This window comes from Maylandia zebra, linkage group LG15 (assembly GCF_041146795.1).
Source record: "Maylandia zebra isolate NMK-2024a linkage group LG15, Mzebra_GT3a, whole genome shotgun sequence".
Classification (NCBI taxonomy): Eukaryota; Metazoa; Chordata; class Actinopteri; order Cichliformes; family Cichlidae; genus Maylandia; species Maylandia zebra.
In genome coordinates, this window is record NC_135181.1 from 12,034,612 (window position 1) to 12,592,827 (window position 558,216).

Here is a 558,216-nt window from a genome sequence, read left to right on the forward strand (position 1 = left end):
TATTGCTCAGGCTGCTCTACAAAAATCTATTCACAGGTGCAATCCCACTACTGAGCAGCATGGGGGCTTTGACCTGCTCCGTCTCCGACCTGGGCACCCCTCCTTAGGTGACCTGGTGGTTCCAGGCTCCACCAGGATCACCATATCGATGCCGAACTTAGTGCGGACACCCAATCGACATAGCCTGCTGCAGCTCAGAGCTCGTGAGCTCAAACGATCCTCCAACCTCAGCCTCCCGGTAGCTTGGATTACAGGCACGCGCCACCGCACCCGGCAAGAAGCAGCTACGTTAACAGGGCTTTTAACTATGTCTGAGGTGACATCATGACACTAACCTGCTGCCCATCATTAGCAAAGTTGTAATGATGGGCAGCAAAGATGAGGACTGAATGGTGCACAATTGTTATATGCAAGTTTTTAGAAAGCTCGTGGTTAACCCAAGAGTATTTTGTCACAATATCAAGAAGAGTAAAGCTTCAATGTCAAGAATAGATAGGAATATAGGGAATTATATATTTTTATTTAAAGACAGGACTCACATGTTTTCATTTCTAGTCTTTAAAACCTGTCTCTATCCATCTAGTATTAAATCTTTCTGGGAAACAAGTATGTATATTATGCACACACACAAACACACATGCAGCTATTACCTATTTCTTGTTTTTATACCTAAGATGAATTATTGTTGAATGAAGACATTTTTCAAACAAATGTAAAATGTGGGCAATTGTGTTTATTGGGTAAAGGAAAAGGCAGAAGGGGGGGAAAGGATAGAAAGAATGAAAGAGAGAGATGAGAGAAAACCCCAACAATCCCCTCTGAGCAAGCAGCAGGCGACAGTGGATAGGAAAAACTCCTTTTAAAGTGAAAGACACCTAAAGGAGAAACCTATGGCAGAACCAGGCTCAGGAGGGGGCAGTCAACTGCCGGGACTGGTCGGGGGGTGAGGGTGAAAAAAGAAAAAGGAGGGAGGGGAAGGGGGGAAATGAAGATGGAATAGAGGTGGAGGAAGACGAGGTTACATCAGGTGAGAAGCAGCAGTGCCCCTCCTCCAGAACCAGTGGAAGCGTTTTTTCTTCTTTTTCAGATACTCTTCCACCAGCACTTTTTTCTCAATGATGAGGGTTTTCAGCTCATCGATTGTTTCTGCGTTTTCTTTCTCAAGTTTGTTGCATCTTTTCACCATGTCTTCTAATTGTTCTTGTTTTTCTTTAAGCTTGTCTTTCAGTTCTTTAACTGTTGCCTCCTCTATTCGCTTTGCCTTGTGCACATCTGTGTGCATGTCTTCCAGCTGCTGGTTTCTCTTCTGGATTTCTTGAAGTCTACACTGCAGGTCTTTATGTGTTTTCTGTTGTTCTTGCTTTTGCGCCTGGATTTCAGTGTTTTTGTACTTCAAGGTCTTAGAAAGTTCCTCAAGTTCGGTATTTTTTCTCAGCATCTCATTGATGCTACTCTGCATCGCTGAGCATTGTTTTTCCAGCTTTTTCTTTTCTTCTTCCAGTACAGTTGATTTGTACTTTGTTTCGTTATACAATTCTTGGAGTGCTTGATTTTTCCTCTGGAGATGAAGTTTTTCTTCTTCCTGTTGTATTTTCTGTTGGTCTTTTTCTTGAAGAAGCTCTTTATTTCCGTGCACTTTTTTATCAAGCCTGATTTGGAGCGATCGGTGTTTTTCCTCCATCTCGTCAAGCTTGGAGTCCATTTCTTTCTGTTTCATTTCCAGTTTCTTCTTGTCTTGAAGCAACTGTTGACTTTTGTGCAGAGTTTTGTCATGTTTCACCTGCAGCGCTTTGTATTTTTCCTCCATGGCTTGGAGTTTGCTCTGCAGGTCTCTCTGCTCTACGGGCTCTTGTTTCTTTTCTTGGAGGATCTCCTTATTTCTCTCCAGAGCTTCATCAAGCATTACTCGCAAGCCTTCATTTTGTTTCTCAATGTTCCTCAGCTTGCAATCCATTTCTTCCTTTTTTATTTTCTGTTGGTCTATCTTGTGAAGAAACTCTTTATTTCTCTCCAGAGCTTCATCAAGCATCACTTGCAAGCCTTCATTCTGTTTCTTGATGTGCCTCAGCTTGCAATCCATTTCTTCCTTTTTTATTTTCTGTTGGTCTTTCTCGTGCAGAAACTCTTTATTTCTCTCCAGAGCTTCATCAAGCATCACTTGCAAGCCTTCATTTTGTTTCTCGATGTTCCTCAGCTTGCAATCCATTTCTTCCTGATGTATTTTCTGTTGGTCTTTTTCTTGAAGCAGCTCTTTATTTTTGAGCAGTGTTTCCTCAAGAGTTAGTTGCAGCATTTTCAGTTTTTCCTCCAAGACTTCAAGCTGGGAGTCTGTTTCTTTCTCCAGCATTTCTTGTTGCTCTCTCTCTTGAATGAACTCTTTATTTCTGTGCACTGTTTTCTCAAGCTTGATTTGGAGCGATCTGTGTTTTTCCTCCATCTCGTCAAGCTTGGAGTCCATTTCCTTCTGTTTCATTTCCATTTGCTTCTTGTCTTGAAGCAACTGTTGACTTTTGTGCAGAGTTTTGTCATGTTTCACCTGCAGCGCTTTGTATTTTTCCTCCATGGCTTGGAGTTTGCTCTGCAGGTCTCTCTGCTGTGTGGACTGTTGCTTCTCTTCTTGGTGGATTTCCTTCAGTTTTTCCAGAGCTTCGTCAAGCTTCTCTTGGAGCTCCTGATTCTTCTTGAGCATTTTATCCCCTTTAATGCTCTCTTTCTTCTCCTTTTGGAGCAGATCTTGAATTTTTTCTAGAGCTTCATCAAGCTTTTCTTGGAGCTCGTGATTCTTCTTATCTTGGAGAGCCCATTGTTTCTCCTCAATAATACCTTCCCTTTCCTGAAGCTGGTAGGATAATTGTTCTAATTCAGCGCTCTTTCTCTCATTTTCTTCTGTCAGGATCTTAATCTTTTCTCTGTTCATGAGATTTTCCTTCTCCATTTCTTCCAATCGCTTTTCCTCTAATTCCACCTGTTCATCCCAAGGAAGAGAGCTGATGTAAGGGTCTAGGGACTCATACCATGGAATAGAGCTGGGGTCAGCTTCTTGTCTTTCTTGCTCTTTCTGAGACATGTTGGAGTCTGTATACCGTGAGTACGAAAAGTATCCAGATGTTTGAAAATGCTTTACTGCTGAACGTTTGAATGCTGCTAACATAAGTGCTGCAAATAACGGACTGAAAGTTGTACCTCCTCACCCCTATTTATGGATTCAGAAGCCTGTGACATCACAATTCCATAAGCCAATGAGGTTGTCACATGACATTCTAGAATGAGGTCATGTTTTTGTATGAATTTTTTAAATAACATCAACATTCCGTAAGCCAATGAGGTTCTTACATGACTTTTGAATGAGGATAATTATTTTGTGTTAATCGACATAGCCTGCTGCAGCTCAGAGCTCATGAGCTCAAACGATCCTCCAACCTCAGCCTGCCGGTAGCTTGGATTACAGGCACGCGCCACCGCACCCGGCGAGAAGCAGCTACGTTAACAGGGCTTTTAACTATGTCTGAGGTGACATCATGACACTAACCTGCTGCCCATCATTAGCAAAGTTGTAATGATGGGCAGCAAAGATGAGGAATGAATGGTGCACAATTGTTATATGCAAGTTTTTAGAAAGCTCGTGGTTAACCCAAGAGTATTTTGTCACAATATCAAGAAGAGTAAAGCTTCAATGTCAAGAATAGATAGGAATATAGGGAATTATATATTTTTATTTAAAGACAGGACTCACATGTTTTCATTTCTAGTCTTTAAAACCTGTCTCTATCAGGGACGTGCAGAGAGGTTTAAAGGGGCGGGTGCTCAAAGTTAAAAAGGGGCACATTGAACCATGCTGAATAACAACAACACACATTCATCAAGAATCTAATATGGGAAGGGCAGGGCTGTGTTGATCTGAGACTGTAGACATTAAAAAGTCCACAGGAGAGATGGTAGCTGATTAAACAAGTTTCATGAGATAATAACAAAATGCAAAGATTGGTGACAGCGCTTGGAACCATAAGGCAACGAAAAAACTGTGACATAAACTCGGCTCTGCCTGTGAATCACTCTTTGCTTCTCTTCTTCCTTCCTTCCCATCATTTCATATATCACTCTCCACTTGCTGTCTATCTGAGAACAAGGCACAACTTGCTATTGCAATAAACTATAATCTAATTATCCACACCTAACAACTCTTGCACTTAATCTATAATAAAATGATGACAGCAAAATGTTATAGCCCTGCCTTTAGTAGCCTCATACAGCTCCTACTGTTTCCTCCTCATGTCCTTACCAGCCATGTCTGCACAATGTTATATCATGAGTAATATTTTTTTAAATCCAGCTAAATAAAACACACACATGCACACACAGTGACATTTTAGACCTTCTTCAGAATACTGTATATACTATGGGCATCCTTACATTATTATTTATTACTAGAGCTACAATAATAAAGCAATGAGGAGGGGGAAGTAATAAATATGAAATAATGTATTTATGATGATTCCATTTGTTTCACTATCCACTCTGTGCAGGGCAAAGCTTATTACATTTTTAAACTGTAGAGATACAATCATTTTACTGCTGTAAAATCCAACTTTTGTCTTATTTAAAATATAAATCTAATATAATCTGCTTCTTAATGTATGTTCTTTAAAATACAGCGTGTGTTTTTTAATATATTATAATTATAATAATTATTATGTGGACATGCATATTAGATCGTTTTTTAGTGAAATATAATCCCTCCAGAAAGGCAGGAAATGCCCAGAAACTTACTTTAAAACTAAATATGTTCCCTAAAACGGTGACAGAGCTACAGACCCATGACAGCCTTACACAGGTAGCCAGCAGCTATGACCAGCACTACTTGTGCAGTTAATAAAAGGACAGGTAATGTTTGTCACGCTGTTGCACACACAGCACGCTCGTTTGTTTCAGTTCGTCAGTTGCAACAAGACAGCTTACCAACGTGTATGTAATAAGCTAATACTCCTGTGTGCTACACACTACAGTGTGCGCTGTACACCTACTTACTGGGTTTGTCGCATCAGTCTGTGTCTCTGAGTTAACTTGTGTTTCTCCTACAGCTCCGGACCGCAACAAATGCGCGTGCTCTTTGTGAGCTCGTTCCCGGCTCGTAACCAGCGCGTTCTGCCGTCGAGGGCGATCATTGGTTAAATGTGATCATGTGACTGATGCAAGTGTAACCCCTGGTCAGCTTCTCTTTCCAGCGCTGTGTGAATAAAACTCTCTGGACTCGAAGTGGGTAGAGCTCAGGCGCGATTTATTCCCCACAGCGAAAGCTTCATTGCCACTAACTATAGGCTTATGATCGTATAGTGGAACTCTTAGTTTTCCCAAATAAATAAAAACAAATATTGATTGAAAAATAAAATGGCAACAATACTTATCACGGAAAATAAAATAGAAACATTACTGCGTTGTGGTTTAGATAACAAAAGAAAAATTAATTCACTTAAATGCACATTCATGTAAATATAAATAAACCAAAGCCAAAATTCCCTTTTACGTACAATAGTAAATGGAACAATGCTGCCATCTACTGGGCAAACTTAATAAGCAATATGTCTTAAACAGAATTAGCCTGCAGCTCAACCATATACATGTTTCAAAGTACACATACCTGCAATAACATGGGACATGAATAACCATGGGTTTCAGCAACAGGATTCCGCCCAAACTATTGAGAGAAGTTTCAAAATTATTAGACACGACAGCCTCCTCTAGCTGTTAGCCGCTAGCTCCACGTGTCCATTTTTCTTACCGTCTAATCTATTAACTGCAAAACACGGTCATAAACCTGAAATCTACTCAAGTACTACCGTATGGGCAGTTCATGCAGTTAGTGCACTGTCATATTAGCTTCAATGAGGATTTTCAAATATGTTTTAAACTCATGCTCTGTGAGAGCGGACGGAGAGGAACTTACCACAGCGAAAGCTTCATTGCTACTAACGATAGGCTTAGGGGGTAGCCCGTTTACCAGTAGCAGACTTCCGCTGCGGATTTTCAAAATAAAAGTTCCAAAATAAACCCATGGTTGCGATCCCAAGTTTAACAGGAATTTAACAACAACAAAACCATATCCATTCTTTTACATCGTTACATACACCCCCCTTAAATTCTGTTAAACTCCAAACCAGTTCAAGGGAGTATCAAGGGCCAGAAACAAAAGAACTATGAACAGCAGGTGCTTCGGGGTAAAATCGATACACTAATATTAATCATTGTCGATACAGAATCCTTTTATATAAAAGTGTCGAGACATTGGGTGGTACCAAGCCCAATACCTTCAACAGACTAGAGAAGATGCCATCTACACCTCCTTAACATCACATATAAGAGCACCCGAAATAATACTCCAAATCACATCCTGGACCACACAAAAAAAATAAGTCGAAAGATACATGAAACCAAGTCAATTCCCTCAGAGCTAAAACATACTAGTCAGAAATGCAAAAACTGACCCTGAAACAGAAGAAGTTTCCTCAACTTTCTGCGCTGCCATCTCACAAATCAGTCTCTTGGGAGGCCTAACACTTCTCCCATACCTAGTGATAGCTAGCCCATCCATGCCCACCTGAATAGTCTGAGGCTGTGTGCAAATAGCAAGATCTAAGTCAACATCAGCCATGGGAACCACAGGAGCCACGGCAACAGGTTCAGAGCCTTGACGGAGAGCAGCATCACTGATCACGGGAGCAGGCAAGGGGACTTCACTAATGGAGTTTTCAAACACTTCAGCATTAACTTCAGGGGGTGGGTCCTCCGCTGCGATAGAGCCACTGCTGGGGTCCACAACGCAGAGAGAATGGTGTCCCAAGTCGAGGGAACCTTCAACTTCCACCGGCTCATTAGCGAGACCCTGTATCTCTGGCGTTTTCAGCAGCCAGTCCAGTGTCCTGTCATGATGATCCATCTGTGTTGACCTCACAGACCCTTGGTCATCTCCACTGTTCGGGTTCCCTCCGTCCAAGTCAGCACGGGAGGCCAGACTCCCTTCCACACCTAAGCCCAGGAAGTTAACAGGGAGAAGGAGGTTCCTGTGTACAACTCTTTCCTTGCCTGTGTGGCTCTCTCTTATCCTGTACACATTGATCCCAGACCTAACTGACACAACATCATAAGGCGTGGGATCCCACTTGTCGGCTAACTTTCTTTTTCCCCTTTCACCACGATTGGCCAACAACACTCTATCACCTACAGCCAGAGGTGAGCCTTTGACTTTGCGGTTGTAGAGTCTGGCATGGCGCGCTTGCTCGTGAAAAGCGTGGTTCTGGGCAATCTGTGAGGCATCAAACAGGTCTTTCCGCAACCGTGAGACAAACTCATGGTGGCTGATCACATCATCATTTTGCAGCACATGTTGGAACATCATGTCAACAGGGAGGCGTGGGACTCGCCCAAACATGACATAAAAGGGGGCCAAACCAGTCGTCTCATGCACTGTGCAATTGTAGCAGAACGTGAGAGTGCGTAACATCTGAGGCCACCTAGCCTTGGCTGTAGAAGGGAGAGTCCTCAGCATATTCCCAAGTGTCCTGTTGAACCGTTCAGTGACCCCATTGCCCATAGGATGATATGGCGTAGTATGCGATTTCTGCACACCTGCCATCTCTAAGAGGTCCTTCAACAGTCTGCTCTCAAAGTTTGATCCCTGATCCGAATGAATCCTCTTGGGAAAGCCATAAACACAAAAGAAATCATCCCACAACCTGCGTGCGACATGTTTTGCAGACTGGTTTCGGCAGGGGAAGGCATGTGCCATCTTGGAGAAATGATCGGTTACGACCAGGACATCCACTTTCTTATTATCGCTGAGCTCAGCAGTCCAAAAGTCTATGCACACTAGCTCCATCGGCTCTGACGTCTGGATGTTCTCTAGTGGTGCACAGGCATGAGGTTCAGGTGTTTTTCCAACCACACATCTCTCACACTGTCGAACATGGTTGGTTATGTCTCTCTCCATCCCGACCCAGAAAAACCTCTCACGGGCGAGGGAAAGTGTTCGTGCCTGGCCCTGATGGCCTGCATTATCATGAAGGCTGAGGAGGACTTGAACCTTCAGGCTATCAGGAACAACAAACTGAAAAATCTTTCTACTCAAGCGGTGATGCCTTATCACCCTGTACAGGATGCCGTTCTGTACTTTAAGCTTCTTCCACTGCCTGAGAAGTCCACCAACACCACCTGGTTCTGAAGCTGCTTCTCGCCTCGTAGCCTTCCTTTTTCTTCGCACATAGAAAAGGACTCTGTTTATTGCCTGATCTTGTTGCTGAAGGCTCGAGAGCTGGCTTTGGGGAAGAGGAACGACCGGGTCCACCTCAGGGAGCTGTGATAAAGGTGGGTTGACATTGGTCAAACCATGGTCACACTGCGCACTCAGCACAGCTGACACCTCATCAGCATCGATCGAACCCCTCTCGCTCTGAAGGTCGCACTCAGAAACAGAGTCTGGTGAGTCTGGCTCTGTGTCTTGAACAATGTGGCAGTTGTTAGTCAGCCGAAAAGCATCCTGCACAGTACCTCTCACAACCCCGTTGACCTCATCTAGCAGGGCAACATAAGGTTCTTTCAGCAAACGATGACCAATACATGACTCGACAAATGGTTCACGGCTCAAAGCATCAGCAACTGTATTTCTAACCCCTGGCACATACTTTAGATCAAAATCATATGCCGCGAGCTTCGCCACCCATCTCTGCTCACAAGCATCTAAACGTGGCTTTGTCAAGATGTAGGACAAGGGGTTATTGTCTGTCCAAGCAGTGAAGTGCCTTCCTTTCAGCCAGTGGCTGAACTTGTCACACACGGCCCATTTAAGCGCCAAGAACTCTAGTCTGTGCGCTGGGTAGTTCATCTGAGACCGTGACAATGTCTTGCTGGCAAAGGCAACAGGTCGAGCCACTGTCTCGCCAGGAGAAACCTGTGAGAGTACTGCCGGGTCACGGCACCAATGTAACCCCTGGTCAGCTTCTCTTTCCAGCGCTGTGTGAATAAAACTCTCTGGACTCGAAGTGGGTAGAGCTCAGGCGCGATTTATTCCCCACAGCGAAAGCTTCATTGCCACTAACTATAGGCTTATGATCGTATAGTGGAACTCTTAGTTTTCCCAAATAAATAAAAACAAATATTGATTGAAAAATAAAATGGCAACAATACTTATCACGGAAAATAAAATAGAAACATTACTGCGTTGTGGTTTAGATAACAAAAGAAAAATTAATTCACTTAAATGCACATTCATGTAAATATAAATAAACCAAAGCCAAAATTCCCTTTTACGTACAATAGTAAATGGAACAATGCTGCCATCTACTGGGCAAACTTAATAAGCAATATGTCTTAAACAGAATTAGCCTGCAGCTCAACCATATACATGTTTCAAAGTACACATACCTGCAATAACATGGGACATGAATAACCATGGGTTTCAGCAACAGGATTCCGCCCAAACTATTGAGAGAAGTTTCAAAATTATTAGACACGACAGCCTCCTCTAGCTGTTAGCCGCTAGCTCCACGTGTCCATTTTTCTTACCGTCTAATCTATTAACTGCAAAACACGGTCATAAACCTGAAATCTACTCAAGTACTACCGTATGGGCAGTTCATGCAGTTAGTGCACTGTCATATTAGCTTCAATGAGGATTTTCAAATATGTTTTAAACTCATGCTCTGTGAGAGCGGACGGAGAGGAACTTACCACAGCGAAAGCTTCATTGCTACTAACGATAGGCTTAGGGGGTAGCCCGTTTACCAGTAGCAGACTTCCGCTGCGGATTTTCAAAATAAAAGTTCCAAAATAAACCCATGGTTGCGATCCCAAGTTTAACAGGAATTTAACAACAACAAAACCATATCCATTCTTTTACATCGTTACACAAGCCAGATCCTTTTATTTAGCAAAACTATGATTAATAGTTAAATATTATTGTTGAGGGGCACAGACAGGACTCCGCACGCACACACACATAAAATAAATAAATAAATAAATAAATAAAATTTAAAAGTTGCCTCAACAAAAGGGCACTTTGGGCACTCATCAGGAAAGGGGCGGGTGCTCAAGCCCCTCTAGCCCCCCCTCTGCACGTCCCTGGTCTCTATCCATCTAGTATTAAATCTTTCTGGGAAACAAGTATGTATATTATGCACACACACAAACACACATGCAGCTATTACCTATTTCTTGTTTTTATACCTAAGATGAATTATTGTTGAATGAAGACATTTTTCAAACAAATGTAAAATGTGGGCAATTGTGTTTATTGGGTAAAGGAAAAGGCAGAAGGGGGGGAAAGGATAGAAAGAATGAAAGAGAGAGATGAGAGAAAACCCCAACAATCCCCTCTGAGCAAGCAGCAGGCGACAGTGGATAGGAAAAACTCCTTTTAAAGTGAAAGACACCTAAAGGAGAAACCTATGGCAGAACCAGGCTCAGGAGGGGGCAGTCAACTGCCGGGACTGGTCGGGGGGTGAGGGTGAAAAAAGAAAAAGGAGGGAGGGGAAGGGGGGAAATGAAGATGGAATAGAGGTGGAGGAAGACGAGGTTACATCAGGTGAGAAGCAGCAGTGCCCCTCCTCCAGAACCAGTGGAAGCGTTTTTTCTTCTTTTTCAGATACTCTTCCACCAGCACTTTTTTCTCAATGATGAGGGTTTTCAGCTCATCGATTGTTTCTGCGTTTTCTTTCTCAAGTTTGTTGCATCTTTTCACCATGTCTTCTAATTGTTCTTGTTTTTCTTTAAGCTTGTCTTTCAGTTCTTTAACTGTTGCCTCCTCTATTCGCTTTGCCTTGTGCACATCTGTGTGCATGTCTTCCAGCTGCTGGTTTCTCTTCTGGATTTCTTGAAGTCTACACTGCAGGTCTTTATGTGTTTTCTGTTGTTCTTGCTTTTGCGCCTGGATTTCAGTGTTTTTGTACTTCAAGGTCTTAGAAAGTTCCTCAAGTTCGGTATTTTTTCTCAGCATCTCATTGATGCTACTCTGCATCGCTGAGCATTGTTTTTCCAGCTTTTTCTTTTCTTCTTCCAGTACAGTTGATTTGTACTTTGTTTCGTTATACAATTCTTGGAGTGCTTGATTTTTCCTCTGGAGATGAAGTTTTTCTTCTTCCTGTTGTATTTTCTGTTGGTCTTTTTCTTGAAGAAGCTCTTTATTTCCGTGCACTTTTTTATCAAGCCTGATTTGGAGCGATCGGTGTTTTTCCTCCATCTCGTCAAGCTTGGAGTCCATTTCTTTCTGTTTTATTTCCAGTTTCTTCTTGTCTTGAAGCAACTGTTGACTTTTGTGCAGAGTTTTGTCATGTTTCACCTGCAGCGCTTTGTATTTTTCCTCCATGGCTTGGAGTTTGCTCTGCAGGTCTCTCTGCTCTACGGGCTCTTGTTTCTTTTCTTGGAGGATCTCCTTATTTCTCTCCAGAGCTTCATCAAGCATTACTCGCAAGCCTTCATTTTGTTTCTCAATGTTCCTCAGCTTGCAATCCATTTCTTCCTTTTTTATTTTCTGTTGGTCTATCTTGTGAAGAAACTCTTTATTTCTCTCCAGAGCTTCATCAAGCATCACTTGCAAGCCTTCATTCTGTTTCTTGATGTGCCTCAGCTTGCAATCCATTTCTTCCTTTTTTATTTTCTGTTGGTCTTTCTCGTGCAGAAACTCTTTATTTCTCTCCAGAGCTTCATCAAGCATCACTTGCAAGCCTTCATTTTGTTTCTCGATGTTCCTCAGCTTGCAATCCATTTCTTCCTGATGTATTTTCTGTTGGTCTTTTTCTTGAAGCAGCTCTTTATTTTTGAGCAGTGTTTCCTCAAGAGTTAGTTGCAGCATTTTCAGTTTTTCCTCCAAGACTTCAAGCTGGGAGTCTGTTTCTTTCTCCAGCATTTCTTGTTGCTCTCTCTCTTGAATGAACTCTTTATTTCTGTGCACTGTTTTCTCAAGCTTGATTTGGAGCGATCTGTGTTTTTCCTCCATCTCGTCAAGCTTGGAGTCCATTTCCTTCTGTTTCATTTCCATTTGCTTCTTGTCTTGAAGCAACTGTTGACTTTTGTGCAGAGTTTTGTCATGTTTCACCTGCAGCGCTTTGTATTTTTCCTCCATGGCTTGGAGTTTGCTCTGCAGGTCTCTCTGCTGTGTGGACTGTTGCTTCTCTTCTTGGTGGATTTCCTTCAGTTTTTCCAGAGCTTCGTCAAGCTTCTCTTGGAGCTCCTGATTCTTCTTGAGCATTTTATCCCCTTTAATGCTCTCTTTCTTCTCCTTTTGGAGCAGATCTTGAATTTTTTCTAGAGCTTCATCAAGCTTTTCTTGGAGCTCGTGATTCTTCTTATCTTGGAGAGCCCATTGTTTCTCCTCAATAATACCTTCCCTTTCCTGAAGCTGGTAGGATAATTTTTCTAATTCAGCGCTCTTTCTCTCATTTTCTTCTGTCAGGATCTTAATCTTTTCTCTGTTCATGAGATTTTCCTTCTCCATTTCTTCCAATCGCTTTTCCTCTAATTCCACCTGTTCATCCCAAGGAAGAGAGCTGATGTAAGGGTCTAGGGACTCATACCATGGAATAGAGCTGGGGTCAGCTTCTTGTCTTTCTTGCTCTTTCTGAGACATGTTGGAGTCTGTATACCGTGAGTACGAAAAGTATCCAGATGTTTGAAAATGTTTTACTGCTGAACGTTTGAATGCTGCTAACATAAGTGCTGCAAATAACGGACTGAAAGTTGTACCTCCTCACCCCTATTTATGGATTCAGAAGCCTGTGACATCACAATTCCATAAGCCAATTAAAGCTGCAAGCAGCGTTATGAGGGCCCTCGCACCCCCGGCACGTCGAGCCACTGCCAACACCTCAAACCGGCACGTCCGATGTGATGTCACATTGATGGATTTCATGCTTTTAACCACCAGCTAACATTTCATCTTATTCAACCAGGATTATAGTCATGCCACTAGGTGGCGCTCTAACCATTATTGACAAATAGCATAACAAACATTTCCAAGCTCGAGTCTCATCACACCTGCGACCTTTGGGAGAGATTGGACATTGTGTTTTTTTAGTGACAGCAGATTACTGCTTTTTGCGAGTGATTGAAACTCTACGTGCCGCCATGACAACCCCGTTTCCCTGAACGGAAAAAGCTTCGCAATTTAACATCACAAAGGTCTTTAGATTCTACACACTGAAGAATGCTTCAATATGATGAAATCCCTTGGAGGAGTTCGTCAAAGTATGAGGCCTGAAAAGGGGGGAAAATGTCATCAAAATTACACATTAATTTTAAAATGGCTGACTTCCTGTTGGATTTGGGATATTGCTCCAAGAGACTTTTTTGTACATCTTGATATCTTACACAAGCTTACCAAGTGTCAGACTCATAGATGAAACACAGAGCAGGGGCTGATGTTTTGAAATATTGTAGGGGGCGCTGTGGAGCCATTTCGCGCTATTCAAGGAAAATGATCACATGCCAACAAAGCGTTCATCCATTTGGAGGTGTGTGCCAAATTTCAAGCCTCTATAAACTTTCCAAGCCCCTCAAAAGCCACTTCATCTTTCATGGTGAACCGCGTTACCACCAGGGTGCGCCGTTCAGTTTAAAGTCACAATTTTTGCACTGAAGCATCACGAGGGACTGATGTTGATATTCACCACTTTTGAGGTGGCCACGATGAACCTGTGAAAATCAGTACAACAAAATTAAAGCCATGACATTTCCTGTTGCCACTAGGTGGCGCTGTCCGTATTTCCGACAATGGGCACATCAATCTGTTCAGGGCGGGTCTGACATCATGCCTGTAAAGTCTGGTACTGATCAGACTGGATTTCATTGAGTTATACTAATTTGTTTCTTCATGGCGTGACATCAAAGTTCGCCATGCTGCTGGGGTCACACCCTTTCGTGAAAAGTCACAGTTTTCACTGTAACCCAAGACCAACTCCTTAAGGCTTTCCTGGAGAAATTTGAGGCTGCAGATGTCACCCATCACAATACTGTACCCCAAAGTGTAAAACATGACATTTCCTGTTCCCACTAGGTGGCGCTGTACCTGGTGTCAAATATGGCAGTTGAAATATGTTCAGGGGTGGAGCCTTATCATATGTGTTCACTTTGGTCAAGGTCAGAAAATGTATGACAAAATGAGAGGCAATAAGATTTTCATGGCGAGTCATCGAAATTCGCCATGGCGCCACGGCCTCATAGTATTGTGAAAACTCAAAAGCTCCGCAATTTAACATGGCACAAGGGTGTAGTTGACACTGACCAAATATGAAGGTTATGAAATCAAACCCCAAGGAGGAGTTCGCAAAAGTTCGAGGCATGGAAATGGCAAAATTAGAGCCAAAATGTCACCTTCTCTTCCAAATGGCGGACTTCCTGTTGGGTTTGCGTCAATGGGCCCACAGACTTTTTTGTTCGTCTTGGCATGATACATATGTGTGCCAAATTTCATACATGTAGCTCAAACGATGTGGTCGTAGGGCTGCATTTAACAAGGCATAGGTGGCGCTCTAGAGCCATTTCCCAGTGCTCATATGTAAAACCATTAAAATACAAAATTTTTCACCAGACCTGGCATGTGTGCAAAATTTCATGAGTTTTTGAGCATGTTTAGGCCCTCAAAAAGGCCCTTGTTTCGCCTGAATAATAATAATAATAATAATTAAAGCTGCAAGCAGCGTTTTGAGGGCCCTCGCACCCCATCGCGTCGAGCTACGCCCAACACCTAAAACCAGCACCTCTGATCTGATGTCACATTGATGGAATTCATGCATTTAACCACCAGCTAACATTTCAACTCATTCATTCATGATTAGTTAGTCGTTCCACTAGGTGGCGCTCTAACCATTATGTACAAATGGCATAACAAACATTTCCGAGCTCGAGTTTCATCACGCCTGCGACCTTTGGGAGAGATTGGACATTGTTTTTTTGAGTGACAGCAGATTACTGCGTTTTGGCGAGTGATTGAGACTCCACGTGCCGCCATAACCACCCCGTTTCCCTGGACGTAAAAAGCTTCGCAATTTAACAACACAAAGGTCTTTGGATTCGACACACTGAAGAATAGTTCAATCTGATGAAATCCCTTGGAGGAGTTCGTGAAAGTATGAGGCCTGAAAAGAGGAGAAAATGTCGCCAAAATTACACATTAATTTTAAAATGACTGACTTCCTGTTGGATTTGGGATATTGCTCCAAGAGACTTTTTTGTAGATCTTGATATCTCCTATAAGCTTACCAAGTTTCAGACTCATAGATAAAACACAGAGCAGGGGCTGATATTTTGGAATATTGTAGGGGGCGCCGTGGAGCCATTTTGCGCTATTCAAGGAAAATGGTCACATGACAACAAAGCCTTGATCTATTTGGAGGTGTGTGCTAAATTTAAAGCCTCTATAAACTTTCCAAGCCCCTCAAAAGCCACTTCATCTTTCATGGTGGACCGCGTTGCCACCAGGGTGCGCCGTTCAGTTTAAAGTCACAATTTTGGCACTGAAGCATCACGAGGGACTGATGGTGATATTCACCGCTTTTGAGGTGGCCAAGATGAACCTGTGAAAATCAGTACAACAAAATTAAAGCCATGACATTTCCTGTTGCCACTAGGTGGCGCTGTCCGTATTTCTGACAATGGGCACATCAATCTGTTCAGGGCGGGTCTGACATCATGCCTGTAAAGTCTGGTACTGATCAGACTGGATTTCATTGAGTTATACTAATTTGTTTCTTCATGGCGTGACATCAAAGTTCGCCATGCCGCTGGGGTCACACCCTTTTGCGAAAAGTCACAGTTTTCACTGTAACCCAAGACCAACTCCTTAAGGCTTTCCTGGAGAAATTTGAGGCTGCAGATGTCACCCATCACAATACTGTACCCCAAAGTGTAAAACATGACATTTCCTGTTCCCACTAGGTGGCGCTGTCCCTGATGTAAAATATGGCAGTTGTAATATGTTCAGGGGTGGAGCCTTATCATATGTGTTCACTTTGGTCAAGGTCAGAAAGTCTATGACAGAATGAGAGGCAATAAGATTTTCATGGCGAGTCATCGAAATTCGCCGTGGCGCCACGGCCTCATAGTATTGTGAAAACTCAAAAGCTCCGCAATTTAACATGGCATAAGGGTGTAGTTGGCACTGACCAAATATGAAGGTTATGAAATCAAACCCCAAGGAGGAGTTCGTTAAAGTTCGAGGCATGGAAACGGTAAAATCAGAGCCAAAATGTCACATTCAATCCAAAATGGCGGACTTCCTGTTGGGTTTAGGACATTGCCATAATAGACTTTTTTGTTCGACTCTGAACGTTATATAGGTGTACCGACTTTCAAACATGTAGGTGATACCCATACCGGGGGCTCGCGTTTTTCATTTTTCTAGGTGGCGCTACTGAGCTAATTTTCCCTGGCCATGTCTGAGAACATTAAAATACGTAAATTTTCACCAGACCTGACGCGTGTGCAAAATTTCATGAGTTTTCGAGTATGTTTAGGTCCTCAAAAGGCCGATTCATTTGCCGAAATAATAATAATAATAATAATAATAATAATAATAATAATAATTAAAGCTGCAAGCAGCGTTATGAGGGCCCTCGCACCCCCGGCGCGTCGAGCCACGCCCAACACCTAAAACCAGCACGTCCGATCGATGTCACATTGATGGAATTCATGCATTTAACCACCAGCTAACATTTCAACTCATTCATTCATGATTAGCTAGTCGTTCCACTAGGTGGCACTCTAACCATTATGTACAAATGGCATAACAAACATTTCCGAACTCGAGTCTCATTATGCCTGCGACCTTTGGGTGAGATTGGACATTGTGTTTTTGAGTAACAGCAGATTACTGCGTTTTGGCGAGTGATTGAGAGTCTACGTGCCGCCATAACCACCCCGTTTCCCTGAACGTAAAAAGCTTCGCAATTTAACAACACAAAGGCCTTTGGATTCCACATACTGAAGAATAGTGCAATCTGATGAAATCCCTTGGAGGGGTTCGGCAAAGAACGATGCCTGAAAAGAGGGGAAAATGTTGCCAAAATTGCACATTAATTTTAAAATGGCTGACTTCCTGTTGGATTTGGGATATTGCTCCAAGAGACTTTTTTGTACATCTTGATATCTCCTATAAGCTTACCAGGTTTCAGACTCATACATAAAACACAGAGCAGGGGCTGTGGTTTTGAAATTTTGTAGGGGGCGCTGTGGAGCCATTTTGGGATATTCAATGAAAATGATCACATAACAACAAAGCCTTAACCACATTGGAGGTGTGCGCCAAATTTCAAGACTTTTTAAACTTTCCAAGCCCCTCAAAAGCCACTTCATCTTTCATGGTGAACCGCGTTGCCACCAGGGTGCGGCGTTCAGTTTAAAGTCACAATTTTTGCACTGAAGCATCACAAGGGACTGATGGTGATATTCACCGCTTTTGAGGTGGCCACGATGAACCTGTGAAAATCAGTACAACAAAATTAAAGCCATGACATTTCCTGTTCCCACTAGGTGGCGCTGTCCGTATTCCCGACAATGGGCACATCAATCTGTTCAGGGCGGGTCTGACATCATGCCTGTAAAGTCTGGTACTGATCAGACTGGATTTCATTGAGTTATACTAATTTGTTTCTTCATGGCGTGACATCAAAGTTCGCCATGCTGCTGGGGTCACACCCTTTTGCGAAAAGTCACAGTTTTCACTGTAACCCAAGACCAACTCCTTAAGGGTTTTCTGGAGAAATTTGAGGCTGCAGATGTCACCCATCACTATACTGTACCCCAAAGTGTAAAACATGACATTTCCTGTTCCCACTAGGTGGCGCTGTCCTTCATGTCAAATATGGCAGTTGAAATATGTTTAGGGGTGGAGCCTTATCATATGTGTTCACTTTGGTCAAGGTCAGAAAATGTATGACAAAATGAGAGGCAATAAGATTTTCATGGCGAGTCATCGAAATTCGCCATGGCGCCACGGCCTCATAGTATTGTGAAAACTCAAAAGCTCCGCAATTTAACATGGCACAAGGGTGTAGTTGACACTGTCCAAATTTGAAGGTTATGAAATGAAACCCCAAGGAGGAGTTCGCAAAAGTTCGAGGCATGGAAATGGCAAAATTAGAGCCAAAATGTCACCTTCTCTTCCAAATGGCGGACTTCCTGTTGGGTTTGCGTCAATGGGCCCACAGACTTTTTTGTTCGTCTTGGCATGATACACATGTGTGCCAAATTTCATACATGTAGCTCAAACGATGTGGTCGTAGGGCTGCATTTAACAAGGCATAGGTGGCGCTGTAGAGCCATTTCCCAGTGCTCATATGTAAAACCATTAAAATACAAAATTTTTCACCAGACCTGGCATGTGTGCAAAATTTCATGAGTTTTTGAGCATGTTTAGGCCCTCAAAAAGGCCCTTGTTTGGGGTGAATAATAATAATAATAATAATAATAATAAGAAACGGAGCAGATACAATAGGGCCTTCGCACTCTCGGTGCTCGGGCCCTAATAATAAACAGAGCAATTACAATAGGGCCTTCGCACTGTCAGTGCTCGGGCCCTAATTAAAGCTGCAAGCAGCGTTATGAGGGCCCGAGCACCCCCGGCGCGTCGAGCCACGCCCAACACCTAAAACCAGCACGTCCGATCGATGTCACATTGATGGAATTCATGCATTTAACCACCAGCTAACATTTCAACTCATTCATTCATGATTAGTTAGTCGTTCCACTAGGTGGCGCTCAAACCATTATGTACAAATGGCATAACAAACATTTCCGAGCTCGAGTCTCATCATGCCTGCGACCTTTGGGAGAGATTGGACATAGTTTTTTTGAGTGACAGCAGATTCCTGCGTTTTGGCGAGTGATTGAGACTCCACGTGCCGCCATAACCACCCCGTTTCCCTGGACGTAAAAAGCTTCGCAATTTAACAACACAAAGGTCTTTAGATTCCACACACTGGAGATCGGTCCAATCTGATGAAATCCCTTGGAGGAGTTCGTCAAAGAACGGTGCCTGGAAAGAGGGGAAAATGTTGCCAAAATTGCACATTAATTTTAAAATGGCTGACTTCCTGTTGTATTTGGGATATTGCTCCAAGAGACTTTTTTGTACATCTTGATATCTCCTATAAGCTTACCAGGTTTCAGACTCATACATAAAACACAGAGCTGGGGCTGTGGTTTTGAAATTTTGTAGGGGGCGCTGTGGAGCCATTTTGGGATATTCAATGAAAATGATCACATAACAACAAAGCCTTAAGCACATTGGAGGTGTGGGCCAAATTTCAAGACTTTTTAAACTTTCCAAGCCCCTCAAAAACCACTTCATTTTTCATGGTGAACAGCGTTGCCACCAGGGTGCACCGTTCAGTATAAAGTCACAATTTTCGCACTGCAGCATCATGAAGGACTGACGGTGACATTCACCGCTTTTGAGGTATCCACAATGAACCTGTGAAAATCAGTACAACAAAGTGTAAGACATGGCATTTCCTGTTCCCACTAGGTGGCGCTCTTCATATTCCTGACAATGGGCACATCAATCTGTTCAGGGCGGGTCTGATATCATGCCTGTAAAGTCTGGTACTAATCAGACTGGATTTCATGGAGTTATACTAATTTGTTTCTTCATGGCGAGATATCAAAGTTCGCCATGCTGCTGAGGTCACACCCTTTCGTGAAAAGTCACAGTTTTCACTGTACCCCAAGACCAACTCCTTACGCCTTTCCTGGAGAAATTTGAGGCTGCAGATGTCACCCATCACAATACTGTACCCCAAAGTGTAAAACATGACATTTCCTGTTCCCACTAGGTGGCGCTGTCGCTGACGTCAAATATGGCAGTTGAAATATGTTCAGGGGTGGAGCCTTATCATATGTGTTCACTTTGGTCAAGGTCAGAAAATGTATGACAAAATGAGAGGCAATAAGATTTTCATGGCGAGTCATCGAAATTCGCCATGGCGCCACGGCCTCATAGTATTGTGAAAACTCAAAAGCTCCGCAATTTAACATGGCACAAGGGTGTAGTTGACACTGTCCAAATTTGAAGGTTATGAAATGAAACCCCAAGGAGGAGTTCGCAAAAGTTCGAGGCATGGAAATGGCAAAATTAGAGCCAAAATGTCACCTTCTCTTCCAAATGGCGGACTTCCTGTTGGGTTTGCGTCAATGGGCCCACAGACTTTTTTGTTCGTCTTGGCATGATACACATGTGTGCCAAATTTCATACATGTAGCTCAAACGATGTGGTCGTAGGGCTGCATTTAACAAGGCATAGGTGGCGCTGTAGAGCCATTTCCCAGTGCTCATATGTAAAACCATTAAAATACAAAATTTTTCACCAGACCTGGCATGTGTGCAAAATTTCATGAGTTTTTGAGCATGTTTAGGCCCTCAAAAAGGCCCTTGTTTGGGGTGAATAATAATAATAATAATAATAATAATAATAATAATAAGAAACGGAGCAGATACAATAGGGCCTTCGCACTCTCAGTGCTCGGGCCCTAATAATAATAATAATAATAATAATAATTAAAGCTGCAAGCAGCGTTATGAGGGCCCTCGCACCCCCGGCACGTCGAGCCACTGCCAACACCTCAAACCGGCACGTCCGATGTGATGTCACATTGATGGATTTCATGCTTTTAATCACCAGCTAACATTTCATCTTATTCAACCAGGATTATAGTCATGCCACTAGGTGGCGCTCTAACCATTATTGACAAATAGCATAACAAACATTTCCAAGCTCGAGTCTCATCACACCTGCGACCTTTGGGAGAGATTGGACATTGTGTTTTTTAGTGACAGCAGATTACTGCTTTTTGCGAGTGATTGAAACTCTACGTGCCGCCATGACCACCCCGTTTCCCTGAACGGAAAAAGCTTCGCAATTTAACATCACAAAGGTCTTTAGATTCTACACACTGAAGAATGCTTCAATATGATGAAATCCCTTGGAGGAGTTCGTCAAAGTATGAAGCCTGAAAAGAGGGGAAAATGTCATCAAAATTACACATTAATTTTAAAATGGCTGACTTCCTGTTGGATTTGGGATATTGCTCCAAGAGACTTTTTTGTACATCTTGATATCTTACACAAGCTTACCAAGTGTCAGACTCATAGATGAAACACAGAGCAGGGGCTGATGTTTTGAAATATTGTAGGGGGCGCTGTGGAGCCATTTTGCGCTATTCAAGGAAAATGGTTACATAACAACAATGCTTTCATCCATTTGGAGGTGTGTGCCAAATTTCAAGCCTCTATAAACTTTCCAAGCCCCTCAAAAGCCACTTCATCTTTCATGATGAACTGCGTTGCCACCAGGGTGCGCCGTTCAGTTTAAAGTCACAATTTTTGCACTGAAGCATCACGAGGGACTGATGGTGATATTCACCGCTTTTGAGGTGGCCACGATCAACCTGTGAAAATCAGTACAACAAAGTTAAAGCCATGACATTTCCTGTTGCCACTAGGTGGCACTGTCCGTATTTCCGACAATGGGCATATCAATTTGTTCAGGGCGGGTCTGACATCATGCCTGTAAAGTCTGGTACTGATCAGACTGGATTTCATTGAGTTATACTAATTTGTTTCTTCATGGCGTGACATCAAAGTTCGCCATGCTGCTGGGGTCACACCCTTTCGTGAAAAGTCACAGTTTTCACTGTAACCCAAGACCAACTCCTTAAGGCTTTCCTGGAGAATTTTGAGGCTGCAGATGTCACCCATCACAATACTGTACCCCAAAGTGTAAAACATGACATTTCCTGTTCCCACTAGGTGGCGCTGTCCCTGGTGTCAAATATGGCAGTTGAAATATGTTCAGGGGTGGAGCCTTATCATATGTGTTCACTTTGGTCAAGGTCAGAAAATGTATGACAAAATGAGAGGCAATAAGATTTTCATGGCGAGTCATCGAAATTCGCCATGGCGCCACGGCCTCACCGTATTGTGAAAACTCAAAAGCTCCGCAATTTAACATGGCACAAGGGTGTAGTTGACACTGACCAAATATGAAGGTTATGAAATCAAACCCCAAGGAGGAGTTCGCAAAAGTTCGAGGCATGGAAATGGCAAAATTAGAGCCAAAATGTCACCTTCTCTTCCAAATGGCGGACTTCCTGTTGGGTTTGCGTCAATGGGCCCACTGACTTTTTTGTTCGTCTTGGCATGATACACATGTGTGCCAAATTTCATACATGTAGCTCAAACGATGTGGTCGTAGGGCTGCATTTAACAAGGCATAGGTGGCGCTCTAGAGCCATTTCCCAGTGCTCATATGTAAAACCATTAAAATACAAAATTTTTCACCAGACCTGGCATGTGTGCAAAATTTCATGAGTTTTTGAGCATGTTTAGGCCCTCAAAAAGGCCCTTGTTTCGCCTGAATAATAATAATAATAATAATAATTAAAGCTGCAAGCAGCGTTATGAGGGCCCTCGCACCCCCGGCGCGTCGAGCCACGCCCAACACCTAAAACCAGCACGTCCGATCGATGTCACATTGATGGAATTCATGCATTTAACCACCAGCTAACATTTCAACTCATTCATTCATGATTAGTTAGTCGTTCCACTAGGTGGCGCTCTAACCATTATGTACAAATGGCATAACAAACATTTCCGAGCTCGAGTCTCATCACACCTGCGACGTTTGGGAGAGATTGGATATTGTGTTTTTGAGTGACAGCAGATTACTGCTTTTTGGTGAGTGATTGAAACTCTAAGTGCCGCCATGACCACCCCGTTTCCCTGAACGTAAAAAGCTTCGCAATTTAACATCACAAAGGTCTTTAGATTCCACAAACTTCAGATCGGTCCAATCTGATGAAATCCCTTGGAGGAGTTCGTCAAAGTATGAAGCCTGAAAAGAGGGGAAAATGTCGCCAAAATTACACATTAATTTTAAAATGGCTGACTTCCTGTTGGATTTGGGATATTGCTCCAAGAGACTTTTTTGTACATCTTGATATCTTACACAAGCTTACCAAGTGTCAGACTCATAGATGAAACACAGAGCAGGGGCTGATGTTTTGAAATATTGTAGGGGGCGCTGTGGAGCCATTTTGCGCTATTCAAGGAAAATGGTTACATAACAACAATGCCTTCATCCATTTGGAGGTGTGTGCCAAATTTCAAGCCTCTATATACTTTCCAAGCCCCTCAAAAGCCACTTCATCTTTCATGGTGAACCGCGTTGCCACCAGGGTGCACCGTTCAGTTTAAAGTCACAATTTTTGCACTGAAGCATCACGAGGGACTGATGTTGATATTCACCGCTTTTGAGGTGGCCACGATGAACCTGTGAAAATCAGTACAACAAAATTAAAGCCATGACATTTCCTGTTGCCACTAGGTGGCGCTGTCCGTATTTCCGACAATGGGCACATCAATCTGTTCAGGGCGGGTCTGACATCATGCCTGTAAAGTCTGGTACTGATCAGACTGGATTTCATTGAGTTAGACTAATTTGTTTCTTCATGGCGTGACATCAAAGTTCGCCATGCCGCTGGGGTCACACCCTTTTGCGAAAACTCACAGTTTTCACTGTAACCCAAGACCAACTCCTTAAGGCTTTCCTGGAGAAATTTGAGGCTGCAGATGTCACCCATCACTATACTGTACCCCAAAGTGTAAAACATGACATTTCCTGTTCCCACTAGGTGGCGCTGTCCCTGATGTAAAATATGGCAGTTGAAATATGTTCATGGGTGGAGCCTTATCATATGTGTGCTCTTTGGTCCAGATCGGAACATGTATGACAGAATGAGAGGCAATAAGATTTTCATGGAGAGTCATCGAAATTCGCCGTGGCGCCACGGCCTCATGGTATTGTGAAAACTCAAAAGCTCCGCAATTTAACATGGCATAAGGGTGTAGTTGGCACTGACCAAATATGAAGGTTATGAAATCAAACCCCAAGGAGGAGTTCGTCAAAGTTCGAGGCATGGAAATGGTAAAATCAGAGCCAAAATGTCACCTTCAATCCAAAATGGCGGACTTCCTGTTGGGTTTAGGACATTGCCATAATAGACTTTTTTGTTCGACTCTGAACGTTATATAGGTGTACCGACTTTCAAACATGTAGGTCATACCCATACCGGGGGCTCGCGTTTTTCATTTTTCTAGGTGGCGCTACTGAGCTAATTTTCCCTGGCCATGTCTGAGAACATTAAAATACGTAAATTTTCACCAGACCTGACGCGTGTGCAAAATTTCATGAGTTTTCGAGCATGTTTAGGCCCTCAAACGGCCAATTCATTTGCCGGAATAATAATAATAATAATAATTAAAGCTGCAAGCAGCGTTATGAGGGCCCTCGCACCCCGGCGCGTCGAGCCACGCCCAACACCTAAAACCAGCACGTCCGATCTGATGTCACATTGATGGAATTCATGCATTTAACCACCAGCTAACATTTCAACTCATTCATTCATCATTAGTTAGTCATTCCACTAGGTGGCGCTCTAACCATTATGTACAAATGGCATAACAAACACTTCCGAGCTGGAGTCTCATCACGCCTATGAGCTTTGGAAGAGATTGGACATTGTTTTTTTTAGTGACAGCAGATTACTGCTTTTTGCGAGTGATTGAAACTCTACGTGCCGCCATGACCACCCCGTTTCCCTGAACGGAAAAAGCTTCGCAATTTAACATCACAAAGGTCTTTAGATTCTACACACTGAAGAATGCTTCAATATGATGAAATCCCTTGGAGGAGTTCGTCAAAGTATGAGGCCTGAAAAGGGGGGAAAATGTCATCAAAATTACACATTAATTTTAAAATGGCTGACTTCCTGTTGGATTTGGGATATTGCTCCAAGAGACTTTTTTGTACATCTTGATATCTTACACAAGCTTACCAAGTGTCAGACTCATAGATGAAACACAGAGCAGGGGCTGATGTTTTGAAATATTGTAGGGGGCGCTGTGGAGCCATTTTGCGCTATTCAAGGAAAATGATCACATGACAACAAAGCCTGCATCCATTTGGAGGTGTGTGCCAAATTTCAAGCCTCTATAAACTTTCCAAGCCCCTCAAAAGCCACTTCATCTTTCATGGTGAACCGCGTTGCCACCAGGGTGCGCCGTTCAGTTTAAAGTCACAATTTTTGCACTGAAGCATCACGAGGGACTGATGGGGATATTCACCGCTTTTGAGGTGGCCACGATGAACCTGTGAAAATCAGTACAACAAAATTAAAGCCATGACATTTCCTGTTGCCACTAGGTGGCGCTGTCCGTATTTCCGACAATGGGCACATCAATCTGTTCAGGGCGGGTCTGACATCATGCCTGTAAAGTCTGGTACTGATCAGACTGGATTTCATTGAGTTATACTCATTTGTTTCTTCATGGCGTGACATCAAAGTTCGCCATGCCGCTGGGGTCACACCCTTTGGCGAAAAGTCACAGTTTTCACTGTAACCCAAGACCAACTCCTTAAGGCTTTCCTGGAGAAATTTGAGGCTGCAGATGTCACCCATCACTATGCTGTACCCCAAAGTGTAAAACATGACATTTCCTGTTCCCACTAGGTGGCGCTGTCCTTGATGTCAAATATGGCAGTTGAAATATGTTCAGGGGTGGAGCCTTATCATATGTGTTCACTTTGGTCAAGGTCAGAAAATGTATGACAAAATGAGAGGCAATAAGATTTTCATGGCGAGTCATCGAAATTCGCCATGGCGCCACGGCCTCATAGTATTGTGAAAACTCAAAAGCTCCGCAATTTAACATGGCACAAGGGTGTAGTTGACACTGTCCAAATTTGAAGCTTATGAAATGAAACCCCAAGGAGGAGTTCGCAAAAGTTCGAGGCATGGAAATGGCAAAATTAGAGCCAAATTGTCACCTTCTCTTCCAAATGGCGGACTTCCTGTTGGGTTTGCGTCAATGGGCCCACAGACTTTTTTGTTCGTCTTGGCATGATACACATGTGTGCCAAATTTCATACATGTAGCTCAAACGATGTGGTCGTAGGGCTGCATTTAACAAGGCATAGGTGGCGCTCTAGAGCCATTTCCCAGTGCTCATATGTAAAACCATTAAAATACAAAATTTTTCACCAGACCTGGCATGTGTGCAAAATTTCATGAGTTTTTGAGCATGTTTAGGCCCTCAAAAAGGCCCTTGTTTGGGGTGAATAATAATAATAATAATAATAATAATAATAATAATAATAATAATAATAATAATAAGAAACGGAGCAGATACAATAGGGCCTTCGCACTCTCGGTGCTCGGGCCCTAATAATAATAATAAACAGAGCAATTACAATAGGGCCTTCGCACTATCAGTGCTCGGGCCCTAATAAGAAACGGAGCAGATACAATAGGGCCTTCGCACTGTCAGTGCTCGGGCCCTAATTAAAGCTGCAAGCAGCGTTATGAGGGCCCTCGCACCCCCGGCGCGTCGAGCCACGCCCAACACCTAAAACCAGCACCTCCGATCTGATGTCACATTGATGGAATTCATGCATTTAACCAACAGCTAACCTTTCATCTCATTCAATCATGATTATAGTCGTCCCACTAGGTGGCGCTCTAACCATTAATGACAAATGGCATAACAAACATTTCCGAGCTTGAGTCTCATCATGTCTGCGACCTTTGGGAGAGATTGGACATTGTGTTTTTGAGTGACAGCAGATTACTGCTTTTTGGCGAGTGATTCAAACTCCACGTGGCGCCATGACCATCCCGTTTCCCTGAACGTAAAAAGCTTCGCAATTTAAAATCACAAAGGTCTTTAGATTCCACACACTGGAGAATGGTTCAATATGATGAAATCCCTTGGAGGAGTTCGTCAAAGTATGAAGCCTGAAAAGAGGGGAAAATGTCGCCAAAATTGCACATTAATTTTAAAATGGCTGACTTCCTGTTGGATTTGGGATATTGCTCCAAGAGACTTTTTTGTACATCTTGATATCTCCTATAAGCTTACCAGGTTTCAGACTCATACATAAAACACAGAGCTGGGGCTGTGATTATTAAATTTTTTAGGGGGCGCTGTGGAGCCATTTCGCGCTATTCAATGAAAATGATCACATGACAACAAAGCCTTCATCCATTTGGAGGTGTGTGCTAAATTTAAAGCCTCTATATACTTTCCAAGCCCCTCAAAAGCCACTTCATCTTTCATGGTGGACCGCGTTGCCACCAGGGTGCGCCGTTCAGTTTACAGTCACAATTTTTGCACTGAAGCATCACGAGGGACTGATGGTGATATTCACCGCTTTTGAGGTGGCCACGATGAACCTGTGAAAATCAGTACAACAAAATTAAAGCCATGACATTTCCTGTTCCCACTAGGTGGCGCTGTCCGTATTCCCGACAATGGGCACATCAATCTGTTCAGGGCGGGTCTGACATCATGCCTGTAAAGTCTGGTACTGATCAGACTGGATTTCATTGAGTTATACTAATTTCTTTCATCATGGCGTGACATCAAAGTTCGCCATGCTGCTGGGGTCACACCCTTTTGCGAAAAGTCACAGTTTTCACTGTAACCCAAGACCAACTCCTTAAGGCTTTTCTGGAGAAATTTGAGGCTGCAGATGTCACCCATCACTATACTGTACCCCAAAGTGTAAAACATGACATTTCCTGTTCCCACTAGGTGGCGCTGGCCCTTATGTCAAATATGGCAGTTGAAATATGTTCAGGGGTGGAGCCTTATCATATGTGTGCTCTTTGGTCAAAGTCAGAAAATGTATGACAAAATGAGAGGCAATAAGATTTTCTTGGCGAGTCATCGAAATTCGCCATGGCGCCACGGCCTCATGGTATTGTGAAAACTCAAAAGCTCCGCAATTTAACATGGCACAAGGGTGTAGTTGACACTGTCCAAATTTGAAGCTTATACGCCCAAATCCCAAGGAGGAGTTCGTTAAAGTTCGAGGCATGGAAATGGCAAAATTAGAGCCAAAATGTCACCTTCTCTTCCAAATGGCGGACTTCCTGTTGGGTTTGCGTCAATGGGCCCACTGACTTTTTTGTTCGTCTTGGCATGATACACATGTGTGCCAAATTTCATACATGTAGCTCAAACGATGTGGTCGTAGGGCTGCATTTAACAAGGCATAGGTGGCGCTCTAGAGCCATTTCCCAGTGCTCATATGTAAAACCATTAAAATACAAAATTTTTCACCAGACCTGGCATGTGTGCAAAATTTCATGAGTTTTTGAGCATGTTTAGGCCCTCAAAAAGGCCCTTGTTTCGCCTGAATAATAATAATAATTAAAGCTGCAAGCAGCGTTATGAGGGCCCTCGCACCCCCGGCGTGTCGAGCCATGCCCAACACCTGAAACCAGCACGTTCGATCTGATGTTACATTGATGGAATTCATGCATTTAACCACCAGTTAACATTTCATTTGGTTCAACCATGAGTATAGTCGTCCCACTAGGTGGCGCTCTAACCATTATAGACAAAGGGCATAACAAACATTTCCGTGCTCGAGTCTCATCACGCCTGCGACCTTTGGGAGAGATTGGACTTTGTGTCTTTGAGTGACAGCATATTACTGCTTTTTGGCGAGTGATTGAAACTCCACGTGCTGAAATGACCACCCCGTTTCCTTGAACGTAAAAAGCTTCGCAATTTAACATCACAAAGGTCTTTAGATTCCACACACTGGAGAATGGTTCAATATGATGAAATCCCTTGGAGGAGTTCGTCAAAGTATGAAGCCTGAAAAGAGGGGAAAATGTCGCCAAAATTACACATTAATTTTAAAATGGCTGACTTCCTGTTGGATTTGGGATATTGCTCCAAGAGACTTTTTTGTACATCTTAATATCTTCCATGAGCTTACCAAGTTTCAGACTCATAGATAAAACACAGAGCAGGGGCTGATATTTTGAAACTTTGTAGGGGGCGCTGTGGAGCAATTTCGCACTATTCAATGAAAATGATCACATGACAACAAAGCCTTCATCCATTTGGGGGTGTGTGCCAAATTTAAAGCCTCTATAAACTTTCCAAGCCCCTCAAAAGCCACTTCATCTTTCATGTTGAACCGCGTTGCCACCAGGGTGCGCCGTTCAGTGTAAAGTCACAATTTTTGCACTGAAGCATCACGAGGGACTGATGGTGATATTCACCGCTTTTGAGGTGGCCACGATGAACCTGTGAAAATCAGTACAACAAAATTAAAGCCATGACATTTCCTGTGGCCACTAGGTGGCGCTGTCCGTATTTCCGACAATGGGCACGTCAATCTGTTCAGGGCGGGTCTGACATCATGCCTGTAAAGTCTGGTACTGATCAGACTGGATTTCATTGAGTTATACTAATTTGTTTCTTCATGGCGTGACATCAAAGTTCGCCATGCTGCTGGGGTCACACCCTTTTGCGAAAAGTCACAGTTTTCACTGTAACCCAAGACCAACTCCTTAAGGCTTTCCTGGAGAAATTTGAGGCTGCAGGTGTCACCCATCACTATACTGTACCCCAAAGTGTAAAACATGACATTTCCTGTTCCCACTAGGTGGCGCTGTCCCTGGTGTCAAATATGGCAGTTGAAATATGTTCAGGGGTGGAGCCTTATCATATGTGTTCACTTTGGTCAAGGTCAGAAAATGTATGACAAAATGAGAGGCAATAAGATTTTCATGGCGAGTCATCGAAATTCGCCATGGCGCCACGGCCTCATAGTATTGTGAAAACTCAAAAGCTCCGCAATTTAACATGGCACAAGGGTGTAGTTGACACTGTCCAAATTTGAAGGTTATGAAATGAAACCCCAAGGAGGAGTTCGCAAAAGTTCGAGGCATGGAAATGGAGAAATTAGAGCCAAAATGTCACCTTCTCTTCCAAATGGCGGACTTCCTGTTGGGTTTGCGTCAATGGGCCCACAGACTTTTTTGTTCGTCTTGGCATGATACACATGTGTGCCAAATTTCATACATGTAGCTCAAACGATGTGGTCGTAGGGCTGCATTTAACAAGGCATAGGTGGCGCTCTAGAGCCATTTCCCAGTGCTCATATGTAAAACCATTAAAATACAAAATTTTTCACCAGACCTGGCATGTGTGCAAAATTTCATGAGTTTTTGAGCATGTTTAGGCCCTCAAAAAGGCCCTTGTTTCGCCTGAATAATAATAATAATAATAATTAAAGCTGCAAGCAGCGTTATGAGGGCCCTCGCACCCCCGGCGCGTCGAGCCACGCCCAACACCTACAACCAGCACCTCCGATCTGATGTGACATTGATGGAATTCATGCATTTAACCACCAGCTAACATTTCATCTCATTCAATCATCATTATAGTCGTCCCACTAGGTGGCGCTCTAACCATTACTGACAAATGGCATAACAAACACTTCCAAGCTCGAGTCTCATCACACCTGAGACGTTTGGGAGAGATTGGACATTGTGTTTTTGAGTGACAGCAGATTACTGCTTTTTGGCGAGTGATTCAAACTCTAAGTGCCGCCATAACCACCCCGTTTCCCTGGACGTAAAAAGCTCCGCAATTTAACATCACAAAGGTCTTTAGATTCCACACACTGGAGAATGGTTCAATATGATGAAATCCCTTGGAGGAGTTCGTCAAAGTATGAAGCCTGAAAAGAGGAGAAAATGTCGCCAAAATTGCACATTAATTTTAAAATGGCTGACTTCCTGTTGGATTTGGGATATTGCTCCAAGAGACTTTTTTGTACATCTTGATATCTCCTATAAGCCTACCAGGTTTCAGATTCATACATAAAACACAGAGCTGGGGCTGTGGTTTTGAAATTTTGTAGGGGGCGCTGTGGAGCCATTTTGGGATATTCAATGAAAATGATGACATGACAACAAAGCCTTCGTCACCTTGGAGGTGTGTGCCAAATTTAAAGCCTCTATAAACTTGCCAAGACCCTCAAAAGCCACTTCATCTTTCATCGTGAACAGCGTTGCCACCAGGGTGCGCCGTTCAGTTTAAAGTCACAATTTTTGCACTGAAGCATCACGAGGGACTGATGGTGATATTCACCGCTTTTGAGGTGGCCACGATGAACCTGTGAAAATCAGTACAACAAAATTAAAGCCATGACATTTCCTGTGGCCACTAGGTGGCGCTGTCCGTATTTCCGACAATGGGCACGTCAATCTGTTCAGGGCGGGTCTGACATCATGCCTGTAAAGTCTGGTACTGATCAGACTGGATTTCATTGAGTTATACTAATTTGTTTCTTCATGGCGTGACATCAAAGTTCGCCATGCCGCTGGGGTCACACCCTTTTGCGAAAAGTCACAGTTTTCACTGTAACCCAAGACCAACTCCTTAAGGCTTTCCTGGAGAAATTTGAGGCTGCAGGTGTCACCCATCACTATACTGTACCCCAAAGTGTAAAACATGACATTTCCTGTTCCCACTAGGTGGCGCTGTCCCTGGTGTCAAATATGGCAGTTGAAATATGTTCAGGGGTGGAGCCTTATCATATGTGTTCACTTTGGTCAAGGTCAGAAAATGTATGACAAAATGAGAGGCAATAAGATTTTCATGGCGAGTCATCGAAATTCGCCATGGCGCCACGGCCTCATAGTATTGTGAAAACTCAAAAGCTCCGCAATTTAACATGGCACAAGGGTGTAGTTGACACTGTCCAAATTTGAAGGTTATGAAATGAAACCCCAAGGAGGAGTTCGCAAAAGTTCGAGGCATGGAAATGGCAAAATTAGAGCCAAAATGTCACCTTCTCTTCCAAATGGCGGACTTCCTGTTGGGTTTGCGTCAATGGGCCCACAGACTTTTTTGTTCGTCTTGGCATGATACACATGTGTGCCAAATTTCATACATGTAGCTCAAACGATGTGGTCGTAGGGCTGCATTTAACAAGGCATAGGTGGCGCTCTAGAGCCATTTCCCAGTGCTCATATGTAAAACCATTAAAATACAAAATTTTTCACCAGACCTGGCATGTGTGCAAAATTTCATGAGTTTTTGAGCATGTTTAGGCCCTCAAAAAGGCCCTTGTTTCGCCTGAATAATAATAATAATAATAATTAAAGCTGCAAGCAGCGTTATGAGGGCCCTCGCACCCCCGGCACGTCGAGCCACTGCCAACACCTCAAACCGGCACGTCCGATGTGATGTCACATTGATGGATTTCATGCTTTTAATCACCAGCTAACATTTCATCTTATTCAACCAGGATTATAGTCATGCCACTAGGTGGCGCTCTAACAATTATTGACAAATAGCATAACAAACATTTCCAAGCTCGAGTCTCATAACACCTGCGACCTTTGGGAGAGATTGGACATTGTGTTTTTTAGTGACAGCAGATTACTGCTTTTTGCGAGTGATTGAAACTCTACGTGCCGCCATGACCACCCCGTTTCCCTGAACGGAAAAAGCTTCGCAATTTAACATCACAAAGGTCTTTAGATTCTACACACTGAAGAATGCTTCAATATGATGAAATCCCTTGGAGGAGTTCGTCAAAGTATGAGGCCTGAAAAGGGGGGGAAATGTCATCAAAATTACACATTAATTTTAAAATGGCTGACTTCCTGTTGGATTTGGGATATTGCTCCAAGAGACTTTTTTGTACATCTTGATATCTTCCATGAGCTGACCAAGTGTCAGACTCATAGATGAAACACAGAGCAGGGGCTGATGTTTTGAAATATTGTAGGGGGCGCTGTGGAGCCATTTTGCGCTATTCAAGGAAAATGGTTACATAACAACAATGCCTTCATCCATTTGGAGGTGTGTGCCAAATGTCAAGCCTCTATAAACTTTCCAAGCCCCTCAAAAGCCACTTTATCTTTCATGATGAACCGCGTTGCCACCAGGGTGCGCCGTTCAGTTTAAAGTCACAATTTTTGCACTGAAGCATCACGAGGGACTGATGGTGATATTCACCGCTTTTGAGGTGGCCAAGATGAACCTGTGAAAATCAGTACAACAAAATTAAAGCCATGACATTTCCTGTTGCCACTAGGTGGCGCTGTCCGTATTTCCGACAATGGGCACATCAATCTGTTCAGGGCGGGTCTGAGATCATGCCTGTAAAGTCTGGTACTGATCAGACTGGATTTCATTGAGTTATACTAATTTGTTTCTTCATGGCGTGACATCAAAGTTCGCCATGCTGCTGGGGTCACACCCTTTTGCGAAAACTCACAGTTTTCACTGTAACCCAAGACCAACTCCTTAATGCTTTCCTGGAGAAATTTGAGGCTGCAGATGTCACCCATCACTATACTGTACCCCAAAGTGTAAAACATGACATTTCCTGTTCCCACTAGGTGGCGCTGTCCTTGATGTCAAATATGGCAGTTGAAATATGTTCAGGGGTGGAGCCTTATCATATGTGTGCTCTTTGGTCCAGATCGGAACATGTATGACAGAATGAGAGGCAATAAGATTTTCATGGCGAGTCATCAAAATTCGCCATGGCGCCACGGCCTCATACTATTGTGAAAACTCAAAAGCTCCGCAATTTAACATGGCACAAGGGTGTAGTTGACACTGTCCAAATTTGAAGGTTATGAAATCAAACCCCAAGGAGGAGTTCGTTAAAGTTCGAGGCATGGAAACGGTAAAATCAGAGCCAAAATGTCACCTTCAATCCAAAATGGCGGACTTCCTGTTGGGTTTAGGACATTGCCATAATAGACTTTTTTGTTCGACTCTGAACATTTTATAGGTGTACCGACTTTCAAACATGTAGGTCATACCCATATCGGGGGCTCGCGTTTTTCATTTTTCTAGGTGGCGCTACTGAGCTAATTTTCCCTGGCCATGTCTGAGAACATTAAAATACGTAAATTTTCACCAGACCTGACGCGTGTGCAAAATTTCATGAGTTTTCGAGCATGTTTAGGCCCTCAAAAGGCCGATTCATTTGCCGGAATAATAATAATAATAATAATAATAATAAACAGAGCAATTACAATAGGGCCTTCGCACTGTCAGTGCTCGGGCCCTAATAATAATAATAATAAGAAACGGAGCAGATACAATAGGGCCTTCGCACTCTCAGTGCTCGGGCCCTAATAATTAAAGCTGCAAGCAGCGTTATGAGGGCCCTCGCACCCCCGGCGCGTCGAGTCACGCCCAACACCTAAAACTAGCACGTCCGATCGATGTCACATTGATGGAATTCATGCATTTAACCACCAGCTAACATTTCAACTCATTCATTCATGATTAGCTAGTCGTTCCACTAGGTGGCACTCTAACCATTATGTACAAATGGCATAACAAACATTTCCGAACTCGAGTCTCATTATGCCTGCGACCTTTGGGTGAGATTGGACATTGTGTTTTTGAGTAACAGCAGATTACTGCGTTTTGGCGAGTGATTGAGAGTCTACGTGCCGCCATAACCACCCCGTTTCCCTGAACGTAAAAAGCTTCGCAATTTAACAACACAAAGGTCTTTGGATTCCACACACTGAAGAATAGTGCAATATGATGAAATCCCTTGGAGGAGTTCGTCAAAGAACGATGCCTGAAAAGAGGGGAAAATGTTGCCAAAATTGCACATTAATTTTAAAATGGCTGACTTCCTGTTGGATTTGGGATATTGCTCCAAGAGACTTTTTTGTACATCTTGATATCTCCTATAAGCTTACCAGGTTTCAGACTCATACATAAAACACAGAGCAGGGGCTGTGATTTTGAAATATTGTAGGGGGCGCTGTGGAGCCATTTTGGGATATTCAATGAAAATGATCACATAACAACAAAGCCTTAACCACATTGGAGGTGTGCGCCAAATTTCAAGACTTTTTAAACTTTCCAAGCCCCTCAAAAGCCACTTCATCTTTCATGGTGAACTGCGTTGCCACCAGGGTGCGCCGTTCAGTTTAAAGTCACAATTTTTGCACTGAAGCATCACAAGGGACTGATGGTGATATTCACCGCTTTTGAGGTGGCCACGATGAACCTGTGAAAATCAGTACAACAAAATTAAAGCCATGACATTTCCTGTTCCCACTAGGTGGCGCTGTCCGTATTCCCGACAATGGGCACATCAATCTGTTCAGGGCGGGTCTGACTTCATGCCTGTAAAGTCTGGTACTGATCAGACTGGATTTCATGGAGTTATACTAATTTGTTTCTTCATGGCGTGACATCAAAGTTCGCCATGCTGCTGGGGTCACACCCTTTTGCGAAAAGTCACAGTTTTCCCTGTAACCCAAGACCAACTCCTTAAGGGTTTTCTGGAGAAATTTGAGGCTGCAGATGTCACCCATCACTATACTGTACCCCAAAGTGTAAAACATGACATTTCCTGTTCCCACTAGGTGGCGCTGTCCTTCATGTCAAATATGGCAGTTGAAATATGTTTAGGGGTGGAGCCTTATCATATGTGTTCACTTTGGTCAAGGTCAGAAAATGTATGACAAAATGAGAGGCAATAAGATTTTCATGGCGAGTCATCGAAATTCGCCATGGCGCCACGGCCTCATAGTATTGTGAAAACTCAAAAGCTCCGCAATTTAACATGGCACAAGGGTGTAGTTGACACTGTCCAAATTTGAAGGTTATGAAATGAAACCCCAAGGAGGAGTTCGCAAAAGTTCGAGGCATGGAAATGGCAAAATTAGAGCCAAAATGTCACCTTCTCTTCCAAATGGCGGACTTCCTGTTGGGTTTGCGTCAATGGGCCCACAGACTTTTTTGTTCGTCTTGGCATGATACACATGTGTGCCAAATTTCATACATGTAGCTCAAACCATGTGGTCGTAGGGCTGCATTTAACAAGGCATAGGTGGCGCTCTAGAGCCATTTCCCAGTGCTCATATGTAAAACCATTAAAATACAAAATTTTTCACCAGACCTGGCATGTGTGCAAAATTTCATGAGTTTTTGAGCATGTTTAGGCCCTCAAAAAGGCCCTTGTTTCGCCTGAATAATAATAATAATAATAATAATAATTAAAGCTGCAAGCAGCGTTATGAGGGCCCTCGCACCCCCGGCGCGTCGAGCCACGCCCAACACCTAAAACCAGCACCTCCGATCTGATGTCACATTGATGGAATTCATGCATTTAACCAACAGCTAACCTTTCATCTCATTCAATCATGATTATAGTCGTCCCACTAGGTGGCGCTCTAACCATTAATGACAAATGGCATAACAAACATTTCCGAGCTTGAGTCTCATCATGTCTGCGACCTTTGGGAGAGATTGGACATTGTGTTTTTGAGTGACAGCAGATTACTGCTTTTTGGCGAGTGATTCAAACTCCACGTGGCGCCATGACCATCCCGTTTCCCTGAACGTAAAAAGCTTCGCAATTTAAAATCACAAAGGTCTTTAGATTCCACACACTGGAGAATGGTTCAATATGATGAAATCCCTTGGAGGAGTTCGTCAAAGTATGAAGCCTGAAAAGAGGGGAAAATGTCGCCAAAATTGCACATTAATTTTAAAATGGCTGACTTCCTGTTGGATTTGGGATATTGCTCCAAGAGACTTTTTTGTACATCTTGATATCTCCTATAAGCTTACCAGGTTTCAGACTCATACATAAAACACAGAGCTGGGGCTGTGATTATTAAATTTTTTAGGGGGCGCTGTGGAGCCATTTCGCGCTATTCAATGAAAATGATCACATGACAACAAAGCCTTCATCCATTTGGAGGTGTGTGCTAAATTTAAAGCCTCTATATACTTTCCAAGCCCCTCAAAAGCCACTTCATCTTTCATGGTGGACCGCGTTGCCACCAGGGTGCGCCGTTCAGTTTACAGTCACAATTTTTGCACTGAAGCATCACGAGGGACTGATGGTGATATTCACCGCTTTTGAGGTGGCCACGATGAACCTGTGAAAATCAGTACAACAAAATTAAAGCCATGACATTTCCTGTTCCCACTAGGTGGCGCTGTCCGTATTCCCGACAATGGGCACATCAATCTGTTCAGGGCGGGTCTGACATCATGCCTGTAAAGTCTGGTACTGATCAGACTGGATTTCATTGAGTTATACTAATTTCTTTCATCATGGCGTGACATCAAAGTTCGCCATGCTGCTGGGGTCACACCCTTTTGCGAAAAGTCACAGTTTTCACTGTAACCCAAGACCAACTCCTTAAGGCTTTTCTGGAGAAATTTGAGGCTGCAGATGTCACCCATCACTATACTGTACCCCAAAGTGTAAAACATGACATTTCCTGTTCCCACTAGGTGGCGCTGGCCCTTATGTCAAATATGGCAGTTGAAATATGTTCAGGGGTGGAGCCTTATCATATGTGTGCTCTTTGGTCAAAGTCAGAAAATGTATGACAAAATGAGAGGCAATAAGATTTTCTTGGCGAGTCATCGAAATTCGCCATGGCGCCACGGCCTCATGGTATTGTGAAAACTCAAAAGCTCCGCAATTTAACATGGCACAAGGGTGTAGTTGACACTGTCCAAATTTGAAGCTTATACGCCCAAATCCCAAGGAGGAGTTCGTTAAAGTTCGAGGCATGGAAATGGCAAAATTAGAGCCAAAATGTCACCTTCTCTTCCAAATGGCGGACTTCCTGTTGGGTTTGCGTCAATGGGCCCACTGACTTTTTTGTTCGTCTTGGCATGATACACATGTGTGCCAAATTTCATACATGTAGCTCAAACGATGTGGTCGTAGGGCTGCATTTAACAAGGCATAGGTGGCGCTCTAGAGCCATTTCCCAGTGCTCATATGTAAAACCATTAAAATACAAAATTTTTCACCAGACCTGGCATGTGTGCAAAATTTCATGAGTTTTTGAGCATGTTTAGGCCCTCAAAAAGGCCCTTGTTTCGCCTGAATAATAATAATAATAATAATAATAAGAAACGGAGCAGATACAATAGGGCCTTCGCACTGTCAGTGCTCGGGCCCTAATAATAATAATAATAATAATAATAATAATAATAATAATAATAATAATAATAAGAAACGGAGCAGATACAATAGGGCCTTCGCACTCTCAGTGCTCGGGCCCTAATAATTAAAGCTGCAAGCAGCGTTATGAGGGCCCTCACACCCCCGGCGCGTCGAGCCACGCCCAACACCTAAAACCAGCACGTCCGATCTGATGTCACATTGATGGAATTCATGCATTTAACCACCAGTTAACATTTCATTTGGTTCAACCATGAGTATAGTCGTCCCACTAGGTGGCGCTCTAACCATTATAGACAAAGGGCATAACAAACATTTCCGAGCTCGAGTCTCATCACGCCTGCGACCTTTGGGAGAGATTGGACTTTGTGTCTTTGAGTGACAGCATATTACTGCTTTTTGGCGAGTGATTGAAACTCCACGTGCCGCCATGACCACCCCGTTTCCTTGAACGTAAAAAGCTTCGCAATTTAGCATCACAAAGGTCTTTAGATTCCACACACTGGAGAATGGTTCAATATGATGAAATCCCTTGGAGGAGTTCGTCAAAGTATGAAGCCTGAAAAGAGGGGAAAATGCCGCCAAAATTACACATTAATTTTAAAATGGCTGACTTCCTGTTGGATTTGGGATATTGCTCCAAGAGACTTTTTTGTACATCCAGATATTTTCCATAAGCTTACCAGGTTTCAGACTCATAGATGAAACACAGAGCTGGGGCTGATGTTTTGAAATTTTGTAGGGGGCGCTGTGGAGCAATTTCGCGCTATTCAATGAAAATGATCACATGACAACAAAGCCTACATCCATTTGGAGGTGTGTGCCAAATTTCAAGCCTCTATAAACTTTCCAAGCCCCTCAAAAGCCACTTCATCTTTCATGGTGAACCGCGTTGCCACCAGGGTGCGCCGTTCAGTTTAAAGTCACAATTTTTGCACTGAAGCATCACGAGGGACTGATGTTGATATTCATCGCTTTTGAGGTGGCCACGATGAACCTGTGAAAATCAGTACAACAAAATTAAAGCCATGACATTTCCTGTTGCCACTAGGTGGCGCTGTCCGTATTTCCGACAATGGGCACATCAATCTGTTCAGGGCGGGTCTGACATCATGCCTGTAAAGTCTGGTACTGATCAGACTGGATTTCATTGAGTTATACTAATTTGTTTCTTCATGGCGTGACATCAAAGTTCGCCATGCTGCTGGGGTCACACCCTTTTGCAAAAAGTCACAGTTTTCACTGTAACCCAAGACCAACTCCTTAAGGCTTTCCTGGAGAAATTTGAGGCTGCAGATGTCACCCATCACTATACTGTACCCCAAAGTGTAAAACATGACATTTCCTGTTCCCACTAGGTGGCGCTGTCCTTCATGTCAAATATGGCAGTTGAAATATGTTCAGGGGTGGAGCCTTATCATATGTGTTCACTTTGGTCAAGGTCAGAAAATGTATGACAAAATGAGAGGCAATAAGATTTTCATGGCGAGTCATCGAAATTCGCCATGGCGCCACGGCCTCATAGTATTGTGAAAACTCAAAAGCTCCGCAATTTAACATGGCACAAGGGTGTAGTTGACACTGACCAAATATGAAGGTTATGAAATCAAACCCCAAGGAGGAGTTCGCAAAAGTTCGAGGCATGGAAATGGCAAAATTAGAGCCAAAATGTCACCTTCTCTTCCAAATGGCGGACTTCCTGTTGGGTTTGCGTCAATGGGCCCACAGACTTTTTTGTTCGTCTTGGCATGATACATATGTGTGCCAAATTTCATACATGTAGCTCAAACGATGTGGTCGTAGGGCTGCATTTAACAAGGCATAGGTGGCGCTCTAGAGCCATTTCCCAGTGCTCATATGTAAAACCATTAAAATACAAAATTTTTCACCAGACCTGGCATGTGTGCAAAATTTCATGAGTTTTTGAGCATGTTTAGGCCCTCAAAAAGGCCCTTGTTTCGCCTGAATAATAATAATAATAATAATAATAATAATAATAATAATAAGAAACGGAGCAGATACAATAGGGCCTTCGCACTCTCGGTGCTCGGGCCCTAATAATAAGAAACGGAGCAGATACAATAGGGCCTTCGCACTCTCGGTGCTCGGGCCCTAATTAAAGCTGCAAGCAGCGTTATGAGGGCCCTCGCACCCCCGGCGCGTCGAGCCACGCCCAACACCTAAAACCAGCACGTCCGATCGATGTCACATTGATGGAATTCATGCATTTAACCACCAGCTAACATTTCAACTCATTCATTCATGATTAGCTAGTCGTTCCACTAGGTGGCACTCTAACCATTATGTACAAATGGCATAACAAACATTTCCGAACTCGAGTCTCATTATGCCTGCGACCTTTGGGTGAGATTGGACATTGTGTTTTTGAGTAACAGCAGATTACTGCGTTTTGGCGAGTGATTGAGAGTCTACGTGCCGCGATTACCACCCCGTTTCCCTGAACGTAAAAAGCTTCGCAATTTAACAACACAAAGGTCTTTAGATTCCACAAACTTCAGATCGGTCCAATCTGATGAAATCCCTTGGAGGAGTTCGTCAAAGTATGAAGCCTGAAAAGAGGGGAAAATGTTGCCAAAATTACACATTAATTTTAAAATGGCTGACTTCCTGTTGGATTTGGGATATTGCTCCAAGAGACTTTTTTGTACATCTTGATATCTCCTATAAGCCTACCAGGTTTCAGATTCATACATAAAACACAGAGCTGGGGCTGTGGTTTTGAAATTTTGTAGGGGGCGCTGTGGAGCCATTTTGGGATATTCAATGAAAATGATCACATGACAACAAAGCCTTCATCACATTGGAGGTGTGTGCCAAATTTCAAGCCTCTATAAACTTGCCAAGACCCTCAAAAGCCACTTCATCTTTCATGGTGAACAGCGTTGCCACCAGGGTGCGCCGTTCAGTTTAAAGTCACAATTTTTGCACTGAAACATCACGAGGGACTGATGTTGATATTCACCGCTTTTGAGGTGGCCACGATGAACCTGTGAAAATCAGTACAACAAAGTGTAAGACATGACATTTCCTGTTCCCACTAGGTGGCGCTCTTCATATTCCTGACAATGGGCACATCAATCTGTTCAGGGCGGGTCTGACATCACGCCTGTAAAGTCTGGTACTGATCAGACTGGATTTCATTGAGTTATACTAATTTGTTTCTTCATGGCGTGACATCAAAGTTCGCCATGCTGCTGGGGTCACACCCTTTCGCGAAAACTCACAGTTTTCACTGTAACCCAAGACCAACTCCTTAAGGCTTTCCTGGAGAAATTTGAGGCTGCAGATGTCACCCATCACTATACTGTACCCCAAAGTGTAAAACATGACATTTCCTGTTCCCACTAGGTGGCGCTGTCCTTGAGGTCAAATATGGCAGTTGAAATATGTTCAGGGGTGGAGCCTTATCATATGTGTTCACTTTGGTCAAGATCAGAAAATGTATGACAAAATGAGAGGCAATAAGATTTTCATGGCGAGTCATCGAAATTCGCCATGGCGCCACGGCCTCATAGTATTGTGAAAACTCAAAAGCTCCGCAATTTAACATGGCACAAGGGTGTAGTTGACACTGTCCAAATTTGAAGGTTATGAAATGAAACCCCAAGGAGGAGTTCGCAAAAGTTCGAGGCATGGAAATGGCAAAATTAGAGCCAAAATGTCACCTTCTCTTCCAAATGGCGGACTTCCTGTTGGGTTTGCGTCAATGGGCCCACAGACTTTTTTGTTCGTCTTGGCATGATACACATGTGTGCCAAATTTCATACATGTAGCTCAAACGATGTGGTCGTAGGGCTGCATTTAACAAGGCATAGGTGGCACTGTAGAGCCATTTCCCAGTGCTCATATATAAAACCATTAAAATACAAAATTTTTCACCAGACCTGGCATGTGTGCAAAATTTCATGAGTTTTTGAGCATGTTTAGGCCCTCAAAAAGGCCCTTGTTTCGCCTGAATAATAATAATAATAATAATAATAATAATAAGAAACGGAGCAGATACAATAGGGCCTTCGCACTCTCGGTGCTCGGGCCCTAATTAAAGCTGCAAGCAGCGTTATGAGGGCCCTCGCACCCCCGGCGCGTCGAGCCACGCCCAACACCTAAAACCAGCACCTCCGATCTGATGTCACATTGATGGAATTCATGCATTTAACCACCAGCTAACATTTCAACTCATTCATTCATGATTAGTTAGTCGTTCCACTAGGTGGCACTCTAACCATTATGTACAAATGGCATAACAAACACTTCCAAGCTCGAGTCTCATCACACCTGAGACGTTTGGGAGAGATTGGACATGGTGTTTTTGAGTGACAGCAGATTACTGCTTTTTGGCGAGTGATTCAAACTCTAAGTGCCGCCATAACCACCCCGTTTCCCTGGACGTAAAAAGCTTCGCAATTTAACATCACAAAGGTCTTTAGATTCCACAAACTGCAGATCGGTCCAATCTGATGAAATCCCTTGGAGGAGTTCGTCAAAGTATGAAGCCTGAAAAGAGGGGAAAATGCCGCCAAAATTACACATTAATTTTAAAATGGCTGACTTCCTGTTGGATTTGGGATATTGCACCAAGAGACTTTTTTGTACATCCAGATATTTTCCATAAGCTTACCAGGTTTCAGACTCATAGATGAAACACAGAGCTGGGGCTGATGTTTTGAAATTTTGTAGTGGGCGCTGTGGAGCAATTTCGCGCTATTCAATGAAAATGATCACATGACAACAAAGTCTTCATCCATTTGGAGGTGTGTGCCAAATTTCAAGCCTCTATAAACTTTCCAAGCCCCTCAAAAGCCACTTCATCTTTCATGGTGAACCGCGTTACCACCAGGGTGCGCCGTTCAGTTTAAAGTCACAATTTTTGCACTGAAGCATCACGAGGGACTGATGTTGATATTCATCGCTTTTGAGGTGGCCACGATGAACCTGTGAAAATCAGTACAACAAAATTAAAGCCATGACATTTCCTGTTGCCACTAGGTGGCGCTGTCCGTATTTCCGACAATGGGCACATCAATCTGTTCAGGGCGGGTCTGACATCATGCCTGTAAAGTCTGGTACTGATCAGACTGGATTTCATTGAGTTATACTAATTTGTTTCTTCATGGCGTGACATCAAAGTTCGCCATGCTGCTGGGGTCACACCCTTTTGCAAAAAGTCACAGTTTTCACTGTAACCCAAGACCAACTCCTTAAGGCTTTCCTGGAGAAATTTGAGGCTGCAGATGTCACCCATCACTATACTGTACCCCAAAGTGTAAAACATGACATTTCCTGTTCCCACTAGGTGGCGCTGTCCTTGATGTCAAATATGGCAGTTGAAATATGTTCAGGGGTGGAGCCTTATCATATGTGTTCACTTTGGTCAAGGTCAGAAAATGTATGACAAAATGAGAGGCAATAAGATTTTCATGGCGAGTCATCGAAATTCGCCATGGCGCCACGGCCTCATAGTATTGTGAAAACTCAAAAGCTCCGCAATTTAACATGGCACAAGGGTGTAGTTGACACTGACCAAATATGAAGGTTATGAAATCAAACCCCAAGGAGGAGTTCGCAAAAGTTCGAGGCATGGAAATGGCAAAATTAGAGCCAAAATGTCACCTTCTCTTCCAAATGGCGGACTTCCTGTTGGGTTTGCGTCAATGGGCCCACAGACTTTTTTGTTCGTCTTGGCATGATACATATGTGTGCCAAATTTCATACATGTAGCTCAAACGATGTGGTCGTAGGGCTGCATTTAACAAGGCATAGGTGGCGCTCTAGAGCCATTTCCCAGTGCTCATATGTAAAACCATTAAAATACAAAATTTTTCACCAGACCTGGCATGTGTGCAAAATTTCATGAGTTTTTGAGCATGTTTAGGCCCTCAAAAAGGCCCTTGTTTCGCCTGAATAATAATAATAATAATAATTAAAGCTGCAAGCAGCGTTATGAGGGCCCGAGCACCCCCGGCGCGTCGAGCCACGGCCAACACCTAAAACCAACACCTCCGATCTGATGTCACATTGATGAAATTCATGCATTCAACCACCAGCTAACATTTCATCTCATTCAATCATGATTATAGTCGTCCCACTAGGTGGCGCTCTAACCATTATGTACAAATGGCATAACAAACATTTCCGAGCTCGAGTCTCATCACGCCTGCGACTTTTGGGAGACATTGGACATTTTGATTTTGAGTGACAGCAGATTACTGCTTTTTGGCGAGTGATTGAAACGCCACGTGCCGCCATGACCACCCCGTTTCCCTGAACGTAAAAACCTTCGCAATTTAACATCACAAAGGTCTTTAGATTCCACACACAGAAGATTGGTTCAATATGATGAAATCCCTTGGAGGAGTACGTCAAAGCACGGTGCCTGAAAAGAGGGGAAAATGTTGCCAAAATTGCACATTAATTTTAAAATGGCTGACTTCCTGTTGGATTTGGGATATTGCTCCAAGAGACTTTTTTGTACATCTTGATATCTCCTATAAGCTTACCAGGTTTAAGACTCATACATAAAACACAGAGCTGGGGCTGATGTTTTGAAATTTTGTAGGGGGCGCTGTGGAGCCATTTTCCGCTATTCAATGAAAATGATCACATAACAACAAAGCCTTAACCACATTGGAGGTGTGCGCCAAATTTCAAGACTTTTTAAACTTTCCAAGCCCCTCAAAAGCCACTTCATCTTTCATGGTGAACTGCGTTGCCACCAGGGTGCGGCGTTCAGTTTAAAGTCACAATTTTTGCACTGAAGCATCACAAGGGACTGACGGTGATATTCACCGCTTTTGAGGTGGCCACGATGAACCTGTGAAAATCAGTACAACAAAATTAAAGCCATGACATTTCCTGTTCCCACTAGGTGGCGCTGTCCGTATTCCCGACAATGGGCACATCAATCTGTTCAGGGCGGGTCTGACTTCATGCCTGTAAAGTCTGGTACTGATCAGACTGGATTTCATGGAGTTATACTAATTTGTTTCTTCATGGCGTGACATCAAAGTTCGCCATGCTGCTGGGGTCACACCCTTTTGCGAAAAGTCACAGTTTTCACTGTAACCCAAGACCAACTCCTTAAGGGTTTTCTGGAGAAATTTGAGGCTGCAGATGTCACCCATCACTATACTGTACCCCAAAGTGTAAAACATGACATTTCCTGTTCCCACTAGGTGGCGCTGTCCTTCATGTCAAATATGGCAGTTGAAATATGTTTAGGGGTGGAGCCTTATCATATGTGTTCACTTTGGTCAAGGTCAGAAAATGTATGACAAAATGAGAGGCAATAAGATTTTCATGGCGAGTCATCGAAATTCGCCATGGCGCCACGGCCTCATACTATTGTGAAAACTCAAAAGCTCCGCAATTTAACATGGCACAAGGGTGTAGTTGACACTGTCCAAATTTGAAGGTTATGAAATGAAACCCCAAGGAGGAGTTCGCAAAAGTTCGAGGCATGGAAATGGCAAAATTAGAGCCAAAATGTCACCTTCTCTTCCAAATGGCGGACTTCCTGTTGGGTTTGCGTCAATGGGCCCACAGACTTTTTTGTTCGTCTTGGCATGATACACATGTGTGCCAAATTTCATACATGTAGCTCAAACCATGTGGTCGTAGGGCTGCATTTAACAAGGCATAGGTGGCGCTGTAGAGCCATTTCCCAGTGCTCATATGTAAAACCATTAAAATACAAAATTTTTCACCAGACCTGGCATGTGTGCAAAATTTCATGAGTTTTTGAGCATGTTTAGGCCCTCAAAAAGGCCCTTGTTTGGGGTGAATAATAATAATAATAATAATAATAATAATAATAATAATAATAATAATAATAATAAGAAACGGAGCAGATACAATAGGGCCTTCGCACTCTCGGTGCTCGGGCCCTAATTAAAGCTGCAAGCAGCGTTATGAGGGCCCTCGCACCCCCGGCGCGTCGAGCCACGCCCAACACCTAAAACCAGCACGTCCGATCTGATGTCACATTGATGGAATTCATGCATTTAACCACCAGCTAACATTTCAACTCATTCATTCATGATTAGTTAGTCGTTCCACTAGGTGGCGCTCTAACCATTATGTACAAATGGCATAACAAACACTTCCAAGCTCGAGTCTCATCACACCTGAGACGTTTGGGAGAGATTGGACATTGTGTTTTTGAGTGACAGCAGATTACTGCTTTTTGGCGAGTGATTCAAACTCTAAGTGCCGCCATAACCACCCCGTTTCCCTGGACGTAAAAAGCTTCGCAATTTAACAACACAAAGGTCTTTGGATTCCACACACTGAAGAATGCTTCAATATGATGAAATCCCTTGGAGGAGTTCGTCAAAGTATGAAGCCTGAAAAGAGGGGAAAATGTCATCAAAATTGCACATTAATTTTAAAATGGCTGACTTCCTGTTGGATTTGGGCTATTGCTCCAAGAGACTTTTTTGTACATCTTGATATCTTACACAAGCTTACCAAGTGTCAGACTCATAGATGAAACACAGAGCAGGGGCTGATGTTTTGAAATATTGTAGGGGGCGCTGTGGAGCCATTTTGCGCTATTCAAGGAAAATGGTTACATAACAACAATGCCTTCATCCATTTGGAGGTGTGTGCCAAATTTCAAGCCTCTATAAACTTTCCAAGCCCCTCAAAAGCCACTTCATCTTTCATGATGAACCGCGTTGCCACCAGGGTGCGCCGTTCAGTTTAAAGTCACAATTTTTGCACTGAAGCATCACGAGGGACTGATGGTGATATTCACCGCTTTTGAGGTGGCCACGATGAACCTGTGAAAATCAGTACAACAAAATTAAAGCCATGACATTTCCTGTTGCCACTAGGTGGCGCTGTCCGTATTTCCGACAATGGGCACATCAATCTGTTCAGGGCGGGTCTGACATCATGCCTGTAACGTCTGGTACTGATCAGACTGGATTTCATTGAGTTATACTAATTTGTTTCTTCATGGCGTGACATCAAAGTTCGCCATGCTGCTGGGGTCACACCCTTTCGCGAAAACTCACAGTTTTCACTGTAACCCAAGACCAACTCCTTAAGGCTTTCCTGGAGAAATTTGAGGCTGCAGATGTCACCCATCACTATACTGTACCCCAAAGTGTAAAACATGACATTTCCTGTTCCCACTAGGTGGCGCTGTCCCTGATGTAAAATATGGCAGTTGAAATATGTTCAGGGGTGGAGCCTTATCATATGTGTTCACTTTGGTCAAGGTCAGAAAATCTATGACAGAATGAGAGGCAATAAGATTTTCATGGCGAGTCATCGAAATTCGCCATGGCGCCACGGCCTCATGGTATTGTGAAAACTCAAAAGCTCCGCAATTTAACATGGCATAAGGGTGTAGTTGGCACTGACCAAATATGAAGGTTATGAAATCAAACCCCAAGGAGGAGTTCGTCAAAGTTCGAGGCATGGAAATGGTAAAATCAGAGCCAAAATGTCACCTTCAATCCAAAATGGCGGACTTCCTGTTGGGTTTAGGACATTGCCATAATAGACTTTTTTGTTCGACTCTGAACATTATATAGGTGTACCGACTTTCAAACATGTAGGTCATACCCATACCGGGGGCTCGCGTTTTTCATTTTTCTAGGTGGCGCTACTGAGCTAATTTTCCCTGGCCATGTCTGAGAACATTAAAATACGTAAATTTTCACCAGACCTGACGCGTGTGCAAAATTTCATGAGTTTTCGAGCATGTTTAGGCCCTCAAACGGCCAATTCATTTGCCGAAATAATAATAATAATAATAATTAAAGCTGCAAGCAGCGTTATGAGGGCCCTCGCACCCCATCGCGTCGAGCTACGCCCAACACCTACAACCAGCACCTCCGATCTGATGTCACATTGATGAAATTCATGCATTCAACCACCAGCTAACATTTCATCTCATTCAATCATGATTATAGTCGTCCCACTAGGTGGCGCTCTAACCATTACTGACAAATGGCATAACAAACATTTCCTAGCTCGTGTCTCATCACGCCTGCGACCTTTGGGAGAGTTTGGACATTTTGATTTTGAGTGACAGCAGATTACTGCTTTTTGGCGAGTGATTGAAACTCCACGTGCCGCCATGACAACCCCGTTTCCCTGAACGTAAAAAGCTTCGCAATTTAACATCACAAAGGTCTTTAGATTCCACACACTGGAGATTGGTTCAATATGATGAAATCCCTTGGAGGAGTTCGTCAAAGAACGGTGCCTGGAAAGAGGGGAAAATGTTGCCAAAATTGCACATTAATTTTAAAATGGCTGACTTCCTGTTGTATTTGGGATATTGCTCCAAGAGACTTTTTTGTACATCTTGATATCTCCTATAAGCTTACCAGGTTTCAGACTCATACATAAAACACAGAGCTGGGGCTGTGGTTTTGAAATATTGTAGGGGGCGCTGTGGAGCCATTTTGGGATATTCAATGAAAATGATCACATAACAACAAAGCCTTACGCACATTGGAGGTGTGGGCCAAATTTCAAGACTTTTTAAACTTTCCAAGACCCTCAAAAACCACTTCATTTTTCATGGTGAACAGCGTTGCCACCAGGGTGCACCGTTCAGTTTAAAGTCACAATTTTTGCACTGAAGCATCACAAGGGACTGATGGTGATATTCACCGCTTTTGAGGTGGCCACGATGAACCTGTGAAAATCAGTACAACAAAATTAAAGCCATGACATTTCCTGTTCCCACTAGGTGGCGCTGTCCGTATTCCCGACAATGGGCACATCAATCTGTTCAGGGCGGGTCTGACATCATGCCTGTAAAGTCTGGTACTGATCAGACCGGATTTCATTGAGTTATACTAATTTGTTTCTTCATGGCGTGACATCAAAGTTCGCCATGCCACTGGGGTCACACCCTTTTGCGAAAAGTCACAGTTTTCACTGTAACCCAAGACCAACTCCTTAAGGCTTTCCTGGAGAAATTTGAGGCTGCAGATGTCACCCATCACAATACTGTACCCCAAAGTGTAAAACATGACATTTCCTGTTCCCACTAGGTGGCGCTGTCCCTGGTGTCAAATATGGCAGTTGAAATATGTTCAGGGGTGGAGCCTTATCATATGTGTTCACTTTGGTCACGGTCAGAAAATGTATGACAAAATGAGAGGCAATAAGATTTTCATGGCGAGTCATCGAAATTCGCCATGGCGCCACGGCCTCATAGTATTGTGAAAACTCAAAAGCTCCGCAATTTAACATGGCACAAGGGTGTAGTTGACACTGTCCAAATTTGAAGGTTATGAAATGAAACCCCAAGGAGGAGTTCGCAAAAGTTCGAGGCATGGAAATGGCAAAATTAGAGCCAAAATGTCACCTTCTCTTCCAAATGGCGGACTTCCTGTTGGGTTTGCATCAATGGGCCCACAGACTTTTTTGTTCGTCTTGGCATGATACATATGTGTGCCAAATTTCATACATGTAGGTCATACTCATACCGGGGGCTCGTGTTTTTCATTTTTCTAGGTGGCGCTACTGAGCTAATTTTCCCTGGTCATGTCTGAGAACATTAAAATACGTAAATTTTCACCAGACCTGACGCGTGTGCAAAATTTCATGAGTTTTAGAGCATGTTTAGGTCCTCAAAAGGCCGATTCATTTGCCGAAATAATAATAATAATAATAAGAAACAGAGCAATTACAATAGGGCCTTCGCACTCTCAGTGCTCGGGCCCTAATTAAAGCTGCAAGCAGCGTTATGAGGGCCCTCGCACCCCCGGCACGTCGAGCCACTGCCAACACCTCAAACCGGCACGTCCGATGTGATGTCACATTGATGGATTTCATGCTTTTAATCACCAGCTAACATTTCATCTTATTCAACCAGGATTATAGTCATGCCACTAGGTGGCGCTCTAACCATTATTGACAAATAGCATAACAAACATTTCCAAGCTCGAGTCTCATCACACCTGCGACCTTTGGGAGAGATTGGACATTGTGTTTTTTAGTGACAGCAGATTACTGCTTTTTGCGAGTGATTGAAACTCTACGTGCCGCCATGACCACCCCGTTTCCCTGAACGGAAAAAGCTTCGCAATTTAACATCACAAAGGTCTTTAGATTCTACACACTGAAGAATGCTTCAATATGATGAAATCCCTTGGAGGAGTTCGTCAAAGTATGAAGCCTGAAAAGAGGGGAAAATGTCGCCAAAATTACACATTAATTTTAAAATGGCTGACTTCCTGTTGGATTTGGGATATTGCTCCAAGAGACTTTTTTGTACATCTTGATATCTTACACAAGCTTACCAAGTGTCAGACTCATAGATGAAACACAGAGCAGGGGCTGATGTTTTGAAATATTGTAGGGGGCGCTGTGGAGCCATTTTGCGCTATTCAAGGAAAATGGTTACATAACAACAATGCTTTCATCCATTTGGAGGTGTGTGCCAAATTTCAAGCCTCTATAAACTTTCCAAGCCCCTCAAAAGCCACTTCATCTTTCATGATGAACTGCGTTGCCACCAGGGTGCGCCGTTCAGTTTAAAGTCACAATTTTTGCACTGAAGCATCACGAGGGACTGATGGTGATATTCACCGCTTTTGAGGTGGCCACGATCAACCTGTGAAAATCAGTACAACAAAGTTAAAGCCATGACATTTCCTGTTGCCACTAGGTGGCGCTGTCCATATTTCCGACAATGGGCATATCAATTTGTTCAGGGCGGGTCTGACATCATGCCTGTAAAGTCTGGTACTGATCAGACTGGATTTCATTGAGTTATACTAATTTGTTTCTTCATGGCGTGACATCAAAGTTCGCCATGCTGCTGGGGTCACACCCTTTCGTGAAAACTCACAGTTTTCACTGTAACCCAAGACCAACTCCTTAAGGCTTTCCTGGAGAAATTTGAGGCTGCAGATGTCACCCATCACAATACTGTACCCCAAAGTGTAAAACATGACATTTCCTGTTCCCACTAGGTGGCGCTGTCCCTGGTGTCAAATATGGCAGTTGAAATATGTTCAGGGGTGGAGCCTTATCATATGTGTTCACTTTGGTCAAGGTCAGAAAATGTATGACAAAATGAGAGGCAATAAGATTTTCATGGCGAGTCATCGAAATTCGCCATGGCGCCACGGCCTCACCGTATTGTGAAAACTCAAAAGCTCCGCAATTTAACATGGCACAAGGGTGTAGTTGACACTGTCCAAATATGAAGGTTATGAAATCAAACCCCAAGGAGGAGTTCGCAAAAGTTCGAGGCATGGAAATGGCAAAATTAGAGCCAAAATGTCACCTTCTCTTCCAAATGGCGGACTTCCTGTTGGGTTTGCGTCAATGGGCCCACTGACTTTTTTGTTCGTCTTGGCATGATACACATGTGTGCCAAATTTCATACATGTAGCTCAAACCATGTGGTCGTAGGGCTGCATTTAACAAGGCATAGGTGGCGCTCTAGAGCCATTTCCCAGTGCTCATATGTAAAACCATTAAAATACAAAATTTTTCACCAGACCTGGCATGTGTGCAAAATTTCATGAGTTTTTGAGCATGTTTAGGCCCTCAAAAAGGCCCTTGTTTCGCCTGAATAATAATAATAATAATAATTAAAGCTGCAAGCAGCGTTACGAGGGCCCTCGCACCCCCGGCACGTCGAGCCACGCCCAACACCTAAAACCAGCACCTCCGATCTGATGTCACATTGATGGAATTCATGCATTTAACCACCAGCTAACATTTCAACTCATTCATTCATGATTAGTTAGTCGTTCCACTAGGTGGCGCTCTAACCATTATGTACAAATGGCATAACAAACATTTCCGAGCTCGAGTCTCATCACGCCTGCGACCTTTGGGAGAGATTGGATATTGTGTTTTTGAGTGACAGCAGATTACTGCTTTTTGGCGAGTGATTCAAACTCTAAGTGCCGCCATAACCACCCCGTTTCCCTGGACGTAAAAAGCTTCGCAATTTAACATCACAAAGGTCTTTAGATTCCACACACTGGAGAATGGTTCAATATGATGAAATCCCTTGGAGGAGTTCGTCAAAGTATGAAGCCTGAAAAGAGGAGAAAATGTCGCCAAAATTGCACATTAATTTTAAAATGGCTGACTTCCTGTTGGATTTGGGATATTGCTCCAAGAGACTTTTTTGTACATCTTGATATCTCCTATAAGCCTACCAGGTTTCACATTCATACATAAAACACAGAGCTGGGGCTGTGGTTTTGAAATTTTGTAGGGGGCGCTGTGGAGCCATTTTGGGATATTCAATGAAAATGATCACATAACAACAAAGCCTTCGTCACATTGGAGGTGTGTGCCAAATTTCAAGCCTCTATAAACTTGCCAAGACCCTCAAAAGCCACTTCATCTTTCATGGTGAACAGCGTTGCCACCAGGGTGCGCCGTTCAGTTTAAAGTCACAATTTTTGCACTGAAGCATCACAAGGGACTGATGGTGATATTCACCGCTTTTGAGGTGGCCACGATGAACCTGTGAAAATCAGTACAACAAAATTAAAGCCATGACATTTCCTGTTGCCACTAGGTGGCGCTGTCCGTATTTCCGACAATGGGCACATCAATCTGTTCAGGGCGCGTCTGACATCATGCCTGTAAAGTCTGGTACTGATCAGACTGGATTTCATTGAGTTTTACTAATTTGTTTCTTCATGGCGTGACATCAAAGTTCGCCATGCTGCTGGGGTCACACCCTTTCGCGAAAACTCACAGTTTTCACTGTAACCCAAGACCAACTCCTTAAGGCTTTCCTGGAGAAATTTGAGGCTGCAGATGTCACCCATCACTATACTGTACCCCAAAGTGTAAAACATGACATTTCCTGTTCCCACTAGGTGGCGCTGTCCTTCATGTCAAATATGGCAGTTGAAATATGTTCAGGGGTGGAGCCTTATCATATGTGTTCACTTTGGTCAAGGTCAGAAAATGTATGACAAAATGAGAGGCAATAAGATTTTCATGGCGAGTCATCGAAATTCGCCATGGTGCCACGGCCTCATAGTATTGTGAAAACTCAAAAGCTCCGCAATTTAACATGGCACAAGGGTGTAGTTGACACTGTCCAAATTTGAAGGTTAAGAAATGAAACCCCAAGGAGGAGTTCGCAAAAGTTCGAGGCATGGAAATGGCAAAATTAGAGCCAAAATGTCACCTTCTCTTCCAAATGGCGGACTTCCTGTTGGGTTTGCGTCAATGGGCCCACTGACTTTTTTGTTCGTCTTGGCATGATACACATGTGTGCCAAATTTCATACATGTAGCTCAAACGATGTGGTCGTAGGGCTGCATTTAACAAGGCATAGGTGGCGCTGTAGAGCCATTTCCCAGTGCTCATATGTAAAACCATTAAAATACAAAATTTTTCACCAGACCTGGCATGTGTGCAAAATTTCATGAGTTTTTGAGCATGTTTAGGCCCTCAAAAAGGCCCTTGTTTGGGGTGAATAATAATAATAATAATAATAATAAGAAACGGAGCAGATACAATAGGGCCTTCGCACTCTCAGTGCTCGGGCCCTAATTAAAGCTGCAAGCAGCGTTTTGAGGGCCCTCGCACCCCATCGCGTCGAGCTACGCCCAACACCTAAAACCAGCACCTCTGATCTGATGTCACATTGATGGAATTCATGCATTTAACCACCAGCTAACATTTCAACTCATTCATTCATGATTAGTTAGTCGTTCCACTAGGTGGCGCTCTAACCATTATGTACAAATGGCATAACAAACATTTCCGAGCTCGAGTTTCATCACGCCTGCGACCTTTGGGAGAGATTGGACATTGTTTTTTTGAGTGACAGCAGATTACTGCGTTTTGGCGAGTGATTGAGACTCCACGTGCCGCCATAACCACCCCGTTTCCCTGGACGTAAAAAGCTTCGCAATTTAACAACACAAAGGTCTTTGGATTCGACACACTGAAGAATAGTTCAATCTGATGAAATCCCTTGGAGGAGTTCGTGAAAGTATGAGGCCTGAAAAGAGGAGAAAATGTCGCCAAAATTACACATTAATTTTAAAATGACTGACTTCCTGTTGGATTTGGGATATTGCTCCAAGAGACTTTTTTGTAGATCTTGATATCTCCTATAAGCTTACCAAGTTTCAGACTCATAGATAAAACACAGAGCAGGGGCTGATATTTTGGAATATTGTAGGGGGCGCCGTGGAGCCATTTTGCGCTATTCAAGGAAAATGGTCACATGACAACAAAGCCTTGATCTATTTGGAGGTGTGTGCTAAATTTAAAGCCTCTATAAACTTTCCAAGCCCCTCAAAAGCCACTTCATCTTTCATGGTGGACCGCGTTGCCACCAGGGTGCGCCGTTCAGTTTAAAGTCACAATTTTGGCACTGAAGCATCACGAGGGACTGATGGTGATATTCACCGCTTTTGAGGTGGCCAAGATGAACCTGTGAAAATCAGTACAACAAAATTAAAGCCATGACATTTCCTGTTGCCACTAGGTGGCGCTGTCCGTATTTCTGACAATGGGCACATCAATCTGTTCAGGGCGGGTCTGACATCATGCCTGTAAAGTCTGGTACTGATCAGACTGGATTTCATTGAGTTATACTAATTTGTTTCTTCATGGCGTGACATCAAAGTTCGCCATGCCGCTGGGGTCACACCCTTTTGCGAAAAGTCACAGTTTTCACTGTAACCCAAGACCAACTCCTTAAGGCTTTCCTGGAGAAATTTGAGGCTGCAGATGTCACCCATCACAATACTGTACCCCAAAGTGTAAAACATGACATTTCCTGTTCCCACTAGGTGGCGCTGTCCCTGATGTAAAATATGGCAGTTGTAATATGTTCAGGGGTGGAGCCTTATCATATGTGTTCACTTTGGTCAAGGTCAGAAAGTCTATGACAGAATGAGAGGCAATAAGATTTTCATGGCGAGTCATCGAAATTCGCCGTGGCGCCACGGCCTCATAGTATTGTGAAAACTCAAAAGCTCCGCAATTTAACATGGCATAAGGGTGTAGTTGGCACTGACCAAATATGAAGGTTATGAAATCAAACCCCAAGGAGGAGTTCGTTAAAGTTCGAGGCATGGAAACGGTAAAATCAGAGCCAAAATGTCACATTCAATCCAAAATGGCGGACTTCCTGTTGGGTTTAGGACATTGCCATAATAGACTTTTTTGTTCGACTCTGAACGTTATATAGGTGTACCGACTTTCAAACATGTAGGTGATACCCATACCGGGGGCTCGCGTTTTTCATTTTTCTAGGTGGCGCTACTGAGCTAATTTTCCCTGGCCATGTCTGAGAACATTAAAATACGTAAATTTTCACCAGACCTGACGCGTGTGCAAAATTTCATGAGTTTTCGAGTATGTTTAGGTCCTCAAAAGGCCGATTCATTTGCCGAAATAATAATAATAATAATAATAATAATAATTAAAGCTGCAAGCAGCGTTATGAGGGCCCTCGCACCCCCGGCACGTCGAGCCACTGCCAACACCTCAAACCGGCACGTCCAATGTGATGTCACATTGATGGATTTCATGCTTTTAATCACCAGCTAACATTTCATCTTATTCAACCAGGATTATAGTCATGCCACTAGGTGGCGCTCTAACCATTATTGACAAATAGCATAACAAACATTTCCAAGCTCGAGTCTCATCACACCTGCGACCTTTGGGAGAGATTGGACATTGTGTTTTTTAGTGACAGCAGATTACTGCTTTTTGCGAGTGATTGAAACTCTACGTGCCGCCATGACCACCCCGTTTCCCTGAACGGAAAAAGCTTCGCAATTTAACATGACAAAGGTCTTTAGATTCTACACACTGAAGAATGCTTCAATATGATGAAATCCCTTGGAGGAGTTCGTCAAAGTATGAAGCCTGAAAAGAGGGGAAAATGTCGCCAAAATTACACATTAATTTTAAAATGGCTGACTTCCTGTTGGATTTGGGATATTGCTCCAAGAGACTTTTTTGTACATCTTGATATCTCCTATAAGCCTACCAGGTTTCAGATTCATACATAAAACACAGAGCTGGGGCTGTGGTTTTGAAATTTTGTAGGGGGCGCTGTGGAGCCATTTTGGGATATTCAATGAAAATGATCACATGACAACAAAGCCTTCGTCACATTGGAGGTGTGTGCCAAATTTCAAGCCTCTATACACTTGCCAAGACCCTCAAAAGCCACTTCATCTTTCATGGTGAACAGCGTTGCCACCAGGGTGCGCCGTTCAGTTTAAAGTCACAATTTTTGCACTGAAGCATCACGAGGGACTGATGGTGATATTCACCGCTTTTCAGGTGGCCACGATGAACCTGTGAAAATCAGTACAACAAAATGAAAGCCATGACATTTCCTGTTCCCACTAGGTGGCGCTGTCCGTATTTCCGACAATGGGCACATCAATCTGTTCAGGGCGGGTCTGACATCATGCCTGTAAAGTCTGGTACTGATCAGACTGGATTTCATTGAGTTATACTAATTTGTTTCTTCATGGCGTGACATCAAAGTTCGCCATGCTGCTGGGGTCACACCCTTTTGCGAAAACTCACAGTTTTCACTGTAACCCAAGACCAACTCCTTAAGGCTTTCCTGGAGAAATTTGAGGCTGCAGATGTCACCCATCACTATACTGTACCCCAAAGTGTAAAACATGACATTTCCTGTTCCCACTAGGTGGCGCTGTCCTTCATGTCAAATATGGCAGTTGAAATATGTTCAGGGGTGGAGCCTTATCATATGTGTTCACTTTGGTCAAGGTCAGAAAATGTATGACAAAATGAGAGGCAATAAGATTTTCATGGCGAGTCATCGAAATTCGCCATGGCGCCACGGCCTCATAGTATTGTGAAAACTCAAAAGCTCCGCAATTTAACATGGCACAAGGGTGTAGTTGACACTGTCCAAATTTGAAGCTTATGAAATGAAACCCCAAGGAGGAGTTCGCAAAAGTTCGAGGCATGGAAATGGCAAAATTAGAGCCAAAATGTCACCTTCTCTTCCAAATGGCGGACTTCCTGTTGGGTTTGCGTCAATGGGCCCACTGACTTTTTTGTTCGTCTTGGCATGATACACATGTGTGCCAAATTTCATACATGTAGCTCAAACGATGTGGTCGTAGGGCTGCATTTAACAAGGCATAGGTGGCGCTGTAGAGCCATTTCCCAGTGCTCATATGTAAAACCATTAAAATACAAAATTTTTCACCAGACCTGGCATGTGTGCAAAATTTCATGAGTTTTTGAGCATGTTTAGGCCCTCAAAAAGGCCCTTGTTTGGGGTGAATAATAATAATAATAATAATAATAATAATAATTAAAGCTGCAAGCAGCGTTATGAGGGCCCTCGCACCCCCGGCGCGTCGAGCCACGCCCAACACCTAAAACCAGCACCTCCGATCTGATGTCACATTGATGGAATTCATGCATTTAACCACCAGCTAACATTTCAACTCATTCATTCATGATTTGTTAGTCGTTCCACTAGGTGGCGCTCTAACCCTTATGCACAAATGGCATAACAAACATTTCCGAGCTCGAGTCTCATCACGCCTATGAGCTTTGGGAGAGATTGGACATTGTGTTTTTGAGTGACAGCAGATTACTGCTTTTTGGCGAGTGATTCAAACTCTAAGTGCCACCATAACCACCCCGTTTCACTGAACGTAAAAAGCTTCGCAATTTAACATCACAAAGGTCTTTAGATTCCACACACTGGAGATTGGTTCAATATGATGAAATCCCTTGGAGGAGTTCGTCAAAGAACGGTGCCTGGAAAGAGGGGAAAATGTTGCCAAAATTGCACATTAATTTTAAAATGGCTGACTTCCTGTTGGATTTTGGATATTGCTCCAAGAGACTTTTTTGTACATCTTGATATCTCCTATAAGCTTACCAGGTTTCAGACTCATACATAAAACACAGAGCTGGGGCTGTGGTTTTGAAATTTTGTAGGGGGCGCTGTGGAGCCATTTCGCGCTGTTCAATAAAAATGATCACATGACAACAAAGCCTTCATCAATTTGGAGGGGTGTGCTAAATTTAAAGCCTCTATATACTATCCAAGCCCCTCAAAAGCCACTTCATCTTTCATGGTGGACCGCGTTGCCACCAGGGTGCGCCGTTCAGTTTAAAGTCACAATTTTTGCACTGAAGCATCACGAGGGACTGATGTTGATATTCACCGCTTTTGAGGTGGCCACGATGAACCTGTGAAAATCAGTACAACAAAATTAAAGCCATGACATTTCCTGTTGCCACTAGATGGCGCTGTACGTATTCCCGACAATGGGCACATCAATCTGTTCAGGGCGGGTCTGACATCATGCCTGTAAAGTCTGGTACTGAACAGACTGGATTTCATTGAGTTATACTAATTTGTTTCTTCATGGCGTGACATCAAAGTTCGCCATGCTGCTGGGGTCACACCCTTTTGCGAAAACTCACAGTTTTCACTGTAACCCAAGACCAACTCCTTAAGGCTTTCCTGGAGAAATTTGAGGCTGCAGATGTCACCCATCACTATACTGTACCCCAAAGTGTAAAACATGACATTTCCTGTTCCCACTAGGTGGCGCTGTCCCTGGTGTCAAATATGGCAGTTGAAATATGTTCAGGGGTGGAGCCTTATCATATGTGTTCACTTTGGTCAAGGTCAGAAAATGTATGACAAAATGAGAGGCAATAAGATTTTCATGGCGAGTCATCGAAATTCGCCATGGCGCCACGGCCTCATAGTATTGTGAAAACTCAAAAGCTCCGCAATTTAACATGGCACAAGGGTGTAGTTGACACTGTCCAAATTTGAAGTATATAGGACCAAATCCCAAGGAGGAGTTCGTTAAAGTTCGAGGCATGGAAATGGCAAAATTAGAGCCAAAATGTCACCTTCTCTTCCAAATGGCGGACTTCCTGTTGGGTTTGCGTCAATGGGCCCACAGACTTTTTTGTTCGTCTTGGCATGATACACATGTGTGCCAAATTTCATACATGTAGCTCAAACCATGTGGTCGTAGGGCTGCATTTAACAAGGCATAGGTGGCGCTGTAGAGCCATTTCCCAGTGCTCATATGTAAAACCATTAAAATACAAAATTTTTCACCAGACCTGGCATGTGTGCAAAATTTCATGAGTTTTTGAGCATGTTTAGGCCCTCAAAAAGGCCCTTGTTTGGGGTGAATAATAATAATAATAATAATAATAATAAGAAACGGAGCAGATACAATAGGGCCTTCGCACTCTCGGTGCTCGGGCCCTAATAATAATAATAATAATAAACAGAGCAATTACAATAGGGCCTTCGCACTGTCAGTGCTCGGGCCCTAATAATAATAATTAAAGCTGCAAGCAGCGTTATGAGGGCCCTCGCACCCCATCGCGTCGAGCCACGCCCAACACCTACAACCAGCACCTCCGATCTGATGTCACATTGATGGAATTCATGCATTTAACCACCAGCTAACATTTCATCTCATTCAATCATCATTATAGTCGTCCCACTAGGTGGCGCTCTAACCATTACTGACAAATGGCATAACAAACACTTCCAAGCTCGAGTCTCATCACACCTGAGACGTTTGGGAGAGATTGGACATTGTGTTTTTGAGTGACAGCAGATTACTGCTTTTTGGCGAGTGATTCAAACTCTAAGTGCCGCCATAACCACCCCGTTTCCCTGGACGTAAAAAGCTTCGCAATTTAACATCACAAAGGTCTTTAGATTCCACACACTGGAGAATGGTTCAATATGATGAAATCCCTTGGAGGAGTTCGTCAAAGTATGAAGCCTGAAAAGAGGAGAAAATGTCGCCAAAATTGCACATTAATTTTAAAATGGCTGACTTCCTGTTGGATTTGGGATATTGCTCCAAGAGACTTTTTTGTACATCTTGATATCTCCTATAAGCCTACCAGGTTTCAGATTCATACATAAAACACAGAGCTGGGGCTGATGTTTTGAAATTTTGTAGGGGGCGCTGTGGAGCCATTTTGGGATATTCAATGAAAATGATCACATAACAACAAAGCCTTCGTCACATTGGAGGTGTGTGCCAAATTTCAAGCCTCTATAAACTTGCCAAGACCCTCAAAAGCCACTTCATCTTTCATCGTGAACAGCGTTGCCACCAGGGTGCGCCGTTCAGTTTAAAGTCACAATTTTTGCACTGAAGCATCACGAGGGACTGATGGTGATATTCACCGCTTTTGAGGTGGCCACGATGAACCTGTGAAAATCAGTACAACAAAATTAAAGCCATGACATTTCCTGTTGCCACTAGGTGGCGCTGTCCGTATTTCCGACAATGGGCACATCAATCTGTTCAGGGCGCGTCTGACATCATGCCTGTAAAGTCTGGTACTGATCAGACTGGATTTCATTGAGTTATACTAATTTGTTTCTTCATGGCGTGACATCAAAGTTCGCCATGCTGCTGGGGTCACACCCTTTCGCGAAAACTCACAGTTTTCACTGTAACCCAAGACCAACTCCTTAAGGCTTTCCTGGAGAAATTTGAGGCTGCAGATGTCACCCATCACTATACTGTACCCCAAAGTGTAAAACATGACATTTCCTGTTCCCACTAGGTGGCGCTGTCCTTCATGTCAAATATGGCAGTTGAAATATGTTCAGGGGTGGAGCCTTATCATATGTGTTCACTTTGGTCAAGGTCAGAAAATCTATGACAAAATGAGAGGCAATAAGATTTTCATGGCGAGTCATCGAAATTCGCCATGGCGCCACGGCCTCATAGTATTGTGAAAACTCAAAAGCTCCGCAATTTAACATGGCACAAGGGTGTAGTTGACACTGTCCAAATTTGAAGGTTAAGAAATGAAACCCCAAGGAGGAGTTCGCAAAAGTTCGAGGCATGGAAATGGCAAAATTAGAGCCAAAATGTCACCTTCTCTTCCAAATGGCGGACTTCCTGTTGGGTTTGCGTCAATGGGCCCACAGACTTTTTTGTTCGTCTTGGCATGATACACATGTGTGCCAAATTTCATACATGTAGCTCAAACGATGTGGTCGTAGGGCTGCATTTAACAAGGCATAGGTGGCGCTGTAGAGCCATTTCCCAGTGCTCATATGTAAAACCATTAAAATACAAAATTTTTCACCAGACCTGGCATGTGTGCAAAATTTCATGAGTTTTTGAGCATGTTTAGGCCCTCAAAAAGGCCCTTGTTTGGGGTGAATAATAATAATAATAATTAAAGCTGCAAGCAGCGTTATGAGGGCCCTCGCACCCCCGGCGCGTCGAGCCACGCCCAACACCTAAAACCAGCACGTCCGATCTCATATCACATTGATGGAATTCATGCATTTAACCCACCAGCTAACATTTCAACTCATTCATTCATGATTAGTTAGTCGTTCCACTAGGTGGGGCTCTAACCATTATGTACAAATGGCATAACAAACATTTCCGAGCTCGAGTCTCATCCCGCATATGAGCTTTGGGAGAGATTGGACATTGTGTTTTTGAGTGACAGCAGATTACTGCTTTTTGGCGAGTGATTGAAACTCTACGTGCCGCCATGACCACCCCGTTTCCCTGAATGTAAAAAGCTTCGCAATTTAACATCACAAAGGTCTTTAGATTCCACACACTGGAGAATGGTTCAATATGATGAAATCCCTTGGAGGAGTTTGTCAAAGTATGAAGCCTGAAAAGAGGGGAAAATGTCGCCAAAATTACACATTAATTTTAAAATGGCTGACTTCCTGTTGGATTTGGGATATTGCTCCAAGAGACTTTTTTGTACATCTTGATATTTTCCATAAGCTTACCAGGTTTCAGAATCATACATAGAACACAGAGCAGGGGCTGTGGTTTTGAAATTTTGTAGGGGGCGCTGTGGAGCAATTTCGCGCTATTCAATGAAAATGATCACATGACAACAAAGCCTTCATCCATTTGGAGGTGTGTGCCAAATTTCAAGCCTCTATAAACTTGCCAAGACCCTCAAAAGCCACTTCATCTTTCATGGTGAACAGCGTTGCCACCAGGGTGCGCCGTTCAGTTTAAAGTCACAATTTTTGCACTGAAGCATCACGAGGGACTGATGGTGATATTCACCGCTTTTGAGGTGGCCACGATGAACCTGTGAAAATCAGTACAACAAAATTAAAGCCATGACATTTCCTGTTGCCACTAGGTGGCGCTGTCCGTATTCCCGACAATGGGCACATCAATCTGTTCAGGGCGGGTCTGACATCATGCCTGTAAAGTCTGGTACTGATCAGACTGGATTTCATTGAGTTATACTAATTTGTTTCTTCATGGCGTGACATCAAAGTTCGCCATGCCGCTGGGGTCACACCCTTTTGCGAAAACTCACAGTTTTCACTGTAACCCAAGACCAACTCCTTAAGGCTTTCCTGGAGAAATTTGAGGCTGCAGATGTCACCCATCACTATACTGTACCCCAAAGTGTAAAACATGACATTTCCTGTTCCCACTAGGTGGCGCTGTCCTTGATGTCAAATATGGCAGTTGAAATATGTTCAGGGGTGGAGCCTTATCATATGTGTGCTCTTTGGTCCAGATCGGAACATGTATGACAGAATGAGAGGCAATAAGATTTTCATGGCGAGTCATCAAAATTCGCCATGGCGCCACGGCCTCATAGTATTGTGAAAACTCAAAAGCTCCGCAATTTAACATGGCCCAGGTGTGTAGTTGGCACTGACCAAATATGGAGGTTATGAAATCAAACCTCAAGGAGGAGTTCGTTAAAGTTCGAGGCATGGAAATGGTAAAATCAGAGCCAAAATGTCACCTTCAATCCAAAATGGCGGACTTCCTGTTGGGTTTAGGACATTGCCATAATAGACTTTTTTGTTCGACTCTGAACGTTATATAGGTGTACCGACTTTTAAACATGTAGGTCATACCCATACCGGGGGCTCGCGTTTTTCATTTTTCTAGGTGGCGCTACTGAGCTAATTTTCCCTGGCCATGTCTGAGAACATAAAAATACGTAAATTTTCACCAGACCTGACGCGTGTGCAAAATTTCATGAGTTTTCGAGCATGTTTAGGCCCTCAAACGGCCAATTCATTTGCCGAAATAATAATAATAATAATAATTAAAGCTGCAAGCAGCGTTATGAGGGCCCTCGCACCCCCGGCACGTCGAGCCACTGCCAACACCTCAAACCGGCACGTCCGATGTGATGTCACATTGATGGATTTCATGCTTTTAATCACCAGCTAACATTTCATCTTATTCAACCAGGATTATAGTCATGCCACTAGGTGGCGCTCTAACCATTATTGACAAATAGCATAACAAACATTTCCAAGCTCGAGTCTCATCACACCTGCGACCTTTGGGAGAGATTGGACATTGTGTTTTTTAGTGACAGCAGATTACTGCTTTTTGCGAGTGATTGAAACTCTACGTGCCGCCATGACCACCCCGTTTCCCTGAACGGAAAAAGCTTCGCAATTTAAAACCACAAAGGTCTTTGGATTCCACACACTGAAGAATAGTGCAATATGATGAAATCCCTTGGAGGAGTTCGTCAAAGAACGATGCCTGAAAAGAGGGGAAAATGTTGCCAAAATTGCACATTAATTTTAAAATGGCTGACTTCCTGTTGGATTTGGGATATTGCTCCAAGAGACTTTTTTGTACATCTTGATATCTCCTATAAGCTTACCAGGTTTCAGACTCATACATAAAACACAGAGCTGGGGCTGTGATTTTGAAATTTTGTAGGGGGCGCTGTGGAGCCATTTTGGGATATTCAATGAAAATGATCACATAACAACAAAGCCTTAACCACATTGGAGGTGTGCGCCAAATTTCAAGACTTTTTAAACTTTCCAAGCCCCTCAAAAGCCACTTCATCTTTCATGGTGAACCGCGTTGCCACCAGGGTGCGCCGTTCAGTTTAAAGTCACAATTTTTGCACTGAAGCATCACAAGGGACTGATGGTGATATTCACCGCTTTTGAGGTGGCCACGATGAACCTGTGAAAATCAGTACAACAAAATTAAAGCCATGACATTTTCTGTTCCCACTAGGTGGCGCTGTCCGTATTCCCGACAATGGGCACATCAATCTGTTCAGGGCGGGTCTGACATCATGCCTGTAAAGTCTGGTACTGATCAGACTGGATTTCATTGAGTTATACTAATTTGTTTCTTCATGGCGTGACATCAAAGTTCGCCATGCTGCTGGGGTCACACCCTTTTGCGAAAACTCACAGTTTTCACTGTAACCCAAGACCAACTCCTTAAGGCTTTTCTGGAGAAATTTGAGGCTGCAGATGTCACCCATCACTATACTGTACCCCAAAGTGTAAAACATGACATTTCCTGTTCCCACTAGGTGGCGCTGTCCTTGATGTCAAATATGGTAGTTGAAATATGTTCAGGGGTGGAGCCTTATCATATGTGTGCTCTTTGGTCCAGATCGGAACATGTATGACAGAATGAGAGGCAATAAGATTTTCATGGCGAGTCATCGAAATTCGCCATGGCGCCACGGCCTCATAGTATTGTGAAAACTCAAAAGCTCCGCAATTTAACATGGCACAAGGGTGTAGTTGACACTGTCCAAATTTGAAGGTTATGAAATCAAACCCCAAGGAGGAGTTCGCAAAAGTTCGAGGCATGGAAATGGCAAAATTAGAGCCAAAATGTCACCTTCTCTTCCAAATGGCGGACTTCCTGTTGGGTTTGCGTCAATGGGCCCACAGACTTTTTTGTTCGTCTTGGCATGATACACATGTGTGCCAAATTTCATACATGTAGCTCAAACGATGTGGTCGTAGGGCTGCATTTAACAAGGCATAGGTGGCGCTGTAGAGCCATTTCCCAGTGCTCATATGTAAAACCATTAAAATACAAAATTTTTCACCAGACCTGGCATGTGTGCAAAATTTCATGAGTTTTTGAGCATGTTTAGGCCCTCAAAAAGGCCCTTGTTTTGCCTGAATAATAATAATAATAATAATAATAATAATAATAATAATAATAAGAAACGGAGCAGATACAATAGGGCCTTCGCACTCTCGGTGCTCGGGCCCTAATAATTAAAGCTGCAAGCAGCGTTATGAGGGCCCTCGCACCCCATCGCGTCGAGCCACGCCCAACACCTACAACCAGCACGTCCGATCTGATGTCACATTGATGGAATTCATGCATTTAACCACCAGCTAACATTTCATCTCATTCAATCATCATTATAGTCGTCCCACTAGGTGGCGCTCTAACCATTACTGACAAATGGCATAACAAACATTTCCAAGCTCGAGTCTCATCACGCCTGCGACCTTTGGGAGAATTTGGACATTTAGATTTTGAGTGACAGCAGATTACTGCTTTTTGGCGAGTGATTGAAACTCCACGTGCCACCATGACAACCCCGTTTCCCTGAACGTAAAAAGCTTCGCAATTTAACATGACAAAGGTCTTTAGATTCCACACACTGGAGATTGGTTCAATATGATGAAATCCCTTGGAGGAGTACGTCAAAGAACGGTGCCTGGAAAGAGGGGAAAATGTTGCCAAAATTACACATTAATTTTAAAATGGCTGACTTCCTGTTGGATTTGGGATATTGCTCCAAGAGACTTTTTTGTACATCTTGATATCTCCTATAAGCTTACCAGGTTTCAGACTCATACATAAAACACAGAGCTGGGGCTGTGGTTTTGAAATTTCGTAGGGGGCGCTGTGGAGCCATTTTGCGCTATTCAATGAAAATGATCACATAACAACAAAGCCTTAAGCACATTGGAGGTGTGCGCCAAATTTCAAGACTTTTTAAACTTTCCAAGCCCCTCAAAAGCCACTTCATTTTTCATGGTGAACAGCGTTGCCACCAGGGTGCGCCGTTCAGTATAAAGTCACAATTTTTGCACTAAAGCATCACGAGGGACTGACGGTGATATTCACCGCTTTTGAGGTGTCCACAATGAACCTGTGAAAATCAGTACAACAAAGTGTAAGACATGACATTTCCTGTTCCCACTAGGTGGCGCTCTTCATATTCCTGACAATGGGCACATCAATCTGTTCAGGGCGGGTCTGACATCATGCCTGTAAAGTCTGGTACTGATCAGACTGGATTTCATTGAGTTATACTAATTTGTTTCTTCATGGCGTGACATCAAAGTTCGCCATGCTGCTGGGGTCACACCCTTTCGCGAAAACTCACAGTTTTCACTGTAACCCAAGACCAACTCCTTAAGGCTTTCCTGGAGAAATTTGAGGCTGCAGATGTCACCCATCACTATACTGTACCCCAAAGTGTAAAACATGACATTTCCTGTTCCCACTAGGTGGCGCTGGCCCTTATGTCAAATATGGCAGTTGAAATATGTTCAGGGGTGGAGCCTTATCATATGTGTTCACTTTGGTCAAGGTCAGAAAATGTATGACAAAATGAGAGGCAATAAGATTTTCTTGGCGAGTCATCGAAATTCGCCATGGCGCCACGGCCTCATAGTATTGTGAAAACTCAAAAGCTCCGCAATTTAACATGGCACAAGGGTGTAGTTGACACTGACCAAATATGAAGGTTATGAAATGAAACCCCAAGGAGGAGTTCGCAAAAGTTCGAGGCATGGAAATGGCAAAATTAGAGCCAAAATGTCACCTTCTCTTCCAAATGGCGGACTTCCTGTTGGGTTTGCGTCAATGGGCCCACAGACTTTTTTGTTCGTCTTGGCATGATACACATGTGTGCCAAATTTCATACATGTAGCTGAAACGATGTGGTCGTAGGGCTGCATTTAACAAGGCATAGGTGGCGCTGTAGAGCCATTTCCCAGTGCTCATATGTAAAACCATTAAAATACAAAATTTTTCACGAGACCTGGCATGTGTGCAAAATTTCATGAGTTTTTGAGCATGTTTAGGCCCTCAAAAAGGCCCTTGTTTTGCCTGAATAATAATAATAATAATAAGAAACGGAGCAGATACAATAGGGCCTTCGCACTCTCAGTGCTCGGGCCCTAATAATAATAATAAGAAACGGAGCAGATACAATAGGGCCTTCGCACTCTCAGTGCTCGGGCCCTAATAATAAACAGAGCAATTACAATAGGGCCTTCGCACTGTCAGTGCTCGGGCCCTAATAATAATAATAATAATAATAAGAAACGGAGCAGATACAATAGGGCCTTCGCACTCTCAGTGCTCGGGCCCTAATAATAATAAGAAACGGAGCAGATACAATAGGGCCTTCGCACTGTCAGTGCTCGGGCCCTAATAATAATAATAAGAAACGGAGCAGATACAATAGGGCCTTCGCACTCTCGGTGCTCGGGCCCTAATGAGGTTGTCACATGACATTCTAGAATGAGGTCATGTTTTTGTATGAATTTTTTAAATAACATCAACATTCCGTAAGCCAATGAGGTTCTTACATGACTTTTGAATGAGGATAATTATTTTGTGTTAATCGACATAGCCTGCTGCAGCTCAGAGCTCGTGAGCTCAAACGATCCTCCAACCTCAGCCTCCCGGTAGTTTGGATTACAGGCACGCGCCACCGCACCCGGCGAGAAGCAGCTACGTTAACAGGGCTTTTAACTATGTCTGAGGTGACATCATGACACTAACCTGCTGCCCATCATTAGCAAAGTTGTAATGATGGGCAGCAAAGATGAGGAATGAATGGTGCACAATTGTTATATGCAAGTTTTTAGAAAGCTCGTGGTTAACCCAAGAGTATTTTGTCACAATATCAAGAAGAGTAAAGCTTCACTGTGAGAAGTGGGATTCAAGCCCACGCCTCCACGGGAGAGTGCAACCTAAACGCAGCACCTTAGACCACTCAGCCATTCTGACATTGCAGTGTCAGTTTGGTGGAGGTTACCACTGTTAGATACTTTGGAAGAAACAAACATTATCCTTCTCATAACACATATAGCAGCTGTTCAGCCATGGAAACGTAGTGCGAATAATCTACAATGTCATCCATACTGATCATTTGGCTGAATACTTTTTGGCAGGTTGCCATGACCTGACAGTTCTCACGTTTTCACATTGGTTCCATGGTGTAGTGGTTAGCACTCTGGACTTTGAATGCAGCGATCTGAGTTCAAGTCTCGGTGGGACCTGCTTTTTGGGAGGTGAAGCCATACTGCATGTCACATAATGATAACTTGTTCATGTTTTTGGTCACCAAGCGGTCTAAGGCACTGCGTTCAGGTCGCAGTCTCCTCTGGAGGCGTTTGTTCGAATATAGCAGCTCTTCAGCCATGTAAATACATACTCCGAAGCTCGTGGCGCCCACTTTCTGTGCTGACTTTGAGGTCGGAAGAGGTTTGGAGCTGTGAGTCAGCAGAGTGTTTGTGACTTTTGCACACAAGCGCACCTCAGCACTCAGATACTCCAATCTGTAACTTTGTGTGGGTTGTAACTGAATTTCAAACAGCTCTTTAGTACCACATAGTGACTGACAAGTGAAGGAACTCTTTAGTGATTGACAAGTGTTTTGTAAAGGCAGACGTCATGGTTAGCTGCTTTATTTTATAAAGCTCTCACAGAAAACACAAGTCATACAGAAATTCAATGTGCCAGAGAAGACATGTAGTATGGTTTCACCCCCCAAAAATCAGGTCCCACCGATTTCACTCCATAAGAGTTTCCTCTTTTCAACACTCTCCCAATTCATCCAGTGACCCTGCTTGGCCAGCGCTATGGCTCTGGCATGTCTTACTGTTTCCTCCTTTCGACACACCTCCTCCACCACCAATTTTTGACGTTCAGTTACAGATGCCTGTTGCCAAGACCAAATCCTTCTCTGCCCTGTTGGACGCGATCCACCACGTCATTATGGCTCAGAGCCGATTTGGCCTGTAGCACAGACGTGGCTGGGGTCCACTTCCTCCCTGTTGCTAGGGTGGGAGCAGCGACCCTCACTATGGGGTCCCGGGAGTCCTTGAGTGACATCTCAAGCCTCACTCAAGGAGTGCAGTGTTGTTAATCCGCTTGAGGTCATTAGCCCAGTTGCCAGGTATCATTGAGGTCTACATTATACCACCGTCCCAGGCTCTTGATGGACGTCTCTTAGACTGTTGGAATTGGCTCTCCACTGATATAGAATTGCTCGGCTGTCAGTTTTCCTTTTAGGATGGAGATGCTGCGAGATTTACTTCGCTTAAACTCCATTCTTGCCTATTCGATGTTTTCCTGGAGCTTCTGTAGCAATGGCCTAGTACATGGTTTTGTTGTTGTAATGATCGTCATGTCATCCCTGTAGGCTCTAATACAAGAGAGGGGCTAGACCAATTCTTTCCATCATTACAGAAGCCGGCAGAGTGCACGGATAAGGAGTGTGCTACAAGCACGTCTGTGGATACACTAATAAGGGTGTCTCACATAAGGTGCAACCTCAGAAGTGAATACTGCCTACTTGTGAAACGGAACAGAAGTGGGACTCGAAAACACGCCTCCAGGAGAAACTGTGTCCTAATCATAGCACCTTAGTCCGCTCAGCCATCCTAACTCTTGCCAAGTTGCATTGTGGTGACGGTAAAAATTCCAGACAGCTGCTGTTATCGAGGTTATGGCAGAAATGTAATATTTGAAGTGAATGAAAAAGACAAAGAAGGGCTGATGAGGCTTCTGTGGGATGTAGAGTCAGGTATACCTGACATATCAATTCTGTGACAACAACATGAATTGAATGTATAAGATGATATCAGGTGCTGTTTGGAATTTTTAATGTCACATGTCTGTGGTTTTTACAGTAAGAAGAAAATATAACTACTACTAGGATTTTATGTTTTTGTGTGATTTCAGATCAGTTGTGTTAATACAGTATGTCAATGAAAAAATAACTGTAAATTCAGACACGTGAGGTTGTGCTGAAAAGAATGATACCAAGCAAGGCAAGGTAAAAAAACAAAAAAAAAGAGAGACAAAAAAACATTCAAACAAACAAACATTTACACAGTAAACATCTGAAATGATGACAGCCTTTCATATTTTCATACCATCACATGGGAAGGACCAGTCCTTATTTTGGGATAGTTGGAGTAAAAGATAAAGATTGTTTCAACTTGCTGAAAGTTATGACTTCACAAAATCTGGTTTTTAGCACATCAGTGTCAGTGTGAACAAATCCACCCTCTAGTGAATTTTATTACAATTATCTAGAATGTTGTTACATTCTGCATGATTACAAAATCCACTGCTGTCAGGGATGAACAGTGCACAACTCTCATAGTTGCCAGTTTCAAGTGTATTTTGTCACAACAGTAAGAAGTCTCCAAAGGTTGATTCTGTTCATCTGGATGTAGCGTTTTCAGTGGGAGAAACGTCTCGTCACTCATCCAAGTGACTTCTTCAGTCTCTGCTGACTGCAGGTTTCCCCAATTTTATAAACTTATATATTAACTTGTATATTTGCATAATGACTGAAAGCAGTCCCCTGAAGGAACAGTGGGCTTGGAGGTCAGTTCCTTCATCATGATTATGCAAATTCTCATGACCATTGATCAACAACCACTGATCAAAGACCCATGAGTATCAGTAAGAAAGAAGTGCAAAGAAACAATTGTCAGAAGTGGGATTCAAACCCAGGCCTCCAAGTGAGACTGCAACCTGAACACAGCGCCTTAGACCGCTCGGCCATCCTAACACATTGTGACAGCCCACTAGTTGAATAATCCCGTGCAGTTGCTGATTTCCATTCGATATACTTGTATGTTAAGTGCATGTAATAAACAAAAACAAATAAAAAATAATTACAAAGAAAATATATTGATTTAAAAGTTTGTGTTAAATGTTGTAAGTCAGATCGAAATAGAAAGATCAGGTGTGGGTGGACAGGAATGATTAGATGTCAACAACTTGATTGGATGGCCAAAGTGTGAAATGTGACAGCCTGTGAGGGAAGCGTGAAAAAGCGTGATCAGGTATAAAAAGACATTCTGGGTTCTTCCATTTTGTCTTTTGCGAGATGAGCAGTTGGGAAGGTTGGATCTGAGAGGTTCACAGTTGAAAGTTCAAGCAGAGACGCTAGAGGGGGAACCACAGCCCAACCTGTGAACTGGTTTCAAATGAATGCCCAGCTGCTTTCCTGTTGGGTGATTTTCATCAACACAGAACACGGGGATAAATGCATTTTTGGTTCCATCCTCTCTCCTCACCAATAAAATAAGAATAAAATCTGCATTAGCTCAACGTAGTTTAGTCAGATAAGTGTTGTTTACATACATAATTGTTTGGCGACCATAAACATGCACGTGTTATCATCAAATTTTCATGGCATGCTGCTGTTACACATGTTACAGATTTAAAACAAGTGGGGCTTAAAACTTTACTTTGGAAGACATAAATATTATACTTCACAAAACCAAAAGCCATGGAAACCCATACCACGATGCTCATGTTTGTTTGTTTTTTGATGTTAAAGACAGAGGAGGTTTAGTGCTGTACAGTTGTTGACTTTTACTCTGTAACTTTGTGTGGTGTGCAACTGAATTTCACACAGCTCTTTAGTACTACTCTTTAGTGATTGACAAGTGTTTTGTAAAGGCAGACGTCATGGTTAGCTGCTTGATTTTATACGGCGTTCACTGAAAACACAATTCATACAGAAATTCAAAGTGCCAGAGAAGACATGTAGTATGGTTTCACCTCGCAAATATCAGGTCCCACCGAGATTTGAACTCGGATAGCTGGATTCAGAGTCCAGAGTGCTAACCATTACACCATGGAATCCCTGCTGTAGTGTTCATACTGTCAGGTCGTGGCAACCTGCCAAAAAGTATTCTGAATTAAGTAAGACTGGTTCCATCTAAACCCATGCCGGAGGTGGATCAGATGAGAAATAGTATATCCTCATGCGCAATTGTGCAGCCCAATAGTACCACTGAAAGTTAGGACCCTTAAGCCCATCCCTGTCAAATGGCAGATATAATAGAGTTAACCGAAGCCGATGGCGATGATTTTGCCAAATAAAATTGGTAATAATTTTCTTTAAGTTAAGAAAAAGACCTACAGGTACTGGTAGAGGGATATTCTGAAATAAGTAGAGGTCATGGTTATCTGCTTGATTTTATACACCTCTCACTGAAAACACAATTGTAGCACAGTTCTGGTGTGCCAGAGAAGACATGCCAAATGGTTTCACCTCCAAAAAGCAGGTCTCACCAATTTTTGAATTCAGATCACTGGATTCTAGGTCCACAGGTTTAGTTAGTTTGTTAAGCAAACCACTTACAGTAACCACCAATCATTCAATCATAAAGGGGCATAACAGACAACTTGGCAAAGAACCAAGTTTAAACTCCATCTTTAGACACTTTACTAGCAGCCTGTCACAAAACCACACACTTTAGTCTAATTTCTTTACCCGAATCTGTGAAAAATACCAGATATAACACAGTTTGACAGACATAAAACAGCATGTTTGCACAAACAAGGTGATTCCCAAAGAGCTATAAGCTAAACTGTGGTATATCTCAGCATGGTGTGCAGAATGTCCTTAAAAAAATGAGGATGTTTGACAAGCAGAGGACTAAAGAAGACTACATATAAAAACTAGACGACTGAGACATGCATCTGGCTCTTCAGTTGATCCCTCTAATGTTCATTGAAGCCTTATCAGAAGTGATCTTAGTAAAAAGGTGGCTGGCATGAAGCCCTTTTTGAAGGAAAACTGGGAGAAAAGACTGAAGTATTCAAATCAAATGGCCTGCATTTGTATAGCGCTTTTCTAGTCCCTAAGGACCCCAAAGCGCTTTACACTACATTCAGTCATTCACCCATTCACACACACATTCACACACTGGTGATGGCAGCTACATTGTAGCCACAGCTGCCCTGGGGCGCACTGACAGAGGCGCCACAGTAATTTCTGGGTTTCTTGTAACTGGACTTAAAATCAGTGGTAACAAGTCTACAGTTAAAAATTCTTATTCAAATCTTCTACAATGGAACCCCAGAAAGTTCATTCTGTTCATCTGGATGTGGCGTTTTCAGCGAGCGACATGTTTTATCACTTGGATGTTTCACAAAGCGTTTCTCACTGAAAATGACACATCCTTTCTTGGGACTTGGATGATTATGCATTTCTGGTAAATCAGTAGTAGTGACATAAAATGTGTCATCCAGAAGTTCTGCTGGTGGGGAAAACAAGACAAAATCATCAAAAAGAAATGTTTTTATTGTTCTTTCTTCACAGAAAAAAAAAAGTTTATACAGAAAAGTTACTCACATTCCTGAGAATACAGATTGATCACAGTAGATGTCTGATGGGCACTGGGGGGGACTAACATTGTTTGCAGTCAGGTTTCATGGGTTAGGTTGGGGGGAGTCCTCAGTGAAATTATCATCTCAAAACCAGCAAACGGAAAAGACAAAAAATTTCATCTTCCTGAGACACACAAACACATCCATTCAGTTACAAGACCGATGTGTCTAAAGCACAATTTCAACCTTGGGGAGGGTTAATCTTTTTTTCTCCTTTTTTTTAAGCTGTGCATTTTTCTGTACATCAATGTAGCTCAGAGAAATAAAAGTCAGTAGTACAGCATTTCAACTGCCTCCCTTGAGACAGTCATGCAAGAACCGCTCCCTGTTAGAAGACTGAACATTTGCACTAGTACATATTCACAGACATTTGTGCTTTTATGATAACTAAACTTGACATGAAGACAACTCCTGGCAAAATAGGTCGTTTATGTCATTGGCAACCACACAGTCAGATCGGTATAAATTAACTGTTTAAGTTTGAAAGCGTTCCCCTTCATTCAGGCTGAGCAAGGAGAAACAGCTCCATCTAGCTCATGGGTGGGCTAACTGCATCAAAGCAACAACTGCTTTCTGCTACTCAGGAAGGAAAAACAGATGGAAGCAAATTTTAAGCTGGGGGTAAAAGAAAACTGCTCTATCAACAGATTAAGCATGTTAAACACACTAGAGATGAGCATTTTTAGCATTTTCATTAATTACTAAAATAATGCATTTACAACACGGGCAGTGTAACTTTTGTGTGCCTTAGTTGGCAGTTGTAGTTTCTCCCCATATTTCTAAATTGTTAAATTCATCTCTACTACCACCACAACTATACTGTGTCATGGAGCAAGATAACAGTACGTGCAGTATGCTTCTGTTTTTGTACCCTCTTGAGAAATGGTATGGAAATACTTTAAAAGAGAATACGGGAAAAACTGGAGTAAACTGGAGAAATTTGGAAGCACAGATTCTATTAAAAGTAAAGTAAAAAACGCAATTTTGTAACAAGTAATTTCCTCTTGGAGAGATGTTTACACGTCGCCCTGCACTGACTTCATTGCAATACTTAAAAAAAAAAAAAAAAAAGAAGAACAAATTAAAGATATTTCTACGAGTAGATTTTTAATCACAGTTAAAATAAAGTTCAGTTCTGAAATAGAGAAATGAAAATATACGCTTGTTAACAACTTTATCATTTAATTTACAGCAGTGGAGCTTATTATATTCGAGGATGAGAAATTATGTAAGGAGTAAAAACTTTTCCTAGCTTCACATTTATTCCACACTTATTCAAAAGATGTCTCACAAGTTCCAGTCATCAGTAGTACATACAAAGTGTTTGGATATCCCAAAGAATTGGTGAAAAGCACATTTTATAATTCCATATAATTACATAACCCTGTTACTTCGTATATCTTGCAAACTTCATGTTAATCAAAACTCTTCCTATATCCCACTGTCAGCTTGAACAAGCCCAAAGTTTTTCTATGAATCACAATTGCTGGTGCCACTACTTTTTTCTAATGTGGACAGAACTAAAGAATAGAAAACAAACAACTAAAAAACAAAACAACCCTTCAACTTCCCAAATAAATTCCCTTTTCACAAAATGATTTTTAAAATATATCAACAGTGAGCACTAAGTTGGCAAGTTAAGGAGGCTTAAAACCTAATTTTTAAATCACAGCCTAATTTTTGGAGAAAGATATTTATCACGGTCATCCTTATGTGTGTGTTTTTGAAAAGCGATTTTTCAACTAGTATACATAAATCTTTTCAATACAATGTAGTCTTTGTAAGTATAGCAGAGTATATAAAATAATAATAAAAGCGTTACAAACAAATATTATAAGGATTTTTAGAAGATGACCCAGGCTAACTGTAAAGACAAGATGTAAAATATTGTACAGGACAGCCTTCCATCTAGGTATGCGTGTCTGAATGGATCATATTGCTTCTTCAAATCAGAACCTAGTTATTAAAAAGTTATACAATGTCTCACACACTCACACACAGCAAGAAAGATGAGTCGAATCAAAGCAGCACAACTGTAGACAGATGAAATGTGTTCCCTGTGACTTTTTCCTCAGTGGCCAAACACGTATTACGAAAAGAAATTGTGCTTTAATGTGGCGTGACAGGACTGACGCAGGAACCTCAACCACACTCCGCAGAACAGAAAGGAAACTAAATCGTTGCTGAGAATTAATGATTACATGTCGAGGTGTTCAATCTGCCGAGCCCTCACAAGTAGACTAATGGAAGACAAATGTAGTTTGATGCATATTAAGAATCTACTCAAATAAGAGCGCAGATTGTCTCAGGTTTGTGTGCTTTTAGCCGGAAATTCTTATGCCTGATCTGTGAAATCAGCCTCTCATTTATGGACATGTAGAAGCGACTCTACTGTGCACGTCCAGAGGAATTGTTAGAACTTTGCACCTCTCACAAATTTAGCACAGGCAACTCATCTTGCAACATGCTGTCTCCTCCGGAACTGCCTCGGCTTCCTCTTCCTTTTATAGAGAAGAAACTGCCTCACCACAATAGTAGCTCATGAGAGTGTGGTACACCCTAACATGTCAGATATAATACCAATGTGCGCTAACAATTAAATGATAACACAAAACAGTGGTAGTCGAGCCTCAAGCCAAATGTCACGTATTTGATTTTCTTCCAAACAGAGCAAGCGTATTTACTTTAAACATTGTTTTATCGAGCCTAAACACTGCACCTTTAAAAAAATAAAGTTTAAGAGAGCCTCAAACATACGTCACCTGACTATCTTCACCTTTAGCTTACCTATTGAACATAATTTAGATAACACACTTGTTTGTTTGTTTTTTCAAAAACAGGACAGAAGCACAAGCCTTGGCACTATTCTACGAGGATTTCCTCAGTCTTTATGGGTTCTAGTGGGGTAACAGAGTTGGACAAATCTGAGCCTTCATCTTTGGAAAATTCTTCACGTGGGAGCAGCGCACCTGCACCTGAGTTTCCCTGCAGCCCCACTAATCCCCCTTGGGTGAAACACAGATGTCTGATCACCTCATTCGGGCTAGAGAACGTAGTTGCACAAATGTTACACTTGTAAGGCTTCGATGAGCCCATAAACATCGCCTCCATCTGGTTGCTGTCGTCACCTGCAGCGCACAGCTCCATACTCTGCCGGTCCACCATGGTGTATGTGTCGGCCCCCTGGTTTAAGCACACGTGCCGGGCTGCCTGGTTGGCACGGCAAAAGCTCTTGCCACAAGTGCTGCATTTGAAAGGCTTTCCTGTGTGGATGTACATGTGTTCGCGCCAGTGGCTCTTCTGAATAAACTTGCGGCCACAAGTGGAGCACTCGTACTTCCGTCGCTTCACTTCCCGGTCCACGTCTGTGTTCTCCAGGTTGTCGATGTCTGCGATATCTGAAGGAGGAGGCGTATCGGCCTGAGAATTTAACCCTCCCACTCCCCAGCTGGAAGTGGACACCTCTGCTCGAGGAGAGTCTGAATTGGTACCTGAAACAGGGGTTTGCTCACTGTCGCTAATGATCTCGACCGCTGTCGGTGCAACCGAGCCACTTGACCCAGCCTTGTTTCCCTTTAGAACTCCCTCAGCTGGTAAGCCGTGCTCTTTAGTTATGACAGGTGAGAGTGAATTGCTGGGCTCAGTCGAGGTCTGCTGAAGAGCCTGTGTGTGCTGCAGGAGGTGCTCTCGCAGGAAACTTCTCTGGGTAAATCGACTCCTGCAGAGATGGCAGGAGTAATGCTTCCTAAAGGAGGAACTCCGCTTCATTATGCTGGGCTTTACATGGAGGATGGCACCTGCTGACGAACCGTCCGGACTTAGGATATCCATTACCCCGTCCTCAACCATAGGCTTTGCACCACTAGTTGAAGCCTCCATATCTGGGGGTGAGGAAGCTTGCTTTGGTGGTAAGGAATTTGTGTATGAACTAGTAGGCGGCGTGGCTGGATACTTTCCTTCTGAGCTCCCCTGCTCGGTATCAAAGGGTGAAGAGAGATTCTGCCGACTGGGCAGTCTGGCCGACAGCGCAACCTGTTGGTCAGAGATCTGGATGCCATAGAGAGAGGTTGAGAGGTTGATGCTTTGCTCGGGGTGGGAATACACAGACTGGCTTGCCTCCTGCAGGAGTGGATAGGCGTGCAGGAATCTGACCCCCTGCTCCAGTCGTGCAGGGTCTATGAGCTGTGGGGCAAGTTTGCCTGTGTACATCAGGTTGAGGAGGTAGCTGAAGATATCTGGCTGTATGTCCGTAGCCTTAAGACGCACACAGTCACTAAAATACATACAGAATATGGTCAGTTAACATCAAATGATACCTGAGATTTAAAAAAAAAAAAAAAAAGCAACAGCAAAATGCTGCAACAAGTTTCAGTTTTCAGCAGGAAAGACAACAGATTCAAGCGAGGACTCCTGATGTCTGAATAATTAAAAACCTGTAACAAGTTGTTTATCACTTTTTTGTTGTTGTTGTTTTTTCATTTTACATCTGCATTATTCTGTTTGAATGCAAATTGTCATCACTGAGGGACTTCTGAGCTATTTCTCTGATACAACTATTAGTACTCTCCCGCTATACCTGTCTTGGTGAATGAAGAGCATTCTAAAGTAGTTGGAGAAGGCAGCGAGGACAGCTTTGTGGGCTTTGAAGAAGACATCTCCTATAGCCACGGTGCAATCGCACAGGAAGCCAAACTCTCTCTGAGCGTTAAGCTGCTGCAGCAGGATAAGACCATGGTTGGCCAACTCCATTCTTCAACCTGCACAAAGACGCACAAAAACACACACAGACACAAGCGACAGTAAGTTTCCTGTCTGGAAGCAGACCAGAGTGTATTGTGACCACAAAGAGTTAGGCTGACGGTGGAGATCTAACGACCCTGTAAAGGCTAACTTGACGCAACCATAAAGAATCATTTAGTGACACTGGAGATCATTTCTCAAGCAATAATTCACAGAAACGCATGCTTATCAAAGGTATGATTTAGCAAATCCAAACATCTTAATCTGATTGGCTAACTGTATTGAACTCCTGTGGATATTGAGTGTTGTACATTGGTAGACGTGGGAAAAACAAGTCGGCTTCTTATTTAAATTTCATCCAGAACATCAGACGCATGGAAAAAATATTCTTGTTCTGAATGAACTTCAGAGACCAGACACTTTTAATCAATTTTATGCAGACTGACTGGCTGCCTTTGAAGTTTTCAAACTAGCTTTGTACTCAAGAGTCCCTAACTGACTTCTAATGGCAGTCTCAAAAACGCTACCCTGAGCTGATGAGAAAACAACAAAACCTAATCATGAAAATTGCAAAATGTCTAACAAAGGCTGTGTTTCTATGGTGATGGATATATATATCCAGGTATATTTTAACAAAAATACACCTTTAAATTGCATTTAAATTCCTATAACAGGAAACTCATCTACTAGATGTGTGAGAGAGGAACATATACAAAAACCTTTTTTAAATTAATACATAATTCTGAAAAAGGTTTCCACTCAGAATATTTAATGGAGAAATTAAAAATTATATCACCATACTACAAACAAACATTGACACAAAAAAATTTAGTCAAAGGGCCTCAAATGACATCCTGGTAGGTAGAAATTGCATGCTTTTTAAATTAATGTTATGTTTTCCACGATGTTTGAGCCTTTAAAAGTTGGAGGAGACAACCACATATAATATTCAGGTCTGAATAACACATTTGAGCTCTTTTAAAAACTGTGTCCTACGGTGAAAGTGCACTAACTGTTATATACTATATCTGCAGCTCTTGTCTGTGTACAATTAACTTTTTGAAGCACTCAGTTCTGAGTAAGTCCTGGGAATTCAAACTCAAGGAGCATTTCTGAGCTCTGCGGCTTCACCTAACCAATGAGATGAGCTTTTGCTGACCCTAGGTCACCGGAGGCCTGAGAGGGCTTTGGGCGATCACATGACCAGGGTTATGGGTGTCGACACACATTCCTAAGACAAACTGGTTCTAGCCCTGTTCAGTAGATAACCATGTGGATCTCCTTGCTACAACAGTTCTCCACATCACGCAAGCAGACAATAAGGGACACCTCACCACTTAACTTCTCATACAGATCAGAATGTGTAGCACCACAAAAAAGCATTCAAAAGCCCTCCGCGCATCTGCTTCAGAGGTCAGAGTGCAAAGAAGCTGGCATTGCAGCACACCAGGAACATGCTAGAGTTTCTGCAATAAAAACTGGCACAGAAGGCTCAGAAGACTAAATCATAATATAGACCACCTTTGATTCTGTCACTAGTGTAATATTAATATACACTAGGTAGATACACCTTGCTAGAATTACAATTCAGCACTAAATCCAACCTCCACCAATGCTAAATTGCTCACTTTTCTTCATTCACAACAGACAGCTTACAGTCAATTACAGGTGAAATGAATGATCACTCAATCAATCAATAATAACTTTTCTTAAAAAGTATTTTGCCCTAATTTGGTCATCATACATTAGACATTAACAAGCTAAAAATAACAGTACAGAACAATCTGTGGTTCCAGTTTATATTTCTTCTGCTCTTCTCTGTAAAGATGGGCCCCACTACCTTAAATATCTAACCTCACAATATTACACCATCTATGTCAGTGACGATCTGTGCTTTTTATTCAGAATACCTCACAATTCCAAACCGCGATCATCTCCAAACCATGTCTCTAAAATAAATGGAGAAAAAAATGAACATCCTAATTTTTATGATTTTACTGCTAGGTTATTTTTATCTAGGTGTGCTACAGATGCGTGTCTTCTTTACAGCACTGCTATATACCTAACAATCAATGAATGGTCTTATTAATAGTTGCCCTGATCCTGGGTACCTACTCTATCACAACATCATAGTTGCTTTTTGAGTACAGTGACATGCATCATGTATGTTATATATCTAATTTTATGTTCACTAGTTTTCGGTTTACAAAGCAGCACAGGAAAACTAAAAGCAACACGACAGAGGCAAATGTTGTCCTTAATAGCTGCTAAACCCACAAGAGAACCAGAAATCATTAATGTATCAGAATCTTCAGTCATTAATTGACTGCTCTTTCTTAATAAATAACCTTTTCACTTATAGATAGATAGATAGATAGATAGATAGATAGATAGATAGATAGATAGATAGATAGATAGATAGATAGATAGATAGATAGATAGATAGATAGATAGATAGATAGATAGATAGATACTGCAAAAGTATTTATTTCTATATGCTGCGGGTTTCTGCAACACCAGAAATCGCGGTGAGCCTCCGAATCCGCCTGTTTTCTTAAAGCAGTCTAATTTGGGGCTTCACTTACGCGATTTTGTAAGATAACAGTACTATTTAACCGCAATCGAGCAACTCGAAAGCCAATAGAGTACGTCTTAATCAATACTAAGTTGTTCGTAACAATGTTGCACCGCCCCCGCTGTGATGTAGACACGTGGAACAGTTACTTCCGTAGTGAGATTCTCCAAAAAAAATACACCGTACAAGTGCCCATGAGGGAAGCATGCGAGGAAGGTAAACACGCTACAGAAATAAAGCATTTCATTACAGAGAACAGAAAATTATACGTCGAGTACATAAAGAAGCCCAGACGGAGCGTACAACACAAGCGCGCTTGGACTGAGTCCTGCCCCTGCCTCAGGTCTCTCTCGGTTGCTATTGCTAGCGCGAGAAAACGGACGTGCGCGCTCGCGCGCGGCCAACACACACATGCGAGGAAGGAGAGCGAGCGACGCAAGGGGGATGGGGCTGGTCACGAACGCGTTTCTTTTAACTTCCCCGTGACAATTACAGTATTAGCCGAAGCACACACGAGTAGCGCACTAATTTTACAATACAAGTAAACGAACTGGCTGGTATGTCGCTAAAAACAACCGTACCTGCGCGCTCCTTAAATTGGCGGAGTTTGCCGTGTCGCCGTTGTTTGTTTGTTACCGGAGACTCGTCCGTCCTCTGGGCTCGCAGCAGCTTCAACTGTTCCTTGTAAACGCTGCATTCGTTGGCAGCGGAGAGAGGGTCGTCCGTCGGTGTTTTCCGGTTAGGGGTTTTACGTTACAATCACATGACTGTGGGTAAAAGCCAGCCAAAAACAGCCGTTGTAAAATCCGTTGAGCAGGGGGCGTTTGAGTTAACGTTAATTTCCCGCACTGTGTAACCGCCGCGAGATCAACCCCCGCTTGCCAGCTTTCTTTTTTTTTTTTGACAGTCGGCCGAAGAGGTTGAACACAAACAGCCAGCAGCTCCACGCAGTCTGCGAGTTAATAATTGTGCCGCTGCCGTTAACGACACGTAAACATAAAACCAAACTGTGGCAGTGAGTGTCTCTGTGTGTTGGCCATGACTTTTTGGCCACATTACAAACTGCGTTACTCACAGTCGTCTCATGTTTGCATATAAGGTTAAAGTAGATTTTCAACAAGTTAAAGGGCAGTATAGAGATACTTAAGCTAGGCTAACGCAACCGTGCATGTCGGGGGCTGTTGCAGACATCAAATAACGGTTCAAAAGACGAATTAAGATATCTAGGTTTAAATGGTCATTATGATTTTACTTTTGTTTTTAACAGTAATAATAATTAGGGGAGAAATACTAATTTGTTTATTTTTATTTACAACTTTAACACTTAAATAATTTTTATAGTATTTCTTAAATCAGATAAGAATATTAAATGTATTCACACTGATTATTAAAAGATTGCATTGTTCTTTGGAATAAGAAAAGTGGTCGCTTTTATGAAGAAGACACCATACTTAATATACCTGTTTAGATTATAATCGAGTAATAATTATATTGCAGTTGAAAACCTAACTGTATGATGATGAATTATATATAACTCAAACATCCACAATCCTGCTGCTGAACTAAAGCATGATGTATATATTGTTTTGCTGTGCATGTCTATATTATACATAATACTGTCAATATTCCATGCATATACTGTATATATAACTAGTGATCCATCTGTTATTTGTTCCACAATTTATTGCACTCTGCACCATTGCATTGCAAATATAAATCTAAACACACTGTACACGTTGTTATTGTTTGTGTTACGTTGTCTTTTTGTCTATTCTGTTAAGTACATTGAGAACAAAGAGAAAAAAGAACAGCACAAATCCTTGTTTGATTTCATATACTTGATCGATAAAGCTGATTCTGATTGTGATCACTGTTGGTCTGTTTTGGTTCCAGTTTCTTAAACAAATCCCTTTATCTTTCAGCAAAACAGAATTTCAGAATTCAAGAATCACGTTAAGTAGATCTGTAACACAACTTAAAAGTCTACACTCTCTTTTTATGGTAACTACTTGGTTCCTATATGACTATATCATGTCACATGTTTGGGTAATGTTATATTTAGATATTTTATCAGTATTCTGGCTATTTATTGTCACTTCTTTTTTATTTGTGGAACTAAAGTAATTTCCTGCCACATCTGTAAAAGAGTACAAATAGTAGCAAAGAAACCAACGCTGTACTCTGTATTCTGTAGTGGTAACTTGCCTTGGCAGTGTTATATGTGTAAATTCCTAGTTGCAAACACAGTTAAGGTCTAATATTTCATTAACTTTGTATCACCCAATCACTTGGACACCAACTATAACATTTCTGTTTCTTTTATTTTCAAAAGTTTAATTCCTCAATAAAAAGATGTCCCCTACATCAGTGAAAGTTGCCCAGCAAAGCAAGCTAAAAAATATGTTGCAGAGTTACTTCTTGGAACAGGTTTGGTTGTGATGTCACCAGACATGCTCACCGGTGTGCACCTTAAACTCGTGTTATAGGCGAGACACTATCCACCTACAACTATGTGATGTGAAAACTCTGAAAATGCATCAATTTGTATAGAGTTCAGGAGGGGGCTTTAAGTTACAGCTGTTACTTTGTGAGCTCAAAAAAAAGAAAAGAAAAAAAAAAACAAATGCATTGGGAAACTCAAAATGTTGGAAGTCTTATTCTGAAAAGTTTTGTGAAGGGGAAGTAGTTTCAGTTGAATTTTAACCAAAACCAGAGACACAGAAAGTATAGGCGGAGCTTTTCACGAGTGTACTTTGGAGTCATGTCAATATTTTGTCATCAGATGTTGTCATCAGCAAGTTGCTGGATGTTGTCCCAGTGTAAACACCTTTTTTTTTTCCAAGGCCTGCCATTACTGAGCTACATTTAAGGACACAGGGTTCACAAGGGAGGATGAACCTAAGCAAGTTGTGGCTCTTTGAAAATGCTTGCTTTGCAGGAGGCTGGGTAAAGTCTATTCAAAGGAGGGGATAAAATGGCTATTAGGTGGGACGTAAGGGCTTTTAAGTCTTTGTCCTGTTAAAAAAAAAAGGAGAAACAATCTTGGCCATAACATTACTTAAGCTACTCGGTTAATAAAAATGTAGATTTATGGATGGTTCAAAATATTTAACAAGCAAAACATGGATGAGGACGTCAAGAACAAAAGCATATTTGATTACTGAAAGATGCACGGCAGGGATGTACTGAATGTAGTAGTAGTAAACTGTAAACCACTGGATCACTGTTACTGTTTACAATGAGGATCAATACATTCAAGCTTTATTCTGTGTCATTAGGATAAATGTACTCCTTCCCACGTTTGTTTATATGGACTTAATCTGTCTTAAATTTTCTCAGAACAACTTATTCTTTGCAGTTATTACCGGTTAATTCATCTGCGCTGCAGTAACGTATCTTTTAACACGAGAATGGTGAGATTTGTGCCTGTCCCTGCAGTTTATAGGGGCTTGTCACACAAACGAAATCCTGCTGTTAAGTAATGCATGGCGTGACTGCGTGTGGGGAGCTGAAACACCCAGCTGAACAAGGCCTTTAACGTTAACTGCCGCCCTGCCCCCGTCCTTGGCCTGTTTTGAAACCGGAGTGGTGAGTCACTGCTCTCTCGGTTTAGAAAAACAGATCCGGCCAGGCTGGGGCCCGGCGGGGGGATGGGAAGCCGGCGATAGATGAACAGCGGAGGTGGACGCAGCTGGACTCCCACTCCCAAGGACCCCGACATCCTGACAACCGCCCGGTCGTGTTCCCATAGTGACCGCGGGGATGATCTGAGAGAAGGGAAAGCACCGCCTGAATTAATTGATATGCGCATCTCTCCAGGCCAGTAATCGTGATAGCAGAGTCAGTTGGCCATGTTTCTCATAAAAGGGGAAGCCCGGATCCCCCCCACCCCCCACCCCACAAAAAAAAGAAAGAAAAACGGACCGACCGCGAATTTACGTCATTAGGCCTACTCTGTTGCCATGTTTTGTTTGTTTTATTTTGTTGTATTTTTTCCTGGAGTTGATCAAACACGACATATACAGTGCATGTTACCCTGTTATTTTTGGTATACCAGAGTCATGTGTATCACAAGCTAAAAAATAACGTATTCGATTTTGTATTCTTTAGCTGTTAGTTTGACTGCTCTTCTGTTACTTGCCAATTACATTTTCCATTTTCGTTAATCATTGATTGGTTGATTTTCGTAACCTTCTTGGCTATACATGAAGGAGTCGTTAAAAAGGGTGTCAGTAGGTCAACTTTTCTCTAAACTTTTCGGTCAATGCTTGTCTGCCGAAAAGTGATTTCCGATTTTTTCCATGTGATCATGTGTTAGTATCTTTATTTACATTAGTAAATACACCGTAGTGAATGTGATTTAGATAGATATTACATAGATAAAATAAAGTCTCTGCATTTGACACCGACTCTGTGTTACTGTGCACATTATAATCAATCAAGTTATTTTTGGTCATTAAAGTATGCTCATAGAACTGTACAATTTCCTCTGCCTTCTTGGCCAGATCTGTCTTGAAAAATAAATTTTTACATTTACGCCATCTCATATAAAAATATTAAGTTGAATTGTTTCATGTTCAGACTTAAACTTTAAAAAAAATAAACAAGTTTTATCTTGTAAGAGCAAGGATTACGTTTTGTTTTTTACCTGGTTAAATAAAGGAAATGTAGCAGTTGCCAAAAAAGATTCGATGTTTTACATGTGCGTGTTTTTGTTTCACATGTTGGCCGGCAAACTAATGAAAAACACAGCTAGTTGTTATTGATGTAGAATTTAGTAAAGGTTTTAAGAAGGAAGAAGAAACAACATATATAACATATTAATATATAACATAACCCATTCATAACTCCTTTTGCCCACATTCTATATTTACTAATATAAGCAAACATATTACACATAAAAAACGACACTTGTATGCATTGTTATTCTTCCACATTTGACAAGGGTCAGAAACAGGAAGTCAATGGAAACCGCAGTACCCAACCCCGCCCACTTCTCCTCCCCTTTTGCCGCCAAAAACCCTTTGGCCTTTTCTAATAGGATGAATGAATGTCTCCATGACAATAGTTTCCCTGGACAACAAGTGATGCTCAGCGTGCTACCTCAGCAGCTCAATGCAACGCGGCAGGCGTACCAACCTTAGAGCCACCTGAGATAACACCAGCTTTGAGACCTTTGATATTTAAGGTAATATGTATTGCTGAAACAGTTGATACGACTTGAAAATGCAGTCTCGGTAACAGTTTGACAGGTTGTCAGCACTGTAGTTTACGTGTTAACCGTTAGATGGTAGTATCGTGTCCCTCACTAAAAGCACAAAGCGCAAGTGGGAAGAAATGTATTTTTTACAAATGTAAAAATATTCTTAGCAAAAATAAGAAGTGAACCCTGGGGCACCCTATCTCAACACGTGACTTCTGCAGAAAAGCAGACGTCACCTTTAACCTCCTAGCTATTCAAGAAACTTTATTGCTGTCCCAGTGCTTTTATTGATAAAGTTTGAATTTGAACCCCTGCTAACATCATGGCGACGGATCAAACTATGCACGGAGTTCCCCCTTCATTGTCTGCCAGAGTGGTTGGGTAGGTTGACAGCTGATTACTTGACTTTATCGCAGAATTTTTAATAACCTGGGGATTTATGTTTCTTTATGAAAATGGTCTCGTAACGTTGGGACGGTAGAGTCCAGACTAGCAATAGCATTAGCTTCCTGCTAGCTGTAAGTTGGCAGTGATGGTGTGTAGATATTCAAGCACAGGACGTTGTTTAGGTCAAACCAGAAATTTTATGGGTAAACAAAGATAAGCATGCGAAGGTAATATCACTCCAGGGAGTATACTTTTTGTATTCCACAAAGAAAAAGCTAAGCTTACAGATGGCTTATTAGCTAGTTAACTTGCAAATCAGTGCTGCAGTATAAAAGGGAGATATTCTTGGTTATATGTTTTCTCTGCAGGTCATTTGCTTATTTGACCGTTAGAGACAGACTACCCACCATCCTGACCAAAGTTGTTGACACAATTCATCGCAATAAAAACAAGTTTTTTGAGGAATACGGAGAGGTAAGACCACGTTCATTCAATTGAGGCAGTTATGAGGTTCACGTTAAGACTTGCGTTGGATTTTGCCGGTGCTTCCCCTTTATTTTCAACCAGGTGGGTATCCAGGCAGAGAAGCAAGCTATATCTCTGCTATCTAAGCTGAGGAATGAGCTGCAAACTGACAAGCCAGTGCTAGCACTGACAGACGGCCTACCGGACACAGATTCCTGGAACCAATACCTAGAGAGGCAGCAGAGACTGCAAGGTGACCAGGAGCCTGTCAGCTGGTTCAAGTCTCCCTGGCTTTACGTGGAGTGCTACATGTACCGTAGGATACACGAGGCGCTCTTGCTCAAGTGAGAAGCATTTATATGTTACAATGGAAGCTACTGTAGATGTAAACCCTGGAATTTTGTAATAACTTTTAGTATATTACTGAGGGATACTTTTATATACTGACAAAACCTTGGTACTGACTGATATAGTGGTGCATAGAAAAACAAAAACACAGTGGCATTGGTTAGTGGATAAATGATTTTGACCATCAACATCAACCTTGAGTTTCACAACCGGTGGACCTTCAGTAAATATGTTCCTCTGCCAAGGCTTGTATTTATCTCTTTGTTTGTTAGCCAGGTTAGACAAAAATTAACACAACTGAATTTCATGAAACCTTATGCAAAGGTACAATAGAAGACAAGGAAGCATCCACTTAGTTGTTGTGTAAATCCAGATCAGTTGCTTTGAAAATCTGAGCTCTATCTTTGGCAGAGGATATGCTCTCCAATTCCCCTTCTCATTTCTTTTTAGATTGTGTTTTAGTTTTTGTTATGATTTCTGTTATGATTTTATTTCTTCTTTTATTTCAGTCCTCCCATCAGTGACTTTGATGTCTTTAATGAGGGAAAGACTCAGAGCTTTACTGAGTCTTCACAGGCTGTGATGTCCTTGTGTACGTACTTGGAGGGCATCAAGAACAACATAGACGAGCTGTCTACGAATCCGCTGTTTGAGCATTTCAGCAAACTAATGCAGGTCAGTTCAATTTATGTCCTTAAAGCTATACATTTACAAGATTCTCAGTATGTAAGTTACTATTCTTTTTTTTCAATTTTCCATTTGTATTTATTTAAATTATTTATTTATTTATTTAAAACTTTGCTTTTTAGTATTTAAAAGTGAGTGATTCTGGCTACACCTGAGATGAATGGTCCTCTTGTGAATCCTTGTTGTGATTGGTAGCCTAATTTAAAATGAACCCACTAATACCAGTGGGATTAGACCTTCATAACTGCAATAAATGTGGTGCATTAGTTCTTGGAGATTTTATGTTTTACAGTATTCAGTTACTATTTATTGAATACATTTTGTGACTCTTTTAAGGTATCTCTGTGGGGAAACAAGTGTGATCTGTCAATATCTGCTGGCCAAGAGAACTCCCAGAAGACCAGTCCACTAGATTCCCTCTACAGCCTCCTGCCCTTCATCCTGGTGGATGACACCAAAAGGGTATGGTCAGCTCTTATTTCTGCGCAGAGGCCAAGGGAGTCAGGGAAAAACAATGCAGACAGAGTGGACATTGTTCTAGACAATGCTGGCTTCGAGTTGGTCACTGACTTGGTCTTAGCCGACTTCCTGGTTTCCTCTGGCCTTGCACGTCAGATTCATTTTCATGGCAAATCCATCCCGTGGTTTGTCTCTGACGTCACAGCTAAAGATTTTCAGTGGACCATTCGGCAGGCCATGGCAACCAATCACAAGTGGGTTTCCAAATGTGGTGTTCAGTGGCAGAGGTACTTGAAAGAGGGAATGTGGTGCTATCATGATCATCCTTTCTGGACACAGCCCCATGAGTTCTGCGACATGGCAGCCGATGCTCCTGACCTGTATACAACCCTGCAGGGAGCAGACCTGGTGCTGTTTAAAGGCGATCTCAACTACAGGAAGCTGACTGGAGACAGGGACTGGGAGCACACAGTAAGCTTTGAAACTGCACTGCGAGGCTTTGGGCCTGCAACGCTGTGCAGCCTGAGGACTCTCAAGGCCAACATTCAGGTTGGTCTGCAACCGGGACAAGGGGAGAAGCTTACCTCCCAAGATCCAAGCTGGATGACTAGCGGCAAGTACGCTGTGATTCAGTTCCACAATCCAAAGTCAGAATAGTAAGGTTCAAATCAGGAACTCACTTTGATGACATGGGTTTAAAAAGAAGCTTCATAAGCAGGCGATACCTTTAAACCACTAGACACTTAAGTTAGGGGAATTGTTAAATGTTGTTTACTAGCACTTCATCAAGTTTGATTCAGGAACGCGCACAATAATTAATACTCAGTAATAATTTCATAAAAAGCCATCTCATATCAAAATTTCACCTCCTACATTTTATCCTACATGTGTAGTAAACCATGAATTTAGTCATACTGTTTACAGGTTAATGCTGTGAGCAATTACTGAGAAAAAATTGAGTATGAATTCTATAGCAGAAACAGTTTTGCATGCAGTTGTGAGAATGATGTAAATCTAACTTATAGTTTGTTTGGGTTTTTTTGTTGTTGTTGTTGTTGTTGTTTTTCTTTCCTTTTTTTATCTTTTTTTTTTATTCAGCTCAGGTTGTTTTACTCCGTGTGATTACAGCGAGTTAAGTTCACCAAAAGCAGATCATAACATTTTTTGAAAATTACATTGTTGTTGGAGCAGTGTAACAATAAGTGGCATGTGCTTGTTTTGCTTAAAATGGGAACCTGGACCTCTATCTCCATAGATAAAAGTGGATGTCTCTTTGCACATTGTCATGTCGTTTGTCACTTTTAGTAATCAACAGGTGATGTTAACTGGATCCCATAGTGCTGCTGGGTGAAAATGTTATTTTGATCATTTGTTTTGATTTAATAAATCACTACTATGACTCTGCTCTTTTTCCTTTTGTCGTACTTTACAAGCAAGAAAAATGTTTTTTGTTTTTTTTTGTATACTAATAGCTATTTTGTAAATTTGTCCATATTGAAATGAATGCATTTCTGAAAGTGCTATAACTAAATTTAAGGATATAATTCCTCCACTGTAACCTTCTTGAATACCACGTGCCAACACAGTGCAGAGTAGCTGCCTAAACTCTACATTATTGTAAGGACTTTACCATTATTATAGGGTCCTTTACCTTACAGTGTGAAGCACCTTGAGGTGACTGCTGTTGTGATTTGATCTTAAATTTGACCTGTATTTTTGGTCTTGCATGTAACAGTGTAACAGGAGAGTTTAATTTACATGTATACACAGCAAAATATAAAGACCCAGTTAACCTTAATGTTAAAACAATGAACAAATACATTTGTAAACACACAATCTCTTATAAGGTAGTCGGTTCACCAGGGTTGTGACTTTAGTCTGTATTTATAAGAGTGTTTTCCTGATGACCTTTCATTTACTCAGGTCGGGTTGGACCAAGAAAAATGGCCAACAAAACAGCTGGAAATGCTGCAGTATGTGCATTACAATTCAGAATGAGCTGTAACAACACTGGCATAATTTAGGCTGCTCTGATGCTTTGTGAATGTGGTACCTTATGAAAATGAGGCCTTATTACTGCAGGAAGCATCTTATGTTGAATCATTTAGGTGATTTAGCTGTTTCATTTCTCACCCTTCATTTTCTTTTCCCCTGGTGTAACAATGTCTTCATTTTACTCTAGGGAAAATAGAAAAAATCATCAGGGCCACTTGTTTTCCACTTGACCTGACATGTCCTGAAAATTGGGCTGTTTACACAAGAAAGATGTACCACAGAGAAAGGAAAATTAGGGCTCCGTGTCAAGTTTTCTCCCCCACTTGGTGGTAGCCATTAATTATTGCATGAGAACATGTTTGACTTTATAAATTTCTCACATAAATTACAACATGTCTCACTTGAGTAGCAAGAAGACGTGAATTCAAATGGCCCAAATAATTTTTGTGCGTCTTTCTGTCATTGACTCCGAAATCTGTAAACAGTTATTTTTTACATTTGATTTTTATCAACAGTGGTTGGTCGGTCCCTTGGCTTTGTTTTTGTACACATAGTGTTCTGCTTCGCCTGTGATTTGAACGGATAAAGTGATGATTAACTGGTCCATGCTGTGGATCTGTAACTTATATCAACCTTCCCTTAATGGAATGTGACTCAGAAGGTATCTTTTAAAATTTCTCTCAGATTTATTGCAATTTTTAACGAGAAGAAATAAATGTGAAGCATAAAAATGATTATCAATCTCTTCATTGGGGATTGATTGTGTAATTACTCGCTGTCAGAAAGAGATTTGACCTCCTGCTTTGTTTGCTGTGTTATGGTGACCTGGCACTTAAACGCACCACAGTTATCGATTTGGCTGTATCTTTAATTTGTTTATCCTTTTTTTCAAACCTTTCCACTGTTCCCATTGTGTCCAATGAGCTCAACTAAATGCCTGTGAGGCAAGCAGAGCCAGTACATTGTACAGCACATAGGAGGATGCTTCGTTTGTAAGTGGTGAGTAGTAGTATAGTAGTAGTAATGGTAGATTGTGGTTTTCTTTCAGCCTCTGCTGTTGTTGTTGTAAACTGTCCACAGTGATTTCTTTAAATCTCACTGCAAATAGACTGGCAGTACATCACATCTGTCCTGTGCTGCTATCGGCTGAGCAAATAATGAATAAGCAGTCAACTTTTCTCAGCAAAACAGGTGCAACCAGTGACAATTCTTCCATATTACACAAATGACGAGTGGGAACTGTGGCACGCATGAGAAGACACGAGTTGTTTGTGAATGACTATTTTTTCTCCCTCTGTCCCACCAGCCTTTCTCCCTCTCACACTTTGGTGAAGATGTATTAGAAAAGAAGGAGGTGCTTTGCTGACAAAAAATAAATAAAATACAGGAAGAGTTGTTTAAAACTCTTTTTATTTTGTTCTTTTGGAGCTTAGTGACCAGAAGCTGAAGGCAGACACAAAAAAGCTGAATAACAGTGGAGCTTTCAAGTTGTCTGACAAGCTTTGTTGGAGAGAAGAGACCCAGAGAGCAAGTGAGGGGGAAAAAATAAAGAGAGGGAGAGCAACACTCCTCTCCACTCCCCCTCCCAACAAATGGGAGAGCCAGTCTAAATCATGTTGCTTATCACTGCTGTTGTGCTGTGATGTTGCTCAGGCAGAGCCCAGCGCAGAGCAGACAGCCGTGCGGACCAGTACTCAGACCCAGGGACAGCCCAGCCTCCTCAGAGCTGGAGCCCCACTCTCCAACTCGCGTCTCGCCATCGCTGCGTGCCCCCCTCTACGACATGTACCCCGAAGAGAGCCGGGGGTCTGGAGGGGTAGCCACTGTGGACTTCCTGGAAGGGTCTTATGACTATGCCGCCCCCACCCCTGCCCCGACTCCTCTTTACAGCCACTCCACCACTGGCTGCTACTCGGCTCCTCTGGACGCTCACGGACCACCGTCCGATGGCAGTCTTCAGTCCCTGGGCAGTGGGACAACCAGTCCACTTGTGTTTGTGCCCTCCAGCCCACGGCTGAGCCCCTTTATGCACCCGCCCAGCCACCACTATCTGGAAACCACTTCAACACCCGTCTACAGGTGAGGAAATGCAGTTTTTTTTTCTGGTGGAGAAAAGTGACAGGAAAAAAGTGAATGGAATTATTACCCCCTTCTGACACATTTAATTATTTGTCTGGCAATGGCACATCCAGGGCTTGGTTTTGATTGTTTGGCAGTTGTGTTTGTGCAAAAGTTTGGTGATTATGCAAGCGTAACATGATAAGTACAGTCAAAACCAGTTCATCAGGTATGCTGCTTCATTGCGACAGCTGTAGCTGCCTCTATCATGTCTTCATTATAAATTTTAGGTGACTATACCATAAAGAAAAGAATTAAGCCCGGTGTTTTCTGGCATTTATTTATTTAATTGGTGTGTTCTACCAGGGGACAGTAGAACAAAATATTACTGGAAAACTAAATTCAGAATTTGTAATTAGTGAATTATGGCAGTGACATTCAGTTGGGTCCTGTAAATGCCGTTATGACAGAACAATTATATAACCACATTGTTTTTATTCTCTTGCTTTATACAAAACATAACTATTATCTCTGAGGAAAGGATCAAGCTTTGTCCTGGTCTCTAATTCCAGAGATTAAGGACTTTGTTAAGGACCTTGAAAAGGGAACAATACGTAAGAACAACAGACGCGCACACACACAGTTTGTTTCCTGCCTCAGGTGAAAAATAAAACTCCGCTCCTCCTGTCAGCTGCTGTCGTATTAAAGTCGTTCTGATAAGATTTGATTAATCACTAAATGACTTGCCTAACATTTTCAGGGAAAAGAAAATGTTCCATTTTTTGGCAAAAATATCCAGATGTATTATTTGATTAACTCTGCAACTGAGCTTTATCTTTATGAAAACAAAAGAAATTACCAAATTAAAATTCATGGCGTGTTGCAGGTCCAGCCATCAGCCGGTTCCCAGAGACGACCAGTGTGGTACCCGTGATGAGGCATACGGCGTGGGCGAGTTGGGAGCTGGAGCTGGGGGGTTTGAAATGACCAAAGAGACGCGTTTCTGCGCTGTGTGCAGTGACTACGCGTCTGGATACCACTATGGGGTGTGGTCTTGTGAGGGCTGCAAGGCCTTCTTCAAGAGGAGCATCCAGGGTAGGTAGTCTGTCTGCTTTATCTGTTTGTCATCAGTAGATATAAAAGGATTGCGCTATATTTTGTGAAACACTACAGATCAACTACAGTTGATTAAATTAGGAAACTGTCTAAATCATGGGCTTTATTGTGTCTGTCATAGAAAATAACAGTATTGAAGAACACAGTGCACTAAAGTAATTGGCTTCTTAACTTTGAGTGCTATCAAGCAGAAAAGACATAGTGTCCTGTCCTTCAGCCAAAGACATTAAATATGGGTTAATTTATGACATGGGGAAATCTAAAGAACATTCCTGACAGGAAGTTTGGATGTTGTTGGCTCATTTTACAGAAGTGAACGACCTGTAATGTTTACAGAAAAATAAGCAGCCTAATTGGAGTTGAATACTGTTGGGTTAAAGGAGGAGACGGAGGGAGGACGCATGTCAGAAAGTGGACATTGTGAAACTGAGAGACAATTTAGGTTTCAGTCCATTTATTTATTTTCATTTGTGAGACATCAACTGTTTTCCAAACTCTTTGTGCTGTTGCCCCTATGTGTGCAAACCAAAACTCAGTGTGCTTGGTGTCTGCGTCATGTTTATGATTTGATGCGGTTTGTGCATTGATGCAAAGTCGTGCAATGAAAGAGCGCTCAAGAAGAAACCAATTGTCTCCATGGCAATGACAAAGCCAAGATGCCACGTTTTAATTTGCTCCATCTCAGATTCATTTAGAATGGGGAATAGAGTGCACCTGGCTACTAAATAACCTAAATCTGAACTGCACACTGAAGTGGGTAGCTGAAAGTAATAGATTTTCTTTCATCTCAGGTCACAATGACTATATGTGCCCAGCGACAAATCAGTGCACCATTGACAAGAATCGGAGGAAGAGCTGCCAGGCTTGCCGTCTTAGGAAGTGCTACGAAGTGGGCATGATGAAAGGAGGTGAGGGTGAACACCAGCAGAAGAAAGATTCTCCACCTTTTGCACGTTTTAATTTTTTGTAAAATCGTGTAAAGAAATTCTATTAATAATTTTTTTTAACAAAAATTACACTCTTCTTTATAAATTTAAAAACTGATTGTCTTGCTGTGGAAAAACTTGGCACAAACATGAGGCTGCTGTTGGATCCAGATAAGCTTGAGACTAACTTTAACATGACCTTGAAGAGATTTCCTCTTAAGGAGTACAACTGCTCAGTCACATTTTTGTTTTCATACTTCCTGAATCACTCAGTAGTCCAAAAGAATCTGCGCATCTGTGGTAAGACGTGGCAAAACATGAAGTTATTTTTGAACAATGTGGGGGAAAGAGTGAAGTGATTTATCTACACACCCGTGACTACTTGTTTGTTTTTTCCCTCTTTTTTTGTATCATGATGTTATTTCATCCTTGGTCTGTCCTCAAGGTATGCGTAAGGACCGCGGACGTGTTTTGCGGCGTGAAAAACGACGGGCCTGCGACAGAGACAAACCAGCCAAAGACCTGCCACACACAAAGGCGCCCCCTCATGATGGAAGGAAGCATGCAACGAGCAGCAGCAGTACAAGTGGTGGAGGAGGAAGATCCTCTTTAAATAGCATACCTCCTGATCAGGTGAGGAAATAGTGAGCATCTACAGCAGGTTTTTATGAAAGTCCACTATCAGGTTTTATTGATTTAGGGGGAAATTTTGATTGTCATCCAGGTGCTCCTCCTGCTCCAGGGTGCTGAGCCTCCAACCCTGTGCTCTCGTCAGAAGATGAACCAACCCTACACGGAGGTCACCATGATGACCCTACTCACCAGCATGGCCGACAAGGAGCTGGTTCACATGATCGCATGGGCCAAGAAGCTTCCAGGTAGGAATTAATCTAAAGTATAGCAAAGAAGAATTTAAAGAAGCAACAATTAAACATTAAGACAAGAGCAGCAATAGACAGTATCCAGAGGGTGTTCATAGAATGGCTGTGTTAGTTTACCAGATACATCTTAGCCTGAAGTCTTCTTTGACTCTTTAGGATATTCCAAGGATCTGGTGATGTTCATCAACAAAAATCCTCTCTGTAAGACGAAGAAAAAATATTACAGCACTGTAATAATTTATAGATTAAATGTCTAACAGGCCCTGAAACTGTGGCTTACATCACAAAATGACAAATGACCACACATAAAATGATCAGGTTTAGTTGTATGTGTATGGCAAAGTGATGCCTTTACGATCTATTTTAATAAAATGTTTCCAGTAATCATGCAAGTGCTACAGTATCCTATTGTTTATTGTTAAATAGTTATAGCGCATCAGTCTACAACATGTGCATAAATGTGAGGTCACATGCAAATTATGTGCGCCATTTCTTTGGAGCATCGTGACATCTAATAAAAAATCTTGGAAAAAAATCCCTTAATCGTGCACAGACGTAATGTGTGAAGTTGCAGTCGTGTGTGTGTTGTTGTCAATTTGACTTCTTAGGAAACAGCGAAGAGATGGGAGACCTCTGTAGTAAAAGTACACATAAGCCCCCCACACGAATACAGAGCCATTACAGAAATAGTAGTTACAGTCATCACCTTTGAGAGGATTGTTTGGTCAATCTGCAGGCACCCCATAGAGCCTAAATGCAGTATAAGACACATCACCCTTTTTACATGTGCTCTCACACACACACAAACCTGGCAGGGAGGTTTAAAACCCAGATTTTGAGGCATTACAACCTTGTGTGTCACTAAAAGCCCAAAGATACCCAACTTTAATTGCAAGAGGTTCCAAACATTGTACAGGGGGCACAATGGGGGAGATTGGCTGTAATTATATATGAATTTAACCCAGCTGATTGCCAGCAATAAAGCTTCTTTTGTGAGCAGAGATTGCAGATGATATATTCAAGTAGATTTTCTGTGGCTTAAAACAAGAGTGTGGATGTTTTAGTCATTTTTGAGTGGGTTGAAGGTGAGCAGGAGACATTAATATTCTATTACTTGTCCTGGTTAAAAAGCACAGATATTCTGAGTAGACTTATCTACTTTTTTTGTTTTTAATTTCTGAGTACAGAATAATGGCTGAAACTACTAATGGCTAATATTTGTAGTGAAGATTTTTATTTTGCTTTTATCTGTGAGTCTTCTGGCTAAAGGCCTTATTTTGTTTCAGGACGGATGCTTCAAATGCTCAGAATTGTTAAATCTGCTGGGTGTGGTTGAGATTGCCTGCATGGCATCAAAAATTATCATCACGACGTGCTTTGTATTTTGTGTTTCTAGGTTTTCTGCAGCTGTCTCTTCACGATCAGGTGCTGCTGCTGGAGAGCTCGTGGCTGGAGGTGCTGATGATCGGGCTCATTTGGAGGTCCATCCACTGTCCTGGCAAACTCATCTTCGCACAGGACCTCATCCTGGACAGGTAGCGAGGGATACTTCCCTAATTTTCACCTTGGTATCCTTTCTCATCTGCTATTCCAACCTATTTCTCTTTCTTTCTCTATCTCAGACACATCTTAAGGGTGATACATCAGCATTGTAAATTTTCCATTTCACACTTTGCCAGGCATTGTGCCATCCCAACATGTCTGTCACACGGTGAAAGACTAATTACATGTTCCCCATGGAGAGGAGAGCAGCCTCTTTCCTACCTGAAATACCCCGTCATCATTACAGTGCTGAGCTTGCAGCCAGGAAAGAGATTTAATCAAACCCTCAATACAAGGAATGATGGAAAATGAAGAAAGATGGAGTGAGAGATGACAGTGAGAGAGAGATAGAGCTAAATGATGAACAGAGAGGACGAGAAAATAGAGATACGGGGGAGACACGGCTGTTTTCTGCTTTGCAGGCACAGCCTGTTCCCTCCATTTCCCGCCATGTTAAGAGTAAACAAGCTGGCCAAAGCACAGTATCTACCTCAGAGAAAAAGAGAGAGGCAGAGACAGATCGAGGGATGAGGGAGACTTGCGGGCAGACAGAGCTTTTACCCTCTGATGTGCCTGATGGTCCCATTTGATTCAAAAGTGTATTAGAGAGTATTATCTCTAAAACCTGGTCCCTGTATGAGTGTCCTCTCCAATTGGACTTGATGACTAAAATGCTGTTGGACCAGGGTTGGCAAATTCCCTCAGCTCTGTGCCATCCAACTTTAACTTGCACTCCAGCCACATTATCCATCTTTCCATCACCTTTCAACTGTGTGGACAAATGGAGCCTTGCAGCCATTCAGTCCATTAGTTGTTTATCTGGTTGCTTGTTTGATAGTTTGATGGTGCTCTTCTCCTTCTGCACTAAAGCGGTGATCTGCTTTTGTTAAAATGTGACTTTTTGGGTAACTTGTGTGATCTTGATATTGTTTTTCTTCCTGCATGACACATTAATTCATTCTGCTGTCCAGGACTGAAGGCACATGCGTCGAGGGCATGGCCGAGATCTTCGACATGCTGCTGGCCACAGCGTCCCGCTTCCGGATGCTCAAGCTCAAACCTGAGGAGTTTGTCTGTCTCAAAGCTATCATTTTGCTAAACTCTGGTAAGACACCGTGTTAACGTGACCTCCTTGTGAAAGCATTTCAAAGAGAGAGAGAGACCAAACTGATACCTGAAAACATCGAAGGACACTTCACAAATAAAAGGATCCGCTCCCTAGTTCATTTATTTATTTATTTTCTAATATCCACTCCGTTTTGTTCACAAGAACGCCACACCAAAGGTTTGTGTATCTGCTCCTGAGAGTAAATATTGAACAGTGTCAAACTACACCCACAGAGGTAAAGCTCTCAGTGCTGCGCAGACAGATTAGGCGAACAGAGCGTTCTGGAGAGATCTGTACCGTCAATAACCAATAGCTGTTCCCATGACAACATGAGACAGCACAGAGGGCTGTGTTTGCCCCGGAGATTGAGGTATTCTATAAGAGAAGTCTGAAATACCAGTGAAATGACACTACTGGCTCAGCTGCTGGAGCGGGATGAACTTTAGATTACTGAGATTGCCGTGCGTCATCTTAAGCATGTGGATCAGATCCTTTTTCAAATAAAAATTTAGACGTTTCTTCATTGTAAGAAAGCTGAGTATTGTTAAGGAAGCTCCATAATTTTCTTCTCGGACTCAACTAGAGGAGCCACGCCTTGATCTGAAACGAGCTGTTTTAGCGCACCTTCCTTTAATGCTGCAGGCACACTGGGGAAAACAGCGGATGAAGACTGCAGCACAGTAACCAAAATTATTGTGGCGGCGTGCAATGATGTCATGATTTTGTCGGCTTTGAAATGGTTGGGGTCCAGATCCTGGACCACTCGTAGATGTTGACGTGTCGCTTTTAAGGCGGCAATAAAACCTCAACAACACGCAGTCAGTCTGCTATCAGTTTGCTACCGAATGGGGTTGAGTCGGCGATGATATGCAATCTGTTTGTGGTAACACAGCAATTATCTTTCAATTCAGTTTTATTTATATCAAGCCAAATCACAACAACAGTTGCCTTTTAAGGTGCTTTATATTGTAAGATAAAGACAAACAAAGCTGTGTGCCTGAGATGACCAGAAATATCTTGTCTCACTGATGACATCATACGGAATGAACAGTAGAAAAAACGAAACCTCTAAAACGGGGCATTTAAGCTTACAGTGACATCCTTATTTAAACTTTTGTGTTTTTTTGTGAATATTGCAAGAAAAACATGTTTGAAAAGATTAGTTCAAGAGAAAAAACGAGCTTTAGACAGAAAGTTGGCAGTGAGCTGATGATGTCTTGGTCTCTTAGGTGCCTTTTCTTTCTGCACTGGCACAATGGAGCCCCTTCACGACAGCGCGGCAGTGCAACACATGCTGGACACCATTACCGATGCGCTCATATTTCATATCAGCCAATTGGGGTGCTCGGCTCAGCACCAGTCAAGAAGACAGGCCCAGCTGCTCCTGCTGCTCTCCCACATCAGGCACATGAGGTAGAACTCAAAACACTGTGAGAAAATTTCTAGTTTCAGTCGCCCTAATGTGATGACGGTAACAGTGTGAGGAAGGTTTTAAACACATTGTAAAATCTAACAGAGACTCTAGGTTGCAGAATGCAGTGTTAGAAAGCAGGTGAGGTCACCATCTCTCTTTGGTTACACTCCCTGCAGCAACAAAGGCATGGAGCACCTCTACAGCATGAAGTGTAAGAACAAAGTGCCTCTGTATGACCTGCTGCTGGAGATGCTGGATGCTCAACGCATCCATCGCCCAGTCAAACCATCTCAGTCCTGGTCCCAGGGTGACAGAGACTCTCCCAACACCAGCAGCACCAGCAGCAGCGGCGGGGGTGGTGGCGATGATGAAGGCACCTCCTCGGCTGGTTCCAGTTCAGGACCTCAAGGCAACCACGAGAGCCCGAGGCGTGAGAACCTGAGCAGAGCGCCCACAGGTCCAGGTGTCCTGCAGTACAGGGGGTCCCATTCCGACTGCACCCGCATCCTATGAAGGTTTAAAGTCATTTTTATGGATGGTTTGTGCAGAGAATTTAAAAAAAAAGGGGTTGGTGAATTAAAGATGGTGGTTATAGTCGAGTTTGCATGAGAGAATATTTATAAATGAGGTGATTTTTATAGCTGTTTAGTGAGAACCTTCTCATTGGAATTGCACAGCAGTCTGAATTTCAGTGCTGTCAGCCTTGTACACTGCCTTTAATGATACCTGTGATTTTCAATCAGCTTTCCAGTACCGCTTATCATTTCCAAAACAGCAGATGTTTAATGTGGTGCTCTGTTAGCTATGGTGATTTCAAACAATGAGCAGCTAATCTTTCTGTTTATTCGCCTCGACCAAAGTGCACTTCCTCTGTGATTTAAGAGGCTGATGGGCATTATTTTTTCATTTAAAGGAAATAAAAGAGAAAGAATTACGCAGGAAATGATGGTAAAACTAGTTCAAATGAACGTGGAATTCGTTGTGCTTAGATGCCGGTATTGTTAAAAAATAGATATCAGGTAATGTGGGTGAGCGCACCCAATTTTCTCTCAGATATATCTGAGAAAAAATATTTTAGTGATGGCAATTTTGAAGTGAGGAGTGGGAGAGGATGTATCTGTTGAATTTTAAGTTGGCAGAAATTGTGCGATCGAGTCCTAAATATCAGTTGGCTGTTTGTTGGGTAACGTCTGTGTACAGGAGGATTGTTCTCTGTGCTAACCTACGTCAAATCCTTTTTCCTTACTCTCTTATGTGGCCGTCCGTGTTCACTGTGCACGTGTGTGGTTAGCAGAGAGACTACACGCTGAAACAGGTAATAACGGTGTTAAAAAGGAAGTCTCCAAAATGAATATATGTCAACCTAATTTCTGTTTAAATTGCAGAATTTGATGCAGCTGAAGAAATGAAACACCTAAAAGGAAGTTTATCAGATTTTTTTTCTCTTTTAGTTGGCTTACAAATTCCTGAGGTCACGTATTCAAACTGTTTTTGGGTCTGACTAACAGCCTGAAATGGTTTCAACACACAGTGAGGACAAATTTAACAGCCAGCTTGCCAACTTTAGATTAGCTGCAACAGTGCAGTCAGCCTGGGGGTTGTTTAGCCTCTGAATAATTTGCTACAACATGCCACTCAATGTTTTAGGCTTAAAATCTTGCATCAGATTAAATGCACATTTTGGACTGCATAGAGTATACCAATATACGTTACATATTGGTTGCACTGTGCAAAAGTCTTGATTCGACCCTCGTTTGTTTTTATTTTTCTAGGAAAATGAGAAATAGATGCAGGGATTTGTTGGAACCTGTGAAAACAAGCATAAAAATACAGTATATAAGGTAAAAACAGAGTTTGTACAGATGTAATGAGCTTGAAAGTCAAGATTTGCTCTAACCACGTTTATTTTTTAAAGCAGCCTTAACTGGCTTAGGCAAACTTTCTTGTGATTTCTTTAAGTAGTCTTCAGGAATAGTTCTCTAGGCTCATTAAAGGACATTCAAAACTCTTCTTTGAATGTTGGCTGCTTTTTGTTCTCTTGTCTATGAAGACGACCCCACACTGTTTTGATAATTAAGGTCCGGGCTCAGGGAGAGACGCTTTCCAGATAGTATCAATCCCTTATGCTACTTTTGTGCATTCACAATTCCTTCAATTTTGAGAAGATCTCCAACCCCACTGGCTGAAATGCAGCCCCAAAACCCTGACAGAACGTCCACTCACACTCTCTGTTGTTCCTCTCTCCTGACCTTCTCTGCACATATTTAAAATGAATTGAACCAAAAGTTTAAAGTTTGGGTTTATCAGCTCTTTTATCAGAAGGACTTCACTTTCCCTTACTGTTCATCTGCTAATCAGAAATATTACTTCTTCTTTTGTCCTCCAGCTTTTAAGTTTCCGGAATTTTGCAAACCCTGTTGGGATACGCTGGGATACGTTTTTGGGAAATAGCTCTTTCGGAATCACCTTGTTGTTGCCAAAATACTATTGTCTGCCTGCCAAACTGTGGTATTCTTGGTATTTTTGATATATTTGGCAAAAGAAATGGGAACAAATGATGATTAAATCTTTGCAACAGGATGCTAGCAACAAAGCTCAGGGGAGTTTAAAAGTGCTGCTTTGCTAAATTGTCTGCACTGGTCCATCTCTTGAGTTAGGTGCCTTTTTTTATGCTTAATTGATTTATGGGTTAGTGTTAAAGAAAAAAATATGGTGTGAAAGAACCAATGTCCAAAGAAAAACCGAAAGACCTTCAGAAAGGTCAGAAAACTGAAATTACAAGGAGGTTTGGCTCCTTGGAAGCCAAATATATATAATACTTGTGTACACTGTAGATTAGTGTAAAAATGTCTTGGATGCCCTGGAACTCAGGTCAACACATTTTTTTTTTTAAACACAATGAGATACGATTTTTCAAATGAGGTTTTAGTGACTTCTTGTTTGCACCATCATTGGCTGTTTCAGTGTATGAGGCCCCGGCTCTGCCTGCTTCCTTCCTTCCTCTTTTTCTCTCTACGTTAATAAAGCCGATGCACACAGCACTCTGCTCACTAGGTGTACCTTTCTCTTAATTTTGTTTGCAGTCACACGGCATCTGATTAATTGCACACAGTCACACTTGGGAAGCAGGGATGAGTCCGTATTTGACACCTTTTGCTCAACTGATGGTTTGCTAGTTGCGTTTTTAACTAATTGTTTTATTAATCCAGTTGCATTTGGGGGACATTAAATGTTTTTACCCAGCCTTTAGTTTGTTGATGCAAAAAATAAGTACTTTAACACAGGAGCCAAGCTGACTCCAGAAAAAAAAAAAAAAAAAAAAATAAAGCAACTGAATCTGGGATCAAAACACAGCTTCTGTAGTGATAGATACGAGTCTGGCTGCTATTCTGCGTGCTTTCAATGCAAAATGCTGCCAGCCCAAACATGAAATTACCTGCAACCTGTGATGAGTGGAAACTGCAGGCAATTATAATTTATGTTGCCACGGGAGAAGCATTAAAAAAAGAGGCAGCTGCAGATTTGTGTCATTTGAGAGACGTGTGGAAAGCCTCCACACAGGATCAAAACATCAGATTTGGAAGTGTAAATCCAGCCAAACCTGCCTTGACTGTCGTTTGTTTACTGTGCATACAAATAAAAACAACAAGCATTGTTCATCACCGCCTTTCTCCTGACTCGATTTTCTCCAAATCAAAATCCACAGAAGTAAATATTTCATGTTTTATTACTTGCAAAGAGGGTATTCTCCATGAAGTTGGCATTAGCAAACTGTACATACATAAATAACCATTTTCATATTTAATTTTTTTTTAAACAGATTCAGATGTCTCATCACCGCAGAATAATAATCGCAGTTATTACAAAGCACACTATTTCATGTCACAGCCGTCTACTAAAACTACTAGTGATTGTTTGGCCTTCGTAAAAGCGAGAGACTTTCAAGTGCATGCTCAAACTGAAAGATAAAAAAATAACTGCCTGTACTCAAAGGCATTTCAAACAATGATATACAAATGAGAGCTCATCCTCTTTTTTTTTTTTTTCATTTTTGTCCCAGTTGATAAAATACTAAAATTTAAAAAAAAAAAGAAAAAAGTACAAGCCTTGGCTTTTGGAGAAAGAAGTCTGCCATCTTGGCTGGAGGGCATCAGTGCAGTACCTTCAGACAGTGCTCGTGTCAGTGCTTTACGTGCAGGTTTTAGACTTCATTTCCAAATTGACAGGCAGGTCCTTCTGAAACGAGTCATCCTGGGGAAAAATACTTCTGCTGACCTGATTCTGTGCGGTTTTGGTCTTTTTTTTCCTCAGTCGATGTTCAAAGGTGAGTCTGAAACTAATCTCTTCAGACCCAAGGCTGTAAATAATCTGCTACTCTGACGGCAGGCCTGCTCTTAAAATTTACAATATCCCCCCCACTCACAGTGGGGCTTCAGCTTAATCAATGCTAACAATCTAGTAACAGATTGAACACTAAATAAATAGTAGCAGCACTTGATATAATGGACAAAAATGCACAGTCGACTTTGGCTCCCAACATACAGTATATAAATAGTGCTTTGTTTTTCAACGATTTCGCAGGTTTCTCCAGAAACCTTAAAAATAAAATACTTATTTAAGTTAAAACGACATGAATTTTTTCTCTTTTTTTTTCTGGGGGGGGGGGGGGGGGTATCCAGAGTGTTTTTGTTGTTTGTTTGTTTTTTTAAAGGGTTGAGGTGACTCAGGTGAGTGGGTGGGTGTGCAATGTTTTGTGACAGCAGTCTTCATGTCACCTCTGAAATACTTCATAATACATCCCCAGCAAGGGGGAAGAGTTTGTTCCTTTAGGGCACAGGGTGAATAGGAAACATTCACATGAGTCAGTGGAGTCCTTGGCAAAGCAGTAGGTAGATTTAAAAAAAATAAATACAAAAATCAGCTGCTCCTCATATGGGTGGAGGTCCGTTGGTGTAGCGCAGCATGGGATGGAAGGAGCGAGCGAAGTTGTTGGCGTGGTGGCAGCTGTAGTCCTCCTCCGTCATGGGAACCAGACAGGCCAGGCCGATGAGGAGCAGGAGGAGCAAGTGGACGGGGAGCGCTGCCCTGAGGACCCGCAGCAGGAAGGACTTATCCTTTGAGGAGGAGGAGGAAGCTGATGAAGTGACGTCTGAGAGGTCAGAACGGGAGGAAACGCAGCCAGCGGCGCCTGGTGATCTGCTCCGGCTGCAGGAAGACCCAGACAAAAATTAAACACTGCAGAGAGTGGGGCTCAGATCACTAGTTGTTGTTTTTTTTTGTTTTTTTTAAATTTGTGCTAAAACTGCTTTATAGTGAAAAATGCTCCGACTTCATGAGACTATGAATTAATGAATAATATTGCAGATTCATTTAAAATGCCTGGAAAGGATCTGAATGGTAGGAAATTGTCTCGTTAAGCTTTTCATCTGTCAAACACTCTACTCGTGTCGATTTTTAGCTTTTAGTTGCTAGCTGAAAGGCTTTTAGAGAAAACAAGACATCGGGGGAACTGTGGCGGGCATTTTTCACTGGTTTTTTACATTTTATAGTTTGTAAATCTGACATTTAGAGCATGAAAACAAAATTATGTTGAACGGAAAAATAAGAAAGGATACAAAAAGAGTCACACTCATGTAGAAATTTGCAAACACACAAAACAGGCACTCACTTGCACGTGTAAGACAGCATTCACAGATAATGGACTGCGTCTCACCGTATCACTGTGTGTATGTGTGTGTTTTGCTTTTTTGGGGGGGGGGATTCTGGCTTCAGAGCTCACTATGTGGAAGTTCAATGCCACATATCTTTTCAAACAGAAGCAGGAGAAATACCAAAAGCCTCTCTGGAGATTTCCACTGACAGAGCAAAAACTCTAAGGGAAGAACAGCATGTTCTTACTGTGACCCGTCATCATGGAGACAGAGGGTCAGACAAGCTGACATCCCAGTTTCATTGACCTCCATCGTACAGTGATGCAGCTGTGAGTAGGCATGTGCACGCTGCGCATGTGTGCTTCAAATTATTTGGCCAGGCAATGCCTTCTCCTCTGCTGAATTTCTACTTGGAAAATCTCAAATGTACAACATAAAGAAACTGTGAGGGGAAAAAGCACATTTAGTTTCTCTACAACCCTCATGGGAAGATTAGTTCAGGAGTTTAGGAGACTATGTGGTGTAAAGGGGGTGGGTTTAAAGAGGTCTGGAAAGGAAACGGAGGAGAAAATGGGAGTTAACGTGGAAGGAAGACCAGGAGTTAATGCATCATATCCTGTTGGAAAACTATGAAGGGAATGAAAGAGGAAGGAAAACAAAAAAGAAAAACAGAGCTAAAGGCATGACCGCTGGGGTGTGGGTGGGTAGGTGGGGACAGTGGGGCTCAGAGAGTGCCATCTAGTGGGCGAGGAGCGTACTACAAAGTCAGAAGAAGCAAAATGTGTGAAGGCAATACTTCATGATGCCATTCAAAAAGCAGCAGGGCAAAGAGAAGCAGTGAAAAAAACCATTTAAAGGAGAAGGGGAGCGGCCTGATGGAGGCGATTCCCCTCTCGTTTAAGAGCCGACAACATGGTCTCGAGAATAAGGGAAGATCATGGAACGCCGGGTTTAAACCTCAAAGCAGCGGATCACAAACGCTGCAATCGAAATAATATGATAAATCTGCCACATCTTTGACGAGGTGATTGTGCCTAACTGAGTTAATAAAAATCATGCTTGTTGGAAAGGTTTGGTTCCACCATCATCCCAAGTTTCTAGAGTCCAGGAGAGAGGTACCTGTGGCGCGGGCTGCTCTCAGGGTGTCCTGGGTGGGCCTGACTACTTTTGCCTCGGGGCTGAACCAGATAATGAGCAGGGAGGGGTAAAAGAAAGAAAACAATGTTTCAGTCAAAGGCAAATAAAGACAAAGCCTCAGATGAGAATAAAAACAACATAAAGAGAGCCATAACATTGCTAGAGAAATCATCATCAATAACCAAAGAGCAGCAGCATAATCAATGACGGTGATTGACTTTTAGAACCAAGAAATCTGGCTTCTCAAAACTAAATCCAGAAAGGTCAAGCCCAAAAAAACCCTCACACGATTAAATGTTTTAGCTGTCATTTACAATAAAAGTTAATATTCAGGTATTTACACATAAATTAAAAATTACAGAAACGAAAAGCCAGGTTTTCTTGTGAGTTTTTTTGCAGATCATTATGATGTGGGGCAGCAAAAACATCTCAAAAAAAGGGAGGTGGGAGGGGTCAACTACATTTTCTTCCACAAACATGTTAGCAGAGCAAAAGAAACAAGTGGAAGGTAATGTGAGCTCAGCCCTCTCCCTTCTGGACATTATGAAGAGAGACATTACCAATCGTTTGCGGGTCTGGCTGGTCACATCTGAACCAGGTGCTGTAGATCTGCTAACAGGCAATGGCGAGCAATCCTGAAAACACCAAAACAACAACATTCGCTCTGATGTTCAGATCTACAACAAACTAATGCCACTAAAGAACTAATGAGCACTCAGTATCATAGAATAGAATTCAACTTTATTGTCATTCCAAATGTCACAAGTACAAGGCATATTTGCAATAATATATATCTGACCTGCTCTGCATCCATGGCCCCCAGTCTCCTCTCCAGCCCCTCCAGATCTGAGTTGACCTCCCTCTGGAGCAGCCTTAGCCTGTTCCAGATCACGTGAACCTTCTCCTGGGCCTCCAGACACTCGTTGCCCTGAGCCTGGGTCCGCTCTGAGGTCTGGGCCAGACTCTGAGGTTTAATGTTGACCAGCAGCTGAGCTGACAGCTCCTGAAGGGACGACACCTTCTGCTGCGAGTCCAGCAGTTCGCACTTGATTTGCTGCAGAACAATAAAGCGGACAGAGGAGTCACCCACACATTAGGAAGAAATTAAGACCTATTGTGCATCCTCAACTTGTTATTTAAAAAAAAATCAGACAACTTCTAGTTTTCTGTCTCCTCTGACTGTGTTATATAAAAAATTTGGGGGCATCTGCACGAAAGGTGCTACAAGTCTGAACAAATCGACCAAGGCACGGAGTCACGTGTGCCCACTTTGTGAAGTAACACTGATCAGTGTAAAAAGGTAAAACAGTCGTATGAAACTCACACCAGGTTAGTCTACTACACACAGAGGCGGTTTTAAGAGAGACATACCATAAGTGTTTTATGATGAGCTCGTAACGTTTCGCGATTTGCTTTTTGGGGGATGGGAACCACCTCGTTCCTCCTGCGGTCAATGTTCTCCAACCATAGCAGCAGACCGTGACTCATCTCATGGAACTCCTGACAAATATAAACAGTTGTTTTTGTTAAGGCTGTCTCTCATGCCCAGTTTCGCAAAAGGAGGAAATAAAAGACTTTTCAATAACAAGATAATTGGTATTTATATATTTTTTAATATATTTAATATATGCGTGTTATATATTCACTGTACACACAGTGAATATATGTGGGGGGGGGGAGTCTTGAATTTGTTGGATAGGTCATTGAAGAAGCGATAGGCTTCCAGGTGAAAAGAGATTGGCAGAACAGGCAGCGGGTCAGAATTGAACCCAGGCTCCTGCAGTTGGCTCTAAGACACGTGGCTCCCTGCTCAACCGCTGTAGCACCGGATATTTTTACTGCTGTAAATTTGTAGAGCTTAAAAGTGGGCTGCCAAAGTTAGTGTGTGCTTTTAATACCTGGCACTGCATCAGTGCCCTCTGCAGCTCCTCCCTCCAGTCCTCCAGTGAGGCGCCGAGCCGGTCCCAGCGCGAATTCATCTCCTTCAGCCTGTCCCTCAGCTCCCACGCCTCCTCAGAGTCGGGCTCTGATTGGAGGAAGTCAGCACTGCTCAGGTTGATGGACAGGACCTCTGCCTTGTGAGCATCCATCCCCTTCTGCAGCTCCTGTATGGAAGAGAGGTGATTAATTATAGAGTGCTGGAGCAATGAGCCAGGCATCAGAGAGAGGAAGCTGAGAAAGATGTATTTATAGCACAGTGACATGCTGCTTTCTAGTAATCGAAAACTAGTGGAAATACCTAAATGTGAGTGTTTGGGGAAGGAGGAAAATGTCAGCATACTGCACTGGAAGTTTGACAGGTGACTAAATAACCGCAGATTTGTTGGACTTTCTGCAACGCTGCACTCTGCATGCACCCACCTTGAGCTTCTTGATTCTCTGCTGGATGGTGTGTATGTCAGTGCTGAGATCGAGGCCTCGCAGTTGGCTGAGTTCAGCCTCCGAGTGACCGAGCCAAGCCCTCAAGGTCTGCAGATCTGAGATCAGCTGCTGCCACTGCTGCAGGTTCTGTTTGTGTTTGTGCTTCTCACTTAGAGACTGAGCCTCGATCAGCTCCCAGCGCTCAATCACACCTGGAGGGAAAACAAATGATGGAACCACAGCCCACACAGTATCTGCAGTGTGTATGTGTGTGTTTGTGTTTACTGACCGGCGCTCTGTGTGTCTGTGTTGGTAGGGTTGGTGAGTCCCGGCATCTCATCCTCATCTTCGGTCAGCTCTCCTTCTGCTCTCTTCACTGCGTCTATGCTGCTGCGACACTCTCCCATCAGACGCATCTGTGAGGAGAACATGAGCCACATGGCATTTACTGCATTTACATCACGCTTTAAAAACCTTTGTTTAAGAATAAGAAGAGAATTGGGGATAAAAATCCTGCATGTAGCAAGATGCAATCCATTTTAAAGTAACACTGATCATGATTAACTATTACATCACTACTGGACTTTAGTTGGGTTTTTTAGGGCATTTAATCTATCATTAAGATCCAAATGTATGATCTAAACCTTCATATGACAATGTTATAGTTTTTACCATTCATTGTTTGTGTCAGTCTAGTGGTTAAACTATTTCCCTAATGTGCAGAAGATCCCTGCTTTGAGAGCAGAAGGGAACACAAATCCCTGGGAGGCTTTGTGTCAGTGCAAAAGTCTGCACACCCATCTGCTGCTGTGACCCCCTTTAAACAAGGGAGCAGCTGAAAGAAGCTACTACTGCTGCTATTCATCATTTATGTTGCTTTAAGACATCAAACAAACACGAGGAAGACTCACGTAGCCCATGTAAGTGGAGTCCACATCGGGGCTGACCCGGTTGGCAGTGGCTTCTCTCTGCTGGAGGTGATACCGCCCTGCGTCCAAAGCCTGGTCCAGCTGCCTGAGACTGGCCTCCAGCTGGCCTGGCTCACCTGCACAAAAAGCACAAGCAGATCTACATAAACAGAGAAGTAAAAGTTTCAATAACACAAATCTTTATTAGCATGCTTGTGGTGTTGAATGGGGCTGAAATGGCATGCATTAGTCTGAAACGCAACATACCGGCAAGCCATCGCAAACAAGAGCTCAGTTTTATGATATTAGATGTGACACAAATGTGGACGCACACTACTAAAAATGCGGTGGTTATTCAGTGAGTGAAAACTCATGCCTGCATGCAACTATACAAAGATTTATCTAGATGGTTGGACATCCAGCCTGTTTAAAAAACAAAAACAAACGTGATTTAGTTGACGGCATGCGCTTCTAACTCGTGCTGTTTCCTACCAGAGGATGATTTCAGTGTTTTCTCTGTCAGTTTTATATAGGCCTCTGGGCTCTCTGGGATAACTACATCTGGGAAGAGACATACAACAGACACTACTTACAATGCACACACGACTCTGAGGGATCTCTGAGGGATCTCTGTCTTCGATTGAATTAAGTCTTTAACTATTTAACAATGAATTTGTAGTGATTCCAATGACAAGTGTTTACGTGTGAGCTCATTTTGTGCTTTTCTTATTTATAAAAAATATTATAGGTTGTGTTCTTGCCTGCAGACAAATGTCACATGTTAAGCTGCTCTGCTGTAAAAAAAAAAACATGGTACTTTCTAGATATTTATTTATTTTTATTACACTGAATTTAATTGACATAATTGAATCTTTATTAATTTTTCACATCCACCCCTCTGCTGACAGGACAAATGTGTGATGTCATCCATGCTGTTACTGCAAAACTTTAAACTATTTATTCTATTAAAGTCCTATCCTATCCTATGTATATGTGTATATATGTACTTAAGCAAGTCCATCAAAACTGTTTATTTCTGGGAAATGTTAAATCAAGCTAATCATCCATCAGACCAACCTGATAGTGCTGTGGCAGCCGTCCTCATATACTCATCCTCGTCCTCTTGCCCTTGGCTTCTTTCCCCATTGCCTCGTCCTGAGGGGCTCTCCAGGCCTCTGCTCAGATCGTAGTCGTGGTCCCACTCTAACGGGATGGAGTCCACGCTGGCCGGGGTGTCTCTGCCTGAGCGGTCGGCCCGGACGAGAGCCACAGTGCCCGAGGCTGGACGCGCTGATGTCCGGGGCAAAGAGGAGTCGCTCCACTGCATTTCAGAGAGGTCTCCTCCATCCTCCATGTCCAGCTCTCTGTCTGAACCGTCGAGCTCATCGTCTGCAAGCTGAGTGAGACAGGCGAGACGAGAGATATAGTTAATGTTGCAATTTCAAACTAAAACATGACAGAGTGCAGTTTCTAAGGACTAGGTAGGTGAGCATGTGTATTGAAATGTTGACATCCTAATAATCATGCTCAGTGTCTTTGTCCGGCATGTTTACACCATGTCAGGAGTGTGAAGATGTGTTTATTTTAACATCTTCAGGTCCTGGAAATAAGCAGAAGTGCAACTTGTAAATACAAGAAAACTAAAAACAAAGGAAGTTGCCACTGCAATGAGAGTTCATGCTTCATTTCTGACATTTCAATAGGACATGTTTTTCACATTAATCAGAATTTGCTTCACAAAAACACATCTGCTTGCACTTTCATTCAGACTGTTTGCCGCGTACCCTTTGACTCAAATCTGCCCTGAAAGCTTTCTGCATGTGGGGTAGAAAATTCTTAACCTGCTCCTAAATATTGTCGTTAGATGATATTCAGAAATTCGGCAGGCTAGCTTTCTTATTTTTACTTACAGGGAGTCGTGTGAGTTTCTTGTAGTATCTGTCCACTCGTCCGAAGACCTCCTGACAGTATCTTTGCAGCTCCTCCAGCTCCTCCTCGATGACAGCTGCATCCAGAGGTTCACTCTTCTCAATCAGAGCATCACCCTGCCTGAACACCAGCTCGATCTTCCCCGTGTTCAGGTAGATCTCCTGCTGAAACGCCTGTTGAGAAACACATTTTGTTTTTTTTTAATTTACCCAAAATTAACTAGACCTGTCAAAAGCAGTTCTCAAGTATTGTGATTTCAACAAACAAGAGAGAAAAGACAATAGTATGCTGCCATGCACTCAAAAAATCGTCTTACCCTGAGCTGTTTGATTTTGGCCTGTACGTCACACTCGGAGAAGTGCTCTATGTTGGTGAGCTGTAGGTCCATCTCAGTCAGCCACACCAGGATGCTGTCACGTGCAGTCTCAAACTCCTCCCTCTGGCTGATGAAGTGCTGTGACAGACCAACAGCCATGCTTTATGATTTCAGATTTTGTATATTTGTTTTCAATAAAGCCAGTGCCCAGAGAAAGAAAAGAAATAAGCTCAATGGCAAGGGTGATTTCAAAAATCTCACTGTCCTCAAAGAAAGCTACCTTTAGCCTGCGTATGACTGCAGCCACCCTCTTCTGCAGGTTGTCCCATCGCCTGTTCCCATCGTGGACCATTTCCCTGAGACGGCAGGAGGAGTCTGTGCGGTTTTCCCGGGCCAGACGACGATACTGCTTGTTGATGAGCTCTAGCTGGGTCAGGAACTCCTGCACCTGACGCTGGAAAGCCTGCAACACACATAAGTCCAGAGGAAAACGGATATATATTACACTACACAAATACACAAAGATTACAGATGGTTATAATGGTTATATATGGTTTAAGTTCAGATGATATATCGAAAATAACAACTCTGAAAAGTGAAAGTCGCTGCAGTCGGCTAAAGACTTGATTCAAAAATAAACTTTGAATCAAAATCCTTAAAAAATGTGAAATTATGTCTAATTAGGCTCTTACATGTCAAATCTAATTAAAATCCTAAAATTTTACAATTCTACTACAATGAATTCTCTGTTCAGCCACAAGTAGGACAGTTGGCGAAGGCTCAGGCGAGTCAGCTAGCAGGAATGTGCACGTGCACAGTGACAGACAGCAGCAGCTGAGCAGACCAGAGCAAACGAGTTTCTGCAATGTGACACTCTTCTTACTTCTGTCTCGATCTTCTCACATCTATCACTGTATTTTAACTGTATAAACACATGCAACTTGTGCAGCCGAGGCTGACCTTTACTCTTTGTTGTGTGAATAAATGTTAAATATGCAAACCTCAAACTTCTTGAGCTCCTCTTTAGCGACGGTATAGAGAACTCCAGAGGAATTAGGCAGGGCTGCTGTTTTTTCCGAGGTCTTGAGCCAATCCTCAAACCTGCTGTAATCATCCAGGAACTTCTGCCACAACCTCCAAGTTTCTTCAATCCTGCAGAGAAACAAGTTACAGTATGAGGGAGGTTGAACGAGCTCACTAAATGTTCTGAAATCAATATTTGTCACTGTATTACTTGTATCAGAGGTGATAGCAAATTGTCATGATTCTGAAGCTGATTGAGGATTTGTTTGAATTTCAACACCAGTGCAGAATCTTGTTGCAAATTAGGCAGAAGATGCACTGACTTGAGCCTCCTCTCCATGGACATGGCGCAGATGTTCCTCCAGCGTCGGTCCAGCCCTCTGGTGGCCTGCTGGATGGAGTCGCACTCAGTCTCAGTCGAGCAAGCATCGCAGTCGTGCAGCAGGACTTCGCACAGGTTCAGCACCGACGCCACGCCTGTGCTGTGTTTCTCTATGTCCCTTTGCAGCTCCTGGAGAACATTCAGAATAATTACTTGATTTTCAGGACCCATCCCATAAAGTTTTCTGAGAGAAAGCAAGCTCCTCTGGCACCATAAATTCATTCAGATAAGAATCAGCCCTCCAGGCAAACTACAGTAAATCCATGTGTAAGATAAGTACGTCTCTGGAAGAGGAACGAGGTTAGTGGGGTCCCAGAATCCAGACCAGATTTAGAGAAGCGTCTTGGCAGGAGGAAGTCTATTGACACCTACAGAGCACTGAACGTAAACAAACAGCTAGAGTCATGCTTTGATTTCCTCATGTGCTTCTGTGTCATTTTCCACCAACTTGCTTTGAGTCATACGGTCCTGCTATAATTAAGTCTTTGCAGAAAAAGACACACATTATACATATCTGCTTCTATGTGTTTGCAAAGGTGCTTATACATCTGAGCATTGCACTGTAGGTTTGGATGACCAATGCCTACCACATGCTGGCCAAGTTCTGTAAATTCAAACAAAGGATGAGCACTTGTTTTCTTTATTCTGTTTTTTTTATTACCTAAAAGGCCCGTGAACACATCAGTAAATTAGCCTAGTAAAATTTACGCGTGTGTGTCTGGTTCCCACCTGCTGTTGGTTGAGCTTCCTCTGAATCTCCTGGTCATCACAGGTGGTGTAGACGATGGGCTTGGACAGCTCGGTCTCAATGTGAGCGAGCCATGACCGAAGGCTGCTCATGTTTTTATCCAACTGCTGTACCGCCACCAGGGTTTCCCTCAGCTTCTTCACCCTGGAACAAAGTCAGAGAAGAAGTCAGTGTCAGTACTGGTACGACTGTAAACTGTAAATAAGGGAAATCTAACGGTTTGCTCAGGTGGGTGACAGCATATAATATAAATAATTTAAAAAAACTGAATATAAAGGAATATGGTGGTAAATTACACAAGCAGGCTTTAAAGAAGGAACTAACCAACCTTAGCATAATAGACTAAATCGAGTGTTATTTCACATGTGAGCAGATTCGAAGCCCATATGACAGCTGGGGACCATTTTGGATCTGTAAGTTCCAGACATTTTCAAACACTGACCCCTGCAATCTAGTGCTGTTTATTAGGTGGCATCCAACTACAAGTTTTGTTCAGCAAGTGCAACATTCAGCACCTCGCCCTGCAAAGCAATGCAACCCTGTCTGTATGTCACCACACGGACGCAGTAAGAACGAGCGGCCGCTCATTGTTGCATAAACATACCGAGGCCCATAATGTTCTAAAAATAGATGCATTTAGCAAGTCTCCTCCACCTCATATAAAGTCCATCATTACACGACTGGCTGCACTGGGGTATGCAACCTGCAGCTGGATTTTGCTTTGCATGGGGTGCTGCATGATATCAGTTGCACACCACATCTCCACTTCCTAAACCTACCGTCACACTTGAAATACTATAGGATAAAACAGCTTGACTTTTTACATCACAGGGAAATAAAGTGAAGAGCTTTACAAGTAACCCTCATCAATGACAGACTGCAAATAATTCAAATAGGTAAACATTTGTTTAACTTGCTTTTTGTATGTGTTTGCACAGCTTCACTGCTTCCATTCGGCCCAGATAAGATGTGAGCCAACAAATGATGCTGCTCTCACATGAACACCAACACACAACTGTCTTTTTGTTTTTAGCCTCCTCCTGAAAAATACCAAGTAGCTAAGACTTAAAAAATATTATTAGCACAAATTAAACCAGATGTGCACTCATGAAGCTAAAATACTTGGGGCAACAAAAACCTCTATATTAGGCACTAATGACCTAATTAAAATATTATTTATATGCACTTCTACAAACGGTAGCAGGAGTATGTCAAAAATGCAACATAATGCATATGATTTACAAGAGAAAACAACATTTTTGAAAAAAAATATAAATATAAAATATAAATTGCAATATAAATTCTTAAGGTCATCCTGCCTGCTGACATCGCAGTCGCAATCCAGCAAATCCTCCTCGCTCGTGCATCCTTCCATATTATCCGTACCCAAATCCAAAACCATGGGGGTGCGGGATTCCTAAAGACAATCTTAACCTTAGGAAGTGTCAGTCCAAACGCTCTGTTTCGTCTCTGAGCAGCACATGGGACTTTCTCTCAACTCTGTGTGTACAGAGTGGGAGGGCCAGCAGGTAGTGGCAGGGTGGCACAACTGTGACTTATCAACTGTTGCTCTCCAAGGTTAAAAAAAGAGAAGCTCCAACAGATATGTGTGTGTGTGCTCAAGTGCGAGTGGAGTGACAAGTGCTGCTGTTTCTAAAAAGAGACTTATAGTCAGAGGCATGTGCTGCAGAGCTGGACTGTGCTGGAATATCAGACACACAGAGGGAGTGTGAACGGCAGTAAGGACTGTAAACTTTGCGCTTGTACACGCAACTCGATGGACAATAGGACAATAGTAATAAAACATGGCTTCCACTGAAAAGACAAAATCCAAAGACTATGAAAATGTTAACTTACAACACATTCTGCTCAGTCTGTGAGAGGAACAAGGTCACTCTTCGTGTTTTGTTTTAGCAAAGGAAGGATATAAGAAACAAAGAGTCTGCAGCTGTCTGTGTGAGGTTAGAAAGAGTTCTCCTTTTCCTCCCTCCCCCAGTACAGTCCCAGAGGGGAACTGCCGGAAGACAGCAGACCGGGGCAGCTAGAGGCAAAGTTTGGGCCAGGTCACTTTCAATTCACTAATCCTACGTTGCTTACAGTTCTAGTTTCAGCGTGCATTTTTTAGTACCTTTCATATCAGCACTGAAACATAGTGGAGGAGTGATGAGGAATGTGACCTCTCTCTCAGCTTCACTAAATGAATGCCCCACTGATGCTGGTAAGGAAATTCCTCAGCAGCACTGTGGGAAAATTAATTCCCCACAGGCTCCAGTTCAACTAGTACCTCCTTGTTCCCACTAGGGGCCAGATTTACCACAGCATTAAACTGGGTTTTGGCATAAAAACTGTACTTTTGGTATTTACACAAAAAACACATGACAAGCTTGAGTGAAAGCAATGGGAACTGATCCTGTTGCATGTATTTTTAGGACTTCCTTTTTTTAGGGGCAAAATATAGGAAGGAGAACATATAAATCATGCAAACTGATTTACTAACATTTGTAACACTTTTGCAATTTACTAATTGCACTGATATTTTAAAAAAAAAAAGCATGTCTTTTTTTGCAATTGATATTGAAATGACAACAGCACAACTTCTATAAATCACCAATAAAACTAACCACACCTATGGGTGCTATTTAGGGACTGTACTCACATGCTAGTTTGCCCCATTTAGTAAATCCGGCCTGCTTCTTATCAGCATTAAAAAACATTTAATTCAACATAATGTCCTGGTATTGTCCTGACACTGAAAACTGTTCAAACTTTAAGACAGCTTGGGAAACCTTTACTATTTAACTTTGTGATTTGGACATGGACCCTTCCTTTCAAGTCTCGTACACCCACCTGGCTGCAATGAGATCCAGCAGGTGTTGCCAGCGCTCGCTGACTTTGTTGAGTTTGTGCTGGATTTCCGTCGCCTTGCTGTCTTGGCTGGCCCTGGCCAGACGCTCACCCATAACCTGCAGCTGCTGCTTGTTCTCCTGAGCGACACTGATCTCCTCCTGGTAGTCCTGGTGTGCAAACATACATGAGGTTAACACAGTGAGGACTACAGCGGTTCAGTGCTGTAGTTTAGCTGTATTTTAGTAAGTCAAGACTGGCCATTTTCAGACTTCAAAACAAGCCAGACTCAACTCTTTCATTTGTCTGTACTCGATACTTCTGTATCAAAGCATACTCTTTAGTAGTTTCTTTACAAGTGCATTAGACTGTTTTGAAATTACCTTGCGCAGCTTTTCAATCATCTCATCGATACTGATGTCCCCATTCTGAGAGACTTTGCTCTCCATCTGTGTGAGCCACTCACACAGTTCCTTATTCTTCTCATTGAACACAGCCCACTCATTCAACTTCTCGCTCACCTGCTGCCTGCGCAGGGAAAGCTGAGGGGACACGGGTGGAGACAGGGACAAGAGAAGGGGTGAGAGTGAGAATATGTGACAAAAGCAGTATCAAAAGTGAGCATATCAAGAGAAAGAATATAACTGGTGGAAGATGAATTAAATAGAAATTAATAGGATTTTAAAAACAGAAACCAGACTGGAGCAAAGTCCTTAAAAAAAAAGACACAAAAAAATGGCAGACACAACAATGTGTGTGTTTGCGTGGATGTACCTGGTGGCAGACCTCCTCCCACTGGCGCTGTAGCAGCTGGAGGCGTTCTTGTAGAACTGTGATGTCATCAGCACTCACCACGCCCTCCAAAGAGTCTCTCAGCAGGAATAAGGAAGTAAGGTCATCGGTCCAGCCCTCCACGCTGCTCTCCAGCTCCTGCATCCATGACAACGAGAAATTAAGTAGGAAAAAAGAAGCAAGGCAAGCAGTCCCCACGTTCAAATGCAAAGACAGGAGAGAGCATGTCGAGAGGGTTGATTAAAGCAGGAAAAACCACAGAGCATGCCTGCTGAAGCTGAGCTGCAGCACCTGCATCCCCCGAAACACTAAGAAAATGCAAAACAGCAAAGTGACAATGAATGTTAGAGGAAGGCGCGGTGCCAAATGCTATGATTCGACATTGGTTTACTGTAAATCCCTAAAATAACAGCAGCGCATTATATTCAATGCAAAAAACAGCTACATTCAAGGCTAATAGCAGATAAGGTAACAGAGGCATCCAACCTTGCATCTCCTCCTCCGTCATTGTGACGGTTTTGCTGTGCTGTAATCATTTGCAGACCCAGAGCATGTCTCCATTACGCAACTCACACACACAAAAAGGAAGCACGCACACACACACACACACACACACACACACACACACACACAGGGATGCTCTCTCTCTGTCTCATGCGCACGCACCCTCTCTCTCTCTCTCTCCCGTTCTCTTTCCCCACCCCCTTTCTCCTCAGCTGATTCTATGTGCAGCTACTCACACGGTCCTCCTCCTCCTCCACCTCCTCCCCCGAGGAGCAGCCGAGGACGTGTGATGCATGAAACATGACTGCATACACTATTGGGTGGAGATGAAGTAAAAGAAAAAAGAAAAAAAAAGAAAGATAGGGCCTGGGTCAAATTAAAAAAGTATTTAAATTGATAAAGGGTCACTTAAAAAAAACAACAAAACAAAACAAAAAAAAGTTTCGTAAATGACATGTCAAAGGAGAATAAAGCTACCCTGACTACCGCACACAAGGTCACGCAATCAGACAGCAGACTGATAGAAAAGGGCGTTTTTTCTGTTTCTTTTTTCTTTTTTTTGTTCCTGCTCCGTCTGTTTGTCCGTTTATCCCCGCAGATAGATTAAAGAGGTAACGAGAGGACATGCCCGAGTTTGTTGATGTGTGAATGTTTAGACAGAGAGAGAGAGGGGGGATGTGACTGATGAGAAACAGCCAGTAGGATGGAGAGTGGAGAGAATCTACATATCAACACTTTCAGTAAAGCATTAAGCTAAAACAGAAAAATGAAGAATATTTAAAAGAGTGTGTATGTGTGTGCGAGAAAGAGAGAAAGTATCATATTCTCCTCACCTTGCATCTGATTTGCTCTGAGTGCAGCTCCTCATGGTGGTCAGGCAGAGGCACAGACAGCTTTCTCTTGAAGGCCCTCAGCTTCTCCAAAGACACATCTATGCCCTTCTCACATCGCTCCCAGTTCTATGCAAGCACACGCACAGTAAGAATTAGAGCAGAAAACACCCCCCCCCCCCCGACACACACATAACACACACACACCAACTGCAGACCTTCCCATTTGCAGGGAAGTTGCTGTGTGTTCTTCTTGCAGCCATAGCAATGGCATCGCAAGCAGTAAAATGCAGAATACACAATTACAGACTAACAAGGACACACATCACAAGGCTGAAGTCAGACCCCATCACTTACAAATGGCCAACTTAGCTCTGAAGCTCTCAAGTAGCAGCTCGAGAAAGAGTGATACAGCATAAACAGCTCTCTAACAAAAAACAGGGAGGTTCTGCTCCAGAGGACGTGGATTACAGCTATTTTTAGAGACTAAACAGCAGTCCAGTTTAGGATAAAACATTACAGTATTTGGTAAGCAGTGGAGAAAGGCAGCATACCTGAAGCAAGAGTCACAGTAAGAGAAGAGCCAAAACAAGACTAGAAATGCTACAGCAGCTGATTAAGAGCAAACCAGGGAAGACAACACAGATCACAGGGGAAAGAGTGTATGACGAAGACCTTCAATGAAAGAGCCAAAACCCCGGATGTGTCTTTAAACTGCGTCACTTAGTCCCGTTTTAAACAGGGCACTATCACAGCTTCTAAAATCCACCTCGCTGGGTTCAAATCATTACAGCTCACTGCAGTGTCTGCAGTCTGTGTGCGTGCCTGTATGTGTGTGTCTGTGTTTGCCCTGGGCTGGCACTTTTTTTTTTTTTAAATCTTGGTGCCATTTTGTGGTGCTTGAGCCTGAGTGTGTGAGCAGAGAGGCTCAGCTATTTATATAAGGACAGAAGAGTGCTCCATCTCTGCACTTCGCTTCTTTTCAGGCCTTAAGGTGCAACGCTGCATAATTAATGTGACAACCTGGCTCCACTGTCCTATATGTACAACTGGGCATGCTCAATAAAGGCTCAGACGGGCCAATGCCCTTCAGCACCCTTCACAGCACCTTTCTACACTGCAGTATGTGGGAAACATGGCTTAGCCTACGTACAAGAAAGACTTGACGTTGTAAAAAACTAACTGCTGTAAAATCACTGTAACAATAACACTCAGGAAAACATGAACCAGATGGTGCTAGCAATCACGAGAGCAGGAAAAGAAAAGTATACTTTATGAAGATTAGTTATTCTCGAAGCTGGCGTCTGACCTTCAGTAAGCCCTGCAGCTGCCTCCTCTGCTGGTCCAGGCGATGGTGGGCATGCCTCCACCTCTCCTGAATCTCCATCAGCTCAGTCTGCAGTGTGGACTCCGCCTTGGCGTCCGCTGACAGCAGCAGACTCCTGCCGGCCTCTACGGTGAGGATGTAGCCTCCTTGCTGCCGCTGAAGCACTCGCTCCCTCAGCTGAAGAAGCAGACATGAGGCAGAGAGTTTTGTTATCAGATCAGGATTTTGATGTTTTTAGGTTAATTTAGTGCTCAATTAAGCTTTGCAGTTTGAAGAGTGAAAGGCTCAGGCTATAAAGTTTGTTTTTACAGTCTTTTTTTTTTTTTTTTACAGATTTCAAAAGAAAATTTTAAAATATCAGTACAAAGTTAGTATAAAAAGCAAAAGAGAAGATTTAAGTAATGAGGCTGTAAATGTCTTGCTGAAGCTTACCTGTATCTGATCTAGCAGGTTTCTGGCCTGCTGCAGAGCCACTGGTTCTCCTGGCTGATGCACATCTGGATCACGGGTCACTTCCTGTAGCCATCGGAGCAGCTTCTCTGCCATCTCCCGGTAGTTCTGCCACTGCCGAACCAGACTATCGATGATGCCTCGCCGCTGTTGTGCCCGCCTCACCACACCTTGCCACTGATTGCTCAGCAAAGCCAATTTTACACTGAAGTCGTAACTGTTAGCATGGCAAGAGAAAGAAAAGCGTGTTAGCGTCCCTCTGGCCTTAATTTCCCTGAAACTCCTAAAGAGATTTAGCAATTGTCTGCGTGCTTTTACCTCTTATCAACTTGTCCTTGGTCCAACAAACGATGCCCGTCACTTATGATGGAGTAAAGAATCTGCTGTCTGCTGAACATTTCTGCCTGGAACAACTGCACATGCACACATATGAATCAATAAAACACTGCACGCAATCAAAGAAAACACTAAACAGCATAGCAGCAATCCTTTAATGTAACACAAATAAGCTGATATATACAGACAACCACTGACCTCATGGTCTCTCTGTTGCTCCAGCAGACTCTGGTAGTTGCCTGAGATCTCAGCACCTAGCTTCTTCTCAGTCTGAGTCAGGAAATCCATCCAGGCCTCACACTTCTCAAGGAAACTCTGCTGCTGGAGCAACACCGACTGCAGTTTACTGGAGACGAATAGAGCCCTCATTAGAGACATTTACATCACCACAAAGAAGATCACTATAGCACTGTGTAGTCACAACTCTGCATGTTTCTACTATTAAATTCATCAAACATTTACAGTTTTCTATTGATTTTTTATGATATGGCAGGTTGTAATCTAGCATAAGTGAAGGACACATCTCTATCAGTGTCAGTGTAGCATCGTTTCCTTTTTATCAGCTTCTTTATTAAAAGTGTATGACTTTTGGGACCTTTTGTTCCATGAATCAACATTATTATGGATTTCAGATGTTTTCCAGGTCAGCCACTTATTTAATAATGACTAAGTGACTAGTTAAAGACTTAAATAAACACTTAATAAATGACTAACTGTGAAGTCAGACAGTATAAACATCTCAAGTTCAACAGTCTGAATAAAAAGACTTCGCCCATGTTTGTTACGTCCCCTTCAAACATGCACTCCTTTCGATAATATGACTTTGTTTGAACTGGTTGGCGTCATGTCTAAATGCTCGCTCTGGTCACTTTTGAGAGCAAACTCATCAGGTTGGTTCTACATTTACAGATCACTTTAAACAGCATGCACGTGTCACATGTCTCAGAATGCCCAGAATGCAATAACATGAGAAAAAACACTCTAGCACACTTGTATCCGTCTGCCATGCTGTAAGAATGAAGTTCTGACCCCTTGTATTTTATGCCCAGTGGCAAATATTTTGTATGTATCAGAGTTCATATCAAAGAAGCATGAACCTAAAAAGACAAATGCCAAAATGCTTTCAGTAAGACACTGATGAGCTCAGCCATGTTAGGGGTTTCCCACTGAAGTTGTACTGTATAAAAAAGGATCCCCCACAGCAGGTAGTTTGATTTGGCAGAAGTTTAAATTGGAGTCCCTTCCTGAGGCAACCAAAGGGGGATTTTTGGTACCTGAACCTCTCGGTGAGGTGAGCAGAGTGAGTGGCCCAGGCTCTGTTGAGACTTTGAAGCCGTTTAATGTCTCTGTCACTGACTGGTATTCTGTACACCATCTCATTAACACGTTCCAAGTCTGGAGATAGACTGCTCAGCTTCAACAGGTGACCCTGGAAAAGTATTATGTAAGTTAGAGGACACGTGACACATAAAAATATAATGTTAAATAACACATTAAAAACAAATCTTCTAATGTGGACCATTCTTAATACCTTGAGTTTTTCTATACGCGTCTGGACCACATTAAGGTCGGGTGAACCCACTGGGTCCGAATCCTTCAACACTTCCTCAGCCTCCTCAGCCATGCAGATCAGCTTGTCTAGCTGCTCTCTGAAAACCCCACACGTCACAGATCCACACTAGAGACAGACAGGTGATACCGTGTAAATACAAACTCAATGGATTACCAATCGCATACCTTTCTTTAAGGTGTCTTTTTTCTTCTAGTTCCCACAACCCTACCTGCAATACATCCTGTTGCCTGTGCAGGGCGTGCTCTAGTGCTGCTAGGCGATGAGTGAGCGACAAATGGTCGGACTGAAGGGATGCCGCAGAGGAGGAGTCGACTTGGCTCCTCAGTTGTTCTCCCAGTGCTTGCAGCTGCTGGAGGGACTGCTGCACCGCGTCTTGGTCACAAAGGCAATCCTGCAATAATTCAGGAATAATTTTCAGGAAGAGAGAGAAAGAAGCTAGGAATCACTGAATGCCTGCACACACACATCAGGCATACAAGAATTTATAACCAAAACTGGTAATGTGTTGGGTTTTTATTTGTGGTATTTGTAAGGATTGGAATTTTTGGAAACTAAAGTATCATTTGCCACTGACTACAACAAGTTTGAGTGAGCAATAAAAGTGAAGAAACTCTTAAACAGAGTGTAAGCAGCTCTGAATTCTTAACTTTGTCTGGCAGTGGTTTGCATCAGTGATCCGCAGTAAAAAATAAAAACAGTCAGCTTACAGTATTAAGACTGTGTGTCTCTAGACATGCCCCAGTACGGTCCTACAAACCCAGCATGACACCGGGGGAGACCCCTGTAGTGTAAATCAGGGGCCTGTCTTTCCCTTTGCAGTCTCCTTTGAAAAGGCTTTTGTTAGTTGTGTCATGAATCTACATTCAAGCGGACAAAAGGACAGGGTGGTATTCTGCAGTGCTGATAGAAGCTTTGTGAGCCGTCACAGTGAGCTGACAAGCAGTTTAGGAGCTTATTCCCAAATTCCTCAGAAAGGAGATTGAGGGATAGCAGGAGGAATCCTCTGATATATTCTAAGCCACAGAATATGTGGATGCAGTATTAACCTAATGCTAAGCTCAGGCATTGGACGATAACTACAGAAGAGAATGTTTAACATGTCGTGCTCCAGTGTCTCATCTCTGCTTACATTGCAGTCCTTAATCCAGGCACTGCTTTCGTCTTCAGTTATCTCCCTGTCAGTGGCGCTCCTCAGAAGTCGATCAGCACGTTCTTCCTGTTTGTGGACTGCAGTCACGCACTGGCTGTACAGTGACCTGTAGCGCTGCCACAGTCCGAGCAAGGACTTACTGGTCCTTAGCTGCTCTGAGATCTGCTCTAGCAGAAGATTCCACCTGAGGGAGAAAATTTTAAAAAGTGTTATATTCTGAAATCAACTGAGGGTATAGTTGATATTTAAGACTGAAGTCACTCAGAGATGAGTTGTTTGTTACCTGATGTTGACGTCCCGGAGAGCTTTGTTGAGCGTTTCCGCCACCGACGGGTGGCACTCCGTTAGCAGCTGGTGAGTTATGGAGCCAAACTTCCTCAAACTACTTTCCTGTTTATCCATCTCCTCCTGAAGGCTCTAAATGGCACAGGTACCCACAATGAATAAAAACTAGCCACAAATAACAGCGTGCGGTTTATTTTCTGCACTTCTCACCTCTAGACTCTCCACCTGCTGCTGCACGGCCTCCAGAGACCCATTAAGGAGACGTAGCCTGGACACAGAATAACGCCCCTCCATCAGGTAGCCATTTATCTCCTCTGAAGCTCGCCGGTACAACGTCCACTGCTCCAGCACCGACCGCAGGCTCACTTTCATCTGACTTATCTGATAGGAAAAGTGGGAGACGAAATACGTAAGTGTGGGAAAATTCAGAAACCATCTAAAAGTGACATCAGAGATGTGAGAAGCTCACCATGTGGTCCAAATGAGCCCAGGACTGGTTTAGTCCTTTAAGAGTTTCCTTTACAACACAGCAAGCTGCTCCTTTCTTATCCTGGATGAGAGCATTTCCTCGTTCCTCCGCTTTCTCTAGATCCTTCTCTTTTTCCTTCACTAATTCTTCCAACTCCTGTGAAAACAACTTTATTTATTTTAAGCTCATTATTTAAAGAACAAAAACAAAACCAAACAAACAGATTTTTGCGTGAGTGTGGTCCTACCTGACAGTCTTTGAGTGCACTCTGCACCGATGCTACATCCTCTATCCTCTGTCTCTTCTTCAATTTCTCCTCCTGTACTGTGAGCCAGGTTTTCAGTGCTTGAACTCCATTTTCATGCTCCAACCAACCTTCCACAAGTCCTTCTAAAAGCTGAATCTAAAATACAGAACATTGTGGAATGGTTAAGTGACTCGAAAATGGTGAAGAGCAGCTTTTAAGTACACGTTGAGGGCTACCTTTTCCGCAATGAGCCCCTGCAGTATCTGCCATCTTCTGTTCATAGCTCCTAGCTTCTCAGCAAAGTCCGTTTTGTCACTGCGCTTTCCCTCCACATCCTGACTGCTGATCTGCAGCACTGACTGGTTTACAAAGTCCACAGTCAGCTGCTTACACGTCAGATCTATACGAAAGCCCTGTGAAATTAAGAAGACGCATCATGAGACAGATGATGGGGAGCAAAAATATCAATCCAAGGACCGGTGGCATGAAAACCTTTGTACCTTATACTTCTGCAAGTAGTCCTGTACCACCGCTGAGCCCACAGCTGCCATGATCTTGTCCTGATCTTCCTCTATGATGTTCTCCATGAGCGAGATCCAGCTCATCAGCTCTGTGATGGCATGCCGTGATGCTAACTTCTCCATCTGCAGCTGAGGAAAGGAGAAAGAAGAAAGGAGTTAGAGATGTCCAAAAAGTTATGATAAATATTGACTTTGTAACAGCTGCTTTTCTCAAACCTGGTGGAGCTTCTCTTGTACTACAGGGATACGAGTCAGCAGCTCAGCCCACTGAGTGTCGACTTGGCCCAGCGCTGTCCTCAGGCCAGCCGTGTCCACCCTTTTTAGTCTCAGAAGCTGGTTACCTGTGCTCAGCACTGACGAGCGCAAAGACGACTTAGCGTCCACCTCTTTGGAAAACTCCTACAAGAAAGAGAAAAACAGGAGTTGGATTTCACACATTTGTTAACTTTACGTCATTAATAGGTGTGTGACACATTTTTGCTGCTGATGTAGACATAAGCATTATTAATTGTTCTTTTTACAGCAGCACAAGGGATGGGAAGAAAAAGTAAAATAGAGATACATCAGAAAAATAAAAATAAGACAAATAGTGTACAACCCCCCCCCCCCAAACACTATAGTATGTAAAAATGGTCACTATTTACAGTAAAATGCACAGATTTTTTTTATATGTACATAAATTACAGTGGGAGTAATAATGTATATGCATGTATTTTTAAACAGGGTGTTGGTATTAAACAGTTTGACTGCTGTCAGGATGGAGGACCTGAGTTAATGTTGACAGCCCTAATAAAACCACAACTAACCAGGAAGGCACAGAGGTGGTCTCTGACAGTCTCCAGCTCCTGAGGAACGGTCACCGACTGGGTCGTCCAGAACTCCAGTCTGTCCAGGGCCGACTGCAGCCAGTGGCTCAGCTCTGCTGACTCACTCTGGTACCTGAGATTTACAAACACACAGACTTAGAGGATACTTTCAACATCATTCAGGCTCTAAGTGTCACAAACAGGGTTGCTGAGAGACCAAGAGCGAGGACTGTAACCACAGACCCTTACCTGGTCCAGTGTTTGAGTGTCGAATCAAGGCGGTGCAGCTCCTTGTTGACCTTAGTGGTGGAGGAGAGCCAGTGCTCTCCCAGCTGTGTCAGCTGGTTCTCCAAGTCTGAGCAACCAACAGACAGAAAAAGCTTCTTGCCCTCCTCTAGTACCTGATAGAGTTGGGGCTGGTGCTCAGTCAGGCTGGCTTTAAGTCGCTTTAAGAAAGAGGATGGAACAGATAAATAATCAGTTTATTTAAAAAAGCATATCTGACTACAGCTTTCTGTAAAGTGTGCAAAGACATTCACCTGGTAGAGGCTGATCCTTTCGGTTAGCCTCTCTTCCGTTTCCTCTACCAGACCCACAGTGGGGATGCTACACTCCACCGCCTCCAGCTGTCTGCACAGAGCCTGATAGTCCTCCACGAGTCTGCTCCATGACTGTGAGAGCGAAAGGAAAGTGTATGCTATTTATTTTCATTTTCTAAACCACAAACCACTGCTCTTTGGGATTAAACTGAATAAGACTGCAGTTACTTTTAACCAATAGCTCATTATTATTCCTACCTCCAGAATCCCCTCCAGCTCCACTCCTCTTCTATGGGCCTGTTTGAGCACACTGTGGGCTAAAGCCATGGTCTCTTCCAGGGTTTGACTTTCCCTCTGAGACACCAAACCAGACACTTTACTGAAAAATGTCTGGGTGAGTATCATATGGCATTCCAGACCCTGGAAAAACTCCTGTATTAAAAAGAAAAAAAACAACATTTTAAATCCGATTGTACAGTAGAAAAGATAACTAAAACCAATTAAAAAGTTACAAAATCAAAGCCCCCTCCTTACTTTGTGTTTGTCTAGTAACATCTGAACCTCTATGACTGAAGCCACTGTCATCTTTTGGTCAGCAGCCATCTTGTCCTGAGCGGTGTCCACCAGGTCATTAAGGTCGTGCAGTGCAGCTTCATACTGAGCCTTCAGAGACAAACCATGGTTCAAACTACTCCGTCTGGAGCCCACCATGAGCACCAACTCCTCGTATGCATCCTAAAAAGACAAATTAATATGTGACACAGTCCCTGTTACAGTGCTGGAGCATTATGATCACAGTGTAACAGAATGAAAGTATTACTTGTAGTTTGAGTAGCTCCTGATTGGATGATGAGTCTGATTGGAGTCCCTCTGCTTTCGTCTTCAGCTCAGTAACTTTCTGCTCAAATTCCTTCAGGCTGTCTTCCACTTCTGATAATGTCTGTAGAAAATGCAACATATTTACTATAAAATCTGTTTGTAAAAACTCCCTTTAGCATATTAAATCTGCATCTTAAATATGCATCTAATTCTTGTGTATTTGCTGCTGGTGCGCATACATACCTCTATCTGTTTGGATGCAGGTCTGTCTGCAGTTCCGGCCATCTTATGTAGCAACTGGTGTTTGCTTTCAGTCAGGGCTGTGAACAGCAACCGCAGTTCATTCTGGCAAAAATAACACAAACAAAGTCGGGGAATAAGAACAATGATGTTGTAACATCAACAAGATGCTTCACAACCCAAGTTTCCAGTAAAACTATTCAGCTTTAACACCTGGAAAGCTGAATGTTCCTGCAGCCTGTCCCTCATGGCGTCACAGTGCTGTTCCAATGCAGAGTCCAGCAGGCCCATCCTCTCCTGCAGGCCCTCTAGCGTGTCTTCCATCAGAGCTCGCTCTTCACCTCCACACAGCCTGTCCAATCCACCACCCAGCAGATCTCTGCAATTTTTCACTTCTCTGGTCATCTCCTTCAGCTGTTTATTCAAACCCTATACAGGGGAGCCAAACTCAGTTAGTATTATTTTATATTAAAACCTTGAACTCAAGTAAGACAAAAGCTTTTTGTTAATGCTCGAGAACAGCTAGTACTTTTCCTCCTGCTGCGATTTATATGTCAGACTATTTAACATCTTTATTGCTGTTTGTCTTCTCCTACCTCCAAATGTGTGAGCTGTGTCTCTGTGTCCTCAGAGAGCAGCACAGGACCAGCGAGCAGCTGATTCTCAGCAGCATCTAACCAGGACGAGGCAGCTGATACTGCAGCATACAGGTCCTGCTGGATTGTTGCCCCCCCTAAAGATGCTGCAAGCTTACTCTCACTGCCCGCTGCCTGTGAGGGGCAAAAAGATTATGCACTTGATATTTTGAAAGGCATGACTAAAAATAGTTTTGTATTACTGGTTAAAAACATTTTTTATTTTGAGAAACACAAAAGAGAGATTAACATGAGAAAATGTTTGCTTCACCTCCTCTGTGATTCTTTCTAAAGTCTGGCTGCAGGCCTCAAACGAAGCTCTAGGAGAGCAAGAGTCCTGGCTGGTAGCCTCACCTCTGAACACCACGCTGGGACTGGACAGACGGGACCGGTGGAGGACCTGCACACAAAGAACGAAATATGAGAAAGCTCAAGGTCACACTGGCAGCATGCATAACAATACAAGTGTGAAATTTCATCAGTGGAAGAAACAGTATGAACACAAACTTCTAGCTTCTAGTAAGCACATTTATTTAAAGATTTTTAAAACCATTTAATGCATAAAATAAAAATGCACAGTTTCTGGCATGTATACCGGGCTAAGCTGGTCTTGCTCCAGGGAGTTCAAGGAGAGCTGCAGCTTTGTGTTCTGATCATTATTTAGGTTTTCCCATCTCTGTCTCAACTGCTCCAGAGGAGACAAGGTCTCATTCTCCAGCAGCACTCCACCAGGCACAGACACCTCACTGCAGGAAGGAGAGGACGTCATTAGAGAGCAAGGCAACGCAAAAGCTGTGTCGTGGTCAAAATCCCGACTGGAAAAAACAAAATACTCACAATTTTTACATGTTTTAAGGACGGAAATTATTTTTCAAGATCTTTGATAAAATACCTGTCCCCATTGGGTGTGGTTTGTTGGCCGAGTAACTCCTCTCCAACGCTGGCTACAGACTTGAGCAGCTTCCTCTGTTCAGCGACGTGCTCCTGAAGCTCCTACAAAATATATTACACTTGTGTTCGATTTTATCTATATGAAATATGCACTTTCTTTTTGCAGTGGATTCTAATAAAAGGGGAGTAATAATTACAAATTGCATATGAGACAGTCAGCTTAGGTCTTTCAAATATATATTAGAGTATAAAAGAGCTTCCTCTTACCTTCTGTCGACGCAGGTTGTCGTGTTGCTGCTGCGTGCGTGTTGACCGGGCCTGAGAGAGCCAGTCCTGAACGTTAGGACTCTGGGACAGAGACGAATCTGGCTCACTGTCCTCCTGCTCTTGCAGTGAACCCTGGGACAAAGATGGACATTAGGTATAAGATGTAATTTTGGAATAAGAGTATTTAACAGCTGCCAATTTTTAAGCCAATTTTTAGTAAGCAGAAATAAATATGCCCAACAGCCTAACACATATCTATGATATTTATCATTAAATTATTTTGAGAATGGTAAAGATGAACTAATATTTATTCATCAGAGATTGCTGCAAGCATGTACCTAGAAAGCTTCACTAGCCTTCTGATTTATTATACAGTGATTAAATATCTGAGGATTAATGTGAACAACCAAAAGGGCATGTTAAAGGAGACCAGGAGCGAAAATGCAAAGTGAAACTTTCATGTTGTGTCCTCAGAAACGCACCTGATCGAATACATTTAGTGTTTACATCTGATGAGTCAGCATCCTTTTGTCTAAGCGCCATTGTGAGACACACAGCTGTTGCTGTTTCACAGTGGAAAACAGTGGACTTTTATGAAAGCGCATGAATTAGCCTTTAGTACTTTTTGCACAATGCTAGCATTGACGTCGCAGGCCAATTCAACATAATGCAGCAGAGCAAAAGAAAAGACAAAGAAGCATGGAGGAAGGAAAGCTGGGAAGTGAAAATACACTGGGGTGTGGAGGGTTGATGCAGCCATGAATGTTGAGACAGTAAAGAAATAACATATGACTGCTGATCTCACCTGTATGTCAACTTGTTTGTCCTGCAGCATCTGCTGCAGCTCTAGCAGGCTGTCTTTGAGGGAGCGCAGTTTCAGGGTGAGCTGCTCCGCCTCGCCTTTGGTTTCAGCCCGGCCCTCCAACAACAAGCTCTCGCTATGGACGGATAGCTCTGATAGGTACGACACCTTCTGTTCGATCTCATACAGCATATTCTATTAAAAAAACAGGATTACAGTTGATCAAGCATTAGCATTTCTCATAGGTTTAAGCTGCTCTCCTCAGCTCCCAGATTAGTTTCTTAATAGAAACAGTTTTAAAGAGTCTTCCCTTTTAGACTAAAAGTCCAGAGAGAGCTTGAAAAGGCCAACAATTGTAATGAAGTGAAGAGAGGCGGTAGTTTGTATTCTCTAAGCTTGTATTCTCTTCTTTCACACAGGGAAAGAAGGGCCCTCAGTAGAGATGGGAGGTGATCATGTGCAGAGAATTTTCCACAACAATACAGTGCGCCTCTTATCCCTTAGTTTGTAGCGTCACTCTGTCATTCAGGAGGCAGGCAAAGAAACTGGTTTATCTCCACTTCTGCAAAAACCTCCATAGTGCATTTTAATTAAAATTCTCAAACACCTGTTACAAAGTTTTGCAGGTTTTTTTCTTTTGATGAACATACCGAGTAAACAACATAATAGAAACTGCTATGATGACGCAATTAAAGCTCAAAGTTTAAAGTTAGGAAAGCATTCGATTGAGAACAGACTGAAGACATATTATATGTGAGTAGTTTTTAAGCTGCTTACATTGTGGTGTGCAGGCATTTAAATAAACAGAGTGGGTTAAGTAAGTTCAACAAAATACTTTCCTAAGGTCTCTGCATATCATACCACATTTAAAAGACGATTAACCAGAAAACTGAAATTTTAAGACACAATTTTTTATCATTATTTAATCTGGACATGAAGCTCAGCATGGTCCAGACCTTTATATGTGCAGACCACACAAAGCATATGTGAACTACAGTTTAATCAGCTTACTGTCTCCCAGCTGCTACAGACACACTCTTTAAAACACTGACTCTCTGCCTGGGGGACAGAGCGAGTATTATAACTTCTAAGAAGCCTATTATGGAGCATCACAAGGCAAATATGTAAACATCTCACAGCTCACATGTAATATGAATGTAGAATATGTGCAACATGAATATTTTAGCATCTAGGCTCTGCCGTAAATCCCCACAAGAAAATATTGAGTTTGACACAGCAGGGAGTTAGATGTGACAGTATTTTTAACATAATAACTCCCCTCCCCACAAAAATTAAATCATGAGCCTGACATGCAGAAAATTCCCAGGGGGCAAATCAAGTAGGACAGAGTATCTAATGGTGACAAATAAGAAAGAACCATGAATTATAAATTTAAACTAAAAGATTGAAAAGCTTGAAGATCTCCAGGGCAACAGGATGGAGGAAATATTGGATGAAATGTTTGAGATATTTGATATAGTACGACAACATGTAGACAGAAGTTAAAAACAATTATTTTTAAACTCTAAGTACGAATATATCACTTATATATATACACCTTTAATAATAATGGACACTAAGATTTTAGTTTTAAATTATTTAATCACAGTGGTACCGTAAAATTCAAATGCTCATATGATGTTAATTATAAACATATGATAATATTGCAAAAATATACATATATATAATTAATTAAGCTCAAGTGCAGTTATGGTTTGTTAGCACCTTCCCCAATTGAATCAATTTTCCATAAAAAGACTCCAAAAACACAAAAACAATGCATTTTTTTTTCTATAGAAATGAAAGTGAATGCAAGCATGAAGATCAGAGAGTCCAAGAAAAAGTACCATTTCTAGGACAGTGAAGCAGCCAGATACTTCAGCCTTTGATAAAAACACAGCAGCATACAAGCTGTCATCCCCAATTTTGTTTCTTTAGAGCAGATTTGGCTTCTCACCTGACAGTCGATGAGCTGCTCCTCCATGTCCATGTCTTCATTTTGGGGCTGAAGGGCAGAGCTGAGAGTGGCGCGAGTGCTGAGCAGCCAATTGTCGAGCTCCTCGGCCTCGCTGTGGTATCGCTGCAGCGCCTGCTCCTGTCGCTGCTCCTCCAGTTGTTCACTTAGTTTCTCCTGTAGAGATCAATGCGACGCATATCTTAAATTCTCAGGTGAGCTCACCAGAATTATAAAGATAAGGAGCAGACATAACATATACAAGCACATGATAAACTAGAAAAAGTATGAGGTCTTGGTAAATCACCTCCAGCAGCTGCCGTTTCCCCGAAGCCTTCATTCGAATGGTGGCCATCCTTTCTCCCAGTACAGTGAGAGTAGACTGCAGGGCCAGCTGTTCCCCAGCATCCCCATCACTCTCTGCCAGCTCCTCAGAGAAGCACATCTGTAGCTCACCAATCTCATCCTGCAGCATCAGGATCTCATCCATCAAAGCCTGAATAAACGGCAATAAGACGTGTGTGAGGATTAAAATGAGAATATACAAGAAAAAAAGAGCCAATGGGAATTAATTAAGGATGAGAAGAAGAGGCTGAATAGAAGATGGTGTGCCAGCAGTGAAAGAGGGTGTGCAGAAACCTCTTGACAGTAGTGTTGCAAAAGCAAACTGTTTCTCTTAAAGCCGTGATGTTGGCATAGCAACGAAGAACAGTGCCATGCAGTCTGTCCAACCATTGCCTTGCCCCGTGCAATATTAAACCCCCGAGTCGTACTCTGTTTCCCAAGAGCTCGCTGGTCTATACCATCTTTGTGAGGATGTCTCCCATGAGCCTTACAGATTACACTTCATGTATTACACTACTACTTTTACACTCTTTATCTGCACTACATTATGGTTCCTTTATCCCTTTAGAACACACATGAGCACATTTCCCCTAATACCACCCCCCCACTCAGCTCTCACCTGGTGTGCAGCCATCTGGCTCTCTGGAGTCTTGTTGGGCTCTAAGCCCTCATTCAGCGCCCCCTCGATGGACTCCATCTTAATGGAAATAGATTGGAGGGACTCCTGATAGTGTTGCTGCCGCTCCAGAGCCTCATATAAGCTCTTCTGTTTCTCACTGATCTGAAAATATGATGACAAAGTCAAGCTGTCAGACATGGCAGTGTCGGTCTGAGGTCACTAAAGCTTCAGGCCGGAATTTGGGACAACTCGCGCCTCGCTCAGTATGCTAGGAGACAAACTAATCCTGAGTTTGTTATTGTGTTTGTCTAACAGTAACACAAACAATAAAAATAAATAAATGTGTTGAATTAAAGTGAAGATGTGACATACCACATTCTTTAGCGTTTCCCAGGATCTCTGCAGGTCATCCAAGTTAGCAGCACTGCTTTCCATAGATGGGTCGTACAGTTCCTGAAGAGGTACTCGGCTTAGTGTACCTCGACCCTGTGAAACGAGGAAAAAGTAAGTGTGGGCTTCATTAGTGTGTCAGAGTGATGTACGCTATTGATGGGAATAGTTCTTTGGGAAACCTTTGGGCTTACATTTACAGCATAAAGTCTATAAAAAGCCTAGTGGCACACTTGGCCTAAGAATCTGAAAGTTTTACAAAAACTTACTTTTAAAATGTTTTTTTCCCAGACGTGCTTAAAAAATGTTATAACTTGATACTACTTTACCTACTAAAATGCAATTCAACATTGCAAATAAAACTGGTTGACCTTGAGTCGGGTGTCTCTTGCTGATACAGCTGACGTTACTTTCTGTTCTTGCTGGGAGAACAGAATAAAATCCCTCCTTTCTCATGTTACTCTCTCACAACAAGAGAGAAGCATTTAGTTTATGTCATATATAAGTTCAACATTAACGCCTTTCTAGCACAGGAGAATTTATGTGCGTTATACATAGCAAAAGATGAATTTCAAATAATTACATTTGTTGTATGAAATATGTCTCTTATGTGTTCTATGTATTCTCATAAATTGACTTTACATGTTAAACAGTCACCTACATTGTCCATTTTCAGAACTCATCTTAAAACACATTTATACCCTTTGGCTTTCGACCCAGTATGAAACACACTGATCATGGTTGTTTTTATTCTATTATATAACTGAAGTCAATATGTCATGAGTTAACAGTAATAGTAGTTCTCTTTAATTTTAAAATTAGGCTGCCCCCATAATCATATCCTGCCACACAGTGGGCATGGGTCAATCCTAAGGCAGATTAACTTAGATCTGCTGCTGCATTTCCCCCACAGCAACAGTTAGTTTAAATTCCCACATATTTCCCAGCTGTCTTTGAACTTGTTTTTTCTTTCAATATTTAAGTGTAGAGGCACATAACAGGCCACTAAAACAGCATTTTAGATTTTACAGCTAAAATAAAAAATTTGACCTTTGCTGTTTCTCCCAGCACAACGAGTGTTTCTGTTTCACTTCTACATCATTCGCGGTCACAGACAGCACAAAAAGCTACTTGATGACACCTCAGTTGTGTGTACAAAAATGGGAATGGCAAACAAAACTTCCATCAGCAAAGTAAATATGCAAACAGGAGGCCAATTTTTTTTAAAAAAAAAAAGGAAAAGCGGGTAAAATAAGCGCAGCAAATCTCCAGCTCTCTCAAACATACTGTGTTAACAGTGATGATGGTGGGGTGGTCACTGTAGGGTGGTAAGTTGGTTTGTTATGGTGGTGATGGTGAAGAGAAGGGGATGTATTTACCTTACGTCAAAATTTTGCCACATATTCAATATTTTTTAGCTTTTGCATTTTGCAACATTTGAAGCTTTAAAGATTAAAGTGTTATCTTCTAACAATGATGGTGATGACTGAACGTTTAAAGGTGCAAAACACAAAGTGGCAATAGGGAAGTTGAGACCATCAGGTAATACTGGTCGGTTTGGAGTTTTCCAGGGTGGGATTTGCAATACCTGGTTAAGAGCAGCTTCAGCGTTAGCCCCCGGAGAGGGGGAGCGGCAGGCAGGGGGAGAGGAGACCTCGCTGTTGGTACCCTCCTCCCCTGACTCCTCTGTCACAGGGGAGAGGAGTGTGTGGCAGCGGCCGGCTGTCATCTGACCACACATACACGCCGCAAAGAAATGAAACGCACACATCAAAAGAAGCAGGTGAAAGAAAAAAAGGAGGGGGAGCCAAAAAAGAAAACAACCAGATCAAAGGGGAGAGGAGACAGAGAGGGAAAAATGAGGAGGGAGAAGAAGAAGAAAAAGCATAAAAATTAATGGGGAAGTGCAGGTTAGCCAGATTGAAGTGGCAACACATACTGCTTGATTAATTACATAGTGAGTAATCAAATAACACAGAAAGGAGACCCATTAGCTCACATTAATGACACTGATATGCCTCACTGAAATTCTTCTGCCGTAACACAACATTAAAGAGCATTGCAGAGGTAAAAGTCTTTGCTGTGTGAGCAAATGGACAAACATTAGATTCCACTGGCAGTGAAGTAGTTGCTTGGATTCTTTACAGGATACATCAGGATAAAGGAATGGCCCTCACCAGGAAGCTGAGAAATCACACACACACAATGTACACAGACAGTGATTGCTCACATCACACATGAACCCATACATGCTGTAGAGTTAGTACACACATATACAACAGGAAAAGGTTAAAGTAGTCCTACAGACAGTAAGAATAAGGTCTCTGACAGAAAAATCCAGCAGTATCAAAGCTCAGACTCGAACAAAGCATGGCTAGCATCTCTGTTAGCATGAGATAGCTAACAGAGACAGGGACTGGTGAATACAGCAGCAGCTGTCCTAGAAGTAGCACTGTTGTCAGTGTGCTTGCATGCTTCAGCAGAGGCAGAGCTGAAATGCGAGCCAAACCCTACTGGGCTGCTTTTTGGCAATGCGATGCAGACCTTAGTCTACTGACTCAGGACCTTCGGAGGACTGTTTCGCGGGCTTTATGATGCAATGCAAGGCAACTAAGAGCATTAGCACACCAGTATGTGTGGGAAACTGTTTGGTTTTACATTGTGAGGTTCGCTTGGTAAAACCACTGCTGTAACAATGACAACGTGCAATTTTAAAAATATCAGTAATCCATGCGTGACAGTTACCATACACGGAAAATGACAACGTTTAAACATACACACAAAAACACACACACACACACACACACACACGCAGTAATATCCTGTTTCCTGGCCTGCTGAGACGAAACACACCACAAACAACAGTAGTACACCGGGAAGGCTCAGAAACCTGATTCAGAAACAGACTGAAAGGATGTGGGGTGGTTACTAGTGCTAACTGTATGAAAAATAAATGATTAAGATGAGGGCGACAGACAGGCTCAGGCTAACATTAAGTGACAAACAAGGTACCAGTGACACACCAGAGGAACCTAAATAACATACAGAATTAATAAAAAAAAAAAAAAACCTATTCAAAACCTTTTACAGTACTACTTCTTTGCTGTAGTGGGACAAAAACTTCCCACACACGGCCGGATTTATAAAGAACTATTTTCACCTACAAGAAGAAGGAGTCAGCAACAGATGGCAATGCCCTCACAGGGCCCTGAGCTCAACATCAGTGACTCCAGGATTACACGAAGAAAGAGCCTAAATCCACAGAGCAGGTGTGGAAACATCTTCATAAGGGAAGAACCCACCTGGGTGCAAGTGTACCAGCAAGAAGTGGTGCTGTTTTAAAAGGCAAGGTTTTACACCCGCCCCAACGACCTTTGAACTTGAACTTTGAATTAAAACATAATTGGTGACTAAAAATATTCATGCCACTAGTTTAAAACATGTTGCGTAGCACTGTATCCTTATCCAGCTGTTACGTAGGCCTGCTGTTCAGCTACTTCTGTGTGGCTCATTATTATCTTGTAAATGAACTGCACAGTCATAACTGTTACCGTGACCTTAATAGTGGAGAAGAAAAGGTTTGCAGATCTAAAAAATCTAATCTTAAGTGATATTATCAGACATGCATTAATGTGGTATAAGTCAAGGGTAACTAACCTAACTGGAGTTTTGTTAAATGAAGCACATAGAAACCTTAAAGGCCCCACTGGGATCCTTGGAGTCACTTTGGCAGTCAGTGGTATGTGCAGAAAGGGAGAGATGCTACAACTTATGCACACATACACACACATCCTTGTAATGTCTACAGGTCTATGACTGTATATCCCCCCCAAAAACCAGAGGTTTTCCCACTCACCATGACTACAGAGGGGTGTGCTGGAAGCTGCTTGGCGTCAGCTGTGGTGGTGTCTGTCACAGCGCTGGGAAGCTCCTCGTCACTCAGTTCATCCATGCCGTCTGAAAAGCCCTCCACCTCGCTGACCGTCAGCAGCATAGTGGCGTGTTTGGCCTTCACCGTCAGCATCTTGCACTTGGAGTGGAGCGAGGCGATCTGCTCCTGGTAGCCACGGATCTTCTGGGCTAACTCCTGTCAAAACATTCCAAGCAAACAGAAAACACCACCCCCAGGATCAGGAGAGTGTGGCTGAGTCCACACCACAAGATCAATAGTTCCTGTTTAAATAGGATCCTGTGAAAGTGGGTGGCTGAGTTGGATCAGCCTTGAATGTGGTGCCGGTCTGAGAGGAGTAAGCGGAGCAGACGCATTCTCTTTGGCTGTCTTTGGTGTAAGTGTAGAAAGAGAATAGCACCGCCTCACTCTCCTTTTTTCCTCTCTGTCTTTCTCACTCTCTCTCTCCTCTGTATCTCTGAGCCAATCGGAGCAGCACAGAGGCGGGTGACTCAGATCAGCGCTGAAGCTAAGACAGGATGTTTGGTTGAAGCAGAGACCATAGCAGAAATACTTCAAAATCCCTCAGACACTCCCTCTGCTACACATACACAAATGGCAAGGAAAAACAGGAAGTGATCTCACCGAGCTGTACCCTCCCCCTCCCTTGCCTGCTACTGTCGTTCTCAGCCAATCCCTTGGGCAGATTACTTCTAACAAAAGGGAGCTGAAGGAGAGAGGGAGGGCGTCTGGAGGAAGAGTGACAGAAACGGTGTCAAATTACAAGTACGCTAATGTGCCAGCGGGCCAGCCCATCTCTGCCTTCCTCCTCCACCCCTCTTTTCACCCTCTGTCCCACAGATGGTCATTGCACTGATAATCAGGTCATGTGACTAAAGGGGACAGTGGAGTTGCAACTCTCTGCTGAGCTTAGAGATCTAACTTAGACATAAAAGTGCTGGCATGCCAGGCTGCTCTGCTGCGACAAAAGTGATTACAGGGTTGAGAAAATATCTGCAAATATCTGCAACACCTGGGTTAATATTTTCCAGGCAGTCAAACATTGGAGTAAGATATAAATCTGCCTGAACCGTGCAGCAGAAATTAAAACGTAATAAAAGAAAAAAATGTTGCCTGTGGGGAGACACGATGTTTCTCTGCAGGTCTTTGCATCTGCACTCCCCCTTCACAATCTCCTTCTCGGCATGGGAGATCTAACATACTCAGCAAAGTGAAACTGCAGCAGAGGCTCAAATCGCTCAGGTGAAAACCATCTAACTCTGGCATCTGTCTATGCAGATTATATTTACATGCACCATCAGATAAAACTAGGAATGTGCGTGAGTTGGGCTTGTAAAAGCACCACACAACATTTTCTCTGGATTGCTGTTTGGGAAAATGCATGCTTTGATCATGTTAAAAGGGAGATTAAATCAGATGTTTTTAAACTGGGATTTAGGGGGAATGATGGAAAGGGGTATTAATTGACCATTTATTTTTAACCAGGGTCCCTTGATGGCTGACAGCAAGGAGGTTTTGGGTTTGAATGTGCAGATTGACTTGCATCTAACTCCCACAGTCCAAAAACATGCATGTTAGGATTGGTCTAAATTGACTGTAGGTGTTTATGTGAGCATTGTCGACTGCCTGGCCTGTCTGTTTGGTTTAGCTGAGGGAATTGCCTGGGTGGAGCGTACAGAAGGAAGCACATGTGCATGCTGTGAATTCCCTGGACTACACACCTCTGTGCCATTCTCAAACAGGTGTAATAAGACAGACAAGCATTTGTACTGAAGAGCTGGAAGATTAAAGAACAATTCATGTCCAACCTAACCACTTTGACATTTGTGTTCTCACACTAGATTTACTCAACAATTTCAGGGCTCTATAGAAGCAGCTTTTGCTTATACTGAATGATGCAATGAAATGATAGAATTATAGTTTGAGTCATTTTAGTCAGGCTTTCCTAAGGCTAATTTAAGATATATGATACATTCACTGGTGCCACAACTTCTGCTTTTTGCCTCTGTGCATTGAAACATAGGACAGGAAACATAATGACTCAAGTTCTCTGTTTCTTTCACTTAACTCTTTGATGTTAAAAATACTGACCTCAATAGAAATGTCTGAATGTCTGAGGCATCAACTAATTTTTTAAGAGTCACACTCAATTTGGTTTACGGCAGAAGACTAAAATGTTGTTCTAGGAGCAAATCTTGTAGGGAGGGCCAGTGAAACCACTGTACAGAAGTTTAACCACACAATCCCTGAGAAATATATAAATATTAAAAAGCCAAAATTTCTATTCTACTTTACATTTTCCAAAGCCATTCGGATGGGAATCTTTGCAGGGCCAATTCTGGCCTTATTTTTGACAACCTTGGATAAGACAATCATAAAGCTGCATTTTATTGATAATGTTGATGATTTGGGGGTTACATGTTTATCACCTACACACTGCTGTTCTAATAAACCGAACAGATAAATGACAAAGTAAGGAGACCCTCATACCTCGTGGTGGTGTATCTGAGCCTGAAGTTCCTGTATATTATTAGTGGAAACGGGCCGGTCCTGAATGATCCGATGAGCTTCTTCAATTAATCTCTGGAGGTTCTTCACTTCCTGTTCATACTGCTCATACTGCACCACGGCCTCCTGTCAGGGCGTTAAGGTAAAATGAGATGAATGAAACTGTATTTACTATATAGATCCCTGAAGGAAATTATATTTTCCCTTCCCAATCTTCGCAGGAAGTCAAGTTCTAAACTTTTACGTTGACTCTCATATCCATACGCAGTAACTGGTACTGAGCATGCTCATTATATTGTTGGTAAGCTCTTATTAGACAGAATAATCTGTATTTTTCATTTGCTGATATTGAAATAATGCAGGTGTGTGAGAGCTAAATTACCACGATTAGAATATTGTGATTACAAAGATAGATGTGAATGTAAATGGTAAATGGACTGGTTCTCATATAGCATTTTTCTACTCTATCTGTGCACTCAAATCACTTTATACAACTTGCCTCATTCACACATGCACTTTTTTCTATGTTTTTTCTAGTTATGTGCTTTCTATCTATCTAGCAACTTGGGGTTAGTATCTTTCTCATGGATATTTGGACTGGATCAGCCAGGGACTGAAGAACCAACCTTCCGATTAGTAGATGACCGAATCAGAAGGTCTGTGTATCAAAATGTTTTAGACAGCCTGTCACAAATTTGACCTTGAGCCAGAACAATGTGCCCACATGGGAGATGAACTGTTTCAGTTCTTGTTAAACATGATGTATTTGGTTCAAATGGATTGACTGATTTATTGGCTGACAGTCACTTGCTTCGTCCTCAGGGCTAATCTTCACTACAGTTGGCCTCTGATGGGGGCTTAAAGAAAACACAGACATTCCTGAGAAGGCTTGTTGAAACACTACAGAGCCCAGGTTTCAGAGCATCCACTCTTCAAAGCAATAACTCTTCTCATCAGCTGAAATTTCAGTGCTACTTTTAAGCGATAAAATACTAACAAAAACAATGCAACTGAAAAAATATATAATTTTGATAGTAGGGTTCTTATCACAAAGGCTGATAATGTAGTGTTTCTTGTCTCTGTCACTATGACTTTATATCTAACAGCTCATCAACAGCCTTCATAATACTCGGGCTGCCTTTTACCTGCAGGATGTTGCACTGCTGGATTGTGGTGTGTTGCACTTGGCTGGCTTCTTGCTGCAGAGTCTGAGCTGTGCGGCAGATAGGCAGACTGGCCACTACCTCCTCTGGCAGCCGGAGGGCGCTCTGACACTGCTGAACAGCAGCTACTTGCTGCTTAAAGCCCTCCATTTCCACCAGCAGACGCTTATTGAAAAGCAAAGAGGTTGATAATAAGACGGGAGATAGAAATGCTAGATGTATATCAATGGACGCTAATTTAAATGACATCTGCAGACTGACTGGACACAAGCTGTTTGCCAGTATTATGTTTGTGTTTACCTGTCTCTGTGTCAACTGCTCTCTGAGACTGAGCTTGTTAAGTTCAGGGGAAGCAAGTGTGGCCTGTATCTGATCTACAGCAGCATGGAGGCTCTTGACCTCCGCTTCCAGACGCAACATGTCCTGAGGAGAGATACAGACATAACAAATCAAGGGAAAGTATATGTGGGCAAAGATACAAGATAGAATGTAGCTTCTGTACACAGCAGTAATCAAACCCACATGAAAACAGATTTTTAAAAGTATCAAAGCTCCTTTGTGGATATCTAATGCTGCAAATGTTTTTTTTCCCTCAGTGCAGTTTGAATGATGAAGATAGTGGTGCCTCTCGCTTTAAAATGTATTCATTTGCAAATTCTAACTGACCTTAATGTGCATCATTGGAAAGAAACTAAATTACAAGTCGCTACAAATTAAACTCGTGCTCTGCAATCTAGACCCAGAAAAAAAATCTAACTCACAAGAGGAGTTGTAAACAGATTTCCAATGCACAGTGTTATTAGCAACAATCAGCAACAGACTGTCGTCTGGGAAGCAGCTGCATGGCAATCAGATTAGCGTAACAGATTACTGCTGCACACGCTAAATGAAACAGTGCCTTCCATTATGATGGAGTAATCTGTCGTGAATGACCATAAGGGGGCACTGTTGAGTTGTGGCTAAATTATAATTGACTCAATTTGAAAGGATGTGCACATGCTCTTATGCAACAGAGTGTGTGGAATTATAAAATGGGAATAGCCACAGTTTTTTTGGCAGCAATGGAGATGATGTGATCACGGGAAGACTGAGGCAGGGGGGTACTGCATAACTCCTGTAATGCTTTCTTAAAAGTGTAATGTACCTTAGCTGCATCCTGCAGACTCTGGAGGCGAGTCTTGGCAGTTTGCTGCAGCTCTTCTGTGCGTCTGCTGAGGTGTTTCACCCGCTGGCTCCACCCCTCTGTCTGCAACACATCCGCCAGCTGCACCTCCCTCTCCCCCATGGCCTCCAAGTCACCATGGAGACCTCGACACTCACGCAGTAAGGCCTGCCACCAAATGAACGCAAATTATAAGTCAAGGAGAGGAGTCTTCTCGGGTGTGCAGTTATACTAATTAAGGCCGGTCAACATAGTGTAGAGCATGACGTTTCACCGGAATTTTAAAAACTCGGTGCATCTAATTAGCTTCAACTTTGTGGGGTATCCACAGCACCAGGATTAATATTTTGGAGGAAGAATAAACATGGATTTTAATAGAACCCATTCATCTTACACAACAGCAGCTTTAGGAAAACTTATAGCTATTCACAATCCCTGCTGGCAGCGCCATTAAAGCTCACCTGGTGTGCTCGAATTTGCTCCTGCAGCTGGGACGCAGAGCTCCAAATGATATTACCGGTGACCAGAGCCTCAGCTTTCTTTGTCCAGCTCAAAATGAATGCCTTCATGCCCTGATATTCCTCCACCTGTCTTTCTGCCTGCTCAACAGAAGACCACAAAGTCAGAGCAAATAATACAAAAACTACATTTAATATAATAATATTTAAGAGAATTATATGAAACAAATCATTTGGATGGCACACTGAACTGACTGCCCCCCCCCCCCCACACCTTCTTCAGTCTGTTGGCTCTATCCTGGACCTGCTGCGAGGTGTGGTGCTGCACCTCTGTCAGTTTGGCTACAGCATCACCCAGCTGCTTACACAGGAGAGGGTTCTGCTCCCCAAACTCCTGCACAGCCACTCCCAACTCTGCCAGAGAGGAACCGCAGGATTCACACTCCTCAGAAAGAGCCTGGAGAAGGGAGGAGAGGAGGGGGTGAAAAAAAACGGAGGAGAAAGGAGGTGTAAGGAGGGCAGAGATTAAAGAAAGGGAGTTCATGAGCGAGGTAAAACTAGATTTAGAGTTTATTTTGAACACAGTCAGGATACATTTCAAGTAACACTCTCATCCTAAAAGCAGTAACTACTTAATTGTGACCCACAGCTTTAAAAGCGTATGAATGACAAGTTGTGGTTTTATAGCTTTCCTGGCGAGGAGCAGTGATTAATTACTAAACCAGAGGCATGTGGGATGTGCTCAAACTGCTCCTTTAAATGAATTTTAACTCCAAAGTTTTTTTTCTACAAATGAGTGAGGGAAGAAACATGCTGGGGAGACAAGAAGAAGAACAGGAGGCAAGGGGCTCAAACTCCCATCTGGAATACTCCTCTCAAAAGTGGGTCACTGTTGAAGCCAGAACTCAATTCACTCATTAACCTCAACATCTGCAAAATGAATAGCCGATTTAACAGGGGTTAATTGCTTGCTAATTAGTCAATCTGTCTGTTTGATTACTTTGGTGTCTTCTTTGGCCTCCTCCAGGTCGGCACCCTTGTCTTCCAATTTTAGAGCAATGGTCTTCAGCTTTGCCTCGATGTCCTGCAGTCGGGAGCTGAAGTCCTCTTTCACATCTCTGGTCTGCTGCACCTCCCTTTCCCTTGCCTGCACCTGAAGTGGATATCAGAAACACACACAATGTTTGTTTAACATCCCTTTTTGGCTTTTTGTTAGTGGCAGAGAAGTTACAGATAGAATATGTGTGAAGAAAGAGTTGCAGACAACATCCAACACAGAACTTTTGTGATTGTGTAATAGAGCCTTAACAATTAGACCACATAATACCTTAGAAATACACAGTTAAAAAAACATAGGTCAAATACTAACATAAACCTCTTGACAAGACTAAATGAATGTTAAACAAATCAGTGTCATATTTCATTGACAATATTCATACATGCATCATTATTAGAGTCAAATAATACAATAAGTAAAATGAGCTTACCTGATCCTCAGCAGATCCGAGAGCCAGCGCCACCTCAGCTAGCTGCATGCTGAGTTCAGAGGGCAGGCCAGCTTGGAGGTCCTGGTACTTTGATTGCTGCAGCTCTGTCATCCGCTCCACACTCTGACGTCTGCTGATCACCTCACCGTGTGCCGTCTACAAGGCAAAGTGTATGACATGAATGTAACATACGAGAAGCTGCACTTGATGAAATATACATGGTTATAATCAAGCTGAATGATCAACAATTAATCAAAAATTAAACTCCCGTTATAGCTTGGTCTTGTTTAACTTAACTAACTCATTTAAGTGTATAAATCTTTGTCAGGGAGTTAAACTAACTTCATGGAGACAAAGCAGTGATCCACCAATAGCAACATTTCATTATTGGTGATTTCACTTTAGAAATTGTTTGGGTGTTTTTTTAAATTTGTAATTATTACATGAATGACTACAAATCCCTTTTTATCATTTTTCCATTAATCTATCTATTTTTCACCACTTATCTGGCTCTTGGTCACAAGGTAGCAGACTAAGCTCTTCCAGCTCCCCCGCAGGACACCAAGGCATCCTCAAGCCAGCCGAGAGGAATAACCTTTCTAACTTGTCATGGGTCTGCCTTGAGGCCTCCTTCTAGTAGGATATGCCCAGGAGGAATCCTATTCAGATGTCTGAACCACCTCAACAGGCTCCTTTCAATTGGGAGAGTAGTGACTCTACTGTGAGCCCCTTCCAAATGACCACTGTTCTTACTTTAAGGAAGAGCCCAGAGACCCTTCAGAGGACATTCATTTTTACCACTTCCATGTACTATCTCATTGTTTTGATGACTACTAACAGCTTGCTGCCACAGGTGAGGGTAGGAACATAGATAAACAAGTAAATCCATAGCTTTACTCTCACACATTCAAACATAATCACATCTGTTAATTATGTTAATACATTGTATTTGTGTCTAAACAAGAAAAAAAACACCACTGAAGTCAGACTATGTTTGCTTTATGTGTGAGACTAGTAAGTCCTTTACCTCTAGCTCTTGCAGCAGTGAATCCAGGTCTGCAGTGGGACTCAGCAATAAACCTCGGGTGTCCTGGATCCAGCCTTTGACTAAGCCTAGCTCTTTCTCAACCTCCTCTCTCTCCCTCAATTCCTGATGCACCTGAGTCCTGCTAGCCCGCACCTGCAACACAAGGCTGACAAGACAAGGAAGAAAAAGATCAAAATAAACAAACACATTTCGGTCTGAATGGGATATTTATTACATTTACTATAAACAAATTTAAGTGGTAAAAAGCAGAAACTCTTTTTAAAAATGAAGATAAACTGAAAAGTAGCCCCATTATCCTTGTACTAGGAGGCTGTAAAACAACTTAAATATCCACCTACCTAAGTTGAACAATTATAGCAATAATCATTATGAGTATAAAGTGGCTGTCAGCAGCCCCAGCAGCAGTCATCTCACCTGTCATACTGCGCCTGCATGCTCTGGATCTCCTGTGAGCACGGCGTCTCCTTGTGTCCGTTCTCAGTGCTTTTCTCCATCACTTCCACCTTGTCATCCTCTCCCCTAAGACTGCAACTTTGTTGCCCCAGCAGAGCCAGTATGGACTGCTCCCTCTCCACTTCCAGACTGAAGGAGTCATGGTACTCCAGGAGACTCTGAAGCGCCGCCCTGGTGGCTGCTTTCTCAACCGTGCTGTCTGGGACACGACCGTGGAGGTCTATGGACACCGATCGTACCTTCTCCATCTGAGGGACAGATGTTTATTTACAGAATTATTCTCCACATTCAGCTTCATGTAGAGCTTGTGGGTTTAATAAAGGGGCTGGGAGACATAATTACTAACATTTTTGTCTGTTTTCACTTGTGATTGCTGCCAGTCTACTTTATGTGGGACAAGACTTTGTGATAGTCAAAGGAATCAGTGGACAAAGAGGATGACATCATGCCCAGTTGAACAAAGGGGCCACAGAAAAACAGTGGACAGCAGGAATGTGCCACATATGAGGAAGTGACAGTTACTTACAATATGACTTCATTTCCTTTTTTAGGAAGAGTGTCTTGTGGGTATTTATGGGAAACAGAGAGCGTTCAAACACAAATTAGGTCAAAAGGCGGGAAAACACTCCATGACACAGTGTTTTGGCAGAAGGAAACAACTGGCCTAAAGCCTGGAGTTACATCACTGCACACCAACTGGTGTTCAGCGGTTACTGTGTTTGACCCAAATTTGCAGACGCATTTTTGCAGAAGGTTAGTAAGTAAAGTCATATTTTATTTACAAAGCACCTTTATAAATAAAACAAAACACTAAAACATCAAAACAAAAAGTGAAAAAGTGGGTGGACCACAGCATTCTTAAAATAAACAGGGACTTAACTGGACGCCAGTGAAGGGTTGATTATAGAGACCACACAGGGACAGACTGAAGACTTGTGACGTACTCGGGTCTGACTTTTGCTTCAGCCATAGCTAATGCTTGTCTTACCTGAACCTTTATCCAAACCTAAAATGTCCCATATTCTCTGCAAGTTTCCGGACCGTCAGAGTGGGACTCTGGTGATTCAACATAAAAGCCACACAATAACAGAAATAACCTAACTGATCAAGCTGAGGCAGATCAGCCTCTTCTGTGTTCGGCAAAGTATGAGTGTTTTTATCAGTGGAGTCTGGTGCCTTTGACAGCAGAATAAAACAAGTCTTCTCTTAGCAAAGGCCATCACATATCACGTAAAGCAAAGAAGTAATAAAATAAACACAGCCCACTCTGAAAATAATATTTTTTATATGATCCAGTTAGTTTCCTTGCTACTCCTGTCTGCTTCACCAACCTGGCAAAGTACAAACTATCTTCCACTAAAGCTAATAAATCGACCGTGCACAAGGTTCTGATACAGCCACACTTAAAAAGAGTCTGAGTTGCGTGCTTAACTAGGACTTTCACATTCACCTAAAAGAAACCGAGCAGTCAGAGAGTAGGATGTGTTGCATTTATTAGCTATATGTCTATAATCACTGATCATCCAGTTTTCAGTGGTTTATAAAACTAGAAGGTGGTCTAGTTGTGGAGAGTGCTAGAAAAATTACGGTGACAAGGAAATTTATACTTTTTACATCTTCAAGCTAATAAAAACACATTTTCATGATTTGGGACCTTAAAGTAAACCTTTTCCCTAAAGGTTTACTTCAGCGATTTACAGTGTGGGGACCTGCTCTTTATTCCCCAGAAAGCAGGCCAATACGTGAGGACCACCACACCAATAACATGCACAAAAACCCACGGGTAAACTGTCTCTTACTTTCTCATTGAAGTTCCTCCACTCTCTAGCAGTGTCCTCCAGTGCCCTCTCCTGGGCTCGGGCCACACTGCGGAGACGGGTCCACCGTTGCCATAGCGACGACACAACGTGACTGGTGATAGCTTTGCTGGATTCAGAGATTAATTGCTCCAGCTCTGCTGCTCTTTCTTTCAAAGCATTCAGAGGCATTTCCAGCAGGTCAACATGCGCCACCAGTGACTAGAACCAAAAGGTTATAAGAGATACGACACAAAGCTGTTTAATAAATATGTTCTCCTCAAACATATCATGCAAAACTAAAAGATACAACCCCTGGGAAAGGCTAGATCATTTCTGTAATTTCTAATACAGAATCTCTTTTTCTCTGACACAGTGACCCACCTTGTATCTTTGACACTTGTCTTCTGCTTGGTGGGCGCTTACAGCTTTAGCTGTAGTGAACATGGCCATCCTGCCCTCTGAATCATTCATTTGCTCAACCACGGTCTCTTTCTCACGTTGGAAGGAGCTCCACAGAGCTGCACATCTAAGAAACATTCAGATTGAACATCAATGATGGGTGACATAATAAAGAAACTATGCACAACATCATTTTAGGTATATGGAATAAATATAAACTGTATATGTATACTTGATATAGCACACACCTCTCCAACACTTCTCTGTAAGTATCCACTTGCTGTTTGACTTCGGTGCTTCTTAGCTGCATTGTGTTTACTTTTTCTCTGAGCCCACTCATCACTCCTGCCTCCAGAAAATCCACCAGCAAGGGATCTAAAGTCCCGAACTCCTGTAAACCAGTTTTGAAGTTTTTTTCCTTAGCTAAAATTTCTTCCAGATCCTGTGCACAGTCTGCTTGGTTTTCGAGCTCCACCCCTGTGGTGGCCCTCTGAAGCAAAGCCGCAGCGGAGTCTAGCCATTTCTGCATGGACTGCAGAGATAAGTGGTGCCTCTGGACCAAGGAAAGCGCTTGATCCACAGCCAGCTAGAATATGCAAAAGGTGATTTAATTAACTTCTTTTTCTGGCCTCCCACAAGATTTTATCTATGTAAATGAGTTGATAGAGAAGGGCACAGTTTAAACATTAAACCACATTTTTGCTGTTAATGTGTAAAAATGTCCTGTTTTTAAACTTACCAGTAGTCTTGTTTTTATAGAAGAAGATGCTAAGGATATATTTGAAATGTTTTAACCTCCCCAAGTTGATTAATATTAACAGTGAGGGAGGACATGACACTGAAAGTAACATTTAGAACTTTAAACCATGAATGATGGCTCAGGAATACTGTGGACAATAACTGAGGCAGTCATTTCCAAATGTATATCAATTACATTTAGTGCAACGTCACAATACTATCAGAAAATAGCTATAAGGTGAATTAAAGCAATCAACAAACATAATTACATACTTGTTTTGCACAAATTCCTTGTTGGACTTCATCTCCCAGCCTTCCCAGCTCCTGCAGTTTCTCTTCTACATGGGAAGGAACGGTTGCTTTCCTGCTTTTGTACTTTTGCTTTTCTCGTGCACCCAAGACATCAACGACCCTCAGTCTACTTTTCACTTCTTCCTCCTTGATTTTCAGTTTCCGCACTTCCTCGTGTATCCTCTCAATTTTGACCTCTGAAAAGGTCAAAGGATCCTTCGTTTTGTCTTTAACCGTCCTCAACCACTCGAACACTTTCTCAACAGCTCTTGTGAAGTCTTCATTTTTTGCGACTGTCGTTTCGCTTTCTTCAACGAAACGCTTAGCGTCACATCGTAAAGACTGCAGCGACTGGAGCTGCAGACTAGTTTCCTGAAAGGCAGCAGCATCAGTCGTAAGACAAAGGTTTTGCATCTGTTGGTTGCATTCTTCAGCCTGAGAGTTCACTCCATCCAGATTTTCCAGCAGTAAATAAAGACTTGAGATTTTATCTATGGCACTTACTTCTTTGTCTGATTTCAATTTCACCAGCTCCTCTTTAGCAGACTGTAACTCTGAGTCTAACTTGGAAAAAACTACTTTGTGTTTAGATAGTATTTCCAAGCAATCATGTAAGTGTTTGATCTTCTGATCAATTCTCCTTTTCAGTGTGTTGTGGAGACTCACAAGCTGCTGTGTCTCCTCAGCTCTGTAGTGCTGACCTTTACTGAGGAAACCCTCATTTTTCCCGTGCAGTTCTCTAACAGCAGGGCTAATATGGACTAAACTTTCATTTATATTTCTGTATTCATTAACTAAACTAACAACTTCCTCCTCTTCAATACTGATAGTCTGCTTCTCCAGATTGTCAAACTGCTCCTGAAGCTCCTCCAGTGCATTACGAGTAATATCAAAGAAAGTGCAGAACTCTTTCCGTTCTAGGATAATCTGTTGGACCCTGTCTTTCTTCTCTTTGGCTAGAGCTAGGATGGCATTGTACTGCTGTGGCAGGGCATTGAGCCGCTCATCCAGGTAGCAATGGTCGATCTCATTCAGAGTAGGGAGGATCTCCTGACCTATTCTTTGGACAATAAGAAGGAGGTTCTCATACTCGGAAGCTTGTTCTAGGACATTTTGATAATTGGAAAGCTGTGACTGCAAATCCGAGCTATCATCAGCAGTGCTTAAATTGATTTCCGGAAATGTTATGTCATCTGCTTGTCTCAGCCACTGACAAGTCTTGTCTAGGTCAACCTGGAAGTACTTCCTGGAGGTCAAGGCTTTCTCTAAGGCTGCAAGACGCTGGGTAGTCCTCTGGAGAGCAGTTTCAAAAGCAGACTGTAGCTCCTCAAGTCTTGCCAGCGTTTCTGCTCTCTCTTTGTCAGTGGCATCTCTCTCCAGATCGCGGCCTTGTACCCAGAGAGATGCCAGCTCCCTCTGATAAGCTCGTAAGCTGCTCTGAACACCTCGACATCCAGCAACCTGCTTTGCCAGGTCCTCAGGAAGAAGTGCTATGTGGTCATCTATCAAGGCCTTCCTCTCCTGTTGCTGTATCCAAGATAATGCTCTCCCCAGGCCTTGAAGGAACTGTGTCCTCTCTGTGAAGGCCTGAGAGGAAGACAGAAACATCACAATTTATTTACAAATGGACTTTGGCAGGATAAGCAGAATTTATTTCTTGGACTACCTGGTTTTTCTTTGGGTCTTTTTTTTCTTTCACCAGACTAATAGCTCAGGATATAATTAGCCCCTTTAAGGCATAATTAAAATGTTATTTTCAATCTAAATCATAAGTCCAGCTGTTACCTTACTAAGGTACTTCCTCCTTTGGGCAACCCGAGCCCCGAGAGCCTCCACTTCAGTCTGGGCTTGTTCAACGAGCTCCTGCAGGCGTCTCTTTTCACTCAGTCCCAGCCTGGAAGCCACAGCTTGAGCTTCCTTCACTGCCTGACCGAGCAGCTGCTGACGGGCCTCCAGCTCTACACATACGCTCAGGTGGTCAAACAGGAAACTCTGGGCCAGATCGGGGGGTGGGCTGGTTTTCAGGGCAGAGGTGAGGGCAGGCCGCTGCTCCTCCACCCACTCTCTGGCATCTCTCAGCTGATTTTCCACTCGGGCAAGATCCTCTAGCATCTGCGCAGAGTCCTGGATCTTCTGCTGAATCAGCGATTCCAGCTGTGCCCAGCGCTGCTCCAGATGACCCACCTGATGAAATACAATATTTCCAGAAAATGTGTCAATATTACTTCGACTGTGTGATCATATTAGCATATTGCTGGACACATACAGTTATAGAAAAAAATAATGTCCTCACCTGTTGTTTGACCAGCTCCTTGTCTAGCAGGCTAAGTCGAGGCAGGATAGCTTGTCTCTGGTCCCTCAAGTCTTCCAGAGTTTCTCTTTGCTCCTCTAGGTCACTGGCGAGCTTCCTGAGTGCTTCTAGATGCTCACTTGTACTCTCTGTGTCAGCCCTAGTAACATATATACATGAGTTAAGGGACATCAGGGATATAGTAATAAAAATGTAAACTTTTGTCTCTATTGCGGTAGAAAGACTAATGAAACTATGTTGTGTATTCATATATATAGCTATTTCTGTATATACATAAGTGGATGCCATGCAGAGAATGACATTACAGCCTTGATAAAAACAAAAAAGTCTGATACCTAGCAAGGTAGTCCCATTCCCTGGATACTTGATGGAAAAGTTCCTCTACAGCAACAACACTCTCCTGGTACTCTCCACTTCGCTGCATGTCCTCCCCCCGCAGGGCTTCCAGCTCTTCAGCCCGCTGGCCCAGGTCCATCCAGCTTTTCTTCAGTCTCCTTATCTCCTCCAGGGCAGGAGAGACCTGTCCGTCCATCAACCTGCCGATGGCTTCATGCAGACGTGTTACCTCAGATTGTTTCTCCTTAATCTGCTGCAGGAACTCCTGGAAGAAAGATAAGAGTTGGTTTCTGGGATTATTCTGAGCAGCAACTCAAATTGTATGATTTTAGCTAAAAGAAAACTCTTTGAAAAATGTAAATGTAAAAAAATGTAAAAAAAAAAATGTAAAAAAAGTAAAATAGTAAAATCTAACCTGGGCCTTGTCCAGCTGGTTCTGTGCAATCTTAGGCTCCAGCTCTGCAGGTCTCCTGGTGAGGTTCTGAAGCTGCTGCTCTGTCTCTATTAGCTGGGTCTCCAGATCTGCCTTCTGCTCCTCGATGTCTCTCCAGCTGTCGGCTACCTCTTCACAAAGCAGCATACGCTCCTCAATCTAGACACAACAATAAAGTGCAGTCATTTCACGATGGGTATATGAGCTATAAACATGCATGCTGAAACTTGTACTCTTTTGCTTAAAAGCTTCTTAAAGTGAACTGACCTGCAGTTTGACCTGTTGGATAGCTGCTGCGGTCTCCCTCACCCTCGGCTCACACAGGTCACACGTGGCGCACACAAGCTGGAGGTAAGTGCCAGCCTGCTCCTGCAGAGCCCGCTCCTGCTTCACCTGTTTGTATATAGCTGTCTATTAATTTTATTGATTTTACTGGTTGGGCATATTATATCCTCACTACATCCTCTCTCACCACGTTGCGGAGCGTCATTTACCTGGCAGGAAACACGGCGCCGAAGCGGCTCAAACGCTCAAAAGTTTGATTATACTTTACGGGAACGGATGACAACCGGGCAACTTGCAATACTTGCAAACAACTTGCAATACTTGCAAAGTAGATAATGAATGTCATGTTTTTAATTCCGCTCCGGACTCGTGAATCTCAACCCAGCAGCAGCAGTAACGTTTGCACGTCCTCTCCCGTTAATGCGGCAGGTAAATAATCAACTAACAGTGCATATTATGTTAGCGCGATCTGCCTTATTACAAAACCTGCCATTACTGTGCATTTAGGTGACCATGATGAGAGAGACAGACAGAGTCTGGCTCAGATGCTGGCAGTTCTCGCTGCAGTCTACCGGTAGCGTCTCCTTTCAGGTCAGGATAGACGAATGTCACGAGCAGTGACTAAGTTTGTGGTAAAAGGCTTGCACAGCAGATGCTCCGATTTTCGGTAAGTGAATGTGTTTAATTGTAGGCAGAGACATTACTGGATATTCTTGTGTAATTGTTACAGAATAATTTATATTATACTTTGTTATTGCTACAGAAGAATATTTATTTTATTATTTTACATTTACATTTTTTTTTCCTGGGGACCCTGTGACACCCATTGAAGAGCCGTAGGCTGTGGATCTCTTAAGATCTCACGGTTGGGTTTGTAAGACCATGTTACTCCTAAATTTCTATCTTGTTCAAAGAGAAGATATAAAACAAAGTTCTAAGCTAATCGACCTTAGTGTTCTCCTTTTTTAAAAATAAGAATCGATAAGAGAATCGATAAAGAATCGAATCGTTAAACAGAATCGAAGATGGAATCGAAATCGTGAAAATCTTATCAATACCCATCCCTAATACTTACTTTATGTATGTATGGTTACTAACCTGCTGTAAAGCCTCCTCGAGGCTGAAAGAAGGATGTGTAGGAGGCTCTGGCTCTTCTGACACAGAGTTCAACCACGTCTGGCACTGCTGCAGTGTGTCCTGCAGACTCACATGTCTCTGTAACTCATGATCCAGACTCTGATACACCTGTAATACAGAAGAAGCTAAATATAAGTGCTCCTATTGACGCACCTCTGCATGGCAAACCATTTAAATGTTTTCTGTTTTACCAACAGTAGCAGAATAAACACATGCAAGAACACGGAGTGAAAACAACGAACTGTTGGTAGACGACACAGTGCTACAATGCTTTGAAGTCAAAACCTATGGCCAAACACAATGACAGATTAAAACCCAAATGATTAGGCAGTTTTTCATTGTTATATTTAACAGGTGTTGAATGTGGAGGCGTCCATGCCTTCCAGGGGAGAGCGGAACAGCAAGGTCTGATTGACAGTGTTAATATGAGAACCCGAAAGAGAGGAATAACGGGGGGCAACTACTGGCAAAATGCCCAATGTATTTGGCAAAGGCTAGAAGGCTGGCATGGTGGCAAGTGGCAGGCAGGATATTAGAGTTGTGCTGCGCTGGGACACAGTTGGCAGCCATCGTAACACTTGAGGCGCAGTTGTAGAGAAGCCAGCAGTGTAGTGGTAAAGTGTGGCTGGATCACACAATGCCAGATTGGATGTGTGAGTGGTGGTGGAGGTAGTGTCTTGGGAGGTGAGCTATGATGACAGAACAGACGATGCCAAAATGACAGAGTGGGGCTGGATTATGGGGGCTCGCCAGATTCGCTGAATGGTGGTGTGTGATCATTTTTGGCTCAAGCATGAAAAAGTGGAGCTGACAGGGGATACACGGAGATTAATATGGCGAGATTGAGTTAGTGATTTTGGCCGGTGGGGTCTGTCCGCATACAGCTGCTGTTGAGCTCCACTTTGGCAGCCCTAATTGGTTGTGCCCTCTACGCTGGCAGTAAAGGGCTGTCTTAAGAGATGGGTTTAAGTGTCAGAATGATTTAGGATTAAGTTGCTGTCTAATCTGTTGGAATATTAACGGAACTGATATCTAAACCATGCGTTTCTGTGCATGCACGTCTCGTCCAAAGGACATCCAAGAATTACTTCATGAATGTGTATTAACCATTTCACTGCTCCATAGACAGACAGACTATCTGTCTTTCTCAGCTTCCCACAACTCCCTCCCTTCTCCTCCACGTTCCCTCCCTCCCTCCCTCCCTCCATCTCTCCATCTCCTCCTCCTCCTCACTCACTCTCTGCGCTGTGCTGCAGATGGCAGAGTAGCTGTCTCTGGTGCCTTGCTGGTGTGCCTGGACCTGCTGTCTCAGCCTGCTCTGCACACGGTCACTGCAGCCTTCCATCAGGTGGTCTCCTCGCTCTTTCAGGCCTGCCAAGCGATCCTCAAACCCTGCAATTTCCTCCATGATGGCCTGTGGAGGATAAAGTAACCACGTAGGATTTTATGAGAGAATCTCCAGTGGAGATATAATAGCAGATGAGCTTGTACATTTGTGATTTGAGCAGAGTGACCACAAAGAGCTATTAAACTGTCTGGATTAAATGATGACTAAATCCAGCATCTGTTAAACATTTAGACTGAACCTACTAAAAGAAAACATTTCATTATTAATATATTACTTATGGTTTCATGTCCAAAGCAAAAGTCTGATATTTTTCCAAATTAATTGTCGTAAAATTCACTATTATTGCCAAACCCAAACACCATGCCAATCACTTATGCCCAGCAAAATGAGGTCTGAGCAGTATATCGATGGGAGACACTGGGATAGCCGGACGTTCCCCAGAAGGGACTAGTCCCATCCGGGGAACCCCAAGGATCCCCAGAAGGGACCAGATGTGTAGGGGGGAAAGCAACAGTGGTCCCAGTGGTAATTGGAGCACTAGGTGCAGTGATTTCCAAGCTAGGCAAGCGGCTTGAGCAGATCCCAGGAACAACGTCTGAGATCTCTGTCCAGAAGAGCGCAGACCTAGGAACCTCAAGCTCCCAGGCCTCTGGCAGAGGACCCAAGCTTCAAGGATAAAGACTGCCCGCTGGGGTAAGAAGGGAATTATATATATATGTATATGTATATGTATGTGCCCATGTGTAAAAGAGGCATAAGTAAAATTTATTGAGAAGACAGTAACCCTGGCATCCTATATGCAACAAAACCCTTTCAAATGATGATGACACTAACATCAAATAAAACAAACATCAAGTAGTAGTACAGGCCACAGGGGATCATTTTTGTCCCCCAATTAAGGCGATTTGTCATTAAATAAGTCCAAAAACAGCAAAAGTGAAATATTTTATTTGGGTACCTTGTGTCTGGCCAGCTGTTGAGTGGCTGCCTCCAGGCTGCCGCTAATACTGGGATCAGGGGTCACCATCCTGCTGGACATCTGCAGCAACCAGCGCTCCACTTCCTGGAGTTCGTTGTGGTAAGCTTCCTGTTCCTTCACCTGGCCTTCCAAATTCTCCACATGAGCCTGGGCCACACAGTTCACAGACAAACTATACTGATGACAATGCATATGCAACAGCTGGGCAGGAAAGCTTCTTTGACACTGAGAAGCAACAGTGTTTTGTTTTTTATCAGAAGCTAGTTTTACACAACTTTTTAGAAACATCCACATGCATGTACATGCACTTAATTTATGTGAAGCTGATTCCAAAGTTGCTGCTCTGCCTGCATGGAAAGTACATTAGTTTGTCCTCTTTTTCAAAAAGAACTACTGTCATCTGTGTACAGCTTCTCACCAAGGCAGTATTACAAAGTCCAGTGTAGTCCTTTTGTAGTTTGCTTATTTTATCTCGAATGGAGGGGTAGTGGACAGAGGAAAGTAGAGCGTCGCCCTTTTCCAGCACTGACTTGATGGCTCCATCATGGGACTGAACCATCTGCAACAGAGCCTAAAACACACAAACAGACAAGCTTTATCTTCAGTATCTTCCGCACAATAGGGTATGCTATGTGGCGTTAGATGTTAAGCTTTTTTTTTAATCTAGTTTACTATTAATAGGGTTTACTTATTAATGCCAACTGCTGTTAAAGCAGCCAATAAGCATCTGTCATTATGACTCTGGAAAATGGTCAGCAATTATTTAAAGCAAATCTACTTTTAAAGTTAATTTTCAGACATGCAAGGTCACTCATGTGGTTCATTATGCTAATATTAGTCTTGCTGAATTCGCCAAAGAGAAAAAAATCACTTAGTGTAAAATTAATCCAGATGTCCCCCTCACTTTTTTTATACTATACCTTATACTTAGTCAGCTGTGCTCTGCGTTGATACAGCTCAGCCTTGGGCTCCACTGGCGTACGAAGCAAAGCCTTGGTTTCCACCAGCCACTGAGCCTGAGCCTTGTACCGGTCCTGGAACTCCTTAGCTAGCAGTAATGCCCGCTCAAGGAAGCTGCGCTCCTGCCTGAGGCCTCCGGCTAACTCCTCCAGCTGGGAAAGACGCGCCTCTACTTCTCCTCCTAAACTTTCAGCTGCAGATTCATTCAGGAAGCCTGCCGCCTGTTCTGCTCGCTCCCTAAGTGATTTCAGGAAGCTGTGACCGTGCTGGAGCTCAGACTGGAGACTCTGGGAGAAAGAGAAAGCATGAATAGAGCTCACCATGGGTCCTGCTACTGTGTTATCACCATTGCTTGTTACTAACTGACCTTCAGCCAAGGCAGTTTACACACTACTGAATGAAAGAAAAGAGTAAATCATCCTCTTGGATAAAATAGATTTATATCATAGCTTCACTGACTTTGAGGCTGGCATTCAATACAAGATCACTGATTCCCTTGTCCTTCACCTCCGGTGCTGTCCCAGTCACCCAGACAAGCCTTACAGTGCATTTGAAAAGCTTTGAACTCATCGGGTAGGCTGACACCTGCATGGTGCGATGTGGAGAGGACTGGGAGGTCATGTTGGGGAGAAACCACAGTGAATAATATGAAAGGAGGACCCAATTATAACAGGCCCTTAACAGGCACAAGTAGCTGCAGGGTTTCCAGGGCAACCATAACATGCCACACACACACACACTCACACCTCCACTCTATGGGATGCCATCTAGCTTTCATCATCAGTCTGTTATTGCTTGTGTAGAAAGTAGCCTCTCACTTCAGCAATCCCGGATCTCCAGCTATGGCTGTTGGTAATATAATATAACAAGAGCCGCGTCTGTCTGCACACGTCCATGCTTCCCGCTTAATGTGATGCTCCAGGCTCGCTCGTCACTCGAGTAATGGCGTTCACGCTTTATGGCTTTAATGAGCGACACTGACTACATTTCAATTTCATATAGTTCTCTGTGTTTACCAAGAGCTAAAAGAAGAAATCTGCAGTAATTGCAGTTACAGCACTTTAGATTTAGTGCTGAAAAACTCATTATTGCCTCTTCATCTCACACCTGATATCAGTTTTCCATCTTAGCAGCAGCGGTGGTTGTTTACATGTTGAATTAAAGTTGCAAGATTTTGTTCTTCCAGAATCTGAAATAATCAGTGACTTCACTTAAGAGAATGATCAGAATTTGGTGCTCACAATCTGTCTTTGCATCAAATAAGTTATCAGCGTAAGGTTTTAAACTTGCATAGGCTCATATAATTTAATAATTCTACGGCTTCCATATAGCATAAGGCAGTACAGTCTTGTGAACAATGTATATCAGGTCTTAAAGACATCATGCCCTTTCTGCTGTAGCTGTCTTATAGCACGTCAACCCAATTATCCCAGTCAAGTTCCTTGTCCACCTGCTGTAACTGGTGATTCTGCATCAGTGCCTGGGCTCTTTTATCTACTGCACTGCATCTACTATGGATCTGCCAACCATGTTTAGCAGTTACATTACCTACTAGAAGGGGAAGGACATTACAAAAATGACCCTTTAAGCAGTTTAGCAGTCTCTGCCGTCAGTGCATGAAAAGCAGCGAAACCACAGAACAGAAGGAGCATGTTTAATTCTGCATAGCTCAAAATTTTGTTCAAATTAATTAAGAAGCATATGTCAATTTCTGTGCTAAACTAAATGCATTCATTATTCCCAGTTACAAATATGGAATTAAAAAATGGGGCGATTTACCTTTACCTTTGGGGAAAAAACTCTGACTGTGTGCATCAGAAACCATCAGGGACTCTGGGGAGGATATGACCTTGAACATTTATGAAATGCGAATGAAATTAAAAATTATGGAGGGAGGAGAAAGGAGGGGGGGGGGGGGGGGTGCTTATTAATGAGAACCAACCCTTTTCTATTTTGCATTTTGCCTTGTTTACATGTTTGTACGAGCCAGTCATTTCAAAATAAATCTTGTCAAAGAAAACTACAGAGACGCTTCAGTTGAAGGGGACAAATTAAATTATATGTTACATTCTACATGATCACGATATGTACAATGAATTCACAGCACATTTACAACTGAGGTAGTCCATCATTACTGTATGACTCACACTTTGACAGTATCAAATAAAGTCCAAATCCAACTAATGGCCCTTGACACAACTATTGATTACTGGTCTTTGTGTCGATGCATAATCATCCCTGCTCACTGAACAGCCCTGTAGCTCTCACTGCAGGAGATGAGCAAGCGCTCGTGTGTTATATGCAGTGCTGGAAGGACACATGTGGTGGCAGCATGTCTTCAGTGCATACGCAGAGACAGAGCATCGATCCCAGACACGGATTACTGCAAAGACTGCACCAGATGATCTATTGTAAACATCTATGTTTGGTGTGCGGGTGTGTGTGTGTGTTAAGGCTGTTCTGGATGTATGTGAAGAAGACAAAGAGAAATGAGATATAGCGATGGAGAAGTAAAGAAAATGCGCGAGGACTCATGGGTTTGCTGCAGCTTGTTAGTTAGCACTTTGGATGGGTTTTATGATATGAAACGAGTGTTTGAGGAGAGAAGTGTGTGTGTGTGTGTGTGTGTGTGTGTGTGTGTGTGTGTGTGTGTGTATTGAAGCAGTAAGGGCACTGCATCAATTACAGTGTCTGTGCCAGCAGGCTCCTGACACCGGCGCTTCTTCATCCTCTTACACACAGTGGGAGGTCTCCCCCTGTTACCACGCTTCCTCTAAAGCAGCACCCGCTTTGTCTTCATAAAGAGCCGATCGATACACACATTCTCACCCAATCCTCTACACACTCGATTTGAACTATGCCAGGCAAACTATAGTGGTGATTCTCTTTTTACAGTGTGTGCATTTCTGAGCAGGGCTACCTCCCTCAAAAGCCAATTTGATGAAATGAACATAAGAGAAAGTGCTGCAGTCATTTTCTCTTAGGTGAGAGCGCTGTCCAAATATTATACGAACAATGAACGCTTTTCAAGTTTTACAGGAAGCCTATGCATATTTTACCGGCCATTTTGCAGCTGCCAAAGAAAACTGCACAAAGGATTTGTTTGCTGGCTTGTGAAATTGGATTCATATGAGTTTGTGCTCAAATTCTTTGACATAAACAGTTCAGGGAGGTGCATTAGGTGCACCGCTGCACCTTCTATCCAAATGCATCACTTTGGGTCTAAACCGTGGAGGTTTAGAAATGTAACAGTGAAACTAAATAAACATACCTCTAGTTTTTTCATCTTCTTCTCCATGGCCGCCTGGTCTAGAGGTTCAGAAGTGTCAGTTAATGCTGTGAAGCTTTTCAGAGTCGAGCCAAGCCACTCGGTGAAGGACTTGCAAAGATTCTCTGTCTCTTCAATGCTCCTCAGCTCCTCTTGTAGCTGTTTGATGGTGTCCTGAAAGTAGATTAAATCAAAGGTCAGAAGAAAAAAGTTCCAGAAATGTTAAGTTTGGATTTTTAAGGAGGATAAATATCTTACTATGATACATAAAAGCTCTGTCTGCCTGAAAACTCTGTCTAGACGATCAGGAGATGAGCAACCAAACTTGGCACACACATAGATCTGAAGCCCCTGAAGGGACTTATCGAAATCAGATACTATGATATCCATCATGTTGCCTAGCAATGGGCTAAAAATACCTATTTTTTCCATTCATGCACCTATAACGTTATGTTAAAGTATGTTTCTTCTTCTTTCTTTTTTTTACCACAGCATCTACCCTATATCCACAAAAGGTGAATTATGGATGGCTTTTAATTACCTGTTTTTTAGTCTTTATTGACTTAAAACCTTATGAAAGCATCCTATTGGAACATCTAATTTATATCCCAAAAAGTTGAATTATACATGGCAAGCAACAGGCTAAAACCACCCATTTTCTTCATATAAATGTCTTAAACCTCCCTTTCTTTCATAAACAACATTAGTCCTTCCCGGAAATATTAAGTCGACTGCTGTAGGTCAAATATAAATTGAGGATAAATGACAAAAACACAAACAAAACAGATTTCGTGTTTCATATGTCAGAATTATTGGTGAGACTCTTCAAAGTCTAACATTATATTTCTTTGGGGTAATTCTAGAAAACACTGCCTGTATCCTTTCCTTTTGAAGGTGTGATTTTTGCCCCAGCAGCAGTCTAACATTAGTCACCAAGGACCACAACCTCTCTGATCAGCCATCAAAACAGAAAATATCCGTTTCCCCTCTACTCTTTCATCTGCTCAGTGTCAATAGCTTCACTACAAGGAGGAGTGGGTTTTTATGCTTTTGACGCATTATCCACTTGACTGATATTCTGAGTCGATAACACCGTGAGGATGGAGAGGGTTTCTTGCAGGTTTTGACACATTATTCACTCAACTTGCAAATCCTGTGGTGAGGAGCTCCAATTAGCTGATAGTGCTGAGTGCACACCTTTTCTGACTAGCCAGAGGTAACAGCTTCCCACCTCAAGCCCATATGGCCCACACTTCACACGGTATAATTACAGGCATCCACAGTTTGAGAGGGATGTTATGTGTTTGCATATGTGTGTAGGCACGACTGTAAAGTATATGCATATGTGAGACAATTTTAGCAGGAAAGGAAGGGTGTGGGCTGTACGGAGGTGGAGAAACAAAAGTGAGGGAGTAAAGGGGGACAAATGCGCACATACGCACACTCAGATGTGTTACTGAAGGTGTAAAAAAAAATCAATGCAGTGCAGGCAAAGCTTTTCCACTCCTGGTGCAGGGTGTGAGATTGCTTTCTGTAGCGTTTAATTACAGCCTTAGCTCCAGACCAGCAGAGCCCCATTGATTTTCCTTTAGTCCCCCCCCCCCCCCCCCCCTCAACCCAGAGGAGAAGACAAATAGAGAGGCTGGATCTGAGTATACAGAACAACCCCGGCAGGGGTAACACGGATAACTCTCAAAGCTACTTCAATGGGGTGTTACAGAAACAAAGTCAAAACTCTCCCAGGAGTAAATTCCACAGTGAGGGAGAACAATCATGTGTGAAAAACACACTGTGGGAAGAGACCCCAGAGGCAATGCATGAAAAATTCACATTTTCTAAAATATATGATTGAGATGGTAACGCAAATTTTTTTTTAACCTGCAGCCAGCTTGTTTTTAATTCTTTTTATTTATTAAACTCACAATGACACCTAGGTCTTGTTTACACATTTACATATCAAGGCTGGCAGTGTAGGCAATAGGGTGGATCCAAAGAAGCAGGTAAGAAAATCTGGTGAAGTGTTTTAAAAAGCTGTGATGACAATGGAGAATTAGAGGTAAGCAATGTAACAGATACAGTCACCAGGCATGGTGGCTCTGAGAAAAGAGCAGCTGAAATTGAGCCTTTATGAATATTGAACAAATAAGGAAAACAGGAACAGGTGAGACATTTGTGATTTATACTTCTGCAGCGGTAATGAAGCTATGTGTAGACAGAATGCTGATTGGTTCAAACTCTGCTTGAACAGGAAAGGCAGTGATAATAATAAACCCAGAGTAATAAACATCTGAATGGAAGCACAGACAATGGTTGCTTCTGATGCTCAGTTTTAGTTCACTGCAAAGAACTTCTTTGACTATTATGACTTCTGATTTCATGGCTGCAAGGGCGACACTGAAGGAACAACTTTAGCACAAACATGAACAAAAGCAGTCCACATTGTAGTACGCTGATTTTTCTACACTGCCCTCAAGTGACAGCACACATCTACAACATACTGATGTGGGTTGCAAAGCTCAGTGTAACACCTGCACGCTACAAAAGCAGTACCGTGCTGGGAGCTTAAGTGGTCGGGGTAAATCAGGTGAAACCGAGATGGAAGCAGAATCTGTGAGTGAAGAAATGCATGAACTGGCAAAGTGCGCCCAAAGGCAGAAATATAAATACATGCAGGAATGTAGGGCCTTTACATTACAATATAAAACATCTTGAGGGGACTGTGTTTGTGAAATGGTGTTAAATAAAAACAAACAAACAACTGTGACATCACACTGTTCCTGAGTACATTTGGAGCAACAGAGGAACAACTGGGTTAGCAACACCACAAACGCTGAAAACACCACAACAAACCCCTCATGTGGCTCACTGTTAAATAGATAAAGGATCTCTGAAAATGCAAAGCACCATTAACTGAATATAAAGGCAATATTATTATATTAAACTGCAGATAATCAAGAGCGCCAAACCTGTATGTTGAGCAGCAGGGAGTGGTAGCGGGCAGTGAGCTGAGTGGCCGTAACACTGATACGACTGCTGATGTAAGTTTCCTCCAGAACCTCCTGGGCTAAAGATGAAAGTCCATCGACTTCACTCTGCCGTGTGAGCACTGCCTCCAGACACCCCTGATCACAAGGGACACATAAGTTTTAATATTTTAGTTACATACTGCCAAAGCTATAGATGATTTATATGTCAGCAAAGTTCATTTAAAAGCCAGGTGTCAGAAAACGCATTACAAGCAAAACAATATAGGGCCTAGAAGGACAGAAGGGTGTGTGTGTGTGTATGGGGACCAAAAATTGGAATTTTACTACACTTGTGGGGACCGACAGCCCTTATGGGGACCAAAATCCCAGTCCCCACAACTTTGAAGGCATTTTTGAGACTCAAAAATGGAGTTAGTGGACACTTAGTGTCAGGGTTGCAATTGGGTTAAGGTCAGGTTTAGGGTAAGAGTTAGGTTTAGACTTTCTTTTTTGATGGTTAGGGTAAGTGGCTAGGGAAAGCATTATGTCCCACAAGATATGAATCCCCAACGTGTGTGTGTGTGTGTGTGTGTGTGTGTGTGTGTGTGTGTGTGTGTGTGTGTGTGTGTGTGTGTGTGTGTAAATGCAAGGAAGGAAAATACTGAGACTCTATGGCATCCTGACAGTGGCAGGAAGCATGCTCCAGAGGGAGGAGACCAAGTATGGGAAATACTGCTGTTTTATTTGAAACATGACAAAGTGATGCGCTGTAGTATAAAGTGACACAATGCTTCACAGCTTACTGCATGTGTGGCTGTGTTTTTAGGTTAGTTTGCTTCTTCTGTGTCCTGAAATGTAAATCACGAAACTGTGAGCTTGATATTCTTCTGTTTGGTTTTCAGTATAACCAGAAGGTACCTCTGACTGAAGTGACCAGTGAAATAAAAAAAAACATTTGTTGAAATATTATTAAACTATGGTATTCCATATGGTGGCTGGGATGGGCTCCAGCCCCTCCAGCGACCCTGAATTGGATTAGCAGAAGAAAATAGATGGATGGGTATCGCTAAACAATTTCCTGGCTGGGGGAAGTAGCTTCCTGAAGTCTCTACATCCTGGCCCCCAAAAATAAATTCTTCTAATAAGACAGTATGTTGTTCCCTTTTGAGCTTTACAGTGTTGACAGTTGCATGAAATATCAAGGGCCTGTATCTTATATGGACTGCAGCAATCAGGCCTCTTTCTCACCTGGAGTTTCTTCAGCTGAATCTGCTTGGTGGTTGCGTCTGACCTCCGATTACTTCTGATATTAGCTACCCTCTCCATCTCCTCCAGCCACTGTGCCAGGCTCAGGAATTTATGTCCCATCTGCCTCAGTCGGGTCAGCATTGAGTGCAGCTGGCCTTGAGTCTCCTTTAGACGGCTCTGATAGGCCGCCCACTCTCGCTGAGCGGTGTCCAGGGCTCGGTCCTCGATCTGAGGTATACCCCAGGGGATTACTCTCTCTCTGCTGGTGAGCACAGCGGAGAGTAAGGCTTGGCCATTTGAACAGTGCTCCTGCAGGTTCTGTGAAGAAAATGAAGAGTCAAGAACAAAGTAAATACTGGAGGTCACTGAAGACTTAAAACATTTAGAAAGGGTTAGGTGTTAGGTGCTTTACTTTTGAAAAATATGACTATGCGTAGGCAGGGTTAAAAGTTTGCAGCTATTCTCTTCTCTGATCATAACCATATAGAGTTGACATAAAACTCCACAGTGTTTCTACCTGTAGCTGCTGCAGTGTATTCTCAAGTGTATCCACGTTTCCCTCTGGATGGGACAATGAGGCCAGAGAGGCCTGCTCCTTCTCCAGCCAGTCCTCAAACACATGTAACCCCCTTTGATACTCTTGATGCACCAGCACCAGCTCCTTGGCCTTGCTGACTGCATTCTGCAAAAAATAAACAAGACGCAAACATTAATGGATGAAAGCAGTTCAAGCTCAAAGAGAAATATGTGTAATGATTTTACAATAATTATTAGGCAAGTCAGTAAAATTTTCAACAAGTTCATGCCCTTCAGTATTTTGGGGAATATAATTAATAATAATTAATTTCTGAAAAAGCATGAAGCAAGCTTTTAAAGAAATACACTCAAACTATTCGGTTATTATTCAAATGCCTGCAGAGGAAAAAATGAAGCCGTATGTTCTGAGTAAGCACCTTAGCCTTTTCTTTGAGGGAGTTGTATCTACACTGCAGCTGCTGCACCTCCTGCTGTGTCGTGTGGTGTTCAGTCATATTGGAACCCTTTGTGGCAATAGTCTCCAGAGGACTGCTATGACTCAGTACTTCCTCATAGAGAAGCTGGAAAGAAAGGAGAACCCATAGATCATTGCAACTGGGATGCTCTGAGGTATAAATGTAACTGCATGAATCTAAAGCGGATAAATGGCTAAAATTTTAATTAAATTAAAATTACAGTCAGGCTAATCTAAATACAGAGTTTGGATAGTCTACAGTGGCATTTGATACCTTGGTCTTTCCCAGGTTAGCAGTCTTGTCTCTCATCTCAGAGTACTGTCTGTCTGAGCAGCTAAGCGTCTCTTCAACCCGATCCATCCACTGCATAAACTGACCCACGTCCTCTTGATAGCTGGTCCACTGCGACAGAGCACCTTCCAGCTGACTGTGACCATAAATAAGGCAAAGTTAGCACAGAGGGAACAAACAAGATTCTGAACAGCTAAATCTAATAATCCCTTTAACCTTTCAACTAGCAGAAATCCATCAAGGGAAACTAGGCAGTTCCCAGTCCCATTTATCAAAGACTGACAGATTAATTGCCCCATGCTCACCTTTTACACTGGATTGAGGCAGACAGCAGTGAGTCCCACGAGTCTTTGAGGTCTTGGATCTGTTTGCGAATCACCGGGACTCCCTCAGCTGAAGTGTTCCTCTGGACTGCCTCTCCCCGCGTCAAGAGCATTTTTAGCTGGATCTCCCTCTCCTGACGGGCAGTTAGTAAGGCCTACAGATAGAGGTGAACACACAGACAGAAAATAACTCTCTAAAGGGTAAAATGCATCTCGCCCTGTTTCTTTCTAAACCATTAAAATAGATGCAACATATCTACAGATAAAACTTGTGTCAAGTCAGAAATCTGCAGTTGCATGGTTTGTAAAATAAGCCTGTGTAATGTTTACTTCTGAAAATTTTAAACACAATATCTCAGTTACAGGGAGGGCTCAGTCACACAGGCCTAGAGACTGGTCGGCAACAGGGCAACACCAGTCTCTATTCTAGTCGGTGGAAGCTGGAGGTTTCCTGCTGTCGCTGGGTGAAATCACTTGTAAAGACGGTGCTGACTGATAACCTTCTTGTGATTGCTTTGGTCACTAACAGATTGCTGCAATCCTCCGTTTCTTGCATGGAAACTGACTTATCTGCCAGCACTCTACAACTTCTTGGTAGGTGGCTGTGAAATTGTGAAGCCTGTGACGCAAACAAGAAATGGAGAACCTTGTCTTGGTTTCAACGGTAAGGCATTACTTTCACGGCTTATTGTTTTTTTTTAAATTACACTGCTGCTTGGTTGTTGGTTGCAGCTGTTTGCTGGTAATTTGGTATCTTGTGTGCAACATGCAGGGGACCACAGCAATCTGTACAGCTCTCCGCAACAAATTTAATCAAGCTACAGCAACCACATGCCAACTTAATAGAGAATACTCATTTTTGTTCCTAGCGGCCAGCAAAGAAAAGTCTTGCTAGGAAAATGTGCATGAATGGACTTTTTGTGTATCCCTTTAAAGAACTCCATCCATGTCTTCCTTCCTTACTTCAAGTTGTAACATCCGGTCCTCCAACAAGCCCTTGTCTGTAGTGGTGGAGATGCAGGTGTTGAGGACCCGCTGAGCCTCACACACCCAGTCCTGGAGCTCTTTCAGTCCTTCAGAGAAAAGGCGGTGTTCCCCTACAATGCGCTCAATCCTGGATGCCTTGTCCTGTTAGATATTAAAGTAGAGTAATGTGACTATACTCCTCAAGTCTTTCCTTACCAAAGAGTTTAACATTACACGTGTTTCCAGTGAACAACAACAGTTTCTTCATATTTTTCTGTGTTCGTGTTTGAAATTACAGCCTTGTTTTCCCAGATAGACATCTCTAGAGACTCTCCCACCCACATGTTATAGCACAAGAAAAAAAAACGCATTGTGTTTTCAGTCATCACTCATACATCTGCAACATCTGTGGATCTGCAAAGCGCAGAAAGTAAAAGCTTCAATAACTGGTGGCAATTTTTGAAGTGTTTTCATTCCTGTTTCCACGTCTAGGATGGAAGAGGACCTAAAAATAGCACTTCACTGGCTGGCCAGCAAAGTAAATAAATCCCATTCATCATCGCCGGGGTACTCTCATTGTCCCGAGGTAACAGAATGGTGCTCTGTGGTCAGCGTAATATTTTGTTCTGTGATGTATCAAATTAATCATACGAGTGCGACCACTTTAATGAGAGCTCCACAAAGGTCAGCTTCTCAAGCAGTGACACATTTCAGCTGTGACATTTCAGAAGTGCTTTAGTGGATAAAGGTACGCTGCACAGTCTTGGCCCTTTTATGCTGATGAGGCTGCAAGCACAAGGGCGTTTTAGAGGTAAGAGAGATTACTGAGCTCAGGTAAATTACTCTGGGAACCAGGTCTTCCCTTGGAGACATGACTAATGTGCAAGGGGGCAGCAGTCCATGACACGGCAGATCATACAACAAAACAGCGAACACCACAGCTGGACAGAAAGCTCTTTAGTGTTTATCAAGAGCACATGGGTTAAGCAAGGCACATTTCAGCACACTGTAGCAGTCTGTGATAGAAGCAGAGCATAAAGAGAGGAAAGGCTAGAAATAAGGTTACAAGGCGTGAGCGGTGTTACCTTGGTTAAGTTGCTGAGGGCTAGGTATTGTGCTGACAGCTGAGATACTCTGTGGACGAAGCCCTTTCCGGCTGCTTGTCCCTCCCAGAGTCGATGAGCTCTTTCCCTCAGCCTGCCCAGCTCTACCTCCTGACACGCCATCTCCTCCAGCACACACTAAGCCGATGTGAAGCAGGCAAGTGGTGGAAAAACAGAGACGGAGCAATTGGATGTTGGTGAGCGCAGGGTACAGAAAAAGTGATGGGTTGGAAAGTATGGTTGTGTGTGAGCACCATTAGAGGTGAAAATGAAACAACAGAAAACATAACATTTTTCATGACAGCAGAGACACGAGGCACAAGAAGCGCAGAGGAGGAGGGATATGGGATTAACATGTCACAAGTACACACTAGAGCACATCAAAATACATGGATAAAAACAGAGGAACACGAGCATCAGCAGTATTTCTCCTGATGTTCACTTTTACATATAAATGCTGTTATTAGGTTAGACACCACAGCAAAGAAGAGGCACAGGAGACACGGCTGATAACGTAATCCAAAGACGGGTTGTATACATGTTAAAGGGTAAGGAGGATTTTCCCTACATGAGTTCAGAGACTGAAGCCTGTGTGTTTTATTGTACTTCAGGTGCTGTGGGAAGAAATGTAATTGCTTGCAGGGACCAGACAAAAGGCAATGACGAGAAGTGCTACAGTGGGGGACAGAATAAATATAAAAATAGCAACAATGATACGAGCAGAGCTTTGAGATGGGTTTGATTTTTTTTTTTTCCTTTGTCAGTTTTATCTTTTTTAACGCTTCATGCCTGTCTTCCCTTTTTGTCTCTGCCAGACGTGGCAGAGGCTGTTATCGCATCCTGAAAAAGGCCTTTTAGCCACGCAGTGCTTCAGCTTTGACAGAAGGAGAATTAATTAGATTTCTGGACTTTTCTTCTGACTATTGTGTCAAGACGCAGCTCTATTTTGATCCAGTGGTGCTCGAAAAATGTAATTAGGTCCTTCTCTTCTCCCCAGTGAATTGAAATTGTACTTCAGGGATCCATATCTGATGGAGAGCTGACTATTTAGTATCCTTGGAAAATCTACTTAATATTCAATTTGCGGTGTAATGACAAGGTTTATTTGAGTGAAGAGAGGAAATTAGAAAACATCAGTGAGAGCAGCTGAGAAGAGAAATGTAAAAGGGGCAGCCTCACTAACGTAATGCAATTTAACAGTAAATGGACCCTACAGTATTGATTAAAATGTCCTGATGTACTGCTACAGGGGTGGACTAACAGATTGACCCTTCATCAGCCACAATAACCGCAGAAGTAATGTCATTGTAAGAGGACTGTAATGTCCAGGGAGAATCATGAGCACGACTGTGGGCTTCACAGTACCTGTAGTTTGCTGAGCTCCTGCTTCTTGGCTGGAAGGTCATGTAGGCGAGCACTGCTCTCCTGAACTCTGACCTCTGTGCTGTTCAGCCATTCCTGCAGAGGCTCAGCACTGGCCTCAAACTCTGTCATCTGGGCCTGCAGGTTCTGCAAATGTGAAGTAACTTGTTAAATACACCTTTTGAGGTTCTGAATTTGCACAAACTGTACAAATATCAGAGAAAGTGAGCACTCTGATAAAAAAATGAAACTAATGATTGCTTGCTTTCTTGCACATTAAATACACATTGATGTAATTTTGCAGCCATCTGCTAAGCACGGAAAACAATGCACCAACCTTGAGAGCATCTTCTCTCATTTGCAGGTTATTCATCAGGCTCTTCCAGTCTTCTCTCGCATTTGCCACCTTGGCCTTGATTCCCTCCACCCTGTCCTTGGACACTACAGCCATCAGCAGCTCCCCACTGGCTCCTACTGTACTAAGCCTGGCCTGGCCATTCTCCCTGTCACTCAAGAACTCCTAAGGGGATACAGTACACAGACAAAGACAAAGGAGCAGTGACTATTTAACTGAAGCACGCACACAAAGGGAGAAGGGTGTGAAAGGAGGGGAAAAAAAGACTGAATGACTATCCCAAACTTCTTCTTTTTTTGCCTTTTGCTGCAGTGCCTGACGGGTAACAAAGCCATTCTCTACATTGTCAACAAATTTTCTCTCAAGGTCCCAGAATGTGACCCTACATTGTGAAAAGCAGTAATTACATTAGATGAAGTCATTACTAATTCTACATGCATATGAAGAAGTGGCCTGACCCACAGACGCAATAACAGATAAGGGAAGTCAATGAGCCTGAAATGTGTCTGCTTTTTTTTTTCTTTTTTACAAAGCGCCTTCATACACACCCACCGGCAATGTACACACACATATTAGGATAAACACGCATATGCAGCATGCACACACACAGACACCCCTCCCTCTGAGCTGAGCCGATGACAGTAGCGCAGCAGGGACCACTCCACCATCTGTGCAGTCAGCACATCACTTACACACACTATCTAGCTTCAGCCTCCTCAAAACACACACACACACACACACACACACACACACACACACACACACACACACACACACACACACACACACACACACACACACACACACACACACACACACTTGGTAAAGTAAAAGGCACACACAAGAAAAGAAAGTCTGCGTCTCTCACCGTTTCGCTCTCTGTGTTCTACATTCATTTACTTGCTCGCTCTTTTTCTTTTCCACACTTGCTGTCTTTCTCACCCTGCCAGTGTAACCGTATACCACCAATTAAGCATGACACAATGGATACCCCAGCCCCTCCCACGCTAGCCCTCCTGGAGGTCAGCCATGTGGAAACATTGTTCCACATTCCTCACCAAGTCAATAATAAATAAAACATGATTGCCTCTCTAGTCAGAAAGTATGAAAATCCCTCTCATCCAAAAAACTAGAAACTTCTAAAGGAGCAGACTTTGCTAAACCCCTGCAGAGGATTTCCAGCAAATTATTTTGTCAAATAACCACACGTTGCTTTGCCATTTTGAACTCACTCTCCCTGACCACCTAACTGTTGATTCACTGCTTCGTCGATCATCTAAGAGCTCCAAAATATGGTCTGAGAATGCAGAGTTTAGAAATAATAGCACATTGCTTGATAGTAATACGGTGCATGGATGTGGGGATGTCCACCTTCACAGACAAGCAGCTGACTATTAGCCAGAACCCTGCGGTGCTCTGAAGAGGCTGCCAGACCTGCCAGAATCTCAGAGACTTCTCAGAAAGAGAGACACACAGATATTTTGAAGAGAAAGGCTGAGAGACCCCACTGTGGAGCTTTCTCTTATCTCTTTTGGCTATGAGCCCATTTCTAGCTTATCCAGGCTACTGCAGGTCCCATCACTCCAACAAGCCCACCAGCAGACACTCAACAGTGGGCATGTTCACACACGCTTCCCTTTGAGCAAACATCCAATGAAAGAGGATTGATTGTTTAACTACTACATCTTTTGCTTTTCTTTGTAGTACCATATTGTTGCTTAGCCTGCCTCTATGGAAACAAAATAAAAAGCGAGAACCAGTCTGTAATTAGCAAGAGTGGATTTAAGTGGACTCAAGAAGCTTGTTACAGTTTTTGCCCGTTGCTTGAACACTATAAACCCATGCTTAGACTAAAGTAACACAACGTGAAGCTGTTGTTACCATACCTCAAACACATGTACCCCTACCTTAAACAAAAGCGCTGCTTTGCACCCCAGTACCAATTATGCAACACACCTACTCCCTCATGCAACACACATGGTCCTGCATGCTACACTCTATTTCATACATAAGACACTTCGCTCACAAAATGAAATCTCAGGGTGCCATTCGGAAAACACATGTATCCAAAATACAAAACACATCGGGTAATTGCAACCACTCAAATACACACCTGAAGGCACCTACTTGCAAAACCGAACACCAATTAGCCAACTACAAAAAGCCCTCAGCGTAGCCATTCCAAGAACTTTGCAAGCATGGATGGAGGGAGAGCAAGAGGATATTTACCCCGGTGCCTAGCGGGAGAGGACATGCTTGCGATGTTGATGAGGTCCTGTGGCCAGACCCCAACAGACGGCGGGATCCATGAGCCCACTTATGCACAATTGTCATGGTTTTTTGTGTTTACAGTATAGTGTTTTTTCTATTGCAGTACTATTGTGTTGTTGTTGTTTTATTTGCTGTACCTGTATTCATGGTACTGCAATGTACAGTATTGAGTAGGTCTATTTGCGTTTATGGTTGTTTGGAAATGTGTCTCCTGTAAATGTGCCTTCTGAATAAACAATGGGAATCAAGGACTGCAGTGTTTTATGTACAGCAGACTAGTGTGTTCCCCCTGATCTGTGAGTGTTTGCATATGGTGCAGGTATGTGTCATTTTGTCAACAGAGTTACATTTTGACAAAGGAATGTTAGGTTTTGACAGCAGAGTTTAGGTTTTGGGAGTAGAGTTCCAATTTGGCACAGATGTGAATGGTATATTTCCCAGTGTTGTGTCATGTGTACTTGTGTGTACAGTTTTGGCACAGCGAGCGGGGTTTTGCAAAATGTGTTCAAGCAGTGGGCAAAAACTGTAATATCATCACCCCGAGAGGCAGGAAAAGTCTGGTTTATGTAAGTGAATAAATGACACTCCCTACCTCTACTATCAACAGACACTCACAGAAGCAATCTGCCTGTAGAAAAAATATCATACGGCCACACTGGCTGGCAGCTCTGAGACATCAATATGAATGAGCACAAAACAAGTTATTGAAAATGTTATTTCTCAAAAGACTTGACTACAGTAATATTTAGTTACGTTTCCATCCCCAAAAAACTGCTTGATATGCTGGTATTACTTCAGTCTGCCCTGGAATAATATGACAAAAATGTGATTAAATCTGTGATTAATTCCTGCATCAGGTAAGTCTGTCTTGGAAAAACACCTGTGCAAAGAAGACAATGAACTTCAATTTTACTACAGTTATATGTCCCCTTAAAAAACACATGCGCATACACACACACACACACACAGGAAGAATAAATTTTTTTTTAGCTGTACATAAGGGTTTTGCAAATTATATCCCTTACCTGAATCCTTTGCAAAGCAGAGGAGGCCTCTGTGACAGTCTGTGGCACATCAAAGCATTTGGCAGTGCTGATTTTGGCATTGACCAGCCACTGCTGGAAGTCTCTAAGGGCTGCACGAAACCTTTGCTCCAACAAGCGCTCCTTATTTTGACATTCCCTGGATGCACGAAGACTCAGACTGCAGGAAAGAAGAAGAAAAGAAAGAAAAGGCCTCATTTAAGTTGTTGTTCATGGGTTGAAATCTCCCGTGAGAAATGAACAAAGAAAGAACGAAGCTACAAACAGAGGAAGTGTTTACTGCCCATGTGTCCATCAAAACAAAGGAGACACGTGCTGATGCTCTGATACTGTCCAGACTGTACTCACGTCATGGAGGATGAGCCAGGGATGAGAAATGGGCAGGTGGAGAAATGGTGGGTGAAGTGGAAGGAATGAGCGCTGGGGCAAAGAGGGAGAGCGGGGGGATGGCGCTAAGGGGCACTGTGTGGGAGGGGGGTTGAGAGGCAACATATGACTGGGGCAAGAGTTCACATGGGTGACAAGATGGAGGGAACGAGGCACGACAGCTTGATGCTATAAGAAAGAGATGAGATGGAGGAGATATGTGAGGAAGCGGTCACAGCGAGGCTTGACAGAATATCAAAGGTACACTTTCAAATTTGGATTTTAGGAGAATGAAGCTTTTCATCCAGAGGAATTTTTCTGCTATTAATATATTAACCACAAGGTACAGCAGGTATGTAACTGAAGCATAATAAAATCACTTGTTGAATGAGACTGAGATTTGAAGCTTTAAAGGATAGCTAAAAACACAAGAAACCATAATAATCTAAAGGGATGCACAAACAGAACACACAAAATGAAAATGTCAGCGAAATTTGATGACAACTCCTAACTTTACGGAGCGTGATAATAAATTTACAGCAGCTCAGGAGGTAGATTGGGTCGTCTACTAACTGGAAGGTTGGTGGTTTGATCCCTAGCCCCTGTAGTAATTGTGCTTAAGTGTCCACGGGCAAGATACTGAACCCCAAAATTTCTCCCAATCCATCGACTGCAGTCTAAGTGTGTGCATGATAGTCAGAAAGCACTTAAGGGTACAAAATAAAGATCTTTATGAATGTATGAATGAGCCTTGGTGTGTTGATTTAGAGTAGAAAAGACCCAGCAGCAAAAGTACCAGCCCAGTGGGAGCGGATGTTGTTGATTGGCACATGAGGGGGTGGGAGACCAGCTGTCAGCTACAAAATGATCGGCAATGAGATTTTTTATTTTTTTAAATTTGTTAATGGTGCTTTGAGTACATCATGAGACCAACAATCAGTTATGTGTTTTTATAACCAGACACAATTCAGGTATTTTACCATATTAGGCAATTTAAAAGTATAAAATGGCAACAACAAAAAATTTATTTCAGATTCAAATCTCCAGCATGACGCACTACACAACCACCCGTCTTCTTGACCTCCATACTCCTTCACACACTTCTGCTCAGTGCTCCCTGGCACTAAATTTACATAACCAAATTGTGAGGTGTGTTATGACCAACATAGATACAAGTTCATATATGGATAAGCTATATGTACAACCAGCAGAATTATTTTCTTTCAACTCTGGGATAAAGAAAAAAAATCTATGTACATGTAGTTTCATTCAAAATAGATTTAAACATGATGTAAGACAAAAAAAAGAAAAACAATTACTGGATTTCACACATTGTGGGGAGTGTGTGAAGGTTAAAGGAGGAAGGGGGAGACGTGGATGACAGCAGGGAAATAAGGTTACTTATCAGAAATAGAGGTATGAAAAACATGGCAAAAAACACATTGTCCTCATGTAGCATCTCAATGCACTGAAACACGCATTAAAGTCAGGCACAGACACTCTTGAGCTTTAACGGTGTGATGAGGGCATGAAAGGGTAACACAGTGGGGATAGCACGGGTGTAAAAGAAGCACTTTTTCTGCTGTGACAGACAAAATCTGGCATGCGGTATAAAGAGGAGGTGGGGCGGAGGGGAGTTATTGCCTTTTCCTCCTCTCCTCTGACTCCTTTTTTTTTTCATTCTGTCTGTGCACTCTTCTTTCTGCAGCGCTTAAATGCAGGACAGGTGCAAAGAGCGCACAGGCCAAGTCTATTACAGACTAAACAGCCAAACGAATAAGGAAAGGTGGTGTTTTGCCAATCAGCAGTCGACGCCAATTAGCTGCCAAAGCATTTCCAAAAAGCTGACCTCACTTAGATTGTCTGCCAGTAAATCTTCAGAGAAGCAGCAAATAAAGGAGATCATTTGCGCTACGGTAGAAGTTTACACTAGTACATGAATGCGTTGAATGTGCATGGCTGTGTGTGTGCATGCTCTTTTGTATGCACTGTTGTTCTTTTGAAAAGGCACTGCACGGTGCGTTCACAAACAAGTGGTGCTCATTGAACACGGGCTCACTTGAGGGTTTAAAGCAGGCAATTAGAGCTCAGTAAAGAGACTAAAGTGGGTATCAGTGTGAAGAAAAAGACCTTCCAAAAAATTTTAATTTCCCTAAAAAATTACACTCGGCGTTGCATAAAATTAAACTGGGGAAGGACACAAACATAGTCAATAAGTGGAAGTGAGGGAAGACGGTTAAATGTCGCTTAGCAACTGGTGACTCTGTTGTTGTCCGTCACCTTTCCACCTTCACCTGGCTGATACGGACGTCAGACCTCTGTGTGTTATTGCCACAAGCGCGTGCGCGTGCGCGCGCGCACACACACACACACACACACACACACACACACACACACACACACACACACACACACACACACACACACACACACACAAAAGAGCTTATAAAACATAGCCCTGGCTTTTGAGCTGTAATTAAGGAGAACTTTCCTTTCCCGCTCTTGTTATTGTGTTATGGAACAGCTGTTTTTAAGACTGTTATATGGAATAATGTGTGACATCAACAATAATTATGAGGACAGGTTTAATTGAATCATTAAAATGACACATTTTTATATAATATGCCAGTTAAAAAGTATGTCAGGTATCTGCAGAATCACATACTTGTACAGTATTAAATAGCAAATAACTTGTTTATACGTTATGTTGCACGTTGCATCATAATCACTTGATCATCTGTATTAATCACAGGCTTTTAATAAAAACTGTCTAAAGGATAAGGTTGGCTAGGTTGTTGACTAATAGCTAATAAAGCTTCTCTTTCTCCAATGCCTCAATCAATTATGGAGTACCTCAGGATTTGATTTTAGGTCCCTTTTTGCATTATGTGTCCGTTAGGCTTTATTTTTCACAAGTACAATGCATCTTTCAAATGATAATCCAATGTCACACAAATATTTTAGGATGTGTATTTCTACAGAAAAACTGTCTTCATCTAAATGACACACAGACAGCTGTGATCATTTTTAGCTAGCCATTTAGGACCATTAGCACTAAACCTTTAAGCCCATAGCAAAAGTCTTGGTATCACCTTTGACCTTGCACTTAAACCTAAATCGAATTAATTCACTTCCGTTCTCTATAAACAGATAGCTACAGAAGAAAATGCAGACTTTTTAGGCAAAACACAATTTCTTTAACATTGGAAGTGTCTTGGTTTTACTCAACGTAATCATACATGCATGCCTCCACTGCAGAACGTAGTTATAAAGTTCAAGAGCTTAAAAAGTGTGGCCATGTCTATCAAAAAACTCGGATCAGATGATTAGAGAGGCCAACTGCTTGAATAAGGTCTCACCAGGTCTGTTATGTACACAGGGAGCTACCCATAAAGGCAAACTAGGCAGACAGACATGGCTAAGCATCCCTTCTCTCACTCATATAAAGAGTGTTACAAACAGTTTATTCTCCTCGAGGATGGATTTTTGACCCTTTACTGCACCAGCCCTCATCTCATCATGCAGCAGTTGCAGAATCCTGCAGTGAGACTAACTGGTAGCAGATAATGAAAACACATTACACCAGTACTAAAATCCCTGTACTGGCCACCTGTCAGATTGATTTTCAGAACCTAATGTCCTCTACCCAAGCAGTAGGTCTCAGATCCCCAAAACAACTGCTTTTAACTGTTCCACTATCCAAGTGGGTCAAGGAGAGTATGCCTTTTCAATGGCCTTTGTTTGCACTTATTGCTTTTAGCATACTATAATTAAACAAATGAAATTCATTTTTATTCAGTTTCCTCAACATATTTCGATTATTTCCTGTTTATTTGTTTGTCTTATGTTATTTTATTTTTTTTACTTAAAATGTATATAGCATATTGGTCAATAGAGATTGATTTGAACATCCTAGCTGAAAAAAAACCTCCAAAAACATTTTTTTTTTGATCAGTTAACTTTTAAACACATTGTTACCACCTTTCCATTTCAGGTATACACAAAAGAAAGAAGTGAAACAAAGCAAAATAACAAAAATCCCGAAATGATTGTCTCTAGTTTGTTCCTGTGACATTAATATTTCAGTCCTCACCCTGTCATTGATGTGTAAACATGGTCCATATCTCTCAACACTGTCTGATCTTATGAGTCGGTTACTCCATAACATATATTACACTCACTATTTACAGCCATTCGTCTTGTTATAGTGGGTCTGGGTCGTACCATCTCTCCAGGAAGGCTTTTTCACAGGCTCCTACCAAGATTTTAAACAAACATCTGTCTTCTCTCAACACAATATTTCCTGCTATATCACCAAAATGCAACACCAGAGATGATCCTGTATATATTTTAACAATAAATAAATGAACACTCTCCCAAAACTGCACAATGCCAGGGCAGATCCAAAAGACATGAGAATGGTTTACATTTATCACATTGGCTTCAATATGGCTTTGTTAGAGAACACTAGAAATTTATGTTTAATATTGGGGGTGACAGAGAATTTTATTCAACCCTTCCAACAGTTTTCTCTCAAGCTACATGATGATGTAGTAGATTGCTGTGTTCTCCATACAGGCAGCCATTTATCTTGAGAAATATACACACCTAGTTCTTTTTTGCCCATTTCGCTTTAACATAATGTGCTGTATTTCCTTTCCTCTGTTGGTACTATGCAGATATTACTCTATATTTCTTTAAATTGTAGATTCCTACTATGGTTGGAGAATGGTTGCATAATGTTAAATTTTGTTCCATCTCCTGAAAACTCATAAAATTCCCATCTTTTTTTACTGTACACAGTGCTGTTATTCCATTTGGTATCCATTGTTTCTCATCTCTGGTCCAAAGTATCTCCAGGTTCTTCCTCTAATTTATATTTTTGTTCTATATTAAACCACAGTTTTCATATAATCTGTGTGATAACGTCTTCACTTTTGAGAAAACCTTTTACTTCATCTCCAGTGTGACTCTGAATTTCCTTTCCTTGAGCATTTGTTTGGATAACTTTGTTGGCTTTTAGGTTAGGGAGTTCAAGTTGGGGCCATTTCTATCTACATTTGAAAAAAGCAGCTTTTGGCCTCATTACACAGACTTGAAGCAAAAGGCATCATGAATAAACTATAGTTAATCAGTCAGTGTTTCGTTTTACATCCACAAACACTCCAAGGAGTAATTCTCGCTCACCCACATCACATCACTACAGCAGAAATGTTCCTCTCACCTGTTGTGCTGTTTGATTAGCGCCGTGACCCGGTCTGACTGTGAGCCGAGGTCTCTGGAGTATCGCACCAGGTCATTCAGTTGGCCTTTCAACTTCTCCGCCATCGGCTCGGCGCTCTGCAAGCCCTCCAGTATATCCTAAACGGCACAAATCAGACACCAGCTCAGTGTGTGTGTGACAAGGAAACACAAGCACCCAACGGATCTGCATGACACCCTCCAATAAGTCCGCTCGCATTCCTATTCACACCCTGCCTCAGTCGTTTTCGCTCTTCTCACATTCAAACCGCGCACACAGACGCTCAAACACATACTCACAGTGCTGCCTGTACAAAAGCATTGCTGTTCCTGGCGGAGTGTGGCAGGAAGGAGCTGTGGATAACGGTCTCCAGCTCGCCTCAGCGTGCCTCACATTCTGCACTCACACAGTCATGAAATCCTGTCCCATGAAATATGTACAAGCTCTCTTTCTCTCGCTGTGTGACTCTCACTCACTCTCTGACGTATGACGATTAAAACAACCCTCCCTCCCTGCTCCTGTGGACTCGCTGCTCCCGTCTCCCTCTTCTCCTTTCCTTTCCTCGCTCCCTCCTCCTACGGCGGTTCTACTTCTTTCTCTACCCCACTCTCTCGCTCTCTCCTCTTTCTCTCTCCCTCCTCCCACTCCCTCCACTTATTCCCTCGCACACATTTTTCCTCCCGATGACTCTCTCACGCTCTCTCCCTGTGGAATTCAGCTGTCAGCCCTCACAGATGTAGAATTGGTTCAAACGCACACAAACAAGCGCGTAACGAAAACAAGGCCGGACACAGGAAACAGGCTGGAGAAGGAGGAGAACGAGAAGCGGAGGAGGGGAAAGAAAAAAAACCCAACTCCTCCTCTGTTCTTTAACAGCCCCAAATTGAGGAAAACCGGAGAAAGGCATGGCTGAAGAAGCCCGGAGGGGAAATATAGGGCTGAACGTGTTGGCACGGCCTTGACAATACAGAGAAATTGTCACACTGTAAACATCCTGTGGAAGTTAGAAACAGAGCAGCAGGGGAGGTGAGGAGCACAAGCATCTAAGAAAGAACCCCTGCAGCCAAGAAGGACATCTCAGCACACTTCAGTTCAACCAAGTTGGAGTATAGGCAGGAGAAACAATGAGGGAATGTTTGGGAGGGAGAGATAGTGGAAAATAATGGTTAAAAAAGACAAAGCGGGGAGGGGTAGAGGGGACAGCACGGAAGACAGAATGAGCAGGAAATCAGGGGAAGTGATGGGATTGTGGCTGTCACTTGTTCATCATTCCAGTAAAGCTGATTTACAAACTAATCTGTTTTTAGGATTTACAAATAGAATGGATAATTACTGACAGAGAAAGCAGGGCTAATTGCAGAGGGTCCTGTGTGTGTCTGTGTGTGTACTTTGTATTAAACAATGCTAATCATAGGACGGCAGCATAGCCGCTGTCAGCTTTCACCCACCCCAGCGAGTTTTTATTATTGATGCTGTTTTTTTAAATGCACCATTGTGAGAAAATGAACAGATAATAATTCAGGCTCTCTTGTCATTATGTTTATTTAAATTCTATAGTACCTTAGCCAGCTGCCATCCCTCCACGGCCTCCTCGCCGTTACTCTGCCCTTCAGCTTTAACCAGCTCCTGGCTCCACCCCCTCAGACGTCCATCAAACACTTTTAACTCTTCCTCCAACTGGGCGGTCAGACGGTTATATTCCTCTTCGGAAGCCGCGGCAGCGGACAGGGCCCCCTCCAAGCTATCCCGGGCCCTCAGAGCGGCCCCTTCCCATTGCTCCAGAGCGTGGGACAGCGCCCCCAGCTGTCGATCCATGGCCTCGCAGCCTCCCGCTGCCGTGTGCTCCGCTGTGGACGCCGCGCTGCGACGTACCCGGCTGAGGCGGTCGCGGCCCTCCAGAAGTCGACACTCCACACGCTCCTGGAGAGATAAAGAGGGTAGGTAGGTAAGAGACAAAGTTGCTACGGAAACTGTGGCTAAGGAAACCGCAATCTCTGGCTGTGCTGGTGTCTATTTAAAGCTGCCGTATAGTGTTTTCATCAGATGTCCCCTGCTTCATCACCTTACATGTTTATATCTACTTCTTTGATTCTGTCAGTGCACCAGTTATTCTGATTTGCTGTATTTTTAATTTCCATATCAGTAATATCGCTCTGTTAGTGATTTTTTTCCCCTCTCCTTCCATCTTCACCTCTTACTCTCTAAGGGAAAGCCAGGCAGATGATGTGAAAAACACTTGAGTGTGATGCGATAGCAGTGAGCTGATAGAGGGATTAAAAAGGGAGAAGATGGCTATGAAGATCAACCTTGACACTAAATAAAAAATGAAAACTAGCTTGTGTACACAAGACATCATATCTCCTCTTCTACTGTAATGCTTCACACAGCATAGCTCTGCTGACACACATTTATAATGTGATAATTAGTACCCATGTGTAAAATTTAAATGCAAATCAATTTTTCCTCACATATTTTCTCTCCTCTGTAATCACAGAGTTATCGAGCAGGGAAAGATTTAGCATTAAATTCATTGCTCCTTTTCTTTTTTCCTTTTACACACAACCATAAACCATATTATACTGCATTGGCAGTAAAATGCATCATGAGAGATTGAGATATTTGGCTCTGATATGGGAACAAGCTGAGAACCAATTCCAATTCCCCGCATAATTTGCTCTCCTTCATAGTGAGAATGTATTCATCAAATGGGTTCAGATAATTCAGCAATCAGTTATCTTCGCAAGAATTGGGTGTGGATTAAAAAAAACAAAACAAAACAAAGAACAGCACACACATTTCAAGCATGCAGAAGAGCCAAAGACAAAGTATTCTTAAATAAGTTAAACATTGCTTCCACACAAGAGTCGCTGATACTGCACTGAGAATCATTATGTCTATATTGGGTTTAAAGAGTTAATCCTTCTTTAATAGATGTGTAATTAGTGCCTGTTACACATCAATTATCCCAACAAATTCCTACAAGATGTCCAGCCAAGTTTTAATTCTCAAATAATCTAAGTTTATAACTAAAAGACAATTTAACCAACATGTACCGCATGCTGTTAACATGGAGTGGCTCAAGAGATTTCAGATTATGTCAAATAAATTTTAGATTGTTTAGCTGATACTGTTTTAGCATCCGTGTACTTGTGTTTTCCCTACAGTTTTATCACTTAATTTATGTGGGCTGAAATAATCTGCAACTCTTTATGATTTGTCCCCGAAAAAGGGCCGTAAGCACAGAATGGAAATGCTTGAGGTGACTAACAAATGTTTGTCTTCCTTACCCTAACTTCTGACAGTTTCTTTTTGATGGATGTGGAGTCTCCTGATGTGTCAGACCAGTGCTGTAGCTCCTCCCCTGCAGTCATTAGCCAATCAGTGAGCTCTCTAACGGCCTCCAGGTAGTTCTGGTGCTCCAACACCACTGCCTGTGCCAGACGTACTCTCTCCTATAGAAGAAACACAAAATGTGTACACGTTATATTACCGAAAGCCTTGATCAAGGTGAAAGAGGTTGATGGTCATCTACATTGTAAATTAATAAATAAAGGCAGATGTTTTGTACCTCCACCAAAGCTGTGAGGTTGTCAAACTGCACCTGCAGCTGGGTGCGAGCACCATGGTTAAAGCTGGCATCACCAGTCTTCTTGAAGAGTTCTCTGGCTTTTTCCTCCAGTGTGGACAGCGCCATCTGGTGGTCTTCTAGATCAGCCAGCAGAGCACGGAGTCTCTCCAGCTGTGAAGCTTTTTCTCTAGGTCCTGGCTGAGGGGTGAGAGGGGCACACACCTCCCGCTCCACAACCTCCATCCAGCAGCGCAGTTGGGCGGCACTCTCAAGGTATCCTCCCCACTGAGACACAGTCCACTCTAATCGACTGGAGACAGAACAGTAGATCTCTCATACACTTTTACAAATGGTGCAAAAAAAAAAAATAAAATAAAAATAAAAAAACAAACACATGAAATCTTTTATAACTACATGTGTAGACTGCTTAATTTAAATCTTGGTGCATAAAAATCTTTTTACACCTTTTTACTCTCCTGTACATTTGCAGCATTGCAGAAGAAGCACAAACTGGCAGTAATACTGGCTTATAGCCTTTCTCCCCTTTTATCAGGAGGTTCAAAACACACAAGGACACAGACACACACCCATAATTTTCCTTGCCATCTGTTACCCCTGCCTGTGCAAATAGTGCCAATATCCACATACTCACACACACCTCTAATTCACCTGCTACCCCTCGCCTCCTGTTATCCCTCTCCCCTTTCAACACAAACACACCGCACGTGTGACCCACTGTTTGCCATCCACCATTTAGTCCCTAATGGGATCAATTTTTTTTCTAGGAGGGGCCATAATTGGTCAATTAGACATACACACACAAACTGATGCACATGCATGCCGTCACGCACGCACACAAACACACCTGAGAGCACATACTAAGACACATCAGTCACAGTTGGAAAATGAGACACATACTTCTCATTATTTATTTAACCTAATGGTAATTAACAGCACCGACACATCAATCTGTGGTGATGAAAATAACCTGTTCCTAAGAGAGAATTTTTTTTTTTGGCAAACAGAAACATCCTCTCTTAAATGTTCATGGGCAAATGTTTCAGTGGCAGAGAAATGGGGATTGACTGGCATTTATATTGAGCTCATCTAGTCTCACTGACCAGTCAAAGTGCTTCACTCTACAAGCCAAATTTATCCACACATCCATACAGTGCTTTTTGAATTTTAAGCACTTTATCTGCATCACATCCATGGCCAATTTAGAACCAGGAATTAGCCTAACATGCATATTTTTGCATACCTTGAGGAGTACTCAGAGGAAACCCACCCACGCACAGAGAGAACATGCAAACTCCACACAGAAAAGCCCCGGTTAGGGTTCAAACGTGGAAACTTCTTGATGTTAGGTGACCGTGCTAACCAAAGTGCTTTATCCAAAAGCATACATGTATTCTATAACTGCATGCAAAATTTGTTAAAGGTAGGAATGCTTCTTTACTCATTAGATTATCATTTGTAGTTTATAACAAATTGCAGGTGATAGTTAAAGTGAGTAGTTGTACCTGTGGCAACTCATGGCTGTCACAAGCAGTGTAGCCCATGCGTCCTCCAGTTCCTGCAGCTGAGAGCGAACCACTTCCTGTCCGGCGGCGCCATAGCTGCGCAGGGCGAGCTCACCTTTACCCATTGCCATATTTAACTTGACCTCACCCTCTCCCTTCAAAAGCAGGATATCCTGTGCAAACAGACATTCAGAGTAAAAAATAAAAATAAAAAATATATAAATATATCTTAAGCAAACAGCCCCCTCTTGTGTTCACTGGAAAAACTAGATTGTAATAAAGGTGAATTACCTAAATAAAGAATACATGCAGATGTAGTCTTGTTGTCCTCTCACCTGCACCGTCTCCAGCCTTTGCTCTAACTGCTCTTTGGTCCCCATCGTGCTGTCGACTGTACCCAGTCGCTCCTGGATCTCCTCCAGCCAGGCCCAAACCCCCTGGAGAGTGTCTCCAAAAGCCTGGCTCTCCTGGCAGCCTCTGAGCCTCTCCCTGGCTGCCTTCAGTAGGGCCTGGTGCTCCATCTGTAGCTGGCCTGTTACTCTGACCTCTCCTCCTGACCCGCGGCCTGCCTCAGATAGAGCCTGGGCTTCCTGGCAGAGTTGCTCAATAGATTCCCTTACAAAAGAAATTGATATATTATTGTTCTGAATATTCAGTAACTTATGCTGTGACATATATAGCATATGGCCACAGACACCCTCATATACAAACCTTCTTTCTGTCAGTTCCTTATGGAGTTGCTCCATCCTCTCCAGCTCTTCTGTGGTGTCTGGGGCACCTTGCTGGCTTTCTCCCCCAAGAACTGGCTCAGCCTTAAGACTGAGATCCATCTGCTTCAGCCAGTCTCTTATACCCTGCACGCAGTCGTCAAAACTATGGGAAAAGAGGGGAAGGAAGAAAAAAAAAGAATTAATGAGAGCCATATTTCTATTTGATTCAAATTCGTTTGTATAAAAGCAAGAAATAACCATAAATGAGGGTGTTACTTTTTCAGAAGGCCAACGCTCTCCTCCAAGTCCAGCTTGCTCTGATAACAACCATCCAGAAAGCTCCTCCACTCTCGCTGGCAGGCAGAGAGGTTCTCTTGAACCTGCACTGCTCCAGCTTTAGGTAGGTGGAGCTGGAGTTTCCCAGCCTCTTTAGAAACCTGAGAGAGGCGTTCCTCACCCTCTGAAATCCGCTGAAGTGATACCTGTGAACATAGGATGCGTCTCTAAATAAAGAGCCAAAATCTTCAGATCGGGACTTTTTTGTGTGTTTTCATCCATTTAAACAACTCAAAGTGTTTATTATTTACAAGCCCAGTGTAACTTATGACTTATACTAATAAATTATGTGGAAGGTACAGATATATGTTTCTAAAAATACAAATTGTTTATACTGTAGCATGCTCATATCAAAAAGTCAACCTCCTTAGAACTTTTAAGTGGAATATGCACTTCATAGCCCTTACATCTGCACAGAGAAAAAGAGCAACAAGTAACGTACCTTTAACCTTTGTAACTTGGCTCCTAGGAGGACAACATCTCCTGACGGGTTAGAGCATTCTTTCAGCTCCAACTTGAGAATCGCTAGCCAGGATTTGAAGTCTTGGACAAGCTCTGATTGAGGGAACAGGAAGAAGAGATGAGTTAAAAGCTGAAGAAACATACAGCGACAAGTCGAGGAAGACGGATGTGTTGCAGATTATGGCAGAAAAAACATTTTAAAGTGAAGAAACCTGAAGAAGAAGTGTGAGAGCAGGCAGTGTGTTAAGGCAGATGGAAAGTGTGGGCGTGTCCACGCTATGGAGTGCTAGGTTGCCTTGGCAACAAGCCCAAAATGAGTCCCTCGAGAGCAGATGTGACGAGAGCGACATTACTCTCCGAGGCACAGGTGTGTGTCGGCGCAGTGAGAGTGCACCAGTGTACCTGACAGCATGTGTGTCAATGGAGTGTGGGCTGTAGTGGGCGGATTGAGTGCGCTCTGGGGAAAATGTAGGATAATCAACAGCAAATCTGTTGCACTACTAACACGAACAAATGGCTCTGCTTCGTGTAACAGTGCAATGTTTGATTGGGTGATTATGGCATTTTAAGTGTTATTAAAAATTTTAATTTGTCCTCATCAGGGAATAAGTTATTGCGGCTACTTACTATTACTGATAGATAAGATCGCTCGGTGCATCAGAATGAAGAAGAATTAAGCACCTTTTGTAAATTAGCTGATACATCATCAACGCCACAAACAAAATCTGAGCAAAACTGATGATCGCTTACCGTTGAAATGGAGCTGCAGACCGTCCTGCAGGTTTCCTCTGGTCTTGGCACAGCGTTGGGAAACGGTCTCGGTTCGTTTGGCAATGGAGGTGAGATCAGACGAGAGGCGTGACAGCTCCTCAGAGGGATGCGATCTGCACAGAGCAGTCAGGGCATCTCTAGCCGAGTCCATGTCTGCCCTCTGCTGCTGCACGACACTCTGCAGGTCCTGGAAATGGACCACAGTGAGAAATTATGCAAATAATTCTGCACGTTTATAGCTATGTGCTCTGTATGTGTTGTACTGTGTCTATCCTGCAAATGTGTCCTAAGGCAACAGTCTCTTCTAGCAGAACAGATGCTGATCTGTTGCTGGTTTGACATCTGTCCTCCAGAAAAGCATCACTAATCAGGACAGGCGTTTTCCTTCAGGAATCAAAATTCTATGATGTAAACATTTCTTTCCTTCTTAAAGGAAAGAACACCTACTACACCGCCTATGGTGCTCAGATTTTTATTAGGGAAATACTTTTGAGGAGTTTCCTGCTAGAATAACAATAATTAGCACATTATGATTAGTTCCTCTAACTAATTAGGTAATAAGCTAGTTGTAGGTGTGTAAATAAAATAAACTTTGTACAGTTTTTTGTGAGTTTTTCTGTCTTACTGAAGGAACTGATAATGCCATACCTTAACAGTGCCAATGTCTTCAGGGGAAGTAGTTTCGGTGAGGTCCGATAAGGAACCCTCGACTGCCTCCAGCCGCTGGGCCATCTGGGACATGAGGTCCTCCAGTCGCTCTTTCTGGAAACTGAAGTAGGTCAGAGTGTGCTTGGCCTGATTGTACACCTCCTCAGCATGGGCCATTTTCTTCCTCAGATCTGATTGCAGGACCTGACGTGTGAGAATCAGTTTTAGTCACATTTAAACAACACAAGAGTATGTTTAATTATTGGTCCAGTACGGTTTCATAGATTTGATTTACGGTTTCATAGATTTGTGACTATAAGTTCCTCCTGAGTAGAAGGTACAGATACTTTATTTGTCTTCAGCTCAACTGAGAGCGCTTATTTGTAAAGTTTAAGTCAATCAAGAGGCAATTTGGAGCAGAAATTCTAGGAGTAAAGCATGAACCACATAAATCAGATGAAAGTAAATTACACAGGGATCAAGGACCATGGCTTTGTCCAAGATCACAGAGGGATTTATCACTATTTTGTTTGTTCAAAGCCCTGGCCCTATAAATGGGGAAAAAAACTGATGCACTCTTCCAGGCAGCCAGCAACAGGGGGAATTAGTACTCCTGCAGAGGACTGAGGAAAGTGGAAGGGAGAGGCAGTATAGCATAGCAAATTAATTGGAAGAATAATGAAGATAAATGTGGCTTCTGTAATGTGCTGTACTATGGTAAGGAGAGACGGCCACGAAAGAGACCCCGAATTAATAGAACGGTTATTTATAAACAAGAAAAAACTGAGAAAAAAAATATTTTAACCACAGGTGTCATAAGCTAAAAATAAATAGGTAAGTCAATAAATTGTGTTGTAACGTACATGGGTGTAAATATGCTGTTTACACCACTACAAAACATGTTCTAAACACACACAGCAGAGCTTGACTGACACACTAGTACTGCCCCTTGGCTACAGCAATTAAATGGCCCCTCCTTTTATCTGCCACGGCTGTCACCTAATCCTCCTGATGTGTCTCTGTCACATAATCCTGCCGGTTTTGCTGCATGTACATTAATGCACTGAGCTTCTGCACACCGTCTAACGTTTATAACTGCTTAGCACTCTCAAATGTCCCTCTGAAGCTCTTACTGGTAACACAACAAGAGCACAACAGCAGTGGCAACAGGTGTAGATGAGAGGAGGAGGGTTACTGGATGCAGGAAGACTGAACCAAGGCGCAAAAAAAAGGTTGTCAGCACTGGATGTTTCAGTGTCTACTTATTCTATACGCGAAATCTGCACATGATCAGAGAAGAAGTCTGGGTTCCACATATTGTGGTTTTAATCTTTGATGAATAATACCTTGCATTATTTTTCTCTTCTCCTATACATTTACCTGCATTTGTAATGGGATTTCCTGCAGTTTGGCTCGAGCCTTCAAATCTGCCACTCTCTCCTCCAAAACATCCAGCATGTGCTCCCTCTTTTCAACCTCCTCCTATGAATCAAAGTGCAAGACAATGAAATAACATTCACCGTCATCTGAGCAAACATTAATTTGCGCACACTTTCACGCAGCGTACTCTGACCTGAAAGGACGCAAGCTGGGCCTCTGTCTTCTCCTTGTCACTGAGACTGGCGACAGCGTCAGTTAGATCAGCGATGGATCCACTGGTCCACTGGTTGATGTCATGCTCTGCGGCCTTGAGGTCATCCCAGAGTTTCACACAGTAGCCTAATCTTTCTGTATTGGTTTGTATTTTCTCTGCGATCTTAAAAGAGAAAAAGAGAGACCAGGACACTATGTGAGGTATGTAAGAGAATAATGCATCTCAATCAAGAGGAGAGGAAGGCCCACCTCCTTTGTGTTTGGCTTTCTCTCTGTAACAGGGGATGTATGCTTTACAGGGAGATGGAAGAAAATCGCTGCCTAATTAGTCTGACAGATGTGCAAGTGAGAAGCGAGAGAGAGAGACAGAGATGCAGATAACCTGTCTAGACTTATTTATTTCTCTGTCTCATTTCGACAGCTGAGCAGACAACAACAACTCAAAAGAGGAGAAAATGTAGATAAAAGAAAAGAAAAAGCAGAGAAAAAATATAATTGAAAAAAGTGACGGTGCAGGTGTTCAGCAGAGATGAATGTTTTTTTATACTCACACAGATTTGTTCATACCCTTCATAGTTATTATTGTACTTCAGGCCCAGACTCGGGGAAAACACCATTTATAGTTTATGGATTTTTTTTCAGTTTTTTATTTAGATGTGAAAAATTCTGGGAAACTTTTTGATGTTACAAAAATATTTCACTTCAAAACACCTGAAATAACAGAAAGTCAGTATTGTGCATTTATCTTTACTAAAGACTACTCACCGCCAGCCACTGCTCTCTAAGTGTCTCTGTGTCTCTCTGGATGGAGGACATTTCACATTTGGGAACCTTCTCCAGCTCCCTCTGCAGGTCCTCGACCGTCCTGATGAGCTGGTCCATGTCTTCCTGTTTTTCTCTCAGTTCATCTTTTATGGCTTTATGCTGAAGAGAACACAGCAAGGGAAATGGCAACAGGAGGGAGAGATACTGTTCAGTGGGGAGGTAAGTTTCTGAGATTTGGTTTGCTAAATAAATATAAGACAAGCTTCTTCTTCCTCCACCTCCTGTTTTTTTCTAATATACAATAAAAACAGTCAAACCACAGAGAAAGCTGTGAAACTTTTCAGACTAATTTCCTTGATGAAAACAGATTATTACTCACTTAAAACTCATTGAATTACCAGAAAATGACACTAAAGCTGATTTTTCTTCTTAGCTCATAAAAACATTATTACATAAGTTTTCATACAAAAAATAAAATCATACTTGGATCTATCATATCCGGTTTTAACAGTAGTAGATATTTTAACTCATTATAGTAGGTAAAATCACAATGAATAAACACTTTCGACCATCAAAAGTTCCAACAAGTCATAACAATGAAAAAAAAAAATCTTTGAGAGGAATGGATACTGTCCTTTTTGACTCCATAACAAGGCTCACAATTAAAGTTACCAATTTGATTGCTATATAAATTACTACTGTAAAAATTCTTTAAAATTAACAATAGGTTCATTTCATGTTAGCTCATCAAATCCCTCACACCAATCAATAGATCTTCTCAAAAACATCTTTTCAAATGCTTTTCCTAGTAGCCCTTTTAAAAATCGTGCTATTAAAAAACTACTTAAGCATGGCATTCAATTGTTATTAAGTATCTGGTAGTATGGCTCTATGAACATGAGGATAACTTAAGCTAACATACAATGATGTAACTCCAATCCCCGATGCCAGATCTGTGGAAATCATAATTTTGAGTTGATGAACTGATGTTTGTTGATAATTTCTCATATACAGGGCACATCTTTTAAAAAAAAAAAAACCCAGTCCAAATCAGGTGAAAGGTTTTACAGAGATTACAGATCGAATATGAAACCCCTACCACAAAACAAAAACCCACATTTAGACCCAACTTCAGTATAATTTCTTCAGCCATGACACCATGTACAAAATATAAACTCACTTAATTAGAAGAAGCAGATTTCTCTTAATATTATATATTATATCCCAAATTTCTGATGATCATTTTTCACATTTTGTCATTATGAGTTTTATAAGGCACTCATTTTTATGTATAGCAGCCAAAGACTGTTTTGAAAGCAGAGCAAGATGTTTTCATTCAATTTATCCACCCTTCACAGCCAAGTTTTTTTCTGGCCAAGAAGAGAGCATGTGTGCTGGGTGCCTTTGCAACTATCCCTAATCACAAAGTAGATTGGTAGACCTATAAAAAATTGAAGCACCTGGGTCAAGTAGTTTTCTAGTTAGTGGATTTTTTAAATGTCCCTCATCCCTTGAATTATTTCTTTTGTATTTATTTAGAGAAATTACTTTTCCTTGTATATTTTTCCCCAAGCAATTCTGTGATGGTCATTTTTTTTAGTCTGATGCACAGAAATGTAATAATTCAATACTTTTCTGAGAATAAACATAAACTACTGACTTGCGTGAAAGTCCTTTTGGCTTCCTGAGCACTGTGGTTGTGGTCGGGCAGATTGTGAGCGACGGCCTGAGCGCTCTCCATGAGTGTGGTGAGGATCGACTTCAGGTGGTGGAACTGGCGAAGAAGATCTAACACAACTCCACTGTGTTCCTGACTGCATGTTAAAACAAATCAGAAAACGTCAAATATATTATTTTTTTTAAAGCAGGTGGTAAAAGATGAAAAAAAAAACCAGATGGGTGAGAGAAAATTAATCTCTTACCTGTTGATGATTAGCGTCCTGACGTTATCCCAGGCTGTCTTCACCAGAGCTACCTCCCTGAGTGCTTCTCCTGCCAGCTCACTGTCTCTCTGGGCCAGCTGGTTTCCCTTTTCTTCTAACCACCGTTGCGAGTGCTGCAGGGACTGGAGCTCATCCTCCAGCTGGACAAAGAAACGCATCCTGGGAGAATAGATGCAGAAGAAAACAATGGAGATTAGTAGCCTGCTTCCAACATATTACATCTCAATTTCCAGGAGATTAAATTTGTCTGCCTGTATGTTGGCTTCTGTAATAGACAATAGACTCTGGCATACAGTAGATCTTTGAATCAAAGGTTCATAGTAGGCAGTAGAAATGCAAAAAGTAGGAATGAAGCAAGGACTGACAGCATTATTACTACTGAAAGCCGACATTACCAACTGTGCTGATACTATGAATACTGATATATTTACTGGGCTGAAGTGTCAAAATTAAAATGAACAAACCTGTTGTGAAAGGCCTGTACAGAGCTCTCTCTGATGCCCTCCTGTCTTGCATCGTCCAACAGTTTCTTCAAATTCTTCATCACTTCTTCTCTTCTCTCTCTGAAGGAGCTCCACAAAGCCCCTAAAGCATCCGCTTCACTTTGTCTCCACCCCACACCCCTCTGCACCTCCTCCAGAGCCATTGTCAGGGCCACCGCCTGTCCTCTGCAAGATGTTCTTCCCTGAGGATGGCTGGCATCTTTAGATCCCCTCCACTCTGCTCCACACAGGTGCAGATGTGCTTTGCTCAGCTGCCCATCTAACCCGACAGCTTCAGCCTCTAGTCGGGCCACTTCTTTAGCCACCTCTCCTATTTCGCGATGCAGCTCTTCAGCTTTGGAAGGGTCCCAGCTCCCTCTGCCCTCCACAGCCTCATGAAGGCGACGCACGGCCTTAGCAGCCATTTTATGCTTCTCGAGGAAAGTGTTTAACTCGGTCAGGCACTCTTTACGAAGCAGCAGGAGACGTTGGGATTCACTGAGAGGTTGCAGGCAGTCCTCTCTCCATGCCTGGAGCTGCTCTTGGGCCTCTGGGGTGGAAGAGCAAAGCAGGAAGGACTCTTTTTTATGGAGAGTCTCTCTCAGTGATGCATTCTCCTGTAGCTGTGCCTCATGCTCCTGCAACACGATTGTTCAATTAGACACATTTATGTGAGCTCCAACAGCAATTGATGCAAACTTGTTTACTAAAACTGCTCCAATATACATACAGCCTATAAAGGACATCAGTGCTGACAGCAAGTTATTGATCTCTCACCTTCAGCTTAATAAACACAGCCTCAAGATCAGCAATATCAACCTGGGAAGAGCTTCTCAAGAGAGACAGGAAGTTTTCACTCCACTGGGTAAGGGGCAGCAGTGCCTGATCAAACTGCTCCAAGTGCTCCAACTGCAGCTTCAACCGCTTTATCCTAAAAGTGAGGGTGGGAAAAGCATGGACTGAGAATATGGAAGTGACTGTTTTAAATGTAAATTTAAAAAAAATGCTAGGATCCATTCACATACTGTAACCCAGATGTAAATAAGCTATATCATAATCAATCACCCTAAAAAATACCTGCGTAATATGCTGTTCTTCACAGAAGCGCATCTCTCCTGTAGTTGTGTGAGATCATCACTGAGCTCCTGGATACGAGCTTCGGGTGCCGTGGGGTACAAGCAAAGGCCGAGATTCACGAGACCCTGAAGGAGAGTCTCGTGTGACACCGTCTCTACCTGCATTTCCTGGATAGGCATATCATCAATGCAAATTAGATAAAATAACAAAACTTTCTTGTAGAAACAAATACAGAAAAGTAAAAAGATTTTACCTGCACATTTTGTAATTCATTCCTAAGCTTTACTTTATCTGCAGAGAGCAGTTCGGTGTCTGGGCAGCACACAGACTCACACCTGTCCAGCCAGCTTTTCATGGACAAATTTTCCTTTTCATATCTGTAGATGCAGATGTTGCATGTATTAAAATCAAGGAAAATATAAGTTGCATCCCCTTAGGACACACACAATTACAAGTTGACTTTTTTTTTTTCTTAAATCTGACCAAACCCTAGTATCAGTGACAAGGTCATAATGGGGCAACCATATCTTCCCAGTGCACCCAGTGCTGGAAGTAATCCCTTATACATATACCTGCAGGATACAGGATGAGGCTAACTGCAGAGACACTAAGCCGAACACACACACAAACAGACACACATAAACTCTGCTGAAGTTTAGTGGCAAAAACATAATTGAGTTCATTTCAAAAAGAGTCACCGGCTGGGTAAATAAAAGGAAGCGCTAAAGCTTGGGCAATTTAAACAGCCAGCATGTGGCTAGATCATTATTTTCTCCTCACGCTTAAACAGAAAAGAAACAATCACTCCGGTGAAGGACTATTGTGTGACAAAAGAAAGCGATAAGAAAGCATATAATTAGAATAGAAATGCACTGGCTGACAGGGGGACAGACAAGATCTCGCTCTTCCACATCACACTAAGATGAGAGACAGATTCAGAGGAATAAAGAGGAAACTGGCACAGAGAGAAGCAGAAACAGCACATGCACAATAGAAGGGAAAATGGCATTTGCTTATTCAACTGCAGGTGTGTGCTAATGGAGACTACAGATGTTTCTCAAAAAATGACTTATAACATATTTCTCCATTTTTATAAATGTACTTTTTGATTTTATGGTTTTTTTTTTCAATGTGGCAAAATCTGAAATATTCAAACAGGCCTGTTGTAGGTGTTTATCTATACGGCACCAAATCACGACAACAGTTGCCTCAAGGCGCTTTATATTGTAATGTAAAGACCCTACAGTAATACAAAAGTGTTGAAGGGACACATACACCCGAAACCCTGCTTTGGGCCATACCAAAGCACAATAAACTCTAAACACTAAACTAAATGGATAAATCTTCACACATTACAGTGAACAGTGACTCATGCCTTCAGTTTAACAATTAACACTATTTTCTCATTGTCTAGCATTTGTCTCTTCTATCCCAGACAAACACTGACTTTTTCCTGTACTAATGCTATTTTTCCAAAAGGTCTAGGACACTGGTATCAACATAAGAGCCCGGGGCCAGAATTGGCCCGGCAATTTCTCCAATCTGGCCTGCTGGGACAGCTTTGGAAAACATGAAGGAGATGATATATTTTTAGACTTTTAACTGTATTTTTAGATGTTTTGCAGCTTTTCCTGCTGTTAAAGACCTCCCCACAGTGATTTTTATTACCATTCATATTCAGTAATAGATAAACAAGCAAATGACAGAAAACTTTATCGTGTAGAAAAACTAAGATATGCTGTTGAAATTGCACTTCTTTATCTTTTATTAATATATAAAAGGGAAATAAATGTGTAGTTAATCAACTTTACACTAACACAAAGTTGATGTGGCCCTCCAGACAAAATGAGCTTGACATCCCTGGTCTAGGACAAAAGCAACCACATTTTGCAGTTTATTGTACCTCTGCCACAGAGCTAGAAGGCTCTCTAACATAGATTTCTTTTCTGAAGCCTTTTCCATTAACTCTCTCTGCTGCTTCTGGAGGTTAGCCACTTCTTCCTCCAGCTGGCTGCCCTCTCCAAGCCTTTTTGTGGCCGAACACAGGGCCATAAGCCTGGGCTTCAGAAGCTCAACAGTCTGGCAGACCTCCTGGGATAAACACAAAAATACTTGTTATCAACTGCACATTAAGTAAACCCTTGAAAATACAACATAATAACATGGTGCCACTCTGAAAAGGAAGCCAGTGATACTTATTCATGTATCAAAGAGGTGCCAAGTTGTGCTCTTACAATGTGATCCTGGAGGGCTTTGTAGGTCTCTAATGATGATACGCAGCATGTGATCAGACAGTCCAGTTTTTCATTCAGATCACTAACTGTTTTCTTAACCTGATAATAAAAATAAAAAAGTCCGTTTGTATTGTGTAATAAAATACCTTTAATAAAAGTCATAAATTGTGTGATGCTCTAAACCTGTTCAAGGTTATCATTGCATCTCTGCCTGTAGGAGGCGCTCTGGTTGAGCTGCACGCCAAGCTGCTCTGCTCTCCCCTTCAGCTCTTCCCAGTATTGTCTCGTCTGGTTAAGTTGCGCCCGGATGCGACCGGCCTCTCCAGAAGTCACAAACCTGGACAGAGCCTCGCAGTCGGCCTCCATGAGGACAAGAACCGCCTTTCTCTCCTCTAAAGCTTCCCCCACGGCCTGGAGAGATGCAATAAGAGAGGAATTCAACGAGGGAAAGCATACAGGAAATTACGACGATAAAAGATCGCTCTTTCAAGAAGAAATTTATTTTCAAACTGAGAAGAAAAAAAAGGCAGATGATGGCAGTATCCTTTTTTTTTTCTAAAAACCATCATGAGAGTGACAAGTCTGGGATTAGGCATGCCAAGATTATATTTTATTAAATATGATCAATTTATTTCCTTTAAATTCCAGCCTCTGCTACAGCACTGACCCAATTTCCCTTGGGGTTAGATTAAAATTTAATCTCATTTCATCATAATCTTAATCATTTTGGGCCACAGTGATACTGTAAACTACAGACACAAGACCAGACAGCAATGTGACTCCAGTTTAACTGAAGCAACCAAAAAATATGATGAGTATTTACTTGTGAAGATATAAAAAATATTTAAGGAGTTGTGTAAAAAGTGTGCAGTGAACTGCCTCACCTTTGACTGACCTCCAATTGGAAACCTTGTGATCAGGTATACAATGTAATGCTGTGATAGAAATATAGACCTGCACAAACCTCTACAGCGCTGATGTGTTTGTCTAAAGGATCAGAGGAGGAGAAAATGTTGACAGCGTCCAGCTCCTTCTGTTTCTGATTGATCCAAAGAAAGAAGGCCGCTGATTCACTGCTGAAGCGCTCCCACCACACAAATATCATCTCCAGCTGGACAACACTGGGACACATGAGATTAGGCAACAGCCCAAGGTCAGAATATTGGAATGAAAACAAACAACCAGACAATAGCATGGATGCAATTTGCAGGTGAATGCCAGACAGACATCATATGTTGGCAAAATACAATTTCACATTTTGATACTTTAGGTTTTTTCAGACTAATATCACAAGTTAGTTTTTACACTTAAAGCTCATTATTGGGCACTCGTAAAACTGCCGGTTAAGGCCCGTACCACATTTCAGACCTTTATTGCATGTAATAGAAGAAAATAGTCAGACATACTTCTTGTTGAGGTGGTCTTGAAGTTGTGCGATTGCTTCTCTGGTGGACTGCGCCTGCTGCAGGAGAAGAGTCTGAGTCTTCGGACCAAGCTGAATGTCTTCTGCTTTCTCTGAGAGGAGATCTGCTCGTATAGAGTACTCCTCGACCTCCGTGAAGAGTTCCTATAGACCGAAAAACAAGCAGTTACACAACATGACCAAATACAGGCTAATAAATCAGAATATGAATGCATGCACGTTTTGCACATACACACCTTGTTATGCTTCAGTTCAATTTTCAGGCTGTCCAAGCAGTTGAAAAGGAGTTCCTTGTGCAATTCATTGTCAGTATTGCTGATGAACCTCCAAACTGTTTCTCTTTCTGCTTCGAAACTTTCCCAGGAGCTCAGCGTTGCCTTGAAGTGACAAAGAAATGAAAGAGTAACGTTAGTAGGTACAAATTCAGACCTGATGATAACATGCACTATTTACACAAAGGAGATGGGCACTGTAATATTTACTGCCATTCTCCTGATTTCATCTGTAAGCATAGGGTATTTTACGACAGCAGATGATCTGCTGTCTTAAAATACACCGACATTTACTTTTAATTTTCTGATCAATTCACGGATAACGACAAGTGTACAAAGAAATCACAAAGTAACAAACAAAATTAACGTGCAGGATAACAGTCAGCAATAGGCTAATCAATTATCACAGCGGGAATGTGTGTGGATGATCAATGACACTCACACGTGCAAACACCAGGGCGCCGACATGAGAAAAATCTTGGCTCTGCCTACCTGCAGACTTTGCTCCTTTGCCCCTGATTTGTGGTCAGCCTCACTGAAAGCTCCTTCCAGCTCCCGTAGAGATTGACTGAGCCCCTCCCCTTTCTGCAGCTGGCGGCAGTGGGACACCAGAAGCTCTGCCTCTCTCCTGTTAGCATGCAGGTGCTTTAGGTGTTGCTATAACACACAGACACAAAAACAACATGCTATTTTGTGAGCAACCTTGATTTTGCTTTGCCTTGCTCAAACCATTCATAATGTAAACTGTTAAACAGTTAAATTAAATACAAAAGAGACTTTCAAACATGGAAACCAAGTTGTTACAAGTGCATTTGTACTAAACAAATACCTGGTGAATAAGGTAAAGTTGTTTGGCTTCCTCCAAACCCTCAGCATCCAGGATTCTGCCTATCTGCTCCTCAGCCTCTTTTCGGGCCCTCAGAACCTCCTCCAGAGCACCATGAATCTCGTCCCTCAGCTCCTCATACTGGAACATGGCAGAGCCCTCATCACCCAGCTGTGGCAAAAAGGTCATTGGATTATTTTTTGATGAAAATTTTCAGTATGGAAGAGAATATTCAGCACTTATCCTGGAATACCTGACAGAGTGAAGAGTAAACTGCCCGCAGGTCAGTTGAGAGTTTAGCCAAGGCTGCTCTTTGCCTTTGGACTTCCACTTCAGAGCTAACTTCAGACAGCACAGCAAGGCGGCTCTTGAGCCACAGCAGACTCTCCTCTCGACTATCCACTGCTTCCTGTAGTGCCTGGAATTGATGGAAGCACTAGATGTTAACTGAAGTTGAAGTATAGCCTAATCTCAGTGCCTAAAGCAGCAAATGTAGCCCACTAGCTCACCTGAACAGCAGCATCAAGTTGCTCCTGATGACGGGAAGTTATTGCTGTTCCTCTTAAGAGCCTCATTTGCCTTTTTTGAGATGAGAGCCAATCAGAAAGCTCGCAGAACCTAAAATAAAAATGGACCACTGAGTTCTGCATTTGCTTTAAATCACTTTAAATCTGTGCTTTTTGCCCATCTTTACCTCTCATTCCACTCTTTCCATTTATCAGGGTGCTGCTCCAGCTTGAGGTGGGTGCTCTTTATCTGCTCTGTAACCTCTTCTACGGCCCTTCTAGTGCAGTCAAGCATTCGATAAGCTTGGTCGTTGTCAGGCAACTTGTAACACAGATCCTCCATGTTTCTAATCCTCCTCTCGCTCTGAATTAAAGGTTTGCGTTCCCTGAAGAAAGTCTGAGGAAGAAGAAAAAAAAAGAAAATTAAGATATGAGAGGCTCCCGAATGTCAGTGATAACAACATTAAGTGATTTTGTCTTTCTCTGATTTTCAGTTCTATCTGTTTCAATTTTCCACTAAATCCGAGACTCACTCTGTGCTCTTTGATCACTCGCTCGCTGGTGCAGGTGCCAGACAGGGCTTGCATTTCTCTGTGCAGCTCTGCTCTGCAGTCTTGCAGGATCACAGCAACTCGGCTTCGCTCCACATCCACCTTGAGACGGAGTAGGTGAGATGGTACCTCGCTCTGCATGTCCTGTAAAAAAGATTGAGATGAGACAAAACATAGCAGACCTGAAAGCTACCCTTAAGTGTCACATTGTATCTGTCACTGATCAAAAGTTCCCTGGAGTGGCTGCAAATAAACACAGAGAGGGTTGCATTTTTATCTAACCAGGTTAATTGGAACCAGACTGGAGGGACTCTATTGAAGCCAAAGGTTTTCCTGGTTAAGTTAATGAAGTAGTGCTTATGCGCCTCAAGAGGTGTACAGTAATTAGTGAGAGTGGTAAACCATGGTGACCTCTGACCTTCCAGAGTTTGTGCAGCCTGCGGACAGTTTCCTGCAGCCCCTGTTGCTCCTCCTGTGGCAGGATGTCCGTGAGCTCATCACACGCTTTCAAAAACACGCTCAGCACCCGCTGGTCCAGTTGTCCAAAGAAATCCTGTAATGTAAAATAAAATAAGAGTAAACACGACACAAGACAGAGTAAAAGTTAAGTCAAGAATGTTAACACTCTACCCGTTTCCACTTAAAAATGTAATTAGAAAATAGAAATGCCTCTGCAGATTAGCCGCAGCTTTCACAGACATGCTTAGAGGTTAGAGATTTAATCTTACAGTGTGTTTCTTTAATAATTCCTCAGCATCTCCAGTCTCTCTCAAGCAGCCCTGAGCTTTCTTCAGCACTCTCTCCAGCTCTTGTCGTGATTCCTCAAATCTCCTCCTCAGGGAGTTGTTGGCCTCTTCCTGCCTTCTCCATTCTCCAACCTCCTTTAGCAAAGCCTGAGAGGTTAGATAGTAGTAATACAGTGTAATTACATTATTTGTCCTACAAACAAATGAACAGTAACACACATGGTGGGTAAATCTAATCTGCACGAATCCCTTGTGTTTTTCTGATGTCTGTGTAATCTCTATAGTATAATCAGTATTGTGGTTTCTGACTGGCATTCTGGTATGCAAATGCATGTAATGCATAACTGTAATACTAACCTGTGCCGAGCCCTGAATTTCAACAACTCTCTTTTGCAGCAACGATATGTCGAAGTTCCTGAGCACCTTACTGGTGGAGAGCGCCCTCTGCAGAGAGTGGTGGTTCCTCTCAATCACCGATAAACATCGTTTACAGCTTTGCTGATGGTTTAACAAATCCTGTCACAAAAGGGGAGACAAGAAGTTTAAAAAAATTACTTGTGTTTCCAATATCCATCCATCTGTCCATCCATTTTCTTATCTAGCTATCCAATTTAGCGAGGCAGCGTGCACACTGGACAAGCCGACAGTCCCTGAACTGGATGAGTGGAAGAAAACGGATGGATAGACTTTTACAAGTTTGGACACAGTGTAAATTGTAAATAAAAACAAAATGCAATGACTTGCAAATGTCATAGACTCATATTTTATTCACAATGGGACACAGAAAATATTAGTTTAACCTGAGATAATGTTATCATTCCATGAAAAATATGAGCTCATTTTAATTTGATGGCAGCAACGCATCTCAAAAAAGTTGGGAAAGGGGGTGACAAAAGTAAGTGGTGTTAAAAAAGAAACAGCTGGAGAAACACTTTGCTATAATTAGGTTAACTGGAAACAGGTCAGTAACATTACTGAGTATAGAAAGAGCATCTTAGAGATGCAGAGTTCCCCAGAAGTAAAGATGGGAAGTGGTTCACTGCAGAAAACTGCATCTAGAAATGACACAATAATGCTCCTCAGAGTAAAGTAAGCACATATTTTAAGTAAGCAACATTTCAACACAAATATCTCTTCTTTCTACTCCTTGAATTTTCATAAGAGGCTCATTGCTTTGAAGACGTTTGAGGGGAGTTATTATTTTCTGTCAGCGTGCATCAGATTTGAATATAAAAGAAGGGAACAATAATACATAAAAGATACAGCAACAGGACTGTAGTGTTATAAATGCAGATCACTGCTTATGGAGCTGGCAGCTCATATCCATAATAACTGTGAAAAAATAAAAATAAACTGAAAAAAGAATAAAAACATAAGCACTTATTGTAAATTTAACGTGTTCGTGTCTGACCTGCCACTTGTATTTTTGCTGGGCTTGTGCCTGTGACTCTGGGTCTCTCGCAGCAGAAGTGATGCGACTCGCTCGCTCCAAGGCCTGGTAAAAAGTGTTGATGTGTTTCTCCATCTCCTCCAACAGCGGCAGAAAGGCATGACACTCCCGCATCAGAGATGGGCACCGCTCTCTCACCTGAACAGATACAAAACGGACCGCTTAACAGTGAAAAAATGTATTAACTTAAAAGGCTTTGTGTTTACCCTCAAATGAGACTCACCTTGCTTAGTTGACCTTTGACTGTTGCCATAGTTGCCATGACCCTGGTTGCCTCATCCTGTGGAGCATCCTTGGCAAGGAGCTGAGCGCTGCGGGCAGCCAACTTGTATTGTGTCTCCATAGCGACAACCTTTTGCTTGGTATTCTGCGATGTGACGTGCAAGGGTAAAGGGTCATTTCATACGTTCTTAAAGTGAATGCACTGCCATCAAAGCTGTTTTAGTAATAAAAATGCTGACATCAATAAAGCAGTGACTTGCAGCTTTTAGTAACACCTTATCAAAAACGTATGAGAGTAAAGCCGTTTTCGCACATTGAGTGCAGATGTGAAATCTCACTTTATCGTGATTCAAGCGTGACTTTATCTGATTTGTCTCAGGCGAGGAAGAGAGCTCGAGCTTCAATTCATGTTGACCTGAGCCAGTGACATTATTTACTGCAGTCATGAACATTTCTAAGCATTAACTGATGAAACTGCATTTATGGGACATAAATTCTGGACGCTCTCAGATCAGATCTTTAGCTGCCTTTAACCACCACAAAGTCTGACAGATATCTGGTGCCATGCATTAGAGTACAGAGAAGAAAATTATCCGAATTTCACAGTGAGTGGGCGTCACACAAGCTTACTTCTGTTTGCTCTACCCAGATAGTACCATTGCCAAGACCAAGGACAGCATTGCCAGCATAGTGGGAATGCATCTAAAATAGACTATGGTCTGTTGTATGTAACTAATTCTCAGACAAAGTCTGAAATACAGTCATGTCAAAAAGGAAGAATATCAACAGGAAAAACTCAAGAGCAGCTTCTAAGTCTCTACAAGCTTCAGTTAGCATGTGAAACGTTAAAGTTCATGACAGTACAGTTAGAAAGAGAATGAACAAGTTTGCATGGGTTGCCAGGGGAAAGCTTGTTCTCTTTTAAAAAAGAACATGGCGGGATCGCTTAGGCTTGCAAAGTTACATATGAACAATGTGCTTTGGACAGATGAGACCAGAGTGGAGATAGTTTGTCATAAAACACAGCTTATTTGCAAGCAAAACACCTGACACCAGCTATTAAGTGTGGTGGAAGAGGAATGATTTGGGCGTGCATTTTACAGCCACAGGATCTGGGCACCTTATAGCCATTAAGTCAACCCTGAATTCCTCTGAGTAACACATTCTTGGCTCATGCAACAGGACAATGATCCCCAAGCACAGCAACAAATCTAAAATAAAAGGACCGAAAAAGAAACTGTTCTAATGGCCCAAGGAACAGAACACAACCCCACTGAAATGCCGTGTTGGGACCTTAAAAGGTGTACCGACAAATACACACCACAAACAATTACTTCAATTTATTGCTGCTAAAGTTAGCTTATAACAGGATGACACAGAGTCCTGTTAAAAGTCCCTCTTTAACATGGAAAAGAGAGTTTACATGTCTGAAAATGGCTTGGAAGGACTTGAAACAGTTACGTTTCACCTGCTGTTGGTGTGTGGGGCAGCTGTGTTCCTAAAAAGAGCTGTGATGACCATTCTCTTTGAAATCACATAAAGCTAAGAGTAAAAAAAAAAAACTCCATCTAGTTCCATATTTGAAACTTTGGCCATGTTTAACATGAGTATCCACCATGAGTAACAGCAAATAAACACAACAGGAAAAGAAAGAAAGAAAAGAAAATGCATATTAGGTCCACTTCAGAGTCAGGCTTGTCATTCTCGACCAGCTTAAGAAAGAACAGATTTGAAACAAACTCTAAGCGATGTGATCAGGGATGGTCTAATATAAAGTACAGTATGTATGTAAGTGTAGGTGCCCATTGAAAATCTAAAGTATCATGATGCTGCAATGCCACCAGCTTAAAAAAACATTACTGACAGGTTGTATTTTTACTGTCAGGCTATATTATCTTTTACATTTGATAGTTAAACTGACAGTTTGCTTTCCTCACCTCCACATCCTGAAGAAAAGCCCTAACACTGAGGAAAGAGACTTGAACAGGAGCATTGAGTTTGGCTTCGGCAGTGTCCAGCAGCTCTTTCAGGGCCCAAATAGCCTTCAAGTGTTCTTTTCTCCACTTCTCCAACTCATCTGAATGGGCATACTGCAGCAAAAAAGAAGCTAATTACACTTTACACTGAGAAATGAATCAAACAGAGCCAGCACATATGTTTTGACCCAATTCTGTCTTTGTCTGACAGGCAGTATTTTTAGATGTTTTCATTCATTACTTGTTTGACTTTGAGGAAGAGGTCTCTCCATCGCCCGTTTAAAATGAGTAGCTGCTGCTTGAGATCAAGTGACACTGTCTCGTCACACGTTTCAATAAGAAAATTCCCTGCATCGTTCATGGCCGCATGCTGATCCATCCAGTGGCTGAGATCCCTGAAAAACTCCTGGAAGACAAAGAAATTAAGAGAAACAAAGAGCGAGTGTCAAAGAAAGAGATGAAGAAAGCTAATCAAAAAAGGAACAAAGAAAGTGATTCAAAGAAAGAAACAAAGGAAGGACAATAAAAAAGTGGGGTAATTAGATGTCTAATCCTAGACGGAGATGTGAGTCTGTGTAACCATGGCAATGCAACAACAGGAATATCCTCAGCGGCTTGTTGAAGGATCATTTGATACTTGAGTGGAGACTCCTAATAAGCTTCCACATAAAAAAACTAAATTCTTCAAAATGGCTTGATTGCTACAATTAAATCTGAGTCCATCAAATAAATGGGTGTATGAACAGGCTCCTAATCTGTTCACAGAAAAAATAAAGTAAAAAAATCAAAGGCTCAGACAGTATTAAGATCTAATCTCATACCCGTTTTGTGTTTTCTGGCTGGCTCAGGGCTTCCTCTGCATCTTCCAGCCAGGCCTGCAAAGAGGCCACAGTGGAGGTGTACCTCTCCCAGTTGGACAGCACTTCCTCCAGCATGCTCCTCACGCTGCGCACTTCCATGGACAGACTCCTCCACTGAGTCACCACCTCCCGCATAAACCTGCGCACTCCCATCTCGCCTTCATCCACTGGAAGAGAGGTAAAGTTTAACAAGAATGACAGCTACCGATAACACCACCATTACCTCTGATTCTGCTGCCGCTAATAATGTCACTTATTCACAAGAGTCAAATGGAAAATGAAGCACTGAAGCAGCTGTTTTGAAGCTGCAGCTGTACCTTTTATGTCTGTGTGTGCCTGATGACTTTCACTGCTTTGTTTCACATCACCACACTTTGGCAAAGGCAGGGGAACACTCGATAAAGCAAAAGGAGGCACACGCTTTTGCAGAAAACTCCCTGACCCCAAAAACTCACTACAAGGAGATGTATCATCTGTGCTTGTGCTACATTCTTAGATGCAAACTCTCTAGTTGTTAGAGTATGTGCAAAACAATGGCATAAAGACGCACATCAGATAAACGCAATGCTTCTAAAATGGGAGACAAAAAACAGATCAGTACCCTAACCCTTTTCCTTATTTTTCTCAGGCAGCCAATCAGAAACCACGATGCTAACTACAGTACCAGCAGGACCTGCTGCATTTCATTTGTGGGGTCGACCAATCAAACCTCAGATGTCCTGATTTCTCACCACACCTCACTTCTCTGCTCTGCATACCCTAAAGCAATGCAACCCTGAAACCTAATGAAACCAACAAGCTAGCTCAGTTTGCGCCCAGAGACCTGCAGAAGTGGAGCAGCCCCCCAACTAGCAAATGGGGTCGTATTCCCCACTGAGAGCAGAGAGTGGAGGAACCTCATTTAGCTGTAGCCTGCAGACTCTCCTCCTCTATCAAATTGTGAAACCAGTCAGGGGCAAACTGAGCTGCTGGCAGGGAAAGCCTCATTGGTTAGTGAGTTGTTGAAAAGGGAAATAAAGTTGAAATATAGTGAACAATTGAGAGATACTGATCTCAGCCAGGATACACTGGAAGTATCAGATCAATTTCAGATTAAAGTTCCATTAAAAGGATGAGAATGCATTGGAAATGTGACATAATAATGATGTTCCCAATCAATGAGCAGGACTGCTTTAATGCATTGTTGGACATTTTATGTGATTCTGACATCATCGCAATAAAGCGCCTTTCAGATTACTGTCTGGCAGGATATTGATAAACATTTCCCAGACTTCCCGGGAGAATTACTGAATTACTTTATTATAAGAAAGTGATAGGATAATAAATGCTTATATATACATATAGTAAATATTACACCTTGAGCTACTCACCTGAGCTGTCAGCACTCACATAGGCCTCTGCAGACAGTTTCAGAGACTGGAACAACATCTCATAGTTTTCAAAGAAACGCTGCTTCTCCACAAATGACTGATGAAGACAGATTCCAAAAGAAAATGTTATTAGATGTGAAAAGCATCTTAACAGATACACAGAAACAGAACTAAATATCTTATACATGTGCTATGTAATGGTAACTATCCTTCAAAAACCAATAATTATTATACAATATACAAAAATTAATTCAAAATTAAAAATCCTTTCCACATAAGCATGCAGGTGAACCCTGAAGATCAAACTACACAAATCAGAGACTGAGCTTACGATATAGCTGTGAAGCATCAGTTCCACAGATTCCTGTTGACCATATTTGATGATCCAGGACTTTAGTTTGGACTCAGCCAGACTGAGGAAGGCCTGCATGTGATGTTTGTTCTCCAGAAATTCCATTTTTGCTAAGTGGATGCTAGAAGATGTAGAGATAAAGTTCATCCTAAAAAAGACACAGTTCATACAGGGACATCAGACCTATACCTCGACCTTCTCATACTGCTGCTTTCCCAAAAAGCAAGGTTGTGAAAAAAAACACACCGACTGAGGTGCCAAATTTCTTTCAAATAATCTGTTCTTATCAGAAAAACATTACCACGAAGAACATTAATTTTGTATTCTGCACTTTCAAGAGAGACTAGCAGGAGTTTTGTTTACCTCTCAGCCATGTCTTGGAGCTGGTCTGGGGGAACAGGCACTCCATCAACACTTCTGTCTTTATGGATTCTCTGAAAGACCTGCTGGTGACTTTCCAGGCTCTTCAACACATCCTGTGCAGAGTACACCGAGTAAAGATATGAAAACAGACATAAAAATGTATTTATACATTCTGTGTTCATTCTAATAGTATGTTTGATTCTCACACTCTATTGTGCTATGTATGGCTCTGCACTAACCTTGTGCTGCTCCAGAGCTCTATGCACAGTGCTGGCTGTGATATCATGTGCCTGCTGGATGGTTATCTCCTGCCGCAGAGCTTCCTCGGCCTCATGCAGCCATGCTCCCACTGTGTCCAGAGGAGCTGGCAGAGACCTATCCAGCTGAAGATGCCAGTCCAGTAACTAAGATGGATAAAAACAGACGATGTCTCCTGAAATAATGGCCTCATCACAAAAATAATTTAATTTTTAATTTCTATAAAAAAAAAGAAGGAGACACTAAGTCATCAGCTCTTTATAAAAAACACAACTTGTGTTAGCCCAAATAAGGTAAAAGGAAATAACCTTAAACGATAAATCATCATACAAGCTTAAAAAATGGCTGATTCTCAGAGTTGCTGGCAAAGCACAAAATAAATTCAAATTATGCCTTCTGAAGTCCTTATGTATGAATTAGAACATTGTAAACACTCCATCGACCTCCAGGAGTAGCTTTAAATATCTTTAGATATCACTTTTTCTGAATGGAAAAAAAATGCTCTGTGTACAATTCTGAACAGGAGGCGAGTGGGTAATCCCGCTGCTCTCACCCTTTTGGAGATCCTTTCCCAGGCCTGTTTGACCAGAGCCTGATCCACAGTCAACATCCCATCCCTCTGAGTAGACTGCAAAGCTCCCTCCACCTGCTTCCTCCTCATCTCCAACTGGACACGCAGACTTTTGAACAGCTGAAAAGCAAAAATCATTGACTCACAGCTCTTTATCCTCGATAAAAGGATGATAATGAGTGTTCTCTCCCTCACAGGTCATACCCTTTTCCCATTTGCATCTTATCAGATCCTCATATGTTCTACCTTTAAAAACTGTCCCTCTATCTGGCTTTAGACTTTCCGAGCTATGCAATGACAATGAGGATATCCCACATGCTGCTGAATATGGAATGTATCCCGAGGCTTGGTGGAATAAGCCAGATTGACTGAAAATATGACGGCTGCTGCCTGATCCCCACAGTCTAATACCACTGATTAAGCTAATAATAGGAGCGTCTGTGCCCAGTGTGCCCAGTTTAAACACACCCCGCCACAGACACACACACACTCACACTAACCTGGTACTGCTGAGCAAGACTGCCCTCAGTCTCCTGAGCCTGTATTGCATCTCTCTCCAGCTGGTCGAGCCACATCCTGAGCTCCCTCAGGCTCTTTCGCTGCTCTCTCTAGGTGGCCGGGATCATGCAGGAGTGGCAGAGTGAACGAGTAGGAGATTGGGAAATAAAAGAAAAGAGGACAGTGCACCCAAAAAAAGGAGGAAAGAAAAGAAGACAGAGTGGAAAAAGTGATTGACCGGGATGAAAAGAGGAAAGAAGGGAACAAGAAAGCAGAGCATGCACGGTTAAACATGTGTTCCCCTAATCCTCTGTGTCTCCCTGCAGGACAAAACGTCAAAAACCCACAGCTGCCAACAACACTCAGCTTAGACAGGGTACTTTGTCTAAGACCCCCTACGAACATTTCATTGGATTTTAAATAAGCATGACAATAATGCGATGCTGCTAAAAAGCTTGTGCGATAGACCATTCCGTTTGAGAGCTGTTCAGTCTGAATCTATTCACTTGTACCACCCCTCCTGAAGGAAGCCCCAACTTTATTCTCTATGACAGCTCAGAACATGGAAGTAGATCAAGTTAATTCTAAAAGGAAACAGTCTGCCATATTTTACTCACCATCATTCTCTAAATATTTTCTACCCAAGTGTTTATGCTTCTGTTTATTTTTTAAATTCACGCTTTGTCACAGCTAATTAATCTCCCGTGCAAACACCAGGCAGTAAGGAAGAACAAAAAACCCTATCGGTGCTGTAAAACAGCAAAACACGGTGTGACATACATCTGGACACAGCAAACAATAAAAAAGGCCAACCTCTATTCACAAGCTTTCCATCAAATATGCTGTATCAGTGCACACTGCCGATGCCAGAGGCCTTCATTGTCATGCTAATGGGACCGAGAGCCAAAGCGCTCAGTGGTAGCATTCATAAATGGTAATATCACATCTTATTATATTGGACTTCCTTCCGTTATCATGGCTTAGAAACCCCGCGGCCCGAATATCACATCAGGTTAGATAAAGAGCCAATATTAGGATACAGGCTTTATTTTGACATGAAAAATCAGTGTTTAATCCCATTCTTACAAAGTACAGTAGGGACTGATACAGCAATCCAATAGAGGAGGCAGAAAAATGTGCTTTAATCAAATTTATATGGAAACCATGAATGATCATGGGTGGTAATTGCATTGTGTTGGAGGAAATTATTGAAAACTCTCCCCTGGGAACCGAAGTGGCTAAATAACCTACCTCCAACATTTCCTCTATATCCCGAGGTGCAAGATCATGCTGCAGAACAGAGTCCAGCACAACAACCACAGGAAAGCAGTCACCATACAAACGCACCAGAGAAGAAGACAAAGAGCAACACAAAGAGAGAAAGATGTACAAAAACGAAACACAGAACAGACAAGACACTGCAGCAGCTCGTTTCAACCTACTTTAAAAACTAGATAGCTTCAAGTCATTAAATAAGAGATTTTAACTAAATTCTGAATCAATTAAATATAAAATTAGACAAGCAGATTTTTCTTTTCCCCCTGAACCTTGAACATTGCACTTTGATAGCTCAAAATGATTATAAATAATACACATACAAACATACAAATACATATACAAAAGACAAACATTCACTATGCAGAAAGAGAGAAGATGATCACAATGACAGGCTATCGAGACCGAGACAGCCGGTTACCTCTACTTGTAGCTGTCCCTCGGAGCCACTCTGCTTTCGTTCTGGAAGATGCTTCAGGAATTGGGCTACATATGTCATGACAGATTTCTCATCTGGCTTTTCTACGTCGACATCTGAGACGGGAACCAAATAAATAAAATCAGAAGTCAAATAAGCTGGCTGTAAATTCTTCAAGTTTTCTCATAGAGAAAAATATCAGCCGCTGATAAGAATCAGCTTGACTGAAGGAGACAAGCGGGCATCTCAAATAAAATCAATTTTCACCATTTCAGATCAGTGTCCAAGTTTTGTTTGGGGGTTCCGCCATGCTGGATCTCATGGCCTAATGCACCTTAATTATGCTGATGTCAAGCTTGATTTGCTGGAGTACATTTTGAAGGGCAGGCATGAAGGGGAGCAGATGGTGTCTGGCAGTGAAAGTGAGATGCACATCTGATGCAAGGACTGACCCAGTATTGTACAGTATTTCTATTCTCTAAAACTTGCCTTGCAAACATTTCCGACAGTATTCATGCCCCATGGTAGGCAACTGTCTCCTCAGTCTTGTGTCTAGTTTAACTTCCCCCTTGTTATCTCGTCATCTTGATTTAACTGAGCTGTATTTTGGTATCCTTCTGTTTCTACTCTCCTTGATTACCTTCATGCGTATAAATAGTCCTGTATGATTTCTTAGTCTTTGTCATAACATTTGTTTACCTGTCCTTCTGTTCCCCCTGTCTGTTTTCAAGAAGGTTTTTAGGAATATGTTTTATATTTTAGACATTTGGGGAGGACTACTTTTGGGTCCTTCTCCTGCAAATCGTAACAGAAATTTGGGTTTAATGAGTAAACATCCCCTTGTACTGGTGAAAGCCGGGGTGGTGGTGACATTGAAACACCACGCAGCAGAGGAAGAAGCATGTTAGAGGAAGAAACAAGACATTTTTCAGCTTAGGATGTGTTTGGTATATGTAGGTGTATAATGCACCATGGCTTCAGTGGACTGCCTATCTGCCTCTTTACTGCATTAATCTGTATTTTGTAGCAGAGAGAATCCAGTCAGCGACCTAAAATATTATTTTAGGTCGCGACCAAATTTTTTAATGGTGCGACTAAAAAACATATTAGGTTGCACCGGTGCGACCAACTGTTTGAGTAACGAAAAAATAAATAAATACTCTGCAACTCCGAACGTCTCCGTGTGGTCAACAGCAGACACACATTATGCCCCTATCGTGGTCTAAACCAATCAAAGATAGTCAGGGGCGGGACCTCTCTGATTGATCGTGGTCCAGATATTCATGTAGTCCGTGTGTATGTTTGAAAGTGCAGGGCAGGTGGATAGAGAGAGGTGAGTAGCTTGAATAAAGCGATATCGATTCATTAAATCCTGAATCGACTTTTAAATATAAATGTCTTTTTCCAGGTAATTTTCTCAGGTTAAAGCTCACAAAACTATTTCAACAACCACCAAACAGCAAATGAGAGCAGGTTAACGGACTCCACACGGCATCGGGGCTGAAAGCCGACAGCTCACTGATTCTGATGTGTCAGGTCTGCGCTGTGTTTATGTCTTTTCTGCACTAGATTCTGAGCGGCCTCTCTCCAACCAAAATTCACTGAACCAGCAGCAAAAGAATCAACAAACTACGCTTCACATTTGATAAACATCGTCATGAATTCTCTCTTACTTTTGCTATTTTTTGCTCTACCACGATAAAAAAAATCACACTTCATGCACAGCTCTCTCTCTCTCTCTCTATGTACTTCAAGAACAGTTTTCCATCTCAAATCGTGATAAATGCACTGCCCAAGTGTCCCCTCTCCCCATTGCCTTTCAGCGGCAGGCAGCAGCAAACAGGTGCTGGTCGTCAGAGGAGGCCGATGTGATGATTAAGTTTAACATTGTCTACAATATTGCCAAAGAGTGCCAAAGCACTTTAAGCACAAGCACAAGATTATTAGTTAATCATTTACAAATCAATATTGTCTGTATGGACAGCAATCCCGCCCCCCCAAAAAAAGTGCACATGTGAAACTGCGGTGTTAAGTGAAGCGGTTGAAAAATTTGGGTGTGCCTAACTTTTGCACTGGTGCGCCTAAGAAAAAAATGTAGGCGCACCAGTGCAACCATGGCAAAAAGTTAGTCTAGAGCCCTGTTAAGACAATAAAAAGAAATAAAATACATAGTAATTTTATGCCTACTTGTAGGTTTGTTGCTGGTCAGGCTCAAGTTTGCTTTTGATAAACTTAATGACAGAGTCACTCTGAAATGCTACTGGAAATGTTATTTACCCTCTGGCTCAAGAAGCTGTGGAATCCCTAGCTCAGTCTCGGCCAACAAGAAGGCTTCATGAAGATTTTCCCGATTGGGCCTTCCCCATACTCGCTCCATGTCGACAAGATTAGGCCGGAGAGCATTGATTACCGCGAAGAATGCTAAACCAGTACGCCAGCTGGGGCCAAAGTCCCTCACCTCAAGGCTCAGACTTCTAGAAAGGACAGAAAATTACAAGGTCACAGCAGAGAAAAAACAAAACATAACCTACAACCTGCAGCAACACTTGACCATCAAATCAGACTTCATACTTGGTGGCTGTCTGCTGGACCCATCTCAGTAATGCCTTTCTGGCTCCACCCTGCAGAGGAGGAAGAGTCTTCTTTTTGACGGGTGGGCTGGTGATCTCAGTGCTGCTGGTGGAGCTGTCCAGTGAGGAGGTGCTGCTGGACACGGTATGGAGTGCTGGTAGGCTACTGGTTAACTCCTCAATCTGGAAGCAACAGAATACCAACTAAAGTCAGGCTTAGCCACAGTTAGTGATTCAACTGCGTTTCTCCCTGTTTATCATGCCCTGTGTTGCTCTGCTCTCCGGCTCCTTCAGGTTTGTTACTTTGGTTCTTAGTTTTTCCCAGTTTAGGTGTGCTCCAAGTTGTTTGCTTAATTATTAGATCTTGTGAGTGAGAATCTTTTCCTAACAACCTTATAAGGAATCGTGTCTGCAAATTAGCTGTGGCTTTAATCCTTGTATACATCAGCCGCATTTTACTTAAATATTATTTTTTATCTGTGGTATCATTATATCATACTTTATTTATTGAACAAAGCAAAAATTGTGAATCTGTATGAATAGAGTCAACGGACATATTTAAGCAAGCATGTAAATTATTATATTGGGAGCTCAGTCTGATAATATCCTATCAGGCCTGCGGATGAGCCACAGTTTCTGTTCCCTAAAGTCAGCAGACTCAGAAAATCCATAAATAAAACAAATCAATATGTCAGTAAGTGAAAGTGTACATTTACTAGTGCACTACATTTCCTTTATTGAATATCCTTATGTCTGATGGAGTAGCAGGCATTTATGTGTACTGATGCTGCTACCAGAGTGGAGTATTAAGTTCTGATTTATTCTCTGCATGTCTGAATTACCTGAGGCAGATGCTGTTTATTTTGAGTGTAAGTACTTTTAAAGATCAACTTATTTTTTATGTCCCTTAAACTTAAATTGCTCATTTTTTTATATATATAACTAGAAAAATACACATCTGCTCTCTCTGCAAACTGGATATTCTCAGCCATGTTAGCTGTCAGGTTAAGGTTCTTGTGGTGAGCAAGTAGTAATATTCACATCATGTTTTTCTTCTCACTGTTTTTCAAAAAATAATGCTGAATTATGTGCATTGAATCTGATGATCTAATCGCACTAATGCTGCAAAAAGTTACCTGGAAATAGAGAATGATGGTCCACACCAACCCCAGGACAATAGATGGCCGTCCATCCACGATGTCTGTTGAGTTGATGTTCACCAACTTGATCTGTGTCCAAACGCAGCAGCATTAAACTACACTATTAGAAGGTCTAGATATTTCCAGATCGCAGACTAATCTATCATTTTTTACTATTACCCCAATAAGCTAATTTTATTCAGAAAGTTAACAATAAAGAGTGTAATGTACAAACACTGCCCAGCCAAAAAAAAAGCAAAAAAAAAAAGCTCATTTCTGGATTTAACCAACCGAAAAAGTAAGCGCCATCCATAGGATTTAAGAAGATTCAAAGCGTTTATTGTCATGTGTACCAAGAAAAAGCATTTCTCTGTACAATTACATTCTTTCTCTGCTGTCCAATTGCTCGGGTGTAACTGATGCTACGACTAGCTTCTTGTTTCATAAACAACGATATCCTATCTCATGACTTAAACATTCATCCTCAAGAAAGAAATTATGTAGCTGGAAAAAATCTTGTTTGTGGTCAGAGATCACTTAAATATTTGGTGAAATCAAATATAATGAATAAATAAGTCTACTAGTGAAAGTAGAAGATTTTCCTTATACACAATGTGAAGGAAACTGATGGGATTAGGACTAAACAATTGTGCAGGGTAAAGAAAACCACTTATCAGTAGCTTTAGTTTAGTTGGGAGCAAACGGGTTGAACTCTGGAACAATGGAAAAAGTATTATGATTTGGGGTTGCTTTAGTTGGTCTGGTTCAGGAATGTTATGTGGCCAAAAAATACATGGGGTCAGCAGAATCTACTTAATGACCAGATAAATGTTTTTAAAGATCAAAATGGCAGGATTCAAAGAGGGCACCAGTGTGAAAGAGTTGTCCAGGGAGCATCATTTTCACACATGGGTTGATCACCACAGACTTTAAACCTTAACCCCATTGAGAATCTTTGGGATGTGCTGGAGAACTGATCAGACTCTTCTAACATCAATACAAGATCGTGGCACAAACATAATGCATTTATGGACAAAAATAAATATTAGGACATTCATAAGATTATCTAAACCATACCACAGCAATTAAGTCAAATGAAATAAAAGAGCACGTGACTTTTTGGCCAGGCAGTATGTTCAAGTCCTACTGCGATTGAGAATCTCTTTTTCAATAGAGTGATGTAAAAGATAAAAAGCTGCACGAATACTAACGTTACACACATTAAAGCAGGTGAACTTAACATCCAGATTGAGAACAAAACAGCCACAGGTTCAAGCTAATTTCAGTGCATCTTTAAGAGAAATCACATGTAATCATCAGAACTCCTGCATGCAGATGTTTCTGACACAATTTATCAACATCACAAAGAAAAAAGTAGAGCAATGTTATGAATACTGACCGGAGATCCTCTGTACGCAGACTGGAGGCAGATGGAGGTGGAACAGGAAGAGGAGGAGGGGGAGAAAGATAATTCATAAGTACTGGAGATGATTGAAAGCAAACGCCTGATTGACTGTGAAAAGGCAGATACTGTAGCATCTCTGAGGTGAGATAACTTGAGTGGTTGGCTGAGAGGAGAGATCTATCACTACTACACAGGCAACAGGGATTATATCCAGCAGAGATGGACACAGAGAAAGGGAGAAAGGGGCCGAGTGGAGCAAGAAACGAGAGAGAGAGGAGGCTGTATCTTGTGATATGATGAAGTATTGTATATTATCACATAGAGGGTTGTATTACTGAGGCGCCGCAGCACAACAGGTCATCTAATGGTAATACCTGCCACTCCACACATGTGAACAAGCATGAAAAACGAGATTGGGGGCAGACGAGGGCAACGTGGGGAACCGTGGGATAGTGACTGATAAGAACATATGCAATACATGGTGTTATATTAAAAAACACAGCAGGTTATCCTGGCAAATCAAAACAGTAATGCAAGGCTGGAGTGGTTAACAGAGGTATAGTGTGACCACACTGAAAACACACCAGTATAAAATGACAGCAGTAAGCATATACAGTAGCAGTAGTTGTGTTTCTTTGGATAAATTGTACTAAACTCTAAATAGCAAAACTAAAAAGTTGTGAAGCTGCGTAAAACGCTAACAAACTATCCATCCATTTTCTAAGTTGCTTATCCAGTTCAGGGTCAGGTAAACTGGAACCTACCCCAGATGTTTGCATTCAAGGTGGGGTAAACACTGGAGCGGTGACCTGTCCATCACAGGTAACCAATCATCTAAATTTATTATATTAATAACACGTCAAAGGCAACATGTTAAATCATGAAAACCAAATTCAACCATTTTTTTAATAATTTGACTATGAGTTCTTCTTTTATTGTTTAAATATTTGACACTCAGTTTTTTTACTCCTCGCCGTCTGTACTTTAGAAAGTCTCAATCTCTCCGTGGCACTCGTTTACATCCAATTATTACTCATTAAAATAATAATTTATTACTACATTTTTTTAAGAATCTTATTTCTATGTGCATTTTGTTGCCACAGTCCAAGGTTTTGTGAAACTTGTTGCTGGGATCGAAATCAAAATGAGAAAATGACCATGGTGGTGTTTACTACACCATCAGTGATGACCCCAAACCCTAACTCTTCATTCTAACAATTCAATTTAAGGGAGTCATGCACTGACTTGTGCAACTATCTCAGAGTTTCTTACAGGCTGTGGTATGTACTATGTACAGTTACAGCCGACATAACAATTTCAGGATCTGGCAACCCAACCCAGTCGTTTTCCCTAACCATAACCACAGCTTTCAATGACTAAACCCTAACCAGAGACTTTATTAACTAACCCTAATCACATGATCTGAATGCCGAATCTGTGTCAGTTAGAAATATGTTTTTTTATCCCTGACTGTCAAGAACAATGTTTTAAAAGAAGTGAAGGGAATATCGTCATAGGTTCAGGGTCATCACCGATGATTGGGGTCTGATTTTGCATCCAGTTTTCATTTACATTTTAGACAGCTTCTCTACTTTCCCAGAAGGGAGGCTTTACATCACAGGGTTTCAACAGTTTCCAAACATCAGTAAACATCATTACACCAGCAAACACTTACTTTCTATGACACAGACACGAGACACAATCGCGGAGCAGACATGGGCAATCTAAAGCAAAATGTAAATATGCTCTGTGTGTACATCAGCTTCACACACAGAGAGCATATTTACGTTTAATTTTCATCTCTCCGATTTACGCAGCAGAGTGCCCACTGATGTCTCATCTCCAGACAGCAGATTACTGGTTTAGGATTTACAGTTTTAACCCTGTCACACTCGAGGAAGACAAGTCAGTGTCCCCGCAGACGTCAGCTCATACTCATGGCTTTATTTATGTATATCCAAGGACGAGCCAGGCGACACTTTGAGAACGTTTTACTAATCTCATGGAGGGGCAGTTGATGCATTTAGATGATTACATTCAAAACCATATTGAGCGTTTTTTCTGATGCAATTCTGCCAATGAAGCAGAGAAAAGGAATTTGCTAATAACATGGAGTGCAGTAGGTGTAGTGGTAATCAGCTGAAGAGAGAGAGACATTCTTCTCCATCTCTTAGAGGGAGCCAAACAATTAAATGTAATGAAGTAGTTAAGACAGAATTACATTTAACAAACAAAGTCTTTGTGGAAATATAAATCGAGAGAATCTACTAATTTCAGAATACCCAAAGGATGTGGGAATGTGAAGACAATGAGAGGCGAGAAGGAAAGAGAAGCGGGTCACACGAGGTCAAGATTCAATATTTGCGCCCACAAGGCTCCAGATGAGCAGGGAGAGGAGCAGGAAGGTTAAGAAAAAAAGAGAGAAAAAAACACATAAAAAGAAGGCGGCGAACTCTTACCTTTCTACCCTCAAGGAATTTAAGAGCTGTACCAATGTTGGCGACCCAGTGGATCCTTTTTAGCTTCTTGCCCTGTTCACATGGCTGGAAGGAGAAGGGAGAACAATGGATATGGAAAGGAAGCAAGAGAGATATTGAGAGGGAAAGAAAACGGGAGGGTAAAATGTATCAGTACATGTATAAGAAATTAGCACAGTTTAAACAGACAATAAAGCATAGATGAAAAAAATATAGCATAAACGTTTTTGAAATAATGAGACTCAGAATTCCAATCAAAGACTATAAACAAACGGATCAATAGGACAGAGGCAGATTAGACCTTAGGCAGTATTGGTCAAATGTAATCCTCAAGCCGTGTGTGTCTTTGTCTGTGTTTGTGAACTCTGATCTGTCCTTGTTAATCTGGGCTTTCCCACTCAATTCAAACATCCTAATAAAAGTCAGTCAATAGGCATTTCCATATAATTCTGGCTCATTTCACATTCACTGCATTAAGTCTGCAGCCCACTGGACAAACAAACATTCAAAAATTATTGTATTTCTCTTTTATTGCATCAGCCTGAGCCGGTTCAGTGTGAGAAAGTAGAAAATATAATCCAGAGAGATCAGAGGAGAGGACGTGTTTGAAGCTTGTAGCCAAATCCCATGATGTAGAAATGACCCACAGGCTCACCAGCTTTTGTCCTGAAAGGACTTCCAGCAAGGCCAGCAGCATCACACCATCTTTTATGTCCTCAAAGAGATCGGTCATCACCAGGGGAGGGACATGCTACAGAAGAAAACACACACATCATATGAAATAAGTAAACTTAAGTGCAATGCTTAAACTAGAAACATTGTGGTTTTTAACATTGAGAAAGACTTGAAAACACTCGTCTGAAGGCAGGTGCATACTTTATAATAACACAATTTTTTCAGGCAAGATATTTCTAAACAAGCGTCTGAATTTATGTAACTGTTTGTGCAAAAAAAAAAAAAAAAAAAAAAAGAGGGGGGGGGGGGGGGGGGATCACTGTTTACATAAGTGTTTCATGTCACACAAAGCTTTCCCAGTTTTCTTGGAATGCAAAGAGTCAGGATTACAGAGCTAATAGGTCTAGCAATGTACAGAAAACTTTGAGGTAAGAAGTATTTTTCTGCACATTATCCCCCACAAAGCTGCATAGTGCATACATAACCCTAACATAATACATATGTTAAACTGTAAGACATTCATTTAAACTTGTGGGACATGGATAAAGGAAATCTTCATAAAAAAACTGTGCTAGGAGCCCAAACAGAGTCTGGTGGTGCCGTGTATTACTGACAGCTGGATTCATCCATAAGCGCCGGCTCAGAGGACTCTGAACGGCTTCTTCAAATCCTAAAATATGCTGATGATTTCAAACTGTATCCTTCCCATTGACTTCCTCCCTGACCTGACACAGACTTCCAGACTTGAGGAAATCCACATATCTCAGTTTTTCGCCGCCGCCACATCAAGGATTTCTCTTAAAGCACAGTCACATGCTGGGGCTGAGGAGAGCTTTAGAGGGGAGGGGGAGCTTTCAGACGAGCGAACCATTCACAGGGAGATTAGCAGCAAAGGGAGTGAGTGAAGAGAGGGAAGGCAAAAAGTAGAGATGTGCGCAAGAGTGTGTGTGCAGCCAGAGTGAAAATATATGTACAACCCCAACAAAGTGAAAATGAGAGAGGGGTTTAATTGAGTAGAAGGAGTGGCAGTGAAAAACATGACAGAGGCAGAGAGAGACAGGACACTAACCTCACGTCTTTCAAATTTAATTAGCAAACGCAGCAGCGCTTCTCACTAATTCCTCTTCTAACGTCGTTTCATGGCTTTGGATATTAGGGTTTTCAGACAGCACTTGTGCCCGTATCATAGCCTGACAGAAGAAGCACTTAAAAAAGATCCCATTCAGAGGGATAAATTATACCATGAGCTAATTGAAGCCAAATTTACCTATTTGTTCATTATAATCCCAAAGCTAATGAGGAAATTTCAGACTAATTACAAAAAAAGAAAGTAATATTCATTCCCTTTGCTCGGCAACATGCGGTAAAAAAAATAAATCACGAACTTAATGAGCTAATTACACATGAGCGTCTGGGTCGTAATTGATTGTGAGCAGAGGAGTTTGAGGATGTGCGTCTGTCTGTGCTCTCTTGTTATTCCCCTGGTACATTTGACTGGATCCCAAAAGATCAACAGCATGAAAGACACAGAAGGGGGCAGAAACAAAGAGAACACTTAGAGGTTTCAGTTTGAGCTGCAATACATCCAGTTTGAAGGGACAATAAAAACTTGAAGCCTATTGGCAAAGTCTTTTTAGGATGATGGTATTCTGACAGGGAATTATTGGCACATAAAATCACTCATGTAGAAACATTTCAATTAAAATCATGCAGGACTTGTGCAAAGTCAGCACTGTCATCTCACAGCGACGGGGTTGTGGGTCTAAATACATTGGCTGGGGCCTTTCTTGTTGTCATTATCAACTGTGCTGCTGACCATGTGGAGTCTTACAGGATGCAGAAATGTGGAGGCAAACCGAGCAATCTTAAATGAACTGTTTATTGGCTGGTTGCAATAATCCAAAAAGGGGAACATCAAAAAAATAAACTACAGAAACAAAAGGTTGAACCAACACTGGGGCAAGGAGAACAGACACTGATCAAAGACAAGGAGAGAGAGCGTCTATATACACACAGAAGAGCAATCGGGGAAGTGGAAACAGCTGGGGACACAGCTGCACTAAATCGCAGTAGACGAGACGATGGAAACAAACTAAGCAAAGGACAGCTCTAAAAATAAAACAGGAAGTGGGACAACTAAAAAGAAGGACTAACATACATTTTGGACTTTTAAATATATTTTCATGAATTTACAACTTGTCGAGCAGATAAAGACCTCATCCTTCACCATTCATACTAATATGTAATAGACAAACAATTAATGTCTCTTTTTAATTTAAATGCCTGGAGTTTTTTTAATGTGTTAACAGAAAAATAAATAATAAAAACGATTCACTTTATAATTACAGGGCAATTTAGGCAATAAGTTACCAGAATTTTTCTGTAATTTTACATATTTACTTCTTAGAGTTTAAGCCCAAAGAGTCATGCTGGCACATTTCCTGCATTTAATACAACAGTTTTCTTTATCATGAAGAAAAACAGAGATACTGTTGAAATAACACTTTTTTATATTGAGACATCTCAGGGATTAAATGTGTAGTTAAACATCTTTACACTGATACAAATTGTTGTTGTTTTTTTACCCGTCTGACCCACTTAAAATCAAAATGGGTTGTATGTGGTCCACAATGTAAAACAAGCTTGTATGACTCCTAAACACAAGTATGAAATGAAATGAAATGAAAGAAAGCAACACTGCCGTTAAAAAAATAAAAATAAACACAACTTAACAATTTAAGAGGACACCACAAGCAGAGTTAGCTGATTGAAATTTTTAATACTTTGAAAAACATAACAGCAGCTTAGTTAGCTGAAGCACATGCCACATGCCATGATTTGCTGTCTCTGAACTTCATGTGCACGGGATGTATCACCCTCTCCCCTCGCTCTAACCCGAGAGTAAACACCAAGAGAGGAGCTGGGAGCTTCATTTCTCTTCCTTCTTTAATCTCAAAGAACACTTGCTTCACTGATGGCTGAACTAAAGCTGTTTTCCCGGGAAAACGCCTGAAAGACGGCGAGACCTCCGCAGTTCACACTGGCCACTCTGTAATTAAGCTTTAACCTTCTCAGAAAGGATTTGTCAGAGTGGAAATTTGGGGTCCGCTGACTGAAACCCCTCCACATGTGTCACTCCACGACCGGGTGCAACATAAAATACACTGTGAGGAGAGCAATTTTGCAAGTTGAGTGTGACTGCTGTGTGGGTCTAAACGACATCAACCTTTATCTAAATGAAATGCACCCCCTGGAAAAATACTACCTTGCAGCTCTCTTATAGTTCATATCTTTGGCGAGTTAATCTGGTGAACTAATGAGAGCCATTCATCTTCTGTATAAATTACCAGCTCCAATACATCCCCTCTCATAGAAAGTCTTTGTCGGTGGCCGTAAGACTTCTTTTGTTATACCTGTGGAGTAGTAAAGTGAGGGGGAGGGCGGTGATAGCAAAAGGAAGCCCTCATGCTATGGCTCAACTCACCTAACGATTAATCACATACCTTTAGGCGGTGAATTAAAGACCTGTGATAACTGGAGTGGCCTAATCATCTGCATAGCCAAGGGCAGGATTTATCCCTGTGAGAGTAAAGCTAAACCAACTGTTAAAGCTTCTCTGTCTTCTATCCTCCTGTCTCACTTTCACACTACTTTTTGCGTATGATTAGCTATTCTTGTGATAGTGAGTCCATAAGATACCACATAATCTCTACTAGTCTGCAGAATGATGACTTCCAGAAATGGCTCTCTTTATTTTTTGCACCACCTTTAAGTTGGTGAACCTTTACCCCCTGCTCATCACAACGCTCTTTGAAAATTCACCAAGCCGCTATGACAGCCAAGACATTTTTAAGACAAATATAGGCCAATCAGTATCACTATGGTAACGTCAGGCATCAGGTGGAAGTGTAAGCAGCTTCGTGATGAGCGAGGAGAACATCACATACGTAATTTGATCAAGTCGGCAGAGGGAAAAGCATGAGGAACAAATATGGTTTTCTCTTCCAGTGGAAGTGTGATGGTATGACTAATCTATTAATTACCCGAATCCATTAATTAAGGCAAATTTAAATGGAATTTTAATGAAGTCTCCGGGATCTTTGTTGGATCAGTTCATTGAGTTTTTAGTGCATGAGTGTTGATATAGCAAAAATGATCTTTTTCCACTTTAGGTTAAAAGATTAGTTAGACATCCGGCCTTCTTGCTGAAAGCTATGTGAGGAAATAAATGCCAATCTTTGGCTCTTAGAGTAAATATAGAAGTAGGACAAAGCAACAACCTCGGGGATGAAAAATGAGCCCATTGCTGAAGTGTCAAAAATTACAGCCCTGTGAATGGCCACTTGAAACTGCAAAAAGAGGTCAGTCTCCCTGGACTCCTGTGTTAAAAATGGTCAGCTTTAGACAGCTTTTTTTTTTTTTTTTACGTCCACTTATTTATTTATTTTAGAAACCACCTGGTTTAACTGTGTTTGTAAATGTATTAAAATTAAGACACTGGCTGCTTTGGCACTGTCTCCTAGGCTTCACATCCCTGAATCGATACATATCTGGACTTTTTTTACTGTCTGAAGAGGAGGGATAGTGGATATATTGAGCAAAGGATGCTGAGAATGGAGCTGGCAGAGAAGAGGAAAAGAGGAACCTCAGAGAAAGTTCATGGATATAGTAAAGGAGGACATGCAGAGGGTTGGTGTGGCAGAAAAGGATAAAAAGGATAGATGATCTGTGGTGATCCATAAAAGGAGAAGCCAAAAAAGAAGATAAGCTACTAGATCTACTCATCTACATATTTATAATGCAAATGTGGGATATGTGTTCATTTTCTCAATTTACTCATCTGACCAAAAAAATGTTGAACTACCCCCTCAAAGCTTCGTGGGAATGCCTCTCCAAAATGTTCAATCACAATGAAATAACAAAGGGACTGCAGCTCTGGTCAACTGCAGGCTTGATAAATAAAGTATGTGGTTATACCTTGAATCTTATAAAAAATTCACAGCATTTAAATATTGGGCTGTGTGTGTGTAATTTTCTGCTGGCACAGTCCTGAGACGTGCTTATTTAATATTACGTCACGGTTTATTCCCTTCTGAGTGCTCTTCAAATGAATTTTCAGCTCCACGTCACCGCAGTTCAAGAACTCCACAGCTGTCGTAATCAAATAGGGAACCTTGAGAGGAGCGTCACTGATTGGAGTAACACTTAATTGTGTTGCACTGTGCCATATTTGCCTTGTCTCCCCATTCCTGACATACCATTTAAGCATTAATGAGCGAAACTGATGAGCCTAACGTAGTATAATGCAATAATTACAGGCCCCTCAGCATGCAGTAGCATCAAATGTGTTTGTTTACTATAAGGCAAAGACATATTGTCCACTGAGTGGACAAATGAAGAGCATGCTTTAATGAAAAACTCTTATCCTAAACAATCTAAATTGGCCCATATTGAGATAGCGAGATTACTAAAATGTAAATTAATGACTCTAGCTTGCAGGGGAAAAAGACATACAGTGTATTAAATGCTGTAATATGAAATAGATAATTAGAGTGAGAGTAAATCCTTGCTAGTAGCTATATGAAACTGACAGAATAACAAGGAGCAAAAAAATCATGCAAGAATGAAGGACCGTGTGTGGTCTGAGCTGGAACAAGCAGTCCCATGACCAGCTCTTGGAAAATGTCAGCGCATGCACACAGGATGTAGTAAAGTCACTCACAGTGGAAAAACATGGAGATCGGGGAGTTTTAAAACAAACACCAGCACCAGCTTTTGTGTAAATGGATAACACAATGCTGGCACTAGCAGGGAAACACAACCAGACTTTCTTACCTTTGCCAAGTGGGAGTTGATCCATTTTGTGAATGTCCTTTTCTGCACTGCTTCCTGCTCATCTGTAAATCAGAGCCCAGAGCATCACTATTAGTCACGCGCAATAATAAACAAAGAAAGGATTAAAAACACAATCTTCTCATTGTTTATTGTGAGAGTCGCTTGGGTTTCTGATGCTGGATGGCTGCCTCTTGTTATCTCTGATAATCTTCCTGTCTCTCTAATGTGTCAGTCACACCAAATCATACCTTACACTAATGTACAAAGAGAAGGCATTTGACATTTACAGATGGCATTTTCATTATCTGAACTCCTCTTGCTGAGGACAGAAAATTGTGCTCTCGAAAATGCCCTTTAAATGATAGGAGGCCGGTGGTTCTCCCTCTTATCTGCCATGTTCTAGTCATTTCTGAGTACAGTTTAAACATGAAATCTGGTGCTCTGTTCAGGGCTGTGATCAAAATACACAAACGCGACATTACCCCAAATGCATTGGTCTTGTTTATGGCAGCTAACGTAATGAAGGCCCTTTTGGAAAGACCCAATCAATAGTATACATGTCTGCTGACAATGTCCCCTAAAAAGGCACTTAACCTGAATGAGAAAACCTAATAAATCAAGCATATATACAATTTTCTGTGCATTTATAGTATGAAAGTGTGTGTGTTCTGCTGGATTTTTACCAACTAATGTATAGTTTATTCTTCGTGATATCTTGTGTCAGCAAAATTCAATGTTATGTGCAACCCATGTATTAAAAAAATTGAACATGAATGAGGTTATCTCAGAGAAATTAATGTGCAGCTGCTACACTTATACCATTAGAGTGTACAAAACCACACAATCTACCTGGGATTCAAAGCATCCCATCACGCGCATGCAACTGATGTTTTTGTGTGTCCCGTCTTTGCTGCAGAGCAATATCCTTGAGATAAGCACGTTATCAGCGAGAAAGGACGTCTGACACAGTGCCTTCCTCTACCTTAATGAAACATGCTGACGCCTTGATTGCACTCAAGTTGGTTAGTGTGTCACTGGGTGCTGTGGACAGACGCTAAAGGGAAGAGGTGTGTCTGTGTCTGAGGGAAGGTACCTTTCATACATAATGCATATACACTCACACATAGTCATACGTGCCACTGAGCAGCTTCCTGCTCTACAAATTAATCTTTTGATTGGGTCCAAGAGTAATCAAATATTGATGGGCGGTAATATTGGATGAGAATGGGGAAAGATGTTCCCTCCCTCCACATTCTTGAGCAGGAACATGCGTGACGGAGAACAGGCCTGCATGTGCGTGGTGCCAGCCTCTCAGTCTCAGGGACGAGGTGACTTTGAACCTGCCGCACAAACGCAGTCACTCTTAAGCACACACGCTCATCTTCTTTCAATATAACAATGGGAAACAGCCATCCTTTGCAGCAGCATTTTAACACACTTGATTACCTTCTGTATCACTTGTCTCATACACAGTCCCTGATTTCTCACAGCGAAGATCACCTTAACAAATTATCATTGATATAGTCAAGGAAAAGAATGCAGACTTGGTGCAAACAAAGAGACCAGTTGTCAGACATCTCAGAGTATTTCCTTTCTTCTCAACAGTATAGACTGATAATGTGATTTATCCAGAGACAAGCTGGCAGACAGAATGCTGAATATGTGATATCCAAATGAGCAGAGAGGCAGATAGCCACAGGGTCAGACAGAGAGATAAGGAATCAAGCATTTTGACAGTCAGCCCTCTGTGCTGTGACACCTGCAGTGAGTTGTTACTTGTCTGCTGGGTATGCTTGTTTCACCAGCTGTAGACCTCCACACACACACAAACACATGCACACACACACACACACACACACACACACACACACACACACACACACACACACACAGGCTCACTCGCTGACTCCGCCAGTGTGGAAACGCCCCCTTCAGACGTCTGCCCATTTCACTTTATTCACACACTCACAGCTTTGACAAAAAAACAAAAGCATCCTTCAGGGAACTCTTTGGAAGAAAACTGCACTGCAAAATGCACACAATCATTCATAGTTATGCACACACACATACACATATGTCCAGCAGGCACGTACGGTCCATGCTGCAGTGCCGTTCTAAATCACACACCCTACACACATGCAAAAATACACATTTTGTGCACTTGCTTTCTTTTTGGAGTCTCTATCTGTCTCAGCAGGACACACACATGCACACAGCCGCGCACACAAACTGCCCCACTTACCCCGGAGGTATTGGTAGAAGCCCGCCACCAGGTTGAGGGATGTGTTCTTTTTCGGGGAGGCTTCGCCCCCTACTTGCCGTGCCATCTTGTAACCCGGATTATGCCTCAATTTGTGCTTGTTTCATGGGGGCACTGAGAGGACATCAACGACCACCTCTGGGAGAGGTAACACTTGCCCTTGCTCCTGCCCTTGTTGCCCACCCCCCTTTTTTTCAGGGGGAGGTGTCTTTAAATAGCTCCCTGAAGCACCGGACCTCCTGGGATGACAGCAGTGGAACTGTTGCGCTGAGGTAAAACAGGGAGGAAAGAACCACCCTCTTGTTTCGCCTGTCGCCCTTTACGTTTTGCCGTCCTCTGTCCTGTCCTGCAGTAGCGGGCTGCAGACTCAGTCAGACTCAGTGGTTTTCCTGCCTGTTAAGCAGCTTGGGAGTGTGATGCGAGAGTACGCGTGATGCAATGACTGTTTGTGTGTGTGTATGTGTGTGAGAGAGTGCTGCGCAGTGCCGGCTTGCCTCAGCATCAATCTTTTTTTGCTTAGTCTCCCTCTCTCTCTTCCCCTCTCATATCCTCTCTACCTGTGTCCTTCCCTCCCACGTTTTCTCTCTCTCTCTCTCAATTTTTCGCTATAGGCTGCAGGAAAAAAAATTACTTCCCTCCAATGGCTAGCCAATCAGAGTGCGTGGGAATGAGTGATGTCACAGTAGCCCCATCCGCATGTGGAAAGGGAGGACTTAGCGGTGGTGGGTGGGTTAAAGGAGACCATTTAGCAGGTTAGCAGGGGAAAAGCGGGAGCTCTTCTGTGACAGCACCACACACACCAACACACAAACACTAAAGCAACGCGGGGACAGACGTGCAGGAATTCCCTATGTGCTGCTGGCACTCTTAATTCCCCTCCTCGCTCTCCCCTCTGTCATCCATACAGATACCATGCGGTGCTCTGAGGCACGCTGCTTCTTTACTCCATAGAGCCTTCAGGGGAGCAGACTATCACTGACAGTCATCCTGTCTGATCTCCTACTGTACTCCCTTCAAAAAAAGAAAAAAAGAAAAGAGCCACTTTCATCTCAACCACAGTCACAAACAGTCTGTTTGTTTTCTCTCTGGGTAAGCGACTACCGAACAGGAGTGGAAAACAATACAGGAGGATGTAATATCTGGGACGAGGTTTGGATTGTCATACAACATGAAATGTACACAGTCCACAAAGCGTCTCGGACAAGAACAATATAGCGAAGTCCAGAACAAAGAAGACCACCACTTTCATTCTGATTCAGTCATGCTGTGGAAACTGCACTGCTGCTGCTGCTGGTAAAACTTTTACTGCTAAACAAGGCAACAAGAAAACATTAGACAATGGGTGCACTGTTTGTCCAACTACTGAGAGTTCATTTTACAAAGGCATGTTCCCTGAGTGCGAGAAATCCCAAGACGATACTGGGAATTAAACAAAAAGCTAACTTGTGCCATTCCCTATGGTTTAACATCTTCTCATGATGTTGCATAAAGCTGGGTGTGCATGTCCCCAGTGTATGTTGACCCCTTCTTCTTTCACACTCTGATTCCTATCTCAGTTTCTGCCTGACCTCTGCTCTCCTGCATTCAGCCTTTTCTGTTTGTTCCCCATCTCCTCCAACAACCACAGGCATACACGCGCACACACAGACACAAAAACATACAGCCAGTGTGAGCTCTGGCAAAATTAAAATTGCAGAGCTCCTTTTGAAACCATATTCAGAGAGTTTCCTGGAAAGCAATATTCATGCTGAAGAGCCCGGTGCATCTTATATCAGCCTTAAAGATGAAAGGACCATTCATCATTTGTATGATTTTCCCTTTTTGTTCTTTGGGTTCCCCCCATAAGGGATTTTAATTAAAAAAGTCATCAATAACCGATGGCAGCTGTCATCCGCTATCTGTCTGCTGATAATCACACCGCTGACACTCCTCCCTCTAACAGCCCTGGAACTGGCCGTCATAACGTGAGCCTATCCCTCTGGATGACTCTTTGAAACGAGTGTCTGTCAAGCAGCGCTTTACATTTCTGAACATACAGTTGGAGAGCTGTGTATGTGTGACGGACTGTGCAGGCATTTTAGCTCAAACGACAGTTCAAAGAAATATTCATGCAGTCCTGTTTTTTTTTTTTTCATGTTTACATTTGCATTGCCTTTACCAGCTTTCTCTAAACTATGAAAAGATGATTTATGCCAGTGGAAAGCAAAATCCATTGGGGGTTTCACTCTGCACAAACTCGCAATCCCAATTCAATAACATTACTGCAAGAAAATCCTTTGGCCCATGCTGCGCTGCAACCAGGCAAAGATCTATTGTTCTAGAGAGCCCACGCATTATCAATGATGTAAATAATAAAACAGAATATATTGACCGATGCACAGTGTGTTTCCATTTACTCCAGCCTCTATGCCAAGTTCAAGGTGCTGCTAAACAGCTACACCCGAACTCAGAAGTGTGAGGGAACTATCCGAGGTGCTGAACCCGCCAAAAAGAATCAATCAACGAGAATTAATGCAATTTTTAATCCACTTTAAAGCAGTAAATTTACAAAGAGCCAGCACTAAATAATGACCAGCTATAGCCACGCTGAAAGTCCAAGTCTTTTGAGCTCAGTATTTCTAGGTTTTTTTTTTTTTTGGTTTTTTTTTAGATAATTCTTCCTTTTTAACAGTGAAAAATGTGGAAGCAGAACTTCTCTGGTGAACTAAACTGTTAAGAAAAACAACCCCAGGGCAAAAACCAAAACAACATGGTGAGGATTCATGGGACTTATTAGACTTCACCACGGGAGCTGAGAGAACCACAGGGTGAGCAGGTGCACACAGGCTCACACACACATGTTGAACAGAATAAGCTGAATGGAGACAATCACTTTCACATATACTGTATGTACAAGAATAAACCAACAGACTCCTTTAGGCTGCAGATCTCAGGAGTGTTTCAGTCTTTCCAAGAGGAAAAAAAAAAGATGATAGTGGGGGGGTTGAAACAGCCTGAACCTCAGCTGGTCTGGATCCCTGTTGGAGCCCCTGGCAGCCCCAGAAAATACCAGATCCTTCACTGAGGTTGTGGAGGTTGGACGTGGGTCAGCGCCCAGCGCTCACACAGGTATGCCTGCAGGGTGCGATGCTTCCTGAGGAGAGGAGGAACCGTCTCTTTTCAGCCATTAAAGGAAAAACAAACGCCCCCCTGGAAGGTGGAATAACGCCGTGTCTGCTCATCATATAATGCATTCACCCTAAGGATATTTGGGTTTTCTCTCTGAGCAAACAAGACTTCTTATTTAGCCCTTCATGACTGTACAGAGACACAGCGCCACCTTGTGGATAAGTAAAGCTTTAAGTATTTGAAGTTGATGGGGGTTTTTTTTCTTATGAATGCATATTACCCAAAAGGCAACGTACAGACAAAAGAAAGCAAGAGAAGAGGACAGAAAGAACAAGCTCAGCTTTAAACCTCAGCCTCTCAGATGACCCCGCTCTGCACTCAAAGCATTTCTGATCTCTTTTAATCTATTAATGACTCCACAACTCACCAGCCATGATTATGGCCGATCACATATGGACGGGCACTCCACATACTTACTGTACAAGGTCACACACTCTGATGTCAAGTATTAATGTAGTAATACATTGATTTAATCATATTATCTTCATATTATTCAAGCTGGTGGACATTTAAATTCATCTAACAGCTGCATACCAACCTGGATTAATTGCTTAAACGACAGTCACTATGAATGTGTGTGTATATGATGAGGCTTTTTTAGATTTCTGAAAATAGTGCGTCTTGCAGCACAACATTAATGGATCGTGCCTGTGAACACCATCGTGCACTAAATGGATGGCTTTGTTGTACGCCGCAGAGGTACCCTATAATTGCTTCACACACTCTTTCTCACACACACACAACCTATTTTGCAACACTTGCACGCACACCCATCCCACTGCACTGATTTCACAGGGTTTAGAGGCTTTTCTACCCCTGCTTCTTCCAACAGCTTATTTATCCACTTCCTGACTCCAGCTCTTCTCTTTCACCCCAACAATTCCTAATTTATAAAAAAAAAAAAAACCTTCTCTGCACTTCCGCTGGAGTACTTCAGCCCGAGCACTCAATAACACCATCTATCACGCTCTCAGCACCTCCACTCAACCCTCACGTCCATTCAGCCTCTCCATTCGCCATCCCACTTCATTTACAACACATTTTTACCAGACTCGACGTAAGTGCTGAGACGGAAGTCCAAATGTCAGCCAATTAGCATACCTAATTACATTTCAGTAATAATGATACCACATTAAAAGGACTAAGAAGGGGGGAACAAGTCAAAGTGATTATCAAAACAACCCCTTGCCTCTTTCAAGCATCATCACTCCCTTTTCAGTAGCAGATGTGCAGAGAAGGCACTTTGTCGTTTGACAAAAATGTCCAAATATCACAGTGTTCATTAAAGCCAGGCCACTGATACAGTAATTTCAGCAATTTTAGCACCTGCGGTACTGACGCACACACATGCACACACACACAACAGCAATGAAGGCAGATCAGAATGCAAATGCAATACAGCAAAACAAACTAAAGGAATTTAAAAAAGAAATATGTAAAAATCAAATGAGACAAAAAAGTCTAAACAGGTCATCTCTCTTAGCGTAGACAGTATATTTGTTTCAGATATTAATTTGATTCATTTCTGACAGAGGAGCTGCAAAATATCAGACACATCCTGCAGCGAATCAGTGTTAGTCCGTGAGCTACAGCCTTCTGTCTTGTTTTATCAAGGCCTTTATCACAGCGAAATACATTTAGGTGAACACAACAAAATTTTAACATCACACACACAATCAGACTAAACAAGCGGCTAATACAAAGCATCTATTCCACTGGAGGCACAGGGGGTCGTATCAAAACACCATTCAGCAGCACTAAGAGCATTAGAAAGACTCAATTTGGCTTTGAAAAAATATTTTCTGCTTGATGTTTCTCTGCTGCTCTCCATGAATGTATGTGATGATTGTGTGTGTGTGTGTGTGTGTGTGTGTGTGTGTGTGTGTGTGTGTGTGTGTGTGTGTGTGTGTGTGTGTGTGTGTGTGTGTGGGAGAGTGCGGGAGTGGGTCAGACAGTCTAAGCTCTTTATCCAGGTTCAGTGGCTCGCCGCACATTACAGGGACGAGTAAAGTGAAAGGACTAGCGTCAGCACACTAAATAAATCACTGTGGCCAGAGCAGTGAATTCAGTTATAATGCTCGTCTTTGCTGTGAAATAAAAATGCTGCCTGGCACAGAGCCAGAATCATCTGCAAAATCCTGTTGCACATATCCACTTGAGCGCATTTATGCCCATCCAGCTGGGCAAATTTTCTTTGTTATTAAAAGTGAACCTAAACCAATTCTTTTTTGCATCTGGCAGATGTCCGAGCGCCTTTTACTTCACTAAAACCATCTGTCCCATTCACAGTGCATATCTGTAAAGGTATTACATTTAATTTCCTTCTACTTTCACCTGAATTTTGTTGTTTTTTTTCCTTATTACGCATTCTTGCAACAGGCAAAAAGGGCTTGTTGTGTCAGATGGCAGAGTTGCGTCTGTTTCTTAAAAACAAACTGAGGTGTTTTTATTTTCATAATTTTCTGTGAGCGACACAGAAAACAGGAAAACTTGGAAATTACTTACTTATTACCACATTATCTGCCTGACTGACCTTTACTAGGTCAAGGATTCACTATCTGACCTCTATTTAAAAGCGCTAAATTTACCGCCAGAGGCAAAAGTTTCTACTATCCAATCACAATGAGATGGAGGGAAAAGGGGGACAGAGGTGTCTGTGGGTGAGAGATAAGAGCCTGCATGAGACTCAGAGTATTACAGAAAGAGGCTGAATGTGTCTCGGGGTCAAAAGCTCAGGTGTCAGGATTTTATCTGTTAAGACATTGTTTCGCACGTCCATCAAAACTATCTGAAGCTTCAATCTGACAGACAGCATCAAAGAAGATACTGTATCGTGGAATCGGTGTGGCCTAAAGCTGTGATTTTGCCCCATGCTACAGCACCTAATAGTTTGAGATAACATAAATACTCCTTTCATTATATCTTTAGAGTCACTTAATGCTGCCTGTGTTGCATAAAATGTTAGAGTTAGAGAAAGATTTTTATATTGTAATTCTTCTTCTTCACTTAAATAACGCAGGAATACACTCTGACCTTCGTGAAAGAGTGACATTTAAAAGAGCGTCTAGAGTGGATGAGTGTGACCCACCGTACATATTGTACAGGAGGGACCCTCAGTGACCTAATCTTGTGATACGTCACTCAAAACCTCACTGACTGTCAGGTTAAAAGAGATTATGATCTGATCTGCAATAGAAGCTGCCACTGGGAAGCTTGCATGGTCTGAACACAGATACCCATTAGTGCAGGGACAAACATACACACACACCTTTTTATCAAGCATAACGTGCTGTTACAGAAGCAGAGCCTGAACCAGACATGCCCCATAAGCCCACAGGGTGAAAAAGAGAAAAAAAAGCCCTGTGCTGGCTGTCATGCGACTGCCGTTTATGGCAACGAGTCACAAACACAATCTGGAAGTACAAGGAGAAGAAGAAGCAGCAGAACAAACAACAACTCACGCTACAGCGTTGTTCCCGAGCAGACGCTCTGCCACAGTTCTGCTCTGGTGGCCTTGAAGACTTCCTCTGGGTCTGTTTAACTGCTCAGTTAAACTGCTGACACCCAGTCTTATTAAAAAATTACAAAAATAAAACGTTGCACTAGAGCTATTTTTAACACAGCGATTATTTCGGTGTCTATGTAAATGTGGACACGTGTGTGTGTGTGTGAAGCCACGGTGTGCAGAGCCACAGACGATAAATAGTGGTGTCACAGCTAAACAGGAGGCTGGCATGGCTCAAGGTGACCGTCTGCTCGGGCCTTCCTTGGCTGCGGCCGCATCATAATGTCGCCCCTGGCAACAGGATGTCAAGCTGGCCCTGGGCCAACCCAAGGATCTGTGCCAGGCCCACTAGCAACTAGGAGCTTAAAAGCTGGTGTGTGGGCTCGCTCTCTCTCTCCACCCCCCCCCCCCCCAACAACTCTGCTGGTCCAGTCCTCATTTTCCTGCTTTTCCCGCTGTCGCTCTCATTCCCATTTCATCCATCTGAAACTCTCAGTATGGGGCTCATATCTTCCAGATGTGCTGCCTCTCTGTTGCCTATGCACTTTACCCTCTCAGCCTTTTTTCCCCCTGCTAAGCATCTTCCTTTACCAAAATTACACAATGCAGAGAAAACTCATGCAGGTGTGCACACCCACCTCAATGAGATTTAGCAAACTTGTCCACTTGATGGGCCGGCAGACGGCAGCGTGGACGTACCCCTCTTCCGCCCACGACACAGAAAACAGGTGAGAAATTGTAATAGCAAAAACAGCGCATCGCTTTTCTCGTTAATGAGAGACAACAAACAGGCAAATTCCACAGCATATGGATGAGTTCAGGCTGGGAGGTGTTCAAAGCGGCCTTGCCGTTCTCTGCCATATGGTGTCACTAATTGCGATGTTTTTGGGGTTTTTTCCCTTTTGTGTGCGACAGAGAGGTGCACCAAAAGAGCTGGTTAAAGGGAGAAAAACACAAGCCCAAAACTGGGGCAAAAGTTTTGATTGTTTTGATGTTGCATTGAGCCGTTTCTTTCTTCTCAAGCGGTCGCCAAATTGAGCCTTGAGGGAGAACGGTTTAAAACATGGCGATTTGAGATTGTTATATTCCCTCGAGATGATGAGGAAATATGTTAAACTAATCGCGGTTTACAAGATATGCAAGTGACATTAGATTAGATATATTTATACAACTAACCGAGTTTTCTTCCCTCAAACACATGTGAACATAACAATTATCCCAGTAGAGTCACATTGTCATGAACAAAGGCTCCATACATTTCATCTACAGCTGTCTTAGGGTACAAGCTCAGAACTATATAATACTGGAAAGAACACGTTTTTATGTTGTGTTTCACTTTCATCTGCAGATTAATGAAAAAAAAAGAAAAGTGCTCCTCTTTGATTCCTACAAAACATCTTGATTATATTATCACAGGTTTAGCTCTCGCCTCCCAGGAGATGAACGGCAACCAGAACACATCAAACAAATGAAATTAGATTCTGCTTGCCCGCTGTCAACAAGCTAATTTGATGCTGTACTCAGAGGCGAGAACATATGAGATACATGAGAGCTACATGTTATGAAAAAAGAAAGAATAAAAAAAACTACAGAGTACAATCAAAAAGTTCCATGACTCAACCCATTATAAAGGAAAGACAATACTCCTGATTTAAATTTGGACTAAACCTAAATATCTGGAGAAAGTACATGTACAGAGGCAACTGTAAAGGGGACCGGCCACTTCATTAGGTATACCTTGCTAGTATTGAGAGATTTTGGTCCATATTGAATTGATTATCACACAGTTGCTGCAGATATGTGTGCTGCACATGCAAGCATGTGCATGTGTATGTTCCACCACACAGTAAAGGCCCTCATCTTGATAGAGAAAATGTGACCGCGGAGGCCATTTGAGTACATTGTACTCATTGTTATATTCAAGAAACTAACTTGATGTGATCGAGCAGTGTGACACGGTGCATGAGAAGATGTGTACACATAAAGGCATAGACATGATCCGGATCAATACTCAGGTAGGCTGTAGCATTCAAACAATTCTGTGTTGGTACTAAGGGCCCCAAAGAGTGCCAAGAAAATATCCCCCAACACTATTATAATATTAAGAGTACTTTGAATCAGTGGTAAAAGGCAGGATGGAGCCATGCTATCGTGTTGTTTCTCCAAATTCTGACCCTACCCTCTGAATATCACAGCAGAAATCAGAGTTCATCACACTAGGTAATGTTTTCCAATCATATGTTGTCTAATTCTAGTGAGCCTGTTTGAATTGTTGCCTTAACTTCCTGTTCTTAGCTGATAGGAGCAGCTCCTCTTGGGTTCTTCTGTGGCTGTAGCCCATGTGCTTCAACGTGGTGTTCAGAAATCCTCTTCTGCATATCTTGTTTGTATTCAGTTACTGTCTTCTCCTCTGACCTCTGCCATCAGCAAGATATTTTCTCCTGCTAGTCATTGGATAGTTTCTATTTTTTTGGACCAGTCTCTGTAAGCCCCTGAGATGGTTTTGTGGGGAAATTCTCAGTAGGTCAGCATTTTCTGAAGAACTCAGATCAGCCATTTTTTAACACCAACAACCATGCTGCGTTCAAAGATACTCAAATCACCGTTCTTTCCCATTCTGATCCTCAGTTTAAACATTAGCAAGTCGTTCTGATCATGTCTGCATGCCTAAATCCTTTTAGTTGCCGCCATGTTTGATAAATTAGACATTTATGTTAAGCAGCTGAACAGGTGTAGCTAATAAAGTGGCCGGTGAATGTAGATCAAGTACAGATTTTGCTTTTTCAACACATTTAGTAAGAACGATGCATATTCCAACCACAGGCAATATATCAGACTCGAATATAATAGGCACATACTAAATTCAGCAGAATCAAAGATGATCTACGCGTTGTATTTTTGTGGTAACGGCTACTGCGGCTACATTAGAGCAGCATTGTTCCCACAAACCCTCAGTCTTTCCATTTGTAAAGACACCCACAGCAACAGAAACAATTTTATCTGAAATGCTTACAATTTGTGAAACCATTAAAGCAACAGTTGGTAAAAGGGCCGTTTGCTAAAATGAGATAAAAGTTTCACTAACTGGAGCTGACACACTGCCAAAAAAAGTAGGATCCAGTCAGAAGTCTGTGGCTGGAACAAACCACTGTCATGTTATTTACATCCTTACAGCATTCAATAAGAATCCTATACCTATAAGTAGTAGAAGCTTGCCAGATATCTAGAAACACCACCATTTAGATGCCGATGAAACATTATCCACCTCTTTGAAATCGGGGTGTCTCCCTGCGGATTAATTTGTTTTAATTCTAAGAAGTATGAATAAATAATGGGATCATATGACACCCTTTCATTGTTGCAAATGGTTAAATGCGCACTCAATGCGTGTCTGCATCAATCCGTCTTTGCACTGGAGAGACGGCTCGAGGGGAGGCTTCTAAAATTAGATCCATCAGCGTACAATTGAGATTCAAAGTGTGCATCCACACCTGCACACAGTGATGCAGGGGAACCACGTGGCTGCTGATGCTGTTCTCGGCTTTCACAGAAACTGCCACCTCAGAAGCCTTACAGTGAGCAGCCATATTGGATCTCAGCTCTAGTGTCACCTGACTTTCCTGCTACTTTGCAAGCGTCATCAATCTGATCCTGTCAGCAAAGGATACATGATCCCGGCACACTGAGATACACCGTTTCCCACTGGAAGCTTGTGAAACTGTTAAAGCCATGCTGTTTCATTATTAGCAAATGGGAATAAATGCTAGTTATCTGCTCCAAAAAATACAATAAAATAAAATTTTAAAGAATAGAGAATAAAATTTTAAAGAAGAAATAAAAGTTAGAGGTTAGAGAAGATTTAAAAAAAATACTTTAAGCTGATTATTTTAAATTAGCCAGGTTGGATGTAACTGTGCCAGCAAGCTGAGGATATAACTGTCCATTATGAGGAGTCCTGCTACTACAGCCGAGTTAGGCTGAGGAATAGACTTCATCCTGTCAGCTTCTCTGAGGATTAGCTTTGCTATTGTCTGCTTCCCTGTCAATCAACATACAGAAACATATATATACACACAAACACACACACACACTGCACTCCATGTGTGCAATCACTAACACAGATAGACCAAACACACAGCGAGCAAGCAGGCAATTAAAACAAACACAAAACACAAACAAGAATGGGGCAATAATGCTGTCTCTCACACATTTACTCATTACCATTTGATCAAGTTTTTTTCCCAATGAAAAAGAAAAATTATATGTCAAATAATAAGCTCTAACTGCTGCAGGTTTCTCCATCTTGATTTAAAAAAAAGATTCAGAGCATTTAAAATAAACCAAAGCACTGATAGGGCCTGAAGGTGAGATAAAACAGAACTGATTATAACCCCAAATTTCTAGTGTACTTCTTACACTGCATGCAGTGACATTGCACATTCCACTGATTTATGCCCTTCTCATACCAAACATTTATCAGCCATATGAACTTGAATTCCAGCATTACACATCAGGACATTCATGTCATGAGGATGAGATGGAAGACAGATTTTTCCACGCTGTCTCTACCTCATTCTGCTCTGCTGTGTCATACCAAGCTCTAGGTCACCTCTAAACACTCTGCAAAACCAAGTTAGAGCATTGTGAGTAAGCATTTGGCTCCTACCTTGCAGCTTCTGCATCACGTTGGTAATATCCCGAGCAGAGTGTCCGTAGTGCCTGGGTGATGCCATGCTGCTGTGCTGAGGTCACTAAAGTCACGTCCCAGCTCCTGTGAATCACCCTGGCAAGATCCTCATGCTCTGACCAGGACTGCAGCAGTTTAGAGTCTTCACACTGACCGCAGTGTGTCAAGACTGAATCATGCCAATGTTGCTGTTTCTTTTGAAGTCATCCCTGTTACAGTAGCTGTCTGCAATCCTCACATTCTGCAGAGCTCCTCCCCTGGTAATGATGATGTAAGTGCAAACTGGATGTGTATGCGAGCATGCATGCATGTGTGTCTGTGCACTGAACATCTTAGAGGCCCCCCTCCCTTCCCTGAGCCTTTTACTCCTGCAGACTGTATAGCTTTGTGGTCTGCATGTACTGCCACCTGCTGTCCAACCAAAAGGAATACGCTTCCATCTCAGACCTCAGGATAGGGCTTCTTCTCCTGCCTTCTGGTTCTTCCACATGGGAAGTTGGCTTCAGCTGGGCAAATGTGCGTGTCTGCAGAGTGGCAAAAGAAAGAAACAAGAAAAAACAGAATGAGTCACAGAAAATGTGCGATGGAAGATAAATCCCACTTTAAAAAGGGCTGACATTAAAGAATCAAACCTGTCAGCACCAATACATGTTAAGGATACTGAAAATTTATCAGACTCAATTTGAGGGTAATATTGGTTTGAGCATTAATTTGTTGAAATGGTTAAAGCCAAACTTGTGCACTCACTCCAGAGTGATAACTACGCCTTCAGCCAGACAGAAGGACTGATGTATTTGCTTTATTAGTGGTGGAAAATGGATGCTATTTACCAAGATTAACTGCTCTTAAATTACTGAAGATAAAATGGAGGCAAAATGGATTAAAACAATTAGCGTTAATGATGCATAGAAAACAAAATCACTTACATATTTGAAAGCATGTTGTTTTGAAAATGAGCTAAATGGCTCTACCACTTAAAAATCCAGAAAGTATAATAATTTGTTGGCTTTGTTTGATGGTTAAGGAAAGAATTTCAAGCTCCAACCTGTTGTATAAATCACATTTGGGTTGGGTTGCACCTTAAAAATACAGTTTTTTAATATGAAGTCATTGTAATAAATAAAATAATACAATGACTAGATGATCATATATTGTCTATATTTTTCTCCTTACTTAAAGGAATACACTGGAACCCTGTTATTAATCATTTTTCCTAACAGAAAAATTGTTATTTCACTGGTATTAATAGAGGTAGACCATCTCTAGCATGATAAAATCTAAATATACATAAGCATACAGAGAACATGTGCACACGTGTGCAAAAGTATGACATAATGCTGCTTGATTTCAATATAAACTAGAAGTTTCAGTTGCTACTTAATTCATTGCTTTGTGAATTATCCCATGACATCACCTTTACAGTGTGCTCAGGTTAAAGGTTGGATGGGGTGCGGGTGGCGGTGGGGGGGATTGGTGTCTTTTGCAGATCAAATCCTTGAAAATAAGCGAGCTGTATCCTAACCAAAGGACATTTCATTTTAAGTGTAGTTTTAAAGGAATCACACATATATTTTGGGGCTGGAATGACAAAGAACATTAAGAACAAACCTCTGTGAATCAAGCAATAAAGCATCTCCCTTAAAACACAATGTCCAAGATATACTACCCAACAACAGATCAATGCCACTCTTTGAAATGCAAGAGGGAGGTGCGATGAACCACTGGGCTCTGAGCACTTATTGCGATGTGTAATCCCATTAGACAAGTCCTTTCATCATCATCTCAGGAGAGCTCTTAGAAAACTAAAAGAGGGAGCTACAGAGCTCCGTCCAGAGCGTCATTCCACAAAGGCAGACACAGATGAGGACGCCTTGAAAACAGAAAAACTAATAAATGATCGACTGAAGCTTCTTTGATTTCACTAAATGATTGGCAGCAGGTGAAAAGGGCTGATTTTAAGGATGAGGATTTGCCTTCCACAGTATATCTGCAGGTCTGGATGTCTAGATTTCTGCAACATCTCGGCAGCCTTTTTGAAGCTTTTGTTGCGTGCTGTTGTTTTGTTTGTTTTCTGCAGTGACTGTGTAAAAATAATATTTACTGGGGGGAAATATTTGTCTTTCAGCCAAAAAGCTGTGGAGAGAAGATGTGGAAGAACATGAAATCCTCAAAATAACTCCCCCAAACAAGATGAATTGGTGTTTTACTGGTAAACCTACTAAAAAATGTTCTAAACCACAGTGTAAGACAAGGCAAAAACAAAACAAAACAATAATCCATTCAAATTACAGGCCTGCCATTGCTACTGCCATAGAAAATATGGGGCAAAAGATTTACCTTGGTGAATTCAGTATCAGCTATACAGGAACTCCTTCCCAATAAATGTACATGTGTCAGAATCAGCCGTTTGACTCGTCAGTGCACTGAAATGTTGTGGGATTTCGCTGGATTGGCCGGCTGCTCTGCAGCAGGAATGGACTGCTGATTCCTACATTTTTACACAGCTCAGCTCGAGGTGACCTCTACCGTTCAGCGCCCCTGTGGACCAAAACAGATTCAGCGAAAGAGAAAGTCGACAATGCTGCAGCAGAGGAGAGCAGAGACAAAACACTCAGGTCAATAGGAAACCATCCAAGAGTAACCCTTTTAAGATCCGTTTTCTTATCTAATCATTGCACAGCCAGAGAGCTGGGAGCAAGACTGCTAGCATGGTAATCTCTTTCATGCATAGTCAGCAGTTTTCTGAAATCTCATTAGAAAGTTTGCTGTATGCATGGCAAAAATCAACATGCTAAGAGAGAAACGCTGTTCTGCAAATCTATTATGGGTCCTGAATTATTGTATCTGAAAAGTTGTTTACCACGAAACATGTTTGAAACATGAGTGAATCTTTCCAGTTATACTGATGTATGTTATGTATTCAACTCAGAAGCCTTTTACATGTTTTTCTGTAGCAAAAAGGACACAATTATTTATGTAATTAATTCATGAAAATTGTGTAAAAATGTACTTGCCTTAAAGGGCTGCCACCCATTATTAATTAAGATGCAGAAAGCATGGCTTTTTTTGAGTGCAATACTGTTGAATAATCATTATGTGGAGGTCTGCAAACAGACTGCATCACACATTCAAAAGTACAGTGCAAATATTAAAGATAAATAACCTCAGCCCTTTTATCATTTGTGTCTGCTAATTAGCTAACAGAGATGTTTTTCTAACTCTTTCCCCCCATTTTGACTGGCGTTTAATGTTTACAGATGTTTAATGTTTACAGGGTGGCAGCAGACATGCTCTCTGACTTTCAGATCACATAAAGAGATATGAAGTTACCCTGGAGTATTGCTCCATCTACTGATCAAAGCGGGGACAGAAGAAACACAGAGAGTAGCTCCCTGGTGCATTAATTTCTAACCAATGCAATGTCTTTAAAACAAAACAGTATCACCTGTTTATTTTTATTTTACTAATTTTATACATGCTCCAGAAAAGCACATTGATACAAGCCACAGCTTTGAAGGTTTATAAAATATTAATTTTTAAAAATCTGTAAAATCTGCATTTTTCCTTGCTACCTAAATCTTTGAAGTACTTCTGGATGTGTATTTCTTTACTTTAGACATTAAGACATTAAGGACTGCACAGTTATTTCCCACCACTCCGCCCTGCTACACTTGATAAATGCCATGAACAAAAGCTATAAAAGCTTAAAGAATGTCTCCGCCACATATCAACATGTTGGTTTATTGCCCTTCAGCTTCTCTATATCAGAAAACAATGGCCTGACATACTATTTTCAACAGGTCATACAGCCGAGCCAACAATTAAAGGAAGTTCAAGCTTTGGTTGGGATAGTCTCTCTCCCTTACTCTCTCTTTGCCAGTAAGAAGGTTAAAGCTCTCTTAACACAATAAACTCTCAGAGATTTTTGAGTAAAATGCTCATAATTGTGTATTTTAAAAACAAAAACAAAAAACCATTGACTCAGTGAATGTTTAGAGAAAGCTGAGATCAGGGGTCAACTCGGAGAAGTAAAATAAAAAGCTGCTGTTGGAGCAAAGGGGCCGGTCTACCTCAGAGGCATACCAATGTGACTACTGGCATCGTTCTTCCTGACTGAATTGATGAATTTGCAGCAGATTTGACTGCTATTCTTTTTCCTTAGTTTAGCGTGGGATCAAAAACACAGAGATTCATTTCAGTGCATTATATCCTGATTTGTTGAGAGAAGGCGGTAAAAAAGAACTTGAAATAAAAATGTTGGTGTATCAAAAGAGCAGCTGAGCAGCTCTTCTTTCTTATCAAATTACATTTTTTTAATGAATCTCTCAAATTCAGGCAACTTTGGTTTTGATAGAGAGAGAGGCACCGAAGAAACACTGAGTTTACCAATACAAATGCTGCAGTTAAAGACACGTGCAAAATTACAATCACCATTTTCAGTTGGAGATTTGCCTTTCAATGCCCCTTACAGCCCCAGAAATGTAACTTCTGGTGCAAGGTGGTGGCTTGTCGCCTGGGGTCTCTGTGACGGAAGAAAAAAAAGAAGAGATTGAAATATTTATCATTTCTGAAAGGAAGAAAAATATTTGTGATTGTAATAGACTCTCATATGGTAACAGCTGAAGGACTAACTCCTGCGGTGGTGATCCTTCTTCTACTTTAATCAACCTGAAGGAAATGATGAGAGAGGAAGTGATTACAGAAACACCCCGTCTCTATACCTCCAGGATCTCTGTCCTGAGTAGATAAGCCCCTCCTGTTGCTAATTTCCAGCAGAAAAGCAGGAAATGTGACAGTGTAGTTTTCCGCTTCCATAAACAAGCTGACTGTCAGAGTTAGCTGCCAGCCCTGCGAGCGTCTGGGCTGAGTCTCCTTTTGAGGAAGTCGGACGTTACTGACAGGGAAAGTGAGCAAAGGAGAAGAGGGAGAAAGTAGGGGGAACAGAAAAAGAGACGGGACAGAAAGACAGGAAAACCCATCATAAAAAAGGACAGGAAAGAATTGACAGGAGAGAAGGGAGAAGACGAGGAACAGACAGACTGAACTGAGCTTCAGTCTCTCTTCCTCTCCTTTGACAAAGCAGATTAAGTCATGGCTGCGAACAACACAAATTTCCTTCTGGAAATGCTTCAGCCTGCCGACGTTGGTGAGTTTTCTGAGTTTTCTGAGTTTTCTTTCTCTTTTAGCTGGTGTGTTTCATGTGGTTGCTCTGATTGGTGCCTTCAGGAATTCAAGCTTGAATCGCCTCCTAGAATAGATGTAATATGCGGGCCTGGTGCCTTTTTGAACCAAGCTTTATCATCCAAATTTGAATATTCAAAGAAACCTTTTCAGACTTCTAAGAATGCTCGATCTGTTTGGTGCTCATCTAAGGAGCGTGGAAAGAAAAGCGACTGGACTTCTTTAAGTTTCTTGAGGACGTTTCACCTTTCATCCGAGAATCTTCTTCTGTTCTAAAACCAAATGGTGGAGAGTCCCAGGTATTTAAGCCCTAGTGGGAGTTTTCCCTTAAGAGGGTACTTGACCCACTATTGATCAGGTGCCTCATCAAATGAACAAAGGTGTAGGTCATTATCTGAGTTTTAAGGTGAAACCTCACCCTATCATGTGACCTACTGAATCAATGTTAATGTCAATCCAGTCACTTTTCTTTCTAAGCTCCTTAGATTACCATAACCTGGATGACTGAGAACCTACACAGACATACTTGCTGCTGATGTTTTCTTTTTTTCAGTTTTCCCTAATGGTATTTCCAGATGACTTTTTACTAGCGTCTGCCCTCCATTTTCCAAAATTAGAGAAAAAAAAACTTGTGGAAATGTGGTCTAGTAACAAAGCAGGTTCAAACTTTTTGAACATTTTATTGAGGGGAACCCGATTTCTTTTCCTGGCATAAGTCCAGTGGTATTTGTCTCATCTGCTACATTCTCTTCCTTCTCTCAAGCATGCTCAGTTGGCTTTATCCAAGGCAAAGTAGCACAGAGCAAGAATATGTCAACAGCTTTTCATTTTTTGTCTGTGTGTGCGTGTGTGGAAATGAAACTCAGTTGGTTTGTTTTCTCCAAGACGCTCAATCTGTTAAACACAGGCAGAGGAAAGCCTATTATTATTTTGTCAAGGGCCACCATATTTCAAGACACGTCTGGCAATTCTCAGTTTCTTCCTAGCACACATTAAATCCCTTGCATTCACAGTGGATTATTAAAAAAAAGACCATAAAGGATATTTAGATGCACTGCATGTGCATAAGAGCAGTGAGGATGTATAACTTCACCAAAGCTGAAAAACCCTCCAACCTGTGCATTAATTGACTGTGTGGATCCAGAAGGATATTTAGATCCAAATTAATTTCTGATGTTGTATTGAGAGCATCAAAAAATGTATCTAAATGTATCTTTTTGTCAATTTTATATGCATTTGTAGAAATATTAACTGGTTGTTCCACACTTGCCACACAGAACTGCAAGCAAGTATTTGTGATACCTGGTAATCAGTCTTTCACATCACTGTGGTGGAATTTTGGCAAACTCTTCTTTGCAGAATTGTTTTAATTCAGCCACAGTGGAGGATTTTCCAGCATCAATGGCCTTTTTAAGGTCATGTCAAAAAAGACTCAATGGGATTTAAGTCAAGACTTTGACCAGGCCACTCCAAAGCCTACATTTTTGTTTTTGTCTATTCAGAGGTGGGCCTGCTGATGTGTTTTAGATCACTGTTCTGCTGCATAGCCCAAGTGTACTTGAGCTTTAGGGCATGAACTGATGGCCAGACATTCTCCTTTAGAATTTTATTTTACTGTTGGTGTGGTGATCTTTTTATGAAATGATGTGTTAGTTGTATGCCAGATGTAAAGGTACTCAAGCCTTCAAGAAATCTTGGGGATCACCAAGATGTTTTTTGGCAGTGCAAGACAAGTGTTCTTTTTGGTCACCAGTGGTTTTCTCCTTGGAACTCTCTCTTGGATGCCATTTTTGCCAAGTCATGAATTCTACGTGTAACTGAGACATGTGAACCCTGCAGCTCTTTAGATTTTGTCCTGGTTATTTTCTGACCTCCTTCCATAAGTTATGTATGTGCGCTTGGACTAATTTCGGTAGGCCGGACACTCATAGGAAGGTTCACCGCTGTTCCAAGTTCAGATTCCCAGCCTTAAAGCTTTAGAAATGGCTTTATAACCCTTTCCAGACTGATAGATATCAATGACTTTGATTCTCAGCTGTTTCTTTAGATCTTGGCACGATGTGCTGTCTTCTGAAATCTTTTAGCCTGCTTCACTTTGTCAGGCAGGTTCTATTTAAGTAATTCTTTGATACAACAGGTCTGGCAGTAATCAAACCTAAGAGTGGCTTGTGAAACTGAAGTGAACTTCTGAAAAAATTTGGCTAATCACAGTTCATTCATGATTTCACACAGGGAATCATGAATTAACTGATTAATAACAAAATGATGGTTTAATAAATTAAACCATAATTTAAAACTGCATTTTATACTTACTCAGGTTATCTTTGTCTAATATTACAATTTCATTTAATGATTTAAAGCATATAAACAAAGAAGAAAGCAGGAAAGGGAGCAAACACTTTTTCACAGACTTGTAATGGGAATATTTGCGATATAAAAAAGATACTACAGCACAGATCATTTTATAATGATCCTTTTTTAAATGGTATGCTTCTCTCTTCACAGACCACCTGATTATAGCTTTCTGTGCTTCTGTGGCAGTGGGCCTTCTCTTGGGCGCCCTAGTTTATGTGATGCTTACTTGGTTTTCCCGACACAAAGCAGGCTCTGCCAGCATCACCCGCCGCCCGCATCGCCGCTCGCACACTTCTTCCCGCCATCGTCCAGGCTTTAACCGCAGCAGCAGCTATGACCGGCGAAGCAACAACAGCTTAGTGACAGCTGCTTTCACCTTTCACCGCCAGACTTCCTCTCAAGATCACTTTGACGCAATGGCGCATAAATCCAGCTTCAGGGGCTCCACCTTCCACCCGCTCCTCCAGTGCAGCCAAATTGCAAGAGAGGCAGAGGAGGGGAGCCAAACCACACTGCCACGTACACCACCTCTGACTACATCAACTGGATCAGCTCAAAGCGTAGCCCAGCCAGCTGCCACCCCACCAAGACCAGAGTCATTTTGGGGGAACAGTGTCAGAGGTCTTCATGCTACGCAGACCCCACCTCCAGCTTATGAGAGCATAATCAGAGCTTATCAGGAAACCCGAACCTAAGAGGAGTGAAAGCAGCACTGGCTGATACTAATTGGGAGATGAATGGATTTCCAAACTGGACTAAATCTATAATGATTTTTATGATCAGGTGGAGCTGGAGTGGAGAAAACAAAGAGGCCAAGCTCAGCTAAGTGCCCTGCTTAACACAATAACTTCCTGAAATTACATAATTTTTAGCAAATCTGCTATATATTTATAAACATATTTGCCTTTCATCATTAGATACTTTTATACAAAAAAAGAAATTGTAAAAAGTTATTTGAATGGTGTTGCATCCTGTCAATGGTGATTATTTATAATGTAAGGCAAGACATATGCTTTCTCCGTGCAGGTCGTATAATAACTATGCAAGAAAAGATGTAATGATTGTACACGTGAAGCTTAAAAGATAAATAAAAAGTGTGTGTAAGCCTGTAGTTAATAAAGTGCATTAGACTATTTGATGTTTTATCAAATTCATGATGAAAACTTGGTTAAATGGACCTGATGTTTTTTATTTTCTGAATCACATATTCAAGATGATTTTGTTTATGTGTTTGCATGAACAGCACTTGCGAATGTGACATGTGAGAAAATGTGGGCATTAGGTATAAGAATTTTTGTTCTGTATGTTTTGAATGTATTTTACTGGACTCTGCTCTTAAGTTAATGCAATAAAGCAAGACTCAAAAAGGCTTTTCAGTGCAGACATTTTGGTCTGCAACAGGTCTGGAGGGACTCGGCAGGACAACCATTTCTTCACATAAGCTGACACAAAATATATAAAAAAAAGTGAATAATTCTTCCAATAAGGCCTCTGGGTATAAAGAAAGGATACTGAGCAATCTCAAAATGTAATGGGTTCTGTCCTTTACCACTCCACCTATAGCTACTTTCAGCTGCTCCCTTGGTACAAGCACAAATGGGCTTTTAATCTCCAGCTAAAACTGAACCAGTGACCTTTTGCATGGCAAGCAAATGTCTGAACCATTGTACTATGAACTGCTACTATGTTGATTTTCATGAAACCTCTCCAGCACACTTCATAAAAGTCAAGGTAGTCACCTTACAATGCAGTTCAACCTAGCACTCACTCAAATATGAGCTACCAACAGTTCAAGACTATAGTGTTGTTCCACAGTAATGCACTCTAGAGCAAAAAAAAGCCAGAATACAATAATAGTAATAGCTGTGTTAGACTGCTATATTTACAGTGCAGCTGTGCTGTCATTTTTATTACTGTCCTAACTGTTGTTTCCTGAAGAAGGAACTTGTGTACAACAGTAAAGTTTGAAAGGTGAAGGACACAATCCCTACAGAGCTCTTAAACTTTACAGGACCAAACGATGAGCAGCACTCGTAATGGCAAAACACATAATCGCTAAGGTATTTACAGCTGACTAAAGCCAGACAGAAAAATAATAATAAAAGCTAACCTAAAACTTAAAATTTTTAAACAATGCAAACTAAAAACTAAACCGAAACAAACAAACCTACTATGGAAACTAAATTAATTAGTTTGCCACATTTAATACACACAAAAAAGAACTATACAACCAAATCTAAAAACATGACTCCAAAATGCCAAACTCTTAGCACAATTTTACTGGTCTCACTCAAATATCATTATAAATCCAAGATTTGCACATTTCGGACACACAAATCCATTATTCAACACGCTTTTTTCACCTACAAAACACTGGCCTTCAAAAGGCAACACAATCATTACCAGTTCCTCTCACTCGTCATGCACCTCCTCAAACTCAACTAGAAGAACAATTCAGTCATGTGTCAGAGTATAAAAGAGGCCTCAAGTGTAGAAGAGGAAGACTAGCAGGCAGCGGAGGCCATCGTGGACGAGGAGGAAGAGGAAGGCTCAGCCATGCCAATATTTCCAGTGAAATGTGTGCAGCTGCTCAGTGGGACATTTTGTATTATAGTAACCAATAAATACTTCTTTTGTTACCTTTTTGTATCTCTGCACTGATTTTCTTGGCAATGTTTCTCACTGTACTAACATTACATGGTGGAATTACTGAGTTTTGCCATATACTACATGAAACAGGTAACACTGGTGTTGAGATATATGTAGAACTGTAAATGCTATATTTGGACAAAACTCCCTACACTTCACCAGAACAAGAAAAAATAAACTTACTCTTACACATTTGCATGGATTTAAATATGTAGCTTCATGGCCAAAAATACACAAATAATTTTTATAGTAGTTTCCTGAATTTCTGAATTTGGTTTTTGATGTTCTGTAGGAATGTAAAGGTATGTGCGTGTTGTTTTGGTTAAAGAAATCAGTTTTGAGAAGAAAGAACAATGTTTTGAGTTGTGTTTAAGTTTTTAAAAGTTTTATGATATGTTAAAAATGCAAATAAAATGTAAAAAACATGTAATAACAAATATGTTACTGCATGTAAAAAATACACTTCTGTTTAGATAGATATATTTTGCTCTTTTTGTCAGACCTTCCCACAGATGTCCTCCTATATATATTTTTGTCTTGTACTTATGGAAAAGAGTTGTAGAAAAGACATTACTGGTTTTAGTTCTAATAACATTTTGTCAAATTTTTACTTTAAATAAATCTGGTACATATTTGACTGAGAAAGAGAAAGGAGGTCAAACTCATTTTAAACTGTGAGCCAGATACAGCACACTTTGATCTTAAGTGGGCCAGACCAATGAAACTCTTCTTTCTGTCCGTTCATAATGGGTTATTCGATTATTGAATATTATCTTAATATTTGACAAAGAAGCACAATTTCAACAGAACATCTCAGTTTTTTTCTACATAATAAAGATTCATCCACTGCTGTAGTGAATGAAAGAAATCTATATGTATGAGAATTAAATTGTAAGAAATAAACGTGTAAAATTACAGAAAAGGTTCTGGTAGCTATATCTTTGTCAATCCTGTGATTACAAAACACAAAGTTTTTGTTTATTCACAGAACACGTCCTTTATTTGTATCCATTGTTAAAAAAAACCCATTAATTTCTGTAGTGAAGAAAAGGAACTTTTCTGATATATTTTTTTTTATTATCTGTTACCTAATTACTTAGGTGTGGCCACATAGGAGGTATTTAGCAGTAAAGATAAATCTGTGATACAAAATTATATTAAAAGTCAAACTAAAACAGACTCTCTTCGCATTTCCTAAAGCTGTCCAGTGAGGCCCGATTGGAGTGTTCATGAGCTTATTTCTGGCCCCTGTGCCTTATATTTGACACCCCTCCTCTAACCCATCTATTCTTATCAGTTTGCTGATATTGCCAAATTTCACATCCATAAATTGCAGTTCTCCAATAAGAAGCCACACTTCCCTATTTTCATGAATGGAAATTAAACTTTATGTGACCACAATTTATCCTTCCCGCAACAAGAAGGCTATAAACATTTTTGATTTTATAATATCGCATTGTAACAGTATTACCGTCTTTATTTGATGCCTCTCTTACTCTCGCCCCTCCTCTTTCCCCCCGTGACATATTTACTTTTTACACTGTCGTTTTTGCGTAATCTTGCAGTTCACACACCGAACCTCTAAAGCGGTCAATAAAAAAAAACTGTTGCAGTGGATGACGTATTATTTGTGGGACAAATTTATGTTGTGTTTATTTACACCGGCTGCAGTCTTGGAGGACGTTATCGTAGTTCTTTTAAAACGTGTCCATCGATAAATACGGTAAACTCGCTTATCAGAAATGGACATTAATCCACTACATGTCCACCGGGTTACTCCATTAGCCGTTTGGGTGCCTTGCACAGAGCTAGAACAATCATAGCCAAATGCTAACTAATCTCCACCAAGTTAGTGGCAGCTAAGGCTTCATTTAGCTTCACCCGGATTACGTTTGGGTGTTCATGCCAGCTTTGGCTTTATGGCGGAGACTTACCGGTGTTTATGTTATTTACTCAAGTAATTTTAGCCCAGCTGTCAGTTACACCCATCTGTGTGGCTAGCTAACGTTTAGCTAATGGTCTTTGATTATATTAATGCTTTAGATTAGTTCACCATTAGCACTGTCACGAGTTAAATGTTAGCACTGCTAAGTGTTTAAACTGACATGATAACATTAAATGTAATTATCGGGTCGTTTTTGCGTTGACATACCGTTATGTGCCTTATCAGACACTGTCCTCACGTCTGTGACTTGGTCAGATAGGTTGGACAGCAGTCTGGTTAACACACGCACATCTGGGAGGGCACACAGGGGAAGGATGTCCGCAGCCGCTCTGCGCTGGATCCGTTGTCGGAGGCTGAGCACAGCTGGGCCGCCTAGTGTGAAGAAAGTGCTTCAGTGGAAAGATTTAAGTAAGTTATTAGACAAATCAGCAATCTTGTACAATAAATTTCAATAAACACGTTGAAAATAAAGATCTTCCTCTTCGCTGGCATTTAGGGAAAGTTGCTAAAGTAACTGGCGCAGTTGTCTTGGGGTAAGCTACATTATTAAAAGAATGATTTATGCAGCGTGTGAGAGAAGAATGATCTCTGTCCCATAGCTTATTAAACATGCTCCTTTCTGCAGGGGCTGTCTTTTTATTACTTATGAGGTGATAGCCTTGGATAAGGCTGTGACCATTGACACTAGTGCAATTCTTCAGGAGAAGAACAAGTCGTACATCTATCTGAGGGCCACTCCTTCAGATGAAAAAGACAACCTAACTGGAGGTAATTAATGCTATCCTAAACAACCTCATGGGTAACATGACACATTATATATCTTTTGTTGCTGGACTCAGTCACAACTTTTCACCAAACCCTGGCTGGTGTTTGTAGGACAATCCCAGAATAAACAGTACATTTATAAATGCATCACGGAGTCTCATATTTGATGTTTTTGCCTGTTGTACGACTGTGTTTGTAGTTCTACATTTTCTCACTGCATCAAAATATTCACATTCTGTTTCTACATACCTCCATCTAGTGTCGGACGTATTTTGGGACGAATTACACGTTTTGTTGTGAAAATACACAAGGTCAAATGTAGCATCTCCCATTTGGCATTGCAGTATTTCTTCTTGTACTAAATCTGTCATTTTAACCTCTTTTGCTGTATAAATTATTTATATATTTCCACTAGCCTATAAATGTAGTAAGACCTGTTTAGATTTTTAATTTAAATTTACTGGGTTTTGGACATGTTCCTTCTTCCCTACTGTGGGAGGGCATTATCTGACAAATATGCTGAGTGGCCCCATTTTGTTCTTGTATGAGAAAGTGTTGTTGAGTTTTTTATGTTCAGTGGGGCAGTGACATCTGCCTTCATTCTTCCTGTCTTCCCTTTCCTGCCAGGACTTTGGGCCATTTGGTGTTGGGTGATTTTACTTCCTCGACCTTTTTAGTGGAAGCTTTCACAATCAACTTATAAACTCAAATATAAGCGGCTTGACTATGCCGAAACATATGATCATGATCATTTTAAGCAGTAATCACTCATAATGCGCTACTTCACTTTTAACTTAAAATAAATACATGTGAACTTAACACACAACAGTATAGCAGGGAATGTGTTTAGGCTTTCAGGGAGGTGCAAATGCTATAAGGATGAGATGGATTTATAGTGAAAGATAAAAAACAGAATCTTTATTATAAAAATGGAAATATAAATTAATCTGACTCAAATTTGATTAATTAGCCACCTCTACAGGGAAGCATTTCTAAATGGTTTCTGTTGTCTTTATAATGTTATAGAAATGCAGTTCTAAATTTTGTCAAGAGAGTAGTGGCTAGTTGTTTTTTTCTGCATCTCTTCCAGGACTTACACACAAAGCAAGGAGGGAACTTCATAAAGCAGCAAGACGGTTTGTGGAAATATCCTCGAGGCTTTTACTGCAATCACTCGATGGTAAGAAACTAACAAACACCAATTCACCAATAACATAGACAGATACACGATAATGCCCCTAATATTTCTTGAACTGAAAAGTATTATTGCCAATAGCAGGGCAAGTGTTTATGCTCAGAAAACTGTAGTCATTTAGTCAATTTTATGTGACATATGTGCACAGAGACCAAAGGAAACACCTGCCTTTGCACATGCACATCCTGTTTTGAATGCCACATAGCTTTTACAGTGGTGTGGATCTTGTAAAAGTGAGTGGAATAAACAAGTCTGAGATTTTTTGTTTTGTTTTTAGCCACCTGTAGTTTTAAATCCGCAGACAAAAAGTTACATTCACTTTTGTTTACTTTAACCTTTTACAAATTAATAGCTGCCAAATTGATGACACAAGTTTCACTCCTGCAAGGTTTGTACTGTAGCTCATTAGCTCTTGTAGTAATCTAAAAGGTGGTGCAGTAGACACTAGTAGTTAACCTTTTAGTTGTAGTTAGAATTGCTAAAAGGAATTAGTAGAACACGTCTCCACTTTTATTTTGTAAATGTTCAGACGGTCAGTTTGTTCCGTAATTTTGTGTCTTAGAGCACTTCAGTCATGTGGATGCTGACCCACATGAGGTGGCATTGTGGGTCCTGCTGAAGAAGACACAGTCAGCTAACAAAGCCATCAGACTAGAGGCTGTTCAGGAGCTTGCAGACAATCACCACTGGCATGGTAAAGGACCCTAAAAGTTTCCTGTCACGTTAATTTGATACACAACAGAGACCTGCTCTGGTCTTAGATCACACCTGTTTTGAATAATCCAGATTACCAGTACCAGACGGCAGCCCAGGTTATAGACCATCGGACAGCAGTGGGCTTGGCCCGGATGCCTCAGGTAGACCTGAGGTTTTTCCGTCACCCACCTGCACTGCCTGATTTGGAGGAGGTACTCAAATCTACTTTTTAGGATAGTTACCATTTGAATGCCTACCTCACAGATGTGCTGTGATCTTCTCAGGGTTTGTCAGCGGAGGACGGACTGAGGCAGCTTTTGGCATCTCTGCCTCAAACTGAGGTGGACAAATGTGTTCGGTACTTTACCTCACTGGCCCTGAGAGAGAGCACTCAGTCCTTGGCAGCACAAAGGGTAACAATCACAGATGTACACATACATGTACAGTCATTAGGAAGGCCAGGTCTAAAACTAAAAACAGTCACTGGGATGTGATAAAGAAAAAAAGAAGAAGCTAGTTTCTATATCCTGTCATTAACACGTGCGCTTCATTGTTCAGGGTGGTCTGTGGAGTTTTGGTGGCAATGGGCTGCCTTATGCCCAGAGCCTTACCTCTGTTCCTTCTGAGAAGGTGGAGTCCTTCTGTCTGCAGGCACTGGTACAGCACTCAAAGGTAATCATCATCATTGTGCATCCAAAGGTGATTTAGTCTGGAGTCGGTGGCTTGATTATTTACTTACTACTCATTGTGGTCATTGTAGCAGTGTATTAAGGTCAATTCTATGCGCCCGCTGTCTGGATGTTGCCTTGTGGTTAATACTTTGTGATCTGCAGGTAAGGAGCCACTGTGACCACATAGTTGCCAACGGAGGTCTACAGCTTCTCCAGAGGGTTTATCAGCTCAGAACAGACTCTATGAAGATTCAGAGGAACATTGTTCGCATCATCGGAAACCTGGCTCTCAATGAAGGTGCCCATCAGGCCATAGCCCAGTCCGGTAAGTCTGTAACTAATCTGAATAAACTGGAGACAGCTCTGATTATGTGTAATCCTGACTGGGTGCGCTAAAGATGTTATGAAAGTAAGGTCTAAAATATATGTTGTGCTTGTTTCAATTAGAGATTCGATTTTCACCATCACAAAAAATGTGTTTACTTTTATAGTTATCCACCCCAACTTATAAATTTTATCGTACTCCTCACACTTTCCTGTTTTTTTCCCCCTACTTTACCCATAAAACACTTGCAGGCTGGGTGTCTGTCCTGGCTGAGATGATGCAGTGCCCTCACATCATGCAGGCGTCTCACGCAGCTCGCGCTCTTGCAAACCTGGACAGGGAGACAGTAAAAGAGAAATACCCAGATGGCGTCTATATCCTGCACCCACAAACACGTAGCAAGTAGGAAAACAAATTCAGTTATTACATAATGCATTAACGTCATATTATTTTATTGTTATAACCCAACCGTCATCTTTGACAATGTTTTCAATTTCCAGTCAGCCAATCAAAGCAGACGTGCTGTTCATCCACGGGATTCTAGGGGCAGCTTTTAAGACGTGGAGGCAGAAGGACCGCAATGCATTAGAGGAAGAGGAGGCAGCCAAACGCGAAGATGACTATACAGAGTGCTGGCCAAAGGTAACAAAGGCACCTAATTCCTCTCATTACATTAATGGATTGTTTCAGTGTTTTCCAGTGTTTCTGAGGTCTCACACAGCTTAAGATTTATCTCAGTGTTCTTCCGTGTTGTTTTATCACTGTTTATTGTCAGTCATGGTTGGCTGCTGACTGTCCAAATCTTAGAGTGCTGTCGGTGGAGTATGACAGTCATCTAAGTGACTGGATGGCCCAGTGTCCTGCTGAGAATCAGAGGTAAAAAAAACAACAACTATAAGTCTGTAGTTTCTTTATAGGTCTACATGTGATTAAGGTGCTATTCTTGGTAAAATAGAATATTTTTGCAAAGTCGGGTACCCTTGGATTAATTACTCCAACAGATTAAAAAGGGTTGACTATCTGTCTCTCCAGGAAGTCTCTAGCCTACAGAAGTCAGGAGCTGCTAAAGAAGTTAAAGCTGGCGGGAGTTGGAGAAAGGCCTGTGGTCTGGGTAGCCCACAGTATGGGAGGTATTTCTCCCACATCTTTCCTTCCACAAGCATGTCGGACTTTTATGCAGATCCCTTGAATCCAATTTGAAAAACAAAAATTACTAATCTATCCTCTTGCATTTGGTTTCTCTTGCAGGACTGCTTGTAAAGAAAATGCTGCTGGATGCCTTACAGGACCCAGACATGCATGGGTTATTACAGAACACCAAAGGGATTATGTTTTATAGTGTTCCTCACTACGGCACCTTCATGGCAGAGTACTCTGTCAATGTTAGATATCTTCTCTTCCCCTCCATAGAAGTCAGAGAACTCTGTAAAGGTCAGTGAATATGATGAATTCTGCGGTCTATGGAACTCTTTCAGCATCTAATGTGAATTGATGTGTGTGTTTTAAGATTCACCAGCTCTGCGCAGCCTGAATGACAACTTCTTGAACCTGGCCAAAGAAAAGGATTTCAAGGTGCTGAGCTTTGCAGAGACTCTACCGACAAACATTGGACCCATGATCAAGATACTTGTGGTACCAACGCAGTCAGCAAGTATGTAACTCCAAATACTGTAATGTCTGAAATGTACAGCTTAAATATTAAAAAAACAACAACACATAGTTGAAGCAGTGTCTTGCGTCTCATCGTGTTGTGGTTTCAGATCTCGGGATTGGTGAGCTCATTGAAGTGGACGTAGATCACCTAAACATCTGCAAACCAGAGAGGAAGGACTCGTTTCTATACAAACGCAGCCTCCAGTTCATCCTGGACGCTCTGCAGAGCTACATCGCCCACTGACAGAAATCTATGAAAACAATGACACTGAGACCACCTGCTGTATACTTGAAATGTATACTACACTCCAAACCAAACAGAGAAATAACTGCACATTCACATAAAGCACCACAAATGCGATTGCAGTATAGTTAATTTGTGGAAACCTGTCAGTTGTGATAACGATAGCAGGGTGCGTTTTTTGTTGTTGGGGTTTTTTAAGTCATCCACTGAGATAGGTCTCTTAATGCTACATCAGCTAAGTTATAAAGAAAATAACTTATGTTTACAAGTAAATTAAGCACATTGAAATTTTATCTAGATTTCCTTTTATTTTAGATTTATTACCAGCTAATCATGGGATACACAATGCTCATTATCTACTGTATTTACTTAAAAATGCACTGACATTTTGTTGCTACTCATGCAACTCGACTTTTGACCAGAGCAAAGGTTTAAGACTTTATTTTTATATGTATTTGTTTTACTCTAACTATAGTGTGATTATCATCTTATGTGCCAAAACATACTCTTTCCCAAGCCTTACCTCAAGTGGACCTGAGTTCATACATTTAGTTCAGATTGCACATGCAGTTGTATGGGACCGATCAAGCAAATTAATTTTAATACATGTGTTTGCAGCCCCCACTGCCACTAGCAGTCCTAAATGCTGGCAATGAAATGAATAAATGTGTAATGTTTGAGGGTTTATGAGTCTATGCATTTCTATATACAAAGTACAAAATACAACAAAGTACTTGAAACATTCCTCTGGGATTTTGGCCCATATTGACATGATACCATCACACAGGTGCTGCAGATTTGTCAGCTGAATATCCATGATAGGAATATACCACATCCCAAAGGTGCTCAAGAGGATTAACATCTGGTCACTGGAGGTCATTTGAGTTCAGTGAACTCATTGCCACCTACAAGAAACCAGTATGACATGATATGAGCTTTGTGACATGATGTCTTATCCTGCTGGAAGTGGCCATCACAAGATGGGTACACTGTTATCATAAAAGGATGGACATGGTCCAGAACAATAAATGGGTTGAACTAAGGGGCCTAAATTGTGCCAGGAAAACATTTCCTACACCATTAAACCAGCCTCGGAAACCTTAGTTTCCTATTCTTACCTTATTCTTCTGCTGCTGTAGCCCATCTGCTTCAAGGTTCAAAGTTTTGTTCAGTCATAGATGCTCTTCTGCATACATTGAATATAAAAAAGTGATTATCATAGTTACTGTTGTCTTCCTGTCAGCTCAAAACAGTCTGACCATTCTCCTCTGAGGCATTTTTACCCAGAGAACTCCTGCTCACTGGATATTTTCTCTCTTTTTGGATCAGTCTCTATAAATCCTAGAGATGGTTGTAGCTCAAGTGACCAGCAATTTCTGAAGTACTCGACAATCAGCCCACATTCAAAGTCACCTAAATCACCTTTCTTCTCCATTCTGATGCTCAGTTTAAACCTCAGCAGGTCATCTTGGTTGTCATGTCTACACGCTTAAGTGCACTAAAATACTTCCACGTGACTGGCTGATTGGATATTTGCCTTAAGGAGCAGCAGAGCAGTTGTACCTTATAAGTGGTTCTGAGTGTTTGTGTATATATATATATATATATATATGTATGTATGTATCAAGTTGTCATAGTTTTCCTGTTAGTGACAGAAGGAGGGAAATGGCACAGTACTGTATTTTATACTGGATCTTAACTTACATTTTGCATCAATGTCATGATGCAGTTTTTGTAATGGATTTTATGCACTTGGGTACGAATGTTGCATTATTTTTTTCATAATACTCACTCATCTATACACAGCGTAGTTTTTTAAACCCACGGTATTGATATGATACCTTTTACCAAGCACAGAAAAGCAGCACAGAAGCAGCAAAAACTTTTAAAACACGCTAACGCGATATTTGGACATCAGAAGATTGTCCCTTGGCGCACACCTTACATAACCCATCAATGCCTTGAAAACTTAACAGGAACAGCTGGAGATCTCGGGTAGATAAACGGCTGTTTGTTGCTTTATGTTAATCCTTCGCTTAACTGTAGACAGGTATGTACATGAAGTTTGCTCTTTTAGATATTTAAGATCGTGGTATGTAGCAGAACATGCCTGTGGCCATGCTATTTTGAGCTAATGGTAGCAGCAAAATGCTAACCGGTGCTAAAACAAAGAGCTAGCATACGCTGTACTGGAACGTTTACAAGTATTTTCTTTGTTGTAATGGTAATAAAAGTATTATTAAAATGTCCGAAAACATGTGACGCGTTTATCTGACTGTTTGGTGGCTTAATAATGGTTTAGCTGCCGTAAAGCTGCTTCTACCTGAGGCCTTCAGCTGTCGGTTTGTTTACTGTGCTGCAGGTGTTCAGCTCTTTAATCAGCTTCGACTGTCCATTTCTCTGCACCTGTCAATATGGTCAACGTGCACAAAGGTGTCCTTGTTGAATGGTAAGGTTGTAACTTTGCCAAGAAATATTTGTAGTTAGCTTCACAGAAATCTGTTTTTAAGTAGCCGAAACTTTAACTTTCTCTTCCTGCAGTGATCCTGCCATGAAACAATTTCTCCTGTACCTGGATGAAACGATGGCATTGGGAAAGAAATTCATCCTCAAGGATCTTGACGACACGCACGTGTTCATTCTTGCAGAGGTGGTTCAAACACTCCAGGAGAGAGTTGGAGAGTTGATGGACCAGAATTCATTCCCCATCACACAGAAATAAACGCAAACTGTCAGGAGAAGTGCTACTTTTTGGCCATGGACTGCTCATGATCTCTGGATAAATGTTTGCAGTGTTTTAACTGCAGACTACAGTGGATTACTGTGAAAATGCTCAAGGAGTTTAAATACATTTTAATAACAGGTTCCAGAATATGTTTTCTTTTTCTTTGCCTTCTTTAAATTGCAGATCAAAGCTACCGTGTTGGCAGCAGCATTTTTCCCCCCCTTATTAATAATTGATATGAAAGGAGCAAGGATCCGAAGTTAAATAAATTGACAGCTGCTTGCTGTTTAACAGTGACTTTGAGGGTTTTTTTTTTCCATATTTGGATTAAAGTTGGTCTAAAAATATTTAAAACTGTCTTCTGAAAATTTTGGGATGTTGTTTCTAATGTAAATCAAAATAATACAATTGTGTATTGAAGGTCATATAAGCCCTTTTAAAGCATTTTAAATTGAAAATAATTTGAGGGTAAATAGTCTCTTTTATCACTATGTGGCATCTTTATTTTTCTTTCTTTGTAATGTGACTGGATGAAGTAACTAGATTTATTTAGTATCATTAACGCAAGCTAAGTTTCTCTACATTAGTTATACATTGCACCCCAAAACATACAGAAAAACCCCTCTGATTGTGCACAGAGTGGGAAGCAGGAAAACTGTTTAAAAAGAACGTTGAGGAACCACTTCTGACTGAGTTTTAGGATTTGTCAAGCCAGCTAACAAAAACAAGCCCGGCTGAGTTCAAGCTGCTTTGTAAGAATTGATTTAGTCTTTTTCTGTTTAATTCCATACACACACATAATGAAATACCCAAATTCTTTGCAATGTTATGTTGAAAAGAGTGTAACTGCCTTTCAAAGAGGTGACCCCTCCCAATTTTAATGTATTCATTTTATTAACAGTGAGCTTCTTTTTATAGCCATTAATTTTAGTAATTAATCCAAAAGCTTGGAGTTTTTCCATTAACCATTTAACAATTTTCCCTTTGGGTTCAGCATCACAGCTTTTTTGTGGGAAAGATATTGCTCACATCAAATGCCTAAAAATCACATCTGTTGCTCTCATAGATTCCATCCAGTTTACCAGTCATGAGGCTCCAAATTATACCAGGAGTGGGGTTTGAACCCACGAGAGGATGCGCTCATTGGAGCTTAAGTCCAACGCCTTAACCACTCGGCATGCGTGTTCCTTTAGGAAACAGGAAGATTGGTAGGAGAAAGAAACGTATTAATCTTGTTTGTTAGGATCATAGCCATAAATGGAGGACTCTTATAAAGTCCATGGATTTTCATTCACACATATTACATGAGGTATCTACTCTTTACACACTAAGGATCCACACTACCAGGGCTACGGCACACAGCTGTTTTATAAATCATCAAAACCAATACTATCCTAAGATTTATTATATACAAAAATGATCTGTTCCAAAATGTTTTCATGTAATCCTGAAAACAGAAAAACAATCTTCTGCACTATTAACCATCCACAAATGGAAACAACAGACAATACAGGTGATTTTAGCTAAAAAGCCAAGAAAAAATTGTGTGGTTTATTTTTTTTCAAACGATGTAATTTACAGCCACAGAGGACAGAAAGCTGCAGTATGTAGAGAAAGAGAAGAGTTAAACCTATAATCAACATGAGTCCTTGTAGATGGCAGCCTCCGGTTTTTAAAGACTTCTATTGGTCTCTAGTGGACAACAGAGGTAACTGCAGGATTCGAGCCAGAATAGTGTAACTGCAGTTCAAAACGACATATTTTTTTGATTTCCCATAGAAAGTGTGTGTCCAGCCACGTGTCAGTCCAAGTGGCAGGATTTAGTAATTCTGGTAATAGTTAAATGTAAGTCATTCACAAATATTAAGTCGCAACATTTCAGTCTGACTAACCTTGGAAGATTACACGAAGACAATGTCCAGATATGCAGACGCACGCATATATCTAGCGTATAAGAAATTTCTTTGCACAAACTGTTGAGTCAAATGACATTTGATTTTCACAGCTTCAGGGGGTGCACCGTTCCTAGAAATACTGCAATACCAGGTCGATGCGTGGAGTGGACGGAGCAAGCCCCTATTCCATCTCCCTGCTCCAAAAATCAACTTAATATATGGTCCCCGGGTAGGGGACGTATCAGATATTAAACTGATAAGAACAGATTTTTTTTTTTTTTTTTTGATTTTTCCTTTTTTTATTTTCTTTTCAAAGTATCTCCACACTTTACATTCATATTCCAAATAGTTCAAACATCTTATCATTTTTTTTTTTTTCACAACATTTACATTTCTTCATTTCTTTCCATCCCAAAGAGCATTCTCCCGAGCTAAATCCGATTTCCAACACACGAAGCAAAGAACATTTTGATAAACAATAACAACCAACACATACCTACTATCTCGCTCCCTGTCACTTACCACCTTCTTTTGGGTGGGTTTAAGAAAAAAGCTTTCCACCTATCCTTAATTGTGTCACTTCCCCACTTTTCTAGTTCGTGCCAATATATACCTTCAAATTCTTTCTCTATTGCCTTAACTGTTCCAATTTCTCCCCATTTATACACCCCCGTTATGAAACCCTGTCTTGCTTTCCATAATTTAAGCTTTACAATTGATAACAGCATACAAAGTACTTTATATTGCTCTTTTCCCACTCCCTTAACCCCGAACGAGGTAATTTCATCATATGTCACGTTTTCCAAGCACTTATAACTCCCTTTTACCCCGTCCCACACCTTTTTTGCATATTCACATCCCCATAATACATGTTCAATCGTTTCATCTTCCTTACAATTTTCCCTTGGACAAACTTTTTGTTTCCCCAAATCGTGGGCATACATTGTGACTCTTACTGGTAGTCTTCTATGCAGGTGCAACCAATTAAAATCCTTTAATCCGTTCTTAAAACTCTTATCCTGAGCCCGTTCCCACACTTCTGAGCTCACCATTACTAAGTTGACATTAGATTTCTGTACCAATTTTTTGTATAGTAGCTTGTGATTTACAATTGTATCCACCTCATTACATTCCGTATGTCTCCTCCCCCACTTTACCATTCGCTGGAAATACTCCGGCCTAGTCTCCGCTTTAGGGCCTTTGTTGTCCCACCCTATTAAGAACCGATATGGTATCGACAACCAGAACCATAACAGGATTTGACATTTGTGCATATATGTCTTTTTCAATAGTGTACAAACACTTGCATAGAATATTGCATCCAACTTCAATGGGACGTTTGTCACCCCCTTCCCACCATCTGCTATTTCTTGGTACATTTGCACCCTTTTTACGTATTCATAACCCCCCCATATGAATTTAAATATCCCCCTCATTAATTGAGCTCTATACTTTTGCGGCATCGGAAAAACATAGGCCAAGTGTAGCAACTTTGGCAACACCTCAGCCTTTATGACCAACGCTTTCCCTGAGATTGAGAGTTTTCTTGTTTTCCATAATCCCAAATTTCTATCTACTGCAGTCATCTTCTTTTTCCAGTTGCATAAGGCGTCCCCCTCCTTGTTCCCAAAAGAAATTCCTAATATGTCCATAGCACCTTCACACAACATAAAATCACAAATGTTATCCTTTCTCCCTTCCCACTTCCCAAGATATTTATACATCGTCTTCTCTTTGTTTATTTTCGATCCTGTTGCTTTTTCGTAATCATTTAAGATTTCTATCACTCCCCTTAAACTTTCGTCGTCTGCCAGGTATAATATCGTATTGTCCGCGTATTGAGATATTTTTAAGCTCTCGCCCCGTGGCAGCGTTATCCCCTTTACGACTAGACTCTCCCTTATTGCACAAGCCAGGGGTTCAGCGTAAAGCACGAAGAGCACCACCGATAGTGGACACCCTTGCCTCAATCCTCTTGTTTGTTGTACTTTGTCCGTAAGGTAACCATTAATTTTTATTTTTGAATTTATGCCCTTATATAGGACTTTTACCCATTTTGTAAAAACCCCTCCTAGGCCCAATCCGTCCATTACCTTCCACAAAAAAGCGTGGTCTACTCTATCAAACGCTTTTTGCTGGTCCAAACTAACGCATATTGCCGCTATGTTTCTCTCCTTTACATATGTGAGTACATCCCTATGTAGATGTAAGTTCCATGTGATCTGCCTCCCCTGTACCCCGCAAGTTTGATCCATCTCTACTATGTGCGACATGACTCCTGCTAGCCTGTTTGCCAAAATCTTACTCAAGATTTTATAGTCCACGCACAACATAGTTAATGGTCTATAATTGTCTAGATGGTTTGGATTTCCTTTCTTAAGCAGTATGGACACCACTCCCGTTTTCATACTATCTGACATCTCTTCTCCCTCCACGATTTCCTTAAAAACCCCTATAAGGTGTATCCCCACCATATCCCAGAAAGCCACATAAAATTCTTTTGTTAGGCCATCTATACCAGGCACCTTATTAGCCTTCATTGCCTTTATCACATTGTGTGCCTCTTCTACTGTCAATTCCCCCCCCAACTTGCCTCTTTCATCTTCCGGTAACCTTCTCTTTAGGGATCTTATAAAAAACTCCCCCTTTCCCTCATCCAAGTTCTCCTTCTTGAACAATTCTCCATAATATTCTTTCACCATTTTTAACATGTTTTCCTTCCCCCTAATCACATTTCCATCCTTCTCCAATTTCCTTATAACCCCCCTCTTATCTCTTATCTTCATCTTTCTGAAAAAATATGAGGAGCATTTCTCATTTTCCTCATACTCTTCCTGCTTTAGTTTATATATTACAGCCCTTGCTTTCCTCTCGAGCAATTCTTCCTGTCTTATTTTTAAATTTTCCAAATACCCTTCCTTTATTTTTTCCTTTCCCTTATTTTGCGTACATAAATATGTTCTATCTCTTTTTGTATTATGTCAAACTCCTTCTTTCTAAACTTTGCTCTCTCTGAGCAATAATCGACCGTGAACTTTTTTATTTTTTTCTTTATGTTCTCCCACCAAAACACAACATTGCTGTATAAGCTTTTCATCTCTACCCATAAAGGGAAGATTTTTATAAAACCTTCCCTATAGGATTTTTCAGCAAGCACATCGTTGTTAAACTTCCAGTACCCTTTTCCAAAGTCAGGCCCTTCTATCTCAAGCTCCACATCCACAGCTTGGTGGTCTGTATAAAGAGCCGGTATAGTTTTTCCGTTTATTATTTTACACTTTTTTCCTACAAGAATATAATCTAGCCTACTTTTCGCCCCCCTTGAGTTCTTCCATGTGTACCCCACCTGCTTTCCCTGTAGTTTCCCCATTACATCTATTAATTCATATTTTTTAATAAAGGTCTTAAAGGGGAGGGAGCACTTTTCCTTTTCCAGAGAGCAGTTAAAGTCCCCTCCCACAATAATGTCCTTTTTAGTCAAGAAACAGGTGTCCAATTTTTGGAAGAGGTCCCTACGTAGCCCGTGCTCCACCTGTGCGTACACATTTATTATCCGGCATTGGGTCCCATTTTTTTCAACATCCACCACCATTACCCTTCCTTGTATTACCGTATAGCTCTCCATTATCCGGATACCTTTATTCCCACATAACACCCCAACTCCAGTCCCATGTACCCCCCCCCCCCCCCCCCCCCCCCCCCATGCTCCAAGAGGCTTCCCCTCCCCTCCATTCCTCAGTAAACACAACAACATCCCCCTCATCCTTTAGATGGGCTTCTTGTACCAAACAAATATCAAAATTATAACATAGTAAAAATTCGTAGACCATTTTCCTCTTTCGGGCGTTTTTTAGCCCCCTAACATTCAAAGTAATTATTCGTATTTTCCCCATACCATAAACAGAAGGGCAAGTAGAGCACTAAGAGCAGGATTAAACAAAAAAAGAATGAGGAAAAAAATGAAAAAAAGAAGAAAAAAACAAAGAAAAAGGGTTGCGATAAGACACTTGATAAATTTTTGCTCTTCTCCCATAGTCTTTATCTATCCATGTTAACATGTAACAATAAGTTTTTTATAAAGGAGTCCTCTGACTTTTCTTCACTCTCACCTTCCTCTTCCATGTCCCCGTCACTTGTCACGTCACTTAACGGGGTATGCATACACTCAGTCTGTGTTCCTCTCCATACATACCCCTCCACGTTCCCACCTTCCTCCAAAACCTCCTCCCTGACTTCCTGGTCTCTTGTCTTAACCTCTTCCGAGGAGGTGGCCGGGCTCACCTTTCTCCTCCTCTTTGCAGATTTTCTCCGTGGCTTTGCGACCACTTCCCACAATTGGGGATCCTCCCCCTGCTTCTCTTTCTCACCGTCTTGCTCGGGACTCCTCTCCCCCTTCTCCTCTCGCCGCTCCGTCCCCTCCTCCGCGCTCCCCGCTTTATCCTCGTTAGCCTGATTTCCAGCAGCTTGTGGCGGCTCCTGTGGCCTTTCTCCGGCGTCAGAGTCTATTTCCACTTCGCTGCGATCTTCCTCAACGAGTCCAGTCTTCACCACGGCCGAATATGGCCGGGGCTTAGTGCAGTCTCTCGCCATATGTGCGTCTGAGTCACATAGGTGGCATCTTCTGGGCTCCTTACAGTCCTTTGTTATATGACCAAGCTTGCCACAACTCCTGCACCTCACCTGGTCACATTTGTCCGCGTTATGTCCAGTACTTCCGCATTTCCTACATGCTTGAGGCTGCCCTGCATAAACTAGGAAGCCTCTATCCGCTCCAATGGAAAATACTGCGGGCGGATGGCAATATCCATCCTCGCTGTCCATATCCGCATTCAATTTGATGCGAAATTGTCTCTTTCCAGTCCATAGGCCGAGGCCGTCCTTTATTTTCCGTACTCCTGGGAGGACAGTAACGTATCTCCCCAGGAAGTACTTGATAGTCTCTTCCGTGACCCAAGGATTATACATATGTATCGTTAAAATTCTATAATCGTTCCGATACAAAGGGGTCCCCGTATATTTCCGCAGTTTCTCATCTTCTTCCACGATACTCTTCTTTCTCACTTCTTCCGCATACTCTCCAGTGCAAAAGGTCACATCATAGTGCTTGCTTGCAGCACTCTGTTGAAGGCAGAAGATCTCCTCCGGCTGTATCTTTAGGGCTTCAAAAAGGATTCTTCGTCCGAAGGTTATTCTGTCATGAAATTGCGTATCTTTCTCCATAAGTTCGAATCTCAGCGTATTTCTTGTTCCATACGTCCATGCGTTCCTCTCAGAGAAATTGGCCGACGATGCCGCCATCCTTCATTGCTTCTCGCCCAAACTGATAAGAACAGATTTTTTTTTTCCTTCTTTTTATTTTCTTTCCACAACAATTCCAACAGTTTACCTTTTCCTTTAAAATGATAAGGTTACATTCACTTTTCTCCCAACATTCGTTCATAACAAAAAAAAAAAAAAAAAAAAAAAAATTCCTATTTTCATCTTTCCCCATACAAAGTAACATTTTCAAATAACTTATCATATTACTCCTTATCTCCCCCTCCCCACTTTACCCCTTACCCTTTATCTACCACCTCCTTTTGGGTACTTTCAAAAAATAATCTTTCCATCTATCCTTAATCGTATCGATTCCCCATTTTTGTAGTTCGTACCAATATATCCCTTCAAATTCCTTCTCTATAGCCTTAATCGTCCCAATTTCCCCCCATTTAAATCCCCCCGTTATGCAGCCCTGTCTTGCCTTCCATAATTTAAGCTTAATAATTGACAACAACATACAACGTATTTTATGTCTCTCATTTGTTTTGCCCTTAGCCCTAAAAAAAGTGATTTCTTCATACGTCACCATCCCCAACCCTTTGTACTTCCCCTTTACCCCTTCCCATACCTTTTTAGCGTATTCACATCCCCATAGTACATGTTCAATTGTTTCTTCTTCTACACAATTTTCCCTTGGACACTTTTTTTGTTTCCCCAAATTATGTGCATGCATTGTGACCCTCACTGGTAGCCTTTTATGTAAGTGCATCCAGTTAAAGTCCTTTAAAACATTTTTGAAACTCTTGTCCTGTGCAAGTTCCCACACTTCCGGGCTCACCGTTACCTGATTGTGATTAGCTTTCCATACCAGTTTTTTGTATAAAAATTTATGATTTAATACTGTATCCACCTCTTTACATTCCGAATGTTTCTTCCCCCATCTAACCATCCTCTGCAAATATTCTGGTCTAGACTCTGCTTTGGGACCTTTATTTTCCCACCCAATCAAAAACCGGTATGGTATCGCTAACCAAAACCATAACAATATTTGGCATTTATGCATATAAGTCTTTTTCAATAATGTACAAACATTTGCATAAAATATTGTATCCAACTTTAAAGGAACGTTCGGTACCCCTTTCCCACCATCTGCAATTTCTTGATACATGTGTACTCTTTTTACATACTCATAACCCCCCCCATATGAATTTGAATATCCCCCTCGTTATTTGTACTCTATAAATCTGAGGCATCGGAAACACATAGGCCAAATGTAATAGTTTCGGCACTACCTCGCTCTTTATGACCAAAACTTTCCCCGATATTGTAAGTTTTCTTGCTTTCCATAGGCCTATTTTTTTATCCACCGCATTCATCTTCTCTTTCCAATTACAGAAAGCATCACCTTCCTTATTTCCAAATGAAATTCCTAAAATGTCCATAGGACCTTCACACAAAGTGAATTCACAAATGTTGTCTTTTCTACCCTCCCATATCCCCAAATATTTGTACTTTGTTTTCTCTTTATTTATTTTCGATCCCGTCGCTTTTTCGTAAGCTTTTAAAATTTCTATCACTTCCCTTAGGCTGTCATCATCTGCCAGATATAATATCGTATCATCTGCATATTGCGATATTTTTAAGCTTTCCCCCCGTGGCATCATTATCCCTTTCACTATTTGGCTCTCCCTTATTGCACAGGCCAAAGGTTCGACATAAAGCACGTAAAGTACGACAGATAATGGACACCCTTGTCTCAAACCTCTTGTTTGGTACACTTTTTCTGTAAGAAAACCATTTAGTTTAATTTTTGAGTTTATGCCCTTGTATAAAATTTTTACCCTTTTTATAAAAACCTCTCCTAACCCCATTTCCTCCATTACCCTCCACAAAAAATCATGATCTACCCTATCGAACGCCTTTTGCTGATCCAAACTAACACAAATTGCTGCTATATTTCTATCTCTTACATATGTAAGTATATCCCTATGTAATTGTACGTTCCAAGTAATTTGCCTCCCCTGGACCCCACACGTTTGATCCTTCTCCACTATGTGTGACATTACTCCTACGAGTCTATTTGCGAGTATCTTGCTCAAAATCTTGTAGTCCACACATAACATGGTTAGAGGTCTATAATTATCGAGTTGATGTGGATTACCTTTCTTAAATAATATAGAAACCACGCCCATCTTCATACTCTCTGTCATCCCCTCTCCCTCCATGATTTCCTTAAAAACCCCCAACAAATGTATCCCCACCACTCCCCAAAACGTCTCATAAAATTCCTTTGTCAGACCATCTATTCCCGGCACTTTATTTGCCTTCATTCCCTTTATCACGTTATATGCCTCATCTATTGTCACTTCTCCTTCTAGCCTATCCCTTTCTTCTCCCGTTAATCTCTTCTTTATTTTCTTTAAGAAGAAATCCCCCTTCTCTCCCTCTAGTTTTTCTTTCCTGAACAAATCCTCATAATATTCTTTCACCACTTTTAACATATTTTCCCTCCCCTCGATCATTTTCCCATCCTTCTCTAATTTCGTTATAACCCCTCTTTTATCCCTACTTTTCATTTTTTTAAAAAAGAAAGCTGAACATTTCTCATTTTCCTCGTACTCCTCCTGCTTTATTTTATATATTTCAGCCCTTGCCTTCCTCTCAAGTAATTCTTCTTGCTTCAATTTTAAATTTTCTATTTTCTCGTCCATATTTTTATTTTTTCCCTCGTTTTGTTTTACATAAGTATGTTCTATCTCTTTCTGTAGCGTACAAAATTCTTCTTTTGTTGATTTTGACCTCTCCGTACAGTAATCCACTGTGAATTTTTTAATTTTATTTTTTACATCCTCCCACCAATCTAACTTCTTCATATATAGATTTTTCATCTCTGCCCATAACGGGAAGAGCTCTAAGAATTTTTCCCTATAATCTTTTTCCGTAAGTACTTCATTATTTAATTTCCAATATCCCTTTCCAAATTCCGTTCCTTCTATCTCCAATTCCGCCTCTACAGCTTGATGATCCGTGAACAGTGCCGGTATTATTTTTCCCTCGCTTTATTTTACACTTTTTGTCTACCAATATATAATCCAATCTACTTTTCACCCCTCTTGTATTCTTCCATGTATACTCTACTCGTTTCCCCTGTAATTTGGCCATTACATCTATCAAACCGTATTTTTTTATGAATGTCTTAAAGGGGAGGGAAGATTTTTCCTTCTCCAAAGAACAATTAAAATCCCCTCCCATTATAATATTCTTTCTTGTCATGAAACAGGTATCCATTTTTAAAAAAAAGTTCTCTTCTCAACTTTGGATCCACCTGTGCATACACATTTATTATCCGACTTTGCATCCCGCTTTTTTCCACATCTACGACCATCACCCTTCCCTGTATTATCGTATAACTTTCCTTTATCTGTATACTTTTATTTCCACATAACACTCCAACCCCTGTCCCATGTACCCCCCCTATACTCCACGCAGATTCTCCTCCTCTCCATTCCTCCGTAAAAACAGCAACATCCCCTTCATCCTTTAAATGTACTTCTTGCAATAAACAAACATCAAAATTATAAATTAATAAAAATTCATAAACCATTTGTCTCTTTCGGGCATTTTTAAGCCCCCTTACGTTTAACGTAATTATTCGAATTTTCCCCATATCCCAACAACAAAAAGGAAATACAAAAACAAAACCATGGGGACATATTTAAACTTAAGATCCGGAGACAACAACAAAGAAAAATAAAAATAAAATTACCAACTTTAACTGTCCATATTAACATGTGCCAATAAGTTTTTTATAAAGGAATCTTCTGACTTTTCTTCACTTTCGGCCTCCTCTTCTATGTCCCCATCGCTTGTTAAGTCACTTATAGGAGTATGCATACATTCAGTCTGTGTTCCTCTCAGGACGTACCCCTCCTCATTCCCTACCTCCTCAGTCCGCTCCTCTCTGCCCTCCTTACCTTTCATCTTAGTCTCTTCTGAAGAAGCGCCCGAACTCACCTTCCTCCGTCTCTTGGCAGTTTTTCTCCGTGGCTTAGCTACCACTTCCCATATCTGACCGTCCTCCCCTTGCTTCTCGGCATCCTGTTCACAAATCGTTTCTCCTTTCTCCTTTCTCTGTTCCACTCCATCTTCCATACTCCCAGCTTTCTCCTCATTAGTCTGATTTTCGGCAGCTGGTGGCACCTCCTGTGCTTTTTCTCCAGTATCAGTTTCTATGTCCGCTTCTCTGTGATGTTCAACCTCGATTCCAACCTTTGCCGCCTCCGAATATGACCTGGGCTTAGTACAGTCTCTTGCCATATGCGCATCCGAGTCACATAAATGACACCTTCTAGGCTCCTTGCAGTCTCTTGTTATGTGGCCAATTTTTCCACAACTCCTGCACCTCATTTGTTCACACTTGTCTACATTATGCCCAGTGCTACCACATTTCCTGCATGCTTGAGGCTGCCCTGCATAAACCAGGAAGCCTCTATCCGCTCCAATAGAGAACACCGCGGGCGGGTGACAATACCCGTCCTCGGTGGCCGCATCCACTTTAAGTTTGACACGAAATTGTCTTTTTCCGGTCCATAGGCCCAAACCGTCCTTTATTTTCCGTACTCCTGGGAGTACAGTAACGTATCTTCCCAGGAAATACTTAATAGTCTCTTCAGTAACCCAAGGATTGTACATGTGTACAGTTAAGATCCTATAATCATTCCTATACAATGGAGTTACCGTATATTTCCTCAGTTCTTCATCTTCTTCTCCGATGCACCTCATTCTTACTTCCTCCGCATACTGTCCCGTGCAAAAGGTCACGTCGTAGTGTTTACTCGCCGTGCTCTGCTGAAGACAGTAGATCTCCTCCGGCTGTATCTTTAAAACTTCATAGAGGATCCTTCGTCCAAAGTTGATTCTGTCGTGGAAAACTTCTTCTTTCTCCATAAGTTCAAATCTCAAAGTATTTCTTGTACCATGCGTCCATGCATTCCTCTCATGAAAATTGGCCGACGCCGCCGCCATCCTTCATTGCTTCTCGCCTACTGATAAGAACAGATTTTTTTTTTTTTTTTCCTTTTTTATTTTTACTTACAACACCATCTTACATTTCCATTTGCTCAACATTCCATTAAATACTTTTCATATTTCACAAAAACATCTTTTACATCATTCATAGTAATCCTTCCACCTGTCCTTAATCGTGTCTATTCCCCATCTTTGTAATTCATGCCGATATATCCCCTCAAATTCCCTCTCTATATCCTTTATTGTTCCCATCTCTTTCCATTCATACCCCCCCCTTATATACCCCTGTCTTGCCCTCCATATCTTAAGTTTTGTAATTGATAACAACATACAACGTATTTTATTTTCCTCCTTCTTTTTATCCTTAGGCCTAAGATAAGTTATTTCCTCATATGTCAAAGCCTCTAGTCCCTTATACCTCCTCTTCATTCCAGCCCATACCTTTTTTGCATATTTGCACCCCCATAGGACGTGTTCAATCGTTTCTTCCTCTGTGCAATTATCCCTCGGACATTCTTTTAACTTCCCCAAATTATGTGCATACATCGTAGTCCTTACAGGTAATTTCCTATGTAGGTGCATCCAATTAAAATCTTTCAAAACATTCTTATAACTCTTATCCTGTGCGTATTCCCAAACTTCCGAACTCACTATCCCCTGGTTGTAGTTAGCATTCCTCGCCAGTTTTTTATACAGAAGTTTATGATTTTGTATTGTATCCACCTCCCTGCACTCTATATGTCTCTTTCCCCACTTAACCATCCTCTGAAAGTATTCTGGTCTTGTCTCTGCCTTCGGCCCCTGATTTTCCCACCCAATTAAAAACCGGTATGGAATAGCTAACCAGAACCATAACAATATCTGACATTTATGAATATATGGCTTCTTTAACAGCGTACACACATTTGCATAAAAAATCGTATCTAACTTTAACGGAATGTTCGGTACCCCTTTTCCCCCATCAGCAACCTCCTGATACATTTGTACTCTCTTTACGTACTCGTAACCTCCCCATATAAAGTTAAATATTCCCCTCATTATTTGTGCTCTAAATACTTGTGGCATCGGGAACACATAGCCTAGATACAATAATTTCGGCACCACCTCACTCTTTATCACTAACACCTTCCCAGTAATTGTAAGCTTCCTCATTTTCCATAGTCGTAATTTCCTTTCCACCTCTGCCATCTTCCCCTTCCAGTTCCAAATAGCATCGCCCTCCTTATTCCCAAAAGAAATTCCTAGAATGTCCATAGGACCTTCACACAAAGTATAATCACAAATATTTTCCCTTCTACCTTCCCACGTCCCCAAGTACTTATATTTTGTCTTTTCCTTATTTATTTTTGATCCTGTAACTTCTTCATATATTTTTAATATTTCCACAACTTCTCTTAAACTGTCGTCGTCTGCTAAATATAGTATAGTATCATCCGCATATTGAGATATTTTCAAACATTCCCCCCCCGGCATCATTATCCCACTCACTCTTTTATTCTCCCGAATCGCACAAGCCAATGGTTCAACATATAATACATAGAGTACCACCGATAACGGGCACCCTTGTCTCAACCCCCTCGCTTGATGAACTTTTTCCGTGAGGAACCCGTTCAATTTGATTTTTGAATATATCTCTTTATAAAGGATCCTCACCCACCTTATAAATTGTTTTCCCAAGCCCATCTTAGTCATTACCTCCCACAAAATTTCGTAATCTAGCCTATCAAATGCCTTTTGTTGGTCTAAACTTACACAGATTGCCGCCATTTTTCTATCCTTTACATATGCAAGTATGTCTCTATGTAATTGTATATTCCATGAAATTCGTCTCCCCTTCACCCCACACGTTTGATCACTTCCCACTATATCCGACATTACCCCTACCAATCTATTTGCAATTATCTTACTTAAAATCTTATAATCTACACATAACATAGTGAGAGGTCTATAATTATCAAGTAAATGAGGATTCCCTTTCTTAAATAATAACGAAATCACACCCGTCCTCATACTCTCCGCCATCTCTTCCCCCTCTAATATTTCTTTAAAGACCTCCAACAAATGTAACCCTATCACTCCCCAAAATACCTCATAAAATTCTTTCGTTAATCCATCTATTCCTGGTACCCTATTTACCTTCATTCCCTTTACCACCTTATATGCCTCTTCCATCGTTATTTCCCTTTCCAGAAACTCCCTATCTTCCTCTACTAATCTCCTCTTTAATGACCCCAAAAGAACATCTCTTTTTTCTGTCCCTACTTTTTGTTTTCTAAATAAATCCTCGTAATATTCTTTTACTACCCCCAACATGCTTTCCCTCCCTATAATCTCCTTCCCATCCTTTTCCAATTTCTCTATAACCCCCCTTTTATCCCTACTTTTCATCTTTTTAAAAAAATATGCGGAACACCTTTCATCTTCCTCATACTCTTTCTGTTTTAATTTATATGTTTCTGCTCTTGCCTTCCTCTCTAATAACTCTTCTTGCCTCACCTTTAAGTCTTCAATTTTCAAATCTACATTTTTTTCCTTCCCCTCCTTTTGTATAACATAAATATGTTCTATCTCTTTTTGTAACATATTAAATTCTTCTTTTCTACGTTTAGATCTATCTGTACAATATTCTATCGTAAATTTTTTTATCTTGCATTTTACATCCTCCCACCAATCCCCTTTTTTTCCATAAAGTTCTTTTACTTTCACCCATAAAGGGAAGATCTCTAAAAATTTATCCCTATAATCTTTTTCCTTTAACACCTCATTATTTAATTTCCAATATCCCTTCCCGTATTCCATCCCTTCTATCTCCAAATCCACCTCTACCGCCTGGTGATCCGTGAGTAGAACCGGAATCGTTTTTCCCCCTTTAATTTTACACTTTTTATCTATCAAAATATAGTCCAACCTACTCTGTACCCCCCTTGTATTCCTCCATGTATACCCTACTTTTTTCCCCAGAAGTCTGCCCATAACATCCGTTAACCCGTATTGTCTTATAAATGTCTTTAATGGGAGAGAAAATTTTTCTTTTTCTAAAGATACATTAAAATCCCCTCCCACTATAATATTTTTCCTTGTAATAAAACAAGTGTCCATCGACAAAAGGAGTTCTCTTCTTTGTTTTGGATCCACATGTGCATACACATTTATTATCCGGCTTTGGACCCCGTTTTTTTCTACATCTACCACCATCACTCTTCCCTGTATCACCGTATAACTTTCTTTTATTTTTATACTTTTATTTCCACACAACACTCCCACCCCTGTCCCATATACTCCTCCTATACTCCATGCCGATTCACCCCCCCTCCACTGCTCCGAAAAAATAACAACATCCTTCTCGTCCTTCAAATGTACCTCCTGTAATAAACATACATCAAAATTATAAAACAACAGAAATTCATATACCATTTGTCTTTTTCTGGCATTTTTTAACCCCCTTACATTTAACGTAATTATTCGGAACCTCACCATTTTGTAGTAAAAAAAGGGGTATCTATACACCTAAGCAGAGGGCACTTAATAATTTTATAACAAAGAAACAAAAGAAAAAACAGATACCATCTCCTAGTTGTCTTTTTGATCTTCATATCCCCTGAAAAAAAGGAAAACTTTACAAAATTAGAGCCGAAAAAGAAAAAAAAAGAAAAACCTCTGTCGTCCATTTTCCCCTCCCTTATTAGTCCATGTTGACTTGCGCCAGCAAATTTTTTATGAATGAATCTTCCGATTTTTCTTCACTTTCTACTTCTTCTTCTTCAACGTCTCCATCACTCGTTAAATCACTCATTGGTGTGTGCATACATTCAGTCTGCGTCCCTCTCAACACATACGCTCCCATCTCCCCTCCCTCTTCCATCCGCTCTCCTTTACCTTCTTTCAAATTAGTCTCTCCTGGAGGGACTCCCGAGCTCACTTTCCTACGCCTTTTGGCCGACTTTCTTCGTGGCTTAGCTGCCGCTTCCCATATTTGTCCTTCTTCGCACTGCTTCTCCCCCATCTTATCGCCTTCTTCTTTTCCTTGTTCGGCCCCATCCTCTCCCCCCCCCCCCTTCTTCCTCATTAGTCTGATTCCTTTCTGCTGGTGGCGCCTCTTGTGCGCTTTCCCCAATATTTGTTCCTATATCCGTTTCTTCATACCGCTCTACCTCGGTCCCTGCTTTAGCTGCTTCCGAATATGATCTGGGCCTAGTGCAATCTCTTGCCATATGTGTATCTGAGCCACATAAGTGACACCTTCTAGGCTCTTTGCAGTCTCTTGTGATATGGCCATTTTTCCCGCAGCTCCTACACCTCACCTGCTCACAATTGTCTGCATTATGTCCCGTACTGCCGCATTTTCTGCATGCTTGTGGCTGTCCTGCATACACCAAAAAACCTCTGTCTGCTCCGATGGAAAACACTGCAGGCGGGTGGCAGTATCCATCTTCCGTTGTCATATCCATTTTAAGTTTTACCCGAAACTGTCTTTTTCCAGTCCATAGGCCTAGCCCGTCCTTTATTTTTCGTACCCCTGGGAGCACTGTAACGTACCGCCCCAGGAAGTACTTAATGGTCTCTTCTGTAACCCAGGGATTATACATGTGCACCGTTAAAATCCTATAATCGTTCCTGTATAACGGGGTTACCATATATTTTTTTAGTTCTTCATTTTCTTCTGTACCACATCTCTTTCTCACCTCCTCCGCGTACTCTCCCGTGCAAAAAGTCACGTCATAGTGCTTACTTGCCGTGCTTTGCTGGAGGCAGTAGATTTCCTCTGGTTGTACCTTCAATGCATCATAAAGAATCCTTCGTCCGAAATTAATTCTGTCATGGAAATCCTTTTCTTTATCCATTAGTTCGAATCTCAAGGTATTCCTCGTTCCATACGACCATGTATTCCTCTCCGAAAAATTGGCCGACGTCGCCGCCATCCTACATTGCTTCTCGCCTTGTAACTGATAAGAACAGATACTACACTTGATCTTAGCCAAAAGGCCGAGAAGCGATACCCACATATCGCACGACAGAAACGACTCATTCTGCTTACTGCAACTCTAACTCATGGTTACAATGAAGAACACAGTCGCCTTCTAACAAATGGTAGAGGACAGGTCGATGTTTTACTGACGTTTTACCTCCGAAACATCACAATATAACTATGGTCGGCATGTTTCAGTTTTTAAACGGCGCCACATATATGACGACACTTTAGTTTCTGAAACGCCGGTCAGCGCATGCCGGTTAATGAGATTCAAAATCACGTGGTCGCCTGCAGTCCAATCAGCGGTCGTTGAGACGGAGCGTCTTCAATTCATTTTTATAACTTTCTTGGCGTTATAATTGTTTTCATAATATGATAATTACATACTGTTAAATTTTTAATGTTTCTCCTCCCGGTAACTGTATTCCTGTTATGTCTGGGCTTTCCCTAATTGCACAAGCCAACGGTTCTACATATAACATGTACAGTAAGACTGAGAGGGGGCGACCTTGGCACAGACCTCTCATTTGTCTTTCATCCCAGCTTTTTTGGGGGTGACTGGGTGGGGGGATATTGCTCACAGCAAATTCCTAAAAACTCCTATTGATCATTGTTGCTCCCATAGATACATTTCAGTTTACCAGTCATGAGGCTCCAAATTATACCAGGAGTGGGGTTTGAACCCACGAGAGCATGCGCTCATTGGAGCTTAAGTCCAACGCCTTAACCACTCGGCCATCCTGATGCATATATATTGTGCATGCGTGTTCCTTTAGGAAACAGGAAGATTGCTAGGAGAAAGAAACGTATTAATCTTGTTTGTTAGGATCATAGCCATAAATGGAGGACTCTTATAAAGTCCATGGATTTTCATTCACACATATTACATGAGGTATCTACTCTTTACACACTAAGGATCCACACTACCAGGGCTACGGCACACAGCTGTTTTATAAATCATCAAAACCAATACTATCCTAAGATTTATTATATACAAAAATGATCTGTTCCCAAATGTTTTCATGTAATCCTGAAAACAGAAAAACAATCTTCTGCACTATTAACCATCCACAAATGGAAACAACAGACAATACAGGTGATTTTAGCTAAAAAGCCAAGAAAAAATTGTGTGGGTTTTTTTTTTTTTTTTCAAACGATGTAATTTACAGCCACAGAGGACAGAAAGCTGCAGTATGTAGAGAAAGAGAAGAGTTAAACCTATAATCAACATGAGTCCTTGTAGATGGCAGCCTCCGGTTTTTAAAGACTTCTATTGGTCTCTAGTGGACAACAGAGGTAACTGCAGGATTGGAGCCAGAATAGTGTAACTGCAGTTCAAAACGACATATTTTTTTGATTTCCCATAGAAAGTGTGTGTCCAGCCACGTGTCAGTCCAAGTGGCAGGATTTAGTAATTCTGGTAATAGTTAAATGTAAGTCATTCACAAATATTAAGTCGCAAGATTTCAGTCTGACTAACCTTGGAAGATTACACGAAGACAATGTCCAGATATGCAGACGCACGCATATATCTAGCGTATAAGAAATTTCTTTGCACAAACTGTTGAGTCAAATGACATTTGTTTTTCACAGCTTCAGGGGGTGCACCGTTCCTAGAAATACTGCAATACCAGGTCGATGCGTGGAGTGGACGGAGCAAGCCCCTATTCCATCTCCCTGCTCCAAAAATCAATTTAATATATGGTCCCCGGGTAGGGGACGTATCAGATATTAAACTGATAAGAACAGATTTTTTTTTTTTTTTAGCTAAAAAGCCAAGAAAAGATTGTGTGGTTTATTTTTTTTCAAACGATGTAATTTACAGCCACAGAGGACAGAAAGCTGCAGTATGTAGAGAAAGAGAAGAGTTAAACCTATAATCAACATGAGTCCTTGTAGATGGCAGCCTCCGGTTTTTAAAGACTTCTATTGGTCTCTAGTGGACAACAGAGGTAACTGCAGGATTGGAGCCAGAATAGTGTAACTGCAGTTCAAAACGACATATTTTTTTGATTTCCCATAGAAAGTGTGTGTCCAGCCACGTGTCAGTCCAAGTGGCAGGATTTAGTAATTCTGGTAATAGTTAAATGTAAGTCATTCACAAATATTAAGTCGCAACATTTCAGTCTGACTAACCTTGGAAGATTACACGAAGACAATGTCCAGATATGCAGACGCACACATATATCTAGCGTATAAGAAAATTCTTTGCACAAACTGTTGAGTCAAATGACATTTGTTTTTCACAGCTTCAGGGGGTGCACCGTTCCTAGAAATACTGCAATACCAGGTCGATGCGTGGAGTGGACGGAGCAAGCCCCTATTCCATCTCCCTGCTCCAAAAATCAATTTAATATATGGTCCCCGGGTAGGGGACGTATCAGATATTAAACTGATAAGAACAGATTTTTTTTTTTTTTTTTTAGCTAAAAAGCCAAGAAAAGATTGTGTGGTTTATTTTTTTTCAAACGATGTAATTTACAGCCACAGAGGACAGAAAGCTGCAGTATGTAGAGAAAGAGAAGAGTTAAACCTATAATCAACATGAGTCCTTGTAGATGGCAGCCTCCGGTTTTTAAAGACTTCTATTGGTCTCTAGTGGACAACAGAGGTAACTGCAGGATTGGAGCCAGAATAGTGTAACTGCAGTTCAAAACGACATATTTTTTTGATTTCCCATAGAAAGTGTGTGTCCAGCCACGTGTCAGTCCAAGTGGCAGGATTTAGTAATTCTGGTAATAGTTAAATGTAAGTCATTCACAAATATTAAGTCGCAAGATTTCAGTCTGACTAACCTTGGAAGATTACACGAAGACAATGTCCAGATATGCAGACGCACGCATATATCTAGCGTATAAGAAATTTCTTTGCACAAACTGTTGAGTCAAATGACATTTGTTTTTCACAGCTTCAGGGGGTGCACCGTTCCTAGAAATACTGCAATACCAGGTCGATGCGTGGAGTGGACGGAGCAAGCCCCTATTCCATCTCCCTGCTCCAAAAATCAATTTAATATATGGTCCCCGGGTAGGGGACGTATCAGATATTAAACTGATAAGAACAGATTTTTTTTTTTTCTTTTTACTTACAACACCATCTTACATTTCCATTTGCTCAACATTCCATTGAATACTTTTCATATTTCACAAAAACATCTTTTACATCATTCATAATAATCCTTCCACCTGTCCTTAATCGTGTCTATTCCCCATCTTTGTAATTCATGCCGATATATCCCCTCAAATTCCCTCTCTATATCCTTTATTGTTCCCATCTCTTTCCATTCATACCCCCCCCTTATATACCCCTGTCTTGCCCTCCATATCTTAAGTTTTGTAATTGATAACAACATACAACGTATTTTATTTTCCTCCTTCTTTTTATCCTTAGGCCTAAGATAAGTTATTTCCTCATATGTCAAAGCCTCTAGTCCCTTATACCTCCTCTTCATTCCAGCCCATACCTTTTTTGCATATTTGCACCCCCATAGGACGTGTTCAATCGTTTCTTCCTCTGTGCAATTATCCCTCGGACATTCTTTTAACTTCCCCAAATTATGTGCATACATCGTAGTCCTTACAGGTAATTTCCTATGTAGGTGCATCCAATTAAAATCTTTCAAAACATTCTTATAACTCTTATCCTGTGCGTATTCCCAAACTTCCGAACTCACTATCCCCTGGTTGTAGTTAGCATTCCTCGCCAGTTTTTTATACAGAAGTTTATGATTTTGTATTGTATCCACCTCCCTGCACTCTATATGTCTCTTTCCCCACTTAACCATCCTCTGAAAGTATTCTGGTCTTGTCTCTGCCTTCGGCCCCTGATTTTCCCACCCAATTAAAAACCGGTATGGAATAGCTAACCAGAACCATAACAATATCTGACATTTATGAATATATGGCTTCTTTAACAGCGTACACACATTTGCATAAAAAATCGTATCTAACTTTAACGGAATGTTCGGTACCCCTTTTCCCCCATCGGCAACCTCCTGATACATTTGTACTCTCTTTACGTACTCGTAACCTCCCCATATAAAGTTAAATATTCCCCTCATTATTTGTGCTCTAAATACTTGTGGCATCGGGAACACATAGCCTAGATACAATAATTTCGGCACCACCTCACTCTTTATCACTAACACCTTCCCAGTAATTGTAAGCTTCCTCATTTTCCATAGTCGTAATTTCCTTTCCACCTCTGCCATCTTCCCCTTCCAGTTCCAAATAGCATCGCCCTCCTTATTCCCAAAAGAAATTCCTAGAATGTCCATAGGACCTTCACACAAAGTATAATCACAAATATTTTCCCTTCTACCTTCCCACGTCCCCAAGTACTTATATTTTGTCTTTTCCTTATTTATTTTTGATCCTGTAACTTCTTCATATATTTTTAATATTTCCACAACTTCTCTTAAACTGTCGTCGTCCGCTAAATATAGTATAGTATCATCCGCATATTGAGATATTTTCAAACATTCCCCCCCCGGCATCATTATCCCCCTCACTCTTTTATTCTCCCGAATTGCACAAGCCAATGGTTCAACATATAATACATAGAGTACCACCGATAACGGGCACCCTTGTCTCAACCCCCTCGCTTGATGAACTTTTTCCGTGAGGAACCCGTTCAATTTGATTTTTGAATATATCTCTTTATAAAGGATCCTCACCCACCTTATAAATTGTTTTCCCAAGCCCATCTTAGTCATTACCTCCCACAAAATTTCGTAATCTAGCCTATCAAATGCCTTTTGTTGGTCTAAACTTACACAGATTGCCGCCATTTTTCTATCCTTTACATATGCAAGTATGTCTCTATGTAATTGTATATTCCATGAAATTTGTCTCCCCTTCACCCCACACGTTTGATCACTTCCCACTATATCCGACATTACCCCTACCAATCTATTTGCAATTATCTTACTTAAAATCTTATAATCTACACATAACATAGTGAGAGGTCTATAATTATCAAGTAAATGAGGATTCCCTTTCTTAAATAATAACGAAATCACACCCGTCCTCATACTCTCCGCCATCTCTTCCCCCTCTAATATTTCTTTAAAGACCTCCAACAAATGTAACCCTATCACTCCCCAAAATACCTCATAAAATTCTTTCGTTAATCCATCTATTCCTGGTACCCTATTTACCTTCATTCCCTTTACCACCTTATATGCCTCTTCCATCGTTATTTCCCTTTCCAGAAACTCCCTATCTTCCTCTACTAATCTCCTCTTTAATGACCCCAAAAGAACATCTCTTTTTTCTGTCCCTACTTTTTCTTTTCTAAATAAATCCTCGTAATATTCTTTTACTACCCCCAACATGCTTTCCCTCCCTATAATCTCCTTCCCATCCTTTTCCAATTTCTCTATAACCCCCCTTTTATCCCTACTTTTCATCTTTTTAAAAAAATATGCGGAACACCTTTCATCTTCCTCATACTCTTTCTGTTTTAATTTATATGTTTCTGCTCTTGCCTTCCTCTCTAATAACTCTTCTTGCCTCACCTTTAAGTCTTCAATTTTCAAATCTACATTTTTTTCCTTCCCCTCCTTTTGTATAACATAAATATGTTCTATCTCTTTTTGTAACATATTAAATTCTTCTTTTCTACGTTTAGATCTATCTGTACAATATTCTATCGTAAATTTTTTTATCTTGCATTTTACATCCTCCCACCAATCCCCTTTTTTTCCATAAAGTTCTTTTACTTTCACCCATAAAGGGAAGATCTCTAAAAATTTATCCCTATAATCTTTTTCCTTTAACACCTCATTATTTAATTTCCAATATCCCTTCCCGTATTCCATCCCTTCTATCTCCAAATCCACCTCTACCGCCTGGTGATCCGTGAGTAGAACCGGAATCGTTTTTCCCCCTTTAATTTTACACTTTTTATCTATCAAAATATAGTCCAACCTACTCTGTACCCCCCTTGTATTCCTCCATGTATACCCTACTTTTTTCCCCAGAAGTCTGCCCATAACATCCGTTAACCCGTATTGTCTTATAAATGTCTTTAATGGGAGAGAAAATTTTTCTTTTTCTAAAGATACATTAAAATCCCCTCCCACTATAATATTTTTCCTTGTAATAAAACAAGTGTCCATCGACAAAAGGAGTTCTCTTCTTTGTTTTGGATCCACATGTGCATACACATTTATTATCCGGCTTTGGACCCCGTTTTTTTCTACATCTACCACCATCACTCTTCCCTGTATCACCGTATAACTTTCTTTTATTTTTATACTTTTATTTCCACACAACACTCCCACCCCTGTCCCATATACTCCTCCTATACTCCATGCCGATTCACCCCCCCTCCACTGCTCCGAAAAAATAACAACATCCTTCTCGTCCTTCAAATGTACCTCCTGTAATAAACATACATCAAAATTATAAAACAACAGAAATTCATATACCATTTGTCTTTTTCTGGCATTTTTTAACCCCCTTACATTTAACGTAATTATTCGGAACCTCACCATTTTGTAGTAAAAAAAGGGGTATCTATACACCTAAGCAGAGGGCACTTAATAATTTTATAACAAAGAAACAAAAGAAAAAACAGATACCATCTCCTAGTTGTCTTTTTGATCTTCATATCCCCTGAAAAAAAGGAAAACTTTACAAAATTAGAGCCGAAAAAGAAAAAAAAGAAAAACCTCTGTCGTCCATTTTCCCCTCCCTTATTAGTCCATGTTGACTTGCGCCAGCAAATTTTTTATAAATGAATCTTCCGATTTTTCTTCACTTTCTACTTCTTCTTCTTCAACGTCTCCATCACTCGTTAAATCACTCATTGGTGTGTGCATACATTCAGTCTGCGTCCCTCTCAACACATACGCTCCCATCTCCCCTCCCTCTTCCATCCGCTCTCCTTTACCTTCTTTCAAATTAGTCTCTCCTGGAGGGACTCCCGAGCTCACTTTCCTACGCCTTTTGGCCGACTTTCTTCGTGGCTTAGCTGCCACTTCCCATATTTGTCCTTCTTCGCACTGCTTCTCCCCATTTTTCTCCCCCATCTTATCGCCTTCTTCTTTTCCTTGTTCGGCCCCATCCTCTCCCCCCCCCCCTTCTTCCTCATTAGTCTGATTCCTTTCTGCTGGTGGCGCCTCTTGTGCGCTTTCCCCAATATTTGTTCCTATATCCGTTTCTTCATACCGCTCTACCTCGGTCCCTGCTTTAGCTGCTTCCGAATATGATCTGGGCCTAGTGCAATCTCTTGCCATATGTGTATCTGAGCCACATAAGTGACACCTTCTAGGCTCTTTGCAGTCTCTTGTGATATGGCCATTTTTCCCGCAGCTCCTACACCTCACCTGCTCACAATTGTCTGCATTATGTCCCGTACTGCCGCATTTTCTGCATGCTTGTGGCTGTCCTGCATACACCAAAAAACCTCTGTCTGCTCCGATGGAAAACACTGCAGGCGGGTGGCAGTATCCATCTTCCGTTGTCATATCCATTTTAAGTTTTACCCGAAACTGTCTTTTTCCAGTCCATAGGCCTAGCCCGTCCTTTATTTTTCGTACCCCTGGGAGCACTGTAACGTACCGCCCCAGGAAGTACTTAATGGTCTCTTCTGTAACCCAGGGATTATACATGTGCACCGTTAAAATCCTATAATCGTTCCTGTATAACGGGGTTACCATATATTTTTTTAGTTCTTCATTTTCTTCTGTACCACATCTCTTTCTCACCTCCTCCGCGTACTCTCCCGTGCAAAAAGTCACGTCATAGTGCTTACTTGCCGTGCTTTGCTGGAGGCAGTAGATTTCCTCTGGTTGTACCTTCAATGCATCATAAAGAATCCTTCGTCCGAAATTAATTCTGTCATGGAAATCCTTTTCTTTATCCATTAGTTCGAATCTCAAGGTATTCCTCGTTCCATACGACCATGTATTCCTCTCCGAAAAATTGGCCGACGTCGCCGCCATCCTACATTGCTTCTCGCCTTGTAACTGATAAGAACAGATTTTTTTTTTTTTTTTACTTCTTTTATTTTCTTTCCACAACAATTCAAAAAACTTTTTCCATTTCCATTACAAAGACATATTTACATTTCATTTCTTTCCCACATTCATTCATCGCAAACCAATCATTTTCATGTAACATATTCATATAACTTATTGCTTTTCATTGCTCCTTTTCCCTTTCTCCCTTCCTTACTCTTTACCTACCACCACTTTTTAGGTGCCTTCGCAGTAAAGAAGGAAGGGAAATCTTTCCATCTATCCTTAATCGTGTCTATTCCCCATTTTTGTAGTTCATGCCAGTATGTCTTTTCGAATTCCCTCTCTACAGCTTTAGTCGTACCTATTTCCCCCTCTTTATATCCTCCCATTATACAACTCTGTCTTGCCTTCCACAATTTCATTTTTACAATTGTTAACAACATACATCGTATTTTATATCTCTCTTTTTCTATGCTGTTAGCCCTGAAAAGGGTAATCTCTTCATAAGTCACCGTGCCCAAACCTTTATACTTCCCCTTTACCCTTTCCCATACCTTTTTTGCGTATTCGCATCCCCAAAGTACGTGTTCTATTGTTTCCTCTTCTACGCAGTTGTCCCTCGGACACTTTTTCTGTTTTCCCAAGTTATGTGCATACATGGTGATCCTCACGGGTAACCTTTTGTGTAAATGCATCCAATTAAAATCCTTCAAAACATTTTTAAAGGTCTTATCCTGTGCACATTTCCACACTTCTGGACTCACCGGTACCTGGTTATAATTAGCTTTCCATACCATTTTCTTGTATAAAAGTTTATGGTTTAGTACGGTATCCACCTCTTTACATTCAGCATGTTTCTTTCCCCATCCCAGCATCCTCTGAAAATATTTTGGTCTAGTTTCCGCCTTTGGTCCCTTATTTTCCCACCCTATCAAAAAACGGTATGGAATCGCTAACCAAAACCATAACAATATTTGACATTTATGGACATAGTTCTGTTTCAATAGCTTGCATACATTTGCATAAAACATTGTGTCTAACTTCAAAGGGACATTTGGTACCCCTTTCCCACCATCTTCAATTTCTTGATACATTTGCGTTCTTTTGACATACTCATAACCCCCCCAAATAAATTTAAATATCGCTCTGGTTATTTGCGCTCTGTAGATCTGAGGCATCGGAAACACATAGGCCAGATGTAATAACTTTGGCACCACCTCACTCTTTATAATCAGAACCTTCCCCGTAATTGTTAATTTCCTTGCTTTCCAAAGGCCCAGCTTCTTTTCTACCGCACTTAACCTTTTTTTTCCAATTGCTAAGCTCATCTCCTTCCTTATTTCCAAAGGTGATTCCTAAAATATTCATTGGGCCTTGGCACAAAGTAAAATCACAGATATTATCTCTTCTACCCTCCCATGTCCCCAAATATTTATACATCGACTTCTCTTTATTTATCTTTGATCCAGTCGCTTTTTCGTAAATATCTAAAATTTCTATCGCACCCTTTAAACTATCATCATCTGCCAGATATAATACTGTATCGTCCGCATACTGCGATATCTTTAAAACTTCCCCCCGCGGCATCGGAATCCCTTTTACTCTCTGGCTTTCCCTTATTGCGCAAGCCAAAGGTTCAACATACAGTACATAAAGAACAACAGATAATGGACATCCTTGCCTCAAACCCTTTGTTTGATACACTTTTTCTGTAAGGAATCCATTTACTTTTATTTTCAGACTTATGCCGTTGTATAAATTTTTTACCCATTTTTTAAATTTCTCTCCCAAGCCCATATACTGCATTACCCTCCACAAAAAATCATAATCTACCCTATCAAAGGCCTTTTGTTGATCTAGGCTCACACATAGTGCTGGCAAATTTCTATCTCTAACGTATGTGAGTATGTCTCTGTGTAGTTGCACGTTCCAAGACATTTGCCTCCCCCTGACCCCACACGTCTGATCCTTCTCCACTATTTGCATCATTACTCCCGCGAGTCTATTTGCCAATATCCTACTCAGGATCTTATAATCCACACATAGCATAGTTAACGGTCTATAATTATCAAGTTGTTGTGGGTTACCTTTCTTGAATAGAATAGAAACCACACCCATCTTCATACTCTCTGTCATCTCCTTTCCCTCCATGATTTCCTTAAAAACTCCCAACAAATGTTTCCCCACCATTCCCCAAAAAGTTTCGTAAAATTCCTTTGTTAATCCATCTATCCCTGGCACTTTGTTTGCCTTCATTCCTTTTAATACTTTATATGCCTCCCCTATTGTAACTTCCCCTTCTAAACTGTCGCTTTCTTCTCCCGTTAATCTCTTTTTTATTTTCTTTAAGAAAAAATCCCCTTTTTCTCCCTCTAATTTTTCTTTTCTAAACAAGGCCTCATAATACTCCTTCGCCGTTTTAAGCATATTTTCCTTCCCTTCTATCATTTTCCCATCCTTCTCTAATTTTATTATAACTCCCTTTTTTTCCTTACTTTTCATCTTTTTAAAGAAAAAGGCCGAACATTTCTCGTTCTCCTCATACTCCTCCTGCTTTATCTTATATGTTTCAGCCCTTGCCTTCCTTTCAAGTAGTTCTTCCTGCTTCAATCTTAAACTTTCCATTTTCTCGTCCATGTTTTTGTTGTTTCCTTTTTCATTTTGTAGTGTATAAGTATATTCTATTTCTTTTTGCAATATACGAAATTCCTCTTTCCTTACGCTGGACCTTTCCGTACAATAATCCACCGTGAACTTTTTTATTTTGTTTTTTACATCCTCCCACCAATCCAGTTTATTTATATATAAGCTTTCCATCTCCTCCCATAAAGGGAAGAGCTCTGCAAACCTTTCCTTATATTCTTTTTCCATAAGTACTTCGTTATTCAGTTTCCAGTATCCTTTTCCATAATCTATTCCTTCTATCTCCAAATCCACCACTATCATTTGATGATCTGTGAACAAAGCCGGTATTATTTTCCCTTGTTTTATTTTACACTTTTTCTCTATCAAGATGTAATCTAATCTACTTTCCATCCCTCTTGTGTTCTTCCATGTGTACCCCACTCTTTTCCCTTGTAGTGTGGCCATTACATCTATTAAACCGTATTTTTTTTATAAAGGTCTTAAAGGGGAGCGAAGTTTTTATTTTCTCCAGTGAACAGTTGAAATCCCCTCCCACAAAAATATTTTTCTTTGTCATAAAACAAGTGTCCATTTTTGAAAGAAGTTCTCTTCTTAATTTGGGATCCACATATGCATACACATTTATTATACGGTTTTGTGTCCCACTTTTTTCCACATCTACAACCATAACCCTTCCCTGTATTAAAGTATAACTGTCCTTTATTCGTATACTTTTATTCCCACATAACACTCCTACCCCAGTCCCATGTACTCCCCCTATACTCCAGACCGATTCACCTCCTCTCCATTCCTTCGTAAAGAGGTCAACATCCCCCTCATCTTTTAAATGTACTTCCTGCAACAAGCAGACATCAAAATTATAATACAACAAAAATTCATAAACCATTTTTCTTTTCCGAGCATTCCTAAGTCCCCTTACATTTAATGTTATTATTCGAAAGTTTCCCATGTCTTAACACATAAATCAAAAAAAAAAAGGAAAACAAAAAAAAGGGGATCTCAAAAACAAAACCAAAAACAAATCAAAACCATAGAAGTTTTATTTCAGTATCCCCATTTTTAACTCTTCATATTAACCTGCGCCAATAAGTTCTTAATAAAGGAATCTTCCGATTTTTCTTCGCTTTCAGCCTCTTCCCCCGTATCCCCATCACTAGTGAAGTCACTTAAGGGGGTATGCATGCATTCAGTCTGTGTACCCCTCAAAACATGTCCCTCCGTATTTTCCACCTGCTCGATCCGTTCCTCCCTATCCTCTTTATTTTCCGTTTTTGTCTCTTCTGGAGAAGCACCTGAGCTCACCTTTCTCCGCGGCTTCGCTACTACTGCCCACACCTGTCCGTCCTCCGCTTGTTTCTCTCTCTCGGCGTCCGATTCACGTAATGTTCCTTCCTCCTTATTCCTCTGCTCTACTCCACCTTCCTTGCTCCCAGCTCTCTCCTCGTTAAGGTGATCTTCGGCAGCCGTTGACGCCTCCTGTGTTCTTTTTCTGATATCAGCTTCTGCATCCGATTTTCTGTAATGTTCATTTCCTGCCGCTTCAGAATATGACCTTGGCCTAGTACAATCTCTTGCCATATGGGTCTCTGAATCGCACAAATGACATTTTCTAGGTTCCTTACAGTCTTTAGTTATGTGGCCTATCTTCCCGCAACTCCTGCACCTCATTTGTTCACACCTATCCGCATTATGTCCGGTACTGCCACATTTTCTGCACGCTTGGGGCTGCCCAGCATACACTAGGAAACCCCTATCTGCTCCTATGGAGAATACCGCGGGTGGATGGCAATATCCGTCCTCGGTAGACGTATCCACATTTAATTTGACTCGGAATTGTCTTTTTCCGGTCCATAGTCCTAAGCCATCCTTTATTTTGCGCACTCCTGGTAGTACTGTGACGTACCTTCCTAAGAAGTACTTAATTGTCTCTTCCGAAACCCAAGGGTTATACATATGGATCGTTAAAATCCTATAATCATTTCTGTACAAAGGAGTTACCGTATATTTCTTTAGTTCTTCGTTTTCTTCTCCGTGAAATCTCCTTCTCACCTCCTCCGCACATTCTCCCGTGCAAAAGGTTACATCATAATGTTTACTTGCCGTACTCTGCTGGAGGCAGTAGATTTCCTCAGGCTTTATCTTTAAAGCCTCGTAAAGGATCCTTCGTCCGAAGTTAATTCTGTCATGAATCTCGTCCTCTTTCTCCATCAACTCGAATCTCAAAGTATTTCTTGTACCTTGCATCCATGTATTTCTCTCATGAAAATTGGCCGACGCCGCCGCCATCCTGCATTGCTTCTCGCCTTGTAACTGATAAGAACAGATTTTTTTTTTTTTTTTTTTACTTCTTTTATTTTCTTTCCACAACAATTCAAAAAACTTTTTCCATTTCCATTACAAAGACATATTTACATTTCATTTCTTTCCCACATTCATTCATCGCAAACCAATCATTTTCATGTAACATATTCATATAACTTATTGCTTTTCATTGCTCCTTTTCCCTTTCTCCCTTCCTTACTCTTTACCTACCACCACTTTTTAGGTGCCTTCGCAGTAAAGAAGGAAGGGAAATCTTTCCATCTATCCTTGATCGTGTCTATTCCCCATTTTTGTAGTTCATGCCAGTATGTCTTTTCGAATTCCCTCTCTACAGCTTTAGTCGTACCTATTTCCCCCTCTTTATATCCTCCCATTATACAACTCTGTCTTGCCTTCCACAATTTCATTTTTACAATTGTTAACAACATACATCGTATTTTATATCTCTCTTTTTCTATGCTGTTAGCCCTGAAAAGGGTAATCTCTTCATAAGTCACCGTGCCCAAACCTTTATACTTCCCCTTTACCCTTTCCCATACCTTTTTTGCGTATTCGCATCCCCAAAGTACGTGTTCTATTGTTTCCTCTTCTACACAGTTGTCCCTCGGACACTTTTTCTGTTTTCCCAAGTTATGTGCATACATGGTGATCCTCACGGGTAACCTTTTGTGTAAATGCATCCAATTAAAATCCTTCAAAACATTTTTAAAGGTCTTATCCTGTGCACATTTCCACACTTCTGGACTCACCGGTACCTGGTTATAATTAGCTTTCCATACCATTTTCTTGTATAAAAGTTTATGGTTTAGTACGGTATCCACCTCTTTACATTCAGCATGTTTCTTTCCCCATCCCAGCATCCTCTGAAATTATTTTGGTCTAGTTTCCGCCTTTGGTCCCTTATTTTCCCACCCTATCAAAAAACGGTATGGAATCGCTAACCAAAACCATAACAATATTTGACATTTATGGACATAGTTCTGTTTCAATAGCTTGCATACATTTGCATAAAACATTGTGTCTAACTTCAAAGGGACATTTGGTACCCCTTTCCCACCATCTTCAATTTCTTGATACATTTGCGTTCTTTTGACATACTCATAACCCCCCCAAATAAATTTAAATATCGCTCTGGTTATTTGCGCTCTGTAGATCTGAGGCATCGAAAACACATAGGCCAGATGTAATAACTTCGGCACCACCTCACTCTTTATAATCAGAACCTTCCCCGTAATTGTTAATTTCCTTGCTTTCCAAAGGCCCAGCTTCTTTTCTACCGCACTTAACCTTTTTTTCCAATTGCTAAGCTCATCTCCTTCCTTATTTCCAAAGGTGATTCCTAAAATATTCATTGGGCCTTGGCACAAAGTAAAATCACAGATATTATCTCTTCTACCCTCCCATGTCCCCAAATATTTATACATCGACTTCTCTTTATTTATCTTTGATCCAGTCGCTTTTTCGTAAATATCTAAAATTTCTATCGCACCCTTTAAACTATCATCATCTGCCAGATATAATACTGTATCGTCCGCATACTGCGATATCTTTAAAACTTCCCCCCGCGGCATCGGAATCCCTTTTACTCTCTGGCTTTCCCTTATTGCGCAAGCCAAAGGTTCAACATACAGTACATAAAGAACAACAGATAATGGACATCCTTGCCTCAAACCCTTTGTTTGATACACTTTTTCTGTAAGGGATCCATTTACTTTTATTTTCAGACTTATGCCGTTGTATAAATTTTTTACCCATTTTTTAAATTTCTCTCCCAAGCCCATATACTGCATTACCCTCCACAAAAAATCATAATCTACCCTATCAAAGGCCTTTTGTTGATCTAGGCTCACACATAGTGCTGGCAAATTTCTATCTCTAACGTATGTGAGTATGTCTCTGTGTAGTTGCACGTTCCAAGACATTTGCCTCCCCCTGACCCCACACGTCTGATCCTTCTCCACTATTTGCATCATTACTCCCGCGAGTCTATTTGCCAATATCCTACTCAGGATCTTATAATCCACACATAGCATAGTTAACGGTCTATAATTATCAAGTTGTTGTGGGTTACCTTTCTTGAATAGAATAGAAACCACACCCATCTTCATACTCTCTGTCATCTCCTTTCCCTCCATGATTTCCTTAAAAACTCCCAACAAATGTTTCCCCACCATTCCCCAAAAAGTTTCGTAAAATTCCTTTGTTAATCCATCTATCCCTGGCACTTTGTTTGCCTTCATTCCTTTTAATACTTTATATGCCTCCCCTATTGTAACTTCCCCTTCTAAACTGTCGCTTTCTTCTCCCGTTAATCTCTTTTTTATTTTCTTTAAGAAAAAATCCCCTTTTTCTCCCTCTAATTTTTCTTTTCTAAACAAGGCCTCATAATACTCCTTCGCCGTTTTAAGCATATTTTCCTTCCCTTCTATCATTTTCCCATCCTTCTCTAATTTTATTATAACTCCCTTTTTTTCCTTACTTTTCATCTTTTTAAAGAAAAAGGCCGAACATTTCTCGTTCTCCTCATACTCCTCCTGCTTTATCTTATATGTTTCAGCCCTTGCCTTCCTTTCAAGTAGTTCTTCCTGCTTCAATCTTAAACTTTCCATTTTCTCGTCCATGTTTTTGTTGTTTCCTTTTTCATTTTGTAGTGTATAAGTATATTCTATTTCTTTTTGCAATATACGAAATTCCTCTTTCCTTACGCTGGACCTTTCCGTACAATAATCCACCGTGAACTTTTTTATTTTGTTTTTTACATCCTCCCACCAATCCAGTTTATTTATATATAAGCTTTCCATCTCCTCCCATAAAGGGAAGAGCTCTGCAAACCTTTCCTTATATTCTTTTTCCATAAGTACTTCGTTATTCAGTTTCCAGTATCCTTTTCCATAATCTATTCCTTCTATCTCCAAATCCACCACTATCATTTGATGATCTGTGAACAAAGCCGGTATTATTTTCCCTTGTTTTATTTTACACTTTTTCTCTATCAAGATGTAATCTAATCTACTTTCCATCCCTCTTGTGTTCTTCCATGTGTACCCCACTCTTTTCCCTTGTAGTGTGGCCATTACATCTATTAAACCGTATTTTTTTATAAAGGTCTTAAAAGGGAGCGAAGTTTTTATTTTCTCCAGTGAACAGTTGAAATCCCCTCCCACAAAAATATTTTTCTTTGTCATAAAACAAGTGTCCATTTTTGAAAGAAGTTCTCTTCTTAATTTGGGATCCACATATGCATACACATTTATTATACGGTTTTGTGTCCCACTTTTTTTTCCACATCTACAACCATAACCCTTCCCTGTATTAAAGTATAACTGTCCTTTATTCGTATACTTTTATTCCCACATAACACTCCTACCCCAGTCCCATGTACTCCCCCTATACTCCAGACCGATTCACCTCCTCTCCATTCCTTCGTAAAGAGGTCAACATCCCCCTCATCTTTTAAATGTACTTCCTGCAACAAGCAGACATCAAAATTATAATACAACAAAAATTCATAAACCATTTTTCTTTTCCGAGCATTCCTAAGTCCCCTTACATTTAATGTTATTATTCGAAAGTTTCCCATGTCTTAACACATAAATCAAAAAAAAAAGGAAAACAAAAAAAAGGGGATCTCAAAAACAAAACCAAAAACAAATCAAAACCATAGAAGTTTTATTTCAGTATCCCCATTTTTAACTCTTCATATTAACCTGCGCCAATAAGTTCTTAATAAAGGAATCTTCCGATTTTTCTTCGCTTTCAGCCTCTTCCCCCGTATCCCCATCACTAGTGAAGTCACTTAAGGGGGTATGCATGCATTCAGTCTGTGTACCCCTCAAAACATGTCCCTCCGTATTTTCCACCTGCTCGATCCGTTCCTCCCTATCCTCTTTATTTTCCGTTTTTGTCTCTTCTGGAGAAGCACCTGAGCTCACCTTTCTCCGCCTCTTTGCTGATTTTCTCCGCGGCTTCGCTACTACTGCCCACACCTGTCCGTCCTCCGCTTGTTTCTCTCTCTCGGCGTCCGATTCACGTAATGTTCCTTCCTCCTTATTCCTCTGCTCTACTCCACCTTCCTTGCTCCCAGCTCTCTCCTCGTTAAGGTGATCTTCGGCAGCCGTTGACGCCTCCTGTGTTCTTTTTCTGATATCAGCTTCTGCATCCGATTTTCTGTAATGTTCATTTCCTGCCGCTTCAGAATATGACCTTGGCCTAGTACAATCTCTTGCCATATGGGTCTCTGAATCGCACAAATGACATTTTCTAGGTTCCTTACAGTCTTTAGTTATGTGGCCTATCTTCCCGCAACTCCTGCACCTCATTTGTTCACACCTGTCCGCATTATGTCCGGTACTGCCACATTTTCTGCACGCTTGGGGCTGCCCAGCATACACTAGGAAACCCCTATCTGCTCCTATGGAGAATACCGCGGGTGGATGGCAATATCCGTCCTCGGTAGACGTATCCACATTTAATTTGACTCGGAATTGTCTTTTTCCGGTCCATAGTCCTAAGCCATCCTTTATTTTGCGCACTCCTGGTAGTACTGTGACGTACCTTCCTAAGAAGTACTTAATTGTCTCTTCCGAAACCCAAGGGTTATACATATGGATCGTTAAAATCCTATAATCATTTCTGTACAAAGGAGTTACCGTATATTTCTTTAGTTCTTCGTTTTCTTCTCCGTGAAATCTCCTTCTCACCTCCTCCGCACATTCTCCCGTGCAAAAGGTTACATCATAATGTTTACTTGCCGTACTCTGCTGGAGGCAGTAGATTTCCTCAGGCTTTATCTTTAAAGCCTCGTAAAGGATCCTTCGTCCGAAGTTAATTCTGTCATGAATCTCGTCCTCTTTCTCCATCAACTCGAATCTCAAAGTATTTCTTGTACCTTGCATCCATGTATTTCTCTCATGAAAATTGGCCGACGCCGCCGCCATCCTGCATTGCTTCTCGCCTTGTAACTGATAAGAACAGATTTTTTTCTTTTGGAAAAATTTTTATCGATACTCAGACATATAACAACATCATCATCATCTCATTTATTTTCATAAGCCCACCCCATTTAAAAGGATTACTTCTTTATTATCTCCCATCCCCTTTTAAAATACAACAGGAAAACAAATATTTAAATGTTTTTTCCTTTTTTTTTTTTTTTTTTTTCCTAGAGAATTTAAATTATTTAAAAAAAAAAAAAAAAAAAAAAAAAAAAAAAAAAAAGAACAGATAAGAACAGATACTACACTTGATCTTAGCCAAAAGGCCGAGAAGCGATACCCACATATCGCACGACAGAAACGACTCATTCTGCTTACTGCAACTCTAACTCATGGTTACAATGAAGAACACAGTCGCCTTCTAACAAATGGTAGAGGACAGGTCGATGTTTTACTGACGTTTTACCTCCGAAACATCACAATATAACTATGGTCGGCATGTTTCAGTTTTTAAACGGCGCCACATATATGACGACACTTTAGTTTCTGAAACGCCGGTCAGCGCATGCCGGTTAATGAGATTCAAAATCACGTGGTCGCCTGCAGTCCAATCAGCGGTCGTTGAGACGGAGCGTCTTCAATTCATTTTTATAACTTTCTTGGCGTTATAATTGTTTTCATAATATGATAATTACATACTGTTAAATTTTTAATGTTTCTCCTCCCGGTAACTGTATTCCTGTTATGTCTGGGCTTTCCCTAATTGCACAAGCCAACGGTTCTACATATAACATGTACAGTAAGACTGAGAGGGGGCGACCTTGGCACAGACCTCTCATTTGTCTTTCATCCCAGCTTTTTTGGGGGTGACTGGGTGGGGGGATATTGCTCACAGCAAATTCCTAAAAACTCCTATTGATCATTGTTGCTCCCATAGATACATTTCAGTTTACCAGTCATGAGGCTCCAAATTATACCAGGAGTGGGGTTTGAACCCACGAGAGCATGCGCTCATTGGAGCTTAAGTCCAACGCCTTAACCACTCGGCCATCCTGATGCATATATATTGTGCATGCGTGTTCCTTTAGGAAACAGGAAGATTGCTAGGAGAAAGAAACGTATTAATCTTGTTTGTTAGGATCATAGCCATAAATGGAGGACTCTTATAAAGTCCATGGATTTTCATTCACACATATTACATGAGGTATCTACTCTTTACACACTAAGGATCCACACTACCAGGGCTACGGCACACAGCTGTTTTATAAATCATCAAAACCAATACTATCCTAAGATTTATTATATACAAAAATGATCTGTTCCCAAATGTTTTCATGTAATCCTGAAAACAGAAAAACAATCTTCTGCACTATTAACCATCCACAAATGGAAACAACAGACAATACAGGTGATTTTAGCTAAAAAGCCAAGAAAAAATTGTGTGGGTTTTTTTTTTTTTTTTCAAACGATGTAATTTACAGCCACAGAGGACAGAAAGCTGCAGTATGTAGAGAAAGAGAAGAGTTAAACCTATAATCAACATGAGTCCTTGTAGATGGCAGCCTCCGGTTTTTAAAGACTTCTATTGGTCTCTAGTGGACAACAGAGGTAACTGCAGGATTGGAGCCAGAATAGTGTAACTGCAGTTCAAAACGACATATTTTTTTGATTTCCCATAGAAAGTGTGTGTCCAGCCACGTGTCAGTCCAAGTGGCAGGATTTAGTAATTCTGGTAATAGTTAAATGTAAGTCATTCACAAATATTAAGTCGCAACATTTCAGTCTGACTAACCTTGGAAGATTACACGAAGACAATGTCCAGATATGCAGACGCACACATATATCTAGCGTATAAGAAAATTCTTTGCACAAACTGTTGAGTCAAATGACATTTGTTTTTCACAGCTTCAGGGGGTGCACCGTTCCTAGAAATACTGCAATACCAGGTCGATGCGTGGAGTGGACGGAGCAAGCCCCTATTCCATCTCCCTGCTCCAAAAATCAATTTAATATATGGTCCCCGGGTAGGGGACGTATCAGATATTAAACTGATAAGAACAGATACTACACTTGATCTTAGCCAAAAGGCCGAGAAGCGATACCCACATATCGCACGACAGAAACGACTCATTCTGCTTACTGCAACTCTAACTCATGGTTACAATGAAGAACACAGTCGCCTTCTAACAAATGGTAGAGGACAGGTCGATGTTTTACTGACGTTTTACCTCCGAAACATCACAATATAACTATGGTCGGCATGTTTCAGTTTTTAAACGGCGCCACATATATGACGACACTTTAGTTTCTGAAACGCCGGTCAGCGCATGCCGGTTAATGAGATTCAAAATCACGTGGTCGCCTGCAGTCCAATCAGCGGTCGTTGAGACGGAGCGTCTTCAATTCATTTTTATAACTTTCTTGGCGTTATAATTGTTTTCATAATATGATAATTACATACTGTTAAATTTTTAATGTTTCTCCTCCCGGTAACTGTATTCCTGTTATGTCTGGGCTTTCCCTAATTGCACAAGCCAACGGTTCTACATATAACATGTACAGTAAGACTGAGAGGGGGCGACCTTGGCACAGACCTCTCATTTGTCTTTCATCCCAGCTTTTTTGGGGGTGACTGGGTGGGGGGATATTGCTCACAGCAAATTCCTAAAAACTCCTATTGATCATTGTTGCTCCCATAGATACATTTCAGTTTACCAGTCATGAGGCTCCAAATTATACCAGGAGTGGGGTTTGAACCCACGAGAGCATGCGCTCATTGGAGCTTAAGTCCAACGCCTTAACCACTCGGCCATCCTGATGCATATATATTGTGCATGCGTGTTCCTTTAGGAAACAGGAAGATTGCTAGGAGAAAGAAACGGATTAATCTTGTTTGTTAGGATCATAGCCATAAATGGAGGACTCTTATAAAGTCCATGGATTTTCATTCACACATATTACATGAGGTATCTACTCTTTACACACTAAGGATCCACACTACCAGGGCTACGGCACACAGCTGTTTTATAAATCATCAAAACCAATACTATCCTAAGATTTATTATATACAAAAATGATCTGTTCCCAAATGTTTTCATGTAATCCTGAAAACAGAAAAACAATCTTCTGCACTATTAACCATCCACAAATGGAAACAACAGACAATACAGGTGATTTTAGCTAAAAAGCCAAGAAAAAATTGTGTGGGTTTTTTTTTTTTTTTTCAAACGATGTAATTTACAGCCACAGAGGACAGAAAGCTGCAGTATGTAGAGAAAGAGAAGAGTTAAACCTATAATCAACATGAGTCCTTGTAGATGGCAGCCTCCGGTTTTTAAAGACTTCTATTGGTCTCTAGTGGACAACAGAGGTAACTGCAGGATTGGAGCCAGAATAGTGTAACTGCAGTTCAAAACGACATATTTTTTTGATTTCCCATAGAAAGTGTGTGTCCAGCCACGTGTCAGTCCAAGTGGCAGGATTTAGTAATTCTGGTAATAGTTAAATGTAAGTCATTCACAAATATTAAGTCGCAACATTTCAGTCTGACTAACCTTGGAAGATTACACGAAGACAATGTCCAGATATGCAGACGCACACATATATCTAGCGTATAAGAAAATTCTTTGCACAAACTGTTGAGTCAAATGACATTTGTTTTTCACAGCTTCAGGGGGTGCACCGTTCCTAGAAATACTGCAATACCAGGTCGATGCGTGGAGTGGACGGAGCAAGCCCCTATTCCATCTCCCTGCTCCAAAAATCAATTTAATATATGGTCCCCGGGTAGGGGACGTATCAGATATTAAACTGATAAGAACAGATTTTTTTTTTTTTTTAGCTAAAAAGCCAAGAAAAGATTGTGTGGTTTATTTTTTTTCAAACGATGTAATTTACAGCCACAGAGGACAGAAAGCTGCAGTATGTAGAGAAAGAGAAGAGTTAAACCTATAATCAACATGAGTCCTTGTAGATGGCAGCCTCCGGTTTTTAAAGACTTCTATTGGTCTCTAGTGGACAACAGAGGTAACTGCAGGATTGGAGCCAGAATAGTGTAACTGCAGTTCAAAACGACATATTTTTTTGATTTCCCATAGAAAGTGTGTGTCCAGCCACGTGTCAGTCCAAGTGGCAGGATTTAGTAATTCTGGTAATAGTTAAATGTAAGTCATTCACAAATATTAAGTCGCAACATTTCAGTCTGACTAACCTTGGAAGATTACACGAAGACAATGTCCAGATATGCAGACGCACACATATATCTAGCGTATAAGAAAATTCTTTGCACAAACTGTTGAGTCAAATGACATTTGTTTTTCACAGCTTCAGGGGGTGCACCGTTCCTAGAAATACTGCAATACCAGGTCGATGCGTGGAGTGGACGGAGCAAGCCCCTATTCCATCTCCCTGCTCCAAAAATCAATTTAATATATGGTCCCCGGGTAGGGGACGTATCAGATATTAAACTGATAAGAACAGATTTTTTTTTTTTTTTTAGCTAAAAAGCCAAGAAAAGATTGTGTGGTTTATTTTTTTTCAAACGATGTAATTTACAGCCACAGAGGACAGAAAGCTGCAGTATGTAGAGAAAGAGAAGAGTTAAACCTATAATCAACATGAGTCCTTGTAGATGGCAGCCTCCGGTTTTTAAAGACTTCTATTGGTCTCTAGTGGACAACAGAGGTAACTGCAGGATTGGAGCCAGAATAGTGTAACTGCAGTTCAAAACGACATATTTTTTTGATTTCCCATAGAAAGTGTGTGTCCAGCCACGTGTCAGTCCAAGTGGCAGGATTTAGTAATTCTGGTAATAGTTAAATGTAAGTCATTCACAAATATTAAGTCGCAACATTTCAGTCTGACTAACCTTGGAAGATTACACGAAGACAATGTCCAGATATGCAGACGCACACATATATCTAGCGTATAAGAAAATTCTTTGCACAAACTGTTGAGTCAAATGACATTTGTTTTTCACAGCTTCAGGGGGTGCACCGTTCCTAGAAATACTGCAATACCAGGTCGATGCGTGGAGTGGACGGAGCAAGCCCCTATTCCATCTCCCTGCTCCAAAAATCAATTTAATATATGGTCCCCGGGTAGGGGACGTATCAGATATTAAACTGATAAGAACAGATACTACACTTGATCTTAGCCAAAAGGCCGAGAAGCGATACCCACATATCGCACGACAGAAACGACTCATTCTGCTTACTGCAACTCTAACTCATGGTTACAATGAAGAACACAGTCGCCTTCTAACAAATGGTAGAGGACAGGTCGATGTTTTACTGACGTTTTACCTCCGAAACATCACAATATAACTATGGTCGGCATGTTTCAGTTTTTAAACGGCGCCACATATATGACGACACTTTAGTTTCTGAAACGCCGGTCAGCGCATGCCGGTTAATGAGATTCAAAATCACGTGGTCGCCTGCAGTCCAATCAGCGGTCGTTGAGACGGAGCGTCTTCAATTCATTTTTATAACTTTCTTGGCGTTATAATTGTTTTCATAATATGATAATTACATACTGTTAAATTTTTAATGTTTCTCCTCCCGGTAACTGTATTCCTGTTATGTCTGGGCTTTCCCTAATTGCACAAGCCAACGGTTCTACATATAACATGTACAGTAAGACTGAGAGGGGGCGACCTTGGCACAGACCTCTCATTTGTCTTTCATCCCAGCTTTTTTGGGGGTGACTGGGTGGGGGGATATTGCTCACAGCAAATTCCTAAAAACTCCTATTGATCATTGTTGCTCCCATAGATACATTTCAGTTTACCAGTCATGAGGCTCCAAATTATACCAGGAGTGGGGTTTGAACCCACGAGAGCATGCGCTCATTGGAGCTTAAGTCCAACGCCTTAACCACTCGGCCATCCTGATGCATATATATTGTGCATGCGTGTTCCTTTAGGAAACAGGAAGATTGCTAGGAGAAAGAAACGTATTAATCTTGTTTGTTAGGATCATAGCCATAAATGGAGGACTCTTATAAAGTCCATGGATTTTCATTCACACATATTACATGAGGTATCTACTCTTTACACACTAAGGATCCACACTACCAGGGCTACGGCACACAGCTGTTTTATAAATCATCAAAACCAATACTATCCTAAGATTTATTATATACAAAAATGATCTGTTCCCAAATGTTTTCATGTAATCCTGAAAACAGAAAAACAATCTTCTGCACTATTAACCATCCACAAATGGAAACAACAGACAATACAGGTGATTTTAGCTAAAAAGCCAAGAAAAAATTGTGTGGGTTTTTTTTTTTTTTTCAAACGATGTAATTTACAGCCACAGAGGACAGAAAGCTGCAGTATGTAGAGAAAGAGAAGAGTTAAACCTATAATCAACATGAGTCCTTGTAGATGGCAGCCTCCGGTTTTTAAAGACTTCTATTGGTCTCTAGTGGACAACAGAGGTAACTGCAGGATTGGAGCCAGAATAGTGTAACTGCAGTTCAAAACGACATATTTTTTTGATTTCCCATAGAAAGTGTGTGTCCAGCCACGTGTCAGTCCAAGTGGCAGGATTTAGTAATTCTGGTAATAGTTAAATGTAAGTCATTCACAAATATTAAGTCGCAACATTTCAGTCTGACTAACCTTGGAAGATTACACGAAGACAATGTCCAGATATGCAGACGCACACATATATCTAGCGTATAAGAAAATTCTTTGCACAAACTGTTGAGTCAAATGACATTTGTTTTTCACAGCTTCAGGGGGTGCACCGTTCCTAGAAATACTGCAATACCAGGTCGATGCGTGGAGTGGACGGAGCAAGCCCCTATTCCATCTCCCTGCTCCAAAAATCAATTTAATATATGGTCCCCGGGTAGGGGACGTATCAGATATTAAACTGATAAGAACAGATTTTTTTTTTTTTTAGCTAAAAAGCCAAGAAAAGATTGTGTGGTTTATTTTTTTTCAAACGATGTAATTTACAGCCACAGAGGACAGAAAGCTGCAGTATGTAGAGAAAGAGAAGAGTTAAACCTATAATCAACATGAGTCCTTGTAGATGGCAGCCTCCGGTTTTTAAAGACTTCTATTGGTCTCTAGTGGACAACAGAGGTAACTGCAGGATTGGAGCCAGAATAGTGTAACTGCAGTTGAAAACGACATATTTTTTTGATTTCCCATAGAAAGTGTGTGTCCAGCCACGTGTCAGTCCAAGTGGCAGGATTTAGTAATTCTGGTAATAGTTAAATGTAAGTCATTCACAAATATTAAGTCGCAAGATTTCAGTCTGACTAACCTTGGAAGATTACACGAAGACAATGTCCAGATATGCAGACGCACGCATATATCTAGCGTATAAGAAATTTCTTTGCACAAACTGTTGAGTCAAATGACATTTGTTTTTCACAGCTTCAGGGGGTGCACCGTTCTTAGAAATACTGCAATACCAGGTCGATGCGTGGAGTGGACGGAGCAAGCCCCTATTCCATCTCCCTGCTCCAAAAATCAATTTAATATATGGTCCCCGGGTAGGGGACGTATCAGATATTAAACTGATAAGAACAGATACTACACTTGATCTTAGCCAAAAGGCCGAGAAGCGATACCCACATATCGCACGACAGAAACGACTCATTCTGCTTACTGCAACTCTAACTCATGGTTACAATGAAGAACACAGTCGCCTTCTAACAAATGGTAGAGGACAGGTCGATGTTTTACTGACGTTTTACCTCCGAAACATCACAATATAACTATGGTCGGCATGTTTCAGTTTTTAAACGGCGCCACATATATGACGACACTTTAGTTTCTGAAACGCCGGTCAGCGCATGCCGGTTAATGAGATTCAAAATCACGTGGTCGCCTGCAGTCCAATCAGCGGTCGTTGAGACGGAGCGTCTTCAATTCATTTTTATAACTTTCTTGGCGTTATAATTGTTTTCATAATATGATAATTACATACTGTTAAATTTTTAATGTTTCTCCTCCCGGTAACTGTATTCCTGTTATGTCTGGGCTTTCCCTAATTGCACAAGCCAACGGTTCTACATATAACATGTACAGTAAGACTGAGAGGGGGCGACCTTGGCACAGACCTCTCATTTGTCTTTCATCCCAGCTTTTTTGGGGGTGACTGGGTGGGGGGATATTGCTCACAGCAAATTCCTAAAAACTCCTATTGATCATTGTTGCTCCCATAGATACATTTCAGTTTACCAGTCATGAGGCTCCAAATTATACCAGGAGTGGGGTTTGAACCCACGAGAGCATGCGCTCATTGGAGCTTAAGTCCAACGCCTTAACCACTCGGCCATCCTGATGCATATATATTGTGCATGCGTGTTCCTTTAGGAAACAGGAAGATTGCTAGGAGAAAGAAACGTATTAATCTTGTTTGTTAGGATCATAGCCATAAATGGAGGACTCTTATAAAGTCCATGGATTTTCATTCACACATATTACATGAGGTATCTACTCTTTACACACTAAGGATCCACACTACCAGGGCTACGGCACACAGCTGTTTTATAAATCATCAAAACCAATACTATCCTAAGATTTATTATATACAAAAATGATCTGTTCCCAAATGTTTTCATGTAATCCTGAAAACAGAAAAACAATCTTCTGCACTATTAACCATCCACAAATGGAAACAACAGACAATACAGGTGATTTTAGCTAAAAAGCCAAGAAAAAATTGTGTGGGTTTTTTTTTTTTTTTCAAACGATGTAATTTACAGCCACAGAGGACAGAAAGCTGCAGTATGTAGAGAAAGAGAAGAGTTAAACCTATAATCAACATGAGTCCTTGTAGATGGCAGCCTCCGGTTTTTAAAGACTTCTATTGGTCTCTAGTGGACAACAGAGGTAACTGCAGGATTGGAGCCAGAATAGTGTAACTGCAGTTCAAAACGACATATTTTTTTGATTTCCCATAGAAAGTGTGTGTCCAGCCACGTGTCAGTCCAAGTGGCAGGATTTAGTAATTCTGGTAATAGTTAAATGTAAGTCATTCACAAATATTAAGTCGCAAGATTTCAGTCTGACTAACCTTGGAAGATTACACGAAGACAATGTCCAGATATGCAGACGCACACATATATCTAGCGTATAAGAAAATTCTTTGCACAAACTGTTGAGTCAAATGACATTTGTTTTTCACAGCTTCAGGGGGTGCACCGTTCCTAGAAATACTGCAATACCAGGTCGATGCGTGGAGTGGACGGAGCAAGCCCCTATTCCATCTCCCTGCTCCAAAAATCAATTTAATATATGGTCCCCGGGTAGGGGACGTATCAGATATTAAACTGATAAGAACAGATTTTTTTTTTTTTTTAGCTAAAAAGCCAAGAAAAGATTGTGTGGTTTATTTTTTTTCAAACGATGTAATTTACAGCCACAGAGGACAGAAAGCTGCAGTATGTAGAGAAAGAGAAGAGTTAAACCTATAATCAACATGAGTCCTTGTAGATGGCAGCCTCCGGTTTTTAAAGACTTCTATTGGTCTCTAGTGGACAACAGAGGTAACTGCAGGATTGGAGCCAGAATAGTGTAACTGCAGTTCAAAACGACATATTTTTTTGATTTCCCATAGAAAGTGTGTGTCCAGCCACGTGTCAGTCCAAGTGGCAGGATTTAGTAATTCTGGTAATAGTTAAATGTAAGTCATTCACAAATATTAAGTCGCAAGATTTCAGTCTGACTAACCTTGGAAGATTACACGAAGACAATGTCCAGATATGCAGACGCACGCATATATCTAGCGTATAAGAAATTTCTTTGCACAAACTGTTGAGTCAAATGACATTTGTTTTTCACAGCTTCAGGGGGTGCACCGTTCTTAGAAATACTGCAATACCAGGTCGATGCGTGGAGTGGACGGAGCAAGCCCCTATTCCATCTCCCTGCTCCAAAAATCAATTTAATATATGGTCCCCGGGTAGGGGACGTATCAGATATTAAACTGATAAGAACAGATACTACACTTGATCTTAGCCAAAAGGCCGAGAAGCGATACCCACATATCGCACGACAGAAACGACTCATTCTGCTTACTGCAACTCTAACTCATGGTTACAATGAAGAACACAGTCGCCTTCTAACAAATGGTAGAGGACAGGTCGATGTTTTACTGACGTTTTACCTCCGAAACATCACAATATAACTATGGTCGGCATGTTTCAGTTTTTAAACGGCGCCACATATATGACGACACTTTAGTTTCTGAAACGCCGGTCAGCGCATGCCGGTTAATGAGATTCAAAATCACGTGGTCGCCTGCAGTCCAATCAGCGGTCGTTGAGACGGAGCGTCTTCAATTCATTTTTATAACTTTCTTGGCGTTATAATTGTTTTCATAATATGATAATTACATACTGTTAAATTTTTAATGTTTCTCCTCCCGGTAACTGTATTCCTGTTATGTCTGGGCTTTCCCTAATTGCACAAGCCAACGGTTCTACATATAACATGTACAGTAAGACTGAGAGGGGGCGACCTTGGCACAGACCTCTCATTTGTCTTTCATCCCAGCTTTTTTGGGGGTGACTGGGTGGGGGGATATTGCTCACAGCAAATTCCTAAAAACTCCTATTGATCATTGTTGCTCCCATAGATACATTTCAGTTTACCAGTCATGAGGCTCCAAATTATACCAGGAGTGGGGTTTGAACCCACGAGAGCATGCGCTCATTGGAGCTTAAGTCCAACGCCTTAACCACTCGGCCATCCTGATGCATATATATTGTGCATGCGTGTTCCTTTAGGAAACAGGAAGATTGCTAGGAGAAAGAAACGTATTAATCTTGTTTGTTAGGATCATAGCCATAAATGGAGGACTCTTATAAAGTCCATGGATTTTCATTCACACATATTACATGAGGTATCTACTCTTTACACACTAAGGATCCACACTACCAGGGCTACGGCACACAGCTGTTTTATAAATCATCAAAACCAATACTATCCTAAGATTTATTATATACAAAAATGATCTGTTCCCAAATGTTTTCATGTAATCCTGAAAACAGAAAAACAATCTTCTGCACTATTAACCATCCACAAATGGAAACAACAGACAATACAGGTGATTTTAGCTAAAAAGCCAAGAAAAAATTGTGTGGGTTTTTTTTTTTTTTTCAAACGATGTAATTTACAGCCACAGAGGACAGAAAGCTGCAGTATGTAGAGAAAGAGAAGAGTTAAACCTATAATCAACATGAGTCCTTGTAGATGGCAGCCTCCGGTTTTTAAAGACTTCTATTGGTCTCTAGTGGACAACAGAGGTAACTGCAGGATTGGAGCCAGAATAGTGTAACTGCAGTTCAAAACGACATATTTTTTTGATTTCCCATAGAAAGTGTGTGTCCAGCCACGTGTCAGTCCAAGTGGCAGGATTTAGTAATTCTGGTAATAGTTAAATGTAAGTCATTCACAAATATTAAGTCGCAACATTTCAGTCTGACTAACCTTGGAAGATTACACGAAGACAATGTCCAGATATGCAGACGCACACATATATCTAGCGTATAAGAAAATTCTTTGCACAAACTGTTGAGTCAAATGACATTTGTTTTTCACAGCTTCAGGGGGTGCACCGTTCCTAGAAATACTGCAATACCAGGTCGATGCGTGGAGTGGACGGAGCAAGCCCCTATTCCATCTCCCTGCTCCAAAAATCAATTTAATATATGGTCCCCGGGTAGGGGACGTATCAGATATTAAACTGATAAGAACAGATTTTTTTTTTTTTTTTAGCTAAAAAGCCAAGAAAAAATTGTGTGGGTTTATTTTTTTTCAAACGATGTAATTTACAGCCACAGAGGACAGAAAGCTGCAGTATGTAGAGAAAGAGAAGAGTTAAACCTATAATCAACATGAGTCCTTGTAGATGGCAGCCTCCGGTTTTTAAAGACTTCTATTGGTCTCTAGTGGACAACAGAGGTAACTGCAGGATTGGAGCCAGAATAGTGTAACTGCAGTTCAAAACGACATATTTTTTTGATTTCCCATAGAAAGTGTGTGTCCAGCCACGTGTCAGTCCAAGTGGCAGGATTTAGTAATTCTGGTAATAGTTAAATGTAAGTCATTCACAAATATTAAGTCGCAACATTTCAGTCTGACTAACCTTGGAAGATTACACGAAGACAATGTCCAGATATGCAGACGCACACATATATCTAGCGTATAAGAAAATTCTTTGCACAAACTGTTGAGTCAAATGACATTTGTTTTTCACAGCTTCAGGGGGTGCACCGTTCCTAGAAATACTGCAATACCAGGTCGATGCGTGGAGTGGACGGAGCAAGCCCCTATTCCATCTCCCTGCTCCAAAAATCAATTTAATATATGGTCCCCGGGTAGGGGACGTATCAGATATTAAACTGATAAGAACAGATTTTTTTTTTTTTTTTTTTAGCTAAAAAGCCAAGAAAAAATTGTGTGGGTTTATTTTTTTTCAAACGATGTAATTTACAGCCACAGAGGACAGAAAGCTGCAGTATGTAGAGAAAGAGAAGAGTTAAACCTATAATCAACATGAGTCCTTGTAGATGGCAGCCTCCGGTTTTTAAAGACTTCTATTGGTCTCTAGTGGACAACAGAGGTAACTGCAGGATTGGAGCCAGAATAGTGTAACTGCAGTTCAAAACGACATATTTTTTTGATTTCCCATAGAAAGTGTGTGTCCAGCCACGTGTCAGTCCAAGTGGCAGGATTTAGTAATTCTGGTAATAGTTAAATGTAAGTCATTCACAAATATTAAGTCGCAAGATTTCAGTCTGACTAACCTTGGAAGATTACACGAAGACAATGTCCAGATATGCAGACGCACGCATATATCTAGCGTATAAGAAATTTCTTTGCACAAACTGTTGAGTCAAATGACATTTGTTTTTCACAGCTTCAGGGGGTGCACCGTTCCTAGAAATACTGCAATACCAGGTCGATGCGTGGAGTGGACGGAGCAAGCCCCTATTCCATCTCCCTGCTCCAAAAATCAATTTAATATATGGTCCCCGGGTAGGGGACGTATCAGATATTAAACTGATAAGAACAGATTTTTTTTTTTTTTTTTTTTAGCTAAAAAGCCAAGAAAAGATTGTGTGGTTTATTTTTTTTCAAACGATGTAATTTACAGCCACAGAGGACAGAAAGCTGCAGTATGTAGAGAAAGAGAAGAGTTAAACCTATAATCAACATGAGTCCTTGTAGATGGCAGCCTCCGGTTTTTAAAGACTTCTATTGGTCTCTAGTGGACAACAGAGGTAACTGCAGGATTGGAGCCAGAATAGTGTAACTGCAGTTCAAAACGACATATTTTTTTGATTTCCCATAGAAAGTGTGTGTCCAGCCACGTGTCAGTCCAAGTGGCAGGATTTAGTAATTCTGGTAATAGTTAAATGTAAGTCATTCACAAATATTAAGTCGCAAGATTTCAGTCTGACTAACCTTGGAAGATTACACGAAGACAATGTCCAGATATGCAGACGCACGCATATATCTAGCGTATAAGAAATTTCTTTGCACAAACTGTTGAGTCAAATGACATTTGTTTTTCACAGCTTCAGGGGGTGCACCGTTCTTAGAAATACTGCAATACCAGGTCGATGCGTGGAGTGGACGGAGCAAGCCCCTATTCCATCTCCCTGCTCCAAAAATCAATTTAATATATGGTCCCCGGGTAGGGGACGTATCAGATATTAAACTGATAAGAACAGATACTACACTTGATCTTAGCCAAAAGGCCGAGAAGCGATACCCACATATCGCACGACAGAAACGACTCATTCTGCTTACTGCAACTCTAACTCATGGTTACAATGAAGAACACAGTCGCCTTCTAACAAATGGTAGAGGACAGGTCGATGTTTTACTGACGTTTTACCTCCGAAACATCACAATATAACTATGGTCGGCATGTTTCAGTTTTTAAACGGCGCCACATATATGACGACACTTTAGTTTCTGAAACGCCGGTCAGCGCATGCCGGTTAATGAGATTCAAAATCACGTGGTCGCCTGCAGTCCAATCAGCGGTCGTTGAGACGGAGCGTCTTCAATTCATTTTTATAACTTTCTTGGCGTTATAATTGTTTTCATAATATGATAATTACATACTGTTAAATTTTTAATGTTTCTCCTCCCGGTAACTGTATTCCTGTTATGTCTGGGCTTTCCCTAATTGCACAAGCCAACGGTTCTACATATAACATGTACAGTAAGACTGAGAGGGGGCGACCTTGGCACAGACCTCTCATTTGTCTTTCATCCCAGCTTTTTTGGGGGTGACTGGGTGGGGGGATATTGCTCACAGCAAATTCCTAAAAACTCCTATTGATCATTGTTGCTCCCATAGATACATTTCAGTTTACCAGTCATGAGGCTCCAAATTATACCAGGAGTGGGGTTTGAACCCACGAGAGCATGCGCTCATTGGAGCTTAAGTCCAACGCCTTAACCACTCGGCCATCCTGATGCATATATATTGTGCATGCGTGTTCCTTTAGGAAACAGGAAGATTGCTAGGAGAAAGAAACGTATTAATCTTGTTTGTTAGGATCATAGCCATAAATGGAGGACTCTTATAAAGTCCATGGATTTTCATTCACACATATTACATGAGGTATCTACTCTTTACACACTAAGGATCCACACTACCAGGGCTACGGCACACAGCTGTTTTATAAATCATCAAAACCAATACTATCCTAAGATTTATTATATACAAAAATGATCTGTTCCCAAATGTTTTCATGTAATCCTGAAAACAGAAAAACAATCTTCTGCACTATTAACCATCCACAAATGGAAACAACAGACAATACAGGTGATTTTAGCTAAAAAGCCAAGAAAAAATTGTGTGGGTTTTTTTTTTTTTTTCAAACGATGTAATTTACAGCCACAGAGGACAGAAAGCTGCAGTATGTAGAGAAAGAGAAGAGTTAAACCTATAATCAACATGAGTCCTTGTAGATGGCAGCCTCCGGTTTTTAAAGACTTCTATTGGTCTCTAGTGGACAACAGAGGTAACTGCAGGATTGGAGCCAGAATAGTGTAACTGCAGTTCAAAACGACATATTTTTTTGATTTCCCATAGAAAGTGTGTGTCCAGCCACGTGTCAGTCCAAGTGGCAGGATTTAGTAATTCTGGTAATAGTTAAATGTAAGTCATTCACAAATATTAAGTCGCAAGATTTCAGTCTGACTAACCTTGGAAGATTACACGAAGACAATGTCCAGATATGCAGACGCACACATATATCTAGCGTATAAGAAAATTCTTTGCACAAACTGTTGAGTCAAATGACATTTGTTTTTCACAGCTTCAGGGGGTGCACCGTTCCTAGAAATACTGCAATACCAGGTCGATGCGTGGAGTGGACGGAGCAAGCCCCTATTCCATCTCCCTGCTCCAAAAATCAATTTAATATATGGTCCCCGGGTAGGGGACGTATCAGATATTAAACTGATAAGAACAGATTTTTTTTTTTTTTTAGCTAAAAAGCCAAGAAAAGATTGTGTGGTTTATTTTTTTTCAAACGATGTAATTTACAGCCACAGAGGACAGAAAGCTGCAGTATGTAGAGAAAGAGAAGAGTTAAACCTATAATCAACATGAGTCCTTGTAGATGGCAGCCTCCGGTTTTTAAAGACTTCTATTGGTCTCTAGTGGACAACAGAGGTAACTGCAGGATTGGAGCCAGAATAGTGTAACTGCAGTTCAAAACGACATATTTTTTTGATTTCCCATAGAAAGTGTGTGTCCAGCCACGTGTCAGTCCAAGTGGCAGGATTTAGTAATTCTGGTAATAGTTAAATGTAAGTCATTCACAAATATTAAGTCGCAACATTTCAGTCTGACTAACCTTGGAAGATTACACGAAGACAATGTCCAGATATGCAGACGCACACATATATCTAGCGTATAAGAAAATTCTTTGCACAAACTGTTGAGTCAAATGACATTTGTTTTTCACAGCTTCAGGGGGTGCACCGTTCCTAGAAATACTGCAATACCAGGTCGATGCGTGGAGTGGACGGAGCAAGCCCCTATTCCATCTCCCTGCTCCAAAAATCAATTTAATATATGGTCCCCGGGTAGGGGACGTATCAGATATTAAACTGATAAGAACAGATTTTTTTTTTTTTTTTTTAGCTAAAAAGCCAAGAAAAGATTGTGTGGTTTATTTTTTTTCAAACGATGTAATTTACAGCCACAGAGGACAGAAAGCTGCAGTATGTAGAGAAAGAGAAGAGTTAAACCTATAATCAACATGAGTCCTTGTAGATGGCAGCCTCCGGTTTTTAAAGACTTCTATTGGTCTCTAGTGGACAACAGAGGTAACTGCAGGATTGGAGCCAGAATAGTGTAACTGCAGTTCAAAACGACATATTTTTTTGATTTCCCATAGAAAGTGTGTGTCCAGCCACGTGTCAGTCCAAGTGGCAGGATTTAGTAATTCTGGTAATAGTTAAATGTAAGTCATTCACAAATATTAAGTCGCAAGATTTCAGTCTGACTAACCTTGGAAGATTACACGAAGACAATGTCCAGATATGCAGACGCACGCATATATCTAGCGTATAAGAAATTTCTTTGCACAAACTGTTGAGTCAAATGACATTTGTTTTTCACAGCTTCAGGGGGTGCACCGTTCCTAGAAATACTGCAATACCAGGTCGATGCGTGGAGTGGACGGAGCAAGCCCCTATTCCATCTCCCTGCTCCAAAAATCAATTTAATATATGGTCCCCGGGTAGGGGACGTATCAGATATTAAACTGATAAGAACAGATTTTTTTTTTTTTTTTTTTTAGCTAAAAAGCCAAGAAAAGATTGTGTGGTTTATTTTTTTTCAAACGATGTAATTTACAGCCACAGAGGACAGAAAGCTGCAGTATGTAGAGAAAGAGAAGAGTTAAACCTATAATCAACATGAGTCCTTGTAGATGGCAGCCTCCGGTTTTTAAAGACTTCTATTGGTCTCTAGTGGACAACAGAGGTAACTGCAGGATTGGAGCCAGAATAGTGTAACTGCAGTTCAAAACGACATATTTTTTTGATTTCCCATAGAAAGTGTGTGTCCAGCCACGTGTCAGTCCAAGTGGCAGGATTTAGTAATTCTGGTAATAGTTAAATGTAAGTCATTCACAAATATTAAGTCGCAAGATTTCAGTCTGACTAACCTTGGAAGATTACACGAAGACAATGTCCAGATATGCAGACGCACGCATATATCTAGCGTATAAGAAATTTCTTTGCACAAACTGTTGAGTCAAATGACATTTGTTTTTCACAGCTTCAGGGGGTGCACCGTTCTTAGAAATACTGCAATACCAGGTCGATGCGTGGAGTGGACGGAGCAAGCCCCTATTCCATCTCCCTGCTCCAAAAATCAATTTAATATATGGTCCCCGGGTAGGGGACGTATCAGATATTAAACTGATAAGAACAGATACTACACTTGATCTTAGCCAAAAGGCCGAGAAGCGATACCCACATATCGCACGACAGAAACGACTCATTCTGCTTACTGCAACTCTAACTCATGGTTACAATGAAGAACACAGTCGCCTTCTAACAAATGGTAGAGGACAGGTCGATGTTTTACTGACGTTTTACCTCCGAAACATCACAATATAACTATGGTCGGCATGTTTCAGTTTTTAAACGGCGCCACATATATGACGACACTTTAGTTTCTGAAACGCCGGTCAGCGCATGCCGGTTAATGAGATTCAAAATCACGTGGTCGCCTGCAGTCCAATCAGCGGTCGTTGAGACGGAGCGTCTTCAATTCATTTTTATAACTTTCTTGGCGTTATAATTGTTTTCATAATATGATAATTACATACTGTTAAATTTTTAATGTTTCTCCTCCCGGTAACTGTATTCCTGTTATGTCTGGGCTTTCCCTAATTGCACAAGCCAACGGTTCTACATATAACATGTACAGTAAGACTGAGAGGGGGCGACCTTGGCACAGACCTCTCATTTGTCTTTCATCCCAGCTTTTTTGGGGGTGACTGGGTGGGGGGATATTGCTCACAGCAAATTCCTAAAAACTCCTATTGATCATTGTTGCTCCCATAGATACATTTCAGTTTACCAGTCATGAGGCTCCAAATTATACCAGGAGTGGGGTTTGAACCCACGAGAGCATGCGCTCATTGGAGCTTAAGTCCAACGCCTTAACCACTCGGCCATCCTGATGCATATATATTGTGCATGCGTGTTCCTTTAGGAAACAGGAAGATTGCTAGGAGAAAGAAACGTATTAATCTTGTTTGTTAGGATCATAGCCATAAATGGAGGACTCTTATAAAGTCCATGGATTTTCATTCACACATATTACATGAGGTATCTACTCTTTACACACTAAGGATCCACACTACCAGGGCTACGGCACACAGCTGTTTTATAAATCATCAAAACCAATACTATCCTAAGATTTATTATATACAAAAATGATCTGTTCCCAAATGTTTTCATGTAATCCTGAAAACAGAAAAACAATCTTCTGCACTATTAACCATCCACAAATGGAAACAACAGACAATACAGGTGATTTTAGCTAAAAAGCCAAGAAAAAATTGTGTGGGTTTTTTTTTTTTTTTCAAACGATGTAATTTACAGCCACAGAGGACAGAAAGCTGCAGTATGTAGAGAAAGAGAAGAGTTAAACCTATAATCAACATGAGTCCTTGTAGATGGCAGCCTCCGGTTTTTAAAGACTTCTATTGGTCTCTAGTGGACAACAGAGGTAACTGCAGGATTGGAGCCAGAATAGTGTAACTGCAGTTCAAAACGACATATTTTTTTGATTTCCCATAGAAAGTGTGTGTCCAGCCACGTGTCAGTCCAAGTGGCAGGATTTAGTAATTCTGGTAATAGTTAAATGTAAGTCATTCACAAATATTAAGTCGCAACATTTCAGTCTGACTAACCTTGGAAGATTACACGAAGACAATGTCCAGATATGCAGACGCACACATATATCTAGCGTATAAGAAAATTCTTTGCACAAACTGTTGAGTCAAATGACATTTGTTTTTCACAGCTTCAGGGGGTGCACCGTTCCTAGAAATACTGCAATACCAGGTCGATGCGTGGAGTGGACGGAGCAAGCCCCTATTCCATCTCCCTGCTCCAAAAATCAATTTAATATATGGTCCCCGGGTAGGGGACGTATCAGATATTAAACTGATAAGAACAGATTTTTTTTTTTTTTTTTTTAGCTAAAAAGCCAAGAAAAAATTGTGTGGGTTTATTTTTTTTCAAACGATGTAATTTACAGCCACAGAGGACAGAAAGCTGCAGTATGTAGAGAAAGAGAAGAGTTAAACCTATAATCAACATGAGTCCTTGTAGATGGCAGCCTCCGGTTTTTAAAGACTTCTATTGGTCTCTAGTGGACAACAGAGGTAACTGCAGGATTGGAGCCAGAATAGTGTAACTGCAGTTCAAAACGACATATTTTTTTGATTTCCCATAGAAAGTGTGTGTCCAGCCACGTGTCAGTCCAAGTGGCAGGATTTAGTAATTCTGGTAATAGTTAAATGTAAGTCATTCACAAATATTAAGTCGCAAGATTTCAGTCTGACTAACCTTGGAAGATTACACGAAGACAATGTCCAGATATGCAGACGCACGCATATATCTAGCGTATAAGAAATTTCTTTGCACAAACTGTTGAGTCAAATGACATTTGTTTTTCACAGCTTCAGGGGGTGCACCGTTCCTAGAAATACTGCAATACCAGGTCGATGCGTGGAGTGGACGGAGCAAGCCCCTATTCCATCTCCCTGCTCCAAAAATCAATTTAATATATGGTCCCCGGGTAGGGGACGTATCAGATATTAAACTGATAAGAACAGATTTTTTTTTTTTTTTTTTTTTAGCTAAAAAGCCAAGAAAAGATTGTGTGGTTTATTTTTTTTCAAACGATGTAATTTACAGCCACAGAGGACAGAAAGCTGCAGTATGTAGAGAAAGAGAAGAGTTAAACCTATAATCAACATGAGTCCTTGTAGATGGCAGCCTCCGGTTTTTAAAGACTTCTATTGGTCTCTAGTGGACAACAGAGGTAACTGCAGGATTGGAGCCAGAATAGTGTAACTGCAGTTCAAAACGACATATTTTTTTGATTTCCCATAGAAAGTGTGTGTCCAGCCACGTGTCAGTCCAAGTGGCAGGATTTAGTAATTCTGGTAATAGTTAAATGTAAGTCATTCACAAATATTAAGTCGCAAGATTTCAGTCTGACTAACCTTGGAAGATTACACGAAGACAATGTCCAGATATGCAGACGCACGCATATATCTAGCGTATAAGAAATTTCTTTGCACAAACTGTTGAGTCAAATGACATTTGATTTTCACAGCTTCAGGGGGTGCACCGTTCTTAGAAATACTGCAATACCAGGTCGATGCGTGGAGTGGACGGAGCAAGCCCCTATTCCATCTCCCTGCTCCAAAAATCAATTTAATATATGGTCCCCGGGTAGGGGACGTATCAGATATTAAACTGATAAGAACAGATACTACACTTGATCTTAGCCAAAAGGCCGAGAAGCGATACCCACATATCGCACGACAGAAACGACTCATTCTGCTTACTGCAACTCTAACTCATGGTTACAATGAAGAACACAGTCGCCTTCTAACAAATGGTAGAGGACAGGTCGATGTTTTACTGACGTTTTACCTCCGAAACATCACAATATAACTATGGTCGGCATGTTTCAGTTTTTAAACGGCGCCACATATATGACGACACTTTAGTTTCTGAAACGCCGGTCAGCGCATGCCGGTTAATGAGATTCAAAATCACGTGGTCGCCTGCAGTCCAATCAGCGGTCGTTGAGACGGAGCGTCTTCAATTCATTTTTATAACTTTCTTGGCGTTATAATTGTTTTCATAATATGATAATTACATACTGTTAAATTTTTAATGTTTCTCCTCCCGGTAACTGTATTCCTGTTATGTCTGGGCTTTCCCTAATTGCACAAGCCAACGGTTCTACATATAACATGTACAGTAAGACTGAGAGGGGGCGACCTTGGCACAGACCTCTCATTTGTCTTTCATCCCAGCTTTTTTGGGGGTGACTGGGTGGGGGGATATTGCTCACAGCAAATTCCTAAAAACTCCTATTGATCATTGTTGCTCCCATAGATACATTTCAGTTTACCAGTCATGAGGCTCCAAATTATACCAGGAGTGGGGTTTGAACCCACGAGAGCATGCGCTCATTGGAGCTTAAGTCCAACGCCTTAACCACTCGGCCATCCTGATGCATATATATTGTGCATGCGTGTTCCTTTAGGAAACAGGAAGATTGCTAGGAGAAAGAAACGTATTAATCTTGTTTGTTAGGATCATAGCCATAAATGGAGGACTCTTATAAAGTCCATGGATTTTCATTCACACATATTACATGAGGTATCTACTCTTTACACACTAAGGATCCACACTACCAGGGCTACGGCACACAGCTGTTTTATAAATCATCAAAACCAATACTATCCTAAGATTTATTATATACAAAAATGATCTGTTCCCAAATGTTTTCATGTAATCCTGAAAACAGAAAAACAATCTTCTGCACTATTAACCATCCACAAATGGAAACAACAGACAATACAGGTGATTTTAGCTAAAAAGCCAAGAAAAAATTGTGTGGGTTTTTTTTTTTTTTTCAAACGATGTAATTTACAGCCACAGAGGACAGAAAGCTGCAGTATGTAGAGAAAGAGAAGAGTTAAACCTATAATCAACATGAGTCCTTGTAGATGGCAGCCTCCGGTTTTTAAAGACTTCTATTGGTCTCTAGTGGACAACAGAGGTAACTGCAGGATTGGAGCCAGAATAGTGTAACTGCAGTTCAAAACGACATATTTTTTTGATTTCCCATAGAAAGTGTGTGTCCAGCCACGTGTCAGTCCAAGTGGCAGGATTTAGTAATTCTGGTAATAGTTAAATGTAAGTCATTCACAAATATTAAGTCGCAACATTTCAGTCTGACTAACCTTGGAAGATTACACGAAGACAATGTCCAGATATGCAGACGCACACATATATCTAGCGTATAAGAAAATTCTTTGCACAAACTGTTGAGTCAAATGACATTTGTTTTTCACAGCTTCAGGGGGTGCACCGTTCCTAGAAATACTGCAATACCAGGTCGATGCGTGGAGTGGACGGAGCAAGCCCCTATTCCATCTCCCTGCTCCAAAAATCAATTTAATATATGGTCCCCGGGTAGGGGACGTATCAGATATTAAACTGATAAGAACAGATTTTTTTTTTTTTTTTAGCTAAAAAGCCAAGAAAAAATTGTGTGGGTTTATTTTTTTTCAAACGATGTAATTTACAGCCACAGAGGACAGAAAGCTGCAGTATGTAGAGAAAGAGAAGAGTTAAACCTATAATCAACATGAGTCCTTGTAGATGGCAGCCTCCGGTTTTTAAAGACTTCTATTGGTCTCTAGTGGACAACAGAGGTAACTGCAGGATTGGAGCCAGAATAGTGTAACTGCAGTTCAAAACGACATATTTTTTTGATTTCCCATAGAAAGTGTGTGTCCAGCCACGTGTCAGTCCAAGTGGCAGGATTTAGTAATTCTGGTAATAGTTAAATGTAAGTCATTCACAAATATTAAGTCGCAACATTTCAGTCTGACTAACCTTGGAAGATTACACGAAGACAATGTCCAGATATGCAGACGCACACATATATCTAGCGTATAAGAAAATTCTTTGCACAAACTGTTGAGTCAAATGACATTTGTTTTTCACAGCTTCAGGGGGTGCACCGTTCCTAGAAATACTGCAATACCAGGTCGATGCGTGGAGTGGACGGAGCAAGCCCCTATTCCATCTCCCTGCTCCAAAAATCAATTTAATATATGGTCCCCGGGTAGGGGACGTATCAGATATTAAACTGATAAGAACAGATTTTTTTTTTTTTTTTTTTAGCTAAAAAGCCAAGAAAAAATTGTGTGGGTTTATTTTTTTTCAAACGATGTAATTTACAGCCACAGAGGACAGAAAGCTGCAGTATGTAGAGAAAGAGAAGAGTTAAACCTATAATCAACATGAGTCCTTGTAGATGGCAGCCTCCGGTTTTTAAAGACTTCTATTGGTCTCTAGTGGACAACAGAGGTAACTGCAGGATTGGAGCCAGAATAGTGTAACTGCAGTTCAAAACGACATATTTTTTTGATTTCCCATAGAAAGTGTGTGTCCAGCCACGTGTCAGTCCAAGTGGCAGGATTTAGTAATTCTGGTAATAGTTAAATGTAAGTCATTCACAAATATTAAGTCGCAAGATTTCAGTCTGACTAACCTTGGAAGATTACACGAAGACAATGTCCAGATATGCAGACGCACGCATATATCTAGCGTATAAGAAATTTCTTTGCACAAACTGTTGAGTCAAATGACATTTGTTTTTCACAGCTTCAGGGGGTGCACCGTTCTTAGAAATACTGCAATACCAGGTCGATGCGTGGAGTGGACGGAGCAAGCCCCTATTCCATCTCCCTGCTCCAAAAATCAATTTAATATATGGTCCCCGGGTAGGGGACGTATCAGATATTAAACTGATAAGAACAGATTTTTTTTTTTTTTTTTTTTTTTCTTTTTTCTTTTTACTTACAACACCATCTTACATTTCCATTTGCTCAACATTCCATTGAATACTTTTCATATTTCACAAAAACATCTTTTACATCATTCATAATAATCCTTCCACCTGTCCTTAATCGTGTCTATTCCCCATCTTTGTAATTCATGCCGATATATCCCCTCAAATTCCCTCTCTATATCCTTTATTGTTCCCATCTCTTTCCATTCATACCCCCCCCTTATATACCCCTGTCTTGCCCTCCATATCTTAAGTTTTGTAATTGATAACAACATACAACGTATTTTATTTTCCTCCTTCTTTTTATCCTTAGGCCTAAGATAAGTTATTTCCTCATATGTCAAAGCCTCTAGTCCCTTATACCTCCTCTTCATTCCAGCCCATACCTTTTTTGCATATTTGCACCCCCATAGGACGTGTTCAATCGTTTCTTCCTCTGTGCAATTATCCCTCGGACATTCTTTTAACTTCCCCAAATTATGTGCATACATCGTAGTCCTTACAGGTAATTTCCTATGTAGGTGCATCCAATTAAAATCTTTCAAAACATTCTTATAACTCTTATCCTGTGTGTATTCCCAAACTTCCGAACTCACTATCCCCTGGTTGTAGTTAGCATTCCTCGCCAGTTTTTTATACAGAAGTTTATGATTTTGTATTGTATCCACCTCCCTGCACTCTATATGTCTCTTTCCCCACTTAACCATCCTCTGAAAGTATTCTGGTCTTGTCTCTGCCTTCGGCCCCTGATTTTCCCACCCAATTAAAAACCGGTATGGAATAGCTAACCAGAACCATAACAATATCTGACATTTATGAATATATGGCTTCTTTAACAGCGTACACACATTTGCATAAAAAATCGTATCTAACTTTAACGGAATGTTCGGTACCCCTTTTCCCCCATCGGCAACCTCCTGATACATTTGTACTCTCTTTACGTACTCGTAACCTCCCCATATAAAGTTAAATATTCCCCTCATTATTTGTGCTCTAAATACTTGTGGCATCGGGAACACATAGCCTAGATACAATAATTTCGGCACCACCTCACTCTTTATCACTAACACCTTCCCAGTAATTGTAAGCTTCCTCATTTTCCATAGTCGTAATTTCCTTTCCACCTCTGCCATCTTCCCCTTCCAGTTCCAAATAGCATCGCCCTCCTTATTCCCAAAAGAAATTCCTAGAATGTCCATAGGACCTTCACACAAAGTATAATCACAAATATTTTCCCTTCTACCTTCCCACGTCCCCAAGTACTTATATTTTGTCTTTTCCTTATTTATTTTTGATCCTGTAACTTCTTCATATATTTTTAATATTTCCACAACTTCTCTTAAACTGTCGTCGTCCGCTAAATATAGTATAGTATCATCCGCATATTGAGATATTTTCAAACATTCCCCCCCCGGCATCATTATCCCCCTCACTCTTTTATTCTCCCGAATTGCACAAGCCAATGGTTCAACATATAATACATAGAGTACCACCGATAACGGGCACCCTTGTCTCAACCCCCTCGCTTGATGAACTTTTTCCGTGAGGAACCCGTTCAATTTGATTTTTGAATATATCCCTTTATAAAGGATCCTCACCCACCTTATAAATTGTTTTCCCAAGCCCATCTTAGTCATTACCTCCCACAAAATTTCGTAATCTAGCCTATCAAATGCCTTTTGTTGGTCTAAACTTACACAGATTGCCGCCATTTTTCTATCCTTTACATATGCAAGTATGTCTCTATGTAATTGTATATTCCATGAAATTTGTCTCCCCTTCACCCCACACGTTTGATCACTTCCCACTATATCCGACATTACCCCTACCAATCTATTTGCAATTATCTTACTTAAAATCTTATAATCTACACATAACATAGTGAGAGGTCTATAATTATCAAGTAAATGAGGATTCCCTTTCTTAAATAATAACGAAATCACACCCGTCCTCATACTCTCCGCCATCTCTTCCCCCTCTAATATTTCTTTAAAGACCTCCAACAAATGTAACCCTATCACTCCCCAAAATACCTCATAAAATTCTTTCGTTAATCCATCTATTCCTGGTACCCTATTTACCTTCATTCCCTTTACCACCTTATATGCCTCTTCCATCGTTATTTCCCTTTCCAGAAACTCCCTATCTTCCTCTACTAATCTCCTCTTTAATGACCCCAAAAGAACATCTCTTTTTTCTGTCCCTACTTTTTCTTTTCTAAATAAATCCTCGTAATATTCTTTTACTACCCCCAACATGCTTTCCCTCCCTATAATCTCCTTCCCATCCTTTTCCAATTTCTCTATAACCCCCCTTTTATCCCTACTTTTCATCTTTTTAAAAAAATATGCGGAACACCTTTCATCTTCCTCATACTCTTTCTGTTTTAATTTATATGTTTCTGCTCTTGCCTTCCTCTCTAATAACTCTTCTTGCCTCACCTTTAAGTCTTCAATTTTCAAATCTACATTTTTTTCCTTCCCCTCCTTTTGTATAACATAAATATGTTCTATCTCTTTTTGTAACATATTAAATTCTTCTTTTCTACGTTTAGATCTATCTGTACAATATTCTATCGTAAATTTTTTTATCTTGCATTTTACATCCTCCCACCAATCCCCTTTTTTTCCATAAAGTTCTTTTACTTTCACCCATAAAGGGAAGATCTCTAAAAATTTATCCCTATAATCTTTTTCCTTTAACACCTCATTATTTAATTTCCAATATCCCTTCCCGTATTCCATCCCTTCTATCTCCAAATCCACCTCTACCGCCTGGTGATCCGTGAGTAGAACCGGAATCGTTTTTCCCCCTTTAATTTTACACTTTTTATCTATCAAAATATAGTCTAACCTACTCTGTACCCCCCTTGTATTCCTCCATGTATACCCTACTTTTTTCCCCAGAAGTCTGCCCATAACATCCGTTAACCCGTATTGTCTTATAAATGTCTTTAATGGGAGAGAAAATTTTTCTTTTTCTAAAGATACATTAAAATCCCCTCCCACTATAATATTTTTCCTTGTAATAAAACAAGTGTCCATCGACAAAAGGAGTTCTCTTCTTTGTTTTGGATCCACATGTGCATACACATTTATTATCCGGCTTTGGACCCCGTTTTTTTCTACATCTACCACCATCACTCTTCCCTGTATCACCGTATAACTTTCTTTTATTTTTATACTTTTATTTCCACACAACACTCCCACCCCTGTCCCATATACTCCTCCTATACTCCATGCCGATTCACCCCCCCTCCACTGCTCCGAAAAAATAACAACATCCTTCTCGTCCGATACTGATAAGAACAGATACTACACTTGATCTTAGCCAAAAGGCCGAGAAGCGATACCCACATATCGCACGACAGAAACGACTCATTCTGCTTACTGCAACTCTAACTCATGGTTACAATGAAGAACACAGTCGCCTTCTAACAAATGGTAGAGGACAGGTCGATGTTTTACTGACGTTTTACCTCCGAAACATCACAATATAACTATGGTCGGCATGTTTCAGTTTTTAAACGGCGCCACATATATGACGACACTTTAGTTTCTGAAACGCCGGTCAGCGCATGCCGGTTAATGAGATTCAAAATCACGTGGTCGCCTGCAGTCCAATCAGCGGTCGTTGAGACGGAGCGTCTTCAATTCATTTTTATAACTTTCTTGGCGTTATAATTGTTTTCATAATATGATAATTACATACTGTTAAACTTTTAATGTTTCTCCTCCCGGTAACTGTATTCCTGTTATGTCTGGGCTTTCCCTAATTGCACAAGCCAACGGTTCTACATATAACATGTACAGTAAGACTGAGAGGGGGCGACCTTGGCACAGACCTCTCATTTGTCTTTCAACCCAGCTTTTTTGGGGGGGGATATTGCTCACAGCAAATTCCTAAAAACTCCTATTGATCATTGTTGCTCCCATAGATACATTTCAGTTTACCAGTCATGAGGCTCCAAATTATACCAGGAGTGGGGTTTGAACCTACGAGAGGATGCGCTCATTGGAGCTTAAGTCCAACGCCTTAACCACTCGGCCATCCTGATGCATATATATTGTGCATGCGTGTTCCTTTAGGAAACAGGAAGATTGGTAGGAGAAAGAAACGCATTAATCTTGTTTGTTAGGATCATAGCCATAAATGGAGGACTCTTATAAAGTCCATGGATTTTCATTCACACATATTACATGAGGTATCTACTCTTTACACACTAAGGATCCACACTACCAGGGCTACGGCACACAGCTGTTTTATAAATCATCAAAACCAATACTATCCTAAGATTTATTATATACAAAAATGATCTGTTCCAAAATGTTTTCATGTAATCCTGAAAACAGAAAAACAATCTTCTGCACTATTAACCATCCACAAATGGAAACAACAGACAATACAGGTGATTTTAGCTAAAAAGCCAAGAAAAAATTGTGTGGGTTTTTTTTTTTTTCAAACGATGTAATTTACAGCCACAGAGGACAGAAAGCTGCAGTATGTAGAGAAAGAGAAGAGTTAAACCTATAATCAACATGAGTCCTTGTAGATGGCAGCCTCCGGTTTTTAAAGACTTCTATTGGTCTCTAGTGGACAACAGAGGTAACTGCAGGATTGGAGCCAGAATAGTGTAACTGCAGTTCAAAACGACATATTTTTTTGATTTCCCATAGAAAGTGTGTGTCCAGCCACGTGTCAGTCCAAGTGGCAGGATTTAGTAATTCTGGTAATAGTTAAATGTAAGTCATTCACAAATATTAAGTCGCAAGATTTCAGTCTGACTAACCTTGGAAGATTACACGAAGACAATGTCCAGATATGCAGACGCACGCATATATCTAGCGTATAAGAAATTTCTTTGCACAAACTGTTGAGTCAAATGCCATTTGTTTTTCACAGCTTCAGGGGGTGCACCGTTCCTAGAAATACTGCAATACCAGGTCGATGCGTGGAGTGGACGGAGCAAGCCCCGATTCCATCTCCCTGCTCCAAAAATCAATTTAATATATGGTCCCCGGGTAGGGGACGTATCAGATATTAAACTGATAAGAACAGATTTTTTTTTTTTTTTTTTTCCTTTTTTATTTTTACTTACAACACCATCTTACATTTCCATTTGCTCAACATTCCATTGAATACTTTTCATATTTCACAAAAACATCTTTTACATCATTCATAATAATCCTTCCACCTGTCCTTAATCGTGTCTATTCCCCATCTTTGTAATTCATGCCGATATATCCCCTCAAATTCCCTCTCTATATCCTTTATTGTTCCCATCTCTTTCCATTCATACCCCCCCCTTATATACCCCTGTCTTGCCCTCCATATCTTAAGTTTTGTAATTGATAACAACATACAACGTATTTTATTTTCCTCCTTCTTTTTATCCTTAGGCCTAAGATAGGTTATTTCCTCATATGTCAAAGCCTCTAGTCCCTTATACCTCCTCTTCATTCCAGCCCATACCTTTTTTGCATATTTGCACCCCCATAGGACGTGTTCAATCGTTTCTTCCTCTGTGCAATTATCCCTCGGACATTCTTTTAACTTCCCCAAATTATGTGCATACATCGTAGTCCTTACAGGTAATTTCCTATGTAGGTGCATCCAATTAAAATCTTTCAAAACATTCTTATAACTCTTATCCTGTGCGTATTCCCAAACTTCCGAACTCACTATCCTCTGGTTGTAGTTAGCATTCCTCGCCAGTTTTTTATACAGAAGTTTATGATTTTGTATTGTATCCACCTCCCTGCACTCTATATGTCTCTTTCCCCACTTAACCATCCTCTGAAAGTATTCTGGTCTTGTCTCTGCCTTCGGCCCCTGATTTTCCCACCCAATTAAAAACCGGTATGGAATAGCTAACCAGAACCATAACAATATCTGACATTTATAAATATATGGCTTCTTTAACAGCGTACACACATTTGCATAAAAAATCGTATCTAACTTTAACGGAATGTTCGGTACCCCTTTTCCCCCATCGGCAACCTCCTGATACATTTGTACTCTCTTTACATACTCGTAACCTCCCCATATAAAGTTAAATATTCCCCTCATTATTTGTGCTCTAAATACTTGTGGCATCGGGAACACATAGCCTAGATACAATAATTTCGGCACCACCTCACTCTTTATCACTAACACCTTCCCAGTAATTGTAAGCTTCCTCATTTTCCATAGTCGTAATTTCCTTTCCACCTCTGCCATCTTCCCCTTCCAGTTCCAAATAGCATCGCCCTCCTTATTCCCAAAAGAAATTCCTAGAATGTCCATAGGACCTTCACACAACGTATAATCACAAATATTTTCCCTTCTACCTTCCCACGTCCCCAAGTACTTATATTTTGTCTTTTCCTTATTTATTTTTGATCCTGTAACTTCTTCATATATTTTTAATATTTCCACAACTTCTCTTAAACTGTCGTCGTCCGCTAAATATAGTATAGTATCATCCGCATATTGAGATATTTTCAAACATTCCCCCCCCGGCATCATTATCCCCCTCACTCTTTTATTCTCCCGAATTGCACAAGCCAATGGTTCAACATATAATACATAGAGTACCACCGATAACGGGCACCCTTGTCTCAACCCCCTCGCTTGATGAACTTTTTCCGTGAGGAACCCGTTCAATTTGATTTTTGAATATATCTCTTTATAAAGGATCCTCACCCACCTTATAAATTGTTTTCCCAAGCCCATCTTAGTCATTACCTCCCACAAAATTTCGTAATCTAGCCTATCAAATGCCTTTTGTTGGTCTAAACTTACACAGATTGCCGCCATTTTTCTATCCTTTACATATGCAAGTATGTCTCTATGTAATTGTATATTCCATGAAATTTGTCTCCCCTTCACCCCACACGTTTGATCACTTCCCACTATATCCGACATTACCCCTACCAATCTATTTGCAATTATCTTACTTAAAATCTTATAATCTACACATAACATAGTGAGAGGTCTATAATTATCAAGTAAATGAGGATTCCCTTTCTTAAATAATAACGAAATCACACCCGTCCTCATACTCTCCACCATCTCTTCCCCCTCTAATATTTCTTTAAAGACCTCCAACAAATGTAACCCTATCACTCCCCAAAATACCTCATAAAATTCTTTCGTTAATCCATCTATTCCTGGTACCCTATTTACCTTCATTCCCTTTACCACCTTATATGCCTCTTCCATCGTTATTTCCTTTTCCAGAAACTCCCTATCTTCCTCTACTAATCTCCTCTTTAATGACCCCAAAAGAACATCTCTTTTTTCTGTCCCTACTTTTTCTTTTCTAAATAAATCCTCGTAATATTCTTTTACTACCCCCAACATACTTTCCCTCCCTATAATCTCCTTCCCATCCTTTTCCAATTTCTCTATAACCCCCCTTTTATCCCTACTTTTCATCTTTTTAAAAAAATATGCGGAACACCTTTCATCTTCCTCATACTCTTTCTGTTTTAATTTATATGTTTCTGCTCTTGCCTTCCTCTCTAATAACTCTTCTTGCCTCACCTTTAAGTCTTCAATTTTCAAATCTACATTTTTTTCCTTCCCCTCCTTTTGTATAACATAAATATGTTCTATCTCTTTTTGTAACATATTAAATTCTTCTTTTCTACGTTTAGATCTATCTGTACAATATTCTATCGTAAATTTTTTTATCTTACATTTTACATCCTCCCACCAATCCCCTTTTTTTCCATAAAGTTCTTTTACTTTCACCCATAAAGGGAAGATCTCTAAAAATTTATCCCTATAATCTTTTTCCTTTAACACCTCATTATTTAATTTCCAATATGCCTTCCCGTATTCCATCCCTTCTATCTCCAAATCCACCTCTACCGCCTGGTGATCCGTGAGTAGAACCGGAATCGTTTTTCCCCCTTTAATTTTACACTTTTTATCTATCAAAATATAGTCCAACCTACTCTGTACCCCCCTTGTATTCCTCCATGTATACCCCACTTTTTTCCCCAGAAGTCTGCCCATAACATCCGTTAACCCGTATTGTCTTATAAATGTCTTTAATGGGAGAGAAAATTTTTCTTTTTCTAAAGATACATTAAAATCCCCTCCCACTATAATATTTTTCCTTGTAATAAAACAAGTGTCCATCGACAAAAGGAGTTCTCTTCTTTGTTTTGGATCCACATGTGCATACACATTTATTATCCGGCTTTGGACCCCGTTTTTTTCTACATCTACCACCATCACTCTTCCCTGTATCACCGTATAACTTTCTTTTATTTTTATACTTTTATTTCCACACAACACTCCCACCCCTGTCCCATATACTCCTCCTATACTCCATGCCGATTCACCCCCCCTCCACTGCTCCGAAAAAATAACAACATCCTTCTCGTCCTTCAAATGTACCTCCTGTAATAAACATACATCAAAATTATAAAACAACAGAAATTCATATACCATTTGTCTTTTTCTGGCATTTTTTAACCCCCTTACATTTAACGTAATTATTCGGAACCTCACCATTTTGTAGTAAAAAAAGGGGTATCTATACACCTAAGCAGAGGGCACTTAATAATTTTATAACAAAGAAACAAAAAAAAAAAACAGATACCATCTCCTAGTTGTCTTTTTGATCTTCATATCCCCTGAAAAAAAGGAAAACTTTACAAAATTAGGGCCGAAAAAGAAAAAAAGGAAAAACCTCTGTCGTCCATTTTCCCCTCCCTTATTAGTCCATGTTGACTTGCGCCAGCAAATTTTTTATAAATGAATCTTCCGATTTTTCTTCACTTTCTACTTCTTCTTCTTCAACGTCTCCATCACTCGTTAAATCACTCATTGGTGTGTGCATACATTCAGTCTGCGTCCCTCTCAACACATACGCTCCCATCTCCCCTCCCTCTTCCATCCGCTCTCCTTTACCTTCTTTCAAATTAGTCTCTCCTGGAGGGACTCCCGAGCTCACTTTCCTACGCCTTTTGGCCGACTTTCTTCGTGGCTTAGCTGCCACTTCCCATATTTGTCCTTCTTCGCACTGCTTCTCCCCATTTTTCTCCCCCATCTTTTCGCCTTCTTCTTTTCCTTGTTCGGCCCCATCCTCTCCCCCCCCCCTTCTTCCTCATTAGTCTGATTCCTTTCTGCTGGTGGCGCCTCTTGTGCGCTTTCCCCAATATTTGTTCCTATATCCGTTTCTTCATACCGCTCTACCTCGGTCCCTGCTTTAGCTGCTTCCGAATATGATCTGGGCCTAGTGCAATCTCTTGCCATATGTGTATCTGAGCCACATAAGTGACACCTTCTAGGCTCTTTGCAGTCTCTTGTGATATGGCCATTTTTCCCGCAGCTCCTACACCTCACCTGCTCACAATTGTCTGCATTATGTCCCGTACTGCCGCATTTTCTGCATGCTTGTGGCTGTCCTGCATACACCAAAAAACCTCTGTCTGCTCCGATGGAAAACACTGCAGGCGGGTGACAGTATCCATCTTCCGTTGTCATATCCATTTTAAGTTTTACCCGAAACTGTCTTTTTCCAGTCCATAGGCCTAGCCCGTCCTTTATTTTTCGTACCCCTGGGAGCACTGTAACGTACCGCCCCAGGAAGTACTTAATGGTCTCTTCTGTAACCCAGGGATTATACATGTGCACCGTTAAAATCCTATAATCGTTCCTGTATAACGGGGTTACCATATATTTTTTTAGTTCTTCATTTTCTTCTGTACCACATCTCTTTCTCACCTCCTCCGCGTACTCTCCCGTGCAAAAAGTCACGTCATAGTGCTTACTTGCCGTGCTTTGCTGGAGGCAGTAGATTTCCTCTGGTTGTACCTTCAATGCATCATAAAGAATCCTTCGTCCGAAATTAATTCTGTCATGGAAATCCTTTTCTTTATCCATTAGTTCGAATCTCAAGGTATTCCTCGTTCCATACGACCATGTATTCCTCTCCGAAAAATTGGCCGACGTCGCCGCCATCCTACATTGCTTCTCGCCTTGTAACTGATAAGAACAGATTTTTTTTTTCTTTTTTATTTTTACTTACAACACCATCTTACATTTCCATTTGCTCAACATTCCATTAAATACTTTTCATATTTCACAAAAACATCTTTTACATCATTCATAGTAATCCTTCCACCTGTCCTTAATCGTGTCTATTCCCCATCTTTGTAATTCATGCCGATATATCCCCTCAAATTCCCTCTCTATATCCTTTATTGTTCCCATCTCTTTCCATTCATGCCCCCCCCCTTATATACCCCTGTCTTGCCCTCCATATCTTAAGTTTTATAATTGATAACAACATACAACGTATTTTATTTTCCTCCTTCTTTTTATCCTTAGGCCTAAGATAAGTTATTTCCTCATATGTCAAAGCCTCTAGTCCCTTATACCTCCTCTTCATTCCAGCCCATACCTTTTTTGCATATTTGCACCCCCATAGGACGTGTTCAATCGTTTCTTCCTCTGTGCAATTATCCCTCGGACATTCTTTTAACTTCCCCAAATTATGTGCATACATCGTAGTCCTTACAGGTAATTTCCTATGTAGGTGCATCCAATTAAAATCTTTCAAAACATTCTTATAACTCTTATCCTGTGCGTATTCCCAAACTTCCGAACTCACTATCCCCTGGTTGTAGTTAGCATTCCTCACCAGTTTTTTATACAGAAGTTTATGATTTTGTATTGTATCCACCTCCCTGCACTCTATATGTCTCTTTCCCCACTTAACCATCCTCTGAAAGTATTCTGGTCTTGTCTCTGCCTTCGGCCCCTGATTTTCCCACCCAATTAAAAACCGGTATGGAATAGCTAACCAGAACCATAACAATATCTGACATTTATGAATATATGGCTTCTTTAACAGCGTACACACATTTGCATAAAAAATCGTATCTAACTTTAACGGAATGTTCGGTACCCCTTTTCCCCCATCAGCAACCTCCTGATACATTTGTACTCTCTTTACGTACTCGTAACCTCCCCATATAAAGTTAAATATTCCCCTCATTATTTGTGCTCTAAATACTTGTGGCATCGGGAACACATAGCCTAGATACAATAATTTCGGCACCACCTCACTCTTTATCACTAACACCTTCCCAGTAATTGTAAGCTTCCTCATTTTCCATAATCGTAATTTCCTTTCCACCTCTGCCATCTTCCCCTTCCAGTTCCAAATAGCATCGCCCTCCTATTCCATCTCCCTGCTCCAAAAATCAATTTAATATATGGTCCCCGGGTAGGGGACGTATCAGATATTAAACTGATAAGAACAGATTTTTTTTTTTTTTTTTTTTTTGGAAAAATTTTTATTGATACTCAGACATATAGACCTCCTGCTTTACCCCTGGCTCAGATAAACTCCTCTCTGACACAAACACACACGCATACTGAATTCACATCTTGCCATACAAATGTGATACAGTAACCAACTTTCTTTCTTTCAGAAAGAAAGAAAATTGGGAGATTCAAAAATTTCCTCACAGTAATGTTTGCATCAGTCTATCAGACGAATCCCCTCCAAGTCCAATATTTACATCAGTTACAGTGATAATGCTTGGTGTCTACTTTCAGCCACCGCAGTAGAATGCCAGGAATATATGGTCCCCGGGTAGGGGACGTATCAGATATTAAACTGATAAGAACAGATACTACACTTGATCTTAGCCAAAAGGCCGAGAAGCGATACCCACATATGGCACGACAGAAACGACTCATTCTGCTTACTGCAACTCTAACTCATGGTTACAATGAAGAACACAGTCGCCTTCTAACAAATGGTAGAGGACAGGTCGATGTTTTACTGACGTTTTACCTCCGAAACATCACAATATAACTATGGTCGGCATGTTTCAGTTTTTAAACGGCGCCACATATATGACGACACTTTAGTTTCTGAAACGCCGGTCAGCGCATGCCGGTTAATGAGATTCAAAATCACGTGGTCGCCTGCAGTCCAATCAGCGGTCGTTGAGACGGAGCGTCTTCAATTCATTTTTATAACTTTCTTGGCGTTATAATTGTTTTCATAATATGATAATTACATACTGTTAAATTTTTAATGTTTCTCCTCCCGGTAACTGTATTCCTGTTATGTCTGGGCTTTCCCTAATTGCACAAGCCAACGGTTCTACATATAACATGTACAGTAAGACTGAGAGGGGGCGACCTTGGCACAGACCTCTCATTTGTCTTTCATCCCAGCTTTTTTGGGGGTGACTGGGTGGGGGGATATTGCTCACAGCAAATTCCTAAGAACTCCTATTGATCATTGTTGCTCCCATAGATACATTTCAGTTTACCAGTCATGAGGCTCCAAATTATACCAGGAGTGGGGTTTGAACCTACGAGAGGATGCGCTCATTGGAGCTTAAGTCCAACGCCTTAACCACTCGGCCATCCTGGTGCATATATATTGTGCATGCGTGTTCCTTTAGGAAACAGGAAGATTGGTAGGAGAAAGAAACGTATTAATCTTGTTTGTTAGGATCATAGCCATAAATGGAGGACTCTTATAAAGTCCATGGATTTTCATTCACACATATTACATGAGGTATCTACTCTTTACACACTAAGGATCCACACTACCAGGGCTACGGCACACAGCTGTTTTATAAATCATCAAAACCAATACTATCCTAAGATTTATTATATACAAAAATGATCTGTTCCAAAATGTTTTCATGTAATCCTGAAAACAGAAAAACAATCTTCTGCACTATTAACCATCCACAAATGGAAACAACAGACAATACAGGTGATTTTAGCTAAAAAGCCAAGAAAAAATTGTGTGGTGTTTTTTTTTTCAAACGATGTAATTTACAGCCACAGAGGACAGAAAGCTGCAGTATGTAGAGAAAGAGAAGAGTTAAACCTATAATCAACATGAGTCCTTGTAGATGGCAGCCTCCGGTTTTTAAAGACTTCTATTGGTCTCTAGTGGACAACAGAGGTAACTGCAGGATTGGAGCCAGAATAGTGTAACTGCAGTTCAAAACGACATATTTTTTTGATTTCCCATAGAAAGTGTGTGTCCAGCCACGTGTCAGTCCAAGTGGCAGGATTTAGTAATTCTGGTAATAGTTAAATGTAAGTCATTCACAAATATTAAGTCGCAAGATTTCAGTCTGACTAACCTTGGAAGATTACACGAAGACAATGTCCAGATATGCAGACGCACGCATATATCTAGCGTATAAGAAATTTCTTTGCACAAACTGTTGAGTCAAATGCCATTTGTTTTTCACAGCTTCAGGGGGTGCACCGTTCCTAGAAATACTGCAATACCAGGTCGATGCGTGGAGTGGACGGAGCAAGCCCCTATTCCATCTCTCTGCTCCAAAAATCAATTTAATATATGATCCCCGGGTAGGGGACGTATCAGATATTAAACTGATAAGAACAGATACTACACTTGATCTTAGCCAAAAGGCCGAGAAGCGATACCCACATATGGCACGACAGAAACGACTCATTCTGCTTACTGCAACTCTAACTCATGGTTACAATGAAGAACACAGTCGCCTTCTAACAAATGGTAGAGGACAGGTCGATGTTTTACTGACGTTTTACCTCCGAAACATCACAATATAACTATGGTCGGCATGTTTCAGTTTTTAAACGGCGCCACATATATGACGACACTTTAGTTTCTGAAACGCCGGTCAGCGCATGCCGGTTAATGAGATTCAAAATCACGTGGTCGCCTGCAGTCCAATCAGCGGTCGTTGAGACGGAGCGTCTTCAATTCATTTTTATAACTTTCTTGGCGTTATAATTGTTTTCATAATATGATAATTACATACTGTTAAATTTTTAATGTTTCTCCTCCCGGTAACTGTATTCCTGTTATGTCTGGGCTTTCCCTAATTGCACAAGCCAACGGTTCTACATATAACATGTACAGTAAGACTGAGAGGGGGCGACCTTGGCACAGACCTCTCATTTGTCTTTCATCCCAGCTTTTTTGGGGGGGGGATATTGCTCACAGCAAATTCCTAAAAACGCCTATTGATCATTGTTGCTCCCATAGATACATTTCAGTTTACCAGTCATGAGGCTCCAAATTATACCAGGAGTGGGGTTTGAACCTACGAGAGCACGCGCTCATTGGAGCTTAAGTCCAACGCCTTAACCACTCGGCCATAGGGTTTACAGGGCTGGAGGACTCAAATGAGAAAATATCCAGCGAGCAGCAGTTTTTGGTGCAATGTTTCAAAACAAGCTATGCAGAAGAGCATGTTTGGGAGCACCGTACATCTGACTTTGAAGCAGATGGGCTACAGCAACAGAAGGCCAAAATGAGAGCCACACTAACAGCTACAACAACTTTTTCAAGAATATTATTTTATGACAGACTTGAGCATGAATGATGAATATGAATCGGAAACAACAATGAACAACAATGTGAAACTGCTCATGAATCATTTAATCTATGAGTGAAAGTAGTTTTCTTTAATCTCCTCCTCCTTTAGTTTGCCTCTCCTCTTTATAAGCTCCAGCTCTCTTCTCCTACTCACATCTCTAAACAGTAAAGATCATTTACACCTCACACTGACAACATGCTGTGGACCTTCTGGACTCTCATCACTGCTCTAACATGTAAGATCTTCTTATTCCATTTTTTAGTCCATATTTAGAGCTAAACTTTAAACTTCTATTTTTTCTGTGTTTCCTGGCAGATGTTGATGCAGTGATTGTGTTGACCCAAACACCTGCTGTCCACACAGTTTCTCCAGGTCAAGAAGTTGTTCTCAACTGTAACATAGAGAGAGATGATGGGAATTCTGTTAGATGGTATAAACAAGTTCCTGGAACGGTTCCTCAGTATGTTCTAAGATTTTATCATTCTAGCAGCTCACCCAGCTTTGGAACAGGATTCTCCTCAGACAGATTCAACTCTAAGTCCTCATCAAACATTGATTACCAGTTCATTATCAAGCGAGCAGAGACAGGAGACTCTGCAGTGTATTACTGTCAGACATGGGATGACTCTGCCAGTGCAGCTGTACCACAGTGATTTAGACAGTGACAAAAACCTCCTCATTAGTACTTCTGCTTTTTTAGAAACTTTCACATGCAAAAAAAAAAAAAGACCCATAAAAGAAACCCTGTAATGTGCTATTAAACACTAAATCCTCCATTTTTAAATCCTTTTTAATCTTCATTATTAAAGGCATAAAGAGGAAAGCACTGAAATATGTACATCTCATTTACTCACATCAGCCCGAACAGATCACATAAACCAAACTATCCAACATATAGTATTATATGTTGCTGCAAGCTATTCTTAATAACAGAAATTTTATAGATACTACTCACAGGTCTAACTGTCCAACAGCAGTTTAACTTATCATTTAAAAAAAAGTGTAGTTAACATGCAGTTTAAAAAATATATATAAAGCTATACTGAAGCTAGTTTAGAGCTTCTACACCATCTTCATTTACATTTAGTTTTGATTATTCAGAAACATATTTTTAAGGCAGAAGGAAAATATAGAAGTGTGAGGATAAGGACACTAGTGATAAATGTTTGATTCTTTTACAACCATTTTTAAGAACACGGTGTGATTTATTGTAGCTATTGTATTATTATGGTATATATTTTTCTATCATTTGTAAAAATGATGACGATCAAACTGACTGACATAATACTCATGGGAAGGAAATATACAGTATTTACTCAGTGTCTTTTCTGCACACTGCAATTCTGTCAAGAATACTTGAATGTGTTTTAAGTATTTTACTATTGGGTGGCTGTAGCTCAGGTGGCAGAGCAGGTCAGCCACTAATCAGATGGTTGGTGGTTTGATCCCAGGCTGCCTCCTGGCTGCATGCCAAATATCCTTGGGCAAGATACTAACCCCATGTTTGCCTACTGGTGGTGGTCAGAGGGCCCGGTGGCGCCAGTGTCCGCCTCTGTCAGTGCGTCCCAGGGCAGCTGTGGCTACAATGTAGCTTGCTATCGCCAGTGTGTGAATGACTGAATGTAGTGTGAAGCGCTTTGGGGTCCTTAGGGACTAGAAAAGCGCTATACAAATGCAGGCCATTTACTTGTTTAAATGATTAGCACTAGTGCTCATAAACCACAACGTAATGATCTGTGAATGTGCTTGAAAGCGATTGTTTACAGTACACAGCAGTTATGTTAAAAATATGCTTCTCTGTTATCCGAAATAGAAATACAAAAACTAAAAGTTTTTTTATTTGCAAAAACTAACAGATCGAAAAAATACATTCCCCAAACAAACAAAACAAACTTTGTTGTTGATGACTGATGAATAAAAATAACAAAAAAGAATGCAGTACAGTAGAATTGTATTGCATGGGATCATTTTACAAATAAACTAATGCCAACAAATAACTAAAGCACAATAAACAAACATTGAGCTTATTTGAAATTCATCCATCCATCCATCCATTTGCTTCCGCTTATCCTTTTCAGGGTCGCGGGGGGCGCTGGAGCCTATCCCAGCTGTCATAGGGCGAGAGGCAGGGTACACCCTGCACAGCATCAGGAAAAAGGAGCACGAGAAGCTTGAGAAATACCAAAGGCTCAGAGAAGAGCTCGAGAAGATGTGGAGGGTTAAGGTAACAGTGGTCCCAGTGGTAATTGGAACACTCGGTTTGGTGACTCCCAAGCTAGGTGAGCGGCTCCAGCAGATCCCAGGAACAACATCAGAGATCTCTGTCCAGAAGAGCGCAGCCCTAAGAACATAAATAAACATAAATCAGAATAAATTTGATAGTATTGACATTATATAAATTAGAGATGGACCGATCCGATATTACGTATCGGTATCGGTCCGATACTGACCTAAATTACTGGATCGGATATCGGAGAAAAATAAAAAATGTAATCCGATCCATTAAATATCACGAAATCACCTCGCAAAACTTGCAACATGCCGTAACTCACCTCAGAACGTTAGCACGTCGGAGCAGTATGCATCACGTGATAGAGCGGCTGTGGCATGCGGGACCTGTCGGTGGTCTGGATAGCATGTGGAGCTTCGCTAGCAACCTGGCATTTCATCTCCGACAAAGTTATCCCCGAGAGAAGTAAAGCAAGTGTGTAAGTCCATCTCTGAATGTTTGTAAAGCATTCCTGCGTTAAGCTTAATAAGCGACTGCCTCTTCTTGCTAACAAATGCACAAAAAACCCCCAAAAAGAAATCTTTCTACCTTCTGCAAAGTTCATCGCCCCAGAAAGACAAGTCAAAACAAGTAAAAAAAAAAAAAAAATGTAACAGCCTCCCGATTATGACCAATATATCATTTACGTCACTGATACATCCGTAACTGAAATTAACTCAGAACAATTTGTTTATTTTTTTAAATGGTCATTCAGAATCAGAAGATTATTTACGGTGATGTTTTTGGTGGGAGTGAAACAACAATCTACTGATAAAACCAATAAAAATAAGATATGATAATAAGAAATAACCACTGTTGGAAGCCTTATTTACTCTTATCGCCTTAATCATGTGCAGTAATTAAAGTTGAAATGAGAAACTTTGCATTTGAAAGATGCTCTTCTACTGGGCACTCAAAATGCTTTCTTACAACAAGCATCATTCATCCACACCTTCATACATAATGTGCGCACATTTTAAATATAAATTAATATTACTGTAGCAGTATTTTTTTTTTTTAAAAAAAGATAAAATGGCCACATTTAAGAAGGCAGGACCTGCAGTTATTGTCCTTTTCCAGACATTTATCTGGCACTTACTTTGGGGTTTTCTGCAGCTCGTCCTCGGGGCCCTCCAGACACAGAGACAGCAGGTCGTAACCCAGGATCTTCTGGGCTATGGTGAACATTTCTTTAATGTTGGGGTATTTCAAAAGTCCTCTGCCCATGCCCACAAACTGGCTGCCCTGACTGGGGAAGAGGAGCACGGAGCAGCCGCTGCTTTTGGGTGAGGCGCCGCGGCTGGCTCGCTGTTCGGGGGAAAAGCGGGGGCTTCAGCCGGAGGAGGGTAATCTCCAGCCGTGGAACCGGGCTTGTTGGTGGACAGCGTCCTGCTCAGAGAGACCAGCGACCTGACCTTCCCTCTGGAAGATGCCGCCATCCTGACTGCCACTGATGCCAACATGAGCTGTTCCTCATCCAACGACGTGTCTGCAGATGAAATAAGACGCACAGCCCGCCCGGACAAACTGTAATCACCAAAAGAGTCAACTTTGCTTGAACTCAATTCTGACATCTGCTCGGCATGACACCTCACAGGGAGACGAAAACAACCGCCAGAGGAAAGAAAAGAACAAAATCTTCAGCGAAGGAAGATGATATCTCCAATAAAACTATTTTTGAAGCCATTATGGGACTTGACAAAAAATTTGAAGCACAACTGGAGGATATCAAGGAACAAAACAGACAAAGTGCAGCTATGGTTGCCAGCTTGGCTAAGGCTGTAGAGTTTAACGCTGCAGAGATAGCTGATTGCAAACTGAAAGTTGTTAAACTGGCAAATGCGAATGAACTGCTGCTTAAAGAAAACGAAGACTTGAAAAGAAGAGTGAGAGAACAAGAGCGCTACCGAATGAGGTGGTGCCTAAAACTGAAAGGGGTGAAGGAAGACAAAGACGAAAACATTAGAGTGAAGGTTTTGCAAACGCTTCAGAAGATTGCCCCTGACTTGAACTTAGAAGAGGCTGTTGATATTGTCCACCGCTTAGGGAAACAAGTTGATGGCAGAAACAGAAACATCATTATTCTATTCACACAGAGGCGAATTAAAGAAGAATTGTGGAGGCGCACCAAAGATTCTTCAACCTGCAAGCAAGAAGGCATCAGCTTCGCAGAGATGTTGCTGCAGGAGGACATACAAGATCGACAGCGCCTATGGCCTCTGGTGGAGGAAGAAAGACGTGCAAAACTACAAATATCTGTAGTTTCCACTCCGTATATTTTCAAAACAAACTCGTTACTTTGGGTTTAACGCATTTGGGGGAAGTTAATATTTCACGTCACTGCAGGCCTTCAAACAATGAGATTTGAGCCTAAACAGTGAAAGGCAGTCGCGTTTTAATCAGTAGAGGATGTCGCATAAAAAGAGATGAAAGAACAAACCATGTACTGTAGTGTTGATTTATTTATTTTTAGCACAACACCAGAACAACCCCACGTGCCCATAATTTGCGGTACTTCAGAAAAAAAGGAGTGAACATAAAAGGGAGTAAAATGTTGTGTCAGGTAATTTCAAATGCAGCATTTCTATCACCTCAACAAACACTAACTGTGTTACAGTGTGTTGCTATCTAAAGCTCTACTTGCTGTATTTCACAGGAAGAGAAAGAATGAGAGCTAACTTCACTCAGAGATATAGAAAGAAAGAGAAAGAAACCAGGCTGTATTTAAAGGTAAGGACTGCTTAGTGATATTTGATAAAATGTAGTTGTATTTTCACAGGGACATAAAGTGCTTGTCTTACTCCCTTCTTCTAGCTCGAAATTACTTGCCAAGTGGTAAGGACCGTTCATGGTCACACGGTGAGAACATTGGTGTTGACTATGAAGAGATAGGGTCAGACAGGGGAGGGGCCAGTCAGATTTATCAACTCAACCTCCTTAAAGCATGGAGAGAGGCTGAAACCAATCTCTGGTGAGCCCGGTTAAGGAAAGAGATGAGTTGGTGCCTGAGATGCCAAATTCCAACATCCTCATTCCCGCCATTGAGATAACACTCTCACACAGGCCCAGAGAGCAGATGTTGCTGCATTGCAGATGTGTTATACCCCCTGCCCAGCCGAATGACTCTCAAAACGAAAATTTTGCAGAAAATCAATGTGATCGCTTGAATCACTGGAATTATCATCTCGATATCTCTTGTCCTTCTTTCATTTCAGACGTCTTGAAAACAAGTTTTAACAAAGTCCTGGAGAAGTGCCCAATGCTGGAGGACCTCCTGCTTTACCCCTGGCTCAGATAAACTCCTCTCTGACACAAACACACACGCATACTGAATTCACATCTTGCCATACAAATGTGATACAGTAACCAACTTTCTTTCTTTCAGAAAGAAAGAAAATTGGGAGATTCAAAAATTTCCTCACAGTAATGTTTGCATCAGTCTATCAGACGAATCCCCTCCAAGTCCAATATTTACATCAGTTACAGTGATAATGCTTGGTGTCTACTTTCAGCCACCGCAGTAGAATGCCAGGAATGAATCTCATTGAAATTGTAGTTGCATTTGCTATTTCATTTAATTGTCATGGATGATACACAGATAACCCAACAGCAAACAGAGGAAAACAATGGGCTTAAATACACAGAGGGATAAATGAGGGAATAAGACACAGGATGAGAGCACAGCTGCGAGAAATCACAAACAACAAGACCATGGGGAAGGAAAACTGAAAACACTAACATAGTCTAAGGAGCTTAGAAAGAAAACGTCTGGACTTCTTTAAGTTGCTTGAAGATGTTCAAGCAAAGTTTAAGTTCTTTTCATCCGAGAAGGTGAAACATCTTCAAGCAACTTCAAGTCCAGACGCTTTCTTTCCAAACTCCTTAGACTACGATGACCTAGATGACTGAGAACCTTCACAGACATGAAAACACTAACACAGCACACATGACTATCAAAGTAAAACAGCAAACAAGAGACTTTTACAAAGACACAGAGTTGACACAGAGACATGACTGACTGGGGAGAAATTGGGGAACATGGAAACAAGAGTGACTAGACATGACACGTGGGACACAGGGGCAAGGCAAAGTAACAGAAACCTAAAGCCTAAGAATATAACACAAGAAGAAAACAATAAAGAGAACCAAAAACATACATAAGAATAATCAATGAATATAAATGAACAAACACAAAACACTGGGTCACAGACTCACTACCATGACAGTTAAATGTACATAATAAATACTTTAAATCAGATGACAATGTAGCTGACACTGTGTTTATTATAATGTGTGTGGTCAACCACAAATCTTCATACTGTCATCCATAGATGAGGTCTTTATACAAATGATGAAAGATAATGAAAGAAACTGTTTAATTGATATGAAATGATTGAATTATAAGAAATATTATGGCTTTGTCTGCCAGTGTTTTTCTGTAAACTACTTTGAACTACTGGCAGTCAGTGAAGTCACTGAAAGGCAAGATTCTATGTTGTGTTGCCGTAGTTTCCAGAGTTTACTTATAAAGCTCACTTACAGAATTCAGTTAGAAAAGTCAAGCATTTGAAGGGTGCACATTTGAAGGAATATTAACTCAATCTTAGCTCATTACGGTTTACATTTTCGATTTTAAAGGGTCTCCGAAATTACAATGAAAAAGGAAACAAGAAAAATTGCCACTCCAGCCGATAAGAAAGATTCGGGAGATCAAGGTAAGTAAAATAATAAAATCAAATCCTGGTAAAATCCAAATCCTAGAAATGTTGACACTGTGTGAATCATTTTTGGAGCAATTGAATCATATGTTTAATTGAAAATAGCTTTAATACAAGATGTCTAATCAAAGAAAGGTTACCGGTCTTTTGGTAAAATAATGTAATAAGTTTATTCTTGGACTCAACAGTAAAAACAGACCAACAAGTGCCATCAAGATCTAAGACTTAGTAAACCTAGTATCAACTCGCACTGATCAGTTATTTTTTTCATCCCAAGATTAAACTTGTGATCATTTAAGCAAAAGCAATTTCAAATTCTTTGCCATCAAACTGCTTCCAGTCTTGATGTCGGGGACTCTTTTTCACCACTGTGTTGTTGTCGTTTATAGATTGTAAGAGCAGGACTGCTAAAAGAAAGGCCAGTCCTGAAAAGAAGACCCCAATGAAAAGGAGGAGGGTCGCTGAGCAGGCTGGTCCTTCCACCAGCTCAGATGTGGTCAAAGGAGTGAAGCGCAAGGTTGTGCAAGATGAAGAGGACACAACAAAGAGAGCAAAGAGGGCTAAACTTCTTGACCATATGAGCGGTGACAAGGAGCAAGCATCCTCCTCGTTGGACTCTGGTAAAGGTAGGCTAATTAGTTGAATAAGGGGGTAGATTAAGTGTGGTTGCTAGGTTTAAGATATTGGTGTTTAGTGTTTGTGTCTATCATCCAGTGAGCTGATATGCTTTTGGTGTTTTCCACATCTCCAGACTTGAACAACAAACAGGTGTGCGCAAAAAATGGCAAAAGAAAGGCCACGGGAGACGACAGAGAGTCACCCAAGAAAAAAAAAAGGAATGTGGACCAGGACAAAAAATCAGTGGCAGACCAAAAACGTAAGTAGCAAGCAGCTTGGGTTTTATATTCAGGGGAAGGGCAAAAGGAACATTTAGGCTACAGAGGAGAGTAATTTGTGTCACAGCTGTAATAAAACAAGATTTGCTGTTTTGTCTGTTCAGGTGAATTCCAAGCCAGATATGTGGAGGAGCACCAGCTCGGAGAAGGAGGCTGCGGAGCAGTGTTTTCTGGCTACCGGATAGAAGATCGTTTTCCAGTAAGTGTTCAGATGATGGTAGTAAGACAGGCAGTAACGCAGATAATGGATAATATCGTAAACTGAGACGTCTGCTGTGTTTCCACCTTTCATTATGTCATACTGAGGAAATGCTCACCAATGCTCTGTGTCTTCTAGGTTGCCATCAAACACATTCCCAAAAATAAAGTCTACTGCAAAGTGGCGGTAAGCGTCCAACACTTGAATTAGTTTTACATTACTGGATTGAATGCGGCGTTCCTCATCATCCACTTTGTTGTAATATTTCAGGATGAAAGCGGGAAGATGCTCTCGGTGGAAGTGGCCATTATGGTTAAACTTGCAGGTGAAGCAGAAGGGTCAGTGGGAATATCAGCACCTGTGTCCTTGCTGGAGTGGTTCGACCTTGGCAAAGAGCTGATCCTGGTGCTGGAGAGACCTGTCCCCGCTGTGGACCTGCAAAAATACAAAGCAGAATATGGAAGAACCTTACCAGAGGACAAGGCCAAGGTAGGTTGACTGGGAGAGCCTTAGACTGTACAGCATTCAATCAAGGCAGAAAAGCATTAACTCATTATTGTGTTTTTCATCTTTTCCAGGTCATTCTGAAGCAACTAGTTGATGCTGTAAAGGAACTTGAGGATAAACACATCTTTCATCGGGACATCAAGGGAGAAAACATTCTGATTGAGACCGGCTCCGATGTGCCTCGAGTTCGCATCATTGACTTTGGACTGAGCTGCTTTGTTAAACAGCGATCTCTGTATCGCGTCTTCTATGGTAACATATTCTGCTCCTGCTTTTCACAGATGTAGCAATTTGTGTCTTTTGTTTTAGAAGAAATTGTAATTGTGTCTGTTTGTTAGGCACTCCTCTTCACACCCCTCCCGAGTGGTACAGGAGGAGCTGCTACAGGTGTGGACCCACCACGGTGTGGCAAATGGGAGTGGTGTTGTATGAAGCGCTTCATGCACGGCACTTTAGTACCGAGAGGTTCCTCGCAAAGAAACTGAGCATCAAAAAGCGTCTGTCCACAGGTAAGAAAACTTCACACTTCCAGATTCACTGATGCCTTGGATCACTAGAACTATCATCTTCATCTTTTTGATCTTTTCTTTCTTTCAAGAATGCCAGAATTTCTTGGAGGCATGTTTAACTATAGCCCCGGAGAAGCGCCCAACACTGGAGGAGCTCCAGCTTCACCCCTGGCTAAGATAGCACACACAAACACACAATTCACACCTTATCATATAAGTGTGATACATTGTGGTAACCTCCTTTCTTTTTTCTGTTGGACAGGAATGGGTCAATCTTAAAAAATAAATAAATAAAAAATTAGCTTTTTCGGACTTCCTGTAACCCCCCCAGCCATCCCAGGAAAGGGGATCTCTCTTTGAATGGGCTTTCCCGAGGTTTCTTCCCATCGATCTGGCCCCCTGGGGAGTTTTTCCTCGTCTTCATAGAGAGCTTGGGCTGGGTCAGGAGCTCCATCAAAACTGTCTTTATTTGATGACATTAAAGTCATCAAATAAAGATGTGTTTTACTTAAAGTAAAATTGGATCAAAATAAAACTTGTTTAATTCATCTTTGCTGAGGATTCTCCTTCATTACTATTTTGTTTTGTTTTGTTTTTTTTACCCATGGTGCATTTTGACAAATAAGAAAACTGAATCAGGTTAAAGTGTGCACAAAGACAGTCACACTGCAAATGATCTGAAGACTTGCATCTGTTGCTCTAACCCCCAACTAGTTTAGACAGATTTCCAGGTTCTACCAGAGGTTTTTTCCTTCAAGAAGGGAGTTTTTCCTTCCCACTGTTGCTGAGTGTTTGCTCATAGTGGGTTGTAAAAGCATAAAAGTTAATAAGAGGCATTCATAGCAGAGTTATCACAGAGGGAACTATATAGCTTAAATGTACAATTTCTACAGGACGAATTATAACTTCATTATGTATAAAAGCTTCTGTGGATAATTACTCCTATTTGTAACTTTACACAAGAGAAAGTTTGGTGTCACACTATTTATAACAGGTTGGGTTTTGTCCTCTGAGTTGAGCCTTTGGTTGCAGTTTATTGAAGAATTTCCTCTAAAGTAGCTGTTGATAAAGATTTAAAGTCCTGTTTATATACAGAAATATGCTTTAGTTCATGTTTTTTACATGTCTGCCTCAGTGGATCAGTAGAAGATCTGGCACAGGAAACTAGATGATGAAAAACGGGTACGAATACACATATATATCTATATCTATATAGATACAGATATATAAACACACACACACACACACACAGGTTGCAACGTAGTATTTTCATTTTTTCTTAGCATTTCTTTAACGCCTTGGTGCAAAAGAATACCTTCATCTGTGTGTTGGAAAAAAGAACTACAAATTTGGAAAGGAATTTATTCATGTTCTTACTCATAGATGGAGTACATGGTTTAAAAAACACTGAGGAAACAGATATGAGGCGGCTGTATTAACATAAAAACATTAATACAGTTAAAAATGAATAAAAAGTTGCACGCTTAAACTTATTTCTCTACAGTTTGTACAATTAATCCATGTAACAATAGGTTCTCCCTTAATATAGTAGTTATTAAAATATCTTTACATAAAAATACATTTTTAAGTACTCTCCAGTGGAAGTCTGTTGTGGCTTATGTTTCTAAATGACACAACCATAAAGCAGCCCACAGAATATACAAATATGTCTTTGATAAGTGAATGTTGGCTCCCACAATGGCCTGTTAAGTTATTGCAAAAATAATTTACTGCATAATATGTCAGATTAGAACATGTTATGAGCACAAAACTGAAGGGGAAACAATAAAAACAAAAATGAAAAAACAAATACTAAATTAAGTTAAAGGATATTTCTTACTATACTATATAATTGTATAATGTTGCGTTTGATTGCAAAAGAAAACCCACCAAGAAAAAAAGAAAGAAAGAAAAAGAGAGAATAGTTTAATATATTCAAAACACATTCTTTTCTTTTATTTAAGCTGTAGCGAGATTCAGATGGACAAAAGAGAAAGAAAATTATTACAGATTTGTTTTATTAATCATGAATAAACTTTATTATACACAACTCTAAATTTCAGTTGGTCTTAGTCAGATGTGTTTTTAATTAAATCCTGCAACACTGTGCTCGCTGCCATCACTTTATATCTTAGTGTGCAATTCAAATACTTATTACAATATTTTCCCCCTTAACTCTCAACTCGCGTTTTTAAAATGTCTGTGATCATATTTGTCCGTTGACTTCTGTCTGGGCCTCGAACGATTCATCAGACAGGTTGGCAGCCTCCAACTGATGCTCCAGACTTTCATCATCGCCTCTATTCTGATCAACTCTTATCTTAAACTTAGTGATGAACTCATTACTGGCCAGCGCGTCCTCCTTTTTAGGGCATGTGGGCTTTGATAACAGCAGGCTTTCCAGTCGCTCTGCAAAGAAAATTCACAAAACATTTCTTATTTGGTAAGCTTGTTAACAAATTTTAGTTCAGTTTTGCTGAAAGTTATAGCATGCATCAAGTAAGAAGCAATTGGTTTTTAAAAAGCATATACATTCCCCAAAACATTTTTATTATGTGCATTTTGGAGAATAAAAGATTGTACACAATTTCCCTTTTTAAAGTAAAAAGATTATTAAGTCTAATTCTTACTTATTCAGTAGATTAAAGTATTGAAACATCATTATTCATAAAATATGCACATTACAAAATTAAAGTTATTCAAAAACTACTCAAGTACTTACTCCAATACTCACATTATTCAAGTAAATTTAATTTTTGCCAATGTAATGTCACATAAAATCTTAATCTGAATAAGGGATTTGAACCCCACTGTCACGGCCAGGGGATCAGCAGGCCGCTGACTAGTAGTGTTCTCTCTCTCTCTCTCGCCAGGGCGGAACTCATGGTGGGTTCACGCCCTCGGCCCACGCCCCTCTGAGGAGGAAACACCTGGGCCTCATCAGTGCAGCCAGCATTTAAGCCAGGGAGTGGCTTCTACTCATCACTGGATCGTTGTGTGTGACTCGCGTCAGTGCAGCCCGGCTCTGAGCAAGTTCTCTTTTGCTTCCCTGTGCAAAACCTCTAACGTGTGTTTCCTTCTGTACATAGATCCCCTGGACCCGACTCTGCATCCCCCGAGCAGTGTTTGGAGAGAGAGTCAGAAGAGGAGCAAGTGTCTTTTCCCTACCTGGATTTCCCCAGAGCCTTTTCCCTGTCACCGCTTTGTATATAGCACTATCCCCTGCACTGTTTGTATATACACCTGGTGGAACTGTAATAAATACAGACTGTGCCTCTGAGTCCTGCGTGTGAGTCCTCAAGCGAACCGTGACACCCACACAGATGAGAGCTTAGCAGTGAAGCTCTCTCTTAAAATTTGAGTTATAAAGTCAGAAGTTATCACTGACAGAGATCCATGTTCTTTTAACATAAGAAAGAATATTTGCTGAAATTGACATTAATCCAAGCCCTTAAAACGCCATTTTGGATTAAGCATTTCCTTTTAGAAAAGTCTTCAATGAGCAGGAAGCTCCAGTACTGAAAAAAGAAGCCAACATCAACTGCTAAACGTGCTAAAAGTAAGTAAGTCCCCGTAGACTCCTATGATCAAAACACATACAGTATAAAAGTTATAGGTTACAGATCTGAAAAGTAAAACAAATGTCAAAGTGCAAAAAGACTTATGGTCCCATAGAAGTCTATTCCATTTGCCTGGAATTAGGTGAACACCTTTGTGACAAATTTAATGGCTCAGTCATTTGTTTCATGTCATATTTAATAAAAGACTGACATGGTGGCATGTGGAATTGTCCATTTTGCACATATTTGGTCATTCTAAGCGTCAGAAGGGGAAAGATCATTCTGGGAATGCCTACTGGCGAAGGATGTGTGATTGACAAGTCCAGTGTGTGAAGTTTAACTACAGTCTAAGGAGCTTGGAAAGAAAAGCATCTGGACTTCTTTAAGTTTCTTGAAGATGTTTCACTTCTCATCTGAGAAGCTTCTTCAGTTCAGAATTTCTTCAGAGAACTGAAGAAGCTTCTTGAATGAGAGGTGAAATGCTCTTCAAGAAACTTAAAGAAGTCCAGATGCTTTTCTTTCCAAGCTCCTTAGACTACGATGACCTGAACGACTGAGAACCTTAACAGACAGTTCTTCCCTTCATTCATCATGCCTGATTTCAAAACACCAAGATGGCAGTCGTGAAAACACTCATCTTGAGTCTTCATGGGACTATGGTGAGATCAGTTATGCCTCTTATGATGCTGTCCCAGACTTCAAAGCAGTATAAAACATGTTTGCAGCCTGTAACAACTGTGCATGCGGTTATTTTTCGTTTTAAGATTTCCGTGTTTAAATCATAATAAGATTTATTTTTAATTTTAATTAACTTGAGGTGAGTCAGATTCTTTCATTCAAGTCACTGAATGAATCTCTTGACATGTTTGGGGGTAGGTGCCTTTTGTAGCATTTTAATGCAATTATCTGACAGATTATATGGTCTACACCATAGGTGTCAAACTCTGGCCAAATTTGGCCCGCAACCTAATTACATTTGGCCCGCGAAGCCATACCAAATTACTATTAGAGCTGGCCTACTGGTATTATACAGCTAATATATATTGTTTAGTATTAAGCTTTGCTTGTTCCATATTCAGTTTTTCAGCAAAATGTGTTTGAGTCCATAAGAAAAGATTCATTCTTATATCTGGAGGAATAAATATATTTCAATAAATATTAAAGTTAGCCCGCGACTTTGATCCAGTTTTGAATTTTGGCCCACTGTGTATTTGAGTTTGACACCCCTGGTCTACACTGTTATTAACTATACTAACACTCTGTTCCAGAAGTCTGTGCTGCAAAGAGGCAAAGTGAATACCGCACCTGCAGGAGTAATGGGGGTCATCAGTCGGTTCAGCTGGATGTTCCAGTGCCGTACCTGTTGACTGGCATTCCTCAGCCTCTCCTGAACCTCCTGGAAACAAAAATCATGCAGGCATCTTCATCAGTGTTGTTTTAGAAGAGCACTAAATAAGATGCTGCTCACAAAGCCAGTCAAAACAAACTTGTTCACCTCCAGACGCTGGTGACTTCTTTGGCGAGATGCCTGCAGATCCTGGAGCTCCTGAGAGGCAGAGTTGAGGGCTGAGGGGGTGTCCTCATCGGGACTGCCATCTGACAGCTCCTGTATGGGGCTGAGGTTTTGCATTGTACGTTGCTGCTCCTGGAGGAGCTGGAAATGTTTCCTCTTTTCATCTTCAGCCTGCAGCAACCTGAAGGAGGGGAAAAAGGGAAGAAGCAACTGAAAATGTTAATACTTCTCATGGATATCTCAGATCTCCATCACAAATAAAATAATAAAGGGCCATAATAAGAGTTAGAAATCCATTGTTACCGCTCAAGCTCCAGTCTGGCCCTCTCCTCCTCCAGCCGAGCCTGGATCTCCATATTAAGGGCAACTTCCAGCTGCTGCTGTGTCAGCTCCAGCTCCCTGATCCTCTTCTTCTGTTGTTCAGCCTCCTTTTCCTTCACCTGCATCTCAGCCTGCATGCTGTCTTTTATCTATGCACACACACACACACAGCTACATAAACAGATGCACCAACAGAGCGGTATAAACTGACCTATTCCTGAATTACCTTTTCCTGGACTGTCATAACCATTTTCCAAATCATTAAAGACTAGGTGTGAATTTTATAATGACAGTCAACATTTTGCTGGAGTTCTCAAAGATCAAAGTCAAGGAGAAAAGACTCTGTACATAATTGGTGTCAAGTGGAAAACTTTTTTTTTTACCATCACAGCCTCTTTCAGCTGTCTTTCCAGTTCCAGCTGCACCTCCCTCTGCTTCCTCCGCTCTCTCTCCTCTGCCTCCCTTCGGCGAGTTTCCAGTTCCCGTGCATGCTGTGAAACAGATGAAAGAGACATTGTTTGCTTTGTGTTTTCACCTCTATCCAGCAGGTGACACTAGGCCATCAGCTTCGAGGTTCAACGTATTGTGCTTTCAGCGGTGCTCTTCTTGATAACTTGGTTGAAGTAAGTGGGTATTTGAGTTCATGTTGCTTTCCTTACAGCTGTAAGTAATCTGCTCATTCCGCTTTTGATCTTTGGCACCAACAAGTGATTTTTTCCCAGAGAAGTGCTGCTCACAGGAGATTTCCTCCATTTCAGACCATTTTCTATAAACCGGTTAGATGGTTGTACAGTTTCTGAAATACTCAGACAAGCCTGTCCGACACAAACAACAATGCATGTTCAAAGTCATTTAAATCCCCTTTGACCTTCAGCAGGTCATCTTATTAATGTATACATGCCTAAATGCACTGAGCTGCTGCTATGTGATAGGCTGATTAGGTATTTGACCTAATGAGCAGCTCAACAGGTGTATCTAACAAAAATTTGGCCAGTGAGTGTACAGTGGGGCAAAAAAGTATTTAGTTAGCCACCGATTGTGCAAGTTCCCCCACTTAACATAAGAGTTATGAGTTATAAGATGCAGGTCGATGTGTAAAAATAACTCAGTTGTTTGGTGGTGGCTATGGCAGGGCTTCCACAGAGGCCAGCAGGTGGATGAGGGAAGGGGAAGCAGGAGGAGAGCCCCGAGGCGGCCACCAGTCCGAGTGTCAGGTGAACTGAACTTCAGGTAAGAAGTTATGACCTGCAGTCTATCTGGGTCAGATATAAACCAAGTTTAGGTGGAGTTTATTTTCGTTGTGCTGACTTTTTACAGTCAGTTACAATACCTCATACTGTGTGAGCTAGCATGACAAGTTTATACAGATGTTCGGTTGCTATGATGTTACTGATAGTGAACTTTATTTTATTCATAAGGTTAGTTAGTAGAGTTGCCAACAGCTCCTTAAAAATGGAATGGTCCCTCATTCAGAGAAAATATTACGCGTTTGGTATTGAGCTGAGAAGAGACGCAGTTTGTCCCGGACTTCAGCTAGGATGGAAAAAGACACAAAACTGGAGTTATTCTGTCTTTACGCTGCACAGCTGCCTCTTCTCCTCTCATTATCTCTCCTCTCTCTCCTGTTGCTACTTCAATCATGAAACTGATCAATGATCAGCTGATCGTCTCTCTTGTTTGTTTATCACCCACTTTGAGCCAGAAAGAGGAAACCAGCAGATGTCGCGCTAAACAGCAGCAGCACGTTTAAGCTTGATCAGCTGTTGTTAGAATTTATTTAGTTAGAATGTTTGCTGGAGCCACAGCTGTAAAGCTGTAAAGCTGCTGGTCATGATGTCGGTTTGGATATGTGGTGAGAGGGAAACATGAAGATGAAACCAGGAGATGTCCTTACTGAATCATCAGAGCTGAACAGGTGATGGAGAAACAGGTTTACCTTTTAGGTGACAGGAATGAGTTGAAGTTATGAACTGTTTCTGAGAGATAAATAACACCAGGATCCTTTTTTTATGTAGCTGACAGCTGGTAACTGTGCAGGGGCGGGTCTAGCAAAGTGTTGCCAGGGGGCCAGGTAGGGCATTAACAGGGAAAGGTGGGCACAAAGAAATACTTTTCTTTTTTATTCTCATTTAAAATATCTAGCTTTTATTAAATAATTATCTGAATCTTGTGAAGAAAGTTTTTATCTGACGTAAAATGTATGGAAATCATACATATACCAAAAAGACTGTACATCACTGTCACAACAGCATTTGTTTTCATTCAAAGGCTTTATGGCTTTAATACCTGGTGGGCCAATCTGTAGTGAAAATGCCCAATTTTTTGTCCCAGTCCAGCAGGTTAATACTGGCAGTGTCACCATGCCAGCTGACTGCATTTCATCATCAGCCAGTGTTGTTCTCAATATTACCAAAGTAAGGCAGCATATAAAGTATTTACTTGCTTTCAGGTTTTATTCAAATGTTAGTCTTTTCAGTTGTTTCTCCACTTTTTTCCTGTTTCAAAATCAAACACCAGTTTGTGAGAAGATTATCTTCTTTTTTTTTTTAACAGGCATTGGTTTTGCATTGGAATTGGCTAATTTGCCAATTGTATGTTAAAAATGTTCGTATTTTAATATTCAAAAATGTTTTTGCCCAAAACACATGTGCACTACATGTCAGTAAAAATACTATGCAAATATTGATGTCCTTGAATGCTGAATAAACACTGACTGATTGTATCTCTTGTACTTAATCAACACAGTATCTAAACACTTTGCACCGTAGTGGTTAAAATCTCATTCTAATAAGGTTACGGTTATTAGGTTTACAGGGTTATTGAATTATGGTGAACGGTTGGTAGAATTGTTTTTAACATTATCTGCCAATTACATCTGCCACCCTTCTCCAAATCTGTGCCCCTACCTGGCCCCCCCAACAAAAATTTTCTAGACACGCCACTGCATCCTGGTGCATATATATTGTGCATGCGTGTTCCTTTAGGAAACAGGAAGATTGCTAGGAGAAAGAAACGTATTAATCTTGTTTGTTAGGATCATAGCCATAAATGGAGGACTCTTATAAAGTCCATGGATTTTCATTCACACATATTACATGAGGTATCTACTCTTTACACACTAAGGATCCACACTACCAGGGCTACGGCACACAGCTGTTTTATAAATCATCAAAACCAATACTATCCTAAGATTTATTATATGCAAAAATGATCTGTTCCAAAATGTTTTCATGTAATCCTGAAAACAGAAAAACAATCTTCTGCACTATTAACCATCCACAAATGGAAACAACAGACAATACAGGTGATTTTAGCTAAAAAGCCAAGAAAAAATTGTGTGGTGTTTTTTTTTTCAAACGATGTAATTTACAGCCACAGAGGACAGAAAGCTGCAGTATGTAGAGAAAGAGAAGAGTTAAACCTATAATCAACATGAGTCCTTGTAGATGGCAGCCTCCGGTTTTTAAAGACTTCTATTGGTCTCTAGTGGACAACAGAGGTAACTGCAGGATTCGAGCCAGAATAGTGTAACTGCAGTTCAAAACGACATATTTTTTTGATTTCCCATAGAAAGTGTGTGTCCAGCCACGTGTCAGTCCAAGTGGCAGGATTTAGTAATTCTGGTAATAGTTAAATGTAACTCATTCACAAATATTAAGTCGCAACATTTCAGTCTGACTAACCTTGGAAGATTACACGAAGACAATGTCCACATATGCAGACGCACGCATATATCTAGCGTATAAGAAATTTCTTTGCACAAACTGTTGAGTCAAATGACATTTGTTTTTCACAGCTTCAGGGGGTGCACCGTTCCTAGAAATACTGCAATACCAGGTCGATGCGTGGAGTGGACGGAGCAAGCCCCTATTCCATCTCCCTGCTCCAAAAGTCAATTTAATATATGGTCCCCGGGTAGGGGACGTATCAGATATTAAACTGATAAGAACAGATTTTTTTTTTTTTTTTTTTTTTTTTTTTTCCACAACATTTACATTTCTTCATTTCTTTCCATCCCAAAGAGCATTCTCCCGAGCTAAATCCGATTTCCAACACACGAAGCAAAGAACATTTCGATAAACAATAACAACCAACACATACCTACTATCTCGCTCCCTGTCACTTACCACCTTCTTTTGGGTGGGTTTAAGAAAAAAGCTTTCCACCTATCCTTAATTGTGTCACTTCCCCACTTTTCTAGTTCGTGCCAATATATACCTTCAAATTCTTTCTCTATTGCCTTAACTGTTCCAATTTCTCCCCATTTATACACCCCCGTTATGAAACCCTGTCTTGCTTTCCATAATTTAAGCTTTACAATTGATAACAGCATACAAAGTACTTTATATTGCTCTTTTCCCACTCCCTTAACCCCGAACGAGGTGATTTCATCATATGTCACGTTTTCCAAGCACTTATAACTCCCTTTTACCCCGTCCCACACCTTTTTTGCATATTCACATCCCCATAATACATGTTCAATCGTTTCATCTTCCTTACAATTTTCCCTTGGACAAACTTTTTGTTTCCCCAAATCGTGGGCATACATTGTGACTCTTACTGGTAGTCTTCTATGCAGGTGCAACCAATTAAAATCCTTTAATCCGTTCTTAAAACTCTTATCCTGAGCCCGTTCCCACACTTCTGAGCTCACCATTACTAAGTTGACATTAGATTTCTGTACCAATTTTTTGTATAGTAGCTTGTGATTTACAATTGTATCCACCTCATTACATTCCGTATGTCTCCTCCCCCACTTTACCATTCGCTGGAAATACTCCGGCCTAGTCTCCGCTTTAGGGCCTTTGTTGTCCCACCCTATTAAGAACCGATATGGTATCGACAACCAGAACCATAACAGGATTTGACATTTGTGCATATATGTCTTTTTCAATAGTGTACAAACACTTGCATAGAATATTGCATCCAACTTCAATGGGACGTTTGTCACCCCCTTCCCACCATCTGCTATTTCTTGGTACATTTGCACCCTTTTTACGTATTCATAACCCCCCCATATGAATTTAAATATCCCCCTCATTAATTGAGCTCTATACTTTTGCGGCATCGGAAAAACATAGGCCAAGTGTAGCAACTTTGGCAACACCTCAGCCTTTATGACCAACGCTTTCCCTGAGATTGAGAGTTTTCTTGTTTTCCATAATCCCAAATTTCTATCTACTGCAGTCATCTTCTTTTTCCAGTTGCATAAGGCGTCCCCCTCCTTGTTCCCAAAAGAAATTCCTAATATGTCCATAGCACCTTCACACAACATAAAATCACAAATGTTATCCTTTCTCCCTTCCCACTTCCCAAGATATTTATACATCGTCTTCTCTTTGTTTATTTTCGATCCTGTTGCTTTTTCGTAATCATTTAAGATTTCTATCACTCCCCTTAAACTTTCGTCGTCTGCCAGGTATAATATCGTATCGTCCGCGTATTGAGATATTTTTAAGCTCTCGCCCCGTGGCAGCGTTATCCCCTTTACGACTAGACTCTCCCTTATTGCACAAGCCAGGGGTTCAGCGTAAAGCACGAAGAGCACCACCGATAGTGGACACCCTTGCCTCAATCCTCTTGTTTGTTGTACTTTGTCCGTAAGGTAACCATTAATTTTTATTTTTGAATTTATGCCCTTATATAGGACTTTTACCCATTTTGTAAAAACCCCTCCTAGGCCCAATCCGTCCATTACCTTCCACAAAAAAGCGTGGTCTACTCTATCAAACGCTTTTTGCTGGTCCAAACTAATGCATATTGCCGCTATGTTTCTCTCCTTTACACATGTGAGTACATCCCTATGTAGATGTAAGTTCCATGTGATCTGCCTCCCCTGTACCCCGCAAGTTTGATCCATCTCTACTATGTGCGACATGACTCCTGCTAGCCTGTTTGCCAAAATCTTACTCAAGATTTTATAGTCCACGCACAACATAGTTAATGGTCTATAATTGTCTAGATGGTTTGGATTTCCTTTCTTAAGCAGTATGGACACCACTCCCGTTTTCATACTATCTGACATCTCTTCTCCCTCCACGATTTCCTTAAAAACCCCTATAAGGTGTATCCCCACCATATCCCAGAAAGCCACATAAAATTCTTTTGTTAGGCCGTCTATACCAGGCACCTTATTAGCCTTCATTGCCTTTATCACATTGTGTGCCTCTTCTACTGTCAATTCCCCCCCCAACTTGCCTCTTTCATCTTCCGGTAACCTTCTCTTTAGGGAACTTATAAAAAACTCCCCCTTTCCCTCATCCAAGTTCTCCTTCTTGAACAATTCTCCATAATATTCTTTCACCATTTTTAACATGTTTTCCTTCCCCCTAATCACATTTCCATCCTTCTCCAATTTCCTTATAACCCCCCTCTTATCTCTTATCTTCATCTTTCTGAAAAAATATGAGGAGCATTTCTCATTTTCCTCATACTCTTCCTGCTTTAGTTTATATATTACAGCCCTTGCTTTCCTCTCGAGCAATTCTTCCTGTCTTATTTTTAAATTTTCCAAATACCCTTCCTTTATTTTTTCCTTTCCCTTATTTTGCGTAACATAAATATGTTCTATCTCTTTTTGTATTATGTCAAACTCCTTCTTTCTAAACTTTGCTCTCTCTGAGCAATAATCGACCGTGAACTTTTTTATTTTTTTCTTTATGTCCTCCCACCAAAACACAACATTGCTGTATAAGCTTTTCATCTCTACCCATAAAGGGAAGATTTTTATAAAACCTTCCCTATAGGATTTTTCAGCAAGCACATCGTTGTTAAACTTCCAGTACCCTTTTCCAAAGTCAGGCCCTTCTATCTCAAGCGCCACATCCACAGCTTGGTGGTCTGTAAAAAGAGCCGGTATAGTTTTTCCGTTTATTATTTTACACTTTTTTCCTACAAGAATATAATCTAGCCTACTTTTCGCCCCCCTTGAGTTCTTCCATGTGTACCCCACCTGCTTTCCCTGTAGTTTCCCCATTACATCTATTAATTCATATTTTTTAATAAAGGTCTTAAAGGGGAGGGAGCACTTTTCCTTTTCCAGAGAGCAGTTAAAGTCCCCTCCCACAATAATGTCCTTTTCAGTCAAGAAACAGGTGTCCAATTTTTGGAAGAGGTCCCTACGTAGCCCGTGCTCCACCTGTGCGTACACATTTATTATCCGGCATTGGGTCCCATTTTTTTCAACATCCACCACCATTACCCTTCCTTGTATTACCGTATAGCTCTCCATTATCCGAATACCTTTATTCCCACATAACACCCCGACTCCAGTCCCATGTACCCCCCCGATGCTCCAAGAGGCTTCCCCTCCCCTCCATTCCTCAGTAAACACAACAACATCCCCCTCATCCTTTAGATGGGCTTCTTGTACCAAACAAATATCAAAATTATAACATAGTAAAAATTCGTAGACCATTTTCCTCTTTCGGGCGTTTTTTAGCCCCCTAACATTCAAAGTAATTATTCGTATTTTCCCCATACCATAAACAGAAGGGCAAGTAGAGCACTAAGAGCAGGATTAAACAAAAAAAGAATGAGAAAAAAATGAAAAAAAGAAGAAAAGAACAAAGAAAAAGGGTTGCGATAAGTCACTTGATAAATTTTTGCTCTTCTCCCATAGTCTTTATCTATCCATGTTAACATGTAACAATAAGTTTTTTATAAAGGAGTCCTCTGACTTTTCTTCACTCTCACCTTCCTCTTCCATGTCCCCGTCACTTGTCACGTCACTTAACGGGGTATGCATACACTCAGTCTGTGTTCCTCTCCATACATACCCCTCCACGTTCCCACCTTCCTCCAAAACCTCCTCCCTGACTTCCTGGTCTCTTGTCTTAACCTCTTCCGAGGAGGTGGCCGGGCTCACCTTTCTCCTCCTCTTTGCAGATTTTCTCCGTGGCTTTGCGACCACTTCCCACAATTGGGGATCCTCCCCCTGCTTCTCTTTCTCACCGTCTTGCTCGGGACTCCTCTCCCCCTTCTCCTCTCGCCGCTCCGTCCCCTCCTCCGCGCTCCCCGCTTTATCCTCGTTAGCCTGATTTCCAGCAGCTTGTGGCGGCTCCTGTGGCCTTTCTCCGGCGTCAGAGTCTATTTCCACTTCGCTGCGATCTTCCTCAACGAGTCCAGTCTTCACCACGGCCGAATATGGCCGGGGCTTAGTGCAGTCTCTCGCCATATGTGCGTCTGAGTCACATAGGTGGCATCTTCTGGGCTCCTTACAGTCCTTTGTTATATGACCAAGCTTGCCACAACTCCTACACCTCACCTGGTCACATTTGTCCGCGTTATGTCCAGTACTTCCGCATTTCCTACATGCTTGAGGCTGCCCTGCATAAACTAGGAAGCCTCTATCCGCTCCAATGGAAAATACTGCGGGCGGATGGCAATATCCATCCTCGCTGTCCATATCCGCATTCAATTTGATGCGAAATTGTCTCTTTCCAGTCCATAGGCCGAGGCCGTCCTTTATTTTCCGTACTCCTGGGAGGACAGTAACGTATCTCCCCAGGAAGTACTTGATAGTCTCTTCCGTGACCCAAGGATTATACATATGTATCGTTAAAATTCTATAATCGTTCCGATACAAAGGGGTCACCGTATATTTCCGCAGTTCCTCATCTTCTTCCACGATATTCTTCTTTCTCACTTCTTCCGCATACTCTCCAGTACAAAAGGTCACATCATAGTGTTTGCTTGCAGCACTCTGTTGAAGGCGGAAGATCTCCTCCGGCTGTATCTTTAGGGCTTCAAAAAGGATTCTTCGTCCGAAGGTTATTCTGTCATGAAATTGCGTTTCTTTCTCCATAAGTTCGAATCTCAGCGTATTTCTTGTTCCATACGTCCATGCGTTCCTCTCAGAGAAATTGGCCGACGATGCCGCCATCCTTCATTGCTTCTCGCCCAAACTGATAAGAACAGATACTACACTTGATCTTAGCCAAAAGGCCGAGAAGCGATTTATCATCAACTGATAAGAACAGATACTACACTTGATCTTAGCCAAAAGGCCGAGAAGCGATTTATCATCAACTGATAAGAACAGATACTACACTTGATCTTAGCCAAAAGGCCGAGAAGCGATACCCATATATCGCACGACAGAAACGACTCATTCTGCTCATTTGTCTTTCATCCCAGCTTTTTTGGGGGTGACTGGGTGGGGGGATATTGCTCACAGCAAATTCCTAAAAACTCCTATTGATCATTGTTGCTCCCATAGATACATTTCAGTTTACCAGTCATGAGGCTCCAAATTATACCAGGAGTGGGGTTTGAACCCACGAGAGGATGCGCTCATTGGAGCTTAAGTCCAACGCCTTAACCACTCGGCCATCCTGGTGCATATATATTGTGCATGCGTGTTCCTTTAGGAAACAGGAAGATTGCTAGGAGAAAGAAACGTATTAATCTTGTTTGTTAGGATCATAGCCATAAATGGAGGACTCTTATAAAGTCCATGGATTTTCATTCACACATATTACATGAGGTATCTACTCTTTACACACTAAGGATCCACACTACCAGGGCTACGGCACACAGCTGTTTTATAAATCATCAAAACCAATACTATCCTAAGATTTATTATATACAAAAATGATCTGTTCCAAAATGTTTTCATGTAATCCTGAAAACAGAAAAACAATCTTCTGCACTATTAACCATCCACAAATGGAAACAACAGACAATACAGGTGATTTTAGCTAAAAAGCCAAGAAAAAATTGTGTGTGTGTTTTTTTTTTTCAAACGATGTAATTTACAGCCACAGAGGACAGAAAGCTGCAGTATGTAGAGAAAGAGAAGAGTTAAACCTATAATCAACATGAGTCCTTGTAGATGGCAGCCTCCGGTTTTTAAAGACTTCTATTGGTCTCTAGTGGACAACAGAGGTAACTGCAGGATTCGAGCCAGAATAGTGTAACTGCAGTTCAAAACGACATATTTTTTTGATTTCCCATAGAAAGTGTGTGTCCAGCCACGTGTCAGTCCAAGTGGCAGGATTTAGTAATTCTGGTAATAGTTAAATGTAAGTCATTCACAAATATTAAGTCGCAAGATTTCAGTCTGACTAACCTTGGAAGATTACACGAAGACAATGTCCACATATGCAGACGCACGCATATATCTAGCGTATAAGAAATTTCTTTGCACAAACTGTTGAGTCAAATGACATTTGTTTTTCACAGCTTCAGGGGGTGCACCGTTCCTAGAAATACTGCAATACCAGGTCGATGCGTGGAGTGGACGGAGCAAGCCCCTATTCCATCTCCCTGCTCCAAAAATCAATTTAATATATGGTCCCCGGGTAGGGGACGTATCAGATATTAAACTGATAAGAACAGATTTTTTCTTTTGGAAAAATTTTTTTATTGATACTCAGACATATAACAACATCATCATCATCTCATTTATTTTCATAAGCCCACCCCATTTAAAAGGATTACTTCTTTATTATCTCCCATCCCCTTTTAAAATACAACAGGAAAACAAATATTTAAATGTTTTTTCCTTTTTTTTTTTTTTTTTTTCATAGAGAATTTAAATTATTTAAAAAAAACCATCCCATCCCTTCACAAGCTTCCGGTGCTCAGAGGGGACTCTCCCCAACTTGCTCCTTCCACACCGACCTCTCCCGGAGAGCCAGGCTGTTGCTGCTTAGACCTTTCTATGTGCGAACCCGGCTCCTCCATCCGAATGGGCACAGAGGCGATTCTTCTTTGCGGCTGCTCTCTCAACTTAGTATTTCTGGCACAGATCTCTTTTACTGTTGCTGTTGCCATTCGGAGAGCAGCCACGGGGGGGATCTGCGTGTGCTTGCTCACCAACAAGTTTCTGGAGGTCCAAATGGCGTCTTTTATAGCAGCAAGGGCGAGCCACTGCTTTTCAAAGCCTTTTCTTTGCGTTTTCACTCCTTGGCTCACCCCATAGAGGATTAGGTTTGCTGTCAGGACCTCCCTTGCTGGTAAGTACGGGAAATTTAAGGAGCCGGCCATGTCCCACAGGTCTATAGCAGCACTGCACTCCCAGAGTAGGTGCCTCACCGTCTCAGGCGCGCCACAACCCGGTCGGGGACACATTTCTGTTGTCGACATTCCTCTGGAGTGCATGACAGCCCTGACTGGGAGAATCTCATGAGCCACCATCCAGGACACATCCTGGAGCCTGTTAGAAAGGACGGGATGGTTTGTCAGACGCCACACTTCTATGGCCTCTCCAATAGGGAGGCCTCTGACTGGGACCACCTCTCCCCTCTCCTGCACAACTGAAATGAGAGAATGATGTTTTGTTAAAATGTCCAAACTCTGATCTTCCAATTTAAAGGAGGTTAAAAAGGATTTCAGCTCTACATAGGCTTCAGGAACATCAAAGGAGACGGGGACTCTAAGATCTACTGGCAGGATTTTCTTTTGTCTTAGGTAGCTACCTAACCAAAATCTAACCCATGCCTGTGTCAGAGGATTACTATTAGGACTCGTAGCCTGTCTCATATGGCTACTTGTATAGAGGCTTCCCATGAATAAATACAGATCTGGGACTCCTTTGCCACCATCTTCCTTTAATTTCTTCATTATCCCTCTTTTAAGTCTCTCCCATTTGGAGTCCCATAGAAAGTAAAAGATGGCTCGTTCTAGTTTTAACAATACGTCCTTTGGTGGCAAAAAGACTGCGCTGACTAAAAGAAGCAAGGGTAAAATCACTGCCTTAATTACTAAAACCTTCCCTCCAAGAGTCAGCTTTCTCAGTCTCCATAGGCCTAATCGTTGATTCACTTTTCCTATCATTCCCGGCCAATTTGCCTTTCCTCCACCATCCTTATCAAATCTAACCCCTAAAATTTTTTGGTCGGTTTGTGTCACATTTATTCCAAGTCCAGTCAATTCTATAGTCTCCCATGGCCCGTAGAATTGTACCTGAGTCTTGCCCCTGTTGAGTCTAGAGGCCGAAGCCCTTCCGAACCAGTCCGTAACTTCAAAAGTCCTTCTCATCGAGGATATGTCTGTACACAGGATGCTAATATCATCCATGTACAGTACACACTTTGCCACCTGCCCCCCACTCCCAGGTATGTTCATCCCGTTTATACTCTTATCTTTCCTCAAAATTTGTGCCAGGGGTTCAATACAAATAACATATAAAAGAGCGGACAGGGGACATCCCTGTCGTAAACCACAGTTCACCTGAACTGCATTCGTCAGGGTCCCATTCATGACAAATCTGCTCTTTATATCTGTGTACAACAACTTTACCCAGGATATAAGCCTTTCTGGGAAACCCATCTTCTGCAAAACTTTAAAAAGGTACCGGTGAGATATTCTATCGAAGGCTTTTTCAAAGTCTAAATTCAAAACAATCAGTCGCTTGTTTCTCTTTCGAGCAAAACAAATCGTGTCTCTAATCAACACCAGACTATCCGTGATCTTCCTGCCCTTTACAGTACATGCTTGGTCTTGGTGGATTATCTGGTCCAAAACCGGTCTTGTCCTTTCTGCTAGAAGCTTGCTGAATAATTTACAGTCACAGTTTAAAAGCGTAATCGGTCTCCAATTTTCCAAGAGAGTTTTATCCTTCCCTTTATGAACGAGTGTGACTAAACCCATTCTAAAACTTTCAGGCAGCTTATCTAATTCACTAAAATCTGTAAAAATTGAAAGTAAATCAGTAGCTAAAATATCCCAAAATGTCAGATAAAACTCAATCGGCAGGCCATCTAAACCAGGGGATTTTCCAGTTTTAAAACTCTTAAGACACTGACCTAACTCGGCTGTAGTAAAAGGTTGACTTAACATATCACTAGACTCAACAATCTTATCAATATATTCCAGGGTTTGCTCAATGACTCTTTCCTCCACATTTTTCTCCCCATACAGGTTTTCATAATATTCTTCAATCACTTTTATTATACCTTCAGTACTCACTACTTTTTCTCCAGCTCTGTTTCTTAGCTGAGAGACAGAGCCAGGTTTGTTCATAATTTTTTTGAAAAAGTATCTCGTACATTTTTCTCCCTCCTCTCTCGCTCTCTCTCTACTCCTTAGTATGACTCCCATACTTTTATCATTTGCTATTTTCTGCATTTCTTTTTTAACCTCTCTAATTTCTTCGTAGAAGTGTAAACCCCACCTATTTAAGAGATGGTACCTCTGTAACCTTTTCTGTAGTCCTCTCATACACCTGTCTTTTGCGGCCTTCTTTCTCTTTCCTGCTTGTTTAAAAAAGGACCGAGTCCTACACTTCACCATTTCCCACCATGAGACACGTGTTGCATAGAAATCCTGGAGAGTCTGCCATTCAGTATACCTCTCCTTATACTGTCTGAGCAGATCCTGATCCTCCAGTAGGGAGCAGTTTAACCTCCACACTCCCCTCCCCATTGTTATATCTAGTTCAAGGGAAATTTTAACAGTTAACATCAGATGGTCAGAAAAAAAGACGGGCATCAAAGTGGCCTCTACTGGTGAAAAGTCTCTAACAAAGATATAATCAATTCTAGAGGCCCTGTCACCATTTCCACTATACCAAGTAAAACCCTCCTCCATTGGATGAACCGTTGGAAAACAATCTATCAATTTAAAGTCTCTGACTAAACCTTGTAGTAAAAGTGACGTCTTATCAATCTTCACATCTTGTGTGGCTCTTTTTCTATCTTTCCTGTTTAAAATACAGTTAAAATCCCCTCCAAACACTAAAGGCGCTTTTCCCAACAAGTGGGGTTGCAAAGCCTCTAAAAGATCATATCTTTCGTGTTTGTCATTTGGGCCATAAATGTTCAAGAGCTTAAATTCCTTTTCCATATAAATAAGGTTAACAACAAGTGCTCTTCCATCACTTACTACAGTACTTCCCTTCACCGACACCAGAGGGTTTTTCACCAATATGGCTACTCCATCATTTTTATTTTCATTTGATCCACTCCAGATGGACATTTGTGGCCACATATCCTGCCACTGACCATATGCTTTTAGGAAAGGTATAGCACATTCCTGTATTAAAATAACATCTGATGTTACACTATTCAAGAAGGATAGAACACTTTGGGCTCTTACTTTAGACCTAACACTCCTGACATTTATGGATGAGAAGGTCAGAGCCATGAAGATTAATACAGAACACAAGCTAGTCATTATGAAACTAAGGAAAGATTGTTCTCTTCAAAGGCTCAACCCAAACTTTGGGGGGGCATACCATCAATTTATTTCTTGTGAGTGTAACTCTTCCTTCACCTCTCCGGGTTCCGAAGGGGGGACCGCCACTCTATTCCCTTTTCGTACTCTAGGTGACGGCCTTTGTCGCAGAGCTGCATTTACCATCCGCTCCTTTGGCGTTGACTGCAGAACTATGTTAAGGAAGGAAACCTCATTTGGTGAGTCAGAGGGGAAGACCCTGGAGTCCTCCCCTGAGGAACTCCCTGAAGGTGTTTCATGCCTCCCTCTCTTTCCTGAAACAATTGTCCCAGAAGACAGTTCTGCTGCAGTCCTCTTTGCCACCTGTGAATCAGGAAGGCCAGGGGGGACAGGGGGGGCAGGGGGGGGCTGCCCTTGAGCATTTTCACTTTCACCACTTACTCCTTTCTGAACTCCACTCTCCTCCTGCCCTCTCTCCCCCTCCTCTGAGGGTTCTGGTTGGGCAGGTCTTCCATGCTCCTCCCCTTTTCCCTCCTCCTCCTGTTCCTCCCCTCCGTCTTCAGGTGCTGGGAACTGATTTAAAATATCTGTCCCAGCTGCATCAATCAAGACATCCTCGTTTACCATTGCAATCAGGTTTCCCTCATTAATCTGGTTTCCTTTTTTAAGTTTATTTGCAAAGGACCGCGGACAGTCCCTAAAGAGGTGACCTTCCCCTCCACACAAGTTACACTTACGGTCATTTTTACAATCAGCATACGTATGCCCTTTCTCTTTACATTTCCCACAGATGATTTCCTCGCATGCCTCTATCAAATGCCCATGCTCCCCACACCTCCGGCAGAGCTTTGGTTGGCCCTGGTAATGGATATAGCCTCTATTATCTCCCAAAACTATCATGGACGGGAGATGTTTTAAACCCCGGAACCCTTGGGGATCTTCCCATTGCTGTATTGGTACTTTCCATACACAATTCCATATTCCATCCACATCTCTCACCTTCCTCGGCTGACCCTTCACCGTACAATATCTCCCCAACCACACACAAATGTCTTGGGCATTCACCGTTTCATTAAACATTTTAACTATTACTGTTTTCATAGTATTGTCTGTCAGTTTCTCCACATTGAAAATTTCAAATTGTGGTCTCAAATTTTCGAATCTTCTCCAAAACTCTTCCAACAATTCGCTTGAGCTGAAACTTACATCAAAACCCCTGTTAAAAGGGAGGGTCAAAATGCAATTCAAGTCATTTGGTGAAAATCCCAACACCTGTTGAATCAATTTCCTGGAGAAATCCAGCCTGGACATCTTTGGCACTTCTCCAACATTTTCAATTAAACTGAAGCGCACACAGAGATGCCTCCGCATACTGGCATACCCAGCCATTGCGGAGGCACCAAAGGTTTAGAAAAAACACCTGCTACAAACACACAACAGAAGATTAAAAAGGAAACGTTTTCAATACAAACAAATAATTTCTATAAAAAACCACGTACCTTTGCGCTGCAATAAATAACCAAGGTTTCACCGCCCAGACACCCAAAGGAGAGGGTCGCAGTCCTAGCCTAAGACCAAGAATCAACCACTCGGTCATCCTGGTGCATATATATTGTGCATGCGTGTTCCTTTAGGAAACAGGAAGATTGGTAGGAGAAAGAAAGGTATTAATCTTGTTTGTTAGGATCATAGCCATAAATGGAGGACTCTTATAAAGTCCATGGATTTTCATTCACACATATTACATGAGGTATCTACTCTTTACACACTAAGGATCCACACTACCAGGGCTACGGCACACAGCTGTTTTATAAATCATCAAAACCAATACTATCCTAAGATTTATTATATGCAAAAATGATCTGTTCCAAAATGTTTTCATGTAATCCTGAAAACAGAAAAACAATCTTCTGCACTATTAACCATCCACAAATGGAAACAACAGACAATACAGGTGATTTTAGCTAAAAAGCCAAGAAAAAATTGTGTGGTGTTTTTTTTTTTCAAACGATGTAATTTACAGCCACAGAGGACAGAAAGCTGCAGTATGTAGAGAAAGAGAAGAGTTAAACCTATAATCAACATGAGTCCTTGTAGATGGCAGCCTCCGGTTTTTAAAGACTTCTATTGGTCTCTAGTGGACAACAGAGGTAACTGCAGGATTCGAGCCAGAATAGTGTAACTGCAGTTCAAAACGACATATTTTTTTGATTTCCCATAGAAAGTGTGTGTCCAGCCACGTGTCAGTCCAAGTGGCAGGATTTAGTAATTCTGGTAATAGTTAAATGTAAGTCATTCACAAATATTAAGTCGCAAGATTTCAGTCTGACTAACCTTGGAAGATTACACGAAGACAATGTCCAGATATGCAGACGCACGCATATATCTAGCGTATAAGAAATTTCTTTGCACAAACTGTTGAGTCAAAAGCCATTTGTTTTTCACAGCTTCAGGGGGTGCACCGTTCCTAGAAATACTGCAATACCAGGTCGACGCGTGGAGTGGACGGAGCAAGCCCCTATTCCATCTCCCTGCTCGAAAAATCAATTTAATATATGGTCCCCGGGTAGGGAACGTATCAGATATTAAACTGATAAGAACAGATTTTTTTTTTTTTTTTTTTTTTTTTTTTTTACTTCTTTTATTTTCTTTCCACAACAATTCAAAAAAACTTTTTCCATTTCCATTACAAAGACATATTTACATTTCATTTCTTTCCCACATTCATTCATCGCAAACCAATCATTTTCATGTAACATATTCATATAACTTATTGCTTTTCATTGCTCCTTTTCCCTTTCTCCCTTCCTTACTCTCTACCTACCACCACTTTTTAGGTGCCTTCGCAGTAAAGAAGGAAGGGAAATCTTTCCATCTATCCTTGATCGTGTCTATTCCCCATTTTTGTAGTTCATGCCAGTATGTCTTTTCAAATTCCCTCTCTACAGCTTTAGTCGTACCTATTTCCCCCTCTTTATATCCTCCCGTTATACAACTCTGTCTTGCCTTCCACAATTTCATTTTTACAATTGTTAACAACATACAACGTATTTTGTATCTCTCTTTTTCTATGCTGTTAGCCCTGAAAAGGGTAATCTCTTCATAAGTCACCGTGCCCAAACCTTTATACTTCCCCTTTACCCTTTCCCATACCTTTTTTGCGTATTCGCATCCCCAAAGTACGTGTTCTATTGTTTCCTCTTCTACGCAGTTGTCCCTCGGACACTTTTTCTGTTTTCCCAAGTTATGTGCATACATGATGATCCTCACGGGTAACCTTTTGTGTAAATGCATCCAATTAAAATCCTTCAAAACATTTTTAAAGGTCTTATCCTGTGCACATTTCCACACTTCTGGACTCACCGGTACCTGGTTATAATTAGCTTTCCATACCATTTTCTTATATAAAAGTTTATGGTTTAGTACGGTATCCACCTCTTTACATTCAGCATGTTTCTTTCCCCATCCCAGCATCCTCTGAAAATATTTTGGTCTAGTTTCCGCCTTTGGTCCCTTATTTTCCCACCCTATCAAAAAACGGTATGGAATCGCTAACCAAAACCATAACAATATTTGACATTTATGGACATAGTTCTGTTTCAATAGCTTGCATACATTTGCATAAAACATTGTATCTAACTTCAAAGGGACATTTGGTACCCCTTTCCCACCATCTTCAATTTCTTGATACATTTGCGTTCTTTTGACATACTCATAACCCCCCCAAATAAATTTAAATATCGCTCTGGTTATTTGCGCTCTGTAGATCTGAGGCATCGAAAACACATAGGCCAGATGTAATAACTTCGGCACCACCTCACTCTTTATAATCAGAACCTTCCCCGTAATTGTTAATTTCCTTGCTTTCCAAAGGCCCAGCTTCTTTTCTACCGCACTTAACCTTTTTTTCCAATTGCTAAGCTCATCTCCTTCCTTATTTCCAAAGGTGATTCCTAAAATATTCATTGGACCTTGGCACAAAGTAAAATCACAGATATTATCTCTTCTACCCTCCCATGTCCCCAAATATTTATACATCGACTTCTCTTTATTTATCTTTGATCCAGTCGCTTTTTCATAAATATCTAAAATTTCTATCGCACCCTTTAAACTATCATCATCTGCCAGATATAATACTGTATCGTCCGCATACTGCGATATCTTTAATACTTCCCCCCGCGGCATCGGAATCCCTTTTACTCTCTGGCTTTCCCTTATTGCGCAAGCCAAAGGTTCAACAACAGATAATGGACATCCTTGCCTCAAACCCTTTGTTTGATACACTTTTTCTGTAAGGAATCCATTTACTTTTATTTTCAGACTTATGCCGTTGTATAAATTTTTTACCCATTTTTTAAATTTCTCTCCCAAGCCCATATACTGCATTACCCTCCACAAAAAATCATAATCTACCCTATCAAAGGCCTTTTGTTGATCTAGGCTCACACATAGTGCTGGCAAATTTCTATCTCTAACGTATGTGAGTATGTCTCTGTGTAGTTGCACGTTCCAAGACATTTGCCTCCCCCTGACCCCACACGTCTGATCCTTCTCCACTATTTGCATCATTACTCCCGCGAGTCTATTTGCCAATATCCTACTCAGGATCTTATAATCCACACATAGCATAGTTAACGGTCTATAATTATCAAGTTGTTGTGGGTTACCTTTCTTGAATAGAATAGAAACCACACCCGTCTTCATACTCTCTGTCATCTCCTTTCCCTCCATGATTTCCTTAAAAACTCCCAACAAATGTATCCCCACCATTCCCCAAAAAGTTTCGTAAAATTCCTTTGTTAATCCATCTATCCCTGGCACTTTGTTTGCCTTCATTCCTTTTAATACTTTATATGCCTCCCCTATTGTAACTTCCCCTTCTAAACTGTCGCTTTCTTCTCCCGTTAATCTCTTTTTTATTTTCTTTAAGAAAAAATCCCCTTTTTCTCCCTCTAATTTTTCTTTTCTAAACAAGACCTCATAATACTCCTTCGCCGTTTTAAGCATATTTTCCTTCCCTTCTATCATTTTCCCATCCTTCTCTAATTTTATTATAACTCCCTTTTTTTCCTTACTTTTCATCTTTTTAAAGAAAAAGGCCGAACATTTCTCGTTCTCCTCATACTCCTCCTGCTTTATCTTATATGTTTCAGCCCTTGCCTTCCTTTCAAGTAGTTCTTCCTGCTTCAATCTTAAACTTTCCATTTTCTCGTCCATGTTTTTATTGTTTCCTTTTTCATTTTGTAGTGTATAAGTATATTCTATTTCTTTTTGCAATATACGAAATTCCTCTTTCCTTACGCTGGACCTTTCCGTACAATAATCCACCGTGAACTTTTTTATTTTGTTTTTTACATCCTCCCACCAATCCAGTTTATTTATATATAAGCTTTCCATCTCCTCCCATAAAGGGAAGAGCTCTGCAAACCTTTCCTTATATTCTTTTTCCATAAGTACTTCGTTATTCAGTTTCCAGTATCCTTTTCCATAATCTATTCCTTCTATCTCCAAATCCACCACTATCATTTGATGATCTGTGAACAAAGCCGGTATTATTTTCCCTTGTTTTATTTTACACTTTTTCTCTATCAAAATGTAATCTAATCTACTTTCCATCCCTCTTGTGTTCTTCCATGTGTACCCCACTCTTTTCCCTTGTAGTGTGGCCATTACATCTATTAAACCGTATTTTTTTATAAAGGTCTTAAAAGGGAGCGAAGTTTTTATTTTCTCCAGTGAACAGTTGAAATCCCCTCCCACAAAAATATTTTTCCTTGTCATAAAACAAGTGTCCATTTTTGAAAAAAGTTCTCTTCTTAATTTGGGATCCACATATGCATACACATTTATTATACGGTTTTGTGTCCCACTTTTTTCCACATCTACAACCATAACCCTTCCCTGTATTAAAGTATAACTGTCCTTTATTCGTATACTTTTATTCCCACATAACACTCCTACCCCAGTCCCATGTACTCCCCCTATACTCCAGACCGATTCACCTCCTCTCCATTCCTTCGTAAAGAGGTCAACATCCCCCTCATCTTTTAAATGTACTTCCTGCAACAAGCAGACATCAAATTTATAATACAACAAAAATTCATAAACCATTTTTCTTTTCCGAGCATTCCTAAGTCCCCTTACATTTAATGTTATTATTCGAAAGTTTCCCATGTCTTAAACCATAAATCAAAAAAAAGGGGTCTCAAAAACAAAACCAAAACAAATCAAAACCATAGGAGTTTTATTTCAGTATCCCCATTTTTAACTCTTCATATTAACCTGCGCCAATAAGTTCTTAATAAAGGAATCTTCCGATTTTTCTTCGCTTTCAGCCTCTTCCCCCGTATCCCCATCACTAGTGAAGTCACTTAAGGGGGTATGCATGCATTCAGTCTGTGTACCCCTCAAAACATGTCCCTCCGTATTTTCCACCTGCTCGATCCGTTCCTCCCTATCCTCTTTATTTTTCGTTTTTGTCTCTTCTGGAGAAGCACCTGAGCTCACCTTTCTCCGCCTCTTTGCTGATTTTCTCCGCGGCTTCGCTACTACTGCCCACACCTGTCCGTCCTCTGCTTGTTTCTCTCTCTCGGCGTCCGATTCACGTAATGTTCCTTCCTCCTTATTCCTCTGCTCTACTCCGCCTTCCTTGCTCCCAGCTCTCTCCTCGTTAAGGTGATCTTCGGCAGCCGTTGACGCCTCCTGTGTTCTTTTTCCGATATCAGCTTCTGCATCCGATTTTCTGTAATGTTCATTTCCTGCCGCTTCAGAATATGACCTTGGCCTAGTACAGTCTCTTGCCATATGGGTCTCTGAATCGCACAAATGACATTTTCTAGGTTCCTTACAGTCTTTAGTTATGTGGCCTATCTTCCCGCAACTCCTGCACCTCATTTGTTCACACCTGTCCGCATTATGTCCGGTACTGCCACATTTTCTGCACGCTTGGGGCTGCCCAGCATACACTAGGAAACCCCTATCTGCTCCTATGGAGAATACCGCGGGTGGATGGCAATATCCGTCCTCGGTAGACGTATCCACATTTAATTTGACTCGGAATTGTCTTTTTCCGGTCCATAGTCCTAAGCCATCCTTTATTTTGCGCACTCCTGGTAGTACTGTGACGTACCTTCCTAAGAAGTACTTAATTGTCTCTTCCGAAACCCAAGGGTTATACATATGGATCGTTAAAATCCTATAATCATTTCTGTACAAAGGAGTTACCGTATATTTCTTTAGTTCTTCGTTTTCTTCTCCGTGAAATCTCCTTCTCACCTCCTCCGCACATTCTCCCGTGCAAAAGGTTACATCATAATGTTTACTTGCCGTACTCTGCTGGAGGCAGTAGATTTCCTCAGGCTTTATCTTTAAAGCCTCGTAAAGGATCCTTCGTCCGAAGTTAATTCTGTCATGAATCTCGTCCTCTTTCTCCATCAACTCGAATCTCAAAGTATTTCTTGTACCTTGCATCCATGTGTTTCTCTCATGAAAATTGGCCGACGCCGCCGCCATCCTGCATTGCTTCTCGCCTTATCACTGATAAGAACAGATACTACACTTGATCTTAGCCAAAAGGCCGAGAAGCGATACCCACATATCGCACGACAGAAACGACTCATTCTGCTTACTGCAACTCTAACTCATGGTTACAATGAAGAACACAGTCGCCTTCTAACAAATGGTAGAGGACAGGTCGATGTTTTACTGACGTTTTACCTCCGAAACATCACAATATAACTATGGTCGGCATGTTTCAGTTTTTAAACGGCGCCACATATATGACGACACTTTAGTTTCTGAAACGCCGGTCAGCGCATGCCGGTTAATGAGATTCAAAATCACGTGGTCGCCTGCAGTCCAATCAGCGGTCGTTGAGACGGAGCGTCTTCAATTCATTTTTATAACTTTCTTGGCGTTATAATTGTTTTCATAATATGATAATTACATACTGTTAAATTTTTAATGTTTCTCCTCCCGGTAACTGTATTCCTGTTATGTCTGGGCTTTCCCTAATTGCACAAGCCAACGGTTCTACATATAACATGTACAGTAAGACTGAGAGGGGGCGACCTTGGCACAGACCTCTCATTTGTCTTTCATCCCAGCTTTTTTGGGGGTGACTGGGTGGGGGGATATTGCTCACAGCAAATTCCTAAAAACTCCTATTGATCATTGTTGCTCCCATAGATACATTTCAGTTTACCAGTCATGAGGCTCCAAATTATACCAGGAGTGGGGTTTGAACCCACAAGAGCATGCGCTCATTAGAGCTTAAGTCCAACGCCTTAACCACTCGGCCATAGGGTTTACAGGGATGGAGGACTCAAATGAGAAAATATCCAGCGAGCAGCAGTTTTTGGTGCAATGTTTCAAAACAAGCTATGCAGAAGAGCATGTTTGGGAGCACCGTACATCTGACTTTGAAGCAGATGGGCTACAGCAACAGAAGGCCAAAATGAGAGCCACACTAACAGCTACAACAACTTTTTCAAGAATATTATTTTATGACAGACTTGAGCATGAATGATGAATATGAATCGGAAACAACAATGAACAACAATGTGAAACTGCTCATGAATCATTTAATCTATGAGTGAAAGTAGTTTTCTTTAATCTCCTCCTCCTTTAGTTTGCCTCTCCTCTTTATAAGCTCCAGCTCTCTTCTCCTACTCACATCTCTAAACAGTAAAGATCATTTACACCTCACACTGACAACATGCTGTGGACCTTCTGCACTCTCATCACTGCTCTAACATGTAAGATCTTCTTATTCCATTTTTTAGTCCATATTTAGAGCTAAACTTTAAACTTCTATTTTTTCTGTGTTTCCTGGCAGATGTTGATGCAGTGATTGTGTTGACCCAAACACCTGCTGTCCACACAGTTTCTCCAGGTCAAGAAGTTGTTCTCAACTGTAACATAGAGAGAGATGATGGGAATTCTGTTAGATGGTATAAACAAGTTCCTGGAACGGTTCCTCAGTATGTTCTAAGATTTTATCATTCTAGCAGCTCACCCAGCTTTGGAACAGGATTCTCCTCAGACAGATTCAACTCTAAGTCCTCATCAAACATTGATTGAGTTCATTATCAAGCGAGCAGAGACAGGAGACTCTGCAGTGTATTACTGTCAGACATGGGATGACTCTGCCAGTGCAGCTGTACCACAGTGATTTAGACAGTGACAAAAACGTCCTCATTAGTACTTCTGCTTTTTTAGAAACTTTCACATGCAAAAAAAAAAAAGACCCATAAAAGAAACCCTGTAATGTGCTATTAAACACTAAATCCTCCATTTTTAAATCCTTTTTAATCTTCATTATTAAAGGCATAAAGAGGAAAGCACTGAAATATGTACATCTCATTTACTCACATCAGCCCGAACAGATCACATAAACCAAACTATCCAACATATAGTATTATATGTTGCTGCAAGCTATTCTTAATAACAGAAATTTTATAGATACTACTCACAGGTCTAACTGTCCAACAGCAGTTTAACTTATCATTTAAAAAAAAGTGTAGTTAACATGCAGTTTAAAAAATATATATAAAGCTATACTGAAGCTAGTTTAGAGCTTCTACACCATCTTCATTTACATTTAGTTTTGATTATTCAGAAACATATTTTTAAGGCAGAAGGAAAATATAGAAGTGTGAGGATAAGGACACTAGTGATAAATGTTTGATTCTTTTACAACCATTTTTAAGAACACGGTGTGATTTATTGTAGCTATTGTATTATTATGGTATATATTTTTCTATCATTTGTAAAAATGATGACGATCAAACTGACTGACATAATACTCATGGGAAGGAAATATACAGTATTTACTCAGTGTCTTTTCTGTACACTGCAATTCTGTCAAGAATACTTGAATGTGTTTTAAGTATTTTACTATTGGGTGGCTGTAGCTCAGGTGGCAGAGCAGGTCAGCCACTAATCAGATGGTTGGTGGTTTGATCCCAGGCTGCCTCCTGGCTGCATGCCAAATATCCTTGGGCAAGATACTAACCCCATGTTTGCCTACTGGTGGTGGTCAGAGGGCCCGGTGGCGCCAGTGTCCGCCTCTGTCAGTGCGTCCCAGGGCAGCTGTGGCTACAATGTAGCTTGCTATCGCCAGTGTGTGAATGACTGAATGTAGTGTGAAGCGCTTTGGGGTCCTTAGGGACTAGAAAAGCGCTATACAAATGCAGGCCATTTACTTGTTTAAATGATTAGCACTAGTGCTCATAAACCACAACGTAATGATCTGTGAATGTGCTTGAAAGCGATTGTTTACAGTACACAGCAGTTATGTTAAAAATATGCTTCTCTGTTATCCGAAATAGAAATACAAAAACTAAAAGTTTTTTTATTTGCAAAAACTAACAGATCGAAAAAATACATTCCCCAAACAAACAAAACAAACTTTGTTGTTGATGACTGATGAATAAAAATAACAAAAAAGAATGCAGTACAGTAGAATTGTATTGCATGGGATCATTTTACAAATAAACTAATGCCAACAAATAACTAAAGCACAATAAACAAACATTGAGCTTATTTGAAATTCATCCATCCATCCATCCATTTGCTTCCGCTTATCCTTTTCAGGGTCGCGGGGGGCGCTGGAGCCTATCCCAGCTGTCATAGGGCGAGAGGCAGGGTACACCCTGCACAGCATCAGGAAAAAGGAGCACGAGAAGCTTGAGAAATACCAAAGGCTCAGAGAAGAGCTCGAGAAGATGTGGAGGGTTAAGGTAACAGTGGTCCCAGTGGTAATTGGAACACTCGGTTTGGTGACTCCCAAGCTAGGTGAGCGGCTCCAGCAGATCCCAGGAACAACATCAGAGATCTCTGTCCAGAAGAGCGCAGCCCTAAGAACATAAATAAACATAAATCAGAATAAATTTGATAGTATTGACATTATATAAATTAGAGATGGACCGATCCGATATTACGTATCGGTATCGGTCCGATACTGACCTAAATTACTGGATCGGATATCGGAGAAAAATAAAAAATGTAATCCGATCCATTAAATATCACGAAATCACCTCGCAAAACTTGCAACATGCCGTAACTCACCTCAGAACGTTAGCACGTCGGAGCAGTATGCATCACGTGATAGAGCGGCTGTGGCATGCGGGACCTGTCGGTGGTCTGGATAGCATTTGGAGCTTCGCTAGGAACCTGGCATTTCATCTCTGACAAAGTTATCCCCGAGAGAAGTAAAGCAAGTGTGTAAGTCCATCTCTGAATGTTTGTAAAGCATTCCTGCGTTAAGCTTAATAAGCGACTGCCTCTTCTTGCTAACAAATGCACAAAAAAACCCCAAAAAGAAATCTTTCTACCTTCTGCAAAGTTCATTGCCCCAGAAAGACAAGTCAAAACAAGTAAAAAAAAAAATAAAAATGTAACAGCCTCCCGATTATGACCAATATATCATTTACGTCACTGATACATCCGTAACTGAAATTAACTCAGAACAATTTGTTTATTTTTTTAAATGGTCATTCAGAATCAGAAGATTATTTACGGTGATGTTTTTGGTGGGAGTGAAACAACAATCTACTGATAAAACCAATAAAAATAAGATATGATAATAAGAAATAACCACTGTTGGAAGCCTTATTTACTCTTATCGCCTTAATCATGTGCAGTAATTAAAGTTGAAATGAGAAACTTTGCATTTGAAAGATGCTCTTCTACTGGGCACTCAAAATGCTTTCTTACAACAAGCATCATTCATCCACACCTTCATACATAATGTGCGCACATTTTAAATATAAATTAATATTACTGTAGCAGTATTTTTTTTTTTTAAAAAAAGATAAAATGGCCACATTTAAGAAGGCAGGACCTGCAGTTATTGTCCTTTTCCAGACATTTATCTGGCACTTACTTTGGGGTTTTCTGCAGCTCGTCCTCGGGGCCCTCCAGACACAGAGACAGCAGGTCGTAACCCAGGATCTTCTGGGCTATGGTGAACATTTCTTTAATGTTGGGGTATTTCAAAAGTCCTCTGCCCATGCCCACAAACTGGCTGCCCTGACTGGGGAAGAGGAGCACGGAGCAGCCGCTGCTTTTGGGTGAGGCGCCGCGGCTGGCTCGCTGTTCGGGGGAAAAGCGGGGGTAATCTCCAGCCGTGGAACCGGGCTTGTTGGTGGACAGCGTCCTGCTCAGAGAGACCAGCGACCTGACCTTCCCTCTGGAAGATGCCGCCATCCTGACTGCCACTGATGCCAACATGAGCTGTTCCTCATCCAACGACGTGTCTGCAGATGAAATAAGACGCACAGCCCGCCCGGACAAACTGTAATCACCAAAAGAGTCAACTTTGCTTGAACTCAATTCTGACATCTGCTCGGCATGACACCTCACAGGGAGACGAAAACAACCGCCAGAGGAAAGAAAAGAACAAAATCTTCAGCGAAGGAAGATGATATCTCCAATAAAACTATTTTTGAAGCCATTATGGGACTTGACAAAAAATTTGAAGCACAACTGGAGGATATCAAGGAACAAAACAGACAAAGTGCAGCTATGGTTGCCAGCTTGGCTAAGGCTGTAGAGTTTAACGCTGCAGAGATAGCTGATTGCAAACTGAAAGTTGTTAAACTGGCAAATGAACTGCTGCTTAAAGAAAACGAAGACTTGAAAAGAAGAGTGAGAGAACAAGAGCGCTACCGAATGAGGTGGTGCCTAAAACTGAAAGGGGTGAAGGAAGACAAAGACGAAAACATTAGAGTGAAGGTTTTGCAAACGCTTCAGAAGATTGCCCCTGACTTGAACTTAGAAGAGGCTGTTGATATTGTCCACCGCTTAGGGAAACAAGTTGATGGCAGAAACAGAAACATCATAATTCTATTCACACAGAGGCGAATTAAAGAAGAATTGTGGAGGCGCACCAAAGATTCTTCAACCTGCAAGCAAGAAGGCATCAGCTTCGCAGAGATGTTGCTGCAGGAGGACATACAAGATCGACAGCGCCTATGGCCTCTGGTGGAGGAAGAAAGACGTGCAAAACTACAAATATCTGTAGTTTCCACTCCGTATATTTTCAAAACAAACTCGTTACTTTGGGTTTAACGCATTTGGGGGAAGTTAATATTTCACGTCACTGCAGGCCTTCAAACAATGAGATTTGAGCCTAAACAGTGAAAGGCAGTCGCGTTTTAATCAGTAGAGGATGTCGCATAAAAAGAGATGAAAGAACAAACCATGTACTGTAGTGTTGATTTATTTATTTTTAGCACAACACCAGAACAACCCCACGTGCCCATAATTTGCGGTACTTCAGAAAAAAAGGAGTGAACATAAAAGGGAGTAAAATGTTGTGTCAGGTAATTTCAAATGCAGCATTTCTATCACCTCAACAAACACTAACTGTGTTACAGTGTGTTGCTATCTAAAGCTCTACTTGCTGTATTTCACAGGAAGAGAAAGAATGAGAGCTAACTTCACTCAGAGATATAGAAAGAAAGAGAAAGAAACCAGGCTGTATTTAAAGGTAAGGACTGCTTAGTGATATTTGATAAAATGTAGTTGTATTTTCACAGGGACATAAAGTGCTTGTCTTACTCCCTTCTTCTAGCTCGAAATTACTTGCCAAGTGGTAAGGACCGTTCATGGTCACACGGTGAGAACATTGGTGTTGACTATGAAGAGATAGGGTCAGACAGGGGAGGGGCCAGTCAGATTTATCAACTCAACCTCCTTAAAGCATGGAGAGAGGCTGAAACCAATCTCTGGTGAGCCCGGTTAAGGAAAGAGATGAGTTGGTGCCTGAGATGCCAAATTCCAACATCCTCATTCCCGCCATTGAGATAACACTCTCACACAGGCCCAGAGAGCAGATGTTGCTGCATTGCAGATGTGTTATACCCCCTGCCCAGCCGAATGACTCTCAAAACGAAAATTTTGCAGAAAATCAATGTGATCGCTTGAATCACTGGAATTATCATCTCGATATCTCTTGTCCTTCTTTCATTTCAGACGTCTTGAAAACAAGTTTTAACAAAGTCCTGGAGAAGTGCCCAATGCTGGAGGACCTCCTGCTTTACCCCTGGCTCAGATAAACTCCTCTCTGACACAAACACACACGCATACTGAATTCACATCTTGCCATACAAATGTGATACAGTAACCAACTTTCTTTCTTTCAGAAAGAAAGAAAATTGGGAGATTCAAAAATTTCCTCACAGTAATGTTTGCATCAGTCTATCAGACGAATCCCCTCCAAGTCCAATATTTACATCAGTTACAGTGATAATGCTTGGTGTCTACTTTCAGCCACCGCAGTAGAATGCCAGGAATGAATCTCATTGAAATTGTAGTTGCATTTGCTATTTCATTTAATTGTCATGGATGATACACAGATAACCCAACAGCAAACAGAGGAAAACAATGGGCTTAAATACACAGAGGGATAAATGAGGGAATAAGACACAGGATGAGAGCACAGCTGCGAGAAATCACAAACAACAAGACCATGGGGAAGGAAAACTGAAAACACTAACATAGTCTAAGGAGCTTAGAAAGAAAACGTCTGGACTTCTTTAAGTTGCTTGAAGATGTTCAAGCAAAGTTTAAGTTCTTTTCATCCGAGAAGGTGAAACATCTTCAAGCAACTTCAAGTCCAGACGCTTTCTTTCCAAACTCCTTAGACTACGATGACCTAGATGACTGAGAACCTTCACAGACATGAAAACACTAACACAGCACACATGACTATCAAAGTAAAACAGCAAACAAGAGACTTTTACAAAGACACAGAGTTGACACAGAGACATGACTGACTGGGGAGAAATTGGGGAACATGGAAACAAGAGTGACTAGACATGACACGTGGGACACAGGGGCAAGGCAAAGTAACAGAAACCTAAAGCCTAAGAATATAACACAAGAAGAAAACAATAAAGAGAACCAAAAACATACATAAGAATAATCAATGAATATAAATGAACAAACACAAAACACTGGGTCACAGACTCACTACCATGACAGTTAAATGTACATAATAAATACTTTAAATCAGATGACAATGTAGCTGACACTGTGTTTATTATAATGTGTGTGGTCAACCACAAATCTTCATACTGTCATCCATAGATGAGGTCTTTATACAAATGATGAAAGATAATGAAAGAAACTGTTTAATTGATATGAAATGATTGAATTATAAGAAATATTATGGCTTTGTCTGCCAGTGTTTTTCTGTAAACTACTTTGAACTACTGGCAGTCAGTGAAGTCACTGAAAGGCAAGATTCTATGTTGTGTTGCCGTAGTTTCCAGAGTTTACTTATAAAGCTCACTTACAGAATTCAGTTAGAAAAGTCAAGCATTTGAAGGGTGCACATTTGAAGGAATATTAACTCAATCTTAGCTCATTACGGTTTACATTTTCGATTTTAAAGGGTCTCCGAAATTACAATGAAAAAGGAAACAAGAAAAATTGCCACTCCAGCCGATAAGAAAGATTTGGGAGATCAAGGTAAGTAAAATAATAAAATCAAATCCTGGTAAAATCCAAATCCTAGAAATGTTGACACTGTGTGAATCATTTTTGGAGCAATTGAATCATATGTTTAATTGAAAATAGCTTTAATACAAGATGTCTAATCAAAGAAAGGTTACCGGTCTTTTGGTAAAATAATGTAATAAGTTTATTCTTGGACTCAACAGTAAAAACAGACCAACAAGTGCCATCAAGATCTAAGACTTAGTAAACCTAGTATCAACTCGCACTGATCAGTTATTTTTTTCATCCCAAGATTAAACTTGTGATCATTTAAGCAAAAGCAATTTCAAATTCTTTGCCATCAAACTGCTTCCAGTCTTGATGTCGGGGACTCTTTTTCACCACTGTGTTGTTGTCGTTTATAGATTGTAAGAGCAGGACTGCTAAAAGAAAGGCCAGTCCTGAAAAGAAGACCCCAATGAAAAGGAGGAGGGTCGCTGAGCAGGCTGGTCCTTCCACCAGCTCAGATGTGGTCAAAGGAGTGAAGCGCAAGGTTGTGCAAGATGAAGAGGACACAACAAAGAGAGCAAAGAGGGCTAAACTTCTTGACCATATGAGCGGTGACAAGGAGCAAGCATCCTCCTCGTTGGACTCTGGTAAAGGTAGGCTAATTAGTTGAATAAGGGGGTAGATTAAGTGTGGTTGCTAGGTTTAAGATATTGGTGTTTAGTGTTTGTGTCTATCATCCAGTGAGCTGATATGCTTTTGGTGTTTTCCACATCTCCAGACTTGAACAACAAACAGGTGTGCGCAAAAAATGGCAAAAGAAAGGCCACGGGAGACGACAGAGAGTCACCCAAGAAAAAAAAAAGGAATGTGGACCAGGACAAAAAATCAGTGGCAGACCAAAAACGTAAGTAGCAAGCAGCTTGGGTTTTATATTCAGGGGAAGGGCAAAAGGAACCTTTAGGCTACAGAGGAGAGTAATTTGTGTCACAGCTGTAATAAAACCAGATTTGCTGTTTTGTCTGTTCAGGTGAATTCCAAGCCAGATATGTGGAGGAGCACCAGCTCGGAGAAGGAGGCTGCGGAGCAGTGTTTTCTGGCTACCGGATAGAAGATCGTTTTCCAGTAAGTGTTCAGATGATGGTAGTAAGACAGGCAGTAACGCAGATAATGGATAATATCGTAAACTGAGACGTCTGCTGTGTTTCCACCTTTCATTATGTCATACTGAGGAAATGCTCACCAATGCTCTGTGTCTTCTAGGTTGCCATCAAACACATTCCCAAAAATAAAGTCTACTGCAAAGTGGCGGTAAGCGTCCAACACTTGAATTAGTTTTACATTACTGGATTGAATGCGGCGTTCCTCATCATCCACTTTGTTGTAATATTTCAGGATGAAAGCGGGAAGATGCTCTCGGTGGAAGTGGCCATTATGGTTAAACTTGCAGGTGAAGCAGAAGGGTCAGTGGGAATATCAGCACCTGTGTCCTTGCTGGAGTGGTTCGACCTTGGCAAAGAGCTGATCCTGGTGCTGGAGAGACCTGTCCCTGCTGTGGACCTGCAAAAATACAAAGCAGAATATGGAAGAACCTTACCAGAGGACAAGGCCAAGGTAGGTTGACTGGGAGAGCCTTAGACTGTACAGCATTCAATCAAGGCAGAAAAGCATTAACTCATTATTGTGTTTTTCATCTTTTCCAGGTCATTCTGAAGCAACTAGTTGATGCTGTAAAGGAACTTGAGGATAAACACATCTTTCATCGGGACATCAAGGGAGAAAACATTCTGATTGAGACCGGCTCCGATGTGCCTCGAGTTCGCATCATTGACTTTGGACTGAGCTGCTTTGTTAAACAGCGATCTCTGTATCGCGTCTTCTATGGTAACATATTCTGCTCCTGCTTTTCACAGATGTAGCAATTTGTGTCTTTTGTTTTAGAAGAAATTGTAATTGTGTCTGTTTGTTAGGCACTCCTCTTCACACCCCTCCCGAGTGGTACAGGAGGAGCTGCTACAGGTGTGGACCCACCACGGTGTGGCAAATGGGAGTGGTGTTGTATGAAGCGCTTCATGCACGGCACTTTAGTACCGAGAGGTTCCTCGCAAAGAAACTGAGCATCAAAAAGCGTCTGTCCACAGGTAAGAAAACTTCACACTTCCAGATTCACTGATGTCTTGGATCACTAGAACTATCATCTTCATCTTTTTGATCTTTTCTTTCTTTCAAGAATGCCAGAATTTCTTGGAGGCATGTTTAACTATAGCCCCGGAGAAGCGCCCAACACTGGAGGAGCTCCAGCTTCACCCCTGGCTAAGATAGCACACACAAACACACAATTCACACCTTATCATATAAGTGTGATACATTGTGGTAACCTCCTTTCTTTTTTCTGTTGGACAGGAATGGGTCAATCTTAAAAAATAAATAAATAAAAAATTAGCTTTTTCGGACTTCCTGTAACCCCCCCAGCCATCCCAGGAAAGGGGATCTCTCTTTGAATGGGCTTTCCCGAGGTTTCTTCCCATCGATCTGGCCCCCTGGGGAGTTTTTCCTCGTCTTCATAGAGAGCTTGGGCTGGGTCAGGAGCTCCATCAAAACTGTCTTTATTTGATGACATTAAAGTCATCAAATAAAGATGTGTTTTACTTAAAGTAAAATTGGATCAAAATAAAACTTGTTTAATTCATCTTTGCTGAGGATTCTCCTTCATTACTATTTTGTTTTGTTTTGTTTTTTTTACCCATGGTGCATTTTGACAAATAAGAAAACTGAATCAGGTTAAAGTGTGCACAAAGACAGTCACACTGCAAATGATCTGAAGACTTGCATCTGTTGCTCTAACCCCCAACTAGTTTAGACAGATTTCCAGGTTCTACCAGAGGTTTTTTCCTTCAAGAAGGGAGTTTTTCCTTCCCACTGTTGCTGAGTGTTTGCTCATAGTGGGTTGTAAAAGCATAAAAGTTAATAAGAGGCATTCATAGCAGAGTTATCACAGAGGGAACTATATAGCTTAAATGTACAATTTCTACAGGACGAATTATAACTTCATTATGTATAAAAGCTTCTGTGGATAATTACTCCTATTTGTAACTTTACACAAGAGAAAGTTTGGTGTCACACTATTTATAACAGGTTGGGTTTTGTCCTCTGAGTTGAGCCTTTGGTTGCAGTTTATTGAAGAATTTCCTCTAAAGTAGCTGTTGATAAAGATTTAAAGTCCTGTTTATATACAGAAATATGCTTTAGTTCATGTTTTTTACATGTCTGCCTCAGTGGATCAGTAGAAGATCTGGCACAGGAAACTAGATGATGAAAAAAGGGTACGAATACACATATATATCTATATCAATATAGATACAGATATATAAACACACACACACACACACAGGTTGCAACGTAGTATTTTCATTTTTTCTTAGCATTTCTTTAACGCCTTGGTGCAAAAGAATACCTGCATCTGTGTGTTGGAAAAAAGAACTACAAATTTGGAAAGGAATTTATTCATGTTCTTACTCATAGATGGAGTACATGGTTTAAAAAACACTGAGGAAACAGATATGAGGCGGCTGTATTAACATAAAAACATTAATACAGTTAAAAATGAATAAAAAGTTGCACGCTTAAACTTATTTCTCTACAGTTTGTACAATTAATCCATGTAACAATAGGTTCTCCCTTAATATAGTAGTTATTAAAATATCTTTACATAAAAATACATTTTTAAGTACTCTCCAGTGGAAGTCTGTTGTGGCTTATGTTTCTAAATGACACAACCATAAAGCAGCCCACAGAATATACAAATATGTCTTTGATAAGTGAATGTTGGCTCCCACAATGGCCTGTTAAGTTATTGCAAAAATAATTTACTGCATAATATGTCAGATTAGAACATGTTATGAGCACAAAACTGAAGGGGAAACAATAAAAACAAAAATGAAAAAACAAATACTAAATTAAGTTAAAGGATATTTCTTACTATACTATATAATTGTATAATGTTGCGTTTGATTGCAAAAGAAAACCCACCAAGAAAAAAAGAAAGAAAGAAAAAGAGAGAATAGTTTAATATATTCAAAACACATTCTTTTCTTTTATTTAAGCTGTAGCGAGATTCAGATGGACAAAAGAGAAAGAAAATTATTACAGATTTGTTTTATTAATCATGAATAAACTTTATTATACACAACTCTAAATTTCAGTTGGTCTTAGTCAGATGTGTTTTTAATTAAATCCTGCAACACTGTGCTCGCTGCCATCACTTTATATCTTAGTGTGCAATTCAAATACTTATTACAATATTTTCCCCCTTAACTCTCAACTCGCGTTTTTAAAATGTCTGTGATCATATTTGTCCGTTGACTTCTGTCTGGGCCTCGAACGATTCATCAGACAGGTTGGCAGCCTCCAACTGATGCTCCAGACTTTCATCATCGCCTCTATTCTGATCAACTCTTATCTTAAACTTAGTGATGAACTCATTACTGGCCAGCGCGTCCTCCTTTTTAGGGCATGTGGGCTTTGATAACAGCCGGCTTTCCAGTCGCTCTGCAAAGAAAATTCACAAAACATTTCTTATTTGGTAAGCTTGTTAACAAATTTTAGTTCAGTTTTGCTGAAAGTTATAGCATGCATCAAGTAAGAAGCAATTGGTTTTTAAAAAGCATATACATTCCCCAAAACATTTTTATTATGTGCATTTTGGAGAATAAAAGATTGTACACAATTTCCCTTTTTAAAGTAAAAAGATTATTAAGTCTAATTCTTACTTATTCAGTAGATTAAAGTATTGAAACATCATTATTCATAAAATATGCACATTACAAAATTAAAGTTATTCAAAAACTACTCAAGTACTTACTCCAATACTCACATTATTCAAGTAAATTTAATTTTTGCCAATGTAATGTCACATAAAATCTTAATCTGAATAAGGGATTTGAACCCCACTGTCACGGCCAGGGGATCAGCAGGCCGCTGACTAGTAGTGTTCTCTCTCTCTCTCTCGCCAGGGCGGAACTCATGGTGGGTTCACGCCCTCGGCCCACGCCCCTCTGAGGAGGAAACACCTGGGCCTCATCAGTGCAGCCAGCATTTAAGCCAGGGAGTGGCTTCTACTCATCACTGGATCGTTGTGTGTGACTCGCGTCAGTGCAGCCCGGCTCTGAGCAAGTTCTCTTTTGCTTCCCTGTGCAAAACCTCTAACGTGTGTTTCCTTCTGTACATAGATCCCCTGGACCCGACTCTGCATCCCCCGAGCGGTGTTTGGAGAGAGAGTCAGAAGAGGAGCAAGTGTCTTTTCCCTACCTGGATTTCCCCAGAGCCTTTTCCCTGTCACCGCTTTGTATATAGCACTATCCCCTGCACTGTTTGTATATACACCTGGTGGAACTGTAATAAATACAGACTGTGCCTCTGAGTCCTGCGTGTGAGTCCTCAAGCGAACCGTGACACCCACACAGATGAGAGCTTAGCAGTGAAGCTCTCTCTTAAAATTTGAGTTATAAAGTCAGAAGTTATCACTGACAGAGATCCATGTTCTTTTAACATAAGAAAGAATATTTGCTGAAATTGACATTAATCCAAGCCCTTAAAACGCCATTTTGGATTAAGCATTTCCTTTTAGAAAAGTCTTCAATGAGCAGGAAGCTCCAGTACTGAAAAAAGAAGCCAACATCAACTGCTAAACGTGCTAAAAGTAAGTAAGTCCCCGTAGACTCCTATGATCAAAACACATACAGTATAAAAGTTATAGGTTACAGATCTGAAAAGTAAAACAAATGTCAAAGTGCAAAAAGACTTATGGTCCCATAGAAGTCTATTCCATTTGCCTGGAATTAGGTGAACACCTTTGTGACAAATTTAATGGCTCAGTCATTTGTTTCATGTCATATTTAATAAAAGACTGACATGGTGGCATGTGGAATTGTCCATTTTGCACATATTTGGTCATTCTAAGCGTCAGAAGGGGAAAGATCATTCTGGGAATGCCTACTGGCGAAGGATGTGTGACTGACAAGTCCAGTGTGTGAAGTTTAACTACAGTCTAAGGAGCTTGGAAAGAAAAGCATCTGGACTTCTTTAAGTTTCTTGAAGATGTTTCACTTCTCATCTGAGAAGCTTCTTCAGTTCAGAATTTCTTCAGAGAACTGAAGAAGCTTCTTGAATGAGAGGTGAAATGCTCTTCAAGAAACTTAAAGAAGTCCAGATGCTTTTCTTTCCAAGCTCCTTAGACTACGATGACCTGAACGACTGAGAACCTTAACAGACAGTTCTTCCCTTCATTCATCATGCCTGATTTCAAAACACCAAGATGGCAGTCGTGAAAACACTCATCTTGAGTCTTCATGGGACTATGGTGAGATCAGTTATGCCTCTTATGATGCTGTCCCAGACTTCAAAGCAGTATAAAACATGTTTGCAGCCTGTAACAACTGTGCATGCGGTTATTTTTCGTTTTAAGATTTCCGTGTTTAAATCATAATAAGATTTATTTTTAATTTTAATTAACTTGAGGTGAGTCAGATTCTTTCATTCAAGTCACTGAATGAATCTCTTGACATGTTTGGGGGTAGGTGCCTTTTGTAGCATTTTAATGCAATTATCTGACAGATTATATGGTCTACACCATAGGTGTCAAACTCTGGCCAAATTTGGCCCGCAACCTAATTACATTTGGCCCGCGAAGCCATACCAAATTACTATTAGAGCTGGCCTACTGGTATTATACAGCTAATATATATTGTTTAGTATTAAGCTTTGCTTGTTCCATATTCAGTTTTTCAGCAAAATGTGTTTGAGTCCATAAGAAAAGATTCATTCTTATATCTGGAGGAATAAATATATTTCAATAAATATTAAAGTTAGCCCGCGACTTTGATCCAGTTTTGAATTTTGGCCCACTGTGTATTTGAGTTTGACACCCCTGGTCTACACTGTTATTAACTATACTAACACTCTGTTCCAGAAGTCTGTGCTGCAAAGAGGCAAAGTGAATACCGCACCTGCAGGAGTAATGGGGGTCATCAGTCGGTTCAGCTGGATGTTCCAGTGCCGTACCTGTTGACTGGCATTCCTCAGCCTCTCCTGAACCTCCTGGAAACAAAAATCATGCAGGCATCTTCATCAGTGTTGTTTTAGAAGAGCACTAAATAAGATGCTGCTCACAAAGCCAGTCAAAACAAACTTGTTCACCTCCAGACGCTGGTGACTTCTTTGGCGAGATGCCTGCAGATCCTGGAGCTCCTGAGAGGCAGAGTTGAGGGCTGAGGGGGTGTCCTCATCGGGACTGCCATCTGACAGCTCCTGTATGGGGCTGAGGTTTTGCATTGTACGTTGCTGCTCCTGGAGGAGCTGGAAATGTTTCCTCTTTTCATCTTCAGCCTGCAGCAACCTGAAGGAGGGGAAAAAGGGAAGAAGCAACTGAAAATGTTAATACTTCTCATGGATATCTCAGATCTCCATCACAAATAAAATAATAAAGGGCCATAATAAGAGTTAGAAATCCATTGTTACCGCTCAAGCTCCAGTCTGGCCCTCTCCTCCTCCAGCCGAGCCTGGATCTCCATATTAAGGGCAACTTCCAGCTGCTGCTGTGTCAGCTCCAGCTCCCTGATCCTCTTCTTCTGTTGTTCAGCCTCCTTTTCCTTCACCTGCATCTCAGCCTGCATGCTGTCTTTTATCTATGCACACACACACACACAGCTACATAAACAGATGCACCAACAGAGCGGTATAAACTGACCTATTCCTGAATTACCTTTTCCTGGACTGTCACAACCATTTTCCAAATCATTAAAGACTAGGTGTGAATTTTATAATGACAGTCAACATTTTGCTGGAGTTCTCAAAGATCAAAGTCAAGGAGAAAAGACTCTGTACATAATTGGTGTCAAGTGGAAAACTTTTTTTTTTACCATCACAGCCTCTTTCAGCTGTCTTTCCAGTTCCAGCTGCACCTCCCTCTGCTTCCTCCGCTCTCTCTCCTCTGCCTCCCTTCGGCGAGTTTCCAGTTCCCGTGCATGCTGTGAAACAGATGAAAGAGACATTGTTTGCTTTGTGTTTTCACCTCTATCCAGCAGGTGACACTAGGCCATCAGCTTCGAGGTTCAACGTATTGTGCTTTCAGCGGTGCTCTTCTTGATAACTTGGTTGAAGTAAGTGGGTATTTGAGTTCATGTTGCTTTCCTTACAGCTGTAAGTAATCTGCTCATTCCGCTTTTGATCTTTGGCACCAACAAGTGATTTTTTCCCAGAGAAGTGCTGCTCACAGGAGATTTCCTCCATTTCAGACCATTTTCTATAAACCGGTTAGATGGTTGTACAGTTTCTGAAATACTCAGACAAGCCTGTCCGACACAAACAACAATGCATGTTCAAAGTCATTTAAATCCCCTTTGACCTTCAGCAGGTCATCTTATTAATGTATACATGCCTAAATGCACTGAGCTGCTGCTATGTGATAGGCTGATTAGGTATTTGACCTAATGAGCAGCTCAACAGGTGTATCTAACAAAAATTTGGCCAGTGAGTGTACAGTGGGGCAAAAAAGTATTTAGTTAGCCACCGATTGTGCAAGTTCCCCCACTTAACATAAGAGTTATGAGTTATAAGATGCAGGTCGATGTGTAAAAATAACTCAGTTGTTTGGTGGTGGCTATGGCAGGGCTTCCACAGAGGCCAGCAGGTGGATGAGGGAAGGGGAAGCAGGAGGAGAGCCCCGAGGCGGCCACCAGTCCGAGTGTCAGGTGAACTGAACTTCAGGTAAGAAGTTATGACCTGCAGTCTATCTGGGTCAGATATAAACCAAGTTTAGGTGGAGTTTATTTTCGTTGTGCTGACTTTTTACAGTCAGTTACAATACCTCATACTGTGTGAGCTAGCATGACAAGTTTATACAGATGTTCGGTTGCTATGATGTTACTGATAGTGAACTTTATTTTATTCATAAGGTTAGTTAGTAGAGTTGCCAACAGCTCCTTAAAAAATGGAATGGTCCCTCATTCAGAGAAAATATTACGCGTTTGGTATTGAGCTGAGAAGAGACGCAGTTTGTCCCGGACTTCAGCTAGGATGGAAAAAGACACAAAACTGGAGTTATTCTGTCTTTACGCTGCACAGCTGCCTCTTCTCCTCTCATTATCTCTCCTCTCTCTCCTGTTGCTACTTCAATCATGAAACTGATCAATGATCAGCTGATCGTCTCTCTTGTTTGTTTATCACCCACTTTGAGCCAGAAAGAGGAAACCAGCAGATGTCGCGCTAAACAGCAGCAGCACGTTTAAGCTTGATCAGCTGTTGTTAGAATTTATTTAGTTAGAATGTTTGCTGGAGCCACAGCTGTAAAGCTGTAAAGCTGCTGGTCATGATGTCGGTTTGGATATGTGGTGAGAGGGAAACATGAAGATGAAACCAGGAGATGTCCTTACTGAATCATCAGAGCTGAACAGGTGATGGAGAAACAGGTTTACCTTTTAGGTGACAGGAATGAGTTGAAGTTATGAACTGTTTCTGAGAGATAAATAACACCAGGATCCTTTTTTTATGTAGCTGACAGCTGGTAACTGTGCAGGGGCGGGTCTAGCAAAGTGTTGCCAGGGGGCCAGGTAGGGCATTAACAGGGAAAGGTGGGCACAAAGAAATACTTTTCTTTTTTATTCTCATTTAAAATATCTAGCTTTTATTAAATAATTATCTGAATCTTGTGAAGAAAGTTTTTATCTGACGTAAAATGTATGGAAATCATACATATACCAAAAAGACTGTACATCACTGTCACAACAGCATTTGTTTTCATTCAAAGGCTTTATGGCTTTAATACCTGGTGGGCCAATCTGTAGTGAAAATGCCCAATTTTTTGTCCCAGTCCAGCCCTGCAGGTTAATACTGGCAGTGTCACCATGCCAGCTGACTGCATTTCATCATCAGCCAGTGTTGTTCTCAATATTACCAAAGTAAGGCAGCATATAAAGTATTTACTTGCTTTCAGGTTTTATTCAAATGTTAGTCTTTTCAGTTGTTTCTCCACTTTTTTCCTGTTTCAAAATCAAACACCAGTTTGTGAGAAGATTATCTTCTTTTTTTTTTTTTAACAGGCATTGGTTTTGCATTGGAATTGGCTAATTTGCCAATTGTATGTTAAAAATGTTCGTATTTTAATATTCAAAAATGTTTTTGCCCAAAACACATGTGCACTACATGTCAGTAAAAATACTATGCAAATATTGATGTCCTTGAATGCTGAATAAACACTGACTGATTGTATCTCTTGTACTTAATCAACACAGTATCTAAACACTTTGCACCGTAGTGGTTAAAATCTCATTCTAATAAGGTTACGGTTATTAGGTTTACAGGGTTATTGAATTATGGTGAACGGTTGGTAGAATTGTTTTTAACATTATCTGCCAATTACATCTGCCACCCTTCTCCAAATCTGTGCCCCTACCTGGCCCCCCCAACAAAAATTTTCTAGACACGCCACTGCATCCTGGTGCATATATATTGTGCATGCGTGTTCCTTTAGGAAACAGGAAGATTGGTAGGAGAAAGAAAGGTATTAATCTTGTTTGTTAGGATCATAGCCATAAATGGAGGACTCTTATAAAGTCCATGGATTTTCATTCACACATATTACATGAGGTATCTACTCTTTACACACTAAGGATCCACACTACCAGGGCTACGGCACACAGCTGTTTTATAAATCATCAAAACCAATACTATCCTAAGATTTATTATATGCAAAAATGATCTGTTCCCAAATGTTTTCATGTAATCCTGAAAACAGAAAAACAATCTTCTGCACTATTAACCATCCACAAATGGAAACAACAGACAATACAGGTGATTTTAGCTAAAAAGCCAAGAAAAAATTGTGTGGTGTTTTTTTTTTCAAACGATGTAATTTACAGCCACAGAGGACAGAAAGCTGCAGTATGTAGAGAAAGAGAAGCGTTAAACCTATAATCAACATGAGTCCTTGTAGATGGCAGCCTCCGGTTTTTAAAGACTTCTATTGGTCTCTAGTGGACAACAGAGGTAACTGCAGGATTCGAGCCAGAATAGTGTAACTGCAGTTCAAAACGACATATTTTTTTGATTTCCCATAGAAAGTGTGTGTCCAGCCACGTGTCAGTCCAAGTGGCAGGATTTAGTAATTCTGGTAATAGTTAAATGTAACTCATTCACAAATATTAAGTCGCAACATTTCAGTCTGACTAACCTTGGAAGATTACACGAAGACAATGTCCAGATATGCAGACGCACGCATATATCTAGCGTATAAGAAAATTCTTTGCACAAACTGTTGAGTCAAATGACATTTGTTTTTCACAGCTTCAGGGGGTGCACCGTTCCTAGAAATACTGCAATACCAGGTCGATGCGTGGAGTGGACGGAGCAAGCCCCTATTCCATCTCCCTGCTCCAAAAATCAATTTAATATATGGTCCCCGGGTAGGGGACGTATCAGATATTAAACTGATAAGAACAGATTTTTTTTTTTTTTCCTTTTTTTTTTTCTTTTCAAAGTATCTCCACACTTTACATTCATATTCCAAATAGTTCAAACATCTTATCATTTTTTTTTTTTTCACAACATTTACATTTCTTCATTTCTTTCCATCCCAAAGAGCATTCTCCCGAGCTAAATCCGATTTCCAACACACGAAGCAAAGAACATTTTGATAAACAATAACAACCATCACATACCTACTATCTCGCTCCCTGTCCCTTACCACCTTCTTTTGGGTGGGTTTAAGAAAAAAGCTTTCCACCTATCCTTAATTGTGTCACTTCCCCACTTTTCTAGTTCGTGCCAATATATACCTTCAAATTCTTTCTCTATTGCCTTAACTGTTCCAATTTCTCCCCATTTATACACCCCCGTTATGAAACCCTGTCTTGCTTTCCATAATTTAAGCTTTACAATTGATAACAGCATACAAAGTACTTTATATTGCTCTTTTCCCACTCCCTTAACCCCGAACGAGGTGATTTCATCATATGTCACGTTTTCCAAGCACTTATAACTCCCTTTTACCCCGTCCCACACCTTTTTTGCATATTCACATCCCCATAATACATGTTCAATCGTTTCATCTTCCTTACAATTTTCCCTTGGACAAACTTTTTGTTTCCCCAAATCGTGGGCATACATTGTGACTCTTACTGGTAGTCTTCTATGCAGGTGCAACCAGTTAAAATCCTTTAATCCGTTCTTAAAACTCTTATCCTGAGCCCGTTCCCACACTTCTGAGCTCACCATTACTAAGTTGACATTAGATTTCTGTACCAATTTTTTGTATAGTAGCTTGTGATTTACAATTGTATCCACCTCATTACATTCCGTATGTCTCCTCCCCCACTTTACCATTCGCTGGAAATACTCCGGCCTAGTCTCCGCTTTAGGGCCTTTGTTGTCCCACCCTATTAAGAACCGATATGGTATCGACAACCAGAACCATAACAGGATTTGACATTTGTGCATATATGTCTTTTTCAATAGTGTACAAACACTTGCATAGAATATTGCATCCAACTTCAATGGGACGTTTGTCACCCCCTTCCCACCATCTGCTATTTCTTGGTACATTTGCACCCTTTTTACGTATTCATAACCCCCCCATATGAATTTAAATATCCCCCTCATTAATTGAGCTCTATACTTTTGCGGCATCGGAAAAACATAGGCCAAGTGTAGCAACTTTGGCAACACCTCAGCCTTTATGACCAACGCTTTCCCTGAGATTGAGAGTTTTCTTGTTTTCCATAATCCCAAATTTCTATCTACTGCAGTCATCTTCTTTTTCCAGTTGCATAAGGCGTCCCCCTCCTTGTTCCCAAAAGAAATTCCTAATATGTCCATAGCACCTTCACACAACATAAAATCACAAATGTTATCCTTTCTCCCTTCCCAAGATATTTATACATCGTCTTCTCTTTGTTTATTTTCGATCCTGTTGCTTTTTCGTAATCATTTAAGATTTCTATCACTCCCCTTAAACTTTCGTCGTCTGCCAGGTATAATATCGTATCGTCCGCGTATTGAGATATTTTTAAGCTCTCGCCCCGTGGCAGCGTTATCCCCTTTACGACTAGACTCTCCCTTATTGCACAAGCCAGGGGTTCAGCGTAAAGCACGAAGAGCACCACCGATAGTGGACACCCTTGCCTCAATCCTCTTGTTTGTTGTACTTTGTCCGTAAGGTAACCATTAATTTTTATTTTTGAATTTATGCCCTTATATAGGACTTTTACCCATTTTGTAAAAACCCATCCTAGGCCCAATCCGTCCATTACCTTCCACAAAAAAGCGTGGTCTACTCTATCAAACGCTTTTTGCTGGTCCAAACTAACGCATATTGCCGCTATGTTTCTCTCCTTTACATATGTGAGTACATCCCTATGTAGATGTAAGTTCCATGTGATCTGCCTCCCCTGTACCCCGCAAGTTTGATCCATCTCTACTATGTGCGACATGACTCCTGCTAACCTATTTGCCAAAATCTTACTCAAGATTTTATAGTCCACGCACAACATAGTTAATGGTCTATAATTGTCTAGATGGTTTGGATTTCCTTTCTTAAGCAGTATGGACACCACTCCCGTTTTCATACTATCTGACATCTCTTCTCCCTCCACGATTTCCTTAAAAACCCCTATAAGGTGTATCCCCACCATATCCCAGAAAGCCACATAAAATTCTTTTGTTAGGCCGTCTATACCAGGCACCTTATTAGCCTTCATTGCCTTTATCACATTGTGTGCCTCTTCTACTGTCAATTCCCCCCCCAACTTGCCTCTTTCATCTTCCGGTAACCTTCTCTTTAGGGAACTTATAAAAAACTCCCCCTTTCCCTCATCCAAGTTCTCCTTCTTGAACAATTCTCCATAATATTCTTTCACCATTTTTAACATGTTTTCCTTCCCCCTAATCACATTTCCATCCTTCTCCAATTTCCTTATAACCCCCCTCTTATCTCTTATCTTCATCTTTCTGAAAAAATATGAGGAGCATTTCTCATTTTCCTCATACTCTTCCTGCTTTAGTTTATATATTACAGCCCTTGCTTTCCTCTCGAGCAATTCTTCCTGTCTTATTTTTAAATTTTCCAAATACCCTTCCTTTATTTTTTCCTTTCCCTTATTTTGCGTAACATAAATATGTTCTATCTCTTTTTGTATTATGTCAAACTCCTTCTTTCTAAACTTTGCTCTCTCTGAGCAATAATCGACCGTGAACTTTTTTATTTTTTTCTTTATGTCCTCCCACCAAAACACAACATTGCTGTATAAGCTTTTCATCTCTACCCATAAAGGGAAGATTTTTATAAAACCTTCCCTATAGGATTTTTCAGCAAGCACATCGTTGTTAAACTTCCAGTACCCTTTTCCAAAGTCAGGCCCTTCTATCTCAAGCGCCACATCCACAGCTTGGTGGTCTGTAAAAAGAGCCGGTATAGTTTTTCCGTTTATTATTTTACACTTTTTTCCTACAAGAATATAATCTAGCCTACTTTTCGCCCCCCTTGAGTTCTTCCATGTGTACCCCACCTGCTTTCCCTGTAGTTTCCCCATTACATCTATTAATTCATATTTTTTAATAAAGGTCTTAAAGGGGAGGGAGCACTTTTCCTTTTCCAGAGAGCAGTTAAAGTCCCCTCCCACAATAATGTCCTTTTTAGTCAAGAAACAGGTGTCCAATTTTTGGAAGAGGTCCCTACGTAGCCCGTGCTCCACCTGTGCGTACACATTTATTATTTGGCATTGGGTCCCATTTTTTTCAACATCCACCACCATTACCCTTCCTTGTATTACCGTATAGCTCTCCATTATCCGGATACCTTTATTCCCACATAACACCCCGACTCCAGTCCCATGTACCCCCCCGATGCTCCAAGAGGCTTCCCCTCCCCTCCATTCCTCAGTAAACACAACAACATCCCCCTCATCCTTTAGATGGGCTTCTTGTACCAAACAAATATCAAAATTATAACATAGTAAAAATTCGTAGACCATTTTCCTCTTTCGGGCGTTTTTTAGCCCCCTAACATTCAAAGTAATTATTCGTATTTTCCCCATACCATAAACAGAAGGGCAAGTAGAGCACTAAGAGCAGGATTAAACAAAAAAAGAATGAGAAAAAAATGAAAAAAAGAAGAAAAAAACAAAGAAAAAGGGTTGCGATAAGTCACTTGATAAATTTTTGCTCTTCTCCCATAGTCTTTATCTATCCATGTTAACATGTAACAATAAGTTTTTTATAAAGGAGTCCTCTGACTTTTCTTCACTCTCACCTTCCTCTTCCATGTCCCCGTCACTTGTCACGTCACTTAACGGGGTATGCATACACTCAGTCTGTGTTCCTCTCCATACATACCCCTCCACGTTCCCACCTTCCTCCAAAACCTCCTCCCTGACTTCCTGGTCTCTTGTCTTAACCTCTTCCGAGGAGGTGGCCGGGCTCACCTTTCTCCTCCTCTTTGCAGATTTTCTCCGTGGCTTTGCGACCACTTCCCACAATTGGGGATCCTCCCCCTGCTTCTCTTTCTCACCGTCTTGCTCGGGACTCCTCTCCCCCTTCTCCTCTCGCCGCTCCGTCCCCTCCTCCGCGCTCCCCGCTTTATCCTCGTTAGCCTGATTTCCAGCAGCTTGTGGCGGCTCCTGTGGCCTTTCTCCGGCGTCAGAGTCTATTTCCACTTCGCTGCGATCTTCCTCAACGAGTCCAGTCTTCACCACGGCCGAATATGGCCGGGGCTTAGTGCAGTCTCTCGCCATATGTGCGTCTGAGTCACATAGGTGGCATCTTCTGGGCTCCTTACAGTCCTTTGTTATATGACCAAGCTTGCCACAACTCCTACACCTCACCTGGTCACATTTGTCCGCGTTATGTCCAGTACTTCCGCATTTCCTACATGCTTGAGGCTGCCCTGCATAAACTAGGAAGCCTCTATCCGCTCCAATGGAAAATACTGCGGGCGGATGGCAATATCCATCCTCGCTGTCCATATCCGCATTCAATTTGATGCGAAATTGTCTCTTTCCAGTCCATAGGCCGAGGCCGTCCTTTATTTTCCGTACTCCTGGGAGGACAGTAACGTATCTCCCCAGGAAGTACTTGATAGTCTCTTCCGTGACCCAAGGATTATACATATGTATCGTTAAAATTCTATAATCGTTCCGATACAAAGGGGTCACCGTATATTTCCGCAGTTCCTCATCTTCTTCCACGATACTCTTCTTTCTCACTTCTTCCGCATACTCTCCAGTACAAAAGGTCACATCATAGTGTTTGCTTGCAGCACTCTGTTGAAGGCGGAAGATCTCCTCCGGCTGTATCTTTAGGGCTTCAAAAAGGATTCTTCGTCCGAAGGTTATTCTGTCATGAAATTGCGTTTCTTTCTCCATAAGTTCGAATCTCAGCGTATTTCTTGTTCCATACGTCCATGCGTTCCTCTCAGAGAAATTGGCCGACGATGCCGCCATCCTTCATTGCTTCTCGCCCAAACTGATAAGAACAGATACTACACTTGATCTTAGCCAAAAGGCCGAGAAGCGATTTATCATCAACTGATAAGAACAGATACTACACTTGATCTTAGCCAAAAGGCCGAGAAGCGATACCCATATATCGCACGACAGAAACGACTCATTCTGCTCATTTGTCTTTCATCCCAGCTTTTTTGGGGGTGACTGGGTGGGGGGATATTGCTCACAGCAAATTCCTAAAAACTCCTATTGATCATTGTTGCTCCCATAGATACATTTCAGTTTACCAGTCACGAGGCTCCAAATTATACCAGGAGTGGGGTTTGAACCCACGAGAGGATGCGCTCATTAGAGCTTAAGTCCAACGCCTTAACCACTCGGCCATCCTGGTGCATATATATTGTGCATGCGTGTTCCTTTAGGAAACAGGAAGATTGGTAGGAGAAAGAAAGGTATTAATCTTGTTTGTTAGGATCATAGCCATAAATGGAGGACTCTTATAAAGTCCATGGATTTTCATTCACACATATTACATGAGATATCTACTCTTTACACACTAAGGATCCACACTACCAGGGCTACGGCACACAGCTGTTTTATAAATCATCAAAACCAATACTATCCTAAGATTTATTATATACAAAAATGATCTGTTCCAAAATGTTTTCATGTAATCCTGAAAACAGAAAAACAATCTTCTGCACTATTAACCATCCACAAATGGAAACAACAGACAATACAGGTGATTTTAGCTAAAAAGCCAAGAAAAAATTGTGTGGTGTTTTTTTTTTTCAAACGATGTAATTTACAGCCACAGAGGACAGAAAGCTGCAGTATGTAGAGAAAGAGAAGAGTTAAACCTATAATCAACATGAGTCCTTGTAGATGGCAGCCTCCGGTTTTTAAAGACTTCTATTGGTCTCTAGTGGACAACAGAGGTAACTGCAGGATTCGAGCCAGAATAGTGTAACTGCAGTTCAAAACGACATATTTTTTTGATTTCCCATAGAAAGTGTGTGTCCAGCCACGTGTCAGTCCAAGTGGCAGGATTTAGTAATTCTGGTAATAGTTAAATGTAAGTCATTCACAAATATTAAGTCGCAACATTTCAGTCTGACTAACCTTGGAAGATTACACGAAGACAATGTCCAGATATGCAGACGCACGCATATATCTAGCGTATAAGAAAATTCTTTGCACAAACTGTTGAGTCAAATGCCATTTGTTTTTCACAGCTTGAGGGGGTGCACCGTTCCTAGAAATACTGCAATACCAGGTCGATGCGTGGAGTGGACGGAGCAAGCCCCTATTCCATCTCCCTGCTCCAAAAATCAATTTAATATATGGTCCCCGGGTAGGGGACGTATCAGATATTAAACTGATAAGAACAGATTTTTTCTTTTGGAAAAATTTTTATTGATACTCAGACATATAACAACATCATCATCATCTCATTTATTTTCATAAGCCCACCCCATTTAAAAGGATTACTTCTTTATTATCTCCCATCCCCTTTTAAAATACAACAGGAAAACAAATATTTAAATGTTTTTTCCTTTTTTTTTTTTTTTTTTTTTTTTTTTTTCATAGAGAATTTAAATTATTTAAAAAAACCCATCCCATCCCTTCACAAGCTTCCGGTGCTCAGAGGGGACTCTCCCCAACTTGCTCCTTCCACACCGACCTCTCCCGGAGAGCCAGGCTGTTGCTGCTTAGACCTTTCTATGTGCGAACCCGGCTCCTCCATCCGAATGGGCACAGAGGCGATTCTTCTTTGCGGCTGCTCTCTCAACTTAGTATTTCTGGCACAGATCTCTTTTACTGTTGCTGTTGCCATTCGGAGAGCAGCCACGGGGGGGATCTGCGTGTGCTTGCTCACCAACAAGTTTCTGGAGGTCCAAATGGCGTCTTTTATAGCAGCAAGGGCGAGCCACTGCTTTTCAAAGCCTTTTCTTTGCGTTTTCACTCCTTGGCTCACCCCATAGAGGATTAGGTTTGCTGTCAGGACCTCCCTTGCTGGTAAGTACGGGAAATTTAAGGAGCCGGCCATGTCCCACAGGTCTATAGCAGCACTGCACTCCCAGAGTAGGTGCCTCACCGTCTCAGGCGCGCCACAACCCGGTCGGGGACACATTTCTGTTGTCGACATTCCTCTGGAGTGCATGACAGCCCTGACTGGGAGAATCTCATGAGCCACCATCCAGGACACATCCTGGAGCCTGTTAGAAAGGACGGGATGGTTTATCAGACGCCACACTTCTATGGCCTCTCCAATAGGGAGGCCTCTGACTGGGACCACCTCTCCCCTCTCCTGCACAACTGAAATGAGAGAATGATGTTTTGTTAAAATGTCCAAACTCTGATCTTCCAATTTAAAGGAGGTTAAAAAGGATTTCAGCTCTACATAGGCTTCAGGAACATCAAAGGAGACGGGGACTCTAAGATCTACTGGCAGGATTTTCTTTTGTCTTAGGTAGCTACCTAACCAAAATCTAACCCATGCCTGTGTCAGAGGATTACTATTAGGACTCGTAGCCTGTCTCATATGGCTACTTGTATAGAGGCTTCCCATGAATAAATACAGATCTGGGACTCCTTTGCCACCATCTTCCTTTAATTTCTTCATTATCCCTCTTTTAAGTCTCTCCCATTTGGAGTCCCATAGAAAGTAAAAGATGGCTCGTTCTAGTTTTAACAATACGTCCTTTGGTGGCAAAAAGACTGCGCTGACTAAAAGAAGCAAGGGTAAAATCACTGCCTTAATTACTAAAACCTTCCCTCCAAGAGTCAGCTTTCTCAGTCTCCATAGGCCTAATCGTTGATTCACTTTTCCTATCATTCCCGGCCAATTTGCCTTTCCTCCACCATCCTTATCAAATCTAACCCCTAAAATTTTTTGGTCGGTTTGTGTCACATTTATTCCAAGTCCAGTCAATTCTATAGTCTCCCATGGCCCGTAGAATTGTACCTGAGTCTTGCCCCTGTTGAGTCTAGAGGCCGAAGCCCTTCCGAACCAGTCCGTAACTTCAAAAGTCCTTCTCATCGAGGATATGTCTGTACACAGGATGCTAATATCATCCATGTACAGTACACACTTTGCCACCTGCCCCCCACTCCCAGGTATGTTCATCCCGTTTATACTCTTATCTTTCCTCAAAATTTGTGCCAGGGGTTCAATACAAATAACATATAAAAGAGCGGACAGGGGACATCCCTGTCGTAAACCACAGTTCACCTGAACTGCATTCGTCAGGGTCCCATTCATGACAAATCTGCTCTTTATATCTGTGTACAACAACTTTACCCAGGATATAAGCCTTTCTGGGAAACCCATCTTCTGCAAAACTTTAAAAAGGTACCGGTGAGATATTCTATCGAAGGCTTTTTCAAAGTCTAAATTCAAAACAATCAGTCGCTTGTTTCTCTTTCGAGCAAAACAAATCGTGTCTCTAATCAACACCAGACTATCCGTGATCTTCCTGCCCTTTACAGTACATGCTTGGTCTTGGTGGATTATCTGGTCCAAAACCGGTCTTGTCCTTTCTGCTAGAAGCTTGCTGAATAATTTACAGTCACAGTTTAAAAGCGTAATCGGTCTCCAATTTTCCAAGAGAGTTTTATCCTTCCCTTTATGAATGAGTGTGACTAAACCCATTCTAAAACTTTCAGGCAGCTTATCTAATTCACTAAAATCTGTAAAAATTGAAAGTAAATCAGTAGCTAAAATATCCCAAAATGTCAGATAAAACTCAATCGGCAGGCCATCTAAACCAGGGGATTTTCCAGTTTTAAAACTCTTAAGACACTGACCTAACTCGGCTGTAGTAAAAGGTTGACTTAACATATCACTAGACTCAACAATCTTATCAATATATTCCAGGGTTTGCTCAATGACTCTTTCCTCCACATTTTTCTCCCCATACAGGTTTTCATAATAATCTTCAATCACTTTTATTATACCTTCAGTACTCACTACTTTTTCTCCAGCTCTGTTTCTTAGCTGAGAGACAGAGCCAGGTTTGTTCATAATTTTTTTGAAAAAGTATCTCGTACATTTTTCTCCCTCCTCTCTCGCTCTCTCTCTACTCCTTAGTATGACTCCCATACTTTTATCATTTGCTATTTTCTGCATTTCTTTTTTAACCTCTCTAATTTCTTCGTAGAAGTGTAAACCCCACCTATTTAAGAGATGGTACCTCTGTAACCTTTTCTGTAGTCCTCTCATACACCTGTCTTTTGCGGCCTTCTTTCTCTTTCCTGCTTGTTTAAAAAAGGACCGAGTCCTACACTTCACCATTTCCCACCATGAGACACGTGTTGCATAGAAATCCTGGAGAGTCTGCCATTCAGTATACCTCTCCTTATACTGTCTGAGCAGATCCTGATCCTCCAGTAGGGAGCAGTTTAACCTCCACACTCCCCTCCCCATTGTTATATCTAGTTCAAGGGAAATTTTAACAGTTAACATCAGATGGTCAGAAAAAAAGACGGGCATCAAAGTGGCCTCTACTGGTGAAAAGTCTCTAACAAAGATATAATCAATTCTAGAGGCCCTGTCACCGTTTCCACTATACCAAGTAAAACCCTCCTCCATTGGATGAACCGTTGGAAAACAATCTATCAATTTAAAGTCTCTGACTAAACCTTGTAGTAGAAGTGACGTCTTATCAATCTTCACATCTTGTGTGGCTCTTTTTCTATCTTTCCTGTTTAAAATACAGTTAAATCCCCTCCAAACACTAAAGGCGCTTTTCCCAACAAGTGGGGTTGCAAAGCCTCTAAAAGATCATATCTTTCGTGTTTGTCATTTGGGCCATAAATGTTCAAGAGCTTAAATTCCTTTTCCATATAAATAAGGTTAACAACAAGTGCTCTTCCATCACTTACTACAGTACTTCCCTTCACCGACACCAGAGGGTTTTTCACCAATATGGCTACTCCATCATTTTTATTTTCATTTGATCCACTCCAGATGGACATTTGTGGCCACATATCCTGCCACTGACCATATGCTTTTAGGAAAGGTATAGCACATTCCTGTATTAAAATAACATCTGATGTTACACTATTCAAGAAGGATAGAACACTTTGGGCTCTTACTTTAGACCTAACACTCCTGACATTTATGGATGAGAAGGTCAGAGCCATGAAGATTAATACAGAACACAAGCTAGTCATTATGAAACTAAGGAAAGATTGTTCTCTTCAAAGGCTCAACCCAAACTTTGGGGGGGCATACCATCAATTTATTTCTTGTGAGTGTAACTCTTCCTTCACCTCTCCGGGTTCCGAAGGGGGGACCGCCACTCTATTCCCTTTTCGTACTCTAGGTGACGGCCTTTGTCGCAGAGCTGCATTTACCATCCGCTCCTTTGGCGTTGACTGCAGAACTATGTTAAGGAAGGAAACCTCATTTGGTGAGTCAGAGGGGAAGACCCTGGAGTCCTCCCCTGAGGAACTCCCTGAAGGTGTTTCATGCCTCCCTCTCTTTCCTGAAACAATTGTCCCAGAAGACAGTTCTGCTGCAGTCCTCTTTGCCACCTGTGAATCAGGAAGGCCAGGGGGGGCAGGGGGGGGCTGCCCTTGAGCATTTTCACTTTCACCACTTACTCCTTTCTGAACTCCACTCTCCTCCTGCCCTCTCTCCCCCTCCTCTGAGGGTTCTGGTTGGGCAGGTCTTCCATGCTCCTCCCCTTTTCCCTCCTCCTCCTGTTCCTCCCCTCCGTCTTCAGGTGCTGGGAACTGATTTAAAATATCTGTCCCAGCTGCATCAATCAAGACATCCTCGTTTACCATTGCAATCAGGTTTCCCTCATTAATCTGGTTTCCTTTTTTAAGTTTATTTGCAAAGGACCGCGGACAGTCCCTAAAGAGGTGACCTTCCCCTCCACACAAGTTACACTTACGGTCATTTTTACAATCAGCATACGTATGCCCTTTCTCTTTACATTTCCCACAGATGATTTCCTCGCATGCCTCTATCAAATGCCCATGCTCCCCACACCTCCGGCAGAGCTTTGGTTGGCCCTGGTAATGGATATAGCCTCTATTATCTCCCAAAACTATCATGGACGGGAGATGTTTTAAACCCCGGAACGATTGGGGATCTTCCCATTGCTGTATTGGTACTTTCCATACACAATTCCATATTCCATCCACATCTCTCACCTTCCTCGGCTGACCCTTCACCGTACAATATCTCCCCAACCACACACAAATGTCTTGGGCATTCACCGTTTCATTAAACATTTTAACTATTACTGTTTTCATAGTATTGTCTGTCAGTTTCTCCACATTGAAAATTTCAAATTGTGGTCTCAAATTTTCGAATCTTCTCCAAAACTCTTCCAACAATTCGCTTGAGCTGAAACTTACATCAAAACCCCTGTTAAAAGGGAGGGTCAAAATGCAATTCAAGTCATTTGGTGAAAATCCCAACACCTGTTGAATCAATTTCCTGGAGAAATCCAGCCTGGACATCTTTGGCACTTCTCCAACATTCTCAATTAAACTGAAGCGCACACAGAGGTGCCTCCGCATACTGGCATACCCAGCCATTGCGGAGGCACCAAAGGTTTAGAAAAAAAGACCTGCTACAAACACACAACAGAAGATTAAAAAGGAAACGTTTTCAATACAAACAAATAATTTCTATAAAAAACCACGTACCTTTGCGCTGCAATAAATAACCAAGGTTTCACCGCCCAGACACCCAAAGGAGAGGGTCGCAGTCCTAGCCTAAGACCAAGAATCAAGTGATAAGAACAGCTACTACACTTGATCTTAGCCAAAAGGCCGAGAAGCGATACCCACATATCGCACGACAGAAACGACTCATTCTGCTTACTGCAACTCTAACTCATGGTTACAATGAAGAACACAGTCGCCTTCTAACAAATGGTAGAGGACAGGTCGATGTTTTACTGACGTTTTACCTCCGAAACATCACAATATAACTATGGTCGGCATGTTTCAGTTTTTAAACGGCGCCACATATATGACGACACTTTAGTTTCTGAAACGCCGGTCAGCGCATGCCGGTTAATGAGATTCAAAATCACGTGGTCGCCTGCAGTCCAATCAGCGGTCGTTGAGACGGAGCGTCTTCAATTCATTTTTATAACTTTCTTGGCGTTATAATTGTTTTCATAATATGATAATTACATACTGTTAAATTTTTAATGTTTCTCCTCCCGGTAACTGTATTCCTGGGCTTTCCCTAATTGCACAAGCCAACGGTTCTACATATAACATGTACAGTAAGACTGAGAGGGGGCGACCTTGGCACAGACCTCTCATTTGTCTTTCATCCCAGCTTTTTTGGGGGTGACTGGGTGGGGGGATATTGCTCACAGCAAATTCCTAAAAACTCCTATTGATCATTGTTGCTCCCATAGATACATTTCAGTTTACCAGTCATGAGGCTCCAAATTATACCAGGAGTGGGGTTTGAACCCACGAGAGCATGCGCTCATTGGAGCTTAAGTCCAACGCCTTAACCACTCGGCCATCCTGATGCATATATATTGTGCATGCGTGTTCCTTTAGGAAACAGGAAGATTGCTAGGAGAAAGAAACGGATTAATCTTGTTTGTTAGGATCATAGCCATAAATGGAGGACTCTTATAAAGTCCATGGATTTTCATTCACACATATTACATGAGGTATCTACTCTTTACACACTAAGGATCCACACTACCAGGGCTACGGCACACAGCTGTTTTATAAATCATCAAAACCAATACTATCCTAAGATTTATTATATACAAAAATGATCTGTTCCCAAATGTTTTCATGTAATCCTGAAAACAGAAAAACAATCTTCTGCACTATTAACCATCCACAAATGGAAACAACAGACAATACAGGTGATTTTAGCTAAAAAGCCAAGAAAAAATTGTGTGGGTTTTTTTTTTTCAAACGATGTAATTTACAGCCACAGAGGACAGAAAGCTGCAGTATGTAGAGAAAGAGAAGAGTTAAACCTATAATCAACATGAGTCCTTGTAGATGGCAGCCTCCGGTTTTTAAAGACTTCTATTGGTCTCTAGTGGACAACAGAGGTAACTGCAGGATTGGAGCCAGAATAGTGTAACTGCAGTTCAAAACGACATATTTTTTTGATTTCCCATAGAAAGTGTGTGTCCAGCCACGTGTCAGTCCAAGTGGCAGGATTTAGTAATTCTGGTAATAGTTAAATGTAAGTCATTCACAAATATTAAGTCGCAACATTTCAGTCTGACTAACCTTGGAAGATTACACGAAGACAATGTCCAGATATGCAGACGCACACATATATCTAGCGTATAAGAAAATTCTTTGCACAAACTGTTGAGTCAAATGACATTTGTTTTTCACAGCTTCAGGGGGTGCACCGTTCCTAGAAATACTGCAATACCAGGTCGATGCGTGGAGTGGACGGAGCAAGCCCCTATTCCATCTCCCTGCTCCAAAAATCAATTTAATATATGGTCCCCGGGTAGGGGACGTATCAGATATTAAACTGATAAGAACAGATTTTTTTTTTTTTTTTTTTTTTTTTTTTTTTAAGCTAAAAAGCCAAGAAAAGATTGTGTGGTTTATTTTTTTTCAAACGATGTAATTTACAGCCACAGAGGACAGAAAGCTGCAGTATGTAGAGAAAGAGAAGAGTTAAACCTATAATCAACATGAGTCCTTGTAGATGGCAGCCTCCGGTTTTTAAAGACTTCTATTGGTCTCTAGTGGACAACAGAGGTAACTGCAGGATTGGAGCCAGAATCGTGTAACTGCAGTTCAAAACGACATATTTTTTTGATTTCCCATAGAAAGTGTGTGTCCAGCCACGTGTCAGTCCAAGTGGCAGGATTTAGTAATTCTGGTAATAGTTAAATGTAAGTCATTCACAAATATTAAGTCGCAACATTTCAGTCTGACTAACCTTGGAAGATTACACGAAGACAATGTCCAGATATGCAGACGCACGCATATATCTAGCGTATAAGAAATTTCTTTGCACAAACTGTTGAGTCAAATGCCATTTGTTTTTCACAGCTTCAGGGGGTGCACCGTTCCTAGAAATACTGCAATACCAGGTCGATGCGTGGAGTGGACGGAGCAAGCCCCTATTCCATCTCCCTGCTCCAAAAATCAATTTAATATATGGTCCCCGGGTAGGGGACGTATCAGATATTAAACTGATAAGAACAGATTTTTTTACTTCTTTTATTTTCTTTCCACAACAATTCAAAAAACTTTTTCCATTTCCGTTACAAAGACATATTTACATTTCATTTCTTTCCCACATTCATTCATCGCAAACCAATCATTTTCATGTAACATATTCATATAACTTATTGCTTTTCATTGCTCCTTTTCCCTTTCTCCCTTCCTTACTCTTTACCTACCACCACTTTTTAGGTGCCTTCGCAGTAAAGAAGGAAGGGAAATCTTTCCATCTATCCTTGATCGTGTCTATTCCCCATTTTTGTAGTTCATGCCAGTATGTCTTTTCAAATTCCCTCTCTACAGCTTTAGTCGTACCTATTTCCCCCTCTTTATATCCTCCCGTTATACAACTCTGTCTTGCCTTCCACAATTTCATTTTTACAATTGTTAACAACATACAACGTATTTTGTATCTCTCTTTTTCTATGCTGTTAGCCCTGAAAAGGGTAATCTCTTCATAAGTCACCGTGCCCAAACCTTTATACATCCCCTTTACCCTTTCCCATACCTTTTTTGCGTATTCGCATCCCCAAAGTACGTGTTCTATTGTTTCCTCTTCTACGCAGTTGTCCCTCGGACACTTTTTCTGTTTTCCCAAGTTATGTGCATACATGATGATCCTCACGGGTAACCTTTTGTGTAAATGCATCCAATTAAAATCCTTCAAAACATTTTTAAAGGTCTTATCCTGTGCACATTTCCACACTTCTGGACTCACCGGTACCTGGTTATAATTAGCTTTCCATACCATTTTCTTATATAAAAGTTTATGGTTTAGTACGGTATCCACCTCTTTACATTCAGCATGTTTCTTTCCCCATCCCAGCATCCTCTGAAAATATTTTGGTCTAGTTTCCGCCTTTGGTCCCTTATTTTCCCACCCTATCAAAAAACGGTATGGAATCGCTAACCAAAACCATAACAATATTTGACATTTATGGACATAGTTCTGTTTCAATAGCTTGCATACATTTGCATAAAACATTGTATCTAACTTCAAAGGGACATTTGGTACCCCTTTCCCACCATCTTCAATTTCTTGATACATTTGCGTTCTTTTGACATACTCATAACCCCCCCAAATAAATTTAAATATCGCTCTGGTTATTTGCGCTCTGTAGATCTGAGGCATCGAAAACACATAGGCCAGATGTAATAACTTCGGCACCACCTCACTCTTTATAATCAGAACCTTCCCCGTAATTGTTAATTTCCTTGCTTTCCAAAGGCCCAGCTTCTTTTCTACCGCACTTAACCTTTTTTTCCAATTGCTAAGCTCATCTCCTTCCTTATTTCCAAAGGTGATTCCTAAAATATTCATTGGGCCTTGGCACAAAGTAAAATCACAGATATTATCTCTTCTACCCTCCCATGTCCCCAAATATTTATACATCGACTTCTCTTTATTTATCTTTGATCCAGTCGCTTTTTCATAAATATCTAAAATTTCTATCGCACCCTTTAAACTATCATCATCTGCCAGATATAATACTGTATCGTCCGCATACTGCGATATCTTTAAAACTTCCCCCCGCGGCATCGGAATCCCTTTTACTCTCTGGCTTTCCCTTATTGCGCAAGCCAAAGGTTCAACATACAGTACATAAAGAACAACAGATAATGGACATCCTTGCCTCAAACCCTTTGTTTGATACACTTTTTCTGTAAGGAATCCATTTACTTTTATTTTCAGACTTATGCCGTTGTATAAATTTTTTACCCATTTTTTAAATTTCTCTCCCAAGCCCATATACTGCATTACCCTCCACAAAAAATCATAATCTACCCTATCAAAGGCCTTTTGTTGATCTAGGCTCACACATAGTGCTGGCAAATTTCTATCTCTAACGTATGTGAGTATGTCTCTGTGTAGTTGCACGTTCCAAGACATTTGCCTCCCCCTGACCCCACACGTCTGATCCTTCTCCACTATTTGCATCATTACTCCCGCGAGTCTATTTGCCAATATCCTACTCAGGATCTTATAATCCACACATAGCATAGTTAACGGTCTATAATTATCAAGTTGTTGTGGGTTACCTTTCTTGAATAGAATAGAAACCACACCCATCTTCATACTCTCTGTCATCTCCTTTCCCTCCATGATTTCCTTAAAAACTCCCAACAAATGTATCCCCACCATTCCCCAAAAAGTTTCGTAAAATTCCTTTGTTAATCCATCTATCCCTGGCACTTTGTTTGCCTTCATTCCTTTTAATACTTTATATGCCTCCCCTATTGTAACTTCCCCTTCTAAACTGTCGCTTTCTTCTCCCGTTAATCTCTTTTTTATTTTCTTTAAGAAAAAATCCCCTTTTTCTCCCTCTAATTTTTCTTTTCTAAACAAGACCTCATAATACTCCTTCGCCGTTTTAAGCATATTTTCCTTCCCTTCTATCATTTTCCCATCCTTCTCTAATTTTATTATAACTCCCTTTTTTTCCTTACTTTTCATCTTTTTAAAGAAAAAGGCCGAACATTTCTCGTTCTCCTCATACTCCTCCTGCTTTATCTTATATGTTTCAGCCCTTGCCTTCCTTTCAAGTAGTTCTTCCTGCTTCAATCTTAAACTTTCCATTTTCTCGTCCATGTTTTTGTTGTTTCCTTTTTCATTTTGTAGTGTATAAGTATATTCTATTTCTTTTTGCAATATACGAAATTCCTCTTTCCTTACGCTGGACCTTTCCGTACAATAATCCACCGTGAACTTTTTTATTTTGTTTTTTACATCCTCCCACCAATCCAGTTTATTTATATATAAGCTTTCCATCTCCTCCCATAAAGGGAAGAGCTCTGCAAACCTTTCCTTATATTCTTTTTCCATAAGTACTTCGTTATTCAGTTTCCAGTATCCTTTTCCATAATCTATTCCTTCTATCTCCAAATCCACCACTATCATTTGATGATCTGTGAACAAAGCCGGTATTATTTTCCCTTGTTTTATTTTACACTTTTTCTCTATCAAAATGTAATCTAATCTACTTTCCATCCCTCTTGTGTTCTTCCATGTGTACCCCACTCTTTTCCCTTGTAGTGTGGCCATTACATCTATTAAACCGTATTTTTTTATAAAGGTCTTAAAAGGGAGCGAAGTTTTTATTTTCTCCAGTGAACAGTTGAAATCCCCTCCCACAAAAATATTTTTCCTTGTCATAAAACAAGTGTCCATTTTTGAAAGAAGTTCTCTTCTTAATTTGGGATCCACATATGCATACACATTTATTATACGGTTTTGTGTCCCACTTTTTTCCACATCTACAACCATAACCCTTCCCTGTATTAAAGTATAACTGTCCTTTATTCGTATACTTTTATTCCCACATAACACTCCTACCCCAGTCCCATGTACTCCCCCTATACTCCAGACCGATTCACCTCCTCTCCATTCCTTCGTAAAGAGGTCAACATCCCCCTCATCTTTTAAATGTACTTCCTGCAACAAGCAGACATCAAAATTATAATACAACAAAAATTCATAAACCATTTTTCTTTTCCGAGCATTCCTAAGTCCCCTTACATTTAATGTTATTATTCGAAAGTTTCCCATGTCTTAAACCATAAATCAAAAAAAAGGGGTCTCAAAAACAAAACCAAAACAAATCAAAACCATAGGAGTTTTATTTCAGTATCCCCATTTTTAACTCTTCATATTAACCTGCGCCAATAAGTTCTTAATAAAGGAATCTTCCGATTTTTCTTCGCTTTCAGCCTCTTCCCCCGTATCCCCATCACTAGTGAAGTCACTTAAGGGGGTATGCATGCATTCAGTCTGTGTACCCCTCAAAACATGTCCCTCCGTATTTTCCACCTGCTCGATCCGTTCCTCCCTATCCTCTTTATTTTTCGTTTTTGTCTCTTCTGGAGAAGCACCTGAGCTCAACTTTCTCCGCCTCTTTGCTGATTTTCTCCGCGGCTTCGCTACTACTGCCCACACCTGTCCGTCCTCTGCTTGTTTCTCTCTCTCGGCGTCCGATTCACGTAATGTTCCTTCCTCCTTATTCCTCTGCTCTACTCCGCCTTCCTTGCTCCCAGCTCTCTCCTCGTTAAGGTGATCTTCGGCAGCCGTTGACGCCTCCTGTGTTCTTTTTCCGATATCAGCTTCTGCATCCGATTTTCTGTAATGTTCATTTCCTGCCGCTTCAGAATATGACCTTGGCCTAGTACAGTCTCTTGCCATATGGGTCTCTGAATCGCACAAATGACATTTTCTAGGTTCCTTACAGTCTTTAGTTATGTGGCCTATCTTCCCGCAACTCCTGCACCTCATTTGTTCACACCTGTCCGCATTATGTCCGGTACTGCCACATTTTCTGCACGCTTGGGGCTGCCCAGCATACACTAGGAAACCCCTATCTGCTCCTATGGAGAATACCGCGGGTGGATGGCAATATCCGTCCTCGGTAGACGTATCCACATTTAATTTGACTCGGAATTGTCTTTTTCCGGTCCATAGTCCTAAGCCATCCTTTATTTTGCGCACTCCTGGTAGTACTGTGACGTACCTTCCTAAGAAGTACTTAATTGTCTCTTCCGAAACCCAAGGGTTATACATATGGATCGTTAAAATCCTATAATCATTTCTGTACAAAGGAGTTACCGTATATTTCTTTAGTTCTTCGTTTTCTTCTCCGTGAAATCTCCTTCTCACCTCCTCCGCACATTCTCCCGTGCAAAAGGTTACATCATAATGTTTACTTGCCGTACTCTGCTGGAGGCAGTAGATTTCCTCAGGCTTTATCTTTAAAGCCTCGTAAAGGATCCTTCGTCCGAAGTTAATTCTGTCATGAATCTCGTCCTCTTTCTCCATCAACTCGAATCTCAAAGTATTTCTTGTACCTTGCATCCATGTATTTCTCTCATGAAAGTTGGCCGACGCCGCCGCCATCCTGCATTGCTTCTCGCCTTGTAACTGATAAGAACAGATACTACACTTGATCTTAGCCAAAAGGCCGAGAAGCGATACCCACATATCGCACGACAGAAACGACTCATTCTGCTTACTGCAACTCTAACTCATGGTTACAATGAAGAACACAGTCGCCTTCTAACAAATGGTAGAGGACAGGTCGATGTTTTACTGACGTTTTACCTCCGAAACATCACAATATAACTATGGTCGGCATGTTTCAGTTTTTAAACGGCGCCACATATATGACGACACTTTAGTTTCTGAAACGCCGGTCAGCGCATGCCGGTTAATGAGATTCAAAATCACGTGGTCGCCTGCAGTCCAATCAGCGGTCGTTGAGACGGAGCGTCTTCAATTCATTTTTATAACTTTCTTGGCGTTATAATTGTTTTCATAATATGATAATTACATACTGTTAAATTTTTCTCCTCCCGGTAACTGTATTCCTGTTATGTCTGGGCTTTCCCTAATTGCACAAGCCAACGGTTCTACATATAACATGTACAGTAAGACTGAGAGGGGGCGACCTTGGCACAGACCTCTCATTTGTCTTTCATCCCAGCTTTTTTGGGGGTGACTGGGTGGGGGGATATTGCTCACAGCAAATTCCTAAAAACTCCTATTGATCATTGTTGCTCCCATAGATACATTTCAGTTTACCAGTCATGAGGCTCCAAATTATACCAGGAGTGGGGTTTGAACCCACGAGAGCATGCGCTCATTGGAGCTTAAGTCCAACGCCTTAACCACTCGGCCATCCTGATGCATATATATTGTGCATGCGTGTTCCTTTAGGAAACAGGAAGATTGCTAGGAGAAAGAAACGGATTAATCTTGTTTGTTAGGATCATAGCCATAAATGGAGGACTCTTATAAAGTCCATGGATTTTCATTCACACATATTACATGAGGTATCTACTCTTTACACACTAAGGATCCACACTACCAGGGCTACGGCACACAGCTGTTTTATAAATCATCAAAACCAATACTATCCTAAGATTTATTATATACAAAAATGATCTGTTCCCAAATGTTTTCATGTAATCCTGAAAACAGAAAAACAATCTTCTGCACTATTAACCATCCACAAATGGAAACAACAGACAATACAGGTGATTTTAGCTAAAAAGCCAAGAAAAAATTGTGTGGGTTTTTTTTTTTTTCAAACGATGTAATTTACAGCCACAGAGGACAGAAAGCTGCAGTATGTAGAGAAAGAGAAGAGTTAAACCTATAATCAACATGAGTCCTTGTAGATGGCAGCCTCCGGTTTTTAAAGACTTCTATTGGTCTCTAGTGGACAACAGAGGTAACTGCAGGATTGGAGCCAGAATAGTGTAACTGCAGTTCAAAACGACATATTTTTTTGATTTCCCATAGAAAGTGTGTGTCCAGCCACGTGTCAGTCCAAGTGGCAGGATTTAGTAATTCTGGTAATAGTTAAATGTAAGTCATTCACAAATATTAAGTCGCAACATTTCAGTCTGACTAACCTTGGAAGATTACACGAAGACAATGTCCAGATATGCAGACGCACGCATATATCTAGCGTATAAGAAATTTCTTTGCACAAACTGTTGAGTCAAATGACATTTGTTTTTCACAGCTTCAGGGGGTGCACCGTTCCTAGAAATACTGCAATACCAGGTCGATGCGTGGAGTGGACGGAGCAAGCCCCTATTCCATCTCCCTGCTCCAAAAATCAATTTAATATATGGTCCCCGGGTAGGGGACGTATCAGATATTAAACTGATAAGAACAGATTTTTTTTTTTTTTTAGCTAAAAAGCCAAGAAAAGATTGTGTGGTTTATTTTTTTTCAAACGATGTAATTTACAGCCACAGAGGACAGAAAGCTGCAGTATGTAGAGAAAGAGAAGAGTTAAACCTATAATCAACATGAGTCCTTGTAGATGGCAGCCTCCGGTTTTTAAAGACTTCTATTGGTCTCTAGTGGACAACAGAGGTAACTGCAGGATTGGAGCCAGAATAGTGTAACTGCAGTTCAAAACGACATATTTTTTTGATTTCCCATAGAAAGTGTGTGTCCAGCCACGTGTCAGTCCAAGTGGCAGGATTTAGTAATTCTGGTAATAGTTAAATGTAAGTCATTCACAAATATTAAGTCGCAACATTTCAGTCTGACTAACCTTGGAAGATTACACGAAGACAATGTCCAGATATGCAGACGCACGCATATATCTAGCGTATAAGAAATTTCTTTGCACAAACTGTTGAGTCAAATGACATTTGTTTTTCACAGCTTCAGGGGGTGCACCGTTCCTAGAAATACTGCAATACCAGGTCGATGCGTGGAGTGGACGGAGCAAGCCCCTATTCCATCTCCCTGCTCCAAAAATCAATTTAATATATGGTCCCCGGGTAGGGGACGTATCAGATATTAAACTGATAAGAACAGATTTTTTTTTTTTTTTTTTTTTTTTTTTTTTTTAGCTAAAAAGCCAAGAAAAGATTGTGTGGTTTATTTTTTTTCAAACGATGTAATTTACAGCCACAGAGGACAGAAAGCTGCAGTATGTAGAGAAAGAGAAGAGTTAAACCTATAATCAACATGAGTCCTTGTAGATGGCAGCCTCCGGTTTTTAAAGACTTCTATTGGTCTCTAGTGGACAACAGAGGTAACTGCAGGATTGGAGCCAGAATAGTGTAACTGCAGTTCAAAACGACATATTTTTTTGATTTCCCATAGAAAGTGTGTGTCCAGCCACGTGTCAGTCCAAGTGGCAGGATTTAGTAATTCTGGTAATAGTTAAATGTAAGTCATTCACAAATATTAAGTCGCAACATTTCAGTCTGACTAACCTTGGAAGATTACACGAAGACAATGTCCAGATATGCAGACGCACGCATATATCTAGCGTATAAGAAATTTCTTTGCACAAACTGTTGAGTCAAATGCCATTTGTTTTTCACAGCTTCAGGGGGTGCACCGTTCCTAGAAATACTGCAATACCAGGTCGATGCGTGGAGTGGACGGAGCAAGCCCCTATTCCATCTCCCTGCTCCAAAAATCAATTTAATATATGGTCCCCGGGTAGGGGACGTATCAGATATTAAACTGATAAGAACAGATTTTTTTTTTTTTTTTTTACTTCTTTTATTTTCTTTCCACAACAATTCAAAAAACTTTTTCCATTTCCATTACAAAGACATATTTACATTTCATTTCTTTCCCACATTCATTCATCGCAAACCAATCATTTTCATGTAACATATTCATATAACTTATTGCTTTTCATTGCTCCTTTTCCCTTTCTCCCTTCCTTACTCTCTACCTACCACCACTTTTTAGGTGCCTTCGCAGTAAAGAAAGAAGGGAAATCTTTCCATCTATCCTTGATCGTCTATTCCCCATTTTTGTAGTTCATGCCAGTATGTCTTTTCAAATTCCCTCTCTACAGCTTTAGTCGTACCTATTTCCCCCTCTTTATATCCTCCCGTTATACAACTCTGTCTTGCCTTCCACAATTTCATTTTTACAATTGTTAACAACATACAACGTATTTTGTATCTCTCTTTTTCTATGCTGTTAGCCCTGAAAAGGGTAATCTCTTCATAAGTCACCGTGCCCAAACCTTTATACTTCCCCTTTACCCTTTCCCATACCTTTTTTGCGTATTCGCATCCCCAAAGTACGTGTTCTATTGTTTCCTCTTCTACGCAGTTGTCCCTCGGACACTTTTTCTGTTTTCCCAAGTTATGTGCATACATGATGATCCTCACGGGTAACCTTTTGTGTAAATGCATCCAATTAAAATCCTTCAAAACATTTTTAAAGGTCTTATCCTGTGCACATTTCCACACTTCTGGACTCACCGGTACCTGGTTATAATTAGCTTTCCATACCATTTTCTTATATAAAAGTTTATGGTTTAGTACGGTATCCACCTCTTTACATTCAGCATGTTTCTTTCCCCATCCCAGCATCCTCTGAAAATATTTTGGTCTAGTTTCCGCCTTTGGTCCCTTATTTTCCCACCCTATCAAAAAACGGTATGGAATCGCTAACCAAAACCATAACAATATTTGACATTTATGGACATAGTTCTGTTTCAATAGCTTGCATACATTTGCATAAAACATTGTATCTAACTTCAAAGGGACATTTGGTACCCCTTTCCCACCATCTTCAATTTCTTGATACATTTGCGTTCTTTTGACATACTCATAACCCCCCCAAATAAATTTAAATATCGCTCTGGTTATTTGCGCTCTGTAGATCTGAGGCATCGAAAACACATAGGCCAGATGTAATAACTTCGGCACCACCTCACTCTTTATAATCAGAACCTTCCCCGTAATTGTTAATTTCCTTGCTTTCCAAAGGCCCAGCTTCTTTTCTACCGCACTTAACCTTTTTTTCCAATTGCTAAGCTCATCTCCTTCCTTATTTCCAAAGGTGATTCCTAAAATATTCATTGGGCCTTGGCACAAAGTAAAATCACAGATATTATCTCTTCTACCCTCCCATGTCCCCAAATATTTATACATCGACTTCTCTTTATTTATCTTTGATCCAGTCGCTTTTTCATAAATATCTAAAATTTCTATCGCACCCTTTAAACTATCATCATCTGCCAGATATAATACTGTATCGTCCGCATACTGCGATATCTTTAAAACTTCCCCCCGCGGCATCGGAATCCCTTTTACTCTCTGGCTTTCCCTTATTGCGCAAGCCAAAGGTTCAACATACAGTACATAAAGAACAACAGATAATGGACATCCTTGCCTCAAACCCTTTGTTTGATACACTTTTTCTGTAAGGAATCCATTTACTTTTATTTTCAGACTTATGCCGTTATATAAATTTTTTACCCATTTTTTAAATTTCTCTCCCAAGCCCATATACTGCATTACCCTCCACAAAAAATCATAATCTACCCTATCAAAGGCCTTTTGTTGATCTAGGCTCACACATAGTGCTGGCAAATTTCTATCTCTAACGTATGTGAGTATGTCTCTGTGTAGTTGCACGTTCCAAGACATTTGCCTCCCCCTGACCCCACACGTCTGATCCTTCTCCACTATTTGCATCATTACTCCCGCGAGTCTATTTGCCAATATCCTACTCAGGATCTTATAATCCACACATAGCATAGTTAACGGTCTATAATTATCAAGTTGTTGTGGGTTACCTTTCTTGAATAGAATAGAAACCACACCCGTCTTCATACTCTCTGTCATCTCCTTTCCCTCCATGATTTCCTTAAAAACTCCCAACAAATGTTTCCCCACCATTCCCCAAAAAGTTTCGTAAAATTCCTTTGTTAATCCATCTATCCCTGGCACTTTGTTTGCCTTCATTCCTTTTAATACTTTATATGCCTCCCCTATTGTAACTTCCCCTTCTAAACTGTCGCTTTCTTCTCCCGTTAATCTCTTTTTTATTTTCTTTAAGAAAAAATCCCCTTTTTCTCCCTCTAATTTTTCTTTTCTAAACAAGACCTCATAATACTCCTTCGCCGTTTTAAGCATATTTTCCTTCCCTTCTATCATTTTCCCATCCTTCTCTAATTTTATTATAACTCCCTTTTTTTCCTTACTTTTCATCTTTTTAAAGAAAAAGGCCGAACATTTCTCGTTCTCCTCATACTCCTCCTGCTTTATCTTATATGTTTCAGCCCTTGCCTTCCTTTCAAGTAGTTCTTCCTGCTTCAATCTTAAACTTTCCATTTTCTCGTCCATGTTTTTGTTGTTTCCTTTTTCATTTTGTAGTGTATAAGTATATTCTATTTCTTTTTGCAATATACGAAATTCCTCTTTCCTTACGCTGGACCTTTCCGTACAATAATCCACCGTAAACTTTTTTATTTTGTTTTTTACATCCTCCCACCAATCCAGTTTATTTATATATAAGCTTTCCATCTCCTCCCATAAAGGGAAGAGCTCTGCAAACCTTTCCTTATATTCTTTTTCCATAAGTACTTCGTTATTCAGTTTCCAGTATCCTTTTCCATAATCTATTCCTTCTATCTCCAAATCCACCACTATCATTTGATGATCTGTGAACAAAGCCGGTATTATTTTCCCTTGTTTTATTTTACACTTTTTCTCTATCAAGATGTAATCTAATCTACTTTCCATCCCTCTTGTGTTCTTCCATGTGTACCCCACTCTTTTCCCTTGTAGTGTGGCCATTACATCTATTAAACCGTATTTTTTTATAAAGGTCTTAAAAGGGAGCGAAGTTTTTATTTTCTCCAGTGAACAGTTGAAATCCCCTCCCACAAAAATATTTTTCCTTGTCATAAAACAAGTGTCCATTTTTGAAAGAAGTTCTCTTCTTAATTTGGGATCCACATATGCATACACATTTATTATACGGTTTTGTGTCCCACTTTTTTCCACATCTACAACCATAACCCTTCCCTGTATTAAAGTATAACTGTCCTTTATTCGTATACTTTTATTCCCACATAACACTCCTACCCCAGTCCCATGTACTCCCCCTATACTCCAGACCGATTCACCTCCTCTCCATTCCTTCGTAAAGAGGTCAACATCCCCCTCATCTTTTAAATGTACTTCCTGCAACAAGCAGACATCAAAATTATAATACAACAAAAATTCATAAACCATTTTTCTTTTCCGAGCATTCCTAAGTCCCCTTACATTTAATGTTATTATTCGAAAGTTTCCCATGTCTTAAAACATAAATCAAAAAAAAAAAAGGGTCTCAAAAACAAAACCAAAACAAATCAAAACCATAGGAGTTTTATTTCAGTATCCCCATTTTTAACTCTTCATATTAACCTGCGCCAATAAGTTCTTAATAAAGGAATCTTCCGATTTTTCTTCGCTTTCAGCCTCTTCCCCCGTATCCCCATCACTAGTGAAGTCACTTAAGGGGGTATGCATGCATTCAGTCTGTGTACCCCTCAAAACATGTCCCTCCGTATTTTCCACCTGCTCGATCCGTTCCTCCCTATCCTTATTATTTTCCGTTTTTGTCTCTTCTGGAGAAGCACCTGAGCTCACCTTTCTCCGCCTCTTTGCTGATTTTCTCCGCGGCTTCGCTACTACTGCCCACACCTGTCCGTCCTCTGCTTGTTTCTCTCTCTCGGCGTCCGATTCACGTAATGTTCCTTCCTCCTTATTCCTCTGCTCTACTCCGCCTTCCTTGCTCCCAGCTCTCTCCTCGTTAAGGTGATCTTCGGCAGCCGTTGACGCCTCCTGTGTTCTTTTTCCGATATCAGCTTCTGCATCCGATTTTCTGTAATGTTCATTTCCTGCCGCTTCAGAATATGACCTTGGCCTAGTACAGTCTCTTGCCATATGGGTCTCTGAATCGCACAAATGACATTTTCTAGGTTCCTTACAGTCTTTAGTTATGTGGCCTATCTTCCCGCAACTCCTGCACCTCATTTGTTCACACCTGTCCGCATTATGTCCGGTACTGCCACATTTTCTGCACGCTTGGGGCTGCCCAGCATACACTAGGAAACCCCTATCTGCTCCTATGGAGAATACCGCGGGTGGATGGCAATATCCGTCCTCGGTAGACGTATCCACATTTAATTTGACTCGGAATTGTCTTTTTCCGGTCCATAGTCCTAAGCCATCCTTTATTTTGCGCACTCCTGGTAGTACTGTGACGTACCTTCCTAAGAAGTACTTAATTGTCTCTTCCGAAACCCAAGGGTTATACATATGGATCGTTAAAATCCTATAATCATTTCTGTACAAAGGAGTTACCGTATATTTCTTTAGTTCTTCGTTTTCTTCTCCGTGAAATCTCCTTCTCACCTCCTCCGCACATTCTCCCGTGCAAAAGGTTACATCATAATGTTTACTTGCCGTACTCTGCTGGAGGCAGTAGATTTCCTCAGGCTTTATCTTTAAAGCCTCGTAAAGGATCCTTCGTCCGAAGTTAATTCTGTCATGAATCTCGTCCTCTTTCTCCATCAACTCGAATCTCAAAGTATTTCTTGTACCTTGCATCCATGTATTTCTCTCATGAAAATTGGCCGACGCCGCCGCCATCCTGCATTGCTTCTCGCCTTATCACTGATAAGAACAGATTTTTTTTTTTTCCTTTTTTATTTTTACTTACAACACCATCTTACATTTCCATTTGCTCAACATTCCATTAAATACTTTTCATATTTCACAAAAACATCTTTTACATCATTCATAATAATCCTTCCACCTGTCCTTAATCGTGTCTATTCCCCATCTTTGTAATTCATGCCGATATATCCCCTCAAATTCCCTCTCTATATCCTTTATTGTTCCCATCTCTTTCCATTCATACCCCCCCCCCCCCCCCCTTATATACCCCTGTCTTGCCCTCCATATCTTAAGTTTTGTAATTGATAACAACATACAACGTATTTTATTTTCCTCCTTCTTTTTATCCTTAGGCCTAAGATAAGTTATTTCCTCATATGTCAAAGCCTCTAGTCCCTTATACCTCCTCCTCATTCCAGCCCATACCTTTTTTGCATATTTGCACCCCCATAGGACGTGTTCAATCGTTTCTTCCTCTGTGCAATTATCCCTCGGACATTCTTTTAACTTCCCCAAATTATGTGCATACATCGTAGTCCTTACAGGTAATTTCCTATGTAGGTGCATCCAATTAAAATCTTTCAAAACATTCTTATAACTCTTATCCTGTGCGTATTCCCAAACTTCCGAACTCACTATCCCCTGGTTGTAGTTAGCATTCCTCGCCAGTTTTTTATACAGAAGTTTATGATTTTGTATTGTATCCACCTCCCTGCACTCTATATGTCTCTTTCCCCACTTAACCATCCTCTGAAAGTATTCTGGTCTTGTCTCTGCCTTCGGCCCCTGATTTTCCCACCCAATTAAAAACCGGTATGGAATAGCTAACCAGAACCATAACAATATCTGACATTTATGAATATATGGCTTCTTTAACAGCGTACACACATTTGCATAAAAAATCGTATCTAACTTTAACGGAATGTTCGGTACCCCTTTTCCCCCATCAGCAACCTCCTGATACATTTGTACTCTCTTTACGTACTCGTAACCTCCCCATATAAAGTTAAATATTCCCCTCATTATTTGTGCTCTAAATACTTGTGGCATCGGGAACACATAGCCTAGATACAATAATTTCGGCACCACCTCACTCTTTATCACTAACACCTTCCCAGTAATTGTAAGCTTCCTCATTTTCCATAGTCGTAATTTCCTTTCCACCTCTGCCATCTTCCCCTTCCAGTTCCAAATAGCATCGCCCTCCTTATTCCCAAAAGAAATTCCTAGAATGTCCATAGGACCTTCACACAAAGTATAATCACAAATATTTTCCCTTCTACCTTCCCACGTCCCCAAGTACTTATATTTTGTCTTTTCCTTATTTATTTTTGATCCTGTAACTTCTTCATATATTTTTAATATTTCCACAACTTCTCTTAAACTGTCGTCGTCCGCTAAATATAGTATAGTATCATCCGCATATTGAGATATTTTCAAACATTCCCCCCCCCGGCATCATTATCCCCCTCACTCTTTTATTCTCCCGAATCGCACAAGCCAATGGTTCAACATATAATACATAGAGTACCACCGATAACGGGCACCCTTGTCTCAACCCCCTCGCTTGATGAACTTTTTCCGTGAGGAACCCGTTCAATTTGATTTTTGAATATATCTCTTTATAAAGGATCCTCACCCACCTTATTAATTGTTTTCCCAAGCCCATCTTAGTCATTACCTCCCACAAAATTTCGTAATCTAGCCTATCAAATGCCTTTTGTTGGTCTAAACTTACACAGATTGCCGCCATTTTTCTATCCTTTACATATGCAAGTATGTCTCTATGTAATTGTATATTCCATGAAATTTGTCTCCCCTTCACCCCACACGTTTGATCACTTCCCACTATATCCGACATTACCCCTACCAATCTATTTGCAATTATCTTACTTAAAATCTTATAATCTACACATAACATAGTGAGAGGTCTATAATTATCAAGTAAATGAGGATTCCCTTTCTTAAATAATAACGAAATCACACCCGTCCTCATACTCTCCGCCATCTCTTCCCCCTCTAATATTTCTTTAAAGACCTCCAACAAATGTAACCCTATCACTCCCCAAAATACCTCATAAAATTCTTTCGTTAATCCATCTATTCCTGGTACCCTATTTACCTTCATTCCCTTTACCACCTTATATGCCTCTTCCATCGTTATTTCCCTTTCCAGAAACTCCCTATCTTCCTCTACTAATCTCCTCTTTAATGACCCCAAAAGAACATCTCTTTTTTCTGTCCCTACTTTTTCTTTTCTAAATAAATCCTCGTAATATTCTTTTACTACCCCCAACATGCTTTCCCTCCCTATAATCTCCTTCCCATCCTTTTCCAATTTCTCTATAACCCCCCTTTTATCCCTACTTTTCATCTTTTTAAAAAAATATGCGGAACACCTTTCATCTTCCTCATACTCTTTCTGTTTTAATTTATATGTTTCTGCTCTTGCCTTCCTCTCTAATAACTCTTCTTGCCTCACCTTTAAGTCTTCAATTTTCAAATCTACATTTTTTTCCTTCCCCTCCTTTTGTATAACATAAATATGTTCTATCTCTTTTTGTAACATATTAAATTCTTCTTTTCTACGTTTAGATCTATCTGTACAATATTCTATCGTAAATTTTTTTATCTTGCATTTTACATCCTCCCACCAATCCCCTTTTTTTCCATATAGTTCTTTTACTTTCACCCATAAAGGGAAGATCTCTAAAAATTTATCCCTATAATCTTTTTCCTTTAACACCTCATTATTTAATTTCCAATATCCCTTCCCGTATTCCATCCCTTCTATCTCCAAATCCACCTCTACCGCCTGGTGATCCGTGAGTAGAACCGGAATCGTTTTTCCCCCTTTAATTTTACACTTTTTATCTATCAAAATATAGTCCAACCTACTCTGTACCCCCCTTGTATTCCTCCATGTATACCCTACTTTTTTCCCCAGAAGTCTGCCCATAACATCCGTTAACCCGTATTGTCTTATAAATGTCTTTAATGGGAGGGAAAATTTTTCTTTTTCTAAAGATACATTAAAATCCCCTCCCACTATAATATTTTTCCTTGTAATAAAACAAGTGTCCATCGACAAAAGGAGTTCTCTTCTTTGTTTTGGATCCACATGTGCATACACATTTATTATCCGGCTTTGGACCCCGTTTTTTTCTACATCTACCACCATCACTCTTCCCTGTATCACCGTATAACTTTCTTTTATTTTTATACTTTTATTTCCACACAACACTCCCACCCCTGTCCCATATACTCCTCCTATACTCCATGCCGATTCACCCCCCCTCCACTGCTCCGAAAAAATAACAACATCCTTCTCGTCCTTCAAATGTACCTCCTGTAATAAACATACATCAAAATTATAAAACAACAGAAATTCATATACCATTTGTCTTTTTCTGGCATTTTTTAACCCCCTTACATTTAACGTAATTATTCGGAACCTCACCATTTTGTAGTAAAAAAAGGGGTATCTATACACCTAAGCAGAGGGCACTTAATAATTTTATAACAAAGAAACAAAAGAAAAAACAGATACCATCTCCTAGTTGTCTTTTTGATCTTCATATCCCCTGAAAAAAAGGAAAACTTTACAAAATTAGAGCCGAAAAAGAAAAAAAAAGAAAAACCTCTGTCGCCCATTTTCCCCTCCCTTATTAGTCCATGTTGACTTGCGCCAGCAAATTTTTTATAAATGAATCTTCCGATTTTTCTTCACTTTCTACTTCTTCTTCTTCAACGTCTCCATCACTCGTTAAATCACTCATTGGTGTGTGCATACATTCAGTCTGCGTCCCTCTCAACACATACGCTCCCATCTCCCCTCCCTCTTCCATCCGGTCTCCTTTACCTTCTTTCAAATTAGTCTCTCCTGGAGGGACTCCCGAGCTCACTTTCCTACGCCTTTTGGCCGACTTTCTTCGTGGCTTAGCTGCCACTTCCCATATTTGTCCTTCTTCGCACTGCTTCTCCCCATTTTTCTCCCCCATCTTATCGCCTTCTTCTTTTCCTTGTTCGGCCCCATCCTCTCCCCCCCCTTCTTCCTCATTAGTCTGATTCCTTTCTGCTGGTGGCGCCTCTTGTGCGCTTTCCCCAATATTTGTTCCTATATCCGTTTCTTCATACCGCTCTACCTCGGTCCCTGCTTTAGCTGCTTCCGAATATGATCTGGGCCTAGTGCAATCTCTTGCCATATGTGTATCTGAGCCACATAAGTGACACCTTCTAGGCTCTTTGCAGTCTCTTGTGATATGGCCATTTTTCCCGCAGCTCCTACACCTCACCTGCTCACAATTGTCTGCATTATGTCCCGTACTGCCGCATTTTCTGCATGCTTGTGGCTGTCCTGCATACACCAAAAAACCTCTGTCTGCTCCGATGGAAAACACTGCAGGCGGGTGGCAGTATCCATCTTCCGTTGTCATATCCATTTTAAGTTTTACCCGAAACTGTCTTTTTCCAGTCCATAGGCCTAGCCCGTCCTTTATTTTTCGTACCCCTGGGAGCACTGTAACGTACCGCCCCAGGAAGTACTTAATGGTCTCTTCTGTAACCCAGGGATTATACATGTGCACCGTTAAAATCCTATAATCGTTCCTGTATAACGGGGTTACCATATATTTTTTTAGTTCTTCATTTTCTTCTGTACCACATCTCTTTCTCACCTCCTCCGCGTACTCTCCCGTGCAAAAAGTCACGTCATAGTGCTTACTTGCCGTGCTTTGCTGGAGGCAGTAGATTTCCTCTGGTTGTACCTTCAATGCATCATAAAGAATCCTTCGTCCGAAATTAATTCTGTCATGGAAATCCTTTTCTTTATCCATTAGTTCGAATCTCAAGGTATTCCTCGTTCCATACGACCATGTATTCCTCTCCGAAAAATTGGCCGACGTCGCCGCCATCCTACATTGCTTCTCGCCTTGTAACTGATAAGAACAGATTTTTTTTTTTTTTTTTTTTTTTTCCTTTTTTATTTTTACTTACAACACCATCTTACATTTCCATTTGCTCAACATTCCATTAAATACTTTTCATATTTCACAAAAACATCTTTTACATCATTCATAATAATCCTTCCACCTGTCCTTAATCGTGTCTATTCCCCATCTTTGTAATTCATGCCGATATATCCCCTCAAATTCCCTCTCTATATCCTTTATTGTTCCCATCTCTTTCCATTCATACCCCCCCCCTTATATACCCCTGTCTTGCCCTCCATATCTTAAGTTTTGTAATTGATAACAACATACAACGTATTTTATTTTCCTCCTTCTTTTTATCCTTAGGCCTAAGATAAGTTATTTCCTCATATGTCAAAGCCTCTAGTCCCTTATACCTCCTCCTCATTCCAGCCCATACCTTTTTTGCATATTTGCACCCCCATAGGACGTGTTCAATCGTTTCTTCCTCTGTGCAATTATCCCTCGGACATTCTTTTAACTTCCCCAAATTATGTGCATACATCGTAGTCCTTACAGGTAATTTCCTATGTAGGTGCATCCAATTAAAATCTTTCAAAACATTCTTATAACTCTTATCCTGTGCGTATTCCCAAACTTCCGAACTCACTATCCCCTGGTTGTAGTTAGCATTCCTCGCCAGTTTTTTATACAGAAGTTTATGATTTTGTATTGTATCCACCTCCCTGCACTCTATATGTCTCTTTCCCCACTTAACCATCCTCTGAAAGTATTCTGGTCTTGTCTCTGCCTTCGGCCCCTGATTTTCCCACCCAATTAAAAACCGGTATGGAATAGCTAACCAGAACCATAACAATATCTGACATTTATGAATATATGGCTTCTTTAACAGCGTACACACATTTGCATAAAAAATCGTATCTAACTTTAACGGAATGTTCGGTACCCCTTTTCCCCCATCAGCAACCTCCTGATACATTTGTACTCTCTTTACGTACTCGTAACCTCCCCATATAAAGTTAAATATTCCCCTCATTATTTGTGCTCTAAATACTTGTGGCATCGGGAACACATAGCCTAGATACAATAATTTCGGCACCACCTCACTCTTTATCACTAACACCTTCCCAGTAATTGTAAGCTTCCTCATTTTCCATAGTCGTAATTTCCTTTCCACCTCTGCCATCTTCCCCTTCCAGTTCCAAATAGCATCGCCCTCCTTATTCCCAAAAGAAATTCCTAGAATGTCCATAGGACCTTCACACAAAGTATAATCACAAATATTTTCCCTTCTACCTTCCCACGTCCCCAAGTACTTATATTTTGTCTTTTCCTTATTTATTTTTGATCCTGTAACTTCTTCATATATTTTTAATATTTCCACAACTTCTCTTAAACTGTCGTCGTCCGCTAAATATAGTATAGTATCATCCGCATATTGAGATATTTTCAAACATTCCCCCCCCCGGCATCATTATCCCCCTCACTCTTTTATTCTCCCGAATTGCACAAGCCAATGGTTCAACATATAATACATAGAGTACCACCGATAACGGGCACCCTTGTCTCAACCCCCTCGCTTGATGAACTTTTTCCGTGAGGAACCCGTTCAATTTGATTTTTGAATATATCTCTTTATAAAGGATCCTCACCCACCTTATAAATTGTTTTCCCAAGCCCATCTTAGTCATTACCTCCCACAAAATTTCGTAATCTAGCCTATCAAATGCCTTTTGTTGGTCTAAACTTACACAGATTGCCGCCATTTTTCTATCCTTTACATATGCAAGTATGTCTCTATGTAATTGTATATTCCATGAAATTTGTCTCCCCTTCACCCCACACGTTTGATCACTTCCCACTATATCCGACATTACCCCTACCAATCTATTTGCAATTATCTTACTTAAAATCTTATAATCTACACATAACATAGTGAGAGGTCTATAATTATCAAGTAAATGAGGATTCCCTTTCTTAAATAATAACGAAATCACACCCGTCCTCATACTCTCCGCCATCTCTTCCCCCTCTAATATTTCTTTAAAGACCTCCAACAAATGTAACCCTATCACTCCCCAAAATACCTCATAAAATTCTTTCGTTAATCCATCTATTCCTGGTACGCTATTTACCTTCATTCCCTTTACCACCTTATATGCCTCTTCCATCGTTATTTCCCTTTCCAGAAACTCCCTATCTTCCTCTACTAATCTCCTTTTTAATGACCCCAAAAGAACATCTCTTTTTTCTGTCCCTACTTTTTCTTTTCTAAATAAATCCTCGTAATATTCTTTTACTACCCCCAACATGCTTTCCCTCCCTATAATCTCCTTCCCATCCTTTTCCAATTTCTCTATAACCCCCCTTTTATCCCTACTTTTCATCTTTTTAAAAAAATATGCAGAACACCTTTCATCTTCCTCATACTCTTTCTGTTTTAATTTATATGTTTCTGCTCTTGCCTTCCTCTCTAATAACTCTTCTTGCCTCACCTTTAAGTCTTCAATTTTCAAATCTACATTTTTTTCCTTCCCCTCCTTTTGTATAACATAAATATGTTCTATCTCTTTTTGTAACATATTAAATTCTTCTTTTCTACGTTTAGATCTATCTGTACAATATTCTATCGTAAATTTTTTTATCTTGCATTTTACATCCTCCCACCAATCCCCTTTTTTTCCATAAAGTTCTTTTACTTTCACCCATAAAGGGAAGATCTCTAAAAATTTATCCCTATAATCTTTTTCCTTTAACACCTCATTATTTAATTTCCAATATCCCTTCCCGTATTCCATCCCTTCTATCTCCAAATCCACCTCTACCGCCTGGTGGTCCGTGAGTAGAACCGGAATCGTTTTTCCCCCTTTAATTTTACACTTTTTATCTATCAAAATATAGTCCAACCTACTCTGTACCCCCCTTGTATTCCTCCATGTATACCCTACTTTTTTCCCCAGAAGTCTGCCCATAACATCCGTTAACCCGTATTGTCTTATAAATGTCTTTAATGGGAGGGAAAATTTTTCTTTTTCTAAAGATACATTAAAATCCCCTCCCACTATAATATTTTTCCTTGTAATAAAACAAGTGTCCATCGACAAAAGGAGTTCTCTTCTTTGTTTTGGATCCACATGTGCATACACATTTATTATCCGGCTTTGGACCCCGTTTTTTTCTACATCTACAACTGATAAGAACAGATTTTTTTTTTTTTTTCCTTTTTTATTTTTACTTACAACACCATCTTACATTTCCATTTGCTCAACATTCCATTAAATACTTTTCATATTTCAGAAAAACATCTTTTACATCATTCATAATAATCCTTCCACCTGTCCTTAATCGTGTCTATTCCCCATCTTTGTAATTCATGCCGATATATCCCCTCAAATTCCCTCTCTATATCCTTTATTGTTCCCATCTCTTTCCATTCATACCCCCCCCTTATATACCCCTGTCTTGCCCTCCATATCTTAAGTTTTGTAATTGATAACAACATACAACGTATTTTATTTTCCTCCTTCTTTTTATCCTTAGGCCTAAGATAAGTTATTTCCTCATATGTCAAAGCCTCTAGTCCCTTATACCTCCTCCTCATTCCAGCCCATACCTTTTTTGCATATTTGCACCCCCATAGGACGTGTTCAATCGTTTCTTCCTCTGTGCAATTATCCCTCGGACATTCTTTTAACTTCCCCAAATTATGTGCATACATCGTAGTCCTTACAGGTAATTTCCTATGTAGGTGCATCCAATTAAAATCTTTCAAAACATTCTTATAACTCTTATCCTGTGCGTATTCCCAAACTTCCGAACTCACTATCCCCTGGTTGTAGTTAGCATTCCTCGCCAGTTTTTTATACAGAAGTTTATGATTTTGTATTGTATCCACCTCCCTGCACTCTATATGTCTCTTTCCCCACTTAACCATCCTCTGAAAGTATTCTGGTCTTGTCTCTGCCTTCGGCCCCTGATTTTCCCACCCAATTAAAAACCGGTATGGAATAGCTAACCAGAACCATAACAATATCTGACATTTATGAATATATGGCTTCTTTAACAGCGTACACACATTTGCATAAAAAATCGTATCTAACTTTAACGGAATGTTCGGTACCCCTTTTCCCCCATCAGCAACCTCCTGATACATTTGTACTCTCTTTACGTACTCGTAACCTCCCCATATAAAGTTAAATATTCCCCTCATTATTTGTGCTCTAAATACTTGTGGCATCGGGAACACATAGCCTAGATACAATAATTTCGGCACCACCTCACTCTTTATCACTAACACCTTCCCAGTAATTGTAAGCTTCCTCATTTTCCATAGTCGTAATTTCCTTTCCACCTCTGCCATCTTCCCCTTCCAGTTCCAAATAGCATCGCCCTCCTTATTCCCAAAAGAAATTCCTAGAATGTCCATAGGACCTTCACACAAAGTATAATCACAAATATTTTCCCTTCTACCTTCCCACGTCCCCAAGTACTTATATTTTGTCTTTTCCTTATTTATTTTTGATCCTGTAACTTCTTCATATATTTTTAATATTTCCACAACTTCTCTTAAACTGTCGTCGTCCGCTAAATATAGTATGGTATCATCCGCATATTGAGATATTTTCAAACATTCCCCCCCCGGCATCATTATCCCCCTCACTCTTTTATTCTCCCGAATCGCACAAGCCAATGGTTCAACATATAATACATAGAGTACCACCGATAACGGGCACCCTTGTCTCAACCCCCTCGCTTGATGAACTTTTTCCGTGAGGAACCCGTTCAATTTGATTTTTGAATATATCTCTTTATAAAGGATCCTCACCCACCTTATAAATTGTTTTCCCAAGCCCATCTTAGTCATTACCTCCCACAAAATTTCGTAATCTAGCCTATCAAATGCCTTTTGTTGGTCTAAACTTACACAGATTGCCGCCATTTTTCTATCCTTTACATATGCAAGTATGTCTCTATGTAATTGTATATTCCATGAAATTTGTCTCCCCTTCACCCCACACGTTTGATCACTTCCCACTATATCCGACATTACCCCTACCAATCTATTTGCAATTATCTTACTTAAAATCTTATAATCTACACATAACATAGTGAGAGGTCTATAATTATCAAGTAAATGAGGATTCCCTTTCTTAAATAATAACGAAATCACACCCGTCCTCATACTCTCCGCCATCTCTTCCCCCTCTAATATTTCTTTAAAGACCTCCAACAAATGTAACCCTATCACTCCCCAAAATACCTCATAAAATTCTTTCGTTAATCCATCTATTCCTGGTACGCTATTTACCTTCATTCCCTTTACCACCTTATATGCCTCTTCCATCGTTATTTCCCTTTCCAGAAACTCCCTATCTTCCTCTACTAATCTCCTTTTTAATGACCCCAAAAGAACATCTCTTTTTTCTGTCCCTACTTTTTCTTTTCTAAATAAATCCTCGTAATATTCTTTTACTACCCCCAACATGCTTTCCCTCCCTATAATCTCCTTCCCATCCTTTTCCAATTTCTCTATAACCCCCCTTTTATCCCTACTTTTCATCTTTTTAAAAAAATATGCAGAACACCTTTCATCTTCCTCATACTCTTTCTGTTTTAATTTATATGTTTCTGCTCTTGCCTTCCTCTCTAATAACTCTTCTTGCCTCACCTTTAAGTCTTCAATTTTCAAATCTACATTTTTTTCCTTCCCCTCCTTTTGTATAACATAAATATGTTCTATCTCTTTTTGTAACATATTAAATTCTTCTTTTCTACGTTTAGATCTATCTGTACAATATTCTATCGTAAATTTTTTTATCTTGCATTTTACATCCTCCCACCAATCCCCTTTTTTTCCATAAAGTTCTTTTACTTTCACCCATAAAGGGAAGATCTCTAAAAATTTATCCCTATAATCTTTTTCCTTTAACACCTCATTATTTAATTTCCAATATCCCTTCCCGTATTCCATCCCTTCTATCTCCAAATCCACCTCTACCGCCTGGTGGTCCGTGAGTAGAACCGGAATCGTTTTTCCCCCTTTAATTTTACACTTTTTATCTATCAAAATATAGTCCAACCTACTCTGTACCCCCCTTGTATTCTTCCATGTATACCCTACTTTTTTCCCCAGAAGTCTGCCCATAACATCCGTTAACCCGTATTGTCTTATAAATGTCTTTAATGGGAGGGAAAATTTTTCTTTTTCTAAAGATACATTAAAATCCCCTCCCACTATAATATTTTTCCTTGTAATAAAACAAGTGTCCATCGACAAAAGGAGTTCTCTTCTTTGTTTTGGATCCACATGTGCATACACATTTATTATCCGGCTTTGGACCCCGTTTTTTTCTACATCTACAACTGATAAGAACAGATTTTTTTTTTTTTTTTTTTAGCTAAAAAGCCAAGAAAAGATTGTGTGGTTTATTTTTTTTCAAACGATGTAATTTACAGCCACAGAGGACAGAAAGCTGCAGTATGTAGAGAAAGAGAAGAGTTAAACCTATAATCAACATGAGTCCTTGTAGATGGCAGCCTCCGGTTTTTAAAGACTTCTATTGGTCTCTAGTGGACAACAGAGGTAACTGCAGGATTGGAGCCAGAATAGTGTAACTGCAGTTCAAAACGACATATTTTTTTGATTTCCCATAGAAAGTGTGTGTCCAGCCACGTGTCAGTCCAAGTGGCAGGATTTAGTAATTCTGGTAATAGTTAAATGTAAGTCATTCACAAATATTAAGTCGCAAGATTTCAGTCTGACTAACCTTGGAAGATTACACGAAGACAATGTCCAGATATGCAGACGCACGCATATATCTAGCGTATAAGAAATTTCTTTGCACAAACTGTTGAGTCAAATGACATTTGTTTTTCACAGCTTCAGGGGGTGCACCGTTCCTAGAAATACTGCAATACCAGGTCGATGCGTGGAGTGGACGGAGCAAGCCCCTATTCCATCTCCCTGCTCCAAAAATCAATTTAATATATGGTCCCCGGGTAGGGGACGTATCAGATATTAAACTGATAAGAACAGATTTTTTTCCTTCTTTTTATTTTCTTTCCCCAATCATTCAAAGACATTTTACCATTTCCTTTACAAAGACAAATTTACATTTCCATTTTTCCCCACATTCGTTCATACCAAACTGATTAACATTTTCATATGACATTTTCATTTGACGTGTAGCTTATCATTACTCCTTTTCCCTTCCTCCTTTCCTTACACTTTACCTACCACCACCTTTTGGGTACCTTCAGAGCAAAAAAAGGAGAGAAATCTTTCCATCTGTCCTTAATTGTGTCTGTTCCCCATTTTTGTAGTTCATGCCAATATATCTTTTCAAATTCCCTTTCTATAAACTTGATCGTCCCAATTTCCCCCTCTTTGTATCCCCCCGTTATACAACTCTGTCTTGCACTCCACAACTTAAGTTTAACAATTGATAACAACATGCAACGTATTTTATATCTCTCTTTTTCTGTACCTTTAGTCCCAAAGAAGGTGATCTCTTCATAAGTCACCGTCCCCAAACCTTTATACTTCCCCTTTACTCCTTCCCATACCTTTTTTGCGTATTCACATCCCCATAGTACATGTTCAATTGTTTCTTCTTTTACACAATTGTCCCTTGGACACTTTTTCTGTTTTCCCAAATTATGTGCGTGCATAGTAACCCTCACGGGTAGCCTTTTATGTAAATGCATCCAATTGAAATCCTTTATGACATTTTTAAAACTCTTATCCTGTGCGAGTTTCCACACCTCTGGACTCACCGGTACCTGATTTTGGTTAGCTTTCCGTACCATTTTCTTGTATAGAAGTTTATGGTTTAGTACTGTATCCACCTCTTTGCATTCCGGATGTTTCTTTCCCCATCCCACCATCCTCTGAAAATATTTTGGTCTAAACTCCGCCTTAGGTCCTTTATTTTCCCACCCTATCAAAAAAACGGTATGGTATCGCCAACCAAAACCATAGCAATATTTGACATTTATGCACATAAGTCTGTTTCAATAATGTACACACATTTGTATAAAACATTGTATCTAACTTCAACGGGACATTTGGTACACTTGATCTTAGCCAAAAGGCCGAGAAGCGATACCCACATATCGCACGACAGAAACGACTCATTCTGCTTACTGCAACTCTAACTCATGGTTACAATGAAGAACACAGTCGCCTTCTAACAAATGGTAGAGGACAGGTCGATGTTTTACTGACGTTTTACCTCCGAAACATCACAATATAACTATGGTCGGCATGTTTCAGTTTTTAAACGGCGCCACATATATGACGACACTTTAGTTTCTGAAACGCCGGTCAGCGCATGCCGGTTAATGAGATTCAAAATCACGTGGTCGCCTGCAGTCCAATCAGCGGTCGTTGAGACGGAGCGTCTTCAATTCATTTTTATAACTTTCTTGGCGTTATAATTGTTTTCATAATATGATAATTACATACTGTTAAATTTTTAATGTTTCTCCTCCCGGTAACTGTATTCCTGTTATGTCTGGGCTTTCCCTAATTGCACAAGCCAACGGTTCTACATATAACATGTAGCAGCCCTTGGCATCAAGAATGACAGAAGAGTCTCTAACGGGTGCAGCCATTTATTTCCTCACCACACACGGCTCATTCTCTGGACGTTGAGCACCGTGAAAACTCAGTCCGCTTGCCAAGGGTGCAAAACTCCGGTAAACACTTAAACACTTCGGCCCGTTTCTCATGGGGTGCTGCTAGCTTGCATGACACACATGTCTAGATGGACTTTGTACAACTTATTCCTGCCGCGACAGACTGCTCTATACGCGTTACGGGGCATGCCTCTGATCACATCTGTCCTTAGTGCGACTGCGCATACAGTTCCGACAACCCCCGCAAGGATGACTTATGGTACAGATCAGCGGTTCATTACACTCCCACCAATCATGCTATGATTTACAAACTAGCTAATCATACATGATTTGAACAACAACAAAATGAGACCACTTCAACCAATATACAGGTGTACAAACATCATAGAGCAGGTGCCACCTGGACTGTTACATTGTTTATGTCAGTATGTCAGTTCCTCTCAGATAATAACATGGTTGTTATTATTCTCTTTCAACAAGAACCACCAGTTTTTGAATAGGCCGCTCGATGATGGGGGGCTTGAAGGCACGGTCCTGTTTCTTGGTCTGACTTTGGACTCCTACTTGAACTTTGACCCGACAGACTAAACCATCATCGCCTTCGATAGTTTCAACGATACGCCCCAGTTGCCACTGACACCTTGGTAACATATCTTCCTTGATGATAACAATGTCATTCACTTTTAGATTACGGCGGGTTTTGTGCCACTTCTGTCTTGTGGAGACATTCATGAGGTATTCTCTTTTCCACCTACCCCAGAACTGCTCAGTTAAGTATTGTACTCTACGCCACCTCTTCGCTGCATACAAGTCTTCTCTCACAAATTTCCCAGGTGGTGGTAGACCAACTTTGGACTTCATCAGTATAAGATGGTTCGGAGTAAGAGGTTCAGGTGCCTTTGGGTCACAGATACTGCCCACAGTCAAGGGGCGGCTATTTACAATAGCCATGGCCTCATAAAACAAAGTTCTAAGAGAGGCATCGTCTAGTCTTCCTGCACACTGAGCAGTAGTGGCATTTAGCACATTACGAATGGTCCTAATTTGGCGTTCCCAGATGCCACCAGCATGACTTGCAGAAGGAGCATTGAAAACAAACTCACACTGTTTGTCTGCCAGGAAAGCCTCCAGTGCCTGCATGTCACATTGTTTGAGAGCCTCTCTGAACTCATTTTTGGCTCCTACAAAGTTTGTGCCTTGGTCACAGCGGAGTTGGCAAACAGCTCCTCTGAGGCTGATGAAGCATCTAAGGGCATTGATGAATGCATCTGTTGATAGGTCTTCTAGCATCTCGATATGAACAGCACGTGAAGACAGGCATGTAAAGATAAGCCCATACCTTTTGTACTCCTTACGGCCCCGCTTGATGGAAAATGGACCAAAGCAATCCATACCAGAGTACGAGAAAGGAGCGGAGGCTTCAGTCCTTTCTTTCGGGAGCTCTGCCATGCGTTGCTCCTCGGTGGGGCGCCGAAGTTTTCGACATTGCACACATTTATGTATTAACTTGGCAACTGCTTTGCTTCCCCCAAGCACCCAAAACCCATTTGCTCTGAGTTCTGCTAGGGTTTGACTGCGACCCTGATGACAGATGGTGGCATGGTAATGAGACAGTATTAGTCTTGTAATGTGACTTTCCTTTGGAAGGATAACCGGGTGTTTTAGTTCTTGACTGAGCGTTGCCTTTGTCAGTCTTCCACCTACACGAAGAAGTCCTTCATCTAAGATGGGATCAAGACAACTTAGGGGGCTAGAGCATGGAAGAGAGTTGCCCTTCTGAAGTGTCTTTATGTCTTGCAAAAAGCCTTGTCGCTGAACCAGACTGATTACTAGTTCACAAGCTTTTCTCCTTTCCTCTACCGTCACAATGCTACTGACACGATCTGACTTCATGCCTAGTCTCTTAATTCTTGCAACTACTCTGATGAGCGTTGTCCAGCTGGAAAAGCGGCTTAGACGGTTCAGAATGTCATTTTGCTCATTGGCATGGGTGGCAAAGGTTTTCACCGATTTAACTTCAGGGTCACAGACTAGCAAATCTGGTGAAAAATGTAGTGTTGGGTGTATCTCAGGTTTCCATAGAAATTTAGGACCCGATAACCAGTTCGTTGACAGAATGTCCCCTGCACATAGACCTCTCGAAGCGTGGTCAGCTGGGTTTTCTGCCGTATCCACATAGTGCCACTGAGCAGGGTTTGTGGTTTCTCGGATTAGCTGAACACGATTTGCGACAAACACATGGAATCGCCGTGCCTCATTGCTGATGTAGGCCAATACAACTTGGGAATCAGTCCAAAAGAATTCCTCGTCAATCTGCATGCCGAGCTCTGTTTTTAACATGACGCTTAGCCTTGCGGAGATTACTGCAGCCGAAAGCTCCAGCCTTGGGATGCTCATGAGCTTTGTTGGTGCGACTCTTGCTTTGGCTAACACAAGGCTACAGTGTACTTCATCCTTTCCATTCTTGTATCTGAGGTAGGAACATGCACCATAACCTATGTTACTGGCATCTGAAAAGTGATGCAGTTCCACCCTCACTATGTTGCCAAAGTCTGGAGGATGGTAGCATCTGGGTATCGCTATTTCCTTTAGCCTGTGTAGATCCCTTTTCCATTGCTCCCACCGTTCATGTAGGCTATCGGGAAGCTGATCATCCCAACCTACGCCCATGCGACACAGCTCCTGGAGAATACATTTACCACTCAGGATAAAGGGAGCTACAAGACCCAGAGGGTCGTAGAGGGAGGAGACAGCGGACAGGATACCACGACGAGTTGAGGGTTGGTCCCTTTTGTCAATGTTGAAGCTGAAGGTGTCACTTTCTATTGACCACTGAATGCCAAGTACGTGACCCTCCGCTGTTGAATCCAGGCTAAGGTTGAGAGGTCCGGTGGTTACTGCCCTTTCTGAAGGCGCAACACCACATAGCGCCTCCACCTTGTTCGAGTTAAATTTGTGCAAGTGTAAACCTCCAGTCTTACACAGCTGCTGTGCATTGATAATCAGGTCTGTAGCTTCTGTGACTGATGGGACGCTAGTCAGTCCATCATCAACGTAAAAGTTCTTTTCAATGAAAGCAGCAGTCGAAGGATAATCGGCTTCGCATTGCTGTGCAAGATATTTAAGGCCGAAATTGGCACACCCTGGAGAGGAACCAGCACCGAAAAGGTGCACCGCCATTCTATACTCTTGGGGTTCTGTTTCCAGCTGACCGCCCTTCCACCATAGGAACCTCAGGTAGTTCCGCATGTTGGGTGGAACATAGAACTGATGGAACATTTTTTCAATGTCGCAGGTGATGGCTACTGCTTCCCTCCTAAAGCGGCAGAGAACTCCTACTAGAGAGTTTATCAGATCAGGGCCAGTCAATAAGGTGTCATTCAGAGAGATGCCCAGAAACTTGGCTGAACAGTCGAAGACCACCCTAAGTTTATCTGGTTTCCTAGGATGGTACACCCCATGATGTGGGATGTACCAAATTGTCTCTCCCTCATGTGCTGGGGGGGCTGGTTCTGCAACACCTTTGCTGATGGTTTCCTCCATGAATGCTGTGTAATGGTCATGGTACTGCCTGTTGGACCTTAACTTCCTCTTGAGGTGTTGCAAACGAGCTTCAGCCAGTCGCTTGTTGTTTGGCAGCATAGGTGGAGAGCTGCCCTTGAAAGGAAGTGGCATCTCATAGTGTCCATCCTTCCTTTTTGTGATTGTGCTGCTGAGGAGTTTTACAAAATGAACATCATCTTGAGAAACATATTTATCTTGATAGTTTCTTTCGCTGAAATCCATTTCTAGGACCTTCAACACATCATTGACCGGAGGCAATGGCATTTCCTTTACTGCCACTCTGTGTACAAAGCTTTGATGTTCCTTTCTATCAAGATATGGATTTGCTGATCCTATGATGCTCCAGCCAAGCACGGTTCTTTGAGCAAATGGATGGTTTTCTGACCCTACAATGACTTCTAGAGGGGCCAGTGCTGATGGGCAATCATAGCCAATCAGCAATCCCACTTCACAGTCTTGAAGTGGCTGCAGCTTGTTTGCCAGTTGCCTCAGATGTGGCCACTGAAGTGCGGTGTCCTTTGTAGGAATGTGAGACTTATCGACTGGGATGAAATCCCTTGTATATGCCTGGCGTAGCTGAACATGCGACTCACTATGGAGCCCACGAACTTGCAATCCACAAGCCACTTTGCTAGCTATGACTGTGTCTACTGCTGTCATTGTACTGAGCCTTAATTGCACTGGCTGAGTCTTCACATTTAGTGCAGAGACCAGATCTCCCAAGATGAAAGTTGAATCGCTCTGTGTGTCGAGCAGAGCATATGTGAGAATCTCACTGTGGGGGTCTTCTGCCAATGACACAAAAACTGGAACAATGCTAGACGTAGCTGAGGAGTATCTTGTCAATGTGTGTGACATGACATTGCGGACTTCCTTTGTCTCATTTCCTGCAGATGGTGAATCACTGTTTAACATTTCACTGGCTCCCTCAATTCTCTCTATGTGCAAGCAAGTTGGATGATTTCGACCACATATAGTGCATGTGTGCCTTCTTTTGCATTCTTTACTAGTGTGACCCTTTCTTAAACAGCCAAAGCAAAGACGGTTTTCACGAATGAAAGCTCTCTTTTCATCAGGAAGCCTTGTGGCAAAGGTTGGGCACTTGGCGACACCGTGTGTTTCATCGTTGCAGACGAAGCATGGTGGTCTTGGCTTTGAAATTAAGGTCCCTGGTTTACCTGCAGAGTGCTTAGCTTGAGCATTGGTGCTGAGTGCCTTGGTTCTCTTAGGAAGCCTTTCATCTGTAACTTTAGTGGTTAATAAGAAGGGAGAAGCAATGGGGTTGCAGGCTATTCTAGCTTCCCTTTGTAGAAATCTGGTGAAATGAGCAAATGGTGGATACTCTTGACATCTGTCTAGTTCATCCACAACAACACGACCCCATCTGCGTACCAGCCATTCGGGCAGTTTTTTGAGAAGTTTATGATTTTCTTCACAATCGTTTAGAATTGCCAGCCCTTTAACATGAGGGATGGCCTCGGCACAACTTTGAAGGAAATCTGAAAACTCTCTGAGGGCTACTGGGTCATTGGGAGCTATTTTTGGCCATTTCATCAGTTTATCCCTGAAAGCCTTTTGGACGACAAATGAACTTCCATACCTCTCCTGAAGAATCTCCCAGGCACCCTGATATGCATCTTCTGAGTTTCGATAGAAGAATCCTTCGACCGCCTTCCGTGCCTCACCAGCAAGATAACTTTTCAAGTACAACATTTTTTCGCCTGCGGGGAGGGGTTTGTGGCCAATCAATGCCATAAAGGATATCTTCCAGTCTATAAACTTTAAAGGGTTACCAGTGAACACTGTGGGTTCAGGTGCAGGCAGACGGTTGGAGACGAACAAGCTTGCAAGCTCCTGTGTTAAGCTGACCTCCTGTTGCCTTTGGAAAATCTCAGGTGGTGCACACTGAGGTCGAAATGATTCAGCCTGTGGATTCAATGGATTCTGAGATTCAATGATTTGGCTATCAAGTTGTGATTTGTCATCTGCTTCATACTTAAGGCTTTCCAATCCATCGTAGTTGTTGTAAGCTCTCACTCTGGCTGCTGCTACTTTTACCTCATTTTCTGCCTGTAGCTGTTGCAGTTTAGTTCTCTCTTCCTCTAGCTTTGCTGTCATTTCTGCAATCATTTGTGCTTCCTTGATTTTCCACTCATGCTCTAAGCTACTCAACTTGGCTTGCTGTTCATGTATTCGTTGCATTGCCTTCGCCTGTTCTAGTTTAGCTGCAAGGTCAGCTTCGGCATCCACACGTTTGCTAGAAGTCGTAGATGTGGCTCCAGAGTATGAATTTGAGCCCTTTGAATGCTCTGAAATAACTGTTTCTGTTTCAGTTTTCCCAAAAACAGATCCATACTCCTCCTTACTTAATATCATCCTTACACGCTCCTTCTCGAGCCTGTCATTAAAAGTCTTATCTATATCTTCTAGTCGTTTACTAATGAGATCACAAATTTCTGTTGTTAGGGCAACACACGCATCCATTTTCTTGACAACATCTGGAGTAGAAGTATGATTACGTCGGATAGGCTCATACAGTTCATGCATTAATGCTTCTTTAGCCTTAATGTCCGTTTGTGTTCTAACAAGGTCTTCGTTTGAGCAGAAACCTTTCAGCCTTGTTCTAACTCCTCTTGCTAACTCCTTCCAGGACTCATATGCCTTGCTAAATGACCTTTCATTTTTCTTGGCCTCCTGTTCATGCATCTCCTGCCCCTTTTCTGTTAGTCTTCGCTCTCTGGAGCTGGACCTGGCCTCTTGTGCCTCTGTAGATTTGTCTATTTCTTCAACAGGGGACAACATTATTATTAATTTTATTTTTGGCTTGTTGCACCTGCCCTTTTAAGTGTATATATCTTAACTCAAATGGGTTGAGTGGTGGTTTCAAACTTATTAACACTCAACTTAGATATTTACACCTTTAACCTCACAGACTGGCAACAAAACCAAAATAATACTGATGATGCCCTCAAATCAGACAATTTGCCACTTAAGTTTTTACAGAAGTACAACTGATAGCATAAAGCCCAGATTCAGTCTTAGACATTCTGATGCAAGAAATGTGGGATATTCAGCATCACAACTTTACATGCTACTGTGTTAAATACAGAAGAGGTCTTTCTTTCTTGCATTACTTTAGACTGCCATGTTGAAGATCATTTGCTCACACAGCTTACAAGATGAAGGTGTGCATGACATTGTATTTATAATGTCCTTATTTTGAGTCCTTTACTGATCCAGTAGTCTCTAGATGATGCGATACACTCCTTTACTCACAGTTCGACGAAAGAATAAGATGAGTGTAGATGGCTGCAAGGCAGCGATGAGTTTTCACTGTAGCAGCCCTTGGCATCAAGAACGACAGAAGAGTCTCTAACGGGTGCAGCCATTTATTTCCTCACCACACACGGCTCATTCTCTGGACGTTGAGCACCGTGAAAACTCAGTCCGCTTGCCAAGGGTGCAAAACTCCGGTAAACACTTCGGCCCGTTTCTCATGGGGTGCTGCTAGCTTGCATGACACACATGTCTAGATGGACTTTGTACAACTTATTCCTGCCGCGACAGACTGCTCTATACGCGTTACGGGGCATGCCTCTGATCACATCTGTCCTTAGTGCGACTGCGCATACAGTTCCGACAACCCCCGCAAGGATGACTTATGGTACAGATCAGCGGTTCATTACATAACATGTACAGTAAGACTGAGAGGGGGCGACCTTGGCACAGACCTCTCATTTGTCTTTCATCCCAGCTTTTTTGGGGGTGACTGGGTGGGGGGATATTGCTCACAGCAAATTCCTAAAAACTCCTATTGATCATTGTTGCTCCCATAGATACATTTCAGTTTACCAGTCATGAGGCTCCAAATTATACCAGGAGTGGGGTTTGAACCCACGAGAGCATGCGCTCATTAGAGCTTAAGTCCAACGCCTTAACCACTCGGCCATAGGGTTTACAGGGATGGAGGACTCAAATGAGAAAATATCCAGCGAGCAGCAGTTTTTGGTGCAATGTTTCAAAACAAGCTATGCAGAAGAGCATGTTTGGGAGCACCGTACATCTGACTTTGAAGCAGATGGGCTACAGCAACAGAAGGCCAAAATGAGAGCCACACTAACAGCTACAACAACTTTTTCAAGAATATTATTTTATGACAGACTTGAGCATGAATGATGAATATGAATCGGAAACAACAATGAACAACAATGTGAAACTGCTCATGAATCATTTAATCTATGAGTGAAAGTAGTTTTCTTTAATCTCCTCCTCCTTTAGTTTGCCTCTCCTCTTTATAAGCTCCAGCTCTCTTCTCCTACTCACATCTCTAAACAGTAAAGATCATTTACACCTCACACTGACAACATGCTGTGGACCTTCTGCACTCTCATCACTGCTCTAACATGTAAGATCTTCTTATTCCATTTTTTAGTCCATATTTAGAGCTAAACTTTAAACTTCTATTTTTTCTGTGTTTCCTGGCAGATGTTGATGCAGTGATTGTGTTGACCCAAACACCTGCTGTCCACACAGTTTCTCCAGGTCAAGAAGTTGTTCTCAACTGTAACATAGAGAGAGATGATGGGAATTCTGTTAGATGGTATAAACAAGTTCCTGGAACGGTTCCTCAGTATGTTCTAAGATTTTATCATTCTAGCAGCTCACCCAGCTTTGGAACAGGATTCTCCTCAGACAGATTCAACTCTAAGTCCTCATCAAACATTGATTACCAGTTCATTATCAAGCGAGCAGAGACAGGAGACTCTGCAGTGTATTACTGTCAGACATGGGATGACTCTGCCAGTGCAGCTGTACCACAGTGATTTAGACAGTGACAAAAACGTCCTCATTAGTACTTCTGCTTTTTTAGAAACTTTCACATGCAAAAAAAAAAAAGACCCATAAAAGAAACCCTGTAATGTGCTATTAAACACTAAATCCTCCATTTTTAAATCCTTTTTAATCTTCATTATTAAAGGCATAAAGAGGAAAGCACTGAAATATGTACATCTCATTTACTCACATCAGCCCGAACAGATCACATAAACCAAACTATCCAACATATAGTATTATATGTTGCTGCAAGCTATTCTTAATAACAGAAATTTTATAGATACTACTCACAGGTCTAACTGTCCAACAGCAGTTTAACTTATCATTTAAAAAAAAGTGTAGTTAACATGCAGTTTAAAAAATATATATAAAGCTATACTGAAGCTAGTTTAGAGCTTCTACACCATCTTCATTTACATTTAGTTTTGATTATTCAGAAACATATTTTTAAGGCAGAAGGAAAATATAGAAGTGTGAGGATAAGGACACTAGTGATAAATGTTTGATTCTTTTACAACCATTTTTAAGAACACGGTGTGATTTATTGTAGCTATTGTATTATTATGGTATATATTTTTCTATCATTTGTAAAAATGATGACGATCAAACTGACTGACATAATACTCATGGGAAGGAAATATACAGTATTTACTCAGTGTCTTTTCTGCACACTGCAATTCTGTCAAGAATACTTGAATGTGTTTTAAGTATTTTACTATTGGGTGGCTGTAGCTCAGGTGGCAGAGCAGGTCAGCCACTAATCAGATGGTTGGTGGTTTGATCCCAGGCTGCCTCCTGGCTGCATGCCAAATATCCTTGGGCAAGATACTAACCCCATGTTTGCCTACTGGTGGTGGTCAGAGGGCCCGGTGGCGCCAGTGTCCGCCTCTGTCAGTGCGTCCCAGGGCAGCTGTGGCTACAATGTAGCTTGCTATCGCCAGTGTGTGAATGACTGAATGTAGTGTGAAGCGCTTTGGGGTCCTTAGGGACTAGAAAAGCGCTATACAAATGCAGGCCATTTACTTGTTTAAATGATTAGCACTAGTGCTCATAAACCACAACGTAATGATCTGTGAATGTGCTTGAAAGCGATTGTTTACAGTACACAGCAGTTATGTTAAAAATATGCTTCTCTGTTATCCGAAATAGAAATACAAAAACTAAAAGTTTTTTTATTTGCAAAAACTAACAGATCGAAAAAATACATTCCCCAAACAAACAAAACAAACTTTGTTGTTGATGACTGATGAATAAAAATAACAAAAAAGAATGCAGTACAGTAGAATTGTATTGCATGGGATCATTTTACAAATAAACTAATGCCAACAAATAACTAAAGCACAATAAACAAACATTGAGCTTATTTGAAATTCATCCATCCATCCATCCATTTGCTTCCGCTTATCCTTTTCAGGGTCGCGGGGGGCGCTGGAGCCTATCCCAGCTGTCATAGGGCGAGAGGCAGGGTACACCCTGCACAGCATCAGGAAAAAGGAGCACGAGAAGCTTGAGAAATACCAAAGGCTCAGAGAAGAGCTCGAGAAGATGTGGAGGGTTAAGGTAACAGTGGTCCCAGTGGTAATTGGAACACTCGGTTTGGTGACTCCCAAGCTAGGTGAGCGGCTCCAGCAGATCCCAGGAACAACATCAGAGATCTCTGTCCAGAAGAGCGCAGCCCTAAGAACATAAATAAACATAAATCAGAATAAATTTGATAGTATTGACATTATATAAATTAGAGATGGACCGATCCGATATTACGTATCGGTATCGGTCCGATACTGACCTAAATTACTGGATCGGATATCGGAGAAAAATAAAAAATGTAATCCGATCCATTAAATATCACGAAATCACCTCGCAAAACTTGCAACATGCCGTAACTCACCTCAGAACGTTAGCACGTCGGAGCAGTATGCATCACGTGATAGAGCGGCTGTGGCATGCGGGACCTGTCGGTGGTCTGGATAGCATTTGGAGCTTCGCTAGGAACCTGGCATTTCATCTCCGACAAAGTCATCCCCGAGAGAAGTAAAGCAAGTGTGTAAGTCCATCTCTGAATGTTTGTAAAGCATTCCTGCGTTAAGCTTAATAAGCGACTGCCTCTTCTTGCTAACAAATGCACAAAAAAACCCCAAAAAGAAATCTTTCTACCTTCTGCAAAGTTCATCGCCCCAGAAAGACAAGTCAAAACAAGTAAAAAAAAAAAAAAAATGTAACAGCCTCCCGATTATGACCAATATATCATTTACGTCACTGATACATCCGTAACTGAAATTAACTCAGAACAATTTGTTTATTTTTTTAAATGGTCATTCAGAATCAGAAGATTATTTACGGTGATGTTTTTGGTGGGAGTGAAACAACAATCTACTGATAAAACCAATAAAAATAAGATATGATAATAAGAAATAACCACTGTTGGAAGCCTTATTTACTCTTATCGCCTTAATCATGTGCAGTAATTAAAGTTGAAATGAGAAACTTTGCATTTGAAAGATGCTCTTCTACTGGGCACTCAAAATGCTTTCTTACAACAAGCATCATTCATCCACACCTTCATACATAATGTGCGCACATTTTAAATATAAATTAATATTACTGTAGCAGTATTTTTTTTTTTTTAAAAAGATAAAATGGCCACATTTAAGAAGGCAGGACCTGCAGTTATTGTCCTTTTCCAGACATTTATCTGGCACTTACTTTGGGGTTTTCTGCAGCTCGTCCTCGGGGCCCTCCAGACACAGAGACAGCAGGTCGTAACCCAGGATCTTCTGGGCTATGGTGAACATTTCTTTAATGTTGGGGTATTTCAAAAGTCCTCTGCCCATGCCCACAAACTGGCTGCCCTGACTGGGGAAGAGGAGCACGGAGCAGCCGCTGCTTTTGGGTGAGGCGCCGCGGCTGGCTCGCTGTTCGGGGGAAAAGCGGGGCCTTCAGCCGGAGGAGGGTAATCTCCAGCCGTGGAACCGGGCTTGTTGGTGGACAGCGTCCTGCTCAGAGAGACCAGCGACCTGACCTTCCCTCTGGAAGATGCCGCCATCCTGACTGCCACTGATGCCAACATGAGCTGTTCCTCATCCAACGACGTGTCTGCAGATGAAATAAGACGCACAGCCCGCCCGGACAAACTGTAATCACCAAAAGAGTCAACTTTGCTTGAACTCAATTCTGACATCTGCTCGGCATGACACCTCACAGGGAGACGAAAACAACCGCCAGAGGAAAGAAAAGAACAAAATCTTCAGCGAAGGAAGATGATATCTCCAATAAAACTATTTTTGAAGCCATTATGGGACTTGACAAAAAATTTGAAGCACAACTGGAGGATATCAAGGAACAAAACAGACAAAGTGCAGCTATGGTTGCCAGCTTGGCTAAGGCTGTAGAGTTTAACGCTGCAGAGATAGCTGATTGCAAACTGAAAGTTGTTAAACTGGCAAATGCGAATGAACTGCTGCTTAAAGAAAACGAAGACTTGAAAAGAAGAGTGAGAGAACAAGAGCGCTACCGAATGAGGTGGTGCCTAAAACTGAAAGGGGTGAAGGAAGACAAAGACGAAAACATTAGAGTGAAGGTTTTGCAAACGCTTCAGAAGATTGCCCCTGACTTGAACTTAGAAGAGGCTGTTGATATTGTCCACCGCTTAGGGAAACAAGTTGATGGCAGAAACAGAAACATCATTATTCTATTCACACAGAGGCGAATTAAAGAAGAATTGTGGAGGCGCACCAAAGATTCTTCAACCTGCAAGCAAGAAGGCATCAGCTTCGCAGAGATGTTGTTGCAGGAGGACATACAAGATCGACAGCGCCTATGGCCTCTGGTGGAGGAAGAAAGACGTGCAAAACTACAAATATCTGTAGTTTCCACTCCGTATATTTTCAAAACAAACTCGTTACTTTGGGTTTAACGCATTTGGGGGAAGTTAATATTTCACGTCACTGCAGGCCTTCAAACAATGAGATTTGAGCCTAAACAGTGAAAGGCAGTCGCGTTTTAATCAGTAGAGGATGTCGCATAAAAAGAGATGAAAGAACAAACCATGTACTGTAGTGTTGATTTATTTATTTTTAGCACAACACCAGAACAACCCCACGTGCCCATAATTTGCGGTACTTCAGAAAAAAAGGAGTGAACATAAAAGGGAGTAAAATGTTGTGTCAGGTAATTTCAAATGCAGCATTTCTATCACCTCAACAAACACTAACTGTGTTACAGTGTGTTGCTATCTAAAGCTCTACTTGCTGTATTTCACAGGAAGAGAAAGAATGAGAGCTAACTTCACTCAGAGATATAGAAAGAAAGAGAAAGAAACCAGGCTGTATTTAAAGGTAAGGACTGCTTAGTGATATTTGATAAAATGTAGTTGTATTTTCACAGGGACATAAAGTGCTTGTCTTACTCCCTTCTTCTAGCTCGAAATTACTTGCCAAGTGGTAAGGACCGTTCATGGTCACACGGTGAGAACATTGGTGTTGACTATGAAGAGATAGGGTCAGACAGGGGAGGGGCCAGTCAGATTTATCAACTCAACCTCCTTAAAGCATGGAGAGAGGCTGAAACCAATCTCTGGTGAGCCCGGTTAAGGAAAGAGATGAGTTGGTGCCTGAGATGCCAAATTCCAACATCCTCATTCCCGCCATTGAGATAACACTCTCACACAGGCCCAGAGAGCAGATGTTGCTGCATTGCAGATGTGTTATACCCCCTGCCCAGCCGAATGACTCTCAAAACGAAAATTTTGCAGAAAATCAATGTGATCGCTTGAATCACTGGAATTATCATCTCGATATCTCTTGTCCTTCTTTCATTTCAGACGTCTTGAAAACAAGTTTTAACAAAGTCCTGGAGAAGTGCCCAATGCTGGAGGACCTCCTGCTTTACCCCTGGCTCAGATAAACTCCTCTCTGACACAAACACACACGCATACTGAATTCACATCTTGCCATACAAATGTGATACAGTAACCAACTTTCTTTCTTTCAGAAAGAAAGAAAATTGGGAGATTCAAAAATTTCCTCACAGTAATGTTTGCATCAGTCTATCAGACGAATCCCCTCCAAGTCCAATATTTACATCAGTTACAGTGATAATGCTTGGTGTCTACTTTCAGCCACCGCAGTAGAATGCCAGGAATGAATCTCATTGAAATTGTAGTTGCATTTGCTATTTCATTTAATTGTCATGGATGATACACAGATAACCCAACAGCAAACAGAGGAAAACAATGGGCTTAAATACACAGAGGGATAAATGAGGGAATAAGACACAGGATGAGAGCACAGCTGCGAGAAATCACAAACAACAAGACCATGGGGAAGGAAAACTGAAAACACTAACATAGTCTAAGGAGCTTAGAAAGAAAACGTCTGGACTTCTTTAAGTTGCTTGAAGATGTTCAAGCAAAGTTTAAGTTCTTTTCATCCGAGAAGGTGAAACATCTTCAAGCAACTTCAAGTCCAGACGCTTTCTTTCCAAACTCCTTAGACTACGATGACCTAGATGACTGAGAACCTTCACAGACATGAAAACACTAACACAGCACACATGACTATCAAAGTAAAACAGCAAACAAGAGACTTTTACAAAGACACAGAGTTGACACAGAGACATGACTGACTGGGGAGAAATTGGGGAACATGGAAACAAGAGTGACTAGACATGACACATGGGACACAGGGGCAAGGCAAAGTAACAGAAACCTAAAGCCTAAGAATATAACACAAGAAGAAAACAATAAAGAGAACCAAAAACATACATAAGAATAATCAATGAATATAAATGAACAAACACAAAACACTGGGTCACAGACTCACTACCATGACAGTTAAATGTACATAATAAATACTTTAAATCAGATGACAATGTAGCTGACACTGTGTTTATTATAATGTGTGTGGTCAACCACAAATCTTCATACTGTCATCCATAGATGAGGTCTTTATACAAATGATGAAAGATAATGAAAGAAACTGTTTAATTGATATGAAATGATTGAATTATAAGAAATATTATGGCTTTGTCTGCCAGTGTTTTTCTGTAAACTACTTTGAACTACTGGCAGTCAGTGAAGTCACTGAAAGGCAAGATTCTATGTTGTGTTGCCGTAGTTTCCAGAGTTTACTTATAAAGCTCACTTACAGAATTCAGTTAGAAAAGTCAAGCATTTGAAGGGTGCACATTTGAAGGAATATTAACTCAATCTTAGCTCATTACGGTTTACATTTTCGATTTTAAAGGGTCTCCGAAATTACAATGAAAAAGGAAACAAGAAAAATTGCCACTCCAGCCGATAAGAAAGATTCGGGAGATCAAGGTAAGTAAAATAATAAAATCAAATCCTGGTAAAATCCAAATCCTAGAAATGTTGACACTGTGTGAATCATTTTTGGAGCAATTGAATCATATGTTTAATTGAAAATAGCTTTAATACAAGATGTCTAATCAAAGAAAGGTTACCGGTCTTTTGGTAAAATAATGTAATAAGTTTATTCTTGGACTCAACAGTAAAAACAGACCAACAAGTGCCATCAAGATCTAAGACTTAGTAAACCTAGTATCAACTCGCACTGATCAGTTATTTTTTTCATCCCAAGATTAAACTTGTGATCATTTAAGCAAAAGCAATTTCAAATTCTTTGCCATCAAACTGCTTCCAGTCTTGATGTCGGGGACTCTTTTTCACCACTGTGTTGTTGTCGTTTATAGATTGTAAGAGCAGGACTGCTAAAAGAAAGGCCAGTCCTGAAAAGAAGACCCCAATGAAAAGGAGGAGGGTCGCTGAGCAGGCTGGTCCTTCCACCAGCTCAGATGTGGTCAAAGGAGTGAAGCGCAAGGTTGTGCAAGATGAAGAGGACACAACAAAGAGAGCAAAGAGGGCTAAACTTCTTGACCATATGAGCGGTGACAAGGAGCAAGCATCCTCCTCGTTGGACTCTGGTAAAGGTAGGCTAATTAGTTGAATAAGGGGGTAGATTAAGTGTGGTTGCTAGGTTTAAGATATTGGTGTTTAGTGTTTGTGTCTATCATCCAGTGAGCTGATATGCTTTTGGTGTTTTCCACATCTCCAGACTTGAACAACAAACAGGTGTGCGCAAAAAATGGCAAAAGAAAGGCCACGGGAGACGACAGAGAGTCACCCAAGAAAAAAAAAAGGAATGTGGACCAGGACAAAAAATCAGTGGCAGACCAAAAACGTAAGTAGCAAGCAGCTTGGGTTTTATATTCAGGGGAAGGGCAAAAGGAACATTTAGGCTACAGAGGAGAGTAATTTGTGTCACAGCTGTAATAAAACAAGATTTGCTGTTTTGTCTGTTCAGGTGAATTCCAAGCCAGATATGTGGAGGAGCACCAGCTCGGAGAAGGAGGCTGCGGAGCAGTGTTTTCTGGCTACCGGATAGAAGATCGTTTTCCAGTAAGTGTTCAGATGATGGTAGTAAGACAGGCAGTAACGCAGATAATGGATAATATCGTAAACTGAGACGTCTGCTGTGTTTCCACCTTTCATTATGTCATACTGAGGAAATGCTCACCAATGCTCTGTGTCTTCTAGGTTGCCATCAAACACATTCCCAAAAATAAAGTCTACTGCAAAGTGGCGGTAAGCGTCCAACACTTGAATTAGTTTTACATTACTGGATTGAATGCGGCGTTCCTCATCATCCACTTTGTTGTAATATTTCAGGATGAAAGCGGGAAGATGCTCTCGGTGGAAGTGGCCATTATGGTTAAACTTGCAGGTGAAGCAGAAGGGTCAGTGGGAATATCAGCACCTGTGTCCTTGCTGGAGTGGTTCGACCTTGGCAAAGAGCTGATCCTGGTGCTGGAGAGACCTGTCCCCGCTGTGGACCTGCAAAAATACAAAGCAGAATATGGAAGAACCTTACCAGAGGACAAGGCCAAGGTAGGTTGACTGGGAGAGCCTTAGACTGTACAGCATTCAATCAAGGCAGAAAAGCATTAACTCATTATTGTGTTTTTCATCTTTTCCAGGTCATTCTGAAGCAACTAGTTGATGCTGTAAAGGAACTTGAGGATAAACACATCTTTCATCGGGACATCAAGGGAGAAAACATTCTGATTGAGACCGGCTCCGATGTGCCTCGAGTTCGCATCATTGACTTTGGACTGAGCTGCTTTGTTAAACAGCGATCTCTGTATCGCGTCTTCTATGGTAACATATTCTGCTCCTGCTTTTCACAGATGTAGCAATTTGTGTCTTTTGTTTTAGAAGAAATTGTAATTGTGTCTGTTTGTTAGGCACTCCTCTTCACACCCCTCCCGAGTGGTACAGGAGGAGCTGCTACAGGTGTGGACCCACCACGGTGTGGCAAATGGGAGTGGTGTTGTATGAAGCGCTTCATGCACGGCACTTTAGTACCGAGAGGTTCCTCGCAAAGAAACTGAGCATCAAAAAGCGTCTGTCCACAGGTAAGAAAACTTCACACTTCCAGATTCACTGATGCCTTGGATCACTAGAACTATCATCTTCATCTTTTTGATCTTTTCTTTCTTTCAAGAATGCCAGAATTTCTTGGAGGCATGTTTAACTATAGCCCCGGAGAAGCGCCCAACACTGGAGGAGCTCCAGCTTCACCCCTGGCTAAGATAGCACACACAAACACACAATTCACACCTTATCATATAAGTGTGATACATTGTGGTAACCTCCTTTCTTTTTTCTGTTGGACAGGAATGGGTCAATCTTAAAAAATAAATAAATAAAAAATTAGCTTTTTCGGACTTCCTGTAACCCCCCCAGCCATCCCAGGAAAGGGGATCTCTCTTTGAATGGGCTTTCCCGAGGTTTCTTCCCATCGATCTGGCCCCCTGGGGAGTTTTTCCTCGTCTTCATAGTGAGCTTGGGCTGGGTCAGGAGCTCCATCAAAACTGTCTTTATTTGATGACATTAAAGTCATCAAATAAAGATGTGTTTTACTTAAAGTAAAATTGGATCAAAATAAAACTTGTTTAATTCATCTTTGCTGAGGATTCTCCTTCATTACTATTTTGTTTTGTTTTGTTTTTTTTACCCATGGTGCATTTTGACAAATAAGAAAACTGAATCAGGTTAAAGTGTGCACAAAGACAGTCACACTGCAAATGATCTGAAGACTTGCATCTGTTGCTCTAACCCCCAACTAGTTTAGACAGATTTCCAGGTTCTACCAGAGGTTTTTTCCTTCAAGAAGGGAGTTTTTCCTTCCCACTGTTGCTGAGTGTTTGCTCATAGTGGGTTGTAAAAGCATAAAAGTTAATAAGAGGCATTCATAGCAGAGTTATCACAGAGGGAACTATATAGCTTAAATGTACAATTTCTACAGGACGAATTATAACTTCATTATGTATAAAAGCTTCTGTGGATAATTACTCCTATTTGTAACTTTACACAAGAGAAAGTTTGGTGTCACACTATTTATAACAGGTTGGGTTTTGTCCTCTGAGTTGAGCCTTTGGTTGCAGTTTATTGAAGAATTTCCTCTAAAGTAGCTGTTGATAAAGATTTAAAGTCCTGTTTATATACAGAAATATGCTTTAGTTCATGTTTTTTACATGTCTGCCTCAGTGGATCAGTAGAAGATCTGGCACAGGAAACTAGATGATGAAAAAAGGGTACGAATACACATATATATCTATATCTATATAGATACAGATATATAAACACACACACACACACACAGGTTGCAACGTAGTATTTTCATTTTTTCTTAGCATTTCTTTAACGCCTTGGTGCAAAAGAATACCTTCATCTGTGTGTTGGAAAAAAGAACTACAAATTTGGAAAGGAATTTATTCATGTTCTTACTCATAGATGGAGTACATGGTTTAAAAAACACTGAGGAAACAGATATGAGGCGGCTGTATTAACATAAAAACATTAATACAGTTAAAAATGAATAAAAAGTTGCACGCTTAAACTTATTTCTCTACAGTTTGTACAATTAATCCATGTAACAATAGGTTCTCCCTTAATATAGTAGTTATTAAAATATCTTTACATAAAAATACATTTTTAAGTACTCTCCAGTGGAAGTCTGTTGTGGCTTATGTTTCTAAATGACACAACCATAAAGCAGCCCACAGAATATACAAATATGTCTTTGATAAGTGAATGTTGGCTCCCACAATGGCCTGTTAAGTTATTGCAAAAATAATTTACTGCATAATATGTCAGATTAGAACATGTTATGAGCACAAAACTGAAGGGGAAACAATAAAAACAAAAATGAAAAAACAAATACTAAATTAAGTTAAAGGATATTTCTTACTATACTATATAATTGTATAATGTTGCGTTTGATTGCAAAAGAAAACCCACCAAGAAAAAAAGAAAGAAAGAAAAAGAGAGAATAGTTTAATATATTCAAAACACATTCTTTTCTTTTATTTAAGCTGTAGCGAGATTCAGATGGACAAAAGAGAAAGAAAATTATTACAGATTTGTTTTATTAATCATGAATAAACTTTATTATACACAACTCTAAATTTCAGTTGGTCTTAGTCAGATGTGTTTTTAATTAAATCCTGCAACACTGTGCTCGCTGCCATCACTTTATATCTTAGTGTGCAATTCAAATATATACTTATTACAATATTTTCCCCCTTAACTCTCAACTCGCGTTTTTAAAATGTCTGTGATCATATTTGTCCGTTGACTTCTGTCTGGGCCTCGAACGATTCATCAGACAGGTTGGCAGCCTCCAACTGATGCTCCAGACTTTCATCATCGCCTCTATTCTGATCAACTCTTATCTTAAACTTAGTGATGAACTCATTACTGGCCAGCGCGTCCTCCTTTTTAGGGCATGTGGGCTTTGATAACAGCCGGCTTTCCAGTCGCTCTGCAAAGAAAATTCACAAAACATTTCTTATTTGGTAAGCTTGTTAACAAATTTTAGTTCAGTTTTGCTGAAAGTTATAGCATGCATCAAGTAAGAAGCAATTGGTTTTTAAAAAGCATATACATTCCCCAAAACATTTTTATTATGTGCATTTTGGAGAATAAAAGATTGTACACAATTTCCCTTTTTAAAGTAAAAAGATTATTAAGTCTAATTCTTACTTATTCAGTAGATTAAAGTATTGAAACATCATTATTCATAAAATATGCACATTACAAAATTAAAGTTATTCAAAAACTACTCAAGTACTTACTCCAATACTCACATTATTCAAGTAAATTTAATTTTTGCCAATGTAATGTCACATAAAATCTTAATCTGAATAAGGGATTTGAACCCCACTGTCACGGCCAGGGGATCAGCAGGCCGCTGACTAGTAGTGTTCTCTCTCTCTCTCTCGCCAGGGCGGAACTCATGGTGGGTTCACGCCCTCGGCCCACGCCCCTCTGAGGAGGAAACACCTGGGCCTCATCAGTGCAGCCAGCATTTAAGCCAGGGAGTGGCTTCTACTCATCACTGGATCGTTGTGTGTGACTCGCGTCAGTGCAGCCCGGCTCTGAGCAAGTTCTCTTTTGCTTCCCTGTGCAAAACCTCTAACGTGTGTTTCCTTCTGTACATAGATCCCCTGGACCCGACTCTGCATCCCCCGAGCGGTGTTTGGAGAGAGAGTCAGAAGAGGAGCAAGTGTCTTTTCCCTACCTGGATTTCCCCAGAGCCTTTTCCCTGTCACCGCTTTGTATATAGCACTATCCCCTGCACTGTTTGTATATACACCTGGTGGAACTGTAATAAATACAGACTGTGCCTCTGAGTCCTGCGTGTGAGTCCTCAAGCGAACCGTGACACCCACACAGATGAGAGCTTAGCAGTGAAGCTCTCTCTTAAAATTTGAGTTATAAAGTCAGAAGTTATCACTGACAGAGATCCATGTTCTTTTAACATAAGAAAGAATATTTGCTGAAATTGACATTAATCCAAGCCCTTAAAACGCCATTTTGGATTAAGCATTTCCTTTTAGAAAAGTCTTCAATGAGCAGGAAGCTCCAGTACTGAAAAAAGAAGCCAACATCAACTGCTAAACGTGCTAAAAGTAAGTAAGTCCCCGTAGACTCCTATGATCAAAACACATACAGTATAAAAGTTATAGGTTACAGATCTGAAAAGTAAAACAAATGTCAAAGTGCAAAAAGACTTATGGTCCCATAGAAGTCTATTCCATTTGCCTGGAATTAGGTGAACACCTTTGTGACAAATTTAATGGCTCAGTCATTTGTTTCATGTCATATTTAATAAAAGACTGACATGGTGGCATGTGGAATTGTCCATTTTGCACATATTTGGTCATTCGAAGCGTCAGAAGGGGAAAGATCATTCTGGGAATGCCTACTGGCGAAGGATGTGTGACTGACAAGTCCAGTGTGTGAAGTTTAACTACAGTCTAAGGAGCTTGGAAAGAAAAGCATCTGGACTTCTTTAAGTTTCTTGAAGATGTTTCACTTCTCATCTGAGAAGCCTCTTCAGTTCAGAATTTCTTCAGAGAACTGAAGAAGCTTCTTGAATGAGAGGTGAAATGCTCTTCAAGAAACTTAAAGAAGTCCAGATGCTTTTCTTTCCAAGCTCCTTAGACTACGATGACCTGAACGACTGAGAACCTTAACAGACAGTTCTTCCCTTCATTCATCATGCCTGATTTCAAAACACCAAGATGGCAGTTGTGAAAACACTCATCTTGAGTCTTCATGGGACTATGGTGAGATCAGTTATGCCTCTTATGATGCTGTCCCAGACTTCAAAGCAGTATAAAACATGTTTGCAGCCTGTAACAACTGTGCATGCGGTTATTTTTCGTTTTAAGATTTCCGTGTTTAAATCATAATAAGATTTATTTTTAATTTTAATTAACTTGAGGTGAGTCAGATTCTTTCATTCAAGTCACTGAATGAATCTCTTGACATGTTTGGGGGTAGGTGCCTTTTGTAGCATTTTAATGCAATTATCTGACAGATTATATGGTCTACACCATAGGTGTCAAACTCTGGCCAAATTTGGCCCGCAACCTAATTACATTTGGCCCGCGAAGCCATACCAAATTACTATTAGAGCTGGCCTACTGGTATTATACAGCTAATATATATTGTTTAGTATTAAGCTTTGCTTGTTCCATATTCAGTTTTTCAGCAAAATGTGTTTGAGTCCATAAGAAAAGATTCATTCTTATATCTGGAGCAATAAATATATTTCAATAAATATTAAAGTTAGCCCGCGACTTTGATCCAGTTTTGAATTTTGGCCCACTGTGTATTTGAGTTTGACACCCCTGGTCTACACTGTTATTAACTATACTAACACTCTGTTCCAGAAGTCTGTGCTGCAAAGAGGCAAAGTGAATACCGCACCTGCAGGAGTAATGGGGGTCATCAGTCGGTTCAGCTGGATGTTCCAGTGCCGTACCTGTTGACTGGCATTCCTCAGCCTCTCCTGGACCTCCTGGAAACAAAAATCATGCAGGCATCTTCATCAGTGTTGTTTTAGAAGAGCACTAAATAAGATGCTGCTCACAAAGCCAGTCAAAACAAACTTGTTCACCTCCAGACGCTGGTGACTTCTTTGGCGAGATGCCTGCAGATCCTGGAGCTCCTGAGAGGCAGAGTTTAGGGCTGAGGGGGTGTCCTCATCGGGACTGCCATCTGACAGCTCCTGTATGGGGCTGAGGTTTTGCATTGTACGTTGCTGCTCCTGGAGGAGCTGGAAATGTTTCCTCTTTTCATCTTCAGCCTGCAGCAACCTGAAGGAGGGGAAAAAGGGAAGAAGCAACTGAAAATGTTAATACTTCTCATGGATATCTCAGATCTCCATCACAAATAAAATAATAAAGGGCCATAATAAGAGTTAGAAATCCATTGTTACCGCTCAAGCTCCAGTCTGGCCCTCTCCTCCTCCAGCCGAGCCTGGATCTCCATATTAAGGGCAACTTCCAGCTGCTGCTGTGTCAGCTCCAGCTCCCTGATCCTCTTCTTCTGTTGTTCAGCCTCCTTTTCCTTCACCTGCATCTCAGCCTGCATGCTGTCTTTTATCTATGCACACACACACACACAGCTACATAAACAGATGCACCAACAGAGCGGTATAAACTGACCTATTCCTGAATTACCTTTTCCTGGACTGTCATAACCATTTTTCCAAATCATTAAAGACTAGGTGTGAATTTTATAATGACAGTCAACATTTTGCTGGAGTTCTCAAAGATCAAAGTCAAGGAGAAAAGACTGTACATAATTGGTGTCAAGTGGAAAACTTTTTTTTTTACCATCACAGCCTCTTTCAGCTGTCTTTCCAGTTCCAGCTGCACCTCCCTCTGCTTCCTCCGCTCTCTCTCCTCTGCCTCCCTTCGGCGAGTTTCCAGTTCCCGTGCATGCTGTGAAACAGATGAAAGAGACATTGTTTGCTTTGTGTTTTCACCTCTATCCAGCAGGTGACACTAGGCCATCAGCTTCGAGGTTCAACGTATTGTGCTTTCAGCGGTGCTCTTCTTGATAACTTGGTTGAAGTAAGTGGGTATTTGAGTTCATGTTGCTTTCCTTACAGCTGTAAGTAATCTGCTCATTCCGCTTTTGATCTTTGGCACCAACAAGTGATTTTTTCCCAGAGAAGTGCTGCTCACAGGAGATTTCCTCCATTTCAGACCATTTTCTATAAACCGGTTAGATGGTTGTACAGTTTCTGAAATACTCAGACAAGCCTGTCCGACACAAACAACAATGCATGTTCAAAGTCATTTAAATCCCCTTTGACCTTCAGCAGGTCATCTTATTAATGTATACATGCCTAAATGCACTGAGCTGCTGCTATGTGATAGGCTGATTAGGTATTTGACCTAATGAGCAGCTCAACAGGTGTATCTAACAAAAATTTGGCCAGTGAGTGTACAGTGGGGCAAAAAAGTATTTAGTTAGCCACCGATTGTGCAAGTTCCCCCACTTAACATAAGAGTTATGAGTTATAAGATGCAGGTCGATGTGTAAAAATAACTCAGTTGTTTGGTGGTGGCTATGGCAGGGCTTCCACAGAGGCCAGCAGGTGGATGAGGGAAGGGGAAGCAGGAGGAGAGCCCCGAGGCGGCCACCAGTCCGAGTGTCAGGTGAACTGAACTTCAGGTAAGAAGTTATGACCTGCAGTCTATCTGGGTCAGATATAAACCAAGTTTAGGTGGAGTTTATTTTCATGTTGCTGACTTTTTACAGTCAGTTACAATACCTCATACTGTGTGAGCTAGCATGACAAGTTTATACAGATGTTCGGTTGCTATGATGTTACTGATAGTGAACTTTATTTTATTCATAAGGTTAGTTAGTAGAGTTGCCAACAGCTCCTTAAAAAATGGAATGGTCCCTCATTCAGAGAAAATATTACGCGTTTGGTATTGAGCTGAGAAGAGACGCAGTTTGTCCCGGACTTCAGCTAGGATGGAAAAAGACACAAAACTGGAGTTATTCTGTCTTTACGCTGCACAGCTGCCTCTTCTCCTCTCATTATCTCTCCTCTCTCTCCTGTTGCTACTTCAATCATGAAACTGATCAATGATCAGCTGATCGTCTCTCTTGTTTGTTTATCACCCACTTTGAGCCAGAAAGAGGAAACCAGCAGATGTCGCGCTAAACAGCAGCAGCACGTTTAAGCTTGATCAGCTGTTGTTAGAATTTATTTAGTTAGAATGTTTGCTGGAGCCACAGCTGTAAAGCTGTAAAGCTGCTGGTCATGATGTCGGTTTGGATATGTGGTGAGAGGGAAACATGAAGATGAAACCAGGAGATGTCCTTACTGAATCATCAGAGCTGAACAGGTGATGGAGAAACAGGTTTACCTTTTAGGTGACAGGAATGAGTTGAAGTTATGAACTGTTTCTGAGAGATAAATAACACCAGGATCCTTTTTTTATGTACCTGACAGCTGGTAACTGTGCAGGGGCGGGTCTAGCAAAGTGTTGCCAGGGGGCCAGGTAGGGCATTAACAGGGAAAGGTGGGCACAAAGAAATACTTTTCTTTTTTATTCTCATTTAAAATATCTAGCTTTTATTAAATAATTATCTGAATCTTGTGAAGAAAGTTTTTATCTGACGTAAAATGTATGGAAATCATACATATACCAAAAAGACTGTACATCACTGTCACAACAGCATTTGTTTTCATTCAAAGGCTTTATGGCTTTAATACCTGGTGGGCCAATCTGTAGTGAAAATGCCCAATTTTTTGTCCCAGTCCAGCCCTGCAGGTTAATACTGGCAGTGTCACCATGCCAGCTGACTGCATTTCATCATCAGCCAGTGTTGTTCTCAATATTACCAAAGTAAGGCAGCATATAAAGTATTTACTTGCTTTCAGGTTTTATTCAAATGTTAGTCTTTTCAGTTGTTTCTCCACTTTTTTCCTGTTTCAAAATCAAACACCAGTTTGTGAGAAGATTATCTTCTTTTTTTTTTTTAACAGGCATTGGTTTTGCATTGGAATTGGCTAATTTGCCAATTGTATGTTAAAAATGTTCGTATTTTAATATTCAAAAATGTTTTTGCCCAAAACACATGTGCACTACATGTCAGTAAAAATACTATGCAAATATTGATGTCCTTGAATGCTGAATAAACACTGACTGATTGTATCTCTTGTACTTAATCAACACAGTATCTAAACACTTTGCACCGTAGTGGTTAAAATCTCATTCTAATAAGGTTACGGTTATTAGGTTTACAGGGTTATTGAATTATGGTGAACGGTTGGTAGAATTGTTTTTAACATTATCTGCCAATTACATCTGCCACCCTTCTCCAAATCTGTGCCCCTACCTGGCCCCCCCAACAAAAATTTTCTAGACACGCCACTGCATCCTGGTGCATATATATTGTGCATGCGTGTTCCTTTAGGAAACAGGAAGATTGGTAGGAGAAAGAAACGTATTAATCTTGTTTGTTAGGATCATAGCCATAAATGGAGGACTCTTATAAAGTCCATGGATTTTCATTCACACATATTACATGAGGTATCTACTCTTTACACACTAAGGATCCACACTACCAGGGCTACGGCACACAGCTGTTTTATAAATCATCAAAACCAATACTATCCTAAGATTTATTATATACAAAAATGATCTGTTCCAAAATGTTTTCATGTAATCCTGAAAACAGAAAAACAATCTTCTGCACTATTAACCATCCACAAATGGAAACAACAGACAATACAGGTGATTTTAGCTAAAAAGCCAAGAAAAAATTGTGTGGTTTTTTTTTTTTTTCCAAACGATGTCATTTACAGCCACAGAGGACAGAAAGCTGCAGTATGTAGAGAAAGAGAAGAGTTAAACCTATAATCAACATGAGTCCTTGTAGATGGCAGCCTCCGGTTTTTAAAGACTTCTATTGGTCTCTAGTGGACAACAGAGGTAACTGCAGGATTCGAGCCAGAATAGTGTAACTGCAGTTCAAAACGACATATTTTTTTGATTTCCCATAGAAAGTGTGTGTCCAGCCACGTGTCAGTCCAAGTGGCAGGATTTAGTAATTCTGGTAATAGTTAAATGTAAGTCATTCACAAATATTAAGTCGCAAGATTTCAGTCTGACTAACCTTGGAAGATTACACGAAGACAATGTCCACATATGCAGACGCACGCATATATCTAGCGTATAAGAAATTTCTTTGCACAAACGGTTGAGTCAAATGCCATTTGTTTTTCACAGCTTCAGGGGGTGCACCGTTCCTAGAAATACTGCAATACCAGGTCGATGCGTGGAGTGGACGGCGCAAGCCCCTATTCCATCTCACTGCTCCAAAAATCAATTTAATATATGGTCCCCGGGTAGGGGACGTATCAGATATTAAACTGATAAGAACAGATTTTTTCTTTTGGAAAAATTTTTATTGATACTCAGACATATAACAACATCATCATCATCTCATTTATTTTCATAAGCCCACCCCATTTAAAAGGATTACTTCTTTATTATCTCCCATCCCCTTTTAAAATACAACAGGAAAACAAATATTTAAATGTTTTTTCCTTCTTTTTTTTTTTTTTTTTTTCATAGAGAATTTAAATTATTTAAAAAAAACCATCCCATCCCTTCACAAGCTTCCGGTGCTCAGAGGGGACTCTCCCCAACTTGCTCCTTCCACACCGACCTCTCCCGGAGAGCCAGGCTGTTGCTGCTTAGACCTTTCTATGTGCGAACCCGGCTCCTCCATCCGAATGGGCACAGAGGCGATTCTTCTTTGCGGCTGCTCTCTCAACTTAGTATTTCTGGCACAGATCTCTTTTACTGTTGCTGTTGCCATTCGGAGAGCAGCCACGGGGGGGATCTGCGTGTGCTTGCTCACCAACAAGTTTCTGGAGGTCCAAATGGCGTCTTTTATAGCAGCAAGGGCGAGCCACTGCTTTTCAAAGCCTTTTCTTTGCGTTTTCACTCCTTGGCTCACCCCATAGAGGATTAGGTTTGCTGTCAGGACCTCCCTTGCTGGTAAGTACGGGAAATTTAAGGAGCCGGCCATGTCCCACAGGTCTATAGCAGCACTGCACTCCCAGAGTAGGTGCCTCACCGTCTCAGGCGCGCCACAACCCGGTCGGGGACACATTTCTGTTGTCGACATTCCTCTGGAGTGCATGACAGCCCTGACTGGGAGAATCTCATGAGCCACCATCCAGGACACATCCTGGAGCCTGTTAGAAAGGACGGGATGGTTTGTCAGACGCCACACTTCTATGGCCTCTCCAATAGGGAGGCCTCTGACTGGGACCACCTCTCCCCTCTCCTGCACAACTGAAATGAGAGAATGATGTTTTGTTAAAATGTCCAAACTCTGATCTTCCAATTTAAAGGAGGTTAAAAAGGATTTCAGCTCTACATAGGCTTCAGGAACATCAAAGGAGACGGGGACTCTAAGATCTACTGGCAGGATTTTCTTTTGTCTTAGGTAGCTACCTAACCAAAATCTAACCCATGCCTGTGTCAGAGGATTACTATTAGGACTCGTAGCCTGTCTCATATGGCTACTTGTATAGAGGCTTCCCATGAATAAATACAGATCTGGGACTCCTTTGCCACCATCTTCCTTTAATTTCTTCATTATCCCTCTTTTAAGTCTCTCCCATTTGGAGTCCCATAGAAAGTAAAAGATGGCTCGTTCTAGTTTTAACAATACGTCCTTTGGTGGCAAAAAGACTGCGCTGACTAAAAGAAGCAAGGGTAAAATCACTGCCTTAATTACTAAAACCTTCCCTCCAAGAGTCAGCTTTCTCAGTCTCCATAGGCCTAATCGTTGATTCACTTTTCCTATCATTCCCGGCCAATTTGCCTTTCCTCCACCATCCTTATCAAATCTAACCCCTAAAATTTTTTGGTCGGTTTGTGTCACATTTATTCCAAGTCCAGTCAATTCTATAGTCTCCCATGGCCCGTAGAATTGTACCTGAGTCTTGCCCCTGTTGAGTCTAGAGGCCGAAGCCCTTCCGAACCAGTCCGTAACTTCAAAAGTCCTTCTCATCGAGGATATGTCTGTACACAGGATGCTAATATCATCCATGTACAGTACACACTTTGCCACCTGCCCCCCACTCCCAGGTATGTTCATCCCGTTTATACTCTTATCTTTCCTCAAAATTTGTGCCAGGGGTTCAATACAAATAACATATAAAAGAGCGGACAGGGGACATCCCTGTCGTAAACCACAGTTCACCTGAACTGCATTCGTCAGGGTCCCATTCATGACAAATCTGCTCTTTATATCTGTGTACAACAACTTTACCCAGGATATAAGCCTTTCTGGGAAACCCATCTTCTGCAAAACTTTAAAAAGGTACCGGTGAGATATTCTATCGAAGGCTTTTTCAAAGTCTAAATTCAAAACAATCAGTCGCTTGTTTCTCTTTCGAGCAAAACAAATCGTGTCTCTAATCAACACCAGACTATCCGTGATCTTCCTGCCCTTTACAGTACATGCTTGGTCTTGGTGGATTATCTGGTCCAAAACCGGTCTTGTCCTTTCTGCTAGAAGCTTGCTGAATAATTTACAGTCACAGTTTAAAAGCGTAATCGGTCTCCAATTTTCCAAGAGAGTTTTATCCTTCCCTTTATGAACGAGTGTGACTAAACCCATTCTAAAACTTTCAGGCAGCTTATCTAATTCACTAAAATCTGTAAAAATTGAAAGTAAATCAGTAGCTAAAATATCCCAAAATGTCAGATAAAACTCAATCGGCAGGCCATCTAAACCAGGGGATTTTCCAGTTTTAAAACTCTTAAGACACTGACCTAACTCGGCTGTAGTAAAAGGTTGACTTAACATATCACTAGACTCAACAATCTTATCAATATATTCCAGGGTTTGCTCAATGACTCTTTCCTCCACATTTTTCTCCCCATACAGGTTTTCATAATATTCTTCAATCACTTTTATTATACCTTCAGTACTCACTACTTTTTCCCCAGCTCTGTTTCTTAGCTGAGAGACAGAGCCAGGTTTGTTCATAATTTTTTTGAAAAAGTATCTCGTACATTTTTCTCCCTCCTCTCTCGCTCTCTCTCTACTCCTTAGTATGACTCCCATACTTTTATCATTTGCTATTTTCTGCATTTCTTTTTTAACCTCTCTAATTTCTTCGTAGAAGTGTAAACCCCACCTATTTAAGAGATGGTACCTCTGTAACCTTTTCTGTAGTCCTCTCATACACCTGTCTTTTGCGGCCTTCTTTCTCTTTCCTGCTTGTTTAAAAAAGGACCGAGTCCTACACTTCACCATTTCCCACCATGAGACACGTGTTGCATAGAAATCCTGGAGAGTCTGCCATTCAGTATACCTCTCCTTATACTGTCTGAGCAGATCCTGATCCTCCAGTAGGGAGCAGTTTAACCTCCACACTCCCCTCCCCATTGTTATATCTAGTTCAAGGGAAATTTTAACAGTTAACATCAGATGGTCAGAAAAAAAGACGGGCATCAAAGTGGCCTCTACTGGTGAAAAGTCTCTAACAAAGATATAATCAATTCTAGAGGCCCTGTCACCGTTTCCACTATACCAAGTAAAACCCTCCTCCATTGGATGAACCGTTGGAAAACAATCTATCAATTTAAAGTCTCTGACTAAACCTTGTAGTAAAAGTGACGTCTTATCAATCTTCACATCTTGTGTGGCTCTTTTTCTATCTTTCCTGTTTAAAATACAGTTAAAATCCCCTCCAAACACTAAAGGCGCTTTTCCCAACAAGTGGGGTTGCAAAGCCTCTAAAAGATCATATCTTTCGTGTTTGTCATTTGGGCCATAAATGTTCAAGAGCTTAAATTCCTTTTCCATATAAATAAGGTTAACAACAAGTGCTCTTCCATCACTTACTACAGTACTTCCCTTCACCGACACCAGAGGGTTTTTCACCAATATGGCTACTCCATCATTTTTATTTTCATTTGATCCACTCCAGATGGACATTTGTGGCCACATATCCTGCCACTGACCATATGCTTTTAGGAAAGGTATAGCACATTCCTGTATTAAAATAACATCTGATGTTACACTATTCAAGAAGGATAGAACACTTTGGGCTCTTACTTTAGACCTAACACTCCTGACATTTATGGATGAGAAGGTCAGAGCCATGAAGATTAATACAAAACACAAGCTAGTCATTATGAAACTAAGGAAAGATTGTTCTCTTCAAAGGCTCAACCCAAACTTTGGGGGGGCATACCATCAATTTATTTCTTGTGAGTGTAACTCTTCCTTCACCTCTCCGGGTTCCGAAGGGGGGACCGCCACTCTATTCCCTTTTCGTACTCTAGGTGACGGCCTTTGTCGCAGAGCTGCATTTACCATCCACTCCTTTGGCGTTGACTGCAGAACTATGTTAAGGAAGGAAACCTCATTTGGTGAGTAGGGGGGGAAGACCCTGGAGTCCTCCCCTGAGGAACTCCCTGAAGGTGTTTCATGCCTCCCTCTCTTTCCTGAAACAATTGTCCCAGAAGACAGTTCTGCTGCAGTCCTCTTTGCCACCTGTGAATCAGGAAGGCCAGGGGGGACAGGGGGGGCAGGGGGGGGCTGCCCTTGAGCATTTTCACTTTCACCACTTACTCCTTTCTGAACTCCACTCTCCTCCTGCCCTCTCTCCCCCTCCTCTGAGGGTTCTGGTTGGGCAGGTCTTCCATGCTCCTCCCCTTTTCCCTCCTCCTCCTGTTCCTCCCCTCCGTCTTCAGGTGCTGGGAACTGATTTAAAATATCTGTCCCAGCTGCATCAATCAAGACATCCTCGTTTACCATTGCAATCAGGTTTCCCTCATTAATCTGGTTTCCTTTTTTAAGTTTATTTGCAAAGGACCGCGGACAGTCCCTAAAGAGGTGACCTTCCCCTCCACACAAGTTACACTTACGGTCATTTTTACAATCAGCATACGTATGCCCTTTCTCTTTACATTTCCCACAGATGATTTCCTCGCATGCCTCTATCAAATGCCCATGCTCCCCACACCTCCGGCAGAGCTTTGGTTGGCCCTGGTAATGGATATAGCCTCTATTATCTCCCAAAACTATCATGGACGGGAGATGTTTTAAACCCCGGAACCCTTGGGGATCTTCCCATTGCTGTATTGGTACTTTCCATACACAATTCCATATTCCATCCACATCTCTCACCTTCCTCGGCTGACCCTTCACCGTACAATATCTCCCCAACCACACACAAATGTCTTGGGCATTCACCGTTTCATTAAACATTTTAACTATTACTGTTTTCATAGTATTGTCTGTCAGTTTCTCCACATTGAAAATTTCAAATTGTGGTCTCAAATTTTCGAATCTTCTCCAAAACTCTTCCAACAATTCGCTTGAGCTGAAACTTACATCAAAACCCCTGTTAAAAGGGAGGGTCAAAATGCAATTCAAGTCATTTGGTGAAAATCCCAACACCTGTTGAATCAATTTCCTGGAGAAATCCAGCCTGGACATCTTTGGCACTTCTCCAACATTCTCAATTAAACTGAAGCGCACACAGTGGTGCCTCCGCATACTGGCATACCCAGCCATTGCGGAGGCACCAAAGGTTTAGAAAAAACACCTGCTACAAACACACAACAGAAGATTAAAAAGGAAACGTTTTCAATACAAACAAATAATTTCTATAAAAAAACCACGTACCTTTGCGCTGCAATAAATAACCAAGGTTTCACCGCCCAGACACCCAAAGGAGAGGGTCGCAGTCCTAGCCTAAGACCAAGAATCAAGTGCGAAAAGATAAGAACAGACTTTTTTTTTTTTCCTTCTTTTTATTTTCTTTCCACAACAATTCCAACATTTTACCTTTTCCTTTAAAATGATAAGGTTACATTCACTTTTCTCCCAACATTCGTTCATAACAAAACAAAAAAAAAAAAAAAAAAATCCTATTTTCATCTTTCCCCATACAAAGTAACATTTTCAAATAACTTATCATATTACTCCTTATCTCCCCCTCCCCACTTTACCCCTTACCCTTTATCTACCACCTCCTTTTGGGTACTTTCAAAAAATAATCTTTCCATCTATCCTTAATCGTATCGATTCCCCATTTTTGTAGTTCGTACCAATATATCCCTTCAAATTCCTTCTCTATAGCCTTAATCGTCCCAATTTCCCCCCATTTAAATCCCCCCGTTATGCAGCCCTGTCTTGCCTTCCATAATTTAAGCTTAATAATTGACAACAACATACAACGTATTTTATGTCTCTCATTTGTTTTGCCCTTAGCCCTAAAAAAAGTGATTTCTTCATACGTCACCATCCCCAACCCTTTGTACTTCCCCTTTACCCCTTCCCATACCTTTTTAGCGTATTCACATCCCCATAGTACATGTTCAATTGTTTCTTCTTCTACACAATTTTCCCTTGGACACTTTTTTTGTTTCCCCAAATTATGTGCATGCATTGTGACCCTCACTGGTAGCCTTTTATGTAAGTGCATCCAGTTAAAGTCCTTTAAAACATTTTTGAAACTCTTGTCCTGTGCAAGTTCCCACACTTCCGGGCTCACCGTTACCTGATTGTGATTAGCTTTCCATACCAGTTTTTTGTATAAAAGTTTATGATTTAATACTGTATCCACCTCTTTACATTCCGAATGTTTCTTCCCCCATCTAACCATCCTCTGCAAATATTCTGGTCTAGACTCTGCTTTGGGACCTTTGGGATCACGTGGTCGCCTGCAGTCCAATCAGCGGTCGTTGAGACGGAGCGTCTTCAATTCATTTTTATAACTTTCTTGGCGTTATAATTGTTTTCATAATATGATAATTACATACTGTTAAATTTGTAATGTTTCTCCTCCCGGTAACTGTATTCCTGTTATGTCTGGGCTTTCCCTAATTGCACAAGCAAACGGTTCTACATATAACATGTACAGTAAGACTGAGAGGGGGTGACCTTGGCACAGACCTCTCATTTGTCTTTCATCCCAGCTTTTTTGGGGGTGACTGGGTGGGGGGATATTGCTCACAGCAAATTCCTAAAAACTCCTATTGATCATTGTTGCTCCCATAGATACATTTCAGTTTACCAGTCATGAGGCTCCAAATTATACCAGGAGTGGGGTTTGAACCCACGAGAGCATGCGCTCATTGGAGCTTAAGTCCAACGCCTTAACCACTCGGCCATCCTGATGCATATATATTGTGCATGCGTGTTCCTTTAGGAAACAGGAAGATTGGTAGGAGAAAGAAACGGATTAATCTTGTTTGTTAGGATCATAGCCATAAATGGAGGACTCTTATAAAGTCCATGGATTTTCATTCACACATATTACATGAGGTATCTACTCTTTACACACTAAGTATCCACACTACCAGGGCTACGGCACACAGCTGTTTTATAAATCATCAAAACCAATACTATCCTAAGATTTATTATATGCAAAAATGATCTGTTCCAAAATGTTTTCATGTAATCCTGAAAACAGAAAAACAATCTTCTGCACTATTAACCATCCACAAATGGAAACAACAGACAATACAGGTGATTTTAGCTAAAAAGCCAAGAAAAAATTGTGTGGGTTTTTTTTTTTTTCAAACGATGTAATTTACAGCCACAGAGGACAGAAAGCTGCAGTATGTAGAGAAAGAGAAGAGTTAAACCTATAATCAACATGAGTCCTTGTAGATGGCAGCCTCCGGTTTTTAAAGACTTCTATTGGTCTCTAGTGGACAACAGAGGTAACTGCAGGATTGGAGCCAGAATAGTGTAACTGCAGTTCAAAACGACATATTTTTTTGATTTCCCATAGAAAGTGTGTGTCCAGCCACGTGTCAGTCCAAGTGGCAGGATTTAGTAATTCTGGTAATAGTTAAATGTAAGTCATTCACAAATATTAAGTCGCAACATTTCAGTCTGACTAACCTTGGAAGATTACACGAAGACAATGTCCAGATATGCAGACGCACACATATATCTAGCGTATAAGAAAATTCTTTGCACAAACTGTTGAGTCAAATGACATTTGTTTTTCACAGCTTCAGGGGGTGCACCGTTCCTAGAAATACTGCAATACCAGGTCGATGCGTGGAGTGGACGGAGCAAGCCCCTATTCCATCTCCCTGCTCCAAAAATCAATTTAATATATGGTCCCCGGGTAGGGGACGTATCAGATATTAAACTGATAAGAACAGATTTTTTTTTTTTCTTTTTACTTACAACACCATCTTACATTTCCATTTGCTCAACATTCCATTGAATACTTTTCATATTTCACAAAAACATCTTTTACATCATTCATAATAATCCTTCCACCTGTCCTTAATCGTGTCTATTCCCCATCTTTGTAATTCATGCCGATATATCCCCTCAAATTCCCTCTCTATATCCTTTATTGTTCCCATCTCTTTCCATTCATACCCCCCCCTTATATACCCCTGTCTTGCCCTCCATATCTTAAGTTTTGTAATTGATAACAACATACAACGTATTTTATTTTCCTCCTTCTTTTTATCCTTAGGCCTAAGATAAGTTATTTCCTCATATGTCAAAGCCTCTAGTCCCTTATACCTCCTCTTCATTCCAGCCCATACCTTTTTTGCATATTTGCACCCCCATAGGACATGTTCAATCGTTTCTTCCTCTGTGCAATTATCCCTCGGACATTCTTTTAACTTCCCCAAATTATGTGCATACATCGTAGTCCTTACAGGTAATTTCCTATGTAGGTGCATCCAATTAAAATCTTTCAAAACATTCTTATAACTCTTATCCTGTGCGTATTCCCAAACTTCCGAACTCACTATCCCCTGGTTGTAGTTAGCATTCCTCGCCAGTTTTTTATACAGAAGTTTATGATTTTGTATTGTATCCACCTCCCTGCACTCTATATGTCTCTTTCCCCACTTAACCATCCTCTGAAAGTATTCTGGTCTTGTCTCTGCCTTCGGCCCCTGATTTTCCCACCCAATTAAAAACCGGTATGGAATAGCTAACCAGAACCATAACAATATCTGACATTTATGAATATATGGCTTCTTTAACAGCGTACACACATTTGCATAAAAAATCGTATCTAACTTTAACGGAATGTTCGGTACCCCTTTTCCCCCATCGGCAACCTCCTGATACATTTGTACTCTCTTTACGTACTCGTAACCTCCCCATATAAAGTTAAATATTCCCCTCATTATTTGTGCTCTAAATACTTGTGGCATCGGGAACACATAGCCTAGATACAATAATTTCGGCACCACCTCACTCTTTATCACTAACACCTTCCCAGTAATTGTAAGCTTCCTCATTTTCCATAGTCGTAATTTCCTTTCCACCTCTGCCATCTTCCCCTTCCAGTTCCAAATAGCATCGCCCTCCTTATTCCCAAAAGAAATTCCTAGAATGTCCATAGGACCTTCACACAAAGTATAATCACAAATATTTTCCCTTCTACCTTCCCACGTCCCCAAGTACTTATATTTTGTCTTTTCCTTATTTATTTTTGATCCTGTAACTTCTTCATATATTTTTAATATTTCCACAACTTCTCTTAAACTGTCGTCGTCCGCTAAATATAGTATAGTATCATCCGCATATTGAGATATTTTCAAACATTCCCCCCCCGGCATCATTATCCCCCTCACTCTTTTATTCTCCCGAATTGCACAAGCCAATGGTTCAACATATAATACATAGAGTACCACCGATAACGGGCACCCTTGTCTCAACCCCCTCGCTTGATGAACTTTTTCCGTGAGGAACCCGTTCAATTTGATTTTTGAATATATCTCTTTATAAAGGATCCTCACCCACCTTATAAATTGTTTTCCCAAGCCCATCTTAGTCATTACCTCCCACAAAATTTCGTAATCTAGCCTATCAAATGCCTTTTGTTGGTCTAAACTTACACAGATTGCCGCCATTTTTCTATCCTTTACATATGCAAGTATGTCTCTATGTAATTGTATATTCCATGAAATTTGTCTCCCCTTCACCCCACACGTTTGATCACTTCCCACTATATCCGACATTACCCCTACCAATCTATTTGCAATTATCTTACTTAAAATCTTATAATCTACACATAACATAGTGAGAGGTCTATAATTATCAAGTAAATGAGGATTCCCTTTCTTAAATAATAACGAAATCACACCCGTCCTCATACTCTCCGCCATCTCTTCCCCCTCTAATATTTCTTTAAAGACCTCCAACAAATGTAACCCTATCACTCCCCAAAATACCTCATAAAATTCTTTCGTTAATCCATCTATTCCTGGTACCCTATTTACCTTCATTCCCTTTACCACCTTATATGCCTCTTCCATCGTTATTTCCCTTTCCAGAAACTCCCTATCTTCCTCTACTAATCTCCTCTTTAATGACCCCAAAAGAACATCTCTTTTTTCTGTCCCTACTTTTTGTTTTCTAAATAAATCCTCGTAATATTCTTTTACTACCCCCAACATGCTTTCCCTCCCTATAATCTCCTTCCCATCCTTTTCCAATTTCTCTATAACCCCCCTTTTATCCCTACTTTTCATCTTTTTAAAAAAATATGCGGAACACCTTTCATCTTCCTCATACTCTTTCTGTTTTAATTTATATGTTTCTGCTCTTGCCTTCCTCTCTAATAACTCTTCTTGCCTCACCTTTAAGTCTTCAATTTTCAAATCTACATTTTTTTCCTTCCCCTCCTTTTGTATAACATAAATATGTTCTATCTCTTTTTGTAACATATTAAATTCTTCTTTTCTACGTTTAGATCTATCTGTACAATATTCTATCGTAAATTTTTTTATCTTGCATTTTACATCCTCCCACCAATCCCCTTTTTTTCCATAAAGTTCTTTTACTTTCACCCATAAAGGGAAGATCTCTAAAAATTTATCCCTATAATCTTTTTCCTTTAACACCTCATTATTTAATTTCCAATATCCCTTCCCGTATTCCATCCCTTCTATCTCCAAATCCACCTCTACCGCCTGGTGATCCGTGAGTAGAACCGGAATCGTTTTTCCCCCTTTAATTTTACACTTTTTATCTATCAAAATATAGTCCAACCTACTCTGTACCCCCCTTGTATTCCTCCATGTATACCCTACTTTTTTCCCCAGAAGTCTGCCCATAACATCCGTTAACCCGTATTGTCTTATAAATGTCTTTAATGGGAGAGAAAATTTTTCTTTTTCTAAAGATACATTAAAATCCCCTCCCACTATAATATTTTTCCTTGTAATAAAACAAGTGTCCATCGACAAAAGGAGTTCTCTTCTTTGTTTTGGATCCACATGTGCATACACATTTATTATCCGGCTTTGGACCCCGTTTTTTTCTACATCTACCACCATCACTCTTCCCTGTATCACCGTATAACTTTCTTTTATTTTTATACTTTTATTTCCACACAACACTCCCACCCCTGTCCCATATACTCCTCCTATACTCCATGCCGATTCACCCCCCCTCCACTGCTCCGAAAAAATAACAACATCCTTCTCGTCCTTCAAATGTACCTCCTGTAATAAACATACATCAAAATTATAAAACAACAGAAATTCATATACCATTTGTCTTTTTCTGGCATTTTTTAACCCCCTTACATTTAACGTAATTATTCGGAACCTCACCATTTTGTAGTAAAAAAAGGGGTATCTATACACCTAAGCAGAGGGCACTTAATAATTTTATAACAAAGAAACAAAAGAAAAAACAGATACCATCTCCTAGTTGTCTTTTTGATCTTCATATCCCCTGAAAAAAAGGAAAACTTTACAAAATTAGAGCCGAAAAAGAAAAAAAAAGAAAAACCTCTGTCGTCCATTTTCCCCTCCCTTATTAGTCCATGTTGACTTGCGCCAGCAAATTTTTTATGAATGAATCTTCCGATTTTTCTTCACTTTCTACTTCTTCTTCTTCAACGTCTCCATCACTCGTTAAATCACTCATTGGTGTGTGCATACATTCAGTCTGCGTCCCTCTCAACACATACGCTCCCATCTCCCCTCCCTCTTCCATCCGCTCTCCTTTACCTTCTTTCAAATTAGTCTCTCCTGGAGGGACTCCCGAGCTCACTTTCCTACGCCTTTTGGCCGACTTTCTTCGTGGCTTAGCTGCCACTTCCCATATTTGTCCTTCTTCGCACTGCTTCTCCCCATTTTTCTCCCCCATCTTATCGCCTTCTTCTTTTCCTTGTTCGGCCCCATCCTCTCCTCCCCCCCCCCTTCTTCCTCATTAGTCTGATTCCTTTCTGCTGGTGGCGCCTCTTGTGCGCTTTCCCCAATATTTGTTCCTATATCCGTTTCTTCATACCGCTCTACCTCGGTCCCTGCTTTAGCTGCTTCCGAATATGATCTGGGCCTAGTGCAATCTCTTGCCATATGTGTATCTGAGCCACATAAGTGACACCTTCTAGGCTCTTTGCAGTCTCTTGTGATATGGCCATTTTTCCCGCAGCTCCTACACCTCACCTGCTCACAATTGTCTGCATTATGTCCCGTACTGCCGCATTTTCTGCATGCTTGTGGCTGTCCTGCATACACCAAAAAACCTCTGTCTGCTCCGATGGAAAACACTGCAGGCGGGTGGCAGTATCCATCTTCCGTTGTCATATCCATTTTAAGTTTTACCCGAAACTGTCTTTTTCCAGTCCATAGGCCTAGCCCGTCCTTTATTTTTCGTACCCCTGGGAGCACTGTAACGTACCGCCCCAGGAAGTACTTAATGGTCTCTTCTGTAACCCAGGGATTATACATGTGCACCGTTAAAATCCTATAATCGTTCCTGTATAACGGGGTTACCATATATTTTTTTAGTTCTTCATTTTCTTCTGTACCACATCTCTTTCTCACCTCCTCCGCGTACTCTCCCGTGCAAAAAGTCACGTCATAGTGCTTACTTGCCGTGCTTTGCTGGAGGCAGTAGATTTCCTCTGGTTGTACCTTCAATGCATCATAAAGAATCCTTCGTCCGAAATTAATTCTGTCATGGAAATCCTTTTCTTTATCCATTAGTTCGAATGTCAAGGTATTCCTCGTTCCATACGACCATGTATTCCTCTCCGAAAAATTGGCCGACGCCGCCGCCATCCTACATTGCTTCTCGCCTTGTAACTGATAAGAACAGATACTACACTTGATCTTAGCCAAAAGGCCGAGAAGCGATACCCACATATCGCACGACAGAAACGACTCATTCTGCTTACTGCAACTCTAACTCATGGTTACAATGAAGAACACAGTCGCCTTCTAACAAATGGTAGAGGACAGGTCGATGTTTTACTGACGTTTTACCTCCGAAACATCACAATATAACTATGGTCGGCATGTTTCAGTTTTTAAACGGCGCCACATATATGACGACACTTTAGTTTCTGAAACGCCGGTCAGCGCATGCCGGTTAATGAGATTCAAAATCACGTGGTCGCCTGCAGTCCAATCAGCGGTCGTTGAGACGGAGCGTCTTCAATTCATTTTTATAACTTTCTTGGCGTTATAATTGTTTTCATAATATGATAATTACATACTGTTAAATTTTTCTCCTCCCGGTAACTGTATTCCTGTTATGTCTGGGCTTTCCCTAATTGCACAAGCCAACGGTTCTACATATAACATGTACAGTAAGACTGAGAGGGGGCGACCTTGGCACAGACCTCTCATTTGTCTTTCATCCCAGCTTTTTTGGGGGTGACTGGGTGGGGGGATATTGCTCACAGCAAATTCCTAAAAACTCCTATTGATCATTGTTGCTCCCATAGATACATTTCAGTTTACCAGTCATGAGGCTCCAAATTATACCAGGAGTGGGGTTTGAACCCACGAGAGCATGCGCTCATTGGAGCTTAAGTCCAACGACTTAACCACTCGGCCATCCTGATGCATATATATTGTGCATGCGTGTTCCTTTAGGAAACAGGAAGATTGCTAGGAGAAAGAAACGGATTAATCTTGTTTGTTAGGATCATAGCCATAAATGGAGGACTCTTATAAAGTCCATGGATTTTCATTCACACATATTACATGAGGTATCTACTCTTTACACACTAAGGATCCACACTACCAGGGCTACGGCACACAGCTGTTTTATAAATCATCAAAACCAATACTATCCTAAGATTTATTATATACAAAAATGATCTGTTCCCAAATGTTTTCATGTAATCCTGAAAACAGAAAAACAATCTTCTGCACTATTAACCATCCACAAATGGAAACAACAGACAATACAGGTGATTTTAGCTAAAAAGCCAAGAAAAAATTGTGTGGGTTTTTTTTTTTTTCAAACGATGTAATTTACAGCCACAGAGGACAGAAAGCTGCAGTATGTAGAGAAAGAGAAGAGTTAAACCTATAATCAACATGAGTCCTTGTAGATGGCAGCCTCCGGTTTTTAAAGACTTCTATTGGTCTCTAGTGGACAACAGAGGTAACTGCAGGATTGGAGCCAGAATAGTGTAACTGCAGTTCAAAACGACATATTTTTTTGATTTCCCATAGAAAGTGTGTGTCCAGCCACGTGTCAGTCCAAGTGGCAGGATTTAGTAATTCTGGTAATAGTTAAATGTAAGTCATTCACAAATATTAAGTCGCAACATTTCAGTCTGACTAACCTTGGAAGATTACACGAAGACAATGTCCAGATATGCAGACGCACGCATATATCTAGCGTATAAGAAATTTCTTTGCACAAACTGTTGAGTCAAATGACATTTGTTTTTCACAGCTTCAGGGGGTGCACCGTTCCTAGAAATACTGCAATACCAGGTCGATGCGTGGAGTGGACGGAGCAAGCCCCTATTCCATCTCCCTGCTCCAAAAATCAATTTAATATATGGTCCCCGGGTAGGGGACGTATCAGATATTAAACTGATAAGAACAGATTTTTTTTTTTTTTTAGCTAAAAAGCCAAGAAAAGATTGTGTGGTTTATTTTTTTTCAAACGATGTAATTTACAGCCACAGAGGACAGAAAGCTGCAGTATGTAGAGAAAGAGAAGAGTTAAACCTATAATCAACATGAGTCCTTGTAGATGGCAGCCTCCGGTTTTTAAAGACTTCTATTGGTCTCTAGTGGACAACAGAGGTAACTGCAGGATTGGAGCCAGAATAGTGTAACTGCAGTTCAAAACGACATATTTTTTTGATTTCCCATAGAAAGTGTGTGTCCAGCCACGTGTCAGTCCAAGTGGCAGGATTTAGTAATTCTGGTAATAGTTAAATGTAAGTCATTCACAAATATTAAGTCGCAAGATTTCAGTCTGACTAACCTTGGAAGATTACACGAAGACAATGTCCAGATATGCAGACGCACACATATATCTAGCGTATAAGAAAATTCTTTGCACAAACTGTTGAGTCAAATGACATTTGTTTTTCACAGCTTCAGGGGGTGCACCGTTCCTAGAAATACTGCAATACCAGGTCGATGCGTGGAGTGGACGGAGCAAGCCCCTATTCCATCTCCCTGCTCCAAAAATCAATTTAATATATGGTCCCCGGGTAGGGGACGTATCAGATATTAAACTGATAAGAACAGATTTTTTTTTTTTTTTAGCTAAAAAGCCAAGAAAAAATTGTGTGGTTTATTTTTTTTCAAACGATGTAATTTACAGCCACAGAGGACAGAAAGCTGCAGTATGTAGAGAAAGAGAAGAGTTAAACCTATAATCAACATGAGTCCTTGTAGATGGCAGCCTCCGGTTTTTAAAGACTTCTATTGGTCTCTAGTGGACAACAGAGGTAACTGCAGGATTGGAGCCAGAATAGTGTAACTGCAGTTCAAAACGACATATTTTTTTGATTTCCCATAGAAAGTGTGTGTCCAGCCACGTGTCAGTCCAAGTGGCAGGATTTAGTAATTCTGGTAATAGTTAAATGTAAGTCATTCACAAATATTAAGTCGCAACATTTCAGTCTGACTAACCTTGGAAGATTACACGAAGACAATGTCCAGATATGCAGACGCACACATATATCTAGCGTATAAGAAAATTCTTTGCACAAACTGTTGAGTCAAATGACATTTGTTTTTCACAGCTTCAGGGGGTGCACCGTTCCTAGAAATACTGCAATACCAGGTCGATGCGTGGAGTGGACGGAGCAAGCCCCTATTCCATCTCCCTGCTCCAAAAATCAATTTAATATATGGTCCCCGGGTAGGGGACGTATCAGATATTAAACTGATAAGAACAGATTTTTTTTTTTTTTTTTTTTTTTTTTTTTTTAGCTAAAAAGCCAAGAAAAGATTGTGTGGTTTATTTTTTTTCAAACGATGTAATTTACAGCCACAGAGGACAGAAAGCTGCAGTATGTAGAGAAAGAGAAGAGTTAAACCTATAATCAACATGAGTCCTTGTAGATGGCCAACAGACTTAATAAACTGATCCGTAAGGCCAGCAATGTTGTGGGGATGGAGCTGGACTCCCTCAAGGTGGTGTCGGAGAGGCGGATGCTGTCCAAGATAAAGACAATGTTGGATAACACCTCCCACCCACTCCATGACATGTTGGTCAGTCACAGGAGCTCGTTCAGTGAGAGACTGAGATTACCGAAAAGCACCACTGAACGACACAGGAAATCATTCCTGCCTGTGGCCATCTCCCTGTACAACGCATCCACTTAACACACTGTTTGCTGCTACAACTACACGTTTCTTTTCCAAATATTTATTTATAAGTGACTTATGTATGTATGTATGTATATATATGTATATATTGTACTATTCTTAGTTAGCGTATTGTCTGTCTTGTCTTAATGTTGGTTTAAAATGGAGCACTGTAACAAAAAATAATTTCCCCCAGGGATCAATAAAGTATTCTGATTCTGATTCTGATTCTGATGGCAGCCTCCGGTTTTTAAAGACTTCTATTGGTCTCTAGTGGACAACAGAGGTAACTGCAGGATTGGAGCCAGAATAGTGTAACTGCAGTTCAAAACGACATATTTTTTTGATTTCCCATAGAAAGTGTGTGTCCAGCCACGTGTCAGTCCAAGTGGCAGGATTTAGTAATTCTGGTAATAGTTAAATGTAAGTCATTCACAAATATTAAGTCGCAACATTTCAGTCTGACTAACCTTGGAAGATTACACGAAGACAATGTCCAGATATGCAGACGCACACATATATCTAGCGTATAAGAAAATTCTTTGCACAAACTGTTGAGTCAAATGACATTTGTTTTTCACAGCTTCAGGGGGTGCACCGTTCCTAGAAATACTGCAATACCAGGTCGATGCGTGGAGTGGACGGAGCAAGCCCCTATTCCATCTCCCTGCTCCAAAAATCAATTTAATATATGGTCCCCGGGTAGGGGACGTATCAGATATTAAACTGATAAGAACAGATTTTTTTTTTTTTTTTTTTTTTTTTTTTTAGCTAAAAAGCCAAGAAAAGATTGTGTGGTTTATTTTTTTTCAAACGATGTAATTTACAGCCACAGAGGACAGAAAGCTGCAGTATGTAGAGAAAGAGAAGAGTTAAACCTATAATCAACATGAGTCCTTGTAGATGGCAGCCTCCGGTTTTTAAAGACTTCTATTGGTCTCTAGTGGACAACAGAGGTAACTGCAGGATTGGAGCCAGAATAGTGTAACTGCAGTTGAAAACGACATATTTTTTTGATTTCCCATAGAAAGTGTGTGTCCAGCCACGTGTCAGTCCAAGTGGCAGGATTTAGTAATTCTGGTAATAGTTAAATGTAAGTCATTCACAAATATTAAGTCGCAAGATTTCAGTCTGACTAACCTTGGAAGATTACACGAAGACAATGTCCAGATATGCAGACGCACGCATATATCTAGCGTATAAGAAATTTCTTTGCACAAACTGTTGAGTCAAATGACATTTGTTTTTCACAGCTTCAGGGGGTGCACCGTTCCTAGAAATACTGCAATACCAGGTCGATGCGTGGAGTGGACGGAGCAAGCCCCTATTCCAGCTCCCTGCTCCAAAAATCAATTTAATATATGGTCCCCGGGTAGGGGACGTATCAGATATTAAACTGATAAGAACAGATTTTTTTTTTTTTTTTTACTTCTTTTATTTTCTTTCCACAACAATTCAAAAAACTTTTTCCATTTCCATTACAAAGACATATTTACATTTCATTTCTTTCCCACATTCATTCATCACAAACCAATCATTTTCATGTAACATATTCATATAACTTATTGCTTTTCATTGCTCCTTTTCCCTTTCTCCCTTCCTTACTCTTTACCTACCACCACTTTTTAGGTGCCTTCGCAGTAAAGAAGGAAGGGAAATCTTTCCATCTATCCTTGATCGTGTCTATTCCCCATTTTTGTAGTTCATGCCAGTATGTCTTTTCAAATTCCCTCTCTACAGCTTTAGTCGTACCTATTTCCCCCTCTTTATATCCTCCCGTTATACAACTCTGTCTTGCCTTCCACAATTTCATTTTTACAATTGTTAACAACATACAACGTATTTTGTATCTCTCTTTTTCTATGCTGTTAGCCCTGAAAAGGGTAATCTCTTCATAAGTCACCGTGCCCAAACCTTTATACTTCCCCTTTACCCTTTCCCATACCTTTTTTGCGTATTCGCATCCCCAAAGTACGTGTTCTATTGTTTCCTCTTCTACGCAATTGTCCCTCGGACACTTTTTCTGTTTTCCCAAGTTATGTGCATACATGATGATCCTCACGGGTAACCTTTTGTGTAAATGCATCCAATTAAAATCCTTCAAAACATTTTTAAAGGTCTTATCCTGTGCACATTTCCACACTTCTGGACTCACCGGTACCTGGTTATAATTAGCTTTCCATACCATTTTCTTATATAAAAGTTTATGGTTTAGTACGGTATCCACCTCTTTACATTCAGCATGTTTCTTTCCCCATCCCAGCATCCTCTGAAAATATTTTGGTCTAGTTTCCGCCTTTGGTCCCTTATTTTCCCACCCTATCAAAAAACGGTATGGAATCGCTAACCAAAACCATAACAATATTTGACATTTATGGACATAGTTCTGTTTCAATAGCTTGCATACATTTGCATAAAACATTGTATCTAACTTCAAAGGGACATTTGGTACCCCTTTCCCACCATCTTCAATTTCTTGATACATTTGCGTTCTTTTGACATACTCATAACCCCCCCAAATAAATTTAAATATCGCTCTTGTTATTTGCGCTCTGTAGATCTGAGGCATCGAAAACACATAGGCCAGATGTAATAACTTCGGCACCACCTCACTCTTTATAATCAGAACCTTCCCCGTAATTGTTAATTTCCTTGCTTTCCAAAGGCCCAGCTTCTTTTCTACCGCACTTAACCTTTTTTTCCAATTGCTAAGCTCATCTCCTTCCTTATTTCCAAAGGTGATTCCTAAAATATTCATTGGGCCTTGGCACAAAGTAAAATCACAGATATTATCTCTTCTACCCTCCCATGTCCCCAGATATTTATACATCGACTTCTCTTTATTTATCTTTGATCCAGTCGCTTTTTCATAAATATCTAAAATTTCTATCGCAGCCTTTAAACTATCATCATCTGCCAGATATAATACTGTATCGTCCGCATACTGCGATATCTTTAAAACTTCCCCCCGCGGCATCGGAATCCCTTTTACTCTCTGGCTTTCCCTTATTGCGCAAGCCAAAGGTTCAACATACAGTACATAAAGAACAACAGATAATGGACATCCTTGCCTCAAACCCTTTGTTTGATACACTTTTTCTGTAAGGAATCCATTTACTTTTATTTTCAGACTTATGCCGTTGTATAAATTTTTTACCCATTTTTTAAATTTCTCTCCCAAGCCCATATACTGCATTACCCTCCACAAAAAATCATAATCTACCCTATCAAAGGCCTTTTGTTGATCTAGGCTCACACATAGTGCTGGCAAATTTCTATCTCTAACGTATGTGAGTATGTCTCTGTGTAGTTGCACGTTCCAAGACATTTGCCTCCCCCTGACCCCACACGTCTGATCCTTCTCCACTATTTGCATCATTACTCCCGCGAGTCTATTTGCCAATATCCTACTCAGGATCTTATAATCCACACATAGCATAGTTAACGGTCTATAATTATCAAGTTGTTGTGGGTTACCTTTCTTGAATAGAATAGAAACCACACCCGTCTTCATACTCTCTGTCATCTCCTTTCCCTCCATGATTTCCTTAAAAACTCCCAACAAATGTTTCCCCACCATTCCCCAAAAAGTTTCGTAAAATTCCTTTGTTAATCCATCTATCCCTGGCACTTTGTTTGCCTTCATTCCTTTTAATACTTTATATGCCTCCCCTATTGTAACTTCCCCTTCTAAACTGTCGCTTTCTTCTCCCGTTAATCTCTTTTTTATTTTCTTTAAGAAAAAATCCCCTTTTTCTCCCTCTAATTTTTCTTTTCTAAACAAGACCTCATAATACTCCTTCGCCGTTTTAAGCATATTTTCCTTCCCTTCTATCATTTTCCCATCCTTCTCTAATTTTATTATAACTCCCTTTTTTTCCTTACTTTTCATCTTTTTAAAGAAAAAGGCCGAACATTTCTCGTTCTCCTCATACTCCTCCTGCTTTATCTTATATGTTTCAGCCCTTGCCTTCCTTTCAAGTAGTTCTTCCTGCTTCAATCTTAAACTTTCCATTTTCTCGTCCATGTTTTTGTTGTTTCCTTTTTCATTTTGTAGTGTATAAGTATATTCTATTTCTTTTTGCAATATACGAAATTCCTCTTTCCTTACGCTGGACCTTTCCGTACAATAATCCACCGTAAACTTTTTTATTTTGTTTTTTACATCCTCCCACCAATCCAGTTTATTTATATATAAGCTTTCCATCTCCTCCCATAAAGGGAAGAGCTCTGCAAACCTTTCCTTATATTCTTTTTCCATAAGTACTTCGTTATTCAGTTTCCAGTATCCTTTTCCATAATCTATTCCTTCTATCTCCAAATCCACCACTATCATTTGATGATCTGTGAACAAAGCCGGTATTATTTTCCCTTGTTTTATTTTACACTTTTTCTCTATCAAGATGTAATCTAATCTACTTTCCATCCCTCTTGTGTTCTTCCATGTGTACCCCACTCTTTTCCCTTGTAGTGTGGCCATTACATCTATTAAACCGTATTTTTTTATAAAGGTCTTAAAAGGGAGCGAAGTTTTTATTTTCTCCAGTGAACAGTTGAAATCCCCTCCCACAAAAATATTTTTCTTTGTCATAAAACAAGTGTCCATTTTTGAAAGAAGTTCTCTTCTTAATTTGGGATCCACATATGCATACACATTTATTATACGGTTTTGTGTCCCACTTTTTTCCACATCTACAACCATAACCCTTCCCTGTATTAAAGTATAACTGTCCTTTATTCGTATACTTTTATTCCCACATAACACTCCTACCCCAGTCCCATGTACTCCCCCTATACTCCAGACCGATTCACCTCCTCTCCATTCCTTCGTAAAGAGGTCAACATCCCCCTCATCTTTTAAATGTACTTCCTGCAACAAGCAGACATCAAAATTATAATACAACAAAAATTCATAAACCATTTTTCTTTTCCGAGCATTCCTAAGTCCCCTTACATTTAATGTTATTATTCGAAAGTTTCCCATGTCTTAAAACATAAATCAAAAAAAAAAAAGGGTCTCAAAAACAAAACCAAAACAAATCAAAAACATAGGAGTTTTATTTCAGTATCCCCGTTTTTAACTCTTCATATTAACCTGCGCCAATAAGTTCTTAATAAAGGAATCTTCCGATTTTTCTTCGCTTTCAGCCTCTTCCCCCGTATCCCCATCACTAGTGAAGTCACTTAAGGGGGTATGCATGCATTCAGTCTGTGTACCCCTCAAAACATGTCCCTCCGTATTTTCCACCTGCTCGATCCGTTCCTCCCTATCCTCTTTATTTTCCGTTTTTGTCTCTTCTGGAGAAGCACCTGAGCTCACCTTTCTCCGCCTCTTTGCTGATTTTCTCCGCGGCTTCGCTACTACTGCCCACACCTGTCCGTCCTCTGCTTGTTTCTCTCTCTCGGCGTCCGATTCACGTAATGTTCCTTCCTCCTTATTCCTCTGCTCTACTCCGCCTTCCTTGCTCCCAGCTCTCTCCTCGTTAAGGTGATCTTCGGCAGCCGTTGACGCCTCCTGTGTTCTTTTTCCGATATCAGCTTCTGCATCCGATTTTCTGTAATGTTCATTTCCTGCCGCTTCAGAATATGACCTTGGCCTAGTACAGTCTCTTGCCATATGGGTCTCTGAATCGCACAAATGACATTTTCTAGGTTCCTTACAGTCTTTAGTTATGTGGCCTATCTTCCCGCAACTCCTGCACCTCATTTGTTCACACCTGTCCGCATTATGTCCGGTACTGCCACATTTTCTGCACGCTTGGGGCTGCCCAGCATACACTAGGAAACCCCTATCTGCTCCTATGGAGAATACCGCGGGTGGATGGCAATATCCGTCCTCGGTAGACGTATCCACATTTAATTTGACTCGGAATTGTCTTTTTCCGGTCCATAGTCCTAAGCCATCCTTTATTTTGCGCACTCCTGGTAGTACTGTGACGTACCTTCCTAAGAAGTACTTAATTGTCTCTTCCGAAACCCAAGGGTTATACATATGGATCGTTAAAATCCTATAATCATTTCTGTACAAAGGAGTTACCGTATATTTCTTTAGTTCTTCGTTTTCTTCTCCGTGAAATCTCCTTCTCACCTCCTCCGCACATTCTCCCGTGCAAAAGGTTACATCATAATGTTTACTTGCCGTACTCTGCTGGAGGCAGTAGATTTCCTCAGGCTTTATCTTTAAAGCCTCGTAAAGGATCCTTCGTCCGAAGTTAATTCTGTCATGAATCTCGTCCTCTTTCTCCATCAACTCGAATCTCAAAGTATTTCTTGTACCTTGCATCCATGTATTTCTCTCATGAAAATTGGCCGACGCCGCCGCCATCCTGCATTGCTTCTCGCCTTATCACTGATAAGAACAGATACTACACTTGATCTTAGCCAAAAGGCCGAGAAGCGATACCCACATATCGCACGACAGAAACGACTCATTCTGCTTACTGCAACTCTAACTCATGGTTACAATGAAGAACACAGTCGCCTTCTAACAAATGGTAGAGGACAGGTCGATGTTTTACTGACGTTTTACCTCCGAAACATCACAATATAACTATGGTCGGCATGTTTCAGTTTTTAAACGGCGCCACATATATGACGACACTTTAGTTTCTGAAACGCCGGTCAGCGCATGCCGGTTAATGAGATTCAAAATCACGTGGTCGCCTGCAGTCCAATCAGCGGTCGTTGAGACGGAGCGTCTTCAATTCATTTTTATAACTTTCTTGGCGTTATAATTGTTTTCATAATATGATAATTACATACTGTTAAATTTTTCTCCTCCCGGTAACTGTATTCCTGTTATGTCTGGGCTTTCCCTAATTGCACAAGCCAACGGTTCTACATATAACATGTACAGTAAGACTGAGAGGGGGCGACCTTGGCACAGACCTCTCATTTGTCTTTCATCCCAGCTTTTTTGGGGGTGACTGGGTGGGGGGATATTGCTCACAGCAAATTCCTAAAAACTCCTATTGATCATTGTTGCTCCCATAGATACATTTCAGTTTACCAGTCATGAGGCTCCAAATTATACCAGGAGTGGGGTTTGAACCCACGAGAGCATGCGCTCATTGGAGCTTAAGTCCAACGCCTTAACCACTCGGCCATCCTGATGCATATATATTGTGCATGCGTGTTCCTTTAGGAAACAGGAAGATTGCTAGGAGAAAGAAACGGATTAATCTTGTTTGTTAGGATCATAGCCATAAATGGAGGACTCTTATAAAGTCCATGGATTTTCATTCACACATATTACATGAGGTATCTACTCTTTACACACTAAGGATCCACACTACCAGGGCTACGGCACACAGCTGTTTTATAAATCATCAAAACCAATACTATCCTAAGATTTATTATATACAAAAATGATCTGTTCCCAAATGTTTTCATGTAATCCTGAAAACAGAAAAACAATCTTCTGCACTATTAACCATCCACAAATGGAAACAACAGACAATACAGGTGATTTTAGCTAAAAAGCCAAGAAAAAATTGTGTGGGTTTTTTTTTTTTTTCAAACGATGTAATTTACAGCCACAGAGGACAGAAAGCTGCAGTATGTAGAGAAAGAGAAGAGTTAAACCTATAATCAACATGAGTCCTTGTAGATGGCAGCCTCCGGTTTTTAAAGACTTCTATTGGTCTCTAGTGGACAACAGAGGTAACTGCAGGATTGGAGCCAGAATAGTGTAACTGCAGTTGAAAACGACATATTTTTTTGATTTCCCATAGAAAGTGTGTGTCCAGCCACGTGTCAGTCCAAGTGGCAGGATTTAGTAATTCTGGTAATAGTTAAATGTAAGTCATTCACAAATATTAAGTCGCAAGATTTCAGTCTGACTAACCTTGGAAGATTACACGAAGACAATGTCCAGATATGCAGACGCACACATATATCTAGCGTATAAGAAAATTCTTTGCACAAACTGTTGAGTCAAATGCCATTTGTTTTTCACAGCTTCAGGGGGTGCACCGTTCCTAGAAATACTGCAATACCAGGTCGATGCGTGGAGTGGACGGAGCAAGCCCCTATTCCATCTCCCTGCTCCAAAAATCAATTTAATATATGGTCCCCGGGTAGGGGACGTATCAGATATTAAACTGATAAGAACAGATACTACACTTGATCTTAGCCAAAAGGCCGAGAAGCGATACCCACATATCGCACGACAGAAACGACTCATTCTGCTTACTGCAACTCTAACTCATGGTTACAATGAAGAACACAGTCGCCTTCTAACAAATGGTAGAGGACAGGTCGATGTTTTACTGACGTTTTACCTCCGAAACATCACAATATAACTATGGTCGGCATGTTTCAGTTTTTAAACGGCGCCACATATATGACGACACTTTAGTTTCTGAAACGCCGGTCAGCGCATGCCGGTTAATGAGATTCAAAATCACGTGGTCGCCTGCAGTCCAATCAGCGGTCGTTGAGACGGAGCGTCTTCAATTCATTTTTATAACTTTCTTGGCGTTATAATTGTTTTCATAATATGATAATTACATACTGTTAAATTTTTAATGTTTCTCCTCCCGGTAACTGTATTCCTGTTATGTCTGGGCTTTCCCTAATTGCACAAGCCAACGGTTCTACATATAACATGTACAGTAAGACTGAGAGGGGGCGACCTTGGCACAGACCTCTCATTTGTCTTTCATCCCAGCTTTTTTGGGGGTGACTGGGTGGGGGGATATTGCTCACAGCAAATTCCTATTGATCATTGTTGCTCCCATAGATACATTTCAGTTTACCAGTCATGAGGCTCCAAATTATACCAGGAGTGGGGTTTGAACCCACGAGAGCATGCGCTCATTGGAGCTTAAGTCCAACGCCTTAACCACTCGGCCATCCTGATGCATATATATTGTGCATGCGTGTTCCTTTAGGAAACAGGAAGATTGCTAGGAGAAAGAAACGGATTAATCTTGTTTGTTAGGATCATAGCCATAAATGGAGGACTCTTATAAAGTCCATGGATTTTCATTCACACATATTACATGAGGTATCTACTCTTTACACACTAAGGATCCACACTACCAGGGCTACGGCACACAGCTGTTTTATAAATCATCAAAACCAATACTATCCTAAGATTTATTATATACAAAAATGATCTGTTCCCAAATGTTTTCATGTAATCCTGAAAACAGAAAAACAATCTTCTGCACTATTAACCATCCACAAATGGAAACAACAGACAATACAGGTGATTTTAGCTAAAAAGCCAAGAAAAAATTGTGTGGGTTTTTTTTTTTTTTTTCAAACGATGTAATTTACAGCCACAGAGGACAGAAAGCTGCAGTATGTAGAGAAAGAGAAGAGTTAAACCTATAATCAACATGAGTCCTTGTAGATGGCAGCCTCCGGTTTTTAAAGACTTCTATTGGTCTCTAGTGGACAACAGAGGTAACTGCAGGATTGGAGCCAGAATAGTGTAACTGCAGTTCAAAACGACATATTTTTTTGATTTCCCATAGAAAGTGTGTGTCCAGCCACGTGTCAGTCCAAGTGGCAGGATTTAGTAATTCTGGTAATAGTTAAATGTAAGTCATTCACAAATATTAAGTCGCAACATTTCAGTCTGACTAACCTTGGAAGATTACACGAAGACAATGTCCAGATATGCAGACGCACACATATATCTAGCGTATAAGAAAATTCTTTGCACAAACTGTTGAGTCAAATGACATTTGTTTTTCACAGCTTCAGGGGGTGCACCGTTCCTAGAAATACTGCAATACCAGGTCGATGCGTGGAGTGGACGGAGCAAGCCCCTATTCCATCTCCCTGCTCCAAAAATCAATTTAATATATGGTCCCCGGGTAGGGGACGTATCAGATATTAAACTGATAAGAACAGATTTTTTTTTTTTTTTTTAGCTAAAAAGCCAAGAAAAAATTGTGTGGGTTTTTTTTTTTTCAAACGATGTAATTTACAGCCACAGAGGACAGAAAGCTGCAGTATGTAGAGAAAGAGAAGAGTTAAACCTATAATCAACATGAGTCCTTGTAGATGGCAGCCTCCGGTTTTTAAAGACTTCTATTGGTCTCTAGTGGACAACAGAGGTAACTGCAGGATTGGAGCCAGAATAGTGTAACTGCAGTTCAAAACGACATATTTTTTTGATTTCCCATAGAAAGTGTGTGTCCAGCCACGTGTCAGTCCAAGTGGCAGGATTTAGTAATTCTGGTAATAGTTAAATGTAAGTCATTCACAAATATTAAGTCGCAACATTTCAGTCTGACTAACCTTGGAAGATTACACGAAGACAATGTCCAGATATGCAGACGCACACATATATCTAGCGTATAAGAAAATTCTTTGCACAAACTGTTGAGTCAAATGACATTTGTTTTTCACAGCTTCAGGGGGTGCACCGTTCCTAGAAATACTGCAATACCAGGTCGATGCGTGGAGTGGACGGAGCAAGCCCCTATTCCATCTCCCTGCTCCAAAAATCAATTTAATATATGGTCCCCGGGTAGGGGACGTATCAGATATTAAACTGATAAGAACAGATTTTTTTTTTTTTTTAGCTAAAAAGCCAAGAAAAGATTGTGTGGTTTATTTTTTTTCAAACGATGTAATTTACAGCCACAGAGGACAGAAAGCTGCAGTATGTAGAGAAAGAGAAGAGTTAAACCTATAATCAACATGAGTCCTTGTAGATGGCAGCCTCCGGTTTTTAAAGACTTCTATTGGTCTCTAGTGGACAACAGAGGTAACTGCAGGATTGGAGCCAGAATAGTGTAACTGCAGTTCAAAACGACATATTTTTTTGATTTCCCATAGAAAGTGTGTGTCCAGCCACGTGTCAGTCCAAGTGGCAGGATTTAGTAATTCTGGTAATAGTTAAATGTAAGTCATTCACAAATATTAAGTCGCAAGATTTCAGTCTGACTAACCTTGGAAGATTACACGAAGACAATGTCCAGATATGCAGACGCACGCATATATCTAGCGTATAAGAAATTTCTTTGCACAAACTGTTGAGTCAAATGACATTTGTTTTTCACAGCTTCAGGGGGTGCACCGTTCCTAGAAATACTGCAATACCAGGTCGATGCGTGGAGTGGACGGAGCAAGCCCCTATTCCATCTCCCTGCTCCAAAAATCAATTTAATATATGGTCCCCGGGTAGGGGACGTATCAGATATTAAACTGATAAGAACAGATTTTTTTTTTTTTTTAGCTAAAAAGCCAAGAAAAGATTGTGTGGTTTATTTTTTTTCAAACGATGTAATTTACAGCCACAGAGGACAGAAAGCTGCAGTATGTAGAGAAAGAGAAGAGTTAAACCTATAATCAACATGAGTCCTTGTAGATGGCAGCCTCCGGTTTTTAAAGACTTCTATTGGTCTCTAGTGGACAACAGAGGTAACTGCAGGATTGGAGCCAGAATAGTGTAACTGCAGTTGAAAACGACATATTTTTTTGATTTCCCATAGAAAGTGTGTGTCCAGCCACGTGTCAGTCCAAGTGGCAGGATTTAGTAATTCTGGTAATAGTTAAATGTAAGTCATTCACAAATATTAAGTCGCAAGATTTCAGTCTGACTAACCTTGGAAGATTACACGAAGACAATGTCCAGATATGCAGACGCACACATATATCTAGCGTATAAGAAAATTCTTTGCACAAACTGTTGAGTCAAATGCCATTTGTTTTTCACAGCTTGAGGGGGTGCACCGTTCCTAGAAATACTGCAATACCAGGTCGATGCGTGGAGTGGACGGAGCAAGCCCCTATTCCATCTCCCTGCTCCAAAAATCAATTTAATATATGGTCCCCGGGTAGGGGACGTATCAGATATTAAACTGATAAGAACAGATACTACACTTGATCTTAGCCAAAAGGCCGAGAAGCGATACCCACATATCGCACGACAGAAACGACTCATTCTGCTTACTGCAACTCTAACTCATGGTTACAATGAAGAACACAGTCGCCTTCTAACAAATGGTAGAGGACAGGTCGATGTTTTACTGACGTTTTACCTCCGAAACATCACAATATAACTATGGTCGGCATGTTTCAGTTTTTAAACGGCGCCACATATATGACGACACTTTAGTTTCTGAAACGCCGGTCAGCGCATGCCGGTTAATGAGATTCAAAATCACGTGGTCGCCTGCAGTCCAATCAGAGGTCGTTGAGACGGAGCGTCTTCAATTCATTTTTATAACTTTCTTGGCGTTATAATTGTTTTCATAATATGATAATTACATACTGTTAAATTTTTAATGTTTCTCCTCCTGGTAACTGTATTCCTGTTATGTCTGGGCTTTCCCTAATTGCACAAGCCAACGGTTCTACATATAACATGTACAGTAAGACTGAGAGGGGGCGACCTTGGCACAGACCTCTCATTTGTCTTTCATCCCAGCTTTTTTGGGGGTGACTGGGTGGGGGGATATTGCTCACAGCAAATTCCTAAAAACTCCTATTGATCATTGTTGCTCCCATAGATACATTTCAGTTTACCAGTCATGAGGCTCCAAATTATACCAGGAGTGGGGTTTGAACCCACGAGAGCATGCGCTCATTGGAGCTTAAGTCCAACGACTTAACCACTCGGCCATCCTGATGCATATATATTGTGCATGCGTGTTCCTTTAGGAAACAGGAAGATTGCTAGGAGAAAGAAACGGATTAATCTTGTTTGTTAGGATCATAGCCATAAATGGAGGACTCTTATAAAGTCCATGGATTTTCATTCACACATATTACATGAGGTATCTACTCTTTACACACTAAGGATCCACACTACCAGGGCTACGGCACACAGCTGTTTTATAAATCATCAAAACCAATACTATCCTAAGATTTATTATATACAAAAATGATCTGTTCCCAAATGTTTTCATGTAATCCTGAAAACAGAAAAACAATCTTCTGCACTATTAACCATCCACAAATGGAAACAACAGACAATACAGGTGATTTTAGCTAAAAAGCCAAGAAAAAATTGTGTGGGTTTTTTTTTTTTCAAACGATGTAATTTACAGCCACAGAGGACAGAAAGCTGCAGTATGTAGAGAAAGAGAAGAGTTAAACCTATAATCAACATGAGTCCTTGTAGATGGCAGCCTCCGGTTTTTAAAGACTTCTATTGGTCTCTAGTGGACAACAGAGGTAACTGCAGGATTGGAGCCAGAATAGTGTAACTGCAGTTCAAAACGACATATTTTTTTGATTTCCCATAGAAAGTGTGTGTCCAGCCACGTGTCAGTCCAAGTGGCAGGATTTAGTAATTCTGGTAATAGTTAAATGTAAGTCATTCACAAATATTAAGTCGCAACATTTCAGTCTGACTAACCTTGGAAGATTACACGAAGACAATGTCCAGATATGCAGACGCACACATATATCTAGCGTATAAGAAAATTCTTTGCACAAACTGTTGAGTCAAATGACATTTGTTTTTCACAGCTTCAGGGGGTGCACCGTTCCTAGAAATACTGCAATACCAGGTCGATGCGTGGAGTGGACGGAGCAAGCCCCTATTCCATCTCCCTGCTCCAAAAATCAATTTAATATATGGTCCCCGGGTAGGGGACGTATCAGATATTAAACTGATAAGAACAGATTTTTTTTTTTTTTTTTTTTAGCTAAAAAGCCAAGAAAAGATTGTGTGGTTTATTTTTTTTCAAACGATGTAATTTACAGCCACAGAGGACAGAAAGCTGCAGTATGTAGAGAAAGAGAAGAGTTAAACCTATAATCAACATGAGTCCTTGTAGATGGCAGCCTCCGGTTTTTAAAGACTTCTATTGGTCTCTAGTGGACAACAGAGGTAACTGCAGGATTGGAGCCAGAATAGTGTAACTGCAGTTGAAAACGACATATTTTTTTGATTTCCCATAGAAAGTGTGTGTCCAGCCACGTGTCAGTCCAAGTGGCAGGATTTAGTAATTCTGGTAATAGTTAAATGTAAGTCATTCACAAATATTAAGTCGCAAGATTTCAGTCTGACTAACCTTGGAAGATTACACGAAGACAATGTCCAGATATGCAGACGCACGCATATATCTAGCGTATAAGAAATTTCTTTGCACAAACTGTTGAGTCAAATGACATTTGTTTTTCACAGCTTCAGGGGGTGCACCGTTCCTAGAAATACTGCAATACCAAATCGATGCGTGGAGTGGACGGAGCAAGCCCCTATTCCATCTCCCTGCTCCAAAAATCAATTTAATATATGGTCCCCGGGTAGGGGACGTATCAGATATTAAACTGATAAGAACAGATACTACACTTGATCTTAGCCAAAAGGCCGAGAAGCGATACCCACATATCGCACGACAGAAACGACTCATTCTGCTTACTGCAACTCTAACTCATGGTTACAATGAAGAACACAGTCGCCTTCTAACAAATGGTAGAGGACAGGTCGATGTTTTACTGACGTTTTACCTCCGAAACATCACAATATAACTATGGTCGGCATGTTTCAGTTTTTAAACGGCGCCACATATATGACGACACTTTAGTTTCTGAAACGCCGGTCAGCGCATGCCGGTTAATGAGATTCAAAATCACGTGGTCGCCTGCAGTCCAATCAGCGGTCGTTGAGACGGAGCGTCTTCAATTCATTTTTATAACTTTCTTGGCGTTATAATTGTTTTCATAATATGATAATTACATACTGTTAAATTTTTCTCCTCCCGGTAACTGTATTCCTGTTATGTCTGGGCTTTCCCTAATTGCACAAGCCAACGGTTCTACATATAACATGTACAGTAAGACTGAGAGGGGGCGACCTTGGCACAGACCTCTCATTTGTCTTTCATCCCAGCTTTTTTGGGGGTGACTGGGTGGGGGGATATTGCTCACAGCAAATTCCTAAAAACTCCTATTGATCATTGTTGCTCCCATAGATACATTTCAGTTTACCAGTCATGAGGCTCCAAATTATACCAGGAGTGGGGTTTGAACCCACGAGAGCATGCGCTCATTGGAGCTTAAGTCCAACGACTTAACCACTCGGCCATCCTGATGCATATATATTGTGCATGCGTGTTCCTTTAGGAAACAGGAAGATTGCTAGGAGAAAGAAACGGATTAATCTTGTTTGTTAGGATCATAGCCATAAATGGAGGACTCTTATAAAGTCCATGGATTTTCATTCATACATATTACATGAGGTATCTACTCTTTACACACTAAGGATCCACACTACCAGGGCTACGGCACACAGCTGTTTTATAAATCATCAAAACCAATACTATCCTAAGATTTATTATATACAAAAATGATCTGTTCCCAAATGTTTTCATGTAATCCTGAAAACAGAAAAACAATCTTCTGCACTATTAACCATCCACAAATGGAAACAACAGACAATACAGGTGATTTTAGCTAAAAAGCCAAGAAAAAATTGTGTGGGTTTTTTTTTTTTTCAAACGATGTAATTTACAGCCACAGAGGACAGAAAGCTGCAGTATGTAGAGAAAGAGAAGAGTTAAACCTATAATCAACATGAGTCCTTGTAGATGGCAGCCTCCGGTTTTTAAAGACTTCTATTGGTCTCTAGTGGACAACAGAGGTAACTGCAGGATTGGAGCCAGAATAGTGTAACTGCAGTTCAAAACGACATATTTTTTTGATTTCCCATAGAAAGTGTGTGTCCAGCCACGTGTCAGTCCAAGTGGCAGGATTTAGTAATTCTGGTAATAGTTAAATGTAAGTCATTCACAAATATTAAGTCGCAACATTTCAGTCTGACTAACCTTGGAAGATTACACGAAGACAATGTCCAGATATGCAGACGCACACATATATCTAGCGTATAAGAAAATTCTTTGCACAAACTGTTGAGTCAAATGACATTTGTTTTTCACAGCTTCAGGGGGTGCACCGTTCCTAGAAATACTGCAATACCAGGTCGATGCGTGGAGTGGACGGAGCAAGCCCCTATTCCATCTCCCTGCTCCAAAAATCAATTTAATATATGGTCCCCGGGTAGGGGACGTATCAGATATTAAACTGATAAGAACAGATTTTTTTTTTTTTTTAGCTAAAAAGCCAAGAAAAGATTGTGTGGTTTATTTTTTTTCAAACGATGTAATTTACAGCCACAGAGGACAGAAAGCTGCAGTATGTAGAGAAAGAGAAGAGTTAAACCTATAATCAACATGAGTCCTTGTAGATGGCAGCCTCCGGTTTTTAAAGACTTCTATTGGTCTCTAGTGGACAACAGAGGTAACTGCAGGATTGGAGCCAGAATAGTGTAACTGCAGTTCAAAACGACATATTTTTTTGATTTCCCATAGAAAGTGTGTGTCCAGCCACGTGTCAGTCCAAGTGGCAGGATTTAGTAATTCTGGTAATAGTTAAATGTAAGTCATTCACAAATATTAAGTCGCAACATTTCAGTCTGACTAACCTTGGAAGATTACACGAAGACAATGTCCAGATATGCAGACGCACACATATATCTAGCGTATAAGAAAATTCTTTGCACAAACTGTTGAGTCAAATGACATTTGTTTTTCACAGCTTCAGGGGGTGCACCGTTCCTAGAAATACTGCAATACCAGGTCGATGCGTGGAGTGGACGGAGCAAGCCCCTATTCCATCTCCCTGCTCCAAAAATCAATTTAATATATGGTCCCCGGGTAGGGGACGTATCAGATATTAAACTGATAAGAACAGATTTTTTTTTTTTTTTTAGCTAAAAAGCCAAGAAAAGATTGTGTGGTTTATTTTTTTTCAAACGATGTAATTTACAGCCACAGAGGACAGAAAGCTGCAGTATGTAGAGAAAGAGAAGAGTTAAACCTATAATCAACATGAGTCCTTGTAGATGGCAGCCTCCGGTTTTTAAAGACTTCTATTGGTCTCTAGTGGACAACAGAGGTAACTGCAGGATTGGAGCCAGAATAGTGTAACTGCAGTTCAAAACGACATATTTTTTTGATTTCCCATAGAAAGTGTGTGTCCAGCCACGTGTCAGTCCAAGTGGCAGGATTTAGTAATTCTGGTAATAGTTAAATGTAAGTCATTCACAAATATTAAGTCGCAACATTTCAGTCTGACTAACCTTGGAAGATTACACGAAGACAATGTCCAGATATGCAGACGCACACATATATCTAGCGTATAAGAAAATTCTTTGCACAAACTGTTGAGTCAAATGACATTTGTTTTTCACAGCTTCAGGGGGTGCACCGTTCCTAGAAATACTGCAATACCAGGTCGATGCGTGGAGTGGACGGAGCAAGCCCCTATTCCATCTCCCTGCTCCAAAAATCAATTTAATATATGGTCCCCGGGTAGGGGACGTATCAGATATTAAACTGATAAGAACAGATTTTTTTTTTTTTAGCTAAAAAGCCAAGAAAAGATTGTGTGGTTTATTTTTTTTCAAACGATGTAATTTACAGCCACAGAGGACAGAAAGCTGCAGTATGTAGAGAAAGAGAAGAGTTAAACCTATAATCAACATGAGTCCTTGTAGATGGCAGCCTCCGGTTTTTAAAGACTTCTATTGGTCTCTAGTGGACAACAGAGGTAACTGCAGGATTGGAGCCAGAATAGTGTAACTGCAGTTCAAAACGACATATTTTTTTGATTTCCCATAGAAAGTGTGTGTCCAGCCACGTGTCAGTCCAAGTGGCAGGATTTAGTAATTCTGGTAATAGTTAAATGTAAGTCATTCACAAATATTAAGTCGCAACATTTCAGTCTGACTAACCTTGGAAGATTACACGAAGACAATGTCCAGATATGCAGACGCACACATATATCTAGCGTATAAGAAAATTCTTTGCACAAACTGTTGAGTCAAATGACATTTGTTTTTCACAGCTTCAGGGGGTGCACCGTTCCTAGAAATACTGCAATACCAGGTCGATGCGTGGAGTGGACGGAGCAAGCCCCTATTCCATCTCCCTGCTCCAAAAATCAATTTAATATATGGTCCCCGGGTAGGGGACGTATCAGATATTAAACTGATAAGAACAGATTTTTTTTTTTTTTTTAGCTAAAAAGCCAAGAAAAAATTGTGTGGGTTTTTTTTTTTTTTTCAAACGATGTAATTTACAGCCACAGAGGACAGAAAGCTGCAGTATGTAGAGAAAGAGAAGAGTTAAACCTATAATCAACATGAGTCCTTGTAGATGGCAGCCTCCGGTTTTTAAAGACTTCTATTGGTCTCTAGTGGACAACAGAGGTAACTGCAGGATTGGAGCCAGAATAGTGTAACTGCAGTTCAAAACGACATATTTTTTTGATTTCCCATAGAAAGTGTGTGTCCAGCCACGTGTCAGTCCAAGTGGCAGGATTTAGTAATTCTGGTAATAGTTAAATGTAAGTCATTCACAAATATTAAGTCGCAAGATTTCAGTCTGACTAACCTTGGAAGATTACACGAAGACAATGTCCAGATATGCAGACGCACGCATATATCTAGCGTATAAGAAATTTCTTTGCACAAACTGTTGAGTCAAATGACATTTGTTTTTCACAGCTTCAGGGGGTGCACCGTTCCTAGAAATACTGCAATACCAGGTCGATGCGTGGAGTGGACGGAGCAAGCCCCTATTCCATCTCCATGCTCCAAAAATCAATTTAATATATGGTCCCCGGGTAGGGGACGTATCAGATATTAAACTGATAAGAACAGATTTTTTTTTTTTTTTTAGCTAAAAAGCCAAGAAAAGATTGTGTGGTTTATTTTTTTTCAAACGATGTAATTTACAGCCACAGAGGACAGAAAGCTGCAGTATGTAGAGAAAGAGAAGAGTTAAACCTATAATCAACATGAGTCCTTGTAGATGGCAGCCTCCGGTTTTTAAAGACTTCTATTGGTCTCTAGTGGACAACAGAGGTAACTGCAGGATTGGAGCCAGAATAGTGTAACTGCAGTTCAAAACGACATATTTTTTTGATTTCCCATAGAAAGTGTGTGTCCAGCCACGTGTCAGTCCAAGTGGCAGGATTTAGTAATTCTGGTAATAGTTAAATGTAAGTCATTCACAAATATTAAGTCGCAAGATTTCAGTCTGACTAACCTTGGAAGATTACACGAAGACAATGTCCAGATATGCAGACGCACACATATATCTAGCGTATAAGAAAATTCTTTGCACAAACTGTTGAGTCAAATGACATTTGTTTTTCACAGCTTCAGGGGGTGCACCGTTCCTAGAAATACTGCAATACCAGGTCGATGCGTGGAGTGGACGGAGCAAGCCCCTATTCCATCTCCCTGCTCCAAAAATCAATTTAATATATGGTCCCCGGGTAGGGGACGTATCAGATATTAAACTGATAAGAACAGATTTTTTTTTTTTTTTAGCTAAAAAGCCAAGAAAAGATTGTGTGGTTTATTTTTTTTCAAACGATGTAATTTACAGCCACAGAGGACAGAAAGCTGCAGTATGTAGAGAAAGAGAAGAGTTAAACCTATAATCAACATGAGTCCTTGTAGATGGCAGCCTCCGGTTTTTAAAGACTTCTATTGGTCTCTAGTGGACAACAGAGGTAACTGCAGGATTGGAGCCAGAATAGTGTAACTGCAGTTCAAAACGACATATTTTTTTGATTTCCCATAGAAAGTGTGTGTCCAGCCACGTGTCAGTCCAAGTGGCAGGATTTAGTAATTCTGGTAATAGTTAAATGTAAGTCATTCACAAATATTAAGTCGCAACATTTCAGTCTGACTAACCTTGGAAGATTACACGAAGACAATGTCCAGATATGCAGACGCACACATATATCTAGCGTATAAGAAAATTCTTTGCACAAACTGTTGAGTCAAATGACATTTGTTTTTCACAGCTTCAGGGGGTGCACCGTTCCTAGAAATACTGCAATACCAGGTCGATGCGTGGAGTGGACGGAGCAAGCCCCTATTCCATCTCCCTGCTCCAAAAATCAATTTAATATATGGTCCCCGGGTAGGGGACGTATCAGATATTAAACTGATAAGAACAGATTTTTTTTTTTTTTTTTTTTTTTTTTTTTTTTTTTTTTTTTTAGCTAAAAAGCCAAGAAAAGATTGTGTGGTTTATTTTTTTTCAAACGATGTAATTTACAGCCACAGAGGACAGAAAGCTGCAGTATGTAGAGAAAGAGAAGAGTTAAACCTATAATCAACATGAGTCCTTGTAGATGGCCAACAGACTTAATAAACTGATCCGTAAGGCCAGCAATGTTGTGGGGATGGAGCTGGACTCCCTCAAGGTGGTGTCGGAGAGGCGGATGCTGTCCAAGATAAAGACAATGTTGGATAACACCTCCCACCCACTCCATGACATGTTGGTCAGTCACAGGAGCTCGTTCAGTGAGAGACTGAGATTACCGAAAAGCACCACTGAACGACACAGGAAATCATTCCTGCCTGTGGCCATCTCCCTGTACAACGCATCCACTTAACACACTGTTTGCTGCTACAACTACACGTTTCTTTTCCAAATATTTATTTATAAGTGACTTATGTATGTATGTATGTATATATATGTATATATTGTACTATTCTTAGTTAGCGTATTGTCTGTCTTGTCTTAATGTTGGTTTAAAATGGAGCACTGTAACAAAAAATAATTTCCCCCAGGGATCAATAAAGTATTCTGATTCTGATTCTGATTCTGATTCTGATGGCAGCCTCCGGTTTTTAAAGACTTCTATTGGTCTCTAGTGGACAACAGAGGTAACTGCAGGATTGGAGCCAGAATAGTGTAACTGCAGTTCAAAACGACATATTTTTTTGATTTCCCATAGAAAGTGTGTGTCCAGCCACGTGTCAGTCCAAGTGGCAGGATTTAGTAATTCTGGTAATAGTTAAATGTAAGTCATTCACAAATATTAAGTCGCAACATTTCAGTCTGACTAACCTTGGAAGATTACACGAAGACAATGTCCAGATATGCAGACACACACATATATCTAGCGTATAAGAAAATTCTTTGCACAAACTGTTGAGTCAAATGACATTTGTTTTTCACAGCTTCAGGGGGTGCACCGTTCCTAGAAATACTGCAATACCAGGTCGATGCGTGGAGTGGACGGAGCAAGCCCCTATTCCATCTCCCTGCTCCAAAAATCAATTTAATATATGGTCCCCGGGTAGGGGACGTATCAGATATTAAACTGATAAGAACAGATTTTTTTTTTTTTTTAGCTAAAAAGCCAAGAAAAGATTGTGTGGTTTATTTTTTTTCAAACGATGTAATTTACAGCCACAGAGGACAGAAAGCTGCAGTATGTAGAGAAAGAGAAGAGTTAAACCTATAATCAACATGAGTCCTTGTAGATGGCAGCCTCCGGTTTTTAAAGACTTCTATTGGTCTCTAGTGGACAACAGAGGTAACTGCAGGATTGGAGCCAGAATAGTGTAACTGCAGTTCAAAACGACATATTTTTTTGATTTCCCATAGAAAGTGTGTGTCCAGCCACGTGTCAGTCCAAGTGGCAGGATTTAGTAATTCTGGTAATAGTTAAATGTAAGTCATTCACAAATATTAAGTCGCAAGATTTCAGTCTGACTAACCTTGGAAGATTACACGAAGACAATGTCCAGATATGCAGACGCACGCATATATCTAGCGTATAAGAAATTTCTTTGCACAAACTGTTGAGTCAAATGACATTTGTTTTTCACAGCTTCAGGGGGTGCACCGTTCCTAGAAATACTGCAATACCAGGTCGATGCGTGGAGTGGACGGAGCAAGCCCCTATTCCAGCTCCCTGCTCCAAAAATCAATTTAATATATGGTCCCCGGGTAGGGGACGTATCAGATATTAAACTGATAAGAACAGATACTACACTTGATCTTAGCCAAAAGGCCGAGAAGCGATACCCACATATCGCACGACAGAAACGACTCATTCTGCTTACTGCAACTCTAACTCATGGTTACAATGAAGAACACAGTCGCCTTCTAACAAATGGTAGAGGACAGGTCGATGTTTTACTGACGTTTTACCTCCGAAACATCACAATATAACTATGGTCGGCATGTTTCAGTTTTTAAACGGCGCCACATATATGACGACACTTTAGTTTCTGAAACGCCGGTCAGCGCATGCCGGTTAATGAGATTCAAAATCACGTGGTCGCCTGCAGTCCAATCAGAGGTCGTTGAGACGGAGCGTCTTCAATTCATTTTTATAACTTTCTTGGCGTTATAATTGTTTTCATAATATGATAATTACATACTGTTAAATTTTTAATGTTTCTCCTCCTGGTAACTGTATTCCTGTTATGTCTGGGCTTTCCCTAATTGCACAAGCCAACGGTTCTACATATAACATGTACAGTAAGACTGAGAGGGGGCGACCTTGGCACAGACCTCTCATTTGTCTTTCATCCCAGCTTTTTTGGGGGTGACTGGGTGGGGGGATATTGCTCACAGCAAATTCCTAAAAACTCCTATTGATCATTGTTGCTCCCATAGATACATTTCAGTTTACCAGTCATGAGGCTCCAAATTATACCAGGAGTGGGGTTTGAACCCACGAGAGCATGCGCTCATTGGAGCTTAAGTCCAACGACTTAACCACTCGGCCATCCTGATGCATATATATTGTGCATGCGTGTTCCTTTAGGAAACAGGAAGATTGCTAGGAGAAAGAAACGGATTAATCTTGTTTGTTAGGATCATAGCCATAAATGGAGGACTCTTATAAAGTCCATGGATTTTCATTCACACATATTACATGAGGTATCTACTCTTTACACACTAAGGATCCACACTACCAGGGCTACGGCACACAGCTGTTTTATAAATCATCAAAACCAATACTATCCTAAGATTTATTATATACAAAAATGATCTGTTCCCAAATGTTTTCATGTAATCCTGAAAACAGAAAAACAATCTTCTGCACTATTAACCATCCACAAATGGAAACAACAGACAATACAGGTGATTTTAGCTAAAAAGCCAAGAAAAAATTGTGTGGGTTTTTTTTTTTTCAAACGATGTAATTTACAGCCACAGAGGACAGAAAGCTGCAGTATGTAGAGAAAGAGAAGAGTTAAACCTATAATCAACATGAGTCCTTGTAGATGGCAGCCTCCGGTTTTTAAAGACTTCTATTGGTCTCTAGTGGACAACAGAGGTAACTGCAGGATTGGAGCCAGAATAGTGTAACTGCAGTTCAAAACGACATATTTTTTTGATTTCCCATAGAAAGTGTGTGTCCAGCCACGTGTCAGTCCAAGTGGCAGGATTTAGTAATTCTGGTAATAGTTAAATGTAAGTCATTCACAAATATTAAGTCGCAACATTTCAGTCTGACTAACCTTGGAAGATTACACGAAGACAATGTCCAGATATGCAGACGCACACATATATCTAGCGTATAAGAAAATTCTTTGCACAAACTGTTGAGTCAAATGACATTTGTTTTTCACAGCTTCAGGGGGTGCACCGTTCCTAGAAATACTGCAATACCAGGTCGATGCGTGGAGTGGACGGAGCAAGCCCCTATTCCATCTCCCTGCTCCAAAAATCAATTTAATATATGGTCCCCGGGTAGGGGACGTATCAGATATTAAACTGATAAGAACAGATTTTTTTTTTTTTTTTTTTTAGCTAAAAAGCCAAGAAAAGATTGTGTGGTTTATTTTTTTTCAAACGATGTAATTTACAGCCACAGAGGACAGAAAGCTGCAGTATGTAGAGAAAGAGAAGAGTTAAACCTATAATCAACATGAGTCCTTGTAGATGGCAGCCTCCGGTTTTTAAAGACTTCTATTGGTCTCTAGTGGACAACAGAGGTAACTGCAGGATTGGAGCCAGAATAGTGTAACTGCAGTTCAAAACGACATATTTTTTTGATTTCCCATAGAAAGTGTGTGTCCAGCCACGTGTCAGTCCAAGTGGCAGGATTTAGTAATTCTGGTAATAGTTAAATGTAAGTCATTCACAAATATTAAGTCGCAAGATTTCAGTCTGACTAACCTTGGAAGATTACACGAAGACAATGTCCAGATATGCAGACGCACGCATATATCTAGCGTATAAGAAATTTCTTTGCACAAACTGTTGAGTCAAATGACATTTGTTTTTCACAGCTTCAGGGGGTGCACCGTTCCTAGAAATACTGCAATACCAGGTCGATGCGTGGAGTGGACGGAGCAAGCCCCTATTCCATCTCCCTGCTCCAAAAATCAATTTAATATATGGTCCCCGGGTAGGGGACGTATCAGATATTAAACTGATAAGAACAGATTTTTTTTTTTTTTTTAGCTAAAAAGCCAAGAAAAGATTGTGTGGTTTATTTTTTTTCAAACGATGTAATTTACAGCCACAGAGGACAGAAAGCTGCAGTATGTAGAGAAAGAGAAGAGTTAAACCTATAATCAACATGAGTCCTTGTAGATGGCAGCCTCCGGTTTTTAAAGACTTCTATTGGTCTCTAGTGGACAACAGAGGTAACTGCAGGATTGGAGCCAGAATAGTGTAACTGCAGTTCAAAACGACATATTTTTTTGATTTCCCATAGAAAGTGTGTGTCCAGCCACGTGTCAGTCCAAGTGGCAGGATTTAGTAATTCTGGTAATAGTTAAATGTAAGTCATTCACAAATATTAAGTCGCAACATTTCAGTCTGACTAACCTTGGAAGATTACACGAAGACAATGTCCAGATATGCAGACGCACACATATATCTAGCGTATAAGAAAATTCTTTGCACAAACTGTTGAGTCAAATGACATTTGTTTTTCACAGCTTCAGGGGGTGCACCGTTCCTAGAAATACTGCAATACCAGGTCGATGCGTGGAGTGGACGGAGCAAGCCCCTATTCCATCTCCCTGCTCCAAAAATCAATTTAATATATGGTCCCCGGGTAGGGGACGTATCAGATATTAAACTGATAAGAACAGATTTTTTTTTTTTTTTTAGCTAAAAAGCCAAGAAAAAATTGTGTGGGTTTTTTTTTTTTTTTCAAACGATGTAATTTACAGCCACAGAGGACAGAAAGCTGCAGTATGTAGAGAAAGAGAAGAGTTAAACCTATAATCAACATGAGTCCTTGTAGATGGCAGCCTCCGGTTTTTAAAGACTTCTATTGGTCTCTAGTGGACAACAGAGGTAACTGCAGGATTGGAGCCAGAATAGTGTAACTGCAGTTCAAAACGACATATTTTTTTGATTTCCCATAGAAAGTGTGTGTCCAGCCACGTGTCAGTCCAAGTGGCAGGATTTAGTAATTCTGGTAATAGTTAAATGTAAGTCATTCACAAATATTAAGTCGCAACATTTCAGTCTGACTAACCTTGGAAGATTACACGAAGACAATGTCCAGATATGCAGACGCACGCATATATCTAGCGTATAAGAAATTTCTTTGCACAAACTGTTGAGTCAAATGACATTTGTTTTTCACAGCTTCAGGGGGTGCACCGTTCCTAGAAATACTGCAATACCAGGTCGATGCGTGGAGTGGACGGAGCAAGCCCCTATTCCATCTCCCTGCTCCAAAAATCAATTTAATATATGGTCCCCGGGTAGGGGACGTATCAGATATTAAACTGATAAGAACAGATTTTTTTTTTTTTTTTAGCTAAAAAGCCAAGAAAAGATTGTGTGGTTTATTTTTTTCAAACGATGTAATTTACAGCCACAGAGGACAGAAAGCTGCAGTATGTAGAGAAAGAGAAGAGTTAAACCTATAATCAACATGAGTCCTTGTAGATGGCAGCCTCCGGTTTTTAAAGACTTCTATTGGTCTCTAGTGGACAACAGAGGTAACTGCAGGATTGGAGCCAGAATAGTGTAACTGCAGTTCAAAACGACATATTTTTTTGATTTCCCATAGAAAGTGTGTGTCCAGCCACGTGTCAGTCCAAGTGGCAGGATTTAGTAATTCTGGTAATAGTTAAATGTAAGTCATTCACAAATATTAAGTCGCAAGATTTCAGTCTGACTAACCTTGGAAGATTACACGAAGACAATGTCCAGATATGCAGACGCACACATATATCTAGCGTATAAGAAAATTCTTTGCACAAACTGTTGAGTCAAATGACATTTGTTTTTCACAGCTTCAGGGGGTGCACCGTTCCTAGAAATACTGCAATACCAGGTCGATGCGTGGAGTGGACGGAGCAAGCCCCTATTCCATCTCCCTGCTCCAAAAATCAATTTAATATATGGTCCCCGGGTAGGGGACGTATCAGATATTAAACTGATAAGAACAGATTTTTTTTTTTTTTTAGCTAAAAAGCCAAGAAAAGATTGTGTGGTTTATTTTTTTTCAAACGATGTAATTTACAGCCACAGAGGACAGAAAGCTGCAGTATGTAGAGAAAGAGAAGAGTTAAACCTATAATCAACATGAGTCCTTGTAGATGGCAGCCTCCGGTTTTTAAAGACTTCTATTGGTCTCTAGTGGACAACAGAGGTAACTGCAGGATTGGAGCCAGAATAGTGTAACTGCAGTTCAAAACGACATATTTTTTTGATTTCCCATAGAAAGTGTGTGTCCAGCCACGTGTCAGTCCAAGTGGCAGGATTTAGTAATTCTGGTAATAGTTAAATGTAAGTCATTCACAAATATTAAGTCGCAACATTTCAGTCTGACTAACCTTGGAAGATTACACGAAGACAATGTCCAGATATGCAGACGCACACATATATCTAGCGTATAAGAAAATTCTTTGCACAAACTGTTGAGTCAAATGACATTTGTTTTTCACAGCTTCAGGGGGTGCACCGTTCCTAGAAATACTGCAATACCAGGTCGATGCGTGGAGTGGACGGAGCAAGCCCCTATTCCATCTCCCTGCTCCAAAAATCAATTTAATATATGGTCCCCGGGTAGGGGACGTATCAGATATTAAACTGATAAGAACAGATTTTTTTTTTTTTTTTTTTTAGCTAAAAAGCCAAGAAAAGATTGTGTGGTTTATTTTTTTTCAAACGATGTAATTTACAGCCACAGAGGACAGAAAGCTGCAGTATGTAGAGAAAGAGAAGAGTTAAACCTATAATCAACATGAGTCCTTGTAGATGGCCAACAGACTTAATAAACTGATCCGTAAGGCCAGCAATGTTGTGGGGATGGAGCTGGACTCCCTCAAGGTGGTGTCGGAGAGGCGGATGCTGTCCAAGATAAAGACAATGTTGGATAACACCTCCCACCCACTCCATGACATGTTGGTCAGTCACAGGAGCTCGTTCAGTGAGAGACTGAGATTACCGAAAAGCACCACTGAACGACACAGGAAATCATTCCTGCCTGTGGCCATCTCCCTGTACAACGCATCCACTTAACACACTGTTTGCTGCTACAACTACACGTTTCTTTTCCAAATATTTATTTATAAGTGACTTATGTATGTATGTATGTATATATATGTATATATTGTACTATTCTTAGTTAGCGTATTGTCTGTCTTGTCTTAATGTTGGTTTAAAATGGAGCACTGTAACAAAAAATAATTTCCCCCAGGGATCAATAAAGTATTCTGATTCTGATTCTGATTCTGATTCTGATGGCAGCCTCCGGTTTTTAAAGACTTCTATTGGTCTCTAGTGGACAACAGAGGTAACTGCAGGATTGGAGCCAGAATAGTGTAACTGCAGTTCAAAACGACATATTTTTTTGATTTCCCATAGAAAGTGTGTGTCCAGCCACGTGTCAGTCCAAGTGGCAGGATTTAGTAATTCTGGTAATAGTTAAATGTAAGTCATTCACAAATATTAAGTCGCAAGATTTCAGTCTGACTAACCTTGGAAGATTACACGAAGACAATGTCCAGATATGCAGACGCACGCATATATCTAGCGTATAAGAAATTTCTTTGCACAAACTGTTGAGTCAAATGACATTTGTTTTTCACAGCTTCAGGGGGTGCACCGTTCCTAGAAATACTGCAATACCAGGTCGATGCGTGGAGTGGACGGAGCAAGCCCCTATTCCATCTCCCTGCTCCAAAAATCAATTTAATATATGGTCCCCGGGTAGGGGACGTATCAGATATTAAACTGATAAGAACAGATACTACACTTGATCTTAGCCAAAAGGCCGAGAAGCGATACCCACATATCGCACGACAGAAACGACTCATTCTGCTTACTGCAACTCTAACTCATGGTTACAATGAAGAACACAGTCGCCTTCTAACAAATGGTAGAGGACAGGTCGATGTTTTACTGACGTTTTACCTCCGAAACATCACAATATAACTATGGTCGGCATGTTTCAGTTTTTAAACGGCGCCACATATATGACGACACTTTAGTTTCTGAAACGCCGGTCAGCGCATGCCGGTTAATGAGATTCAAAATCACGTGGTCGCCTGCAGTCCAATCAGAGGTCGTTGAGACGGAGCGTCTTCAATTCATTTTTATAACTTTCTTGGCGTTATAATTGTTTTCATAATATGATAATTACATACTGTTAAATTTTTAATGTTTCTCCTCCTGGTAACTGTATTCCTGTTATGTCTGGGCTTTCCCTAATTGCACAAGCCAACGGTTCTACATATAACATGTACAGTAAGACTGAGAGGGGGTGACCTTGGCACAGACCTCTCATTTGTCTTTCATCCCAGCTTTTTTGGGGGTGACTGGGTGGGGGGATATTGCTCACAGCAAATTCCTAAAAACTCCTATTGATCATTGTTGCTCCCATAGATACATTTCAGTTTACCAGTCATGAGGCTCCAAATTATACCAGGAGTGGGGTTTGAACCCACGAGAGCATGCGCTCATTGGAGCTTAAGTCCAACGACTTAACCACTCGGCCATCCTGATGCATATATATTGTGCATGCGTGTTCCTTTAGGAAACAGGAAGATTGCTAGGAGAAAGAAACGGATTAATCTTGTTTGTTAGGATCATAGCCATAAATGGAGGACTCTTATAAAGTCCATGGATTTTCATTCACACATATTACATGAGGTATCTACTCTTTACACACTAAGGATCCACACTACCAGGGCTACGGCACACAGCTGTTTTATAAATCATCAAAACCAATACTATCCTAAGATTTATTATATACAAAAATGATCTGTTCCCAAATGTTTTCATGTAATCCTGAAAACAGAAAAACAATCTTCTGCACTATTAACCATCCACAAATGGAAACAACAGACAATACAGGTGATTTTAGCTAAAAAGCCAAGAAAAAATTGTGTGGGTTTTTTTTTTTTCAAACGATGTAATTTACAGCCACAGAGGACAGAAAGCTGCAGTATGTAGAGAAAGAGAAGAGTTAAACCTATAATCAACATGAGTCCTTGTAGATGGCAGCCTCCGGTTTTTAAAGACTTCTATTGGTCTCTAGTGGACAACAGAGGTAACTGCAGGATTGGAGCCAGAATAGTGTAACTGCAGTTCAAAACGACATATTTTTTTGATTTCCCATAGAAAGTGTGTGTCCAGCCACGTGTCAGTCCAAGTGGCAGGATTTAGTAATTCTGGTAATAGTTAAATGTAAGTCATTCACAAATATTAAGTCGCAAGATTTCAGTCTGACTAACCTTGGAAGATTACACGAAGACAATGTCCAGATATGCAGACGCACACATATATCTAGCGTATAAGAAAATTCTTTGCACAAACTGTTGAGTCAAATGACATTTGTTTTTCACAGCTTCAGGGGGTGCACCGTTCCTAGAAATACTGCAATACCAGGTCGATGCGTGGAGTGGACGGAGCAAGCCCCTATTCCATCTCCCTGCTCCAAAAATCAATTTAATATATGGTCCCCGGGTAGGGGACGTATCAGATATTAAACTGATAAGAACAGATTTTTTTTTTTTTTTTAGCTAAAAAGCCAAGAAAAGATTGTGTGGTTTATTTTTTTTCAAACGATGTAATTTACAGCCACAGAGGACAGAAAGCTGCAGTATGTAGAGAAAGAGAAGAGTTAAACCTATAATCAACATGAGTCCTTGTAGATGGCAGCCTCCGGTTTTTAAAGACTTCTATTGGTCTCTAGTGGACAACAGAGGTAACTGCAGGATTGGAGCCAGAATAGTGTAACTGCAGTTCAAAACGACATATTTTTTTGATTTCCCATAGAAAGTGTGTGTCCAGCCACGTGTCAGTCCAAGTGGCAGGATTTAGTAATTCTGGTAATAGTTAAATGTAAGTCATTCACAAATATTAAGTCGCAAGATTTCAGTCTGACTAACCTTGGAAGATTACACGAAGACAATGTCCAGATATGCAGACGCACACATATATCTAGCGTATAAGAAATTTCTTTGCACAAACTGTTGAGTCAAATGACATTTGTTTTTCACAGCTTCAGGGGGTGCACCGTTCCTAGAAATACTGCAATACCAGGTCGATGCGTGGAGTGGACGGAGCAAGCCCCTATTCCATCTCCCTGCTCCAAAAATCAATTTAATATATGGTCCCCGGGTAGGGGACGTATCAGATATTAAACTGATAAGAACAGATACTACACTTGATCTTAGCCAAAAGGCCGAGAAGCGATACCCACATATCGCACGACAGAAACGACTCATTCTGCTTACTGCAACTCTAACTCATGGTTACAATGAAGAACACAGTCGCCTTCTAACAAATGGTAGAGGACAGGTCGATGTTTTACTGACGTTTTACCTCCGAAACATCACAATATAACTATGGTCGGCATGTTTCAGTTTTTAAACGGCGCCACATATATGACGACACTTTAGTTTCTGAAACGCCGGTCAGCGCATGCCGGTTAATGAGATTCAAAATCACGTGGTCGCCTGCAGTCCAATCAGCGGTCGTTGAGACGGAGCGTCTTCAATTCATTTTTATAACTTTCTTGGCGTTATAATTGTTTTCATAATATGATAATTACATACTGTTAAATTTTTAATGTTTCTCCTCCCGGTAACTGTATTCCTGTTATGTCTGGGCTTTGCCTAATTGCACAAGCCAACGGTTCTACATATAACATGTACAGTAAGACTGAGAGGGGGCGACCTTGGCACAGACCTCTCATTTGTCTTTCATCCCAGCTTTTTTGGGGGTGACTGGGTGGGGGGATATTGCTCACAGCAAATTCCTAAAAACTCCTATTGATCATTGTTGCTCCCATAGATACATTTCAGTTTACCAGTCATGAGGCTCCAAATTATACCAGGAGTGGGGTTTGAACCCACGAGAGCATGCGCTCATTGGAGCTTAAGTCCAACGACTTAACCACTCGGCCATCCTGATGCATATATATAGTGCATGCGTGTTCCTTTAGGAAACAGGAAGATTGCTAGGAGAAAGAAACGGATTAATCTTGTTTGTTAGGATCATAGCCATAAATGGAGGACTCTTATAAAGTCCATGGATTTTCATTCACACATATTACATGAGGTATCTACTCTTTACACACTAAGGATCCACACTACCAGGGCTACGGCACACAGCTGTTTTATAAATCATCAAAACCAATACTATCCTAAGATTTATTATATACAAAAATGATCTGTTCCCAAATGTTTTCATGTAATCCTGAAAACAGAAAAACAATCTTCTGCACTATTAACCATCCACAAATGGAAACAACAGACAATACAGGTGATTTTAGCTAAAAAGCCAAGAAAAAATTGTGTGGGTTTTTTTTTTTTTTTCAAACGATGTAATTTACAGCCACAGAGGACAGAAAGCTGCAGTATGTAGAGAAAGAGAAGAGTTAAACCTATAATCAACATGAGTCCTTGTAGATGGCAGCCTCCGGTTTTTAAAGACTTCTATTGGTCTCTAGTGGACAACAGAGGTAACTGCAGGATTGGAGCCAGAATAGTGTAACTGCAGTTCAAAACGACATATTTTTTTGATTTCCCATAGAAAGTGTGTGTCCAGCCACGTGTCAGTCCAAGTGGCAGGATTTAGTAATTCTGGTAATAGTTAAATGTAAATCATTCACAAATATTAAGTCGCAACATTTCAGTCTGACTAACCTTGGAAGATTACACGAAGACAATGTCCAGATATGCAGACGCACACATATATCTAGCGTATAAGAAAATTCTTTGCACAAACTGTTGAGTCAAATGACATTTGTTTTTCACAGCTTCAGGGGGTGCACCGTTCCTAGAAATACTGCAATACCAGGTCAATGCGTGGAGTGGACGGAGCAAGCCCCTATTCCATCTCCCTGCTCCAAAAATCAATTTAATATATGGTCCCCGGGTAGGGGACGTATCAGATATTAAACTGATAAGAACAGATTTTTTTTTCTTTTTCTTTTTCTCTTCTTTTTTTTTTTTCCTTTTTTTATTTTCTTTTCAAAGTATCTCCACACTTTACATTCATATTCCAAATAGCTCAAACATCTTATCATTTTTTTTTTCACAACATTTACATTTCTTCATTTCTTTCCATCCCAAAGAGCATTCTCCCGAGCTAAATCCGATTTCCAACTGTTACAGGAAAAATGATTCTATGTTTCTTTACCTTCTTTTAAATGTACAAAGATGCCTTTTGTCTGCCCTTTGCCTATGGTTAGATTAGTTTAGAATTATCTTTTTAGACTTTCTCAGCAAAGACATACTGTTTTGGGACATATTGTTTTAGATTGTTTTATCTGTCACAGCCTTCTCCCAGCTCTCTGCTGACGAGACTAGCGCCACATATGGAGTTGTTTATTTTATTTGTTTTGTATTTTCTTATCCTGTTCTCACTGTCTTTCCTATAAAAATTACCAAGCCACTGTGCATGGTGTGAGTTGTTCTTAGCAGCTCACCCGTGTACACGTTTGATAAAGAAAGTAACTTTGTCTCATTGTGTCTTTATTTCTCCTGGGTCTTTTACAGAGTTTTCCCCCAACATTTCTTGGTCCTTCGAGCCGGATCACCTCCATCGTGTCCCATCTCCGTGACCAGTCCACGTTGTTCGCCTGTCGACAGCCCACACACCAGGTGTGTGGAAAAAGACCAAGAGCGTTAAATTCGGGTCTTGGCCAACGTCTTAGAAAGCGACCCACGGTGGTGGGACCCGATCGAGGTGGACCAGACCCGGCGACACCGACCAGGTAGATACAGACACACTGACACAATCTTGCGTAAAAGCGCATTTTGAATTCAGGGAATTTAAAATAGCGGAAGTAGCTCGTCGACTGGTAGCTCTGGGAGCTCGTCGACTGGTAGCGTAGCTCGTCGACTGGAAGCTTTGGAAGCTCGTCGACTGGTAGCTTTGGAGCTCTGGGTAGCTCCCCCAGCTGGGTCTAGACTGGGTCTAGGGAGTAAGTAGCTCTGGGAGCTCCCCTTATTATAAGGGTTCCGGTCGCGCGCGTCGAAGCTGTGAATGTGTGTGTGTGTGTGTGTGTGTGTATTGTTTTAATTAACGGAGCAAGCTGAATTTTCACGGTCCAATAAGAGACTGAGCTGCTCCTACTGTGTTTTTCTTTTACTGCTGTTCACTGACGTGCTGGTGAGTTGAGAGAACGGTCGAGTTCCGTCTCGTAAAGTTCACACCGCTTTTGGAAATAGTCCGAAAGTAGAAGGGCGTGTGAGCAACCACTCTCGTCTCTAATACCAGCGAAGGTGATAGCAGCTGTATTGTGTATATATTACTTAAACAAAAATAAGTAAATACATAAATAAGATGGGTAATCACGCAAGTGAAATTAAAACTCATTCCTGCTGACGAGCAGTGGTGAGAAAAGAAAAGTCCAGACGCCGGACAAAAACAGTGTCTGTAAACTGAGAGATTTAAGAAAACAAAATATAAACAGTCAGAAGAACAGAACTCAACTGCCAGTTTAGTAAAACCAGAAGACGAGACACTGTGCAGTTCCCACAATCCTTTTAGTAAACCATCACTCACTCCTGCAGCCGCATCTGCAGCACCACCCATATCAGGAAGAACTTAATAATCCCTTAAGTGAAAACTAGAGATCACAGTAGTTTGAAGTAGTTTAAAAGGGTTGAAAACAGACCCCACTGAGTAGATATAAATATAAAAAGTACGAAATAAAGATGAACAAAGGGAAAATTACAGTAGAAATTATCTTTAGAGTATTTGAAATTAATAATAGCAAGGATAACAACCTGTAAAGTGATATTAACAATGAAACACAGTTGGCATGATGACCATGCCCAGCATGTATAAAATGAATATAAAGCAAATAATTCACACGAAAATATTTTAATAAAATAAATAAGGTATATTAAGGCTGTGTCACTGTTCAGCCAAGGACAGTGTGTGAAAAGGTAACTGTCTCCACCTTGGGAAAAGGATGATTCTGCAGGTCATCTGAAGCCCTTGATGGATACAAAATAAAATATAAATAATATATTATAATAGAACTGCCTGGTCCACCATGCAACAGAGAGAACAAATGTGACCGCAGATTGGATGAATTCTAAATTATCTGTTTGCTGAATAAGATGATCCCAACTATCAAATTGGCTCAGTAGTAGTATAATGGTACACACTGATAAAATATTATAATATGCTATTGCTGTTATATAAGACAAAGAGGATAATATTAACAATGACATAATATTAATATGAAGAGGCACCTTAATCGGTTATGATGTGAGGTGGATAATTGTTAAGCAGTAGTCTGCATCAAGCTTAAGGTTTGCTGAAACTCAGTGTAATGACATGTGAGATGAAGACAATACGGAGAATAACTAAACTAATGAAGTGCATAGAGGCACTTGACCAGCTTGAAACTTATTCTAGAATGACACATTGCTGAGATATAGAGCACACCTATAATAACAACCAATAAGCAAAACCCTGTAGACAACAGCTAAAACTACAGGATTGAGAAGCTGAATTAAATATGTAGACACTGCTAAGCTGATGAGCATGTTCCACATTTTCTTTTCTTTTTATTTATTTGTTTCTTTTAGAGCAGAAGCTGCTGTAACACACCAAAAGAAAGACTGTAGGTCTGACCAACCGTTTCAGTCATGGGCAAAAAGATGTCAGTCAATAAAATTCTAAAAGATACTTTATTGACGAAAAATATATCAAGAGATAAAAGATAAAACAGTCCAGTGTCCCACTTAAGAATTGTATAAAAACACACAGTCCCAAGGCCAGAGACAGCTATGACACACGGCCAAGTTGCACTCCACATGTTGCCTTTAACAGGGTTAGAAGTCGTCCTTGGAGACCCACCACCCTGCAAGCATATAGTCAGTGGTCACTCAAGCCTCTGCAACTCTGCTGCCTTTAGGCTGTGGCATATAATAGGCCCTGGACTGCACAGAGAGACAAAACGACACACTTAATATAAAATTCATAGCGCAAAACCAATCCATCCCAATCATATCTGATTTTATCACATTACATACCTGCACAGAGAGACAAAACAAAACAGCAGTGGTTGTAGTGTGGGCTATAAGTAGACCAGTGTATCAGTGCAATCAAGTACACCTGCCTCTAATTAGTCCAACCTCATTCCAGCCATTGGCTCACCAAAAATGTGACACACACAAAACCACTCCCAACCCAGTGCAACTTCACACAATAATATGGAGCTGAATTAACACAGGCACATTAGTCTACCATGTTACAAGCTGCATGCTATTACAAGCCAACATATGCAGACTTCTGCCTTGTTCGGGTGGCAGCATTTTTCTTTTTTCTTTTGTGTCCTGACACGTTTATGTTTTTTGTTTTTGTTTGATTATTTTGTTGGTTTTGGAAACGAATTTAAACGAACTTGTGACAATACTTGAGAATCACAGTGACACATAGTGATTAGGCATATGATTGAAAAATGCCTAGGTTTAGAGCTGTGAGCTATGAGCTGTGAGCAATGAAAAGTTAAATATATATATGTATAAATGGGAAACAACCCTAACTTGAAAGTTTGAAATGTGTGAGATCCATGAATTGTTTGAAAAACTAGAAATTATTCAAAACTGCCTTAAGTGAAAATGTAGTGTTGCATCTATTCTCCCAAACCAAGACGAACAAAAAAGAAGAAGCTTTCTGTAACTTCAAAATAAGGCTGACTGTTGACAATAGACTAAAACACTAATCCACAGGTGGCTATCAGGAACAGAGAGGCGAGCAAAGTCACAAACACTAAGGCTGCAGACAGCCACGCAGAAACAGCAGATAACATAGAGACAACGCCTGCTAGAACCATGGAGAGGAAGGTCACTTCCCACGAGATTGTAGGAGTAGAGGACAAATTAGTTGTAAAGTCAGCTTCAGGCCACACAACTGTACAACAATTAACTGCCCTTTTAGAACTAGTACACACAGCAAGTGGCCGCAGGTGCTTTATTAAATGCATATATGACCCGTTGTGTCCAGTAAATTTGCTAGGTAGACACGCTCTGACAAAACTTAAGGTAGCAGTCATGCCATTCTTTTCTGGTATTACACCTGAGTGCCAGAAACCGACCGAGTATCACAACATTCTGAGATTTAAACAAACTCCAGGCCCAGATCCACCTTATGATCAGCAAGTGTGGAAGCTAGGAGAACAGCATTTGACTTTACAGCACAGGCCGAAATTGTGTAGGTTACGCAGTAACCACAGATAGTAAAATAATAGAAGCAAAACCATTTTCTTCTTCATGTTCTGCACAGAGCGCTGAGCTGATAGCTGTGATACGCGAAAGCTAAATACACAAAGACAAACTAATAAACATACATACAGACAGCCAGTATGTTTTCTCTGCTGTGCATCATTTCGCAAAGCTCTGGCAAAACAGAGGAATGATTACATCAACTGGTAAACCAGTCCAGCATGCAAGCCTCTTACAACGCCTGCTGACTGTAATAAATTTACCACAACAACTCGCATTGTGTAAATGTGCAGCACACAAAACTGATGGCTCTTTTATTACTACAGGCAACAATTTTGCTGACAGAGCCGCAAAACAGGCGGCACAAAAGACAAACATGACATTGATGGCAGTAAACACACATCAGATTCCACTGGATGTGTTGCAAAGTGAACAAAAAGCAGCGAGCACAGCAGAGCAGGCAAAATGGCTAAAACACGGTGCAGTTCTGACAAACGATTTAATGATGTGTTATGGCAAGCCAGTGTTGCCAAAATCGCTCCACAAGATGGCGGCATTAGTGACTCATGGCTGTACGCATTTGTCATCGGGGGGAATGACCTGTATTGTCAACTCTCATTTTTACACTGTAAATTTTGAAACTTCAGCAAAACAATTTGTCAGAACGTGCATGACGTGTCAAAAATATAATGCTCAGGGTAACCTGCGACCACAAAGAGGCCGTTTTCCAACTCCGCCTCATCCTTTTCACACAATTCATATGGATTTTATTGAACTAAGCGAATGTCAAGGGTCAAAATACGCCCTAGTGGTTATAGACGTGTTCTCAAAGTGGCCGGAAATCTATCCAGTGAAAAAGGCAGATGCAATTTCAGTAGCAAAGTGCCTGTGCAATCACTTCATACCCACATATGGCATCCCAGCTTTGATACGGTCAGACAACGGCACTCATTTTGTAAATGATGTCATCACTAAGGTCTCTGAAGCACTCGGTTTCAGCATAAAACACCACTGTGCTTATCACCCTCAGAGCGCAGGCCTTGTAGAGAGAACTAACGGCACTATAAAACAAAGGCTCAGGAAATGCATGGCAGAAACAGGAAGGCCGTGGCCTGAATGTTTGGGTTTAGTGAAAATGTGGATGCGCTTAACACAAGGCTCCCATAAACTAACTCCATTTGAAATCATTCATGGCAGGCCGTTTCCACTGCCTATTACCAGTCAACCAATAGACAAAGCAATCAGAGAAAACACATTAGCAGAATGGATGTCTAAGCTGTTAGAAAACAAAGAGATCATTGTACATAATCAACAACCTGATGATGTTTCTCCAGTGTCTTGCAGACTAAAGCCCGGTGACTGGGTTCTGATCAAGGTGCTCCAAAGGAAAAACTGGAGCACACCCAGGTGGGAGGGGCCATACCAAGTCCTCCTCACTACACCGACCGCTTGCAAAATTGCGGAACGACCATCCTGGATCCATCAGAGTCACTGCAGGCGTGTCAGTGAAGCCATCTAAACACAGCTGACGGCAGGCTTGCCTACTTGTTGTGATCTCGCCCGGTGGAGGGGTCAGCTTTCCTGGCCGGGGGGTCTACTCGCGACAGGAGGGTGTGTTCCGTCGTCATGAGGTGGTGGCTCTTATCAACTGCAGCGGCCCTGACCATGGCCGGGCTCCTCACCTTTGCTTCCATGAGGGACAACAAGTCACGCTATATGGAGAAAAGGCAGACACTGTATGACAAAGGAAAGTACACCAAGTTTCCCCATGGCTACGCCACTAACTTCTGGTGGCAGTTTATGAACACTACAGCTCACTTGAATAACAAAACTGACTGCTATGCATGTACCCATATGCCCCTATCCTCACAGACGTCTGGCCTGTGGCCGTACAGCATACCTGAAGATCGCAGTTGGTGCCTGTTGGGCCTGGCAACACATCCAGGCTACGGTACTCTTTGGTCCAAAGCCAACTACAGCATCCCAGCGAAAGCAACCTGGAGGTCATCATCACTCACAAACGTGAACTGTTCCGGACAGACATACCTACTGACCTGGCCCCAAGTCTCAGACCAACTGCCTGATGTAATTCTACTGAACAAGCTGAACGCAGCGCAACTGCCAGTATGTGCGATGAACAATGGATCGCGGGCAGTGGGGGAGCTGCCTACTCACCTATCTACTGGATGATACTACAAACAAAGACTCAGTACCAGACAGGATGTGCACGGACGGCACCAAGCAGTAAAGGAACCAGAGTTTCGCATCTGAGGAGGAGTGAAATTCTTACAGAGCTTGATCCCCGGCATTGGAGTTGCCGAGGTGCGGGATCATGTGGAAATCAACCGATATGCTCTGCTACGACACATCAACTTGACTAAGACCCTGGGAACCGCCTTAGCAGGAGAACAGCAGGCCATCAGAACGATGGTGCTGCAGAACAGACTGACACTAGACCTGCTAACAGCATCACAAGGAGGAGTTTGCAAGCTGATCGGGGAAACATGTTGCACTTTTATCCCTGATGGATACGAAACTGGAGGAGACATTTATGAAGCTTTGCAGAATTTGACCGCTCTGCAAAAATATGTCACTGAACACACACCTGGAGCAGCTACAGCACAAAGCTGGCTGGACTGGCTGTTCAGCGGTTCATGGCTGGCTGCTGTAGCAAAGCCATTTTTCCTTCTAGGTCTCATCATGATAGCACTGCTCATATTAGTGTTGTGTGTGTTGCCATGCCTAAGAGTAATGATTTCACAGATGATAACAACTACAATGACTGCTTATGTTGCCGTGCCTGAAGAAGAACAACATCCCGTTGCAATTCTGTTAGAGGAGAACTTGTACTAGCTGCTAATAAATGACGTGGTGATTAAAAATGACTTGTCAAGTGATCATGCACTGATTAAAACATTAGTAGGTTATGCAAGTTTTCATGCTTTTATTTTTTTGAAGTCTTGACTTTTAAACATAAAGTTTTTCATTTTTATAACGTTTTCATACTCTTATTTTTTTGAAGTCTTCAGTTTTAAACATAAAGTTTTTCATTTTTATAACGTTTTCATACTCTTATTTTTTTTGAAGTCTTCAGTTTTAAACATAAAGTTTTCATTTTAAATATGAAGTTTTCATTATTTTACATATAAAGTTTTCAATTTAAGGTTTGCATCATTTTAAAATATAAGGTTTTCATCCTTGTATTTTTTGAAGTTTTCATTTTACATATTAGGTTTTCATCATTTTTAAATATAAAGTTTTCATTTTACTTTTCATCCTTTTATTTTTTGTAAGTTTTCGTTTTAAAATATAAGGTTTTTATCCTTTATTTTTTGTAGTTTTATTATTTTTTTCTTGTTTATTCCACTTGTTATTTCATTTACTATGATTTTCATTTACTATGTTTTTCTTTTTATTATTTTCTTTTGTTTTATTCTTTAGACCAAATGACTGCCATTTCTGCTATGCTGACATTTTGAAGATTTTGGAAATTAAAAATTGCCTAAGATACTTAATAAATAACCTTCATAGACAATTGTTGTATACATTTAAAATAAGTTAAAACAGGAGGGAATGTTACAGGAAAAATGATTCTATGTTTCTTTACCTTCTTTTAAATGTACAAAGATGCCTTTTGTCTGCCCTTTGCCTATGGTTAGATTAGTTTAGAATTATCTTTTTAGACTTTCTCAGCAAAGACATACTGTTTTGGGACATATTGTTTTAGATTGTTTTATCTGTCACAGCCTTCTCCCAGCTCTCTGCTGACGAGACTAGCGCCACATATGGAGTTGTTTATTTTATTTGTTTTGTATTTTCTTATCCTGTTCTCACTGTCTTTCCTATAAAAATTACCAAGCCACTGTGCATGGTGTGAGTTGTTCTTAGCAGCTCACCCGTGTACACGTTTGATAAAGAAAGTAACTTTGTCTCATTGTGTCTTTATTTCTCCTGGGTCTTTTACAGAGTTTTCCCCCAACACCAACACACGAAGCAAAGAACATTTTGATAAACAATAACAACCAACACATACCTACTATCTCGCTCCCTGTCACTTACCACCTTCTTTTGGGTGGGTTTAAGAAAAAAGCTTTCCACCTATCCTTAATTGTGTCACTTCCCCACTTTTCTAGTTCGTGCCAATATATACCTTCAAATTCTTTCTCTATTGCCTTAACTGTTCCAATTTCTCCCCATTTATACACCCCCGTTATGAAACCCTGTCTTGCTTTCCATAATTTAAGCTTTACAATTGATAACAGCATACAAAGTACTTTATATTGCTCTTTTCCCACTCCCTTAACCCCGAACGAGGTGATTTCATCATATGTCACGTTTTCCAAGCACTTATAACTCCCTTTTACCCCGTCCCACACCTTTTTTGCATATTCACATCCCCATAATACATGTTCAATCGTTTCATCTTCCTTACAATTTTCCCTTGGACAAACTTTTTGTTTCCCCAAATCGTGGGCATACATTGTGACTCTTACTGGTAGTCTTCTATGCAGGTGCAACCAATTAAAATCCTTTAATCCGTTCTTAAAACTCTTATCCTGAGCCCGTTCCCACACTTCTGAGCTCACCATTACTAAGTTGACATTAGATTTCTGTACCAATTTTTTGTATAGTAGCTTGTGATTTACAATTGTATCCACCTCATTACATTCCGTATGTCTCCTCCCCCACTTTACCATTCGCTGGAAATACTCCGGCCTAGTCTCCGCTTTAGGGCCTTTGTTGTCCCACCCTATTAAGAACCGATATGGTATCGACAACCAGAACCATAACAGGATTTGACATTTGTGCATATATGTCTTTTTCAATAGTGTACAAACACTTGCATAGAATATTGCATCCAACTTCAATGGGACGTTTGTCACCCCCTTCCCACCATCTGCTATTTCTTGGTACATTTGCACCCTTTTTACGTATTCATAACCCCCCCCCATATGAATTTAAATATCCCCCTCATTAATTGAGCTCTATACTTTTGCGGCATCGGAAAAACATAGGCCAAGTGTAGCAACTTTGGCAACACCTCAGCCTTTATGACCAACGCTTTCCCTGAGATTGAGAGTTTTCTTGTTTTCCATAATCCCAAATTTCTATCTACTGCAGTCATCTTCTTTTTCCAGTTGCATAAGGCGTCCCCCTCCTTGTTCCCAAAAGAAATTCCTAATATGTCCATAGCGCCTTCACACAACATAAAATCACAAATGTTATCCTTTCTCCCTTCCCACTTCCCAAGATATTTATACATCGTCTTCTCTTTGTTTATTTTCGATCCTGTTGCTTTTTCGTAATCATTTAAGATTTCTATCACTCCCCTTAAACTTTCGTCGTCTGCCAGGTATAATATCGTATCGTCCGCGTATTGAGATATTTTTAAGCTCTCGCCCCGTGGCAGCGTTATCCCCTTTACGACTAGACTCTCCCTTATTGCACAAGCCAGGGGTTCAGCGTAAAGCACGAAGAGCACCACCGATAGTGGACACCCTTGCCTCAATCCTCTTGTTTGTTGTACTTTGTCCGTAAGGTAACCATTAATTTTTATTTTTGAATTTATGCCCTTATATAGGACTTTTACCCATTTTGTAAAAACCCCTCCTAGGCCCAATCCGTCCATTACCTTCCACAAAAAAGCGTGGTCTACTCTATCAAACGCTTTTTGCTGGTCCAAACTAACGCATATTGCCGCTATGTTTCTCTCCTTTACATATGTGAGTACATCCCTATGTAGATGTAAGTTCCATGTGATCTGCCTCCCCTGTACCCCGCAAGTTTGATCCATCTCTACTATGTGCGACATGACTCCTGCTAGCCTGTTTGCCAAAATCTTACTCAAGATTTTATAGTCCACGCACAACATAGTTAATGGTCTATAATTGTCTAGATGGTTTGGATTTCCTTTCTTAAGCAGTATGGACACCACTCCCGTTTTCATACTATCTGACATCTCTTCTCCCTCCACGATTTCCTTAAAAACCCCTATAAGGTGTATCCCCACCATATCCCAGAAAGCCACATAAAATTCTTTTGTTAGGCCGTCTATACCAGGCACCTTATTAGCCTTCATTGCCTTTATCACATTGTGTGCCTCTTCTACTGTCAATTCCCCCCCCAACTTGCCTCTTTCATCTTCCGGTAACCTTCTCTTTAGGGATCTTATAAAAAACTCCCCCTTTCCCTCATCCAAGTTCTCCTTCTTGAACAATTCTCCATAATATTCTTTCACCATTTTTAACATGTTTTCCTTCCCCCTAATCACATTTCCATCCTTCTCCAATTTCCTTATAACCCCCCTCTTATCTCTTATCTTCATCTTTCTGAAAAAATATGAGGAGCATTTCTCATTTTCCTCATACTCTTCCTGCTTTAGTTTATATATTACAGCCCTTGCTTTCCTCTCGAGCAATTCTTCCTGTCTTATTTTTAAATTTTCCAAATACCCTTCCTTTATTTTTTCCTTTCCCTTATTTTGCGTAACATAAATATGTTCTATCTCTTTTTGTATTATGTCAAACTCCTTCTTTCTAAACTTTGCTCTCTCTGAGCAATAATCGACCGTGAACTTTTTTATTTTTTTCTTTATGTCCTCCCACCAAAACACAACATTGCTGTATAAGCTTTTCATCTCTACCCATAAAGGGAAGATTTTTATAAAACCTTCCCTATAGGATTTTTCAGCAAGCACATCGTTGTTAAACTTCCAGTACCCTTTTCCAAAATCAGGCCCTTCTATCTCAAGCTCCACATCCACAGCTTGGTGGTCTGTAAAAAGAGCCGGTATAGTTTTTCCGTTTATTATTTTACACTTTTTTCCTACAAGAATATAATCTAGCCTACTTTTCGCCCCCCTTGAGTTCTTCCATGTGTACCCCACCTGCTTTCCCTGTAGTTTCCCCATTACATCTATTAATTCATATTTTTTTAATAAAGGTCTTAAAGGGGAGGGAGCACTTTTCCTTTTCCAGAGAGCAGTTAAAGTCCCCTCCCACAATAATGTCCTTTTTAGTCAAGAAACAGGTGTCCAATTTTTGGAAGAGGTCCCTACGTAGCCCGTGCTCCACCTGTGCGTACACATTTATTATCCGACATTGGGTCCCATTTTTTTCAACATCCACCACTATTACCCTTCCTTGTATTACCGTATAGCTCTCCATTATCCGGATACCTTTATTCCCACATAACACCCCGACTCCAGTCCCATGTACCCCCCCCCCCCCCCCCGATGCTCCAAGAGGCTTCCCCTCCATTCCTCAGTAAACACAACAACATCCCCCTCATCCTTTAGATGGGCTTCTTGTACCAAACAAATATCAAAATTATAACATAGTAAAAATTCGTAGACCATTTTCCTCTTTCGGGCGTTTTTTAGCCCCCTAACATTCAAAGTAATTATTCGTATTTTCCCCATACCATAAACAGAAGGGCAAGTAGAGCACTAAGAGCAGGATTAAACAAAAAAAGAATGAGAGAAAAATGAAAAAAAGAAGAAAAAAACAAAGAAAAAGGGTTGCGATAAGACACTTGATAAATTTTTGCTCTTCTCCCATAGTCTTTATCTATCCATGTTAACATGTAACAATAAGTTTTTTATAAAGGAGTCCTCTGACTTTTCTTCACTCTCACCTTCCTCTTCCATGTCCCCGTCACTTGTCACGTCACTTAACGGGGTATGCATACACTCAGTCTGTGTTCCTCTCCATACATACCCCTCCACGTTCCCACCTTCCTCCAAAACCTCCTCCCTGACTTCCTGGTCTCTTATCTTAACCTCTTCCGAGGAGGTGGCCGGGCTCACCTTTCTCCTCCTCTTTGCAGATTTTCTCCGTGGCTTTGCGACCACTTCCCACAATTGGGGATCCTCCCCCTGCTTCTCTTTCTCACCGTCTTGCTCGGGACTCCTCTCCCCCTTCTCCTCTCGCCGCTCCGTCCCCTCCTCCGCGCTCCCCGCTTTATCCTCGTTAGCCTGATTTCCAGCAGCTGGTGGCGGCTCCTGTGGCCTTTCTCCGGCGTCAGAGTCTATTTCCACTTCGCTGCGATCTTCCTCAACGAGTCCAGTCTTCACCACGGCCGAATATGGCCGGGGCTTAGTGCAGTCTCTCGCCATATGTGCGTCTGAGTCACATAGGTGGCATCTTCTGGGCTCCTTACAGTCCTTTGTTATATGACCAAGCTTGCCACAACTCCTACACCTCACCTGGTCACATTTGTCCGCGTTATGTCCAGTACTTCCGCATTTCCTACATGCTTGAGGCTGCCCTGCGTAAACTAGGAAGCCTCTATCCGCTCCAATGGAAAATACTGCGGGCGGATGGCAATATCCATCCTCGCTGTCCATATCCGCATTCAATTTGATGCGAAATTGTCTCTTTCCAGTCCATAGGCCGAGGCCGTCCTTTATTTTCCGTACTCCTGGGAGGACAGTAACGTATCTCCCCAGGAAGTACTTGATAGTCTCTTCCGTGACCCAAGGATTATACATATGTATCGTTAAAATTCTATAATCGTTCCGATACAAAGGGGTCACCGTATATTTCCGCAGTTCCTCATCTTCTTCCACGATACTCTTCTTTCTCACTTCTTCCGCATACTCTCCAGTACAAAAGGTCACATCATAGTGCTTGCTTGCAGCACTCTGTTGAAGGCAGAAGATCTCCTCCGGCTGTATCTTTAGGGCTTCAAAAAGGATTCTTCGTCCGAAGGTTATTCTGTCATGAAATTGCGTATCTTTCTCCATAAGTTCGAATCTCAGCGTATTTCTTGTTCCATACGTCCATGCGTTCCTCTCAGAGAAATTGGCCGACGATGCCGCCATCCTTCATTGCTTCTCGCCCAAACTGATAAGAACAGATTTTTTTTTTATTTTTTTTTTTTTTACTATCCTAAGATTTATTATATACAAAAATGATCTGTTCCAAAATGTTTTCATGTAATCCTGAAAACAGAAAAACAATCTTCTGCACTATTAACCATCCACAAATGGAAACAACAGACAATACAGGTGATTTTAGCTAAAAAGCCAAGAAAAAATTGTGTGGGTTTTTTTTTTTTCAAACGATGTAATTTACAGCCACAGAGGACAGAAAGCTGCAGTATGTAGAGAAAGAGAAGAGTTAAACCTATAATCAACATGAGTCCTTGTAGATGGCAGCCTCCGGTTTTTAAAGACTTCTATTGGTCTCTAGTGGACAACAGAGGTAACTGCAGGATTGGAGCCAGAATAGTGTAACTGCAGTTCAAAACGACATATTTTTTTGATTTCCCATAGAAAGTGTGTGTCCAGCCACGTGTCAGTCCAAGTGGCAGGATTTAGTAATTCTGGTAATAGTTAAATGTAAGTCATTCACAAATATTAAGTCGCAAGATTTCAGTCTGACTAACCTTGGAAGATTACACGAAGACAATGTCCAGATATGCAGACGCACACATATATCTAGCGTATAAGAAAATTCTTTGCACAAACTGTTGAGTCAAATGACATTTGTTTTTCACAGCTTCAGGGGGTGCACCGTTCCTAGAAATACTGCAATACCAGGTCGATGCGTGGAGTGGACGGAGCAAGCCCCTATTCCATCTCCCTGCTCCAAAAATCAATTTAATATATGGTCCCCGGGTAGGGGACGTATCAGATATTAAACTGATAAGAACAGATTTTTTTTTTTTTTTAGCTAAAAAGCCAAGAAAAGATTGTGTGGTTTATTTTTTTTCAAACGATGTAATTTACAGCCACAGAGGACAGAAAGCTGCAGTATGTAGAGAAAGAGAAGAGTTAAACCTATAATCAACATGAGTCCTTGTAGATGGCAGCCTCCGGTTTTTAAAGACTTCTATTGGTCTCTAGTGGACAACAGAGGTAACTGCAGGATTGGAGCCAGAATAGTGTAACTGCAGTTCAAAACGACATATTTTTTTGATTTCCCATAGAAAGTGTGTGTCCAGCCACGTGTCAGTCCAAGTGGCAGGATTTAGTAATTCTGGTAATAGTTAAATGTAAGTCATTCACAAATATTAAGTCGCAACATTTCAGTCTGACTAACCTTGGAAGATTACACGAAGACAATGTCCAGATATGCAGACGCACACATATATCTAGCGTATAAGAAAATTCTTTGCACAAACTGTTGAGTCAAATGACATTTGTTTTTCACAGCTTCAGGGGGTGCACCGTTCCTAGAAATACTGCAATACCAGGTCGATGCGTGGAGTGGACGGAGCAAGCCCCTATTCCATCTCCCTGCTCCAAAAATCAATTTAATATATGGTCCCCGGGTAGGGGACGTATCAGATATTAAACTGATAAGAACAGATTTTTTTTTTTTTTTTTTTTTTTGAAAATTTTTTATTGATACTCAGACATATAACAACATCATCATCATCTCATTTATTTTCATAAGCCCACCCCATTTAAAAGGATTACTTCTTTATTATCTCCCATCCCCTTTTAAAATACAACAGGAAAACAAATATTTAAATGTTTTTTCCTTTTTTTTTTTTTTTTTTCTCTTTTTTTTTTTTTTTTTTTTTTTCATAGAGAATTTAAATTATTTAAAAAAAACCATCCCATCCCTTCACAAGCTTCCGGTGCTCAGAGGGGACTCTCCCCAACTTGCTCCTTCCACACCGACCTCTCCCGGAGAGCCAGGCTGTTGCTGCTTAGACCTTTCTATGTGCGAACCCGGCTCCTCCATCCGAATGGGCACAGAGGCGATTCTTCTTTGCGGCTGCTCTCTCAACTTAGTATTTCTGGCACAGATCTCTTTTACTGTTGCTGTTGCCATTCGGAGAGCAGCCACGGGGGGGATCTGCATGTGCTTGCTCACCAACAAGTTTCTGGAGGTCCAAATGGCGTCTTTTATAGCAGCAAGGGCGAGCCACTGCTTTTCAAAGCCTTTTCTTTGCGTTTTCACTCCTTGGCTCACCCCATAGAGGATTAGGTTTGCTGTCAGGACCTCCCTTGCTGGTAAGTACGGGAAATTTAAGGAGCCGGCCATGTCCCACAGGTCTATAGCAGCACTGCACTCCCAGAGTAGGTGCCTCACCGTCTCAGGCGCGCCACAACCCGGTCGGGGACACATTTCTGTTGTCGACATTCCTCTGGAGTGCATGACAGCCCTGACTGGGAGAATCTCATGAGCCACCATCCAGGACACATCCTGGAGCCTGTTAGAAAGGACGGGATGGTTTGTCAGACGCCACACTTCTATGGCCTCTCCAATAGGGAGGCCTCTGACTGGGACCACCTCTCCCCTCTCCTGCACAACTGAAATGAGAGAATGATGTTTTGTTAAAATGTCCAAACTCTGATCTTCCAATTTAAAGGAGGTTAAAAAGGATTTCAGCTCTACATAGGCTTCAGGAACATCAAAGGAGACGGGGACTCTAAGATCTACTGGCAGGATTTTCTTTTGTCTTAGGTAGCTACCTAACCAAAATCTAACCCATGCCTGTGTCAGAGGATTACTATTAGGACTCGTAGCCTGTCTCATATGGCTACTTGTATAGAGGCTTCCCATGAATAAATACAGATCTGGGACTCCTTTGCCACCATCTTCCTTTAATTTCTTCATTATCCCTCTTTTAAGTCTCTCCCATTTGGAGTCCCATAGAAAGTAAAAGATGGCTCGTTCTAGTTTTAACAATACGTCCTTTGGTGGCAAAAAGACTGCGCTGACTAAAAGAAGCAAGGGTAAAATCACTGCCTTAATTACTAAAACCTTCCCTCCAAGAGTCAGCTTTCTCAGTCTCCATAGGCCTAATCGTTGATTCACTTTTCCTATCATTCCCGGCCAATTTGCCTTTCCTCCACCATCCTTATCAAATCTAACCCCTAAAATTTTTTGGTCGGTTTGTGTCACATTTATTCCAAGTCCAGTCAATTCTATAGTCTCCCATGGCCCGTAGAATTGTACCTGAGTCTTGCCCCTGTTGAGTCTAGAGGCCGAAGCCCTTCCGAACCAGTCCGTAACTTCAAAAGTCCTTCTCATCGAGGATATGTCTGTACACAGGATGCTAATATCATCCATGTACAGTACACACTTTGCCACCTGCCCCCCACTCCCAGGTATGTTCATCCCGTTTATACTCTTATCTTTCCTCAAAATTTGTGCCAGGGGTTCAATACAAATAACATATAAAAGAGCGGACAGGGGACATCCCTGTCGTAAACCACAGTTCACCTGAACTGCATTCGTCAGGGTCCCATTCATGACAAATCTGCTCTTTATATCTGTGTACAACAACTTTACCCAGGATATAAGCCTTTCTGGGAAACCCATCTTCTGCAAAACTTTAAAAAGGTACCGGTGAGATATTCTATCGAAGGCTTTTTCAAAGTCTAAATTCAAAACAATCAGTCGCTTGTTTCTCTTTCGAGCAAAACAAATCGTGTCTCTAATCAACACCAGACTATCAGTGATCTTCCTGCCCTTTACAGTACATGCTTGGTCTTGGTGGATTATCTGGTCCAAAACCGGTCTTGTCCTTTCTGCTAGAAGCTTGCTGAATAATTTACAGTCACAGTTTAAAAGCGTAATCGGTCTCCAATTTTCCAAGAGAGTTTTATCCTTCCCTTTATGAACGAGTGTGACTAAACCCATTCTAAAACTTTCAGGCAGCTTATCTAATTCACTAAAATCTGTAAAAATTGAAAGTAAATCAGTAGCTAAAATATCCCAAAATGTCAGATAAAACTCAATCGGCAGGCCATCTAAACCAGGGGATTTTCCAGTTTTAAAACTCTTAAGACACTGACCTAACTCGGCTGTAGTAAAAGGTTGACTTAACATATCACTAGACTCAACAATCTTATCAATATATTCCAGGGTTTGCTCAATGACTCTTTCCTCCACATTTTTCTCCCCATACAGGTTTTCATAATAATCTTCAATCACTTTTATTATACCTTCAGTACTCACTACTTTTTCTCCAGCTCTGTTTCTTAGCTGAGAGACAGAGCCAGGTTTGTTCATAATTTTTTTGAAAAAGTATCTCGTACATTTTTCTCCCTCCTCTCTCGCTCTCTCTCTACTCCTTAGTATGACTCCCATACTTTTATCATTTGCTATTTTCTGCATTTCTTTTTTTACCTCTCTAATTTCTTCGTAGAAGTGTAAACCCCACCTATTTAAGAGATGGTACCTCTGTAACCTTTTCTGTAGTCCTCTCATACACCTGTCTTTTGCGGCCTTCTTTCTCTTTCCTGCTTGTTTAAAAAAGGACCGAGTCCTACACTTCACCATTTCCCACCATGAGACACGTGTTGCATAGAAATCCTGGAGAGTCTGCCATTCAGTATACCTCTCCTTATACTGTCTGAGCAGATCCTGATCCTCCAGTAGGGAGCAGTTTAACCTCCACACTCCCCTCCCCATTGTTATATCTAGTTCAAGGGAAATTTTAACAGTTAACATCAGATGGTCAGAAAAAAAGACGGGCATCAAAGTGGCCTCTACTGGTGAAAAGTCTCTAACAAAGATATAATCAATTCTAGAGGCCCTGTCACCGTTTCCACTATACCAAGTAAAACCCTCCTCCATTGGATGAACCGTTGGAAAACAATCTATCAATTTAAAGTCTCTGACTAAACCTTGTAGTAAAAGTGACGTCTTATCAATCTTCACATCTTGTGTGGCTCTTCTTCTATCTTTCCTGTTTAAAATACAGTTAAAATCCCCTCCAAACACTAAAGGCGCTTTTCCCAACAAGTGGGGTTGCAAAGCCTCTAAAAGATCATATCTTTCGTGTTTGTCATTTGGGCCATAAATGTTCAAGAGCTTAAATTCCTTTTCCATATAAATAAGGTTAACAACAAGTGCTCTTCCATCACTTACTACAGTACTTCCCTTCACCGACACCAGAGGGTTTTTCACCAATATGGCTACTCCATCATTTTTATTTTCATTTGATCCACTCCAGATGGACATTTGTGGCCACATATCCTGCCACTGACCATATGCTTTTAGGAAAGGTATAGCACATTCCTGTATTAAAATAACATCTGATGTTACACTATTCAAGAAGGATAGAACACTTTGGGCTCTTACTTTAGACCTAACACTCCTGACATTTATGGATGAGAAGGTCAGAGCCATGAAGATTAATACAGAACACAAGCTAGTCATTATGAAACTAAGGAAAGATTGTTCTCTTCAAAGGCTCAACCCAAACTTTGGGGGGGCATACCATCAATTTATTTCTTGTGAGTGTAACTCTTCCTTCACCTCTCCGGGTTCCGAAGGGGGGACCGCCACTCTATTCCCTTTTCGTACTCTAGGTGACGGCCTTTGTCGCAGAGCTGCATTTACCATCCGCTCCTTTGGCGTTGACTGCAGAACTATGTTAAGGAAGGAAACCTCATTTGGTGAGTCAGAGGGGAAGACCCTGGAGTCCTCCCCTGAGGAACTCCCTGAAGGTGTTTCATGCCTCCCTCTCTTTCCTGAAACAATTGTCCCAGAAGACAGTTCTGCTGCAGTCCTCTTTGCCACCTGTGAATCAGGAAGGCCAGGGGGGACAGGGGGGGGCTGCCCTTGAGCATTTTCACTTTCACCACTTACTCCTTTCTGAACTCCACTCTCCTCCTGCCCTCTCTCCCCCTCCTCTGAGGGTTCTGGTTGGGCAGGTCTTCCATGCTCCTCCCCTTTTCCCTCCTCCTCCTGTTCCTCCCCTCCGTCTTCAGGTGCTGGGAACTGATTTAAAATATCTGTCCCAGCTGCATCAATCAAGACATCCTCGTTTACCATTGCAATCAGGTTTCCCTCATTAATCTGGTTTCCTTTTTTAAGTTTATTTGCAAAGGACCGCGGACAGTCCCTAAAGAGGTGACCTTCCCCTCCACACAAGTTACACTTACGGTCATTTTTACAATCAGCATACGTATGCCCTTTCTCTTTACATTTCCCACAGATGATTTCCTCGCATGCCTCTATCAAATGCCCATGCTCCCCACACCTCCGGCAGAGCTTTGGTTGGCCCTGGTAATGGATATAGCCTCTATTATCTCCCAAAACTATCATGGACGGGAGATGTTTTAAACCCCGGAACCCTTGGGGATCTTCCCATTGCTGTATTGGTACTTTCCATACACAATTCCATATTCCATCCACATCTCTCACCTTCCTCGGCTGACCCTTCACCGTACAATATCTCCCCAACCACACACAAATGTCTTGGGCATTCACCGTTTCATTAAACATTTTAACTATTACTGTTTTCATAGTATTGTCTGTCAGTTTCTCCACATTGAAAATTTCAAATTGTGGTCTCAAATTTTCGAATCTTCTCCAAAACTCTTCCAACAATTCGCTTGAGCTGAAACTTACATCAAAACCCCTGTTAAAAGGGAGGGTCAAAATGCAATTCAAGTCATTTGGTGAAAATCCCAACACCTGTTGAATCAATTTCCTGGAGAAATCCAGCCTGGACATCTTTGGCACTTCTCCAACCTTCTCAATTAAACTGAAGCGCACACAGTGGTGCCTCCGCATACTGGCATACCCAGCCATTGCGGAGGCACCAAAGGTTTAGAAAAAACACCTGCTACAAACACACAACAGAAGATTAAAAAGGAAACGTTTTCAATACAAACAAATAATTTCTATAAAAAACCACGTACCTTTGCGCTGCAATAAATAACCAAGGTTTCACCGCCCAGACACCCAAAGGAGAGGGTCGCAGTCCTAGACTAAGACCAAGAATCAAGTGCGAAATGATAAGAACAGATTTTTTTACTTCTTTTATTTTCTTTCCAAAACAATTCAAAAAACTTTTTCCATTTCCGTTACAAAGACATATTTACATCTCATTTCTTTCCCACATTCATTCATCGCAAACCAATCATTTTCATGTAACATATTCATATAACTTATTGCTTTTCATTGCTCCTTTTCCCTTTCTCCCTTCCTTACTCTTTACCTACCACCACTTTTTAGGTGCCTTCGCAGTAAAGAAGGAAGGGAAATCTTTCCATCTATCCTTGATCGTGTCTATTCCCCATTTTTGTAGTTCATGCCAGTATGTCTTTTCAAATTCCCTCTCTACAGCTTTAGTCGTACCTATTTCCCCCTCTTTATATCCTCCCGTTATACAACTCTGTCTTGCCTTCCACAATTTCATTTTTACAATTGTTAACAACATACAACGTATTTTGTATCTCTCTTTTTCTATGCTGTTAGCCCCGAAAAGGGTAATCTCTTCATAAGTCACCGTGCCCAAGCCTTTATACTTCCCCTTTACCCTTTCCCATACCTTTTTTGCGTATTCGCATCCCCAAAGTACGTGTTCTATTGTTTCCTCTTCTACGCAGTTGTCCCTCGGACACTTTTTCTGTTTTCCCAAGTTATGTGCATACATGATGATCCTCACGGGTAACCTTTTGTGTAAATGCATCCAATTAAAATCCTTCAAAACATTTTTAAAGGTCTTATCCTGTGCACATTTCCACACTTCTGGACTCACCGGTACCTGGTTATAATTAGCTTTCCATACCATTTTCTTATATAAAAGTTTATGGTTTAGTACGGTATCCACCTCTTTACATTCAGCATGTTTCTTTCCCCATCCCAGCATCCTCTGAAAATATTTTGGTCTAGTTTCCGCCTTTGGTCCCTTATTTTCCCACCCTATCAAAAAACGGTATGGAATCGCTAACCAAAACCATTACAATATTGGACATTTATGGACATAGTTCTGTTTCAATAGCTTGCATACATTTGCATAAAACATTGTATCTAACTTCAAAGGGACATTTGGTACCCCTTTCCCACCATCTTCAATTTCTTGATACATTTGCGTTCTTTTGACATACTCATAACCCCCCCAAATAAATTTAAATATCGCTCTGGTTATTTGCGCTCTGTAGATCTGAGGCATCGAAAACACATAGGCCAGATGTAATAACTTCGGCACCACCTCACTCTTTATAATCAGAACCTTCCCCGTAATTGTTAATTTCCTTGCTTTCCAAAGGCCCAGCTTCTTTTCTACCGCACTTAACCTTTTTTTCCAATTGCTAAGCTCATCTCCTTCCTTATTTCCAAAGGTGATTCCTAAAATATTCATTGGGCCTTGGCACAAAGTAAAATCACAGATATTATCTCTTCTACCCTCCCATGTCCCCAAATATTTATACATCGACTTCTCTTTATTTATCTTTGATCCAGTCGCTTTTTCATAAATATCTAAAATTTCTATCGCACCCTTTAAACTATCATCATCTGCCAGATATAATACTGTATCGTCCGCATACTGCGATATCTTTAAAACTTCCCCCCGCGGCATCGGAATCCCTTTTACTCTCTGGCTTTCCCTTATTGCGCAAGCCAAAGGTTCAACATACAGTACATAAAGAACAACAGATAATGGACATCCTTGCCTCAAACCCTTTGTTTGATACACTTTTTCTGTAAGGAATCCATTTACTTTTATTTTCAGACTTATGCCGTTGTATAAATTTTTTACCCATTTTTTAAATTTCTCTCCCAAGCCCATATACTGCATTACCCTCCACAAAAAATCATAATCTACCCTATCAAAGGCCTTTTGTTGATCTAGGCTCACACATAGTGCTGGCAAATTTCTATCTCTAACGTATGTGAGTATGTCTCTGTGTAGTTGCACGTTCCAAGACATTTGCCTCCCCCTGACCCCACACGTCTGATCCTTCTCCACTATTTGCATCATTACTCCCGCGAGTCTATTTGCCAATATCCTACTCAGGATCTTATAATCCACACATAGCATAGTTAACGGTCTATAATTATCAAGTTGTTGTGGGTTACCTTTCTTGAATAGAATAGAAACCACACCCATCTTCATACTCTCTGTCATCTCCTTTCCCTCCATGATTTCCTTAAAAACTCCCAACAAATGTTTCCCCACCATTCCCCAAAAAGTTTCGTAAAATTCCTTTGTTAATCCATCTATCCCTGGCACTTTGTTTGCCTTCATTCCTTTTAATACTTTATATGCCTCCCCTATTGTAACTTCCCCTTCTAAACTGTCGCTTTCTTCTCCCGTTAATCTCTTTTTTATTTTCTTTAAGAAAAAATCCCCTTTTTCTCCCTCTAATTTTTCTTTTCTAAACAAGGCCTCATAATACTCCTTCGCCGTTTTAAGCATATTTTCCTTCCCTTCTATCATTTTCCCATCCTTCTCTAATTTTATTATAACTCCCTTTTTTTCCTTACTTTTCATCTTTTTAAAGAAAAAGGCCGAACATTTCTCGTTCTCCTCATACTCCTCCTGCTTTATCTTATATGTTTCAGCCCTTGCCTTCCTTTCAAGTAGTTCTTCCTGCTTCAATCTTAAACTTTCCATTTTCTCGTCCATGTTTTTGTTGTTTCCTTTTTCATTTTGTAGTGTATAAGTATATTCTATTTCTTTTTGCAATATACGAAATTCCTCTTTCCTTACGCTGGACCTTTCCGTACAATAATCCACCGTGAACTTTTTTATTTTGTTTTTTACATCCTCCCACCAATCCAGTTTATTTATATATAAGCTTTCCATCTCCTCCCATAAAGGGAAGAGCTCTGCAAACCTTTCCTTATATTCTTTTTCCATAAGTACTTCGTTATTCAGTTTCCAGTATCCTTTTCCATAATCTATTCCTTCTATCTCCAAATCCACCACTATCATTTGATGATCTGTGAACAAAGCCGGTATTATTTTCCCTTGTTTTATTTTACACTTTTTCTCTATCAAGATGTAATCTAATCTACTTTCCATCCCTCTTGTGTTCTTCCATGTGTACCCCACTCTTTTCCCTTGTAGTGTGGCCATTACATCTATTAAACCGTATTTTTTTTATAAAGGTCTTAAAGGGGAGCGAAGTTTTTATTTTCTCCAGTGAACAGTTGAAATCCCCTCCCACAAAAATATTTTTCTTTGTCATAAAACAAGTGTCCATTTTTGAAAGAAGTTCTCTTCTTAATTTGGGATCCACATATGCATACACATTTATTATACGGTTTTGTGTCCCACTTTTTTCCACATCTACAACCATAACCCTTCCCTGTATTAAAGTATAACTGTCCTTTATTCGTATACTTTTATTCCCACATAACACTCCTACCCCAGTCCCATGTACTCCCCCTATACTCCAGACCGATTCACCTCCTCTCCATTCCTTCGTAAAGAGGTCAACATCCCCCTCATCTTTTAAATGTACTTCCTGCAACAAGCAGACATCAAAATTATAATACAACAAAAATTCATAAACCATTTTTCTTTTCCGAGCATTCCTAAGTCCCCTTACATTTAATGTTATTATTCGAAAGTTTCCCATGTCTTAACACATAAATCAAAAAAAAAAAAAAGGAAAACAAAAAAAAAGGGGATCTCAAAAACAAAACCAAAAACAAATCAAAACCATAGAAGTTTTATTTCAGTATCCCCATTTTTAACTCTTCATATTAACCTGCGCCAATAAGTTCTTAATAAAGGAATCTTCCGATTTTTCTTCGCTTTCAGCCTCTTCCCCCGTATCCCCATCACTAGTGAAGTCACTTAAGGGGGTATGCATGCATTCAGTCTGTGTACCCCTCAAAACATGTCCCTCCGTATTTTCCACCTGCTCGATCCGTTCCTCCCTATCCTCTTTATTTTTCGTTTTTGTCTCTTCTGGAGAAGCACCTGAGCTCACCTTTCTCCGCCTCTTTGCTGATTTTCTCCGCGGCTTCGCTACTACTGCCCACACCTGTCCGTCCTCCGCTTGTTTCTCTCTCTCGGCGTCCGATTCACGTAATGTTCCTTCCTCCTTATTCCTCTGCTCTACTCCACCTTCCTTGCTCCCAGCTCTCTCCTCGTTAAGGTGATCTTCGGCAGCCGTTGACGCCTCCTGTGTTCTTTTTCTGATATCAGCTTCTGCATCCGATTTTCTGTAATGTTCATTTCCTGCCGCTTCAGAATATGACCTTGGCCTAGTACAATCTCTTGCCATATGGGTCTCTGAATCGCACAAATGACATTTTCTAGGTTCCTTACAGTCTTTAGTTATGTGGCCTATCTTCCCGCAACTCCTGCACCTCATTTGTTCACACCTGTCCGCATTATGTCCGGTACTGCCACATTTTCTGCACGCTTGGGGCTGCCCAGCATACACTAGGAAACCCCTATCTGCTCCTATGGAGAATACCGCGGGTGGATGGCAATATCCGTCCTCGGTAGACGTATCCACATTTAATTTGACTCGGAATTGTCTTTTTCCGGTCCATAGTCCTAAGCCATCCTTTATTTTGCGCACTCCTGGTAGTACTGTGACGTACCTTCCTAAGAAGTACTTAATTGTCTCTTCCGAAACCCAAGGGTTATACATATGGATCGTTAAAATCCTATAATCATTTCTGTACAAAGGAGTTACCGTATATTTCTTTAGTTCTTCGTTTTCTTCTCCGTGAAATCTCCTTCTCACCTCCTCCGCACATTCTCCCGTGCAAAAGGTTACATCATAATGTTTACTTGCCGTACTCTGCTGGAGGCAGTAGATTTCCTCAGGCTTTATCTTTAAAGCCTCGTAAAGGATCCTTCGTCCGAAGTTAATTCTGTCATGAATCTCGTCCTCTTTCTCCATCAACTCGAATCTCAAAGTATTTCTTGTACCTTGCATCCATGTATTTCTCTCATGAAAATTGGCCGACGCCGCCGCCATCCTGCATTGCTTCTCGCCTTGTAACTGATAAGAACAGATTTTTTTTTTCTTTTTTATTTTTACTTACAACACCATCTTACATTTCCATTTGCTCAACATTCCATTGAATACTTTTCATATTTCACAAAAACATCTTTTACATCATTCATAATAATCCTTCCACCTGTCCTTAATCGTGTCTATTCCCCATCTTTGTAATTCATGCCGATATATCCCCTCAAATTCCCTCTCTATATCCTTTATTGTTCCCATCTCTTTCCATTCATACCCCCCCCCTTATATACCCCTGTCTTGCCCTCCATATCTTAAGTTTTGTAATTGATAACAACATACAACGTATTTTATTTTCCTCCTTCTTTTTATCCTTAGGCCTAAGATAAGTTACTTCCTCATATGTCAAAGCCTCTAGTCCCTTATACCTCCTCTTCATTCCAGCCCATACCTTTTTTGCATATTTGCACCCCCATAGGACGTGTTCAATCGTTTCTTCCTCTGTGCAATTATCCCTCGGACATTCTTTTAACTTCCCCAAATTATGTGCATACATCGTAGTCCTTACAGGTAATTTCCTATGTAGGTGCATCCAATTAAAATCTTTCAAAACATTCTTATAACTCTTATCCTGTGCGTATTCCCAAACTTCCGAACTCACTATCCCCTGGTTGTAGTTAGCATTCCTCGCCAGTTTTTTATACAGAAGTTTATGATTTTGTATTGTATCCACCTCCCTGCACTCTATATGTCTCTTTCCCCACTTAACCATCCTCTGAAAGTATTCTGGTCTTGTCTCTGCCTTCGGCCCCTGATTTTCCCACCCAATTAAAAACCGGTATGGAATAGCTAACCAGAACCATAACAATATCTGACATTTATGAATATATGGCTTCTTTAACAGCGTACACACATTTGCATAAAAAATCGTATCTAACTTTAACGGAATGTTCGGTACCCCTTTTCCCCCATCGGCAACCTCCTGATACATTTGTACTCTCTTTACGTACTCGTAACCTCCCCATATAAAGTTAAATATTCCCCTCATTATTTGTGCTCTAAATACTTGTGGCATCGGGAACACATAGCCTAGATACAATAGTTTCGGCACCACCTCACTCTTTATCACTAACACCTTCCCAGTAATTGTAAGCTTCCTCATTTTCCATAGTCGTAATTTCCTTTCCACCTCTGCCATCTTCCCCTGCAGTTCCAAATAGCATCGCCCTCCTTATTCCCAAAAGAAATTCCTAGAATGTCCATAGGACCTTCACACAAAGTATAATCACAAATATTTTCCCTTCTACCTTCCCACGTCCCCAAGTACTTATATTTTGTCTTTTCCTTATTTATTTTTGATCCTGTAACTTCTTCATATATTTTTAATATTTCCACAACTTCTCTTAAACTGTCGTCGTCCGCTAAATATAGTATAGTATCATCCGCATATTGAGATATTTTCAAACATTCCCCCCCCGGCATCATTATCCCCCTCACTCTTTTATTCTCCCGAATTGCACAAGCCAATGGTTCAACATATAATACATAGAGTACCACCGATAACGGGCACCCTTGTCTCAACCCCCTCGCTTGATGAACTTTTTCCGTGAGGAACCCGTTCAATTTGATTTTTGAATATATCTCTTTATAAAGGATCCTCACCCACCTTATAAATTGTTTTCCCAAGCCCATCTTAGTCATTACCTCCCACAAAATTTCGTAATCTAGCCTATCAAATGCCTTTTGTTGGTCTAAACTTACACAGATTGCCGCCATTTTTCTATCCTTTACATATGCAAGTATGTCTCTATGTAATTGTATATTCCATGAAATTTGTCTCCCCTTCACCCCACACGTTTGATCACTTCCCACTATATCCGACATTACCCCTACCAATCTATTTGCAATTATCTTACTTAAAATCTTATAATCTACACATAACATAGTGAGAGGTCTATAATTATCAAGTAAATGAGGATTCCCTTTCTTAAATAATAACGAAATCACACCCGTCCTCATACTCTCCGCCATCTCTTCCCCTTCTAATATTTCTTTAAAGACCTCCAACAAATGTAACCCTATCACTCCCCAAAATACCTCATAAAATTCTTTCGTTAATCCATCTATTCCTGGTACCCTATTTACCTTCATTCCCTTTACCACCTTATATGCCTCTTCCATCGTTATTTCCCTTTCCAGAAACTCCCTATCTTCCTCTACTAATCTCCTCTTTAATGACCCCAAAAGAACATCTCTTTTTTCTGTCCCTACTTTTTCTTTTCTAAATAAATCCTCGTAATATTCTTTTACTACCCCCAACATGCTTTCCCTCCCTATAATCTCCTTCCCATCCTTTTCCAATTTCTCTATAACCCCCCTTTTATCCCTACTTTTCATCTTTTTAAAAAAATATGCGGAACACCTTTCATCTTCCTCATACTCTTTCTGTTTTAATTTATATGTTTCTGCTCTTGCCTTCCTCTCTAATAACTCTTCTTGCCTCACCTTTAAGTCTTCAATTTTCAAATCTACATTTTTTTCCTTCCCCTCCTTTTGTATAACATAAATATGTTCTATCTCTTTTTGTAACATATTAAATTCTTCTTTTCTACGTTTAGATCTATCTGTACAATATTCTATCGTAAATTTTTTTATCTTGCATTTTACATCCTCCCACCAATCCCCTTTTTTTCCATAAAGTTCTTTTACTTTCACCCATAAAGGGAAGATCTCTAAAAATTTATCCCTATAATCTTTTTCCTTTAACACCTCATTATTTAATTTCCAATATCCCTTCCCGTATTCCATCCCTTCTATCTCCAAATCCACCTCTACCGCCTGGTGATCCGTGAGTAGAACCGGAATCGTTTTTCCCCCTTTAATTTTACACTTTTTATCTATCAAAATATAGTCCAACCTACTCTGTACCCCCCTTGTATTCCTCCATGTATACCCTACTTTTTTCCCCAGAAGTCTGCCCATAACATCCGTTAACCCGTATTGTCTTATAAATGTCTTTAATGGGAGAGAAAATTTTTCTTTTTCTAAAGATACATTAAAATCCCCTCCCACTATAATATTTTTCCTTGTAATAAAACAAGTGTCCATCGACAAAAGGAGTTCTCTTCTTTGTTTTGGATCCACATGTGCATACACATTTATTATCCGGCTTTGAACCCCGTTTTTTTCTACATCTACCACCATCACTCTTCCCTGTATCACCGTATAACTTTCTTTTATTTTTATACTTTTATTTCCACACAACTGATAAGAACAGATACTACACTTGATCTTAGCCAAAAGGCCGAGAAGCGATACCCACATATCGCACGACAGAAACGACTCATTCTGCTTACTGCAACTCTAACTCATGGTTACAATGAAGAACACAGTCGCCTTCTAACAAATGGTCGATGTTTTACTGACGTTTTACCTCCGAAACATCACAATATAACTATGGTCGGCATGTTTCAGTTTTTAAACGGCGCCACATATATGACGACACTTTAGTTTCTGAAACGCCGGTCAGCGCATGCCGGTTAATGAGATTCAAAATCACGTGGTCGCCTGCAGTCCAATCAGCGGTCGTTGAGACGGAGCGTCTTCAATTCATTTTTATAACTTTCTTGGCGTTATAATTGTTTTCATAATATGATAATTACATACTGTTAAATTTTTAATGTTTCTCCTCCCGGTAACTGTATTCCTGTTATGTCTGGGCTTTCCCTAATTGCACAAGCCAACGGTTCTACATATAACATGTACAGTAAGACTGAGAGGGGGCGACCTTGGCACAGACCTCTCATTTGTCTTTCATCCCAGCTTTTTTGGGGGTGACTGGGTGGGGGGATATTGCTCACAGCAAATTCCTAAAAACTCCTATTGATCATTGTTGCTCCCATACATACATTTCAGTTTACCAGTCATGAGGCTCCAAATTATACCAGGAGTGGGGTTTGAACCCACGAGAGCATGCGCTCATTAGAGCTTAAGTCCAACGCCTTAACCACTCGGCCATAGGGTTTACAGGGATGGAGGACTCAAATGAGAAAATATCCAGCGAGCAGCAGTTTTTGGTGCAATGTTTCAAAACAAGCTATGCAGAAGAGCATGTTTGGGAGCACCGTACATCTGACTTTGAAGCAGATGGGCTACAGCAACAGAAGGCCAAAATGAGAGCCACACTAACAGCTACAACAACTTTTTCAAGAATATTATTTTATGACAGACTTGAGCATGAATGATGAATATGAATCGGAAACAACAATGAACAACAATGTGAAACTGCTCATGAATCATTTAATCTATGAGTGAAAGTAGTTTTCTTTAATCTCCTCCTCCTTTAGTTTGCCTCTCCTCTTTATAAGCTCCAGCTCTCTTCTCCTACTCACATCTCTAAACAGTAAAGATCATTTACACCTCACACTGACAACATGCTGTGGACCTTCTGCACTCTCATCACTGCTCTAACATGTAAGATCTTCTTATTCCATTTTTTAGTCCATATTTAGAGCTAAACTTTAAACTTCTATTTTTTCTGTGTTTCCTGGCAGATGTTGATGCAGTGATTGTGTTGACCCAAACACCTGCTGTCCACACAGTTTCTCCAGGTCAAGAAGTTGTTCTCAACTGTAACATAGAGAGAGATGATGGGAATTCTGTTAGATGGTATAAACAAGTTCCTGGAACGGTTCCTCAGTATGTTCTAAGATTTTATCATTCTAGCAGCTCACCCAGCTTTGGAACAGGATTCTCCTCAGACAGATTCAACTCTAAGTCCTCATCAAACATTGATTACCAGTTCATTATCAAGCGAGCAGAGACAGGAGACTCTGCAGTGTATTACTGTCAGACATGGGATGACTCTGCCAGTGCAGCTGTACCACAGTGATTTAGACAGTGACAAAAACCTCCTCATTAGTACTTCTGCTTTTTTAGAAACTTTCACATGCAAAAAAAAAAAAGACCCATAAAAGAAACCCTGTAATGTGCTATTAAACACTAAATCCTCCATTTTTAAATCCTTTTTAATCTTCATTATTAAAGGCATAAAGAGGAAAGCACTGAAATATGTACATCTCATTTACTCACATCAGCCCGAACAGATCACATAAACCAAACTATCCAACATATAGTATTATATGTTGCTGCAAGCTATTCTTAATAACAGAAATTTTATAGATACTACTCACAGGTCTAACTGTCCAACAGCAGTTTAACTTATCATTTAAAAAAAAGTGTAGTTAACATGCAGTTTAAAAAATATATATAAAGCTATACTGAAGCTAGTTTAGAGCTTCTACACCATCTTCATTTACATTTAGTTTTGATTATTCAGAAACATATTTTTAAGGCAGAAGGAAAATATAGAAGTGTGAGGATAAGGACACTAGTGATAAATGTTTGATTCTTTTACAACCATTTTTAAGAACACGGTGTGATTTATTGTAGCTATTGTATTATTATGGTATATATTTTTCTATCATTTGTAAAAATGATGACGATCAAACTGACTGACATAATACTCATGGGAAGGAAATATACAGTATTTACTCAGTGTCTTTTCTGCACACTGCAATTCTGTCAAGAATACTTGAATGTGTTTTAAGTATTTTACTATTGGGTGGCTGTAGCTCAGGTGGCAGAGCAGGTCAGCCACTAATCAGATGGTTGGTGGTTTGATCCCAGGCTGCCTCCTGGCTGCATGCCAAATATCCTTGGGCAAGATACTAACCCCATGTTTGCCTACTGGTGGTGGTCAGAGGGCCCGGTGGCGCCAGTGTCCGCCTCTGTCAGTGCGTCCCAGGGCAGCTGTGGCTACAATGTAGCTTGCTATCGCCAGTGTGTGAATGACTGAATGTAGTGTGAAGCGCTTTGGGGTCCTTAGGGACTAGAAAAGCGCTATACAAATGCAGGCCATTTACTTGTTTAAATGATTAGCACTAGTGCTCATAAACCACAACGTAATGATCTGTGAATGTGCTTGAAAGCGATTGTTTACAGTACACAGCAGTTATGTTAAAAATATGCTTCTCTGTTATCCGAAATAGAAATACAAAAACTAAAAGTTTTTTTATTTGCAAAAACTAACAGATCGAAAAAATACATTCCCCAAACAAACAAAACAAACTTTGTTGTTGATGACTGATGAATAAAAATAACAAAAAAGAATGCAGTACAGTAGAATTGTATTGCATGGGATCATTTTACAAATAAACTAATGCCAACAAATAACTAAAGCACAATAAACAAACATTGAGCTTATTTGAAATTCATCCATCCATCCATCCATTTGCTTCCGCTTATCCTTTTCAGGGTCGCGGGGGGCGCTGGAGCCTATCCCAGCTGTCATAGGGCGAGAGGCAGGGTACACCCTGCACAGCATCAGGAAAAAGGAGCACGAGAAGCTTGAGAAATACCAAAGGCTCAGAGAAGAGCTCGAGAAGATGTGGAGGGTTAAGGTAACAGTGGTCCCAGTGGTAATTGGAACACTCGGTTTGGTGACTCCCAAGCTAGGTGAGCGGCTCCAGCAGATCCCAGGAACAACATCAGAGATCTCTGTCCAGAAGAGCGCAGCCCTAAGAACATAAATAAACATAAATCAGAATAAATTTGATAGTATTGACATTATATAAATTAGAGATGGACCGATCCGATATTACGTATCGGTATCGGTCCGATACTGACCTAAATTACTGGATCGGATATCGGAGAAAAATAAAAAATGTAATCCGATCCATTAAATATCACGAAATCACCTCGCAAAACTTGCAACATGCCGTAACTCACCTCAGAACGTTAGCACGTCGGAGCAGTATGCATCACGTGATAGAGCGGCTGTGGCATGCGGGACCTGTCGGTGGTCTGGATAGCATGTGGAGCTTCGCTAGCAACCTGGCATTTCATCTCCGACAAAGTTATCCCCGAGAGAAGTAAAGCAAGTGTGTAAGTCCATCTCTGAATGTTTGTAAAGCATTCCTGCGTTAAGCTTAATAAGCGACTGCCTCTTCTTGCTAACAAATGCACAAAAAAACCCCAAAAAGAAATCTTTCTACCTTCTGCAAAGTTCATCGCCCCAGAAAGACAAGTCAAAACAAGTAAAAAAAAAATAAAAATGTAACAGCCTCCCGATTATGACCAATATATCATTTACGTCACTGATACATCCGTAACTGAAATTAACTCAGAACAATTTGTTTATTTTTTTAAATGGTCATTCAGAATCAGAAGATTATTTACGGTGATGTTTTTGGTGGGAGTGAAACAACAATCTACTGATAAAACCAATAAAAATAAGATATGATAATAAGAAATAACCACTGTTGGAAGCCTTATTTACTCTTATCGCCTTAATCATGTGCAGTAATTAAAGTTGAAATGAGAAACTTTGCATTTGAAAGATGCTCTTCTACTGGGCACTCAAAATGCTTTCTTACAACAAGCATCATTCATCCACACCTTCATACATAATGTGCGCACATTTTAAATATAAATTAATATTACTGTAGCAGTATTTTTATTTTTATTTTAAAGATAAAATGGCCACATTTAAGAAGGCAGGACCTGCAGTTATTGTCCTTTTCCAGACATTTATCTGGCACTTACTTTGGGGTTTTCTGCAGCTCGTCCTCGGGGCCCTCCAGACACAGAGACAGCAGGTCGTAACCCAGGATCTTCTGGGCTATGGTGAACATTTCTTTAATGTTGGGGTATTTCAAAAGTCCTCTGCCCATGCCCACAAACTGGCTGCCCTGACTGGGGAAGAGGAGCACGGAGCAGCCGCTGCTTTTGGGTGAGGCGCCGCGGCTGGCTCGCTGTTCGGGGGAAAAGCGGGGGCTTCAGCCGGAGGAGGGTAATCTCCAGCCGTGGAACCGGGCTTGTTGGTGGACAGCGTCCTGCTCAGAGAGACCAGCGACCTGACCTTCCCTCTGGAAGATGCCGCCATCCTGACTGCCACTGATGCCAACATGAGCTGTTCCTCATCCAACGACGTGTCTGCAGATGAAATAAGACGCACAGCCCGCCCGGACAAACTGTAATCACCAAAAGAGTCAACTTTGCTTGAACTCAATTCTGACATCTGCTCGGCATGACACCTCACAGGGAGACGAAAACAACCGCCAGAGGAAAGAAAAGAACAAAATCTTTAGCGAAGGAAGATGATATCTCCAATAAAACTATTTTTGAAGCCATTATGGGACTTGACAAAAAATTTGAAGCACAACTGGAGGATATCAAAGAACAAAACAGACAAAGTGCAGCTATGGTTGCCAGCTTGGCTAAGGCTGTAGAGTTTAACGCTGCAGAGATAGCTGATTGCAAACTGAAAGTTGTTAAACTGGCAAATGCGAATGAACTGCTGCTTAAAGAAAACGAAGACTTGAAAAGAAGAGTGAGAGAACAAGAGCGCTACCGAATGAGGTGGTGCCTAAAACTGAAAGGGGTGAAGGAAGACAAAGACGAAAACATTAGAGTGAAGGTTTTGCAAACGCTTCAGAAGATTGCCCCTGACTTGAACTTAGAAGAGGCTGTTGATATTGTCCACCGCTTAGGGAAACAAGTTGATGGCAGAAACAGAAACATCATTATTCTATTCACACAGAGGCGAATTAAAGAAGAATTGTGGAGGCGCACCAAAGATTCTTCAACCTGCAAGCAAGAAGGCATCAGCTTCGCAGAGATGTTGCTGCAGGAGGACATACAAGATCGAAAGCGCCTATGGCCTCTGGTGGAGGAAGAAAGACGTGCAAAACTACAAATATCTGTAGTTTCCACTCCGTATATTTTCAAAACAAACTCGTTACTTTGGGTTTAACGCATTTTGGGGGAAGTTAATATTTCACGTCACTGCAGGCCTTCAAACAATGAGATTTGAGCCTAAACAGTGAAAGGCAGTCGCGTTTTAATCAGTAGAGGATGTCGCATAAAAAGAGATGAAAGAACAAACCATGTACTGTAGTGTTGATTTATTTATTTTTAGCACAACACCAGAACAACCCCACGTGCCCATAATTTGCGGTACTTCAGAAAAAAAGGAGTGAACATAAAAGGGAGTAAAATGTTGTGTCAGGTAATTTCAAATGCAGCATTTCTATCACCTCAACAAACACTAACTGTGTTACAGTGTGTTGCTATCTAAAGCTCTACTTGCTGTATTTCACAGGAAGAGAAAGAATGAGAGCTAACTTCACTCAGAGATATAGAAAGAAAGAGAAAGAAACCAGGCTGTATTTAAAGGTAAGGACTGCTTAGTGATATTTGATAAAATGTAGTTGTATTTTCACAGGGACATAAAGTGCTTGTCTTACTCCCTTCTTCTAGCTCGAAATTACTTGCCAAGTGGTAAGGACCGTTCATGGTCACACGGTGAGAACATTGGTGTTGACTATGAAGAGATAGGGTCAGACAGGGGAGGGGCCAGTCAGATTTATCAACTCAACCTCCTTAAAGCATGGAGAGAGGCTGAAACCAATCTCTGGTGAGCCCGGTTAAGGAAAGAGATGAGTTGGTGCCTGAGATGCCAAATTCCAACATCCTCATTCCCGCCATTGAGATAACACTCTCACACAGGCCCAGAGAGCAGATGTTGCTGCATTGCAGATGTGTTATACCCCCTGCCCAGCCGAATGACTCTCAAAACGAAAATTTTGCAGAAAATCAATGTGATCGCTTGAATCACTGGAATTATCATCTCGATATCTCTTGTCCTTCTTTCATTTCAGACGTCTTGAAAACAAGTTTTAACAAAGTCCTGGAGAAGTGCCCAATGCTGGAGGACCTCCTGCTTTACCCCTGGCTCAGATAAACTCCTCTCTGACACAAACACACACGCATACTGAATTCACATCTTGCCATACAAATGTGATACAGTAACCAACTTTCTTTCTTTCAGAAAGAAAGAAAATTGGGAGATTCAAAAATTTCCTCACAGTAATGTTTGCATCAGTCTATCAGACGAATCCCCTCCAAGTCCAATATTTACATCAGTTACAGTGATAATGCTTGGTGTCTACTTTCAGCCACCGCAGTAGAATGCCAGGAATGAATCTCATTGAAATTGTAGTTGCATTTGCTATTTCATTTAATTGTCATGGATGATACACAGATAACCCAACAGCAAACAGAGGAAAACAATGGGCTTAAATACACAGAGGGATAAATGAGGGAATAAGACACAGGATGAGAGCACAGCTGCGAGAAATCACAAACAACAAGACCATGGGGAAGGAAAACTGAAAACACTAACATAGTCTAAGGAGCTTAGAAAGAAAACGTCTGGACTTCTTTAAGTTGCTTGAAGATGTTCAAGCAAAGTTTAAGTTCTTTTCATCCGAGAAGGTGAAACATCTTCAAGCAACTTCAAGTCCAGACGCTTTCTTTCCAAACTCCTTAGACTACGATGACCTAGATGACTGAGAACCTTCACAGACATGAAAACACTAACACAGCACACATGACTATCAAAGTAAAACAGCAAACAAGAGACTTTTACAAAGACACAGAGTTGACACAGAGACATGACTGACTGGGGAGAAATTGGGGAACATGGAAACAAGAGTGACTAGACATGACACGTGGGACACAGGGGCAAGGCAAAGTAACAGAAACCTAAAGCCTAAGAATATAACACAAGAAGAAAACAATAAAGAGAACCAAAAACATACATAAGAATAATCAATGAATATAAATGAACAAACACAAAACACTGGGTCACAGACTCACTACCATGACAGTTAAATGTACATAATAAATACTTTAAATCAGATGACAATGTAGCTGACACTGTGTTTATTATAATGTGTGTGGTCAACCACAAATCTTCATACTGTCATCCATAGATGAGGTCTTTATACAAATGATGAAAGATAATGAAAGAAACTGTTTAATTGATATGAAATGATTGAATTATAAGAAATATTATGGCTTTGTCTGCCAGTGTTTTTCTGTAAACTACTTTGAACTACTGGCAGTCAGTGAAGTCACTGAAAGGCAAATCAAATTCAAATTCAAATTCAAATTTTATTTGTCACGTACACAGTCATACACAGTACGATATGTAGTGAAATGCTTGGACAACTGCTCGTGACCTAAAGAAAACAAAAAAGGAAAAGGCTATGAATAAGATAGGAAATAAATATGAAAAATTAAAAAGGGTAAATTTAACTAAGAAGGAATAAAATATAAATTAAGGTTAAAAATGAAATAACTGTACAACACAAATTAGAATGAAGGGTAAATTTAACTGGGAAGAATAAGATAAAATATATAAATTAAAGTTGAAAATAAAATAACTGTACAACAAAATACACAATATAGAACTATATAAGAATGTATGAAGAAATCTAAATATAAATAAATATATACACAATAACAGCAGCTGTACAAGTATTAACCGGAAATGAAGAATATAGTGACCAGTGTTGTGCAAAACCAAAGTCCAGAAAGTCCAGTGTGTGTGTAAGAACCATATGTGTGGGTCAGTACTGTGTGGTGGTGTGATTGAGAGACCGTATCGCCTGCGGGAAGAAGCTCCTCCTCAGTCTCTCTGTGTTGGTCTTCAGGGAGCGGAATCGCTTTCCTGACCTCAGCAGAGAGAACAGTCTGTTGTTGGGATGGCAAGATTCTATGTTGTGTTGCCGTAGTTTCCAGAGTTTACTTATAAAGCTCACTTACAGAATTCAGTTAGAAAAGTCAAGCATTTGAAGGGTGCACATTTGAAGGAATATTAACTCAATCTTAGCTCATTACGGTTTACATTTTCGATTTTAAAGGGTCTCCGAAATTACAATGAAAAAGGAAACAAGAAAAATTGCCACTCCAGCCGATAAGAAAGATTTGGGAGATCAAGGTAAGTAAAATAATAAAATCAAATCCTGGTAAAATCCAAATCCTAGAAATGTTGACACTGTGTGAATCATTTTTGGAGCAATTGAATCATATGTTTAATTGAAAATAGCTTTAATACAAGATGTCTAATCAAAGAAAGGTTACCGGTCTTTTGGTAAAATAATGTAATAAGTTTATTCTTGGACTCAACAGTAAAAACAGACCAACAAGTGCCATCAAGATCTAAGACTTAGTAAACCTAGTATCAACTCGCACTGATCAGTTATTTTTTTCATCCCAAGATTAAACTTGTGATCATTTAAGCAAAAGCAATTTCAAATTCTTTGCCATCAAACTGCTTCCAGTCTTGATGTCGGGGACTCTTTTTCACCACTGTGTTGTTGTCGTTTATAGATTGTAAGAGCAGGACTGCTAAAAGAAAGGCCAGTCCTGAAAAGAAGACCCCAATGAAAAGGAGGAGGGTCGCTGAGCAGGCTGGTCCTTCCACCAGCTCAGATGTGGTCAAAGGAGTGAAGCGCAAGGTTGTGCAAGATGAAGAGGACACAACAAAGAGAGCAAAGAGGGCTAAACTTCTTGACCATATGAGCGGTGACAAGGAGCAAGCATCCTCCTCGTTGGACTCTGGTAAAGGTAGGCTAATTAGTTGAATAAGGGGGTAGATTAAGTGTGGTTGCTAGGTTTAAGATATTGGTGTTTAGTGTTTGTGTCTATCATCCAGTGAGCTGATATGCTTTTGGTGTTTTCCACATCTCCAGACTTGAACAACAAACAGGTGTGCGCAAAAAATGGCAAAAGAAAGGCCACGGGAGACGACAGAGAGTCACCCAAGAAAAAAAAAAGGAATGTGGACCAGGACAAAAAATCAGTGGCAGACCAAAAACGTAAGTAGCAAGCAGCTTGGGTTTTATATTCAGGGGAAGGGCAAAAGGAACATTTAGGCTACAGAGGAGAGTAATTTGTGTCACAGCTGTAATAAAACAAGATTTGCTGTTTTGTCTGTTCAGGTGAATTCCAAGCCAGATATGTGGAGGAACACCAGCTCGGAGAAGGAGGCTGCGGAGCAGTGTTTTCTGGCTACCGGATAGAAGATCGTTTTCCAGTAAGTGTTCAGATGATGGTAGTAAGACAGGCAGTAACGCAGATAATGGATAATATCGTAAACTGAGACGTCTGCTGTGTTTCCACCTTTCATTATGTCATACTGAGGAAATGCTCACCAATGCTCTGTGTCTTCTAGGTTGCCATCAAACACATTCCCAAAAATAAAGTCTACTGCAAAGTGGCGGTAAGCGTCCAACACTTGAATTAGTTTTACATTACTGGATTGAATGCGGCGTTTCTCATCATCCACTTTGTTGTAATATTTCAGGATGAAAGCGGGAAGATGCTCTCGGTGGAAGTGGCCATTATGGTTAAACTTGCAGGTGAAGCAGAAGGGTCAGTGGGAATATCAGCACCTGTGTCCTTGCTGGAGTGGTTCGACCTTGGCAAAGAGCTGATCCTGGTGCTGGAGAGACCTGTCCCCGCTGTGGACCTGCAAAAATACAAAGCAGAATATGGAAGAACCTTACCAGAGGACAAGGCCAAGGTAGGTTGACTGGGAGAGCCTTAGACTGTACAGCATTCAATCAAGGCAGAAAAGCATTAACTCATTATTGTGTTTTTCATCTTTTCCAGGTCATTCTGAAGCAACTAGTTGATGCTGTAAAGGAACTTGAGGATAAACACATCTTTCATCGGGACATCAAGGGAGAAAACATTCTGATTGAGACCGGCTCCGATGTGCCTCGAGTTCGCATCATTGACTTTGGACTGAGCTGCTTTGTTAAACAGCGATCTCTGTATCGCGTCTTCTATGGTAACATATTCTGCTCCTGCTTTTCACAGATGTAGCAATTTGTGTCTTTTGTTTTAGAAGAAATTGTAATTGTGTCTGTTTGTTAGGCACTCCTCTTCACACCCCTCCCGAGTGGTACAGGAGGAGCTGCTACAGGTGTGGACCCACCACGGTGTGGCAAATGGGAGTGGTGTTGTATGAAGCGCTTCATGCACGGCACTTTAGTACCGAGAGGTTCCTCGCAAAGAAACTGAGCATCAAAAAGCGTCTGTCCACAGGTAAGAAAACTTCACACTTCCAGATTCACTGATGCCTTGGATCACTAGAACTATCATCTTCATCTTTTTGATCTTTTCTTTCTTTCAAGAATGCCAGAATTTCTTGGAGGCATGTTTAACTATAGCCCCGGAGAAGCGCCCAACACTGGAGGAGCTCCAGCTTCACCCCTGGCTAAGATAGCACACACAAACACACAATTCACACCTTATCATATAAGTGTGATACATTGTGGTAACCTCCTTTCTTTTTTCTGTTGGACAGGAATGGGTCAATCTTAAAAAATAAATAAATAAAAAATTAGCTTTTTCGGACTTCCTGTAACCCCCCCAGCCATCCCAGGAAAGGGGATCTCTCTTTGAATGGGCTTTCCCGAGGTTTCTTCCCATCGATCTGGCCCCCTGGGGAGTTTTTCCTCGTCTTCATAGAGAGCTTGGGCTGGGTCAGGAGCTCCATCAAAACTGTCTTTATTTGATGACATTAAAGTCATCAAATAAAGATGTGTTTTACTTAAAGTAAAATTGGATCAAAATAAAACTTGTTTAATTCATCTTTGCTGAGGATTCTCCTTCATTACTATTTTGTTTTGTTTTGTTTTTTTTACCCATGGTGCATTTTGACAAATAAGAAAACTGAATCAGGTTAAAGTGTGCACAAAGACAGTCACACTGCAAATGATCTGAAGACTTGCATCTGTTGCTCTAACCCCCAACTAGTTTAGACAGATTTCCAGGTTCTACCAGAGGTTTTTTCCTTCAAGAAGGGAGTTTTCCCTTCCCACTGTTGCTGAGTGTTTGCTCATAGTGGGTTGTAAAAGCATAAAAGTTAATAAGAGGCATTCATAGCAGAGTTATCACAGAGGGAACTATATAGCTTAAATGTACAATTTCTACAGGACGAATTATAACTTCATTATGTATAAAAGCTTCTGTGGATAATTACTCCTATTTGTAACTTTACACAAGAGAAAGTTTGGTGTCACACTATTTATAACAGGTTGGGTTTTGTCCTCTGAGTTGAGCCTTTGGTTGCAGTTTATTGAAGAATTTCCTCTAAAGTAGCTGTTGATAAAGATTTAAAGTCCTGTTTATATACAGAAATATGCTTTAGTTCATGTTTTTTACATGTCTGCCTCAGTGGATCAGTAGAAGATCTGGCACAGGAAACTAGATGATGAAAAAAGGGTACGAATACACATATATATCTATATCTATATAGATACAGATATATAAACACACACACACACACACAGGTTGCAACGTAGTATTTTCATTTTTTCTTAGCATTTCTTTAACGCCTTGGTGCAAAAGAATACCTTCATCTGTGTGTTGGAAAAAAGAACTACAAATTTGGAAAGGAATTTATTCATGTTCTTACTCATAGATGGAGTACATGGTTTAAAAAACACTGAGGAAACAGATATGAGGCGGCTGTATTAACATAAAAACATTAATACAGTTAAAAATGAATAAAAAGTTGCACGCTTAAACTTATTTCTCTACAGTTTGTACAATTAATCCATGTAACAATAGGTTCTCCCTTAATATAGTAGTTATTAAAATATCTTTACATAAAAATACATTTTTAAGTACTCTCCAGTGGAAGTCTGTTGTGGCTTATGTTTCTAAATGACACAACCATAAAGCAGCCCACAGAATATACAAATATGTCTTTGATAAATGAATGTTGGCTCCCACAATGGCCTGTTAAGTTATTGCAAAAATAATTTACTGCATAATATGTCAGATTAGAACATGTTATGAGCACAAAACTGAAGGGGAAACAATAAAAACAAAAATGAAAAAACAAATACTAAATTAAGTTAAAGGATATTTCTTACTATACTATATAATTGTATAATGTTGCGTTTGATTGCAAAAGAAAACCCACCAAGAAAAAAAGAAAGAAAGAAAAAGAGAGAATAGTTTAATATATTCAAAACACATTCTTTTCTTTTATTTAAGCTGTAGCGAGATTCAGATGGACAAAAGAGAAAGAAAATTATTACAGATTTGTTTTATTAATCATGAATAAACTTTATTATACACAACTCTAAATTTCAGTTGGTCTTAGTCAGATGTGTTTTTAATTAAATCCTGCAACACTGTGCTCGCTGCCATCACTTTATATCTTAGTGTGCAATTCAAATATATACTTATTACAATATTTTCCCCCTTAACTCTCAACTCGCGTTTTTAAAATGTCTGTGATCATATTTGTCCGTTGACTTCTGTCTGGGCCTCGAACGATTCATCAGACAGGTTGGCAGCCTCCAACTGATGCTCCAGACTTTCATCATCGCCTCTATTCTGATCAACTCTTATCTTAAACTTAGTGATGAACTCATTACTGGCCAGCGCGTCCTCCTTTTTAGGGCATGTGGGCTTTGATAACAGCCGGCTTTCCAGTCGCTCTGCAAAGAAAATTCACAAAACATTTCTTATTTGGTAAGCTTGTTAACAAATTTTAGTTCAGTTTTGCTGAAAGTTATAGCATGCATCAGGTAAGAAGCAATTGGTTTTTAAAAAGCATATACATTCCCCAAAACATTTTTATTATGTGCATTTTGGAGAATAAAAGATTGTACACAATTTCCCTTTTTAAAGTAAAAAGATTATTAAGTCTAATTCTTACTTATTCAGTAGATTAAAGTATTGAAACATCATTATTCATAAAATATGCACATTACAAAATTAAAGTTATTCAAAAACTACTCAAGTACTTACTCCAATACTCACATTATTCAAGTAAATTTAATTTTTGCCAATGTAATGTCACATAAAATCTTAATCTGAATAAGGGATTTGAACCCCACTGTCACGGCCAGGGGATCAGCAGGCCGCTGACTAGTAGTGTTCTCTCTCTCTCTCTCTCTCTCTCGCCAGGGTGGAACTCATGGTGGGTTCACGCCCTCGGCCCACGCCCCTCTGAGGAGGAAACACCTGGGCCTCATCAGTGCAGCCAGCATTTAAGCCAGGGAGTGGCTTCTACTCATCACTGGATCGTTGTGTGTGACTCGCGTCAGTGCAGCCCGGCTCTGAGCAAGTTCTCTTTTGCTTCCCTGTGCAAAACCTCTAACGTGTGTTTCCTTCTGTACATAGATCCCCTGGACCCGACTCTGCATCCCCCGAGCGGTGTTTGGAGAGAGAGTCAGAAGAGGAGCAAGTGTCTTTTCCCTACCTGGATTTCCCCAGAGCCTTTTCCCTGTCACCGCTTTGTATATAGCACTATCCCCTGCACTGTTTGTATATACACCTGGTGGAACTGTAATAAATACAGACTGTGCCTCTGAGTCCTGCGTGTGAGTCCTCAAGCGAACCGTGACACCCACACAGATGAGAGCTTAGCAGTGAAGCTCTCTCTTAAAATTTGAGTTATAAAGTCAGAAGTTATCACTGACAGAGATCCATGTTCTTTTAACATAAGAAAGAATATTTGCTGAAATTGACATTAATCCAAGCCCTTAAAACGCCATTTTGGATTAAGCATTTCCTTTTAGAAAAGTCTTCAATGAGCAGGAAGCTCCAGTACTGAAAAAAGAAGCCAACATCAACTGCTAAACGTGCTAAAAGTAAGTAAGTCCCCGTAGACTCCTATGATCAAAACACATACAGTATAAAAGTTATAGGTTACAGATCTGAAAAGTAAAACAAATGTCAAAGTGCAAAAAGACTTATGGTCCCATAGAAGTCTATTCCATTTGCCTGGAATTAGGTGAACACCTTTGTGACAAATTTAATGGCTCAGTCATTTGTTTCATGTCATATTTAATAAAAGACTGACATGGTGGCATGTGGAATTGTCCATTTTGCACATATTTGGTCATTCTAAGCGTCAGAAGGGGAAAGATCATTCTGGGAATGCCTACTGGCGAAGGATGTGTGACTGACAAGTCCAGTGTGTGAAGTTTAACTACAGTCTAAGGAGCTTGGAAAGAAAAGCATCTGGACTTCTTTAAGTTTCTTGAAGATGTTTCACTTCTCATCTGAGAAGCTTCTTCAGTTCAGAATTTCTTCAGAGAACTGAAGAAGCTTCTTGAATGAGAGGTGAAATGCTCTTCAAGAAACTTAAAGAAGTCCAGATGCTTTTCTTTCCAAGCTCCTTAGACTACGATGACCTGAACGACTGAGAACCTTAACAGACAGTTCTTCCCTTCATTCATCATGCCTGATTTCAAAACACCAAGATGGCAGTCGTGAAAACACTCATCTTGAGTCTTCATGGGACTATGGTGAGATCAGTTATGCCTCTTATGATGCTGTCCCAGACTTCAAAGCAGTATAAAACATGTTTGCAGCCTGTAACAACTGTGCATGCGGTTATTTTTCGTTTTAAGATTTCCGTGTTTAAATCATAATAAGATTTATTTTTAATTTTAATTAACTTGAGGTGAGTCAGATTCTTTCATTCAAGTCACTGAATGAATCTCTTGACATGTTTGGGGGTAGGTGCCTTTTGTAGCATTTTAATGCAATTATCTGACAGATTATATGGTCTACACCATAGGTGTCAAACTCTGGCCAAATTTGGCCCGCAACCTAATTACATTTGGCCCGCGAAGCCATACCAAATTACTATTAGAGCTGGCCTACTGGTATTATACAGCTAATATATATTGTTTAGTATTAAGCTTTGCTTGTTCCATATTCAGTTTTTCAGCAAAATGTGTTTGAGTCCATAAGAAAAGATTCATTCTTATATCTGGAGGAATAAATATATTTCAATAAATATTAAAGTTAGCCCGCGACTTTGATCCAGTTTTGAATTTTGGCCCACTGTGTATTTGAGTTTGACACCCCTGGTCTACACTGTTATTAACTATACTAACACTCTGTTCCAGAAGTCTGTGCTGCAAAGAGGCAAAGTGAATACCGCACCTGCAGGAGTAATGGGGGTCATCAGTCGGTTCAGCTGGATGTTCCAGTGCCGTACCTGTTGACTGGCATTCCTCAGCCTCTCCTGAACCTCCTGGAAACAAAAATCATGCAGGCATCTTCATCAGTGGTGTTTTAGAAGAGCACTAAATAAGATGCTGCTCACAAAGCCAGTCAAAACAAACTTGTTCACCTCCAGACGCTGGTGACTTCTTTGGCGAGATGCCTGCAGATCCTGGAGCTCCTGAGAGGCAGAGTTGAGGGCCGAGGGGGTGTCCTCATCGGGACTGCCATCTGACAGCTCCTGTATGGGGCTGAGGTTTTGCATTGTACGTTGCTGCTCCTGGAGGAGCTGGAAATGTTTCCTCTTTTCATCTTCAGCCTGCAGCAACCTGAAGGAGGGGAAAAAGGGAAGAAGCAACTGAAAATGTTAATACTTCTCATGGATATCTCAGATCTCCATCACAAATAAAATAATAAAGGGCCATAATAAGAGTTAGAAATCCATTGTTACCGCTCAAGCTCCAGTCTGGCCCTCTCCTCCTCCAGCCGAGCCTGGATCTCCATATTAAGGGCAACTTCCAGCTGCTGCTGTGTCAGCTCCAGCTCCCTGATCCTCTTCTTCTGTTGTTCAGCCTCCTTTTCCTTCACCTGCATCTCAGCCTGCATGCTGTCTTTTATCTATGCACACACACACACACAGCTACATAAACAGATGCACCAACAGAGCGGTATAAACTGACCTATTCCTGAATTACCTTTTCCTGGACTGTCATAACCATTTTCCAAATCATTAAAGACTAGGTGTGAATTTTATAATGACAGTCAACATTTTGCTGGAGTTCTCAAAGATCAAAGTCAAGGAGAAAAGACTCTGTACATAATTGGTGTCAAGTGGAAAACTTTTTTTTTTACCATCACAGCCTCTTTCAGCTGTCTTTCCAGTTCCAGCTGCACCTCCCTCTGCTTCCTCCGCTCTCTCTCCTCTGCCTCCCTTCGGCGAGTTTCCAGTTCCCGTGCATGCTGTGAAACAGATGAAAGAGACATTGTTTGCTTTGTGTTTTCACCTCTATCCAGCAGGTGACACTAGGCCATCAGCTTCGAGGTTCAACGTATTGTGCTTTCAGCGGTGCTCTTCTTGATAACTTGGTTGAAGTAAGTGGGTATTTGAGTTCATGTTGCTTTCCTTACAGCTGTAAGTAATCTGCTCATTCCGCTTTTGATCTTTGGCACCAACAAGTGATTTTTTGCCAGAGAAGTGCTGCTCACAGGAGATTTCCTCCATTTCAGACCATTTTCTATAAACCGGTTAGATGGTTGTACAGTTTCTGAAATACTCAGACAAGCCTGTCCGACACAAACAACAATGCATGTTCAGAGTCATTTAAATCCCCTTTGACCTTCAGCAGGTCATCTTATTAATGTATACATGCCTAAATGCACTGAGCTGCTGCTATGTGATAGGCTGATTAGGTATTTGACCTAATGAGCAGCTCAACAGGTGTATCTAACAAAAATTTGGCCAGTGAGTGTACAGTGGGGCAAAAAAGTATTTAGTTAGCCACCGATTGTGCAAGTTCCCCCACTTAACATAAGAGTTATGAGTTATAAGATGCAGGTCGATGTGTAAAAATAACTCAGTTGTTTGGTGGTGGCTATGGCAGGGCTTCCACAGAGGCCAGCAGGTGGATGAGGGAAGGGGAAGCAGGAGGAGAGCCCCGAGGCGGCCACCAGTCCGAGTGTCAGGTGAACTGAACTTCAGGTAAGAAGTTATGACCTGCAGTCTATCTGGGTCAGATATAAACCAAGTTTAGGTGGAGTTTATTTTCGTTGTGCTGACTTTTTACAGTCAGTTACAATACCTCATACTGTGTGAGCTAGCATGACAAGTTTATACAGATGTTCGGTTGCTATGATGTTACTGATAGTGAACTTTATTTTATTCATAAGGTTAGTTAGTAGAGTTGCCAACAGCTCCTTAAAAAATGGAATGGTCCCTCATTCAGAGAAAATATTACGCGTTTGGTATTGAGCTGAGAAGAGACGCAGTTTGTCCCGGACTTCAGCTAGGATGGAAAAAGACACAAAACTGGAGTTATTCTGTCTTTACGCTGCACAGCTGCCTCTTCTCCTCTCATTATCTCTCCTCTCTCTCCTGTTGCTACTTCAATCATGAAACTGATCAATGATCAGCTGATCGTCTCTCTTGTTTGTTTATCACCCACTTTGAGCCAGAAAGAGGAAACCAGCAGATGTCGCGCTAAACAGCAGCAGCACGTTTAAGCTTGATCAGCTGTTGTTAGAATTTATTTAGTTAGAATGTTTGCTGGAGCCACAGCTGTAAAGCTGTAAAGCTGCTGGTCATGATGTCGGTTTGGATATGTGGTGAGAGGGAAACATGAAGATGAAACCAGGAGATGTCCTTACTGAATCATCAGAGCTGAACAGGTGATGGAGAAACAGGTTTACCTTTTAGGTGACAGGAATGAGTTGAAGTTATGAACTGTTTCTGAGAGATAAATAACACCAGGATCCTTTTTTTATGTAGCAGACAGCTGGTAACTGTGCAGGGGCGGGTCTAGCAAAGTGTTGCCAGGGGGCCAGGTAGGGCATTAACAGGGAAAGGTGGGCACAAAGAAATACTTTTCTTTTTTATTCTCATTTAAAATATCTAGCTTTTATTAAATAATTATCTGAATCTTGTGAAGAAAGTTTTTATCTGACGTAAAATGTATGGAAATCATACATATACCAAAAAGACTGTACATCACTGTCACAACAGCATTTGTTTTCATTCAAAGGCTTTATGGCTTTAATACCTGGTGGGCCAATCTGTAGTGAAAATGCCCAATTTTTTGTCCCAGTCCAGCCCTGCAGGTTAATACTGGCAGTGTCACCATGCCAGCTGACTGCATTTCATCATCAGCCAGTGTTGTTCTCAATATTACCAAAGTAAGGCAGCATATAAAGTATTTACTTGCTTTCAGGTTTTATTCAAATGTTAGTCTTTTCAGTTGTTTCTCCACTTTTTTCCTGTTTCAAAATCAAACACCAGTTTGTGAGAAGATTATCTTCTTTTTTTTTTTTTAACAGGCATTGGTTTTGCATTGGAATTGGCTAATTTGCCAATTGTATGTTAAAAATGTTCGTATTTTAATATTCAAAAATGTTTTTGCCCAAAACACATGTGCACTACATGTCAGTAAAAATACTATGCAAATATTGATGTCCTTGAATGCTGAATAAACACTGACTGATTGTATCTCTTGTACTTAATCAACACAATATCTAAACACTTTGCACCGTAGTGGTTAAAATCTCATTCTAATAAGGTTACGGTTATTAGGTTTACAGGGTTATTGAATTATGGTGAACGGTTGGTAGAATTGTTTTTAACATTATCTGCCAATTACATCTGCCACCCTTCTCCAAATCTGTGCCCCTACCTGGCCCCCCCAACAAAAATTTTCTAGACACGCCACTGCATCCTGGTGCATATATATTGTGCATGCGTGTTCCTTTAGGAAACAGGAAGATTGGTAGGAGAAAGAAACGTATTAATCTTGTTTGTTAGGATCATAGCCATAAATGGAGGACTCTTATAAAGTCCATGGATTTTCATTCACACATATTACATGAGATATCTACTCTTTACACACTAAGGATCCACACTACCAGGGCTACGGCACACAGCTGTTTTATAAATCATCAAAACCAATACTATCCTAAGATTTATTATATACAAAAATGATCTGTTCCAAAATGTTTTCATGTAATCCTGAAAACAGAAAAACAATCTTCTGCACTATTAACCATCCACAAATGGAAACAACAGACAATACAGGTGATTTTAGCTAAAAAGCCAAGAAAAAATTGTGTGGTGTTTTTTTTTTTCAAACGATGTAATTTACAGCCACAGAGGACAGAAAGCTGCAGTATGTAGAGAAAGAGAAGAGTTAAACCTATAATCAACATGAGTCCTTGTAGATGGCAGCCTCCGGTTTTTAAAGACTTCTATTGGTCTCTAGTGGACAACAGAGGTAACTGCAGGATTGGAGCCAGAATAGTGTAACTGCAGTTCAAAACGACATATTTTTTTGATTTCCCATAGAAAGTGTGTGTCCAGCCACGTGTCAGTCCAAGTGGCAGGATTTAGTAATTCTGGTAATAGTTAAATGTAAGTCATTCACAAATATTAAGTCGCAAGATTTCAGTCTGACTAACCTTGGAAGATTACACGAAGACAATGTCCAGATATGCAGACGCACGCATATATCTAGCGTATAAGAAATTTCTTTGCACGAACTGTTGAGTCAAATGCCATTTGTTTTTCACAGCTTCAGGGGGTGCACCGTTCCTAGAAATACTGCAATACCAGGTCGATGCATGGAGTGGACGGAGCAAGCCCCTATTCCATCTCCCTGCTCCAAAAATCAATTTAATATATGGTCCCCGGGTAGGGGACGTATCAGATATTAAACTGATAAGAACAGATTTTTTTTTTCTTTTTTATTTTTACTTACAACACCATCTTACATTTCCATTTGCTCAACATTCCATTGAATACTTTTCATATTTCACAAAAACATCTTTTACATCATTCATAATAATCCTTCCACCTGTCCTTAATCGTGTCTATTCCCCATCTTTGTAATTCATGCCGATATATCCCCTCAAATTCCCTCTCTATATCCTTTATTGTTCCCATCTCTTTCCATTCATACCCCCCCTTTATATACCCCTGTCTTGCCCTCCATATCTTAAGTTTTATAATTGATAACAACATACAACGTATTTTATTTTCCTCCTTCTTTTTATCCTTAGGCCTAAGATAAGTTATTTCCTCATATGTCAAAGCCTCTAGTCCCTTATACCTCCCTTTCATTCCAGCCCATACCTTTTTTGCATATTTGCACCCCCATAGGACGTGTTCAATCGTTTCTTCCTCTGTGCAATTATCCCTCGGACATTCTTTTAACTTCCCCAAATTATGTGCATACATCGTAGTCCTTACAGGTAATTTCCTATGTAGGTGCATCCAATTAAAATCTTTCAAAACATTCTTATAACTCTTATCCTGTGCGTATTCCCAAACTTCCGAACTCACTATCCCCTGGTTGTAGTTAGCATTCCTCACCAGTTTTTTATACAGAAGTTTATGATTTTGTATTGTATCCACCTCCCTGCACTCTATATGTCTCTTTCCCCACTTAACCATCCTCTGAAAGTATTCTGGTCTTGTCTCTGCCTTCGGCCCCTGATTTTCCCACCCAATTAAAAACCGGTATGGAATAGCTAACCAAAACCATAACAATATCTGACATTTATGAATATATGGCTTCTTTAACAGCGTACACACATTTGCATAAAAAATCGTATCTAACTTTAACGGAATGTTCGGTACCCCTTTTCCCCCATCGGCAACCTCCTGATACATTTGTACTCTCTTTACGTACTCGTAACCTCCCCATATAAAGTTAAATATTCCCCTCATTATTTGTGCTCTAAATACTTGTGGCATCGGGAACACATAGCCTAGATACAATAATTTCGGCACCACCTCACTCTTTATCACTAACACCTTCCCAGTAATTGTAAGCTTCCTCATTTTCCATAGTCGTAATTTCCTTTCCACCTCTGCCATCTTCCCCTTCCAGTTCCAAATAGCATCGCCCTCCTTATTCCCAAAAGAAATTCCTAGAATGTCCATAGGACCTTCACACAAAGTATAATCACAAATATTTTCCCTTCTACCTTCCCACGTCCCCAAGTACTTATATTTTGTCTTTTCCTTATTTATTTTTGATCCTGTAACTTCTTCATATATTTTTAATATTTCCACAACTTCTCTTAAACTGTCGTCGTCCGCTAAATATAGTATAGTATCATCCGCATATTGAGATATTTTCAAACATTCCCCCCCCGGCATCATTATCCCCCTCACTCTTTTATTCTCCCGAATTGCACAAGCCAATGGTTCAACATATAATACATAGAGTACCACCGATAACGGGCACCCTTGTCTCAACCCCCTCGCTTGATGAACTTTTTCCGTGAGGAACCCGTTCAATTTGATTTTTGAATATATCTCTTTATAAAGGATCCTCACCCACCTTATAAATTGTTTTCCCAAGCCCATCTTAGTCATTACCTCCCACAAAATTTCGTAATCTAGCCTATCAAATGCCTTTTGTTGGTCTAAACTTACACAGATTGCCGCCATTTTTCTATCCTTTACATATGCAAGTATGTCTCTATGTAATTGTATATTCCATGAAATTTGTCTCCCCTTCACCCCACACGTTTGATCACTTCCCACTATATCCGACATTACCCCTACCAATCTATTTGCAATTATCTTACTTAAAATCTTATAATCTACGCATAACATAGTGAGAGGTCTATAATTATCAAGTAAATGAGGATTCCCTTTCTTAAATAATAACGAAATCACACCCGTCCTCATACTCTCCGCCATCTCTTCCCCCTCTAATATTTCTTTAAAGACCTCCAACAAATGTAACCCTATCACTCCCCAAAATACCTCATAAAATTCTTTCGTTAATCCATCTATTCCTGGTACCCTATTTACCTTCATTCCCTTTACCACCTTATATGCCTCTTCCATCGTTATTTCCCTTTCCAGAAACTCCCTATCTTCCTCTACTAATCTCCTCTTTAATGACCCCAAAAGAACATCTCTTTTTTCTGTCCCTACTTTTTCTTTTCTAAATAAATCCTCGTAATATTCTTTTACTACCCCCAACATGCTTTCCCTCCCTATAATCTCCTTCCCATCCTTTTCCAATTTCTCTATAACCCCCCTTTTATCCCTACTTTTCATCTTTTTAAAAAAATATGCGGAACACCTTTCATCTTCCTCGTACTCTTTCTGTTTTAGTTTATATGTTTCTGCTCTTGCCTTCCTCTCTAATAACTCTTCTTGCCTCACCTTTAAGTCTTCAATTTTCAAATCTACATTTTTTTCCTTCCCCTCCTTTTGTATAACATAGATATGTTCTATCTCTTTTTGTAACATATTAAATTCTTCTTTTCTACGTTTAGATCTATCTGTACAATATTCTATCGTAAATTTTTTTATCTTGCATTTTACATCCTCCCACCAATCCCCTTTTTTTCCATAAAGTTCTTTTACTTTCACCCATAAAGGGAAGATCTCTAAAAATTTATCCCTATAATCTTTTTCCTTTAACACCTCATTATTTAATTTCCAATATCCCTTCCCGTATTCCATCCCTTCTATCTCCAAATCCACCTCTACCGCCTGGTGATCCGTGAGTAGAACCGGAATCGTTTTTCCCCCTTTAATTTTACACTTTTTATCTATCAAAATATAGTCCAACCTACTCTGTACCCCCCTTGTATTCCTCCATGTATACCCTACTTTTTTCCCCAGAAGTCTGCCCATAACATCCGTTAACCCGTATTGTCTTATAAATGTCTTTAATGGGAGAGAAAATTTTTCTTTTTCTAAAGATACATTAAAATCCCCTCCCACTATAATATTTTTCCTTGTAATAAAACAAGTGTCCATCGACAAAAGGAGTTCTCTTCTTTGTTTTGGATCCACATGTGCATACACATTTATTATCCGGCTTTGGACCCCGTTTTTTTCTACATCTACCACCATCACTCTTCCCTGTATCACCGTATAACTTTCTTTTATTTTTATACTTTTATTTCCACACAACACTCCCACCCCTGTCCCATATACTCCTCCTATACTCCATGCCGATTCACCCCCCCTCCACTGCTCCGAAAAAATAACAACATCCTTCTCGTCCTTCAAATGTACCTCCTGTAATAAACATACATCAAAATTATAGAACAACAGAAATTCATATACCATTTGTCTTTTTCTGGCATTTTTTAACCCCCTTACATTTAACGTAATTATTCGGAACCTCACCATTTTGTAGTAAAAAAAGAGGTATCTATACACCTAAGCAGAGGGCACTTAATAATTTTATAACAAAGAAACAAAAGAAAAAACAGATACCATCTCCTAGTTGTCTTTTTGATCTTCATATCCCCTGAAAAAAAGGAAAACTTTACAAAATTAGAGCCGAAAAAGAAAAAAAAGAAAAACCTCTGTCGTCCATTTTCCCCTCCCTTATTAGTCCATGTTGACTTGCGCCAGCAAATTTTTTATAAATGAATCTTCCGATTTTTCTTCACTTTCTACTTCTTCTTCTTCAACGTCTCCATCACTCGTTAAATCACTCATTGGTGTGTGCATACATTCAGTCTGCGTCCCTCTCAACACATACGCTCCCATCTCCCCTCCCTCTTCCATCCGCTCTCCTTTACCTTCTTTCAAATTAGTCTCTCCTGGAGGGACTCCCGAGCTCACTTTCCTACGCCTTTTGGCCGACTTTCTTCGTGGCTTAGCTGCCACTTCCCATATTTGTCCTTCTTCGCACTGCTTCTCCCCATTTTTCTCCCCCATCTTATCGCCTTCTTCTTTTCCTTGTTCGGCCCCATCCTCTCCCCCCCCCTCTTCTTCCTCATTAGTCTGATTCCTTTCTGCTGGTGGCGCCTCTTGTGCGCTTTCCCCAATATTTGTTCCTATATCCGTTTCTTCATACCGCTCTACCTCGGTCCCTGCTTTAGCTGCTTCCGAATATGATCTGGGCCTAGTGCAATCTCTTGCCATATGTGTATCTGAGCCACATAAGTGACACCTTCTAGGCTCTTTGCAGTCTCTTGTGATATGGCCATTTTTCCCGCAGCTCCTACACCTCACCTGCTCACAATTGTCTGCATTATGTCCCGTACTGCCGCATTTTCTGCATGCTTGTGGCTGTCCTGCATACACCAAAAAACCTCTGTCTGCTCCGATGGAAAACACTGCAGGCGGGTGGCAGTATCCATCTTCCGTTGTCATATCCATCTTAAGTTTTACCCGAAACTGTCTTTTTCCAGTCCATAGGCCTAGCCCGTCCTTTATTTTTCGTACCCCTGGGAGCACTGTAACGTACCGCCCCAGGAAGTACTTAATGGTCTCTTCTGTAACCCAGGGATTATACATGTGCACCGTTAAAATCCTATAATCGTTCCTGTATAACGGGGTTACCATATATTTTTTTAGTTCTTCATTTTCTTCTGTACCACATCTCTTTCTCACCTCCTCCGCGTACTCTCCCGTGCAAAAAGTCACGTCATAGTGCTTACTTGCCGTGCTTTGCTGGAGGCAGTAGATTTCCTCTGGTTGTACCTTCAATGCATCATAAAGAATCCTTCGTCCGAAATTAATTCTGTCATGGAAATCCTTTTCTTTATCCATTAGTTCGAATCTCAAGGTATTCCTCGTTCCATACGACCATGTATTCCTCTCCGAAAAGTTGGCCGACGTCGCCGCCATCCTACATTGCTTCTCGCCTTGTAACTGATAAGAACAGATACTACACTTGATCTTAGCCAAAAGGCCGAGAAGCGATACCCACATGTCGCACGACAGAAACCACTCATTCTGCTTACTGCAACTCTAACTCATGGTTACAATGAAGAACACAGTCGCCTTCTAACAAATGGTAGAGGACAGGTCGATGTTTTACTGACGTTTTACCTCCGAAACATCACAATATAACTATGGTCGGCATGTTTCAGTTTTTAAACGGCGCCACATATATGACGACACTTTAGTTTCTGAAACGCCGGTCAGCGCATGCCGGTTAATGAGATTCAAAATCACGTGGTCGCCTGCAGTCCAATCAGCGGTCGTTGAGACGGAGCGTCTTCAATTCATTTTTATAACTTTCTTGGCGTTATAATTGTTTTCATAATATGATAATTACATACTGTTAAATTTTTAATGTTTCTCCTCCCGGTAACTGTATTCCTGTTATGTCTGGGCTTTCCCTAATTGCACAAGCCAACGGTTCTACATATAACATGTACAGTAAGACTGAGAGGGGGCGACCTTGGCACAGACCTCTCATTTGTCTTTCATCCCAGCTTTTTTGGGGGTGACTGGGTGGGGGGATATTGCTCACAGCAAATTCCTAAAAACTCCTATTGATCATTGTTGCTCCCATAGATACATTTCAGTTTACCAGTCATGAGGCTCCAAATTATACCAGGAGTGGGGTTTGAACCCACGAGAGCATGCGCTCATTGGAGCTTAAGTCCAACGCCTTAACCACTCGGCCATAGGGTTTACAGGGATGGAGGACTCAAATGAGAAAATATCCAGCGAGCAGCAGTTTTTGGTGCAATGTTTCAAAACAAGCTATGCAGAAGAGCATGTTTGGGAGCACCGTACATCTGACTTTGAAGCAGATGGGCTACAGCAACAGAAGGCCAAAATGAGAGCCACACTAACAGCTACAACAACTTTTTCAAGAATATTATTTTATGACAGACTTGAGCATGAATGATGAATATGAATCGGAAACAACAATGAACAACAATGTGAAACTGCTCATGAATCATTTAATCTATGAGTGAAAGTAGTTTTCTTTAATCTCCTCCTCCTTTAGTTTGCCTCTCCTCTTTATAAGCTCCAGCTCTCTTCTCCTACTCACATCTCTAAACAGTAAAGATCATTTACACCTCACACTGACAACATGCTGTGGACCTTCTGCACTCTCATCACTGCTCTAACATGTAAGATCTTCTTATTCCATTTTTTAGTCCATATTTAGAGCTAAACTTTAAACTTCTATTTTTTCTGTGTTTCCTGGCAGATGTTGATGCAGTGATTGTGTTGACCCAAACACCTGCTGTCCACACAGTTTCTCCAGGTCAAGAAGTTGTTCTCAACTGTAACATAGAGAGAGATGATGGGAATTCTGTTAGATGGTATAAACAAGTTCCTGGAACGGTTCCTCAGTATGTTCTAAGATTTTATCATTCTAGCAGCTCACCCAGCTTTGGAACAGGATTCTCCTCAGACAGATTCAACTCTAAGTCCTCATCAAACATTGATTACCAGTTCATTATCAAGCGAGCAGAGACAGGAGACTCTGCAGTGTATTACTGTCAGACATGGGATGACTCTGCCAGTGCAGCTGTACCACAGTGATTTAGACAGTGACAAAAACCTCCTCATTAGTACTTCTGCTTTTTTAGAAACTTTCACATGCAAAAAAAAAAAAGACCCATAAAAGAAACCCTGTAATGTGCTATTAAACACTAAATCCTCCATTTTTAAATCCTTTTTAATCTTCATTATTAAAGGCATAAAGAGGAAAGCACTGAAATATGTACATCTCATTTACTCACATCAGCCCGAACAGATCACATAAACCAAACTATCCAACATATAGTATTATATGTTGCTGCAAGCTATTCTTAATAACAGAAATTTTATAGATACTACTCACAGGTCTAACTGTCCAACAGCAGTTTAACTTATCATTTAAAAAAAAGTGTAGTTAACATGCAGTTTAAAAATATATATATAAAGCTATACTGAAGCTAGTTTAGAGCTTCTACACCATCTTCATTTACATTTAGTTTTGATTATTCAGAAACATATTTTTAAGGCAGAAGGAAAATATAGAAGTGTGAGGATAAGGACACTAGTGATAAATGTTTGATTCTTTTACAACCATTTTTAAGAACACGGTGTGATTTATTGTAGCTATTGTATTATTATGGTATATATTTTTCTATCATTTGTAAAAATGATGACGATCAAACTGACTGACATAATACTCATGGGAAGGAAATATACAGTATTTACTCAGTGTCTTTTCTGCACACTGCAATTCTGTCAAGAATACTTGAATGTGTTTTAAGTATTTTACTATTGGGTGGCTGTAGCTCAGGTGGCAGAGCAGGTCAGCCACTAATCAGATGGTTGGTGGTTTGATCCCAGGCTGCCTCCTGGCTGCATGCCAAATATCCTTGGGCAAGATACTAACCCCATGTTTGCCTACTGGTGGTGGTCAGAGGGCCCGGTGGCGCCAGTGTCCGCCTCTGTCAGTGCGTCCCAGGGCAGCTGTGGCTACAATGTAGCTTGCTATCGCCAGTGTGTGAATGACTGAATGTAGTGTGAAGCGCTTTGGGGTCCTTAGGGACTAGAAAAGCGCTATACAAATGCAGGCCATTTACTTGTTTAAATGATTAGCACTAGTGCTCATAAACCACAACGTAATGATCTGTGAATGTGCTTGAAAGCGATTGTTTACAGTACACAGCAGTTATGTTAAAAATATGCTTCTCTGTTATCCGAAATAGAAATACAAAAACTAAAAGTTTTTTTATTTGCAAAAACTAACAGATCGAAAAAATACATTCCCCAAACAAACAAAACAAACTTTGTTGTTGATGACTGATGAATAAAAATAACAAAAAAGAATGCAGTACAGTAGAATTGTATTGCATGGGATCATTTTACAAATAAACTAATGCCAACAAATAACTAAAGCACAATAAACAAACATTGAGCTTATTTGAAATTCATCCATCCATCCATCCATTTGCTTCCGCTTATCCTTTTCAGGGTCGCGGGGGGCGCTGGAGCCTATCCCAGCTGTCATAGGGCGAGAGGCAGGGTACACCCTGCACAGCATCAGGAAAAAGGAGCACGAGAAGCTTGAGAAATACCAAAGGCTCAGAGAAGAGCTCGAGAAGATGTGGAGGGTTAAGGTAACAGTGGTCCCAGTGGTAATTGGAACACTCGGTTTGGTGACTCCCAAGCTAGGTGAGCGGCTCCAGCAGATCCCAGGAACAACATCAGAGATCTCTGTCCAGAAGAGCGCAGCCCTAAGAACATAAATAAACATAAATCAGAATAAATTTGATAGTATTGACATTATATAAATTAGAGATGGACCGATCCGATATTACGTATCGGTATCGGTCCGATACTGACCTAAATTACTGGATCGGATATCGGAGAAAAATAAAAAATGTAATCCGATCCATTAAATATCACGAAATCACCTCGCAAAACTTGCAACATGCCGTAACTCACCTCAGAACGTTAGCACGTCGGAGCAGTATGCATCACGTGATAGAGCGGCTGTGGCATGCGGGACCTGTCGGTGGTCTGGATAGCATTTGGAGCTTCGCTAGGAACCTGGCATTTCATCTCCGACAAAGTCATCCCCGAGAGAAGTAAAGCAAGTGTGTAAGTCCATCTCTGAATGTTTGTAAAGCATTCCTGCGTTAAGCTTAATAAGCGACTGCCTCTTCTTGCTAACAAATGCACAAAAAAACCCCAAAAAGAAATCTTTCTACCTTCTGCAAAGTTCATCGCCCCAGAAAGACAAGTCAAAACAAGTAAAAAAAAAATAAAAATGTAACAGCCTCCCGATTATGACCAATATATCATTTACGTCACTGATACATCCGTAACTGAAATTAACTCAGAACAATTTGTTTATTTTTTTAAATGGTCATTCAGAATCAGAAGATTATTTACGGTGATGTTTTTGGTGGGAGTGAAACAACAATCTACTGATAAAACCAATAAAAATAAGATATGATAATAAGAAATAACCACTGTTGGAAGCCTTATTTACTCTTATCGCCTTAATCATGTGCAGTAATTAAAGTTGAAATGAGAAACTTTGCATTTGAAAGATGCTCTTCTACTGGGCACTCAAAATGCTTTCTTACAACAAGCATCATTCATCCACACCTTCATACATAATGTGCGCACATTTTAAATATAAATTAATATTACTGTAGCAGTATTTTTTTTTTTTTTAAAAAGATAAAATGGCCACATTTAAGAAGGCAGGACCTGCAGTTATTGTCCTTTTCCAGACATTTATCTGGCACTTACTTTGGGGTTTTCTGCAGCTCGTCCTCGGGGCCCTCCAGACACAGAGACAGCAGGTCGTAACCCAGGATCTTCTGGGCTATGGTGAACATTTCTTTAATGTTGGGGTATTTCAAAAGTCCTCTGCCCATGCCCACAAACTGGCTGCCCTGACTGGGGAAGAGGAGCACGGAGCAGCCGCTGCTTTTGGGTGAGGCGCCGCGGCTGGCTCGCTGTTCGGGGGAAAAGCGGGGGCTTCAGCCGGAGGAGGGTAATCTCCAGCCGTGGAACCGGGCTTGTTGGTGGACAGCGTCCTGCTCAGAGAGACCAGCGACCTGACCTTCCCTCTGGAAGATGCCGCCATCCTGACTGCCACTGATGCCAACATGAGCTGTTCCTCATCCAACGACGTGTCTGCAGATGAAATAAGACGCACAGCCCGCCCGGACAAACTGTAATCACCAAAAGAGTCAACTTTGCTTGAACTCAATTCTGACATCTGCTCGGCATGACACCTCACAGGGAGACGAAAACAACCGCCAGAGGAAAGAAAAGAACAAAATCTTCAGCGAAGGAAGATGATATCTCCAATAAAACTATTTTTGAAGCCATTATGGGACTTGACAAAAAATTTGAAGCACAACTGGAGGATATCAAGGAACAAAACAGACAAAGTGCAGCTATG

At 41.0% G+C, this 558,216-nt stretch overlaps 15 protein-coding genes, 2 long non-coding RNA genes, 87 other non-coding genes and 30 pseudogenes across 117 annotated transcripts; 12 read left to right on the forward strand and 122 right to left on the reverse strand.

Annotated features, from left to right (window-relative positions):
• The first annotated feature begins 67,841 nt into the window (after positions 1–67,841).
• trnaq-uug (transfer RNA glutamine (anticodon UUG)) lies at positions 67,842–67,913 on the forward strand. The gene has a single exon. It is a non-coding gene; the product is annotated as a tRNA-Gln (tRNA).
• Positions 67,914–71,454: 3,541 nt separating this feature from the next.
• trnaq-cug (transfer RNA glutamine (anticodon CUG)) lies at positions 71,455–71,527 on the reverse strand. The gene has a single exon. It is a non-coding gene; the product is annotated as a tRNA-Gln (tRNA).
• A 1,428-nt stretch (positions 71,528–72,955) lies between these two features.
• On the reverse strand, positions 72,956–81,470 carry zbtb2b (zinc finger and BTB domain containing 2b). Its single transcript, XM_004541721.6, has 3 exons — positions 80,956–81,470; positions 77,636–77,816; positions 72,956–77,332 (listed from the first exon to the last, which is right to left on the reverse strand). The coding sequence occupies exons 2-3, from the start codon at positions 77,806–77,808 to the stop codon at positions 75,922–75,924; spliced, it is 1,584 nt and encodes a 527-aa protein (XP_004541778.2). The 5' UTR covers positions 77,809–77,816; positions 80,956–81,470; the 3' UTR covers positions 72,956–75,921.
• A 4,118-nt stretch (positions 81,471–85,588) lies between these two features.
• Positions 85,589–89,327, forward strand: dcph1 (damage control phosphatase 1). The gene is made up of 5 exons (XM_004541720.4): positions 85,589–85,958; positions 86,333–86,438; positions 86,532–86,773; positions 87,287–87,452; positions 87,801–89,327. The coding sequence occupies exons 1-5, from the start codon at positions 85,900–85,902 to the stop codon at positions 88,578–88,580; spliced, it is 1,353 nt and encodes a 450-aa protein (XP_004541777.2). The 5' UTR covers positions 85,589–85,899; the 3' UTR covers positions 88,581–89,327.
• Positions 89,328–90,902: 1,575 nt separating this feature from the next.
• Positions 90,903–102,625, forward strand: esr1 (estrogen receptor 1). The gene is given in 11 exon segments (XM_012916545.5): positions 90,903–90,917; positions 91,572–91,997; positions 92,863–93,071; positions 93,884–94,000; positions 94,464–94,651; positions 94,743–94,896; positions 96,296–96,434; positions 97,413–97,546; positions 98,779–98,962; positions 99,140–99,437; positions 99,440–102,625. Coding segments are annotated over 10 exon segments (1,764 nt in total). The 5' UTR covers positions 90,903–90,917; positions 91,572–91,701; the 3' UTR covers positions 99,485–102,625.
• Positions 102,626–103,624: 999 nt separating this feature from the next.
• On the reverse strand, positions 103,625–236,092 carry syne1a (spectrin repeat containing, nuclear envelope 1a). 7 transcript variants are annotated; one of them, XM_076873894.1, is made up of 148 exons: positions 235,804–236,092; positions 222,205–222,266; positions 216,350–216,445; positions 215,677–215,760; positions 213,212–213,232; positions 211,810–211,902; positions 210,675–210,856; positions 210,381–210,577; positions 208,107–208,219; positions 207,662–207,700; positions 206,413–206,520; positions 205,895–206,032; positions 205,323–205,487; positions 205,084–205,196; positions 204,700–204,868; positions 204,369–204,465; positions 202,960–203,165; positions 202,380–202,544; positions 202,100–202,252; positions 200,164–200,307; positions 199,902–200,078; positions 198,848–199,006; positions 198,473–198,637; positions 198,163–198,297; positions 197,727–197,888; positions 197,382–197,590; positions 197,197–197,305; positions 196,941–197,105; positions 196,691–196,858; positions 196,354–196,518; positions 195,826–195,966; positions 195,573–195,733; positions 195,131–195,287; positions 194,350–194,577; positions 194,167–194,265; positions 193,836–194,023; positions 192,186–192,309; positions 191,933–192,099; positions 191,633–191,786; positions 190,838–191,493; positions 190,353–190,532; positions 190,091–190,244; positions 188,431–188,589; positions 187,646–187,828; positions 187,453–187,554; positions 186,073–186,276; positions 185,404–185,611; positions 184,634–184,746; positions 184,132–184,337; positions 183,857–184,018; positions 183,481–183,760; positions 183,146–183,318; positions 181,623–181,932; positions 181,342–181,506; positions 179,615–179,974; positions 178,037–178,173; positions 172,429–172,606; positions 169,115–169,297; positions 168,781–168,924; positions 167,398–167,553; positions 166,310–166,474; positions 165,329–165,501; positions 165,006–165,159; positions 164,694–164,837; positions 164,258–164,422; positions 163,741–164,058; positions 162,493–162,648; positions 159,530–159,700; positions 156,219–156,545; positions 155,717–155,869; positions 155,278–155,445; positions 154,209–154,385; positions 152,933–153,079; positions 151,817–151,942; positions 151,532–151,708; positions 151,116–151,381; positions 150,763–150,919; positions 150,255–150,653; positions 148,452–150,056; positions 147,689–148,026; positions 147,423–147,567; positions 147,042–147,260; positions 145,204–145,490; positions 144,769–144,934; positions 143,742–143,897; positions 143,255–143,407; positions 142,529–142,711; positions 142,258–142,395; positions 141,779–141,964; positions 140,935–141,057; positions 140,617–140,799; positions 139,454–139,597; positions 136,910–137,140; positions 134,642–134,782; positions 133,036–133,149; positions 132,664–132,825; positions 132,007–132,195; positions 131,703–131,876; positions 129,749–129,940; positions 128,944–129,075; positions 128,678–128,778; positions 128,381–128,531; positions 128,057–128,185; positions 127,747–127,920; positions 127,364–127,579; positions 127,154–127,255; positions 126,912–127,031; positions 126,626–126,826; positions 126,350–126,523; positions 126,092–126,223; positions 125,802–125,998; positions 125,553–125,685; positions 124,963–125,145; positions 124,726–124,875; positions 124,462–124,638; positions 124,226–124,381; positions 123,979–124,134; positions 123,720–123,890; positions 123,508–123,641; positions 123,204–123,408; positions 122,283–122,465; positions 122,033–122,179; positions 121,776–121,930; positions 120,700–120,847; positions 120,484–120,578; positions 120,148–120,382; positions 119,698–119,892; positions 118,392–118,517; positions 117,037–117,192; positions 116,646–116,804; positions 116,266–116,432; positions 113,400–113,562; positions 112,612–112,799; positions 112,267–112,417; positions 111,546–111,728; positions 111,266–111,403; positions 110,931–111,122; positions 110,098–110,416; positions 109,513–109,581; positions 109,024–109,157; positions 108,402–108,528; positions 108,113–108,324; positions 107,650–107,856; positions 107,123–107,251; positions 106,551–106,805; positions 106,312–106,386; positions 105,734–105,792; positions 103,625–104,168 (listed from the first exon to the last, which is right to left on the reverse strand). In XM_076873894.1, the coding sequence occupies exons 1-148, from the start codon at positions 235,868–235,870 to the stop codon at positions 103,892–103,894; spliced, it is 26,568 nt and encodes an 8,855-aa protein (XP_076730009.1). In that variant the 5' UTR covers positions 235,871–236,092; the 3' UTR covers positions 103,625–103,891. The 7 variants fall into 7 exon arrangements, with proteins under 7 accessions (XP_076730009.1, XP_076730008.1, XP_076730011.1 ...); XM_076873893.1 differs by lacking the exon at positions 235,804–236,092 and adding an exon at positions 224,447–224,722; XM_076873896.1 differs by lacking the exons at positions 134,642–134,782; positions 235,804–236,092 and adding an exon at positions 224,447–224,723.
• Positions 236,093–240,637: 4,545 nt separating this feature from the next.
• Positions 240,638–246,469, forward strand: myct1a (myc target 1a). Its single transcript, XM_004541718.5, has 2 exons — positions 240,638–240,970; positions 243,511–246,469. The coding sequence occupies exons 1-2, from the start codon at positions 240,916–240,918 to the stop codon at positions 244,053–244,055; spliced, it is 600 nt and encodes a 199-aa protein (XP_004541775.1). The 5' UTR covers positions 240,638–240,915; the 3' UTR covers positions 244,056–246,469.
• A 1,138-nt stretch (positions 246,470–247,607) lies between these two features.
• Positions 247,608–254,188, forward strand: serac1 (serine active site containing 1). 4 transcript variants are annotated; one of them, XM_004541715.3, is made up of 18 exons: positions 247,608–247,732; positions 248,214–248,362; positions 248,451–248,487; positions 248,580–248,722; positions 249,810–249,899; positions 250,267–250,302; positions 250,477–250,608; positions 250,701–250,822; positions 250,895–251,023; positions 251,169–251,282; positions 251,444–251,606; positions 251,858–252,008; positions 252,107–252,248; positions 252,382–252,482; positions 252,639–252,736; positions 252,855–253,037; positions 253,114–253,257; positions 253,367–254,188. In XM_004541715.3, exons 2-18 carry the CDS (start codon positions 248,269–248,271, stop codon positions 253,501–253,503), a joined length of 2,016 nt encoding a protein of 671 aa, XP_004541772.2. In that variant the 5' UTR covers positions 247,608–247,732; positions 248,214–248,268; the 3' UTR covers positions 253,504–254,188. The 4 variants fall into 4 exon arrangements, with proteins under 4 accessions (XP_004541772.2, XP_012771771.2, XP_012771773.2 ...); XM_012916317.4 differs by lacking the exon at positions 250,267–250,302; XM_012916319.3 differs by lacking the exons at positions 248,451–248,487; positions 248,580–248,722.
• A 1,209-nt stretch (positions 254,189–255,397) lies between these two features.
• On the forward strand, positions 255,398–256,525 carry gtf2h5 (general transcription factor IIH, polypeptide 5). 2 transcript variants are annotated; one of them, XM_004541713.5, is made up of 3 exons: positions 255,398–255,498; positions 255,866–255,952; positions 256,045–256,525. In XM_004541713.5, exons 2-3 carry the CDS (start codon positions 255,918–255,920, stop codon positions 256,223–256,225), a joined length of 216 nt encoding a protein of 71 aa, XP_004541770.1. In that variant the 5' UTR covers positions 255,398–255,498; positions 255,866–255,917; the 3' UTR covers positions 256,226–256,525. The 2 variants fall into 2 exon arrangements, with proteins under 2 accessions (XP_004541770.1, XP_004541769.1); XM_004541712.4 differs by having other exon boundaries at positions 255,405–255,553.
• A 1,712-nt stretch (positions 256,526–258,237) lies between these two features.
• LOC112436076 (U2 spliceosomal RNA) lies at positions 258,238–258,442 on the reverse strand (annotated as a pseudogene).
• Positions 258,443–273,289: 14,847 nt separating this feature from the next.
• LOC112432011 (U2 spliceosomal RNA) lies at positions 273,290–273,405 on the reverse strand (annotated as a pseudogene).
• A 636-nt stretch (positions 273,406–274,041) lies between these two features.
• Positions 274,042–274,124, reverse strand: trnal-uaa (transfer RNA leucine (anticodon UAA)). Its single transcript has one exon. It is a non-coding gene; the product is annotated as a tRNA-Leu (tRNA).
• Positions 274,125–274,976: 852 nt separating this feature from the next.
• Positions 274,977–275,166, reverse strand: LOC112433617 (U2 spliceosomal RNA). The gene has a single exon (XR_003023588.2). It is a non-coding gene; the product is annotated as a U2 spliceosomal RNA (small nuclear RNA).
• A 466-nt stretch (positions 275,167–275,632) lies between these two features.
• On the reverse strand, positions 275,633–275,825 carry LOC112433335 (U2 spliceosomal RNA). The gene has a single exon (XR_003023470.2). It is a non-coding gene; the product is annotated as a U2 spliceosomal RNA (small nuclear RNA).
• Positions 275,826–276,291: 466 nt separating this feature from the next.
• LOC112433610 (U2 spliceosomal RNA) lies at positions 276,292–276,476 on the reverse strand. Its single transcript, XR_003023584.2, has one exon. It is a non-coding gene; the product is annotated as a U2 spliceosomal RNA (small nuclear RNA).
• Positions 276,477–291,516: 15,040 nt separating this feature from the next.
• Positions 291,517–291,588, reverse strand: LOC111501459 (U2 spliceosomal RNA; annotated as a pseudogene).
• Positions 291,589–292,224: 636 nt separating this feature from the next.
• trnal-uaa (transfer RNA leucine (anticodon UAA)) lies at positions 292,225–292,307 on the reverse strand. The gene has a single exon. It is a non-coding gene; the product is annotated as a tRNA-Leu (tRNA).
• Positions 292,308–293,159: 852 nt separating this feature from the next.
• LOC112433395 (U2 spliceosomal RNA) lies at positions 293,160–293,350 on the reverse strand. Its single transcript, XR_003023502.2, has one exon. It is a non-coding gene; the product is annotated as a U2 spliceosomal RNA (small nuclear RNA).
• A 636-nt stretch (positions 293,351–293,986) lies between these two features.
• trnal-uaa (transfer RNA leucine (anticodon UAA)) lies at positions 293,987–294,069 on the reverse strand. The gene has a single exon. It is a non-coding gene; the product is annotated as a tRNA-Leu (tRNA).
• Positions 294,070–294,921: 852 nt separating this feature from the next.
• LOC112433337 (U2 spliceosomal RNA) lies at positions 294,922–295,111 on the reverse strand. The gene has a single exon (XR_003023472.2). It is a non-coding gene; the product is annotated as a U2 spliceosomal RNA (small nuclear RNA).
• Positions 295,112–295,577: 466 nt separating this feature from the next.
• Positions 295,578–295,768, reverse strand: LOC112433607 (U2 spliceosomal RNA). Its single transcript, XR_003023582.2, has one exon. It is a non-coding gene; the product is annotated as a U2 spliceosomal RNA (small nuclear RNA).
• Positions 295,769–296,234: 466 nt separating this feature from the next.
• LOC112433362 (U2 spliceosomal RNA) lies at positions 296,235–296,425 on the reverse strand. Its single transcript, XR_003023489.2, has one exon. It is a non-coding gene; the product is annotated as a U2 spliceosomal RNA (small nuclear RNA).
• Positions 296,426–297,061: 636 nt separating this feature from the next.
• Positions 297,062–297,144, reverse strand: trnal-uaa (transfer RNA leucine (anticodon UAA)). Its single transcript has one exon. It is a non-coding gene; the product is annotated as a tRNA-Leu (tRNA).
• Positions 297,145–297,995: 851 nt separating this feature from the next.
• Positions 297,996–298,184, reverse strand: LOC112431979 (U2 spliceosomal RNA). The gene has a single exon (XR_003022747.2). It is a non-coding gene; the product is annotated as a U2 spliceosomal RNA (small nuclear RNA).
• A 466-nt stretch (positions 298,185–298,650) lies between these two features.
• Positions 298,651–298,841, reverse strand: LOC112431998 (U2 spliceosomal RNA). Its single transcript, XR_003022766.2, has one exon. It is a non-coding gene; the product is annotated as a U2 spliceosomal RNA (small nuclear RNA).
• Positions 298,842–299,477: 636 nt separating this feature from the next.
• Positions 299,478–299,560, reverse strand: trnal-uaa (transfer RNA leucine (anticodon UAA)). Its single transcript has one exon. It is a non-coding gene; the product is annotated as a tRNA-Leu (tRNA).
• Positions 299,561–300,411: 851 nt separating this feature from the next.
• LOC112431990 (U2 spliceosomal RNA) lies at positions 300,412–300,601 on the reverse strand. The gene has a single exon (XR_003022758.2). It is a non-coding gene; the product is annotated as a U2 spliceosomal RNA (small nuclear RNA).
• Positions 300,602–301,067: 466 nt separating this feature from the next.
• LOC112433332 (U2 spliceosomal RNA) lies at positions 301,068–301,258 on the reverse strand. The gene has a single exon (XR_003023467.2). It is a non-coding gene; the product is annotated as a U2 spliceosomal RNA (small nuclear RNA).
• Positions 301,259–301,894: 636 nt separating this feature from the next.
• On the reverse strand, positions 301,895–301,977 carry trnal-uaa (transfer RNA leucine (anticodon UAA)). The gene has a single exon. It is a non-coding gene; the product is annotated as a tRNA-Leu (tRNA).
• Positions 301,978–302,828: 851 nt separating this feature from the next.
• LOC112431977 (U2 spliceosomal RNA) lies at positions 302,829–303,019 on the reverse strand. The gene has a single exon (XR_003022745.2). It is a non-coding gene; the product is annotated as a U2 spliceosomal RNA (small nuclear RNA).
• Positions 303,020–303,486: 467 nt separating this feature from the next.
• On the reverse strand, positions 303,487–303,680 carry LOC112431994 (U2 spliceosomal RNA). The gene has a single exon (XR_003022762.2). It is a non-coding gene; the product is annotated as a U2 spliceosomal RNA (small nuclear RNA).
• A 467-nt stretch (positions 303,681–304,147) lies between these two features.
• On the reverse strand, positions 304,148–304,342 carry LOC143412824 (U2 spliceosomal RNA). The gene has a single exon (XR_013093358.1). It is a non-coding gene; the product is annotated as a U2 spliceosomal RNA (small nuclear RNA).
• Positions 304,343–304,808: 466 nt separating this feature from the next.
• On the reverse strand, positions 304,809–304,999 carry LOC143412851 (U2 spliceosomal RNA). The gene has a single exon (XR_013093373.1). It is a non-coding gene; the product is annotated as a U2 spliceosomal RNA (small nuclear RNA).
• A 636-nt stretch (positions 305,000–305,635) lies between these two features.
• On the reverse strand, positions 305,636–305,718 carry trnal-uaa (transfer RNA leucine (anticodon UAA)). Its single transcript has one exon. It is a non-coding gene; the product is annotated as a tRNA-Leu (tRNA).
• An 851-nt stretch (positions 305,719–306,569) lies between these two features.
• Positions 306,570–306,759, reverse strand: LOC143412860 (U2 spliceosomal RNA). The gene has a single exon (XR_013093384.1). It is a non-coding gene; the product is annotated as a U2 spliceosomal RNA (small nuclear RNA).
• A 466-nt stretch (positions 306,760–307,225) lies between these two features.
• LOC112431982 (U2 spliceosomal RNA) lies at positions 307,226–307,418 on the reverse strand. The gene has a single exon (XR_003022750.2). It is a non-coding gene; the product is annotated as a U2 spliceosomal RNA (small nuclear RNA).
• Positions 307,419–307,884: 466 nt separating this feature from the next.
• Positions 307,885–308,079, reverse strand: LOC143412825 (U2 spliceosomal RNA). Its single transcript, XR_013093359.1, has one exon. It is a non-coding gene; the product is annotated as a U2 spliceosomal RNA (small nuclear RNA).
• Positions 308,080–308,545: 466 nt separating this feature from the next.
• On the reverse strand, positions 308,546–308,736 carry LOC143412852 (U2 spliceosomal RNA). Its single transcript, XR_013093374.1, has one exon. It is a non-coding gene; the product is annotated as a U2 spliceosomal RNA (small nuclear RNA).
• A 636-nt stretch (positions 308,737–309,372) lies between these two features.
• On the reverse strand, positions 309,373–309,455 carry trnal-uaa (transfer RNA leucine (anticodon UAA)). The gene has a single exon. It is a non-coding gene; the product is annotated as a tRNA-Leu (tRNA).
• Positions 309,456–310,306: 851 nt separating this feature from the next.
• On the reverse strand, positions 310,307–310,500 carry LOC112431973 (U2 spliceosomal RNA). The gene has a single exon (XR_003022741.2). It is a non-coding gene; the product is annotated as a U2 spliceosomal RNA (small nuclear RNA).
• A 467-nt stretch (positions 310,501–310,967) lies between these two features.
• On the reverse strand, positions 310,968–311,163 carry LOC112431983 (U2 spliceosomal RNA). The gene has a single exon (XR_003022751.2). It is a non-coding gene; the product is annotated as a U2 spliceosomal RNA (small nuclear RNA).
• A 466-nt stretch (positions 311,164–311,629) lies between these two features.
• LOC112431960 (U2 spliceosomal RNA) lies at positions 311,630–311,820 on the reverse strand. Its single transcript, XR_003022733.2, has one exon. It is a non-coding gene; the product is annotated as a U2 spliceosomal RNA (small nuclear RNA).
• A 636-nt stretch (positions 311,821–312,456) lies between these two features.
• On the reverse strand, positions 312,457–312,539 carry trnal-uaa (transfer RNA leucine (anticodon UAA)). The gene has a single exon. It is a non-coding gene; the product is annotated as a tRNA-Leu (tRNA).
• An 851-nt stretch (positions 312,540–313,390) lies between these two features.
• Positions 313,391–313,581, reverse strand: LOC112431971 (U2 spliceosomal RNA). Its single transcript, XR_003022739.2, has one exon. It is a non-coding gene; the product is annotated as a U2 spliceosomal RNA (small nuclear RNA).
• A 467-nt stretch (positions 313,582–314,048) lies between these two features.
• LOC112431988 (U2 spliceosomal RNA) lies at positions 314,049–314,242 on the reverse strand. Its single transcript, XR_003022756.2, has one exon. It is a non-coding gene; the product is annotated as a U2 spliceosomal RNA (small nuclear RNA).
• A 467-nt stretch (positions 314,243–314,709) lies between these two features.
• Positions 314,710–314,912, reverse strand: LOC112432001 (U2 spliceosomal RNA; annotated as a pseudogene).
• Positions 314,913–318,110: 3,198 nt separating this feature from the next.
• LOC112433359 (U2 spliceosomal RNA) lies at positions 318,111–318,242 on the reverse strand (annotated as a pseudogene).
• A 624-nt stretch (positions 318,243–318,866) lies between these two features.
• Positions 318,867–318,949, reverse strand: trnal-uaa (transfer RNA leucine (anticodon UAA)). The gene has a single exon. It is a non-coding gene; the product is annotated as a tRNA-Leu (tRNA).
• An 849-nt stretch (positions 318,950–319,798) lies between these two features.
• Positions 319,799–319,998, reverse strand: LOC112433353 (U2 spliceosomal RNA). Its single transcript, XR_013093369.1, has one exon. It is a non-coding gene; the product is annotated as a U2 spliceosomal RNA (small nuclear RNA).
• Positions 319,999–326,060: 6,062 nt separating this feature from the next.
• On the reverse strand, positions 326,061–326,193 carry LOC143412848 (U2 spliceosomal RNA; annotated as a pseudogene).
• A 218-nt stretch (positions 326,194–326,411) lies between these two features.
• LOC112434104 (U2 spliceosomal RNA) lies at positions 326,412–326,570 on the reverse strand (annotated as a pseudogene).
• A 636-nt stretch (positions 326,571–327,206) lies between these two features.
• On the reverse strand, positions 327,207–327,289 carry trnal-uaa (transfer RNA leucine (anticodon UAA)). The gene has a single exon. It is a non-coding gene; the product is annotated as a tRNA-Leu (tRNA).
• Positions 327,290–328,136: 847 nt separating this feature from the next.
• Positions 328,137–328,327, reverse strand: LOC112433134 (U2 spliceosomal RNA). The gene has a single exon (XR_013093375.1). It is a non-coding gene; the product is annotated as a U2 spliceosomal RNA (small nuclear RNA).
• A 3,488-nt stretch (positions 328,328–331,815) lies between these two features.
• On the forward strand, positions 331,816–334,968 carry LOC143412611 (uncharacterized). The gene is made up of 3 exons (XR_013093134.1): positions 331,816–331,957; positions 334,175–334,248; positions 334,734–334,968. It is a non-coding gene; the product is annotated as an uncharacterized LOC143412611 (long non-coding RNA).
• Positions 334,969–335,931: 963 nt separating this feature from the next.
• LOC106674837 (serine/threonine-protein kinase pim-1-like) lies at positions 335,932–338,895 on the forward strand. The gene is made up of 9 exons (XM_076873900.1): positions 335,932–336,233; positions 336,626–336,862; positions 336,988–337,113; positions 337,237–337,331; positions 337,470–337,517; positions 337,602–337,820; positions 337,910–338,090; positions 338,177–338,347; positions 338,437–338,895. Exons 1-9 carry the CDS (start codon positions 336,173–336,175, stop codon positions 338,526–338,528), a joined length of 1,230 nt encoding a protein of 409 aa, XP_076730015.1. The 5' UTR covers positions 335,932–336,172; the 3' UTR covers positions 338,529–338,895.
• Positions 338,896–339,689: 794 nt separating this feature from the next.
• Positions 339,690–344,471, reverse strand: LOC112434103 (uncharacterized). 2 transcript variants are annotated; one of them, XM_076873903.1, is made up of 6 exons: positions 344,401–344,471; positions 344,125–344,232; positions 343,724–343,890; positions 343,403–343,601; positions 343,213–343,303; positions 339,690–340,756 (listed from the first exon to the last, which is right to left on the reverse strand). In XM_076873903.1, exons 1-6 carry the CDS (start codon positions 344,419–344,421, stop codon positions 340,554–340,556), a joined length of 789 nt encoding a protein of 262 aa, XP_076730018.1. In that variant the 5' UTR covers positions 344,422–344,471; the 3' UTR covers positions 339,690–340,553. The 2 variants fall into 2 exon arrangements, with proteins under 2 accessions (XP_076730018.1, XP_076730017.1); XM_076873902.1 differs by lacking the exon at positions 344,401–344,471 and having other exon boundaries at positions 344,125–344,309.
• Positions 344,472–347,541: 3,070 nt separating this feature from the next.
• LOC112434107 (U2 spliceosomal RNA) lies at positions 347,542–347,769 on the reverse strand (annotated as a pseudogene).
• Positions 347,770–352,508: 4,739 nt separating this feature from the next.
• LOC112433136 (U2 spliceosomal RNA) lies at positions 352,509–352,699 on the reverse strand. The gene has a single exon (XR_003023389.1). It is a non-coding gene; the product is annotated as a U2 spliceosomal RNA (small nuclear RNA).
• An 18-nt stretch (positions 352,700–352,717) lies between these two features.
• Positions 352,718–352,823, reverse strand: LOC143412841 (U2 spliceosomal RNA; annotated as a pseudogene).
• A 175-nt stretch (positions 352,824–352,998) lies between these two features.
• trnal-uaa (transfer RNA leucine (anticodon UAA)) lies at positions 352,999–353,081 on the reverse strand. Its single transcript has one exon. It is a non-coding gene; the product is annotated as a tRNA-Leu (tRNA).
• An 849-nt stretch (positions 353,082–353,930) lies between these two features.
• LOC143412831 (U2 spliceosomal RNA) lies at positions 353,931–354,105 on the reverse strand (annotated as a pseudogene).
• A 6,208-nt stretch (positions 354,106–360,313) lies between these two features.
• Positions 360,314–360,537, reverse strand: LOC112432007 (U2 spliceosomal RNA; annotated as a pseudogene).
• Positions 360,538–365,334: 4,797 nt separating this feature from the next.
• Positions 365,335–365,450, reverse strand: LOC111501442 (U2 spliceosomal RNA; annotated as a pseudogene).
• Positions 365,451–373,037: 7,587 nt separating this feature from the next.
• LOC143412612 (serine/threonine-protein kinase pim-1-like) lies at positions 373,038–376,004 on the forward strand. The gene is made up of 9 exons (XM_076873904.1): positions 373,038–373,342; positions 373,735–373,971; positions 374,097–374,222; positions 374,346–374,440; positions 374,579–374,626; positions 374,711–374,929; positions 375,019–375,199; positions 375,286–375,456; positions 375,546–376,004. The coding sequence occupies exons 1-9, from the start codon at positions 373,282–373,284 to the stop codon at positions 375,635–375,637; spliced, it is 1,230 nt and encodes a 409-aa protein (XP_076730019.1). The 5' UTR covers positions 373,038–373,281; the 3' UTR covers positions 375,638–376,004.
• Positions 376,005–376,796: 792 nt separating this feature from the next.
• Positions 376,797–381,543, reverse strand: LOC143412613 (uncharacterized). 2 transcript variants are annotated; one of them, XM_076873906.1, is made up of 6 exons: positions 381,508–381,543; positions 381,232–381,339; positions 380,831–380,997; positions 380,510–380,708; positions 380,320–380,410; positions 376,797–377,863 (listed from the first exon to the last, which is right to left on the reverse strand). In XM_076873906.1, exons 1-6 carry the CDS (start codon positions 381,526–381,528, stop codon positions 377,661–377,663), a joined length of 789 nt encoding a protein of 262 aa, XP_076730021.1. In that variant the 5' UTR covers positions 381,529–381,543; the 3' UTR covers positions 376,797–377,660. The 2 variants fall into 2 exon arrangements, with proteins under 2 accessions (XP_076730021.1, XP_076730020.1); XM_076873905.1 differs by lacking the exon at positions 381,508–381,543 and having other exon boundaries at positions 381,232–381,378.
• A 3,113-nt stretch (positions 381,544–384,656) lies between these two features.
• LOC143412835 (U2 spliceosomal RNA) lies at positions 384,657–384,849 on the reverse strand. The gene has a single exon (XR_013093367.1). It is a non-coding gene; the product is annotated as a U2 spliceosomal RNA (small nuclear RNA).
• Positions 384,850–389,832: 4,983 nt separating this feature from the next.
• Positions 389,833–389,938, reverse strand: LOC143412843 (U2 spliceosomal RNA; annotated as a pseudogene).
• A 175-nt stretch (positions 389,939–390,113) lies between these two features.
• On the reverse strand, positions 390,114–390,196 carry trnal-uaa (transfer RNA leucine (anticodon UAA)). Its single transcript has one exon. It is a non-coding gene; the product is annotated as a tRNA-Leu (tRNA).
• Positions 390,197–391,044: 848 nt separating this feature from the next.
• On the reverse strand, positions 391,045–391,219 carry LOC143412830 (U2 spliceosomal RNA; annotated as a pseudogene).
• Positions 391,220–396,524: 5,305 nt separating this feature from the next.
• LOC112431964 (U2 spliceosomal RNA) lies at positions 396,525–396,612 on the reverse strand (annotated as a pseudogene).
• A 627-nt stretch (positions 396,613–397,239) lies between these two features.
• Positions 397,240–397,322, reverse strand: trnal-uaa (transfer RNA leucine (anticodon UAA)). The gene has a single exon. It is a non-coding gene; the product is annotated as a tRNA-Leu (tRNA).
• An 847-nt stretch (positions 397,323–398,169) lies between these two features.
• On the reverse strand, positions 398,170–398,376 carry LOC112433345 (U2 spliceosomal RNA; annotated as a pseudogene).
• Positions 398,377–398,842: 466 nt separating this feature from the next.
• LOC112433354 (U2 spliceosomal RNA) lies at positions 398,843–399,042 on the reverse strand. The gene has a single exon (XR_013093364.1). It is a non-coding gene; the product is annotated as a U2 spliceosomal RNA (small nuclear RNA).
• Positions 399,043–403,872: 4,830 nt separating this feature from the next.
• LOC112433611 (U2 spliceosomal RNA) lies at positions 403,873–403,973 on the reverse strand (annotated as a pseudogene).
• Positions 403,974–404,602: 629 nt separating this feature from the next.
• On the reverse strand, positions 404,603–404,685 carry trnal-uaa (transfer RNA leucine (anticodon UAA)). Its single transcript has one exon. It is a non-coding gene; the product is annotated as a tRNA-Leu (tRNA).
• Positions 404,686–405,534: 849 nt separating this feature from the next.
• Positions 405,535–405,724, reverse strand: LOC112433343 (U2 spliceosomal RNA). Its single transcript, XR_003023478.2, has one exon. It is a non-coding gene; the product is annotated as a U2 spliceosomal RNA (small nuclear RNA).
• Positions 405,725–406,190: 466 nt separating this feature from the next.
• LOC112431984 (U2 spliceosomal RNA) lies at positions 406,191–406,397 on the reverse strand (annotated as a pseudogene).
• A 466-nt stretch (positions 406,398–406,863) lies between these two features.
• LOC112433853 (U2 spliceosomal RNA) lies at positions 406,864–407,074 on the reverse strand (annotated as a pseudogene).
• Positions 407,075–423,772: 16,698 nt separating this feature from the next.
• Positions 423,773–423,971, reverse strand: LOC112433608 (U2 spliceosomal RNA). Its single transcript, XR_013093366.1, has one exon. It is a non-coding gene; the product is annotated as a U2 spliceosomal RNA (small nuclear RNA).
• An 873-nt stretch (positions 423,972–424,844) lies between these two features.
• On the reverse strand, positions 424,845–424,994 carry LOC143412849 (U2 spliceosomal RNA; annotated as a pseudogene).
• Positions 424,995–439,942: 14,948 nt separating this feature from the next.
• LOC143412614 (serine/threonine-protein kinase pim-1-like) lies at positions 439,943–442,906 on the forward strand. Its single transcript, XM_076873907.1, has 9 exons — positions 439,943–440,244; positions 440,637–440,873; positions 440,999–441,124; positions 441,248–441,342; positions 441,481–441,528; positions 441,613–441,831; positions 441,921–442,101; positions 442,188–442,358; positions 442,448–442,906. Exons 1-9 carry the CDS (start codon positions 440,184–440,186, stop codon positions 442,537–442,539), a joined length of 1,230 nt encoding a protein of 409 aa, XP_076730022.1. The 5' UTR covers positions 439,943–440,183; the 3' UTR covers positions 442,540–442,906.
• A 792-nt stretch (positions 442,907–443,698) lies between these two features.
• Positions 443,699–448,452, reverse strand: LOC112431957 (uncharacterized). 2 transcript variants are annotated; one of them, XM_076873910.1, is made up of 6 exons: positions 448,413–448,452; positions 448,137–448,244; positions 447,737–447,903; positions 447,416–447,614; positions 447,226–447,316; positions 443,699–444,769 (listed from the first exon to the last, which is right to left on the reverse strand). In XM_076873910.1, the coding sequence occupies exons 1-6, from the start codon at positions 448,431–448,433 to the stop codon at positions 444,567–444,569; spliced, it is 789 nt and encodes a 262-aa protein (XP_076730025.1). In that variant the 5' UTR covers positions 448,434–448,452; the 3' UTR covers positions 443,699–444,566. The 2 variants fall into 2 exon arrangements, with proteins under 2 accessions (XP_076730025.1, XP_076730023.1); XM_076873908.1 differs by lacking the exon at positions 448,413–448,452 and having other exon boundaries at positions 448,137–448,283.
• Positions 448,453–451,563: 3,111 nt separating this feature from the next.
• LOC111501458 (U2 spliceosomal RNA) lies at positions 451,564–451,738 on the reverse strand (annotated as a pseudogene).
• A 6,672-nt stretch (positions 451,739–458,410) lies between these two features.
• Positions 458,411–458,493, reverse strand: trnal-uaa (transfer RNA leucine (anticodon UAA)). The gene has a single exon. It is a non-coding gene; the product is annotated as a tRNA-Leu (tRNA).
• An 849-nt stretch (positions 458,494–459,342) lies between these two features.
• Positions 459,343–459,527, reverse strand: LOC112434108 (U2 spliceosomal RNA). The gene has a single exon (XR_003023897.2). It is a non-coding gene; the product is annotated as a U2 spliceosomal RNA (small nuclear RNA).
• Positions 459,528–464,359: 4,832 nt separating this feature from the next.
• On the reverse strand, positions 464,360–464,460 carry LOC112434105 (U2 spliceosomal RNA; annotated as a pseudogene).
• A 629-nt stretch (positions 464,461–465,089) lies between these two features.
• On the reverse strand, positions 465,090–465,172 carry trnal-uaa (transfer RNA leucine (anticodon UAA)). Its single transcript has one exon. It is a non-coding gene; the product is annotated as a tRNA-Leu (tRNA).
• An 849-nt stretch (positions 465,173–466,021) lies between these two features.
• LOC112431986 (U2 spliceosomal RNA) lies at positions 466,022–466,211 on the reverse strand. The gene has a single exon (XR_003022754.2). It is a non-coding gene; the product is annotated as a U2 spliceosomal RNA (small nuclear RNA).
• Positions 466,212–466,677: 466 nt separating this feature from the next.
• Positions 466,678–466,867, reverse strand: LOC112432003 (U2 spliceosomal RNA). The gene has a single exon (XR_013093356.1). It is a non-coding gene; the product is annotated as a U2 spliceosomal RNA (small nuclear RNA).
• A 466-nt stretch (positions 466,868–467,333) lies between these two features.
• Positions 467,334–467,539, reverse strand: LOC143412829 (U2 spliceosomal RNA; annotated as a pseudogene).
• A 945-nt stretch (positions 467,540–468,484) lies between these two features.
• LOC143412828 (U2 spliceosomal RNA) lies at positions 468,485–468,688 on the reverse strand (annotated as a pseudogene).
• A 466-nt stretch (positions 468,689–469,154) lies between these two features.
• Positions 469,155–469,364, reverse strand: LOC112432004 (U2 spliceosomal RNA; annotated as a pseudogene).
• Positions 469,365–474,157: 4,793 nt separating this feature from the next.
• On the reverse strand, positions 474,158–474,298 carry LOC143412846 (U2 spliceosomal RNA; annotated as a pseudogene).
• Positions 474,299–474,927: 629 nt separating this feature from the next.
• trnal-uaa (transfer RNA leucine (anticodon UAA)) lies at positions 474,928–475,010 on the reverse strand. Its single transcript has one exon. It is a non-coding gene; the product is annotated as a tRNA-Leu (tRNA).
• Positions 475,011–475,860: 850 nt separating this feature from the next.
• On the reverse strand, positions 475,861–476,051 carry LOC112432009 (U2 spliceosomal RNA). Its single transcript, XR_013093362.1, has one exon. It is a non-coding gene; the product is annotated as a U2 spliceosomal RNA (small nuclear RNA).
• A 626-nt stretch (positions 476,052–476,677) lies between these two features.
• On the reverse strand, positions 476,678–476,760 carry trnal-uaa (transfer RNA leucine (anticodon UAA)). The gene has a single exon. It is a non-coding gene; the product is annotated as a tRNA-Leu (tRNA).
• Positions 476,761–477,612: 852 nt separating this feature from the next.
• LOC112431972 (U2 spliceosomal RNA) lies at positions 477,613–477,804 on the reverse strand. The gene has a single exon (XR_003022740.2). It is a non-coding gene; the product is annotated as a U2 spliceosomal RNA (small nuclear RNA).
• Positions 477,805–478,271: 467 nt separating this feature from the next.
• LOC112431978 (U2 spliceosomal RNA) lies at positions 478,272–478,461 on the reverse strand. Its single transcript, XR_003022746.2, has one exon. It is a non-coding gene; the product is annotated as a U2 spliceosomal RNA (small nuclear RNA).
• Positions 478,462–478,927: 466 nt separating this feature from the next.
• Positions 478,928–479,117, reverse strand: LOC143412818 (U2 spliceosomal RNA). The gene has a single exon (XR_013093350.1). It is a non-coding gene; the product is annotated as a U2 spliceosomal RNA (small nuclear RNA).
• A 466-nt stretch (positions 479,118–479,583) lies between these two features.
• On the reverse strand, positions 479,584–479,774 carry LOC143412834 (U2 spliceosomal RNA). The gene has a single exon (XR_013093365.1). It is a non-coding gene; the product is annotated as a U2 spliceosomal RNA (small nuclear RNA).
• A 636-nt stretch (positions 479,775–480,410) lies between these two features.
• On the reverse strand, positions 480,411–480,493 carry trnal-uaa (transfer RNA leucine (anticodon UAA)). The gene has a single exon. It is a non-coding gene; the product is annotated as a tRNA-Leu (tRNA).
• Positions 480,494–481,341: 848 nt separating this feature from the next.
• LOC112433390 (U2 spliceosomal RNA) lies at positions 481,342–481,536 on the reverse strand. Its single transcript, XR_003023499.2, has one exon. It is a non-coding gene; the product is annotated as a U2 spliceosomal RNA (small nuclear RNA).
• Positions 481,537–482,002: 466 nt separating this feature from the next.
• On the reverse strand, positions 482,003–482,193 carry LOC112431967 (U2 spliceosomal RNA). Its single transcript, XR_003022735.2, has one exon. It is a non-coding gene; the product is annotated as a U2 spliceosomal RNA (small nuclear RNA).
• Positions 482,194–482,822: 629 nt separating this feature from the next.
• On the reverse strand, positions 482,823–482,905 carry trnal-uaa (transfer RNA leucine (anticodon UAA)). The gene has a single exon. It is a non-coding gene; the product is annotated as a tRNA-Leu (tRNA).
• Positions 482,906–483,754: 849 nt separating this feature from the next.
• On the reverse strand, positions 483,755–483,944 carry LOC112431991 (U2 spliceosomal RNA). The gene has a single exon (XR_003022759.2). It is a non-coding gene; the product is annotated as a U2 spliceosomal RNA (small nuclear RNA).
• A 466-nt stretch (positions 483,945–484,410) lies between these two features.
• LOC112431966 (U2 spliceosomal RNA) lies at positions 484,411–484,601 on the reverse strand. The gene has a single exon (XR_013093378.1). It is a non-coding gene; the product is annotated as a U2 spliceosomal RNA (small nuclear RNA).
• Positions 484,602–485,067: 466 nt separating this feature from the next.
• LOC112431992 (U2 spliceosomal RNA) lies at positions 485,068–485,255 on the reverse strand. Its single transcript, XR_003022760.2, has one exon. It is a non-coding gene; the product is annotated as a U2 spliceosomal RNA (small nuclear RNA).
• A 466-nt stretch (positions 485,256–485,721) lies between these two features.
• On the reverse strand, positions 485,722–485,912 carry LOC143412857 (U2 spliceosomal RNA). Its single transcript, XR_013093381.1, has one exon. It is a non-coding gene; the product is annotated as a U2 spliceosomal RNA (small nuclear RNA).
• A 470-nt stretch (positions 485,913–486,382) lies between these two features.
• On the reverse strand, positions 486,383–486,573 carry LOC143412853 (U2 spliceosomal RNA). Its single transcript, XR_013093376.1, has one exon. It is a non-coding gene; the product is annotated as a U2 spliceosomal RNA (small nuclear RNA).
• Positions 486,574–487,039: 466 nt separating this feature from the next.
• Positions 487,040–487,229, reverse strand: LOC143412819 (U2 spliceosomal RNA). The gene has a single exon (XR_013093351.1). It is a non-coding gene; the product is annotated as a U2 spliceosomal RNA (small nuclear RNA).
• Positions 487,230–487,695: 466 nt separating this feature from the next.
• LOC143412833 (U2 spliceosomal RNA) lies at positions 487,696–487,904 on the reverse strand (annotated as a pseudogene).
• A 959-nt stretch (positions 487,905–488,863) lies between these two features.
• Positions 488,864–489,053, reverse strand: LOC112431970 (U2 spliceosomal RNA). Its single transcript, XR_003022738.2, has one exon. It is a non-coding gene; the product is annotated as a U2 spliceosomal RNA (small nuclear RNA).
• A 466-nt stretch (positions 489,054–489,519) lies between these two features.
• On the reverse strand, positions 489,520–489,710 carry LOC112431969 (U2 spliceosomal RNA). Its single transcript, XR_003022737.2, has one exon. It is a non-coding gene; the product is annotated as a U2 spliceosomal RNA (small nuclear RNA).
• A 636-nt stretch (positions 489,711–490,346) lies between these two features.
• On the reverse strand, positions 490,347–490,429 carry trnal-uaa (transfer RNA leucine (anticodon UAA)). Its single transcript has one exon. It is a non-coding gene; the product is annotated as a tRNA-Leu (tRNA).
• Positions 490,430–491,277: 848 nt separating this feature from the next.
• On the reverse strand, positions 491,278–491,472 carry LOC112431974 (U2 spliceosomal RNA). Its single transcript, XR_003022742.2, has one exon. It is a non-coding gene; the product is annotated as a U2 spliceosomal RNA (small nuclear RNA).
• A 466-nt stretch (positions 491,473–491,938) lies between these two features.
• On the reverse strand, positions 491,939–492,129 carry LOC143412855 (U2 spliceosomal RNA). The gene has a single exon (XR_013093379.1). It is a non-coding gene; the product is annotated as a U2 spliceosomal RNA (small nuclear RNA).
• A 466-nt stretch (positions 492,130–492,595) lies between these two features.
• LOC112431981 (U2 spliceosomal RNA) lies at positions 492,596–492,786 on the reverse strand. Its single transcript, XR_003022749.2, has one exon. It is a non-coding gene; the product is annotated as a U2 spliceosomal RNA (small nuclear RNA).
• A 470-nt stretch (positions 492,787–493,256) lies between these two features.
• Positions 493,257–493,447, reverse strand: LOC112432006 (U2 spliceosomal RNA). Its single transcript, XR_003022769.2, has one exon. It is a non-coding gene; the product is annotated as a U2 spliceosomal RNA (small nuclear RNA).
• A 465-nt stretch (positions 493,448–493,912) lies between these two features.
• Positions 493,913–494,102, reverse strand: LOC143412820 (U2 spliceosomal RNA). Its single transcript, XR_013093352.1, has one exon. It is a non-coding gene; the product is annotated as a U2 spliceosomal RNA (small nuclear RNA).
• A 466-nt stretch (positions 494,103–494,568) lies between these two features.
• On the reverse strand, positions 494,569–494,763 carry LOC143412826 (U2 spliceosomal RNA). The gene has a single exon (XR_013093360.1). It is a non-coding gene; the product is annotated as a U2 spliceosomal RNA (small nuclear RNA).
• Positions 494,764–495,714: 951 nt separating this feature from the next.
• LOC112433616 (U2 spliceosomal RNA) lies at positions 495,715–495,905 on the reverse strand. The gene has a single exon (XR_003023587.2). It is a non-coding gene; the product is annotated as a U2 spliceosomal RNA (small nuclear RNA).
• A 636-nt stretch (positions 495,906–496,541) lies between these two features.
• trnal-uaa (transfer RNA leucine (anticodon UAA)) lies at positions 496,542–496,624 on the reverse strand. The gene has a single exon. It is a non-coding gene; the product is annotated as a tRNA-Leu (tRNA).
• Positions 496,625–497,472: 848 nt separating this feature from the next.
• LOC112433604 (U2 spliceosomal RNA) lies at positions 497,473–497,663 on the reverse strand. Its single transcript, XR_003023579.2, has one exon. It is a non-coding gene; the product is annotated as a U2 spliceosomal RNA (small nuclear RNA).
• A 466-nt stretch (positions 497,664–498,129) lies between these two features.
• On the reverse strand, positions 498,130–498,320 carry LOC112433613 (U2 spliceosomal RNA). The gene has a single exon (XR_003023585.2). It is a non-coding gene; the product is annotated as a U2 spliceosomal RNA (small nuclear RNA).
• A 636-nt stretch (positions 498,321–498,956) lies between these two features.
• On the reverse strand, positions 498,957–499,039 carry trnal-uaa (transfer RNA leucine (anticodon UAA)). Its single transcript has one exon. It is a non-coding gene; the product is annotated as a tRNA-Leu (tRNA).
• Positions 499,040–499,890: 851 nt separating this feature from the next.
• LOC143412840 (U2 spliceosomal RNA) lies at positions 499,891–500,062 on the reverse strand (annotated as a pseudogene).
• A 13,760-nt stretch (positions 500,063–513,822) lies between these two features.
• LOC112434109 (U2 spliceosomal RNA) lies at positions 513,823–514,012 on the reverse strand. Its single transcript, XR_013093353.1, has one exon. It is a non-coding gene; the product is annotated as a U2 spliceosomal RNA (small nuclear RNA).
• A 466-nt stretch (positions 514,013–514,478) lies between these two features.
• On the reverse strand, positions 514,479–514,664 carry LOC143412832 (U2 spliceosomal RNA). Its single transcript, XR_013093363.1, has one exon. It is a non-coding gene; the product is annotated as a U2 spliceosomal RNA (small nuclear RNA).
• A 13,520-nt stretch (positions 514,665–528,184) lies between these two features.
• On the reverse strand, positions 528,185–528,275 carry LOC112433391 (U2 spliceosomal RNA; annotated as a pseudogene).
• A 3,323-nt stretch (positions 528,276–531,598) lies between these two features.
• On the forward strand, positions 531,599–534,916 carry LOC143412770 (uncharacterized). Its single transcript, XR_013093310.1, has 3 exons — positions 531,599–531,904; positions 534,123–534,196; positions 534,682–534,916. It is a non-coding gene; the product is annotated as an uncharacterized LOC143412770 (long non-coding RNA).
• Positions 534,917–536,631: 1,715 nt separating this feature from the next.
• Positions 536,632–539,469, forward strand: LOC112436014 (serine/threonine-protein kinase pim-1-like). The gene is made up of 9 exons (XM_024805156.2): positions 536,632–536,807; positions 537,200–537,436; positions 537,562–537,687; positions 537,811–537,905; positions 538,044–538,091; positions 538,176–538,394; positions 538,484–538,664; positions 538,751–538,921; positions 539,011–539,469. The coding sequence occupies exons 1-9, from the start codon at positions 536,747–536,749 to the stop codon at positions 539,100–539,102; spliced, it is 1,230 nt and encodes a 409-aa protein (XP_024660924.2). The 5' UTR covers positions 536,632–536,746; the 3' UTR covers positions 539,103–539,469.
• A 1,137-nt stretch (positions 539,470–540,606) lies between these two features.
• LOC143412615 (uncharacterized) lies at positions 540,607–545,033 on the reverse strand. The gene is made up of 6 exons (XM_076873911.1): positions 544,985–545,033; positions 544,709–544,816; positions 544,308–544,474; positions 543,987–544,185; positions 543,797–543,887; positions 540,607–541,332 (listed from the first exon to the last, which is right to left on the reverse strand). Exons 1-6 carry the CDS (start codon positions 545,003–545,005, stop codon positions 541,130–541,132), a joined length of 789 nt encoding a protein of 262 aa, XP_076730026.1. The 5' UTR covers positions 545,006–545,033; the 3' UTR covers positions 540,607–541,129.
• Positions 545,034–548,134: 3,101 nt separating this feature from the next.
• On the reverse strand, positions 548,135–548,324 carry LOC143412836 (U2 spliceosomal RNA). The gene has a single exon (XR_013093368.1). It is a non-coding gene; the product is annotated as a U2 spliceosomal RNA (small nuclear RNA).
• Positions 548,325–553,153: 4,829 nt separating this feature from the next.
• LOC112433849 (U2 spliceosomal RNA) lies at positions 553,154–553,254 on the reverse strand (annotated as a pseudogene).
• Between the last annotated feature and the right edge of the window lie 4,962 nt (positions 553,255–558,216).

What these genes read in the sequence shown, in the direction of transcription:
- zbtb2b (XM_004541721.6), bottom strand. Translation starts at nt 77,808, where the DNA reads ATGGAGTTGGCCAACCATGGTCTTATCCTGCTGCAGCAGCTTAACGCT. An exon ending in CTCTTCATTCACCAAGACAG is followed by an intron (nt 77,333 to 77,635) that starts GTATAGCGGGAG and finishes TATGTATTTTAG; the next exon opens with TGACTGTGTGCGTCTTAAGG.
- dcph1 (XM_004541720.4), top strand. Translation starts at nt 85,900, where the DNA reads ATGGCGACGGATCAAACTATGCACGGAGTTCCCCCTTCATTGTCTGCC. An exon ending in CACGAGGCGCTCTTGCTCAA is followed by an intron (nt 86,774 to 87,286) that starts GTGAGAAGCATT and finishes CTTTTATTTCAG; the next exon opens with TCCTCCCATCAGTGACTTTG. An exon ending in ATTTCAGCAAACTAATGCAG is followed by an intron (nt 87,453 to 87,800) that starts GTCAGTTCAATT and finishes GACTCTTTTAAG; the next exon opens with GTATCTCTGTGGGGAAACAA.
- syne1a (XM_076873893.1), bottom strand. Translation starts at nt 224,531, where the DNA reads ATGGCACGGCAAGTAGGGGGCGAAGCCTCCCCGAAAAAGAACACATCC. An exon ending in TGATGCTTCACAGCTATATC is followed by an intron (nt 204,466 to 204,699) that starts GTAAGCTCAGTC and finishes TGTCTTCATCAG; the next exon opens with TCATTTGTGGAGAAGCAGCG. An exon ending in GCCAGATGGCTGCACACCAG is followed by an intron (nt 132,196 to 132,663) that starts GTGAGAGCTGAG and finishes CCGTTTATTCAG; the next exon opens with GCTTTGATGGATGAGATCCT.
- myct1a (XM_004541718.5), top strand. Translation starts at nt 240,916, where the DNA reads ATGGCTGCGAACAACACAAATTTCCTTCTGGAAATGCTTCAGCCTGCC. An exon ending in GCTTCAGCCTGCCGACGTTG is followed by an intron (nt 240,971 to 243,510) that starts GTGAGTTTTCTG and finishes CTCTCTTCACAG; the next exon opens with ACCACCTGATTATAGCTTTC.
- serac1 (XM_004541715.3), top strand. Translation starts at nt 248,269, where the DNA reads ATGTCCGCAGCCGCTCTGCGCTGGATCCGTTGTCGGAGGCTGAGCACA. An exon ending in TTTACTGCAATCACTCGATG is followed by an intron (nt 249,900 to 250,266) that starts GTAAGAAACTAA and finishes ACAAATTAATAG; the next exon opens with CTGCCAAATTGATGACACAA. An exon ending in AGTCAGAGAACTCTGTAAAG is followed by an intron (nt 253,038 to 253,113) that starts GTCAGTGAATAT and finishes GTGTGTTTTAAG; the next exon opens with ATTCACCAGCTCTGCGCAGC.
- gtf2h5 (XM_004541713.5), top strand. Translation starts at nt 255,918, where the DNA reads ATGGTCAACGTGCACAAAGGTGTCCTTGTTGAATG. An exon ending in AAAGGTGTCCTTGTTGAATG is followed by an intron (nt 255,953 to 256,044) that starts GTAAGGTTGTAA and finishes CTCTTCCTGCAG; the next exon opens with TGATCCTGCCATGAAACAAT.
- LOC106674837 (XM_076873900.1), top strand. Translation starts at nt 336,173, where the DNA reads ATGAAAAAGGAAACAAGAAAAATTGCCACTCCAGCCGATAAGAAAGAT. An exon ending in GGATAGAAGATCGTTTTCCA is followed by an intron (nt 337,332 to 337,469) that starts GTAAGTGTTCAG and finishes TGTGTCTTCTAG; the next exon opens with GTTGCCATCAAACACATTCC. An exon ending in TACCAGAGGACAAGGCCAAG is followed by an intron (nt 337,821 to 337,909) that starts GTAGGTTGACTG and finishes CATCTTTTCCAG; the next exon opens with GTCATTCTGAAGCAACTAGT.
- LOC112434103 (XM_076873902.1), bottom strand. Translation starts at nt 344,256, where the DNA reads ATGTCTCTTTCATCTGTTTCACAGCATGCACGGGAACTGGAAACTCGC. An exon ending in GAAGTCACCAGCGTCTGGAG is followed by an intron (nt 343,304 to 343,402) that starts GTGAACAAGTTT and finishes TTTTGTTTCCAG; the next exon opens with GAGGTTCAGGAGAGGCTGAG. An exon ending in GACCCCCATTACTCCTGCAG is followed by an intron (nt 340,757 to 343,212) that starts GTGCGGTATTCA and finishes TTTTCTTTGCAG; the next exon opens with AGCGACTGGAAAGCCTGCTG.
- LOC143412612 (XM_076873904.1), top strand. Translation starts at nt 373,282, where the DNA reads ATGAAAAAGGAAACAAGAAAAATTGCCACTCCAGCCGATAAGAAAGAT. An exon ending in TACCAGAGGACAAGGCCAAG is followed by an intron (nt 374,930 to 375,018) that starts GTAGGTTGACTG and finishes CATCTTTTCCAG; the next exon opens with GTCATTCTGAAGCAACTAGT. An exon ending in TCTGTATCGCGTCTTCTATG is followed by an intron (nt 375,200 to 375,285) that starts GTAACATATTCT and finishes TCTGTTTGTTAG; the next exon opens with GCACTCCTCTTCACACCCCT.
- LOC143412613 (XM_076873905.1), bottom strand. Translation starts at nt 381,363, where the DNA reads ATGTCTCTTTCATCTGTTTCACAGCATGCACGGGAACTGGAAACTCGC. An exon ending in AGCTGAAAGAGGCTGTGATG is followed by an intron (nt 380,998 to 381,231) that starts GTAAAAAAAAAA and finishes GTGTGTGCATAG; the next exon opens with ATAAAAGACAGCATGCAGGC. An exon ending in GAAGTCACCAGCGTCTGGAG is followed by an intron (nt 380,411 to 380,509) that starts GTGAACAAGTTT and finishes TTTTGTTTCCAG; the next exon opens with GAGGTTCAGGAGAGGCTGAG.
- LOC143412614 (XM_076873907.1), top strand. Translation starts at nt 440,184, where the DNA reads ATGAAAAAGGAAACAAGAAAAATTGCCACTCCAGCCGATAAGAAAGAT. An exon ending in CTCGTTGGACTCTGGTAAAG is followed by an intron (nt 440,874 to 440,998) that starts GTAGGCTAATTA and finishes CCACATCTCCAG; the next exon opens with ACTTGAACAACAAACAGGTG. An exon ending in ATCAGTGGCAGACCAAAAAC is followed by an intron (nt 441,125 to 441,247) that starts GTAAGTAGCAAG and finishes TTGTCTGTTCAG; the next exon opens with GTGAATTCCAAGCCAGATAT.
- LOC112431957 (XM_076873908.1), bottom strand. Translation starts at nt 448,268, where the DNA reads ATGTCTCTTTCATCTGTTTCACAGCATGCACGGGAACTGGAAACTCGC. An exon ending in AGCTGAAAGAGGCTGTGATG is followed by an intron (nt 447,904 to 448,136) that starts GTAAAAAAAAAA and finishes GTGTGTGCATAG; the next exon opens with ATAAAAGACAGCATGCAGGC. An exon ending in GAAGTCACCAGCGTCTGGAG is followed by an intron (nt 447,317 to 447,415) that starts GTGAACAAGTTT and finishes TTTTGTTTCCAG; the next exon opens with GAGGTCCAGGAGAGGCTGAG.
- LOC112436014 (XM_024805156.2), top strand. Translation starts at nt 536,747, where the DNA reads ATGAAAAAGGAAACAAGAAAAATTGCCACTCCAGCCGATAAGAAAGAT. An exon ending in GGATAGAAGATCGTTTTCCA is followed by an intron (nt 537,906 to 538,043) that starts GTAAGTGTTCAG and finishes TGTGTCTTCTAG; the next exon opens with GTTGCCATCAAACACATTCC. An exon ending in TCTGTATCGCGTCTTCTATG is followed by an intron (nt 538,665 to 538,750) that starts GTAACATATTCT and finishes TCTGTTTGTTAG; the next exon opens with GCACTCCTCTTCACACCCCT.
- LOC143412615 (XM_076873911.1), bottom strand. Translation starts at nt 545,005, where the DNA reads ATGAGCAGATTACTTACAGCT. An exon ending in GAAGTCACCAGCGTCTGGAG is followed by an intron (nt 543,888 to 543,986) that starts GTGAACAAGTTT and finishes TTTTGTTTCCAG; the next exon opens with GAGGTTCAGGAGAGGCTGAG. An exon ending in GACCCCCATTACTCCTGCAG is followed by an intron (nt 541,333 to 543,796) that starts GTGCGGTATTCA and finishes TTTTCTTTGCAG; the next exon opens with AGCGACTGGAAAGCCGGCTG.